At 41.9% G+C, this 576,716-nt stretch overlaps 5 protein-coding genes and 1 long non-coding RNA gene across 21 annotated transcripts in view; 2 read left to right on the forward strand and 4 right to left on the reverse strand.

The window, feature by feature from the left end:
• Positions 1-66,662: 66,662 nt before the first annotated feature.
• DSCAM (DS cell adhesion molecule) lies at positions 66,663-379,053 on the forward strand. The gene is made up of 33 exons (XM_083608743.1): positions 66,663-67,521; positions 118,672-118,989; positions 121,584-121,730; positions 241,619-241,765; positions 243,648-243,926; positions 245,570-245,845; positions 249,843-250,139; positions 250,992-251,267; positions 252,064-252,342; positions 254,681-254,800; positions 257,032-257,205; positions 283,590-283,786; positions 286,491-286,587; positions 289,430-289,558; positions 296,719-296,886; positions 300,690-300,760; positions 302,174-302,414; positions 304,513-304,659; positions 305,971-306,126; positions 311,487-311,620; positions 321,560-321,713; positions 328,601-328,718; positions 329,821-329,984; positions 330,657-330,755; positions 332,773-332,961; positions 335,143-335,433; positions 338,251-338,427; positions 340,758-340,788; positions 343,150-343,265; positions 345,974-346,123; positions 348,066-348,263; positions 352,849-353,151; positions 377,289-379,053. Exons 1-33 carry the CDS (start codon positions 67,479-67,481, stop codon positions 377,627-377,629), a joined length of 6,027 nt encoding a protein of 2,008 aa, XP_083464869.1. The 5' UTR covers positions 66,663-67,478; the 3' UTR covers positions 377,630-379,053.
• A 36,404-nt stretch (positions 379,054-415,457) lies between these two features.
• On the reverse strand, positions 415,458-483,585 carry PCP4 (Purkinje cell protein 4). 2 transcript variants are annotated; one of them, XM_083608825.1, is made up of 4 exons: positions 483,389-483,585; positions 466,037-466,080; positions 441,962-442,013; positions 415,458-415,820 (listed from the first exon to the last, which is right to left on the reverse strand). In XM_083608825.1, the coding sequence occupies exons 1-4, from the start codon at positions 483,429-483,431 to the stop codon at positions 415,693-415,695; spliced, it is 267 nt and encodes an 88-aa protein (XP_083464951.1). In that variant the 5' UTR covers positions 483,432-483,585; the 3' UTR covers positions 415,458-415,692. The 2 variants fall into 2 exon arrangements, with proteins under 2 accessions (XP_083464951.1, XP_083464952.1); XM_083608826.1 differs by lacking the exons at positions 466,037-466,080; positions 483,389-483,585 and adding an exon at positions 464,010-464,162.
• A 9,522-nt stretch (positions 483,586-493,107) lies between these two features.
• IGSF5 (immunoglobulin superfamily member 5) lies at positions 493,108-536,609 on the reverse strand. 5 transcript variants are annotated; one of them, XM_083608776.1, is made up of 9 exons: positions 523,576-523,797; positions 521,338-521,417; positions 518,487-518,807; positions 516,636-516,944; positions 512,178-512,294; positions 510,729-510,753; positions 508,008-508,120; positions 506,288-506,364; positions 493,108-494,035 (listed from the first exon to the last, which is right to left on the reverse strand). In XM_083608776.1, exons 2-9 carry the CDS (start codon positions 521,393-521,395, stop codon positions 493,940-493,942), a joined length of 1,116 nt encoding a protein of 371 aa, XP_083464902.1. In that variant the 5' UTR covers positions 521,396-521,417; positions 523,576-523,797; the 3' UTR covers positions 493,108-493,939. The 5 variants fall into 5 exon arrangements, with proteins under 5 accessions (XP_083464902.1, XP_083464901.1, XP_083464903.1 ...); XM_083608775.1 differs by having other exon boundaries at positions 512,178-512,297; XM_083608774.1 differs by lacking the exons at positions 493,108-494,035; positions 523,576-523,797 and adding exons at positions 499,585-501,140; positions 536,491-536,609 and having other exon boundaries at positions 512,178-512,297.
• LOC310760413 lies at positions 526,929-547,283 on the forward strand. The gene is made up of 2 exons (XR_014546956.1): positions 526,929-528,645; positions 545,228-547,283. It is a non-coding gene; the product is annotated as an uncharacterized lncRNA (long non-coding RNA).
• Positions 535,140-576,716, reverse strand: part of B3GALT5 (beta-1,3-galactosyltransferase 5) — a 132,287-nt gene continuing 90,710 nt past the window's right edge. The window contains exons 1-4 of one of the 8 annotated variants that reach the window (XM_083608806.1): positions 545,009-545,228; positions 541,948-542,066; positions 538,763-538,830; positions 535,140-537,094 (exon numbers count right to left, since the gene is read on the reverse strand). In XM_083608806.1, the coding sequence (XP_083464932.1) occupies positions 536,129-537,094 (966 nt within the window). In that variant the 5' untranslated portion in view covers positions 538,763-538,830; positions 541,948-542,066; positions 545,009-545,228 and the 3' untranslated portion in view covers positions 535,140-536,128. The other 7 variants (XM_083608807.1, XM_083608808.1, XM_083608805.1 and 4 more) reach the window with 7 other exon arrangements.
• Positions 557,880-576,716, reverse strand: part of SH3BGR (SH3 domain binding glutamate rich protein) — a 32,138-nt gene continuing 13,301 nt past the window's right edge. For 2 of the 4 annotated variants that reach the window (XM_083608817.1, XM_083608815.1), the window contains exons 3-8: positions 573,992-574,072; positions 570,094-570,168; positions 569,242-569,334; positions 567,294-567,323; positions 564,601-564,737; positions 557,880-560,266 (exon numbers count right to left, since the gene is read on the reverse strand). In XM_083608817.1, the coding sequence (XP_083464943.1) occupies positions 564,642-564,737; positions 567,294-567,323; positions 569,242-569,334; positions 570,094-570,168; positions 573,992-574,072 (375 nt within the window). In that variant the 3' untranslated portion in view covers positions 557,880-560,266; positions 564,601-564,641. Of the gene's footprint in view, positions 560,274-564,600; positions 564,738-567,293; positions 567,324-569,241; positions 569,335-570,093; positions 570,169-573,991; positions 574,073-576,716 lie in introns of all 4 variants that reach the window. The other 2 variants (XM_083608816.1, XM_083608814.1) reach the window with 1 other exon arrangement.

Consider the following 576,716-nt stretch of genomic DNA (forward strand, 5'->3'; position numbering starts at 1 on the left):
TTGTAGATCCGCTTTATATACAGTAGACTCCTGCCAAATGTAGAACTTAGACATCTCATGTTTACCTGGTATACAGTATAGGCATTGACTCACTTACGCGCCATCTGCACTATACATGTGAAGCAGTACGACACCACTTTAAACAGTTGTGCTTCCCCCAAAGAACCCTGGGAACTACAGTTTGTTAAGGGTGCTGGGAATTGTTAAGGGGCCACCATTCCCCTCACAGATTTTTATTTGTTGACTGACGGCACCTTTTTCTCTAAGGAACTCAAGGTGGGATGCACATGGTTCCCCCCTTCTCATTTAGTCCTCACAACAACCCTATGAGGTAGGTTAGGCTGCGAGAGGCAGTCATTGGCCCAAGATTGGCTGAGAGAGGCAAGCATTGGCTTACTGAGCTTCATGCCCAAGTGGGGATTTGAACTCTGCTCTCCCAGGTCCTAGTCCAACACTCTAACCACTACACCACACTGGTGGAGTTACAATGGCCAGAGTTCCATTGGGGGAAGAGGGATTGACTGTTAAACCACACTGGCCATCTAGCTTAAAACTGCCTACAATGACAGGCAGTGGTTTTCCATAGATTCGGTAAGGAACATGATACTGAAAATTACACTTTCAAATAACAACAAAACCAAAGGAACCCCAATGTGTTTCCTGACCTCTTCATTGCTAATACACTTTAACTGGGGAGGGGGGAAACCTCAGAAGGATTTGTTAAATCTACAATACAACTTGACTTTCTATTAAAATGCTGTGGGGAATAAATTTCATTGTATGATTAGCTCTGATTTATTTTTTCACAGTGGTGAACATTATAGTGCATAACAGAATGTTAACAATCTGCTGTGAATTTTCTGTAATGATATTCCAGCTTTCCACAGTCAGTAAACTCTCTGGAAACTGCTTCAGTTTAAATTGGATTCCCCCCTCCTTTCCTGGTACTATGCCACCATCAGAATACAAGAGTGATATGTTGTACTGCAAGATAAATAGAATCACCGTGTGGCTTTCAATACACCACTGTGGTTGCATCCTTAATCCTTTTCAGCCTCCTTTGGGACATACCATGCAGCCAGCGCCCATCTACAAAAACAGAACCACTCCTTCTAAGAACCTCATCCTCTTGCTTAGGAAATAATAAAAGCGAGAGTACAGTCCTAAACATGCTTACCTGTGAGTACCTGTTCAGTATAGGGGGGGAAATACTTGCCAAAAAGGTGGGGAAGAGAGAAAAGAACAAAATGCAAATAGGCAGTCAGGACAGGTTAGGGATTTTGCTAGTGTACCAGCCACCCCGTTGCCTAGCAGCCACTCTACCTGGGCTGTCAAAGGTGTTCTCGGATTTGCTATTGAGGAGAATCCCCAGACTAGCGGTTTGCAAGGACCTAAATAGCCATTCTGGAGCTGCCTTGTCTGAGGCAGCTCAGAACTTCATGGCTGCCATGTCATTTGCAGCCTGAAATGGAACGGTCCTGACAGGGGTGTATCGTAATGATTCCAAATGTGCAGGTTTGTTTTGAGCTGCGGGTGGCGCTGTGGTCTAAACCACTGAGCCTAGGGCTTGCCGATCAGAAGGTCGGCGATTCGAATCTCCGCGACATGGTGAGCTCCCGTTGCTCGGTCCCTGCTCCTGCCCACCTAGCAGTTCGAAAGCATGTTAAAGTGCAAGTAGATAAATAGGTACTGCTCGGGACGGTAAATGGCGTTTCCGTGTGCTGCTCTGGTTTCGCCAGAAGCGACTTAGTCATGCTGGCCACATGACCTGGAAAAACTGTCTGCGGACAAACGTCGGCTCCCTCGGCCAGTAAAGCGAAATGAGCACTGCAACCCCAGAGTCGTTCACGACTGGACTTAACTGCCAGGGGTCCTTTACCTTTACCTTATGTGAAATAAGGTCTTCCAAAGTTATGGCCAGGCACAATAATGCTATGTTCCTTCAGTACTTTGTGTAAAGACAAATATCTTAAAACACTACACACATGCCACTTTCTTGATGTCATATCCTTCAACATACATTTTCTGTTAGGGTAAATGGCTGAGGACTGGGTCTTATGTTGCCAACTGCTTAGCTTAAGAAGTACAGAACTAAAGCAGGTTTTGTTCTTTTCCATCAGGTTTCAGTGTCTGTCAGGGCTGCCCCAAGATGTTTTGCTGACAAGATAGCCTGGCCTCCAGTTCCACAGAGAAATGGGAATGGACTGGCAGTTGTCAACCATGGTGTTGGGATAGCATTCCCCACCTCAGTTGAGGACAGCAGCATAGCATAGGGGCAAAAGGACAGGCTGTGTGGTGCGCACACACAGCTCTATCATCCAAGAGAGGTGAGTGGTTGGAGGACTTGGGAAGACTGGTCAGGGAGCTCCCCCCACTCCCCAGCCTCAAGGTGTTCGTCTCACTTTGGCTAATGGCTGGGCCAGCTCTAACACCACTATAACTTCAACAGAATATTATAGCCGGATGATTTCAAAAGAAAAGCCAGTAAACATCATTCCTCTAAAAATAAAATAATATCCAACCATTTGCTCCAGTATGAGTGTTATACAAAGCAATGTCTGGTAAAATAAAATAAAAATTGTAGTGCACTTGTCTTCCTTAATTTCCTTCCAGCCAGATGTGAACATAAAGTCTCCCTGAAATAAACAACTGCAGTACATAATTTCCAATTCATCTCTTTTTAATTGGCTTTTATTGTTGCCTTCTCTAATGGAGAGAATAAATGAATAAATAGCTTTTATGTAGAACATGCTTTCATTATGCAGATATGCTCAAATCATAGCACAGACTATTTTTAGATCTTCTATTACAATATAAATGTTTCTTTTATTCCAAGAAATGCAGGCAGCAAAACTTTTCCAGCTACCAATTAATATTTCAAGGATGCTTCCTCGTGGAAACTTTCTTTAATTTAGTGACGTAAAAGGTTGAACATGAGGAAGAATCAATAACTTGTTCCTAGGGCTGTTCACATATGAAACATTATTGTATTCAGGATAAATTCTGAGAGATGATAAGATGGGTTTGTGTCACGAATGGTTGGTGTGTGTGGAATCAGTATCACATTTTTCTAGCAGTATGATATCGTGGGTGCTGGGAAACTCTGAGGGTCCCTCAAGCATTCCTCAGCCGTGAGGTTCACATGATCTTCTCCCCATATTAAAAGGAGGCGTTGATGGGATTGTGAGGCTACTCAGGCAAGCCCTGCTCTCTGCCACCATTCTCCAGACACCTATGCACTCAAACTATGTCAGAAGGAGATCTACCCACATGCAGTAGACACACAAAGAACTGCTCCATGTATAAAAGCATCATGGCTCAATCAGTGATGCATCTTTGAGTGTTTACAAACATCTTCAACAATTTAGGATCACAGTTCATGCATCTGATGAAGTAGAATCTAGCCCACAAAAACCTATGGCATAATAATAAATTTACAAGCCTTTGAGGTACCACAAAACTTTAAAAAATTGTTTTCTGCTGCAACAGCTACCCCTCTTGGAATTGCAGATTTACTACTGAAGAAAAGAATATTCTAGAAGTAACCTGTCACTGATATTGTATTATTCATTATAGTCATCTTTGATGTTGCTTGGTGTTCATAAGCTTCCCATCCATCCCTGCCCCTAAAACCACCTACTTATCTCAGGCCCTATCTGCACTATAGATTGAAAGCAGAACCATTCCACTTACATTGAAAGCAGAATCACTTCCTACGCCTCAAAGCCCACTATGTTCTTGGGGACAGGAGCCCCTCTGGCTCTGGTAATGGGTCCTGCTACTCTGGTTCCTGTGTGCTGACCCCCATTCCCTCTTCATCCTCTGTCACCCTGTGAGTACTTCCTACACCAACCTCCCCTTCCCCACCCTCAGCTTGCCCCGGTGTGTCCTAGTCTCAGCTACATCCCAACTACATCCTTCTTCCTCCTTTTCCACCTGCCTGTTGTCCTGCCAGTTCCTGGAAAATACGTTTGGGAGCATTCATTCCTTCCCATGTCCATCCTCAGTAGTACAGGGAAAGCAGTGCTCTGTGACCCTGATTCACAAAAATTGAGAATGGTGAGGATAACGATTTGCACCTTCTTGGTGGTGGCATCTTCATTTTGTAATGCGCTCCCACTGAAAGCATATTTGGCGACCTTGCTGACAGTGTGCAGCTGACTGGCAAAAAAGAAATGCATTTGTAGCTGGCTGAGGGTAATTGTTCCTAAAATTATCTTTCTACTCATATTCAGAATGCCTATTACAGCTGAAGCTTTAATGGGTTTCTATAAATAGAATTGGTGCTTTCAATTTATTTAATTGGTGTGAGAGAGTTGGGACACCATGCTGTATCATCTATGGCTACTGCATATGTGGCAATGAATGGAGTATAAAAATGCTAAAAATATACAGGTAAAATATTAACATTGGTAATTTAATAACCACTTGTCCTATCCAAATGCTCTAATCTGACAGTATTCATCATGTTGCGGGTGGTGAAGCCAATACAAATTATAATTTTTGAAGCAAATTAGTCCCCTTATTAAACCCTGCTAACAATCTAGGCCAAACATGAAGTATTATCCCAATCTTAAAACTTCCTTAGGATATTCTAGTTCTTCAGTGAAACTCAAGAAGCCAGCAAAAGACTGAACTATTTTATTCAGAAATATTGTGACCACCCATAATCCTAAAACAGTTCCTGCCATTTCACTCTGCACTTTGTACAAAGAAATATTCTTTTACTTATGGGGAAGCATCTTTTGGCCTAGAAAAAAAGGAGGCCTGCTTTTAAATGTGTTAGCAGGGGGTGCATTAGCATGAAAAATAATGCATATTTGAAGGCGATTGAGGGAGATTCATGGACTAAACTCTGTAGGTAGACCTATTGCTCAGCCCAAACCCGAGCCTGACTTGGAAATCTTTATTGCCTTTCTAGCCCAGGGGGAACCAACGAGCTCCCATGGTGGGCAGTCTCATTCTGGAACTTTCTACAACCCTGCTGGAACGACACAGGGCCTTCAGTATACAAATTCAAGAGCTTCTCATTCTAAAGCCACAGGTGCTGAAAATTTATGCTCTGTGTGCATCTCTAGGGATTGTCAAGGGAGAAGCAGTGAAAAAATCACTTTAGTTGTAGCATGAGTCTGTAGTTCTCCCAGATCTAGCCTTTAGGCTTAACATCCTTCTCATCCTGTGAGGTATGAAAGGTTGTCATTGTAGGTGTGATTGATGATGCATGTCCTATCAGCCATCTTGGGCCCAATGGTTTATTGGAGGGGGTGGGTGTATCTTGGTGACAGTCAGTGCTCCCCCCCCAAAAAAAACAGTGTTTAGGGATACTCTCATTTTGACTCAAGGAAATCACCATTTTATAGTTCAAATCAGGAAAAATAAATACAGTAAATGGACAAAAGTACAAAGATTCACAAAATGTTTAGGGGTATGCATACCCCTGCGTCCCCCCAGAAAAAAAGCACTGGTGACAAGTCATTTGTGGAATGTCCTCTCTGGCATAGGAGACAACTCCTAGGGGCCGAATAAAATATTTGAGGGGGCAGGCCCCCCCAAAGTTATTGCTATTCAAATGGTGTGCATGTGCCACATCATATGATTGATTATGTGGGATGGGGCTTATCTGGGAACCCCTGCTCCCTAGTGACCTTATTGGTCACCGTCTTTATTAATGTTCAAAGGAATTTAAAAGTATTACTGTTTACCCAGGCAATTGGTGACTGAAAGATAATGCTCATGGAAACCTTGCCATTATTAGCTGTGAGAGCATGTGATTTTTTTAAATGTATAAAATGCGTATTTATTTTTATTTGTATTGTTTGTGTGTGTGTGTGTGTGTTTGCTGCCTGCCCCGAGCGTCTCTAGGAGGAAGGATAGGACATAAATTATAATTACAAATAAATAGAACTTGCCTTCATGGCCCTGAATCTGCAGTGGGGGTGGGGAGAAGAAAATCTGCACAACCCGGGAAGGTATTGACATGGTAGAGTTTCCAATAGGGAAAAGAAAGAAAGAAATGGTGCAGTTTCTAGATATCAGGCAGGTCTAAATCGACACCTTTATGTTTGGATAGATCTCAGGGAAAAATACTTTCTGATCATCACTAATCTCAGAGATTAGTGGGAGAGTCGGAGCAATGGCAAAGTCAATTCATAAGCCTTAACAGGCCATTTCTGCTATAATCAAAAATGGGTTTGAGGGAAGATATTGATTTTTCCTAGGTTTTCATTCTCATCCCCCACCCCCACTGCATATCTAAATTAAGCAGCAACTGAAAATGAAAATGAATAGGTAGCTAGAGCCCTGAAAACTACAGCCACCATTATGAAATGCAATTTGACTGAAAAGAAAATGTTGCAGAATTTAAAGTGTTAGGATTTGAATGAATAATAAATGATAGAGATTTATAAAAATCCCCCTTATCTCCACAATTGCACTAAACCTGATGCACAGCTGAATTATTTAGCAGACTGCAAGGAATGAAATGACTTAAAGATGATCAAAGGTTTTCCATAATTTAATGGTTTATGGGGGGTGGGAATGGTGATTTCTTACCTAGTGATTAGAAGAAAACTAGTTGTTTCATAAACATTTTTCAGTAAGGACATCATGGCATCCCCCCCCTTCAACACTCACATTAGATGTTACGAACTACTCTGATTCCAAACAACACATTCTAGTATAGACAATATTCTGAGATGTAAGGCTTTGATGAAAATTGATGCAATACATTGTTCATACAGTACTGCATCTGCATCAGCCACAGAATCCACTGCTACAGGTGAAACTCGGAAAATTAGAATATCGTGGAAAAGTTCATTTATTTCAGTAATTCAACTTAAAAGGTGAAACTAATATATGAGATAGACTCATGACATGCAAAGCGAGATATGTCAAGCCTTTATTTGTTATAATTGTGATGATCATGGCGTACAGCTGATGAAAACCCCAAATTAACAATCTCAGAAAATTAGAATATTAAATGAAATAAGCAAAACAAGGACTGCAAATAGAGCAATACTGGACCTCTGAGAAGTAGAAGCATGCATATGTACTCAGTACTTGGTTTGGGCCCCTTTTGCATCAATTACTGCCTCAGTGCAGCGTGGCATGGATGCTATCAGCCTGTGGCACTGCTGAGGTATCATGGAAGACCAGGAAGCTTCAATAGCAGCCTTCAGCTCTTCTGCACTGCTCGGTCTCATGTCTCTCATCTTTCTCTTGGCAATACCCCATAGATTCTCTATGGGGTTCAGGTCAACCGAGTTTGCTGGCCAATCAATCACAGTAATCCCATGGGCACTGAACCAGGTTTTGGTACTTTTGGCAGTGTGGGCAGGTGCCAAAGTCCTGCTGGAAAATGAAGTCAGCATCCCCATAAAGCTCGTCTGTGGAAGGAAGCATGAAGTGCTCCAAAATCTCCTGTTAGATGGCTGAATTGACCCTGGACTTAATGAAGCACAGTGGACCAACACCAGCTGATAATATGGCTCCCCAAATCAACACAGACTGTGGAAACTTCACACTGGACTTCAAGCATCTGGCATTGTGTGCCTCCCCATTCTTCCTCCAGTCTCTGGGTCCTTGGTTTCCAAATGAGATGCAAAAGCTGCTCTCATCAGAAAAGAGATTTGGGGAGCCATGTCATCAGCTGGTGTTGGTCCACTGTGCTTCAAAATGCCAATTTGCTCCCCACCTTGCAGGAAATAACTTTTGCAGGGGCCAGCTGCCCTCTTTTGTGGAGGGCAGGGATAGCTGCTGTGTGTGCAGGAGAAAGAGAGCATGCAAGCATGTGCATAATAGTTGAGGGAAATAAATAGTTTCATGTTCCACTGTATGTTTGTGTGTGTGTGTTTTGAGCTTTTCTTAGTTTTCTTAAGTATATTTTATACTTCAGTACTGCAGCTTGCAATGTTATGAATTATTATTATTGTTGTTGTTGTTGTTATTGCTGAGGGTCATCTGGATGAACTTTTGAATTGAACTTTGAATTAAACATGAAATGATTTATATTGTTTTATAAGTGGACAGACATGAACCAGAATTAGTTTCTTTCTGGACATGCTGAACTATGCTACTGTATGTGCGAAAGTTGTTCTGCTTACACAGTGACGTAATTGGACACAACCATATATTCACATGCTTAATGTCATATAAATGAATTTGGAGAGCAAACATTATAACCCATTCTAAAGGAGGCACTATGAACCCAATAAATCTCTGCTTACAAAGCCTAAATTCTCCCATACTTAAATTCTGTGTCTCCGTACTTGCTCTTGTGCCTTTGCATTAGTGCTTGAGATAACAAATTCATATTGATCCATGTCAGATCACATATTTCACATACTACAGATCCCAGTAAGCAAATCCCTTATGATTCAGCATTTTTTGCTGTGCCAGGACTTTTTATAGACATCCTTCACTATTTGCAGATTATCTTTCTTTCTTTCTAATCCTATTATACATAAATATGCAGGATGGGATATACAAATGCAGAATCTGCAATCAAAAAATAAAATAAAAAATGTCAGTCTTTCACTCAGTCTCTCACTCTTTCCCAAGAGGGGAGAGTGCTGTTATGCTCAGGCCCTGCTTGCAACTTTGCGTGGGCATCTTGTTGGCCACTGTGAGAACAGGATGCTGGACTAGGTGGGCCCTTGGCCTGATCCATAAGTGGCACCTGGAGTTTCTTGGAGATGAGAGTCAAGAAGAACTGTGGAAGAAAGGGGCGGGTGTCAAAATCCCTTTTGTGCTCCTGCGGAAGCTGCTTCAATTCCCCACCAACCTTTATTTGTGCCAACCAACATTTAATTAATTAATTAACCACCACAAGCTTCTTTGTGAAATATTGGATAGGGGAAGAGAAGAAATCAGTTTGATGATTATTTATCATAGAGACCTGATCTTGTCATCACGAAAAGGCACTCTGTGACTCAAAAATCGGGGGGGGGGGGGGAGGAGGGTGTGTGTGTATGTACAGTCTGCCAAAATTTACAGCTGAAATTCCTCCCTCCCTCATCTCCCCAATGAAGAAGGTGGAGAACGTCAGGATGGGAAGAGCAGAAATCCACCTTCATTTTCATTGGACACACATCTTCAACTTTAAACCCTTTCTGCTTTAATCTTTATAAGATGGGGTAGTATTTTTATTTCTAATAATGAAACAGCTGCATATGAAAAAAAGAAGAAGGCCAGCACTAGACAGAATACCTATGAGCAAAAACTGTCATGAGGGTTTGATCATTTACTGTGGAAAAACACTGGGATGCAGCCTGCCTCCCTTGTAATAATCACAGGCCCATCTCTCATTCTGTCAGCCTAAAGATTCACATGGAAGGCATGCTTTCTTACAGCCTGACACACAGTGCTGCTGCAGAGGAGGCTGAACTGTACCCTTTCTGTACCCTGCAATGCCTTATATCATGCTGAAAGAGCACATCATATTTAATTGGAAAACAGCATAATGATATTTCAGAGACAGAAAGGTGGCAGCACTGAGCCATCTAATCTGTTTCACTATCATTTATTGGGGGAAAGTGTGGCAGGTAGGGTATATATTCTGATCAGGAAGATGCTACTGGGACCAACATTCGGTCCTATTATTTACTCCCCAGGAGCAAAGCTGCAAAATGTGAGTATTTAATTTTCTAAAACAACAACATACCATTATAGGTGCCACAACACACCGGACCACAATAAACATCTCCAATGTAATGACTGACCAGTTGCACTCTATCGCTCACCAATGTTTTGAGGCATTGTTTTCATGTAACATCTGCCCCTCTGCAGCAGGCACAGAAACTGCTTTTTTGACTGTTGGACCCGCTGTTGGTCTCGTCCACTCAATCCTCCAGAGCCTGTCTTTTCCTGCAAGGAAAGTCTCTACCTAACCAAGGGTTTGAGACCTGTTGGCTACCTTCACCTTGTTTAGCTGGCCAGTCAAAGCCATTCCTGGGGTCTGGCTATTGTTGCATGCTGACAGCTTCTAGGAGCCACAGGTGAGAGCTATGTGCAGGGTGGGGACTACTCCAGAAGGAACACAATATGTCCCCCACCAGAGGTACTACCCATCACCTAAAACCCCATACACCCCATTCAGTACAGTAGGGCTTTTAAATGAACAGAGGCTATCCTGAATGGAACTGAATAGAGCCTGGGAAAGGTGCCTGCACTGAAGCAATGCATGTGACCTCATAGAATTTACATTTACAAGGTAAGTAGCCTAGATTGCAATGAAGACCATGTTTATGGTCTTCTTTTCTTTTCTTTTTCATTCCAAGCTGCTTACCTGGCAAACCTAGGGCATTTCCCCCCCAGGGAAAACAGAAAAGGTCACTCTAAAAGCTGTGACTTGGCATAAAGGAAAATAAAAACCATGTTCATATTGTTTTATGATATAAGCATCGAGATAATGTCGGCAGTAATAAATGGGTTACAAATATAGCCAAAGGGTTTGCAGAATCACAATGCATTGCTTATGGCTGCTTAGTACCAAAGGCAATTGTATAAACAGCGTGGGCTTCTCAGCTTATGCTGAAGTTGCTCTTTCTTCCGTAAAGCTTTTGGCTCAACCTACTCTCCAGCCATGATGAAGGCTTAGTATCTGCATCTGTCTACATCTGCCTCTTGTTATTGTATCTTCTCTCACATCTTTTCCACCAGGAGTGCCAACTTGAATAAAATATTACGGGGGAGGGGGGAGAGTTAAGCCCTGCCCACATAATCGATCACAAGACACGGTGCAGGCACACCATTTGAATGTCAATGCGCATCAATTTTGGGGAAGCAGCCCCCTCAAATATTTTACTGGGTGAGGGTGAAGGGACTCGACCCCTAGGAGCTGGCTCCTATGCTTCCCACCCATTCCTCTATTGTCTCCTTTGCATGGCTGTAGCTCCTTGGCAGATTTCCTGCTTTGCATCCCATGTGCTAACTTAATCTAGAAAAACCCCTGTCTGCAACCCTGGCCATGGAGCTGCCTGGTTTTTCTGCCTGCCTGCATCTGCAGGAAGAATTTCGTCTTGAGGGTCTGCCATGTCTTCACGTTCCATGCAGCTATGTAAAAAACTGAAAAGGTTAAGGCCATGTTGGATTCTCAATGCAAGTGAATGGGAGTGCTGAAGAATCAGATTTCTGAATCTCGAGTCAGATCCAGAGTCTGAACTGGCCTGGAATGGGTTTAAGTCAATTACAGCTGACCTCGCTCCTATGGGTTTCCACCCTACTGCAGATCATAGCAGCAGCAGCAATAACAGCACCTATTCACCACAAAAAAACCACTCCTGAAGGTCAGGTGACCCCAGGAACAGTCATGTGGTGGGCGTTGGCCAGTGCTGTGGAGCTGCCATCCTAACAACTGTGTTGCAGGTCAGGGTGGCAATGAGGTTGGGTTGTGCAGGCAGGTGCACCAGCAGAAGCCCCAGTTTGGCTCTGTTGGTGCATGTGGCAGCCTTCCTGTGTGTCCAAGTAAGTGGCAATGATGCAACTGTTGAAGAGTGGCTCTGTGGATCTGCCTCACCGCGCTTGCCACTCCCATGTCACCCTATTGAGCAACATTTGAAATAGCACATGAAGCTGAGACTGGATGGGAAACAGCCCCTCTCCCTGCACATAAACACATGAGGGTTTTCCTTTGGCCTGGGTGTGGGTGGGAAGAGCAATGTTATTTGCAACTGTTTATTTATCATGATGACATTTACATAATGATATTTAAATGTCATCTTTTGGTATACACCCTTAATATTAATCAATATTCTGCTTTCACATTAGTGAGACACTTGATGTTCAGGAAGGGAAAGGACATTTAAAAGATCCTTCCTCTTGTCACTTCACTATTCATCTAGCCATATTTTCTAGAGTTTAGAAGCTTTTAATGTATGCACGCTAATGTTAATCCAGATACAGAGCAATCCTGTACTCAATTTATATTGGCGGCCGTGGGGCCACCAATATTTTAGTGCAAATTTCTCCTAATAAACACATTTAAATGCAGTTTTGACAAATACAGTAGCAAATGTCCTTAGTGTAATGCATCTATGGATATTTTCACTAATACAGGCATTTTCTGCAGACTTTCCCCTAGTATATACCTTTTTTGTACTAGTCCTAAGGTGATTCATAAATGCACACTTTGTTGTCTACAAAGACACTGAGCCAGTGCAAAAATGCACTGATAATGTTTCTGAACATCTTAAAAATGAAGCAATTCCAATCTAATTATGGAGCGTGTGGTTTAGGAATAGCCGAGCTAAAGTTTCTTCCATTCACAAAATCAATGCAACCAAACAACTGGGGGAAAGCACATAATAATATGCTAAAAATTCATTAGCACATCTTCCAAAACCTAGCAGGTTGATTCAATTTTAGCTACTATATATTATCAGGTGAAGTCATCCTGACTGTTTGATTTATGAACCAGAGGCAAAACAATATAAAGTAGAATGAATGGGGAACATTTGCAAATATACATCCACATTCTTTCAAATGAAAAGCACTTATAACACATCCAAAACACTTTGAGCTGTATCCAGTGTCTGGCTTTGCAATGTGGAGGAGTTGCAGGAGTTATGACCTGCACATTTTGCCTTGTATTTCTCAAGATCAACAAGGGACAGTGACTTGCTTTGTATTCAACAAAAGCTGGGAATCCAGACCAGCTAATGGGCCAATGGGCACTAGGTGGCATGATTAGAATTTGGGGAAACCCAGATTACTAGGTCATATAGCAACCTTAGCACAGATCTAGAATTCATAAAGCTCAGATCAGGAGCTTTATAATGGGGGAGGGCCAGAAAGAAAGATTCATATATCTCAATGCACTGGGAATACCGTCCAACATTTTCAGATAAAAAACTGGGTCATGTGTCTTCCAGGAAGTGTTCCTGGGCCAGTTATGTGACCTGTGCTGCAATCTCACCCCGAAAAAGTGCTTACTTTAGGGCGTGATCTTGTGCAGCACCCAAAAATGCACTTGTTGGGGCACCACACAAGATCACGGCCCTGATAAAGTGCTTTTTTCAACATGAGAGTGTGCAAGATCATGGCACCCAAAATGGCTGCCGCGACCTCATGGGAAAAAACAGGATGTCCCTCTTTTTCCCAGGACACTTGGCAGGTATGCACTGGGACAACCACAAACCATATAAATCAAGGCTTGGAGTTTTAAGCCAGCGGTGGGGAACCTATATTTGTCAATACGTTTCTGGATCCCAACAGTCACAGCTAGCATGGCCAATGGTCAAAGATGGAGTTTAAACAGAGATCGGCAATTTTATTGAATGTGGATGCATATGGAAATGTAGCTAAAATGAAACATCCTGCAGCTAGGATATTCTGGAATCTTTCCTAGGATCAAGGATTGGATCTACCATAAACATTACATGTGATGTGTTTCATTAAATTTAGGATACTTGAAAAATTATGTTATGATGTCACCCAAAGACTTGTTGTTTTACAATATGAGTACACATGAGCTACTATTTCTGCCTGTGTTGAATGAAACCAAGCAGCAGGGTTCACAGAGAAAATAAAGTGAATAAAGATTTGGTCAGAAATAGGGCTTAGCAAACTGAAAGCAAAGCATTGCTGCCTGGTACTCTCACAAATTACATTTTTAAAAAAGAAAGAAAATTGCAGAACAATACTTTCCCAAGGAACCAGGAGTACAATTATCTGAGCTAAAACAGCCTAGGCCACACAGCCCCCTTCCGAAGTCCACCAACACCATGTGCCTTATCTATTAAGAAATAATCTAAATAAGCCTTTGGCAGGCCTATCTAGTGAGTGCATTTGGCATGAGGAATATTGAGTTAGCTTTCCTGATTATAACGCTAGCATGTCAGTCTCGTTTTCTAATGTTCCTTTCTCACTGCAGTACCTTTTGTGGAATGGAAAGACCAATATACTGGTCTTTCATGTTAAATTTCATCCACACCACTGGCTGTGGTGTACCACAACACTGAGCATCATTGGACAATGCTCTCCACCTTTCCTGCACATGTGTGCTTTTGTTCCCCAATGACTCACCCATGAAAATGGCAGGAAAGAGCTGTCTGCTGGTATACCACCCCAAATCTCACCACTTTATTCCTGCCATTTTCTGGGTTAACAAGGTTGCAAATGGATTATTTCTGGAACCAATTAACATGGAAATGAGTGCTAAACTTCCACTATGTTCTGCTAGATGTCAAGAAATGACTTTTATGTTGCATGAAAGCTGAAACACAACACAGGAATTAACAGTAAGAGAAATGGAGTAAACTGACACATGAATGCAGCCCTAGTAAGGACATTTACCAAGACTGGGACCTGGAGGAATGCCTACAAGGGTAAGTGCTATGCAGATGGCTCGTGTTACAAAATGGGACCCCAATGTTCTGAGTATTACACAGAATAAGGCAGCTTGGCATGTTTCTATGAACTAATTACCTTTAAGATTTCACAGGCAGCATGAGGTATATGTAAAAGATTTTATAGCCATAGTATTCATTTCAATACATAATTATGTAACCAGACCAAAACAGGTGGCTATGGGATTTTATTCATCACCATCAATTAAACATACTGTCTCAAAAAATAAGCACGGTGCATGCTCTGTTTGCATGCCTGCTTTCTTTAAAGTCCTGTTTTGCTATTATGACCCATAAAGTAGACAAATTCTCATCTTTAAATAAGAGGGGGTGGAATTAAGGAGAGAGCTTCTTGATTCATGCAAAATTATGCTTCCACCTAAAATTTAAATTGTCCTGCTTGATTATCAGTCCTCACCAAGAGGATTACAGAGCAATCATTAAATCTTATTACAAAGCAACGTGCAGAAAGTAATTGCACATATTTGTAAGTAGCTTAGGACTGATTAAAAATACATAAAGAAAAACTGCAAAAAATTTCCTTCAGGCTCAAGACTCCAAGTCCCTTTAGGTAAACATTACATCAGTTCATTCCTCCAGCAACTTTTGCTGTTTTCTACTGACGTGGGGGAAAACAAGCCTTTTCCCTCTCTTAAGGACAATGAGACTAGTGTGTCTGATCCATGTGAATTGCTATCAGCTGCTCAAGATATGGAAAGCTTGGAATGATATTGAAGTTAGGAAGCTTTAGGAAACGCTCACCAAGTTTAATTTAAGCTGTTCCTCAGGCTAAGCCTTCTCTACCTCCCCCCTTTCCATTCCACAGAAAGCTGTATTTTTCAGAGTGGTGTATGTAGAATTAAAACGTTCCAGTTCTGTTGTCAATCAGATTTTTTCAAGTCCTCCCCCCCTGCAGAAACACACACACACACACACATACACACACACACACTTGTTTCTATGTGAGATGCAAAGAATGAAGGAGAAGGATAGCAATGATGGTGGATAAGCCTACCCATGGCTACCAGCCACAACAGATATGCTCTGCTTCTGTGGTTAGGGGCAGCATGCTTCAGAATGCCAGTTCCTTGAAACATTAGGAGGAGAGAGTGCTCTTGTGCTCAGATCCTGCTTGTGAGTTTCCCACATGCATCTGATTGTTCCTTGTGAGAACAGGATGCTTGGGGAGAAGGGACATTGATCTGATCCAATGTTCTTATGCAAAGCATTGGGGGGGTGCTATGCTACATTTCATAATTTCTCCACCTCAAACTTGAGGAGCGACAGATTCAATTGAAGAATATAGTTGATAGTCAATAGTTCACAGTATCATAGACTCGGAAGCCTCGCCCCTGCCAGTGCAGAAACCTAGTAGCACAATACCTTTGACAGGTGGCCATTGTGCTGCTTAAAGATTTCCAGTGAAGGAGAATCAAGTCCATCACCTTCCGAGGCAATCTCTTCTGCTTTTGAGGAGATTGTACCATCAGGAAACGCTTCCTAAAGTTTAGTCTAAATCTTTTTTCCTTGTAATTCAAACTCATTGGTTTGGGTCTTGCCCTCTGGAGCAAAGAAAGGCACATTTGCACCATCATCTATACCAGGAGGGGAGGAACACCTCAGGCCCGCAGGCCAGCTTTGGCCCACCACAAGTCCCAGTTTGCCCTGCCAGTGGCCTACTCATGGCAAACCACACCCGCCCGCCCCATACGTGGCATCATATGTGATGTCATGTATGGGGCAGGTACCAATATGGTTTCAAAGGAACTATTGGGAGCTCTCTCCTGGATGGGAGATGGGAGATGATGCAACAACCTTGGCTGGCAAAAGGTGCTTCATGTCACAGGTGTCAAGATCTAATAGCACCTCCAGATGGTGAACTCGATCCTTTCAGGTGACTGGGCAAATTGAAACAGAGTTTGCTACCCATCCAAATAATAAATAAAAGGCATGGGTCAATGAGAAATAAAATGTTTATGAGTTAAGCCCAGTATTGAGGGATGATCCTTCTTATAGGGATCCAGATAATAGATTAATGGTGTTTGATTCTTTTTTTTGTAAACACCAAAGCATAATTATGTCCAGATGCTGTATCTAGCATCAACCTTATGCAATTTTATTGGGATTATACTAAAAATGGATTTCACCCGCTGCTTTGTTTTTCAGGTGAAATCTGTGAATGGCTGCTGCTGAATCATTTTTTCAGAGCTATCAGGCTTCTTGGCTGCACGGTAGTAACCTTGCTTTAGGCACCAGAAAGTAATGTCTGTAACCTTTTCCAGCCCAGGGACGAGAGGGAGTAGTCCAGAACTAGTCAATATTAATGTAAGTGGAGAAGTAATAAGAGCTTCAGCAGAAGACAAAGGTTTCCCTAGCAACTGGAATTCTGCGAAAGGCCACAGAATAGCATTCAGTTCAAATGTGTCATGTGCAGCTTGCATGGTGTATAAACTGGTGATGTTTCCACCCAGTTCCAAAGAACCCTCAGGAATGTAGTCTATGTGTATTCATATTAATAAAAATCAAATCGAGGTTTAAAGGATCTGGGTTAGATGTCAAGTTATTCATAGATTCTCCCCCCACTTTGAAGTTCTGTAGATTGGGATGTTTTAGAATGACAGTACATGATACATGTTCACCAATCATTTTCCCTCCCCCAAGTAGCTTTGCAAATCTATTAATGATGAGAGTTTGTATCATTTCCAGCACATTGTTCTTCACACAACCCATGCTTAATGGATTTTGTAGGTAAGGTAGCCAGTGTGCCTTAAAATGCCCTTAATATGGCCACAAAAACCTGAACGCCCCAGTTGGAAACGAAGAAGCCTGTGACTATCAAAACCTCTTAGTCATGGTAGGTATCTGTTTGTGGAAGAAATCCTGCAGACAACATTCTGAAATAAATTCATGAAATAATCTAGGCTAGGCCAGCACACTGGGAGTAGTATCATATATTAGAGGGAGGTATCTCCAAACTCAAGAGAACAGAAAGGGAAAAAGAAAAACCAAACAGAACCACGAGGGAATGAGCATGCTCAGTGGCCATGGAATGTTGATGGAGTGTTGGTCGTTCATGGGCATGGAAAACTTGCGGGTGTGGGGATGGAATGGAGTATCCTGGAGAGATCCTGGCTGGCTGGCACCTGAACAGGAGCACTTCATCAAGCCAGGACTTTGTTGAAGGGCTTACTTGTCAGAAGCTAGTACCAAAGGACAATTTAAACAAGCCTCAAGTTTTGCCTTTAGACTAATGCTTGGCTTATACATGAATGAGGTTGTTAGAGTACTGAGGTGGTGGGAAAATGAGTTATTTCAGGCTACAGGTTTGAAAATTTCCCCTTTTAAAATAAAAAAAAATGAAAGAAAAAGAAAAACAGCAGGTAGGGAGAGGGCTTGGCTAAAACCCTTTCCTGTGGTGTACTTGTTTCCTAGCGGTAGGGAGGGTTTGTTAATCCCTCTTAAATTGAGCAACATTCAACAATGTGATTTTTCATCCACAGTTTCATTTACTACGGCCCATTCTATTGCCTCAAGACTCAGATCGCCTTATTCTGCCCGAGGTGTAGACCAGGCCTTAGTAATGCGTATGTGTATAATCTCATACTGCTCTTCATCCTCAGCTCCCAGAAGAGAGCTGCAGAGGTATGTGTAGGCTCCATGTAGATAGCAGGAAAATAATAATAGCAGCATAGGTGCTAACAATGGCTGACTGTGCCAGCTTTTAAAGGGTTGCTGTGAACTGCTCTATTTTCTGCAAGCACCACGCTGTCTTGTGGTCAGTTTGCTGCTATTTGGCTTCAAGCTGGTGGTGAACCAGGCTGATTACATTTAGCATAAAAGGAAGCCATTTTTAAAAATCTGTTTCTGTTCTTTTCCATTCTGAAATCCTCGTCTAAAATCATCTCCTGGGTCTTTCCCCCTTGTCTGCTTGCTCCATCCTCATCTTGGCTAAAACATGTCATAATGATGGAATACCAGACAACAGCTACCCTGAGGGGGAAAGGGGGGGATTTGCTGAGTGGGCATAAGATGCACTCCTTAGAGAATTCTGATACCTGATGACAAATCCATGAAACTGGACAGCAGGCTTTCCTTGCAATGAAATGAGCCATTGATGGAAATAGCATTTGTCACAGAGAAGCGAGGCTGGGGAAGCTAAGAAGCAGAAGCTTCTCCGGGCCATTTTATTTTTGCCTCTGTTTTGGCAGAAAGTGTATAAGACACTGTGAATTGGTGGCTTCACCCATGCAGGTGTTCATATAATGGGAATCACAGTCCAGTGATTTCCTAACTGGAAGCCTGTGGTGTTCAGTAGAATTTGCCTCAAAGGCTAAATTGTTCTTTTACCAGTGGAGATGGGGGCTTCAGATCTTGACGACAATATTCCCCCGCCTCAAATCAACACCAAAAGCCTTCATCTCACACCATGCTCTGTATTATTAAGATGCAGGAACCTAACTTTGTAACACAATGTGGTGTGTATTCCATGACACACCGGAACACAAGTTTAGCTGAATTTCAATGACATGACACCATGCAGATTTGGTTTTAGAACAGTGTTGAGTAACCTCTGGCCCTCCAGATATGGCTGGAGTACAGCTTCCATCAATGCTGATTGCAGGTGATGCTGGCATGGACTAATGGGACCTGGAGTCTAACAACAACTGGTGTCATGCCTAACTCTGAACTTGTACCAGCACAAAGTCCTCAGAAGACAAACCAGAAACCCCATAGGGACCTCTGAACCCAGTGCCAAAAGCTTCAGGTCCACACCAAAGAGCAACATACTATCCATCTGTGAACACAAAGTCATTAGTCTACTCATAAGTAAGGAGTCTACTCATGTATAGGCAACCCCTAATACTAACTAACTTTAAATACATTTATGAAATTCAACAGGTCCACTCACGGCTTCCTGGGCCAGATTTAGGGCTCTGGGTACAGATCTTGAATGTCTAACCATATTTCTAAGAGTTTTTCTGGGTGATCTTCACAGCAGTAAAAGTGGCTCCTTCCACAGAAGCCTGATGATTCCAGCTCTGTGATTTCTGCAGTACGGGCAACCCCTGATTTGTGTGGTTGTGTTCCTTTCGTGAAATTGTGTGCAATTGAAACACCCTGTTCCACCCTCACCCTGCCCCGCTCAGCCTCAATTCCACCCTTTTAGTGACATATTTTATGTCACTTCCGTGTTCAGCACTGTTCACATGTGCACCATTGTGCACATATCGGTCACACCTAAAACAGGGGTTGCCTGATTTACAGTATAAGTGAACATTCCATGACATAAGCAGCTCAACCAATCACCACTTGAGTCTGTACTACCCCTATACAATACACATTATGCTTCACAATATAGGTGTGTATAGAATTGTAGAGTTGCAAGGGATTGCTAAGGTCATCTAGTCCAATCCCATGCAATGTAGGAATTCTTTTGTCCAAAATAGGGTTTGAACCTGATATTAAGAGTCTTGTGCCCTATTGACTGAGCTATCCCACAGATGATCCCTAATTGAAAATGGAAATTTCCTTCCTTGCTATGCAGCATGAGTATGAAGCTTTTTCTCAAGGGAAGGCAAGGAATGCAGATAAATATATAAATAAAACAGGCTACTCTGATCCAACAAGAGTTTGTTTTTATAGCACAGTCCACAGAAATAGAGTATGCCTTTCTTTGTCCCCTTCCCCTATATTTATGCCACTAATGTCTCTGTTTCAGCTACCTAGAAAATGAAAGCCTGGTTTTTCCCCCAGAGGATGACAGTGATTACCTTTCTGAAGCTCTGTCACATGGTTCCTGCCTACAACAATGGCCTAGATGAGTTACTGAGGGTAAGTACAAATGTACATAAAATGCAGTTTCTTTCTCTCTCTCTTTTTCCTTCTGTGGAATGAGCTCAGCTGCCTCCTGCTTTTGCTTTGCAAAAGGCAAGCATACTTACCAGACATTCTAATACTGATTAGGTCATCAGTCTTATCTTTCCTCTAGTGCTTCAGACAGGTCCATATATGCTGATTCTACGTTCATTCACTGCCTTCTATTTAAAGGCACAGTTAGGATTTTTTTAATGTGAAGAACAGCTCTAGGAATGCAGGAAAGGAGGTTGTGTTGGGGTTGCAATTTCACAGTCACTGGCCAATCAGTGCCATTCACAGACAAGTTGTGCTGCAAACTTTGATAATTGTCGTCCTCCGCCGCCACCCCATGACCAACGCCATACCAGTTAGAAATGTTTTTAGCATCATGTGTAGTTGAAAGGGTTTGTTCTGGGCAACAGCACTCTAATAAGTAAATGTTTCCTTGATTAAAAGGTATTTGCATTCACTGGGACCCGATATGTAATGCTCATGAAAGCTTTGTCTGGAGCTAGACCTTATGTCAGATGCCCGGCTGCCACTGAGAACAGCAGCCCCGTGTCACCTTCTCCTGCTCCTCCACAGTGTTTAGTGATATAGAATATAAGATATGATGCAGCACACTTTCTCAACTTTGCACAACATTATTGATTGGTAACACAAGAGTGGGGAACCTCTCAGTGTGACTTCACATCATAATGCTCCCCTGGCAGTAGGAAAATGTGACTAGAGGCTGCACTTTTCAGCATCAGCCACACACCTGCCAAAATGCACCATCCAGCTTTCGTCAATCAGGGTTAGATGTCAATTAGTGTTGTTCAATTACACCATTTTGCTCAACAGAATGCTATTTCGTGGGTTGTTTTCACTAATGCATGCATTTTAATGCAAGCTTCACCCAGGCATATGCATTTTTGTACACATTACTTGGCTGGAGAACTGCATTGCAAAATTCAGAGAAGTAATTTTGAAGGACAGCTGGGTTTTGGTCCACATATTGTTCTGGAATTGTGAATTAGGTTGGCTTACCTTTAAATATAGATTGGCTTGACTTCTACCCATTCTATCTCCAGGCCATCATCTCATGGGTCTGGGTCTCTGTTAGTGGCAGAGGTTTGCAGTCAGATGACAGAAGTGACTACATGCAGGTCCCGCTTAACAAACACAATGTGTTCCCAGTGTGGTGTAGTGGTTAAGAGCGGTAGTCTCGTAATCTGGGGAACCGGGTTCGTGTCTCCGCTCCTCCACATGCAGCTGCTGGGTGACCTTGGGCCAGTCACACTTCTTTGAAGTCTCTCAGCCCCACTCACCTCACAGAGTGTTTGTTGTGGGGGAGGAAGGGAAAGGAGAATGTTAGCCGCTTTGAGACTCCTTAAAGGGAGTGAAAGGCGGGATATCAAATCCAAACTCTTCTTCTTCTTCTTCCCTGGAAACTATTCTGTTAGGCGAGTGTTCACATAATGAGTCCACAATTTCCATTGTTTCCTATGGGAAAATTTCTAATGTGGGATTTGACCACCGTCTCCCTCCTCCATGGTTTCTTCCTGGAATGGCTGCTGCCAAACGAAAAAAGCTGATTTCCTCTAGCTTACCTGCTCTCAGATTTGTCTGCTCTCAGATTCCTCTAGTCATATTCCCCCCTCCCCCCCTGTGATTTCAGCTCAAAAATGGCTGCTGCTGACCAGCAAAGCACAAACCAAACAAGGAAATTGGCTGGTCAGATAAGTGAATCTGCAGAGCTATAGTGAAGTTTGGGAATAATTCTTTAAGTGTGGATAAGTGAATTTTTGAATAGTGAGCATGCAGATAGCAGGACCTTCATGTATATGAACAGAAACGCCCACGTGAGTGCTGTAAGACACATGACTTTGATTTCTGCCATGGTGATAGTACATTAAAGTTGCCCTTCCATGCACACCCTCATGTTCCCATTCACACAGGACAGGCCTTTCAGAGCATGTAAATGTAAGGAGTAATAAGGCTCCAAGTGGCTTAAGATATGAGCCTCCCTATCCTGCTGTACACTAGCTGTTTGCTAAGTCCTTCCTGCCATATAATACTGACCACGCTCTTAAGTCTCTTTCCTCCCCCTGCTTCTGCCCAAGCAGGGTTGCTATAGTAACTTGTTGTCTTGACCATGCAGTCTTTCACAGTTCGTGGTTGCTTCTGTCAGCATGCTTTCAGGCTTAACTGAGCTGTGGTGTCAGAAAGCTTTTCTTTTAATGTTCTTTTCTCTAAGAAATAATAATCTTCTTTTTCTATGTGTATATATAAAACCAGCTTGAGGTTGTGTCATGCAGGAGAGAGTACTCTGCCCAACGAATCTGCACTACCTCAATAGTCATTTTCTTTCCCCCAGAGAACCCTGGGAATTGTAGTTTTGCCAAGGATTTCCAACAGAGAGTTGTTGGTACCCCTCACCAAATGACAATTCTCAGGATCTTTTTGGGGTGAGCTATGATAGTTGAAACTCTTGTGGTGTATATCAGATGAATTTGCTTAGTGAGACTGAAAGGATGTCCTGTTCTGGTTGGGATTGCATTCCCTCTACAGGGCAAGGTTTGCGGTTTGGGGATGCTCCTGGGGCCAGCATTGCTGCTGCGTGTCCAGGAAATGGCTGTGGCTAAAAGGGCCTTTGCTATCAAAGTACAAGCCAGCAGTAAATCACACCATTCAAAGTTGGAAAAACACAGCCTTCACAGCCTTGGCTCAGGGTTAGGCCTAATGAGTACAGCAGCACACACACACACACACACACACACACACACACACACACACCGGTCGGTCTTACCCCATGGATAGCTTGCCAAGACTGAAAGACCACAACCTTCTAAGTCCCCTCCTCTCCAAGCAATTTGAGACTGTGACTGCATGCAGCCTGCCACTGCTCCACCCGTTTCAGCCCTCTCCTAGTTCTGGGAGTCAAATGGCGAGGGGAGCTTACCACGGCAGGAGGAGGAGACACCTGTGACTCTTTATCAGTCTGCCTCATCTCTTGGCCTCCCTTCTCCGGCTCACATGCTTCAACTTCTGTCTCTGATTCTGGACTTCTCTCTGCCACCAACTCTCCCAGCTCACTAAGTCCCAGTCTTCTCCTTGTCGTTATCCCACCACCACACCCTGGGCCTTCTTCCCTTGGTGGTTCTCCAGCTGGTAGCTGTCACCATTCCTCTGTGTCCAACTAGACCATGACATCTGCCTAGTTTTGGCTGATCATAGAATTGTAGAGTTGGAAGGGACCATGAGGGTCATCTAGTCCAACCCCCTGCATTGCAGTAATCTTTTGCCTGGTATGGGGCTTAAACCAATGACCCTAAGATTAAGAGTCTCATGCTCTACCAACCTTAAAATCCAATCCGAGGAAAATTTACTTGGAAGTAATCTGCCCTCAGTTCAGTTAGATTTATTCATATGTGAGTGCACATGTTGAACCATCCTGTTGGCCACTGTTTTTACCTAGTGCTACAAATCTTAAAAGCTCTTCTTGAAAACAAAATGGAAAGACACTTTCTAATGTATTGGTTTCACACGTTGTCTCATGTCCCTATGACACTGCAGAATGCAGATCTTTTATGGATGTTCTTTTGTTACTCTGTGAGGAGGCTGCCTGGAGCTAGGAACTGACCTTTATAAGAGCAGGTTTGAACAACTTTGGTGAGAAGGATCAGCAATTGCCTCAGAGGGATAGGAAATGAGAGAGCACTGTAGAGACTGTGTGCTGAAGTCCACTGAAAATGGATTTTGACAAGGCCAGAGCCCAAATCAGAAGAGGTGAAATTTCCAGGAAAGGCATTCACAGGAATTCACACAGTTCTAAGCAAGCTGTGTCTAAAATGCATATTTAATATCCTTCTGGAGAAACTTCTCCCATGCGCAAAGGAGTAAAATCGGTTTAATCCGTTTAATCTTTTTAACACATAAATGAACTTAGCATTTCAGCAACTCTTCGTTTTAAATGACAGTTATTTTTCATGTTCTGTCACTTTAATTTTCAGGAGGCAAGTGGCTATTTGGACAGATTAAAATGTGAAAAGAAAGACTGGTTTTCTGGGGGAGGGGAGGAGGGAAAAATCAGCCTTTTTTGGGTCACTTTTCTGAAATGTTAATCCAGAGCAGACTCTGGGTCCAACTCATGGAAAATATCACAGTCAAATGCCCAAAGTTTTCATGATGAGAACTCTGCTTATGGGACACTGGAGCAAGAGAAAGGAAGGAATGGAATTTTTGTCAGCTCCTCAGTGCCTTCGTTTGCTTGGCAAATTTGCTGAGGACTGGTAGGTGTGGTTTTGGAGATGCCTGTTTCATGCGACTTCCCTCTGACCAGTGCAAGCTCTCCATTTGGAGGAGTGAAATGGCAGATAGAGATGAGGGTCAAAGTACTTCCTAGGGCAACAATCATTAGCTGCATTCAAAATGTTATCACAATAACCAGGTTCACTAGAGCTCAGGCAGAAACGTTTCTCTTTTAATTTCCTATACTCCCGCAAGATTAGAATTCCGGAATACTGGACATTGAGCACATACACAAAAAGCTGCAAAGGGTCACCCCCCCCCATGCTCATAACATCAATGTTTATTCGCTGGAAGACTGCATTGATACATAAGGGGTGCGAGTACAGCCATTGGACACAACCGAACATTAGTCTGGAGAGGAAAACCCCACACTTGCTCTCCAATAACAGCTGCATGTGACCAAAGGTGCATACAATTGGTGGCATATTCACTCTAAAAAATATTGGATCAACAGCAACTATACCACTATAAATGGTAAGTGTGAAAAGGCCCTTAAAAAAGGATACCTTGGTGATTATGCACAGCTTTTAGTCAGAGCTCAGCCTCACATTTGTCTAAGAGCTCATTATGCACCAGATGGTAGAATAAAGTAGTTGCTTAAATACAATGTAACTTGCTGTAACCCGGTATAGCACATTATTATAATATGTTGCGTGTATTCTTGCACATTTTAGAACTAAAAATATAACACTTTATACTGTATTTGTTGATCTCAAGAGATCTATAGAAGTTGCAGCTACAATCAAAGTGGAGAAAATGGATTGGATTTATTATTTACATTAAAGGTAATAAAGACCAAAAAATAATAGATGTAGAACCAACAATTTGTTTATAGTTTTGTTCTAAATGTATGGAGTTTTACTGAACAGATGGAAGGAGCAGCAAGAGCACACAAAAATTAAATTAGAGAAGGAACACACACCAAAAGGATGTATAGTATATTGTTCTGTTGACTTAGATTTGATACAGTGCATTTGAGAGCACGGTGGTGCTGCCCGTTAAACTGAGGAGTACATCAAGGTGGGCCAGTCCATCAACTGCACGGAGGGCCGTCATCACTCAGAAGGCCCTGACTACCCATTCAAAGCATACATTTATTCATTCATGCCATCCTACATACATATATTAATACAGAACTTCATTTAGTTGTTTGTTTGCTTATTAAAACTTGCATTCCTTCATTCACTCACACCTGCATTCATTCATACCTTCATTTAGTGGTTTGTTTATTCATACCTCCATTCATACATATTGCAGAATGGTCAATAGTGGATGTGTACTGGCAACATTTATTCTGAGGAGTCCTTCTCATATTCAGGGAAAGAGATTGACTTGGAGGAAGCAGCATTCCTCCTAGGGGATGGGCCTAATGACCATCTCCTCCAGTTCCATCAAGACCAAAGTATATGGCAGGATTATTGTAATTATCATCTTCATACTGTCCTTATCACCTCAAGCCGCTCCTTTATTTCTTCATTCAGTTTCCTATTTTATTCTCTTTGCCTCTAATTTTCATTGCATCACACTCTTCTGTCATCCCTTCGTTGTTTGCCCTGTCATGTTCAACGGAGGATTTTTGTGTGTGTCCCCTTATATTTGCCTTCTTTATATTGAATGTATGGTTCTTTACATTCTTTGGGACCTTTTCAGTTTTCAAATGAACAAATGAAACTCCCTAGAACACCATTCCCCAACTTTGCACCCTCTAGATATTGTTGGACTACAATGCCCATCAGCTTCAACACACATGGCCAATGGTCATAGATGATGGGAGCTGTAGTCCAATACATCTCAAGGGCATGAGGTTGGGGAAGGTTGCAGGAGCTCATCATGGTCTCAGGCACAGGTATTTAGCGACTCCTGATATCCTTAAAACACAGACATACACAAGTGAGAGGCAATGGATGGAATCTTGAACCTTCTACCCAGAAAGCATGCCCATCACCACTGAACTATGTTCTCTTTGATTCAAATCTACCATGATCTCTTGCACTTACCTGTGATCCTTCTTCATCTTTGATTTATCACGGATTTGTTAAATTTATTTATTAAAAAAATATGATTTGCCCAGGGAAGAGGTACGTAAACTTCAAAATCAAACTTAAACCATAAAAATTGAAAGAGAATAAACAACCAAAATCCAAAATAACAATTGAAAGGGTAGCAGCAAAGCACAAACATCCCAATGCATCTCATCTGTCTCCAAGGCCTGCAGAAAGAGGTGCACCTCCACCTGTTCTTATAGCATCAACTTACCATGACTTGGGAAGCTGTGCACTTTCCATCTGTGTACCCCACCCTACCTGTTTCCCCCATTCAGTGGCCCAAAGGATGATTTTTTTAAAAAAAAACAAAACTATAATTGCTATTCAGCTCGTTTGCCTATGATTTGAGCACCTTTTCCCAAAGAGAATGTCCCTCCCTGGAAAAAAAAAGATTTCATCAAAATAAGACTGAAGAAAACACCTATTCTTTCCAGGAGGGGCGGGGGGGGGGGACCAACAATCCCTACCTAAAGTTCTTACCACAATGTTTCGTTTCATTTTTAAGCAACAGTTCAAAATACGAGACTCTTTCATTTCCATGAAACCTTTTTGAAGTGGCTTAATTTCTGAAACATTATGATAATTTAATGTCAAAATATTGATTTAAAACCGTGCCTTTTGTTTGATCTCAGCAGAAATAAATATTGCATGCTTCAACATTCCTGAAACGAAGTTGAAATATATTGAGTTCGCTAGGCTTTACTTTGTTTCATATTAAAACACTCACATACGCACAACGGAAGGCAACATCTTTGATGCTGGTTCATGCTTGGCTCCAGCATGTAGATTTCATACACAGTGGATTATGGTAATAACTCTCAAATTTGCATCTGTCCACCTTATTGGAAGAAGATAACTTATGTCCACAGATCAATGCATATAGCTTTGGTCTGCTTGATTTTGTCCATAAAGCAGGGGGAGGGAACAAAGCAGGGGACAAAGCAGGGGACAAATGTGGCCCACCAGCCCTCTCTATCTGGCTCTTGGGACTCTTCCTTAGACATGGTGTCTTTCTCCTTAGCAACATCCACTTTCCATAAGTGTCACACCCACCTTGAGTGTTTGTACCTGGCTGGAATGTGCCCTTGAACTCGGATGGTGACAATCACTTGTCTGGATGGATGGTAGAGATGGGTGTGTGAATATGTGTAGGAGCCAGCCCACCATACAAAAGTGGAGTTTGCATTCATTGCTTTGCCCACTTTTGCCTCTAGCTCCTTCCACCATGTGGCATGTGACCCCCCCCAAAAAAAATCCCCTTTGGGCTGAAAACGGTTCCTCACTCACTTTCTTACAGTCTGCTCTAGCAGAACACCAGCTGTCCCCACACGTCACAGGGCTATACCACCAGTTGCCCTGGGGGAAAGGATCCTGATGACCTTGTATATGTGACATTAAAAATGTATTTTGATGTTTGATTTTGAGCGCTTAAAACAGGCATAGGCAAACTCGGCCCTCCAGATGGTTTGAGACCACAATTCCCATCATCCTTGACCACTGGTCCTGTTAGCTAGGGATGATGGCAGTCGTAGTCCTAAAACATCTGGAAGGCCAAGTTTGCCTATGCCTGACTTATAAGCTGCCTTGGAAGAATTTGTATCCTGAAAAATGGGCCATTGATGATGATGATGCAACTAGCTAAAAATAATATTGTGCCACATTCCAAACCAAGATTAAGAAGTTGATTATGGCTGCAATCTTATGTACACTTATATGGAAGTAGTTCTCATTAAAATCAATGGTGCTTCTGTGCAGATCTGTATAGGGCTGTACTGTAGTGTTCATGCACATTAGAGCTCAGCATAGCTCAGTAGGTAGAGCATGAGACTCTTCATCTCATGGTCGTAGGTTCAAGCCCCAAGTTGGGCAAAAGATTCCTGCATTGCAGGGGATTGGACTAGATGACCCTTGTTGGCCTTTCCAATTCTACGATTCTATCGTCACATGGATAGAAAAGTTACTTTCCTCTAAGGAGTCAATAATACACTAGATTTGCATTGTGCTTACTTATGCAGCACTAAGTCTTGAGGCACTTTAACAACTAACAAATGTAATGTGTATTTCACTGGTGTCTGCTCTCTGATGCATTGATGACAATATATAACTCCCAACACTTTTACTACTTAATACAGTACCTATAATCTGCAGAAAGGGCTAAGAGGATCAATATGCTCCAATTGCTACTACTGAGCTCTATGTGGTAATGGAGGCCAAAGCCCACAGACAATGAATTTGTATCATGCCCAGGCTAAAAGTGAACGTGATTTGAGTCCAGGAAGTTGATAGTGTCTAAATATGCTTCACATTCCAGTAGATGATGTACTATCAAGGTGTATTTGGAGATTAAACTATCATGCTTCAAAGTGACGTGCCAGGATTGATTTTCGAAAGTGTTTCTTTTATTTAGAACAGCCTCCTCCAACCTGATGACTTCCAGATGTTTTGGACCAACTCACATTGGCCCCAGCCAGCATGGCAAATGGTCTGGGATGGTGGGAGTTGGGGCCCAAAGCATCTTGAGAGGGCACCTAGTTTAGAAAGGCCATGTAAAGGGCACAGATGAAAGATGCCCACAGAAACCTGGCCTCATTAACCTTTGGAGTTTTTGGTTTGTCCGGTTTCTCACTTTTGCTTATGACTATGTGTTTCTTATTAAATCAGTGCATATAATTAGTATCTAACTTTAAAGTCCACCAAGTGATGGCTTGGTACTCCCTCTTTATGCAATTTGCCTAAATCCTCTTTGAACTAGTTTAATGCTTTCTCTTTTTTCTCCTGCTGCTTTAGTTGGCAGATCTAGTCACTGTGTGTGACAGAAATTCTGCCTCAAATCTTGGATGGATTAGTCTCTTTCTCTAGCTACAGTCTGAGACCTCTTCTTCTTGACCTAGTTATCTCTCAAATAACTAGTTGGCAGTCATTCACTGTTTTCTTAAAAACTGGCTGCACAATCCTAAGCACATCTACTAAGTAAGTCCTACCAAATTCAATGGGGCTTACTCCCAAGCAAGGTGTGTGGGGTATGTGTATTAATTTTATAGTTTTAATCACTTGAAGACCCAATAAGGCCCAGTACCTACCAGTCTCCACCTTATTGCTAAAATGAATGTGATCACGTTAGAAGCCATCTGGCTTCTTGAGGCTCAGACAGATAGAAATAGCAAAAGTTTTTGGAATAAGAGATATGTTATGGTGGTACATCACATGATCCTATTTTAAAACTCAGTTGCTGGACCATGAGCACTAATGGTCAGCTGCTGTTTCTAGAGCTCACTGAAAATGAAATTAATGAACTTCCTAGAGGAATAGCATCATTATGAAAGCATTGAAAGAATACAGTGTGGTGGATTAAATGCAGAAATAAATAATCATTTTGCAAACCTTACAAATGATGGAACTAGAAACAGATCAGTATCACATTGAATGAATAGTGCATGATATTGAATGAATAATGCATAATATTGGTTTAGATAATCAAATACTTTTGAAGATTGAACTCAAAAGGTCATCTAGACATCCCACATCATTAATCACTATTAATTAGACACAGTATATCTCAGACTGGTGTGTCCCTCATTTTTAAATATACTTTTTTAAATAAAAAAATCAATAATAAGATGTATATGCTTAAGCATCACAAAGGAAAATAACAATGCCCAGTGACTGCATGTGTGCTAAAATGAAAGAACGTAAAACTGAGAAAACAAAGAATCATGTTTGCAATTTCATTACTGAATAAATAATGGTGGGTTTTCAAGAAATGCAATCTCCCTGCTGTTGTCATTCTTGCTCTAATTTCCCTCCATGCATATTAAAGATTTTGAAAAATCTGAACCATTCTCTTTCTCTCAAGTCTGTGTGTTTACCTTTTCACAACCCTTGTGTTTAAGCAAAATTTTCATGGGGCTACTGTACTAATCAAGAAATAAATAGACAGCACTAAAGTAGCCTCAGCTGTGTGACAAAAGCTGAAATCTGTAACCTGTACTAATGTTGCAGATTAGGCACATTGGCATAGACTTGCTTATTTTGCATAATGTACTGTACCTCTGATAGCTGGGAGCAAGACAAAAAGCTATACAAGCACTGATGCTTTGTCTGCAACTAGTAGAAAACCTCACTTGAAAACTCTGAGAATTCAGCAGCATCGCTCGCACACTTTCACAGCCTTGAGATCTAGAAATTTGTATTTTTAAAAAAAAGAAAGTGTATTTATTTTGAGAAAACATAATATGCAAAAGATAGCCTAGCAAGTGCTGTCTCCAGCAACAGGAAAAGGTGGGATACAGATTAATAGTAAGAAACTGATATTGGCAAGATGAAGACCTCTCAAGATCACATTATTTATTTAATTTCTATACCGCTTTATATTTTTAATAAAAACCTCAAAGCATATTAAATCAATAAAACAATAGCTGGGCGATGTTCCTCCGGCCTCATGAGGAGCCTCTTCAGTGGGGCTGGTGAGTGTGGGCCCCGCCCCCTAGGCCAGGTGGGAAACAGCCTGTTTTCAGAAACTTAAGAGAGTGGAGCACAATCACACAAATGACTGTGCCCCACAGTCTATGCATGTTAAGCTGAAAAATCGGAGTCTTTGCTGTTGTATGTTCATAGGAACTCCCACCTTGCAAACCCTAAAATTCAAGCAGAGGAAACACAGAGCTCCAAAAATGTGATATATATATATATATATATATATATATATATATATATATATATATGAAATACAAATACTATATGCTTTATAATAAGGGGAAGGAGGAAAAGAAGATGATTTGAACTCAAACCAGGAAAAGAAGTTGTAACTGGCTCCACCATCAGCTCATGCATCCAGAATGCTGCTTTAGTAGATTTAGCTTGTTTTAGCTTCTTGCCAGTATTATGTGAAATAAGGCTCCATCAGAAATAATTTTATTTTAGTAAGAAGATATCAACTTTAAAGAGGCTTGTCAGTACTAGCGCAGAAAAAGATAAACAGCCTCCAGACAAACCAACCCCACCAAGTCTTCAGCTTGCAGAAGGTTAGAAGAATAAAGGAATAGATTTAAAGCAAAATGATAGCTCCATTACAAAGCACTGGCTCGATTCCACTGGGAACCAGGAGCCTAATGTTTGCAAGAGCATTGCATCTCAAGAGGATGCCTAAGAAACAGGCATGAGCACCAGTCTTGGAGAGGAGGAAATGGTGAGCCTCCCCCCTGCTCCCCTCCCCCAAAGGCAGCACAGGTTCAGAGAGAAAAGTGGCATAAGCCAGCCTCTTATGCAAACTATTATGGTATAACAAAAGCAAGCTCATTTGCTGGTTCAGCTTTTGCATTTCTATCCATGGCTAGTCTCCAGCGCTGTCCATGGTACTTTCCCAAGACTTTAGCCTGCAGGAGGGGGTCAATTTTCAGCAGAGAACTTCCCTATCTGTACTCCGCCTTCCACAGCTATAACTTGGTAGTGCGGATGTAATGTATGTAAATACTACCAAATTCAAACATACAGTAACCAATATTAGCAACAACAAAAACCAAAATAAAACGCGCCACCAGCTTTCACTGGGACTGGTGGGCTGTTTCCCAGATTTGCTTTCTGAGTCCTGTATGTAGAATGTTGTGGACAGTTCAGCAAGTCCAGAGATGGGGAAATGGTAGCTCTCCAGATGTTACCAGACTACATCTCCCATCATTCCTGATCACTGGCTAAGCTGGCTGGCACTGATGGGAATTGTAGTCAAACAACATATGGCTGGCTACAGGTTCCTCATCTCTAATCTAGTCTGATCCCTTAGTTCTCCTCGTGCCATCTCATCAGTATCTATTTCTAATCCTTCCTCCCATTGCTTAGATACAAATTTACATCAATTTAACAATCCTTTTCCAAATGGAAATATAGTCACTAATAATTTTATAGAAATCAATGGTCAGTTGAAACATTGGAAATGGATTTTGGAAGATGGGTAGCATTCTTAAATATGAATGATTATAGAAGGCAAAAGTCCAAAACAGGGAAAATAACTTTGACTGTTTTTCTCCTTAAGAGCACCAGGAATAAAAAGAAAAACAGATTGGTTTTTAGTCTGTGCTCTTGTCTGCCTGGTCCTGGTAGGTTTCTTCTGTTCAGTTCCCACACAACATATTTCATTGTTCACATACACCACCCTTTGAATCAGTGATAACTAAACTAGTTCCAAATGAGACAGTGTTTTGGCATGTCTTGCTGGGCTATTTGAACACCCTTCCTCCCCTAAAATACTGTCTTGGATAGAATTTTTGAGAAGTGCTAAGTTTGCATATTTGAAGAAGGAAAGAAAGAGGTGAGGCCTCCAAATGGTCCTGATTTTTAAAAATCAAACTTTATTTTAATTTAAATATTTGTTACTTATTATTTGCAAAAGCAATCACAGAGAAGGCTGCAGTTAAAATTCAAACTTAACAACAGATATTACAACCATAATAAGCAGAAGAAATACACAGGTAATACCATAAAGAAATAAGTTCATGTGGAAATAGTCATCAAAAGCCTGAGTGAAGAAGCCATTCTTCAGCCTTCCCTTAAAACACACCAAGGTTGCTGCCGCCAGATCTAAGAGGGAAGGGAATCCCTTAGCCAGGCCACCATCATTGAGAAACCCCTTCTCAAATGATACAGTCCATAACAAATTCTGAAAAGTCCAATGTGTTTTGAAGACCCCCTTTTTTCCCCGAGGATGAGAGATGCTGCCACGACTGCAATACCTTAGCAGCGGAAACTAATTGCTCCCAGAGAAGGCCACCATCAACCAAAATGTGTTCAGCTCTTCAGTGTTTGATAAGAACTGTAACATTTGATAAAATACAGCTTTTAAAGCACCGTTTTGAGGCCTCACCTCTTTCTTTACTTCTCTTGCCTGCTCCCATTTAGGTTTGCATACCCAGTGTTGCAGGATTGTAAAATAAGAAGTGGAACTGAACCCCCCCCCAGCCCTAATGGGGAACTTTCAAGCGTTTTAGTGGTCCCTGCTGCATTTTGGTTCTAATGCAAAATGGCAGCTAGCAATGAACACAGTTAAGTCCCTTAAATAATACATATTTTACATGAAAGCAAAACAATTTGTAATAGCTCTCTGGCCTCTCCAGTAGCTACAGCTATCATGGGGTAATCACTCCCTTAGGGAATTCAAAGTACTCATCTGTTCTTCATTTTCTGCTTTACCCCAAGGAAGTGATTATCCTGTGCCGATGGTCATATTCTTTGTCATGCCTTATTGGTTAATTGCAGCATGCTTTTTTTAAAAAAGGAAATCAGGTGAGGTTGTTGAAATCCCTTTAAGATAGTTTAATGCCTTCTGAGCTGTTAGCGACATGGACTAATTAACCATCCCTGAAGAAAATCCAGAGAGCCTCTTCCAAGAGGCAACATTTTCTCTCTTTCCTTGTACACAGACTGTGGTGAAGTCACGCTCCTGGTATCTCATGCACACCCCCAGGCTCTTCATGTCAAAATACACCAGCTGAGCATGTAGGATAAGAACAGCCACAGGCTTTCCTCTGCTCCTAGAGACATTTCAAATCTATACGTTCCCCTGATTAGTATAATGTGCTGCATCTTTCAAAGGCGTCATCTGCCCCCCTCTACTTCCCACTGTCAAGAATGGGCAGCAGCACCCAAAAAATCACCATGCAACAGAATAGCCACACAAGAGAAAACACACACATGGGAATGCACAAACACAGGAAAAGGCTATATGTGTATATTTAATGTTTACATCCAGAAAAAGCATCAAAACAATTCCTTAGCATTTCTAACTGAACATCTATTTGAAATAATTGAAACTGAAACGTTAACAGAAATTACATTTTGCTAATCCATTTACAATGGTATAAATTGCTTCGCATAGCCAACTGCCAGGCTGACTGCTCTAGTTAATAACTTTAATGCTAACGTCCCTTCAGGCAAGGAGACAGACACACCGCTGACTGCGGATGGTTTTGCTGCGGCCCTTTGGCTATTGTCCAGCCTCTATAGGAAAGCTAAGCTCACAGGTTTAGTTGCTTTCCTTATCTCTTACTAACGTTGCAGCTGTTTAGTATAGCAATGCAAGCTAATCTAGGAGGCAACAGAGAGGATCTAAAACTAGGATGAGGAACCTCGGGTCCAAGGGTTGAGGATGGCCCTCAAGGTATTCCCATCCTGCTTTTGAGACTCTCTCCCAGGCTGCACCTGTCACTGACCCTGCTCCATATCCTCAAGAGCTTCTGCCCGGCTGGAATTACTGTCCTTGAACAGTAATAATAACTTGCTTGCCAGGGTGGAGAGATGGGTGTGAGTGTGCTGAAGCTTCCAACTTTTGCATGGTTGGAAGGTAGCCTGTTGTACAAAGGTAGGCATCACACCCATTGCTTTACCGACTTTTGCCTCTGACCACACCCATTTCCATCCAGCCACACCCACCACTGACATTTGCCCCCTGGGAGTTTTCCCTTGACTGAGAGAATGTGGCCTTCAGGCTGATGAAAGTCCCCGACTCCTGATTTTATTTTTAAAAAAATACCTACTTGGAATGCCCTCGCATCAGATGTCAAGGAAATAAACAACTATCTGACTTTTAGAAGACATCTGAAGGCAGCCCTGTTTAGGAAAAACAGGGTAGTAATATTACTACAAAGGAATTTCAGAAATAGACTGGAAAGAGAAGCTGCTGAATTGCAACTCATTACCAAACTTAAAACCATGGAGAGACCTGGTCTGAACAAAGACATTGGATTCTTATCTCATTATACATGACAAAGCCATTTTTCACCTTCTCACCCCTTGCTTTTTCCTGTAAGACCTATTGCAGTCGTTAAGAGTCGTCAACAGGCTCATCACAGCTATCTGCCAATCACCCATTCCCACCACCCTTCTGAGTAATACCCCTCCCCACCTTCTCACTATATAGAAGGATCTGGCAACTTCTGTTTCAGTGTATCTGAAGAAGTGTGCATGCACACGAAAGCTCATACCAAGAACTAACTTAGTTGGTCTTTAAGGTGCTACTGGAAGGAAAAAACATTTTTTGTTTTGACTATGGCAGACCAACACGGCTACCTATCTGTAACTGTTTAGGAAAGTTCTTAATGTTTGATGTTTTATTCTGTTTTTAATGTTCTGTTGAAAGCTGCCCAGAGTGGCTGGGGAAGCCCAGCAAGATGAGCGGGGTACAAATTATTTACTTACTTACTTACTTACTTACTTACCATGAATCTATTTTATTTAATTTTTCAGTAACAGCTGTGACTTTTTATTTTATTTTAAGATGCCTTTGACCTTATCCACCAATTATTTTTATTTAGAAAAACCATACACTATACGTAATAGCAGTGACAATAAAGTGAACTATGTAACAAGTGTGCAAATGAGGTGCACCTCTATGTTCCTTGAAACTTTAGGATAAGGTAGGCTTAAATCTAAATGAATAACAACAATCTGTTAAATATCTTTTTCGACAAGCGACCTTATAGTAATATGCTTTTAAAAAATTCTGCTGTGGTTGCTGAATTGATGTTTTGATTTACTGGTGTTTTAATATAATTTGTAAACTGCCCTGGAATTTGATAATGAAGGTAGGTGTATAAACATTTCAAATAACCAACAATAGTGACAATAGCATTTTTTAATTTAGCTAGTCAAATCCTATGAAAAAGGCTTCACTTGTATTAAGAATTGTGTCATCAAAAGCCAAGAAGAGTGCTCACCATTATTGCTGTTAGGTTATGTGTACCATCTGAAGCAGATATTTCCAGGCAACACAAAGCAAATCATCAACTATATATAATTGCATTGTCAGCTATAACAATGAAATAGTGGAAGCCATAAAATAATGCCAAGGTTTGTCACCAATAACACATGTATCACACTATGCCTTATCTGACTTGAAAGGACTGATGAGTGGATAGCGAAAGGTCATTATCTTCCAGCCATTATGAAATTAATTTCAGCTGCAGTAAAGAAGAAACAGTGGGAAAAGTATGAAAATAAATTGGAAGTTAATCAACGGATGTTCCACAGATAAACCCGAACTGGATCTTCAAGCACCCCTTGTGCTCAGTGAAGGCTAGATGAACAGATTGGAGCATAAATCCACTTGATGAGAATGGAAAGCTCCTCTGTTATTAAACATAATTACTAAATGCCATAAAATAAAATGCTTTGGCCAGTTCAACAATGTGACTAGATGTCAGTTTTCTGAACACGTTCCATTAATCTATTATATTTATTATTTGTACCCATGCAGAAGGTCAATAAAATGAGGTTCATTGAAGTTCATGTAGCTGTCTGTACTAAGAGGGATAGAGATGTTTCCATTTCTCCCATTTTTCTTTTACATCTCTGTGCCTCACCTCCAACTCTGAGTTAGTCACATGCAGTGTTGCTAGTCATGATTCTGACCTGAGATAAAGAACTGAAGCTTTTATACAGTGAAAAGTGGATGGGGGCACAATGACTGATTCATGTGGATATTAACACTTTCCCAACACATTTGGGGTGGAGGAAAGCGGGTATATAATTCTATTTAGATACGAGAGCTCTGGAAGTTGGATCCTCCTAACAGAGGGTCCATGTTGTGCTCGGCCCTGAGACTCTTCCCTAACTGGCTTGTGGGCGGGGCTTGTCCCACTGCAAGCCGGTGGTGCCACAGTTATGCTAATGGCCTTTAGCCAATCAGTAGCGTGGCAGGGTTGGGGGTATTTATTTGGCAGCACGACGTATGGACCTCCTTTTGCTTCGCGCTGTCGAACACCCACCTACCCACCCGTTAATTAGGTCATGTTTGGCCTTGCTTTGGACTTCAGTTGGTCGCCTGTTTTTGGAATGGGAGCCAGGTACGAATTTTTTCCAATGGGGCAGATTGGCTGTGGCCACTTGGTTTTTGCCTACCTCTTAGCAATCATCACAACTTTGTAAGGTTTGGCGGTTAGGCATTGGTTGAGGGGAATGTGGGGAGGGGAGGTGCGGCCATCACCTGCCCCTCCAATGAATAGGGTATTCCGTTAAAGGAATCTGGGGGTCTGGATCTTGTCCAAAGCCCGGAGAGGGGCTAGGGCCATGCCAGGACCCCCAGGAAACCCAGGGGTGAGCACCAGTCAATATACACTGACAGAGATCCCCCTGCTGGTTGTTTACCCTTCCAGGCTTCCTGCAGGGTGGGGCAGGAGCCAGATATAGTTTGATACCAATGCCTAAGCCAATACCAGTTACATTTGTGTATTTTAATAAAGTTGTGGCCAAAATTTGTCCATTAACATTTAAACTAAATTCTGTCTCCACTGTGTCTTTATTTCCATTCGGGATGGGTTTGGAGGCTCGAAGCACAAGCAAAATAGCTGTTCCATTTGAAGCTTAAAGCAGAATAGCTAAATAATCCATGTCTGGAAGCACCCCTGTCTGATATTGAAATGGGGAGTCAGATTGAAGTATTTTTCTTTTTTCTTTTAGATCATAAAATGCTTTTTCTTAGAGTTAAGGAATTCAAGTGAACCTATGGGATCTATGATTTTTAAAGGTCTTTATTGTTTTCTGCTAAATCACTTATACGAAGTCCTTGCCCCCAGATCTTGAGGGGCATTTAGTTCTATAAGCCCCTTTGAAATGAATGAGAGAGACCTGTTGTTCCACTCTGGCTCATCTCTGTAGAGCAGGGGTCAGCAAACTTTTTCAGCAGGGGGCTGGTCCACTGTCCCTCAGACCTTGTGGGGGGATGGAGTATATTGGGGGGGGGGTGGAAAATGAATGAATTCCTATGCCCCACAAATAACCCAGAGATGCATTTTAAATAAAAGGACACATTCTACTCATGTAAAAACATGCTGATTCCTGGACTTTCCGTGGGCTGGATTGAGAAGGCGATTGGGCCGGATCCGGTCCCTGGGCCTTAGTTTGCCTATCCATGTTGTAGAGCATCGTCTGGCACACTTCTCCCATGATTGTGCCCAAAGCCCAGCTTTCTCCTCCTGAAGACTCATCTTTATCTTACAGCTGATTAGTTAGTTAACAGTTTGCGGAGCATTTGCTAGTCAAAAATAAATACAGCTCAAGCTGTAAATGTTTTAATTAATAAGGTACAAAAACAGTACAGCCTTTTCATGATTCATTGCTATGGAGAGTTTTAGAGTACAAGATGGTTTGGGAGAGCTCTAAAGATGTAACATATGATAACATTTGACAGATGGGGATTCTCAAAAATGGAATGTACTGAGTTGTTATAATAATATCAGGCACATGATGTTCACATGTGCTTCCCCTTGCCCTGAAATAGCTAGAATACAAGCAATATTATCACTTCAGTAGTCTTGGGCTGCCATCCAAAGCAAATTTACTTGGAAGATGTATGTCCCATTAAAATCAAATAAATGTATTTAGGATTGAGGTGGACAGTTCAACTGTAGTCTTACAGAGGCAACATAAATTTCACTGTCCTGCAACTATATGACATTCCTAAAAACATTAATTTCATGCACACATTACACAACAGAGGATGTAATCTAAAGCACTTAGCACTGATTTATTAATTTTTTCCCAGTTTGCGGATGTTGTTGCTGCCATGTAAATCACAGTTGCTTAATAGCTTTGTCTGGGATAAGGCACATTGACTGGCAGTGTGAGCTATCAATTTTATGACTTTTTATTTTTTTAAAAAGGTCTATTTTCTTCTGCATGTCTAGTTACTTTCAGATGCTGATGTGCTCTGATAGATCTGACATATAGGAATCCTACTAGTTGCACTTTATAGTAAAAACCATTAAGAAATCAATGGCTACCACAAATTCCTAATCCAATGTTGAACTGCACACAGAGACTATGTAAGTCACTCATTGGAAGTCAATGGAGCTCTAAAAAGGGGACATTTGGTTTATGAAAAGGTCACTGAACTAATTGATGTTCCTAATTGCAGGGATGGGGGGATGCTTTGTTGCCTGACAGTACGGTCTACTTATTATTGTACATGGCAACAGAGTAATCACTGCTACCTCCTAAACCCACAAAATTATTCTGCAAACCAAGCAGATCCATTAACCTCCAGGGACAACACTATCCATACTGGTCTCTCACTTTGGCAGGGAGGTACAGTATGGTTCACATATGTCTAAATGACCTGATCATGACAATGGCTTAGTATTCAAACCAGATCATCAGAATCCTACCCTTGATTACGATGAAGGCCATCTGAACTGGTATAGATAGTGAATAATAATAATAATAATAATTTATTATTTATACCCCGCCCATCTGGCTGGGCCTCCCCAGCCACTCTGGGCGGCTTCCATAAAAACCAAAAATACAATAAAATATCACACGTTAAAAACTTCCCTGAACAGGGCTGCCTTAAGATGTCTTCTGAATGTCACGTAGTTGTTTATCGCTTTGACATCTGCTGGAAGGGCGTTCCACAGGGCGGGCGCCACTACCGAGAAGGCCCTCTGCCTGGTTCCCTGTAGCTTTGCTTCTAGCAATGAGGGAACCGCCAGAAGGCCCTCGGCGCTGGACCTCAGCGTCCGGGCAGAATGATGGGGGTGGAGACGCTCCTTCAGGTATACTGGACCGAGGCCGTTTAGGGCTTTAAAGGTCAGCACCAACACTTTGAATTGTGCTCGGAAACGTACTGGGAGCCAATGTAGGTCTTTCAAGACCGGTGTTATATGGTCTCGGCGGCCGCCCCCAGTCACCAGTCTAGCTGCCGCATTCTGGATTAGTTGTAGTTTCCGAGTCACCTTCAAAGGTAGCCCCACGTAGAGTGCATTGCAGTAGTCCAAGCGGGAGATAACCAGAGCATGCACCACTCTGGCGAGACAGTCCGCAGGCAGATAGGGTCTCAGCCTACGTACCAGATGGAGCTGGTAAACAGCTGCCCTGGACACAGATTTGACCTGTGCCTCCATGGACAGCTGTGAGTCCAAAATGACTCCCAGGCTGCGCACCTGGTCCTTCAGGGGCACAGTTACCCCATTCAGGACCAGGGAATCCTCCACACCTGCCCGCCTCCTGTCCCCCAAAAACAGTACTTCTGTCTTGTCAGGATTCAACCTCAATCTGTTAGCCGCCATCCATCCTCCAACCGCTTCCAGACACTCACACAGGACCTTCACCGCCCTCACTGGTTCTGATTTAAAAGAGAGGTAGAGCTGGGTATCATCCGCATACTGATGAACACCCAGCCCAAACCTCCTGATGATCTCTCCCAGCGGCTGCATGTAAATGTTGAAAAGCATGGGGGAGAGGACAGAACCCTGAGGCACCCCACAAGTGAGAGCCCAGGGGTCTGAACACTCATCCCCCACCACCACTTTCTGAACACGGCCCAGGAGGAAGGAGCGGAACCACTGTATGACAGTGCCTCCAGCTCCCAGCCCCTGAAGACGGTCCAGAAGGATGTTATGGTCGATGGTATCAAACGCCGCTGAGAGATCCAGCAGAACTAGGAAACAGCTCTCACCTTTGTCCCTAGCCCGCCGGAGATCATCAACCAGTGCGACCAAGGCAGTTTCAGTCCCATGATGAGGCCTGAATCCCGACTGGAAGGGATCCAAATGGTCCGCTTCTTCCAGGCGTGCCTGGAGTTGTTCGGCAACCGCTCGCTCAATCACCTTGCCCAAGAATGGAAGATTTGAGACTGGGCGATAGTTGGCCATCGTGGCCGCATCTAAAGATGGTTTTTTAAGAAGCGGTTTAATAACCGCCTCTTTCAGCGGGTCTGGGAAGGCTCCCTCACGGAGGGAAGCATTCACCACCCCATGAAGCCCATCGCCCAGTCCTTCCCGGCTAGCTTTTATAAGCCAGGATGGGCAAGGATCCAAGAGACAGGTGGTTGGTTTCACTCGTCCAAGCAGCCTGTCCACATCCTCGGAGGTAACAGATTGGAATTGATCCCACTCAACTTGACTAGACAGAACTCTAGCACTCTCCCGCCCCGGCCCTGCTCCCACGGTGGAGTCTACTTCTTCCCGAATCTGAGCGATTTTATCTGCAAAAAACTTTGCAAAATCATTGCAGGAGAACATGTGGCCCGTACTGGGCCCCGATGTTGCAGGTGGTTCCGCTAAATTGTGAACCACCTGAAAAAGTCTCCTGCTGCTGTTTTCTGCAGATGCAATAGAGGCGGCGAAGAAATTCTTCTTCGCCGTCGCTATCGCCACTTGGTAGGCTCGACGTTGAGCTCTAACCTGTGTCCGGTCAGATTCGGAATGAGTTATCCGCCACCGGCGCTCTAGCCGTCTCAACGATTGTTTCATTGCCCTCAGATCCGTGGAAAACCACGGGGCTGTCCGGGCTCCATGCAATCGGAGAGGGCGCTTCAGAGCCAAACAGTCAATAGCCCTGGTTAGCTCCACATTCCAGCAGGCCACCAGGGAATCAGCTGAAAGGCCATCAACATGGGATAAAGCATCCCCTACCACTCTCTGGAAACCATTTGGATCCATTAAGTGGCGGGGGCGGACCATCCGAATTGGTCCCACCTCCCTGCAGAGGGGATGGGTCGCAGAGAAGTCCAGTTGCACCAGGAAGTGATCTGACCATGGCACTTCTTTCGTTTCGCTTTTACTTAGTGTCAGATCACCAACATCCATAGAGGTAAACACCAGGTCCAAGGCATGTCCGCGGCTATGGGTTGGGCCAGACTTATTCAGGGACAGCCCCATGGAGGCCATGCTTTCCACGAAGTCCCGAGCGGCCCCTTGTAAGGTCGTGTCGGCATGGATGTTAAAATCCCCTAGGACGACCAAGCTAGGTGTCTCCAGGAGAACATCCGCCACGACCTGAAGCAGCTCAGGCAGGGAATCCTTGGTGCAGCGGGGAGGTCGGTACACCAAAAGGAATCCTGTACTGCCCCTATTGCCCAACTTCCAGAACATGCACTCGGAAAACTGGGTCTTCCCAATAGGACGCCTGGTGCAAACTAATGACTTCCTAAAAATCACTGCAACCCCCCCTCCCCGCCCACATGACCTGGGTTGCTGTGCGTAAGAGAAACCTGGTGGACAAGCAGCAGCAAGGACAGGCCCATCTGCTTCATCCAACCAAGTCTCTGTTACACATGCCAGGTCAAGTCCTCCATCCATGATCAAGTCATGGATGGCAGTGGTCTTATGAATCATTGACCTGGCATTGCACAGCAGCACCTTCAACTGTGCAAGTCTCTAAGCAACACAAAGCATAGTAGACTCCAGCTCTGACAGCTCACTTAGGGTACCCACTGGGCAATTAGGGGGATAGTATACCAGGACAATTCCTAGCCTGTCCCTGGAACCCAACACCTAGAATGCAGCCCGTGTCTGTCCAGGAAACCTGTGTAAGGAGAATGACATATGGAGAACCATAGCTACCTCAGGGCAACCAACAATGGTTGTGCTGTTTGGGCTTGTTCACCCACATTTGTCCGGAACAGAATGGATCTGGCATTTCCCATCCCAGATAAGGGGGAAGAAAGCAGAAATGTCATAACATTTGAAAGACCAGGTGGTCCACTGGCTGTCCCTCAACTTGCAAAAGCCATTCCATCAGGATGCAGCAAGGGAGAATCGGGAAGCAGGGCAATCCATAAGCTCTGCTGAGATGTCAACTCCACCAAGCTTCTTCCTCCATCAAATGTTACCTTGCAGTAGCAGTCATTCCATCAAAGTGCAGCAAAGAGAGTGAAGGGAAGCAGGGTCACTCAGTTGGCTCTGCTTTAAGATGAGCAATTTTTGGCTTTCTGTTCTAGATGGCCTTTATTAGACCTTCTTCGTAACTAAGAATTAGTACCTGGTTTTTGCTTTCCCCCTCCTCCCTCCTGATTCCTTTTCCTTCTCTTTCATATCTTAGCGTATAAATCAGTGGACAGGAAAAATGGTGCTACTCGATCTTAATTTGTCTTATGATTTGTAAAAGGGTTTTACAAAATGAAATAAAAGCTGAAATTGTTTATTAAACAGGTTGGAGAAGGAGTCATCTAGAAGTAACCCCGGCTTATTCAAAAGTGAAATAATTGCACTGAAGAAGAAAAAACTTGACGTACAAGAAGGCCGTAACCCTGTACCCACTTATCTGGAGGTAAATTCCACTGAATTCCTGCTGAGTAGACATGTATAGGATTGCACCGTAAAAGACAAATTCAAATCTGTAGTAAAGAGATAGAATGATCTGTGCTGTTATATGATATGCAATCTTTTTTGCTTTTTGAAGCTAATTTTTAAAAATATTAAAACCAGGCACTTTAAAAAAGACATTAGATTACCTTAATCTATCTGTGTGGAAGCTTACACCAGCAGTTAATGACTGGTTTTCCTTAATGACCCATTAAGACTCCAGCAGAGTAGCCACTAACTCTGCTATTTTGCAGAATCTGTTTCAAAGGGACTATTAATAATAAAACCTGACCTTGATTTATAAACCAATACATTTTTTAAGGCTCCCATCTTCTACACACTTACCTGTCAGTCAGTTCATTTGAACTACGGTAAATGAGACTTACTCCTAAGTAGACATGTGGAGGCTTCTGTAACATTTTGTTACTTGGACTAAGGCCTCAACTGGAAATATTATGAAATCAATAATAACTTGAGAGTTAATCCTCAGGTTTTTTTAAGCTAGTCAGGAGACTTGGGGAAACTCTTGAAATGATAAATAATTTAAATTCTCAATTCTGTTGCTGAAGCAAATTTTACAGAGCAATTATGAGTGCGGAGAGAACCTGGGGAGCAGAGCCTTGCAGATGCAGCATATCAGAGACCAAAATGTGTAACTTACATGTGTAATCTGACCAGTTTTCTTTTTTTAAGACCTTGCCTTTGCTGTTTGCAGAACAAGGTAGGGAGGCAAACTGAACAAAAGAATATAAACAAAGGAGACACTTTGCCTGCTGCCACGAATCCCCAGCAGCAGAGGTTATTAAGCAGCATTCTGCATGCCAGTCAAACACAAACATTTCCTTTATATTTTGAACAGTCATGAAAATTCTCAAGGCTGGTCCCCGACATTCTGCCGCCTGAGGCAGAGAAGCAAATTATACCCCTCTCTGCATAGCCCTACCCAAGTTGCACAACAATTCTTGGTGTTTTCCCTTGCACAGCAATGTTCTGCCAGCGTAACAAGAATCACACTTAAGTGACTTATCATAATAAATTAAATAGCTAACAATTTCCTGCCCTTTCATGACCCCCAGCATCAACTGCCTGAGGCAACCATCTCCCTCTGCCCAACAGTAGGGTCTTCCCCGAACATTATTGATGTTTGTACCGACCAACTCCCTGAAATTCTAGCAAGCTGGACAACAGGGAAGATCCACCATATGTGGATCATCTCCAACTCCCATCAGCCCCTCTGATCATTGGAGGTGGAGTTCCACATCCTCTGCAGGGCCACCGGCTTCCTATTCCTGCTCCTCAGCCTCATGAACACCCAGTTTGACTGAACAATTCCTTTTCCCCATCAATATTCAACAGAACTTCCTTACTACATTTTTAGGCTACCCAGTAACAAAAAGTTACCTGGGAGACTTACAATAAAAACTTGAAACCATTAAATATACAAAACAAACAAACAAACAAACAAACAAAAAAACCAAGCCCCCCCAAAAAACAACAACAAAATCTAACACATCCTAAAACTATCAACATAGAGTAAAATCAATATGGTTAACTCATGGCAGTGCTGGAAACTGAAGAGGAAAAATGTAAAATCTTGGGTAAATTAAAAAGGTCTTTAGTAGGTGCTGAAGAGGCTGCAGTGTAGATATCAGGTGAGCCCCTCAGAGAAGGACATCCCATAATGGGGGCACCACCACTGAACAGGCCTGCTCTCTAGTAGACCTGTCATCATTCACCTGGAGAAGAGCCTCACATAACTATATATATCACTATGTAGATATAGGAGAGAGGAGATGATCATGTAATCTTCCCCCAAGACATGCAGATCTAAAGCAAGCAAGAATTTCCCAGCTACAAATGGCATAACACATTTCAGCAGCTTAGAAATTTCCCATGAATTTATATATCTGCAGGGTAGCAGAGTACCTGTCACCGTCCTCCACACAGAATGAAATAAAGTTAGAAATCTTCTGCAACACCCTTGATAACCCGACTCTCTGAAAATATCAGCATAACAATGAACACTCAGAGAGCAGAAAAGTGTAATGACTGACATTTTCAATTACCTAGACATTTTTGGAGCAAGAAAGTGGCATGAGGTTGATAAAGGGGTTTCAGAGCAAGGGAATTTATAAATTACTAACATCTAAGATTTTTCAAGTGTAATTCACATCTGAAATAAAATATGCTGCTTCGTTCATGTATGCAGGCATGGCCTAGTCATTCTAGTAACCAGATGTATCCTCTGTCCACACATAAAGTTGATGGTTCTCAGAAGCGGCATTTCTATGGAATTGCTGTGGTGGCAATTCCACCTGAACAATCCCGAGATGCTGATGGTGAGCTGATAGTGTGAACTGGCCTACTGGTTCACACTAAGTATGTTGACTGAACTGTTTTTTAATGGCATCCAGCTGAACTAGGGCAAAAAAGGTGAAACTAGCCACATCCTTAGTTTTCCCATGATAATCTGTCCTTAATATTTTGGAACATTTCACTCCTGTTGCTTCTTTGTGGAGGAGCGGGGAAGCAAACCCGGTTCACCAGATTACGAGTCCACCGCTCTTAACCACTACACCGCACTGGCTCTATGTATGCAAGGTGGGGAGAACTGCATGGGCGTAGACAGGATTTTTGTTAGGGGGGCAGAACCAGCGGTGCATCATATGCCTGCGCTGCCCAGGGTGGGCGTGCTCCCAAGGGGGGCGGGGGGCATAGGGTGCCACTTAGGTGCATTGAGCGGCGTGCGCACCCTGCAGCTGGGGGTGGAGCGAGCTGCCGATGGCGGCCATTAGGCACGCTGCCCATCCACAACTCCCAAGCCTCCCCTGAGCTGTCAAAATGATGGGGGAAGGGGGGAATGCTGCTGACAAAGTGGCACAGCTCCCCCCTTCCCCCGACGGCTTGGGGTAGGCTTGGGAGTCATGGGCGGTGCACCAAATGTCACCCTCTCAGTGAAGACACCTGGGGCGGTCCGCACCCACCACATCCCCCTTCCTTTGCCCCTGGTTGTCACTGTGAGAATTAGATGCGAGACTAGATGGGCCACTGGCCTGATCCAGCAGGTCTGTCATGTTCTGCTGGAGTGCCATTGCCTGCCAGAGCAAATGATCATGGTCAAACTATCTGTCATGGTTTAAAACAGCTATGCTCCTGTAAGCCAGGGATGGGGAAACTATGGTCCTCCACATATAGCTGGACCCTAACTCCCATCATCTCTGACTATTGGCCATCCTGGCTGGGACTGATGGGAGTGGGGAGTCCAACGACATCTGGAAGGACATAGGTCCATCACCTCTGCTGTCAACCTGCTGTCCCCCTGGGATGGCTGAGTATGTTCTGGGCCTTATCTAGATAGTCATGGCTTGAAGAAAATCAAGCAAAGCCCCTTTGGGGAGGGTACTTACAGGCTGAAACCTACTCAGGTGTAATCTCCAGATAAATGTGCAGAGAACTGCAATTTAAATTACATACATCCTCTGACAGTTGGTTCATGTTCTTAATGAAAAATACATCAAGGCTGTTTGATTCTTTGGTGGTAGATGGCCGTCTAATCTTGAATAAGCAAGAATGAAAATAATTTGATCTTATTTTTGTTGTTGTTTTTTGTTTTAAACTTGTTAATTTTTATGTCCAAACCTGAAATGACTTTTGCCAAGAAATTTTTGTTTTGGCTGAGTGAAAACAATTCACACTCAGGGTTGCATCCTATTAGGATTGGAAGTCACATAGCCCAGGCATGTCCAACAGGTAGATCGCGATCTACTGGTAGATCATGGGTTGTTTCTGGTAGATCCTGGTGGATCTTTGGCCCCTCAGTGATCTCCTCTCCCCCCCCTAAAAAAAAGAAAAGAAAGCTCAACAACTTTGTCTTCCTAAAAAAAAAGCTCAGCAACTCTGGCTCCCCCCAACTGTGTTCCATCCAATGACAATGGGTAGATCACTGCCAGATTTTTTATACTGTGAGTAGATCGCAGTCTATTGGGAGTTGGATGTCCCTGCCATAGCCTATGAAGATTTTGCCCCTTCCCTTCCCACCCGACCTTTGCACTGTGATGAGGCAACCATTTCCTCTTAAAGGAACAGGCACTCTCTTGTAGTCTGGACCTGGCCATGTGCTCATATTAAAAGGGTGTTGCGACAAAATATTTCATTCACACATTTTTGTTCAGTGCTATTTCTTGTGAAGCATCCAAACTCTTTATATTCCTCATATACCAAATATCTGAGATACTCCAAATCCTGAGTATGCCACATTCCCCCATGGGAGTAGCCGGGGGGGGGGTGCAGAGGTGCAGCTGCCCCCCAAAAGAAGTATATAAATAAAAATACTTAACTAACTGGCCAATTGCGTCACAGATAACTGGGTTCTGCCTCCCCGCCCCGTAATATAAAGCCTGCCCCACCCCCCGTAAAAGTCCTGGCTATACTCATGCATTTCCCTATCATTTAAATTTCTATCCTTGTTCTATCAGGACACACATAGGACCACATTATAGTTCCTTTTCCCGATTCGCTCGTCATTTCTTCTCTTACTCGCACCTCCAAGAGCTGCTATTTCTACTTTAAATCCCGCTACTTTCCCAAACGCCAGGAAACCCAGGTTTCCAAAGTAGGGACGCGATCCGTGGCTCTCTCGCCGTTCCTGTTCCCCCTCCCTGGCTGCGTCTCGGCTGCCCTGGGGCCGCCGCTTTAAGAGCAGCCCAGCGAGGGCTGCGGCGGAGGGAGGCGGCCGGCCGGCTGGCTGGCTGGCGAGAGGCTTAACCCTTTCGTGCGCTCCGCTCGGAGGCAGCCAAGGTTAGGCGAGGGATCAGTGCGATTGCAGCGGGAGGAGAGCGAAGATGCGCCTGCCTGCCTGCTCGCTGCCTGGCTGTGGCAGCGGTGGCTGAAGCGGGGCGCGCGTCGGGAGCCTGCCTGCCTGCCTGCCTGCCTGCCTTCTCCTGCGGAGCCCGGGCCGGATATGACCGGGCAGGGTGGGCTGCTGCTGTCCTTGCGCTGCTGCTGCTGCTGCTGCCGGGCTGCGTCGTGCTCCTTCTTCCACCTGTGGACCTGCTGGGGCGAAGCTGCGGCGGCGGCGGCGGCGGACGCGTGGCGGGGCTGCGCCGGGCGCACCTGAGCTGGCGGCCGGTGGGAGCAGCGGGGCGAGGCGCTGAAGGAGAGCAGCGGGCAGCGGCGGCGGCGGCGCCTCTTGGCCGCCCTCGCCCTCCTTCCTCCTGGGAGCGACCCCCGGAGCTGGACGGAGCTGCTGCTTGGCCCGCTGGCCGCGGGAGAGGCGGCCGAGAGAGAGGCGAGCGAGCCCGTCGCGGCCAGGCTGGCGAGGAGCAGGGGCATGTGGATGCTGGCCGCCGTCTTGCTCCAGAGCGTCCTGAATGGTGAGCGGCGGCGGGGTCCGGCGCGGGAAGGGCGGCGGGGGGATCCCGGAGGAAGGCAGGGCTGGGGGGCTGCAGCAGCCGCCGGGGGTGCCTCGCCCCAGCATCCTGCAGCAGGTGGGGCGCGGCGGGCAGCACATCGCCCCCGAATGGCTGCCAAGCAGCGCACCTTGGCAAGGGACAGCCCTTGACTTGCAAGTGGGGAGCGGCTGCCGTTTCTCCGAAGGCGAGGGAACTGCTCGGAATACACAGCTGACGTTGATTTCTGTGCCGCGTTTCTCCCGAAGAGAAGACAATGAACGTTGGGATTTTATTTCTGTTGGGTCACGGTCACAAGTTTGCAAGTGTTCTGTGGAGTTATAATGCCATTTACTGCAGCAACAAGACTGCTAAAATAGTAAAATGTAGATCTAGAAGTGGGGTGGGGCTGGGTTTGATTTTTTTTCCCTTCTCTAAAGAGAGAAATATACCTTAGGTCTAGAGCATTGCTATTGGGTCACATTTTCAAAAACGTTCATATAGGCGTGCCGAGAAGTTAATGCTAAGTCAGCTGTCAATATTCAGGCTTTATTTTCATTTTCTTTTTATGTAGGCAATTTGTACACTGCTTAACATTTGAAGAGAAAAAACTATTAAACAGTTTACAGTATTACTTGATGCAAAAAAAATGGGCCGGATGAGTTACTTTTTAAAAGCCATTTACTAACGTTCTATATACTTTATTTTAGTTCCATTGCATAAAATGGGTGAATATAGCACAAGCTAATTCAAAGAAATAGCAAGACTTCAGGTGGCTGTAGACAACTCTGACATATTTAATCCTATTTCCCTACAAAACTGTTCCATTACACATCAGGCTTGTGCTAGAAAAGCTGTAGATAGTGGCCTGAACCAGTACTGAATAAATGGTCCTGTTTGTGTGTCAGGGCTAATTCAAATGTTGAAGATAGTATGTTCCTCACACGTGACTGCCCTCTTCTGAATGCCACAACCTGCATCAAAGCTCACCTCCTCAGAGAGTATGTCAGATTCTATACGTTGCCCACTTGGTCATGTGGGAGCTCTTTTGAATATCCTTTCTTTACATGGAAACTGAATAAGGTACTCTTATGTATGAGGACTGTGCCACCTTGGCACATAATCATTTGAGTTCCTTCTTAGCATTGACATTGTTCTCTTGGGGCTGAGAAAAAACCCTGAGTGGTTTTGAGTGTACCAAACCATAAACTGAAGGTCAGTCCTGCAAGCACCTGATTTTTTTGGAAATACATAAAGTACCATATCCATCAGTATCTAAACATTAATTTTTTACCAATATAAAATACAATATCAACAATGATACTGAACAAATATAAAACATAATGTCTTTTAAGTGCTACACATAAGACTAACATGAACGTCTGATCAGGATTCTGTTTATAAATTTAATTATTATTTAGAGAGGGAGGGAGGAAAGAATGGTCAAGGTTATGGATGGGAAGAGAAAAAGCAGGATATATATATATATGTTAAGAAATTATAAAATAAGGAAAAGAGAAAGAGACCAACATTATGGGGGATTATTTGATTTTAATTTTGTAATGTGTAAGTTTATCTTTCAGTCCAATGGAAGCCTCATCAGCCTCTCTATACATATGTGCAAGTAAATCCAATTGAGGACTACTGAGTAGACATGAACAGGATTGTGCTGCAAGGCTCATCAAACATTTGAGCCTGCATCTAGATCACAGTGCTTTTTGTGCTTCATAGGTTCTAATGGAAAACAAACTATAGTCCTTGTTATGGGAATGCTATCTTCCTAGTGGTGGCCTACCTGTGTGTGACACTGCTGTTGGTGGAAGAAAAATCCCTGTTTGTGCTGTTCATTGGCTCATTAGACTTTCTCGCCTTCTGAATATAATGGTGGTATTTATTATTTCTGTGTTGCTATAGACTTGGGGGAAGTGGTTTAGATGCCAGCTGTGGGTTTCCTTTGAATCCTGTGATTTTATATCTGTGGGATATGTGTCTGTAAAAAAAAAAAAAAGACTACTTCAGCGTTCAGTCCAGTCTCCTTGTTTGAAAGTAATCACTCTAGCCATGTCTGTTAAGTATCTCTTTTGTTATTTTAAGCTTGGATCAAAGTGTTCCATAGAAACTACTAGGTGAAGAATACGACCTGATTGCAGTGGCAGGTTGGGTCAAGGCAGTAGTGGTGGAGTTAGCTGCATGGGCGCCCAGAGCGGCGGCCATGCCTGTTAGGAGCGTCCTACTCTGGTGTAGGACCCTGGCAGAGACACATGCTCGGCTGACATGTTCTCTCCTTCCTGGTCGATCATTTGGGAGCTTCAAAAGCATTCTTCTGCCTGAACATCGCAGCGACTGATGCCAAAAGGCATTAGCACACTTAGGGATCTGCAGAGTATTCGCAGTTTGCGTAACAGAACCAATAACACAGCATTTTGGCTAATCTACTTTATTTACATATAATATACTCGGAGCATTCTGACTTGGCTCCTCCCTCTTTCTCATCAGACAGCAAAAAGAGAGAGAAAAAACAAAGGACAATAGTCCCACTTCACGGAACACAGTAACACAAACATCCTGTGGTATGAAAACATACACCGTCATGTGATAGACAATCCCATGACTGCAATCACAGAGCAGGAATCCTTAACAATGCCATGCACCTGGGGGGGTGTGATCCGCCATGCGGAGGGCAGAGCAAATATCTGCGCATGACTGCAGCGGTGGTAGGGTGATTCTGTGCATGTGGCTGCCACAGTAGTGGCAGCGCGATCCTGCGCGCATGGCTGCAGCGGTGGTGCGGCGATCTCATGCGGTGGTGGCTTGCGCTGCCGAGCTCAGGGGTGGCGGGGTGAGCCCCCAGCATTGTGCCTTTTTGTCACTCCCCTCAGAGATGGCATCCAGGGTGGACCGCCCCCCACCCCCTCTTCCTACGCCCCTTCTCTCCTTTCCTTGCTGGAGCTGATATCCTCAAGGTGTGGGTCTGTGTATGGGTCTGTTCCAAGACAGTCATTGTCATGGAAAGTGTAAGGCTCATTTCTTGCAAAGACACCAGAAGCCACCAGTGACCTTCATTCCCAGGAAACCATTCTCAACATATCCACTGAGACCCCCAAGAGCTCTTACTGCTTGAAGATTGAGGTGTGTGCCACATTATTTATATTGGCTGCCTGCTAATAATTCTCTGGGTCCTCACAAAGTTAAACTACAATATGAAAAATATGATGCAAGCAACTGTAGCATTAAAAATGTCCATGTCATCAGTGGAATGAATAAATAAAATCAGATTTTAACATTTTAAATAAGATTTTAAATGCCTAGGAAAATTGAAAGCTCTTCACCTGGCACCAAACATACTATAAGAAAAGTGCCAGGCAAGCCTCTCTGGGGACAGGAGTAGGAGTTGGAAGCTCACTCCCCGAAACCACCCCCTCTATGCTGATCTACATTAAATATCTTTTCTTTATCTGCTATTGAGGTTGAAACTCAGTGTGACAATGGGCAGTTTCCAACTAAATCAGTGGTTCCCAATTAGCTAATTACTGAGGACCCCCTATTTTTCAAAAGCCAAGCTACAGACCCCCTACTTTTGAAAATTTTGATAACTCTATCATAGTTGAAATATATATAAAAATAAAATTGAATTTTTAATTTTGTAAATTTTTAAAAATATATTTCTACTGCGTCAGACCAACACTGCTACCTACCTGAATCTATCATAGTTATCTCTGCAAAGCAATTTTTGGAATAAAATGTGGTGTAGCCCTTAATAAACAAAGGATTTTAGATCTACCAAAGAAAACAAACAACAGACTAGGGCTGAGCAATATCTGGTTTTCAACATTGTGATGTATCAGCAGCTAAACATGATATTAGAAATGCAAAAATGACATGCAAAAATGACAATGCAAAAATGACAAAATATACATTTGGGAGGAGGCATGGGATAGGACAGTGGACTCCCTGTATTCCGTGGATCCCCAGGGCTCCTCAGGCGCCTAACTGGGAAGAACTGAACTCAATAACTGCACAAGTGGAACAACTTCTGCTTGTGCAATGGAACTCTCTCCCACCTCCACATGCTCATACCACCCCCAAATGTGCTCCAGAGAGTTGGTGGAACCCCCACAACAGATTTAGGGGTGCATGGAGGATGAGAGGGGGTTCCAATGTGTAAGCGGGCATCATCACACTTACCGCCCTGTGGAACACCCTCCCATCAGATGTCAAGGAAATAAGCAACCATCTGACTTTTAGAAGACATCTGAAGTTTTTAATGTTTGATGTTTTATTGTTTTTTTAATATTTTGTTGGAAACCTCCCAGAGTGGCTGGGGAAGCCATATGGGTGGAGTAATAAATATATTATTATTATCCTGCTCGCTTGAAGAGTTGCTTAGTGTTACTTTGGATAGCAACTCCCTGCATTGTTGTTTTCCTTAAAAAAATTAAAGGGACCAATGGCACGGTGGGTAACTCATGACTAAAATCTCTGCTCTCTCGTAACCAGGCATCATACCACCGGTGTGCATGGCTCTGTATGTAGGCCAAATAATGAGTTGAATCAGGTTGATCTGCAGCTTCCCCCTCCTGAGTTGAAGTGTGATGTAGAGAACACTTCCAGGTTGGATCAGGTCCTCCACATAGCATCATTTTGCTTTGTTTTGGTGCTTTTCTGTGCCATATACACCTCTATATTTTTCTGTATAGTATCTGTTTTTCTAGATTTCCAGGCTTTCCAAGAAATGAGACTGTCTAAAATCTTGCCTGTGGAGTGCTGAAGAGCTCTGGATGTTCTTTTGTCAAAGCACAGTTGTGGTCGAGTTTTTAAAAATATTAGAATCTTCATTTAAAAACAAACCCAGAGCTCTTCAGAACTCTGCAAGTAGTATTCTAGAAAGACTTACATTGTAAGGTTCTTTGGAAGTCTGTAAAGGACTGTTGGATGGCACAAACAATCACTTGAAAGAGGCTGGCACAAAGCTGCTATTATTATTATTATTATTATTATTATTATTATTATTTTATTATTTTATTATTATTAAAAATGTGCAATCACAAATATACACCACTCAACAACGTCACAGAGGAACTCAGAAACAGCTTTGATAGGTTTTTTTCCAGAATGCCTGGATACAAGGCCCATTTTAGGGCTTGTATACATCCCTTGTACATGCTGTAAATGTTGTCCCCATGGGGCAAATTACGGTCTTCAGATGGGTTTCAGTCATGAAGGCAACATAGAGGGAAAGGTTAACAATCCCCTCCTCCAGCGCTGCATCTAAAATAATTTGTCTACATGGCAGGTGCTTTTATTTTTCAAGCCACAACGAAATATGGCAAATTCTGTTCACAAATCCGTCGTGTTGCATCAAATCTAACATTTTAAAACATAAGGTGCTTCGGATGTTTTAAACACTGATGTAAAAGTGTAAATGCAACTAATCATACACAGGAAGAAACCGTGGTTGTCTGCAACCCCCGTGGAATGTGCATTCCCTGGCAAACTTTGGTTTACCTCTGTATAATGTGTGAAAATGTCCGCAGTCTCATCCACTCCCCTCTATCCCACCCATATAATTTTGTTGTACTTAATGAAGTCCTGGTTGTTGAGATTCCCACCCTTTTTGCCTGACCTTATAAGGAGTTGAGGCTTGAATATTCCAGGAAATTATATAATAAGAGTGTTTCTCTTTCAAGATATGCAAGATTACAAACCTTCTTTGTTGGCCACACATCCACTTAGAGAAATTTGCAAGTAGGGAACCATAGTAGTCAACCATGTTCTACAGTAAGGTAGGCTGGGGAATTAAGGGGAAGCAGGGCTGTGCCATTGCCCCTCTGTCCCCCAACCCACCAACATCCACGCTCAATGTCACTATTTAACCTCTTGTCTCCTGTCAGGACTGTCTTAAGCATATACGGTGCTGGGGTGCAAAGATCCGCCTGGCGCCCCCTCCCCCAGGTTGCCCAGTCCCAGGCGCACAGGAGGGCGGAGCTGGCCACCTCAGCATCTTGCTGGCTCGCTCGCCCCCGAAATCGCAGTGCAGAGCCGCCCACAGCAAAAGAGTCTGCCATGGCGTTCTGACCCACAGGCGGGCTCTTCCCCAGACTCAGCTCTCTGGCCCCAGACTCTCCTTGCGCCCTTGAGAGCCTGGCGCCCGGGTGCCCCGCACCCCTAGCACCTATGGGTAAGACGGCCCTGTCTCCTGTTTTTTGTTTTGTTTTTTGCCATAATGGTAGACATGTTTTTGTGTATGTGTCAATAGGTATCATATCCCTTTCTTCACTGTTGAATGGCGGATGCTGCTGACAGCCGGTCCCTTCCCTTGATATTTTTACTTTGTGCATCTGGAATGGGGAATTCATCTGAAAAAAATCTCTCTCCTGCAATTAGTCTGTCAGATGGGACCACAGATAGCTTATGCAGAATGGATTTGAGGAGTCCTTGTGAAGGAATGTAGCGTTGAGATGTTCAGGTTTATTAGGGCCATTCACGTGAAAATAAGCCATCTGTTAATCAAATTCCCTCTCTCCCCACACCTATAAACAAAGCACGACCAATGGTTGTTGTGCCCACTGAGTTATGTACAGGTTGTGCATCTAGACAAAGATGCTTGATTCTCTTTTCTCACTGGCGGGGATGTAAAATATTTGCTAACTCCACATCATGAGCTTTGCTTCTGAGGGAAAGGGCCTTTTATTCCTGACAACCCAACCAAATCCATATAGTCTTCAGTCTGTGTCATGTGCAGCATGCATTAGTATGGATCAGGACTACTTGGCTGATCTTGCCTCCAGCATTGCACCCATGAGCCAATTCTACCAGGACACCTCCAAAGGATCCCCCTCCCCCTTTTGAGCAGCTTTGCATGTAGTGAATCTGCACAGTTGGGATGGCTGGCCAACTGGCTATTCCAATTTCACAGAGTCCCTACACACAAGCTGTGGCCCATGCATAGGGACTCCATTGAAAATGTCTGCACTCAGCACATGGATGTTGGAGTGTGAAGCTAACTCTTAGGGGCTCCATGTTGGGAGCAGATCTAGAGATGCTCCTGCATTTCCTCGCAAATGCTCTTCCTGCAAGTAATCTGTAATCGTGACTTCAGACTTCAGAGTACTGCGTAAAGGCTAAGACGTGTGTTTGTGGGCAGGTTTGTACTATCTGTGTATGGATGCTCTGAAATTTAAATCCACATAATAGGGACCTGTCTGTGATGTCCTCCCACAGACAACATTTCTGTGCCCCTGCTGTTTTGAAAACATGCTGCATGTGAATACATATTTGAAGTTGACAAAATGGCAGCCGTATAGAAACCAAGATGGCTTTTCCTAGTAGTGGTGCCACCTGATGGTTTACGCATAGTGGTGTTGCATTCTGGAAGATTCCTACAGCAATGCGAGAGACAAAGCATCTGAAGGCCTACAGTTATAGGGCTTTTTTGTTGAGCTAATTGGGTCAAGAATGATACAAAATGGTATACTAGAGAGAAAAGTGGGGATAAATTCCACAAAGGTAGCCCTATCAAGTGAGAAGGAGAGAAGGCAATTTGGGTGAAGGCTTGGGCAACCAGGCTACAAGAGTACAACAATCTTGAAACACTGTCAGTGTGGAAATCTTTGTATTAAAAACTCAAAATTTGTTGTTGTTGGGATGTGTGTGTGTGTGTGTGTGTGTGAGAGAGAGAGAGAGAGAGAGAGAGAGAGAGAGAGAGAGAGGGCCCTCACCTCAGCCTTGGCTTTCTCCTGCATTGTTACCTCCTTTTCTCACAGTAGTAGGTTAAGTACCCTGGAGTAAGTTCTGTGAGACTTTTTTTTTAATGGACATGTATAGGATTGCACTGATAGCTACAAAAAATTGCCTGACAGTCTGCTGCTGCTACAAAGGAGGAACTATGTGACAGAAGACCTCCTTCCATAGAAAACCCAGTCTTCAAGGCAACACAGTGCGATAAAGCTGAGGGAAAGGGAAAACCTCTCTAAAAAGCCATCCAGACTACTTCATTCCCTCGTACCCTTGCTTGAGAAGTCACTGCCCACTTTAGGTGCTAGGGCTTATGATTTCAAAACCACCTGGTGGTTGATGTACTTCGGGTTGTCATATTTTAAAAAGTGAAAATCCGGACACAAAAGTTGTTGAGCTACTTTTAAGGAAGTTCACCAATTTAAGCACTGCTTTCAACTATCAAATCCTGACAATGTCTGTGAAATTCTAGATGTGTGGCCACCCTAGTATACTGAATGTATGTTTATGTGGCCTGTAATGGATCAGTCCCGTTTCCCCCTGTGGTACTTAACTGGAGTGGTTTAGTCTGGTTTGTTCCATCTATCTTAGTATATGTTAGAGCAAGTAGTATATTGCATGGGCTGCTCTGCTTTTCTAAGAGAGAGTTTGTGTTTTTGTGTTGTTCGTAATAAAAGGAAAATGTTTATCAGCCTATTTGTAACCCATGGAGGCATGCTGTCCTACGTACTCTATCCATGGGACCCTGGGACAAAGATGCAATGCTATATGGCCAGGGGAGGGCTGGAAGAATTCAAGTGGCCAGGGGGCTGGAGCCTGATATGCCTTCTTGTTTCTTAGGCTGGGGGTGGAACTTGGTGAGTCAAGGAGAAGATGGACAAGTGCCCCTGGTAGCTCAGGCTTTGGAGTCAAAAGGAAAATGTTTAAAAACCACTAGTTAAAAATATTTGGCTTATTAAACAAAATACTTGAGGCTGAAACCCAGCCCAACACTACTACCTAGGTGGGTAAGATGACCTGACTGCTACAACCTGCTACTGTGCTACCCAGCACTAAGCCACTTCTGGATTTTTGCCTGTTTGCACTTGGGAACTCTGTAATTTTCTAAAAAGATGCAATGGTTCAGGAAGTAAGGTTCCAATAGAGCTCCTGGTTTCAGAGTCAGTTCTGTGGCTGACTCTGATGGCAGCTGTATACTCCAGAGCTAAACATGCCAGAACATAGCAATGGAGAGTATATAGTCCATCTGTAGTGTGTGTTGAAGGAGGGAAAAGACTGGTTGACTTAGTGGGATGGCTGGCTGCCATTTCAGTTGCAAAATTAGGAGGGAGCTGGGCTCACTGTGTAGCTGAAGAGATTCACTTCTGTATAAAGAGATTGCAGAGATTCACTTCTGTACAAAGAAATACCAAAAGAGCCGTCTCCATAATGGTGTCGTGTCACATGCATTCAGATTAATAGAACATGCCCATTCTGAGCTGGCAGTGACTAGCTAGGAAAGGATCTTCAGCCTGTGATGCATTCAAGTCTGCCTGGGAAAAGGCTCTACATGTGCACACCTTCACTCACATAGGGATCCATATGAGGAGTGAGCCAGGATCTCTCCCTCACATAGTGTACATTGATTCCCCCCTGTCCTTGGGGGGAATTTGCAAGGATAATTACCCTCAATCATCCTTGTTTTTCCTTCACCAACGTTCTCCCGCTGTCATGGGAGCTGGCTCCATTAAGGCAGAGCGGAACCAGAAGCTTGAATGCCAGTTGTATGTGTGTGAGGGGGTCATGGCCATTAGTTGTGGGGGCACCAGGAGTGGGGCTAGCTTAAGCAATCCTGTAAGTCCTCCCTCCTGTGTTCCTTGAACAGTTGGGAGTTCATCTGACCCCCCCCCCATGATCCACGGGAAGGAGGAGTTAGAGAAGGGCTGTCAGTTGTAATCAGTTGGTTTATTAAACAAAGCTATAGATGAGTAACTGCGGTGAAAGTTACAGATAAGGCTTTGAAATCTTTTTTAAGGGTTTTTGATTCTGGTATGTCAGATCTTGGACTACAACTCCCATCATACTTGAGCTTTGGGAATCCTGGCTGGATCTGCTGGGAGATAGAGTCCAGCAGTATGTGCAGGGACACAAGCCCCCCCTCCCTGTAATAGGGTTTATTGTTATTATTTTAATAAGACTATAGTCCCAAGCTGTGCTGGTCCCGTGGGTTACCCGAGAGGCGAGGTCCAAGTCTGGTCCATGGTCAAAGGTGCAACGTGGAGGCAGTCCGTAGTAGCTGAAGCTGGGTGCAGGGCAGAGAGTCGGGTGAAGTCAGGAACAGGCATGCAAGCAGGAAGCCAGGGCGGGTCAGGAGCTTAGGCAGGAACTAGCAACCAACACTGTTGCTCCCGCAACTTGGGACTGGGGCTGGCTGGCTTTTATCTGCCCTGAGGCTTAGGGCAGCCCCGATCCTCTGGTGACTTGCCTCTCCTGGCCTGGAGGCAAGCACTCCTCCTGCAGGAACTTAGTTCCCTCCACCTCTCTGCCCTGAGCCTCTGCAGCTTTCTTTGGTGGTAGCCATGACTGTTAAAATTACCACAAATGTACTTTACATGTATGCTGCGGGTGTGACTATGGAACAGAAGCTATAGTGATCACACAGAGCATCCATGCCCTGTTCCCTTCACTAGAGAAGCTCTATATACATAATTTCTTCACGAGAGTTGCCAAGTTTTCCTGCACCTTTAGCAGGTGGCTAATCTACCAAAATGTAGGAGTGGGTGGGTGGGCACCAATACAGTTTCTTGCCAAGGGCGCAAGGTAGCTTAGGTACGCCTCTGCACTGAAGTGATATTGAGGTTTGCTGAATGCTTCTGCTGATATGCTAGTCAATGTGTCCAAAGGTGTCTCGACCTATTATGAAATACATTTATGCAAACTTTGTCTGCACTGATTTCAACAGAACGTATAGATGCAAACTGTTAAGGAAAGCAGCCTAAAGTAACTGGATGATTCAGCTTAATATTGTTATAAAGGGACAATCTAACTGAAGTTGTTAATCAAATAGTTCTGGCACCACTTCCAGTACTATTAAGCATTTTAGCAAAGCTGTCATACTTTTAGTGTGGGGCCTCCCAGGTAGGAATGGATTTGTCCATGCATTGCATGTGATCAGTCTTTACCACTTGGCCCTTCAAAAGCCGCAGATAATACATGTATGTAGCTTGCAGTACCTTGAGGGATAATATAGTAAATGAATGAATAAATGAATGAATGAATAAATGCCACTGTTTGGTGAGGCCTTGTGGAAAATAACAAGTGAACGGAAACCGGTAGCACCCTTTCCAGTGAGAAATTCTTATGGAGATCTCAGAAATGGGTATAAACTTCATTCCTTCCACAAGAGACTTGTGTTCCAGGAAATTAAAACCCGTTCCTCTCCCCAGGTGGGATAATAATTGCAACTGTCTGATATCTGAGACTGTTGATTAAGAAATCACTCTAGAGTCATAGGGTTAGAACCTATTGGCTTTATTGAGAGCAGACCCATTAAAATTAATGAAACTATAGTACCACCACCTCTGGGATTGGACAAGTTAGAAAAAGTGATACCACCGTCAGAACAGGAGGAAGTATTGGGAGCAGTTGGAGGAAAGTACACCATGTCTCTGCAACTATTAAGTTGGAATATTCATGGATTTAACTCCCCGGAGAAGAGGAGGAAAGTTTTTCATTTATTGAAAAAGGAACAATTGGACTTAATTTGCTTACAGGAAACACATGTGATAAGGCTACACAGGAAAGTATTGATTAATAAAAGATTGGGTCAAGAGTTTATTTCATCGGATAAGGTTAAAAAGAGAGGAGTTGTTATTTATGCAAAAGAGAGCCTATCACCGAAATTCGTTTTTAAAGATGAACAAGGAAGATTTGTGGCAATCGAAATTCAATCACAAGGAGAAAAATTTTTAATAGTAGGAGTTTATGCACCAAATGAGGGGAAATCTGAATTTTTTAAGAAATTGCATGAGACATTGTTAGACTATATGGATTACAACATTATTATGATGGGAGATATGAATGGAGTGGTATCCACAAATATGGACAAGTCGCAGAGACAGGTTGTAACTAAAGATGGCAGACTACCAAAAACTTTTTTTGAACTGACTGACAATATGGACTTGATTGACATTTGGAGAATTAAGAACCCCTTAGGAAGAGAGGGAACATTCTTCTCTGAAGCCAAAATGACATGGACAAGAATTGACCAAATATGGATAACTAGAGGACTGGCACCTAAGACTCAAAAAGTGGAAATTTGCCCAAAAACTTGCTCCGACCATAATGCTGTGAAAATGGAGATGAAACTAACACCAATCGGTTCCTTCAGATGGAGGATGAATGACACCTTGTTTAGAGATCAAGAGGTTATCAAGAAGGCCCAAAAAACCTTGAGAGACTATTTTGAGATAAATTTGAATACTACTACTGAAAAAAGAATAATCTGGGACACAAGTAAAGCAGTTATGAGGGGGTTTCTGATCCAACAGAATACAATAAAGAAGAGAGCCCAAAATGAGAAAAAAGATAAAATTTTGGAAAAAATAAAAGAGGGTGAGAAGAAACTAAGAGCGAAACCAAAATCACAAGAGATTCTGAGAGACATAAAGTTATATCAAGTGCAATATATGAAGATGATGAATCAGGAAATTGAATGGAAAACCAAACAAATGAGACAAAGGACATTTGAATCGGCTAACAAATGTGGAAAATTGTTAGCTTGGCAAATGAAAAAAAGACAAAAGCTCAATACTATTACTAATTTGGAAGTGGAAGGAAAGAACATTCAGAATCCAGTGGAAATTAGAAAATGCTTCCAGAGGTATTTTAAACAGTTATATACACAAGGGCCACAGAAAGAGTTTGACATAGACCAATTTTTAAAAACAAATGGATTACAAAAAATCCCTCAAGAAAATAAGATAATGTTGAACCACAAAATTACAGAACAGGAGGTAGAAGGTGCCATTCAGAATATGCAGTTGGGTAAATCTCCAGGGCCGGATGGCTTAACCTCAAAATACTATAGATCTTTGAAAGATTGGTTAATTCAACCACTAAAGGAGGTCTGCAATGAAATTTTGGAGGGGGGAAAAGCGCCAGAGTCGTGGAAGGAAGCTTATATTACGCTGATACCGAAAACTGAGTCTGAAAAGACACAACTTAAGAACTACCGCCCCATATCCCTGCTCAATGTGGATTACAAAATATTTGCTGATATTTTGGCCAATAGATTAAAAAAAGTACTAGTGGAAGAGATACATAAGGACCAAGCTGGCTTTCTCCCAGGTAGACACTTGTCTGACAATACGAGGAACATAATTAACATTTTGGAGAAGTTGCAAGTGAATATTAATACCAAAGCAGTTTTAATTTTTATAGATGCGGAGAAAGCCTTTGACAATATTTCTTGGAATTTTATGAAGAAAAATCTTCAGGGGATGGGGGTTGGTCAAGGGTTTGAAAATGGTATAAGTGCAATTTACTCAGAACAAAAGGCTAAGCTAATAGTTAATAATGTGATGACAGAGGAATTTAAGATAGAGAAAGGGACACGACAAGGTTGCCCAATTTCCCCATTGCTTTTTATTTCGGTCCTGGAGGTTTTGTTAAATATGATTAGAAGGGACCGTCTGATTAAAGGTATACAGGTCAGAGCCAAACAATACAAATTGAAAGCTTTTGCAGATGACCTAGTTTTGACGTTACAGGAGCCCGAATCTAGTACGAAAAGAGTATTAGAACTGATTCAAGAATTTGGTCAGGTGGCAGGATTTAAGCTGAACAAGTCAAAAACTAAAGTTCTTGAGAAAAACTTAACACTAATTGAGAAAGAGAGGTTTCAGAAGGAGACTGGTTTAACATTAGTTAAGAAAGTAAAATATTTGGGGGTTAATATGACTGCTAAGAACTTAAGCCTATTTAAAGATAACTATGAGAAATGTTGGACAGAAGTGAAAAAAGACTTAGAAATATGGTCAAATTTGAAACTTTCCTTGTTGGGTCGAATTGCAGCTATAAAGATGAATGTATTGCCAAAAATGTTATTTTTATTTCAATCATTGCAAATTTTGGACAAGATGGACTGTTTCAAGAAGTGGCAGAGAGATATTTCTAGATTTGTCTGGCAGGGCAAGAAGCCCAGAATAAAATTTAAAATATTAACTGACGCAAAGGAAAGAGGTGGATTTGCCCTGCCAGACCTTAAACTTTACTATGAATCAGCAGCATTCTGCTGGTTGAAAGACTGGCTGCTTCTTGAGAACACAGACATTTTGGAGTTAGAAGGTTTCAATAATGTTTTTGGGTGGCATGCATATTTGTGGTACGACAAGGTTAAAGCACATAAAGCATTTAAAAACCATATTGTCAGGAAAGCATTGTTTAATGTCTGGATAAGATATAAAGACTTATTTGAAAATAAAACCCCAAGGTGGTTGTCACCAATGGAAGCAAAGGCTCAGAAAAAGCTCAATATGGAGGCCAAATGGCCGAAATATTGGGAAATATTGGAACAAGAAGGAGACAAATGGAAATTGCAGAGTTTTGAGAAACTAAAAGATAAAGTGCGAGACTGGCTTCATTATTATCAAATAAGAGAGGCCTATAATTTGGACAAAAAAAATGGCTTCCAGGTGGAAAAATCAAAATTGGAAACAGAACTGTTAGATCCTAAAACTAAGGTACTTTCAAGAATGTATAACTTGCTGTTAAAATGGAATACGCAGGATGAAACGGTTAAATCTGCTATGATTAAATGGGCACAAGATGTTGGACATAACATTATGTTTGCTGACTGGGAACAGTTGTGGACCACCGGTATGAAATTTACGGCATGTAATGCCTTAAGAGAGAATATTATGAAAATGATATATAGGTGGTACATGACACCAGTCAAGCTTGCAAAAATCTATCATTTGCCCGATAATAAATGTTGGAAATGTAAAGAAAATGAAGGTACATTCTTTCACCTTTGGTGGACGTGCCCAAAGATTAAGGCTTTCTGGGAGATGATCTATAATGAAATGAAAAAGGTATTTAAATATACCTTTCTGAAGAAACCAGAGGCCTTTCTTTTGGGCATAGTCGGCCAATTGGTGCCAAAGAAGGATAGAACTTTCTTTATGTATGCAACAACAGCAGCAAGAATACTTATTGCAAAGTATTGGAAGACACAAGATTTACCCACCCTGGAAGAGTGGCAGATGAAGGTGCTGGACTATATGGAATTGGCGGAAATGACTGGCAGAATCCGAGACCTGGGAGAAGAGTTGGTGGAAGAAGATTGGAAGAAATTTAAAGACTATTTGCAGAAACACTGTAAAATTAATGAATGTTAAAATGATGTTGGATTGAAAATAAGTGGTATTAGCAACAAAGTTAATAAGAATATGCAAAAATGGATTGATAATGGATGAAAATATAGAGTTATAATATGTTAAGATATAGAGTTAAGCTAAAGGAAAGAGGGTAAGGATTTGCTGATTTGATTATGTAAATGGGAACACAAAGAGGGGAGGTGCGAGGAGGTCAAGGAAAAAAGCTAATGAGTTTAAAGATACAAAAAATGGATTTGTTTTTAATTTTTTCTTACTTATTCGTTTTTTGTATTTGGTATGTTTATTTTTTCTTTTTTCTTTTTTCTATTTTATGTATTTTTGTATGTTCTCTTTTTATTTATCTCTTTTTAGATGTTTTTTTCTATTTTGTAAACCTTTGTTTTTTGTAAAATCTCAATAAATATTTTATAAAAAATAAAAATAAAATTAATGAAACTAAATTAGCTATGTCTATTAATTTCAATGGTTCTACTCTGAGTAGAGCTAACACTGAATATAATCCGCAGAGTTGGAAATTGTCTTCATGGTCAATCTAATCCAACCTGATGCAGGAAAATCACTATTACACCATGCCTGATATGTGGACATCTAGGGTCTAATTACAAATGTCTACGCAGAGAAAGTACAGTATTCCACCTTCCGAGGGTAGTCTGTGCCCCTGCCAAACAGCTTGTTACCAACAGGAAATTCTTCCTAATGTTCAGTCAGAATCATTTCCCTTGTACTGTCTGGGTGCTATTCTCTGGACCAACGGAAAACAAAGCTCTTTCATCTCTGTGATGCAGCCTGCCAAATGTTTGAAGATGGCTCTCACCTTGACTTGGTTTGCATGTCACAGGAAGCCGAACTATGGCTTATTGGGGCTGTGTGAACATAATGGCTCCTGGAGAGGAGCTTGTACCTGCTTTGTTCCTCTGCACTCCTCCTAGCACAGCATGGCAGCTAAGCCAGCGTTTGGCTTAGCATGTCATCCAAACCTTGGACTGGAAGGTCACTCTACCTCAACCACAATCTGTAGCTGAATACTGTCCTATGGTTGCAGGTTGTGGTTAAGGAGGAGACATCTTAACCAATTATCCTGGGTTTGGACAGCACACTATGCCAAAGTTTGGCTTAGTTGCTACACTGCGTTAAAAGGACTGCAGAGGAGCAAAGTAAGAGTGAGCATTTGCACTGTCCCAGTAAGCCCTGGTTTAGTTAAACATGTTACTTCCCATATAAGAGAAAACACACTCTATGCATGCTCTGAGTCACTGTGGCATTAGGTGACTGTAGTACAATTCACAAAGCCCTACACAACTTGGGACTAAAGCACCTTAAGGACTGTCTGATTTCTTATGCACCATCTCAATCATTGAGGTGCTGCTGGGGCACTTCTGGTGGTTCTCCATGTCCCCAATGTTCAGTTGGCCTTTATTAGAGACCTAGCCTATAGTGTGGCAGATCCTGCCCTGTGGAACCCCCTGCCAGTAGGTTTGGCAGGAATCATCCCTGCCTGAAAAGTTGTTCAGACAGGGCTTTGAAACATGAATTTCTTTTTACCAACCGATATGTCCTGATGCTTTTTAAAACTGTAACGTTGTCTTTACATTGTTTACTGCCTTGCTGTGTTTTTAGCTGCACACAGTCTGTAAATACTTAAAATAAATAAATAAACAGCAGCCATTTTCCTTCATAAAGGAGAGGAGCAGGGTGATAGATTTCCGAAAACAAAAGCTAACACTTCTGCTAGCCTGTCAGCACATGCAAACATATGAAGTTTTCAAACCTTTAGCAAATTGACAGTGGAGAAACTAGTTGGTTTTGGTTAATGTGTACTCGGTATAAAATGTGCTTTTGTTCTGGTCAGTTGAAATTAACCCAAAACAAGTTGCAAAGAGGGGGCTCAGTTTTTAGTCTTGGTTGTCTGCTGGCCAGATTAATTGTCCGAAGATCTGCGTATGATATGAAGGCCTGAGCATTTGTTCCCAAAGATTGGATTGAAATGCTGACTTCAACCACTCTTTAATTCTCGGTCCTGAGCTGCTACTTTTGTTGAGGCATTCCAGTCTCTACCTAAGCACTGCAGAAGCCTATGTGCGACGTTTTCCTTTAATATTTCAAAGAACCGCAGTAGAGGTCAGAGGAGAGGCCTGTAAAATCCCCTTGCCTTCAGTTTTCACTTTAATAGGCCAGTCTGGATGTTGTCATGGTAGCCATCTTGAAAATGAAGCCGAGAGTCTGTACTTGTGCGTGTGTGTCACTCTGGGCACGTGTGTGGTTTTCTCCCTTCTTCTTCATTTTTTTTTTTATTTTTTTTTGCAGCCCTGTAGAATCTCATTCATGCAGACGCCATTGGGAGGATTAAAAAAAAAAATCTACGCAGAAATATAAAACTAATGTTTCAATCTAAATTCAGAGTGGGCCTGCCCTTTGCATCAGAAAACAGGAGTCTTCATTCCCCCTCCCATGCTTATTAATAGAGACCAGGGCCAAAAAACCTCTGCAGCTCCCATAGTTGGAAGTAAATAGCTTTTCTTTTCTTTTATTTCACTGAGATGCAAGGGTTAGAAACACAACTCGATCTGCCTTGTGAAAAACGTCGTATGGGCTTGCGGAGCCGCCACCCCCTTGTCAATCCGTTAGTTGCGCTTAAGAAAGCAGGTACTGCTGGGGGAGGCATGGGCAAAGTCGAGAGCGGCCATCGACGGTTCTAGCACCTTCCCCCTCCCTGGCTGCGTCTCGGCTGCCCTGGGGCCGCCGCTTTAAGAGCAGCCCAGCGAGGGCTGCGGCGGAGGGAGGCGGCCGGCCGGCTGGCTGGCGAGAGGCTTAACCCTTTCGTGCGCTCCGCTCGGAGGCAGCCAAGGTTAGGCGAGGGATCAGTGCGATTGCAGCGGGAGGAGAGCGAAGATGCGCCTGCCTGCCTGCTCGCTGCCTGGCTGTGGCAGCGGTGGCTGAAGCGGGGCGCGCGTCGGGAGCCTGCCTGCCTGCCTGCCTGCCTTCTCCTGCGGAGCCCGGGCCGGATATGACCGGGCAGGGTGGGCTGCTGCTGTCCTTGCGCTGCTGCTGCTGCTGCTGCCGGGCTGCGTCGTGCTCCTTCTTCCACCTGTGGACCTGCTGGGGCGAAGCTGCGGCGGCGGCGGCGGCGGACGCGTGGCGGGGCTGCGCCGGGCGCACCTGAGCTGGCGGCCGGTGGGAGCAGCGGGGCGAGGCGTTGAAGGAGAGCAGCGGGCAGCGGCGGCGGCGGCGCCTCTTGGCCGCCCTCGCCCTCCTTCCTCCTGGGAGCGACCCCCGGAGCTGGACGGAGCTGCTGCTTGGCCCGCTGGCCGCGGGAGAGGCGGCCGAGAGAGAGGCGAGCGAGCCCGTCGCGGCCAGGCTGGCGAGGAGCAGGGGCATGTGGATGCTGGCCGCCGTCTTGCTCCAGAGCGTCCTGAATGGTGAGCGGCGGCGGGAAGGGCGGCGGGGTCCGGCGCGGGAAGGGCGGCGGGGGGAGCCCGGAGGAAGGCAGGGCTGGGGGGCTGCAGCAGCCGCCGGGGGTGCCTCGCCCCAGCATCCTGCAGCAGGTGGGGCGCGGCGGGCAGCACATCGCCCCCGAATGGCTGCCAAGGAGCTCACCTAGGCAAGTGATCCAGAGCGCTATATATCTGCCTCGTTCAGTATCGAGCCATGGTTGATGAAATGAAGAAAACTGCGCCCTTTCCGCCGTGTTAACGGATGCAGGATTGTACCCTACAGGGCATTTATCCGTATGAAGGGCATGCACCGCAAGCTTCTGGAAGGCTCAGTGTGGGGAAAGCTTTCCTCTTCTTTTCTGTTAATTCTGAGAAGCCGCATCACTTTCTGTGCTCTATTATACCTTTTGAACTAGTATTTCAACGTTCCGCTGCCTCATCAGACGTTGGGAATGGGGTTTGCTGTGCACTCATCACCCTCATTTATGTAAAAATATGCACTGATAAGCATTACGTCACCTAAAAAAAAAGGCTAGGGAGTCTTTCAATCAATTTCAAAGTTATAGAAGTGAAGTAACAGTGGAAAGGCAAAAGAATGAGCTTTATGTTTCTGCAAAGCTGCTGTTTCTTCATAATGTTTTTCCTGTGCATTTGATCAGAAGTCATGCTTTTTTTAAAAAGCCTTGACAAAGTGCTTCTGTGGATGCACAGGTTTCCTTATCCTATTATTGCTTTACTTTTAAAGGGGGAAAAAATCACAATACCAAAAACCTTAAGTGACGTTAAGGCTTTGAAGGAGGTGAAATAGAAATAATGCCATGCAGAGTGCTGCTGCTGGATGCTCCTGTTCTATGGCATGCCCATTTTTCAAATTTGAGAGCACAGCTCTTCTTAAAACACATTAATATGCTGACAGTTAAAATGGAAAGATTAAGCACACGATTTCCAAAATAGGCAAAGCAGACAGAATAGAAAAATGTTGCTAGTGAGAATGAATGAGGGAGAGAATTGTAGAGGGGAAAAGTGAGAGATTTTCCTGGAAGATACAAATAATTGAAGCTCCAAGCAGAGGCTGAGGACTGAATGTTGGATGAGGGTGCCTTCAGGTCTTTTCAGCTATAGCATGGATGGAAAAATACACTGGCAGGCAAGGCATCCTTTAGAATGTGGACAGGCAGACTGAACTTGAAATTAAGCCATGAAGGAATGCAACATAAAATATGAGTAATGAGATGACTGGACTGGTCCTAAATATTTTGACATTTTGGCAGACTTTGCAATATAAAATGATTAGGACAAAACTCTGGAAATTGTCTTAGCATTAATGGTGATTGCAACAAGTTCTGTCATTAAGATTTCTCTCCTCCCCTTGTTTAGAAATATAAAATAGTCTTAGCTTTAGTGACTTTTATAGGAGGAGACCTTTCAGAATACTCATTTAGAGAGGAAATAACAATGAAAGTCTATTTTTAACCAGGATTCTGTGAGCCTACAATAGCATTGTAAGAGAACTCACATCAATGGGATTTAAATTGCATTGTATGACCAAGTTTTGGGGGGGTAGATATGTTAATGTCTTAATGCATTGCACCCATAGCCACATAATAAAGATGTTTTTGTAGATAATGTAATAGCAGCCCACAAAGAAAAATTAATAATGTTCTGTTAGAGGTAAGGTTAGAGAGTAAAAGTGGATGAGTGTCCTTTTCAATCCATACACCTGTATAATTATAAGAGATTGTATCATAATTTTGTTGTGCAATTAAAAAAGAAAACAGATTGGAAATTTACCTTTTAAAATTCCTTAATTTATGAGGTGCATGAATTGTACCAAAGTATAAGTATACCAAAGTACGTGTGCACATACAAATATAAATAAGTGGAACAAGAACTGTGCATAAAATACAAATTGCATCCCTTATGCACAATTCTGTATCTTAAAGTAGTAGAAATGTCTAAGACATTTAAGTTAATTTTCCTTAAACATTTATTGAAATTCATGGCTTTTTTCATCTGAATATGCAGGAATGAATACATAAACTAGTAATCAGAATACATATATTTCTATAAAGCTCATTTAAAGGTAATATGTAGCAGTACATGAAATAAACTTGTATTATGAGGGAGCTGTTAGGAATGTGTCTAAAAAGAGTGCAATATTATTGAGACCTCACACTTCCCTGATAATAAATGTTGGATCATTCACTGTGATTGAAGTTTTAAATTAATTGGGTACTTTATTCTTGCTATGATCATACACGTCACTGAAAGAAGAATTTTATTTTTTTAAACCAATTTGTCTCAGAATTGATTATTTTGTGGCAGTGTTCTTGGTTGTGTGATGAAAAGTCACTCATTTGACTTTTAACACATTGTTAATAATTTCCTTCTTTTAGAACTTCCCCAGAAACAATAATGCTATGAACCTTAAAGCAGCTGCAGGCATTGAAAGTTATAGAATTTGTGTCCATGTTTCAGTTCACACTAGAGTAAAATAAGTGTGACATGGAAGGCTAGTGACAGTATTAGTTATGATTTATATTTTGCCTAAAATTGTACATTTTTTAAAAAATTGCTGGTCCCAAATCTGCATTTTGCTACCCTAAAATATATGTGTGTAGGCTTAGGCCTACCATCTTACAATACCAAAATTGATGTCCATTGTACTATATAGTAGGTGGATTGGCTACATTCAAAAGGAAGCTCCATAATTAACATTGCTACATTGTAATGGAGAAATGAATAGTTCTTCTTGAATGAAGTCTTGCTCATTTATTATTTCTAGTTCAGCTCTTAATTTGATTTCTTAAAACACAGACAAAATGTGCTGTTAATCTTGGATGCACATTTTCAGAGCAGTTGTGTCAATCCCCGTGACGCTAATAAGAGTCATGCATCTACAGCCTTCTCAAAGCAGCCTTTACAACTTCAACTTTTGCCTGCTATGCCAAGGTGTTCTAGAAATGACTATTTATCAAGTGAAGAAAATGTGGGGGTTTTTTTGCAGTTAACGTTGGGCTTTTGTGGATGAAAAATGCTCATTTTAAAATTGACCTTGAGGTACTTGCATTTTTTAAATTTGGAAATTTAATTATAGAAACTCTGGAGCTTTTTATGATTAGTAAAACCTGCTAATATTTCTCTGTAGAATGCATGCTAATCTAACTTGCTGCCTTTTTTTGCCACATGCATGTGACTAAGGTCCATTGATGCTTGGTTTTTTAAAATAAAAAATCAATGGAAAAAACTAGGATGTAACCGATAAACTCAAGGTACTGCTAAAAATAGATTTCCTTTAAAAGAAAATAGACCACTAGGTATCTATAATGCATGAGTCTGTATCTGCACCTGTCTATCTTTTACTGACTGGTTGTGTTCAAAAAAAATGTTGCCATATTAGAATATTGCAATCATGGGGGAGGAGCCAAAGTAGAGGAGGAAAAGATGGCACAATAAATTAAAGGAGGGCACCAGTGACACAATCCAAAGGAGCATCCATGGAGCTGCAGGGACTGAATGGAGCTTATTCAAAAAAATATTAAGATCTCTGCTGATCAGCTGTTTGATGGACAAGCAGGAGGGTGGGGAGAAGAGCCTGAATTCAGCCAGCCCTTGCTCCTCTTCCCAAACAACTGGTGGACGTCACTTGGATATTTGTGCCAAGCTTTTTTTGTGCAAAGGCTGCACGCAGGCAGCCCTGGCTGTTGAATATCGAGGGGAGCACCACACCCAAGCCTTGTACGTGCTCATAGTTCCCCTGCAGTGAGAGCTGTTCTGTGGGAAAGGTTGTTTCTAGGCATGCAGTAGCAAATAGAAAAGGGGCATTTTGAGATACCCAAGCCTCTCCAAATGTCATTGAAATAATTGGCACACATATACAGATACTGATATGAGTAGCCGCTTTATAAGGCGTAGATAGTAAGAGGATTATGTGGTCAGTGCTATCAATGTGGGGAAACCAGTTCCTCTGATCCACACTGACCTGCCATAATAAAAACACATTCCTTCCTAGCAGTGGCTGACCACAGCTGACAGGCATGACATTTCCATTAATTAGGAAGCCAGATGCATTTCAAAGAAGCTATTCTTCTACGTATTGAGTGGTGGTCCAATCACAAGGCACTTTAATGTGCCCCCAGACCTTTTTTGATGGGTTTCGCGAGAGACATAATGAGGCAGTGTGCCATTACGCTGCCTGTGAGCCTGTGCTGTAGGACACTAGTGGGCAGCAAACCACACAAGACTGGGAACACGTCGTCCGAGCAGCAGGCGGAATGGAGAGCAGCTCCTCCGTGGAGGGGAATACACAATCACCTTTTCAGATCCCATCTCTACTTTGCCATTTGGTGTGTCGCTTAATAGAGCGTATGGTTCTGCTTTCTTTGCACTTTCCTTCACCCAGTCAGTGCTTGAATGCTGCTTTTAATGAGGAAGGGAAAGGCAAGAGAGAAGACTTTTGTGTCAAACATGTAAATGTGCATTGCTCTAAGTCGCAGTGAAGGCCAATCAAAGGGAAGGACAGAGGAACTGGTGAGAGGGAAGGCTTGGGAAGCGTAGATTCCCCCCCCCCCCCCCCCGCTGCCTTCATGGCTTGTCCTTCAGGCTCTCTGAAGCAGGGCGTTGCACTAATGATATCTGTGTTAGAGAGGAGGATAAGGATGGAATCCAGAGATTTCAACCCATGAAATGCTATATAAATAACCAGCCTGAAACAGCAACTGGCGAAGCAGCGTTAAGGAAAGGGGGGTGGCAAGCAATGCAACTCTATTGAAGGTACATTACGTATATTATGTTTGGCAGTGTGGTTTAATTTTGGGCAATATGGTGAAACATTCATCACACTGGATATAAATCTAAACTGTAAGCAATGTATGTTATAGGAACCTTGTTTCTTTTCCTGAAGTACCCAGTATTTTATTTTTTTACATTTACACACCCTGCCTTTCCTTAGTCTAGTTGCTGCACATGGTTCTTTTTGTCTTATCCGCACAACTACCCTGCAAGGCTGACTTGAAATAATAAGTCATCAAGTTAGGGAATGTGAACACTGGTCTCCGGCACGCCAGTCATAACAGCACCCTGTTTCTCTAATAAAGGAAAGGAGTTATACGAAGCAGTTCTGCATCCTTCATGGTGGTTATTGGTGTAGCAGTTTCAGTGGCATTGACAGTCTACTGTGTGTTCTGTGTTAGGGCCCACAGGAAGCCTGCCTGTATTTGTATGTATCAATCATTTATTGTATTTGACTAAAATCCATTACAAATCCCTCACTGTATTTACAATATTTGGGTTGCCCACCTGCAAAGTTAGTGAATGAAGGCAAGGATTCTTGCATTGGTATCCTTTATAAGGCTTTGTGTGCATTAGTGTTTCCTCTGCTGCGTTTCAAGTTGGATTTGCATTTTGCTGTACACCAGAGATGGGGCAGAATGTCTTCACTTGATGCACGTGACTTGTTTGGTTTCTCCGTGCTTTCAACCCCGCACTCCACTCCTAATCTGCACCTGCACGATGGCTGTCTCAAATGTACACACCTCAGTTTAACTGTGAAATGAAAGTGGCTTACGTTTTCAAATCTGATGTAAGCCAGTTTGGGGGAAAACACATCAAGCAGCAGAATCTCTCAAGAACCTACTGGATAGATCTGGATTGTGGCTATTGTCATGTATGCATGGCTTCAGACACCTGTAGTGGGAGAACACTGGAGCCAGAATTAAACAGTAATGTGTACACAGTCTTAAGTGTAACATGTTCCATTGGATTAAATTTGACTTCTATGTAAATTTTATTTATTTATTTCATTTATATCCCACCTTCACTCTAAAGATCTGATGGTGGCATACATAGTCCCCCCCTTTTTCCTTGCAACAACCCTGTGAGGTAGGTTGGGCTGAGAGACTGTGATTGGCTCAAGGTGACCCAGTGAGCTTCATGGCCAAGTGGGACTAGAACCCTAGTCTCCCAGGTCCTAATCTCTGACTTGAACCACTACACCACACTGACTCTCACATCCTTAATGCATTTAGGATTCAGATGAAGGAAGTTAATTAAAAAACTGCAGCTAAATATTTTGGAAGGGCATCAAATTATTGATCATCTTTTCTTATTAGTGTGGTGTTAAGAGGATGAGCTACTTAGACGTTTCCACTTTCATCTTTCAGCTCAGTCATGGCCATACTGCGTATAATACTGATTCAGGTTACAAATATTGTAGGAATTAGTCCCGTAAGTATGTAAAGCACTTGGGAAAGGTTCTATATACAGCGGTACCTCGGGTTACATACGCTTCGGGTTACATATGCTTCAGGTTACAGACTCCGCTAACCCAGAAATAGTACCTTGGGTTAAGAACTTTGCTTCAGGATCAGAACAGAAATCGTGCTCCGGTGGCACAGCAGCAGTGGGAGGCCCCATTAGCTAAAGTGGTGCTTCAGGTTAAGAACAGTTTCAGCTTAAGAACGGACCTCTGGAACGAATGAAGTACGTAACCAGAGATACCACTGTAATGCTAGTTATCTGTTCAGGTCTGCATCTGTGTTTTAAGACTAAATGATTAATAATGTGAATCATGGTCAAAAGGTGTGCTAAAGGAGGAAAAGCAAGAACAAAAAGGAACACCAACTCTGGCAAGAGAAATGCAAGTAGGCAAGAAGTGTGGCCAAAGCCCTGTCTTCTGCTGGGAATCAAAGTACTGGTAGTATTCAGACCCTGAGTTACCAGCGTTGCCAGAGTTTGTAAGTGTGTTGTGTGCTCACTGGTGTGGCAGTGATGGCAGGAAGCAAGGGCTGGATAGGTTTCTGTGTGGCCCTTGCATGCCCCCACTTCCCACTTTTAGCCAACCTTTGACAACCTGTGTTACTATCTGCCTACTAGGCTTTTTGGCCTGACAGTTCGCCTCCACTGGTTATTGACCTAGGAGTGAGTCACAAAGACGTATGCTGGCAAGACATTGCCTTGGGAAGCTGTTGGAAGGACAGGGTAGAAATTCCCATAATAAATAAATACCAGACATGCTGGCAGGAAATTGGATTGGCATATCCACAAAGCTGTGCTGTGCCAACGTATCTAAGCTTGAAGAAGTCTATAGGAATTGTGTTTCTGCCATTTCCTCTGTTTATCCAGCTGGGGTACCTGGAGTGTAGAATTACACCCAAAGGAGATAAACACACCCTAAGAGTCTGTGTGAATATCCTGATAACATGTAGTTAAGCATGTCACAGATGAGCCATAGCAAACCCTGTGTTAACATGTTGTCCCCCACCCACCTTCATTCCTCCAATGGGACGACTTCTGTTGTCTGAACTGACAAACTGGTTAATGTCACATGATTCACTTGAAATAAGACAACTTGAGGTTGTGCTCAGACAGAATGACCAAAGACTTGGGTCTATAGATCCTATACTGCATGCAGAGGCACATTACAGCTTTTGAAATAGTCACCATCTTTTTCTAAGTAGCATATGTAGGAGTAAATTAAATTCTAGCTAAAGAGGGTGTTCTGTAACTGAACACAGTTTCATGCAAGCTAATTGTGCACATAACTTGTGTAAAGACTGTGTATTCAGGCACCGAATTGCACTAGTGTGTCCCCCCTTATGCTTTTGGCTCTTTGGATCGTGGCCAAAGAGATTAATGAGTCTTGCCTGTCTCTCTATTTAAGCTATTTTTACTCAGAAGGCAGTGAGGAAGACTGAGCCAGCAGTCCTATTTATAGAAAGTCCTTTTTAAATACGCTGGCTTTGAGGAGAGTCACCTCCATACTAAATGCCTGCTGTCCTAGGGCTTGTCTATAATTTGAGAAGAGATTAAATTAGGAATCGGATTAGCAGCAGAATATTTTGGGGCTGAATGCTAGTGATACCCACAATGCATTGTTTTAAGATTTCAGAAACAAAGCCAGATGAAAACAAATGGGCATCAGGCTAGGTTGATGAAATACCACTCCAGGCATCTGAACCATGTACTGCATCATTCTAAAATGAAGACTGAGCACATGGTTGTTAATCTAATGATGTTGACAGTAGAAGCAGCAACAGAATTACCTTCACTGCATGTGATCTTTTCAAGGCTACTTACTGCACAGGGAAGATGCTCCTGTCTGGCGCCAGTGTCCAAATTCTAAGTTCTGTCGAACTGTAATATTATTTACTACACAGCTTTGGGGTGTAGGCTGCTGCTTGCATGTTTACAGTTTTCATGTGGTATGGTTTCTTATTGATGGTCCATCAAGCAAATATTTTAAAATTAACAGAATATTGCCATGATCTTGGAAATGGGCTACTGAAGCCATTGTGGGAGTTTTAATACAATAGCAAATCTCTCTTCCTGGAAAATGTGAATGCTATGTAAAATAGGAACAATATTATTTGTTAGCAATTTATTCTGTTGTAGCTTCATTACAGTCTGAAATTACTGTGAGTTCAGTGCACTTTTTTGGTATTTGTGAGTGCTGAGTTGGTGACTGATCAAGAATGGAAACTGGGGATAAATCTTGTCTTGCACACCTAACTACCAATTTCTTGAAAAATTAACCCTGATTGTGGAAGGTCTGTGTACTCTGTGACTATACTAAAGATATATGCTTCATTACTGTAGTTGCCATTTTCTGAAAAAAAAATCATGCTGAGCTGGAAGAAACAGTGCAAACTGTTTTCAGTGCTGTTCATAATCAATATATAACAGATTTTAATCCAATAATTTAACATAGCTTTTAATCTTGTGTGTGTGTGTTTAAAAAAAGCTTTTAAGTGTCAAGATTTGGGGGGGGGGAAACAAAATTCAAATTGTCTTGAAGACAAGTTTTTTTAAAAAAATAATAATAATCTACAGACTTAATTGATTGTCTTCATTATTTTGTTTGCATGTTATTCTTTACTAATTTTAATTGTTTTGTTTTTTTGAACCACTCTCAAAGCTGTTTGGTTGAAGGGCAACATATAAATGTATAAAGTAGATCAAAATAAATAAACAATATTCATCCATTTGTTTCCTGAATAGGGATAGGGAGAAATTCAATTCAGTTCACATTTAAAGGCTAACCTAGCTAATACACACTTTTCAAAACAATGTGTGCATTGAAACACAGCCATTCTTTGAAATCCATACTGCTCACAATTTTGCAGTGCAGTTCTTCAACCAAGTAATGTGTACAAAAAAAGCACATAAAAAGTATGCATAAAAATGCATATATTAGTGCAAATAATGTACAAATGAATTATATTAGGGGACATTGCTCGCGGAAATGTGTGTATTAGTCAAAACTGCATATACAAATGTCTGTAATACGAGAAGTTTACACTAAAATGCTGGTTTTTTAAATTAAAAAAATGCAAATTGCTACAGAACTGAATTTAAGACTGGAGAACCCAAATTGGCAGATTTGTCCATCTTTACTCCTGAGTAATGCAAGTTAAGTTATGGTGTGGGTGTAGGTCGGTTATTCACTTAATGACTTCATTGGTACTGGGAAAACAAATATGGCACTTTGTGTATTGTTTCAAAGGGTTTGCCACACAAGTGACAGCTCTCATTTGTCAAAACACCCACCAGGGAATTGAGAAGTGAATGCTGGATCTTGTCAAGGAAGACTCTTCTCTGATTGCACAATCCTCAGCCTGCTTACTTGGAAGTAAGTGTCAAGTTCAGTAAGACTTGCTCTCTAATGAGCTTGTTTAGGATCACAGCTTTAAGTTGGAAAACTGTACCTGTTTACCTGGAATTAAGTCACAGTTTACCTCTGAGTAAAGATGCATAGCATCAAACTGCAAGAGCATCTTATGTGAAAAGGTAAAGGTAAAGGGACCCCTGACCATTAGGTCCAGTCGTGACCGACTCTGGGGTTGCGGTGCTCATCTCGCTTTATTGGTCGAGGGAGCCAGCGTACAGCTTCCAGGTCATGTGGCCAGCATGACTAAGCCACTTCTGGTGAACCAGAGCAGTGCACGGAAACACCGTTTACCTTTCCGCCAGAGCGGTACCTATTTATCTACTTGCACTTTGATGTGCTTTCAAACTGCTAGGTTGGCAGGAGCAGGGACCGAGCAATGGGAGCTCACCCCGTCACGGAGATTTGAACTGCCGACCTTCTGATCGGCAAGTCCTAGGCTCTGTGGTTTAACCCACAGCGCCACCTGCATCCCAAGCATCTTTTGTACTTGCGAGCAAATAGAGTACATTTTTGTATGTGTAGGCATCCTGTTTGACCTTGCAGGAAAAGGACTCAGATAATAATTTTTAGATATTTCCCCACAGCCTTTATGTGTGCCCCCTCTCCACGCCTCCCAGTTGTATAGCTATAGAAATATATCACTAATATAAAATGTGACATCCATATTTGTTTAGTATTTTTAAAAGGAAATCCTTTCTTCAAGAATGGAAAAATACAAGCAAAACCAGGCAGCATATACTTGAAGGCATTCCCTTTTGGGGCCACACCATATGATCCCCCCAGAACCCTGTTTTTCTTTTAATGCTGGATAGTAATTTTGGCTGCCAAAATTCTTCCCGCTTGCTCCAGATAATGCTGGCAACTTTTACAAATCTCTAGAAAGCACATACTGTATACTTCTTTTCTTTTTTTATGGCAGTGGCTTGTTGGTTTTTAAATCAATGTGACTGTTCTCTTGCTGCTGTACACATCCAAAGGTGAAATTATTTGCGGGAATTATGTGTTCAAAATGCCATTTGTTCAGAGTTCAATGCCAAACCTTGCATTTTTCAATGGTGGTGTATAGGTTGTATTTTGTTGGAAGTGTTATTTGTTTTAATTCTCAGAGAATTTGGTTCATGGCTGCCTATAAATGGTATACAATAAATAAATTATAAAGCTAGTTTAGTTTTCAGCCGAGTGCTGTGGGTCTCCACAGTTCAGATCTCCACAGTTCAGTGATACTTACTTGTGAGTAAGAGTGCATATGTTTTCATATGTTGCCTGCTTTTTATTTCAAATGTAATGTTTATTTTGAAACTTCAGTCGGATTATTGCATGACATTCTTAGCTAATTTAAATGGACATTATCCCTACTGACCGTTTTATCCCTGATGATCAGGAAATGCTAAATGTGAGTAGTATCTAATTATAGCCAAAGTGTTGGCATTGAGGTTTGGCATCCTTGGGCCCCTGCCAAGGCCCACAACCTTTGGTTAAACATTTTTCAGGGTGGTTTACAATTTTCCATAAAATACAATAAATATGCAATAATCTGGAAATAGACCAATCTGTCTGTTTTGGTTTCCTCTCAGTTTTTGATTTTTTCCAACTGAGTAATTTGTATTTACACACACACACACACACACACACACACACACACCACATGAAAATTCATCAACATTTTAGTGCAGGTTTCTCCACATGAACACATTTTTGAATGTTGTTTTGGCTAACAAACACATTTTTGCATGGACTTTCCTTAACAGAATGCATTTTGCATATGATTGAATTGAATTATTTTCACTAATAAGTGCATTTCTGTGCACACTTCCCTCTATTAAATCCACCTTTGTACACATTGATTGGCTGGAGAACTGTACTGCAAGATCTGGGGAAGTGTAAATTTCAAACAGTAGATGACTTTCAGTACAAATGTTGGTTTGAGAAGTGGGAGTTGGATGGTTTCTCATTGCAATGCAAAACAAAATTGAAGTTCTCTCCATCGCTGCTAAAGTTAGTGGTTTAAAAGGTTGCAAGTGGATGCCTGATGCCTAAAAGACATTGACATTCAGAATGCCTCTCTTCCTCGTGTATTAGTGGCAGAGCAACTACTTTGCATGCAGAAAGTTGTAGGCTCCATCGCCAGTATCTCCAGGTAGAGCTGGGGAAGACTCCTGTTTGAGGAGTCTGGAGGAAGACCACTGCTGGTCACTGTAGACCAGGCATGGCCAAACTTGGCCCTCCAGCTGTTTTGGGACTACAATTCCCATCATCCCTGACCACTGGTCCTGTTATCTAGGGATGATGGGAGTTGTAGTCCAAAAACAGCTGGAGGGCCAAGTTTGGCCATGCCTGCTGTAGACAATACAGTGTTGAGGTAGATGTGCCGATGTGTGTGTGTGTATCTATCTATCTATCTATCTATCTATCATTTATCTATCATCTATCTACCATCTATCTATCATCTATCTATCATCTGTCTATCATCTATCTATCATCTATCTATCATCTATCTATCTCAGGCAGCCTCATTTGTTGCTGTGCATTAAGGACAATTGTAGGTACACATAAATGGCAGAAGAGAGGCTTCTTATAAGCAATCAAGTTTAAAACCGCCTATACTATTGCTGAGGATAGTTGCATATTGCAGGGAATAGCAGAGCTCAAACTTGTGCATTCTGCTCCTTAAATCTTCCTTAATGGAAAGCAGATTGTTAATGTTCTCTTAATTATAAAAATAGCGATAGCTAATCAGGCAACATCACTACTGTTAAAGAACAGTTTGCGGTGCTGATGACAGACTTCTGTTGAAGCCAGTCTCCAGTACAGAACTCTGCCCCCTCCTTTCTTTTAAACAGGGAGCTCTGTGTGTGGGGGGGGGGGGATATGGTTAGAGAGAGAAAAGAGGGAAATAAAGCAGTAACTGTGGATGATCATGTGGCACTAACATTCTGGGTACCCCAAGGTGTTCCTTCGCCTTTTCTCTAGCAGCTTTCCCCCTCAAGTCATTATGCTAATTAGTGTTTGATCAGATGATTAAATTATAATTCGATTAATCCTATGCGCTAAATGCTCTGAATGAATGCATTTTCCATCGCTTGAATGCCTTGCGTTTAAGAGCTCCTGTTGCAGCCTGATGCAGAAGGCTCTCTCCCTCCCTCCCATCATTTCCTCTAGTTATTGCTTTTTATGTTAAAGGCACTGTAGCTTCTCTCATGACATGTTTGTAGGCCTTTTGTTTCTGCCATGATTGTTCTTTTCTTCTTCTTTCCAGCTCCTAGCTGAAAGGGGTCCTGGATACTTCATGCCTTTACACAGTTCTCTGCTCATTCTATCCTGAAGAACTAAACTAGCTATATTTCCTTGCTATATTTCTCAGCCTGCATTTTTCTTAAATCACTAGGAAATGTTCTGTTTTATGAATGGGTACATTTTCTTAATAGCGAAATAGCTATCATTGGTTGGAGCCACCAAATGTGTCTGTTTGTTTTATGGGTATCTTCTCAATTTGGGTTTTACTGTTTGCCTAGGACAGCCACTCTTCAAACCGCAGCAACACATTTGCAACTCACCAGCTGTGCTGGTGGATCAGGCCAATGGCCCTCCTAGCTCAGCACTCTGTCCTCACAGAGGCCAATCCAATGCCTATGGGAAGTCCGCAAGCAGGAACCTGAGAGCAGCAGAATTCTCCTCTCCTGCGACTACCAGCAATTGGTATTCAAAAGCATACTGCCTCCAACAGTGGAGCTAGTCTTACACAGAAATGTCAGATTGTGTGGAATGTAATTTACTCCCATGTAAGTGCCCATAATGCGACGCGGGTGGCGCTGTGGTGTAAAGCCTAGGGCTTGCCGATCAGAAGGTTGGTGGTTCGAATCCCCACGACGGGGTGAGCTCCCGTTGCTTGGTCCCTGTTCCTGCCAACCTAGCAGTTCAAAAGCACATCAAAGTGCAAGTAGATAAATAGGTACCACTCCGGCGGGAAGGTAAACGGAGTTTCCGTGCACTGCTCTGGTTGGCCAGAAGCAGCTTAGTCATGCTGGCCACATGACCTGGAAGCTGTCTGCGGACAAACGCCAGACCCCTTGACCTATAGAGCGAGATGAGCACGCAACTCCAGAGTCGTCCGTGACTGGACCTCAGGGGTACCTTTAAGTGCCCATAGGAGTGCAGCCTAGGGGTTGGATGCAACTGAGTTCAAATCGGAACAAACCCATTGGAACTTCAGTGAGTCTACTCTGAGTATGTCTAGCATTCGATACAACCCTAAAGCTTTTACAGCCTTATGTGTGTATACAATATTAGTCAATAAATTACTTTATCTGGGTCTGTTATATGTAAAAGAATAATAATCCTGTGTACAGTTATGCAGAGTGGAGTTTACTTCTAAGTAGACCTGCACGGTTTAGGGAATTCTCATCTGAGCTGACCATGGTGAACATTTAAACGGTGTAGTCTTTGTTCTGGTACTACACTGGTAGTTATGGCTCTGCCATGCGAGCCACAACTCTTCTTTTTTAGGGGGAGGCAATCTATCAGTTGGCAGTGGGCAGAGCCATAAAGAAAGAAAACAAAGTTGTCAACCCCTGGCTTAGAGGATTAAGCCAATGATGTACTTGGAATTCAGGATTTACATTAACACTACCATTTCTTGTTTTAAATAGCCAAGACTAAAGACTGACTGTTCCGGTGCTTAGCTTTTTAAGTTAGTGCTGTACTACAGGAATGTTTCACAATGATCATTGGGCCCCTTGGTATGATATCGGACAGTTGGCGGCTGCTTGAAGTGTTAGTTGGTTATTAAGGATGATGATGTTTCTGCTGTACTTTACAGTTTAAATAGATGTGTTGCTTTTTGCACTTTTTCCTTGTAAACTTCTGTTCTGTGAGTTTTGAGCCTCTGAAGGAAAAAACAAGTAGCAGATTGAATAAAGAGATGGCCAAGGTTGCTTTTGATTCCCTGCACCCGAACATCAGCAAGATGAGCAAGGCAAAATGGACACTAATGTTTCCCTTCCTCTCTTCCCCCACCAAATGTCATTTGTTTGGAATGTTTCTAGGTTTCACCCTCTAGTTCTGTTTTTTTAAAGGAAACTTTTCTGAACGATAGCATATGCTTTACCATGTATCACAGTACATACATGGAAAAAAGATGGCGTGAGGTTGTGGGGGGAGAGTATATACACTGTGCTTGTGCTCCTAAACAGCATTTTTATGTTTTCTGAGGGTGCTTTCAGTCTGTTGCTATTTCCGTGTAGGATTCATTCGCATCCCAGAAAATACAGGCCGCACAATTGTAGTTTCCCCAAAAGATCACACTTTTTTTAGTCATCAGGATGGGGAAATGCAGTTGAAAATGTGGGATCACATGTCCTTCGATGCAACATCTTCTAAGCTTTCCACGAACAAATCAAAACAAATGCTCATTAAATAGCCTTTGGGGCTGGAAAGATAGCCCTGCCCTGTTTTAGATAGGATGAAATGTGCTAGAAAATGTTGGTTGTACTGGAGGTTGTAGTGGAAGTTGAAACCTATTGCTTTTGTTGCTTTACTATCAAACCTTTAAACCCCATCTTCATTAAACATAAGAAAGCAGAACTGTTCTGTTTGTAGAATGTTGGCAGGTGTGTGGTCATTTCATACTGAAGAGCCCAGACCACAGTTTATCACCCTTTTTTGCAAACTGTCAATATTGTGCCCACTTTGCTCTGCCCTTTCATTTCCCCTTTGAGGATGACACTCCAAACTGCAACAGTGGGGTAGGGAAGTGTGAGAGGTATGTGGCAACTGATAATTCTAATTATATAACATAGTTTAGTTCTGAACCTACTGATTTGCTGTTGGAAGACTTTCTCTATCTTTATCTCAGACTTTTGGGTTAAGGGAATGACTGAAAATGTAGCTTCCTTCCTTTCTTCACTTCCTCATTTTCAGGGGTGAGTGGGGAACTAAAGCTTTTCTAAATATGTCTTTGTTTCTCTGCACAGTAACTGTGTAACATATTAGGAATACATTGCCTGGAAAATGATGGCAACCTATTTGAGCCACAGACCTATTCTGTCTTGAGTAGAGATGGGGTAGAAAATTAATTTAGTTTGTATTTAAAAGTGAACTTGCACTTTGTGAAACAATACAGGAACCAAAATATAGTTATCCTTCAAGATCCGTATTTGTCTGAATTTCTCAGTGCTGTTCTCCAGCCAAGTAATGTGTACAAAAATGCATATAACTGGGGTAAAGTGTGCACAAAAATGTATTTATTCATGAAAATAACATGCAGAATTGCATTATATTAGGGGAAATTGCTTTGCCAAAATGTGTACATTAGGCAAAAAGGTGGCTGTTGGGAGAAATTTGCTCTAAAATGCTCACTAACTTTCATGAGAATTTTTTAAAAAAGAAATAATTGCTGAAGAAATGTGGAAAAAAGAATATAAGATTGGAAGAATAAGGTACCGAGGGAACCAAAATCAGCAGATCTTCCATTCCTAAGCTTGAGTCTTTCCATGAGATAGCAGAGACGGATTTTTGAATCTTGTTTTGTTTGCAGAGGGCATGGCTTACTTAAGGCATTATCCTCTGAATTCTGGGTTTCCTTCTCTTTCTCTTGTAGGTCTCTGCACATAAATAACATGGCAAATGTTTGGCCTTCTGAGGTGAATGCTAAAGCGATGCCATCAAAGACATTTGCAAATTAGCCGTTTGGAATTGATGGTTGTAATTTTTGAAAGGAGTTCTGGATCAGAGCCAGAATCCTTTTGTCACTTCTGTGGTATTCTGAAATCACAACAAACAGCTGGTAGATCTGGCAGATCCCTCCAAGTGGATGTTTTGTTTTGCTATTCTCACTTTTCTCTTTGGGGAAAAATTACTGTGTCATCATTTACATAACACTTTTAAATGTGCAAAGCCCGTTGCAGTTTTTGTTGTCCTCACAAGAAGTTCAACCCACCGAGGTGGTCCGTTGAATTTCTCATTTTTGGAGAGAGGTGCTTTCAGCTTGTATAAGAATAGGGAATTGCATCTCCTGTAGGCAGTTCGATTTAAATAGTCACTGTTCTGTGGGTTCTCCTTCAAAGTACATAGGGCAGGTTCCAGTGTTATATGGTGTTTTAACCATTTTTACAAATCTTATAAAAGAACGGGAGCAGCATACAAAAGGGGATTCATTCGCTTCTGTCCCACCTGATGCACTGCTGTTGTAGTACACAAGAACGCGGGATGCAGTTTCTCAAGGAGGAGAGACTTGCTAGCACGACAGTAATTATTTATTGATCACACTTTATTCCTGAACATCCTCCAAGAAATTCCAAACAGTTCTTAAAGGGTTATTTCATTTTATCCTCACTACTCTGCAAATGTCTCCTTGAAGCTTACTTGGCAAACTTCATGTCTGAGTAGAGGTTTGAACTGGTGTCTTCCCCATCTGTGCCCAGCACTCTGTTTAATCATAGAGTGGTGAAGATAAAATGTAGTTGGATTACAGATGCTGCCGGACTACAGTTCCCATCATCCCTGAATATGGGCCATGCTTGCTGGGGCTGATGGGAGATGGAGCCCAGCACTATCTCAGTGGATGGGGAATTTGTGGCTCTCCAGATGAAAATGCAGAATTCCATGTTGGGAGGAGAGGCAAGATAGTTTGAGTGGTGCAAGTACATACACACACATACACTTTCTGGTTGTAGCTCATTGATGTTTTTTTTTTTTAAATAAGGTTATCACTTGTGTGAACTGTGGCTGATTCACATGTGAACAGCCATCATTTGATGATGTGCTGGTCCAATGTCTCTCTACTCAGCTTGCAGCTGAATGGGTGAACTGTTTCCATGGAAACATACTGTGGTTGAGGTGATGATGTGAAAGCTTTAGGGGTGCTACTTGACAAGTGGTGGCTGTTGCACATGTATTTATTTCTAAAAATGCTCGTATCCTGCAATTTCATAAAAAACAAAAAACAAAGTGGTGTTTGACAAGTATTTTTGCCGCAGTCCTCAAGTGTTAATATGTGTATGCATGAACTATCAGCCGAGAGTTCCCTGGTCTGCCTTCTACTCATCATCCTTGAGCTTTTGTTTTTTGAAAAACTGGAGAATTTGCCTCCTATCATTGTACTATGAATCTTAATTTGGTTGGAATTTGACTCATCTGTATTGCCTACGTGAGACTGCTGATAAAGCAGTTTCTAAGATTTTTTCCTTGAAATGAGGAGAAGAGTTCAAATTGCTGTATATTTCCCACCACGTTTAAGAAACGCAGAATGTTTGTCCAAACATGTAATTTTTAGTGGTACTTTTGAAAGCTTCTTTTCTATCTGGATAGTCTCTGGTAGATGCTATCCCAAAGTCACTTAAGATGTTGCAATTTGCGTATCTGTGAATATGTATCTCAAGAGGAAACAATGTTTGGAAGAGCTGGGAAGATTACTTATCTAGCCACAATGTTACCACTGTCACATTTTACTGAATAAGAGCTTTCCCTGATATTTCCAATCTCCCCTTTCCTGTGTCAATCATGGGAAGTGACTCCCCACAACTGAAGGCACACCAACATTAGCTCCACCCAGAGACCACATGGTTCTACAGCTGCCCCAACTCCCACTGACCATACATTGAGCATGGGCAACTGAGAAGGAGGAGCCGGTGCACATGGACCTCTGTGCTAGAGCAATATCTCCATTATGCATTTATTACATTTGTTTCCCACCTTTCCTCCAAGGAACTCAAGGTGACATTCATGGTTCTCCCCCCCCCCCCTGTTTTACCCTCACAACATCCCTGTGAGGTAGGTTAGGCTGAGAGACAGTCACTAGCCCAAAGTCAACCAGTGAACTAGGGAGAACTACAACCCCAGTCTCCCAGCTCTCAGCCCAGTCACTCTAACCACTGCACCACACTGGTGGACTCTGATGTGGGAGTTGCAGGTGAGGACACAGTGGCCAATGTAGAACTCTGCTCCATGTCAGGGAGTGGGGCTGGGGAGCTGCATGGCCAAGTTAGTGGTGGTGGGGCCCTCCTGCACCTGCAACTGCACAGCCCTGTTCAAGTGGTTAATGTGTGCAGAGATCTCCTTATGTTGCTCTTTCCTTTTAACAGTTCATCTCATGCTTGCCATAACGTGAAAACATATTTGTATGAGCCAAGAGCTGAATTTAACAATCCTGGCTGCATGAGTAGTAGCAGCCGCAGAAGAGTTCTTGTGCAGCCATGAGCGATACGGTCTTGCTTTAGCAGCCAATTATTTGTGCAGTATTTCCATAGAAACCCAACTGACTGTGGCAGTGACTCAACACATTTGGAGCTAAAGAGCACCAGGCAGCTTTGTCAGGAAACCGCCGTTTGATAGCGTAAACCACAATGCACTTGCGGCATAATATTAACCACGTTTACTCAGAAGTAAGTCCTATTGAATTAACTGGGGCTTTCCCCCAGGTAAGTGGGATTACAGTTGCTGCCTTAGCGTAACAGAATCATAAAGCTGGACAGGACCTCCAGTTCACTGGTGCTTGAGACAATTTATTAAAAATCATAGTTGGAAGGTACCTCAAAAGTCATCTAGTCCTCCCCCTAACGATGTAGGGGGCCTCAAGGCATCCTTGATGGGTGGCCATCCAGCATTTGCTTAAAGACCTCCAGTGAAGCAGAGTCCGATCCACCATCTTCGAAGGCAGTCTGTGCCACTGTTATTCTGCTGTTGTATTATCAGGAAGCTCTTCCTAATGTATAGCTGAAATCTCAATTCTTGGCACTGGAAGCCAGGGTTGGTCATCACTGCCCCCCACCGGTTTCCCCCTAAAGACATGGTACAGTCGTACCTTGGAAGTCAAACGGAATCCTTTCTCGAAGTCCGTTCGACTTCCAAAATGTTTTAAAACCAAAGTGCGGCTTCTGATTGGCTTCGGGAAGCTCCTGCAGCTAATCGGAAGCCGTGGAAGCCCTGTCGGACATTTGGCTTCCAAATTTGCAAACTTGAACAGTCATTTCTGGGTTTGCAAGGTTCAGGAGCCAAAACTTCGGGAGCTAAGCTGTTTGACTTCCAAGGTATGACTGTACTTGTAAAAAAACTGGGGGGATCCTCCAGGTCTGTTGATAATTTCCACATGTAAGGATCCACATTTGGAAAATGGGCTCTGTTTGTAGTTTGTAGATAAAGGATACTATTTTTTAAAATTATAATTTGGGAAAATGAAATGATTCCCAAAGGGGAATTGTGTTGATTAATATTCCAAAGGCAAAGAACCCTGACTGGTATCCACAGTATAGGATGCCTGTTATTGTACTGTTTTCATGGACTTGGTCCCACCTGAAATGGCAGGTTAATAGCTTTTTTTGACTGCCAGACATAGGTTATTTTAGTCAAAAGGAGATTCATGAAATGCTTTGTGTGGTCTTTTGTTCTTCCTTGTTTTTAAACCTCCTTACTGTTAATATAAATGCTGACAAATTGCATGGCTGTAGCTTTGAAACTCCCTAAATGGTGTGTTTGTCAAAGCCTTTACAATGAAATGCTTACTGGGAGAAACTCTGCGGTGGAGCTGGGGGAAGGGTTCTAATTATTATGCATCATGACACAATATATTAATGCATCATGGTTGCTTTTCAGCTATTTAAACACTTGTTATGGATGATGAGGCTAATATAAATGGGCAGACAATGAAAGCTGCTGCAAAGCATTCTTTTATGATGTCATATACTGTTTCTAAGGAATTTCTCTGCAGCCATTCTTAGCAACTGAATAGTGTCCCTTCCTTGAAAAGGGCACATTAACCTGATTTTAGGTGATGTCAAAGGCAAAAGTACTTGAATATGTAACAAGCCGCTAGTTTGGGAATAGGAGCATTTTCATTGTGCTTGTTATTTTTCCACACATCTAAGGTGACAGCAAAATAATGACTTAATTTCACAAGTTTTGATTTTATACAATTAAGATAAAGCTGGAAAACCTGTCCTCCTTTTTCCTTGCCGGTAGCCTGGGGAGGAAAGCTTATCATTGATGACAGCAGGCTTGCTAACTGATGACAGTGGATCTGATAAAAGCGGACCAGAGGGAGCGGTGGGAGAGATTTTCACTGGGGCTCTGCTGGAAGAAGAAAGGGTTAAATATCTCCTCCCTATACACAGTGATCCTGATGAAAATTGGGGCCCTCATCATCTGCTGTACACTGTTTTTTCAACTGATGTGTTATCACTGGTGATGTATAAATGGTCACACCTAGTTTGGTCCTGAACAGATTCTAAAATCTCAGTCTCTTCTCCTCTACCCCCAGCCTGCAATATTGGGACTAATAACGACTAACCTTACAGAGCTGCTGCATGGATTACAAGACAATGTATGGAAAGTGCTGGGGACACTTTCAAGGGCTTACATAAATGTATGTGCATTTTCAGTGGAATATGTGATAAACTCATGTTGAGTGAGAGCTGCATGCTAATGTTTTCTCTTAACAAATTTTGATAATATCACAACTTGAAAAGAAAAGGGTTTTGTATTTCTTTTCCCACACAAGGCCCTTGCTTTTGTTTCACAAGGCAGGCTAATACTAATAAAAAAACATGGGAGGGAGAATATTCTTTTTGAGCCCTAATGGTTTGGGATTCAGAGGTCCCTGGATCAATTTCTTGCTGGAATGGAGTTCTTGCAAATAAGGATAATCCTTCATTTGTTGTTTACTCACTTGGAAATGTTTCCATATTTTGCATTGTCTGCCTTTGCCTTTGCAGCTTCCCCCGCTGTTACTAACAAAAAGAATTTCTCTCTTTTTACTTCTTTTTTTTTTCTTCTTGTGGTTGAGAGGGTGATTTTTCTTCTTAGACGAGTTTTTCAGTGGCATACAAAAATTTGATTATACTTGTACATATTTGTTTTTGCCAGAAAACATTTTCACTTTCTAAAATGGTTAAAGGGGTGAGGATTGTTGGGTCCATGGGTCAAATGTGACCCCCCATCCAGGCCTCTGTCAGGTTCTGAGACAGGCATAGGCAAACTTGGCCCTCCAGATATTTTTGGGACTACAACTCCCATCGTCCCTAGCTAACAGGACCAGTGGTCAGGGATGATGAGAGCTGTAGTCCCAAAACATCTGGTGGGCCGAGTTTGCCTATGCCTGGTCTGGGAACTCATCCAAGGCCACACCCCTTCCTAAGCCTCACCAGCCCTGCCCTACTCCCTCCAAGAGAATTTTTGCCTGGCTGGAATGTGTCCTTGAGGTGAGAGGCAATATCTCTTTCTTGTCTATACGGAGAGAGCTGTATGTGCATGGCTTGAATGTAGGCTCTTGTACAAACACAGGTGTCACACCTATTGCCCCACCTACTCTTCCCCATTGGCTATGCTCACCCCTGGTATGCGGGCCCCAGAAGGTTGCTGACCAGGAAATGTGGTCCTTGGGCTGAAAAAAGTTTCCCCGCTGTTGCTTTAATGTTTTGAAGGGACTTTCTAAAAACTAAATTAATTTAATAGCCACATTTCCAGCTCTTGAAGGTGGTGCACAGGGAAAAATAAATAAAACATCAATGAAATAAACTCAAAACCAAAAAGAACTTCCATTGAGAACAAACACAACTTGCCAGCTGAAACAAAGGCCAAGGAGGAGGGATAAGCCTTGTTCCTCTTCTGGACAGCCAGTGAAGAAGGGGAATCGTGACTGTCATGGCAGAGTTAATTTCACAGCCACTGTGCGCTGGATGAAAAAGCCCTGCTCCTCATCACCTGCATCCTCAGTGTTAAACAGAGTTGAACTTGGAGCAGGACCAGAGAAGAAAATGGCAGTGTTCTCTGAGATATGTGGGAGTGAAGCCACAAAAGACCCTAGGGTGTTCTGTGTCCTATTTTACAGAGGACTATCCTCTGTTTGAAGTGTCACCTGTTTGACAGGTTGTTGGCTCAAGCATGGTTAAAAAATATTTTTAAAAATAGAGAGAGAGTGGGGGCCTTTCTGTTACCCATCAACTGTTAGGACCTGGACAGCAGGTTGAGCAGGCACACAGGTTACCTGATAAGTCTTCCCAACTCCAGGGAGATGCATTTTTTCTTAAACTGTACTAATGATTTATAAATTTCTGTCTATACATGAAACTTTAAGCAAGTTGGTACCCCCTTTTTGGGGGGACACTTTATTTTGATGAATGCATTTGCTCTTTTGTGGGGATGTTCATATGGTCAACCTAGAAGGGCTATTATTATTAAGGGCTATTAATAAGCACCAACACCTTGAACTGAATTCAGAAGCAATAAACAAAAAGTTAGTAATGTCATGTATGAAAGACTGAGAAAGAGACCTGGTGATATGATGAAAGAACCAAGGAGCATCATTTAATTGGGGTGGTTTGTATATGTGTGTGTTCTCTTTTCTAAAGATCACAGAACACACTAATATGTGGAGCAATCCAGTCTATCTTGGAACCAAGTGTATGTAACTGTATGACTGAGGCTGGGCCAATTCCTGTTCTCACTAGTATTGCAGAGTATTAATCTTAAAAAACAACAACCCGGCTTTGGCTAGCTGATTTTGCACATACCAAGGTTGCCCTTTCTTTTTGTTGTGCTTTATTTTAGACTTCTACTGTTCATTTAATCGCCAACTGCTAGAGAGCTATGACACTGTCTCAAGCTAAAAAGATTCTTGGCAGTAACCTAGCAACACTACACTTTAGAGACTGCATTATTGGTTTGCAGATAAATATTTGTGTGGTGTCTTTTTTATGGAAGGCATTCTGTGTTCTTTCAGGGTTATATGACATTTATAAGGTGGTGCCTTAAGCTAAGTGTTCATTCTGTTTGACCTAGACAGTACCCAGAAAACAAAGGGTGGAATTCACCTTCTGCTTGCACAATTTTCTCCCTCTTTCTCCTTTGCCCCCCAAAGTTGGTACTGTGTGGGTTGGGAGAACCCCCCAAAACAGCATGCTGAAGAGGGGGAATCATTCTGTTTGGCAAGTTGATAATTTGCAGCAAGAGAATGTTCAACATAGTGCTGCACTGAATTCCATCCACTCTTTTATGCTAAAGGTTTTTGGTCATGATTCAGCTGCCCCAGTGCATGCAGGGAAATCCTGGTTGGTGCATTTCTCTTCCTAATCAAGAGCAGGAAAATCTCTATGTAAAGGACTTTAGGTCACATCCATTAGGCATTTTCGGGAAATATGGTCATTCTTATCTAGAAAATAACTTTCTGATAAATTTTAAATCAGCTCTGAAATTGCATATCATTTCCATACATTATATATAATGTTTTTAAATTTGCAAGCATGTACGTTGCTCAAACCATGATGTAATTTAATTGAACTTTTGTTTTGTTCTATCTTGAGAAGCTGAGATATTAGGTTATGCTACTTCAAAATGGAAGTGTGTGAATATTAGGAAATACAAAACTTCATCATACCAAATCAGTTCATTGATACGTCTAGATCAGTATTGTCTATGCTATACCAATTGGCTGTGTGGTTCTCCAGTATTTGAGACAGGGCCCAACCTACAAGATGATGCTGTGGTTTGAAACTGGGACCATCTGCATGTAAAACAGGTGTTTCCCTACTGAGCTGCAGCCTTTCCCCAGTTGATTCAAACCAAACTCTATAGAATGTGTAGAAAATCTTGTTTGCTTCACAGGGAATTTCAAAAGGAGCACTCATGATAGCAAGTTGACTTTTTTCAGAATTGGGCGAGTTTGCAGATACGTATTATTTACAGCATTGGAGAATATATTGCACTGAAAACAGAAGGTGAAGTCTTTAGAGGCTGCACTAAAAAGGATTGGTTTGCTTTATAACTCTTCTTATTTTGCGTTGACTTCTTTGATTGTTAAAATGCTTTATGTTTTGCTTTTCATCCATAGAAGTCTTGTACAGTGGTACATCGGGTTACATACGCTTCAGGTTACAGACTCCGCTAACCCAGAAATAGTACCTCGGGTTAAGAACTTTGCTTCAGGATGAGAACAGAAATCGTGCTCCGGTGGCACGGCAGCAGCGGGAGGCCCCATTAGCTAAAGTGGTGCTTCAGGTTAAGAACAGTTTCAGGTTAAGAACGGACCTCCGGAACGAATTAAGTATGTAACCAGAGGTACCACTGTATCTGGTTCACCATTTTCCAAGTGTGCTGTTCTTGAAACCATTGAGTTACCCAACACTCTAGTTTTTTTCCTCTTTTAAAAATAAGCTGGAGTAGGTGAAGTGATCAAACCCATTTTGGATTGCCCCTTTCCCTGCTCCCCAGTATGGACCATTTCCCCATTATTTAACACTTTTGTAGTATCAGTCTTAGAGTTAATTGAGACCAACCACATCCTAAGCTGTGTGTTCAAGAATGGCTATCCTTCTAGCAACTTCCTTATATTTTCTTTCTGTTGGGTTGGAGAGTGGCTAAAGCTTCTCCACTGGCCATTGTCAGGGTAGGATATCCACATTTTCTGAAGAGAAGTGTGAGGTTGATTTAGTTTTTTCAAATTTTGGGACTCCCGTTTCTTAATTCGTGCCTTAATTCAAAGGAATGCCTTACATTCAGCTGTGATTTGATCTGGGATTCTCCGAGTCTCCAGAGAAAAGTAAAACAAAAGTGACAAGGGAAAAGCCATCATCCATTGTTGCCTGATGATAGAGGTTTTAAAAATCAAGCACTCTGGTATAGCCTGGCTGTGTACAGAGTAAAATCTAATTAATTTTAAATGAGCTGAATAAATAATTTAACTGCATCGCTTACATCGCCTCTTATAGTTTAACTCCATGAAAAATCATTTCAATTAGAAACTGCTACTCAGCTTGATATGCAAAGAGGCTTCAGGATGGATGCAAAGTCTTTAGATTACTTTTAAGTGTGAAAAGTCTTTTTGCAGCAGGGATGATATTAAAAATATAATGATGACTACTAAAGGAGAAGAGGAGAGAACATCCACTTATCTTTCCTCTGATAGGGTAAGTGAGTTACTTCAAAATGTATGAATTAATAAGTGTCTGACAGAGGGAGCCCAATTTGTCAGAAATGCTTTGGCTTCATGTGTCTTCATGTTATATACAGGACATCGGTACAGCTTCCACATTAATCATACAATTGGAAGGGACCTCATGGACCACCTAGTCTAGCCCCCTGTTCAGTGCAGGAAGTTCAGAGCAAGGACATGCCAATGGAGGACTGTCTAACCCTGTTTGAAGACCTCCAATGAAGAAGATTTCCCCCTATCCCCCATAGTAACTGCAAGGCTGCATTCAGATGTGGGGTTTAATTACACTAGTTTTACTAGTTATAATGCTAGAGCTTCTGTTCTAATTTGTAACATTTATTATATACTGAAGTACCTGTTGAGTTTACGGAACTGTGGCTTTGTGATTGCATGGGGGTTCCATTCTGGATCCCCACACGTGTTGTTGGAGCATGTGTAAGCCCACTCTGCCCTGCCCCTTTTATCCCATCTTTATGAAGTTTTGGGGCCACAGTTTGGTGCCATGCACAAGTGTGCAATTGTGCATCATTCAGATGTTCCTAAATTGGGAGTTGCCTTTGCCACCATGTTGCACTAAATTTCAGCGGTACCTGTATGCCCATAACAATAGATGTCAATAGATCCTTTTCTGGGATTGTGTGCGTCTTTTCCCGCGTGATTCACCCCACGGTATGCCAAGATACCATCTAGAATTTTGTTCTGTGAGCAAAACTCCCATGATATTATGGGTTTCCAGTATTGCAAATGGAGCCCTCCCCCCGAAAACAACTAACATGGACCTGAGCACTATGGTTCTGCTAGATTTCCAGAAGTGGATTTAAAAAATGAGCCACAAGGTCTGGATTAGAAGAAACAAACTTTACTTAGCTGTGTGCTACTGCAAAACTATATACAAAAACTGAAACTAGTCAGATACCCCTTAGCTTCCTTTCCCAGGGCAACTGGCAGGGATGGTGGAAGCAAACTCCTTGCAACTATTCATTTTCTTGAGCGGTGAATGGGGCCAAGCTGGTGTTTGCCTTGCCATGATGTTATTTCTGGGATGTGGGGGAGGCAGTCTCCAAGGGCCCATCATCTGCTGACCACTAGTGGAGGCCTGAATATGCTTCCTTCTGTTTGGCAGCCCCAGGAGAAGAAGCTATGTTTGGAGATGAAATATTCTGCTTAGAGAAGGTCTTTTCCTCTCTACTTTAGTTTCAAGTACAGGGGACTTTGTCAAGTTTCTCTTATGCTGCGACGTGAGGATTTCATTGCGCTGTGGACCTAGTAGCCTATCTATCTTTAATGATGGGATAAGTGGCTTCCCGCCTTATACGCTCCCTGCCGGAAAAGATGAAGCTACATTTCTCATGAAACATGTGGTGAGCAAGTGCTGTGAAAATGCTGTCTTGCACAAAGTACATTTTTGTGTAGTTCTTGAGAAGTGCACTTCTGAAGTTATCCAGAGGAGAAATTAGAGTTTGATTGATAAAGCTGAAGGGTGTGATGAAAGCAGATTTTAAAGACTTTGCTTTATTGCTATTGGCATGCCTACCGAATGGTGGGAATATGTGTAAATGTAACCTGTGGGACGATTCTTTGCATGATGATCAAAGAATGGCCTGATTAGCACATAATGCTAAACCATAGTTTCATGTTACAAGGATGAGCCACAGTGAACCCTGTCTTGCATCCTTCTCTCCTGCTCTGTTTGTCCAGGGTATGTCCACAAGGAGATTGGAAGCTTCCATGGATTCTAGATTACCCACAGTTTGGGTGTTGTTTCAGTCTTAAAATGTGGTTAATCTTAACTGAATAGTTAAAACACATCCACTTTATAAGCTTCTGAACTTCTCACAGTCACACCATCCCATGGCTCACCTAGGGCTGCCATTAGTCCAAGGTATTCCTATGTCCTTAAGAGAATGGATACCATGTACAGTGGTACCTCTGGTTAAGAACTTAATCTGAAACTGTTCTTAATCTGAGGTACCACTTTAGTTTATAGGGCCTCCCACTGCCGCTGTGCCACCGCACGATTTCTGTTCTCATCCTGAAGCAAGGTTCTTAACTTGAGGTACTATTTCTGGGTTAGCGGAGTCTGTAACCTGAAGCGTCTGTAACCCGAGGTACCACTGTAGTGGATAGAGTGCTGCTGGATTTTGATTGAGACCTGCTTTCAAATCCATGCTTTCCTTGGAATCTCCCAGGCTGGTCTTCAGTTAGTCTCAATCAAATCTTATCATGCAGGGCTGTTGTAAGGATAAAAAAAGGAACAAACACTGCCCTGCAGGGAAGGTGGATTACTGTATACATGTATTAATTTTTATTTAGAAAACATTATAAACCACTTAAAAAGCTCTCTGAGTGATTCACAAATAAAATAGAAGATTAAAAACACAGCCAGCACCCACAAAACAGTTAATTAAAAAAATCAAATACACGTAAAGTAGTTACTGCGAAAATGCAACTAAAATCAGTAAAAAATGTAAAACAAAATTAAATGACTATATATAGAAGATTTAATCACACCTTTGAATGCAAGGGCTTATTTTGTTCCTTTGTAAATCTGTGATTTTAATGCTCAGGAAAGTGTATAATATATTTTCATCAATAGGTATTTAGAGCTAATGAATCTCAGCAGCAGCATCCATTCGACTCACATTCAGTTTTTAATGTCTCCTGTACTCCTCCGTCCAAAAATCCGCCAAGCATGCTTTACCTCCGTAGTTGATTGCAACTTGGTCTGCATTAGCACAAAGAGACTTTGTTTCTTGAAGTGCTAAAATGCCAGCAGCACCTGACAACATTAATACTCCCTCAGACTCCTGACATTATATGCCAACTAGCTGAATTGAGGGTGTCAACAGGCCTTTTAAAAAATATAAACTCAACAAGAAGTCATATTTTTAAAAAATGGATTCGAGGACGGGGGCAAAGTCACATACAGATGCATATATCGTAAACCCAAAGGCACATGAAGAAATGAGAAATCATTTCCAGAAAAAGGAGCAAGGCCATAGAAGTAGCTGGGGGGAGAGAGTGCTTAACCCTGTCCCCACTTGCTGTTGCCTCCACAAGGTTGGAATTTGAATTTATATATCTTTGGAGCAGTTCACACTTAATAGTATCCCCTACCACAATGGATATCTGAGGGTAACACAGTATTTTCTCTTTAGTTACTGTTTATAATAGAAGAGATTTTTCACCCTAATTTTTCAAGGCAGCTTCCTACAAACATTCATAAACAATCCTTAAAGCCAACCCCACAGAACATTTTCATTTTCCTCTTACTATTTGTTGCAAAAATGCACAAACTTTTCATGATTTGTGCTTTCCCCCCAACAAAATCCAGAATTTCAGAAAATTATGGTGACTGTTTGGGGAGTGAGCACCTCAGGCTATAATTTCAACTCTTACATTCATAGCTGAACGTTATGACCCATACTATATTGGGATGTTCCTTTAGCCTATACATTGAAAGAGATTGCATGTTGCTCACATAGTATAACTTGAAATGATTATAGTTAGTGCCTTTTATTAATTCCCAGTTGATTTGCTGAGGAGGCTCTGCCAGCAAAGCTGTAGAAATGCTGGTGGAAACATTTAGCAAAACTACTTGTTCTTCTTGTTTGTGCACCCATTGTACTCTGCATTTCAGTACGGAAAATCATTTCTCCTTTGCATTTCTAATACTAATTCCTCTCAAGGATTAAATAGTACAGAAGTGAATCCATTTTATGCATATATGTATGGCTCGTCTAAAAGATTCCTGTCCATGCCATTATAGCAGTTTCAACATTATTTGGTTCCAGGCCTCACCTTTTTTTACTTTAAGAATGAATGTCTAACCTTAGGAAATAGAGCAGAAAATCAATCTACATCACGGTATCTTGTATGACATTTTGATTACATAAATAGTTCATCAGTGCATAATGATTCAGGGTGCTGAATTTTACCCTAAACATTCACCCAGCTTAAACAGCTGCCTGAATAGCTGCTGATAGCTGCAGATCCCAACACTGTGTATATGCACAGCCTCTGACATCGCCGTTTGCAGATACTTTCATGCCTTTGAGGCTTTCCAAGTACTGATTTCTGACAAACTTGGAGCCATGTGTTGATGGCTTTAAATGCATCTGTGTGTCTAGTGACTCACTACTACCTACCTCCTTCTTACAAGGTGCTTTGTGGTGGCATGGTGAATTGAAAGTCAGAGGAGCAACTAGCTGTGCTCGGAAGTGCTTGCCATAATTATGTGGGTTTATTTGGGGAGGGGGGCCAGGTTGCTATAGTTGCTACACTTGGGGAAGGCTCAAACAGTTACTGGTTTTGTGCTATAGGAAGGCTCCAAGGTAGCTGCTGTCCTATAATACAGTTTTCAACCCTTTATCATCATAAAGCCTATGGCTGATCAAGCCTCCCTTTGTGATCACCATTTAGCAACCATTTTGGCCATTGTGCGACTGATGCTTATCACATCATTTGAACTTATTGCTTTAAGCAAATGCTTAAATGTGCAAAGTGGAGCCTATGAAAACACAATACTATTAAAAGGTTCTATATTTGCATGATATTTTTTACCTAATAAGACTGCTATTTGACAGATCTGTTTGCTTGTGAGACTGAAACACCTTCATGTTTTCTGTAGCATTTCATCTTTCTATTACTAATGAATGATTACTTCCCCTGCCCTACAACAGACCAGAAGCAAAACCTCCATTGTGTTGTTTGAACAGCAGTTTTATCAAGGGTTGGTATAAGAAGTGCTGGAAGGGTGGGTTTTTTTGGAGGGCGGTGGGTTTCCTTTTAGTTGCTCTTTTGAAACCACATTCACAGTAACTCACCCCTAGCAAATGGGACCAGCCTAGGAGGCTAGGCATCATACCTTGCAAGGCTATTAGAAAGAGCCACATTGAACATTCTTTAACAGTCCTCCAGTTTCAGAAATGTCTGCATAAATTTGGCATTCTGCTCTACAGGTCTGCCCAGCAGAGTGGGTACATAAGTCCCATTTTAATTTTATGCTGACTATAGATTCAAAACCCCCAAATTCTGTAAGTGCCTCTGGGTAGCATCTTGAAGGATCAGACTGTAAGGGAATGCCTACCTGATAGCAGAAATATGCTGTATGTCTCTTTAATGCATATATTCTTATTTACAGTGTTATTAGAACTGGACGGTTCTGATTACATAATACTGTTTTTTGTAAGCCTCTGTATGTGTACTACTGGATATAATAAACTAAAGGATTAAATGTTCATGTTTTAGGGGATTAGCAAAAAACTAATACAGGTGATTTTTGTGTGTGTGACCTTGTCCAATGACGGAGTTGTTCAAGTCCCTGTTTGAGTTGACTTTGAATACTGCAATTCTCTAGTGAGAATTACTCAAGAAACTGGTAGAGAGTGATAGTGGGATTCAGAAATGAAGGTATAAGTAGCCAATTAAGCAAGTGGCAAAGGAAGCATTTCGAGGCTTTACAAAATCTTTATAGCATTTGGGAGCACGTGATAGTTGTTTAACCCACCAGTAATATTTTGACATTGGTATAGGTGTTGTGGGATCGGGTGGCGCTGTGGGTAAAAGCCTCAGCGCCTAGGACTTGCTGATCGAAAGGTCGGCAGTTCGAATCCCCGCGGCGGGGTGCGCTCCCGTTGCTTGGTCCCAGCGCCTGCCAACCTAGCAGTTTGAAAGCACGTCAAAGTGCAAGTAGATAAATAGGGACCGCTTACTGGCGGGAAGGTAAACGGCGTTTCCGTGTGCTGCGCTGGCTCACCAGATGCAGCTTTGTCACACTGGCCACGTGACCTGGAAGTGTCTCCGGACAGCGCTGGCCCCAGGCCTCTTGAGTGAGATGGGCGCACAACCCTAGAGTCTGTCAAGACTGGCCCGTATGGGCAGGGGTACCTTTACCTTTACCTTTATAGGTGTTGTATGAAAGTGCACACCTGAAAGCTGACTCTAGTTCAGTCAGCCCTGGACAAGGAAGTTGGAAGAGTCTTTGCTGAGCTGTTCCTTTTATTCCCTCTTATCTCTCACCCAATCATCTTTCTGAACTTCTAAGTGCAGCTGAGCAGTTTGCTCAGGTGGGGCTGGCTGGTTTCTCCACTTGGAGAACTTTTATATAGCTAAAAGAGATGAGAGGAACTGGTGCCAAGGTTTTCTAGCTGGGCATGGGAGGTGGTTGTGCTCTGCCTTTCAAAGAGATCCACTAGTACAGTAAATTGCTTTTAAGGACCCCCTGCAGAGCTGAAAAATGCAAGGTTTTTGTACCCTTGGCACAATTTGAAATCATGGATTTCTCTCAGCCTATCTGAGAAGTCCGGCTTCTCGTAAGGGAGAACTGGATCACGTGACTACTTGAGCTTGGGAATACATCTTCTGGATGTCCCCTCTTGACACTGCAGGCTCGAGGCTTGTTTCATGATAGTGGATGCTGCAGGCCAAAAGATCAGCTTTGCTTCCTTTAGGTGTGCAAGTTAATTAAAAGATGGGGAAAGTCGGGCCATAAGTAGGTCATTGTCATTTGTCACTGCTATTTGGCAGAAGCAGCACTGAGGCTGATAATACTATGTGGTTCATCCAAACACTTCCCCCTTCCTTAATCATCTGTTTCTTAATCATAAATCAAACACACGAGGGCATCAATTTCTACACATTCCTGTATCCTTTAAAAAAATGATGTATCCCAATTAGAAAAGTATAGCTACTGTTACTGAATGCTGGTGGAATTATGGAATTACCGTACTTATTCCAGAACTTGTTTTTGACGCCAGGGCTCAACCTTGGGAAAGCTGAAGAAGAAAGCCAGTGGAGGGTACATCTGAGTCTGTGTACATCATTACCCTTTTATGTTATAACTAGTGGCTACACACACACACACACACACACACACACACCCCACAATACTTGATTTTAATGTGGCATTACTCCTTTGTGGGTTGATTTCATAATGACACTTTCATGGATAATACGCACAGTTTTGACTCCATTGCCAACACATGTTCTTGTCATCCTGGCTATACAACTACCTTTTTAAAATCTGGAAAGTTGCTTTCTTTTGCTTTCTAGCTGGTTTAATAAAAATAAATATGTCTGATCAGTTATTTTGCATGCTTGACTCCCTGTTAGGTTGGATAGGGCTTTTGCATCTCCAATAACTGTATAGGAAAGGGGATTTCAACAGGCATATAACGCATGAGAAAGCTATACCTGTTGAGATTCCCTACATAATAAACTGCACCTCTTTTTCACCTGCCCCTCCCCCTCAATTCTTGTTGATCAGCAGAGTCTCTGCAAGATACCTGTCTATGTTGGATATGATGGGAATCTCAGTAAGTAAATACTATAAAGGGCAGTCTATAAATATATAAAACAAAGCAAACAAATAAATGACATTTGAACTCCCCTGCCTTGTGCAACATTAATGCATCACATGCACGGTTAATACATCAGCTTCCCCCTGGGATGTGATGGTGGCAGCTAGCTAATGCTGCACAGGACTGGACTTTCACATAGCAGAGAGGAGTTCAAACCCTGCCTTTGGATCTCCATTGTACAGGCAGTGGCCTTCAAGCTGCTGTTCTGCGCTTACAGAACTCAGTAGAGATTACTTCTGACTACACATGCATACGATTGCAAGTCAGGACATTGGAGCCAATCCTGAGATTGTACTAGACATTACTATAAACACGGCTGGTGTCGTTTTGTGATGGTGCCGTATGTACAACTTGATGAAGTCAGGGCACAGGTGGGTTTGACAACACATTACAGAAGGAGAAGAGTGAACGTGATATAAGGCTGCTATTTTTAACTGTGACTCAGTGTCCACTGCAAACTTTTATTTATTAGTTGGATTTGTATTCTGCCTTTCTACATACTGCCTAAGTCAGAGAATGATAAAAGCAAAAATAAGAGAAGAATTGCATTAAAAAAAATTCAGTGTACAAACAAAATAAGAGCAAATAAGCCTTGTGGGAAGAAAAAAAAAACCAAACCCGTCATTTCGGAGAATGAGCAGCCATACAAAATTATATTAAATCACAGGCTGAAGTCCTAGTTGTTACCTGTTGGTGGAAGACCATCAGGAAGTGGTGAGTCAGGCCTTCTTTGGAGTCAGGAAAGGGGTGCCATAGCTTTGTATCACCCACTAAAAGTGCCACAACCGGAGCATCTGATATTGGTGAGACAGAGAGCAGAGGGTCTCCCTAAGATCTTTGGACCCATACATAGGCTGTTATGTGAATAAGCAGTCTTGGAAACAAACCAGTAGCAAACCCCAGGGCTGGATTAACCATTAAGCACGTGCATGGGGCATCAAGGAAAGGGGGGGGGGCATTTCCATTGCTGGATGTTTAACATTAATGGTCACAAATTGCTCAGCTGAGTTCTCATTTTTTCAGTTGAAGTATATTAACAAAACAACTATGGAACAAGGCAGGATTAATGCCTTATCTCTACCAAGTATAGGAGCTGATGTGTTACTTAATATTAGTTCTGAGGATCTGATCAAAGACTTTGCAGTTAGAAAAAGTAGGAGATTTTTTTTCAAATAGAAAGTGGAAGTATACAAAAATAAAGAATATTTTCCATTTTACTGTAGGTTTTGTTTCATTTTGAAAAAATAAAATTTTATTTTATGGTTTTTTATTATTTATATTTCGAATTAGATATATATGGTGGCACCAAAATGTTTTCAAGTGCTTAGGGCCTCTGAAGGTCTTAATCTGGTCCTGGCACGTCACCCCCCAATATCATACACGGCAGTTATCCAAGCAAGATCAAATTCTGCCATGAACTGTAAAAATGGTATTGTGTACATGACAGTACATATTACACTAGAGGAATTTTGAATCTGTCTATTCTGACCCTTGAAATTAAGGATCAATATAAAGTGCGGTGTATTTCAGCTTCCATTAAAGTTTTTAAGAACATAAACAAGATGGGATAGAAAAATCTGTTTTGGCTTTTTCACTCCTATTTTGTTTGTTTGGTGGGAGAGGACAGCTCCCAACTTCCTTTGGAGTTGCAACATCATTGCTACTTATTAAAAATAATGAACTATCTTACCAGTCATACACTATGTGTTTCCCCTTCCCCCTCTGTAGATTTAATTAGCGTTTTTTTACCCCTTTTGCTAGGCTGGCAGAGCTGAGAGGAGGAAAACTGCATCAATTTGAAACCTTGTTAGAAATTTATGAAGTGCTAAAATGTTTTATTCCCAGAGGCTGGTTTGCCAGCTGTCACTGGTAAGCCATTCGCTGCCTGCCTGTGAGTTTGTCTGCGGTAGCAAAGGGAGGCAGTGGGCCACAGTCAACAAGAGCCTGTACATCATTTGGCAGATTATACACTCAATAATTAGCAGGAAGTGGAGTGCAACTAATTACTTTTTCCACAATTGGCCAATGACATTTTAGAGGAGGCCAATATGGTGTTTGACAAGGAAAGTGCAGAATGGAGAAGATGTTTTGGTCTTTATAGATTTAGAGCGATGTAACAGACTCCTCCCCAGGTCATTGAAACCAACCCCTTGGCTCTGAGGCAGGGCGTGTTACAGTCAAAGCATTCCTGATAAATTTTATTTATTTAATATCCTTGCTTTTTAAGTGGCACAACAGTGGCTTCCAGGTACAAATGAAAAACTATGTGGTAACTGCACGGGCTATAAAAATAAAACAGCGAACTCCAGAAATAATCAACAGTACAAAGCCAACCTAAGACATTCATCAGAAAAAAACACCCTATATAAACGTGATAAATTAATTGGGGAAGGCTTGGAATGAATGAGAGGTCCTGAGAAAAATCTCTAGGAGGGAGTTCTATATATGTTGGGTGCCAACCTGATCTTTCCTGGGGGATAAGAGACCAGAGAGTCTGACACCAACCCCAAAGCTCAGGCACATTAAAAAGGGTGTTGGGGGTCCTTCAAATAATTGTTTAGGGCTGCAAAGGAGAATGCAGTCACTTTAAATTGTGCCTGGAAGCAATTTGATAGCCAGAGTGAGTGATGAGGGAATCCTCCTGAGCAGTAATTGATGTGGTACATTGGCAGGAGGTGGAGGGAGTGATGGTAACAGTTGCATGCCCTACTTTGCTTGAACAAAAGTGCATTCTGTTCCTGCAAAGCCACCATTTCACCCCGCCCCCCCCAATGTGGTCAAGAATACAGCGGTACCTCGGGTTACAGATGCTTCAGGTTACAGATGCTTCAGGTTACGGACTCCGCTAACCCAGAAATAGTACCTCGGGTTAAGAACTTTGCTTCAGGATGAGAACAGAAATCGTGCTCCGGCGGCGTGGCAGCAGCGGGAGGCCCCATTAGCTAAAGTGGTGCTTCAGGTTAAGAACAGTTTCAGGTTAAGAACAGACCTCCAGAACAAATTAAGTTCTTAACCCAAGATACCACTGTACACACCTCCTTATGTGGATAAAATTGCATTGTGGTCTAGTGGTTAAGAGCGGTAGACTCGTAATCTGGGGAACCGGGTTCGATTCCCTGCTCCTCCACATGCAGCTGCTGGGTGTCCTTGGGCTAGTCACACTTCTCTGAAGTCTCTCAGCCCCACTCACCTCACAGAGTGTTTGTTGTGGGGGAGGAAGGGAAAGGAGAATGCTAGCTGCTTTGAGACTCCTTTGGGTAGTGATAAAGCGGAATATCAAATCCAAACTCTTCTTCATTTTTGAACGAATTCACCTGAACTTAACCTTCTAAATTATGGGTTCCAAGCATTGGTTGCCTTCTTCTCTGAGCATGTGTCTTCATTTTTGTTCAGACACATTCTTCTTTATCTCTGTAGCTCTATAATGCCATTTAACAATGGAAAGAAATAATGAGATTAAGGGTATGAATCCAGCTGAGGTTCCTGGATGAAAATGAACTCCCACCCCTACGATTGTTATGAACAAAAAAAATGCTTTGTGTTATTGACATACAAAGTAATACTGTTTTAAAAGCTTTTAAACTGACATCACAGTTCAAAGACGGTAAGATTCTGTATGGTCAATGAGTAATTTCCTGTGATGCATTGCTGATTTAGAACCAGATTCTGCTATGAACTTGATAAAAGCAGTGATGTAATATGCGGCAAGAAATCTAAATTGATAAAGGTACGTACTAGGTAAGCGCTAGTGTATGTTCAGATAAACAAGGGCTTTCCCCATCAGTGTCAGAAAAGGTTCACTGCACTGTTGGGGGATTGGGGCCACCATATACTCATCTCACTATTAAACAAAAAAATTGTTTAACGATTTTCACATTTATGTTGCATATCAGTTATTTCTACAGTTCAATGTGAGAGTTAAAATAACCGCCTTAAATTCTTTAAGCAGCAGAGAAATGCATTTTTGACAGTCAAACAGGATGGTAAAATCATGCAAAGCCAGGGAGCAGGGCCACTAATTGTCTGAGGAGCGCATAAAATGCTTTGCTGTGTGCTAAATTACACTTCAGGCCTTCTCCATTCTGTAGAGCTGAAGGTGTTCAAAACTGAAATGCTTCCATGATCTGCTAATTGACTTTGCAATCTACATGATCAACCACTATACCCCAAAGCAGATGTACTGCAAGTTGCTTTTGACTGACAAAATGAGGGTGCAGAAATTCTGCTTGCAAACAGAAGCACGCTTGGGTAATCTGTATCTTAGAATAGAAACTGGTCCCAGCCTTGGTGCTTTGGTGTGTGTAATGGAGCAAAATGTGTTAAGATGAGCACTGGTGCTTTGTTTTTATTTGAGGCTGCTTGTGAAAAAACACAGCCTACATTTGTTTTAGAATAAGCTCAATCTCATGAGCTAATATATATATATATATATATATATATATATATATATATATATATATATAATATGTACACACAATAGAATTGCACCTTGCCTACATATGAATGAAGATAGCTGCTTGGAAGCCAGCTTTCTCCTCTATGAGTTTGGCCTTTAAAGTTCTGTGTACATTTCTGAAGAGTTAAAAAGGAAACCCCACAAGGTCACTTCAAAGAACTTATTAGCAAAGTGGAAACACTTAAATATTTCACACACAAGTGGAGGAACCATTAGGAAATAGTTAATAGGGAATATAGAAAAACTAAACTAAACCTTTGTCTCTCCCACCTTGCATTTAAAGGAGTTCTATTATCTTTTGGTCCTGGAAGATAAAATTAGAAATGTGTTCCTGGGTTGTCTACTCTACACCTTGCATGGATCAAGACACATTTTCTCTATACTGTTTTGTTTGTTTATAATGTTTTAACTCCCCTTCATCAAAAAAGATCTCAGGGGAGTTTACACATCTTTCCAGTTAAAACAACAAGCTACACAATAAAATAGTAAAATTTAAACTAAAAATAAAAAAGTAACAAGTCCTGCTATTAAAAAAATCAAAATCCTAAAACAAAACAACAACAGAAATCCTAACAAAAAAACAACAACCCCAAGCAGCATCACTCTGGCTTAAAGAGGTGTGTTTTCAGGCCATGTCTGCAACTGCGTAAGGAAGGAGCCAGCTGTGCCCCTAGGGGCTGACAGTTCCATAGGTCCTCCCTGCATTACTATCCCATGAGCTACAATCTTCAGTGAGCTCAGGAGAAGGGTCCCCTCTGCAGATCTTAAAGCACAGACCAGCAGATAATGGAAGAATTGCTGCAAGTATGTGAGACTTGCTAGAATGTTTCTCTGACTCATTGAGAGCAAAGTTCAACAACTGGGTTTGTTATTTGTTGAGATGGGAATGAGAGTAAAAGCATTGCATGCTCCTTGGGGGTCTTTGCATGTAAGGGGAGGAAGTTTTGTATGGCTTATAACAGGCCACAGTTTCCTGCTTCTTCTGAATATGAGAAACTGTAGTTTCTGCAGTTTAACACGTGTGTGTTTGATCATTCTCTTAATGGCTTTAATGTATGTGCTCCTTTCCCAGGCAGATAACTTCTTTGCCGTATGTGTGTGTGTGTGTGTGTGTGTGTGTGTGTGTGTGTGAGAGAGAGAGAGAGAGAGAGAGAGAGAGAGAGAGAGAGAAAGAAATGTGTGTGGTATAGTATTGCTGGTGTTGTGTGTCTTGGTATTGTTGATGTGTGTGTGTGTTCTCATTTTTGCTAAGGCACTTTTATTATGCTAACTCAAACACTGAACTTGGATGTCCCACCTGAGTTGGCCTACGTGAGTTGTGTTTGCGCTTGCAGTCACAAGACCTTGCACACTTGGAGGTTAGAGCACTGAATCTCTCAAAGTAAAGATTATGGGGTTACACATTTGGATACAAATCATTCCCTTACTCGTTTTTAAATGCAAAATGTTTACTGAATAGTTGTGATTGTGATTAATGCTCATCATTTGAATGATGCCTTTACTGAATTTCAATTCTTACAAAGACCCTGAGAGGATTATTAGTATCTGCTTCTTCAGTATTCATCTTGTCAGTATTTAGCCACACGGCAACATCTTCAGTTGTGTGCATATGTAAGCTCTCTCAGATATGCACATCATGCCTTCCACACCACAACATCCCAGTTAGGAATGGTATTGGTGAGCATTATTATGTTGTTTGCATATATCTCATAAGCAGCAACGATGAGCCTACTATAGCAAGAAAGCATTGTTGCATATATGGGGGAGTGCTTTGCATTGGGGCAGGAACCACCATTCCCATGAAATAGCCTGCTGCCTTGGAGCTTTTATGAAAAAGCAACCAATGTAGTGCCCTCTGGATATTGTGGATGACAACTCCTGTGAGTCCCAGCCACCATGGCCAGTGATCAAAGATGAATTATGGTCTGCAACATCTGGAGGGCACCACATCAACAGCTGTTGTCTCTGTGCTAGTGATACTACCATAGGCTAGGGGTGAGGTAGAAATTCAGTTCAGTTTTCAATGTGAACCTACCTAATTTGCACTTTACAAAACATCCCTATCTTTAGAAATTTTCATTTCTCCAAATTTTGTGATGCAGTTCTCCAACTAAATAACGAGCATGAAAATTAATTTAGTAGAAGATGTACACAAAAATACACGTGTTAATGAAATGACACATAAAATGCATTATGTTAGGTGAAAACTCCTATGTGTACATAGGAGAAATTTGCACCAAAGTGCTGATGAATTTTCATGCGTAATTTTTTGTTTTTTAATCGCAAACTGATGCAGAAATGTGGAGAACTGAACTTAAAGCTGGAAAAAAATAGAAAACCAGAGAAACAGCAACTTACAGATTCATAAGGTCCATGGAGTGCCTTCGGTCTAGGACAAGGGTAGCTAATGTGGTGCCCTTCAGAAATTCTTAAAACTAAAACTCCCTTCCTCCCTGACTATTGGCCATGTTGGCAGGGGCTGATGGGAGTTGTAGTCCAAGAGCTTCTCAAGGGCTCCACATCAGGTAACCCTCTGGTTTAGGAGGTTTCCTGTGGATGCTGCTGTGAAGGTTTTAATCTCACAGTGAAACTGTACCTGTCATGAATTCAGGCAGCATTAGATTGATGTGACACCCGGCCTCTGAATCCCATTGGAATAATGCTATGCTGTTTGTCCCCATCTCATATTATGTATCTGTTGCAAGGTCACATGTTAATGTTTGACAGTTGGGCAAGTATTGGTTGTGTTCTGGTTTAGGTGAAAGGAAACTTTTTAAATGGATGTATTAGTTGTGACATGGCTACTTCTTTGTGTTATCAGACTTAAATGTTCTAGGTTATCCATTTACTTAGCTTGTACCTGTGAAAGATACAAGCAGCATTTTAGCAAATGACAAAATAGAAAGAGGATATTAGATACCGTCATTCTACCTCATAGCCCTGTTCTGGCACATAATGCCATTAAATTGTGATAATGATTACACATAATGATTGCTTCTTACTTTGATTTCATTCAAAAGATCTCTTTTATCTCATCATTATTTATATGTTAAATCAGGCTTCATAACCTACATGACTGCTGATTATATGACACAGGTATTTAATTAGCACCTGCTGGAAGTAGAAGATTAGATTATTTTGCCAAATAGACTGCTCTTTATTTATATTTAACTGCTACTTGTAGTGTAATCCTATTCATTTTTACTCAGAAATGAGACTCATTGTTTTCAATGGAGCTTGCTCCCTAGTGTGTTTAGAGTTGGGAATTCAGGCTGACAGTCTTGAGCACACTTGTTATGGAGTAAACCCAATTGTACACAGTGGGTCTGACATCTGGATAAACATGTATAGCAATCCACTGTCAAGGCATCCTTTGGTCCAGGAAAGGACTAAAGGTTGATGCAAATGGTGGAATCCAATTGGGACTCTAGTGCTCCCCAAAAGGCATTTGATCCAGTGGACAGCTCTGCTAATGGAAGAAGAGGAGGGGATTTTTTGTTGACCCCCTTCCGCAGTCCATAGTGCTCCCCAGAAATCTCCTCCAAAGAGTTGATCTTTCCACCCCTGAGCCAGGATGAATATGGAGGGGAGTCAGACTTACAGGGAGAAGGGGAAATATGTATACACCCATTAAGGGGCAACATGAGCAGAAAGGGGCTGTGCCTTTAACCCTATCCCTGCTGGCATGTTTCTCATGCTGGCTTTCCTGTATCTCATGAAGACTCCCCTTGAAATTTAAGAACTCTGGAAGCACAGGGTTCGTCATTTGTATGCTATGTATGAAAAGTATTCTTAGGCACGACTGCCTTAATTTTAGACGTTGCTTTATTGTCTAAACTGACCAAAGATATATTATGTGTTCCTTTAATTATGGCACAGGTTAGGTCATTGTCCTGTATTTTGAGAGCTGTGATTTGTGTTTTGCTTTATATTTAGGGCACTACTGTGCTTCAGCTGACCTAGCCTCCTGTGATGGGCAAACTGTCAAATGTAATGAAATCAATGTGGAATCCTTATTCCTAGTGGGAAAAATCAAGTACAGTTGAGAATTAACATTAGTAAATATCCTGGGGGGACATTTCAGTCTATGGCAGATTAAGGGGTGGGGGATACATCATAATTTTAAGTCCAGTGTATAATGTAGTACTATAGATCATCACCATATTGCCCAGCTTTAAAAAGGTGGTCCTACAACATAAAGGAATGAGTGGTTATATTTATATCTCACCTTTCCTCCAAGTTGTTAACGGTAGCATATATGATTCACACCCACCCACCCTGCTTTATCCTCACAACAACCCTGTGAGGGAGGTTAGGCTGAGAGACTGTGGCTGGCCAAAGGTCACTCAGTGAGCTTTGTAGCTGAGCAGGGATTTTAACTTTGGTATCCTGGTCCATCACTCTAACCACTACATCACACTGGCTCTCCCTTCCCTGCCTGGGAATAAAAAACATGCATTATCTGGCCCTTACCATGCTGTTTCCCATCTTCAGATGGGAACTAAATTTCTACTCTCATCACTTGTTTCTTCCACAGCCCTCATGCTCCTCCTTTCATGGTGGGAGAAAACCAAATAGGAAGTTGTTCCCTGTTAACTATAGTTTCCCATTCCTCTGAACCAGGAAATGAAAGTTAACAGTTTTAGAACCAGGATATTAAACCACGGTTTGAAGGCGGCTTGTTCCAGAGTTCCCTGTTGATCATTTTCCTGCTTAGGACAAAATGGGAAGTTAATGAAAGATTCCCTGATCTCCCATTGCGAAGGCTGGAGCAGAATGACCAAAAGGCTCATTAATATCTCTGCTTGTTAAATAACTTCAAAAGTCTCAAATGAGACTTATATTTGTATAAGCCAATCCTATTTTGGAAATGAAACTGGAAATGAAACCAGAGGTTATTACCCTTTCTTTGCATGCAATGCCTTAGGACATCCTATATGTTTAGTTTTTGCCTCTCCCCCTGTTTTAAACACAGAACCGTTGCCTTTATGTTGTTTGCCAATATTTTCCATCTCCCTAAGCAAATATTCTAAAGGCATATGTTTTATAACTTATTTCTTAAACAACTCCCCCACTCAATCACAAAACACTCAAGTGCTGATTTACAGCCCACATCCACCCTGCGTTTCCCCCCTTTTCCTTTCATTGTAATCATTATCTGCTACAACATTAGAGAAGGCGTGCAGATCAGAAATAAATGGTATCTTTCTAGCTGATTAGAGACTTGCATCTAGGATTCTTGCCATTCATTATCTGCAAGTGCGTGCTCCCTATGTGACTGAAAAGACAAGGCAAAAATGCTTATTATGCTTTCAGCAATTCCACTCATTCTGCTTCCTTTTATGGTTTGACCTAGGGACATTTGACTTTAAAAAAAATGGAGGCAGCTTCCTTTGATTTAATAGTAAGTTCTGTCCTGCAAAACTGAATGGGAATGTAAAATCTTCCATTTTGCAAAGAGTCACCCCCCCTTTTTGCTGGCCTTTTTTGTAGTTGAAAACAATTACATGCTTAATTATGCTTATTAGAGGATTTGATTATGAGATTGCTTTAGAGGAATGTGTTGGTGGAATGAAAAGTTGAATGTCTTGTTGAATTATGAATAGTAATTTGAGAAAGGTGCAATTTTGTTTTTGTTCATTTTCGACATGCTATAATTTTATATTGTTTAGCCCTAAAATACTAATAACTTGGCATCCATTAAATGTGCATGACATGGATAGTAATTCTATAGTTTTAAAAGAATGTATCAGTGGGAGCTCTTTTTCACTTTCAACAGGATTTACGCACATCTTTACCCAATATGTGGTAATGTGACATCAGATTCCACATCCTGCCTGATTTCCACCCACTATTTCACAGAATAAACCTTGAAGGTGGTGATAGTGGTGGGGGGGAAGCTTTTGCATGTCTTTGCATGCTGAATTGTACTTTTATCTTATTATACACTGAGTCTTTGTGATGGGTATTTACAGCACAGTTTCTGCAGAGCTGAATAACTAGATTTTGTGTGTGTAATAAATATACATGAAAACAGGTATGGTACATTAACTTGACATAATGCCAGTTCTCTGCCAGAGCTTTAAAACAGTAACTTCAAATTTTTGTACTGAAGTTGACATAAAACAAGTTTAATATCTTTCCTACAGTTGCTGTGCATGGGAATATGTGGTAACTGAGGATAGGAGTGGGCCGACATCACCGGATAGGCTGTTAGAAATCTTGTCTTGTCTGTAGCTGTTGTTGCTTGTTTATGATTAAAAAAAAAACCTCTGACTTCCTGCTTATTGATATTGTAGGTCTTTGTGGTACGAATGTCTTTGTTTAGTGCAATGATTGAAAACCAGAAAGTAAATATATATATATATAAATATGCAGCTTGCTGTGGAGGACACATTTTTGTGTGTATGTGGCCAGTTGCACACCATGTCAGATACTTGGGGTGTGCATTGGCTATGTGTGTGCCCTGAATGGCAACACAAATCAGGGTGATTTGCGATAGTTTTCACATCACTGAGTTCAAAGTAATTTCATTGTCCCTGAGAGGGGGCAATGACAATAAAGATATTATTATTATTATTAATTGTGGTGTTAACAAGTTGTGTTAAAGTGGGTCAGGGAGTGCCCAGCCTTCTAAATATCATTGTTGCTTTAGTTTTTCCATAGGACTAAGCATACAGCCAGCCCCACAGTGAAAAAGAGCCTAGGGAAACACCCAGAGCATGCAAGAGGGGAAAGAAGGCACAGAGGAGGAGGCTGTGGGTAGATAGGTGGGGGGTGTTTTGTATTGGTGAACAGGTCTTACTTTTAATGATTATAGTGAATTCTGCCCTTCCCTGCAGTGTACTCCATTCACAGTGTTATGGGGGAGGAATAAACAGAGTTGCTTTTCATATGGGTTGTCATTTAACACTGTTTTTCCTAACAATTAAAAAACACAGTTCACTCTCTCTCCTTTTCTTCACAAAGGGTACTTCCAGGAAGCAGAGCAAGACAGTGAGAAACTTCCCAAAAGACTAACACTTAGTCTGGATTTATCACCTTCTTATTTATTTCCATTATTCAGTGAGCCCACCCCACCCCCTTTTGAAATATGTACTGCTGTGCACTGTGATTCTGTGTGCAAAAGGGATGGGGGTGGTGGGGGTGGCTCCAGAAGAGCAGGAAGAGATGAACCTGAAGATTCCTCATACTTGCTCTTCCAGTGGCAGAAACAGAAAAAAGAGGGGGCATAGAAGGGGTAAATATATTTCTAGGTGGACGAGTTGGGTCCCACATGTTAAGATCTCTGAAAAACAACAACAGTATATGCTATTTATAGAGTGCAGCAATTGTGGAAGGGAGGGGGGAGAGCTACTGCTTTGGGGGTACTTGCTCCCTGTGTCTCCCCCCCCCCCGGTACCACTCATGCTGTTTTCACCTCCCAGTGATCAAAGCATTTGCTTGAAGTAATGGAAGGAAGGTGTAAAAGGATTTTACAGCCCTATTCAATGCACTGGGGTCTAAGTGTTGTTTCAACACACTTTGACTAGTGCTGCAATCTACTGACTAGTGCTGTAGCTCAGGAGCAGAGCATCGCCAGATAGAGCAGGCAACATGTCCCAGCATCAATCCCCAGCATCTCCAGGTAGAGCTTGGAGAAATTCCTGGCCTGAGATCCTGGAGAGCTAATGCCAGTCCATGTAGACAGTTCCAGGCAAGATGGACCCATGAGTCTGATTCAGTATTAGGCAGTTTCCTGTGTTCCTAACACCACAATCTTATAGTTGATATACATTTATTTATTTGCACTTTTGTTAGGCTTGAGAGTTTAGGAACCAGATGAGATACATTTATTTTTGCCTAAAAGCCCCTTCTGTTGCATTATTGTTCCTCTCCAAATGCTAACCCTTGAACTTCTTGCATGTTCAGATCCCTAATAAATTCTTCTAAGATGAGAAGCTTGAGCAATTCATTTAATGGAAGCGAGTCTATTCTCCAGGGAGATTTGGTCATAACCAAGCCATTGTCCCTTCCGTACTTGTTACACAGAGGGCCAAAACTGTTAAAGGGACGGTTGAAATAGAAGCTAGCATGCCCTTCCTTTTTACAGAAGCCGTGACGCAGATGTCCTTGTATAGCAACACTGCTCAAGTAATCATAGCAGATTTGCAATTACTTTCAGCCCTGCCATTTCCCCCCTCTCTCGTTTATGTCTTCTGCCATCTGTTCCATGGTGTTTCCTCTTTAAAATTATGCAACTCTCATTCATAGTTACATGTTAGCTCCCATTTTGAACTGTGTTATGGTTATGCTCAATACTGCAGCAGATAAATGAACTGATTTATTATGACCAGCTCTGACCTCAGATGAGAACATTTCACTCCCATTAAATCCATGGCTCGGTGCTTTTAACGTCCCAATGACTGAGACTGTTTTTGGCAATGAATAATTTGAGTTTTAGTTGGATGTTGCAGGAAACGATTGGAGAGACACATGTCATAGTTTACCCATGTCTTTCATAAATGTATCCTCCATTATTATAAACAACAACAACAAATTAGTTACAGCTGTTCCTACTGAGAATAATGATTGCAACCATGAGGATGGGCTATGGGTGCTTTGCATGCAGAAGATTCCAGGTTCTGTCCCTGTCCAGCTCAAGCTGGGGACGACTCCTATCTGAATCCCCAGAAACCTGCTGCAAGTCCCTGTATGCAGTATTGAATTAGATAGATCAGTGGTCTGACTCTGACACAACATGCTCTTATGTACTTAGAAATACTATAGCCTTTTTTATGTAGGGTTGGGTAGAATTGTCATTGAGATTATTTTTCACAGCAAAAGGTGGCATTTTGTGGGGGGGTGGGAATAGAACTTTTCCAGGGGAAAATAATAATCACCTTTTGCTGTGAAACTGCAATCCCTTCCCATTTCTTGGCAAACCCCCCCCCCACCACCCAAGAGGGGAATAAATGACAATAGCATTGCCTTGTAGAATGTCTTCTTTTAAAGGGGCTGCAACAGCTACTTCTGAAATAAAGGACCTGTTTCCCCTTTTCTTGCTGAGAGAGGGACAGGATTGTATTGCACCTAGCTACACTATCAACTTTCTTAAAGTAAAGAAGCAACCATTGGTGCACAGCCATGCACAAGTCCATCGCCTTTGAACGAAGGCCACCTAAAAATGGGGCAGAGTGGGGGCGTAATGGGTTGAGGTGGACTTTGCACAGTCCGCTGACCTGCATGGGGGCCAGGAATGCAACCCCTGCACAAACGGGAGTTGCCTGTATTTAAAGTTTTGGGTCCTGTTCATGTACTACCTGAAAAATTGCTGAGACAGGGAACGAAATCATGTATGGAGAGAAAAGTCCTATTGAACTTACAGGTTCACAACGTATGGTGTAACATTAACCTTAAGGGAGCCAGTGTAGTGGTTCATGACACGTCTGTACATATCTTATGACAAATCAATAAAAATTGGTTAAAAGAAGTAAGACTAGGACAGGAGAGATCCAAGTTTGAATATTCACTCAGCCATGAAGCTGTCTGGGGAGTCCTGGGCTAATCACTAGGTCTCAGCTTAACCTACATCACAGTGTTGGTATAAAATGGGGTGGGGATCATGAAACTAGGGATGTGGGAGACACTGATTCACCCCCTCCCCTTGAATATTTCAAACCAATGTGGACATGAAGAGAAGTGAACTTAAAACTGGCGAAATGAGAGGAACGAGTCCTTGGAGGAAATGTAGGTTTTAAATGCAAGTAACAAACCTACTTACCGACTTCTTCTGTTCAATGATAGTTAACAATAGTGGGTAACAAGAAAGTGCCAGAATCCTAGCTTGCCTGGTAGAAGCGGGTTTTCTGCTGCCTTGCATTTTAAATTCTTGCTAGTGTTGTTTATGGGGAATACTGAATCGTCCCAGTTGCCTATATTTGAATTTGGCTGAGCCAAATGTCTCAGAAACTATTAGCCTTTAGTGTTTTATAATGTTCTAATAATGTTTTTCCTTTCTCCTGTGGAAACCTGTGAGTCTCTTTGGCTGCCCTTAATGTGTCTGATAAGCTTTTAAAATCTGCTTTGCCCGCTGTATGCTGCAATCACACTGATGTATTTTGGCCTCCAAAATTGTTCATAGTGATGAATGTCACCTGAAAATGAGTGCTTATTAATGTTCATTATGTGGTTAATTCTCTCTTCCTGACATGCATGCAAATACTATTAACATTAATGAGAGCTACACAGTGGCACCAGTGAGAAATAGGCACATTGATACCAACACCGTGAGGTGCCTACAGTTTCTCTAAAAGGAAACAGCACATTTTATTGTTGTAGTTTCTGTTTGAATCCTCAGTCTAATATCTTCTGTTTAGAAATTTCCACATGCAAGTTTGAGGAAACGATGAAGAGTCCATATTGTCAACTGTAGCAGCCTCCTCTTTTTATCAGCTGTGGGGAACCTTTGGCACTCCTGATATTGCTGAACCATGGGCCAAGCTTGTTGGGACAGACGGGAATTGGAGTTCGGCAGCAACTGGAGGGTTCATGGTTCCCCACACCTGTTCTTTGTCCCCCACCCCATTATATGTGGGCAGCCTTCTTCCATGCAAACCTCCATACCAGGCTCTTCTGGTTCCCTCAAGCTTTGATGTTCGGTGTGGGAAGGAGTGTTCCCTGGCAAAGGGCTTCTTCAGCAACTGCATCTAAGCTGTGGAAATCCTCCATCTCCTTAATATGGACTCCTGGCACCTTCTTTATTTTTCTGTTGACTCCTGGCAAAACAGACCACCCTGTCCACTCATGCTTTTAATGTCTATATATATTCAATTCACATCTTTTAAGACTGTAAAATACATTCTCCCCAGGGAGTAGGTTCCATTGAACTTTGTGAGACTTACTTCTGAGTAGGCTTGTGTAGAATCGCACTGTTAGTTGCCTTTTAATTGTTTGTATGGACTGGTTGTAGAGTTTCTTACTGCTGTTCTGTTTGAGATTATGTCGTTGTAGAGTTTCTTACTGCTGCTCTGTTTGAGATTATGTCGTTTAATTTCTACTACATGTTTTGAAGGAATATTTATTGTTCAATAATGATGATAATCTTAATCATGTACTCTGTCTTTTCTCTCATGAGAGCCTAAGGAGGTTAACAATAAAGTGTACACAGATATAAGCACCACACAAATTACACATTGCCAGTGGGACTCATAAACAATATAAGAAATATTGCTGTTATAGATGGAAATAGCAATGTTCTAAATAGTGACAATAATGTATCAAAACATATGGTGAAATGAATTACAACAATGACACATAAAAATAGATGCAATAGAGAATTGTATAGTAGCTGAGAAACCACTGGGTGAACTGAGAATACAAAATTCCTCTTTGTGGAATGTTTCTGTATTCTCACTCATTAAAAAGGAGGGTGAAACGGGAGTCCTTTGCACACCTATCTAGGAGAATGATACAGACTTATTTCTGAGTTTACTTGTGCAGAATTGCACTTTGAGTTGCTTAATTCAATCATTCATGTTCTCTACTTCAATTTTATTCATACTATTTTTTTAAAAAAAGCTTTTATGCCCTGCTTACACTGAACTTGTCTTTGATTTTTGTCTCTTTATGTCTAAATAAATATTTGAAGGCAGTTTGGATTCATCAAAGGCAAAAATGCTAAGATATTTTTCTTTGCTCTTTAGTTGCTACAATTCTGGATTAGATTCTACCCTCTGATAAGTGCGTGCCCAGATGATATTTTGCCTCTAATACGTAAGAGATAAAGGCAATTTTAAATTAGAATGTTGATTAATTATGAATAGGTAATGGGGATTCTTTTATATTTACTTATTCAATGAGTCTAAGATGGAAATCAATAGCCTTGAACACGGGATGCAAAGATTGCAGATTATATTTTGTCTTTTTGCGTGTAGTTGCATTAAAATATATCCAGCTGAACACCCTAGGAGTGGTTTCACAAGTGATACAATGACTTTTTAAAAATCTAATATTTTTAGAAACTTGTTGACGTGTTTATTGTACATGCCACAATGACATTTTTATGATATCCCACAGAAATGCACTTCATTTGACATGAAAAGGCACTAATGTTAGCTGTCAGTCGCTCCTTTTTTCCCTCCACAGAGAAATGCAACCACACCTATTTATCTCTGAAGAGTGTGGTTGCTTGTTAGGGTTGCCACTTTTTCTCTGGCTTTGCTCCTGTGCTTTTTAACAGTGGCCTCTCAGAGAAATGTAAAAGCAGAAGCTTTTCTAATCATTTATCTCCACTTGTTTAATTTCTGTGTGTCAGGCTGCTGTTAAATGCACAAAAGCAGGGCCAGAGGGGGGGGGTGGAATGCCACCAGCGGCTGGCGTAAGTGGCATTATTTTGTTGCCAGCATCCAATTAACTATTAATTTAATTCCTTGCATTTTGAGGTAACCCACTTACAAAACATATTTCTTTGGCTCTTAGCAAGCAACCCTGCTTAGTCCTTGGTTCATATTTTTGACAAAATTGTTTTATGCCAAGCCAGGAAATGTCCTATTAATATCTGCACTGCTGTTGGTATTCAGCACAGCACATGGCCCTGCATTAGTTTGTATTCAAATCTTCTGCCTCTTGTGTATTCAAGTCACATCTGTTTTCTTTGACTAACAAAGTGAAGTTTCTATTGCAGCTGATGCAACCCTGCAGGGTTACTTTGAATCAGCATGTGCTGCTTTTTGCAGCCATTAGCTATGAGAACCTGGACTGCCAGTTATCACTTTGTATCAGTGTCTCACAGTTTTGCCCAGGGGTACTTTGAGAGTCTTCTTTCTCCAGCTTTTTTAAAATAAAAATCATGTCAATTACCAATCTCCCTGTTCTTGCAGTTTGGGTCATAATGTCGAATGGTTAGACCTGGGTTGGGGCCAAGAAAGGTGAACATCTTGATGCTGGAAGGGTAGCGGATGTGGCGGCATGAATGTGGCAAAGGAAGAGGGCAAGGAGGGACTAAGTAGAAACATAGATGGACTTTTTGGGAGTGGTTCTCCCTCCTGAGATAGGCATGAGAGAGAAGCTGTTTGTTTTCCCATAAAAGAACCTGAGAGGAAAAGCTGCTAGGTTGTTATTACAGTTGCATAGGAAACCTGCTGTCCAGGGTGCTGAACCTTCTCCTTCAAGAACAAGTTCTCTTTTTTCTGAGAGATTAGTTTAATCATCAGAATACTGACTATTACAAAGGCATAAATGTAAAGAGAATTAAAATGAAGAAGAAGAAAGGTATTGTTTACAAAGATCAGTGTAAAAAGTTTTTGTGAAAGAGGACAATGCTACTGGCATCTTAATGAAAGTATGATGATCTCTCTTCCTATTTCATTTAAAATTAAAAATGCTGACAATGTTTGGAAGAAATTTCATTTGCTTTCTCCAAAACAGTAACACTATTCCTGCTTATTATCATATTCTTTGCCCTCTGATCTGAAGTCCATGACTTCTTAGTTAATTAAATTGGTTACAGTTTTCTGCCATGACACCTGAGCAAGGAAATTGCCATCTTCCACGTGAATCCAGTTTCTCTAGCAACCTTTGTTTCATTGCAGTTTGCAAACCAAAAGATAATGCCGTATAATATAGAACAATGTCCAGCTACTGCAAAATCCCAATTAACAGTACCGTGTCATCCTTAATGAACAGATAAGAGGAAAACTGACTTTAATACCCCTACCCCTTTCTAACTATGTACATTTCTGTTTCTGTCTTGCAGTTTTCGGTGAAGATCTACATACCAGCTTATATTTTGTCAATGCATCTTTGCAAGAGGTAGTGTTTGCTAGCACCACAGGGACTCTGGTGCCCTGTCCTGCAGCAGGGATCCCTCCTGTGACGCTCAGATGGTACCTAGCAACGGGCGAGGAGATCTACGATGTTCCAGGGATCCGCCACGTCCACCCTAATGGCACTCTCCAAATTTTCCCTTTCCCTCCTTCAAGCTTTAATAACTTAATCCATGATAACACTTACTATTGCACAGCTGAAAATCCTTCAGGGAAAATCAGAAGTCAGGATGTTCACATTAAGGCCGGTGAGTACAGTCAAATATTGCTCTGGTTACTGTGCTAGATGGTGGTGTAGCATAGAAAAGTAGCTTGGATCATGTCCAGTGTCTTACTTGCCAGGCAGAAACATGAGAGATGTAATGTTTAAAGGAATCAAAATAGGAGAACATCTACACAAGATATTGCAACTAGGGTGGCGAGATGCAAAAGAGAACAAGGTCTTGCACCATTAGTAGTTGTGTGACAAGTCGCACAGCTGAAATGCATTTTGCAACACAAGGTGCAGGACCCCTGTTTTATTTTGCATCTGACCCATCCCCAGTTGCAACCTTCCAGATACTGTGATATTTCAGAATACTGGTAGGGGATTGCTTTGAGAAAAACTATCCTAATCAAACTATGTAGATGGAAAATTAATAGGCTAGGCTGGGCCCTTGACACAATAGTTTGTTTGTTTGTTTGTTTGTTTAAAAAAGCAAATGGCCTGTTGTGTGTTAAAAGACGGAATGTTAAGTCATTTCTTGCTTTATTTTCAGATATATCGTCATCAATGAAAACAAATGCAACTGAATCCACTTGATGTTAAATTCTGCATATTACTAAATTGCTACTATAGAAAATTTGATTTAATATAGAGTATGAAATTAAATATAAAGCAAGTTGGTTTTATGTGTTGTGAAAGAATTCACAAAGTCCCATTGTGCCAGTAATATGCTTACGTTAGAGCCAAGGATGATTTCCCACAAAAATAATAATCACATTTTCATCTTTGTTAACAGCTTTCTCTTTCGCTTCATCTGTTTCCACTCACTAAAACAAATCTTTGGGGACATCTGTGTTACAGACTCATATGCATTTAACTGCCATAGCTTTCCTTTATAAACGCAGGGTGGGCCATTTTTCAAAGGGTTCTTCTCTGTTGTTTCGTTTACCAACACTCTCTGTTATGGGGAACTTGAACCTCATGGCATAGCCTGTGACAGGACCTAATCAAATGGTGAGATCTAGTGAGTCTTTCCAGGTCTACTTAGTCAGGGTCCCATATAGCACCAGAACCCTAATGTTATTCAAGACTGAGTAGAATATCTTAACCCTCCTTGGTTCTTCCAATGAAGTTGTTGATATACTTTTGGTCTCTAGGCATTGTTCTACTATAAATGCCTGATACGTGGGTGGTGCTGTGGTCTAAACCACTGAGCCTCTTGGGCTTGCCGATCAGAAGTTTGGCGGTTTGAATCTGCACAACAGTGTGAGCTCCCGTTGCTCTGCCCCAGCTTCTGTCAATCTAGCAGCTCAAAAGCAAACTAGTGCAAGTAGATAAATAGGTACCACTGTGCCAGAAAGGTAAAAGGCATTTCCGTTTGCTCTGGCTTCCGTCACGGTATCCTGTTGCACCAGAAGTGGTTTAGTCATGCTGGCCACATGTCCCAGAAAGCTGTCTGTGGACAAATGCTGACTCCCTCAGTCAAAGCTGCCTATATGGGTTGCTCAGAAGTCTCAGACTTCATACAAGTAGATCTTTTGCTAGCCAATACACTTTGACATCAGTTATCATCCCTCTCCAGCATGAGTCAGGCAGCAGTTCTTTGGGGTCACATCCTCGCATCAAAAGAGTCCGTCAAGCAGTCTCTCTATCCTTTTCTGAATCTCAGCAGAGTCTCAATATAAGGGCTTTAATGAAACATCCTCCTTCCTTGTGGGACATCTTTGGGAAATGAAAAGACTAAGGAGTACACTTTACACAAATCTGAAGTGGAGTCCCAAAGATGGTTGAATGGCATGTTGTACGTCTCCTTCCAGCAACTTCTGCAGCCAAGCTGGTGCCAAATGCACTGCTCTGCTTTCCTTTGGACCACATCAGCAAGGCTGGGGGGTGGGTCTTGTTGTCTGGGCAGCCAAGAACCTCCATACAAACTGCCCAGGCTTGTACCTTGGAGAGGTCACTTTAGTGCTGCTAACACAGCAGAAACAACACGGGGGCAGCAGTGATGAGTTATCAGTCTCTGTAGCCACTGTGATTCTCCAGTGGTTTGATTTTGGCCCTGGAGGCACATGCCATTGTTTCTCTTGACAGATGGATGCCAAGGATAACAAATAATATATGGTGTCCTCTGCTTTCCCCTGTTCAGTCACCAAATAGCTTCATCTATGAAACAGTTATCAGACTATTAGAACTGTTGTTCACAAGTTTCACGAGGCTGGAGTAAATGACTGATATATTAATATATAATGCTACAACATTAGTAGAAAGAACTAGCATGTCATTGGATGGTGGGGTCCAACATTTTTCAAGCTTCTGGACAAAACCGCCAGATAGCAAGAAATGAGTAAACAATGGAAGAAAAAACAGCACTGTTTCCATTTCCCTAGAATGCATTTTAACTCATCTGTCAAATTTTCTTCATCCTGAGTGAATACAATTTTTCAAGGTCCATTTCAAGAGAACTATAGCAGAATTTGATTCTGTTGTAGGTTTTTGATTTGGGCAAATTTGGCCAGAGGGCTCCTGAAAGCTAAAGGACTCATAGGCCTCAATATGTTTTGCCTGCGTTTCTGCAGGAGAATGCATTTTTCTGCATTCTTTCACTACCTGATGTCTCCTTATTTTGCTGTGTTTTAGTTTTACGGGAACCATATACAGTCCGTGTGGAGGACCAGAAAGCCATGAGAGGCAATGTAGCGGTCTTCAAGTGCATTATCCCCTCCTCTGTGGAGGCATACATCACTGTTGTCTCATGGGAGAAAGACACAGTCTCACTCGTCTCAGGTAGGCCTTGACTTCATGGTCCCATACCACCTCCAGCATCTACTTTTTCTGCTATGTTTGATGTTTCCTTTGAGTTGAAGGTAGCTGGCACCAGTATTCTGGAATGCCTTCCCTACTGAAATAGGAAAGGCCCCTTAGTATTGGCATACTTCTGGCTCCTGAAAACATGTCTGTTTAGGCAAGTGTTCGCCTAAACTGAATTTCTGTTCTTACTGTATTAATTGTTTTTAGCTGTTTTAATTGCCATGCTTTTTAGCTGTTTTTTAAATCATATATTTTAATGAAGGTTGTTTTAGTGTCCCAATGGAATGGTCATGGTGTGTTTTTTTTTAGTTATCTATGGTTTTTATAATTGATTTTATAGTTGTAAACTTCTTAGAAACCACTTTAGCATGTAAGTGGTAAACAACTTAATTATAGATGTGCATGTGTGTGACAGCAGATTATATATCATCTTGTCAGTGGATGAGGATGAATTTATCAACACATCAGATGGTGTTGCATGGTAGAGGGTGAGATGAAACAGTCCTCTTCCCCTGGGCTTAATTTTAAATAGGTTTGGTATATCGCTATCATATTATTTTCTGGGTTGCGATTGCTGAAGTTTGGTTACTTAAACTTGGTTTAGCCCCAATAAAGCCTGCAACTAGTTCCCATACTTGGTATTACATACTGACTATAATAAGCAATATTTACAGTTTTTCACAAGCATGCTATTCAAATGTCCTTTAATAAATTACATGTTTCAAATAATGTCTGCTATGTAAGATATATGTATGTATTTATTTGTATTATTGGCATATTGTAAAAGGAGTTTCATTGCTTTGTCAGGTGAAAAATGTAGACTGATAGCTGAAAAGTATGCCATATTCATAATAAAACTTACTTTCATTAGCTTTTATTTAAATGTGTTGACTTCAGTACAGTATATAAAAAGTCTAAATTAAGAACATGTAGTTTCCTACAAATGGTAAAAAAACCCTAAGTGATTTATGTCCATGCTATTAATAGAGATCTTTGGAATACGTTTAAATCCAAATGCTTGGATTTAGACTTTTCTTGCGCCAGTGGGACCATCCTTTAAGCAGAGTTCCATTCAGAGACACTCCCACTGGTAGAAAAAGGGGGCCAAAACTTTTGCTGATTTCCCATTCCTCTTGCAGTTCTTTGTGCCCTATAAAGAACCCTCTGGCTCAGGATGGGAAGTGGTACTGGGGGCAGAATGGGGAATTGGCAGAAGTTACATTATGTGTAAGTTGTTAACAACACATTTTTATACACACAAGAGGTGTAGCTGCCATTTTTATGTATGTGGACAGACAGATACTGACTACCGTCGTATGAAGACAGTAAAAAAAAGTTGACTGCTGTAGTAGGACTGTAGTAGTCCCTTGTAAGCGAACCTCCTACATGTGCAAGGGTAGAAATTAAATTGAATATGTGCGCTAGTAAATGAAGTTTGCATTTGACAAGCATAATGTATGTTGAACCCTGATGTTCTATCTGTCTCATAATAGCTTTGCTTGCTCTGTGCTGTAGAATGCCATCTTCAGAGGTAAACTCCATGCCCTGCTTTTTAATAGTTACAAAGAGATTCCATTTTCAGACTTACTTAGTTCTCAGTGCCCCTTGAATTTTGTGCCAAATTTCAACTTTTTGTTTTGGGTGGTTTGGAAATACTATGATCATTTTGAGAAAAAGCAGAACACATGTCATGTTTTCAGATTTGTTTGTTTTTTGTATTTGGGGTGTCCTGGACTATGTGGCTACCAAACTACATAGCTGTAGCCCTATAATAATAATATAATAATAATTTATTATTTGTACCCCGCCCATCTGGCTGGGCTTCCCCAGCCACTCTGGGCGGCTTCCAAAAAAATATTAAAATCCTCTAATACATCAAACATTAAAAGCTTCCCTAAATAGGGCTCCCTTCAGATGTCTTTTAAAAGTCTGATAGTTGTTGTTCTCTTTGACATCTGGTGGGAGGGCGTTCCACAGGGAGGGCGCCACTACTGAGAAGGCCCTCTGCCTGGTTCCCTGTAACTTGGCTTCTCGCAGTGAGGGAACCGCCAGAAGGCCCTCGGCGCTGGATCTCAGTGTCCGGGCAGAACGATGGGGGTGGAGACGCTCCTTTAGGTATACTGGGCCGAGGCCATTTAGGGCTTTAAAGGTCAGCACCAACAATTTAATTGTGCTCGGAAACGTACTGGGAGCCAATGTAGGTCTTTTAAGACCGGTGTTATGCGGTCTCGGCGGCCGCTCCCAGTCACCAGTCTAGCTGCCGCGTTCTGGATTAGTTGTAGTTTCCGGGTCACCTTCAAAGGTAGCCCCACGTAGAGCGCATTGCAGTAGTCCAAGCGGGAGATAACCAGAGCATGCACCACTCTGGCAAGACAGTCCACAGGCAGATAGGGTCTCAGCCTGCGTACCAGATGGAGCTGGTAAACAGCTGCCCTGGACACAGATTTAACCTGTGCCCTAACAATTACAATGTCCCAGTGCCTTCCTACTTGGCTGTTTTGGTGCATGGCTTGGCTTGGCATGGAAGGCTATCCATGGCTTGGTTGCATCTCAAACTTCTACTGGTTGGGCTTTCTCCAAAGAGCTAGCCATAAGATATAGCCCAGATTTGGCCCATGGTTTATAAGCTCATAGTTTGTCCAGGAGAGCTGAAAGCCTGGGTTTGGATGACATATTAAGCACAACTATTTTGGAAGGCTGTGAACCAAATTACGAGACACAAAAGTAGAATTCTGCAATGAAAATAGAAGCAGATTACTGAAATGAAAGAACAATACAAACGGGTTGCAGTAATATGATATTCTCGGTGTTTTGTGGGAAGTGAAAGTACAAAGTTGTATTGAGATTTTCTTGGCAGATGCTTGATACTCCTTTAGTTGACTGCAGTACAAACAGAAGTGAACTTTACCCCGCTGATTTATATTGAGCGCTCTGTTTAGACAAATAAAGCTTCGACAACCCCCAACACAACCAATGCCCTTATGTCACAAAGACAGAGCCTATGACTTTGGTCTAGGGTTGCAAGAAATATGGACTCACATGCAGTTAATTAAAAAGAACAACACTATAGGCAGTAGTAATTCACTAGTCATCACCTTCAGAGACATAAGGCTTTTCATGGTCTGGGTCCATGTTGAGCTCATATGTTGGGTTTCTTTCGTTCTTTTCTTCTCAGCAATTTGGCACAAATTAAAATATAGCAGTAAAGCACAGCATGCAAATTATGGTTTAACTCTACATTTCAAATGGTAATACTAGCTCAGTTTACTTATCTGCTTTTGAGGGGGACAGGAAAGACAGGACTCATTTATTGCAATGAGTATTTCAGAGAGATGATGAAAATTTAAATACTGGGGGGTGAGGAGAAGAACGAAGTTTGTTACTCTGCAGGGAAACCTCTTGGAACAATGTGATTTATAATTATGGTATATATGAGCTACTCCTGCTGACTAAGGGGGCTTGATGGCTTACTGCTTCGCACTAGTTTCCTCTGCCCTCAGCCACTAATCACTGATAGCTGGTTCTGTATTTCACTCTTATTTGTCTTAACAAGGCTGCTTGCAATACACAGATGGGGGTGGTCTTTAAAAAAAATAAGAGAAACAAAAAAAGTGTTCATTGATTCCTCGCTCATTACAGAATGAATAATTAACAAACAACTCATGTTCCTTTAAGTGGCTATCACTCCCTAGGGTGAGATGGGGAGGGGGCAGAGAAATGACTGCAAAGGACGAACAGAGGAAATAAGTGGGGAAATGCTGAGTGTATGGAAATGAATGGAGAAAATATGAAAAGGTCAAGTGAGGAAAAGAATAGGAAGGAAGCAAAGAAAGGGCTTCTTTGTGTATCAGGAGATGGGGGTTCCAGTTAAGCACTTTAGATTTTTCCCAAATGGTGTCACCAGACTTCCTAAAGCTGCACTACCATTTTATTTCCCCTCCCCTCACACCACCATTCTCTTTGCTATGTATGGGGTCATCAGGAATTTTGGGCACTTGGACACCCAGTGTCAACTAATAACAATAGAGGTTTTCAACCTTTCTGGGTTCTTGACCAACTACATTCTTTCTGTGGCACCCCTGTGGGGCTCAGGAGCCCAGTTATGTCACTCCTTGCCTGCAGAACCAGCAGCCTCTCACCCTTTTTTGAACACTCTCCCTTGTGGGGTGTTCCCTCAGCCTCCTCTCTTCTCCCCTCTCCTTGGGAGTCCTCTGGGCAGTTGCAGCCGCTCCCCTGGTTTCTGAGCTGCCCCCCTGCCCCAAAGAGAGGTGCCTTGTCACACTGCCCCACAGGGACCTGGGAAGCACCCCCTGACTGGCCCCAGAGGCACCATTTGCCTGTGGAGCTTGTAGCCAGGGCTGCTGCAACAAAACAGCTATGCAAGCCTTTGGGAGGCAGATACACGAGAGCGCATTAAAGGAGAGAGGGAAGGAAAGAGGGACAGAGGCCAGTGTTGCCCGTGGCACCCCTGACCATCCTTCAAGGCACCTCAGGGTGCCACAGCACACTGGTTGAAAACCACTGAATAACACAAACCATCCAATTGTCTTTATAGTTCAGTGGCATAAAGCCAACACGGAAGTCTCATTCAGGGACTTGTTGAAGTTGTTGTGGCTGGAAGTGGTACTTAGGGACTTTCCCACATAATTAGTTGAAAGGTTCATCATGATGCCCACCCAGGTCTATGAAGAGGGAGGGGAAGCTGAGTACACTTGCCCCAGGCCTCAGAGGACTAAGCTGGCCAGGAGGGCCCCTCCAAGGATCGGCTGCTTTTTTGTTTCTGTTTATAACTTTATTCTGATAAGACTCTCACCCCATGCCTCAGACTTGGGGCCGCACCCAGCTCCCCAAATGTCAATAGTAATTCTGTTGTCAACAAGTATTCAAATTGGTGTCCTCCTGTTGCACAACTCTGCTCATAGTTGGCCTCTGTGAGAACAGAATGCTGAACTAGATGGGCCATTAGCCTGATTCAGCAGGTTCTTATGTTTAGTTTATACGAGTCTGGCCAGACCCTTTTGGCTTCCCTTTGGTCTTCCTGGGTTGATGAGCTGCAGTACTTTTCTCAATGCATTATCTGCCTGACACTGCAGCACACCAAAGCCAATAGCTCTCTCTGCCTTGGAACTGTCCCAGAGGTATAAGGAGTAAGGTGCTTGTGATTTGTTGACAGAATTCCCAGTTTGAGTCCTCTGACACCATACAGAACAGGGGTGGAGAGGCAGCCAGATTCTGTCAGGCATCTGTCTCTTCCAGACCTCACACCTGATGTCTCCTCAGAGGAGGTGCAGGGGTCTAGAACCCCACAGTGGCTGTGACCCTGAAGACTGTGACCTAGAACTGGAGGTTCCCATGCCAGCTGCCTGGGTTTTTGGCCAGTTCTCAGACTCCCCACCTCTCCCTTGTCTTCCCCAGGGCCACAGAAAGAGAGGAGATGGTGAACCAGGCAGGAGTTTCAGAGCCATCACTGAACGGTCCAGCGAGCTGGAGATGAGGCTTCTTAGGAGACAATATAGCCGTGTCCCTTGAGAGAAAAAGGTATTGATGCTTCCCCATTTCTCTCAGAGAGATCAGTAAGGCCATGTTTCTATCCCTGCAAATCTCTCTCGAAGCAATAGGGAATTATCAAGTTCTGCCTCTCCCAGGGAGCACTGCCACATTCCGTTGGCATCAGGAGCTCTACATGCTAGCTAGCATCTCATCCAGGCATCTGGAATTACAAATTAAAACAAACAAACCAGGATGCAGAGAGGCACCCCTGGACTGCTCATAATGCAAATATTGAAATTCGGTAATGTGTAGATTCCAAAGCAGGCCCCTGAACTGATCTTCACATTTGGAACAGAGCGAGTTTGCTTTGCAAACCCACCCCTTCCTTCCCTGGCCCAGATCTATTTCATGTGGCTCACTGGTAGAATTTGGTTTGTCACCATTGAGTGAGGGCAACTGGATGCAGCAGGATTCCCCCCACCTTTGCTTTCCATATTTCTGCACTTCTTTCAGGACTATTTGTTATGGTCTTGACCAACTCAAGGCAATGAGTGGCTTGATCATGGCAGTGTAGCTGGAGAGAACCAAAAGCAGTAGTCCCTGTTCTTAATTTTCCTCAGAGGCTGCATCTGACCAAGGAAGCTCCCTGTAAAGTGCTGACAGACTTGATGTGAAGAATAAAACTGATGTAGGAGCTCATTCATTTTAATGAAAGTATGCTTTACTGCTCAAAAGCCATTATGTGATAAAGCTTTTGTCTATGCATGTGGTTTAGCTGAGGATTTTCAAGTGGCTCAGAGTAGAAAACCTCCACTGTGAATGATGACTAACCTGTGTTTTATTTTGATATGAAGAGAAGTTGACATTTTGGATTAAGCTGGAAATGGTGTTGCCCTATGAAGCTGATTGAAAAGTTTAATGAGTTAAAACAAGAACCACATTATTAGAGACACTGACACACCATTGACGTGGGCACAATATTGCAGAGACTGGATAATCTTCCCAAAGTCAACTAATTGCTAATATTATACCCATTCATATAAAATTCAGCATGGGACCAAAATTTGTTTTGAAATGATATTTCATTGAGGTTCTTTTTTTTTTTAACTTAAACATGCGTGTTTACAGAAAAGACAAAACAGAAAACAAAACCCTGAACAGTTTCTCTCAGTGATTTTGCTCTTGTTTGCTACTATACAGAAAACCACAAACTAGCAGTTCTTGTTGACATTGTGAAAAGTGGTCCTTTGAAATTATATTTGACAAAAGCATTTTATATGCTTATATGTGACAGGGTATTCTGGAAGCTAGAAGGCACCTGTAATTTTATATATGTAACCAGAAATCCAAACAGCAGCTTTCCATTTTGCCAGTAATAATTTACCTGATTTTTCACTTTCTAAATGTGCTCAGCATTTGAATCAAGCTGTAACTTTATTCATAATTTACATGGAAAATAATCTAGATTTTAAAAATATTTTAGATCAAGATTATAGCTAAAAATATAGCTAAAGAACCTGAGGTCATGTGAAATAATAATTCACAAAGGGCTATGTTTTTGTTTTAAACCCCTGAAACATGGTTGTAAAAAAAATTATATTTGCTAGAGTAATATTTAATCTGTTATATATCTAGGTGCTTAAAATTTAATTTGGAGCTTTCTTGTGAAGCCATTGACGGGGCCCTTTTACAGCGGCCACTCATTTACCAGTATCGCGCCCCTAGTATACAACTGACCCCCCCCAGCAGACTACTTGGTTATTTGAATATAGCAAGCATGTGTCTAAATAATATCCCAATTGCTCATCATTCAATAATTCCACTAATACAGGTTTTTAGGATATCCGTTATTTTTGAAGCAGAAGTGTATGTTTTTATCAGGCACTCAAATGCTATTAATGTTGAACCAGTAGAAATGTTTACCGCAGGCCACAGAGACCAACATGATGCCAGGATTTCAGCTGACAGAGGAGTGTGATCCATACAGACCTGTCAACAAAAGCAGGTCAGCAGGATTGAGCAAGGGGGAAAAATCAATAATTCTTTGAATTAATCATGTGGCTGCCAGGGAGAATTATGGGTGCATGAAATGAAGTACGTAGGTATACATACAGCTATAGCACCTATTGCTTTTTTCTTTTGGGGGGGAAAAACCCCCTGTTAGGTTTCTCTGATTCCTTTTGATCTTGTTTCATTCTCCCATATTTTAGTGGGGTCAAGCTTGTCCTGTGTATCTGCCTAAAATTCAGAGTCTTGACATCAGGCAAGTCGCTGAATGCTTGCCAGAGAGCAGGGGAGAACATATTGTCGTCCTTGAGGCTGATTTCCCCCCTTGTATCTGAATTTTTTGCATTAACAGCTATGAATTAATAGAAGAGGGCTGGGTTCATTGTGCCTGAGCCTCGATAGATAATGGTGCATCCTGTGCAGTGAATTGGACTCTAAAGCAATTAATGCTTCATTGCACAAGAGTTAAAAAAATCCATTGCTCTGCTGTTGATGTCTCAGGTGAGCTACTGTCCTGGCATCTAACTGAGCACTTCTGCTGTATGAGCTTTGACCTTTCTGAATAATAATAACAAATCTACACCTCTGTATTTGTGTTGACCTAGCTTCTCTGTCTGACTTTCTTTCTCTCAGCTGTACCTCACAGGTAGCCATGCTCCATTCTCTTCTTACTGAATATGAAGAACTGGAATGTCTTTAGATCTCTGCTTTGGATTTTTTTTTTTAATGCTTCCTTATTGTTATTTATTTTATTAGAATTGTGACCTAAAAAAAATCTTTTGGGTTTTTTTTAATGTAGCTTAGGGAGAACTGCTTTTGTTGGGTTGCTAAGAAGCTGAATAAATAAATGAATATAAATAAAAGTGTATGGCAGTCAGAAACAGCAAGCATATAAAAACCTACAAGGGAGCCAGGAAAAATGATGCTACAAGTTAACTTTACAAATGGTAAGAACCAGTGCTTTTTTTCTCATTGGACATTCGGCTTCCGAAAAACACTTACTTCCGGGTTTTAAGACGTTTGAGAACCAAAGCATATGAGAACCAAGGTACCACTGTACTTGCCAGTGTTGTATGCAGTTTCTTAAGTGCTTCTACTTTCTCTGGAGCGATGGGAGCAGCACATCCCTGCCTCTGCACCCAGTACTACACTAGACCCAGTCCTGCACCTGTAACTTATAAAATGTGCATATATAATGGAAGGTGAAGGAGGAGCTCGCCTTGCTGTTGTTGGGCTGGAGTGGCCCGTGAAGGAGAATTTGTGTGCATTTGCTCCTTTAGAGGAAGAAAAAAGCCAAGGGGATTTGTTGTTGACGTGGTAAGTCATTGCTGCAAGGAAGTATGCAGGCTTGCACAACCCCCCACGTTTTTGACACCCCACCTTGAAACAGCTGCATGAGAACTCATGCAGCATAGTGAATAAGCGCCTGCTCTCTGCTGCACCAAATCACACTTGAAGGCTACAGAACGTTACATGGAAAACACTCATGACAAGCTGCTATGTGGCTGTACCCTAAACAGTAGCTTCTATGCCCTTTTCTTTAATGCATGAAGGATTTATCCTCTGTAAAACAGCAATAGCTTTAGGGGGGGAAGAGAAGATACATACATAAAATGGTGGCAAAAACCTAGAGCTTTGCCTCTGCTTTGTTGTGAATTTGGTTACAGACAGCCAAGAAGATTAATGTTCCTGTGTCTGATCTTACAGGCCACCTACTGTAAGAGAGAGTGAGAGCTGCATTCTCCCCTCCCCCTAAACAAATGCACATTCTATATTTTTCAGATGTCGAAAATTGGCATGTACAACTAGAAGAAGGTCACTTTTAACTCTTCACCTAGGGATAAAATCTGACTGAATTCCATTTGGGGAATGGCCTAGTACTTGATGTCTGCTTTCACTGTGAATTCAAATTTATTTTCCCCTTTTATCTATGGGCTTTTAGAAACAAATGGATCGTGATGTGCTACTTCTGGAAGGTCAGGGCTACCCAGTTCAGGGATTCTTGATTCAGCAGAGAAAACAGAGTAGACTTGCATCATTTTTCTTTCAGATAATGCTGCAAATGACTTGCATGTTTGCTTCTCTAATCTGTTTTCCAAAAGGTGGCCCCAGAATTGCTGAGAAGGTTTGGAAAAGGCATTTGGATTCAGGGAACATGTTTGAATATTGGTTTCTGAATTAAAAAGCTGTGGGCTTTGATCTCCTCAGAGCAGCCACCTCTCTGTAGCATTCCAAATGTATACCATGGGCAAAGGTAAAAGTAAAAAGGTAAAGGTAAAGGGACCCCTGACCGCTAGGTCCAGTTGCGGAAGACTCTGGGGTTGCAGCGCTCATCTCGCTTTATTGGCCAAGAGAGCCGGCGTACAGCTTCCGGGTCATGTGGCCAGCATGACTAAGCCGCTTCTGGCAAACCAGAGCAGCGCACAGAAACGCCGTTTACCTTCCCACCTCAGCGGTACCTGTTTATGTACTTGCACTGCATGCTTTCGAACTGCTAGGTTGGCAGGTAAAAGTAGCTGTGTTAATTAAGCCAAACTCACAAAGAAAAAGTAGTTTTTACAGACCGAGTGTAATGATTCCCCCCAAAAGAGTTTCTGGGCAGGCCTCTGACAAAAAGAGAAGGAAGATAATTGAGCCCTGCTCTGCTGCCCACATGCTGGTCATTGGCTTGCAGAATCAATTTCTAGGGCTCCATGTGATTCTTTGGAGACATTTTGGATATGTAATGACATTAAACATCTTTTGCTCACGCGCTAATGATAATTTTCGATGTGCATTTGATTACAATTTAATGAAGGTCATTAAAGCTGGAAGAAGAAGGACCCAAATTAACACATTTTATCTGCATTGGTGCAGCTTCTCAGAATAATAACTGGACCAATTTGGAATGAGCTATTGTCCTTCTACTAATAAAAAAACCTCTTTGCCCTCAAAGTCATGTTGTTCAAAAGAACACAATGTCTGAAGGGCCAGCTAAGGGACAATAAGAGTGTGGAACATTCCACAAGGTCACAACCCCTTAGAGTGTTCTCAGCCCTCTCTTACATCAGAGAGCAGGGCTTGAGGACACTCCCAAGTCTCTGCTTGTGGACCCATCATACGGGGAGGGCTAGGCTCTTGCAGGCCAACTGCCATTCTTAGAGTCTTCCTTCTTTCCTGGAGGAATTGCTGTTGAATATCCTCCCTTGCAATCTGTCTCTGTCCTGTAACTTTCTCTGCTGGGGCATCTTATGCACTTGCCCCCTCAAGGTGACCAATTCTTATGTATTTAATTAAAATGCCAAGGGATGAAAAAAAATAAGTCAGTAGGTGAGATGTAATGATAGTCATACGCAGAGTAGACCCATGGAGATCAATGGACTTAATTCTAGTTTTTGTATAACTTGGTTTGATATAATGAAGTATGTTTTGAAAGAGCAAACTATTCAGGGGAATTTATTCAGACTTTGATGGCACCGACCTTAAATGCAAGCCAAACCAAAGGCATTGCCCAGCAGACTTTGCAGCCTAGCTGTATGCTTCAGAATTTCTCATTAAAGCATTGGCCTGAGGCAAGTACCCATCCACTCATCAGAAACTGGGGTATCTTATGCTCCTGCCTGCTCAAGGTGAAAATGCCTGTGTATTTAACTAAATAGGCTCCCATTAAGGATGCAAAAAATAGCATTGATTTTATTTAAGAGGAACAGCCTGAATAAATGGTGCAGTTAAACTGCTACATACAAATCATCTAAGCTTCAACAGTTTTAATTCAGAGGAAATAAGATATTCTGCAGTAATGTTCTGTAGAAGGAAGTTAACAGATACAAAACACATGAGATGCTCACTTAATTGAACCTATAGAGGCCTTCCTTTCCCCCCTCAAACAAACACACTGACAAGAAATGCAATATCATCTGCAATAGATTCTAGTTTAAGCCACTTAACATGCGCTGATGCTTCAGATGAGGCATAAACTAGAAGATTAAGATGCAGCTTGAAATCAGCCACAACATATGCCATTTCTAAAAAGACATAACTCCAAAATATCAATAGAGAAAACCATGTAAAAGAAGAGGGCCAGGACCTTTGCAATTCCAAAGGCTTTAATTGAATTTGCATGCGCTGATGAATACCTTCATTACCTTTTAAATGTTCAGTCTTGCTGCTTCCTTGCAGTAAATGCTTAAATAATAGCATAGTTAACAAGAAGACGATGCCATATAAGCCAGGGTGACTTTGGATAGTGAACAGATGGGGAAGCACCGCTTTTTGTGTTTCCAGTAGAAATATTGACAAGGGAGCTTTCACAGCTGCAGGATGAGATGTGTGATGTTACATCCACATATTGTGCATACAAGTGCTGGAGAAATGTTTGCTGGAAAGAAACACTCACACTCACATATACCACACTGGGCCACCTGAAAAAGATGAGGCAAGTTCAAAACCCTGCACCCAAAGCAATTCAAATGTGCCCTGAGAATGAGGCAGCAAAGAAGAAGGTCTTCTGGGGGAAACTTTAGAGAAACTGGAGGACAGATTTTGTCACAGGAAAAGTGCACATGAAAGGTAGATGCGGACTGCTTATTTGCCCACAAGACAAAGTATTCTTGAGTGGTGGGCTTTATGTTTTTGTCAGCAGTCTACGAAGGCTGTGCACTCATGCGGACTAGTTTTAGGGGTAGATGGAGTATTTAGCTGAAATTTACCTTTCGCCTTTCCTTAGGTCAGGCTTCCTCAAACTCGGCCTTCCAGATGTTTTTGGCCTACAACTCCCATGATCACTAGCTAGCAGGACCAGTGGTCAGGGATGATGGCAATCATAGTCTCAAACATCTGGAGGGCCAAGTTTCAGGAAGCCTGCCTTAGGTGGTGCTGGTCCTCTGCATCTTGATGCAGAATGCTGCAGGGAAGAACATTGATCCTTGGTCTTTTATTTGTGATTTGGAACAGCCCATGTTGCAGATTGAGGGAGTTCATTATGGACTAGCCAAGAGCTAGACAATATGGCACCGTCCAGATGCTGTTAAAGTACAGCTCCCAACACCCCCAGTCTTTGGCCATGTTGGCTGGTGCTGGAGCCCAGCCATATCTGGAGGGCACTGCATGGGCTACCCTACTACCTGAATTTACACGAAGACAAAGTGCTTAGTGTAGAGATGGGCAAGTAGCCATGTTTTGGCCCCCCAGATGAATGGAGCTCTTTTAGCATTTCATTCAAACCCTTGAAAAACCTTCAGGGAGACTTTTCAAGTGCTTAAAAGAATGCACAAAAGTGATTTAGTTTCCTCTCTTGTCTTCCACATATCACTCCCGAAGGTGAGGAGACACAGTTTTGGAATCAAGAGGGCATAAGGGATGACAGAGGTGGTTCCTTCTCTGCATACTGTCAGGGGGAGTTGGTGGTGGTGGTATTTGAAGATACTCAGCTGCTGTTTGAAGAAACTCAAAACAGTATTTTTGGGTGTGTTTTTGAGAGCAGTTTTTCAGAGAGAAAAAGTCATTGCATTGGAAAGTGAAGGTAGGAGTATGAAGCAAGTTTGATAATTGAGGAAAGAAATTGGGAAACAATATAGCCGCAACTGGTAGTGGCATTTCATTTTTCCGTAAAACTTTCATGCTCCCAAAGGATTTTAAAGTGCCTGGCAAGTAAATACCCAGCCTTTTTAGGAAAACCTGAAGACTGACCTTTGTATGGGTAGGTGCAAGGAACAAATACTTTGAAACTGTTTCACAATCCCATTTTGTTTCCTACTGAGATTTTGACTACTCATGGCTGCTTTTTCATTTTTTAATGGTTATATATTTCACTGAATGAGTGATCCTAAGGGAGTACTCAATTCACTTATTTTCAGATCAATTCCCAAATGTGTGCTGCATCCTTCCTAAGTAAACATTTTTACAAAACACTTGGGGCCACCCTCTGTACCTGTCATGGAGATTCTAAACTGGCGATAGGATTTAACTAAATTGCAGCAGATATTACACACACACACACACACACACACACACCACAGCCAAATATGTATTTGTTTTGAAAGTAGTGCATTATAATGCAGGAAGAAAATATTTGGAAAAAATACTCATGTAACAAATACCCACAGTGTTGTGATGCTCTGCCTCCTGTGCTCCTTCTTCACTGGCACACTCATTGAGTCATTCTAGGGCTTCCACAGGTGTAGGCTAGCCTGACCTTATCCAATCCCCACACTATCTAGGTAAGTGATAGCAGTGCTGCTGTCAGGAGGATGGCACCAGGCCAGCACTGCTGCTCAGACTGCTGACTTCCCTTCCTTGCTGTCTCTCAGCTCTTGACCTCATTTGTCCACTTTGCTGTTGAATCTGTTTGGCTGTGATTTTAGCTGCCTTTGACACATTTCCCACTTGATACGTTGAGGAAAGGGAGCCAGGATACTGACCCGGTGTTGGGCACACTACTGGTCCTGCTCACTAGTTATCCGCATATTGGTGCAAAGTCTGCAGGGAGGAAGCCTGTACGTGAGCAGCTTGCCATGCATAGCCTTGCACATGATTGGGGGTCTCAAATGTTGTGTTTTGAGTTGCCCAAAGTTCCCTCCCACTTACAAAGAGAAAGGTGTGTGAATTGTTTGGTGAGGTTGATTGGTACAGCAGGAAAAGCAAAGGAAAACAGGAAACTTGTTTTTAAGGCATGTTGACAGCATTGCCTTGGCCATAGCCTGTGGCTCCAAGGAACTCTAATGCCAAATGACAATAGTGCTTCATGTCATGTAATTTTCAGCTTCTGGTTATCCATGGTGGGGATATCCTTAGGTTCAAGGATGAATGAGGTGATGCACTGAGCCAGAAACCCATGTTTCTACTACGTCTCAGGCTATAGCTGTATTCTTGTGCAAAAAGAGGAACTTCCATCCCAAAATCCCTAGAACCAAGGCCTGCATATTTCCCTGCCCCTATATGCATATATCCCATAGCTAGCATTAACAGGGTATGGAATTGTAAGAAGAACTAATGAACTCCACGAACAACACAGTGCACTATCTATGCTTGATTAGTTTCTTAAAAAGAGAATTTTACAAGGCACTCAGGGCACATTCCCATTATCTGTTGCTAGCACTAAAATGCAGGCCTCATATTTCTGGTGCCATGCAATGCTGCTGTTTTACAAGTCTTTCTTCCTATGATATTGCCAACCAAATATTCCCTACAGGCCTGGTTCACCCCCTCCCTTTTCCCAAGAAGAACCCACCATGCTTCTCCTCCCCAAATTGACTTTCTTTCTACAACTGCTATCCTACCTTATTAGGATAAACGTGGCATCTGTGGATTTGGGTCCTCTCCCCCGCCCTGCTTTTGTGCCTCTCTACACATCCTTGCAGAGCATCTCCTGGGAGCCATATTCTCTTTGTTCATGTTTTAGTCTTGAAATCAGTGCTTGAATGTAGCTGTACTTTACAGATTGGCAATTTCAGTATAATTAAGCTTCATGAATATGAAGGTTCCTTTAGAATTCCCACAATGCCCTGTGGTTAGATTTAGCAGTAAAATTCTGTCTCTTCTCATTTGTGACCTATTAGGGTGTCACTTTTGCTCAGCAGCTACATGATGTTGATTCTCAAGAACTACAAACTGCATATTTGTTAATTTTTAATCCTTGGCAGATTGACTCTGAAAGGTGCTTAACCAGAATAAGAACAGTTGCGTCAACAGACACCGTAATAGCCTTGTTTCCGATAGGAAAATGCTGGAGCCCTGAATGGCGACACTAAACACCTGAGGGGCCAGTGTAGATGAGTGTGCTAGCTCTTCTCCCTCCCTCCCTGGTTTTTGTCATCCTTCAAAATGCTCCCTTAACATTTTAGAACCTTAATTATGCAGAGTTCTAAAATGTGCAGGGAGACTTCATAGATGCAAAAGATCTCCTTGGTTGAGATTATTGCCTTCCATGAGTTGGAAGGCAATAGAAATGGCAGTGTGTGTGCAGCTAGCCTATTGATTCCCACTGCCTCCCCCACCAGAACATAGGGAGCTACCTTGGTTCATCAAGCTCAGTACTATCTGTAGCGGTTCTCCAAGATTTCAGGTAGGGGATGCTCTTAGCCCTACCTGCAGGTGCTGGGGTTTGAGCTTGGAACCTTATGCATGCAAGGCAGATGTTCTACTACAACTGCTTGAAGAACCCACACAAGATATTGAGCCAGAAACAGAAATTGCCCCCCACCCCCGGTATAATGATTATTTGGTTTACTTTTTACAACATTTGTGACGAGCTGAAATAATGTGATGCTGGGGTTTTTTACACTGCTTTTTATAAATGCATAGAACAAATAAGACTTTGATAACTTAATTGAGAATATGAAAAACCAACACAAAGACTGCCTGACAAGGTGACAAAGATGTGACTAGGTGACCTTTCATTTTAGATAAACCTTTGGGAGAATTCGATGAATCCTACTGGGAAGGATTGTTTGAATAATATTGATTGATTTGAATAATAAAGAACTGGGAGGACCTTTCTTTGTTGTTGCAGTAGATGAATAGTTTGAAGAAAAGTCAGGCGGGAAGAAGGTGCTATGGAGTTGGCTAATATTGAAATGCATTGATAGAACAGCTAATGAAGAACACGATTTAAATAACTGATTAAAAGAGTTGTAATTTGAAATGGATTAGGATACTATGGGATTGATCAATGAATTACATATTAACTGTTAATGAATGCTTTGATATGCTTCTCCATGAAAAAATGAACAGGTAAAAATGGCTTGATTAACTGACATCAATGCTATTGTGAGAAAAGGATGTGAAAACTTTGGACAGGTGGTTGAAGACCAACGTCTATGAGGAAAGGTCTGCAGATAGTCATGTTTTTGATGGGGACCTAACACATTTTAACTTCCAGTATTGACCATTTCAATGTCCTCAAGAGGAGGTTGCCCCTTAAGGAGACTTGGAAGCTGCAGCTGATGCCATCTAGTGTGGTCCTTCTACTGACTACCGTGGTGGAGGTGTGAACATGTTTAACCAGTGTCATGGCAACTGTACTGGCTACCTGTTGGCTTCCAGGAATAATTCAGTGTGTGGATACCATTGATGGCTCAAGGCATTTTGCTGCCTGAAAAGCAGCATGTGTGCCCTCTCACTAAGGCAGACATTTAAAAAAGCCTTGCTACATCAGTCAGGCAACAATTCTTGCCTTTATCTTTCTCTCCACATCCTGTTTCACTCTGCTGTGTGGCAAGACTCACCCTGACTGATGTTGACCTGCTGGCTCAGGGACCAATACCCACTGGGGAACTGTTTAAGAGGTATTTCAGGAAGCATATTTTGCAGTATTGTGTGTGTGATATTATATATTATTTATAACTAATATAAATATATAAAATTCCCTTTGTTCTTAAAATAGCTTAACATCCACATAAGGCATGGGCTCTGCTTCAATATTTTGGTGTCTTCTTTGGCTTGGGGCAATGCTGTCGTTACGAGGTAAAATGCTTGGGAACAAAGTATTGTGACACCTGATCTAATTCACACTTGATTTTGTTTTGCCTTTTAAACCATCCCATCCCTTCTCAGCCTAGGATGTTCATAATAATATCCGAGAGTCTAGCGAAGGTCATGCTGTGTGCATGTGTCATGCTTAATTGTAATTGAACACGTCATTCCTGAATTTCCTTACCCGCCCCAGGACAGGGAGTCAGAAAGACTGTATTTAACATCCCAATTAGCTTCCCTGAGGCTCAGAATGACATGGTTAGTGATAGTGCAAGAAAAAATAAAATAAAATAAAATAGAAGGCCCTGTTCTCCAAGAAAAAGAAAATAGGGAATTGTATCAAGAGGGAGAGATGGGTCATCTTTTCACTCTTAAGCACAGAATAAATGCAATTTAGTTCAATCATGTCCACTTGAGAAAGTATTAAAATAATGCACATGTAACCTGCTTGACAGCTTGGCCACTAATGGAGTTAAGTGATAAAATGCCTTTTGCCCAGTGCACACTAGATAGGCCCCTGAAACTTTGTAGATACAGGTAAGAATCTGGAGGCATTAAGATTCCCAGAGGAGCAGAAGCACCAGTGGCATGTCAGTAATACAAAAATGTCAAGGGAAGATACATATGAATAAGGAAATGGAAGGAGATAGAAATGAGTGGTAACAATCCAAAACACTTGAGTTCTGATTTTAAGTCTGGGAGTTGATGTTATCATTTAAAAAATATAATAAAAACAAGACAACATTCCCAGTTAGAATTTAGTTGCACACAAAGAGAGCAAAAGTAATTAAAACAGCTGATAATTTATTAGTGCAACTCAAAATCTCATTTAGAATATGTGTCTGCCTTGACCTTAGGTTTAGTAATGAATGCTGGTTAAATGTTTTGCTGACACTCCACAATATTTCCCCTTGTAATATATACCTTCCTGTTGTTAATTGTTTATACCATTTCAGTGAATGCATTTTGTTTAAAGGGATAGGAACCCTGAGACCAAATCACAGGCATATGATATTATAGTATGGTTTAGGATAAGGTTTCAATTAGATTAGGTAGTTTAATATAACAAAAATTGGTTAGTTCACTTGAGCTACTAATAATTCAGACACCCAGATTTGCCATTATGATACACCCTTTTGTACATGTGTTAGGAGGTTTAATTATTGAAAAAATGTTGTTCACAAACAGGAAGAAAAATAGATATTATGGTAAATGTCTTCTTGTTTGATTGAGTTTTGATGGATTGCTGTTTGAATTTGGCCTACAGGGCATGTGGCTTAGCTTTCATTGTTTTAGCTTTGCCAGATATACCGAATTCTATATGCAAATGTGAAAAGCATGTATTGAATTCCCTTATGAGATTTGATGTGTGTCCATGACAGAGTTGTCACTGCAGGTAGCTAAATTATGTCGTTCTCTTTCTTTCTTGGAAAAGAAGGGGCAAAGTTGGTTCTCATAGACCCAAATACATCCATCAAGCAGAACAAAAGAGGCATAGGGAATGAACAGGCTTGGTACAGAGCACGAACAACCTGTCTGCTTTCTTACTTTCTCTAGTACCAAACGGAACGTATGCATACCCTGAATTTTTTTAATGTATGCTTTAATTGTACATGTGTGCTATAATCAAAGAAGTGATGTTTTTAATGTGTGCCGCAATCGAAATGACCCCTTTATATGGGGAACATCTGACCCTTCAGATGCTATTGGACTATAACTCCAATCATCCCTGACTATTATTGTTGTTGTTGCTTATTGAATTTATATACTGTCCTATACCCGGAGGTCTCAGGGCAGTTTACAGAATAAAATCAAAATATAAAACCACAAAATACATAATCAAAATAACAACAGAAACAACTCATGGCATCTGCTTTTAGAGCACCAAGAGGCACGTTCCTTGGTTTGTTTTTTCAAGGTCTTCCCATAAGATTATTTTCAAATTTTCTGCTTTGGGGAGGTGAACTTGGCTGCTGAGGAATCCCTGAGCCTTGTTAAGGATTCTGAGGTATATTTCCATGGATGCAATAGTTTACAATACAAAGAGAGAGAGGGTGGCAGGAGTTTAGAGGAGGCACAGCTGCTCAGATGACAGAATGCTTCAGATGGAAGCGCCAGGTGGATAGCAGCCAGACTCGCTTTAGCCACCCTAGTGTCCTTAGCATGAGTTGGATGGCTGCAGAGCTTCCCTTCCCTGAAGGCACTTATCTATATAAAGCCCAGCAGGGTGAGTGATAGACTTAAAATGGATGGCAAGGTCATGCAATAGGAAGCCCAGGGATGAGGTAAATTCTCTTCCCACCTTACAGAATGATAGCATCCCTGTGACACAGACAACGTCTGGCCATTGGACTGTTAATAAATTCTTGGAGACAGAACATCCCAATGGGTTTATACTTTCCAAGGCCACAATTGTGAAGATCTCTTGATAAACTTAAAAGGACGTTTTCTGGAACACAGTCTGAAAATCTTGCACCGGATAACGTTGCTACTTGCTATATTAGATTACCATGCTAGAGGTGACTTGAGTGTTTGGGACAATGCGCGGGGGGGGGGGGGGAGCTACTCTATAAATTAATGTACCTACTAGGGAGCACCACACTGTATGCAAAGCTTGCTGCATGGTCTTCCAGAGTGGGGTAATTATGTCTGATATTACATTGCAAGTTTTTTTCCCATTAGTAAATTGAAAATGGAAAAGATTATGTGTTCTCTGCCAAGCTTTTAGTATACGCCGCTGGGCTTCTGCTTATAGCAGGATCAAGTCTTTAAACAGTGTAACTTACTTGCTATTAGGGATGCTGAATCATTAATTGAAAGTGTGAGTACTTGGTGCCAACAGAGAGTTACCCTTAAGCAAAGAAGAACTTTTTGTTTTATTTATGCAAGATGTGCTCTCTGAGTAGATTACCAAGCCCTTCCTCATAATTTTCAACCATGAGACAATCATTTAAAATTGGGGTGGGGTGTTTAAATGTTTTGTCAGGGAGCCTCTTGAAAATAAACAGCCAAATTCTGTCATTTTCTTGGTGTAATCACCACCCTAATCACAAATACATGGATGTAAGTTACTTTGAGTTTAATTGACCTTATTTCAAAGTAGGCATGCTTATAACTGTAGCATGCAGAGAACTTTGGAAGGACTTTTTAAAGTTAATTTGGCCTTTTTCTCATACCAAAATCTGTACTTTGGGCATGCTTGCACCACACTTGAATCAACGTTCTTATATTTGATTAGGTTAGAGTGCAATATTTAATGGTAAAGTAGTGCAACAGAGCATGGGTAAGGCAACTCCCCCCCCCCGTCCGAGGGCCATAGCCAGAAATGACCCATGGCCCATACACCAGTTTTGAGAGGTGGGTGGTGTCACCTGCACATCAGTTACTTGATGCTGTATGCTGTCAGGTCATTCAAAATTCAACCCCCAAATCCCTGGCTTGTTTCCTACAGGAATCAGGTTGCAGAGGCTTTTCTGGTGATGAAAGAACAAGCACATGCTCTATCTTTCCATGGTGTGTATTCTATAAGATCTAATGCAAGGGCTTTACACACATGACTTTACATAGGAGCTCAACCGCAATTTCCCTGAAAATAATTATCTAACCTTTAAAAGAAAAAAACCCAATCCAAGCTTTTCTTGAACTGTTGTAGAATTTCAATCCTCCCCTGGAAAAATATTTGGGTAAACGGCCTCCCCAATTTTTCCATCCACGGATTTTGAGTACGACTGCGGCTCCAGTTTCAATATTGCTTAATATTATTGGTTTTATATTGTTGAAAGTGGTGAACTTGGCTGCTACTCCTTCTAGCTCTCCTTTCCCTTGGCCAATTGCTTCCTTGATCCACCAACAGGAACCTGCAACCGAACTGCATTCCACATTCGGCAAGTTGAAATTTCTCAGGAAAATCTTGACTCAACCGCCTCCCCCTCTCCCACCCCAATTTTACTGCCCACAAATAATGTGGAAAAATTTAGGATACCCATTTTAGCTTAGACCTCGTTGTATAACGCTGCTCGCTGGGTGGAGTGGAGCTGCTGTCGCTTCCTGGAGGGAGAGGCAAGGTTAGCTCAGTGGAAGTGCAATAGTGAAGCCCATCTGGTACTGCTGCCATTGTGTTTGCACCTTGCCCTTCCCACTTCCGGAAGGAACAGTGACCCACCTGCTAGGAAGCTAGCTTAATGTCACTGCTTTGTGTGCAAGCACCTTTATTGCATTGTATGGAAGATGAATAGGGGACAGAAAGGTTGTGAATCCACCCTCACAGGAAAGGATTTAGCAGCATGGAATTGTAAGGTGGGCTTCTGTCTAGTGGTTTCTGCATAACAATATTTTTTTTAATGTAAAGTATGAGATAAAACTTCAAAATATTCTTATTTGGACTGAAAGGCATCTTCTCTGAGGAGATGTCAAATTAGCACTTTGAAACAAAAGGAATCTTATTCCCTTGCAACTCCTTCCTTGCAAGAAAATGCCTTGTCTGTCACTCAGGTGTGCTATCGACCTCTATTGACTTAAAAAGAAAAGTTTTTGGGGAAATGGGTATAATATAAGTGAATTATGGAATACCAATTATCTCCCCCAAAGGCAGAGGCTAGAATTCAGGGAATGATTCAGTGCATTGTTGGTGTATGTGAGTGTCAAGCTGAAATCTGATGGACACTTGCACCCACAGTTCTGTAATGAGTGGGGGCTGACTTATGAGGATTGTACTTTCTGTGAATGGTTGAAGAGGAGTAGTGTGTGTGTGTGTGTGTGTGTGTGAGCGAGCGCGCGCACACACACGCAAGATAAAGATGTGCACAATCATCAAGTAAATCAGTTCTTTTGCTTCATACCGAATTGCTGGTGTTATCTAACTGATGGAAAACCTGTTGTCTGAGAACTCCATGGTGCTGAAGGAGAATGAATATGAAAGACTAAGGCATGGGACCATTTGGCTCTGTGGCTTGCCTCCTTAACAGTGGTGCCATTGGGGGATTTTAGACTGGGGTGAATGGTTTTATCCACTTCAACTTTTAGATGGTATGTGTTTTAACTCAGTGATGTCAAAATGTGCTAAGTCAACCCTGCCATGCTTGGGGGTCCCTTCTGCTTATTCTTCTGCATGTCTCCCCTAAAGTCCCACTCTGTCAGCACAACTGTTCCTTTTAATTTCTCCCCTTCACATTTCCACAAATGGGCACTCCAGTGCCTTTTCCGCTGAGGTTCTCCTCTGCACTTTCTCTTCTGCGGCTCTCAAGAGCCCTTCCAAGTGATCCACATGACAGATTTATTTATAGCAACATACTCATTATAGCTCTTTTGTAATAACCCACCCCTTTCCTGTAGGGGACAAACTGTGCCCATACTTTACTACTCTCTGTCTGTCTCTTAAATTGGGCAGGGCACACATACTGTGCTGGCTTTGCGCAGTGGGGACTTTGTGCACAGCCAGAAAATAAATTCAAAATATAGTGAAGGTTCCTGAAATGGCTAGGCAGTGGGTGGGTGAGGGAGGTGCTGGGTAGCCTTGTTGTTTTTGACCTTCTAGAAATAAACGATTTTATTAACACTCTTGAGCTACAGTAGCACAGTGGGGATCAAGCAGCCACTAAGGACATAAACAAAATGTCCCTAAATCCTTTTTTTAAAAAAAAGTTCACAAAGTGATGTAGGCAAGAGATGGAGAAAATTGTTTTCCTCAACATTTTTGATGCAAAAATTCCTGTGGTCTGCCATGACACCATAATCAATGCTTAGAAATGCAATGCATGCTCTGACTGGGCCAATAATTGCATTTTTCCTGTGAGGGTGAGCGACAAAGGGGAGGTTTGGTTTTATAGGTGTGTGGGTTTAGTCTGGATCATAAAATTGTAGAGTTGGAAGGGGCTGAAATGGTCATCTGGTCCAACTCCTTGCCATGCAGGAATCACAATATCATCCTTAGGATATCTTCCAAGCATCTTGTTTTAATCTGTAAAATGGGGTTCTGTAGGGGGAAAGGAGACTACTCTCAAGTATTCCAAAAGGTCTCTTGGTTAAGTTAATGCAGGCACCCCCAAACTCTGCCCTCCAGCTGTTTTGGGACTACAGTTCCCATCATCCCTGACCACTGGTCCTGTTAGCTAGGGATGATTGGAGTTGTAGTCCCAAAACAGCTGGAGGGCCGAGTTTGGGGATGCCTGAGTTAATGGCTCTATTCAAATCTGTTAAGTATTTCTTTGCATGAGTAAAGAGTACAGGTGGCTGGTTACTGCTGCAACTACTAGATGCAAATGCTTCCAGAAAGAAGACAGGCCTTTCCCCACTTCCCTGACCGGAGGTGATGTCATTGGTGAGTTTAAGAGGGCAAGAGACCTGTGGCCAATCTAATCTTGAACTGCACTGGAGTGGGGCACACGGCTTGACTCCAAAGCTATGGCTTTGAGGGTCCCCTGGAAATCTAATTTGGGAACAAGAGTGTTAATGCTGTGAGCCTTTCCATCTTATCCTCTGCCTGTAAAATAAAACATCTATTGCAAAGGCACCACAGTCTCCAATGACCTTCCTTCTGAGGAAACCAGACCTGAGGTCTGTGTTGACACCCCTGAAGTCTCCCCCCACTCAGAGATTGGGGTGTGTGTAGTAATAATAGGTATGCAACACACACACTTCCTTAAGAGGAGATGTCTGGATTCTGTGCAGCAATTAAGTACCAATTGCAGTCTCCACCCATCTCTTTTTTTCCTTTTTGCATACAATAGTGATAGCCTGGAAAAGACTAAAGCTCAATAGGCTGCAGCTGCTTATCTGTTTGTGCCTTAGTCCTTGCCATGACTTTCCTGGGTCCTACTGCGACCCTAGCCCTGGAGACATGGATAAATTCACTGAATTTCTAGTGCTAGTTTGTTTCAACTCCTTAGCTACAAAAGACCAGTTGCAATGCACAGATTCCAACTGAGTCTTGTTCTCCAGTGTGGTGACACTTGTGGCCTGAATAACCTCTCCAAATGTGAAAAGCCAACAAAAAATTATTAAAATACACATGATTCTACTTTCATCTGGGGCAGATGAGAAGATGATGTGCACTCTGCCATTTAAGAGTCCTTCCTTCCTTCCTTCCTTTTAAAAAAAGTCTATTATTTCCTACAGAATTTTCATAACCTGTATTTATTCTTAATCAAACTACAACAAATATGGAACACTAAAATGAAATAAAAACAGTGACAGGTTTGAGAAGAATAAGCAGAAAATGTTCTGTTTAGGGGGAGTGAAATGTATGCAGTTAATGTTATCCCCACCCCTTCTAATTACTGAGTTATGGCACAATCCTAACCAGTTTGACTCAGGAGTAAGTCCTATTGAGCACAATGGGGCACCCCACAATTTGAGCATCCCATAAATGTGGGAGAAGACACCACCAAGAAAGCCTGTTCTCATTGACATCTCCCTCAGAGGAGGCCTCAATCATAGTGTCTAGGTAGCTTCCTATGGGAAGAGACTATCTTTGAGTTTTTGGGGTCCCAAGGCTTGATAGGTCTAAACCAGCCCTTGGAACTGGGTCCAGAAACCACCAGGCTTCTTCTGGTGCAGATAGGTCAGAATTGATGTTGCTTGGATTTATTGGTCCCAATTAATAATCTGGCTGCTGAAGTCTGTGCTAACTGCGGTTTCTGAACCAAAATTGGATGCAGCCCCATGTATAATTGCCCATGATAGCACAAGGCAAAGGTTAGGTTAAACATTTGGTCGATTAATATCCTTAAATGTGTTTGTGGGAGCAGGTGCAGGGAGGATGGCTTATTGGTTTGTGGGGGTTTTTCTTGTTTTTATTATGTATTTTGTGTTTGTATCTTGTATTTTTATGTCGAGAAATGCCCTGAGATCTATTGATGAAGGGTGGTATACAAATTTAATAAATAAAAATAATAATTACTGCATCATGCTCTGTGTTAGGCTGCATTTGAAAGCTCACCATAAGCTTTATTTGTGAAAAATGCTTCGCTTTTGACAGGAGCTTGTTCCTGTGATTATACAACGTCTAAATTGTGCCAACTCTGTTGGCTCCCACGACACGTCTGGGGCCAATGGAAAGTGCTGGTTTTAGTCTTCTAATGCCATTTTGGGACTTGGATGCTGCCTCTGCCTGTATATTTTCTTCTTCAGAGGAGGCCTTGCTGCATGTCCTGCCTCCATCTGAGATGCAATTGGCTAGTTTGAGGAACAGAGCCTCCTTTGTAGTGGTTCTCAAGTTACAGAACACATTTCCTTTGGAAAGTTGTGTTGGCCTGTCAGTTTTAGGGCTTCTTTATTCAGGCACACTTTCTACCATTAACCCTTTTAAATCTTATTTTTGCTGTTAATACCAGCAGGCAGCCATAATGATCTTGTTTCATGGTGCTGATTTTCTGTTTTTATGTCACTGATCACCCTGGAAGCTCCATTGAGAGAATAAAGAAATGAAGAATAGAGTGCTACCTCGGGTTACAAACACCTCGGGTTACAAACACTTTGGGTTACAGATTCTGCTAACTTGGAAGTAGTACCTCAGGTTAAGAACTTTACCTCAGGATGAGAAAAAGAAATTGCACTCCTGCAGTTTCAGGTTAAGAATGGACCTCCGGAACGAATTAAGTTCGTAACCAGAGGTACCACTGTACTGTGCAAGTGTATCATGGACATTCATACACAAAGTGCAATACCCCTCCTGACCTTTAGGTGGTAGTAAGGCACAGGAAGTACCAAGGGTGCCGCCATCTTCTACAGAGGTGGTTGAAAATATCGGGACAATGTTTTGAAACATCTCTCAGAAAAGAACTGTGATGCTGAATTGGATTAAGATCTCAAATATGTATTAATGGAATGGCTGCTGTACCTTTCCATGTACACTTTATTACATTTGCAATAGAATAACTAGAATATTATTCAGCATTATTTCATCATATATTGGGATGTTGGTATTCTTCATGAATGCTTTTCATATACAAAAGAGTGTACCAGTGGGAGCTTAAAATGAGGAATGTTTTGTTTGTTTCTTAAACACAGAATTGGTCTAGAGAAGGGATGCTGAAATTTGGAAACTATAAATTTTCTTATTTAAGGCTGATGAAGTAGGGGTGGGTATTTTGAATTTCAGTAGCACTATACCCTGGAAAAGTTTCTCTCACGGACATTCAGTTGGAAACTGCCCATGAGCACTAAGATCCAAGAACATGCCAAAAATCAGTTTTACAGTACAATCTTATGCATGTCTCCTTAAAAGTGAGTTCCAGTGACTTTAGTGAGGCATACTCACAAGCGAGTGTGTCTAGGATTATAGCCTTAAACACTTTTACTGTAACCAATGCATGCTAATTTGTTTTGATGTGCCTCTTCTGTAACTACCAGTTATACAAGAGACAGTTGTGTGCATAGACAGGAGCCATGAGAGAGTCTGTAGCTTAGCCTACATTTTGTTGTGGGGGGAGGGGTAGGAAGAGGAGCAGAAGGTATTTTTAATTTTTCATATGTATTTTTAATTGGCTTTTTTGTGACACTTAACCTCTTCATGAAGATAGGAGGAAAGGAATGATGAAAATTTATTTAAGAATCTCTGCTCTATCCCTGGAGGACTATAGCATTTCTTCTTTTCAGCTCTGAATAAATGTATTTGCTTCATGGGCTCACATGCATATTATGCATAATCCTTTAGATACAGTTGCCAGCTGTCTGGTAGAGATAGTGGAAGGATGGGGCTCGGAGCTTTAAAAATGGTGTGAATCCTTCACCAAAAAGTAGTGGAAGAGAAATAATTATTTGCATAATCTTTCTAGAGTTACCTAGATTTCTTGAAAGCGGCTTAACATATTTGGAATAATCTATTTGGGACATAGTAGGGGGAGCAGGCTTCTTTTTTCCTGTGCTCTTGATCATATGCAAATGAATTGCGATTTTCTCTTTAGTCTGACCAATTCCTGCAGGGTTTATTCATTCTAATAATATTTATTGTTGGACAAAGAGCTTTCTATTTTTTAAAAAACTTATTCTGCTCTCTGTTCACACCAGCAGACCTGTGAAGCTCAAAGCTTGCATTTTAGCGTGGATCAGTTTCTGTCTTTAATTGTACACATTCAAGATGCAAAGCTAAACCAAAAGCAATTCTTCAGACTGCACATAAGCCCTGGGTCCCCACCTAAATGCTGTGTATGTGTGTGTGCGCGCGCGCACGCATGTGCGTATGTGTGTGTAAAGTGAGCCTGATCAGAGTGGAAGCATAGTGGGTAGCTCACAAGTAGTGATACAACCAAGGAAAGCACCTCAGAAGTGGTGTACTTTCATTATAAAAGTCACATAACCAGTATAGATCTTTTGCTCTCTATCCGGCCACATCAAATTGTCTGTTGTGAAGCGTGGAAGGTGAAGGGTGTCAGTGGGGAAAGGAAGCATGGTTTGTGTGAATCTGCTTTTAATTTTTAAGCCGGTTCTAAAAAGGAGGCGTATGCAGAGGTTGGAATTCCCTCAATTAGTTCTGGTTTCAATTGGATCCATTGTTTTAAGGTATCGTCTAAAATAAAAAATAGTGACATATTTTACTTGGTTAGCAATAAAAGATAGCTCCAGGTTTGGGATGCCCACATCTCCCATCCATAATGGGGAAGTACGGGAGTTTGACATTATCCTGGGTCTTTTGCAGGAAAATAATTAATGAATGCCACCTTCGTAATTTTTACCATTGCCAATCAGTCTGGAAGGGGAAAATAGGGTTTGCCCCATTTTTTCCAAGTTTTGAAGGATTGTCCACCATACAGGGGGATAGTTTACTGAATAGAGTCTGTTAAGATTTTGGTTTTTTGGTTTTGTTATAATTATTCCTAAATAAGCTTTGTGTGGCAGAGTCTAATGCCTGTGACTTCGGTGAATGCTTTTGGGGTCTTCGGTGGTATGTTGAAGCATAAAGCTTCACATTTTGAGACGTTAACCCACAGGCCTGATAGTGTTGCAGAATTGTTATGAATGAAAAGTATTGCTGCTCCCGGGTTTAGCGGTCTTTGCTGTAGCTCAGCTGGTAGAGCATGAGACTCTTAATCTCACTCAGGGTTGTAGGTTTGAACCCCACATTGAGCAAAAGATTCCTGCCTTGCAGGGGGTTGGACTAGATGGCCCCTATGATCCCTTCCAACTCTACAAATCTGTGATTCTATGAAACACAGCCATGCACTTTTCCAAATTTTGCAGTGCAGTTCTGCAGCCAAATCTTCACAGAACTGCGTATATTTGGGTAACATGTGCATGTAATGCATATATTAGTGGGAATAATATATAAAGATGCATTCTTTATATGTTATGGCAGCTGAGACCCTACCTGCCTGTGCATTGTTTCATCAGAGTGGTACATGCTCTGGTTATCTACCTCTTCGATTATTGCAATGCGCTCTACGTGGGGCAACCTTTGAAGGTTTCCCTCATTGCAAGAAGTGAAGTTACAGGGAACCAGGCAGAGGGCCTTCTCGGTAGTGGCGCCTACCCTGTGGAACACCCTCACATCAGATGTCAAGGAGATAAATAACTATACAACTCTTAGAAGACATGTATAGGGAGCCCTGTATAGGGAAGTTTTGAATGTTTGGTGTTTTATTATGTTTTTATATCTGTTGGAAGCTGCCCAGGCTGTCAGGGGCTACCCAGTCAGATAGGCGGGGTACAAATGATAAACATATTATTATTATTATTTTATTATATTATATTAAGGAAATTTGATTTCCAAACATGTGTATAAAATGTCCACATATAAGGAGAAATCAGCACTGAAATGCTTATAAATTTTCATGAAGACTTTTTTTAAAAAAAAAAAAGTTATAAAAATGTGGAGAACTGAATTTCAGATTGTATAAATGAGAAACTAAAAGAAACCAAAACTGATACCCCTAGTACGGACGTGCTTGTAACATGCTATAATATCCTCCGTCAAGGACTAAGCACTAAGGGACTGTTTCAGATGTGGAATTTTTGTTTTTAAAAAGTTATACAAGATTAATCTTCTCTTCATCCAGTTGGAGAGCCATTAAGGCGCCCCAGTTTCAGATTTTGCAGCTGCAACAGGGATATAAACACAATATGCAGAACACCATTTGTGAAGTGCAGTAAGAAAGGGAAGGGGGGTTTGCCAGGGGGTGGCCATGGGTTGTTATCCGTTTCTGTAAGTAGTGTCCATGCTTGCTCAGTTCAGAAGAACTGGGGAAAACCCATAAGGATATAGCCATTATTTCTCAGGTTATAAAATGGCATTGCAAACTGTACAGAATTTAAAAGAGCAATAAAGGCTATAAACTGTGGCTTTGTGCCCTCATAAAACTTTACAATAAATAAATAAGTTTGCAGAACGGGTGGCAGCCTTTGCAATAAAATGTGTTATCACTTCTGTTGATTTTAAATATAACATATGTGAGGACTTTTGTGAAATTCCCTAGTTGCCAGGCACTTGTAAGTCTTAAATAGCCTCTGGGTATCAAATACATAGCCTTAGGCTCTTGTTTGTAATTTAATAAGAATAATTTATTGCGAAGAGAGAAGAAATGTGAATTGCCCAGTGGCTATGAAGGCACATTTGCATTATAATGGCTGGGTCTTTAGCAAGCAGAAACAAATAAAATAAACACTTACTTGGGTAGCAACTGAAAGAGGGTGGTCTGGTGAGACCTAATTGAAAATGACAGTAAAAGGAATATTATAGGAAATAATTTGGTCTTGCTTGGGAGTCTTGATTGGTTGAATGGTTTTTGTTTGCTCTTTCAGGTGTACAAAGAACAACCAGTTCACACATTACTTTCTTCTCCGCATGGATTGTCAGTGTAGCACAATGTAATATAGGAAATGGAAGAGCATGAATTTGCCAGCCAAAGCAGTTCTCAAGATCTGCTTCCAAATGTATATCATGTGCTGTGAGATCTTTCTATTCATACATTGTTCACATGAACTTGAGGGAGAAGCAGGTTGTGCTTGAGGTTGTGAACCAGGACACCTCTTAGAGTCTGATCAAGTTCTGCTTCCCCTTCTATGTGGACAGCCTCATAGTTGGCCAAGTTGGGAAAGAACTTCACTTCTGTCTTCACAAAAATGGATAGCAGGCAGAAATGTGAATCCTGCCACTTACCTTCAGAGGCCAAGACTTGCTTTTTTTTTGTTAAGGAAAGATGTTCCAGTCCATCCGTCCCTCAAAGTCCTCATAATAAAGCTTGAAAATCAGGAGATTTAAAAGAACTCACCATTTTCAAATTCCCCAGGAACTGCCAGATTCTGGATGAAATGTTGTGCCTCAAGGTGAAGAACCTTTTGGCCCTGCAGATGTTGCTGAACCGCAATTCCCTTCATCCCTGGCCATTGGCTGTGCTTGCTGTAGTTCATCAACATCTGGAAGGGTGAAAGATGCCCCACACCTCCCTTACATCATGCATGGTACCATTCCTGGTGCTCTTTTCTTTTACTTGGTTTCCGAGTCTGTATTTTTTTTGTAAGTTGCCCTGGGAGTGTCATTGGTATTGAAGGGCAAGGTGTAAATGTTAAAGCAATAAGGCAACAGCTTTGACTCAGCTGGGAGCCAAATGATATGAGCACTGCAGATACACAGTGTTCTATCACTAAACAGAATACTGTGTGGGAAGGTTGTTTTTTTTAATCTACCTAATAACAGAACACATTATTTTATTGTTTGGAGTGGGATACTGTTTACATGTGACCTGTTGTGAAAACTGGCTGTTTGATTTGGAAATTCTCAATAGCTAATGTGTTTTTTTTCCCTCTACCCTGAACATAAAAGGATACTGTTTGCTTCTTAGCATTGTTTAAAATGAAATACTTCTCTCTTGTTCTTCTGATGAATTTGTTGCCATGCATCGATGACCCAGAAAAAAGAACCTTCAGTAAGGCTGTGAAATTGGTCCTTGCCACATGGCTGTGGATGATATCATTTCAAATGACCTGACATGGCAGTGAAGATTGCACATACAATTAGCCTAATGTAGCTAAAAGGACAAGGAATAGGGTTGAATGATATGTGGTTGTTTTTCCCCCCCACTGGGAATAACATTGGATGCTAGTAAAATGCTTTTTTCTTTTTTGCCATGTCAAACTGTGCAAATAATTTGCGAACAGTAAAACAGCTGCTGATATTAGAATAATTGTTAGATGTATATAAAACACGGACATGGGTGGTGCTGTGGTCTAAACCACTGAGCCCCTTGGGCTTGCCAGTTGGAAAGTTGGCGATTCGAATCCATGCAATGGGGTAAGCTCCCGTTGCTCTTTCCCAGCTTCTGTCAACCTAGCAGTTTGAAAGCATGCCAATGCAAGTAGATAAATAGGTACCACTGTGGTGGGAAGGCCATGAACTTTCCGCCATTCCAGACAGGGGAGAAAAACAAAGAGGAGGAAAGGGAAGAGGGGTAGATCCCATAGTAACTGTTGGAGAGAAACACAAGGGGGAAAGAACAAGAGCTCTGATTTCACCATGCCTGGACCAATAGCTGGGCTCACACAGAGCAGAGCTATGAGTAAATGGCCTTGGTTGGGCTGGGTGGGGTTGGGGGGGCGGGGCAGGTGGGTTGTTATATGACTATGAATGTTTTGGAATATTTGTGGAGATTTAATAAAAATGATTAAAAAAATGAGTAACTGGCATCTACAATGTGATGGTAGCACTGGGATGTAAAGGTTTAAGTCACCCAGGCCTCCACTGTTTTCTACTTTTGCTGTAATTGCCAGTCCCAGCCTGAGAGAGCTTGTTCATGTCCAAACTGCACAAATATCTTATAGCAACACAGTATTTAAAGAAGATAGGTATATAAACAGTCTCCCTAAATTGAAGGTAAATCAACAAAATGGTTCCAATAGGGATTCTTGGACCTGGGTGACAAAGCTGCCCTGTACAATCAGCTTTTGAGGTAGCTAAGGAAACTAATATATCTGTTGCAAGACGACAGTGTTGTTTCCCTCCCTTTGTATATCAGTTGCCTTGCTACAGTGCTGCAGACTAAATGTAGAACGCTTTCCAGTTCCACAATATTTCCAGATGTAGCGTTATATAGACAGCAGAATATTAAATAAATTATTGAGCTTGATAAGTCATTGTAGCAAAGGTGGAAGATTGTGTGCTCACCACTTTCTTGGACAGACTGTTGGTTCGTTTATATCATGTTTTATCTCTTTACTGCTGCTGAGATCCCAATTAAATACATTCAGTTATATTGGTCTGGTTTGCCAGAGCTAACCATTCCTGCAGGCATTCATATATCATTCTTAGGAGCTGTCATCCCGGTGCAATTAATGGTATGAATCCCTTAGAGTTACAGCCTTGTCTGTTTTGTGCGCCAGGGGCAACCAGCTGTACTCAGCACTCCAACTGACTATCAGGAAAATGGCAATTTCTGCCCCCGCCCCATCATTTCATCTACAACTGTCATGCCATGAAATATTTAGACACGATATACTATCCTTCCACCACCATCCCTACAGTGGTGATTTCAAAACAAAAGTTTCAAGTGGTTTTATTTAATTTTAAAATGATGTGCTTTTTCTGAAAACCCAGCACTGGAGATCTAAAATGGGTGAAAAGCTAGCAGGTTGTGCAACATCATTGTGCAAAAATCTTTGTTGAGATTGTTGAAGAATATAGTGGCTTAAGTGTATCCTTAAGTAATTTATTGGGAGGTTTTTGATTACCCTAGCCTGTTGGTGATCTATATCCCAGAGATGATGCAAAATCCATTTACAGATTACAGCGGTACCTCAGGTTACATACACTTCAGGTTACAGACTCCGCTAACCCAGAAATAGTGCTTCAGGTTAAGAACTTTGCTTCAGGATGAGAACAGAAATTGCGCCGCCGCCGCTGCAGGAGGCCCCATTAGCTAAAGTGGTGCTTCAGGTTAAGAACAGTTTCAGGTTAAGTACAGACCTCCGGAACGAATTAAGTACTTAACCTGAGGTACATGGAAGAAATAGCCATGCTAGTCAGTTGCAGTAAAACAGTAGAGCATCTCGTGGCACATCCTGTTACTCATTTGCATGAATGTAGAAATGGACCATGTGTGTCTGTGTGTGCAGTTGGCACTTGTTGCAGACATGTTTATATTGTGTTTGCTCCCCTTTTTTCTGCTTTGCTGTCTATTCCTGTTAGCTATGTTTGATGTACCTAATTTTGTTAAGGATGTATTGGACCTGGAAACAAAATCACATGGGTTGCCATAGCCAGTTGGATTCAATAGCAGTGTTGACAAAAGAAGACCAGGACTAGGACTGCAAAGGAGAAGGGAAATGACCCTGGAAAGCAGCAGCAGCAAGGAGAATAAAAACTATCAGCATTGAAGCAATAAAAATGTTTAGTAAATGTTTTGGGGTGGGTTTTTTTGGCCTTTTTGAATCCGCCCCCTGTCCCTGCTGTTCCAGATAAAAGTTTGGGGAATGATTCACCCCAATATTAGGCTTTCTAAGCACCAAACTACATGATATGTTAAATGCACCATCACATTTTGCATTTTTAGGATTTCATTTTGTATTATGTATGAAATCTAGTGGCGCCTGATCAAAGTCAGGGCTGCAGCAGACAGGGAAAGGGGATCTAACCATTATCTCTCTACGATGATCTTGATAGGAACTGCAGAAACAAAAGCCACACCCCAAAGCTGTTCTTTGCTGTGGGAGGAAAATGGCTTTTGGTGCCAAACCAAGCACACACCAGCTTAAACAGGTGTTGTCAACTTTTCTGAGCAGTTTTGCAATTTGGAGAAACTGTCATGGGTACACACACACCCCACATACACCACAACCTATTTCATTGGTTAGGATAGAATGCTTCTTTGATGCCTTGTTTTAATAGGAGGAGAGGACCCTGTGAGCGCCAGGGAAGACCTCTTGAGGCAGATGTGCCTCTGCGGGAATTATGTTGGTGGTCCCCAAAATATGTAAGGCTTTGTGCAAATAGCTGATTAAATGGAGCAACAGTGAACCAACCAGCTCACCAAATAGTAAGGCATGGATGTGCTCGGCATTGAATAAATGGAATAAATTGGGATTAGATTTCCCCCACCTCCCCCTGGCCCCAGGGGGAGGAGAGTGGGGGGGGGGAGAATGAGGGTCTTATCTTCAGTAGTGGACCTTGGAGTCTCAAATTACAGTGGTGCCTGGTGTGTCGCCAAAATATGGCACCCCCACCTCTAAATCATAGTAGCGGCATCCCCTGAAGCACCCCCTGAGGCTCTGTGCCCAGGACTCCTTACATTAACCACGTGGTGACTTGGCCATGAGACAGATTCTAGAGTATGGAGACTTCAGCCCAAGCGCACATCTGCAAGAAAGTCTGCTGTTCGGGGTACACCTTTATGCATGCATGTTCCATATGTTCATATGAAATCTACACAAAACAGAGAATACCATTTTCCTCCCCTGCCTCCTTTGTTTAGAATAAATTTTGTATATGCCGAGTCCTTTGGGTAAGGAGAGAGGGCACGTGTCAACAGAAATGCTTTAATAAGAATACATTAAAAACAAAACAGAAATGCCACCTGTTTAAGTCATTGTAGGAACCTATTCGGAATGGTTGTATGGTGACAGTCACTTCTGCTTTTAAGTGAATGAGGAGCTGATCAGTGAGAGAAGAGCAAATACCCTTAACATCTGCAATGATGGGAGCCTTTGTGTTGTGTTTACTTTGCAATTAGTGGGTTTTGTCAGTGGCAAATGGACCCAGTAAGATGAGACCTAGATAAATAAACAGGGCTTGGAGAAAAGAGGTTATTTTACACTGCATATCCACCTTGTAACACCTGATGAGGAACGGCATCAAAAGATTAGAGTTGAACAAATTGTTCTAAGTGACTAAGAGTTATTTTGCATGTGATTTTAACTGGAATTAACTTGGTGTAGGGGAAAACAATATATGAAATACAAGTTTCATATTCATACTTGCTTAGGAACAACATTTAGGGAGGAAGTAAAAAGTAATATATAGTAATATATAGTTTAAAAAAAGTAATATATAGTAATATATATATATATATATATATATATATATATATATATATATATATATATATATATAGTAAAAAAGCAGATATATTCTGAAGGATTTGCTGAATATCAGCTCATTCATTGGTTGTACTCACAGAGTGACCATCATTACAGACAACTAAATGTGCTGATGCACTGGGAGTGCAAGCCAAAGGGACAAATTCCTTTGCTTAGAAAGAAAGGTGGTTGTGTGTCTTGTGTGGATAATATTGCAGAAATCATGGAGGAGTATGAAAAAGTCAGCATGGTGGTGGCTACTATTAAAATCCTTTGACAGTTTTCTTAATTTAAATTAATATGCCTTTATTTTTAAATTTAAAATTATGTTTTAAAATGATTGCTTGATGATCTGATAGACATTTAATAAAATATATCTGTGAATACCCAATCAAACTATCACTATATCTGCAAAGTATGGCCCATTTGCTAGTATTTGGTATTAATTATTTAAAAGTATGCCAGACCTCTTGATATTTTGAAAATCTCTATGTATGTTATACTAGAGTGAATAGATCCAGGAGGCTTGTCTGCAATATGGAGCAAATCACCAGTTAGAATTTTAAGTTGTTTTGTTCTAATGTTATTGTGTTTTTCAATATTAATGATTTTTTAAAAATTGCATCCCACCCTGTGAAGGGCAGTATTAAGTACTAATACTAATAATGAAGGGCAGTATTAAGTACTAATACTAATAATTACATAACTTAGGCATTCATAACTCTGGAATGTTAGGTGATGCCTGATCCACAGTGCTCAGCAAAACTATAAGGTGAATAGCTTATAGATGATTAATGCTAAATATGTTATTAATCAAAAGAATCAACTAGTAATAAGCATTTCTTTGATGTGGAGTAAATTGCTACTAAGTGGCTATATAAAGCATAAATTGGGTGGCTGATAATCTGTTTGCGGCATATGTTGCAGTTTCAAAGCACATTTAATTGACTATTCAATTCCATTAATTTTTTTGGGCCTTCAGATATTTGAAGTGATAACAGATGGGATAATCCAGTGGTTACCAGAGAGGACCCACCTGTTATGTAGTAAATGCTGTATTAAACTACAAGCCTGCCCCTGTCAGTGTCAGTGAGAATTTCAGCAGAATCCTCCACATGTCTAACCCAGAAGTAAGTTCCACTGAGATTAGTGAAGTTTACGCCAAGGGAAGTGTGTATAAGATTGCAATCTCAAAAGCTTAGATCAGGGGTCAGCAAACTTTTTCAGCAGGGGGCTGGTCTACTGTCCCTCAGACCTTGTGGGGGGCCGGACTATATTTTTTTGGGGGGAAATGAACGGATTCCTATGCCCCACAAATAACCCAGAGATGCATTTTAAATAAAAGTACACATTCTACTCCTGTAAAAACACCAGGCAGGCCCCACAAGTAACCCAGAGATGCATTTTAAATAAAGGGACTCATGTAAAAACACGCTGATTCCCGGACCATCCGCGGGCCGGATTTAGAAGGTGATTGGGCCAGATCCAGCCCCCAGGCCTTAGTTTGCCTACCCATGGGTTAGATGCTATAATTGTCGCCGCCTAGATTTTGCTAAATGGTGTTGCGAGTGCCTGAATGGATCCTGTGAGGGCTAACTGCTCACTGGATCCTCCAAACACCCATCTCCCAGAAAGGGACAGCGTTTTTTGCTAAAAAGTAACAGGTGCTTTTTTAAGGGTACTCACATACCACTCTCTCAGCTCCCAACTTGAAGCAACAGACATACCTATCCAAGGCTACTTCGTCTTAAATTCAACAAAAGCTTTCTTTGTGAGCAAAGAGCGACAGAGCTCAAATCGACTAATTAACAATTCAAAGGCTAACTACTTAAACATACCTCTTGCAGTTTTTTTAATAACGTCAAAATGAAAGATGGTGGGTTGTGAAAATGTCGTTCTTTCTCTCTTGGGGAGAAATGGTAAGGGTCCGAATATTTTTGGCTCACCTCCCAGCTCCTGGGCTGATGTGCAGGCTGGCTCTGACTATCTTAACACCCTACAGATAAACAGCCCTTGATCTAATGTATAAATGTGAGAAATTCACCTCTAGCCAGGGAAAGTGTTCTGCCAACAGGACTAGATAAGAATCCTTCAAGGCCTGCATTCTAAAGCCCTTCCTTTGAAGTTGCCAGTTTGCTATTCCCTAGCTGTTCTATTGCAATTGAAGCCAGGATGTCTGTGTTTCGTGTCATGCAACATTCAATTGAGACAAGGGGTTTGGGGGAGGCAAAGGAAAATATTTCCCAGGGTCCACTAGGATTTTGCCAGGCCCCAGTCCTCTGAGATGAACCAAGGTTCTGATTCCATGACCCAGCCTGACAATGGGCATGTACACAGTAGAACACACACATGGTTATGTACAGATCACATGTATATGTGCAGATATGTGGCCTTCCCTTTCCATAAGAGGTAATGCTGATGGCTTGTTTGGTCCTGCACAAACAGTGAATCACACAACCATTAAGCATTTATAAAGTTGTTCAACTGCTGCTTTTTTTTTGCCTACAGAAAATGTTATATTGATTCCTTTTGAGGGGAACTCTGTTCTTCCCCTGACCTTGTAAGTCTCTCTGTCTTATCTCCTCCCCCTCCCACCTGTTAGATCAGTTCTGCCAAATGAAATCAGCAGATGGATGCTCAGGTGTTTCACGAAACTGTATCTGAATTATTTCTCCCTTTGTTCAACACCATAATCTATGAACATGTAGTTCCCTAAGGTGAACAGTTGATAAGATTCTAGATAGTTGTGTTCACAACGTATAACATCAGCACCCTGCAAGCACATTTTGATGAACTATAGCTAATTTTTGCCCCAAGTGGAGACCAGTATCTTTTTTCCTATCATCAGCGCTTCCATACTTAAAATACTCTTTGAACATAAAAGGAAAAGGAATTAGAATGGGTAGGAATGTTACAGGCCCAACACAGATGTAAAGCTGTTGGTCTGCCTCTCCATGGTTAGAAAATTGGAAGAGCCTCATAAACTTGCACAGTTTGTCCTTTTCTTCCTCTCTAATGCATCACACGTTCTCAGGTTGGGAGCTAACAATAGTTTACATTGAATGTAAAGGTAAAGGACCCCTGACAGTTAAGTCCAGTCACGAATGACTGTGGGGTTGTAGTGCTCATCTCACTTTACTGGCTGAGGGAGCTGACGTTTGTTTGCAGACAGTTTTTCTGGGTCATGTGGCAAGCATGACTAAGCCGCTTCTGGCGAAACCAGAGCAGCGTGCGGAAATGCCATTTACCTTCCTGCCGGAGCGGTACCTATTTATCTACTTGCACTTTGACATGCTTTCGAACTGCTAGGTTGGCAGGAGCCGGGACCAAACAACAGGAGCTCACCCTGTCGCAGGGATCCGAACTGCCAACCTCCCGATCGACAAGCCCAAGGCTCAGCTAATGCTTACCATAGTAACCACAGTTTGGCAACCCACTTCTAACCATGGTTAGCACCAGTTATGCCTAATGTTAAGTTTTATACACATGCAATGTTTCTCCAACACTGACATCCTTCTCAGGCTTTCAGTATGAGTGCACAAAGAGGCAAGTGAGAATGTATAGGGTGAAGCCCATCCCTCAGTGGTGGGTCTCCTTTGCTTAAAGAGGGCTTAAAAGGGAATGGGAATGCCTATGTAAGAAGGTTAGCTAAAGATACCTTCAGAAGGATGGCTGGAAATATTTCAAGTAAATAAAGTAGTTAATATAAATATAGGCTACTAAGGTTTCAATCCTGTAGACACTTGCCTTGGAGTTAAGTTCTACTGCTTGCTTCTGAGTAGATGTGTAGAGAGTTGCAATACACATTCTGGTCCATCAGTTTCTAGTAGACATATGATGAGGATAGGGTTTTTGGTTTTTGTGTGTGAACAGCACTGTCTCAACAGCAATACCTTTCTCATTCATTTCACTGAAAGTTCATAGCCTATGTGTTTCTCTTTTCTGTGTATGCAGACAGACCCGTTTCCTCATATTAGTGAATGCAAAAGCTCTATTCCCAAAGTGGCTTTCTGCCTCTCTTCCTCAAATGGAAAAAGCAAGTGTGGAAAATAGTCAGATGTGTACTCATAATGAATACAAATTTATTTTAAAACTGCATCATGGGGTGTATTGATGCTAAAATGCAGAGACTGTAATGATGTGGAGATCTCCACTGTATTCTGACTGGAAGAACCTTGAATTATTTTTGTGGATCACATCCGAATTTAAAGCTTAAAAATGACCCAATACTCAATTTTGTAGTACACGTAGGCCCTGCTATCTGCCTGCTCATTGTGCAAAAGTTCAGTTAACCAAACATAAAGAATTATGCCAAAGCTTTGCTATACACAACATAGATTCAGATATCTGCACAGCCAGAGTTTGCCCACTTCCTTACTTGTTTGTGCTTTGCTGACTCGCAGCAACCATTTTTGAGCAGAAATTATGCAGGGAGGAAGAGGGAGGAACAGGAGACAAATCAGAAAACAGGAGCAGTCAAACAAATACGTTTTGTCTTTCTCTCTAATTTGCTGGTTGTTTGCAGCCATTTCAGGAAGAAACCATGTAGGGTGGGAGGAAGGGAGATTGGACAAACCATGGATTAGAAATGTTCCCATAGGAATCAGTGGAAATTGTGGACTCATTATGCAAATGCTCATCTAATGAACAATTTCTAGGGAACACATTGTGTTCGGTAAGCAGGACCTGTGTGTAATAGATAAACTGATTGTAAAGATTAGATAAGTCATTATGTCAAAGCTTTGAGCAGTGGCAAGGATGGAAAAACTGTGACCCTCCAGATGTTGAAGGACTACAACTTGCATCATCCTGAGCGTTGGCCATGCAGATGGGAGTTGGAGTCAAAAACATCTGGTGGGAAAATGAACAACCATGATCCTGGCCTGGCGATCTTCTGGACAGTACCTGCTGCTTAGTACAAGGTATTACAGGTGTTGAAACTTCTGGACAGCTCCCTAGCTTTATTCAAGGAGCATAGTCATTTAGTTCTATTTATATATGTTGTCAGTTAGCTTTTAAAAACAAACAGGAAAACAATTACTCATGAACTCCATGGTAATCTCATCTAATTTCGCTGGTAGTAAGAGGCTGCCATCCCACTGTAGATCTGTTTCCTGTGGCAGTAACGTGGTAGCAAGGATGCGTTAGGAATTCAACCTTTTGTGGAGTGTGTTATAAAAAAAATATGAATAATCTCTGGAACTAATATGCATCTCCAACAGAGATTCACATATCTGTTATAATACAGTTTTCAGCAGTTTAATGGTATCAAAGTGTGCATTTTGAGAGAAAATATATATTTAACCTTCATTCAGGGAAACAAAACAAAAAGGCCACATATATCTTCACTGGGGTGATTTTCTGTTCCAAACTGACTTCCACCATATGTTGGGGTGATGGAATGTCCCCCCCAAAGCCACGAGTGTTGTGTCAGGAGAAGATCACTTGAATTTGCTTCCCCGGATCAGTTTTTGCTTGAAAAACCATTTGAGACAACTTCTTTTTTTACCACAGTATGTTATTTTTCCAATAGACATGATAGAACAAACATAGACAGTATTAACAACTATTTTTCTACCCCGAGCTGAATTCATATGTGTCTTGGGGTAGTTTAACATCCCAAAATAAAGTCACACAATACACACAATATCTGTATATGGTAAAATGCAAATTTTGCAATAGAATGGTGCCATTAGCAGAATGATGAAATATGTACTCTTTGCGATATGATGACGATATGTGCCAAGATAGTCCATCTTAAACAGATCATTCATTTCCCTTTCCCTAAAGGACTTGTCAATAGTGGCATTTGTGTCCCAGTAGTTCCTTTGCAGTTTGTTCTCGTGACTTAAGCCTTCTTTCTACAACATCCTGTATCAAGAAACTGGGACTGGAGCCTCTTGTAAATTAGGGCTGGTGCATGGGGGGGTTGGATCTTTCTGCTGCTCTCCTCATGATGAATGTTCATTCTTTTAATCTCTCTAGCAGACAATGTAATGAATTAAACATTAGTTGAATTGATGAGTAAAATGCTTAAATCTTCTTCTTTTCCTTGAGAAATGAGATATTTCACCTAGCAGATCCCCAAATGGCAACTCAGGATTAAACGTGAATGCTAGGACTGCAGTGTTTAATCAGCAACATTTAGATTGTCTTTTTTTTAAAAAAAGTATCCCTGATTGGGCCGCAGATTTTATTTGCAGATGGCAAGCATTCTCTCAGGTTTTTCCTTGGGTGCATGAGAGAAGGGGAATGTTTCCTTTAGGACCTCTTCACTTTTACAAGTTTTACCCCTTTAAAGCCCTATTTTCATTACTCTGAGTAGTTGCTTGGACCATAACTCCAACCCAGCTGAAGAGAGCCAGCCAGCAACCTAGGAAGTAGAGACTGGATACTACCGATCAAGGCTGAAGTGTAGGCTCTTTATAGATGCTCCTGCAGTATTAACATTCCCGGCAGCCTCTGTGAGGGAGACTGGAAGTAAAGGAAGCCAGAAATTAGAGAGCAAGGCATGGGGTTAAGATGAGAAGAAATATTATAGGAACAAAGAGGTTGAAACAACTCCCTGGCTAAAGAGATTTCATTGTTAGATAAACTTTACAGGGACACAATGAAGGTTCCTATTCATGATGGTTCCTTGCATCATTTTATAAGCTCATAAGGAAGGACAATTGATAGACTTAGGAGATATTGAAGGTCGTCTAGTATATCCTACTGTTCAAAGGCAAAACCATCAAAGATGCACTGTGGTTTTCCACCAGCCATGCATTTCTGAGCTTCATTGCATTGCAGCGTTTTGTTGGAGTCAATCTAAAATACTGTATGTAATAATTGTATTGGGAACTATATGCATTCCATTTTGAGTTCCTTGGTGGAAGAAAGGTGGGATCCCAATGAAATAGCCTAAATATAGGTAGATTTGATACATTTGCTTTTTTGTTTGTATTTCCTTCTATTTACTGCAAGAAATGCTGCTTGTTACTGTTAGTTTCCATACAGTGCTGTTTTGTCTTGCTGTGGAATCCTGACTCCTGGTCCATGTTGCTGGAGAGTGCTAGGATAAAGCAGAAGTGACCTGGCTTGGCTGTTCTCCACTGGGGAAGGGGACTCCACTGCTGTAGAGACCACTGCTGTCCCCAGTGGAGAAGGAAGCTATCACTGGAAGTCTCCCGCCAGCGATCGCCTGTGGATAAGTTATAAAACCTGCCCCAGTTCAGAGATTTTTGGGGGAGGCCCTTCTCTCGGTCCTGCCACCCTCATAGGCACACTTGGTAGGGATGCGGGAGAGGGCCTCCTTGGTGGCTCTTCCCAGGCTTTGGAATTTCCTCCCTAGTGAGGTAAAACTGGCTCCCTCCTTGTTGTCCTTCTGCCGGCAGGTGAAGACTTTATTGTTCTAACAGACTTTGGGGAACAGACTGCTTTTAATGAAAAGGCTGGTGCTGTGCTGTTTTTGTTGCAATTATCTGTATAATTTTAAAAGATTACACACAGAGAGAGAGAGGGGGGGAGGGAGAGAGAGAGAGAGAGAGAGAGAGAGAGAGAGAGAGAGAGAAGTTTTAATTCTATCAATGCTTGTTTTTTTAATGAGCCCATCTATGTTTTTAGGCTGTTCTTTTTCTCTGTAAGCCGCCTTGAGTTCTTGTCATTCAGCTATGCATAAAACTGTTTACACATTAAAAAAAAATCAAAACTTGACCTCAGGACGCAATATGAGTTCTCCACAAGGGTCAACAACAATTTGATCATGTACATTTGCAAAGGGAAGGCAGGTTCATTTGTTGTTAAAACACCTCAGTTGCTTCCTCAAATTCTTTTCTGGCAGATGGCATTTGTTTGTTTGTGTTCTTTCCTGCCCTTCAACACAAAGTCCTGGGGTGGCTTACCACAATAAAATATGCTGTAATAAGACCACATAAAACCATTGCAATTGTTAAACTGTTTCAAATGGAAGAGAAGTAAATTCTCTGTGACAGTAACAGGATACTGAATTATCTAAAGCGCTTGCACAAATGTAACAGTTGATCAGATTGAAAAGAAGGGGTTGGGAGAATGTATTTAAGCCTTTTGGGTAAAGGACATGGAGTATAAATGCAAATGAGGTGACCACTCTTATATAGGGCTTCATGCGTGTAAAAAAAAGCCCCAGAGCCTGTCGTGGACATAAAAAAGCCTTACATCTGTAGTGAGACTGATGCTGGGTCACAGAGAGGCATCAATTGCAAACCTGGAGGGCATTTTCTGTCTCCCAACTGCAGTAAGCCAAGCATTCACTGTAGGGATGCTTTTGATGACCAGGATGTGGAGGCAGAATGGCAATAAGTTTCTCTATTTTGTAATATGTCTGTGTTTGTGTATCTAAAGGAGGAAGCAAAATAGAGCTAAATTTTTGATAAGTTAGCCTTTTCAGACTTTTCCTATTGAAAAGGATGAAATAAGATACATGCTGGCAAAGCTTTAGTTCTGTCTTAGCTTAAATTTCCTCCTCACGGTATTTTTTTAATTTTAAAAAACACGTTTTATTTTATCATCTGCAGAGCTTAATTTGTCTCTGCAATATAAAAGGCTGAAGACATTCTGCCTTTCCCCCCTCTTAGCCCCAGTGTCTTGCATCTCAAAAAGATGGTAGCACTGGGAACCAAAAAATGTTTGTTTTGCTGCAGCTCTGCTATTGATGAATGTTCTGTCTTTTCATCTGGCTTCAAGAAGAAAACATGAATTAAACATTAATTGAACTGTATTGAGTGCCAAGTGTAGAAATCTTATTGTAGATGCTGGAGAGTGCACACGGCTGCAGGGTAGAGTGCTGTTTTTTCATTGATTATTTCGGTCATAAAAGTCACTTGTTGACAGAGTGCTGTCCTGATGTGAATAATATTTACTCATTTAAAATGGCAAGAATGTGTTGAGTGCCACACTGCCCGATGTGGGGTTATCTTTTGTCAAGGGAGATGGCAAACACACCCATTCTTGTTCTGACATGCAGATAGAAATTTACTGCAGGAAAGGTCTGTCTACTTCAGCATTGTCCGTCCACCCATCCCAAATTATGATCAGCTTGTTGCCCCTAGGAAGATTACAAGCAAGGGTGTGAAGGTATGTTGTCTTGTTCCCTTGAACCTCCTGCTCTGAGATAGCCTGTTTCCATTTCTTTCATTTTATTTCAGGAAATTATGCGCTGCTGTTTGTAAGTGGTGTAAAATAAGGTTACAAAAAAGATACAATAAATATAAAATCAGTAAAAATTAACCACCAGGGTGGGGCCTTGTCTGGTCTCAGTTCTGCAGAATTGGACCCAAAACACTGAATGCATGGGGCCTGATAAACACAAGCCATGCATCAGAGCTATGGGGGACCACTAACTCAATGATCAGGCAGATATGTAAAGAATCAGGTGGTAAGGATGTGGACCGAATAACCTTTAACTTGGCTTCATAGCATATGAGCAGCTAGTGCAATTACCAGCAATATGTGCTAGCAATAGTAGTCTGTTCCCGCCAGCTGCAGCTTCCGGACTAGGACCATTGCAATAATTGAGTCCCGAGTTTATCAACACATTAATTACAATGTAGTATACATTAAATCTCTCGTGGCTACCAGCCATTGATGGACATTCTATCACCCATTATTCTATCCCATTATTCTGTTTTAAAGCCACCTTGGCTAGTGTTCATTGACATATCTCCTTAACTTAGAAATGATAGTGTCCCCACTACCCCCAAATTGGGAGAGCTTGGATAATTTTTCCAAGCCAATACAAACACTCTCACTCTCCCCATCAGCTCCACCTTCCCAGATGCCTCTTCCCTTACTTTCTAATGAGGTAGCAGCAGCAGGAGCAGCAGTGGTGACCCATGGAGAGGAGGAAGGCTTTCTTCTTCTTTCTCCCTCTCTCACCATGGGAAAGAGTTCCCCTGCATACTACTGCCTCATCCCTGTCTCTTGAGTGATGTGAAAATTTGCCAGTTTCATGGGGTAAACTGAGTGGTGTTAAAACAGGGAGATAAATTTATCTCAGTTCATTTTAGAGCATAGTCTATTGCTATAAATTAAAGGCGGATGATTTTTTTTTTTTGTTTTTGTTTTAAAAAATCAGCTCTGGGCCATTTGGGAAAATGTGATACTGAAGAAACTCCTAGCATTCTAAGTTGATGCATTGTGATTTACAACAACCTTGCCCTGCTGGGGCTGATGACAACATAAGGAGGGCACCAGGTTGGCAAAGGCTGATTTACTGCATTGTAAGGGAAAGAGACCTTGCCATAGGCAAAGTCCCTCCAAACTCTGTTTCTGCCTATATCTTCTCTTCTCCGGTGCCCCAACCAACCTTTTTCTTCCTGTGGTTTTCCTTTGTGCGCAGTAATGAGGCCTTTCAATGTCTGTAGGATTCATATTGAAGGTGGCTGACAAAGAACTGCAAAGCTAATGTTCTTGACCTAGATGACTGTACTAGTATTTAAAGCAAACCTACAGAGAGCCACCATAGAGCACTTAATTGGAATAGAAGACCTTTTAAAAAACATGCAAAATCTCTTAGGTTGTTACATCGACTGAAATGATTGGTAATTTTTTTGGCTTATAGAACTGAACTTGGTGCAGCCACCTCCTACAAACAGCTTGGAGACAAACAGTACTCAGTAACCCATTGAGCAGCAACTGAAGATGAGCTGGGGGGGGTGGAATACTCTGTCATGTCTGCTCTGTACCTGCTTTGTATTCCATTTGCACAAAAAGGTCCACCTGGTAGATAAACTGGCTTTTCTTACGTTGGGGGTTAGTGCTTGAATCAAGGACACAAAAAACAATAGAGGCTGCACAGAATTGTCACTGCTTTCAAGTAGATTTTTGTAGCAATATGCTTCATGTTATAAGGATCTAATTTATATATGCTGTGGTCTGTACATCTTCATGAAGGAAGAGAGTTCATGAAGTCCCTGGGATTTCAAGTGAAAGATTTCAAGTGGTAGGCTCATCGGAGCAGACCATTAAAGGCTAGATAGGCGAGTCTTCTGAGTCTTCAGTATACAATAGCTTTTTATAACCTTAAAGGTTTGAATAGAAAAACACAGTGTGGAAGAAACGTTGCTTCAGTTATCGCCTTGCATAGGATAGAATTCAGCATTGTGCTGTGATGAACAATTCATCTGTGTGAGTGTTTCACATCACTAGGCAGAATGATGCCCCTTCTCCTCCTCTTGCGTGCTGTTCTGCAGTTTCTGCCACCCACCCTCACCAAGCCAATTTTGGCAGGCACATGGCAGCAGGAGAGCAAGCAAAGCCCCCTTTCACAGGGCTTCTACTGCAGGGCATCATTGGTTGAATCCCACCCATAACTAGGAATGTGTTCCAGATTTTGCATGGCGCTAAACCTGGTGGAAGAGAGAAAGGGAGGAGAAGCCACCTCTGTGCTTTGTCCCCGCTCCACCCTCTGCTGTTGTTGCTATGTTCTCTTTGCAGCAGAGCTGCTTATTGTTCTCTCTGACAGCAGCTGCTCTCAAGATGGCTGCTGGAGCATGTGATAAATAACTTCTTTTCCAAGGGCATGGGAAAGGGCGTAGTGATGGCTTCTTTGTCTTCCTTGTGCAGAGTGCAAGGCAGGTGGTGGTGGTGGGGTTTTCACCATTCTGGGCACAGCTACACAAAAGTGGTTGAATTAAGTGGAATTAACTTCTGAGTAAACAAAGGTATTACTGGGTTGGGCCCAACAGGCAGGAGGCACAGCAGGAAAGATTTGGGAAGAGAAAAACATGAGTTCCACACAAACTGCATACTTTGGACATTGTGTAATCTCTGGGTCTGTGTTTCATAAAATTAATTAAAATAGAAGTTTGTGCCAAAAATTCACAGAACATGGCAGATAACGCATGCCATCTACATCTTGGATTCTGTCCTACTGGAGTAGAAGGATAATAAGGATTTACAGGTGCATGAAGGGAAGAATAGACAAGCCATCTCCAAATTAGCTGGACAAGAGATAGGGGTGACATTAGGACATCAAACAGCGCATATTCTTCAGCTGTATTCTTGCAGACATTCTGTCTTCATTCTCAGCACTCTTACATCATGCTTTTACGAAGGTTACCTTATTAACCTGGATTAATTTCAGGGCTACTTTTCTGCTCAAAGTTTGAGAGATCAAATTACAATTCCATTGGGTGGAATTGAATGCCATGCTCTTCCAATCAGTCAGTCTGTGCAAACATTTCAGCATGCCAGATGGAAAGTTCCTCTCTTTCTTCCCTATGTGCGCTGTTCCAGGGGTTCTCCTAATGCTCCCCCCCCCACAACAAGCCTATTTAGTGGGAACATAGAAAGAGAAGAGGTAAAGACCCATTCCACAAGTGGAAGTCCTTGTGCAGGGCCTACCCTCAAGTCTAACTTTCATTTTCATTTTCTTCATGAGTGAAGTGACAGCTCAGCCATCATTTTTAAACTTTATTTTATAAAGCATTAAGAGCTATTTCTAATAACAATTTTATTTAATTCATATGGATAATCTCAGCCTGTTAATTTTCTCAACACTCTTCTGTTTCTTCCATTTCATTTCTTCTTATCTCTCTCTCCCCCCGCCCCGCCCCCTTTAGATGTCTTTTAGATTGGGAGATAATCTTCCTTTTGTTCCATGCCACAAACCACCCATTTTTCAACAGTAGCTAAAAAACCCTGAATGTAGCTCAGATAGAAAACATGGGTAGCAAGTGAAACATAAGTAAACCACTTAGTAGGGGGACCGTGTGTGTAACATGAATTCATCTTTCCCAGTGTAGAATTTGTGTTGTGCAGCTGACCTAGAAATTTTGTTCACAGCTATCTTAAAAAACACACACCCAGGAACTTAGTACTCATTCAAATACACTGAGGTATAGCCTTCTGTGTTTGTGTGTGTGTTTGTACAGTTGCCATTGATAGAGGGAACAGCAAATCCTTTCATGCAAACACAGCTGGAGTTCAGAACACTGTTGACAGCATTTCACTGAAGTGCTAATATATAATACAAGCTTGTAACAAATTACAGCTTATCATTTGGGTTGAGAGAGAAATAAGCTACAGTGGTAATAATAATATTTTGGTGAAATGAAAAATGTTCTATATTTTGATGGGCGGAACCCCCCCCCCATCTGATTCAAAATGGGGTCATTTAATTTAGAATAATTTGCAAGACATCCACAGGATGCCCTAAATTAATCAGATTTAAAACTGGCCCATTTTGACTTGGCCAATTCTGTAAACCCAGTAACCCTTCAGGTGATGGCGCCATTGGGGGCATGACAGGGCCTGGAGCTGGGGAATCTAATCTGCTAGGCTATTCTGATGTTGCTAGTCTACAGCTCCCATCATTCTGACCATTGGCCATGCTGATTGGGGCTGATGGGAGTTGGGAGACCAGCAGCCTTTGGAGGGCCACAGGTTAGCCACTCCTATATTAGAGCTTTCCTCCACTGTCAGCCTTCGCCATCAACTCCTTCTCAAATGTACCAGAGGGAACAGCTTGTAGAGACTATTGGGCCCAGGTTGAGTTCTGGATGATTTTGAATCATATACAGGGACATCCAAGTGAGCCAGGAAGCATGGGGGCTACATTTCCCATGCTCAATGACACACCTGGATGCTGCTATGGACTCTCACATCTGGCTTACAGCAGCAACCTGAGACCCATTGTTTTCTGCTAGCTCTTCCTATAGGCCTTGCCTTCTGTAAAGTTGGACTAGAATGGAACAGCCCAAACCCTATTTAATATCAGTACAACCTCTAGAGAGGAAGGTCTGAATTTGAATGAATGGGAGACTCCTTCCCATCACAATTCAAGGGTGGGGTAGGGTCTTATCTGGGGCTATCTTGCAACCCTTTATGAAGATTTCACCTCCAGATTCATCAATTTGCTATTCCAGATGTTTTAGAAAGTGGACTATATTACATAAGCATCTTCTTTTAGAAAACAGAGACCTGGGTAGGCAGTAAGCAAGTAAAATAGACCAATTTAAGGAGTTACATATGGAAAGGAAGTATAAGAGACGCAGCAGCATAATTTGGAATTTAGGGTAGATAACAAAATGTATGTGATTCAACCATGTGGCAATGTTGTACAAAACCCTAATGCAACTTAGGTTGTGTTAACAGCAGCATAGTTCCCAAATTTCAGGAATATATGATACTGCATGACTCAGGAGTAGTAAGACATAAATTTGGAGCATTTTGGCAGTGGTGCTACATCTTACAAAGGATGCATACGTATTGGAAAGGAAAATTTTTAAGATAATAAATTATCTAGAAGGTAATTGTTTTGAGAAAAGGCCAAAGGATGTGTATATGTTTAGCTGCCCTAGATAACAGGTTCAGGATGATAGGAAATATATTGACAGTTTTTGGATACTTAATAGGATGCCCCAAAGGGAGTAATTGTTCATCCCACCCTCTGAGAACTGGTAGTGGGGGCATTGAGGGGAGGGTATAAAATAGGAATGTAGGCTCAGCAGTATAAGAGTAATTTGGCAATACAATAAACTACTTTAGGGATTTTGTGAGAGCTGTTAGCTTGATTTAGGAATGATGGGACAGGTATTGGACAATTTTGATTTAGGCCAAAAGTTCTTCATGGAGTTAAACCTTTTTCATAACTACCAAGGAACCTTGTGCTTTGAAACAATAGGTCAGCTTTCAGTTTTGATAAACCACTTGAAGTGGCTAGCATCCTCACAATGGGATCATATGTTAGAAATTATTCTTTATTACAGCAATTAAACTCCATAACAATATTTAGTTTATTACACTAATCACAGTTTTGGATCTCATCCTGTTTAAGCAGTGAAAAATAAAAACGTAGGGAACTGTCTTGTCATTCTGATATTTAAAGGAGCACTTTCAAAATAAAATGGTCAGCACTCTGGATTATCACCTTCTTGATTGTTTCAGCATTTTACTATGTTTCTTCTAATCCCTGATCATATACAGTGGTATCTCGGGTTACATACGCTTCAGGTTACAAACTCCGCTAACCCAGAAATAGTACCTCAGGTTAAGAACTTTGCTTCAGGATGAGAACAGAAATCACGCAGCGGTGGTGCGGCGGCAGCGGGAGGCCCCATTAGCTAAAGTGGTGCTTCAGGATAAGAACGGACCTCCAGAACAAATTAAGTACGTAACCAGTGGTACCACTGTATAGTATTCAAGGCAAACCTATATCATCCAACAGTTTCTGTTAGTGCCTTCATCTATCTTCAGCTAACAAAGGTGATCTAAAACCTGTAGATTTCTTAACCAGCTCAGTGGATTCCATTGTTCCATGGAACCAAGAGAATTAGAAGTAGACTTCTGTTTTACATTTTTCACATTTCAGCCCTCACATGTGATTAAGGGTCTCTCTTTATGCTTCACCAACAGCATGCCATAGACTCTGGTTCCAAAAATATTGAACACAGGAAGTTTCCTTCTACCAGGTCAGATTATTTTCCCCATCAAAGTCAGTATTATCTACTGGATTGACAGCAGCTCTCCAGAATCTTGGGGAAAGATCTTTCACATCAACCACTGCCTGATCCTTTTTTCCTTTTTCTTGGAGATGCCTGTTAATTGATGCCAGGAATGGGACCTTTTGATTGATTGAGTTTGCTTATATGGCACTTTTCCACAGTGAGCTGTGCCCAAAAGTGACTTACAGCAAACTCTCAGAATATCAAAATACCGAGCATGGGGGTGGGGGTGGGGGAGAGAAGTCAACTTTACAAAACATTTCAGTAAATTAAAAAATGGCAAAACTAAATAATTTAGCCAGCACAGAATAAATTCAGTATTAGAAAGGAAAACTATCTGGTTGGCATCTGTCTGTCTCAGGAAGCAAGGGAGAAGTGCACCTTTGGGGGTGAGGTCAAGCTGTTGGAAGGTTGCATCGCCCGCTGTGGCTGTAGAGACCAATGCAGGAGAGACAGGTTTTGTTGCAGCTGGGGCAGATGAAGGCGTCCAGTTGTGTTGCTGCAGATGCACCAATCTAAGCTTAAATATATAAATACAAAGCAAAACAGACAATAAAGTTTCTTGTGCTGGTCTTTCACTTCAGCAGCCTAGCTTAAATACAGGGGAAGGGCCTTTTCAGCAGGATGACTCCCACATCTCTCATCCAGAGGATGGTAAGTCTCTTACCCAGCCTCCTGGAAGTGCCAACTGCTGGTGCAAATCCTATTGCACTTACTGCAGCCTTGAACCTTCTGTGTGCAGGACATGTGCTCTACAGGTGAGCTCTGGCCCTTTCCCTATCCGTCTTTTAAAACTGAATTTTTTTACATGTTTAACATCCATCAACATTTTCATCTGGTGTCCCCCCACCCCCCTGGGAGCATGCAACAGTTTAGGAAAGCCATTTCTCGTTGTCATTTGGCACTTTCCCATTTTCATTGGCAAATAACAGTCATACTGTTTTGAGGATAGGATAGGAATGTTAGAGCTGTAAAAGAGATATGGATATGACCGGATATGACCAGAGACTCAATCCCTCCATTCACAACCCTAGGGATTTTCTGGTGGTCCTCTAATGCTTTTTCAGGCTTTTCTCCTCAATCTGCATTGTTGAGTGCTGGCGCAGAACGAAATGCAGATCGGACAACATGTTTGTCTATGTGCTACCTTAGCTTCCCTGGGAGGTTGCTTCCCAGCGGTGACTCTCCAGGCCTTGATTGTAAGATCTAGCACAGCTTGCCATCTCAGTCTTCCAATTGCATGGAGAGTTTCCCCAGCAGATGTTCACGGAGACATCTGTTGCAGAAACTCGCCATATGGTTGGGAGAGGGGGGAATCTGCATGGCCAGCTGCATCACACATTGCAGCTAAAGTATGGAGAGTTACTGACAACAGAAAGCCTCCTACAGGAATTAGGTAGCATGTAGATTTCTCTTAATTTGGTTGACTTGGCTCTCATTGATTCAGCAAGCCTTGGAACAGGATGTGGAGAAACCATTGTGTGGTATATTGGCTACCAGTTTTGTGCAGAGTAAGCTAGCCCTTTTCCTCTCTGATTTCAGACCACTCTTTCTGCTTATCCTGCCATACCCTCCAACATTTATCCACTGAAAATAGGGACATCCCATTCCATAATGATACTTTTACTATTTATACCCCACACATCTTACTGGGTTGCCCCATCCACTCTGGGCAGCTATCAGCATATATAATAACATAATAAAACATCAAATATTAAAAAAACCTTATCTATACAGGATTGCTTTCAGATGGCCTATTGTCTCTATTGAAAATAGGGACATTCTAAGGGAAAGTGGGGTGTTCCAGGATCAAATCAGAAACTGGGATGGCTTCTCTAAATCAGGGAATTCCCTGGAAAATAGGGACACAGAAGGTCTGCGCTGCTCCCTCTGCAGATTTACCCATTGAGCCTGCTGCTCTCCTGAATTCCTTCTCCTTGCACCTGTTTTTGAAGTCACATAATGTCTTCCTGTAGTACGCACAGCTTGGTGCCTTAATTTCTTTATTCAGACTCCCATATTTCAGGCTCATACAGGGCCCTGCAAGCAGCTTTTTGATACCCCAATCTCTTGTCTAACAACAATAAGATGAAGGCGGACCTCCTCTCCCCATATTAACCTACCCAGACCCTGAGATCACCATTTGAGGCCGTTTGTCACGTGCCTCCTCCGTGAGAGGTCTGGAGGGTAGCAACACAAGGATGAGCCTTTTCTGCAGTGGCTCCCCACTTGTAGAATGCTCTTCGCAGGCAAGATGGACTGGCACATTCATTATACACCTTTAGGCACCAGACAAAAATGTTCCTCTTCAACCAGGTCTTTAGCTAATTACTTCTGATACCCTTTAAAATGTCTTATGCGAGGGGGTTGGGGGAAGAGGGGGGTATTGGTTTGTTTTTATTATGTATTTTTCATCTTGTATTTTATGCTGTGAACTTCCCTCTGACCTATGGATGGAGGTTGGTATATAAATGCTAATACTGTTGATGTAAGGGCTTCTTCACACATTACTTTCCCTCCTTGCAGACACAATTCCCTTCACATAGGTAATCATCTGCATTGTTTCATATAACCCTTGGGCAGCTTTCAGGCTGGGTTTCTAAATTGTGAGAGACTTTTCTTAATGGCCTAAGCCAGACAACCTGGGAACCAATTTGATATGGATGGTTTGCCACACAAAACATACATCAAAAAGTATAATATCAACCAAATAATTACTTCAGTTCATTGAGCAAACAATGTTGGAATCATCCCATATTCCCAATATGTTTAGGTTTGGTGATGGGCGGTGGCGGGGGGGGGGGGGAGTAGCAGTGTAAGCTGGGGCATTGTATTTCTTCTGCTCACCCACTGTTGCTGAGCATCATGTTCCCTTTTTTACCCACAGTATGGTAGAGTGAAAGTAGAAGAAACGTTTCCCTCAATCCGATTCTAATCTGTGTTTTAAATTTTGCATACTGAATGGGTGAAGTTCAGCTAATTCAGGCCATCAGTGCAAGGACTTTTGGCTGCACAATGGAACTTTCCTCCCCCTCTCATGTCCCCTAAATCTGTTCTGGGGGCTCCCCAACCCCCTAGAGCAGATTCAGAGAGATTCAGAGAGGCTGCACATGGGGATGCAGGGGGAAGTTCCAATGTGAGAGTGGCAATTTTTAGACAAATGGAATGAGTGCTTTTGAGTATTATCCTATATTTAAATTTTGTAAGCTGCTTTGAGACCCAGATATGGTAAAAAAAATGGGTTTAGTTATTTTAAATAAATAGTAGGCTTCAGAGTCATCACTAAACAAAACCATAATTTTATTTGTATACCTCCTTTCTATAGTTAAAACCATGCTTGAGATGGCTTTAAAACATGACAAGATTTATGTAATTACAAACATAACAAAAGTCATAAACAATAAATAAAAAAGTACACAAAGAAATTCAATCATTTCCCACATAAATCATAGTAAGATTTAAAAATAAGGATACAAAAATTAATATCAATAGGTAAAAAAAGGTAAAGGACCCCTGGACGGTTAAGTCCAGTCAAAGGCGACTAAGGCGTTGCGGGGCTCATCTCGCTTACAGGCCGAGGGAGCCGGCATTTGTCCACAGATGGTTTTCCAGGTCATGTGGCCAGCGTGACTAAACTGCTTCTGGTGCACGGAGGACCGTGACGAGTGCCAGAGGGCACGGAAACGCCGTTTTCCTTCCCGCTGCAGTGATACCTATTTATCTACTTGCACTGGCATGCTTTCGAACTGCTAGGTTGGCAGGAGCTGGGACAGAGCAACAGGAATTCACCCCGCCATGGGGATTTGAACCACCAACCTTCCGATCAGCAAGCCCAAGAGGCTCAGTGGAATAAACTCCAACAAAACACTCTAAACAATACCACAAGCCAATAGTCTGTTCAGCAGCTTTTGTAGCTGGAGTAAGAGAGTCCGTCTGTCTGCCTCACTTTTTGGGCCCTGCACCCCCAGGCCAGGTGGCAAAAGGCCAGCAAAGCAGGGAGCAGGTCTTCCAGGACTCACAGCCAAGATGGTCTCTGGCCTCTTCAGCAGCCTCGGCTTTTGTAGCTGGAGTCAGTAAGGGCCCTTCCCCTCCCCTTTAGGGCAAGTGGGAAAAAGTCAGCAAGGCAGGGAAGAAGGTCTTCAGGGCTCACATTGGCTGTAGTGTGTCACCATGAAGACAAATCTGAGTGAGTGCAGTATCTCCAGCATTCACTCTCGCTTCTTGTAATAATATATATATGGTGGTGGGGACAGCTCCCAGTAGTCTTAAGTACCAAATTGCCATCAGGACTAAAAGTAAGAGAACTCTTTCCCTGAGGCAGGACAGAGATTTCCTGAAACCTTTCACCTTCCTTGAAGCCAAAAAGTTTGCTAGCAGACTTTTGCCTCATCCCCAGATGTCAAGCAAGCAGCATTCTTCAAGATATTTCCCTTTAACATCAGGCTTTGGTTTGATACTGAATCAGAAAGAAACCGACTGCTTTGCTGAATCAACAATATCCATAGTAGCACTTTAGTTCACATCATTTTGATCCTCTATCGAAAGCAGCTGAAAAGCAAATTTCTACAAATTAGATAACCTTGCCTAGTATGCTTGAGGTAATTTGGAAAATAAAGCTTTACTTTAATCCCAACACCATTTTAAGTACATATTAAAAATGATTTCTGTCCACTGGACAGATTTGTTCATTGGTTCATCAATTCTTCTCCACATGCTGGAGCTCTGATCAAGGACGTGCTTATATATAAAGTCAAGTTCAACCAGGAGTTAGGTGATTTACACTATGGATTAATAAACAGACAAATATATGTGTGGGGCGGGGGGGGGGGGGGAGAATGGAAGTCCAGTTTGCATGCCACTGTGGTAAGAAAAGAGGGAGAGGAAAGCTAACTTGAAAAATTGATCTCCTTCCATAAACATTGCCTTACTAATTAAACTGGAAATGCAATGCTTATGAAGTTTTATTATTATCACCATTGCAATCAAATAAAATTGTTTCGGCAATTTTGTTTGCCTGTCATCCATTACTAAGTGGAAAAAGAGAGCCATGGGATGGTATCTGATGATAATCCTTTTGCAGTCGATTACCTGATAAACCAAGTTTATGGCAGCAGGAAACAATTTTTGAGGAGCACTTCCTTAAGACCGGCTTTAAATTACTATTCTGCATAGTATATGGGTCCAGATGTTATAACCTTGCATGGCTATGCCTTAGAGAACACTGTATTTCTAGGAATGTTGTGGTGACACATTGTTTTAGTTTTGTGTTCTTCTGCTTGATTTGTGGCCCAGTTGTGCCTCATAACAGGTTTCATATCTTATTGCTCCTCAGAGTAGCACCATAGTTTCTCAGTATTCTCTGGGTGGCTTCTCTTTTAGGGTGGTTTTATATATATACATTGAACATAGGACTCACTATACTACTCAAAGCTCACCTCTTGCACATTATTGGGCGAACCTTTCATGACTAACTCTAGAATTTGGAAACCATCCTGTGAAGTTTGGCAGTAAGTTCAGGACAAACAAAAGAATACCTGGCAGGGCTGGGAGGAGAGAGACTTTCAGCAGGCAATGGCTTCTCCACTTGCCTTGCCCCACCCTCCAGCCCAGGGAGCCTTTCACAGACCATGGCTTTGAGAACAGGAGAAGCAGCAGGGAAGAGAGGAGTTCAGGGATAGTTTTTAAAAATAATTTTATAAGTTGTGTGTCCTTGTTTCTCAATTTGATTCTTTTACATGGTTTCGTATGTTTTGTAGTATTTTATGCATTGTGATTTGCTGTTATTTTATTGATTATAGATTAGTACCGTAATTCTTTATTGTAATTGATAAGTGTAAACAGATAAATTATTATTTGCTGATATTTAATTCTACTGTTTACTATTGGATTCTAATGGATTATTGAATATTGCTTTATTTGATATAAGTTGTTTATATTTAAGTTATTGTGACTTTTTATATAGGATTTGATTGTCACTATTAACGTTTGATGTTTTATTATTATTTTTATGTGTGTTGGTAGCCGCCCAGAGTGGCTGGGGCAACCCAGTCAGATGGGCGGGGTATAAATAAATTATTATTATTATTATTATTATTATTATTATTATTATTATTAAACTTATTTTCTTAATGAATTGTGTACCACTCACCACATGGAGAACTGTGTAATGAAGCCACATGCCACATTTTATTTTTGGCAACATGCCTCTCCGTATCGTAACAGCAGCGGCATCTTCTATCTGGCTAGTGAATAAGTTCATGCAGCTTTACAATCTGTCTGTTGCAGTTGGACCTCATGAGTTCTGTGGTGGCCATAGGTTTGTCCACATTTGAACATTATTTAGCTGTTAATCCACTTTTTCCAAGTTTGAACAATAGTAGTCCACATCCGCAAGCATTTGAATTTGGTCTTCGGTCTTTCTCTAGGTGCTCTCTTTTGTGTTTGTCCCCGCCTTCTAATTTTTTGTTTCTTTTATGCCAATTAAGTACCAACAGGACAGGAGTGCAAATAGCTGTGTGTGCACCTTTTTAAAAAGGAAACATAGTCAGGCAATTGAAAATTTGCAGCATGCATTTTTACAGTTTTCTGGTTTTGTGCAAGTCTGAGGAATCAAGGGGGGAAATATGTTTAATGTTATGCATCTTCATTCTAGAGTACACCAGAAATTATTACAAGCATATCTGGAAAAGAAATCAAAGCTTTGGGGAAGTAGTGTACATGGAAAGGGTACAATTGTTCCGCCTACCCCAAACTACCAAAACAAATAATCTGTGACTGAGTGGAGAGGTTTGGAGTCTGATTTCCTCCAATTTATTGTTTTATCTCTGTATCAGGTAAACTTGAATTTACAGGGGAAAAATATCAAGACTGGTGTTGGTTGAGGGTAATCTCACATAGACTTCATAAATGAAATGGGAACAGCTGCAAACACACAGTAAACCCCAGTCTGGACAAGGCCTATGTAGGTAAATCCCACCCATTTATGCTTAAACCTGAAATGCCACGCTTTGTATGACACTCTGCACCATAATGATGTTGGTACATGATATCAGCACAGCTGCAGAAGCCGCCTGCAGCTCAGGACAACAGCATAATAATGCTGATAATGGGGATATGCCGGCACACCCCTCGTCATGCCCTGTCCCGTAAAAGTCTCATCTGTTGGATGGATCCCGACAGATCATCTTTGGAGATAATCTTAGGAGAGCTTTTCTGGGTGTCCCCATTATAGGAGATGTAGTGAATGGTCACTCCATGAAGGCCCATTGCTGCTAGCCAGGCTTGCCCCTTTATTCATGCTCAAAGTAGGACCATTTAAGTCTATGAGACTTGGGTTATCCATGAGTAACTTAGTCCCACTGATTGCAGTGGGTCAGCTGCAAGCATGGCGTAGTCGGGATCCAACCGATAGATTTGTTCTTTTCTGAGACTGTATTTTAATTGTTATTTTGGGGAAGGGATGTGGCTTAGTGGTAGGTACATGGTTTGCATGCAGAAGGTCCCAATTTTACTCCCTGGCATCTCCAAGTGTGATGAAGAGAGATACGTGCCTGAAAACATGGAGGGCCAATGCCAGTCAATGTAGATGATGATGATGATGATTTATTGAATTTATATACCACCTTATACCCAGAGGTCTCAGGGCGGTTTACAGAAAATATCACAATAAAATCAGTCCTAATGTAAAATTTTAAGTGTAGATTCTTTAGACAACAAACCTCTCTATTTCTCACATGTAAGAAGAAGTCCTCTCACAGATCCTAAGCCAACTTCCCTTCTTTTGACCTAGTTTCTTCTGTGAGAGAGTGAGCAGACTGCTTGGGGTTAGCAGTTAGTCTCTTTGACCTGCGGGGATTTTAAGGGCAAAGGCTAGGTAGTTCATAGTCTGCAAAACGGTATCCCCATCAGATCTTAAAAGAGAATGCTCATTCTCACAACAAATTATGAAGATGTCTTACATTTATTTTCCCTGTGTTAAGGAAATCAACTGGGCAGAGGACAGATTGAAAAAGGAGTTCCTAAAGGAGCACCATGTTTTCTGCCTTCTTTAAATTTCACTAATATAACATGTTCATAAGAGGCTTTGTACTTTAATCCACCCTGATTGTTAGACAATTTGTTGTCTTACAATTAAGTGCAGATGGCTTGGAGCTGTAATGCAGATAAGCAAGAATGTTGACGACTGTTTCAATTTCCGGGTTGGATTTCAACCATAATCCAGGACTAAAACATAGGAAATCTGTTTTTATCTTATCTTTAATGCTCTTTTGCTGTAATCACTGAAATATGTTGACTTTTTATATAAAATAATACCCATTATAATATTTAGGGAAGAACTAAATCTTATAAGAATATAGGCAATTAGAACACCCCAATTTATTATGACATAAAGCATGGAGTGGTAGGCAGTTCAAGCATCTGAAGTAAGTCTTAAATTAAATCAATGAAATAAAAGCAGGCAGGATTTACTGTTAAAAAAGAGATGTTTCATGTCAGTACATTCAATTTAAGTGTATATTAAAACTATTTTTTCCATGTTTGAGAGGTGAAAAGTACTTCAGAAACCTTGTCTTTTGTTCTACTCTAAAACAAGTAATTTCTGATACCATAGAATTATTTCAAAGTATCTTTTAAAAAACAAAATAAGTGAATAGGTATTTGTAATTTTTTTCTGCTTATTGGGTAGTAGACTTTTGGTCCAGTTCTATAAACTGGCAAAAGATGTAAACTGACAGTTCTATAAATTGGGAAAGATGTGGGATAATTAGCTTCATTTAACCAACATACTTAACTCTAATAAATGCATGAAGAGGATATTACTATAGAGTAAGCTGTCCTTCCAGGATCAGCCTAGGTCACTTCCCTTCACCTTGGGAGGAAATAGGTAATCAAGCCTATTTCACAGTCTATCTGAGAAGCTCAGCATGTCAAGAGGTTTGAGCTGGTCGCTCCAGCTCAACGACATGGTTCTCACCAGACATATTTATACTGGAAAATTAATTGGGCCACTCCCATTCCCCATGGGATCCTGGGTACTGTAGATATGTGACGGTAGGCTAGGATCTCTAACAAAAGTTTTCCCCATCCCAACAGCCATGTACAGTGGTACCTTGGTTTTAGAACAGCTTAGTTTATGAACAACTTGGAAATAGAACGCTGCAAACCCGGAAGTAGGTGTTTTGGTTTGTGAACTTTGCCTTGGAAGCAGAACTTGAGTGTGTTCCATTTGTAAATTGCATCCTCCACTGCTAATCAGAGGCTTCCTGTTGAGTCCGTTGGCTGTTGAGTCCCAAGCACCGATGCAACACAGAGGTGATATTTGGAGCTTTTGTTTTTGTAAAAAATAATAATTGTGTTTTTGTTTGTGCGGCTTTTTCAATTTTTTTACTGTGACTTGTTCTTCGTTTTATGGGACTGACTTGTGACTGTGGCTTGTGACTTCATTTTGTGACTTGTTTTTGTGACTGTGTGGAACCCAGCTACTGATTGGTTGATTGTGTGACTGCAGAAATGGATAAATGCCCCCCATCCAAACAATGACTATCATCAGTGCATGTAAGAACTTTTTTTAAAGAAAAAGTATCATCTACAAAACTGTCTTATTTATTTTATAGTACAGTACATTGGTTATTGCTTTCATTTTATGGATCAGTGGTCTTGTTAGATAGTAAAATTCATGTTAAATTGCTGTTTTAGGGGTTGTTTTTAAAAATCTGGAACGGATTAATCCATTTTGCATTACTTTCTTCTTCTTTTTCAGTTTGGCAGTTCTTTTTTTAAAAAAAATATTAACAATTTCAAAATTACAAATTATCAAAAAAAAAATCATCTTCATTATTTCCCCTCCCCCCCCCAAGACTTCCCTCAGCTCCTCTCTCTGATTTCTCAACTCATGTTGTTCTCTGCATGCTGTAAAATTGTATATATCCTTTTATTATCTATCTACTATATTAACCCTCAGTAAATGTGTGTATGTTTATTCAAAACCTGCCAAGGAGTTCAGTTCATTTTGTTGTCTTTTTAAGTAATTTGTAAAAAGTTCCCATTCTTCTTTGTAGTCACAGTTGTCCTTATCTCACAATTTGTATGTCAGTTTCGCCAGTTCTGCATAGTTCGTCAACTTCTCTTGCCACTGCTCTTTTGTCGGGGTTTCCTCATTCTTCCATCCTTGTGCTTCCTCTTGCTGTTCTCTTCAGTCTTGTCCCTTTTCCAGACAGTGGTAGCAAATAAAAATCAGCTCAACTTTATATATAATCCACAGTATGCGTCCAAACTAAACGACTATTTCCAAGTCCAAAACCATGTAAGATATTCTGTAGCATTTTATCATCCAAGTTTTCCAACTTTCTGGCTTAATGCATGAGTCCCAAATGTGCTGGAGTATTTCTCGGCAGGTAATTGCTTAGATCCCCTGGTCTTCAGTAGACACTAATATTAATTCCAAAGCTATTCCAGGCTCTTCTTCCTTCTTTAGGAATTTCTTCCTCAATATGGTAGAGAGTTCTCCTGCTTAGCCCACTTTTGTGCCTCCAAATTCCAGGGTCTGGGGTTAATGCTTATATTTCCAAAGCCTCTTTTCCCCCTTTTTTGCTTTTTACTCTGCCAAAATTATCAGTCTGACAGATTCTCTCCAGCTGTCAATTTGTATCCTTTTTTTAATTCCAACAGGCAATTTGACACAATTGTTTCTAATATATATCCAAAAGAAGGAAACAGTTTCAAAAGTCCAAATCAAATTGTTTCTAAATCTCCATGGCTGTAAGTGCCTCTTTATCTCCCATTCACAAAAACGTCCCTTGCAGAACCTGTCCACAGAAATCGGAAGCTGACTTCCTTTTTGGCTTCCGTTTTGCCAAATCAGTCAACTTAAGCCTAATTTCTCTCTTTAAAAACTTCATTTGGCCTTTACCACTAATTGGAAGATCCACTGCTTCTGGTGACGGTGTGTGGCTTCAGCAATAGAGTGCGCTGGAGCCATGAGCGGACTCAAGCCCCTTCCCTTCCCCCCGCGTGCACATTTTGCATTATTTTCTTTGGGAAAGCACACCTTGGTTTTAGAACGTTTTGGTTTTGGAACAGACTTCTGGAATGGATTAAGTTTAGGAACCAAGGTACCACTATGTCTGCAAACGTGGGATTCTAATCCATGGAAGTTTGTGCGTAATAAATTTGTTAGTCTTTAAAGGCACCACACGACTCCCCCCCCCCACTGCGAGTCATAGAATTGTAGCGTTGACCTGGGGATCACCAAGTCCAGCCTCCTGCAATGCAGGAATCTCAACTAAAGCACCCATGACAGATGGTAACCAACCTCTGCTTACAAGTCTCCAAGGAAGGAGAGTCCACCACTTCCACTGCTGTGAACAGAAAGTTCTTCTGGATGTTTAGTTGGAATCTCCTTTCTTGAAACTTGAATCCAATTTCTTTAACACTTTAAAACAGTTACTCCTCTGGAGAGAATTATTAGTGTCTCATCAGCCTACAAAACTTTGGATTCTTTGAGGGAAAGCAGCGGTGAAATCACTGCAGTATAAAAGCAACATGTGTGCAGTATAGGTAGACCATCCTCTGTTTCATCCCCAGTGCCTACTCCCATGTGGAATATGTGGAATATGGAGGCAATCAGACTGGCCTACTTTACAAGGTTGATCCAAGGGTGAAACAACAGATGTGAAATGCCTGAACACTCTATAAAATGCAATAGAAATGCTGGCATTGTGCCATTCTGTGGACAAGTCTCCCCGCATGGATCAAATTCAGTTGTTAGAACCGTCTATGCCTTACTTTTGTAGTAATGAGATGCATAGGCACCATACCAGGGTGTTTCACACAACATTCTGTTCTTGCTGTGTCAGGTCAAGTTGTTGTGGGTTCCACAGAGGCAATTCCTATTGATAGGATCAGGGCTGATCTAGATCCTATAAACCTGAAATTGAGCCATCGTGCATCATATATGAATTATTTTTCATTTCTCCATTATAACTGTCCATGGAAAAGACACCGTTTCAGATATGCATATTATTCTATGCAATAGAAACCATTTCCTTTGGAAATGTGTTCCTGCAACTGACACAATATGCACCATCTTGGCAGGGAGAAAGAGGACATGCTACCAGTAGCAGACAAACTTTACCTTTTGCATGTGTTTTGACTGGATGTGGCACAGCCAATTTGCTTGATACAGGAAGCAAATACAAATTCATCTGAATACATCTGAAGGATGTGACTTGGAAGGGGAAGCTTGTTCAGTGAGCATAAACCTGTCAGAAGAGGCCTAGATATGGCAGAACATATTGCTTTCAGGATCCCCATGTTAGCAGTGAAATAAATTGGTATGAAAGACCAAACCACATCTAAGCTATGTATATAGAAAGCACATATTCTGGTCCTAAGAGCAGAACACTTGATCTGCAGGGCAGGTCCTGTATTGAGCAGGGGGCTTTGTTGATTCTGTGGTTGTGTAATAAACTTCAGAAATATCTAGATTTGTGCACCACAATGGTCTTCCAACTCCATTCTCTTAATTTCTGCATCCTCATATGCGTGTTGGGTAAGTCAGATGGAACTCATGGGGCTCAATGTTCCTCACAAGGCTTTCATTCTGCATTTCTAATTATGAATGCCACTAGGCTTAAGAAGAATGGGGATGTGGGGTCGAGGTGCAGTTTTGTAATGCTTACCTACTGTATGTTTAAATGTGTGTAGCTGGTCCTTGCCCTATTCCATGCTGGTAGTTCTTCTTCTTATATTTATTGTGAGAGAGTAATTAGTTCAAGAATGTTACCATTCTGCTATTGATCTTTTCCAGTAGCAAGAACAAGATGCTACCCAAGATCCCTCTGCTAATTCTGGTAACTATAATAATTAGAACTGAGTAGAACTCTTTTGAAACAAGAAAGTATTGCTGTTCCTCATAGCTTAAACCAGAGATGGGAAACGTGTGAGCATCTAGATTTTTGTTGGCATCCCATCAGGCCTAGAGAGCATGGGCAGTGGATGGGAGTTGCAGGCTGGGAACATCTGGAGGGCAGCAGTTCAAATGGATTCCCTATAACTAATGGCATATGGAAATTGAGCTTAGGAAACAGTAAAGGAAAGGGATTTGCTTTTTCATTCCTTCACATATAATTCAAAGCAGTGTGTTGCAAAGACAAGATCTGTAATGGGGAGTACTAAATTCAACATGGCGTGCTGCCAGTTCAGAGGCAGTATGTGGCCAAGCTTCCAGAGGCTTCAAAGCCTGAAAGAAAACATGATACTGCATCTTTAAGAAGTGCTTATTTGACATTTACTTATTTATTTAAAGATCATCACCAAGCAGAACTCCCTCAGGAAGCGTAGATAGCTTATTGGGCCCCATGGGGAGGGCGGTAATTAAACTCTGAAGGCAAGCACTGATGTTAAGCTAAAAGCTTGTCTTTAAATAGTAATACACTTGCAATGTAAAGTGGTAGGCCCTCGGGTGCCTGTTGACACAGCGTTAGGAGCTGGCAATTCACATATATATACATATTCTGAATTGAAGAAACTGTTATAAGCTCATCTACATAAAGCAATATGATTCTGCCTGAGGGCGTGGACAACAGGGAGTGATTAGCAAAACGTCTTTTTCCTTGCTACTGCGTTGCTTTGCTAACATGCCACTTGTCACTGAGAAATTTGAGACACCATATGCCAACCTGCATCTACAGAGACCCCCTTGCTGATTGCTCATTGAAGATTTCATCTCTGGCGCATGAGGTGCTGTCAAGAGGAATTTTTGAGGGCAAAGGAAATACGCCGGAAAGAAAAGGCTCATCTTGCCTTGCCTTTTTGTAACCGCTGCATCTGTTTGTTTCCAAGTGAATTTTTTGTACAGCAGTGCATACTACATGAACAGCCAAACTATATGAGACACCATTGGTGCAACTAGCAATTGTATGAATGGCATTTTTAAAGCAGATAGCAGGTGCAGGGAAGCTGATCCAAGCTGGGACTGTGGTATATGTGGGGTAGGGGACTTGAATGTTTTGCCCGCTTGCTGAAGTCTCAGTTTGTATTGGGACCACTGTACCTGCTGTTTGCATTAGAAGAAAGCCTCCCGTTGGTGTGCAAGAGAGCTTCCCCTCCCCCCCCCAATGCAAATAGCAGATGCATGGAGGGAGAGGAATGCTGATCTGGATATGCAGGAGAAAAGGGTTAAAACCCTACCTACCAACCTACTGGCTGACCTACCTGACAAGGTTCCAATCTGGCTTGGAGGCGCCATACCTGCTGTTTACAAGTGAAAGTGCTAGTTACGTCTTTTCAAGTCCTAGAAAGTTTGGATACATAAAAGAATTGCTTTCTGCAACATGAAGCCCTTGAGATTGTCACCAGAGGCTCTGCTCTCTGCCTCACACCACCATCAGAGACAGTATTGGTGGTTCCAGAGAGAGGCCCTTCCTCACATAAATGCATAGTCTTTGGAACAACCTCCCCAACAAGGTCCAACACCACCTTCACTTCACAGGCATCGTGATGATTCATTGAAAAGAGTGTTTTGTTTTGTCAGGTCTTTGAACTGGATGAATTCTTCTGATTTTTTAGTTTAAAAAATGCTACATCTTTTGCTGCTAGTGCTGTCGTTTCATTACTGCATTTTATTTATAGCCTACATTAACTTTTATTGTTGATGAATTATTTTATGTTCAAGGTTTTATTTTCAATGCTGCTTCAAAGGACTTTTTGGTGGAAAAGTGGCCTAAATTGTTGTTTTACTAAATGACCCATAATTAATTAGAAAGTTAATTATGGCAATGGGGAGCTGACGGCAGGTGAAAAGCCCTGTATGTTCTATTTTCTAATTTTCACAGCTCCCCCCTATTCCCTATAAGGTGATAGCATGGTGAAATTGATTGAAGTGGATGGAAAGCAGCTGCCAGTCTAGTCAATTTCACTTCAAAAGAAGGACACATGGCATAGTTGAATTCTGGAGCATTCCTGGGAGGGTACAGGAACCTTCCATTTGTTTTCTTCTTTTTGAAAGACATGGCTTCCTTTCACATAATTAAAACAGCAACCATTTGAAAACCACTTTTAAAACCAGATCCAGATATGGACTGGGGAAGAGAGCACTGGCTGCTCCTAACAATTACACTGAAACATGTACCGGTACTTATGTCCTATAGCAGTGTTGGTCGTGCTTAGTAGAGACTGTTTTTGAAGTGCTAAGAAATTCTGCATAACCAAGGTATCTTCAAAATACACAAAAAGGAACATGTCAACACTTGGCAGTAGTGACTATTTTCAAGTTTCATATAGCCTAAGAGAGGGTCCATTTTGAGCTGGATATCATATAGCTATAGCTGCATTCAAGGCCTGACCTAGGAATCTAGTATGATGTAGTGGTAAAGGTGTCAGACTGGAACCCGGGTGACCAGGGTTCAAATCCTCACTCAGCTCTGAAGTTCACTGGGTGTCCTTGGACCAGCCACTGCCTCTCAGCCCTACCTACGTTACAGTACCTGAAGAAGTATGCATGCACACACAAGCTTATACCCAGAACAAACTTAGTTGGCCTCTTAAGGTGCTACTGGACTACCTTACAGGGTTGTTGTGGGGATTAAATGCGTAAGGAGAAAGAACCATGTATGCCACTTTGAGCTCTTTGAAATAGGTTGGATAGAAGTGCAATAGATACATAAATGAAATAAATTGCTTGGGATTGCAACCTCAGTAGCATAACTGTTTCATAATACTTCCCATGCATTTAGCTCCCATGCATTAGAAATAATCCACACTAATTTCCTGCATACATACCTGCCTAGCCTACAAATGCAGCAAGAAAAGGAGTATATGTGTCTCTCTGTGTGCGTGTTATAGAAAGAGTGACACACACAGAGAGAGTCTTCTATTTTTCCATTTATCCCCCTCTCCTCGTTCATGCACTCTGCTCTTGTCATTGATGTCATACTGCTCTAATTTTCTCTGGTTGTCAAAGTAACTGTATCATTTTGGCCCATCCAGTCATATTAAATAAGGATGTCAAACTGTAGGCAAACTAGACAGAGAAGTTGGGTGGTGGAGAAAGCTGTGGCGGGGGGAGGGGGGTCAGAGAGAAAGCTGGGGAAGGGAATAAGTCAAATGATTCATAACTGGAATTGAGCAACATAAACTCTGACAATTAATTTTCTCATTGTTGGGCTTTGCACTTGGATGCTCTGAGTCTCATTTTTAGAGATTGTCAAATGGGTTTTCTCTGGTATTTAATTTACCTTGCTTCCATTCTCAGTATTTTAACAAGCAGTAAATCAATCTCCATGGCCAGGAAGATTTGACCCCCACCCCAAGCTTTTCCTGATGTAATTTTAGCACCACGGCTAGGGCATTGTGTTTAGTGGGAAACAAAATACAACTAGGATTTCAGGAAATAAAAACTCACACCCATAATTCTCCCAAATGGGTCTGATAGATGTTATGTCACAGATTAGATATGTGTTAAGATCTGTTTAAAAAACAAAAACAAAACTAAAATGGGTAATAATTTAAAAGGACGAGTATATTTTAGCCTTAAAAAACGAAACAAAACTGAGCAAAGCTGAATGCAGAGAAAGATGGATTAATATTCAATACATTTCCCCGTATAGTTCTCTTCTGGTCACTGTGATTAACAAATGTTAGATTTGATTCATTTCTTGATTATTTCCCCCCAATATAATGCTGTGGCAGAAAAGGCCAATAGCATTTTAGCTATCTTAACAAGGATCATATCCAAGATGGTGGCAACACAGACAAATGTGTGTATGTGTGTGCCGCAAGCCATGGTGTATACTTTTCCTAAGGAAGTGATATTCATATAGGAAAGTTGGGCTTGCTGATCAAAAGGTCAGCGGTTCAAAGCCCTGTGACAGGGTGAGCTCCCATTGCTTGGTCTCAGCTCCTGCCAACCTAGCAGTTCAAAAGCAAGCCAAAAAGTGCAAGTGGATAAATAAGTACTGCTCTGGCGGGAAGGCAAATGGCATTTCTGTGTGCTGCTCTGGTTTTGGTGTTCTGTTTCACCAGAAGCGGCTTAGTCATGCAGGCCACATGACCCGGAAAAACTGTCTGTGGAGTGGACAAACGCCGGCTCCCTCGGCCTGTAAAGCAAGATGAGTGCCACAACCCCAGAGCCGTTCATGACTGGACTTAACTGTTAGGGGTCCCTTTACCTTTACCTAAATATCCTGTTGATGGAGCAGCTAGTAGCCAGCATGACTATATTCCAACATCTCTGGAGGGCATCAGGTTTAGGAAGATGGAGCTAGATTATAGATACTAAAATCCTAGTGGTTCAGGGCCAGAGAACAGATTCTTGGTTGTAATAGTGCAGATAATTCATTAATCTGATTTCTATGGAAAAGTAAACCTGTAAGGCACACACTGGGTGGTTGGGGGCACAGAAAAATTTGGGGGACACACACACACACACACACACACACACACGGAAGTCTTCAGTGGAAAATGCAAAGAGTTCAAGTTGTGAAGAAACCTATATATGGGTACCAACTGCACTTGCTACCACTACCTACAACTGATGATGATGATGATGATGATTTATAATTGTTGTCTGTTGTTCTACGCCTTCCAAACTGAACTCTACTGTGACAGTGGTAAAACAGTGTGATTCTCCAATATCTAAAAAGCACTCAGCATTATGCACTTCCAAGTGATCAATTATTCAGCAATTCACTCTCTACCAAATGATGGGGCTCAGCAGTTCTCACAATTTTATTTGCTTAAAGTGTTCTGTTCACAGAATATCTGTCAGCAATAAAGATCAGGGAAAGCTTCCAAGATATTCTGAAGGTTTACAGAAATTTGAAAAGGTCAATTTTTTTTTTGTTTCCACAATTTTTGCCATCTTGAACAATTCTATGCAGAATTAAAGCTGTCTGGGGCAAATAGAACTATCCCTGGTTCTTTTATTTCAATCCGTTGTTTATTGAATCTAAAAAGCTGATGAAATCAAAGTTTGTGGGTCTTATGTTGGGCAAAATTCCAAACACTGTTTTCTCCAAGATTCTAAGGGCATATTCAGGCAGTTCCCCACATTCTCTGTTGCATTTATTACATGATTATTATTACATTTAATTTCTATACTGACCTTCATCCAAGGATTACAGGATAGTTCCCAACATAAAAACACAAAAATGCATAACATATTAACAAATAAACCCGCCCCCCCCCCCATTTTTTAAAGGCCATAGATTGTTTAATTAGCCAAAGACCTGGGAGAAGAATGTTTTCACCTGGCACCTAAAAATATCAACCAAGGTGCCAGGTGAGCCTCTCTGGAAAGAGCATTCCCCAAGCTGGGAGCCACCACAGAAAAGGCCTGTTCTTATGTTGCTGCCCTCCATATCTCTCACAAAGGAGGCACATGAAGAAGGGCCTCAGATGATCACAGGGTCCAGGTCCAGGTTAGTTCATATGGGGAGAGGCTTGGTAGTCTGCTGAAAGCAGGAATAGCCAATGTAGAGCCCTTCAGGGTTGTGGGGTACAATTCCCATCAGCCCTAACTAGCACAGAAAATGTTCAAGAATGATGGGACTCATAGTTCAAAACATCTGGAGCGCAACAGGTTGGCAATCCCTTCCCTAAAGGAACAGATTTATAGTTTGTGAGTGGTCTTGCATCCAGCATTGTTGCTGGTGATGTGGTTGGCTTAAAGCCCCTTTTAACAATTTCAGTTGATATAACAACTACAATTCTGCCTGGACAGAGATATCCATGCTCCCCTGGTAACCTCTTCTTTAGATGGTTCCACTGTGTTATACGTCGGGTTGCCTTTGAGCATGGTTCAGAATTATCATTTGGTCCACTATAGTCCATGCTGGCCAGATGGGGAGGCTGGTGGTAGAGGATTTCAGCCCAGATGGACTTCGTATTGAGTACAGTTTAAAGCATTTGCAAATGCTTACTTTAAATGCTCTGATTTAGATACCACTTTTTACCTATACGAAAACACCAAAGTTGGTTGCAAAATATTGAAACAATATAAAATCTTTTTTTCAACATAAGTGGAGATTCTTTTATCAGTTTTGTATATGAAGTGGTTTTAATTGTTTTTAAATATGAAATTGTTTTATATAAGTTTTTGTTGATGATGTTTTTATGATTAAATTGCTCTGAAGTATCTTATAGGAAACAATTTATAAGTGGAATAAATAAAATAAATTATAATGGATGAATAAAACAGCCAAAACAGCAACAACAAAGCAGCCATGATGTCAGGGAATTGCCTGGGTGAACAGCTACGTTTTGACTTGCTGGCAGAAAACCCCCACTAATGGGGCTTGCCTAATCTCAGCAGTGAGTGTCTTCCAAGTGGTGGGTGCCAAAAAAGGAGAGCCCCCGTGTCAGTGCACCACTTTGTTTCTCTCATCTCTTCAGTCTCTGTAACCTGCTCTTGAGTCTTCTCTTGAGGGAGTGCAAAGTTCACACCAAGCAAAGATTTTTCATATCGGAAAGCCAAGCAGCCATACTCTTATACCTCATTGTAAATCTAAAATGTACAATAATCTACAGTGAAGAATGAGCTCAATCTGCCACATTGCCTTTAGTTCTGGTGCTTATCTACAGCCCAAGTCTTTAGTTAAAGCAGCAAGTAAACAGAGAGTGCTTCTGGGTTTGTTGTTAAATTATTAAAGTCAATATTGCTACATGACAAAAGTGAAGCAGATGTGAAGATACTGATATATTTCAACGAAACATAATGTGAAGAAAGCCTGAAGAACAGGATACAGGAAATGCTACAAGTCGATTGAATCAATATCAAGTCAATATGCAATGCATACTACCTGGTTGCATCAAGGAGAGAGGTGAATACGTGAGCACCCCCCCCCCCGGAAGTTGAGTGGACCAACTGCCATTTGATTCATCTCCTCCTACTGCCATCGCTTTCTGAGGAAAAAATGGCAGACGGCAGCCTTTTCTTTTTCTCTGAAAGAGTATGTGTGCGCTATCTGCTGTTGCTGTCACAAGCTAGGAAGAAATAGAAGGCTGCATTTCCCCCCCTCAGAAGATGATAGCAGTGGCTCTTCAATTTAGGGGGGAAGGAGACAAGGAAAGAAGCACTGAACACCAATGTTATCAATTCCCCATATACTTGAAAAATAGCCAAAATAGCCCAAAGACCAATGTCTACTATATCTACAAACTACATTGAATGCAATGAAAGAGAGGTGATATATTTTGGGGGGTATCTGTCTGTCCTGAGAGGGCAAGTCTGAGGGTAAAGGCAAACCATTGTGTTAGCAACACTGAAGTGACCTCCCCAACATATCAATAAATACTTCTTTTCACCTTACACATGCGGTGTTATTTCCTTGTACTGTCAAGGAGTTTCAGAGACAGACTAAAGTAGAAAGCTCTAGCCACATTGTTTTAGTTGGAAGAACCCACTAAAAGGTGATATTCCCTGCTCCTTTTGTGATGCTTGAACTCTTAAGCCATCTTCAGAAGAATCCCTCAGACGTTTTAAAAACATGAGGGGAACATGGGGCTGAACCAAAAGAACCATAGAGTGAATGTTTGAGGGAAGGGAGCCTTAGCCTTATGCGTGAAGTCTTCCACATGATCTGGAACCCCGATCGTGCAGGGCTCCAGATCATGTGTCAGCCTTTGCTGGTGCAGCTGTATGCATGAAAGCTCCCTCTCTGCAGACATTCACACTGTATTCCTAGATGCCGGGGAACAGAACTAATTGGTGGAGTCCTACTCCCCCCTCATGAACTGAAAAAACACATGAGGCATTCTTCTGAATAGGGCTTCTGTTGAATACTGAAAGTAGATTTAATTAACCATGTTGATAGCAGTTTCTTGTTTTAAGATCCTTCCTTCGAGAATATAATTTGTGACACTTTTAGTGACTTCATACTTAATTGATTGTAAGAGGGTCAAGGTTAACACACACTCTGATAAAATGATGATAGGTTTATTGCCGTGTGAGAATATACATCTGACTTTTCAGAAGGGGAAAAACACACAGAGAGAGAGAGATGATGGAATAGTGAAACAGCTTGGATCTGTTTAATTTTTAATCTCATGCCAGTTACCCACTTTAAGACTGCAGCTTGTGTCAAGCTGGAGTACCCACCGAAATATCTTTGCTTGCTCTGAGGTCCCCATTACAATGTCAGTGCTTGCTATTCCAGACTTCTTTTTTGTCTGTAAGTGCTTTTTTCAGGCGGCTTGTGCCATTATGCCATACTACCACCTATTTTCCCACCACCATCATCTTGCTTTTGTGTAAAAAGGTTGCACCCCCCTTTTACGATCACCAGGCAGCTTCCTGGAAGGTGCTCTGTCAGTCATAAGGGTTGCGCCAAAGCACTTCTGGAAGGCCATGCCTGCAGCCATAGTGGCGGTGGCAGAGGAAGTGGCAAAGGTGCGGGTCGGTGGTGGGGGCATGGTGTGTACCTGCACCTATTTTTCTGGGGGAAAGCCCACTATGTGTGTATATATATATGTGTGTGTGTATTTGCACACACAATTTTTGAACAAACTAAGAATGAAAGCTAGTTTAATCTTCCTGACATGGGAATGATTTTATGAAGGCCTTTCATGGTTACTACAAAGAAACAAATGGAAATCTATCCCTGCCTAGTAGTAGTACTCCCTAGGGTGTCCAGATGCAAAAGCGAAGAAGGTTCTTGCATCTTTAATAGTTGTGCAGAAAAGAGAATTCAGCAGCTTTCGCTTGCTTAGGGATGAGTCGTGTATACCAGGGGATGCAGGCATTTCACATAGTATATGTTTGCAGTTTATTGATCAATTCAGAACACATAGGAAGCCCAAGCAACGTGTGAGATGCTCCTCTTTCTGTTTATTCCTCTCTGTTCTCCCACCCCCCGCAGCTACTGTTGCGTGCGTGCGTTTTTTTCCCTCTGAAGTGACCCCGGCACAAGATCAGTTCCAGTAATTCTATGACAGAACAAAAAAGAATTATTCCATCTCCATGGCAACGTCAATTCACATTCTGCAGGTACAGCAGCTGCCAGTTAGGCCACTGACTAAATGAAGGCTCCTGAAGGCGCTTTGTGCTGCAGTGCTTGGCCAAAAATAACTTGGCCTGCCACAGTTTCCCACAAACCCACAGAGAGAGGAGGATTAAACTGACTGGCAAGCAGACTGTCAACTCGTTTAGCGTCTTCAAGTTGAGATGAAGGAAACAGTCACTGTAAACATGTGAGGTGGGGGGAGTGTGTGGAAATGGTTCCGGTTGGCACATTATTTTCATGGCCTAAACAGTAAAATATTTATGCCCTTGAAAATAATCTTGAAATGTTCCATCAACTTTACCCCAAGGACATAAAACTTAATTTGTTTTCCTGCAGAACTATTATGATTGCATGCATACAGAGTTGGAATTAATTACCATGTTTTGCAAGTGACAAAAGATAAAAAGTAATCTGTTACTTAAAATTAATTTTAATGGGAGTAAATGAGATTTTTTATTAAAAAAAATCTGCTTTGAGGTTTAGTGATTTTTAAAAATAAAAAGAGGTCCTAATAGCTTCCATTATGGAATAGAAGATCGGTCTGTAAATATAAGATTTTTATGTCAGTGTTTTCCTCCCTCAGATAGCAGTTCTTAATATCTAGTATAATGCTGTGTTTTGTATGAACTCAGTCATGGGGTGTATAATTACATAGACATTGTGAAAGCTTGAGGAAATGATTTTTTCTGAGGGAAACTAAGATTTTTGGGAAACATATTTTCAGTAGATACAAAACTGAAATTTTATTTTTCTTTAAGAATAGTACTTATTTAATAGGATTTCTCACCTGTCCTTCACTGTAAGCTTTCACATCTGGTTATATTATAAAGGTACAATATAAAAAAATGGTTTAAAACAATTTACATAATAAGAATAGTGTGGTCCCTGAAATCTCTCTCGAACATAATAGATATGTTAATCATAACTTACAAAAACATAACAGCCAAAAGCCCCTTACACCAGGCTGTGAGGGGTTGGGTGGAGTGGAGGTGTCACCAGCCACCACTGACAGAATGACGCAAATTTCGCTCTGTTGGCATCTGACCACCTGCTTTTCTGCCTGCTGAAGGTGGGTGGGAGGCCAGCTGGCAATGTCCCTGCCAATAGAAAGCCCTGAAATTCTGGTATCCCCTGCCCCCCGCAGTTCATCACTTAGGAGCAAAAAGGTACTTTCATTCAAATTGCCAGTCCCGTTTGCCTGGCAAAGGTTCTGTCAACCCCCACCTGACCTCAAGTTCCTCTCTGCTTTGTACAGTTCCCAGCTCTGGGCTTCCAATCTCCTAACTGATTGCATTTCTGATTTTAATTGTGCAGAGAGCCATGTACATTGGTGGCACTATAGAAATAAATGTCTAGAATTATAGATTTGTTAGAGTTGGAAGGGACCGTGAGGGTCATCTATTCCAACTCCCTGCAGTGTAGGAATCTTTTTGCCCATAGTGGGGCTTGGACCCATAGCTCTGAGATAGTTTTATGCTCTACCAACTGAGCTACCGCTCAGTATTGGTATTCCACTTCCACCGTATAAACACTAATATCTCTGACTGACTTTGTCACAGCTTTAATATCTTGGCCAGTAGTTTAAACGAACAAATCTTTATTATTATAGTAACAGCAGAATATAGCAAGTTCTAATGTGGTTTGTTTTCAGTAGCAAAGCTTGCATAGTTTGGGTTTCATAACTCTATTCTTAGTGCAAACCCTAATCCGATTCTATTCCCCACAGCTCAGCACCCACACCAGCCACCCTTCTCCTTCTGCCCCACGTATTCCTGTTCTAACTCTCTCCCTCCATCCTTGGCACATGTCACACACCAAAATTACATCCCTCTCTCGCTCCCCTTCCCTCGCACTCACACTTAACCTTGCAACTATCTCACTACATAACATTTTACCACATATTTACAAACCTGCGCAAGGCAGGCACAGTTACAAACACCAAAGGGCGTTCCAAAGGTGGGGAGGGGTCAGGGCTAAGCCAGCCAGGATCTGCTTGATCCCCAGCTGATTTCACCCCCATAACGTGATAGCACTGGGCCCAATAGGGACTTCATTGCTGAAACAGTCACAGGGACCAGACCCAGTTGTCCTCTGCATCCCCATACTTTCTGCTCCACACAGCCCTGCCAATGTGGGTGGGACTTGCGATGGTGCCCTAAGGATGCAATCCCATTGAATCTAATATTGAATCTTCTGAGTGGACATGGTTAGCAATGCACTGTTGGCCATCTTGTAAGATGATGAATATGTATTTCATTATTCAAATTATATTGAAATGGCGAACCTACCTATCCCTAAGAATCTTGGAAAGAGATGGCAGCAATTTCTGTCTGGAGAAAGTATGTTGGGTAGAGGTATCCTTCATTCCCTTGAAAGCACTGGCAGAGCTTGGGCACCATCATTCTTCACCGTTTTGTGTTGGTTCTTCAGATTGATTTTCATGGAAGTAAACCAGATTTTTCTAGTCTTCATTTCCACTGTTGAAAAACAACACAATTAATTGCACACACACAATATTTAGCAACAATTAAAAACACCTGGGAAACATTAAACATAAGGAAAACTGTCACATAGCCTCACATCTAAGATTTTAAGGTTGCCAGGAACAGTACCTTTCAGCCTTCAAATGCCTGGGTGGACCTGGAATGTTTTTTAAGTTGTGAAAGCTGATAATGAGGGAGACAGACACACCCTCATTTGGTGCTGTGTGAACCTATCCTTGACTGCTACTGCTCACACAAGGTCAACGCTCCCAGCTCTTCCATTAACATTACATTATTAGAGCTCACCCAGTGTGTTTGTAGTTATAGCAACAAATTAACATGCATTTTTATTTAGGAAGTGCAGTAAGCCCACAACTTATATGGGGGTTACATTCTGGATGTATCAAGGCTTTTTTTCAGCAGGAACTCACCAGAACTCAGTTCCGGCACCTCTCAGGTGGGCTCCATTGCCATTATAAGAGAACAAGGGAGGTGTTCAGAGGGAGTTCCAACACCTCTTTGTCTAGAAAAATAGCACTGGATATAGTAAAATCACATTGGGTTCAATGACGGGCAAGACTGCCAAAGCCCTTTTCTCCCTGGATGCCCACCCTGTATTTTTATTTATTTTTGCCAAGCATGTAAAGCTGAATACACACAAGTTAAATGTGTTTAAGTTGTGGGCTTGTTGTTGTTTAGTTGTTTAGTCGTGTCTGACTCTTCGTGACCCCATGGACCAAAGCACGCCAGGCACTTCTGTCTTCCACTGCCTCCCGCAGTTGTGGGCTTACTGTGTCTTAATAATGGAGGGTGATATCCAACTAAGATATCGTACTCTGAGAAGACACACTGAACTCAAATGGACTGGATTTATTTAAGTCTATATTTCAGTGGGTCTTTGCAGAATATGGTCTCACACTGGATATCACCAAGAAATATTTAATTTTTACAGTACCCTTTTTTCCCTTCATGAAATATAACAAATCTCTTTATATTAAAACTATTATTTGCTGTTTGTGGAATTAACAGCCATGGCAAATGCTTGTTTGAAATTTCTGATAGACTATGTTTTAAATATATATTTTTTTGTGAAGGAAAAAACCTCAGATTTTTTTAAAATATTGGGCAAAGATATTTAAGATCCACGCAAGTATTTGCAAATTACACCTAAATAACAACTGATTTCTAGTTACAAAGCATATTTAAGAATTAGGCTGGTTACAAATATTTGTGTTTTTTTTTGAAGTATTCTAAGTTTATAAGAATATCTATCTAGCTTAGTATGCTTTATTTTTCCAGAGTTATGTTCCTATATTATTAGAGTGCCAAAACATCTATATCTTAAACAAAGGCCTTCTCGTATGACACCTAGTGGGCAGTCTGAAGACACTGTTTTTTTCTTTTTGAAGTCTCATCCACATTAGGAAAGGGTGATTAGATTTGTGTGATCAGCCTTGCAGATGCAATACAAGCTTTCCCCGAGGAGTGATCCGGCTATGTTGACATATTAATTTGGTCTGCTGATTTGTGATGTATTTTGTAGTTGTGTTATGAACACAGTTTTAATTGTTGATCTTATGCTGTTCATCACCATGATATTTTTTTCTTAATGGTGGCAGTATAGAAATGTTGGCAAATAATAATAATACAGTGGTACCTCGGGTTACATACACTTCAGGTTAAAGATGCTTCAGGTTACAGACTCCGCTAACCCAGAAATAGTACCTCGGGTTAAGAACTTTGCTTCAGGATGAGAACAGAAATCGTGCTGCGGTGGAGCGGCTGCAGCAGGAGGCCCCATTAGCTAAAGTGGTGCTTCATGTTAAGAACAGTTTCAGCTTAAGAACGGACCTTCAGAACGAATTAAGTACTTAACCCGAGGTACCACTGTACATGCAAAGCAGTGCGTGACAAATACAGAAAGGAAACTCCTCTGAGAGATTTCTGTTGATAGTTTTATGTTTTATCTCCTTGGTTTGTAATGCGAAATCAGTGTGCCATTTAAGGTAGCATCAAATATTTTTCATCTTCTGCACACCATTCAATATTATTGTAAGACACTGAAATATTCATTGGTACAACCTGGCTGGGTTTGGGGATAAATGCAAACACAACAGTTGTATCGGGGCTCATCTACTCTTAACTTTTGCCCTGTACTTTCTAGACACCATTCTGTTCTTTAAAGTGCAGTATCCAAGCACTTCTGTTTTTGTCCAGGTGGTTTCTCTGCAAAAACCTGCTCTTTCATGCTGAATTGGAACAAATGGCAATTTGGATTTTCCATGGATTGTCATTTGCTCTGATTCAGCATTAAAGAGTGAGTTTTTGCAGGGAATGTGCCAGGGCAAAAAAGAAAAAAGTGCTGGGACGCAGTGCTTTAAAGAGCAAAACTGTGCCTAGAAATGTAGCACAAAAGAAAATCTGAATGAGTCCTTAGTTTGATACATGGAGAAGAAACATTGATAGAAAAGCAGGCACCTGTTCATTCCTTGCAGTTGATGGAGAAATGGTACATAAGGCTTTAGAGCTGCAGTTTGTTAACACACTTGATTGTATTCCTTGATAACAGCAAAGCCCAGATGTGTTCAAGTGGGTGGGAATATTTTACCAGGGCCTGAATCTCCAGGTGGTCAAGCCCAGTCTGCAGCCACTTTACCATGATGGGTGGAGAAACCCTGACACCAAGCTGTATGCCATGCTTGAGGATATTATGGAAACTTATTTCCCTGTATCTATTTCCCTATTGTTCAGATAGTTGCTGGGGCCAATCAGAAGCAGATTCTGAGCAGAGCAAGCAACTTTCTGAATACCAAATTGCTGGCCCAGGCCTTTCTTTTTTTTAAAAAAATGAACGTGTGTCTAGGGTGGTTGTTAAATTAGACTCAGAGAGTGCTTCCCTATGCAGCATGCTTGTGTGCTGGCAGGAGAAGAGAACAAAACACCATAATCGGAGAGGCTGGTCCCAGGGAGAATGGGAGCCAGTACTGGTAGATGGATACAATGCGGTCTGGGGAAACCCAGGGTGACGAGGGGTCCTAGGCATTATGTCAAGAGTATGCCAACTTTAGCCACCTCTGCAAAGGCACTGCATGCTTTTGAGACCAGAATAAAAGAATGGGGTGCCTACAGGAAATTCAGAGGCAAGATTATTAGTAATACGATGGTAGAGGCCTTGCAGCTCTGCCAGGGGTCATGACACTGTTGTATTGACAAGTAATAAGAAGACAGACTTTGCCCCCAGGATACTTGAAAATGTCAATCAAATTGCACCAGGTGGAAAAAATAAATAGGGACTTGGGAGTGTGAATTAAATTAAATGATCAAGAAAAGAAATGGGACTTCCAACACACCCTGCTGCCCACCAAGCCCTGCATCTTTTTGCTGTTGCTTTACCATAAGTTTTAAGAAAATCCGAAAAGATGCCAGTCATGAAACCAGTAAGTTTGATCAGCCCTTCTCCATACTGGAAAATGCCTAAGGGTCAAAACCAATATGACATGCTTGCTGGATCATGTCTTTTTTATTTGAGTAATGTTGCAGCCCTATGGGGGGTGTTGCTTTGAAGTAGTTGTAGTATTCTGGAAGAGAATAGTTCCCCTTTCATTCTCTGATCTTGTCTATGGGCAAGGCCACTGAGAAATGGATGGGGATGGAGCATGAGAAAGAAATGGCAGAGAACCAGATTTGGGAGTCACAGGGTAAAGGCAATAGCGTGAATCAAGACAATGTAGCAGGGCAGAAATGAGGAACTTAATATATCAAGGGTTGATCTCTCATTTCTCCTTTCCTCTGCCTGTCCAGTTAAATTATATTAAATTAATAAGTTTCCAACAGATTTCCCCCCCCCATCATATCTTCATTAATTCTCACAACCTCTCCATAGTATTGTCTCATGTGTTTAGTAGCTATATTTCAGCATCAGTTTCAAAGAAATTGAAATCCCCTATAATTATGGTCTGCCCATTTATGTTTATCTTTATTAATGAGATCCTTGTCCAATTAAAATAGTCTGCCTTACAAACTTTATGTTCTCAAAGCCACTGGGTAAGAGGATCCCACCACAGAGTCTAATTAATTCCGTTTTCTGTTTTGGGAGACAAACGTCTATTTATATTTGAGCAGGTCTAAAGAACACAGAAGTTTGCAAATATTTTAAATATTTTAAAGCATGTTTTAAATAATATATGGCAATTTATTTATGTATTTAAATTATAAAATAAAGCCTGATTCCATGAATGAACTTAATGGGATCAGCTTAGTCAACAGCTGTCTTGTGGCACTCATAGCCAAAGTGTGGTCCTTATTATTGTTTACCTCTTCTTTTTTTGAAGAAAGGGGGAAAATTGATTCCATTTATGAACCAGTTCATATAAAACTTCTCAAAGTGATTACACAGTAAAAACACCAACAATTAAAACAATTACGCACACACAGCTGAAAATAATTTTATAGACAACTATTTCAAACAGGATGCGAACACAGAATAGGGTAAAGATTCTCACCCAGAAAACCTATGGGTTTTGTGCAACACCAGCACATTGTGGAATCATTTGCAGATATATAGAAATGTTATCATAGTGCTTTGAATATATGATGTATGTGGCCTATTACACTATCCCAAAGGTAGGGAGCTCTGATACATGTTGTTTCCAGGACAGTTGACACACATGCTGCAAACCCAGATACTCTAGAAAACTGTAATTCCCAGGTTCCCTGACATTTTAGTGGTCAAAGAACAGATGGAAATGTATTGGTTAGGAATATCCAAATCTGAGAAGACTTTTAAGGGGAAATCAAACTTGCTTTTTTAAGGTGGGGCATTCTGATCTGAACACTCATTTCCTGGACCAAATAGTTACATACTTCAGCGACATTAACTAAATGTGAGATATTGAATTGTAATTATTATCATTTTAAGAATTTATTTATTAACCTTAAGACACCACAGTTAGTATTTTGTGTTTTCCTTCCAGTCCTGCATTAAAACATGTTCTGAAAAGCAAGTTGTAGAAATGTCATGTCCCCTCCAAAACAATCAAGAATGCAATTCAGTGTTGACATAATAACAAGTCCAGGTGGAAATATAGCAATGAAAATGGCTATGCAACTTTTCATCTCATAAGATATTGCTTTTGGTTGTCTTAAAACAGGAATTGTCTGGGCTCAGATTGTATTGATTTAATGCTACTTCTTCATTTAATATTTTCTCCAGGCCTGGTATTTTTCTTACATTGTGAAATAAGCTGACCCCGTTTGTTACTTTTTATACCGCAGTATAAAGTGCCACTTGAATATTTATGGCTGAGATAAATATGGATACCCAAATAAGAAATATGATAGTATTAATAGATCTAAATGGCAAAATTTTGCTAAAGATGAAACTTGCTTGGAAACCCATACTTTCTGACCAGGGAATCTACATCTGAATCCTAAATTTGTGGGACTTATTGCTTAATGCTGGAGTACATCTGCCTTTATTTCATATGTTCCAGAACTAAGATCTGATGATGAACAAAAGTTCAAGGTTAGCCCTTGGTGTATGGATATATAGTTGAATGTCTATATAGTTTGAGACACTAGGAGATGATACAGAATTTAGATCTGTGTGGGCGGAGTCAGAAGTTTCCTCCTGTTGTTCTCTTTTTTGGGAAGAGAAAATAAAGTTCTTGTTTAACTTCTGGACTGGTGTGTTCTCTATGGTTTCCATAGTACCTGTTTAGCACTCGCCCAATCTGGATTTACTTTGTTTACTCAATTTCACATCATGTGCTGTGACCAGATTCAAAATTGCATTCTGCAGTTGATATATACCTCTATGTGAACATAATCCATTCCTGAGAAACAGTTCATAAGATGAGTGTTTGCATAGCGAGGTGAAGGTTTCCATTATTTCCTATGGATATAATCCTAATTTGTTCCTGACCAAGAAAAGTTAATCCCAAAATGTTTAAAAAACCATGAACATTATTATAATGATTAACATCGCAAACACCACTACCATTGAACTATGTACCTGTATTAACCCAACAAACAAGCAATGAAACACAAGACGAACACGGTTTTGCAGCACAAAGAGTTGACTGAGAGGAGGAGGGAAGGGCAAGTTTGCGGTGAATACAATTGTCTTTCTGTCTCTTTGTAAATCTGACTCTGTATATCTGAATTGTCGACTATCATTCGGCTATCTGAGTCAGGCTTTGTTTAGTGACATTAAGGTACAAATCCTTCATGTGCAGATAACTGAAGGTTCATATAACGAGTATTTACATAGAGGGACCTGCATATACTTGCAGTCTCTCATAGGGAGGGCTCAGTTCCCAAACAGCTGAAAGTAAGTACAGTTCAAGCTTCAGTTATCAGTGTTAATGGTGATGACTAGAGGATGAGTAACTCAGCCAATCTAGGAAGCACAAATAGCATAGGTGACATATAATTAAACCCTGAGCATTCCAGTTAGGCATAGCAGGGTGGGCTGCGCTATATAACTTTTAATAAGTGGACACTTAAGAATAGAGAAGGAAGTGAAAGCAATGCATACTCTCCTACTCACAAGCATTTTAGTGAGCCTTGTTAATCTGCAAACAGGATAATCATTGCACAGTTAATTAGAAATTGACTGTGTGCTCCTCTGGGTTCCAGCTGCTGTTATTTTTCATGAAGTTTAATCTAGGTTATTCAGTACCAAATGTGTGTCAAATCAAGCATGCTTCAGCAATGATGATTCAGGTCCCATCTGCACTATACATTTATATCAGTATCATACCACTTTCAACGATCATGTCTTCCTCCAAAGAATCATAGGAACTGTAGTTTCCTAAGGGTGCTGAGAGTTGTTAGGAGACCTGCATTCCATTCTGCATGCTGCTGCAGTTCCCAGAATGGGTTAACAATCCCTCTTCCCAGGGAACTCTGGAAACTGTAGCTCTGTGAGGTGGATAGAGGTTTCCTAACAACTCGCATCTCCCTTAAGAAACTGAAGTTCACACAATTCTTTTGAAGAAGCCGTAACAGTCTACAGTGGCTTGATAATGCTTTAAATGTATGGTGCAGATGGGGCCTCTATTGTCAATAGATTGTCTTTTGAAAACTAGAGATATCATTTTAGCCTTCAGTTTTAGAATGAATTTGGGCTTTAATTAGACAGCTTGGGGTCATATGCAGTTTGCAAAGCAAGCTATAACCCAAAGAATACTTTTAACACTTAAGAGCTGTGATATTATATACCGTATTTGTTCCTAATGTTTTAAGGATACAGAGGGTTGTAGGCAATGCTAATCCTACTCAGAGTAGACTCATGGAATAGATGAACATGACTAATTTAGATTCATTGATTGAGTAGAACCTACTCAGAACCCATAGATTTCAAAAAGTTGGTTTTTGTAGAAAACATAAAAAGTGCTCATTGGATCTCTTAGAATTTATTAAATTATGCCACACATTTAAATCTGCCCATACCACAGTAGTGTATGAGTTAGCAGACCAAGTGTGATTACGGTAGATGCATAACTTTAAGCAAAACCTATTCGCAATCCTCCTTTTCTGAGTTTATATCGATTGAGGCTTGAATTATTTCTGGAATCACCACTATAAGGCTAGAAGGGTCTTTAAGTTTTCTGCTCTAAAATAGGATTCCTCCCATCTGGCATCTGACAACTGATTAGCTATTTCATTCTGATTATAGTAGCTGCAAGCTGTAATCGGTAGATTAATCTACTAAAGGTTTAGTTGGTTAATCAGTGGAGGCCAATTTTAATCAGTAAGGCTGAGGGCAAATTTTAATTGCTGTGTGGGCTGAGAGTGCAGGGCACACTTGGTTGTGTTTTTTAAGGCTATGTTGGCTTTCTTGGGTTGGCTGTCCTAGGAAATGAATAAAGAAAGCGTTAAAGATGACCTTCCCTTCTGGCAATGAATAGTGGTAGCTTTTGCCTACAAAATTGCATGCTATCATACAATTGCTTTAATAATTCAAAAGATTTTGGGCAAAATACAAACGTATTTCAGTAAAAAGCAACCCGTTTTATCCAAATTTTTAAGTGAAGACAGTTGAATATAATAGGAAATCACAACTGGAGAAACAAAAAATTAACTGAACAATGCATATATGGACAGTGTACCCTGGAATATTATGGAAAACTGTATCCAGTAATAGTGCCTTGCTAATGATGTTTCATAGTAAATTTGTCCATTGTGGTCACAGGTGGTGAACCTCCAGCCCAGAGGCCAAATGTGACCCTCCAGGCCTTTTTGGCCCTTGCAGCTACACCCCTTGCATGTACTGCTGTGCATCCCCTTCAAATGTTTTTGCCTGACTGGAATGTGTCCTTGAACTCTATTAATACCTCCTGATTGTCTGGATGGAGAAGAGAAGAGTGTGTAAAATCCAACTGCACAAAGGTAGCATTTGCATTCATCACTTCACCCACTTTTACCTCTTGCCCCAACTATGAATGGCATGTGGTGCTCAGAAGGTTGTGCAGAAGAGAATGTCCCCTCACACTGAAAAGCTTTCTCTACCCATGGGCTAGAGTAATGTCCTATATATTCATCCATGTATTTTCTAGGCGAAGACCAAGATAATACTGTCCTGGATTTTTTGACCCATAAATGGATCAGATCCCAGCAAGTCAGTCAAGTCCTCCACTTTGAATATTTCAATTTGTTGGAATATTCATTTTTTGACTCGTCTCAGATGCAGTGTGTATTATTCTTCTCCCAGTGCATCAGTCCTGGTAGTGGAGATAAGTCTGTAACAAAGCTCTGACAGTAGTCATTAGTCTTCATGATTAAGCAAGCAGTTTTATACATTGGTTGCGTATTAATGAAACAGGAGTGTGGCGCATTGCAATAATTTTTTTCCAGTAGGCAGTAAAGATGCTTAATAGCAGCACCAGTCACCTTAGCAACACTGCTCCAATTTATAATGGGCACAGCATTCAACACTCCTTTCTGGAAGGGATATCTTATGCAATCGCAAACATTTTCTGCAATGACAGAAGAAGCCAACTATGTGTGAGGGTCTGCACATTTTTAACAGAACAGCATTTTAAACTGTTGTTTGGCAAAATGTTAAATGTCATGAAGAACGCCTTTTATCATGAACCACAGAGGGGCTGCAAACAGGAAATAGTTCTGGGATTTTTAATTAGGACCATTGTATATTACTCTCATTGAATAGGTCCCAAGTGACCTTTATGTTATGAGTTTAAATCACAGGAGAAGAGTTTAATTGGAGGACTAGAAGCTGGAGGGTTGTCTCTGATTGCCACCCACACCTTAGCAACCACTTGATCCCTTACCAATATGTGGAACCATCAATGTAAACACATGCGAGAAATCAGAAAAACAAGTCTGTGCAACAAGTGAAAGGGTTTTGGATGCCTCTTCTACCAAACCCTAACAGGAGGGTGTGTTTCTTCTTCTTCTTCTTCTTCTTCTTCTTCTTCTTCTTCTTCTTCTTCTTCTTCTTCTTCTTCTTCTTCTTCTTCTTCATAGATTTGACAAGCCCTGGGTTCCCAAAAAGACTCCCTGTGCCTTTGATGCCAACAGGAAAGCATAGATAGTAGCACTGTGTTTTGACAAGAGAAGCTAAATTTGCCAAATGGTTTCACGCCATAGACCAACCAAAGGGCATAATGGCACATCAACTCACAGCCAGGTATTGGCAACCTTCCTTGAAAGTTAGGTTTTCTGTCTTTCAGAAGTATTTGCAAAGGTTAGGGCCTATTACAATAAATGGAAGTTGTTCATATGTAACTGTAATAGTGGAATGTTAGGCTCAAAAACTTCTTTCCTGGCTCAGAACAGAAGCCTGTACAGTTCATCATTCTGTTTCTCACCATGGTCAATCAGATTCCAATAGGAAGCCCATCAAAGACATGAGTACATAAACATTGTCCCTCTGAACCTATAGCCAGCATTACTAGTTTCCATTGATAGTCCTGTCTTCCGTGAATTTGTCCCAGACAGCCTTCTCAAGCTATACAAACTAATGGACATCCCCTGCATCTTGAGGCATCAAATTCCATAGGTTATCTATTCTCTGTTAACACATGTGAGGCTTAGTGAGTAATTCAGTAACATGCACAGGAACCAACATGTTCTTGGAGGCCAGTAGAGTTGTTCTTGCAACATATTTATTAAGTCCATATAGTACACGTAGGATAATGTAAAACTAGCATTTTGGAAATCATCTTATCTCTTGAATGAGAATTTTCTGAAAATGCAGCAAAGGAGTAAAGGAATACTGTTCTGGCTTAATTACGATGAATGTAATACTGGTGGCTTACGAAGGTATTACAAAAGCCTGTAGCCTACTTTAGCATTTAGGTATTTAGCAAAATGGCTTCTGAGAACAACTTTTGGTCTTCTTGCTATTAGTTCCAAGTGCCACATTTGACTTTCATGTTTGATAGCTTTGGATCCATGTGCCTTAAAGACTGCTTGCTTCTGCCTAAGCCGTCTTCAACCCTGAGATCACCAGAAGCCATTCTTATGGGGGTTTCCACCACTATCTGAGTTAAGGGGCATGGCGACCCAAATAGAGTGCCTCTTACATGGTAGTACAGTGGTACCTCGGGTTAAGAACTTAATTCGTCTGGAGGTCCATTGTTAACCTGAAACTGTTCTTAACCTGAGATACCACTTTAGCTAATGGGGCTTCCCGCTGCTGCCACACCACCGCCGCGTGATTTCTGTTCTCATCCTGAAGCAAAGTTCTTAACCTGAGGTACTATTTCTGGGTTAGCAGAGTCTGTAACCTGAAGTATCTGTAACCTGAGGTACCACTGCATCCCATTTCCTGTACTCCCTACCCAGAGAGGTTTTCCTGGCTCTAGTTATCTTTCCAGTACCAGATAAAGACCTTTTTATTTGCCTAGGCCTTTTAGATGGGTTGATATATGCATTGTCTTAGTGGTATATGGATTTAATTGGCTTTAATATATGTTAACTGTTGCTGAAGTTCTGCTGTGTCCTTTTTCTAATGTGATTAGCTATTTTTCATTTTGTTAAACTTTAAAATGTTAGTCATTCTGAACCCCTTTTTTAGAAATTGAAAAATGAGCTATAAATACCTGTATGGGTGCAGTATATAGTATGGATTGTGCTATTCCTCCCACAACCTAATAACACAACTTCAGAATGAATAAATACCATGCCACACACTGCATAGCAATAGTAGCTAATAGCAGGAACCAACGTTGTTTATGAACAATGATATGAAGAAAAGCAGTTCTGGTGAGCTTCAATAAAATAACAGAAACCTAGAGCAGCAGCCATTTTAGAGGAGAGCTGTTCAATTTAGGGAGAAGGTTTTGTGCTGCCGGCTTCATTTGCAAAGTCTCTAGCAGCAGATATTACATCCTGGACTTGGAACATACAGTGGGCAGAGGCAGTCAGGAAAGGGGTCTCTAAGAACTGCTTTGGAGTCTTCAAGGAACTTCACCTTCTTCTGCAAGAACCATGGTGTGTGTCTCTCTCTGTGTGTCTGTGTAAGTGTTTAAACTTATATTGAAGATATTTTGCATATCCATACTTGCTAAGATGATTTTGCAAATATGTTCTCACAGCAAAAATATATTTGTTGGCTTTTATTGAGCAAATATAGGGGATCATGTCAAAAACGGTTACGTTGCCACTTACGTATATTCATACTAAGATAGTAAGTGCGTTTTAATGCATATGGATGAAAAGAATAAAAGCAGGTATTACTTATAAGAAAGAAATGGTTTGCTACCAAGGGATCTGAATTCTCACTTTGTTTGTTAAAAGGTTTAGCTTATTCTAAAAAGAAGGATCTTGGATTGATGATAGCACCCAGGCTGTACCATCTCCTTACTATTTATCTTAACTGACAACATGTTACTTCTAAACTCATCCTGGGTTATAGATCTGACCCCGTATTTTTCTTCTTCTTTTCCTTTTTACTATCATCTCAAAATGAAGTTTGTTTGCTGCTACACCAAAACTCTCTTGTAGGGGTTGCTTGATATTCTGCACTTTCTGCATGGAAACAACAAAAAGCAATAGATAGGGAGGAGATCTTCAGTTTCCAGTATACTCAAATGAATCCCAATCTCTCTTTTAGTGTACCTGGGACTAATGTCAGAGATAAGATTGTTAACTGTACTTTACATTTTGGATTGCATGGGATTGGAAAACCCCAGAATTTAAACCATGCCATGTCAATACTGTGTGTGCTGAAGGACAGAAAAGTGCCATTATCTTTACAAAACTCTTACTCCCTCTATCTCAAACATATCAACAAAATTAAGTGTTCCAAAAAGATTCACAACCATTAATTAGCCAAATAATCTCACATTACTACAGTGCTTGAAGCCCTTTATGGGAGCGAGTCAGGTGGGGGTTTTTTTAAGGGAGGAAAAGGAAAAGTGCTGCTTTATAGGCAAACACAGGCAGGCACAGAGCTGAATTCTCAATCGGTGCTGAAGTGATGAGAGCAATCCCTAAAGAACGTTTCCTCCAGACCAGGTCTTGAATATTTAATACTGGTGAATTACCAGAGCCCTTCAACCATAATGAAGGAATAAGCAGGCAATTAGAGCAAACTCCAAATCCCTAGTTCCCCCAAAGCCTTCAGCTTTCTAAGTGCAAATTTCTTTCTCTTCTGGTTCTTTCTTTCTTTCCCCACTTATTCCCATTCCATGGGCAAGTTTTCTTTTTCAAGTTTATTTTTTAAAAAGAATATATATATAGAGAGAGAGAGAGAGAGAGAGAGTCATTATCATTTATATAAATTGCAATTGTATCTTTAAGATCATAACTGTGTTATTACAGCCAGTTCTTGAGTTGATGTGCTACAACCACAGGCAGTTGAATCCAACCAACTCATTGTGCTTGTAGAACAACTGATACTCATGCTAGAGAACCTCCCCTCCAAAAAACACGCACAATACTGCCTTGGTTTGCCTTTTAAAATCCCCATAATTACTAGAGATGTTTGTGAAGTTGTTCTGATTCTAGCTTGGAAATGCACTTTTGGCTCTTAGGTGCTGATAATGCCAGGGTTGCAGGGACAGCTGCATATTCCTGCATCGCAGGGGGTTGGACTAGATTATCCTCCCTTCTAACTCGACAGTTCTATGATTTTGTGAAAAAACATTCACAGACGAGATGCAAGCTTTTAAAGCCCCAAAATTATTTCCTGTCTTGGATCAAAATCTGAGCTGAAGAAGAATACTCAACTTCCCCCACCTATCTATGCTGCCCATGACTGGCCATCAGAGAGGAGTGTTGATGCACACTTGGCCTCCCAGGAGCAGCATTGCAGCTGCTTTATTTGGACGGAGAGGGGTGCAGTGGCATCAGCACTTTGCAGGTGTACTGGAGGGAGCGCAAAATTGACTCCACCCACTCACTGGCAACATCTCTGTTGCCTCCCCCTCCTGGTAAGCTGCAGTGATGCCACTACTAGGAAGCCGGGTGCTCAGTGACACCCCACCTCACTTACCCACTGCTGCTGTTCCCACTGGTCCTCACCCTCCAGAACACACTTCCCCCTTTTTTTCTTTAATTGGCATGGTAGTTGGAGCAGAGCAAAGGCACAAAAGTGGAAAGAAGTTTCCATTCTCCCTTCCTTCTCTGCTCAATTGAAAATACATGAGGTAAGAGCAAGCCTGGGCAGAGGAGACAATGGGAGACATAGGAGCCAACTCCTAGGGGCCGTGGGGTTTTCAGCCCCTACAATAAAATATTCGAGGGGGCCGGCCCCCCACAAAGTTGATGGGCATTCCTATTCAAATGGTGTGTGCGCACTGCATCATGTGATCAGTTATGTGAGGCAGAGCTTACCTGGCCCCCCACAATATTTTATTCAAGTTGGCACCCTGATGGGAAATGTAGTTTTCCTCAGCTTTCTGCTCTCATGTTGCTCTGCACAGGAGCCATCACACACACAAACAGAGCCCATGTTTGCTTAAGAAACAGACAAAATAATTCATAGCCTATTTGGTTGGTCAATCTGGTTGTGCCTGACATGCAAGAAGAACAGATCCTGAGCTCATTGCTGTGACTGCATTTTCTTCAACAGGTTTAGGAGCTCTGATTAGGATGGACACAAAATTTCTCCCCAGACATTTAAAGACCCACACAGGCATCATTTTTAGATGCCCATATCTGCTGCCTCTGATGAAATGACTGATTCAGCCCCTGCATGCCAGATACATGTGTGCGCACCACTGGGACACTTAGGGTGAACTGAAGCAGGGCTTTCATTTGCTGGATTGCTCAATTCTGGAAGTATAGCATTTTAGTGAACTAGGAATGGGTGCTTGAACAGGAAGGTCTGTAACCCAGCAAACATTACTGATAGTTTTTGATCTTGTGCTCCACTCTGGCTGTTGAAGTTTATACTAGAATCCACTTGAGTTCAGGCAAAGCATAACCTATGTTATCCTATGCGCAGAAACTAGGCTCCCGTTGACCTTACTTGACCTTAATAGCTTTCTTGGGCCCCATATGTTTCCCCCAGCCCAGATGCCAGAAGCACACTGGATAGTTTCACACAGATGTTAACAGCTGCTGTGTCCTACATAATAATAAATGTTTAAACTTCCTCTTCCCCATATGAATCTTTTTGTCTGCCTGCTAACTAATTTCAATACAGTAATTGTTCTCTACAGTAGTTGCATTCATGGTGGCTTTGTGTTTGTGTAAAGATGGTGATGCTGCGGTCCTCTGGGTGTGGTTGGACTCCAGTCCCCATCAGCCCCAGCTAGCATGCCCAATGGCCGGGGTGATGGGAGTTGTCATCCCATAACATCTGGAGGGCCACAGGTTCTCCATCTTTGCACTAACAGCACAATCCTTTATCTTCTCATAAGTAAATCCCATTGAACTCAACTGGATTTATTGCCAGGTGTAGGATTGCTGCCCTACTGTATTGCATATTTTTTTTAAATCTTATGTCGTTGCACAGATTGGCAGCTCTTGGAAGAGCAAACGGCTGCCTTTAGTGGACATTATCATTTTCTTTTCCCAAATGAAAGAAAACCTAAATGGTTCCAAAGTAATTATTTCAGCTGGGCTTTCTATTTTATATCACATTATTGTGTGTTCACCCAACCTGATTTTGCAGCAACTTTTTGCCAGAAAATGATGATCGATCTCCAACAGGTTTGTTCAGAGCTTCAATCTCAGCAATAATGGAATGGCACTTTGGCTCTGTAACACAATCCACTAAACCCAAAGACTCATTTCACTTGTAAATGGTGTCAGCTCCCTTGCAGCAGGCTAACATGTTTTGCATGTTTTATTCTCCTTACCCTTTGCTGCTAGAGATTAACATTCTGCCAACATTTCTTCTTTCTTCTTTCCCTTTTCATTCCTTTGAAGTGGAGGGCAGAAACAAAACAGAACCGGGCAGAAATCTTGGTGACAGCGCTTGGCTTTTGTTGACATTAATTCTGGTATCAAATGCAAAATTTATAAAAGAACAAATCTTGTAAATGTGTAGAATGAGCGGAGAAAAACCCTCAATTTGTGTATCATTACTCCATATATTACTGTTTCTGTTTGAGACCCATGGGAACCATGAATTATATGTGGGTGGCAGACTTCTAGGAGGGTGGTGAGCTTTCACAGAAATAAGTAATGCTACAGGCATGTTTTCCTTGTTGCAAAGCAGCTGAAGGGTGTGTTGTCTTTTGGAGAATGTGCTCTGTGGAGGCTTAAAAGGACCTTGCCTCCCTAAGATTTACTTGCGGGATCACCATACCTCATATGCCCACTCTCAGCCATTTCAATCTGTGGAACTGGCACGGTTATAGGTGCCACACAGCACCCTTTCTTCACTTGTGCAAAACCCATCTTTTAGTCTGGCAGCATCTACACTTCAGAACTCCCTGCCTATTGGCATCAAGCAGGTGCCTTCACTGTACTTTCTGGTGATTTATCGCTTCTTAAGTATTGTTGATTTTTATCCACCTTTTTAATTCCTTTACTTACTTGCTCTTAACTCTCTTTTTTAAACCAAGAATCTTAAAGTTTTATATTAGATTTTTGTTAGTAAAAAGATGATTTATACGATCTGCCCAGATGACAAGACTTGCTGATGTAACAACAACAACAACAATCTATATTTGTACCCCACCCATCTGACTGGGTTGTTCCAGCCACTCTGTAGTCCAAAAGAAAGCAGAGCTTAGCAGCAGCTTAGCTACAGGAGTTTCTGGAAGGAGTGCAAGGCACCATCCAACCTTTTCCAGTTCTCCACTCCAGATTTAGGGTTTACTCCTTAGCCTTTTCTTCTCCCAAAGATATTCTGGAAGACAGAGGAAGTTTGAATTCAGAATTTTCCTTCCTCTAGATGGCTACCTTCCCAGGTTGACGAGCCCCACCTGCCCCTCACTTCCTTCTACCAATAAGTAAACGGTATTGTATTACACTGAATTAAAACACTGTCCTTCATTGAGGGGCAGCCCACATGGTTCCTTCCAGATGTTGTTGGACTGCAACTCCCTTCATTCCTGGACTATTGGTCATGCTGGGACGGATTGAAGTTGTCGTCCAACATTTTGGCTGCCCCTAACCCCATTGCTGAATATGTTGACTTTCAGCTGCTATGCATGATGTTAAACAGATTCCATTTCTGTTCATCCCACCTAATGCCAGGTGTTGAGTGTGTTGTCTTCTGTGTGCAAGGTACTGCTGAGCTATTGAAATAACTGCTTGCCCTATTTTCCCTCTCACCTTTGGCCCATATCATGAACAGCAAAGCATTAATTCCTTTTGGCTAAGCTGCCTGTCAACTCTTTAGATTCCGGTCTGGCTACATCCTCAGCAAATTGTTTTGTCTGGTGATAAGTAGCTATTTATAGAAGGGCACATGTATGGAAGGACAAACGATGCACTGTACTTTAAGAACAGGAAGCTCTATTAAAAATATTATAAACAAATAGCACTGCAAGTCACTTTAGCTGCAGCTTAATCAATATTTCACATGCCGTGGAGGGGATTCCCTGAAGTAATACTTGACATTTCCAAGATTAGTTTTCCCCTACCCCACCCTGTGCCTTTATATTACTCTAGTAGGTACAACACTCCAGAGCCTGATTGCTTGCATGATAACTCTAGTCAGTGCAGAGGCCCAAGATTTTTCGCTTATTAGCTTCAAAATTGTTGGTACTGTTATTATGCTTTCAGTGTTTGTGATGCTCTGCAGTGTAAAATAAGTGAATCAGATCCTGCCCAGAGTTGCTTGTGCACTCTAAATTTTGACTACAGGACTGGTGCTGGGTGGGGAAGCAAAGGAACAGGTAAGAGTAATAAAGAATGGAAGGAAGGAAATTCAGTTACATTTTCTCAAGACTCCTCCTCCCCATGCTCCCCCATTTAGGAATGAGATGTGGACTCAGGGAGTTAAGTTTTTTGGGGGTGGTAGTCATTGAGGATGCATTGAGACATAACTCAGTAGTAGAGCACCTGCTTTGCACGCAGAAGGTCCTATATCGACAGAGCTGGAGTCAGGCATAGGTCAGCAACAAAAACAATACATCACCCAAGGTCAGTGCAGTTAAATTTTTATTCAAGAAAACAAGCCACAGCTCTAGTCTAGTGGCCTCAGCAACTCTTTCTAGGAGGTCTTGCTCCAATAAGCAGTTGCAAGGACTTCAGGTTCCCTCCTTCCCAGTGCCCACTTGGACGACTCCTCTTCAGGGTTTTCCCATGCAGCCTCAGGCTGCGTCTGTGCACAACTACCCTATTCTCTGCTTGTTTCATTTCTCTTCAAATTATAGGAAACAAGGGGGGAGGGGAGCCAGTCACAGCAGGAGGGGAGATGCTCTGGATTCTTCAGCAGCCTGTCTCCACTCTGCTTCTTGGCTGCCCTCCCCTCCAGCCTCCACTTCAGCCTCAGAGTCAGAACTGCTCTCTGCCATAGCTTCTTCCTGCTCACTAAACCCTATCACCTCTCCTGTTGCTGACACCTCCTCCTCCCAGTCTGCTCCTTCTCCCTTTGACCACTCATCATCACCATCCCACCACCAGTTCCCTGTCTTGGAGCCTTGCTCTTCTGGGGGTTCCCTGGCTGGTGCCTCCACCAGTCCTCTGCATCCAGCCAGTCCATGACACAGATTCTTTCCCAGGCATCTCCAGGTAGGGCTAGGAGAGAACCCTGCCTGAAACCCTGCAGAGCTACTCTCAGTAAATATGGACAATAATGGCATAGATGCAGACAGTACTGAGTTGGATGGACTAGCCTGACTCAGTATTCCTATGTTTTTTGGTGGGAGGATGTAGCTCAGTGGTTGAGCATCTGCTTTGCATGCAGAAGGTCCTTGGTTCAATCCTTAGCATCTCCAGGTAGGAAATGTCCCCTGACGGAAACCTCGGAGAGCTGCTTCCTGTGAGTGTCAATAGTGCTGAGCTAGATGGACCATTGGTCTGATTTGGCATAAGACAGCTTTCTGTGTTCTCATGAAAGAAGGCTAAGCAGGCATAAGGAGCAGAAAGAAAAAATGGCTGTTGTTTATCAGAGCACAGTACTCATAGGGTGACTGAGGACTGTACAGTAGGAAGAGTGATGGTTTGCAGTTAGATCATTAATGGGAAATAAGGAGAAGAAAATAGAGTAGGTCAAAGCTATAGAAATCTTTAAATGGTCACACATGGAATGAGCCAAGTTTCTGATAGGAGCTTGAAGATAGTAGTCATGTCTCATTGAATCTCCAGCCCTACACCACCTGTATCCATCCAAATTGCAACCTCCCAAGTTCCCACAGTGAAGTACTCCCCCATCAGAGCAACCATCTTTGGTTCCCTGAATGCCTCCCAGCTCAAAAGGCAGATATCCCCCTCAACCATAACACAGACCGTTAGAGTGGGGGAAATGGCAGGTGGGTCTTCTGATAGTGAAGTGCCTTCTGATAGTTGAGTGCCTTTCTTAGATCTGAGCCATAGCAGCAGCTAAGAAAAACTCAGACAATGCAAGACAAGACAAATGAATAAAAATCATAGCAGTGTGATCTGAAATAACAGGAATTAAGGCCTCAATTGCAAACCTAACCATGGGAGTTGCCACTGTGAAACAATGGATGTTGGATGCCAAGGATGCAGAGATTGCTTTGGGTAATAAGCTGCAAGGTCTTAAGGAAGAACTTCAGAAAAGGACTAGGATACACATCTGGAAATCAACTCACATAGAAATAGCCTCAGCATGGAAGTAGGAAAGGGCTGTGAAGGAAGGGTATCCACTGACTTTGTCCAACAATTGAAAGTTTTACCAGAAATCCCAGGGCATATCCCTGCTAAAGTAGAGCAGGCACACTACTGTGTAGCGGCAAGGTCACACCCTAGTGCCTGCCCAAGGCATCTTGTTAAAATTTCTCAGCTATGCAGCCAAAGATGAGGCCATTAAGCTGTCAGATCCATAAAGGGTCTGCTGCAATGGTCAGATATACATTTTGAACCAAAATAGCCTGAAGGCTTGCACTAGGAGAAACACCTAGATGTCTTTGTATGATACTTTGCAGTGTTCTACATTTGCTAGGACAATTGTATGAAATCCTTTATAGATCCACAGAAGAGGAGCATTATATTAACCAGTGCTTGGAATGAACTAGTTCATTTTAATGAAGTTCACTGAATTAGTTCAAAAATATCTGAACTATAATTACCAGGCGAACTGAGTATGAGTTAAGTTCATTTTTAGATAGAACTTTTAAATGATTTTTGTTCACATTAATGTTCAAGCTTAAAGATCACAAGGGCTGGGAATATAAATTAAAGAATTCACATTCAGCTGTGTTTGTGTGTGTTTCAATGTCTTCTTAGTCTCCAGTATAGTTTATCCATCAGCTGATTGGATCATTCTGAATGCTGGGTTGTTGTTTTTCCTGAAGATCATCTGGATGATCTTGAATTGATCTGTGAACTGAACAGTTTGTTTTATAAAGGGACAAATGTGAACTCAAATTAGTTCCTTTTTAACATAAGTAGAGCCTCATGGATTAGGTCAATGGCCCATCTAGTGCATCATCCTGTTCTCACAGCGGCCAACCATAGCTCTTGCCTATCTCTGCAGTTCCAAGATTGGGAGGAAGTCTGAGCTATAGAGTTATATGTCTTCATCCTTATTTAACCTGCCTAACCTCTGAATTGTAACAAATCTTGGTCAGGTAGCCAGCAAGGCCAATGCTGTGGTTAACACAGTGCCCCACATTCTCAAATATGACATTTGGTGCCTGTCATGGGCCAGGAGTCAGCTTCACCTGCTGAACAGTAGCCTGAAGGGAAAGAAGGCAGAGTGACTCCAGGTGCAGCTGATCAGCTTTCAAGGACACAGAGGAGAAGGCACTGGTGAGAACCAGTTGGCTTCAGCCTTCTTAAGCAGAGCTCTCAGCTGCAGTCAGATGCTGGTAACAACACTTGTAGTTCCTGGCCCTACTGTGCTGCTTCCTGCTTGCCTTGACCCTTAACCCCATGGTCATCAGATTCCCTGACCTCTGGACCATCTGACCACACGGATTGCTGTTCTCCTGGCCCTAGGACTGGCCCTAACTTGGAATGCTGGCTCTGCCTCCAGGCAAGTTCACCTCAGATATAGTCTACTGAGCTCTGCATGTTGTTGCTCAGCAATGAGACTACGATATGAGTGGCTATACTTCATTAGTAAGGGTTGAGAAGCTACAGTTCTTGGGGTAATGGCTGCTTCCCTGGTTACAGGGTGGGTAGCTGTTGTGGCCCATTGCCATGGGCTCCTATCCCCAGGGAGCAATGCTGGGACCCTTGGAGAATTCCCAGCCCAGATGCTTGGGATTGGCGGGCTTTCCCACCATCTACTTATTTGAATTCTGGCCAGTCCTACCGGGCGGAATGGGTGGGGCTATACTTCATTAGTAAATGGCAAGAACCTACATTTGTTGAGGTAACAGCTCTGAAGGGGGATGTGTAGCAACTGAGTACACTGCTGAAGTGCTTTGATACTGAATAATATGATTTAATATTCACTTTTAAGCACCTGTATGGCTTGGTGTGTGATAGCTGTAAACCACCCTGATACGTATTTTTAAAAAGAAATAAGAGTATATAAATATTTCCATAAACAAGTAAACAAAGATAGAAAACTGCCTCACACCCGGTTGGATCAATGGTTTTGTTCACTCTGCAGTGGCTCTCTAGGTTTTCAGGCATGAATCCTTGCCAGCCCTACCTGAAGATGCCTGGGAGCAGGGAATGAACCTGGCACACTCTGTAGGCCAACAAATGCTATGCTCTTATTACCAAGCTACCACCCTTTCCCAAATTCATAATCCCCCAAACACCATTATTGTCTTTGAATGTCTCACTTTATCTTCTGTATCTTAGTACACATATGGGATAATATATACTTTTTTTTAAAAAAGTGAGATTCTAACATTAAAATAACACTGATGCAAGTGATTGTAATTCTGTGTACAGTGGCTGGTATGGATAGAGGGTGTGTGTGTGTGTGTGTGTGTGTATGTGTGTTGTTGTTGTTGTGAGAAGCTTCACTTACAATGTGCTATTTTTCTATGTGATGCCAGCTGCACTTTGAAAGCTCTGTCAGTATTCAAATTGCCACACACACAAACATGTTCTTTGTCCACATTAGATGCACTCACTGTTCAGCAAATGTAGCTCCCCATATATCCAAGCTTAATCTGCCATTTATCTGCAAACAAACTAGGTGAAAAATCTGTGCTTAGTAATGGCTCATGACTATTCATAATGTTGCACCACAGGCTTGGAGTGGAAGAAAAAGCAAAGCATTTGTGGTTCTGGAGAGAGAGGAAAAAGCCCACTGCTTTGCAGAGAGCTTTGGTTTAATGAGTTGAATCTAACATGGCCCAATTAAGCCATATATAGCATTTGCCAAGGTTTGGGGAATCCATCAATTTAACAGGAAATTAAGGCTGAATTTTTGCCATTGGTTAGCCACATGGCAAAGATCCCAAGTGACTTTGAGCCCTGAAGAGGTAATTGAGAGCTGTGAGTAGATGCAGGGATTTCTTCCCTCCATTGAATTTTATGTGCACACACTAACCACTCTGCTTATACAAGATCCCTCTGGGAGTATCTCAGTGAAGCAAAGTGCTTTGCCAAGTTGGATGGTGCATGATGGAGACCTAGCAGCAAGACTTCTGGGTAGATGAGAAGATGTATAGAACATGTATATTGGATATATTGCACAAGTATGTTGGACACATGTACACCACCAAAAATTGAAGCAAGTGCATCATCAAAAAGAAGGCACAGATTGCACACAGTCTGCACAAGCTGATCTATATGCATAAGTACAATTTTAAATAATGCAATACATCTCACCACAGTGGGAAAGACTCTGACCAAATAGTCAATGTACCTATTCAGTTTGTTGTCTAGGTGGTAACTTCCGATGATCAGCTTCAAGGCCCCTGTTCTCAATATAGGAATGAAGATGCCTTGTCACAAGTCAGACCATTGATCTATCTAGTTCAGTATTCTCCATATTGAATGGCAGCAGCTTCCTGGGATTTCAGGCAGGAAACATTCCTAGCACTACTTGGAAATGCTGAGGGTTGAATCTAGGTGTTTCTGCATGTAAAGCAGATGCTGTACCAGTGAGCTATGTTCCTTTCCCAATGTGTCAATAATATGTCCCTTCTTATGGTTCTCTTAACTTTAAAATGGCTAAGTTAAAACTCTCTTTTGTGAATATGATGTACAAGTGTCCTACTTCACAAAGGTTCAAGGTTTCAAAGGTTTAAACAGAGGACTTTGTGAAGTAGGACACTTGTACACCATATTCACAAAAGAGAGGTTTAACTTAGCCTGTTTCTTCCATCACCTTCTTCAAACTGAAATAAAACTGTAGAGTAGGCTTAGTATCACATACTCTTCCAGAAATGCCCATTTTGCCCTCTTGTTTTGTTTTATTTTATTAGATACAGCCTAAGGGAGAATTCTGTGTGCAACTCAAAAGCCCACATCCTACATTGTGAACCTTTGTTGATCCTAATAAAGGATTTTATTTACTTTTGTCATCTGGCCTGTTATTATGCTCAACTCTGCTATAAAGCCTATGAGCTCATCTTTTTAGAACATTGGGCAAGAATATAAAAATATTCCACTGTGTGATCTACAGCAAGTTGTTTTCCAGCCTGTGTTTCTGATTTCTGTGAAGAAAGATGAGTTTTCTCCAGATACATTTTCTAAAAAACTGCAGAGACTAAAACATATATATGAAGTTAACTGGCCTACTCTTCTAATGCCGAAAACAACAGAGCCAGGTATATATTTTAAATAATCATGCCCAGCACAGCAGCTATAATTAAATCTTCATTATTATTACAGAGGCATGTTACTGAGTGTCATTAATTTCCTTCATACTGTTTTACCCATTACCACCTTTTATTCAAGCACATAAGTCAAAGGAAAGCCACTTCTCCCTCCCTTCACTTATTACTGACTTGCTCATAAAAGCCTCCAGGCAGTTAGCTTAACAATTATGATTTGCCTTGGCAAAATTTCCAGGAATGAGGAAAAATACATTGTGTGTTAGATTTAATAAATAAATGCGGCTAGAAATGCATTCACAGCTAGAAATGCATTCAAGGGATGTGGCCAAAAGTATATGAGAATAAACCCATAGCAACAGGCCAGTGGACTAACCAGACGTCTATGGGAAGCCCACAACCAGGACCTAAGTGCAACAGTGGTCTCATCTTCCTGTGGTTTCCAGAAGCTGATATACCCCGCAACTGTCCTGTTTTAAGTGAGAAATCCCAGAACCACAGATGCCAATCCCTGCTTCTGTTTGCATCCCAGAATGTCCCCATTTTTTTTGGTATGGCACTCCAGACCCAAAGATGCTCACTCTGGCTTGAGTCAGCAGGGTCACACCAGAGCTCTGGCACACCCTGCTGATGAGTGCCAGAGGGTCTTCCATGCCAGCACTCTGGCAGTCATCATCTGCGTCATGCCAAAGCACCAGAGCTCTGGACTGGAAGGTTTGCCCCTCCTCACATCCCAATTTTGGGGATGAAAATGTTGGAGAGTATGCTCCTAACATTGAAGCAGAATATAACCATCAGGGTTAGTAGTCCCTGGTGGCCTCATCCTCTATGAAATTGTCCAATCCTCTTTTAAAACCATCTGCAGTGGTACCTCGGGTTAAGAACTTAATTCATTCTGGAGGTCTGTTCTTAACCTGAAACTGTTCTTAACCTGAGGTACCACTTTAGCTAATGGGGCCTCCCACTGCCACTGTGCCACTGCCGCACGATTTCTGTTCTCATCCTGAAGCAAAGTTCTTAACCCAAGGTACTACTTCTGGGTTAGCGGAGGCTGTAACCTGAAGCGTCTGTAACCCGAGGTACCACTGTGGCCAACACTACCTCTTATGGGAGAAAATTCCATAGTAAACTATATGCTGTGAGAAGAGAGAACACATTTTTACTACCACTACCAACCCCTTTGCCCAATCTATATTTTATTGTGTTTCAGGACAGAGCTCACATGTAACATCAAATTATGGTTTTGCCATCCATGCCTGAGCAATCTCTCCCTTGCAGTCATTCTCACCTGCCATGGTGTGCTCCTGATCCCTTCCCCTGTTCACTTGTTTGTACAAACCCAAATGAGAAAACACATATAAACCTAGTATGCAGCCTGTATATGCATGCCCATTCAGCAAGGATTCAGATAAATTCATGGAAGTTGGGGCTAGGACAGGCTGGTACAACCCCACTCCCCCTCTACTTCGAATATCCTGGTGTCGTTGTCTGAGCAGGGTTTGGAATTTCAAGTTGTGCATTAGATTGTTGTGGTTGTCTTCCTTGTATTCATTTAACACTTTTAGAAAGCCTTTTGTACTAGGGGCCATCAAAACATCCTATGACAGTGAGATTCATAGGTTGGTGATGAGTATGAAGCATTATATGAAATGTCTTAAACCTTAAACCAATCAGTCTGATCTCAGGTTTTGACTGTTTTGTCTTTCTGTTTTCTCTACTTTCTAACACTCCAGGCACACAAATTCATATTCTTTCAAATCTGAGAATTTATTGGACTGGCACCTGAAATATGTTTACTTGGTTAAATCTTTTTAGTTTTATTTTAATTAGGGCTGTTGTTGTTTAATTGCAATGAGAAAATTCAATAATTTTGCTTCTTTTTCTTAAACACACACGTGCGCATGCACACACACACCAGGGCCTTTACAATAGAACACACCAACCCCGCAAAACAGCCCACGTTCATCATGTGAATTGCAATAAAAAATAACCGATTGTAGAGCTTTGAGAACAATAGCTTGCATTGAAATAAACTGACATACATTTATTCTACTGACCCTACCAGGTGCCACTATAATAATTGCAAGGCAGCCAAAGTGCGAGCATGAACAAATTGCAAGGCAAACAAAGTGCAAGCAGAATCTTTTAAAATGTGTCACAATATCACTTAGCAACAGGAACATGAAAGGGAAAATGTCCCAGTAAAGCAAACTGAAGGCTGAGCCTGATTTTGTTAGTTCCAAGCACAGCGTTTGTTATGTAGCTAGCCATGCTGTAGCCCCAAAGAGATGCAAGTCATCCATTCTCTCCCTCCTTCTCTCTTTTGTTTAAAATGCCAATGTTTTGAAATATTAAGATGGCATCCCAGTGGCAGTAGGATGTTGGTGTTGACGCACGTCAGGGGTTTCATTAGTGGAAGCAAACCGAAGCTTCCAAGTTAATATGCAGAAATGGAAGCAATGTGAAAGGGAAATTTTGGAGCAACTTTGTTGTTTGGTGTTGTTGTTGTTTTTACTGACACCTCATAACCCCATTTTAATTGGGCTCTTAATGGTCTGATCTACACACACATACATGTATATTTACTTCTGGTGCCTTATTTTAGTTTTTATAACTGATTTTTTTCGTTATCATTTTCATTCTGCTTTTAATTCGTATGCCACCTGCCTCTCTCTCTCTCTCTCTCTCTCTCTCTCTCTCTCTCTCTCCCACACACACACCTCAAATTGTTGGAACTGACAGAACGCAGCCAAACACAGAAATAAATGAACAACATTTTCATATACTTCCATGCTCCCCCTCTCCCCCATTCTCATACTAAAAGAAATTTGTATGTTTCACTCTTTTTAAAATAGGTAGGGGTGAATTAGAGTCCTCTGGTAAATAAAACAAAAATAAAATAAAGATGAGAAAATACCAGACAATAGGCAGAGGATTTGGAAGTGGATACACTGGAAAAGTGGCTTGTTATTTAAAATGCACAGAAGGAAATTCATTTCTATTCATTTCCTGCTGGTGGTGAAAAATATGCTGGCATTGCAGTAGTCAGATTGTCAGTGTGACCTTTTTTAATGCCACACGTCACAGGATTTCATGTAACACTAAGACAACATGACAGGACAGAGCCATGCTTTCCTAATGCTCCCCTCCCTTCACATTTTCAATCGTGTTTGCATCCTAAAGGAGAAGGATACCATTTCTTCAACGTCACTGAAAATGTCACGATGCAAAACTTGCCTGATTTTAATTAGAAGTATTTGTCAATAATATCCTATGAAAATTTGTTGTACAGTTTAAAGATGGGCTGTCATATGGTTAGGTGCCAAGACAAAATTTGAAATGGCATGACTGGTTTAAAATGTCAGGCAAATTCTTTATGCTTTGTATCGAACATAATGAGAGATAAACGGAAACTTGCTGCCATCAAATGCACCAGAAGCTGGATGTTTGTGTGGACACAGACACAAAGGCAGAGCCCACATTAAAAAATCATACAAATCACCTACAATTCAATTTATATCTATAATTGCTTCAAGGGGGGGAAAGTTAATCCTTACTCTCCAACTTGGTTGTCTGGTTGATACATTGAAGGTTATATTGTACATCCCTTTTCTGGATGAAAAGCAGGTAAAAATTGAGTTTTGATCAAGAAATGGCTAGCTTCAGATAAAAGATAAATCAGAATGGAAGTTATCATGATTGTCCAGAAACAAACCTGAATTGTATCTGAATAAACTGATGTCAATACTTTCATATCTCCATCATTTCTCAACTTTTGCTATTCCCTTTAAGCTTCCTGTTTCCCTAGGAGGTGTCCTGCAGTCATTATAATCACAACACAGTTTTCTTTCTGCTGAAAAGCGACACATTGTGCTTCACAAAGGAAATCAAATTGCAGCTTTCAACCTGGCAAGTGAAGTAAAACAATGCATGTTTGTAAGTCAGTATTGATCGTTAATTACTGCAGACCTCTGAGAGGCAAATACGAAAAGTGAAAACAATCTGGGTTCGGCCCAAACAAACTTAAAGAAGCTGGGAAGGGAGAATAACTGTTTCTGCTGTTCCACAAATGTTTGTGCAAAAGATTGCTCAGTGGTGTAATCAGTGGGCTAATTAGCCATTCTTACGCTTCCAATTCTGCAAGGGTTTGCACAAACGCTTCTGCAAGCAGAAATGCAGCTTTGGATTTAGCTGCATTTATTCTCATGCAGTACACATTTTAAACATTTTTAGATTTGGGATGCTCTTGATGCTATTAGAAGCTTTTACTTTTTTGTTTTTAATTGTGCTGTTTTACTGCTTTGTTGTTTGCTGCTTGGGGTGTTAGGGGTGAGGTAGTACCTCTGGTGGGGGACATGCCATGCTCCTTCTGAGGTAGTTGGTCCACATTTGGTCTCCACCCTGCACTCAGCCCTCACCTGTGGCTCCTAGAAGCTGCATGTGACAGTGACCACACCCCGGGAATGGCTTCGACTGGTTGGTTAAACCAGAGGGTAGCAGATGGGTTTCAAACCTTCAGTGAGTTAGGGACATATCCTGCATATGAAGAAAGGCTCCATCAGATTGAGCGGATGAGGCCAATAGTGGGTCCAACAGTCAAGAAGGCTGTTTCTGCACATCTTGTAGAGGAAAGTGAGGGGCAGCTGGGACTCATCAACCTGGGAAGGTAGCCCATCTAGGAGAAGGAAAACTCTGACTCTAAACCTCCACTGCCTTGTGGGATGTCATTGGGAAAAGAAAAAGCTAAGGAGTAAAGCCTACACAAATTCAAAGTGGAGTCCCTAAGATGGTTGGATGGCGCCTTGTACATCTCCTTCCAGCAACTCCTGCAGCCAAGCTGGTGCCAAATGTATTTCTCTGCTTTCTTTTGGACCACATCAGTGAAGTTGAGAAGGGGAGTCTTGTCATCAGGAAAGCTCAGGACCTCCATACACACTGCCCAGGCTTGTGTCCCAAGTGCTGCTAAAGCAGTGGTTTGACTACACCTCCAGAGACGCCCTCCATTGTCTCTTGAGGCAGATGGATGCCAGCAACAATGTTTGCTGCCTTGAGTTTTTTGGGGAGGAAGGGTGGGATATAAAGGTGATAAGAGAGCTGTTAATAATATTTTATATATATATATATATATATATATATATATATGGGTAATAAGAGAGCCAGTATGGTGTTGCGGCTAGAATGTTGGACCAGGACCTGGGAGAACACAGTCCAAATCCCTGCTCAGCCATGGAGCTCACAGGGGGGACTTTGAGCCAATCACAATCTCTCAGCCTAACCATCTACAGGGTTGCTGTGAGAATAAAATGAGGAGAAAGAGGTAGGATATAGAAATGCAACACATAAGTAAGTAAGTGGGTGTGAAACAGCCCCTTTGTGGGTGGGAAACATCTTCCATGTAGAGCAGTCTGTGTTCTTAACATAGAGATCATGAAGAAGGACTATAGATCAGCAGATGAAACCCCCCAGTATCTCCAAGTAGGGCTGGGAATGTCCCCTGGATGAAACTTCAGAAGATAGAAGCTCCCTGGTTCAATTCCTGGCATCTCCGTGTGTGTGTGTGTGTGTGTGTGTGTGTGTGTGTGTGTGTGTTAAAAAAGGATGAAGATGAAAGTAATGTGAAGACCCCCATCTGAAATCTCTGCAAATCAGTGTAGACAAAAAATGTGCTAGGTAGATGGATAACCCTCTTAATCAGTATAAGGCAGATCCATGCGGTTCTCCTCCCTTTTTCTGCCTTTTATATTATTAGCAAAGCAATGTTATTCCACAAAAATCTAGTGGTTGCTGCTGCTGTTGTTTTAAACGGGGGTGGGTGGGTGGGTGGGTGGGTGTCTGTGTAAGGGAAGCTATCCCTTGCCGCAAATCTCGTTTTGTCAGCTGCATCCAAGGAGCTGATGTGATCCTGGAGCCTTTCTTGGCCAGGCCCTCTTTAAAGGGCCAAAGAAATGGCTCAAAGGACCTCCTGCTGTTCCACTAAGCTGTGCTTCATTAGCATTCAGCTCAACTGCTAATGCACAAAGGAGAAGGAAGCTGGCAGAGAAACATGAGAAGACATGATAAAAGGAGCACGCTGAGAGGAAAAGACAGTTGTTTGCTAATTGAGCTGGAGAGGAAGATGACATAGCCTGGGCATGCTTCCTGTGATTTATACCAGCGTCACATGGAAGTGGGATGCTGCACCTGATAAACTGTCAGCAGCACGACTGCAGGGATCAGCAGTCACAGCATGTAGACAATTAAACAGTACCGCTCTCCTTTAGATCTCTTCAACAGGGGTTTTGAGCATGTGATACTAGTTTGTGAACTTTTCTCCCCAAGGGGAAGCTTAGCGTTTCTTCATTAGTTTTCATCATTCTCCATTCTGGCTTCTAGCCTGGGTTTGGAATGGTGGCAGCTCAAATTGCCCCACTATTCATGGGGGGGGGGTTGATTGGCCCCAATACTCTGCCTGCTCTGACTTGTAGCAGCTCTCCAAGGTCTGAGATCATAAATCTGGTTCTTCTACCTGGCATCATTGAATAGGGATCAGTTCCAGGACTTTCTAAGCAGAAAGACTGCTGTGCCACTTCACTGTGGTTTCTTCCCTAAATGTTCTTTGAAGGTGCAATCCCCTTCATCATTCCTCAGCATCATTCCTCAGTCTAGCCTTCAAGCAAGCCTCTCCAACCTTTTCCTTTACTACACCCATCTTTTCCCATTTCATGACCTGGTCCATGTCAGTGGGCCAGTTACAACTGATGATGAATCAAAGTACCTCTCAATTGTGTGTGATGCTGAAAAAGGGAATCAATGCGAGTCCTCTCTTAGGTGTTCTGATAGCAGGTTAACTTGAACACCCAGAGGGAGCTTTGAGGACAAAGCACATGAGCTCCAGCCCTTGTCACCATCCTCCATGTGCTGGGGGATGAGCTTCTGAAGTACGAAGCCTCCTGTACCTAGAATAGTAGAACCGTAGTGTTGAAGGGGACCCAGTGGCTTCCTGCTTCACATTTTCAGCCTCCAACTTGTGACGGCTGATGAGAGCAGTGGCAGGGGGTGGAGTTAGTGTCCTTGTTGCCATGCCTCCCCCTACATGCTAAGTTATCCCCTAGTTATTACATCTGAAGAGGGCCTTTGTTTCTCTTAAAATATATACTGCATCTTGACCCTATAGACAGCAGATATCAGAACAGTCCTTTCCTCACCTTATTCCAATGTCTTCCTAAACCTAGGGTGCACCCACATTGAAACACCCTTCACTTGTGCTTTTTCCGAGAGCAGGAAGTCAGTGGGAAGACAAGCCCATCATCCTGCCACCAAAGTGCAATGCTCTGCTTCAGTTACTGAGCAGGCAGGGAAGTTTGCCTTTGTAAATAAAGCAATTTCTATGTTGGCTCCCCCCACTCCTCATTTCCTGGAAGTGTGCTAGTGCATTAGCATTGAGAGAGGGCCATTCTAACCCAGTAAATATGTCTGCTGTCATGGGGGCTCTGAAGACTTCTCAGCCACTACCACCTGCCCAGTGTAAAATAAGTCCTCAATGGCTTAACAGAGGAGCAAATTCAGCCACAAACAGCTATGTGATTGGAGCCCACTACTTGAGTTGGCATGAGCAGAGGGTTTATTGCAGATCTCCTCAGGCTTTGGTACATTGAGCTGGCTTTGAGGGCCGCCGCCACCACCACCGCTGTTGCCTTTCTGTGTGAGCTTGACACTAGGAGTGAAACAGCAGTAGCTTGCCCTCAGAGATGAAAACAAGCAGCCAAGAGCAGGAAGATTTGTTGTAGCCCCTCTGTTCACATAGAGCACAGGAGCAGCTGCATTAGTGGTTGTTCCTAGCACTGGTTCTTTTGAGCTGACCTTGAGGAGATCTGCAGCCTCTTTCCTTGTATTCAGGGTACATATGGATATATGTGCATTTATGCACATTCTACTGGTTGTAATGGAATGAAAACTTGGATGTGCGGCCTAGCGCACAACCCTGTGCATATTGGGACTGTGTACTTCGACAATAGTACAGTGTGGACAGAGAGTTTCAGCACTCAAGTGCGCATTTCGTTTTGTCTCCACTTTCCAGTTGTGGGTCCTGATGTAGCAGCTGATGCACATGCATAAGCCTTGGACCCAGTCTTGGATCTCCGTAGATCAAGGAGAGGAATGCTGAGTTGTGGGAGCATTTTGTTTAGATTCCCCTTGTAATCAATCTGTTTGCTTGTAAGTGTTCAACCTGAGCAGGCATTACAATGATTTCAGAAGCAACCATACAGACAATCGCAGATTCACACCAATGTCAGCATCTAGAATGCTCCCAAGTAACTTCTCCCCATAGCTAGTCGGCGATCTATATACGCACTCTGCTGTACTATTTATTTGATGCGTCCTTAATGAACAGAAACTTTTGGGCTTGCAATTAAAGAGTTTTTCCAGCAGTTTTTCTGTCACTTGGAGTGCAAAACATTTAAAACTGTGAATAACTCGTACAACAAACCTGCTTGTGTCATTAGCAGCTTCCAAACAGTGGAATATGGTGATAATGTATCCTTTGCTGCTTGTAAAGCTAATGGACTATGTGTTGTATGATTTACCTTGCATGTAAATGTGTCAGTGAATGTTTGCCAAATGGAACACAGAGTGCTGTCAGCTTTGCTCTCTCTCTCTCTCCCTCTCTCTCTCTCTCTCTCTCTCTCTCTCTCTCTCTCTCCCTCTCTCTCTGTGTGTGTGTGTTTGTGTGTGTGTTGTTTTTATGTGAACTTAAGAGTTCTGTTGGACCAAAGGTCCATTGAGTCCAGCATCCTCTTTCTTTAGCAGCCCACCAGATGCACCTAGGAAACCCAGAAGCTGGACATGAGCACAATGGCCCTAACTGCTGCCATTCTTTGGCATTTGGCATTTTATTGCCTCTGATTCTGGAAGTTGCAAATAGCCTTTGGCAAATAGCACACCCAAGAAAATGTGAATTCTGTGACATGTGCCAGGTTCTTCTCATATGCTTCCTATGGGCATCTGGTTGACAACTGTGGGGAAAGAGTGCTGGATTAGAAGGGCATATGTCCTGATCCAGAGGGGCTTTTCATTATGTCCTTAAAGTGAGTTCCTAGCTGGCCATGGCAGTTCCAGTGATTGTAGGTGGCTCATCAATTCTATTTTGTGTATGCCCCCAGTTGTTCTTCCTTGTCATGCCAGCAGAGACAGGAATGAGTATTTTGTTTCATTTGTGGGTAACAACTCCTGAACTGAGTAACAGTGTTGTATCTGTAGGCTTAGTCACAAGGAAACATTTTGTATGAGCCAATGGCTTTGGAGCCAATCAGCCTATACAAAGCCAAACTTGGATGTCTTTAAAAGAGGATTAGACAAATTCATGGAGGATAAAGCTATCAGTGGCTACTAGCCATGATGGCTATGCTCTGCCTTCATAGTCGGAGGAATTATGCTTGTGAATACTAGTTGCTAGAAACCACAGGATGGGATAGTGCCCTTGTGCTTGGGTCCTGCTTTTGGGCTTGCCACTGGCATCTGGTTGGCCACTGTAAGAAGAGGGTGCTGGACTAGATGGGGCATTGGCTTAACCGCCCCCCCCCCCCAAGCAGGCTCTTCTTATGTCCTTCTATTTCTTTTTCACTTGGCTCCTGTATCCCAGATCACATCCATGCATGCGTAGTATGTACCCTGGTAATGTGAGTTAAAAAGGAAAATATTTGCTTTTTTCAGCCTGGCCACAAAGCTCCAGTGTAAATCCCTCAGCCCAGGTCAGATGGTAAATTTAAGACAGCATAATTTATGCTAGTGTAGATCCCCCCAAAGGTGTGTGTCAGGGGCGTGGAGAGGGGAGCGCAGGGCAGGATAAGGAGAGACATCTATTCCAAACCCATTTCAGTTTGGTCATGTGACCTAGTTGTCCCCCTCCCCCGTAAGCCAGCTGAAAGGACAGTGTCTGTTCAAATAGAGTTTGGAATTGGGGCAATTTATTACACTGGTGGGGACATGGGTGGCACTGTGGGTTAAACCACCGAGCCTAGGACTTGCCGATCAGAAGGTCAGCGGTTCGAATCCCCACGATGGGGTGAGCTCCCATTGCTCGGTCCCTGCTCCTGCCAACCTAGCAGTTCGAAAGCACGTCAAAGTGCAAGTAGATAAATAGGGAAGGTAAACGGGAAGGTAAACGGCGTTTCCGTGCGCTGCTCTGGTTCACCAGAAGCGGCTTAGTCATGCTGGCCACATGACCTGGAAGCTGTACGCCGGCTCCCTCAGCCAATAAAGCGAGATGAGCGCCTCAACCCCAGAGTCGACCACGACTGGACCTAATGGTCAGGGGTCCCTTTACCTTTTTATTACACTGGTGTAACTAATGACAGTGCAAATTACCCTGGATATCTATAGCTAGAATTGCTGTCACTGTGCCTCAGTTCCTTAATCCAGGCTGCTTCTCAGTCAAGCCTCTCTGACAACCCAGCAGTTCTTGTTTGTTTTGTCCCAGTTCCTAGAAACAGCACATAACTGCTCCTGTCCATTTGCCAAGTGTGAGGTCTTTTTCACTGTTCCCTTTTGCAAACATCCAGTTATTTTTGCCATATATCCTTTTATATATAAAAAAGTTATTTATATGACGTTGTATCACATTATATTAAGAGGGAAAGAAAAACACATGAAAAAATTGATACATTTGGTTAAACAAACAAGAATGGACTAATACTACTGTATCCTTAGCCCAGATTAAATAAATACAGAAATATCAAAACATCTTCTTGAATTTTATTATACTAAATATTCAGTTATTAACAGCTCCATTTCATCAGATAAAATATTTGTGAACATTCCCTGACATCACAGCAGAGGAGTAGGAGAGAGAAATTCAAAGGGAGATTACATTTTTTCCCCCTTTAGCAAGATAAAGCTGCCTCACCGGTCTCCATGTTACCTTACATTACAACAAAAATTGTTTAATGATGATAATAGAGGTGTAAATGGCAACCAGTGGCCTTGACAGTTTTATTATTTCAAATTGATATTTTGGGAGATTGTGTTTTAATGAAATAAAATAATATTTTAGACACCAGTGCTCTGACTTTATCCTTCAAAGACTAATTATAACATAGCTAGACATGGTTGCTTATGTGGTCTTGCAAATGCTCCATAACTCCAGTTCCCCTGTAATCTATTTGTTCTACTTTCATCAGTTTTCAGAGCACAGGAATCATTCCGTGCTCTGCTGGTGACTCTCTGCAGTAAGAACCAGAACATTTGTATTCAACAGAGGAAAAAAAGTGTTAAATGCCAGCATGAAATACTTCTTTTTATCAGATTTTCACAGTCAATAAAGTTAGCCAAAGTACAACCCATAAATAACCATCAGTGGGTGGAAACATCTCTGAAGTCAAATTACCTGCAGCAACTGTTTATTCTTTCCTGAATGTTAAGCATGCAACCTGGCAAACTGCCACAGTCTCTTTAGTGGTAGAATTTTCATAAAGAAAACATTTCTTCAGTTGCCCACACTTTAGGGTTTGCTTCATCAAATAAAATACTGTTATCACCAAAGGATCTACTGTATACATGTTACTTTGAACCCTTCTATCATTCCCACCCCGTAATTGTATTTCCCCTCTGTGTTTTGCACAGGCTTTCAACCACTTGGTTGCCTTGTTATGAAGATACAACACTCTCAAAAACACAATACATGTGGTCCCCACTATCCGAACACAATGTGTTTTCTGGAAATTCTTTGTTAGGTGAGCGTTTGCATAATGAGTCAATGATTTCCATTGATTCCTATGGGAGACTTTATAATGTGTCCCTGACCACGAAATCGTGACCCCCCAAACAATGAAAAAAACCTGGAAAACCCTCTGAAACTTGGAAAAGGGCTCATAAGGAATGAAAAAATGCTTTCTTATTTCTCTGACTCCCCCCCCCCCCCACATAGCTTTTGGTAAAATGGTTGCCCCAGACCAGCACACAAAAAGTAAGGCTTGTTTCGGACTGTTTATTTGTTTACAGTACAGTGGTATCTCGGGTTAAGTACTTAATTCGTTCTGGAGGTCCGTACTTAACCTGAAACTGTTCTTAACCTGAAGCACCACTTTAGCTAATGGGGCCTCCTGCTGCTGCCACGCCGCCGGAGTACGATTTCTGTTCTCAACCTGAAGCAAAGTTCTTAAACTGAGGTACTATTTCTGGGTTAGCGGAGTCTGTAACCTGAAGCGTATGTAACCTGAAGCGTATGTAACCCGAGGTACCATTGTACTACATGTAGGTCTGGCTGTTTGGATATCTGAATTTGTGGTGTGTATAGCAAGGTTTGGGTACTAATTCCTCGTGTTTGGATAAGTGAATTTTTGTATATTGAGTATTTGGACAGAGGGACCTGCATGTATTTTGTGACTGGAAAGTTGAGCTGTTTGATGTCATGGTTGGCCAGGGGAGCAGAAAGCATCATGGCTTCTTTGGGTGCATATGGCTTAGGTACCCCGGTGTAGTAGAGAATGGGTGATTTAGAACTAAGGCAACTGTGTGTTACAGGAGACTTTATAATTCAAAATCCAAAGTAAGTGAGTGACTTACGTAAACTTTAACCATTAAACTATTGACTATAGACTGTGGTTTTTCTAGTGACTCGCTGATGCTAAAAATTAACTAAGTGGTTTCTGAACCTTCTGGATGATACTGCTTGTGAATGCAATAAATAAAAGGTGACAGCATTTAATTAGTAGGCACATCTTGAGAGCCAGTGTGGTGTAGTGGTTAAGAGCGGTAGTCTCGTTATCTGGGGAACGGGGTTCACGTCTCCACTCCTCCACATGCAGCTGCTGGGTGACCTTGGGCCAGTCACACTTCTTTGAAGTCTCTCTCAGCCCCACTCACCTCACAGAGTGTTTGCTGTGGGGGAGGAAGGGAAAGGAGAATGTTAGCCACTTTGAGACTCCTTAAAGGTAGTGAAAGGCGGGATATCAAATCCAAACTCTTCTTCTTCATCTTTTAAAAGCCTAGGTTTCCTTTTAAGAAAAGGGCAGAGAAGTTTGAAGGAAATTGGCTTCTCCTGGAAAGTGCTCACCAACATGATGCATGTCCAGGATCCTTTCGGATGTGAGCTCATTTACAGCCACAAAGGCCATTTAATTACACACACACACACACACAAAATACATTTTCATTTTCTGGCATCTCTTGTATTGTATAAACTAGACAAAACATTATGATTTTTATCCTACCATGTGTGTCTTGGAATTAGTGTGAATGTTGATAATACAGCAACACGGAGACTGCTTTTCTTGAGAAAGAGTGCATTTTTAAAATGAGATTAGTCAGAATTTAATTCAGAGGCCACTGGAAGTCTTTTGATATTTGCAAATTTTAGAGATCTGTGATGTGACTCTGGTGGCATTAGGTGGCCTTAAATGACCCAACTTAGAAAAAGAGTGTAATTAAGTTACCTTGACGATATCTTCTTTAGCTTCTAGACTGTTATGACTTGTGATAGTTTAAACCCACACAAAGAGATGCCAAACTGCAAGGGTTGCTATGGCAACAGCAGGGGCCTGTCAACACCTCTCTCTCTAATAGTGACAAATGGTACTTATTACATCAGCACTAATTTCATCCGATCCCTTTCAGATGAAGATACTTAGTCCTCACTGATCAGATTGTGTCACTGTAATTACTGAGAACAGACCTTATTAGATGACAGCACTCCTTACCCATTGCCTCAGCTCAAATCTAACCTACTTTTTGCTACTTTTGAGGGTATTCTGCAATGTCTTCCAGCCCAACCCGTCTCGCACCATCTTTTTGTTTAAATAATGCAACATTATCTTCAGAAAGTTTTTTCCCCAGCATAAAAGTTGTCTAATACACAAAGAGTTGAATCCTGTATGTTCACTGCAAGGTTGTCAAAATTTGTTGCAAGAAGCCTCTTTAATTTGGGGTGAGGAGCATATTTCCGCTAACATGCCCTAACTGGTCAAGGAGCCACTTCTTCACTTAATCCCCATTCCCACCCAGTCCATGGACACCAGGCATCTTTATAGGGGCATGTTTTGTTAGTTGGTGATATGAATATATGGGAGTGGGGGAGACAATACTCCTCTTCAATAATGGTCTCGCACAGTGAATATCAGTGTGTGAGCCAGGCCACCTCTGTCTCTGGTGTTGGCAAGCCAAGGTCCTGCAACATCCCTGAATTAAGACAGATGGTGAGTCTTCATATATACTCAGGTAGGCCTTCGCTATGCAGATATCCAAGTCAATGCACAGATGTCAGTGGGCAGATTAAGCATGAATCAGTCTGTTTCTGATACATATCAGCCTCACATGTGTTCATTCATAAGCATGTTCCATTGTGTTTCTGCATTACTTTCTGGGGGTTTTTTTAGCGGCATGTAAAGCTGCATTAATTTTGAATATATTTTATCACAAAGAATGCATTTTTATATGCTTTAAACCCTAAATGTGTATTTTGGCATGCATTTTAGCTTAAAATGCCCATTTAATATATTATGAACTGAGAACATTATCACAAAATTTGGAGAAATGAGAAATTTGAAAGATACCTGTGTTCCAATGTGTGTGTTAATTTTGGGAAGCTTGAATGGCAGCACTGCTCTTGCCCAAATCATGCTGCTTACCTTGCCCTGGTCCAGGTAAGCAGTAGCAATGCAGGTGTCAGGAGGGTGACTCCACCCCACCTCACACACCACTCATGTCCCTATTCCTAGATCAGGCATGTGATGTCACCAGTGCTGCTAGCCAGCTCTGCTCTCATGCTGGTTTTCGATTTTTGAGACTCTGATTAAAGTGGACTAATAGGTTTCTTATTCTTCTGCATAATGAATCCTCTCTCATACATCATATAGCACATTATGGGCCCAAATAGTCCTGTGGCCCTTCTTTCCAAGAATACACCTGAAGATCAGTGTTTGTGAAGCCACCAGCCTGAAGTTGGATTTGAACCTATATCCCATATTCAAATCCCTTTGCAGTAAATTAGGTGTTAAGAAACGTTGTGAATGTCCCCTAGAGTTGGTACCACCCCTAGCTTAATGCAATAGTTCCATGAGAGCTTGTGGAGCATTAACACCGTAAATGCTATTTACATGCTAATCAGTTGCCACATAACTTGGAAGCGGTGGTAACGTGGTAGATTTACGTGTGCTTGGGAACAAAGACACAGCTTTTCGATCAGACTAATGGCTTGGAAGTGGCATCAGAAAAAGTGCTGGTAATCACGTTTGACGGCTAGGATTGATGGCTGATGGCTTGTAAAGGGCAATGCACTGGAGTGATATCAGGGAGCTTTTAATAATGCTTGGCAAATGATCAGGCTGCTCAGTCAATCATTGTGCAGATGCCAATATCCTCCCCTCCCCCCTTTCACCTAGGGATGCAGCAGAGCATGTTACAAAAATAAAAGTGGGGTGCAGAATTTCAGTTCAAGATACAGAACTGTGAGTTTGAAACTGATCAAAAATATTATCAGGATAAATTATAATACCTGTATCATTACTTCCTGTTTTCTAAAAATATATATGATGGTTTTCATTAATTGTATCTGCTTTCCACTTTGTTTTTTTGCCTTTGATGGAGGTGGCAGCTGGTTTAGAAGAAACAGCCAAAACTGGTAGTTTTCTCATGGAGCTTGATGGACAAATTGCTTGTTCAGTCTGAATTGGTTGCCTGGTTAGTGATTACTAATGGGACTCCCCTTCCTTCCCAGTGTTAGACTTGGTGCTTGCTGAATATTTTCTCCTTTCTGACCCCTTCCAGTTCTGCTTCAATCTACTGAGGAAGTCAACCCTCGGGCTTGATTTCGGGACATTGTGCCCATCACTTGTCTGATTCAGTGAGCTGTTTTGCACGTGATGCTTAGCTAAACTGTGGTTTAGCATGAACGAGCCATAAATCTTTACAAATCTCTCTATTCCTTGTATTTTTAAAATATTGAAATTGTTTAATACAAGGTCCACATATTACCGTAGGCTCAGATCCTGGCTCCTTGGAGTACCTGGGCAGTAGTAACTCTGAAGAGGAGAGGGACTATGATCTATTATCCCTGACTGCATTGTGTTTATGCTGCCAGCATTGGATTCTGCACCCAGTCTGCACCCCTTTGCCTACTCATACCGAGGAAGGGACTCCTTTGAGGATCAAAAAAGGCTATGCAGTGCTTCCACTGACCAAGGCCCCACAGCCCCAAACCTCACTACCAGGAAGGTGTCAGTGGCTTCACCAAGGGACAGTGACCCTTTAAGTGGCACATTACACTACTCAGGTTGTGGGTCTTCAGGCTTGTTACTCAAAGCCAGATTATAAAGCTCTGACAATCACAGAAAGCCAATGCTGAGACAGTTGGTCCTCCCTGTTCTCAGCTGAAGGATTGCTACCTGTGGTCTGAACTTCTTGCTCTTGCAGTCCATTCAGCAACCTTGTTGCTGTCCAGGGTCCTGACGAAACTGACCCTGCCTCCCTCTTTTTAGGATGGAAATTACTATGGATCGGGACAAGTTTAAACTTTTGTCTATATTGTTCCAATCTTTATTTTGTTGGCTCCCCCCCCCCATTCTGCCCCCCTCCCTCACTCTAATCATTCCCTATCAGTCCTTACTTTATTTATGCTTTACAAATACCCAAACTGGCCAGCTGTCTGTGCTATGAATTCTTAATTCACAGACCAGTAAATCACGGTGGGTATTCTTCCATGGTCCCTCTTTTGATCGCAACATTTCAGATAGCTGAACTTTACTTCCACAACTGCCTGTGTGTTAACAGTTTTGCCCGTACTTAAAGCTCAATTCATATATAATATATCACATACATATTTTATCACACACGGGGACTTTGCATTATTTATCACATGCATGGAAACATTAAGGATGCAGACATGCATACAGAGGATGCTTTCTTACATAAATACCCTTCTTAGGCGTGTAAAATGTTGACATTCGTAACATCACGGTCTCTTTCTTCGCGTACAAGTCTAATTTCCCCCTTACATGAACTTCCTTTAAACACTGCATCTGCCGCTGAATATTAATTGCACCCCCAAAGTTAGAAGGTAGAACTTCTTTTGAAAAAAGAATCTGAAAGGTGCTAGAGTACCCTTCATGTAGGATTCTTCAACCATTTTCAGAGGGCACATCTGTATTGGTTGGGCAGAATAGGCTTGCAGTATCAAGCCCCACCCCCAACCCATTAGTATACGTTAGCTTTGCCAAGTGTCTAGCAAACTATGGCTCTTCCTCTCCCTTCCTCGCATAGCAACAACCACTTACATCAGGCTACAGAAGAAGGAGAGCTGGGCTCTATTGGCTCTGCTGAGAGAACAACTCTTTATGGCTTCCTCTCTCCCAGTACTATTTCCATCCCAGTTCATCACTGCATCTTGAACCAGTGCACAAGGTTGCTTTTTTCCTTCTGCCTTCCCACCACTTTTTTGTTTTGTGTCATGTCTTTTTATGTGGTAAGCCAGAGGGAAGATACTGTCTTGCCTCAACTGCTCTTTGAGAGTTTTCAGCTGGGGAAGGGTTGTAGCTCAGAGGTAGAACATATGCTTTGCATGCAGAAGGTCCCTGTTTCAATCCCTGGCATCTCTAGGCAGGGATAGAAGAGATCCCCGCCTGAAAACCTGGAGAGCTGCTGCCAGTCACTGGACAATACTGAGTTATATGGACCAATGGTCTGAAACAGTAAAAAGCAGATTCCCATGTTCAGCTGAAGAGCAATATAAAAGTGCTGTAGATAAACAAATAAATGACCATATGTTCATGCCAACACCAGCTCCAGGATTTGGAGTGTCCTACAAACAAACTGTAAACAGATTAAGACATTGACTGCATCCCTGAGTGCAGCTACCTCCTCCATTGTTGCCACTGCCCATTGCTTTGTTCTCCTTGGGCCCAATTGGCACCATCTAGCAGGGAGACAGGGCAAAGTGTATAGAGGTTACTGTTCCTTCTTTTCACTCCACTCATTGCTTGCTCACTAGGAGAGGGAGTCAGGAGGAAGAGCAAGGCCAGGTCGCAGTAAGGGTTGGTGGTGGGCCCCAGACTGGGGTATGGACCTCAACCAATGCCCCGGTACATAAAAAGTGATGACAGGTAGGGTTGTCTGTGGGTGTTGAGCATTTTTAATGGTAAATTATGGTCCACTGACTGTCATTTTGTGCAGGAGAGCAGAAGGTAAACCACATGTGGAGATGATTGTTGTGGGAGAGTTATAACAGAGCCCCGTGAAATCTGCTGTGTACCCTTTTCTCTATGAGTGCAAGGTGCATGCTTATATCCTGATACATTGCATTTCATGGATTGTTTATTATCTGCCAAGCAATTTTCTGATGGGATGTGTGCTAAGTAAGAAGCTTTTTTTCAAGTGAGGAAAAATGGGCACTGAACCTTTTTTATTCCCCAATCAGACTCTCTGTCCAACATAAGTTGCTTCATTATCTCAGTGGTTACTCATGAAGTGATCCAAACAGCTAAGAAGCAAGTATATTTAAGACACATGGGGCTATGAATTTGTGGCAGCTCTAATTACTATAATATGGTATTGATTATATGTGGTGACTTACAATGAAGTTACAGCTATTGGCTGCATTAGGCTACGATTTATCCTAATCATATGTATATTAGCAACTAGAGTACCAGCATATGAAGCGTTCTTGATTCTTTGATCCATCAAGGCTAATGCTTGATGGTGTTATAATCTTAACTTTAGGAATTTAGAAGCCTTGCTGGCCCTTTCTTGTGTAACAGGAAGCTTGGGGTGACATTCAACTGAATAACTGCGAGCGCAATAGGACTTTCTCCTCTCTCCCACCCATATACCCCACACAGTCCCCAAACCTTCTCTGGAGGGTTTGGAGAAAACCCAGAACAGATCTAGGGGGCATGGGGGCAGAGAAGAGGGAGAAAACAAGTGCTGAAGGAACATTCACCTTAGTGCTACATTGAATACAACCCCTAATATTAATGCTATTACATGTTTGGCAGGAAAGAGATGAATGAGTTTCCCTAAAATCAATCAATGTGAAGGGGGATGGGGGGAAGCCAACCCATGGGTTTATCTGCAGTGTCTACTGGTCACCACTAGACCATTATTTATAAAGGAAAACATTGGCAAAAACTTTGAAAGAGCTGACTTTAATCCTTCAAGTGGCTTCCACAGTGAACCTTCTTCTTAAAGCTGGTGATATAAAACTCAGCAGCTTTCTTTGACGTGGGAATAAGAAAAGCATCTGCTGGATTGATGTGCTCTGAATAATCTACCTTTACAGTATGAAGTTGATGGCAGTTGTAGTGAATAGGCTGCCAAACTGGCACCTTGAAGCAGGCAGGTAGGGGTTGAAGAATACAAACACACAGGCTGAAGAAAGCCTATTCATCAATGGTACCGAGGAAACTCAGGCAGCCTGAGTTGCATCTGTTATATTTTGGTTAGTAGAGCCTTCAAACATCATAATATTTTCAGGACTGTTTGGTAGATGTCTGCTGTTACCTATGAGTTTCCAAGAGGCATAAATAATATACATTATTAAGAAATAATAAGTTTTCCCCCCTCCAGATCAGATTATATCCAAGTCAGGGAAGAACCTATTACCATAATTCTTACCCTTTTATTGTCTGGGTGACTGTGTACTCAATAATTGTTGTAAAAGCAAGGTAAATCTAAACTGTGACATTTGGTGTGTATTTTTTTGCACAGCTGGTTGTTGGATAAGTTTGCCATCTTCTCTTAATTGTTGCAAACAGCAAAAGAGGCAAATGAGCTTAGATTTCTCTAGGGACAAAAAAACCACAGCTTTGATTTTTAAAAGTTCTCATTTCATATGTGATGCGGACAAGTTTAATAATAGATTTTGTTATTGCGAATCAAGAGTGATTAGATTAAATATGCTTAGAGAATAAAGCACTTTCCAAGATCAACAGGATAATAAATATTGTTTCTATCCATGCGGCTTTCCTAAATACTTTTTGAAGTACAGCACCCAAAATGTTCAGCACTTGGGTTTTGTCATACTTGACAAGCTGTCAGCTTTAATGAAAATGTTTTCTATCAGAAATTACATAGGTTTTCCCTTTCTATTTTTTCTGTCATCTTTTATGTCTAGCATTTTATGTTTTAGCAGAGCTGGTTGTTCAAGCCTTATGTAAGTATGTAAAATCTGTTAAGAAAAATAAGGAAAGATGTGTGCAGTTCTAAACAGTGCCTATTGGTAAGAATTGGATACTGTCAGATTTAACTGTGACATGTGGCAATAGCTATTAATGTCTGGCTGACATCATTTTAACGAGGATAAGACAAAAAGGTTGATGTTGCATACAGAATGTAAAGGTTTTGTGCACCTTGTTGGATGCTGAGATTCCTTGCAGAAATACTTCTCCAGGGTTCCCTAGGAAGAAGGATTGACTATTGGCAGACCCATCCAAAAAGGGTTGGGGATGAAGGACATGTGGCAATAATTGCAGGGACAGCTTATGTATGCTTCCCCTCTGTGGGCAGGGGTCCAGTGGGTGGGCTGTGTGGAAGATGGCTGGCAGGGGCTGGAACTAGACAGGGCGCAGAAGCAGTGCTGAAAGACAAATAGCCAAACAGGGCTTCTGTGGTGCAGATATACCATATAGGGCTGTAGTGGATGTTCACCAGTTTCAGTTTGGGGGCCAAAATGAGTGGTTTCAGGGAATGGAGACGAAATATTCCTGGAAAAACAACAACCCTTAATTACAAGAACCTTTTTAAAATTCTGCTTCCAGCCATTGTTTCCTGTATCTGTGGCTAGTACTTTGCAGAAAGGGTGAAATTGTTCTTTGTCTACTTCTTGGATTAGTCAAATGGGCCATTTCAGACAATCAGAAAGATCAGGAATCCTTGCATTAACCTATACACAGAGCCATGCCTGCATGGGGCTATTTTCTACAATTGGTGAATTCATTTGCAAAACTCTAGTTGTCATCCTGCCGTGGCTTCCTTCTTTTTTCTACAGCTGTTTAACGGATGGGATGTGGGACTTGGATCTAGGAAAACCCAAGTTTAAACCTCCATTTAGTCACAAAACTCACTGGGTCACTTTGGGCCAGTCACTATATTTCCACAGTACCTAGCCTCATAGAGTGGTAGTTAGAATAAAGTTAGATAAATTCTATGTATGTTGCCCAAAGCACATTGGAGAAAAGGCAGGATACAAATGTTACATAAAAGTTTAGTATCATTGGCTTCCCCACCCCCCTTCCCATTCTAATTCCAAACTTTCTTTCCTTTTTTCATATAATGAGTCTGATGTGGTCTGATACAGCTTTATTATTCATATCATCATATGTAATTATGTATATCAGCCCATTTAATTATGATATATCTCATACTCAGGTTTAGTGCTAACACAAAATAATATGCTTTTATATTTTTCACTGGCTGACTCACATCTAATAAGTAATTTCATTCCACTCTTCCATTTTATTTAAAATATCTTTATACTCTCTGCGCTGCAGCAGTGATGAATACTGAATTAATTATATCTTTCTCGAGCGATTCCACAATATACTGTGTGTGTTGTTGTTGTTTTAAAGTGATATTTCTTTAGGAAGTGCCATTGAGTTAAAGATAGGTAGTGACACACCGACTGATCATTTATGAGTCTAATCATTGACAACAATGTGCATTTTGGGCGTTTGACAGGAAAATTTGCAGTTCTTCAGGGTAGGAGAATCACAAAGCTTTTCTGATTTGTAAAACTCCACATATTCTTATGTCTTTCAGGATCTAGATTTCTCATCACATCCACGGGAGCCTTGTATATTATAGATGTACAGAATGAAGATGGATTGTATAACTACCGATGTATCACACGGCACAGATACACTGGAGAAACACGACAGAGCAACAGTGCTAGACTTTTTGTATCAGGTACGACATGACACTTGCTGAATGGGAAGTACTTCATTGTTTTGTGTCTGCCCAGGATTTAGTCTTTTGGGGAAATTTTTGCTTTTGTCTTTTAGACTGAGAAGTTGCTTGTCTAGCAGCTTGAAGGTAGACATCCTTGGGGGATCCAGATCAGTTTAAGGTAGTGGTGGGAAACTACAGATCTCCCATCATCTCTAGCCATTGGCCAGGCAGGCTTAAGGGTTTGTGAGTCCATCAACATCTGAAAGGCCACAGGTTCTCCACCCCTCATTTAACATTTGCTGCTGTGCACTTCATTTGCCAAGGAACCCCTAAATGAAAGGGGTAGCAAAATGGTGGCAAAGGAGAAGTGGCAGCCTTGCTTAAAACAGGAAATGTGTGGCAAGTGGAGAGGCGAGTTTTGGAAAGAGTGATATACTGCATGGGTGGTCTCTACCATGCTGAGTTGAGTCCATACTTAACAAACCAGAAAAGCTGTCAAAGTCAATGGAAGAGGGAAAAGTGCCTGTTTGTCTAAAAATAGCTGTTTATGATGTTATACATACGAACAATCTTCTGAAAAAGGAAGATCACACTCCTGCAATGAGGAGTGCCTTAATGAGCTTTTGCAGTCTACCATGCCCCAAAGCAAGGTTTATCTTTGGACCACGTGTTTGACAGACTAGATCACAATCCCTTCCAATGAATTTGAGACTCTGGAATGAATTGGTCCATTGTGTTTCCAAGGATAAATAGATAAACATAAGCTTCATTCTTAAGCAGGCATAGGCAAATTTGGCCCTCCACATGTTTTGAGACTACAGTTCCAATCATCCCTGACCACTGGTCCTGTTAGCTAGGGATGATGGGAGTTGTAGTCCCAAAACATCTGGAGGTCTGGGTTTGCTTATGCCTGTTCTTAAGGCAAATGAAACTAACCCTAAGACAGAAATGTGACATTATTTGGATGGAGATCTATGGCCGGTGGATGAGGATTGTAACACTTTGTGCTAGTGGAAACCTTTTGCCAAACACTAATTTTGCTAACAACATTTCCTCCAGACTTTGTTACCTAGTCTAGCGGGGGGGGGGGGGAGAGACTGAACAATAAGATTTTATAGTTGTTCCCACCTCTACATCACTAGCTAGAAGGTTCACCATCCACAGTTAGTAGTCAGGTATCGTGGGCTCTCTCTGAACTCAGGTCAGGGGGTGGGCCAAAGGATGGGAAAATAAACCTGCTCCTTATTGTGAAGGCAGCCAGTTTCATGTGGCTCTACTGTGCTCCTAATCTCTCATGCAAATAACCCTTGTTATGCTGTTAAGCCAATGATTCCTAGCTTTTAATAGCACAGCAATGGGAGAGGAGACAAAGCAGGTGGCTGATTCCTCTAGAACAGAGGTCTTTAACCAGTCCAGTTCCAAGACCCATCTTTGAATCCAAAGGTGCAACACTTTAACTTTTTCATTTTTGATTTATACTTAACAGTGCTAGTATACATACTACTCATCATTACTTCTAAATGAAAAGTAGGTTGGCAGTGTGGCAGGAGAAAGGCATGAGCATGTGGTTGGCCAGAAATGTGCACCTTGGGGGGGAAATAGCTTGTGCCTTTCTCCTGTGACATTGCAGCACTCATAGAAACTGATAAAATGAGCATCTCATCAGCAGAATGTGTCCTAGTTGGGAGATACATGTCTGGTCAGCCTAAGCTGGAATCCAACATGGTGGCATCAACTTTGCTGTGACCCACCTGGTGCAGCCTTGCGACCCACCTGTGGGTCTCTACTCATTGGTAGTAAAACTATGCTCTAGTAGAAGAGGAATTTAGATGGTTCCTCATCTAAATTATTGTGGCCCTAAGAAACCACTTTATTTATTTATTTATTTTCTGTTTTTTAGACCCAGCAAACTCGGCTCCATCTATTTTGGATGGGTTTGACCACCGTAAAGCCATGGCGGGACAGCGAGTGGAGCTGCCTTGCAAAGCATCTGGGCACCCAGCACCAAAGTACCGCTGGCTGAAGGACAATGTGCCCTGGGAGCCTGACAGCCGGTTCCGGCCAACGGTGACAGGCCTACTGATAGAAAACACGCGCTCCTCGGACTCAGGCAACTATGTGTGTGAGGTGTGGAACAATTACGGCACAGCCGAGGTGATAGGTCGCTTGCACGTAAAACGTAAGTGCGCCGTAGAGTGCTGGAGTTTATCACCTGGGAGTGCAGGAAGGGTGCTGTCATGGCAAACACATGTGGCATGTTAGTTTTTGCTTAATAGGGAAAAAATAAAATATTAGGTAGCGGAGGCTTCTAACAGCACAATCCTATGATGAGTTAGTCAAGTGTACCACCCACTAAGTTCAACAGAACTTAGTTCCAGATAAGTGTGTATTGGAATGCAACCTTAATTCATAATTTACAAATGCAATCCATGTGGTTCTCTTTATAGTGAGGTCAGTGGGGAATTGCTATTTTTTCTTCGGGCTATTTTGCTGGTCCACGGCAGCCATTATACCAGTGGGAGGGGGCGAAGAAGGGGGAGAGAGAAGACAAATAAGAGAGCACTTGACCCTTCCTTGTTTGCCTTTTGCAAACTAGGTTATCCTGGTTTTTTTCATCATTTTGTGGTCAAAATTTCATGGTTAAGAATGCATTAGAAATCTCCCCATAGGAATCAATGGAAATCGCTCATTGTGTTAAGCGCTCACCTAACAAATGAATTCCTGAGAACACATTGTGTTCAGATAGTGGGACCTGCTATCCAAGCCTCTTTGGTGTCCATGCGTAGACACAAGAATTGGGAGTGGAAGAACTCCTTGGCCCTAATGTTACCCCCTGCAATCCCCGGGACATCTGTCTATTGAGTGTGATGAGTGTAAAAGGGAAGCTTAGCTGAGAACATATGCAGGATTTCACACAATTGGGAACCCTGCATGCAGGTAGGCTCCCCCTATGCTTGTGTGCAGGTGCCCATGGGGTGTGAGCAAGGAGTGCAATGTCAGAATTTGAAGCAGAAGACACAGTCTCCACATATTTAGCACTCTTTGCTAATGGCAATGTTGAAAGAGGAGTTACACTGTAATGGACTATGCATGCTTTCCATTGCTTGTTGCTAGGGGTAGTATACTGATAACAGCCGAGAGTGAGAATTGCTTCATGCTTTACAAGGTAATCCTGTTTGTGGCAACTACTCTAATGTTATACCCCGGCTTGTGCATTAAAGACCCAAACAGCAAAAATATTTAATTAACTGCTTGGAGATATGCACCAGGAGACTGTAGTGTGGAAGAAACACATTTTGTATAACACTGTGCAACTCCTACAACCAAACTTAAAATGGCTGCCACCATAGTGTCTCTCCTGGTATCCCCCAGAACTGCTCTGCTCAATGCACCTATTCACAGGATTCTTTAATTCCTGCTGTCATTAGGATTTCTCCTCAACAAAATTATCGGGGATTTTGGGTGCTGTCTCAGGTGCTTCCTCAAACTAATATCCTTTGTCCTGCGAGTATCTTCTTCTAATAGATGCTTTGAAGTTAAGGTTCTGGGGTGGTAAAGGAAAGCATTCTGTACATTTATGGGGGCATTCTTTACTACCCACTACCAAGGATGAGCCAAATAGGAAGGGATCCCATTTCAAAAGGCTTTTTTTTTTTTTTTTTGAGCCCGTGGGGCTCACAAAACCCTAAAGCCAGCTTCACAGAATACACCATTGGCTACAGCTCACTGGATCACCTACCAATCTGTTTCCCACGCCATCTTTCTAATATGAAATCGCCTGTTTTTCCTAATTGCCTCTTTCCTTTCCTCTTGAATCTGTAGAGCCTCTAAAAGCCACTATCAGTCCGCGGAAAGTGAAGAGCAGTGTTGGTAGCCAAGTGTCCTTGTCCTGCAGCGTGTCTGGAACAGAGGACCACGAACTCTTCTGGTACCGAAATGGTGAAATCATCAACACTGGGAATAACGTCAGGATCATTGGAATCAATCATGAAACGCTTATTATGGATGGCATGGCCAAAAGTGATGGTGGGGCATACCAGTGCTTTGTACGCAAGGACAAGATGTCTGCACAAGACTACGTTCAGGTGGTGCTAGAAGGTCAGTTGTCTTCTGTTTTAGGGGGCCCTGTGTATTTTCAAAAACTCTATATAAAAATGTGCATTGTAGTGACAACCCAACTGATCACGTCTTGGAAGTAAATAGTTGCAGAAGTAGGTGGGGCTGATAGGTGCATCTGCTGCGAGCAAAACCTGGACAAATTGGTGTCCAGAATTCAAGTGGTTTAAGGTGCATTCAAAAGTGGGGAAGAGTGTGTTATTTTTCCTAATTGTAATTCTAGAGTTTCTGTTGTGTTTTTAATATTCCTTTCACACTGCAGTACCCATTGGGTTATGGAACAGTGGCTTTTTGACCAATGTACCAGCATGTTGTGCGCGATATCATTTATACCACTGGGCATGGCATGAGACAGCAACAAACACGATTGGGCAACGTTGCTACTCCCCTACCCTTTCTGTGCATGCATACTTCTATTCCTCCATTAAAACAGCAGGGGGGAAACTATGCTGGTCTGCCACCCCAGATTCTGTCACTTTACTCCCACAATTTTCCAGGTTAAGGGTCTGCAGATGGATTTTTTCCTGAATCCAATAACAGAAATGAATGCTAAACACGCACCATATTTCATTAGTTTTCTGAAAGTGGCTTTTATGTCATGTGAAAGCTCGGATATAATGCAGAATTTAACAAAGAAATGGCAGGGAAATGGAATGAACTGCCAAGTGAATGCAGCCATAGTAACCATTGTTACAATAATTCTTAAACTGTGCCATGCTTTCTGTCTAATTTTGAATACTTAGGCTTGCTTTCAAGGCTGTAGATGAAAAGCCAGAATAGTTTTCTGGGCAGAGGTGCAGAATGAGCATGTTTACATATTTATTTCTTGCATCTCAGTTTTGCATTTAAGTGGCTTATAGGGCAGCAGGGAAGGCAGAGAAGCACCTTCCTCACTGACTCGGTGCTTGTAACCAAATGGAAAGTCACATTCAGCAAATGAGTGTCGTTGAGAATGGAAGGGGGAGGATGAGAACTGAGAACTGTGACACTGGATGGCTACTACAGTGTGTGGGAGCCAGCAGGTGTGGGATTGTGTGTGTCTATTGCATCACAGCTGGGCTAACAGCCAAATCCTATGTAAATACTCAGAAGCAAGTCTCATTGTGTTCGAAAAGACTTACTCCCAGGTAAGTGTGCATAGGACTGTTAGCTATATAGGGCAATGTGAAACCTGGGATTTCAGTAGCATTGTGCTTTAAGGTGCAGATGCATTATTGACTTGCACCAATCAATCCCCTTGGGGGTGAGTCCAACCGCACTTCTTATTTTACATTTTTAACTTCCCCAATTATTTATGGGAAATATGTGATACCAGGGCCTGGCAGCGAGAGAATGAATAATATCCAGATGGCATAGATGAACTGTGATAGAGGCACATTCTGCTGTTTACATCATCTAGCCTGTACATTTGGTTCTGATGGGTACCAAAATAACAATATAGTGCCAATAGGATAGGCCAATAATGACTTCAGTGCCTACCATATCTCTATCCAAATGTCGTGGTTGCCTTTGTCTTTTCCCTACTAAGTCCAGTACTGAGAAGGGAAGAGTTTCTCTGATCACACCCCTTTTCAAAAGCACTGTTTCCTTAAAGTCCAAGTTGCCTTAAAGTCCAAGTAGGTTGCTTAGTAGTAAGAGCAACCCTGATAACAGTGATATTATGTGTTTATCATGTGGGCTTTGCCTACAAAGGTGGCAAATAAATAAAGTTTCTTTTATTTTTATTTTTAAAAAGATACATATTTTAAATGCATATGAAACACTAGAAGAGGACAATGGATGTAAGAATAAAATGTGAGAATTAGCTAATATCTGTCTTAGAAAATAAAGCCTTCAGTAGTGTTAAACAGAAGCACCAACAAAACCACAATATCCTTGTGGTTACAAACAAACTTTATGAGTGCTAGAAATTCCCATGTTTTGTTATTTACATTTCACCCCCAACTTTTTTTTTTTTGGTAGAACAAATGTCTATTGAAACAGTGGCAATCATAATATGTAACTGACACCTTGTTCCACATAATAATCAAGTGAAGAAAGTAATCAATTTGTCTAGAAAGTATGAGGCTACAGTGCAGCCCATGGCATGCCCACTATTTTTAGAGTAGTCAGAGAAAAAGAAAGGAAGAGATTACCTGCCTAGGCCTAGTTACCTCAGCAACCATCTCCTGTGACTAAGAGAGCCTAAGGAGCATATTGATCATCTATAATGATGTTGAGAGAGTGCTGGTTATCAGAGAACGACAGCAGGAATGATTTCAAAGACACTCAGGTCTCACTGGGAAAATAATGTCTACTTTCATCTGAAAAAAGCCTGTCACTGTTGTTTTTTTTAACCTTACACTGGGGAGGGGTGCAGAGGTGCAGACTGAGCATGTTCCCTGATTTATTTGTCGTGTGTCAGTTCCCATTCAGTATAAAGAGCCTGTTGGGGGTTTTTTTGTCTTCTGAGAGATGACGGCGCTAATGCACAGAGAGAGGGTGGGAGGTGGTGGGTCTGTGTGTGTGTGTGTGTGCACGCATGTGTGTGTGTTTGTGTGTGCGCACCCACACACCAAGGAGTCGGGCATAAACACTTTTTGCTCTACTGCCTCACTTCTTCAAATAGGATTAGAATCAAGCAAGAGAGGGAAAGAAAGCAGGTGAATGGCTCAGCATCTGACCCTGTTGGAATATTTTCCTGTTTTAGTCTGCAGAAAATATCCAAGTGCTGAAGTCACTTGTGGATCATGGTGCAGAGCAGATGAAGATGATGACGATTTTCATTTCCATACTGCTTTATATCTTTAAGAAAAAAAATCTCAAAGCAATTTACAACACAATAAAACATCACATGAAACAATCGAGAATAAAATATTACTGAAGAAAATACAATCAAAGCAACATAGTTAACAGGAAGCTAAAAGATTATCTTAAATATTTCAAGATAAAACATTACGATAAAGGTCAACTGCAGAATGCACATTTAATGCAACAGAGTTAACGAAAAAGAAAGCCAAATATAAAATGCACATTTAAAATAGCATAATTAACAAGAGAATAAAATATTACCATAAGCATAGAACATATCTGCTGCTGTTGCTGCCAGTCCTGCCCATAGTAGTTCATGGTGGGGGGGGGTGGCTGTGGAAGCTCAGGCTCAATGACCTAGCTCTGCACTAAGAGGCAGCACTGCTACTCCACTCCACCCACCATTGTCCTGCTGTTGATATGTGACGCTTGCAGCTCACATGCTCCTTTTTACCTGGCAGGAGCTGTGGGTCTCTGCTCTTCAGCTTAGACAAAACGAAACAAGGGCTCAGAGCAATTAAAGCAGTCCATCAGTTAGCTGTAGGCCTGTGCATTCGCAGAATGAGCAGAGAGTGCTTCTGTATTCAAAGAGCACCTTGTGCTTGTCATGTTCCATGAAGGCTATGAGGATTATTGATTAAGATTGACAACTAGTCTGGTTGTGTCAGTATGGAACATTCTGGCAGTTTGACCTGCCTAGCACTTTTGGTACCTTTGACCATGGTCATATCCACACATATATTTAAAGAACTATGATACCACTTTAAACAATCATGGCTTTCCCCTAAAGAATCCCGGAAACTGTAGTTTGTTGAGAGTGCTATTTAAGAACCACATTCTCCTCACAGAGCTATAATTCTGGAGTTCCTCGGGAATAAGGATTGATTGCTAAACTATCTAGGAATAGCACTCCGCCATTTTGCTCCTGTTGCTATGCTGCAGTAAACTTTGGTTTGGTATTATGTGTCATCTGAACTTGAGCTTGATTGGTAGCATTGTCAGGTAACTGGAATGTGTGAAAGTGTGAAATTGTGGTGTTAGGGGAAATGTGGAGAGGCTTGGGAGAGAGAAGAAGGAGCAGAGCTATGCCTCTTTTTAGTAGTGATTAAAAAACCTCCGAAATGCTTGGCACATGCATTTCCTTTATAAGCATCCCAGTTGACTTAGATTCTTTTTTTCCACCCTGTAGATGGAACTCCCAAAATAATTTCTGCCTTCAGTGAGAAGGTGGTAAGTCCAGGAGAGGGTGTTTCCTTAATGTGCAATGTGAAGGGAACACCTCTTCCTACAATCACATGGACATTAGATGAAGATCCCATAATTAAAGATGGCAACCACCGGATCAGCCAGATCATCACCTCTGAGGGAAATGTGGTCAGCTACCTGAATATCTCCAGCACTCAGGTCCGAGATGGCGGGGTCTATCGTTGTACTGCCAACAACTCTGCTGGAGTCGTCCTGTACCAGGCTCGAATAAACGTAAGAGGTGCTTGTCAAATCAGCTCCTCCAAAAACAACAAACAAATTCAACTCATTGTAGTAAAGAAGAAGATGACTGCATGCTATGAGCTTTGCCATGGAATGCTTAAAAATGACTTCTTTAATGCTGTTTCCATTTTTCTCTGCAATCTCATGTAGAAACTAATATATTACTAATATATCACTCTGACTGTAATCCTAAGCACTCGCCTTCCTCAGAATAAGTACCACAGAGGAGGCTTATTTCTGAATACAAATGCGTAGGATTGCACTATCAATATAATATAAAACTGTCTCCCTGTACTAATCAATTCAGCTAATATTTTTCAATGTGTTTTCAATTTTTTCTTTGTTTTTGTTTTGCTTGCATGTCTCTCTCTTCCTTTGGAGATCCCACATTTGCTGTCGCTATCTATGTATATAAGACATTTTGGTTTATTTCTATGTGGCATAATGCCGATTACTCTGCATAAATCAAAATGAGCATTAAGTTGTTTGATGATCTCAAAAATACTAGACTACTGGTTCAGCTTTGTTTTTTCTTCCCCTCCTATATCTGACATTAATTAAATCTTCACCAGCCTTTAATTTGTAATTGAGCTCAGATTTTTATCATGTGTGTATTCCAGGGATGCAGGCACGTAGCAGAAGAGTTAATTAGTGTGCCTGCTGTAGGGCTAGAAAAACTAAAAAGCACCAAACGATTAGGAAGACCCCTTAAGTGGCTCTTTGAAGTAAAAACTGTCACAGGCTGTGATTTCCAGTATCTAAAAGAATTGTATATTTAGAAGAAATTAATATTTCCTCTGCTTAAATACAGCCTTAAATTATTTTCAAGAGTTTCCTTTTACCTTTACAGGGCCAGCAAGCATCCGACCAATGAAAAACATTACAGCAATAGCCGGGCGGGATACCTTCATTCACTGCCGTGTCATTGGTTATCCATACTACTCAATCAAATGGTATAAGAATTCTAACCTGCTCCCTTTTAACCATCGCCAAGTAGCGTTTGAAAACAACGGAACGTTGAAGCTCTCCGATGTGCAGAAGGAAGTGGATGAGGGCGAATACACATGCAATGTTCTCGTTCAGCCCCAGCTGTCCACCAGCCAGAGTGTGCATGTGACTGTAAAAGGTAAAGGAAAGTCATACTTGCAGAATTGGGAGCCAAGAATTGCGTTTGGTCAGGCTTAACACATTTCAGTGAGTGTGAAGCACCCCACTCTTGTCGACAAAAACACCAATGCATAAGAGCTCATATTGGTTGGTGCCTCCTCAGATATTATTCTAGTTTCCCACCAACAATTTCCATTCCTTTAAAAGCACCAGCTGCAGAAGCTTTGCTCAAATGCTGCTGTGTCTGGGAACCCGTTGTGTTACATATCACATCATGGAAGTAGATGACTGAGGATAAGCCAAGCCATGTTGCATGTAGGTTCCTCAGGCCTTGTTAGCTAGCCCTTCAGATTCTGAGCTCAGTCATGACTGCGAAAGCTTCACATTCCAATACAGAAGCAGTGAAGTTTGAAGAGTCATTCCTTGCATTCCTATGCATGTCTAATTGAGTTCAATAGGACTTGCTCACAGATGGGTGTGTATAGGGTTGCAGCAGTTTTAGCAATTCCACCATTGCCTTAAACCCAAATCTATTTAAAACTGAGCGTTTTCTGGAGAACTTTAGGGAGAAACAAAAGGTATGAAATCACTGATTTGGAAAACATCAGCATTTTATGGCTAATCACCTTAATATTAGGCATTTGGGAATTAATTATTTTATTAAAAAATGGTATACTAAAACCTTCTTACTGTTATGTATTACATTACATGCCAGCTGTCTAGTTTATGATCACTTTACTTCACAACATTTTCAAAAATGTCAACACACTCGCAGTTCTTTAATGAATAGCATTTTTTTCTTCTTTTTGTTTCAGTACCACCTTTCATCCAGCCCTTTGAGTTCCCAAGGTTCTCCATTGGACAGCGAGTCTTCATTCCATGTGTTGTGGTCTCAGGGGATTTGCCAATCACAATCACCTGGCAGAAGGATGGCAGACCAATCCCAGCCAGTCTTGGGGTGACCATTGATAACATTGACTTCACCAGCTCCTTAAGGATTTCTAATCTTTCCCTCATGCACAATGGGAATTATACCTGTATAGCTCGAAATGATGCAGCAGCTGTGGAGCACCAAAGCCAATTAATTGTGAGAGGTAAGGTGATGTAATTAATCTGAGTGCTGACAATTAGATAGAAGTCAACAGTATTTTCCAATAACAGTTGTCTGATGGGACATACAAGCTTAAAAAGATATGAGGAGGCCTGCTGGGTCAGCTCAAAGGCCCATTTAGTTCAGCATCCTGCTTTCACGGTGGCCAACCAGATGCCAATGGGAAGCCTGCAAGCAGGAACTTAGTGCAATAGTACTCATCCTGCTTGTGGCTCCCAGGAACTTGGAATATATTAGAATCTCTCCTCTCTTATTAGAGAACAAACACCACAATAAGGTGGTTTTGGGGGGTTTTTTTAAAAAAAGAAACCTCAGAAGGCTTTTTATTCTGTGTGAAAATGTTGCACGGGAACCTAACCAACAATCTAGAAATGTTTTCAGGTACAGCTGGAAACCAAATAATTTAATATAAGGAGTTTTTTGAAGTGCTGTTTTTTGGGTTCAATACATTATTGTGGTTAGATCATTTCCCACTGTGCCAATTATTCACTTTTAATTTGGAAGACGATCTGAATTATGTTCTGCTATTGGGGGAATATTTTCATTTTGCTTGGTGTTTTAAGAATACCATCACAATTGTTCAAATACTGAGCTTGTGTCTGCATGATTATGGTTTGATGTGTTAGTTCTTTGGTGTTCATCAACTGGCAGCCTATGAGCCAAAACAAGTTCACTAACCAAGACCATTGGTTCCTGAGTAGAGCTATTTAATGGCAATATTATTGGGGCGGGGTATTGCTTTGCTTTGTTTTTGTTTTTATTATGTATTTTGTATTCTCTTTTGTATTTTTATGTTGTGAACTTCCCTGAGATTTTTGGGTGAAGGGCAGTATGCAAGTTTAATATAAATAAATAAAAAGAAACAGTTTTTTAAAAATCCCCTTAGGTCTCAGGTTAATTTTCTTTAAAACACGGTGCAAAGTGCCAGCTGTCTTAAATGAGAGAATCTAGCAACCACACCCAGTCAACTTCCTCTCTGCGCCATTGGGGCATTTTGCCTGATGAAGTTGTGGTTGGCTTCTTCTCTGTGGCACTTAGGTGACACCCATCCAGCTGGTCACAGATCAGCACTGCCTCTGGTAGTCTCATAGCCCAGGATCTTGATCCCTCTCAGTCAAAGGAGAGCGCCAAAGACTACAAGGACAGAGAAAGCAACTCCCTAGAAAACAGTTTCCATAGTGGTGACCCCACTTAGAAGCTTCCATGGTGAAAGAACCCCAGCAGATACCGATACCTTAATTCTAGCTCTGGAGGAGATAGCTTTGCTCTCCTCCTTGGACACAAACGACTCCTTCCCTGAACCACCTCCAGTCCCAGATAGCTCTTCCACCATGCCCAGGGACTGCAAGTAACATTTCAACCCTGGTGGGGTTAACACCTGTGTACTAGAATGCAGAGTGTTCTAGTTTTAATATTGCAGCAAGTACACATTGAACTGCAGATTTAAGGCTAGGCCAAATAGCCTTCTTCATATAGGCAAGGAGAGGATTGAATCAACCCTTTATGCTGCTCGCTACAGAGTTAAGCAGTCATGTGGTCACTCCATTGCTTGCTCAGCTCACCTGTCAGCAATTGATGAAGTGCATTTAATTTGCAAAACTGTTAGTATGCTGACAATCGAGCTGAGCTGGTGATGGAGTAATCAAACAACTGGTTTGCCATGCAGTCAGCTTGGGTCGACCCACAGATTGCTGGACATGGACATTTATATGAATCATCCTGCACTTTAGCCCCTAGCAGACATTATGAGGAAGGGTGCGGGGAGAGGCAAAAATGAATAAATTTCAGAATGATCAAATTGCATAATCTAGGGTATGCTGAAGGAAACCATTCTGTAAATCTATATGAACTCATCAACAGAGACAGGGTAAAATCCTTCTCTGGCTGCTTTCGCTATTGTTGACCACAGTAGTCTATTGGAGTGATTCTGTGGTTTGTGGGTGGGCAATCAGGGGCATTATCAGGAAATAGCATTGAAAGCTTCTCTTTCAGTCCCATGTTAATAGCGCTATGGGGTCCCACAGGGTTTTGTCTTGGCTTCCTTGTTGTGTAATATGTATACGAAACTGCTGGGGAAGTGGAATGTGGTGTCACTGATATGCAGGTGCTACCCAGCTCCATTCCATCTGAATTAGGATGGGTAGCCTACGTAAGCTGTAACAAGTACCCATTTTGCCTTTCCCAAAAGTTACTCAGCGAGCTTTAAAGTCATCTGCATCTCTTGCATGCACCTTAAGTTCTTGAAAATGACTTTATCATTAGTAGAACATTCTTTCTGGCTTTGCAAATCACTTCTTTCTTTTCTTTTTGTTCCCCTCCAGTTCCTCCCAGATTTGTGGTTCAGCCAAGTGATCAAGATGGGATTTATGGAAAAGCTGTGATCCTCAACTGCTCTGCAGAAGGATACCCTGTCCCCACAATTGTCTGGAAGTACTCCAAAGGTATTTCCCCACACTGATAATATACCATTTTTCCCCGTGTATAACACGCCCCTTTGTATAAGACGACCCCTATTTTGGGGGGAATCCAAATTAAGGAAATGGGGGGGGTTGCCCCAATCACTTCTGAAAGTCTCCTACTCGTGGCTGCCACCAATCGCCTGTCCCCCTCACTGATACCCATGTATAAGACAACCCCCAAATTTTAACATTGTATTATACTAAAAAAAACACCCCGATTTTATACACAGAAAATTACGGTACAATAATTGAAAAATCTGAAGTGCTTTATTTCAGTTGACATGTATAGTTTACAGAAGGGATTAATACCTCTGTGTGCCCGGTATAATTACCACATTTAAACGAATACATCTCTTCAGAAAGACATTGGTGATGCTGGTGGCCAAAGTCAGCAATTTCCTTGCTTGCATACGGTCTGAAAGGGAACAGCCAGTCCTCATTACTGTTATCGCAAACAGCTTTTGAAACTACCCTCCATTTCAAAAAGAAATTGTCATGTAATGGGCAGGTACGGTTGCTGTTTGAAGGAGGGGACATTGCAAGTCCAAACACCTCTTGGCCTTCTTACACTTTTTAATAGTTCTTTGCATGCTGATTATTATCCCTTACTAATTTTTTAATAGGGCACCACTTTGGAGTTGACCTTGATAAATATCTTAGCCATACTTGGTAGTCCCCAGTAATGCGTATATTATGTTATCTGTTTCTGATTTCCCTCTCTCCATTTCCCATTATTGGTTGACCAGATACAGTGTTCTTAGATCCTTGATGTGAAGACTAAACAAAAGTCCAGTATTGTTGTTCTGATTTCCAGTATCCATCCTTGGTAACAACTGATTATTATTTTTTAATGGAAGAAATCCATGGGTAGTACAGACAATCATATCCTTTCAGCCCTTTGAAAGGTCAGGCAGCATTAGCATACCTAGTAATTTAGTTCATGAGTTACCTAATGCATTAATGTTTTCTGTTCATATAACAAGAGTATTATTTCTGGCCCCACTTGACTCTAGCCAAATATATGCAATTGGCAGATTGTATTTATTTTTTAACTTAAAAGGCATTACATGGTGGATGGTGTCCTACCTAATTTTCTTTATGACATATTTTGGTATCAAAGCTGATTTTAAAACAAAAACACCAGCTCCAACCTTTCAGAACCTACGGGTTCTTTTGAACTACTAAAGTTAAGACCTCAGTGCCTTTTAGCCTTTGATTTCTTTTTTTAAAAGGCACTCAGAAGTCTTATGGTTTTGGAAACTGTTCATGAGAAGAATGAGAACTATGAAGTAGGTTAAATGATCTTTCTCAATGGGTCAGCTAGCTTGTTAGCCTTTTAAAGCTTACTGTTCAATATCATTGGTGTTGTAACCATATTTGACTGTCACTTGGATATCACTGTTCTAATACAATCAGTTGTTCCAAGTGCTATGTGCTGCAGGCGCCCTGAAAATGATGTGGCCAATGCAGTTGCAGTGGGCCCTTCCCCATCGTCTTCCATCATCTCAAGGAAGATTTACATGGGGACTTTGCAAGACATTCCCAAGGAGTTGTGCCCAGGTCCTACATTGTTACAGTTCTGGAATAGCCTGCAGATTAGTCCTGAAGAACATCTGTCTGCTGGCATGTACTGGTACACGAGGGCAGGGGAACTGCTTCCAATGGTTTCTTCCACACCACTTTGGAAATATCAAGATGGAAGGAACCACATGGGCAGCATAAATATCCTAGTTTCCTTCCACAGAGGCATTCCACTGCTTCGCTTCTTGTTTGCTCTGTGCTCTATTCCCAATGTTAATTCTTTTGTGTGTGTGTGTGTCATGAGGACTGCATACATTTCTGGATATTCAAGCATAAATTGAGCATAATTTAGCTATCAGGGAACTAAATAATCATAATAAAAATAAGTTTCCCCAGCCACTCTGGGCAGCTCACTGCAATAAACCACAATAAATATGGTTGTCAACCTAAGTGCTTTATTTTCAGTCTGGCTCACAGTGATTATTACAAGCATCATATGAACGCCTTTTTCTATGTGATTTGATTTATAACATTTTGGCAAAAAGCAGTCTCTCCTTCCTCCCCCACCCTTGATTTAGTGGTGGGTTCTGAAAATCCTAGGTCACTTGAGTTTGGTTCTGTCCACAGTAACACTCTTCTACCCTCTTGTGTCTCATTTCCACCTTCCGATTCACCTTTTATTCTTGCAATAGGTGCTGGAGTCCCCCAGTTCCAGCCAATTGCATTGAATGGGCGCATCCAGCTTCTCACAAATGGCTCCCTGTTGATCAAGCATGTGCTGGAAGAAGATAGTGGATACTACCTCTGCAAGGTCAGCAATGATGTGGGGGCTGACGTCAGCAAGTCCATGTACCTCACTGTTAAAAGTAAGAATTTATTCCTGATCCAAGTAATAACTATTAAGTTGCAAAGGCATATCTGTAATCTCCTGTATTTAAATATATAGACAGAAAATGCTGGGTACAACTAGAGGAAGATTAAGTGTGCAAGGGAGGGGAAGAGTTGACACTGCATATCAAACATTTCAGTCAACTTCTGGGACCATATTTGGAGCCCCTTGGAGTGGTCTTACCTGGGGCTCCTACCTGGTGCTTCCCATATGTTTTACTGTAATGTATTTATTGCATTTATATTTTCCTCCTTTTCCTCCAAGGAGTTTGAGGTGGCGTACAAGGTTCTCCCCCTCCTCCTTTGCTCCCCACAACAACCCTGTGAGGTGGGTTAGGCTGAGAGGCAGTGACTGACCCAAGGCCACCTGGGAAACTTCATGGCTGGGTGGGGGATTTGAACCCTCGTCTCCCAGGTCCTAGTCTGACACTCTAACCACCACACCACACTGACTTGGGGGGAGATATAACTCCCATCAGCTCCACCCAGCAGAGCTGCGGCTGATGGGAGTTATAGACAAAAAATATCTGGAGGGCATATCTGGAGGGCACCAGGTTGGGAAAGGTTGTCTTAGGGTATGGGAAACCTTTTGTATTACATTGATATATTAAACCAAGACAGAGTTGATTCAAATCACTGCATAGTGCTTGAGAATGCTTTCACCAGGGGATGCTTATTCATTATTTTTAGTTTTCATAATGACAGCATCTCAGCTCAAGGTCCCCTGTTTCTGTCACTATGAGAACTGATGATTTCTCAACAATAGCATGCATCCTTTGTTCTGCAGTCACTGGGCCAGATGTTCCCAAACTCCCCCCCACCCCACCCCGTGGACCACTTGAAACTTTCTGATGCTCTTGGTGGACCACTTAATGATTTTTCTGTTGTAGCAATTGTAGTGTGCTGTGCTAGATGCTGTTTGATTTCTAATTTTATTCTTAATTGCTTCTTTTATTTCTAATATTGAACTCAACAGGACTTACTTCTGAGTAGCATGGTTAGGAATGTGCAGTTAGTTATTTTCCATTAACTTCAATGGGTCTGCTCTGAGTCAGACTAGCTCTGAATACCACCTAATGTTAGAAACACCTAATAGCAATGCAATTAAGATTCGTTTTCATATTTAGAAGAGTTTGGATTTCTATATCCCACTTTATCACTACCCTAAGGAGTCTCAAAGCGGCTAACAATCTCCATTCCCTTCCTCCCCCACAACAAACATTCTGTGAGGTGAGTGAGACTGAGAGACTTCAAGAAGTGTGACTAGCCCAAGGTCACCTGGCAGCTGCATGTGGAGGAGCGGGGACACAAACCTGGTTCACCAGATTATGAGACTACTGCTCTTAACCACTACACCACACTGGCTGACTTGCCATGGAGCGCCTGAATGAAGCTCATGGACCACTGGTAGTCAGTCCATGGACCACCATTTGGGGACTCCTGCACTAGGCTATTCATAGTAAATAGCCACATTTCTCAAAAAAAGAGGTGGCGGTATGGCTGGCTCCCACATTATGAGCCATTTTGACAAGTTCAACAAATATGTGTGCCTAGAGGTTTCCCTTATATATGGGGAAGAGCTTTGTGTCTTCATGTACACTGTTGTCTTGCAGAATCTACGACTGGACCATGCCATAATGCAGTGGGCTTTTTTCTACCCTAGTGAAATGGTGGAGAATCATGCTCATGCCTTTAGGCTACATTCTACTTCCTTATTTCTATCTCTGTTTTAGATAATAATTTGAACTCTGGCCTTTTGGATTAACACCGAGTTTCTGGAATACAAGGACAGTTAGGAATATTCTTTGTTTTGTCCTTCAAATTTGTCATCAGTTGGTTGCAGAAGCTGTTATATAAACGACGGGTCTCCTTTCTTGAGAGAGGGAATAAAATAGTGTGAATATGCCTGACTGACTCTTGGAGGTCTCACACCAGGCACTCCACTCTTGTCTTTTATTGGACGGGTCAATAGTGGGTTCCTGCGTGTTACCTTGTGGAAGTGCTGCGTAAGGAATATTTCCATGGACTCCTCGTGTCATGAGAGCTGGGCTTAGCATCAGTAACGCAGCACTTCAGTCTGTCAGTCAGGTGATGACCTACTACTGTGTTACTGAAGTCCTTTGAAACACATTACCACAAGTAAGGAGAGTTTTATGGCCCACTAGACTAGTGAATAGAGGGATATAGGCTATGGAAGATTTAGCTGAGGGTGTCACTTTTATCTGATTCACTGAGCACATGAAGGTTATGAACCATTCCTATGACGGCGCTTTCACTTTGCTTAATAGGATTGTGTTCACTAAATAAATAGCTGTGCTAGGGTTGTGGTTTCAAGGCCTGTGGTGCAGCAACCTCACAGAATCGTATATAATTTCATTTACCCAGAATGCAATGTCTTGGCCCATAGATCTAGGAAACCTGTGGGGCCAGCACTTTACACTGGGGACAAATTTAAGTGGCAGGTGGCTACTGTGGATGGAAACCAAAACGTTGCCTGGGGGCCAGGTGAGGAGGATAGTGGCAAGTTTTTTTAAAAAAGGCATGTCTGTATGGGGGTTGTGTTTTGGAGTGAGGTAGAGGTCAACTGACAGCACTACGCTGAGGGCCCCCTGGATTTTGATGAAAGATTCTGAATACTAAGTACTGCTGAACATTGAAGGCTTTGAAAAGATATAGCACAGGTCTTTTCAGGGCATACTAGTGGCATTAATCCCTGGTTGAAAATGTGTGTTTCTTCTCTAGCTTAGTTGGTTAGAGCATGGTGCTGATAATGCCAAGGTCACAGGTTCGATCCCTGTATGGAGCAGCTGCATATTCCTGCATTGCAGGGGGTTGGTCTAAATGATCCTCAGGGTCCCTTCCAACTTTGCAATTCTATGATTTATTGATATACTGTCTCAGTGATGAGAGGACTTTTTGTCCTAATTAATCTGGAATGGTCCAGTATAACACACAAGACAAGATATGAGGAATTGCTCACATTTTGCAGTGTTGGGCTTTGTTTGTTTTTAAGAAATCAGGCAGAACAGCAGTTTTCCAAGGCAACTGTTAACAGGCCAGTTGTAGATTAGTAGTAACGCAGTGCCTTTTAGTAATCAGGTACAAAAAAACCCACCCTAGCTTCTCCTTGGTTGACAGCTATACACAGTCTTTGTCTGATCATGCCATGCAGTTTCATGTGTGATAAAAGAGCATCCCTTATCAAATAAGAGCAGGGACCTCTCTGGAGAGTCAGTTACTGTTTGAATCTAATGAAAGCTCCTCCGGCTCTAAGATAACAAACATAGACATGCAATGCCATGCACTCCCCCCTCCCTCTTCCCCCTCCCCTCCTCTCTCTGCACACTCACACGTTCAGTCTTGCATTTGAAAAGCAGTTACCACATGCACTGTTTGTTAGGCGAGACTGCCTTGAGCCAAGCATACATTAAAGGCAGTTGGGAGATCAATAGGCAGAATTATATGATTGGTGTTTCATAGGCAATAGCAATAAGAACCTCTGTGGTGTTCTGCAGATCTTTTATTCGCGTTCATGCTTTCATTCGTTGCTTTATTGTTCCTTTGTTGTATTTTCCTCCACCATTTTCCTTGCTTCTTACACACACGCACATGCACCCCTCCCTGCTGCCTTCAATATTGGCTTTTCTGCTCCAGTCCTGAGGGATATCTGTACTACTGCAAGCCTCAAGCTCCCTCGCAGTGTGACTCACTGCTAGCCATTAATTGATCCCACATAATGTGTTTGCCCAGCTCTGCAAGGTCACACTCTAACTGCCTCTCCTTGTACTCAGAATGAGAGGAGGGAGGGAAAAGTGCTACAGGCAGCGTTTTCTGGGTGACAAGGTTAGAAAGAAATGTAGTTCTCAAAAATGCAAAAATGACTGACAGATCTTTTCCGGCTAACCCTCTTCGTCCACCCTCTCCCAGTGCATTCCTTAGTAATTAGAGGCTTTTTGGGCAAACTTTACTATGATAGAGCTACTGAGAAACTAATGCCGATTAAGAAGCATCATTTAGGTCACGAGAGTCCAGGAAGTAATTTGCTGCTCTGAGAAAGATGTATGTAAAGATCAACACCTCTCATCTCACAAACCACCAGTAATATGTGTTCACAACTTGCTAGCAGTTGAATAACTCCAATATTTTAAAATGAGATAATTATACACAAATGACATATTTTTCACTATTTGATTGATGGGCTCATCTGGGGTGGGGGAGGGGGCCCTCACCCACTTTATAAATAGGATTTCCACACACACACCATGACCCCAGTGAATCACAATCATAAAAATCTACCCTTTGCAACTTTTCAGTATGTTTTTCTTGGTTTTTCGACTTGGGCAAATGGAAATGTTGGGATGCCTGCTTGTTATTGTTTGGGAAAACTTAAGTCTTTCCCTTTCTCTCATACTTGAAAGGCTGTGAAAAAGGGCAGTAAAACCATTCCTTATTTCCATACTGAGACTTCATGATGGTAAAATTTACCTTTTTATATAAAAATGATCTAGTCTGCCTCCTTGAGTCTGTGTTGCAACAACTGCTGTAACAAGCCAAGCAATACAACAAAGCATCTGCTGTTCTTCTCAACAACAGATGCATTATTGACTCAATCAACTTTCCAGAGGTGCCATTGGTTTCCAGAGACTTGGGGATCTCCAGATGACTTGATTATTGATTATTCTTCTCGATTTGCTTGCACAAAGCTTATGTCTTGGTCAGACTCTGTCCAGTCTTTATCAAGCATTCATTCCGATTTCTTTACAGGCTGATTTCAGGACAATGCACATTCATCCTGATTTGCTTGCAAGGTGCTAAAAACTTTCCCATTAATCATCCACCCATCCGTCCCACACTTTTCTGTGCTCCCCCCCCCCATCACTTTCCTAACTACAAATAGTCTGTTGTTGTTTTTAAATAGTGGATTTGTTGTGCTAGGGTGGCAGGATGCATTTCAATCATTTTAGCCTACTTTAATTGTGCAAATCTAAATTTCTGGTATGTGCTTTCTTCCCACAAAATAATGAGAGCTTGGAGGCACCCTAGCCATATGCAGAATTAATATCTGATGTTTCTCAGCTATTCATGATGCCAGATATGGACAAGTGGAACATTTATGTGGAACGATATTTTAAAATATATATGAATGGGATTTTGGCCCATTTGTGATTCCAGGCTTTGTGTGTATGTATATGTCTCATTTGCCTTGCAAAATGACACAGAAGTGCCTAAGTAAATAAGTGAAGCACCTAAAGGCATAAACACCACAATCTACTGCTTCCCAATGAGCATGTGCCCTTAAGTCTGTGTAAAGGCAGGGTGCACCTGCCTGATTTTTATTTTAAAAAATACTATCTGTGGTTCGTGATGAAGAAATATGGCCAGGAATTACCAAATGTAAAAGTGATTGTGAGTGGAAGGGGAAGATTAAAACAAAACAAGAAAACAAAGTAGTATTTTTTTTATTTGTGGCACCCAGATAATAGAATAGCCTCCTGGGGATATAGTAAAATCAGGGATCCTAAGTGATTTTCGTTTTTCACAACTCATTGTAAATTACACTGCAAGGAGGTGATCCTTTTGTTTTCAGTTCTCTGCCTTGTGAGTAACTGAATGCAGAATTATAGCCTTCATGCCTTCCCTGCCTCCCTTCCCCTTAGGCTTTCTCATATAAGTCTCCCGACGCTTTATTTATTGCCACTATACCATTCTGGCAAATACCTAATTGTTCATTGCTTTATACGTTTTATATGTAATTGTCATTTAAGAATATCAAATGGAAAAGCTGAGTTTCTGCCTGATGGAAGCCAAAAGCTGTGGAATGTATAAAAATAAATGGAAGCACTAGAATCACCTGAATTTGCAGTTGTTATCCTCAGATGCATGCTGGCGCATGATAACAAATCAGTATTTTTTATATTACTATGTTTGATCGCACAGCCACTCAGAGAGGAGCTGCAGGAAAATTTATGCTAAACCTTGAAAACATGAAAAAAGTTTCCCTAGACACAAGAATTTGCTCTTGTTAGTATAACAGGCATTTTTTTTTTTTACTTTGGTCCTAATGAGGTCCTCCCACCATGCGAGATGAACAAGCTCCAAGTGCTGTTTGCTGCCTCTTCAGACCATCAGCACAGCTTTGATTTAAGGACTTGCACTTTAATCACCCATCATGTGTCATTACCCCGACAGGCGGCAGCAGCCGCAAGATACAAGCTCCAATAAATTGCATCGAAAGTCACTGAAGCGATCCTTTGTTGATTTTCTTTTACAGCTATTCAATGGCAGATCAGCTGTCATAACAACACAGTGCCCGTGGCAATAGGATGAAATTAAACGTGAAGTATGTTCAAGGTAGCGGGTAGAAAAACTGGAATATCCTTTTTCCCCCTGTTGATTCTAATGCTTTTTTACTCCTCTCAGTAATGCCGAGCCCGTGGCAATTGCCTGAAATGAATACTGTATCTTTGTAGGATAATTGCCACATATGCCCTCATACAAATATGAAAAAGTGCTTTTGTATACAAATGAGTACCTTACTATCAGATCCCACCACCACCACCGCTGCCCCCCCCAAATGAGGATACTGGCTTTAAAAGAAACACACACACACAAAGGACATCTTATAACGAGACTTTTTAACAAAGAGTGACAGCATGCCCCCGATCTTTCCTTCTTCCTTTTACTCTTATATTAGAGACTAGAGTAGAAATGTTTGTGGCAGGGATATAACTCACTTCAGATTATTGAAAATGTATGCATGGATAAAAACACAATATGCTACAATATTTTTTTCATTGCTGTGTATAGATAATGTCATTATTTAGTTTAGTCACTAGGTGGCACTGGACTTGCTTGTAAGTCCAGTGCCACCTAGTGGCTAAACTAAATGGTGAAGTCAGGAGTTTCCTGCATCTGTACTGTTCTCAGCTGGATCTAGACACATCAAATAAACAATTCAGTTAAATGTGTTGTAAACTTCATTTACGGAAGTTCTGTTGGCGAAAAACGGGACTCCACACTATGGTGTCGTAGTGTTGTAGCGCATATAAAGCGCTTTATCTTTACAAATGTAGCTGAGGCCCTTAAGAGAGACAATAATGTTCTCGTTTAACTTCCTGACAGGTATATCTGCTAATCCTTCCATTACACTATGAATTATCGCCATAGTGTTTGTCCTTGAAATAAGTCACTTCTCTAATACCTGAACTGTCTGATGATTGTATTTTTAAAACACCTTCACAGGAAATACTTAGTTGAGAAAGCAACTTTATGTATAGGAGATCTCCTATACAAATATAGTGAAATAAAGGTAAAGGTACCCCTGGCCGTTAGGTCCAGTCGCGGACGACTCTGGGGTTGCACGCTCATCTCGCTCTATTTGTCTGCAGATGGTTTTTCCGGGTCATGTGACCAGCATGACTAAGCCGCTTCTGGCGAACCAGACCAGCGCACAGAAACGCTGTTTACCTTCCCGCTGGAGCGGTACCTATTTATCTACTTGCACTTTGACGTGCTTTCGAATTGTTAGGTGGGCAGGAGCTGGGACCGAACAATGGGAGCTCACCCCATCGCGGGGATTCAAACCACCAAGCTTCTGATTGGCAAGCCCTAGGCTCTGTGGTTTAACCACAGCGCCACCCACGCCCTGTTTAACATGGATGGCAATAACTGCTTCTGTGTTCCACCAGTGCATTAATCAGAAGAGTGTGCTGGAGTTTGTCTTGGAGAAAGATTCAGCGTCACCAGTATTTATGTTGGTGCAATATCCTTAAAATTTGCCAGATGGGGTCTGTCAAGGCCCATCACTAAAGGCCTTTAGAACAGGCTGAAACACTTTTGTTGTTGTTGGTTATGTTTGTTTAATAAGTTTTCATGGGCTGAAGTGGTTTTATCCATAATTATTTATCAGAGGTTACTGGTTTGGAATGCTTATTTAATATTGTGGTGGCTTTTTGGTGGTTATTTTAGTGTTATGTTTCATGGTTTGGGAGTTAATTGATGTTACTTATATATTGTAGTGGAAGTTGCATTGAGAGCATTCAAGTCCTTAAAGGCAGCCTACAACTATTTGAAATACAATGAATGAAATGGAACATGTCCTACAAAACAAGCAACATCAATATCCCAGATTTCATTCTGTCTTTGCGTATGCCTCTGGGACTCAGCTTCCTCTGCATGGGCAGCACTCTTCCTATATCTGTGGCCTCCTGATGTCGTTGGACTCCAACTCGCATCAGCTCCAATCAGCCAATGATCAATAATAATAATGTATTATTTGTACCCCACCCATCTGGCTGGGTTTCCCCAGCCACTCTGGGCGGCTTCCAACAAGGATTAAAAATACATCAAAATGGCCTTGGCGGAGGAAGAGGCATGTGGGGAGAGCACACCGCCCCCAGCAGCGTGATCCCGGAGGGGTGCCATTGCAGCTGCGCCCCCCGTGCGCTGGGCAGCACACCCCTACGGACAGAGAGCAGGTGGGGACGTGTGCCAGCCCCGCCCCCACCTGCTCTCTGCCCCCCCCCGGTGCCAGAGCATGAAGCTCTGCCACTGCGTCTGGGGGGCTTCTTCCTGGGGGGGGGGAAGAGGATTTCCAGTGGGTGATCTCTTTCTCTGCCAGCTTCCTGCCACTTGATATGGCACCTTTCCTCAGTCTAATGCCCTCCAGACAGTAGTGCTCTGAGGAGTGACCCAGGTGGAGTGGCGTTACTCAGCTGCCTTCCAAACATTAAGCTTGCTGCCAGTTCCTCAGAGGGAGAGGGGTGGGGGTCGGAAGCAAGGCAGGTGCAACACATGGCTGCAGCAGGAGCATAGGATGGGCTCCAACCGCCACCCCACACCTCACTCCTTCTTGCCCCTCTCCCTCTCAGAAACAGCACTGATGCTGGGCATTCAGAAGGCAGCCCTATTGCCTGCTGCTTCCTCCAGATGTCTTGCTCTAGCCAGCGCGGTCGATGCTCAGGAATGAAGGGCGCTGTCATCCAACAACAGCTAGAGGGCCACAGACTCCCCACTCCTCTTGTAGATGTCCTGCTGAAATTTATCAGCATATTTAGCCTTCCCCCCCAGCATTGCAGGACTTCTGCTTAACCCTATCACGCCATCGGCTGGTGGATGCTCAGTATAGGATTGGGCCTCACTGAAATCTCTAGGACTTACTCTCAAACAACCATTGTACTGAGGGGCTTTTGGATTTGATGTCTCAGGTTTTTAACTTTCTAAGCTGCATTTTGAAGAGCGATATTGATTCTCTGACACTTTTGGACTATTTCCCCCTATATCTTAGCTCATGCACTTCATGAGGCAAATAAGCCTCTTGCAACAATGTGAGCAAAATCACATTAAAAATGTAGGCTACTGTACAGCAGTAAAGCAATTTTTGTGACCATGGGGATTTTGTAAATTTCTTAAGTGTAAAATGGGTGATGTCTTGACGTGCGGAGCTTTCACTCACTCTTTTTCTCTCTGTCTTTTCATCCTCTTGTTCTGATTCATTTGCCACCCATTGCACCATCCACAGGACTATAATGGAATGTAAAACAAGCTGGTTAAGACGTGTGCTTTAATCTTGGAAACCTTCTGTTCCAAAAGAAATGTATTTGAAACCATCCTTGCATTTTTAAAGAAGTAGTTTAGCCGTGAAATGTTCAGCCCTATAGAAAGGCTGACTGCAGATTTTAGGAGCATTATATTAGGCTTTTAAGTAAATATATGCCAAGTATTTGACAGCAGCATTTCATTCTGCTTATGGCATTATTTGGAAAGCTAGCCGAAGAGAGCTCTAATTTTTCGCCTGTCTTGAACTTCTCCAATGACCCAGATCTCATTTTCTGTACATTATACCAGACTGAAATATACCGGTATGTGTAAATCATCAGCAATATCAGTTTAGGTTTTACCTTTAGAAAGAATATTTTTCTGTTGATTTCTGTTTCTGTTGATTCTTCCCACCTTTTGAATTTTATTATGGTATAACCAAATGTATAGTAGCTCTTGAGGCCTTTTACAGGAATTTTTGGCTGGGTGATTGCCCTCTTGGCAGTAAGGTAAAGGTAAAGGGACCCCTGACCATTAGGTCCAGTCGTGACCGACTCTGGGGTTGTGGCGCTCATCTCACTTTATTGGCCTAGGGAGCTGGCATACAACTTCAGGGTCATTTTTACATTCTTAAGTTCAGTTTTCCAAATTTTCACATTGGTTTGTCATTTTTTTTAAATACCACATACTTGTGAAAATTCAGCATTTCACTACAAATTTATCCTGAAATATGCAACTTGGTATGCTGTTTTGCCCAAGGGGCACATTTTTGCAAAGCATTTTCCCCTTATATAATGCATATTGTATTCTATCTTTGCAAATACCTGCATTTTTTTTGCACACTTTACCCTCCCATGCACAAATTATGTACACATTGCTTGCTTGGAGAATTGCAATGCAGAATTCAAAGAAGTACAAATTTAAAAGAATGCTTCTTTTTCACTTCGTATGTTTTTTCAGAAACGGTGATTAGGCAGGTTTGCCTATAAATGACAACTGAATTGAATTTCTGCCCCATCTCTACTCCCACGTAAAGGTGTATAGAGTTGCAACCTCAGAGATGGTTGGTGGGAGTTTTGAGTGGGTGGGATTATGTGCTAATGCTGACACCATTTAACTTTGCACCATTTTGAAAGGGGGGGGGACTACAAATCGTTCCTTGCTTCAGTGGCATGATGAAGCATAAATTCATGAAAAAATCTGGATTAATAAACAGACGGATGCCATGCAATGTCTGGGACAAATGTGTTTTAGCGTTTTAAAAGGTGAGGAGAAAGAGAGAGACAGCGTAGATGCTTGAAAACAGGAGGCACAGCCAGGAGAAATGGCAGAATAAAAGATGAAACAGATGGAAGAAATGAGAAAGCAAAAGTAGGGGGAGAGGAATATTTGGTATTATGCAGACTTCATATTGTTTTGCTTGTGTGAATGTGTGTGAGGGAGGGAAGGAGAAACTGAATTTTCATCTCTTAAATAAGTAGTCTCTTTTCTATGCAAGATGTTTTTTCTCCATATGCCTGCTTGTTCTTCTTTTTTTCAAAGTCCTCGTTTGCAGGCCACATTAAACCAGTTTAATACAAATGAGCACCATGCTAGTTCACACTAGTCAATTGCTGCGGTAGTGCTCCTCCTCTGTTTCTTCTGTACTGTGGATAAAACAAACATGAGTCTGGCTTCTCATGTCCTCCTGGGCTTGTGGCTTGTTTACTTTACTCCAAAGAAACCACGAGTAACCAAGGTGACGTTGATGGTCTAGATGAGAGCCAATAAACTGAAGCTCAATCCTGAGAAGACTGAAGCGCTGTTAGTGGGTGGTTCCCTAGACCAGGTGGATGGGAGACTGCCTGCTCGTGAAAGGGTTATACTCCCTCTAAAGGAACATGTACATAGCCTGGGGATGCTCCTGGATCCATTGCTATTGCTTGAGGCCCAGGTGGTCTCAGTGGCATGGGGTGCCTTCTGTCAGCTTCGTTTGGTGGCCCAGCTCTGTCGCTACCTGGACAGGGATAGCCTAACTTCTTTGGCCTATGCTATGGTAACCTCTAGGTTAGATTACTACAATGTGTTATATGTAGGGCTGCCTCTGAAGACAGTTCAGAAACTTCAGCTGGTGCAAAATTTGACGTCCAGGTTGCTCACCAGAGCAAGAGGAGTTGAGCATATGACATCTATCCTGGCCTGACTGCACAGGCTGCCAGTTGGTTAACAGTCCCAATTCAAGTGCTGGTGCTCTATAAAGGCTCAGGACCTCAATACTTTAAAGACAGCCTCTCCACTTCTGCTCCCCGGTAGGCTCAGAGGGCGACAACAAGAGAACAAGCCTTTTATGTGATGGCTCCTCGTCTGTGGAATGCTCTCCTCAGAGAGACTCACCTTGTGCCATCATTACGTGTCTTTAGGCACCAGGCAAAAATAGTCTCTTTACCCAGGCCTTCAGTCATTAAACTATCTATGGCCTTTGAAATGTGAGGGGACTGTTACCACGATATTTTCTGTGGTTTTTGTTACTGCTTTTTATTACTATAAAATTATATTGTATTGTATTGTATTATAATATAATATAATATAATATAATATAATATAATATAATATAATATAATATAATATAATATAATATAATATAATATAATATTTTATTATATTATATTATATTATATTATATTATATTATATTATATTATATTATATTATATTATATTAAAATTATGTTTTAATGTTGTACACCACCCTGGGATATTTGGATAAAGGGCAGTATATAAATTGAAGAAATAAAATAAAATTTACAGTTGGTTGGAGAAAACAAACCCCAAACCAGGGTTCAGACAACGCAAGCCAGACTCTAGCTTTCCCCATCTACATGAGACAGAAGCAGCAGAAGAGAAGGAGTAGGCGTCGTGGAATCCTTTCGTACATCATGCATCAGCATGCTGATAGTTTACATTAAACTAAGGTTTAATGAGACGTGGGAACTGGGCCAAAATCTACTCTCCCTACTCTCATTTTTCCTTACTATTGTTGTCCTTAAGTGGCCTTTCATTGATTTGATCCTCGCCTCCCTTTCCTCAGCTAAACTTCAAACTTGAATGACCTCAGTGATTAAACTGCCATATGTAGATACCGATGACTCACAAATCCACCTCTCCATTCCTGATTTTCTAAACGACAGGCTGATGCAGTTTGCTTTCCACTCAGGCCTGTTGTTTATCTCCAATAATTTAGTGTTGAATGCTACTCTTCCCTGCGAAGTTCAGTAAAGCAAGTCATGTTGCCAACTATATACAAGCCTCATTGACCTGACATAGCCTATTGGACTCAGTTTCGGTAAATCCTCACAACAGAATGTTGGTTTTGGTGTGATTAGAAGCAGGAGTGGTGAATGCACAGGTCTTTCATGCTTCCGCCTCGGTCCAGTGCTTGGAAAGGAGGGTTGCTGTGGTTCTTTGGGACTCCAGCCAGGTGTGGCCTGTCCTTCCTTCCTTCCTTGTGCTCAGCAACCCAGCAGCTGCATGCTTTGAAAATCTAGTTGCAAATTGGTCCTGGTGCGGAGGCAGAATTGCTTCCTTTTTTTATAAAATTCCGTTTCTCAGGATGTAATTGTACTGCAAAAATGTAAGTAAAAAAAAAAGACAGACAGACAGAATTATGATGAAAACCAGACACCCTTTTATTCACAAACACTTACCAGATGAAGTCACCTGCTTACAGTGACATAAACACCTGGCATTTGCTCCCCGGGAAGGGCCATCAAGTGACCTAGCCTTCAGGCTACAAGAGGATGAAACAAGATGTTTGATCCAAACAGACCTTTGCATGATTGACAGTGGCACTTTGGGTGAGATCTCCGTGTTTAGCATTTTTGTATTGAATTTATTATTATTATTTAACTCTTCTTAATGGTGTTCACATTGTATTTGATTTTTTTTTTTTATTAGCTGCTTTGGGGCACCTATGTGGAAAAGGCAGTTTGTCACTTTATTTTATTTGTTTAAGTACATGGGGTGGTACTCAACTAGGTGTTACTCAAAGTAGACCCACTGAAATGTATGAACATGACTAAGTTAGGTTCATTAATATCAGTGAGTGTATACCCTGAGTAGAACTTAGCTCAGGGGTCAGCAAACTTTTTCAGCAGGGGGCTGGTCCACTGTCCCTCAGACCTTTTTTGGGGGGGGGGGATGAATGATTTCCTATGCCCCACAAATAACCCAGAGATGCATTTTAAATAAAAGGACACATTCTACTCATGTAAAAACATGCTGATTCCTGGACTGCCCACGGGCCGGATTTAGAAGGCGATTGGGCCAGATTCGGCCCTGGAGCCTTAGTTTGCCTACCCATGAGTTAGCTGAATACCACCCATGGACACAACTCTGCACATCCAGTGGGAATGTGTATGCCCATTGAAGAAGATAATTGTTTTATCTTTTTTTTGTGGAGTGAGAAGTAGACTCTAGCAAAAACAATGACCCCAGTGTCTTTGTATTGTTTGGTGTGGCTCCATCATATATGTATATTCAGCAGTAACAGCCCTTAAGTTTGGTTGGGATTGCTGCCAAAAAAGTGTGCAAAGCCTTAATCAAGCACACTGCTAAAATCTACATTTCTGTGCAACTGTTGGTAAGAGAAAGTTGGCATTCATTTCTCTTGCCGATCTCTGTGAGAATAATAATTACTTTAATTAACCTATCCCAAGATCTTGCAGTATAACTAGGGGAAACAACATTTCTCGGCTAATGGGTCTCAAAACAATGGGTCGTGCACCTGAGCCGAGACAGATTATTCCAATCTTCCCTTTAGAATTTGAGCCTGTATTTATATTAGGCTGCCCAGTCAGTTTAAGATAAAAACAGATCCATATGCTGTATCCAGATGAATTGCTCTTGCAGTCTTTAATTACAGTATGCTCATGTTAATGGTGCCATTACCAGGAGATAACAGTCTCCCCAGAGCCACGCACTGAAGTTGTTTCCTGCGAAAACAATTGTATGTGATAAAGCAGCTTGTCTTAAAATGTCAAAAGAAACCACAAGGTGCCTTTAAGACAATCACTGTGGTTGAAGGGGAATTTACTGCGAGTCAAAGACGTGCGTAGTCATAGACAATGCCCAATAACTTATTCTAAAGCCAACGACATGCAGAGGTAATGATAGCATGTTCAGCCGATATGAATTGATTTTTCAATTGCATGCTGTAGGTTAGCACTGCTTTAACATTCTATTTCCCCCTACTCTCAGTGATGGCTGCGGTTCAGGCGGCGAGACATTTATTTATTGCAATTGCTATCACTTCTCATCTGATGCCAGATTGGGCGCTCAAGACTGACGATTCTGAAGGAACTGAAGTTTGGAATCTCCAGTCAAAATTTGCTTTGATTGGCTCACAAACAAACAAAAGCAGGTGTGCAAACCCAAGCCCAGAAACAGCATGAAAATAGTGTGGATTTTGCTTCCTCAATTGATTCCAAAATGAATTAAACAGAAATACCACCTTTGACATTTTGGTAGGAATTCAGCGTTGCACTCTTTCAATTATTCTGTCAGTGCAAGCATTTCAGTTTGTCCTGTGCAACGATATCCCCTCTTTTCTCCCATTTACACTGTTATGGGGTTTTGCCTGCCCCCCCGAGTTGATTGTGGGGAGGTGAAGGGGGAAAGTCCAGTTGCGCTAGCAAGACTCGTTGTGCTGGCTTCCACTAGCATACTTACTTAGTTGAATCCAGTTCTGTGTCTAGTACTGACACAGGAGCAAATTTTGTTGAAACTAGAATTTAAATAGTGGGGAAAGGGCCTTTGTTCAATCACAAAAAGCCAGAAAAGAAATTGTCATAGCAGTGTGTTGACAATCTACCCAGAGGGCTTTACTAAGCTGTTATGGTGGGACATAGTAGATAAGTAAACCTGATGTATAACTAAGCCATTTATTATTACTGCAGCATTTTTCAACACCTATCCTAGCAGCAACTGAAGGTTAGAAAGTTTTTGGCTCAAGTACTGTAGAGTAATCAGATTCAGCTAATGATCCAGCCTTTTCATTACTTCACTTGAACTGTGGCTCCAAATATGCTATTGACCAAATAATTATTATTTGGGCTTTGTTAGTTATAAATGATTAGCTGCATTTTACCTTACGCTTTCAGGTATTGCCCAGCAATGAAGGCAATGGCCTTGTAGCTTTCCTTGTTTCTAAGAAGAAACAAAGCAAAACAAAAGTCGTCTCCATTTAAAAAACCCCCAAAACAAAGCAGGATATTTCTATAAAGCTATTTGTTCTGGAGAAATGTAAGACTGGAACTGTGAGCTCTGTATTAATAAATGCTTTTACAGTATTCTAAGGTCGTGAGCCAACAGCGTACAGCAAACAGCTATAGCTCAGCATCCTTTCATATTTCCCAAAACCGTTTGTGGCAGGGCCCTATCAGAATGGCCCCACATTTCCCAATGTTGTGTGCATGTACAACACAACCATCTTATACATCAGTTGCGGCTGGTGGGGCAGAGCAGCAATGTGCACCTGACATTCCAACATGGAGGTCTCTGCCAGTAAGAGGGAGGGGTGAGGTGCGTCTCCCCAGTGCTGATCTCCCCACTGCTTCTACTTCTCAGTTATAGACAGTGACCTGCATGTTGGAAAGCCAGGTTTGCAACACCACCTTGCTCTGCCTTGCCAATTGTTACCGTCTTACGTGTCAACGTAGAAGCAAGGCCCATCAACTTCAGTGGGGCTTATATGGGTTTGCAGCCCCAGTGTGGTGTTACTTTCTCTTTGCTCTCTTGAGTGACCACAGCCTAGCACGGTGAATGTCTAAAGCCAGTACAGAATTACAGATTGCTTCCAAGGTGTGTCATCCTTTATCAAGTCTAGCTGTCTACATGAGCCATTTCCAGAAGTCATTCTTGCTGATTTGGAAACTTTAATGGGTCACTTGTATTAAGAATGGGGAACAAATGAATGAGTCATTATGTTTTCAGTGTATAGACACAGAGCAGATATCGAGCACAGGTCTGAAACTCAGGTCTGTAGCTTGATTTCAGCTATTTTGATGTAGTTGCTGGTGCTTCCCCCCAACTAAACATGTGAAAAGACTTTCATGGCCATACAAGAAGTGTCCCCCCCACCCCCCACCGCATTGGAGTTGAAATCTTTGAGCAAACATTTGCCCACACACATTAGAGATGTATCTGCAATGTTATTGAACATAATTATCTACTTAAAAGCTGTTGCCACATATGGATTGAGTGGGAAGAAGCCATCCCATCCCATCTGTTAGTTGAACAACTTGTACTTGGTGAATAATTAGAGCCCTTCTTCCCTTTCATTTCTCTCGACCTGCTCCCCTCCCCATCTCATGTTGAAGCTATCAGAAGAAGAGCATCATTGGCAAGCATCAGTAAAGTTCTGTTGCCTTCTACCCTTGCAACAGAAAGCAAATAATACCACAGCAGAACACAGACTATATGGAGAGCCAATGTGTGTGCATCAGTTAAAGCTCTACGGCTGGGGGAACCTGCATCCAAATCCCCCATCCAGGCCACAAAGCTGATATTGAGTCAGTCACAAAGCCTCTGTCCAACCTGCCTCACAGGGCTAGGGGACGATGACCGTGTGTGCTGTCTTGAGTACCTTGGAGGAAATTTATGGGGTATAAATGTATTTAGATATCTTTTTGAAATGGCTGAAAAAACAAAATACACCCCATAATAGATATGTAAAGGTAAAGGGACCCCTAACCGTTAGGTCCAGTCGCAGATGACTCCGGGGTTGCAGTGTTCATCTCACTTTATTGGCCGAGGGAGCCAGCGTACAGCTTCCGGGTCATGTGGCCAGCATGACTAAGCAGCTTCTGGCGAACCAGAGCAGCGCACGGAAATGCCATTTACCTTCCCGCCGGAGTGGTACCTATTTATCTACTTGCACTTTGATGTGCTTTCAAACTGCTAGGTTGGCAGGAGCAGGGACCGAGCGATGGGAGCTCCAGCCTTCTGATCGGGTTTAACCCACAGCACCAAGTTTTAAAGTTTTGCCACTATGATGTCTGTCGTCAGGTCAGGATCAGTTGGAAAAAGCAGGGTACTTTTACATACATTGCCTGCAACTGCTGCGGGAGAGCCACATATATCAATACTGCTCTGGGTTGACATTTTAGAGCACCCACCAACAAGAGTACACAGTCTGATTTCATGTTGGCAGCAGACTTGGGATAGCTGCTCTCCACCCATCCCTTTATTTATACAGCATTCAGATCAGATAGTCTACTAGGCAGGGGTCAAGCTGACGTATTTGGTATATCTTTCCAAGACTGCAGTCCTCTACTGGGAATAACCCCCTGACATGTACAGGATTGCAGTATTTGCTAACTTGTACTCTGCATTTGTTACACACACTGGTCTGGGTGCTTGGGTACATCATAGATGGAGAACCTTCAGACCTCTCTCTCTCTGGCCCTTGGGACTGTCCCCAGGCTACACAAATACTGGCCTTCTGTGTGTTCTCCTTGAGCGTTTTTGCCTAGCTGAAGTGTGTGCTTGAACTCTGCTAATGCTTCTTTGTTTCCTGGATGGATGATAAGAGAATGGGCTGTGAGTGTATGTCGAAACTAGCCCACCACTGGCCCCTGGAAAGTTGCCCAGAAGGTAATGTGGTCCTTTGGTTGAAAAAACCTTCCTCACCTCTGGGGTACAGTATCTAAGAATGGGAGATGGCGTGCCACAGAACAGAGGCTTCAAGAGGCTTATGCTTCTTTTATATGTTCTCTCTCTTGTTTGGAGGCACAACCCACTGCTTCTGCCCAAACTTGGGGAATATTTGGAAACGTACCAAGGAAAGCAGTGACTGCCATCCACAAAACAAGGACCATTTCAACAGTGCGAAAACAGCTTGTTGTCCAGTGAATGGCACCCAACTTGTTTGTTCCTGCAGCCCTTCCCATTTTCCCTCTAAGTGCTGTCTTTATGTTGTAACTCTGCCCATGGCCTGTTATTAAAAACTCAACAATGCCAGTGATATGCTAATGGCCAAAGCTTTGAGGGCACAAGGGGAACTTAAAACAAATTATCATCTTTTCTCCTCTTATGAAACAACCTTTTTTTTTTGGATAGGCAGCTTTTTCTAGATAATAACTACCCTATATAAGAGAGCTTCTGTAATTATAAATAGGTGTAATTTAATAGGCCAAGTCAGTACCCATGTGTCAGAATATTGAATAGACTACCAAAGGGAATTGGGTGTTTTTAACTGGCATAATGGAGTATAGAGCATCTTAACACTGATTCACTGGTTTGGACCAGTCTGATGGCACCATCTGGCAGCAGCTTGATGCTTCTCTCTGTGACTGTTTACTGCAACTGCCTTACAAATGCCTTTTTTTAAAAAAAAAGTTCTGCTGTTCTCCACTTGCCAGCCATAGGGATACATTGTTAGTTGACACCAGAGCTTGGAAAAATATTTTTAGAAGAAGCTAGTTCTAGATCAACATGTCCATAAAGGAATTAATCCCAGTTCATATCAGTCCCTTTGCGAAATGCACTGGTTTGGTTCATGTTCAGTTCAAGGTTAAATCCAAACATTCCCCCAAAGGATGCTCAGCAATTTTATTCCAGCATTCAGAATGTTACAAGCTGCTATGCTGAAGTGTAAAATACACTTAAGACTGAGAAAACATCAAAACACACAGTGGAGTGTGAATTGTTTAATTCACTGTTTCCCAACAATTATGATCTTTAAGCTGAAAAGCCCAGAGAGTCCAGAGAGTTAAAAATAATGTAAGAGAAATTAAATATGAACTGGAAATCATTCAAAGTTCTACCCCAGAATGAACTCAATTCACCTTCAGTTTACCCAGAAATTATGGGAACTACTTCCAGGTGTAGTTCATGGATTTTTGAACTAATTCACTGAACTTCATTAAACCAAACAAGTTCATTCCAACCACTGGCAGCAACACAGTGCAGGCTGCTGTGCTGCGGAAGGGACCGAAGTCATATGGAACTGGGTTGCCTGCAGATTTCAGGAAATCTATAACTTGTGCTCAGTAAAGATGTGGTTGTGTGATCTCTTTCTATGGCACAGCTCTGTTACTTCCAGAGAGACTAAACTGGTACAAGCGAACGATATGGCCAATTATGTATTAAGCATTATTGGATGTGATGACTCATTTCAAGCTTCGCATGTATCACACTTCTATTTTTACTTACTGCTCCCTGACTTTGTTTTATAAAGATTGTATCCCATTAATGTAAAACATCTTTTTTAAACAAACAAACAGAGGGCTTCATAGATTTTAGATAATGTGCAAGTTAGCGCCGGAGAAAATGAGCCTCCAGACTTGTTCAATGCGTTGTGTCCATTAGATGGATAGCTATAATTTTCTCAAGCCCAAAAACATTGCTATATTTGATTCTTTTCCTTAGCCACCGCCCAGTGGAGAAGCGCAATCACTTGAAAACTGGACTACTGTTAAGCAATAATGAAAATAAAATTACCTGTTGCAGGTGTAAAAATCACATGTCCTCCTGTAAATATATTTCACATCATCCCAATGCCATTTCAGAAAATGTATAGTCTCTCCCATCACAGATGCTAAAGTGGGGGGTGGGATTGGACCTAATCTTAAATAATCATCAAGGCTAAAAGCAGCTGGGAGGGAGAGGTATTTTGGGATGCAATCCCACCTCCCAATTTGAACTGCTCAGGGGAGTTAGAGTTTTGAGTATGATGTCATTGGAGCTGCCCAGCCATTGCTGGTGAGGTGTGGTTCTCCACTGCTGCCACAGAGACCAACCCCTGCTGGAACCACAGAAAGCCCAGCAGACTATTGATAGCCGTGTTCACACTGGGGGCAGTCAGCACAAGGCCCTAAAATAGCGCATGGCGAGGATGGAGCAGAGCCAGTCGTGGTTCATTCCCTGGAGAGACCCAGTTCAAATCCACTTGCTGTATCATGTTAGATCTAGTGCAGCCAAAAAAGCCCACCACTACCTTCCACCCTGACTGACAGGAGCTGGCAGGACTGGGAATGCTGTGGGTCTGGGGCTGTATGCCTGTCCAAGATTGCTGTGGCTATACACCACCTCAGCCCATCTGGCTTCCACCACTTCTCAAAAATCATTCAATTTCTAGTCGAGACTGCAAGATATTGTGCTGCTTTTCTTCACCAACTGACCACCCAAAACTGAACAAGCTGTTGAGAAAAGCAACCAGCACGTTCTATTTTAGTATTTTGGGGGGCTGTTTGGCAGGAGAGGGGGATATTGGCAGGCATTTGTTCTGAGGGCAGAGGAAAATATGTGAGAAACCCAGACACATTATTTTCAGTCATATTTGTTGTTTGGGAAGGGGGTGTGATTTTACATTGTGTCAAATTGTATATGGTATGCCCATATTTGTAGAGGTTTTTTTGCTTGTGTGGCTCTCTATCCATTTGCTTTCTATCCCCATCCAGCCATGCAAAGGGCCATCTTTTGCAATTGTAAGAGAATAGGGAGCCAGCACATGTTTTTGGACCATGAGAGAGTAAAACAATTCATTAAAATTCTCTTCTAATGGCCGTATCCTCAAGATCTCCTAATATGACTGTAAGGTATACCCTTTACAGAAAGGATGGTGACAAGACCACTTTATTTAGAGCAAACGCTAACACATGTTAGGGATGAAAAAAGCCCACCCATTTCAATTGCCTCAGGACCTAGTCTTGAGATCTCCTGGGCTTTTATGTAAAACACCATACCCTGCAACATTCCTTAGCTGAAAATAGGGACATTTCTCACTCCTCTCCCCCAACTGACTCTCCTTGATCCCCCATTGGCCCTGTGGCGGAACATTTCCCATGAGAAGGGCGCATGCTGCTGCCACCACCACACCAATGGGACACAGCAGACACACGCTCCACTGTCCTAAGAAAACCCCTTAATCCCAATTTTATTTTATTCTTTGGGAGGTTTACCTAAAACAAAAAACAAACCCCCGCACCACACATCAATAAATACATTTTAGAAAGGGGCAAAATTAGACACGGACACACAAAGCATGAAAAAAAAAAACCTATACTCCTTGCACTATGCTACACTCCCCTTTCTTTCCTCCCAGGGTGGCCTTGCCTTCTGCCTGCCCCTCAGACCCAGAGCATCATGCACAGCGGGGACTCACTGGTGGCAGCTTCTCCTCCTCCTTCTCACTCACTCTCCAGCCGCTGCTCTGAGCTGCCCAAGAGAGGACATTGGCGGCAGCAGCCATGGAGAGGCAACGGGATGCTCTCTCGCTGCCTCCGCCACTCGGGACAAATGCTGGCTTATCCTCTTCCCCAAGCTGGGCGGCACTGGCAGGGGAAATAGAGACATTCCAGGATCAAATTAGAAGCCAGGATGGTTTTCATAATTCTGGGACTGTCCTTGGAAAATCGGGACACTTGGAGGATATGAAACCTAGCCTGCAAGTTCTGCAGACCCTGGTAAACCGAGGCACACAAAACCTGCATTAGGTTCCCATAACATTTCTCACATTACATTAACATTAATGCTCACTGTTTGCTTCTCATTCCCACCCACCATTTGCATGGGGTCTTCAGAAAGGTACCGATAAAGGAATGCAGCCCTTGGATGGACAATAGGTCCTCCAGAACCTTAATTAAACCCCTCTCTCTGAGCAGATATGGTTGATTTTTACAAAATTATTCCTGTCCTCTTGGGTTAAATTGTGCGGGGTCCTTTCAAAAGCGCTCCACTCTTTCCCAGCGAAAGGGTGAGCATTTTCTCTCCTATCTTAAGTTTCTTCATAAAGTGTGTACTACTAATAAATGAATTGTGAATGACTTTCCTGAGAAAAGGCCTTATTGGCTATTAGTCTAGCTTGTTACTGAGCTTGCTGAGCAGTTTTCTGAACTGATGCCATTCCTCATGAATCTCCTCAAGCGTTTACGAGAAAGTCACTGCAGGGAGCAGAGCTGTCCGCCTCCTCCATTCCCCCGTTTTTCTTTTCTTTTTTTCCTATCGGTTATTAGGAGGCTCAGTTAGGCAAAGTGGAAAATTGTGCACACATGACGATGCGGAATCAAGTCACATTCATTTCACAGCCCTGTCAAAGACTAGAGAGAGAATGAGAAATCTAAGCTGCTGTGGGTCTCTGGTGTGTTATTTGAAGAGAGCAGCTTGTAATGTACAAACATGAAAAGGGCTCTTGCACGAAAAAAGGAAGAGAAAAACCTCGGGAAAGGGGAAATACTTGCCTATAGTGAATTCAGGCAAAATGGGGGGGGGGGGTCTAGACTTTATTTTGAATATGTCTTTTGATTAAAATTCATAGTTGTCACATAAAATAAATCACCTCCTTTTCCTATAATGTGACCTGAAACTGCTTCTAAGTGAATAAGATATGAACTCTAAATGTTCACAGTCTTTACCCTGACACATTCAATCATATCACAAGGCGCCGGCAGAGCTGCCAAGCTTTTTGAGTCGTCGTCATTCTTGCTACAGCTTAGCAGCACATAAGACCAATCCTAGCTTGGAAACACGTGTTTGGGTAATACTTATAATCAAAGAAAATTTATTATATAACTCTTAAGAAGCCAGAAGAAATGGTGGCTTAGGAAACGCCGGCTCCATCTCGATTCCAGGCTGCTTTGTAAGGATTAAGATTGCCCAGTGTCCAGGCTTTGGACTTCCGCTGAACATACCCGTCAGGTCTAGACATTGCACCACACACTCCCCTCCCTGCCTGCTGGCCTCCTCTCCGCTTCTTGGAGAAAAGGTAAGCTGCAACAGAGCAATCAAGTCTTGTTACAGTGGTACCTCAGGTTACAAACGCTTCAGGTTACAAACTCCGCTAACCTGGAAGTAGTACCTTGGGTTAAGAACTTTGCTTCAGGATGAGAACAGAAATCGCGCTCCGACGGCACAGCAGCAGCGGGAGGCCCCATTAGCGAAAGCGCGCCTCAGGTTAAGAACTGTTTCAGGTTAAGAACTGACCTCTGGAACGAATTAAGTTCGTAACCCGAGGTACCACCGTACTAGCATTGCCAAGGCTTTGCACAGGAGCGGAGCTAGCACCACAGCCACAGCCTGGCTGCTCACGGCAGCGGCAGCAAGAGCTGGATGGAAATGGGCAGATTGGTGCCCGCCGTGAAAACAACTCCACATCCAGCAGCTCCCAGAGAATCTCAGACTCGCCCCACTCCTGAAACACCTTGTTTGAGGGCTTCCCATCAGCTTCTCCTGGCAGGAATATTGCTAGTGGTCTTTCTGCCAGTGCATGAGGCAGGCAGGCAGGACGGTGCCTTCCCCCATGTCCCTCCATTTGCAGTGGACTCTGGGAGATCTACTGAGCTGGCAGAAATGGGCAGAAGGATGCCTTCCCTCAATCCAAACCCCCTGCAGCCTGAATGTAATAAATAATAATAATCAACTGCTCTGCAGTTTTCGTTGCTCCTGTTGTTTTAATCGGTATTTTTAATGGCCCATTGTTTTATGTGATTTTACATATTTGATCCTACCCTGGGATCCATTGAGAGGTAGGGCAGCCTTCAAGCATTCTTAATAAACAAGAAACCTTGCGAGAAAATGATAAGCCCTCTGCCCTCAAGCTATGAAACGTTGCTGGGGAAATGAAAGTTTTTTCCGCAGCTAGTCTTCCTGTGACTAAAGCTTAATAAGTTCTGGACAGATTTTGATTCTATGAATATTATGGGCGTTTCTTGTATATCACCAAGTGACACAGTAAGTCCCCACTCCTTTCCCTGTGCCGTTTTGTGGAGCTTTTTAAAGACTCCACCCCTTTCTCTGGCTTCTTTTTCCTTAACAGCTGAGCTCTCTCTCCCGCTGTACCACTTGCAGGGGGCTCTGCACCAGTCCTTTGCATGCAGACTTCATTGCTCAAAGTCAAAGGCCACTATCATCCAAAAATAAATCAAACGCAGCATCCAGTATTCAAATAAGCATAAATAATCAAGTACTGGCAAAGCTCTTTCCAGGCTCTACAAAAATGCTTCTGCCCTTTCACAGAAATTTTATTTTATTTTATTTTATTTCTTGGTGGAGGGGGCATTGAAATATATTTGCATAGGTATTTTGAGGTGTAAAAGGTGAGCCTTGTTATCTCACTTCCCTGCTTTTGATAGATAGGGTCTGCTTTTGATAGCAGGGAAGTGAAATGGGCAAAGCTCTGAGTAAGGCATCTCTCTCAATCTATATCCTACCCACAGGGACAGGATTCAGTGTTGAGAGGGATTTGTTTGGGCGGGGGTTGGGGAAGAATTGCACAAGGGGGGGAATTGTGTTCTGGATATCCTTTGCTTCATCAGCCATTGCTATGGTGATGGGAAGCAATTTCTGATAGCTGGGTTAGTTATAGAACTGCCTCTGAAAGGGAGGTATATGTGTGTGACATTTTAAAAAATTATATAGCCTATAATTGCCATATTTTGAAGAGTAAAAAAGAGGAGACATTTGCCAACTTCTACTTTTAACTATGGATCAGTATGACGACTCTCATTTTACATACCCATGAAAAAGAGGACACATGGCAGCCCTAGATTTTGTAACTTGGTATTTACCCCATTATTTTAAACAAGGGAATACACTGCTAATTCAACCCTGAAGGTTTATAATTACTGTGATTTTATTTGTTTGTTTGTTTTAATAACTGTATATTACGTTATATCATGGGACCTTATGGTGACTGGTGGCTAAGAAATCTTATAAGCAAATAACATAAATAAATAACTAAATCTGTAGCTAGGGAGACTTCTTTCCAACAAATATCAGATGAACATTCTTCAGTGGGTGTTGCAGCAGTGAATGGTATTGCCAATGGGTGGGGCTAGTCCACAGGACCCCACAGCTCCTTCCGTGAATTTATTCTACAGGGGAGGTTATGTACAATCAGCCTGCAGGCTCTATTTGTGCATGCAAATAATAGGAGCTGGATTGTACCCAGTGAGTCTTATTTGTTGTGGGGTTAACATATTTCAAAAAGTAAAATTCCGCGGGCACAAGGGTTGTTTGAGCTATTTTTTTTTTTTTAGGAAATTCACCCCAAAACCAACACTTCTGACACAGGTTGCCATGCCATACACCCGGGTTTTCTTGGACATTTTTACAGATTTTTGAAAATTATGTCCAGACGCTATATATATCGAGTTTCAGATGATATCGTTTATCGCATTTTTAATGTAATATGGAAATGGTATTTAATTTTATTATATCTCTTTTAATGTTGATGTTTAACAATCAAACAGTAACTTGACAGCAAGCAAATAAAAACAACTCTTATGTTGCGGAATGTAATCATCTGACAAAGTCTTAGATATTTTATGTATAAGCCTTATGGGAGAAAGGTAGATGGTTGCAAATGGTTCCTAACAATGCTTGGTTAGAGCATATCATTTCTCATCAAAAGTTTTCCCCAAGGTTTCTCTGTATTGTTATCCATGTGAGAGCCACTTCTTAAAGCAGAAGCCATAGCTTTCAATCTTGTGAGCTAGTAGACCAGTTTGTTATCCATAGGGTTGACATGCAGAAAGGTCATGCCGTGGAATGTTAGCATTTCAAAACAGCAATTAAAGTTATTCATTTAAAAGAGGCTATCTATTCTCTCCATGAATGCCTGCTTTCCTTGCAGGGGGAGGGAGGAAGTTCTGTGCTGTATGCTACACCAGGTGGTTTTGTTTTTCTTCAGCTGATATAAGTACAAAAGTACAAAATGAAATGGATTAGGTGGAAAATGAGTCAATACAAGTGAGGCTACCTAGTGAGCCCTCCTGTACAGCAATGTTGCATTTCCTCCTCCACACGTTTTGCAGCAAGCTACTAACTTGTGTTCGTTATTTTTATTTTTAGTTCCTGCTATGATAACTTCCTATCCAAACACCACCTTGGCAACGCAGGGCCAAAAGAAAGAAATGAGTTGCACAGCACATGGAGAAAAACCCATCATCGTTCGCTGGGAGAAAGAAGACAGAATCATTAATCCTGAAATGTCCCGCTATCTTGTTTCCACAAAGGAAGTGGGTGATGAAGTGATCTCTACATTACAGGTAACATGAGCAACCTGGTATTTTGCCAGTGCTGTTTGGTCACATGTTCTTTACATATAAGAGTACATTGTACACTCCACTCCTGCCCGCCCCCGCCCCCGGGATGATTATGTTCACTGAAGTCCCTTGAAGATATCCCAAAGTGAACATTTCTTATTTTGGGGGGCAGCGGCTGGGGGAACATCTCACTTTCCATTTTGCATAGGGATGGGCCAGAACAGGTTAAGCTCTGGCAATGTTTTACATGAACGAATAAAACACATTATCCCCTTTAAATAGTCTGGGCCACACGTGATGGATTCATTTTGGTCTGAGGGCCACTTTCTATCTTAGTCAACCTTCCAGTTGGACATCGTGGCAAGCAGTGGACTTGGCCAACGTGGGTGTAGCAACCCCACACTCTATAATACATGTGCACACATATATAGGGGGATAGCCAACTATTAAATTAATGAACCAAACTTAATCATGTTCATTAATTTCAGTGTGAGCAAAACTTAGCTGATTACCACCCATAGCACACCCATGAATATATACTCATAAAAAACTCAAGTGTTACCATAATTATTTTTCTTGTGTTTATATACTGCCCTTCTCTCGAATGAACCCTGCATGTCGCATTACATGGTAAACATTGTTGGAACATTGGTAGCCCACTCTCTTCCATCTAGTCTTTCCCAGTCTGCATTTTTGGGATCTTCACCTACAGGAGACCATATGCCCTCATGCCTGAGGAACATTTCCATCTTGAAGGACAAGGAACTGTAGTCAGCCTCATTTAGTCACTGCAGGGGCAAGCCAGGAGAAAATTGCTGAGCCATCTCGCACTACCCAGAATTACACTTCAGGCTGTTCAATACTCAATTCCTCCAAGGCTTATCCTGTTACAGGATAACTTTGTAATGGTGTAACTTTGGTAATGGTGTGGAAGTTTCCTTCAACGGAGGAACACATTTTTATTTTTTTTAATGAAACATATCTGCTGAAGTGTGCAGATGATATTGTTGTGGCAGCAACTGATATTGGTAGATCCTTAGGAAAGACCTTGCCAACGACAAGGAGGATTCTACAGGATGATCTCAGTTTATTGAGGGGAGAGGGTGAATATTGAACCAGCTTTGTGTGCTCAGATCCCAGCTTCTTGTAAAGCAAACAGCTAAGTGCAGGTGTACTTGCAAAGAGGAAAGGTGTGTGTGTGTGTGTGTGTGTGTGTGTGTGTGTGTGTGTATTCTGCAGGAGGATAATTTTTCATCTTCCTGTTTCTCCTCAGAGGAATAATTTGTTATCTGCTCCTCATCTCCCCTCCTCCTATGTTTTGGGCAGGCTGCCTGCTGCAACCTAGGGATGGGAGAGAAGATCAATTCAGTGGGCATTCAAAGGTGAACCTACCAAATTCACAGTTTCCTAACAATATGAGAACTGAAACTCAGCGATCCTTCAAAATTCTCACTTCTCCAAATTTTGCAATGCAGTTACCCAACCGAGGAGAAGCAAAAATGCTGATGAATTTTCAGGATGGTTAAAAAAAAACAACAAATGGAAATGTGGAGAACAGAATTTAAGATGGGGAAAACAAGAAACAGAGACAAAGAAATTGACGGATACGTTCCTGCCCATTCTGCTCTATATGTTTTAAAAACACCATTTTTGATGTTAAAAACTGTTCCAGGTTTTTACTCTGAAAACCCTCCGGCAGGTTTTCTCTAAAATGTTGACAGAGCCTACAGGAGTAGAGCAGTCTTCCAGGGGCGGATATTCACCCTCAAAGTCATCAGGCATCCTCATCCCTCTTTCCCCATCTATATGACATCACACTGAGGGATAAATGCCTGAATAAAGCTAGTGTGACATAAAAAGTCACAGAAGCAGATCACTAACTTCCTGGGTCCCTGTTGTGTACTGGCAAGGAGAGGGGCAAGGCAGCAGGGATGTTGGTGCAGTGCCAGCACCCCCCTCCCCGAGCTAATCCAGCACTTCCACTGGTGCCCCCTCTTCTTCCCAGTAAGCAACAGCAACTCACCCACCTGCGAAGAAGCCAGTGTGGCAAGTCTGCCCTGCCCAGCAAGCCGCTTCTGTATTTTTAGAGTTTGTATACATTGAGTATTATTGGGGAAGTATTGTCAATCTGTCATGCTACATCACCATGAAAGCATGTTATATCATTCCAAGAAGGAATTGAGAAGTGGCAGTCAAATTCATCACTGCTCTGCAAGAGCAGAATTGGCTTTAATGCAACTTGTGCATTTACTTATTCATGTCTGTGTGCTGTGTGTCTTCCTGCCTATATGAGCAGGAATAAACAGAAGGCAAAATGAAAATAAAGAGGAATTTAGGGGAAATAAAAACTTATTTAAAACTGCTTCTGTTCAAAACTGTTCATGGGCCAAGCATCTAAGCCCCAAAAGTCTGACTCAGATAAGAGAGAGGGAGATGGAGGGAGAGAGGATGTGAATGAATGTGTGCATCTGTGTGTGTTTGTGTTGTGCACATGTGCGTGGTGTATGTTTCTGTATGAGAGAGTGGTGCAGCCCCACTCTTGCCTGCCCATTTTTGTTTTGGACCACCACCCACTGGAAAGATGGCCCTGAGGAGATGTGAGATTCTCCCATCCCTACCATGTGGAATTACATTCAGAGTCTGTTTTGTAAAATGGCCTTGCCATTCCCTATTAAATACATTTTCTTCTTTTCCATTGTCAATGTAGATTCTGCCAACGGTGAGAGAAGACTCTGGTTTCTTCTCCTGCCATGCCATCAATTCATATGGGGAGGACCGTGGAATAATTCAGCTCACTGTGCAAGGTAGGAAGAGGACAACGTAAGGAAAAAAACACAGCTATTGTAGTACAGTAAGTGTATGTCATGCTCAGAAATCTGTTGGGGGGTTCTAGTCCCTAATAAAACGTAGTCATGACTGTCAAAAACTTAGAAACTGTATGAAAGCTTCAAACTCCATCTGTCCAGTTTGCACTGGAACTATTAAAACATGGGATTTTAGACACAAGTTTGTCTTAAGTCTGCATTGCAACCACAAGACAGTGTAGAAACTAACACACCATGCACACAATGCTGACCAACACAACATCCATTCTGAATACTCGTCACTCTCATGCAGTCATTTCACCTGTCAGTCAACTCGCGAGTCAAAGGTGCTTAATATGTGAAATCCCTAAGCGGTGTTGTTGACAGAAAATAAAATCCAGATACAACATTAAAACCAAAATAAATACGTCAGCTGAAACACAGAATCCTTCAATAAACCATGGAGCAAAATATAAATAAATCATAAAACAGGTGTTTAAATCAGCTCTTCTTCTTCATACATAAAACCGCAGTCTGGAATACTGATTTGTGAATAAACATGGCTGGTGTCAGGCTGTGATTCTGACACTTCCTTGGGAGTAAGTTCCATTGAACCCAGTGGGACTTGGCACCAAATAATTCAGTAGCAGCAGCCTTGCAGCAGCCTAAATAGGTTGAAGCAATAGGGTGAAGATTTCTTTTCTGAAAAAAGAAACAGTGTACCTGCTTTATATTTAGAAACAAAATGTTTCAAGTCTAATCAGCCAAAAGCTCCCAGCAACTGCAGTGTATTTTTTTTTCCCATTCTGAAATTTGAGTCGTCAGTATGTCCTCAGGCCAGGTGTCCCCTACCATATTTCATGGTGGGGAGGTGGGGAAGCAGAGTCAGGCAGGGATCGGCAGGTTCTGGAGTGGCTGAGGTGATGCCCTGTCAAATGTCTAGCCGAGGCAGAAATTAGCTATGAGGTTCTGCCGGCTCTGCCGTACTACACTTGCTCAATGCGCTTGTGTGCCTTGGAGCTTACAGATAAGATGCCAAATCCACTCAGGACTCACAAGCAACCTTTCTCCCAACCCCCAGTTTTCTGTGACTGCAGGTTGCATCAGTTCCTGGTTAATCCTGGTACAGACTGTGTACTCACTAAGCCAGTCCCCTCAATAAATCAAGATTCTGATTCTCATTTGCAGTGAAGCTGCAGCTAATACAAAGGTTCTCTGAGAAAAATGAGAAAATATATAACTGTTATCACAGAAACATGGAATAAATGTTAGCACAGATGTTAGTACAGGCACATGTGAAAGAGCATAGCATTTTTATTCTGGTTAACTAATTAAACTAAAGGCTTATTGGCATTTCTGTTTGCCCTGCCACTTTCCCCCAGGAAAACCCACGGTTTGGTGCTGAATTGCAGCAAACAGCGATTAGGTTTTCCACACATTGCTGTTTGTTTCAATTTATCACTAAAGAACGGTTTTTCCAGAAGAAAGCAATGGGACAAAGGCATTCAGAAAACATGGGACAAGTGGAAAACTGCTTGGACCCATGCTTTTTGTCACGGGACAAGCAGAAGTGTGGACAAGCCCTAACTGTTGAGTTCATCTTCACATTTCTAGTGTAGATTACAACCTATAAGAGGTATTCAACCAAAGCGTCTTGTCAGTGCAAGGATTGCAGCTTGTGCAATTGGCCTTTTCCCACCCTTTCTTCCCTGTGCCTCCCCCCAAACTGCTCTGTGGAGTCGGGGGAAGCCCTAGAACAGATTTAAGGAAATGCAGCGAAGGAGAGGAGGAGCGTATTATATTGCATTGCACAATCAGAAATCATTGCACTGGTGGAAACTTCACGTAGCTCTACTTTGGAGACAACCCATTATATACACACGCTTGCTTCTGCCCTTTAAACCACAAAGATTATGCATGTATTAAATTCTACTGCATATAGGGTTTAGGCCATTTTGTTCCATTTAAAGCAGGGGTGGCCAACCTGTGATTCTTCTGATGTAGTTGCTGATGAGAGTTAGAGTCCAAGAACATCTGGAGGACCACAAGTACCGCATTCCTGTTGTAAAGGGAATAATACCACCAGTCCCACTATACACACACACCCAGGGTGTGTATAGTGTAAGAGGGAGAGAGAGTCAGTTGTAATAGCATTACTTTCTCAATTCACTTACATGGAAGATATAGAAATCCCAATATAAAAAGGATATTATACCCACAACCTGTCCTGGGAGCAATGTGTTGTTTTTAAAATAATAGCATAGAACAATTCTACAATGGGGCTCTAAAATAGGATGATATCAAGACATTAACCCTTTTCAGGCATCCATGGAGGCAATGCAGAGCGTTGCCTGCTGGCCTTACCTCTTCCCTCTAACTTTCCTACATCATCGGGAAAGCCTAGAGAGGGCTTGCAAGCACGTTCAGCTGAATATGTTTTCAGTCTTCCCCATGATCTGGAGCCTTGATCTTCCAGGGTTCTCAGTCTTGAGGAACCATGTAGCTATATTCAGCCAAACATGCTTCCAATTCCCCTTTATGCTCTTCCTGGTCGATGAAGAAAATGGGGTGCTTGCCTGTGCCACATAAGGCCTTGCTTCCTGCACTCCCCTGAATACAATTTTTGAATGTTTGAACAGGGCTGTCACAAGTTTCTTGACTTAAATATTAACTATCCCTCCTTATTGGATGGGTGTGGGGTAAAACAAGTGTAACACCCGGTAAGCGAAGGAAATAGCAAGCTATCTTATTCTTCACAAGGCATATTTTTTCCATACTATACTCATTGCTGTCGCTGACGCACAGGTCTCTTGACTAAAACAGAGTTTGTCTGTTTGACCAGAACCCCCAGATCCTCCAGAAATAGAAATCCGAGAGGTGAGAGCACGCAGCATTGCCCTCAGATGGACCATGGGATTTGACGGAAATAGTCCAATCACGGGCTATGATATAGAATGCAAGAACAAGTCTGGTAAGAGTATGTTGGTATGCCCAGCTTACAACTTTTGTTTCCTGGTTTTCTGGTATTATGATTTTTTTAATTTAAAAAATCAGAGTTCTCAGTTTTACTGTTACTTGAGTGTGGCCAAGAGTTTTGCTGACATCTTGTGTCCAGAATACTTTGTATATTTGAATGGATGGTTTTCAACAGCCCCTATTAAACAAAAGCATCTTCAGCAGATGTAGTAAAAGTAAAGGTCGTCTGGACAGTTAAGTCCAGTCAAAGGCGACGATGGGGTTGCGGCACTCATCTCACTTTGCAGGCTGAGGGAGCTGGTGTTTGTCCACAGACAGCTTTTCGATTAATGTGGCCAGTATGACAAAACCACTTCTGGTGCAACAAAACACCGTGATGGATGCCAGAGTGCACGGAAATGGCAGTTACCTTCCCACCACAGCGATACCTTTTTATCTACTTGCACTGATGTGCTTTTGAACTGCTAGGTTGGCAGGAGCTGGGACAAAGCAACGGGAGCTCACTCTGTCATGGGGATTGAACCGCCAACCTTCCAATTGGCAAGCCCAAGAGGCTCAGTGGTTTAGACCACAGCGCCACCCACGTGTCCAAATGTAGATAACTGCAGATGTAGACAACTTGTACCTGGTGAGACTACTTGTCCATCCAATTCAATATTGCCTACTCTGATTGGCAGCCACTCTCCAGGAATATCAGTGATTGAACTGGGGACCTTCTGCATCCAAAACATGGACCCTGCCACTGAATTATGGTCTCTTCCCAAGACACAGTGTTCTTCTCTCTGCAAGGTCTTGTCCGAGATTCAGACTCAGATCCACTCACACCTAAAGCAAGCTGGGGTCAGGCAAAATCTTAAGATGGGCTGAACAGCTGTTTTCTGACATATTCCTTCCTAAGTCTTCCCCTACCTTCAACCCTGTGACATGATGGCTCTGGAGCAGAATCCTATTTTGATAAACCTCATCTGAATAGACATGATCAGAAGAACCAACTAGTCATGAAAATGTGTTGGTAGACACTTGTATGACAGCTCTGCTACTATCAATATACCATGTACTCTCTACTCCTTTGCACAAAAGCCCCAGACATGGACCTCCACCCCGCCTATTGCACAAACAGTTTGACCAATTGGAGTTGTCGTCTAGAACATATGGAGGGCACCATATGTTCTAATCTGTGAGAGATGACTACTTCATTGGAAGTGCAGTGGTCCTAGAGGCGTCGCTGAATCAAAATGGGCCTGTTTTAAAACAGGATTAATTTCAGATATCTATCAGCAGTCCAAATCAAATTCACCCAATTTAATCCGCCCACTTCCAGATCAGATGTGGGACAAGAGGTAGGGGCAGCCGACCTGTTTCTAATCTGCACTTGACAATTCCTTATTGTTAAAAAGATGAGTGGGATCTTGAGCTAGCAGGGCCATTTGCAGTGTAGAGTACTGTTTGCCCTGTGTGTGTGCAAGTCACAAATACCTATTGGACAGTGCCAGTGACCTCCCTAATGATGAGCAACACAAGATTCCTCTCAGGCCCACGTCAGCTGGAAGTCGAATGGTCAGATTGCAAAGACTCGCTTTGACTCAACGCTAGTAGTTTCAAAGCTAGTTGCTTTGAATATGCTGGACTATGCATTATATATAGCCTTCTTCATAAAGCGGAGAACCACTGTAGCCTGTAGTTTAGCCTCACGTCTGTCTGTACCTTTATATGCCTTATCCATTCATGTTGCTTATTAAACAATGTGTTGCAGAAAGAGCAGATTCAAATTTTTTCTTTTTTTGAAAGCTGATGTAGTGTTGGGTCAAAAAGTGTGAGCTGTGGGGCAGAAAAATCCCTGTTCAGATCTCACTTCAGTGCACTCAGTGGCCTCACACAAGCTTTCTTTCAGTCTCAGCCTCCCATTTGCTAAAAATATACACCCCAGATAATATTTTTTACCATAAACGTTACTAAAAATCGTATGAAAATCACTTTACATACTCTAAACATATTCTGTGGTAGTGGGGGTAATAGTAGTACTTACAGCTGCAACATCAGCAGTATTTAACAGTGTAAAAAAATAATCATACGTTTGTTGGGGGGAGAGAGTAGATATTCTCAAAATTGCCATTCTGAATAGGGCCACTAGATGGCACAACATACAAAGTAAACATGTGAGTGGAATCCATTAGTATTAAAATATAGTTAGGTTGGTATATGCAGGCATTCCCTATAGGAAAATCAGTTAAAAGAAAAAAAAATGTTATGTTTATTTGTGTTATATGAATGTTGCCTATTCTGTCGTTAGTGAATCATGTTTGTCAGGATCAGAGTAAATGAAAATAGCATGCCCAAAAACAACAAAAAAATGTGTAAGGGGATTTTTTATGCAAATTTTTTATGATAAAATGGAAAAGGCGTAATTAATGGAAGGGATTGTCTCAAAGCTGTTTCACCTCTTATTCACAATTTGCACAGAGACTCAAAGTCAATTCAAATATTTGGAGAAGGCACATAGAACAGCCTTGGTAGGACTGTACGACTTTAGACTACATGTGTGAGATTAAATGTTGGAAAATATCCAAAAGCCCTGCATGTGAAAGCAAGCCTAACAGGGCGACAATGAGTCTCGAAACCTCCGCACACTTGCATCCTGGGTTTTCAGTAGCTGGGAGTTTTTTGCATAGGGGAACCTGAACTGATGAAATCTCACCAGGCAGGGGTACAACAATGTACCTTTTTCTGAATATTTGAAGGTACTCACATGCAGGTGCTGTTACGTTGCCTGAGAGTACTCATCACTAGTCTCCCTTTTTTCTTCTTCAGCAGAAGTATCTTAGTTTGATCATCCTGGATCACACATTTTTTGCCTCACAGATCGCACTGCTTCTCAGTGCCAGATTTTTCCTTTTTTTATTGTTCAGATGTGATCTGTTTTTCTTTTCTTTTCTTTTTCAATGGATGTAATAGCTGCAGCTGATGGCTGCAGCTTGCTGTGCCCCAGGGGTGGCTGTATAAGCCGAGAGTTCCAAAGATAATTCCGATGGAACATGATGAAGTTGTTCTGATGAAGCAAAGCAAGTCTGGCCCTGTCCTCTGGCCCTGCTTGGCACAGGGAGGGAATTGCACAAATTCTTTATGACACTCTAGGCAGGTTGGAGCAAAACTAGGGTGCAGACAGGGAGAATAATCAGATATTTATTTGTGAAATAAGCACACATGTTATTAGCCCTGCATGCTGGAGGAGAGTCCACAGATTCATGTAGAAGCAGAACAGAATGGATTTATGAATGAACAGATGCAACACACACTGATGCACCTCTGTCCTAACTGATATGAAATTTCTAGCTGATTAGAAGGCATTAACCTGACAAATCTAGGGTTGCCATATGTCCAGATTTTCACAGACATTACTGGGATTTCTTTTTGAAATATGGCAACCCTAACAAATCCAATGAGTTAAGACACACACACACACACACACACACACACACACACACACTATGCTAAAAGCATTCATCTTCCCTCTGCTTGCTTAATCTGAGACTCTAGAACCCAGTTCAAGCAAGAGAACCTTCAAGTATTTTATTCCAGATATCCTAAAGGTAAAGGGACCCCTGACCATTAGGTCCAGTCGTGGCCAACTCTGGGGTTGTGGCACTCATCTCGTTTTATTGGCCGAGGGAGCCGGCATACAGCTTCCAATTCATGTGACCAGCATGACTAAGCCGCTTCTGGCGAACCAGAGCAGCACACAGAAACGCCATTTACCTTCCCGCCGGAGCGGTACCTACCGTATTTTTCGCCCTATAGGACGCACTTTTCCCCCTCCAAAAATGAAGGGGAAATGTGTGTGCATCCTATGGGGCGAATGCAGGCTTTCACTGAAGCCTGGAGAGCGAGGGGGGTCGGTGCGCACCGACCCCTTTCGCTCTCCAGGCTTCAGGAAGCTATCCACTAGCCGTAGGAGATGCAGCTCTCCCACGGCTAGCGGAGACCTTGCCGGCACCCAGAAACTTGGGGCGCGCTGAGCTCAGCACGCCCCAAGCTTCGGGCTTCGCGCAGCGCTCCGCTAGCCGTGGGAGAGCCACACGAAGTCGCGCGGCTCTCCCACAGCTAGTGGATAGCAGCCTGTTCTGGGGGCTGGGGTCGGGGGAAGCTCGGGCTTCCCCCGCCCCAGCCCCGCACCTGGGGGGGGGAATAAATTTTTTTTCTTTATTTCCCCCCCCAAAAAAACTAGGTGCGTCCTATGGGCTGGTGCGTCCTATGGGGCAAAAAATACGGTATTTATCTACTTGCACTTTGACGTGCTTTCGAACTGCTAGGTTGGCAGGAGCAGGGACTGAGCAATGGGAGCTCACCCTGTTGCGAGGATTCGAACCGATTCGAACCGACCTTCTGATCAGCAAATCCTAGGCTCTGTGGTAGGCTTAATTTCAGTCAAGCCTTTGGGAGGGATGTGTTTGATTACTGTGCATCTGCCCATCTTTTCTGTAGGTATAGACTTCCACCCATCTGATTCTGCTTCTATCTCCAGGCTGCTTTCCCTGTCTTAAATAATACACAAATTACAGGTGTTTTTGTACATGGCATACCTAATAACAGTTGCACAGCAATATGCTTTTTGTAATTGATTGTATACAGGTATTTTGATGACATTGTGCGTGCATTTAAAGATCTGAGGCATGCATTGATAGTATAATCGCTATATTAAGAAACCTGTATATACCAGAACAATATTAGGGCGCTCTGTTCTAATACTAAAATCTGTAAGAATGAAAGAGTTGAAACAATCCCTTATTTCCACATTTCTCCCTCCATATTACAGAAATTAGAGGAGATTCACACAACCACACCTGCCTTTTTCCCTGACACCAATTATTATTTGGTTTCAATCAGCGTGTTTGAGAGATTGTTCTCATATGTTCAGGGTGATGTTTGGCAATGGTTTAGTGGAAAATTTTGACATTCAGGAGCTCATATTTAAAGCCCCTATAGCTATGCCCCCAAGGATAGTCTAAAAAAGCACACACACACACATATCCCAGGTAGTGCACATTTTGGGAAAGCTTGCTTTGAATTGCAGTACAATTGTTACTTTCTAACACAAATTTAATATACAAGTCTTTAAAAATAGTGCAGGAAAGACTCCATGTAAATTAATGATTACAGATTCTCTTCCCAAGCTTACAACACTGGCAAATATTGCTCCTGCAGATGACATCATAGCTACTGTTGTGGGGAAAAACCTGGAGCTGCATTTCTCTGCTTTCCTGTTCAGCAGATCACTGATCCTCAGAAATCATCAAATACTAAGATTTCCAAGTCTCTCAAGCCTTGGAGATAGGTTTATTGACCCCTGGGCTTTTTTGTGTGTGACAGCATTCACCAGCAAGCCCATGCAGAAGCACAGGGTATCTGGGTACACTTGCCCCAGGCCTCAGAGGGCTAAGTCAGCCAGAGGCTGTCATGCCAAGAACAAGTCTCCCACCCTGGGCCTCAGACAAGCTCTGCACAGACCTGCTTACCAGTATAGGGTACTGGCACCTATCTTTTTTGCTGCCCATGGCAGCCATTTTGTGCCAGTTGCTATTGCACTTTTATCAGTGTAGGAGTACCCGTACCTCACTTTTGACCCCCCCAAAGCACTGCCTGTACATATGACATACCTGAGGATATCAATGTAGGGACAGAGAAAGCAAAATCACCCCTGACCTCTGCTTCTTTCTCTAAAGATCTGAATAGAAACTTTGTGGCTCCATAGTTGCTGACTGCTAGCATGCAAAGCAGTTTTGCCCTCCCCCCCCCAATGTATTTTTTGAGGGGGCCGGGCCCCCACAATTTTCAGAGGGCTTTTGACTCTGCCCTGGCTCCTTGTGACATCATGTGCGTGGTGTCAGGATGCTGCACGATGTTGCGTCCGGCCCCCTCAATCGGCTGGAGAAGTTGGCGCCTCTATGTGGCTCACCTTCCATTTGTTAGAAACCAAGGGCTTTGGGCATATGAAATAAAACAGATGTTTTAAAATGACTGGTGAAAGGCCTACTTACCATTATGTGAGATAACCATGAAATATTGCTGGCCTCACCCCAGTTTCCTGTGGGCTTCTAGCAGCAGAGCCCAGTCTAGGCTGAGAAAATAGCTGCACATCTTCCCATGATTCGCCAGAGGGTTGTTGCCACAATAGGATTGGCATGCAACTGACTGATGCAAAAGAAATGCTCCTGAACACATGTGAGTGTGTCATGTTGGAGCTATATCTTCAGAAATGACTGCCAGCCTCTTTCTGCTTTTCAATTTTTTATAGTAGCTTTTGAAGTTTGCTGTTTTGAAGGTTGGTGCTTTCCTCCTCTTCCGTTCCCCTGTGCTTGCCCCTTTTGCTCCCCTTTCCATTTCCCTCCCTTCTCTTTGAGTCAGATTGGCAGATGACCAAGAACCACTTGGTTTACAAACACACAACTGCACAGACATTCAAAGCCACACACAAATAAGTGCTGTGGAGGAAATGAACCAAAGGCAATAATTATCACAAACCTAGGGAATATGTTGTTGCCCATTGTAAACCTCTCTGGTATAAATTACTTTGAAAATGAAGTGGATGAATTCATGCATTACATGTCTGTCAGTGGCTACAATTCATGGCATTCCAAACTGGTTGAAGCCTCAGCTGTCTAGCATGAAACAGAGATTGACAATAGAAAACAGCTGTGACCATCAAGCCCTGCTTGCAGTCCTCCATGAGGCATCTGAGGGGTCCCTGCCATTATACAAATTGCTGTCCTTGGGTTTCATGTCCCTGCAGAATAAATGTAAGTTTCTTTTTGAACCCGTTGTTCATGTTACCTGTGTTACTCAAACATGGGCCTGGGGGTGTGCTGAGGAGCCCCATCCTCTAGCAAACAGTGTGGCAATCTGTACTGAGGTAATATTTATACAGTTCCTTGCATGAAGGTTCCCACTGTTGCACTATCACATAAAGGCTAGGTGAGGGGGCTACTTTGCATACCCCCGCTCCCATGTTAAGTTAAATCAAAGCATTAATGCCTGAAGAGGGCTGGGTTATTTCCTCATTTAATGTTCATTTCACCAGTGTTCTTTTACCTTTGAAATGCAGTTCAGTGTTTGAAGGAAGGAAGGAAAATGAATTAACTTTCCCACAATTTCTTCAAACAGACTCCTGGGATTCTGTGCAAAGAACCAAAGATGTTTCCCCACAGCTGAACCAGGCCACGATCATTGACCTCCACGCTTCCTCCACCTACAACATCCGCATGTATGCAAAAAATCGCATTGGCAAGAGCGAGGCCAGCAATGAACTCACAATTACCACAGATGAAGCAGGTATGTTCTACATTGATCCTAATTGAATCTAACCTCAACTTGTATTCATTGTTCGATGTATGTGTTTTTGGCATTTTGAAGAGCTAGGGGACTCTGTATGTGACACATTGCTCTATAGAATACAAAGATAATTCCTTAGTAGCCTAAGATATTGCAGTAATCTTTTTTTTTTAGTTAGCAGTCTAACATTAGGCATTTAAACCCACATGCAAAGCCCCTTAAATAAGCAATGTTTCATAATTAATAGTGCTTTTATTTAAGACAGTTTAATCTTTTTGTTTGAGTACCGTATTTTTCACTTCATAAGACCCACTTTTTTCCTCTTAAAAACTAAGGGGAAATGTCTGTGCGTCTTATGGAGCGAATGTGTGGTCCCTGTGGCTGGGGGGGGGACCCAGGCTTCCCCCTCCAGCCCTGGGAGCAGCGGGCAGGCTGCGTGCAGATGCCCCGTGCTCCTGAGCAGCTCTGGGATAGCCTGTGAAGCCTCCGCAGGGCAGTGGGATGAAGGCTCCCTACTGCCCTGCGGAGGCTTCACACGGCTATCCCTGGCTTTTGTGGGAGGTGGGGAAAGAGAAAGAGCGCGGCTCTGTCCCTTACCCCACCTCCAAGAGCCGAGCTCCCTTTAAAGAGCCGCGCGAAGTGTGTGTGTGTGTGTGGCTCTTCGGGGCTTTTCCCCGAGGAAGGAGAAGCCTGCAAGCGCCGCACACACGCTCCACGCGGCTCGTGAAAGGGAGCGCTGAGCAGAGCCTGGGATGCATACAGGCTCTGCTCAGCGCTCCCTTTAAATATATTTTTTCTTGCATTCCCCCTCTAAAAACTAGGTGTGCCTTATGGTCAGGTGCATCTTGTGGGGTGAAAAATACGGTACTATGCCTTAATGTCTTGGCTAAGGAGGAGTTTCTAAACACAAGGCCACATAACTGAAATACCTAAAGCTGTGCTCCCGAGCCCATTAACGCCAAAGTAAATGGCATTAATTTTATTAATTAATAATTAAATTTTTATCCTACCCTTCATCTGAAGATCACAGGGCAGTTTGCAATATAAAAACACAAAAATACATACTATAATAACAAACAAAAGCAATAACCTTCTGGCATTTTAGTGCCTATGCTAATCTAGAGCCTAAGTAGGAGATGCGACTGAGTGTGAAAACAGTTTGATTCTTTTGGTCATATTTGTAACTTTATTCCCCACATTCCTTAACAGAGTCAGTGTTCTAGAGACACAGGGTACAGGGACAGGGGTATGATGGAGTCGCTGTTCATTTGCCTTATCCCACCCTTCTTCTAAGTTGGAATTTCAGGAGGGTTAAAACATTTTAAAATGTCAGTTATAAAATACAGAATAATAAAAACAAACTAGTTAAAAACAATAATTTAAAAACATTACAACATATTTAAACCAACAATTAAAATATAAATTGCTCTGACAGCAGCCCAGTTTCCAAAGGCCTGTCTGAATAGGAAAGTCGGCAGAAAGATTACAAAGATTTAGATAGGAGAGGGGTCCATTCAGGTGCAGGAGTGACTGCGAGGAATACCAGTCTGAGGAAGACATCTGGATATGAGAATGGAGAACGTCTGTAGAACATCTGGATATGAGAATGTGCAGCACTGTCTGTTTTAGAAAGGGCTACTATATAGGAAGTATTTTAGGTACAGTGGTACCTCGGGTTAAGAACTTAATTTGTTCTGGAGGTCCGTTCTTAACCTGAAACTGTTCTTAACCTGAAGCACCACTTTAGCTAATGGGGCCTCCCACTGCCGCCGCACGATTTCTGTTCTCATCCTGAGGTAAAGTTCTTAACCCGAGGTACTATTTCTGGCTCATGTTGGCAGTGCCGTTTTTGCCTACTTTTGGCAATCTCAACAACTTTGCCAAAAAAAAGCTCAACAACTTTTCTGCTTGAAATATGGCAACCCTAGTATTTCTTATCTGAGGGCTTTCATTTAACTGAAAATTAATATGCCAGGTTAATCAACTGACCTTAATTTGCAGATTAGCTTCCCCAGCAACGCGCAACCTGAATGTCATCTTCTATTCCCTGCTGCGTGGCCTAGTTTTGAGACGACTGACCCTTTCTTTTGCTCTCATTATGAAGCTGTCCGTTCAGAGCGTGAGGTCAATTGTAGGGAGCTGCCATCAAAAGCAGCTGATTTACTCAGGGTGAAACTGGAGGAGGGTAGACCAAAGCTTCAGAGGCATTGCAATATTTGTTCCCTTGGTATCAGTGAGGAAAATATGCACAATAAAGGGAAGTGCCACCATTTGTCATTGTTTCCTTTAGTTATTTTAGTTTATTTGGTTTATTTCAGTTTAGTTTTACTTCAGGTGTGTTAAATGAGTATGGATCCCCAAACATCTAAGAGATGCCTGAGGGCAGGGAATGTAATGAAGGCTTTACAAAAATAACATCATTCAATATTAAACAGAAAGGTGGGGGGGGGAGTGTAAAACTGCACTGGCAAAGGTGTGCATTGCATATTGTATGCTATTGTGGCTTCAGGCTGCCAGAATCTTTTGTTCAAAGGTAGCATCTAAAAAAGTCTCCTGCAGCAAGAGGAGAATCATCGAATGCACACAACCTTTTCATTAATTTGCTGCTAACTCCTTGGCTCTCGGATGTCCCTTCCACTTATAACAGCAACAGCTCTCTGCAGAAAGACGCAGGGATGCCAACAGGGCTTTCTGCGCCCATTACATTGTGTGTGGATTGGACCTTCCACCTACATTCAGTGTTCCATCACTAGGGAGCCAGCCTGGTATAGTGGTTAAGAGAGGTGGACTCGTAATCTGGTGAACCGGGTTCGCGTCTCCACTCATCCACATGTAGCTGCTGGGTGACCTTGGGCTAGTCACACTTCTCTGAAGTCTCTCAGCCTCACTCACCTCACAGAGTGTTTGTTGTGGGGGAGGAAGGGAAAGGAAAATGTTAGCCTCTTTGAGACTCCTTAAGGGGAGTAAAAGGCAGGATATCAAGTCCAAACTACTCCTACTCCTCCTCCTCCTCCTCCTCCTCCTCCTCCTCCTCCTCCTCCTCCTCCTCCTTCTTCGGTGCATATGGGCCTTTTCCTATTATTTGCCACTGAACCCTTCATAAATATGCTTCAGTGGAAATGAAACAGATCATAATTTTTTGTTCTGGTACAGGAGCAACATTTACCCTAAGCGAGCCAGAATTGCCTACTTAATTTCATTTCTGTTGTCATATCCAGCTCATTACCTCTCATCCAAATTCTCTTTTCTCCTTAACACTCCCTTGGTTGTTTCACACTCATAGATGCTTTAGCCTCTCATAAGATGATAACTGAGTTTGTCAGCAAGGCTAGAATTTGTGAGCTTATGCTCTGAAATGTTAGTCTTCAATAAATAGAATTATTTCTCTCTTTAGTTACTCTTTTCATTGCTTGGTATAAGAACTCAAGAAGAGCCCTGCTGGTTCAGGCCAATGGCTGACCTAGTCTAGCATCCTATTCTTGATTGCTGTTGTTTTGCCAAAATTTGCATTTATCTTTCTTCTGCTCCTTTGGACAAGACTTCCATTGTCTGAAAGAAGACTCCTTACCTCTGCTAGCTTCCTTGACTGCCTGTTAACCTTGCTGGTATACTCTTGGCCTTGGTGGCACTTTTCCTGATCTGCAGTATACATTCTAGCTGAGCTTCTGTTACTGAGGTTTTGAGCTTCACGTTGACAAAAATGTTTTGCATTTCTGAGGTTATGAATATTGTGTGATACATTATGTTCTGTAGCAAAAGTGACGAGCTTAGAATGTTGATCCACCTGTTTCTTTTTTTACCAGCTCCTGATGGACCACCTCAAGATGTTCAACTTGAGCCCATATCTTCACAAAGCATCAGGGTAACCTGGAAGGTAAATAAGTAGCATACAATGGGAAAGGGGAAATAGGCTGTGCTGGGATGTATGTCATGATATTACTGAGGTATGAGCCCACAAAAATGAGATGCATAGCTTGGTGAATTTATACACACAATGCTTGTGGCTAAATTTTCAAAAATTACTTTGCAGCTGAATGTAATTGTGTGCTAAATTAAATTTGCATGCAATTATATGTTCCTGTGATTGTGCCTTTTTGAACATCTTATTATCAGAAATACAGCTGCAGTGCAGGGGGAAAGTTTGTAACTGAATTTTTTAGGATACTTCTTGCATTGAGTTTTTCTGCAAACTATAGTGAAAATCAATTTGTCCCATGAGGCAACATTTTTAGAGACATGACACTGAAGCTCTGCACTATAATGCTCTTTATGAGCCAGATTTTCAATTCTTGTTTGAGGCGGGTGAGCTATAAGTACAGCAAGCCTCTACTGCCTGTGGCTGTTATACCCTAGGCAATGGGTTTATTAATGATCCTTGAACTAGATACATGCTCATCATTGTGTTGCTTGGCATGCCAATGAAACTGGGGAAGGTGGGTGTAGTGACACAGATTTTTGTTTTTTTAAAAAAACACCCTGTTTCCCAAGGCTTCATAAAAAAAGCCTACGCTTCGTTCATTGTCATTGCAAGGGCAAACTAGGTTTATTGTATTGCAGCTGCAAAGATATAGCACTGTTTAGGCTTGTGATGCTCTTGGTTGTTGTGCTCTCCCTGCTCACCTTCCACAGAGAATTTGATTAACTTGTTCAAGGTAAAACATACAGTCTCTGGTCCTAAAAATGCCTCTGTGACAGGTGTATTTCAGAGGCATGTGGGGCTCAGTAATGGGGAAACAGCCCCAAATTGTTGCAACTGGGGGCTGAGATAGCATAATGCCCCCCTTTTTTGCCCAAAGAATGATGGATGGCCCTGCCCCCTTGTATATGACAAACTGGTACCCACACTTTTGGATGGGGAGACTTGAAATCTGCTCTGTCAGGTCAAGGACAATGAGACTGTCATTTAACATGGGTCATACATGATCCTAGAACAAACTTTAACAAACATTAATATAAAATTATATGAAGACATATAAAATTTATATTAAAAGGCAAGACTTGTAGTGAAGAGGGGTGGACCCACCTGTCACTTTTCAGATGACAAAACTAGGTTTTCTGTTCTACTTGCATGCCTGAAGTTAAGTTTTATATCCACTGCTACTAGTATCAGTTGCAGAACCCTAGCTTCACGTCCTTCATTTAATCTTCATCATTGTAAACCTAGAGCGAACCAATAATTTGGCCTTGATTTTTAGCCTTTGGGAGTGGAGATTTCTCTCAGCTTCTAACTTAACACGATGATGTTCAACATGATGTTCAAAGTGCGTGCTATTCATACCTTCCTTAGGCTCCAAAGAAACACCTGCAAAACGGAATTATTCGTGGATACCAGATTGGTTATCGAGAATACAGTGCAGGGGGGAATTTTCAGTTCAACATCATCAGTATTGATACCACCGGAGACAGCGAAGTTTATACTTTAGATAACCTGAAAAAATTCACTCAATATGGCATGGTCGTACAGGCATGCAATCGAGCAGGAATCGGACCATCTTCTCAGGAAATTATCACAACCACTCTTGAAGATGGTAAGTAGTAAGCAAGCATGCAAAAGTCACATATTCCTCTTCTCCCAGGTCTTTGGCTAATTAAACAATCTATGGCCTTTTAAACTGAACAGGGTATTGTTTTTGTTTGTTATTATGGTATGTATTTTTGTGCTTTTATATTGTAAACTGCCCTATGAGGAAGGGTGTTATACAAATTTAATAAGTAATAATATAATATATTAATGTGGTTGATCCTGCATGGTATTATCAGTTGATGCTTTATATTTTTAGAAAATGTATTTGCTTTAATGCCGGTTTATGTGTTGTAACCTGACCTGAGCTATAGAGAAAGGTTAATATTAAAATGGAGGCCTCGTTGCCTTGGGAGTTGGCAAATTTCTTTAAGGCAGCCTTCTCTAACCCAATGTCCTCCAGATGTTTTGAACTACAGCTCTTATGAACCCTGACCATTGGCTATGCTGGCTGCGGCACACACAACTTTCTGGCATTCAGCCTCATATAGTGAGGTTCAGAGCACAGCAATAAAATCTGAAATTAGCTGACTTCCCTAATACATGACACTTTCTAAGAATGATGTGTGGTGTATTTCAAAGTAAAGCAACAACAGAGTGCCCTCTTGTGGGAAAAGGAGATTATTCAGTCAGCTAAGTAAATAGTTTAAAACCATGCACTCATATGACTGGGTTCTCAGTTGTTTTAAGTAGTCAGAAGACTCTTAAAATAATTACCAAGTAATAACATGTGAGATGAGGTTCCTGGGTATGGTAATTAAATAATAAGAAGGTTTTAAATTTATGAATGCTTCCTTCAATAAAGCTTTATGGAATTATGATGCCCTTCATGGATGAATATTTGTTTTTCAGCATACTGCTGAGAGATTCTCGGCAATATTTTTAGTGATGCTCTGCCAAGTCTTTGTGTTTTGCCTGAATGAGAAATTACTCTATGTAGTGAAAGATTTACAGATATGAGCAATGTTCCAGCTGAGACAATCTACATACAGCTGAGATTGCCTATTGCTGACTTAAGAGACCCCAAGCTCTCATGGACCACTGTTAGTGATGGGAGCCCCATACATGCACTATCTTTGCTATGGGCATTGCATTGAAAATCATTTTTAGCTCTCTTTTCTTGTTAATTAGACATCTCTTAATTTCTTAAAGAAAAAAAGTTCAGACGTTATTGATACTCTCCATCTATTTATAAATTTATTTATAAATTGGCCACCATTTTGTTTAAATATTAAACATAACCACAATTTGGCACTATTGTTACGTGTGCAAAAAGGCTGAGCACAAATGGCCTCCCCACACCCTCCACCCTGTTTGCAAGTGGTGGAAAGGTGGGGGGGGGAGAGAGAGAGAGAGTCTGAATATTTTCTAAGTGATGGTATCAGTGTGGGGGCTTTAACAGAAAATGTCTTGGCTAACTCTCTTTGGATAAATGTTGGTTCAGTTAATACTGAATGAAACTATGTTGTTAGTTCAGACTAGTGGATTAAAGAAACAGTTTGCTCTTTTAGAGTATACATGCGTTCTGCCATATTGGTTAGAGTGGCTCGATAGAGGTAGCAGTGGTTGAGGAGTGATAATGATCTGTGACCCATGATGACAGCAGTTATTTGCAGTTCCTTTATGGAAAATGCACAGAGTACCTTCATGGTAATAACTGGAGGCTCTTCGGTCAAATTTCCACCATAATCCATACTTCCAACTCATCTGCATTAAGACTATAAGAAGTGAGCCCTGCCAGATCACACCAGATGCCTCTGGAAAAAACACCAACTGGACATGAGCGCAACAGCACTCTCCCCACTTGTGATTCCTAGCAACTTAATTTCAGAGGCACACCATCTACAACTCTGGAGGTAGAACATAGCCATCATAGTTAGCAATCAGTCAAAGCCTTATCCACCAGGAATATGTCTAGACTCCTGTTAAAGCCATACAAGTTTTGCATTGTTTTACATAGCTATTCTTGTAATTATTCTCCCAGTGTTCTTTTCTGCTGAAAACACATCAAAGGAACACAATATTGTGCATATTGGGGTTGTTTTTTTAAAGTAATAGTTTCCCCAAAATCTGTCATGATTAAAAGTTAAACTATCTAATTTCAGTTCCCAGTTCCCCACCAGAAAACGTCCAAGCAATTGCTACATCACCAGAAACCATCTCTATTACCTGGTCTACACTAGCCAAAGATGCTCTCAATGGAATTCTACAGGGATTTAGGGTGATATACTGGGCTAATCTTTTGGATGGAGGTAAGTACTCTTGCTTGTCAAGCTTAGATCTTTCCCAGCAGCATATAATACTTTTTCAGGATGAGGTAATTTCACAACTGCAATTTATATTTTTAGTATCCCATGAGTCCACTCTGTCCTGTGTTCTACTCCTCTTCGATTCAGAGTTACCTAAGATAATTTCTAAACAGATTTCTGGAATAGAGGACCACACCATTTGCTGCAGCTTTGAGCTGCTGATGTGGACATGCTTATTGATAAAACACTGCAGCAGCAACAAAAAATAGTAGTCTTGATGTGATGGTATAAACAATTGTAGTAATATTCTTTTTGTGCAGTGTTTTGTTGATGCATACGTGTGTTCCTGTGGATTGGTAAACACTGCAGTGAAAGAATCTTAATACAGCCATACATACAATCACATCAATGGAGAATCAGTGAACAAATCTTAATACATCATTTCTACTCCAGAAACAAGATCAGGTAATAAAGAACTCTGAAATCTGGGGAAGATTTTGAAAGCTTCACTAATATTCTCTGATACAACCCAGGTGCTAAACTACCAATTAAATCAGTTGACTGTGCATTAAACAGATATTAGTGTCCTCTCTTAGTACCCTGTGATGGTTTCCACTTCCTTTGTAATCTGCCACATGCTCACAGTATCGGTATTTTGTTGATTACTAAAACTCACCTGTTTATGCAGCCTTCCTGGGAATATGATATTTCAATATCAGTTTCTGCTGAACCTAGAAATGACAAGGTTTTTTTAATGTATATTTTAGTGGATTGTTTTAAGTTATTCTGAAATACACTGCCTTTGCCATCTCTAGTTTAAGGGTAGTAAAAAAAAAATTCAACAACATAAATAAATGTAGTGTAATACTTGTCTAGATAACTTATTGATCTCATGCAATAAATCTTTCTATAATCCTTTTTATATGATGCCCATGTTTCATTTACTTAGCTTCCTACACTGCCATTATGGAGTTTTAAAAATCAGTAAAATATAATGCAATTTCATAATATTATCTAATCCTGATTATTTTTATTATTTTTAGAAGACATGCCTATGGTCAAAAATAGCACTTTATTAATTTCAAAGTGTATTTGCAGGTCTGTTTTTCTCTGTAAGACATTTCTATATTTGCTATTAAATGCACAGTATGGGCATTTAGCATGTTTATTTAATAATCACAGCCAACTTTATTCCTGCCATAGTTACATATTTTAATCCAACAATTTCTTTCATAGGCTCGCCACAGTATAATGACCGCACGATGTGAATAGAATAATGCTGTCACTAACTCAATTTAATTTTCTGCTCCATAGAGCTGGGAGAAATTAAAAATGTTACCACTACGCAGCCCTCATTAGAGCTTGATGGTTTGGAAAAATACACCAACTATAGCATCCAGGTGCTGGCATTCACACGAGCTGGAGACGGGGTCAGGAGTGAGCAAATTTTCACACGCACAAAAGAAGATGGTAAGAAGTGAAAGATTCTTGGTAGCCGTTGGAAAATGGAACAGTTAATGGAAATTGTCCAGGTTTTCATAGCACTTCATACATGCATAGGAAGCTATAACTGAAGTGCCAGTGGCACCTATTGATGGACAAGTAGGCATTCATTTTGAGTAGATCCTCCACAAGATCCTGGGGTCTTTCTTAGGGGAGATTGGCCATTAGAGGCAAGATCAGATTAGAGTAGAGTGAAGTCACTGGATCCAGGAACAATGCACAGGGTAGATTTTGTTGTACAGACAAAGAATGTCATCAGAATGTAGAAACCCTACAGGAGCAGAGGTGTATTGCCACAGCCCTCAAAAGAACTACATCTCCCCTGGGATGTTAACATCCCTTTCAGGCTGTGCACATGTTAATGCAGTGAGTCCTCCCTCCCCAGTTTATTTTTTAGGATGGGGGAAAATCAGATAATTTGCCTATTAATCTGAATATAGCTTTGATAAGCCCCCCAGCTCTATTTTTACAGACTTAAAATAGCTTGGTAAGATATCCCAATGTGGAAGAAGAAGAAAGTCGACCACACATTATATTGTGCAGCATCCCTAGATCCTGTTTTTAAAATGTTGGTCACTGTATTTTTCTCCTTGCTGACAATCTGGCACAGCTTGGCTGCTTGGCCCATCTGCATTGGTTTCATTAAATCTATCCTGTGCTCTGCAGGCACCTTCTGGCACATTTCAGCCTGCTCACTGGCGTTCTCTGCCTGCAGCACATTCTGATCTCATTGATATGGGCTAAATTGTCATGGTGGTTTGGAAATGGAAGATATTCTCTCTCTCTCTCTCTCTCTCTCTCTCTCTCTCTCTCTCTCTCCATGTGTGTGGAATTGACAAACTCTGGATGTATTCCAGTTCTGCATTATATGTGCATTGCCTGTGAGCACCCGTCTTGGATTAACTTCACAGTTAATTTTTGGCATCAGTGGAATATTTTCCTTAGAAAATGCAGGGCAGACTACATCCTATCAGGGGACTTTACTCACTTTCCTTCTGAGCAACTTATCACAGAGCATTTTAGCATGTGCTTTTTATGCAAATGAGGCTTATACAGAGAAGGCATAAATGTGCGGGGGAGGGGGGAAGGCTGTAGCTAGGGAGTGGTGAGGTGGGCCCCTGCCAGGGGGGCAGGCAATGGAGGGGGCACAAAATTGGCTAAAAATATGTCCATAAATATAAATATCAATTATTGCCTCGTAAAAAATGGTTTTAAATAGAGGGTGAATTGAATGGGTGGAGGGGGGTGTTGGAGGAGAGGCTGAAAGAAGAGCTAATTTGTTTGTGGCTAGGGGGTGCAAGATCACCTAGCTATGGCTCTGGGAGGGGGGGACCCACAATTTTCCCCTAATACAAAAAAGGGTAAGCCCAATAAGTAAGGAAAAGAGTCCAAAAGCTATGCATGGTTGCATTTGCATTTCTTATCTTGCTCAGTACTTGATTTTAGACACCAGAGGTCAAGCATGAATCCACTTGAATTTATGTAAAGGAAACAGTTCTGACTATGAATACAAAATGAGGGTTCTTTTTAAAGTTTGCATTATTTAGTTCTTTCTCTGCAGAAGCCTGCAAGGGGAAAAAATATTGTTTCTGTCCAAAATGTTCATGGCACATTAAAAATTGCAGCAGAAATTTCTGGCTGTGTTTTTTATATTTTAAAAAAATGGGATTCATTTATCCCCCTTTGGTTGGAGTTCCTTCTAAACTATAAATGGAGTTACTTATTAACCAAGTGCCTTTCCACCTGAGGATTTATTTCACTGATCATTAAAATTTAAATAGACACACTCATTTTCTCTCCACACTCTAGGCTTAAATTGCATTTTCACAGGCTGTTGTATTTGATGGCATGGGGGTTGAATGATTGCATTCATTAGAAATGATGCATTATAAAATCTTAATTAAAACAATGAATCTGTGTTCCTTAATAGACACTCATAGAGCCAGATCCATACCTGGTGAAAACCAGTGCAGTCTAGTAAATGGCACCAATTTATACCTGTTTGAATCTAGCTGATTAGCTCATTCAGGCTTTTCTTCCTATGTAATGGTGCTCAGTTCACCATAGGCTGTGTATGTGCTGCATCTGGCTGCTCTTTGCATCTACCATAAGTGTGTATCCCATAGGAAAGTCCCACCAGAACTCCATTGCATAGATAGAGCTCCAGCTTTCTATTTGCTTCCTTGAGCTTCTTGGATGCACTGTGGACAGTGAGTGTGCAGAGCTGCACCCGGCGCAGGAGACAACCCTGGTTTGCTATGTAAACTAGTACAAGATATAGCCTGTCAACTGGGACTAGGCAAAGGAAGCACAGATTGATGGTGCTGAAACAACAACACTGGCTCCTTCCACTGCAAGGCAGACTTGAAAGTGCTTAATAGAAACCTACATGGCTAGCATTGTGAGTACCTGAAGTGTCACTTATTCCAATAGGAGCCTGCTTAGACATTCAGGTAGTCTTCTCCTGGGCGCCCACACCATCTGAGGTGAGATGGATAGCAACTGGAGAAAAGGCCTTCTCAGTTGTGGAGTCCTGCTTAAGTAAGGAGTGCTCTCTCCTAGGAAGTTTTCATGGATGCTAACTTTGATGTCTTTCTGGTGGTAATTACCTTCTGAGTAATACCCCTCCCCACCTTCTCACTATATAGAAGGATCTGGCAACTTCTGTTTCAGTGTATCTGAAGAAGTGTGCATGCACACGAAAGCTCATACCAAGAACTAACTTAGTTGGTCTTTAAGGTGCTACTGGAAGAAGAAAAAAAATATCTGTTTTGACTATGGCAGACCAACACGGCTACCTATCTGTTTCTGGTGGTAGGCAAAGACCTGATATTTATTTCCCAGGCTCTTAAGTCTTAGCCTGTGATGGACTGTATAGATATAGATGATATAGATATAGATAGTGTATGTTTAAAAAATAAACTTGAACTCATTAGTTGTGCATGCATGTGGGGATGTGAGAGAGGAAAAAAAAACCTTCCAAACACACAACCACAGCTAGTTTAGAGCTACTATTTACAGCTTGAATGCCCAAGGAAGATTCTCTTTTCTTCATGTCGTGCCATTTTTTCCATGCCAGACACCTGCATCTTATTACCATGCTTTAGGATTGTCTCCACTTAAGTCCTGCCTGATTTGTGTGTCTTGCATCTGCCTGCATGTGCAATGTGCATCTCTCATATCTGCTCCTTTGTCACACCATGCTCCCCCACATTGTTCACACTGCCAATCCATCTTTCTCAAATTCCCCATGAGAAAACATCATTATTCAGAGGCAGTACATTCTTTTTAAAATCAATTTATCTGTGACAGACGTATTTTCTACATCGTTTCCCCGCCCCCCCCCCCGTTCACATCTTTCCTGCTCCCCGCCCCACACTTTTCTGCCCAGACAGTGCAACATTGGTATTACAACTTCTGTTCAGAGTGTACCCACACATTCATGCATTTTTTGTATGTTCGTCAAAGTCTTAATAGTATTAATGGCATTAATGGTATTAATGGCATACAGCCAGAATAGTTAATGATCATTTGCTTGTTTTCAGTATGCCACTGGTAATAACTACATGCACCAGGAAAGTCAGAATGTATGATTATATTATTTCAGTACACATTGGCAGTTTTGTTAGGTTTTTACAATAACAAAAAAAAAATAGTGGTTGAGTTGTGGAAATTGTTCAGGTACCTCAGCATTTTTTCCTAGGCCATGACAAATATTTCAGCTGGGATGTTATACCACAGATTGCTGCACTTTGTGTGAGGGAGGCTTAAAGCCCAAACTTGCCACCGTGGTAATGTCTGAAGATTTAAGGATTATCAGAAATACAGGAACAGCTGCTGATTATGATTATGAGAGTAGGGTTGGAGGAGAAATTTGGTTTTGTTTGCACTGTAATGTGAAATTACCTAATCCAGATTAGCTCAAACCCATGTGCAAACTGAAACACAATTATCTTTTTTTTGGGGGGGGGGGGGAATCACATTTCTCTGAATTTTGCAATGCAGTTCTCCAACCAAATAATGTGCACAGAGTGCACATATTAGGGGAAAGTATGCATCAAAGTGCATACATTATGGAAATGAATACATTGTATATAGTATTCAAAGGCAAAGGATAAGCTACATTTCTCCTTGTGCCTATCTTGGTTCCAGAACTCTAGATTGATTGGACTAATTCAAAAGGATTTGAGGCCCACAAGCTGCATCCATCAGGACTGCTCCCTGTGGCTTCAGGCTTAATTTGATAATCAATTACTTTTAAGCCCACATGTCCTGTGCAGATCATAAACCACCACCCTTTTTCAGGCAACTAATTACCAAGAAGAAACGGGTTTCTGCCTTCCTTAGGAGTGGCAAACGGCCATTTGTAATGAGCTGCCTATTTTTAAAAAAAACAACACACCAGAGAATTGTCAAGTAGTGTGTTTCTTGTGAATCTGTATACTCATTACCAAAAGGAATTAGATTCTTCCCTATAAGGTTTTAGCAGACAGGTATGGCTAGATATAGTCATTTATTCTCACATTAGGTTTTAAGCACAGCCAAGAGAATTAATTGCAGATTTAAAATGTGGGTACTTAATCAAAGCTTGGCCTTCGGAACTGGTGTTTTGAGTTTTTTCAAGCAATGGGTTTAAGGTGATTTGCTGAAGTATGATTATGTACATAATTCAAGCGGAGAGAAAAAGTTCTTTGCAGCATTTTAATAAACTAAAAAAAACAACCAGCTGATGGCAATTCTGTAACATTATATATATTGACATTGACTGATTAACAGACCAATCCTATACATGTCTACTTAAGAAACAAATTCCATTATGTTCTGTGGAGCTTTCTTCCAAGGTTGCAGCCAAGCAGAGCAATCTAAACCTGCCTGGGACACCATTGTGGCCCTGTGGGGCTACTGCTGCATTTGTAGCCTGGACACTCTAATGGCAGAAGGTGGGGAGCAGGTAGATTCAGCCTGGACCATGTGCTGGCTCCAAGATGGCACAGCGATTGGGCCTGAATTGGGCTCTACATCGGCCAATGCCAGGTCAGCCATGCACTCTCGCCCTGGTAGGACTCATTCTTACAAACTCTCTCAATGCAGAATCATGAGAGATACTAGATATGCTGAGAAGCTGAAACAGTTGTCCTTCGCCAAGTGCCCTTATCAAAATAGGTTGGGTGTGTGTAGGTGTCATGCAACTGATGGGGGGGCATGGCAATGTTTTCCTTCCCCAAATTAAATCCATGGTTGTCGTGCTAAGTTTGCCCCACTGTGCAGTTCAATGTACACCAACGGGGTTTTGCCTGCTATCCTAACTAACTGTGTTTCTCTTCCAGTTCCAGGTCCTCCTGCTGGAGTTAAAGCAGCTGCAGCCTCCGCTTCCACGGTGTTCGTATCGTGGCTCCCTCCCATAAAACTGAATGGCATCATCCATAAGTACACCGTATTCTGCTCTCATCCCTACCCCACAGTAAGTGGACTTTGGACCTCCTACAGCAAGAGGGTAGGGGGACTTTTTCAGTTCAAGGGCCACTATCCTTTATGGGTAACCTCCTGGGGGCCACTCGCCAGTGGAGGGCCAGGGATGTACATTTTACCTGTGCACAGTAGGCTGGTTTCTACACACATACCCCTAACCCTCTGCACCCTCCACTCTGGCAAGCAAGAAGCACAATCAAAGTTGAAGGGCACTTCAGTCAGAGGGCACAAATAAGGACAGGTTTGGAGGAAAGGGAGGGAGGCATGGGGAGAGGACAAAAAAAGGGAGTGATTCCTTCAGCTCATGGACAGCTCATGGGGTTAAATGCAACCATTGGAGACTAGCATACTCGTTGTGGAAACCCTGGTGAAGTGAATTACACAGGGAAGAACATAACAATATCGGAATTACCTGTGCTTGCAGATAGCCATATTTGCATATGAAATAGTTGTCAGAGGAACGCAGCAAGATTGAGCATCATGACACTGCCTTTGTTTTTATTAATAATGAGCCAGGGCGGATGGCAGATGTTTAGATGAAAGCCTTCTCCTAGACAATGCATCTTTTAATTTGCATTTTTGCACAATGTTAAAATATTTTGAAGTGTATTTTAATTATAGTTGTCCATGCATGTTTGCACCAATTTTTATCAATAGTATTTTGATGAGCAGCAAAAAAAAAAAAAAAATGCCTTCATTCTGTGTACCATGGAAGGCAGAAGGGATTAAGGTCTGAGTAGAGATACATGAGAATTTGATCTTTCCCAATTTTGATATAAAGTGACCTGATCTAAACAGACCAGTACGATTAAAAAAAAAGAATCATTGAAATGATAGTTGGTGGTGGCTTTTTCCCTTAGGATCAATTATTTTTCAAAATGTAGAACATGGTCTCTTAAGTCTGGGATTCTCAAACTGTGGTGTGCAGACCACCAGTGGTCTGTGAGCTTCGTTCAGGTTATCCACAATGTATCTGTGGATTTGTGGTTGAAGCTGGGAGACAGCATATCCATTGCACGAAATACCCATATTGATGTTTAATTGTTTTTAATTGCTTCTTTCATTTCCTGCACAGTATTTCATTGTATTGCAATTTGAATTCTATGGAATAGAGTACAATATATAAGAAATAAAAGAAGCAATAAAAATAACAGTTAAAAACCACAGCACAGTGCATTATGATTGCTACAAGAAACAGAAACCCATTAAGTTGTCTGCCAATGCCCTCAACAATTTTCAAGTGTTCCATGAGAAACAACTTTGCTAACCACTTTCTTAGGTTTCCATGTGTTCTGGTTTCTGTCATGGTGTTCCATTGCATCAGAAGCGGTTTAGTCCTGCTGGCCATATGACCCGGAAAGCTGTCTGTGGACAAACGCTGGCTCTCTCAGCCTGAAAAGCGAGATGAGCGCCACATCCCCATAGTCACCTTTGACTGGACTTAACCGTCCAGGGGTTTGCCATACCTTAGGTTATTATAGAACTCTTCCTCAGCATGGTGTAGTGGTTAAGAGCAGTGGACTTGTAATCTGGTGAACTGGGTTCACTTCCCCGCTCCTCCACATGCAGCTGCTGGGTGACCTTGGGCTAGTCACACTTCTTTGAAGTCTCTCAGCCCCACTCACCTCACAGAGTGTTTGTTGTGGGGGAGGAAGGGAAAGGAGAATGTTAGCCGCTTTGAGACTTCTTAGGGTAGCTATAAAGCTGGATATCAAATCCAAACTCCTCCATACTGGATCAGAAAGGAAAGGAAATGATGTTCTGAGTTCAGCTGCCCAATGCAAAAGATAACCTGCAGCATCTGATTTCTATGTCTTAGAAAGCACCTGTGAAGTGCCATAATCATAGTTGTATGGTTGTTTTTTTAGGAGTCTGTATTCTTCTTGGAATGAATGAAATGGGAAAAATTGAACCAAATTTCATGCATTCCAAAACAAATGATCAGAGTTTCAAACAAATAGCAAGCAGGCTTCTCATTTGTAACTTCTTCATCATTCATTCAGAGCTCAGTGGGATTGAAGAGTGGGTAAACGCAGTGTACCTTGTAAAATGGCTATTGGGGTTTTGAGGCTGCAGTCCTACACATAATTAAACAGGAGGCCACCAACTTGGATGCCTTTAAGAGAGGATTAGACAAATTCAGGGACGATAAGGTTATCAGTGACTACTATCCATGGTGAGAGGCAATAAATGCTTCTGAATGCCTGTTGCTGGAAATCACTATTATGCTCAGGTCCTGCTTGTGGCTTTCACACAGGCATCTGGTTGGCCCTTGTGAGAACAGAATGCCGTCCTGGATATAGGACTGACCTGATCCTACAGGCTCTTCTTATGCTTATATGGGAGTAAGTCTTATTGACACTAAAGGAGTGAAGCCATGCCATTAGAATCTGTGGGATTTAAATAACTTGCAACTGGGTTATGGCTGCACTGGGAAGCAAAATCCCTTCCTTTTGTAGTACAGTGGTACCACAGGTTACAAACACTTTGGGTTACAAACACTTTGGGTTACAGACTCTGCTAACCCAGAAATAGTACCTCAGGTTAAGAACTTTACCTCAGGATGAGAACAGAAAACGTGCGCCGGTGGCATGGTGGCAGCAGGGGGGCCCATTAGCTAAAGTGGTACCTCAGGTTAAGAATGGTTTCAGGTTAAGAACGGACCCCCGGAACGAATTAAGTTCGTAACCAGAGGTACCACTGTAGTTGTTTCCTGGGTTGCAGGGTCTAATGAAACACCTTTGCTCTGTCTGTGGACAATTTAAACACCCTGCACAGCTGCTGGAGAGCAAAATGAAGGGAGGGACTCTGGCAGCCTTGTCTCCCATTGAAAGCAAAGCTTAACAGAAACAAATGAAGAATTGAATCAACTTTTAAATATGGAAAATAAATGGACACCCCCACTTTTTTGTTCTCCATCTATGCTAGTGATGAGCAATTTGGTGGTGCTTTTGAATACCGTAAGGTACCTGGCTAGATTAGATGGACTGGTCTGGCAAGATAATTCTTAGGTACTTGCAATCAATGGGCTAATTCCAAGTGTTGGTTGGGGGCTGGTTGTGTGTATTAATGGGTAAGGGAAAGGCACTCTACGTGTACTGCAGACTGTGCAGTGAAAGCAGCACAAGAAGTTAGAATCGTAAAATGTTATTGCTCTCTAGGTATTGTATATTTAGCTTTCTATTACCTGAACTCTGCTGAGTTCACACGTGCAGGGACGCTTAAAACCTTCCAGGCCCAAGATTTGTCAATGAGTCTGTGGGCAAAGGGACATGCAAGAGGATTTCTTATATCCACTTGGAATGGGAATATAGCATTTGGTAATCTGCAGTTTACCAGCAAACATCACTGCTCAGTTTTGGAACAGGTGGGGGAGAAAAACATAACAAAATTCCAGAAAATTAAAATGTGTCAAAAGCATTTAAACACTTTTTAAAATGCCTTCTGTTGGCCTGTTGGGTTTAAAATGTTATTAAGCTGTTTTTCTCACCTCTTCCATCCGGTAATATTATTTATTGCTGTGAGACCTCTGAGTGCAGCAAGAGATCCTGTTCTTGAATGAGGTTGATAAACTCAATCTAACAGCAGTTGCTATGCTAACCCAGATGACACAAGGCCTTTAAAACAAAATGTAACTGTCCGTTCTACAATATTGACTGTTAGCAAATTTGCTATTGCTCATAGAGTGTTTAGATTTATTGAACACATTTTTTTCCCTCTCCATTGTGATTTTGAGGTTCGAAATGCTTAGCAAGAGCTTCATTTGTTGTGCCTTATAATAGCCACCAGGTGGCACTGCAGGTTCTAGATTTATCAGGCATGTTCCTGAAAGATTTTCTTGCCTTGTTTCTTTATTGAAACAGGGGTTGGAATATATTCGAGGGAGATTAACCACTAGCGAGTACATTCAGTAACTGGGTTTTGTTTCCAAGATATTATTCTCAATACATTACCCCCGCCGCTGCTGCCATGGCTCACTTCGTCATGTTAAGCTTATTTGCACAGCTTGCACATTTTAGTCACATTTGAGCTACTTTCAAATTATATTTGTTTATGACCTCAAACATTTCTCCAGTGAAAATAGGGACATCCCGTTCCATAATGATAATTTTACTATTTATACCCCACACATCTGACTGGATTGCCCCAGCCACTCTGGGCAGCTTCCAACATATAAAAAATAATAAAAAAACATTAAACTTTTTTTAAAAAATGACTTCCCTATACAGGATTGCCTTCAGATGGCTTGGGGGGTGCAGATAACTCCATACCCTCCAACATTTCTCCAATGAAAATAGAGACATCCTAAGCCAAAGTGGGACATTCCGGGATCAAATCAGAAACCGGGATGGCTTCTCTAAATCAGGGACATCCCTGGGAAATAGGAACACTTGGAGGGTCTGTTTGTTTTGTTGATGCTGCAACAACTGGAACTTTGTCTAACGCTTTCAGAAAAACTGCCTACGAACTTCTAGCAATTCCAGCAACCTTTCCCTACTATTTGCATCATTGCTTCAACTAAGGGAAGTGTGATGTTTCTAGCAGGCCACTAGGGACCGCTGTGACACTTAATTCAATTTGTTTCTTGACTCTTCCATTATCTGCTGCTGCTGCTGCTGCTTGCGTTTCTGATGCTATTCGGAACTTCTTAAGTGGGTCATCCAGCCTGATCCCCTTCGTACAAGAAATGTATTTATTCACTGTGTACTTTTCTACAGTTTATGGAGGGTTTGCAAAATGATGCTGAAGCAACAGCTCTCATCATGGCTGCATCTCTCCTGACAACAGACCATGATAAAACACATCTCATCACTGAAAACAGCATTTTAGCAACCCAAAGAGCCAGAAATTACAAATTATAGTCCAAGGAGCAATCAGATCAAAGGCTTGCGGGTTGGGAGGTCTTAAAACTGTGCTACCCAATAATTAATCTGATGCCAAAGGAACTTATTTGACAGAGTAGTTCATGCCTGCTTTGTGCTGGGCTGAAAAGGGACGACTGGATTGAGCTGAGGGGTCTCAGCCCTGCCAGTTTCTTTTTTTTTTTAAAATAAATTTTTATTAAGGTTTTACAGAAAGGAAAAATAGAAATTCTCAAAATAAAAAACCATACATTACAGAAAAAACGAAACACACAGAGATACAAAAAGAGAATCACAATTAATTAAAAAAGAAAAAAAATAAAATTAAACAAAAAACAAAAAAAAATAAAAACAAATCCATTATTCCCAATAACCTCAAATTCATATACTTATGTTCTTGACCTCCTCGCGCCTCCCCACTTTTGTATTCCCGTATAGATATTTAATTCAGCAAATTCTTACCCTTTTTCAAGTATTTTAACTTTATACCATAGCATATTATACATCGATATTTTTAACCATTTATCAATACCTTTTTTACATAATCTTATTGACTTTTGTCACTAATTACCACTTATTACCAATCCAAGCATAATTTTAACATTCATTAATTTTGTAGTATTTCTGAAGATAGTCTTTAAATTTCTTCCAGTCCTCTTCCACCAACTCTTCTCCCAGGTCTCGGATTCTGCCAGTCATTTCCGCTAATTCCATATAGTCCATCAGCTTCATCTGCCACTCTTCCAGAGTGGGTAACTCTTGTGTCTTCCAATACTTTGCGATAAGAATTCTTGCTGCTGTAGTTGCATACATAAAGAAAGTTCTGTCCTTCTTTGGCACCAATTGGCCGACCATGCCCAAGAGAAAGGCCTCTGGCTTCTTAAGAAATGTATATTTAAATATTTTTTTCATTTCGTTATAAATCATCTCCCAGAAAGCCTTAATCTTTGGGCATGTCCACCAAAGGTGAAAGAATGTTCCTTCATTTTCTTTACACTTCCAACATTTATTGTCGGGCAAATGATAAATTTTTGCAAGCTTGACTGGTGTCATGTACCAAAGCCCTGCCAGTTTCTTCCTGTGAGGTGATGCCAAGGTCACTCTGCTGCCATGGAGCTGCTTCTCCTGCCTGCCTAACTTGTGGGGTGGGGAAAATGAAGCGCCACCCACAAGATATCCACCTGCAGAGGCCAGCAGGCTGCGAAGGGCCTTGAGTCCTGAGCCTGCCTGGCTACCATTATGTGGCAGCATCAGCTACAGGCTGGGGGTAGCAGGGCTGCAGATGCAATGGTGGCCCTGCTGTTCTGCATAGCCCCACCAGGCAGGAGAGGGGTAAGTTAGCATCTGAATCAGCCCACATATCCACCATTGGAAAGAAATCTGGTTTAATCAAGTTGTATTTCCAAAGTAGGTCACTTAACTGCAATAAAACCACTGTTCCTCCTCTGTGTGTGGGTTAAAGTCTGGAAGGATGGAGCAATTTAAGTGGAACAGTGCAGTAAAAGGATAGTGTGTCTAGAGTTTGCTGTGGGTTAATTTATTCCGCTGGTTCTCATCTTCCATTCTGCATTAAGATGTGGCATAAGATGATCTCACATCAACATTATGTTTTCCTGATAAGAGGGGGTGGGGGAGGAAGGGGGGGAACTGAACTGGGTTTATGTTGCTTCAGAAGAACTAAAATAGTGCATGTGCCACCTGTGCCAGCCATCTAAAAAGGCTAAAACGTTAAAGTTATGTCTTTTTTCCCTTGCTAAATAAGAAATTGCCTTTGCTGTTTCAGTTCTGTTTTCCTATGCCTTACTTTACACAGCCACTTTAAAATATTTTACATTAAAGACATAAAGTACAATAGTGTAATCAAGAGTTGATGAAAGAACCTATGCTAATTGGGGGCCATATCAGAAGCACAGGGCAGAGGTGGTTACCTGAACTCCCAGCAAGTGAGTCACTGCTGTTTACTGGCAGGGGGCAGGGATGGAAAGATCTCTCTCTCTCTTGCTCCAGTGTTAAATTTAGTTTTCCACATTTTGCAGCAGCAGCAGCAATAATAATAATGATAATGATAATAATATCAAAAATCCTCTTGAAAATTCATCAGCATTTTAGCAGAAATTTATCCCAACAAACACATTTTTATATCATTTTGACTAATGTATGCATTTTTGCAAGTATTTCCCTCTAATATAATGCATTTTTGTATGTTATCGTCATTAACACCTCCATTTTTATGCACACTTTTACACATATGCATATTTGTAAACATAGTTTGGACGAAGGAATGTACCACAAAATTAATAAAAGTCCTGATTTTGAAAGCTAACTGTGTTCAGCACTGTTTCGGAGAGTGAGGATTTGGAAGATGCTTTAAAAGCATGCTGAATTCAATTACTCTTCCATCCCTTGCAGGAAGAAGGGCAAGGTGGTGTTCTGGTCAGTGCAGTGGCAACAGACCAGCTCAGCCAATTTGGTGTTCCTGCTGCTGCGTTTGCACCATGCTGACCTGCCCTCCCTACTACCCCCCCCCCACTAAACAGCAATGACTCACAGAAAGGTCTGGTGATACCTCCACCCTACTACTTTGTCCACTGCTAAACAATATGTAGAGCAGTCTTTGTCAGCTGAGTTTATATTTAGCATTCATCGAGGTTATTTTATTTTTATGTCTTTGTCTGGTTGAAGAGGATACTTTATTAATATAGGCAGATCCTTTATTCCTTTTGTAAACCATTCAGAGGTCTTTTGTTCAAGTAAGCAGTACACCAATTTTGTAAAATGGAAGGAGCTCATTTTGCAACCATAATTAATACAATTTGAAATTATGGAAGTATTAGCAATAATTCTTTGCACAAAGCAGCCTGGGAACCTGAGGACACGGCTAACGCTTCTCTTCCTAGAACTCTTAACAGGTCCTTGGGGACTTCAAACACCAGCTGCACCTGGAACAACTCAAATGCCGGCAGAGAGCGCCCCACACAGGTAAGCAAGGGAAGGGGGGATGCAGACTGCACCCTTTTTCCTACTCCGAGTCTTGTCTGAACTGCATTGTTCTAACACATTGTTCCTTCCCAACAGTGGGGAGCAGTGTGTCCCACGCCCAGGGAAGACAGGTAAGCTGTCTGTTGGCAAATGCCAGATCATTGCCACTGCTGGCCAAAGATTCATGAGCACTCCTACACTACAGGATCACAGCCCGGGTGCATGGAGCAGAACAAACAGCATGGTTCCATGCAGTTGGACACATGGTTTCCCTGCAACCCTCAAAGGGTAATGGGTATGTATAATCACTGTCTCTGGAGCCTCCGGGGTGGGGCATCAGCACTGGCTGACACTGGTGGCTCCACTCACCCTCCTCTCTCATTTCTTCACAAACATCTACAGGGTAGTTTGGGGACTTTGTGCCTCAAATGCTGACTGTTGCTCTGCCTGTCTCCCCTTGCTCTTCACAGACCAGGATATACCCCGTTCCACGCAGACCACAAGAGAGACCTGCCCTGCAACTTGCAGCAGCAACCAGGATGCTTCCATCCATTCTATCGCAAGGTTAACGTTGCTCAGGCAAGCTCCTGTATCCTTGCAAGCTCCTCGGCAGATCGTTATACAACAGGCGAAGGGTGGGCCTAACGTGGAGCTGATGCCATAAAGAACACTCTCAAACCAATGCCCATCACACAGAAGTCCTGCTGGGTCAACCGTTTAGCAAACTGACCTATGTTTGTCTTTGCTTTCCAGGATCTCTTCCAAGCCACATGCTCATCAATAAAGATCATGGTTTTGTCACCTGTGTTGTGTCTTTGTTGCTAGCGATAGATAGGGATCCTTTTTTCCCCCCACCACAGTATGATCTGGTCTCAGGATGGGACTGTGAGAGGGTGGGTGGGGAGCTATATGGGCCAAAAAGCAGTAACCCCTCCAGAATCTGCTCACTCAGGTTTCCCGGACTGAGTGTCTAGACTGTTAGGGTGCACAAGAGGATGGGCATTGGTGCTGACGCCGGGATGTGTCCTGGTTCTCTATTCTGAGGGACGTTAGTGCCTTTGGTGAGCTGCTAGTATTTGTGCTTTTCTGTCTATCTGTTGCCTCTGATTTATCAAGATAACTAGAAGTGATATAAACAGGCAAAAACTGTGAGGCCCCAAATGGTGGCGTAAACAAAGTGAAGATACGAAGTTTAGGGGATGCTGGATTTGAAGTGCATAAATTTAAAAAGTAGCATGCCACCAAAAAATCATAACAGAAAGCCAGTCACAACAACTTAAGCAACCTATGACAAGAGCAAACCCAGGCATGCACCTGCCCTCAATCACCTGCCACACTAATCCATGCTCTGATACCCTCCCATGCATGTGGATGCTCATGAAGATAACTTGAAAGACACAGCCAGTGTAAAATGCAGAAACCAGGTTGTTAAGCCGATCAGCCAGTCTGAACCCTATCACACTGGTTCTGAAAGAATGGCCCTGACTGTCTGAATTCTGGTCTGACACTTCTGGTCTGAATTCAAACTGTTGGCGATGATATATAAAGCCCTGAATGACTGAGGACCAATTTCTGAAGGAGCATCTTTTCCTAATATTCCTTGCTTGGAGGTTAAGATCTGCTAGAGAGACCCTTCTCATTACGCTGCTTCCAGGAGTTATATACAATGTGGGGATGCAAGAGAGGGTGCTCTCTGGGGTGGACACCCTGGTTGTGGAATGCCTTTGTCTCTGAGCTACAGCTGCTGCAAACTACTTTTTTTGTTTCTATGCCTGCTCGAGACACGGTTATTTGCGCAAGCATTCTCTGGAAATGCTTCAACTTCAGATTTTTCTTAAATAGTTGCTGCTCTATAGTTTTATGGCTGATGTTAAATTGTGATTTTTACTGTTTAATGGATCTTTGGTTTTCAAATTAGTTTTATTGCCTCGCACCCTGAGCTCTTCTTCTGAAGAAGGACCAAGTTTAAATATTATAAATATGTTACTTTTCCCAATCTGTAGTGGTTAAGAGGTAAGAGGTAAAGACTCTTGACTGTTATGTGTACATCATTTACCTTAGTTCGGGAATGTTTCTCTCTCCTGTCGCAGGTAATCAGCGAATTTGAAGCTACTCCTGACTCATTTTCCTACAGAATCCCAAATCTGAGTCGGAATCGGCAATACAGTGTCTGGGTGGTGGCTGTGACGGCTGCAGGGCGAGGCAACAGCAGTGAAATTATCACCGTGGAACCATTTGCTAAAGGTGAGGAGTCTGCTTGACAGAAATGGATAGCATACAACATAGCAGATTTTTGGTGCTGGAAGAGATGAAAAAGCCCTTTGGGCTGTAATCCTAATCAAATAAGGGGTAAGCCCTAGTGAACTGAATGGGACTTACTCCCAGGTAAGTGAGATTCAAACTGTAGCCTAAATTATTTGTTGCAGGGCAGAACTACTTATCTGTAGATCACAGTGGGTTGCAGTCCAAAGGACCGGACTTAAAATGCAGTATTAACAATGCAATGGGAAACGGTGAGGTGGCCATGCCTCCTGTTCAGATCTTACCCCCCCGCCCCCGCCCCACCACCTCACACCAAACAGAACTTTTAATCTTGTCTCAAAGGATCAGGTGGGTGGAAAGGTCTGGAGAGAAGGGGGCAGGCACAGTATCTGCACAATCTCCCACTGAAACATTACAGTGTTAAAGGTGAAAGTGGATTATGGCATTGTCTGGCAAGCAGACCTGTTGGGTATGGAGGAACTTTTTGTTTGCATTTTAAAACAAACCAGCTTTATTCACATTTCCTAGGCTAGTTACACAGATGTATAATATAAAGATACTTTCCCAAACTTTGCGATACATTTCTTAGCTCAAAAATGTACCACGGTGCCTTGAAAATTATTATCTTACAAGAAAAGGCATTTAGACGTAAGTGCAATGAGATACATATTTAATCACAAAATGTGTACTTAAATGTGTATCTAAATATGGATTTATTCATTTTTTAAAATCAATTCAAAACCAGGATGGAATGAATTCATCAATGATCCCACATGAAATAGGCATGGCCAGAAAGAGACTGATCATCTCTCTGAACAGCTAAAAGACCCTTACAGAGCAAAGAACTCAGATTGACACATACCATAGAGAATGGCAACTATTATAAATACCAGGGTTCAGGGTCCTGAGAATCATCGTTTCAAGGGGAAATGAAGCTTCTAGCCTTCATGGTTGCTGAGATACATCTGGATATATGTTGGCAATGTTTGCTAGCATAGAGTGATGCAAAACTGAGCAGGCCATTTTGCCCTTGAGACAGAAACAAGCAGGTTTCTTTTGATGGCACTTAAGAACTATCAGGAGCCTTGTGCTCCTGGAGCCTCACTAGTGTCTGCTAGCAATATAATGTAATTTCATTAGCTAGGCTTCATTTACTTCTCTTCCTTTTGATCAACAGAACTCATTTTTTGTGTGTGACTTCAATTAAATTTTTTACTAGAACAATCCTCTTGAGAATCCGAGGCTTCTCTTGAAGATGCCATGAGCACCACGACGTCAGGATGATCATATAGCTCATAGAATAATGTTCTTCCTTTCCTCCCCTTTATGGATCCCAGTGGTCCACTAAGAGCTTCCTGAAGCCATTTTCCTTTGCTCTCTCCAAGGATTGCTATGTAAGATTTTCCTTTTAAATATTATTTGGACAGGATAAAAACCCACCGAGATTAAGCATTCCGGTTACATTTGATGATAACGCCTGTTCTCACATTTGCCTAATTGGTGTAAAATGGATTCCTGGCCTGTAGTCTCTCCTTCCATGTTAACTGCTATTTCTAATCAGCATTCTTAATTTTGCACATTGCTTGTTAATGCATTGTGGTTCTTAATATTGTGCTTTAGGAAGAAATAGGAAGGATAAAAATGGGCTCTTCTTGAAATAAGAATTGTCCAGACCAAAAATATGGTTCCAAAGCTTTACTAACAGAAAACAGACACTCAGAACAATGATGTTACATTCAAATAGTTGCATAACATCATATGCTTGTCCAGGCATAGGTACAGCATCTTAGGAATATTAAATTACTCAAAACAGAACTGAAACATAGCTCTGTCTCTACCACAGCATGCATTCCATCCTTTCTTCTAGGGTGCTTGAGAACAAAAACTGAAGTCCAACTCATACAAAATGGAGATTTGCAATTGAATCTTCCCCATGTGATCTAAAGTTAAACACCTCATGGCAGAGTAGCAGAGATACGTTCTAAGTTAATTTCCTTATTTCTTTTTATATGCTTTTTATTAGTTTTCTTACTTCACACACACACACAAAATTAACAAAAATAATAAAATAAAAACAAAAGGAAAAACATACATACTTCCATAAATCCATAAGTTCTTAAAAGAAAACCTATGCCACCATGTTCTTAATTCCCAATTACTGCTCTTTCCCAATAGACTTCTGTCTTCCTCAAAGCGGATCTGCTTCTTTGATCACTTCCCCATTTCTTCTGTTATCTGAATGTTATACGTATAATCTATCTTGTAATTTGTGAAAATCAATCAACATTCTACATTAATTTTCAACCTGGTAGGTTCTCTGCAACTCCTTTGTTTAGCTACAGTGGAAGTTTCCACGCTGCGCATTTAACAGTACACATACAGAGTTACGTTCCATTTCAGTGTACAATTAAACAGTTATACCTAATGTATATAAAGCATCATAATTACATTAATGGATGGAATAAAGGAAGGTTTTCTAAAGGACGGCCCATCCTCTCCTATGCACACAGAGCTTCATGTGAACAGATGTTTAGATATTTGGGCGTTCTTCCTTCACCCTGGCGCTTGATCAATGTGCTGGATTCACTGCAGCACACCTTGGCAATGTCAATACCAAGAGGCCCTTCTGCACCTCGTGGGTTTCCAGGTGTAGGTTCCACCCAGGAGGCACTGACAGTGGCAGACTATCAAATGCCCATATGTGAGCCCCAGATGGCACTTTATGTTGGGTCTAGCAGAGTGCCAGCAGGCTCAGCTCAGGGCTGGTTGGGGGAAAGGAGGACAGGCTTCCATAGAATTCCTATGGGACATCCCCTCCGATGCACATTAAACAGCTTGTGTAGCTCAACAGACACAAGAGGGAGTGCAAACATGCCTTGAGTGTAGTTACACTGAAATCTGAATACAACAGGTCCAGGCTATTCAAATATTCACATGATCTATAGGAAAAGTTGCAGATGTTCACCAAGCATCTGAAGACAGCTTTGAATTTAGATCTTTTGTTGTTGCTGCTGCTGTTCTGGTGGCTTCTTTCTTCAGTTATGGACAGTGTTTAGATAAAGTAAGGAAGGAGGCATTCAGATGTCCAAGGCAGGGAGAAATGGTTGGAACAGAGTTCTTCCTTAGGGTACTTCCTGTTGAATAATTGAATAAGCAACTCCAGCTGTTGCCTGCACACTAGTGAGCTCAGTTTTTGTTTTAAACAAGTCTTAGACACCTGGGGAGCTGCTTTGCTCCTTCTGGATCTTTTTTGCTGCTGCACCAAGCTAAGCAAAGGTCTGGCCTAGCCTATGCATGGGGAACCTCTGGCTCTTCAGAAGTTGCTGAACTACAACTCCCACCAGCCCCCAACAAGCATGGCCAATGGCCAGGGATGATGGAAATTGCAATTCAGCAACATCTGGAGTCTTGGCTTTGTTTCTCACCTGAACTGGGACTCATTATTAAGCTCTCTCCTGCCTAACCCGTATGTGCTAATCACTAGAATCAGAAGCAACTTAGCAACTTGTGAGTTATGTATGGTAGCAGTACTACTGTTCACCCACAGCTAAGATTTTAATTCCCCAAGAGCTTATGTAGGGATGTACCAATATGTCCTTGTTTGTGAGAAACTCGAGTTTCCTGATTTAGGCATTGCTTTTGCTAAGCCCCTTGGGAGCAGCTGTATCAAATGTCCAGTGTCAGCTGCTTAATGAGCTGTGGATTGGTCCCTTCCAGTCAACTAGCAGAAATTCTCTCTCACATGCTTTAATACAGTGGTGCCTCGAAAGACGAAATTAATTCGTTCCGCGAATTTTTTCGTCTAGCGAATTTTTCGTCTTGCGAAGCACGAAATCCCATAGGAATGCATTGAAAATCAATTAATGCGTTCCTATGGTCAAAAAAAGTCCAAACAAAGCCAAATTTGGTACAACAAGAGTTTATTAAGTGCTCTTTAAAGTCACACATACTGTAAAGAGCATTTCAAAATTCAAACCCAGAAATTTTTTTAAAAAACAGCAGAGTGGCCCAATGGTCACAGAAAATCATAAAAATGAAGGGAAAAAAACACAAGCTTCCAGATTCTTGCAAACCTCTGCCCAACTGTTCCACCAGCCACCCAGCACACAGAAATTCAAATCCAGAATTTTTTTAAAAAAACAGCAGAGTGCCCCAATGGTCACAAAAAATCATAAAAATGCAGGGGGAAAAAACACAAGCTTCCAGATTCTTGCAAACCCCTCCCCAACACCAAGTCCTTGAATTCCAAACACCCCAATCCAAAATCCAAAACCCCCCAAAAAAGTTTTAAAAGCTTAACTTACCAAATGGCTGCAAAAGAAGTTTTGGAAAAGCTTCAAAAATCACCAAAGTCTTTAAAAACCTCAAAAAAGGCTACTATGTACACTGCGTTCTATGAGTTGCTCCTCGAAGTCAAGTCGCAACTGTATTAACAGTGTTAAGAAAAAGGAAACAAACTTGCAAGACGTTTTCGTCTTGCGAAGCAAGCCCATAGGGAAATTCGTCTTGCGAAGCAGCTCAAAAAATGGAAAACCCTTTCGTCTAGCGAGTTTTCTGTCTTGCGAGGCATTCGTCTTGCGGGGCACCACTGTACTGTGCCTTCAGGTTAGAAGAGAAGCGTAAAGTGTCCTGGCTTTTCTCACAGCTGCCTCAGTTTCACTACTGGTGTGCCACAATATCACTGCTTCTTTTGTCAGATGTCATTCTCACATGTAAATTTCTTGGCAGTTCACAATTCATTTATTTTCATTTAGTGCTCATGTATTATTACAGGAGCTTAAACGCAGGCTGAGTGAACTGTCAAAATCTGCCTTGTCTTAGCAACATTTCCCGTCACTGCAGTAAAGGAAATACTGACATATTTCTGTAGCTACCCATCCTCTGTCAGAGTATCAAAGATACAGATCTAAAAACCAAAACATGTTGCAAAGGATGAACTTGGTTGGTATTGCCACCTGTTAGAAGTTAACTAAAAATGTGTCGTTTGTACTGATTTGTTACGGAGCAAAGAAGGGAAAAGTGGAGCAGATATCCCAAACAGGAAATGTTGTTGTGGCCATTAGTTTTACACAGTTTTGCACAGATGTGCATACTTCATGAACAAAAATCTGTTTATTTTAGGGAAAATATGCCACTTTTCAGCCAAGAAGACTCCCCAAACAACATATATAATAATAAAACCAATAACAAGACAATCTCTGCTCCAAAACACTGCAAATATTTGCAAATGGCTAGCAAAATAGTATCACAAGAGTGGAAATCCTGAGCAGGTCTTGCAAGAATAAATATATATGCTAGAACTGAGAATCAAAGAGAAGTTTTTATTTGGCAGGCACAAAGCCTTGGACATAGGTGACCTAATCTGGAAGAAATTCCTGGAACTCTTTGTATAAACTGTAGATGTGATTATGACCTGCACCTGTGGTTGTGATGCTGCCAACTGCTCCCTCCCCCCATCCCTCTGAGCTTTCTAAGAACATAAGATGAGACTGCTGGATCAGGCCAATGGCCCATCTAGTCCAGCATCCTGTTCTCACAATGGCCCAGATGCCTGTGGGAAGCCTGCAAGCTGGGCATGAGCACAACAGCACTCTGCCCACTTGCGATTCACTTTTTCAGTTATGCCTCTGGAGAGGGAAGATAGCAATTATGGCTGCTATCCCTTCCCTCTCCACCCTTTCTTTCCTTCCTTCCTATTTATCATAGCTGTCAACTTTTCCCTTTTTTAAAGAGAAATTCCCTTATTCTGAATAGGATTCCTCTCAAGAAAAGGGAAAAGTTGACAGCTATGCTATTTATGGATTTGGTAAGGACAGTGGATAGGGTGGTCTGGAATGCAAAGTCAATGCTGTATTATTGTGCTATAAGGGACAAAAAAAACCCAGTAGATTTGGAAACAGGAAAAATGAGGAGGAAGGGAGCAGGGACACATGACATGGGGTGGTATTCGACTGAGTTTTACTCAGAGTAAACCTATTGCAATTGATGGACCTAACTTAGGGCTTATCCAGCACTTTCTCTTGTCCCTCTTCTTTCGCCCAGGGAAAACTGCTCGTTTGTGCTCAGTTGGAGCAAACAGCAGTCAGGATTTCTGCAGATTGCCATTCATTCTGATTTAAAGCTAAAGTGTTTGTTTTCCCTGGGAAAGGAGCAGGGCAAGCAGAAAACCCATGAGAGCCATGCTTTCTAGGCACGGGACAAGAGAAAGTGTGGATGAGACATTAATCACTTCCATTGATTTCAGTGGGCTTGCTCTGACTAAAACTAAGTTCAGTGCCACCCATGGGTTACTTTTCATCTCTGTTCATCCTTCTTGCTATGCCGTTTCAAAGCACATGGAAGGACAGGGAGATAAATGCATTGCAAGGGGCTGGACTAGATGGTCATTGGGGGTCCTAGAATTCTATGATTCTATGAAATGTTGGCAAATGGGGGCAGGGAATGGACAAGGATGCTGCTAGTTGAGTACTTTTGATGTCACCTGAAATGCGCTATACTTGAAGGCCACTTACCATAAGCACATGCGCAATCTTCACAGATTCCTTCCAGTACAGAACAAGGGGATCAGGAATTAAATAGGATTTTTATTCCCAGCTACCTTCAGGGTCCCTTCCCTCCCCTGCCATCTCAACATTGATCATATTTTCTGTGTGTTCCTTTAAGCCGCGTGATAATATTGGTTGAAGTTAATTTGCCTCATATAATTGTAGCCAGAAGCATTTTAACTTTTGCTTTAAATATTAAATTTCTCCTGGTGTGTGTGTGCGCACACACACACACACACACACACACACACACCTGGCCACACCTCTGAAGAATATGGTGCCACACCACTGCATTTTAATCCTTTTTTCTGATTCACTCCTCAGCTCCAGCCAGAATTCTGACCTTCAGCGGCACAGTAACAACCCCATGGATGAAAGACATCATCCTGCCTTGTAAGGCTGTTGGAGACCCTGCTCCTACAGTCAAATGGATGAAAGAAAGGTAACCAGCAACTTTGTGTGAGGAGGGTGGTGGTGGAAGGGGGGGAGGGATTGCAAATGGGACCTGCAACAGATGCAGAATGCAGTGAGTTCCTACTCTGTAAAAGAATAGGCTTCTCGCAGGGGGGGGGGGGGATGAAATTTCAGCAACAGGAAAGGGATAAAGGACACCCCTTCCCCACCCTGTTCCTTTACTGTGCTAGCAATAAAGAGCTGTTAGCATGAAACCTGAGCATTTTATCTGTATAGGGGTTTTGTGGGGAGGGGAGGTTAGCAGTTCGCGTGCAGTTCTGGGAACTGTAAAATGAAAAGAGTGTCATTTTTCCTTTCCTTGCTCCTGAAACTATGGTGTGTGGGGTTCCTAACCTCACAACACGCAGCCCCTAGCCCTAACTCCCACTCTACCCCTCTATAAACCATTAAGTGGCTTGAGAATGTCAGAACTTTCTCTCCCTGACTCATTTCCCCAAAGAGGTGGGTGGGAAGAAGTTAGAACATAAGAAGAGCCCACCAGATCAGGCCAATCTAGTCCAGCATCCTCTTCTCACAGTGGCCAACTAGAGGCCTGTGGGAAGCCAGGGAGCAGAACAAGAGCACTCTCCCCTCCCATGGTTTCCAGCAACTGGGATTTGGAAGTATGGCTTCCTCTAGCTGGAGAGGCAGAGCACAGCTATCGTAGCTAGTAGCCATTGATAGCTCTCTCATCGAATCCTCTTTCAAAGCCATCCAAGTTGGTTGCCATCACTGCCTCCTGTAGGAGCGAGCCATTGTTTGTTACCAGCGTATTTTACAAAATATTCTTCATTATAGATGTCCTGCCATGGAAAACACTCAAATGCCCTTTATGAATTTTATCAGCCTCTAAAACAAGTAGCCAACGAGACGCTCCCCAGTTGTTGGGGGGCTACAGCTTCCGTCATCCTTGACCTTTGGCACACAGGCTGGAGCTGATGGGAGTGGCACCCCATTGGCTAATCCTGTTATAGAACTAGGAGACGTTCTTGCTTGGCAATTGCTTTTTCCTGCGCTTTTACAAATTGCCACTCCTGAGTAATGTTGGTTGTAACCTCTTTAATGTATGAATTTTGTTTCCTGTGAGGTAGTAACGGGACACCCAGTCTAGTGATGATTGATGGGCGAAGAAGCATCTTTAGTAATGGCAGCTTTGTCATCCGTACTGTGAAAGCAGAAGATTCGGGATATTACAGCTGTGTAGCCACTAACAACTGGGGATCAGATGAAATCATTTTGAATTTGCAGGTGCAAGGTAAGAAAACTGTTTTAATTGTGACTATTTGTGAGATTACAGCACTTTGATTATTGTTCCAGTAATTCCTCTTACATCACTGAGGATACTCCAGAGAATGAAATTTAGCACCCTGACTAATCTCAGGTTATGAATTTGGTGCTTATTACAAGTGGGACCTGCAACAAAAGGTAGCAATGTGACATGGTTTCTTACTCTGCAAGAGAACAGGCCTCTCAGGGGGTAGGGGGACAAAGTTTCAGTGATTTTTTTTAGCTGCTACTTGACATTAGCACCGATTGTCAGTTTTCTGGCGATTTCACTGACATCACCAGAAGTGTTGCTGTGCCCCATTAGTGATTTGTGACAGTGGTGTACAGTGTTTCCTCAAGTAATAAATAGGGAGTGGAAATATGTTTCCCCTGCTTCTTGGAAGGAGATTGTTCAGGAATTGTAGTGATAGGAAAGTCAAAGGCAAAGTTAAGGTTAAGAAATGACAGATAAAATTATATAGTATTTACATATCTCAGAAAAAGAGAACTTGTCTTTTAGTCTTAGCTGGAGATGTCAAACTAACAGACACGCTGACAGATATGATTTGCTTTTTTTATCCCCAGCCCCAAACAATTCTTCAATAGATGTCTTTATGAATAGTTTGAAGTCATGCACTAATTGTTAACTACTTCTGTCTAGTTCCACCAGACCAGCCGAGACTTACTGTGTCCAAAACCACATCTTCCTCAATCACCCTTTCCTGGATCCCTGGAGATAACGGTGGCAGCTCTATTCGAGGTAACAGCGTCCAGGTTCATTTTTCAGTGCTAATGTTTTATTGCAAAGAAGTGATTCACACATTCTAGCTTGATACCGAGTAGTGGGTCACCATGGTAGATTTGTGTAGGAGAAAGCAGTGGTAGGTTATCCAGGCCTCCTGCCTAGCAGTGACTATTGAAGATAAGACTGTTTTGTACAAGTTATCATCATTAAATTTATTGCACTAGACGTTGGCCTCAAGAACTTTAAAATATACTCCAAAAATATCCAATATATCAAGTCAAATAAAAATAGACAACACAATAATGAAAAATGAAAAATAAAATAGGATTATTTAAAACTTATGGCACAACCAAGTAAAGCCTAGTTTAAACTAAAATTGAACTGAACAGATGCTTACAATTCTCAGACAAAACCTGCCATTCTGCTCTAATTCTTGTGGTATTATATATGGGTAAGCATCTTCTAAGAGAAAACGGATAATGTATTGGTCAGAGTAGGTTGTTAAATGAATTTTTCTCAGCAGCCCTTTGGGAAATTTCATTACATAGTGAATTACATTCTCCACCTGTTTTAAATTACAGGTGCAAATCTGTTGGGAAGTTATGTTATCTGTCTGTATCTGCCTTCCAACATGGCAGAGGACAGAATCTGTCAGCATAGATCCAGTGCCGAGGGCCTTCTGGTGGTTCCCTCATTGCGAGAAGCAAAGTTACAGGGAACCAGACAGAGGACCTTCTCAGTAGTGGCGCCTGCCCTGTGGAACGCCCTACCATCAGATGTCATAGAAATAAACAACTATCGGACTTTTAGAAGACATCTGAAGGCAGCCCTGTTTAGGGAAGCTTTTAATATTTGATGAATCATTGTATTTTAATATTCTGCTGGAAGCTGCCTAGAGCGGCTGGGGAAACCCAGCCAGATGGGTGGGGTATAAATAATAAATTATTAGTATTATATAGTTCTTTTAAAATGTCCTCAATAGAGGAAATACTGTTAGTTCCTCTAGATAGTTAGATATTTGATGGTTGTTTGGGGGGAAGGAAATGCTACCATTGGGAAACTTTTGATTGTTGTAACAACCTCAAGTCTCCTCCAGCTCAGTCTTCGTATAACCTGCCCATTAGTTCTTTTTTTTATCTAAGTGGGCCTAAAATGATTCTAGCATACTATATCTCTGTAATGGACTTTGCATGTCAGTATGACTTCCCCTTTTGCTTAAAATTATATACTTAATTTAGCAGCTGTTCTTCTGATAAGAGGTGCATACATTTATGAAATTGCAATAGCATTACCTGTATCCTTACTTCAGCGGAGAGCAACATGCTTTTGCCCAAAGGACAGAAACAGGGGTCCCTGGGGGCAACTTAGTAGTCTCTGTAAAAATGTACTCTGTTCTATTCCCAGTAGTTTAATACAGAGTTAATTCATCCGCCCCTGCAATGTCTCTGAGCAATACAATCACTTGGAAAATCTGTGATGCAGTTATTTTGGATGTGTGGCACCCTGCACATTGAGTTATGTGCAGTAGGCCACATGCCCAAATTACTGGCATGCCTACTTCCTATGGGGACACCACTGTCACAATGCTCACCATGTGGGCCCCTGTGTACCTTCAGCCTGGGGAATCAGGCTGTTTATCCCATTGAAACACACAATACCAGTTAGTAGTGACTAACCTCAGTCCCATTTATTTCAGTGGGACTGAAGCATGACTAGCATAGTCTGGATCTGATCCATTAAAGACAAGACAAGCATCAATCTATCCAACCTAGAATAAAATTATCATCTTAGCCTCACTGTACCTTTCCTGGTCTTCAGAAAGATAACCACCCTTTGCTCCAGAGTTCAGGAGCATTCTTGGTCTCTGGCTGCAAAGGAGATTGTCTCAGTCCAGAAACATTACCATGTGGGCAAGTCAAGAATAGATTTGGAGACCCCTAATACTTCAATGCAGAAACTTCCTGTGATTCATTTATTTCCTCACACCTTTTGACCATCTACTCTAATTCTGATATCTTTGCATCTTTGGCAGGTTATATACTGCAGTACTCGGAGGATAACAGCGAGCAGTGGGGCAGTTTCCCTATTAGCCCCAGTGAACGTTCCTACCGCTTGGAGACATTGAAGTGTGGAACGTGGTACAAGTTCACACTGACTGCTCAGAATGGAGTGGGACCAGGACGCATCAGTGAAATCATAGAAGCCAAAACACTTGGGAAAGGTACTTGAAATCGTAGCATGTCTTTATTCTAAAACAAGTGATAGTTGCATGATTTAGATTCTAAAATAGGTCAATAGCCACTTATCTGTGTCATACATTATGTAGTACCGCAGCGGAACTGGCTTTGTAGTGTCTTATGGTCTGACACTTTCAGTTTGCTTGTTCAGTCTTGACATCCTTTTAACTGTTGGATATTTTGCCACTTTGGGGGTCCCGCTCCCAAAGTTCATATTAGAAAAAAATGAAAATGAAGGCAGTTTCCAGGGCTCTCAAAGTTACCAAACATTTTTGAATCAGTGCTCTTTATGCAACTTCTTCACTTTTGTATAATAGTCTAAATGCTTTCTTAATTCTGATTGTGAATATGAAAAGAATGCTGAGTATGGAAGAAGTGGAGAAAGAAGCTAAGTTTTGGAAACAAAACCAACAACCCTAATATCAGCAGTCCTACAGTGGCCCCTAGGTTCTGTTCAAAACTTTTGATTTTTTGTTGTTGCTGGCCAAAACTAAAATGCTAAGGTCAATTCATATAGATAGAAATTCAGGCAGAATACTGAAGATCCTAACTGGAATCCTTGCTTAACTGCATCCTCCGGGTTCCCTTTCAAAAGCAGCACTCTTGGATATAGGGAGCCATCAGAGATGTAAACTCTGAAACTGATTGCTTCATCCTGGAGAAACCACAGTGCATGCTAGATTTAGAGTAAATGGCTGAGCCAGCATGTCACCTGTAGCTCAAAAAGTGATTGGTAGATGCTTTCAGACAGCAGAAGATTTGGGTGAGCAGCAGCTGAATTGCGGCCAATTCTGAGCTTCCACCTCAGCCCTCTTCTCATGCATAAATCCAGCGAAAAGATGACTTCATTGTGGGGGGGGGGATCAAGAGTGCAGGTATCAGTCATTGGCTTGAACAACTTGCTATAGTCTGCTGCAAACTTGATGTATGTGTGCCACATAAACTATGCCTTGTCCATACACCTCAGCTACTCCTGCTTAGAAATGGCAGAACATACCTCTGCTTGGCCTCTTTCTGCTGACTTTGGCAAACCTGGATGTCCTAGTGCATTCATGATTAGAGTCACTATAAGGTCAACCTTTAAGAAACAGAAACAGAATAAGCAAAAGCTCTTGGCTACAGATAACTGTAGTTATCTCCTCTGGTCTAACAGGATTCCCTTGTTTACCTAAGCAAGGCACACCAAACACTTCCGCGTTTTCGAAGACACAGATCAACCACACGAGCAACTTTGTAGCTTCTGATGCAAGAATTAGAATGGTCCTGTTAGACCAGAATATATAGCCTTGCTAAAAGCCCACATACAGATTGAAATGAATATACAACAGCCATTATTTATTATCATAGACCCAGTTATCACTTACTTCCCTGTAACATTATTCTTCAAGTGATGGATCACAACCCACAGTGGATTAGCATTGCAGCCAAAGATCCATTGCGTAAGCAGAGACTTTACCATTTTCTTAATTTTTTAAGTGAAGCATTTGCTTGCAGTGAACAGTTGTAGAATTTTGCACCCTGACAACTTCTGCAATTTTTCAAGGGATGCTGAGGCACATCTCTGGAATTGCACACTGAAGCCAATGCTTGAAGACACAAGGCAAACAGGGTCTCTTAGCACTGACCATAAAATCTGTGGTGACATGTAAAAGGAGAAATATTGACAGAAAAGGAAGAAGTACAAATAGCTGACTTTTTAATTACTATATAAGGATAAAAAAAGAAATTAATGTTTGCATCTTGCAAGTTAAATGTGCGTCTCCCATTTGAAAAATGTGAAAATCTCTGTTTTGCTATCCATTTATCATAGCTTTCTTTTTTTTCTTTTTTTATAAATGTTTATTTATACAACAAGAAAAAAACACACACAAAAACACAAATACCAAATTACACACAAATTACAAAAATAACCATAGACACATAATTTTCTTGGCAAACAATAAAACATCTATTGGTCTTAACACTAAAGACCCAACTTCCCGTCTATTCCATATTTCAAATTCATATTACGTATTGCCAATACACATTTTTTTCATAATTAAACTTATTCTCAATAAATCTAATTTTTTCTATCTACCTAGCAACTATCACTGAAAATGTGAAAATCTCTCTGTTTTGCTATCCATTTATCATAGCTTTCTGTTTGCATGTGTATTTTCTTGCAGAGCCACAGTTTTCAAAGGAACAAGAACTCTTTGCCAGTATTAACACCACTCGAGTAAGGTTGAACCTTATTGGCTGGAATGATGGTGGTTGCCCAATCACTTCCTTTACTCTGGAATACAGGCCCTTTGGCACCACAGTGTGGACAACAGCCCAGAGAACCTCTCTTACCAAATCATACATTGTGTACGATCTTCAGGAGGCAACCTGGTATGAGCTACAGATGAGGGTCTGTAACAGTGCCGGCTGTGCAGAGAAGCAGGCCAAATTTGCAACACTCAACTATGATGGGAGTAAGTGCATTCATTTAATTGGTGCCTAATGAAGAATGATCATAAATAATTTAATTTCACATAATCTAAGAGCCATTTAATTTTGTGTGCTGCAATATGGCATCTGTAGCAGCTAGAGGATAAAACAGTAAAGGTGTTTACAGTCTGAAATCCCATCTGCCTCTTGTCACATGGAGGGGAGGGGGGATCACAAGGAGCTGTACAAATTTATGGCAGGCTTCTCTGATAGCCGCGCTTTCCAGTGAAATTACAGCTTGATTTGGCACAATGTTCCAGTGTAGAAGGAGAAGGCTTCCCTTTCAATCCATGTCTCCCACTGTGCCAGCAAAACAAATCTGAGCAGTTCACATTAACAAATGCCCTGACTGGGGTTCCTCCTCACCCTTAAACCACCATAAATATTCGTTCTGGCACCAAGGATTGTCAGTCTTAGGAACTGGATCCAGTGCTTCTTTTGATACCCCAAAATCCAAGTCAAAGCGCTTTCCTCTAGATCCCCTAAGATGTAAGAGAAATTATTTGTATTGTATTAGAATGTTTTCTTCTTTTAATACACCCTTCATCTGAGGATCACAGAGCCGTTTACTATATAAACACAAAAATACATACTATAGTAACTAATGAAAACAATAACACCCCCCACACACACACACCCAGTTTAAAATGCCATCGATTATTTAATTAGCCAAAGGCCTGAGAGAGGAGGAATGTATTTGCCTGTTGCCTAAAGATATGTAACAAAGGCACCAAGGAAGCCTCCCTGGGGAATTTAAACTCAAGGCAGGGCTTGGAGAAGCTGGTACTAACTTTGGTCCCCAAAGCAATGCTATGTGGCACCTGTCAACTTTATCACAATTTATTCCACAATATAGTGAAATGTTTGCCCATAATTTCACTCATAAGAAAAAGGAAGGTGTGTTGAGTTGTATGAGAGAGTGAACACTTTAATGTTACATCTCTTCTTGCAAACAGTTCAGGGGGAGCTCCCCCCCATGAAAATTCTTAGATGTCTAATTTTTTGTTTATTGTGTGTGTGTGTGAGAGAGAGAGAGAGAGACAGAGAGAGAGACAGAGAGAGAGAGAGAGAGAGAGAGAGAGAGAGAGAGAGATCAGCCCAGACCCAGATCTAGGGAAACAGGTTGTGTATATTATATGCCCAGCAAATAACCGAGATCTCTTAGTATGATATTCAGTTCTCAGTCACCAGAGTTTTAGGGCTAACATTCTTTTTTAAAGAGCTCAGTTTTCAAACTATGTACTCTGGAATTGTGTCGCTGATATCATTAGCCATTTTGTAGGAGCAGGGATGTGCTTGTGTACCCTGAAACGATCCAGTTCTTGCTGTCCTCCTAGGAACCCAGGAGCAGGAATAACCTGATAACTGGAGCTCTCAGGAGGAGAGGTAGGGCTGGATCCAGTAAGGGAATGGGCACACACGCCAACTTCCTCTCCTACATAAAGGCTGGTATGCAGCAATAATCTATCTCTCTCTCTCTCTGGGACAGGGAGAGAGGAGAGAAAGAGAGAGAAGGAATGGAGGAGAGATTATTCCGTCAACATTACCAGCAGCAGTCACAGAAGAAAGGGTTATGCCCCAAAATTAGTCATATTGTAATGTTCTAAACACTTCATTATATATTGCTTTGGTTATTTTATAGGGAAGCTAGTACAGACTTTATATAATAAGATAGGAATAAACCATATTATTACATTCAATTTACACTTTCTGATCTTGACAACGCTTGTTTAGTTCAAATGTGTTGAAGGATCTGCTTGCAAGACTAAATATGAAACAGGGGACAGTTCAAATTTAGATTATCTCCCTTGAAAAGAATAAGATGGTGTGCAAAGAGATTCAGGTTTTCCAAGGCTCTTTTGTTATTAACTAGCAGAGGAGCCATTTTGCAGGGTGTTTTGACACAAGCTGATAGGCTTTGTTCTCTTAACTAGTGGTGGCAATTAATTTTGAGAAAGCAGGGGGCCTTCAGAAATGGACATTTATCAAGCCATTTCAGACAGGCAACATTACAATCACCTTTTGATGTTTGGCTCAGCTGATAGTGGCCTGGTGTCAGCCCTCTACTCCTGTCCTGCACTTCCAAATTGTCATTGGGGATGGGATGGAAATGGTGGCTGGAAGTGCTTGAAAAGCCATGCTTTGTCAGAATCTGCATTCCCAGTGGGAACTCTGGGAACTGTACTCCCCTTGTTCAATGAAGCAGGAGGAACTAATACAACAACAACAAAAAACCACCTACAGTCCCCAGAGTTCTCATTGGTAATGCAGATTCTAAGCATATCCAGAAGCCTTCATAGCAGAGAGTCAGGTTCTTGGGCAACTTCTCAATTGCCATTTTTCATCCCTTTTTATTCTCGCCTTGCTAACTCCAGGGAAGGGTGGGACTTAGTAATATCACTGAAACTCACATTTCCTGGCCCAGGAATATAAATCTCAGGAGCTTGCCATGCTCTCCTCAGATAGAAGAGCTGAGCATTACAAGCCAAGAATTGTCCTCCGGCATGAAATTTAATTGGTTTGATTGAAGGGTGCACATTTTTCACTTTACATCTGTTGGAAGAGAACATATAAAGAAGAGCAACATTATTTCAAGGCAATTAACATTTCCTAGTTTGCCTCTTCACTAGAAGTGGTAGAGTTGACAGGTGTGCCTTAAAATAGCCCATAAAAAGTTAGTGTGATGAAGCTTTCCTAATTAATCAAACCTCTTACAGGTGAGCTTCTGTACACCGTAGTCACTTAAAAACCAACCTTTTCTCTTCATTGATAGGCATCTAATGTCATGACACTGTTTCCAGGTACGATCCCTCCACTCATTAAATCAGTTGTCCAAAGTGAGGAAGGTCTGGCAACCAATGAAGGGCTAAAGATGCTGGTGACCATTTCCTGTATCTTGGTTGGGGTCTTGCTGCTTTTTGTGCTTCTGCTGGTTGTGAGAAGGAGGAGGAGGGAACAGAGACTGAAGAGACTCAGAGGTAAGAATGGACACCCATTACTCACTTACATGTATTTTGGTCACCTCACCGAGAAAGTCTAGCTGAGATTGTATATATAGATTAAGGAGATGTCAGAAGCTTGTAACAAGTAGGGTCCATTTTGTATGTTTCTATGCAGCTCCATCTAACTGCACTATGGTAACATTATTGAGAAGACTATTGCATTTCAGTGAAGCGTACAATGTGAATATTTGCCATATGGTGTGAGCCCCCAGTTTTGTCAGGGAAGCGGGACAGAACAGGGATGGCTAGCCTGTGGTCTTCTGGTTGTTCTAGGACTCCAGATACCAGCATCCCTGATTCTCGGCCATGCTAGCTGGGGCTGGTGAGAAATGGAGTCCAACATTGGAGTTCTGAATGGCCACTTGGGTAGTCATGCTGAGCAATGTTCAGACCATTTCTGCAATGTAAGAAGCGCCCTGTAGTACCCAGTTTACCTGGTTAAAATAAGCATCAACACATTGTCTGTTGATTTGCTGCACTGTGGTATGTACTTGTTTCAATGGAGATTGAACTCTCCTTGTCTTGTAACCCCAAATCCCTTTTCAGTTGACGTGCTCACACTTTTCTGAATGTGTGACAGGGACTGTGCTGTGTACCCATGCCCTTTAAGTTGTATGCCCTGCCAACTCTGCCTTAAACATCTGCATGTTTCAGCACAATGATCCGCAAAAGAGAGCCTAGAGCGCACAGCAGTATATCCTTTATGTTTACAAAGAGAAAAATAATGGGCAGGTATTTTTTGAAGTTTAGAGATTGGTGAATTTTGTTTTCTTTGCAATATCAGATATTTTACTATTGGAGATCTTGTTTGTTTGTTTTCGTCATAAGAATGAGGTACTACCTATCAATAATGCAGTTGTACATAATTCCCACTCTGTCTCCAACTGTTGCTTCTTAAGTTTCAAAGACAACAAAAGCAGTGATGTTGAAACAACCACCTTTATGCTGCTGTTACATTAATTTGGACAATGGTTTTTGTTTTTGTTTTTGGGGGACACTGACATCTCTCATTTGCTAACTTGTTAAGGATATCAGAAGTGTTTGATATGGATTCATAAAGCAGGAAGTAATCCCAGGAGGAAATGGTTAAAGAACAGAAAATTTTGAAATACGGGGGTGGGGGGATTCAGATAAATTGCATGCTGCTTGCTTCAGAAAGTATCTAATTTTTACAAACATGATAAATTAGTAGAAAGATGAAGCAAATTCAGCAACTGATGTGTGCCATTTTCAGGATATATTTTGTTTGTTTTCATATCAGATTTTTTTGTCACAGGCATGCTACTATGTTGCTATAAAATTGATCGCAAATTCTGAATAAGTTGCATTATATATTTTCTAATATGCACTCATAATTTATTTGTTCCAAATTATTTCCTGTTTCTCTTTATTAAAAATATTCCTTGGCAAGTGGTAGTAGTAACAATAATACTTAAGCATAATAATATAAGCTCCAGAACTGAAAAGACCCCAATCTATGTATTCATCCACCAAGCTTCAGTCAGGAGAAAGGAATTTGGAGAGGGACCTAAGAAGTTGATCAGAGTTCATGGGAGAAGGTGGTTCATAAAGTACTCAGCCCCCAAATTGCTGAGGACTTTTAGGCAGAGGTGGGGAGCTTGTGGTCCTCCTGATGTCTTTGACTACAACCATTGGTCATGCTGGCTAGAGAAGATGGGAGTTGGAGTCCAAGAGCAACTGGAGGACTGCAGGTTTCCCATCCCTGCTTTAAGGTAAGAACCAGTACCTTCGACTGAGTCTGGAAATTAATAGATAACCTACATAAACCATACAGAACTAGAATAATACACTTTGTCTGGTTGGCCCCAGACAAGAACACTGATGCTTTTTTTTTACTATTTGAAAGCTCCATATGGTTTTCTAGGCCAGCTCCACATAAAGCATATTACAATAGAATCTAGAGGTTCTACAGCATTGAGTGGGCATGGCCAAGTCAGTCTTTGCCAGTAAAGGGCATGACATCCAGCTGAAGTTGGTAATCATGTGGCCACGTGGTCATCCAGTAGAAATGAAAGAGTGAGGTGCAGACCCAAACTGAAAACCTTTGACGTCAGGGGAAGTACAACCCTGTCCAATCAAGGCTGTATATTGAAACTCTTGATCAACCAACAGTATTACCATTTTAACTGGATTAAGTTTCAGTTTCTTCTTCCACATCCAATCCCCCATCACCATGAAAAATAATATTAAATAGACAACAATGCTTAAAAATGGGTTAATTGAACAAACATGCAGTACTAATGAGCTATTTATGCAGTGTTAATAGTTTTCCCGTTTTTCCCTAGATGCAAAGAGTCTGGCTGAAATGCTTATGAGGTAAGAATAATGTGTACAATTTGTCAGTTTGGTTGTGATACAGGAGTATCAACCTGAGATCAGGACTGGGACCTTTCCAAAATGCATAGCATGTGTTAAGGAAACATCCCATTTAACTATTCTAAGGAATTTTCAACATAGATTTCCACGTTATAGTCTGTGTGGTGCTGGAGGAGATATGTGGTTAGTTGAGTTCTGCTGACGAGCATGGATTCAAAGTACCATGTATGGTGTTTCTTTGTTTGTTTGATATATGTATTTATAGTCTGCTCTTCTCCAAGCAATTCCAGGGTGGATTTCATACAGTTTGATCCAATAAATAAAGCAACATAATTGTTACCATCACTAATCCAATCATAGAAAACAAATAAAAATCAAGGTCAGTGAAAGTGCACCTCAGATGAGAGGGCATTCCACAACGTAGGACAGGAAGGAATAGCTCTGCATATTTGCACTAGAAGCCAGCTATATTAGGAGCAGTGTTGATTGCCTAAAGCCAGTGACATCTTACATGTACCCCTCTTCCCCTGAAATCCATCTAACAGGTTTGCAAATCTTTTTAAATATTTCTCTTTGTTGTTGTTTTTAATAAATCGTCAGTGGGGAGCCTCCGGGCTAATTAGGCCAGACAAGGTTCCTGTAAAGCCTTTTCCCCCAAAGCATGCCCACTAGGCTCACACCTGACATCATATGGAGCCTTGCATATGGGACAGATAAAGACACAGCTGCAAAGGAACAAGCAGGAGCTTAAAGAGCACTCCTGATCCTTCCTTGGCAAGCAGGGTTCACTGAGAGCTGCACCTCTTTGAATGCATGCTGTCAGCACCAATCAGCTGATTGGCTCTGACAATCCATTTACCAAGGAGCTCACTATCAGTGCCAATCAACTGACTGTTGCTGATGGTGAGACCCTTTGAAGTTGTCCATTTGCAGACATGGCTTGGATTCAAACTGTGCCTGCTAATGAACATTTTTTCCTTTGCAGTGGTTTGGATCTAGACTACACCTGAAAACGGACTTCAAAAGGTCTGTCAGCACCAGTCAGCTAATTGATACTGACAGCAAACCTCTTTGAAGTTGTCACCTGTTGTCAGGTGATTGAAAAATTGGCAGTCTCTCTCACCTATCGAAAATGGCCCATGGGAGGGTGGGCCAGTTCTTGATCCTGCTCTTGGGTTGAGAAGGGTTTCCTTACCCCTGTAGTAAGACAAAGAATGGGCAAATAGATAAACTGTCGTGTGGTGCTCTATTCATTTATTTTTTTTTTTAAGAGAAAAAGGCATGCAGCACACAAGGCATAGGGAAGAGTCAAGACTGATAGATGAACTCACATCAATAGAAAAAGACAATAGTTTCAAGCAGCACTGGGATGCTGAAGCAAATTAACACAGTTGCTTTTCTTTATTATGTGGGTTGTCATTCTCAGAGTTCTGGCTGTGAGAGCAGCGCATAAGCATCAGAGCTAGACTATTGGGGTGGCCTACTTTTTCCAGTTCTTTTTTCTCAACAAATAATTAAAAATAACAGTACCCTCTCTTTTTTGTTCATTGAGGGTACAATTCAGACTGCTTCCAAGTGCTACAGATCTAAAGCAATTCTGTTGGTTACTTTGCACCTCTGATATAGAGATGTGTGTGTGTAAAATTCTTAGCTTCATAACTCATTCCAAGGCTAATTTTCTAGTGCACACATTTTAAAATGAGAATATAATAGCTTTGGTGATAATATACTAATTGTTTCTTATCTCTGTCCCCCAATGCTGGGAATTAGTAGAGGAACAGTGGTTGGATTGCTTTCTTAAAATTTTATTATTGCAGTGTCAACAGAACAAAAAGCAAAGTGTGTTGAAAGGAAATAGCGAACCAGAAGCAATTACTGCAATCCATATATAAGTGTAAATAAATAACCACTTTTTAAATGTCCAGTTTCTCTGTTGATTAATATTTGTCAATGCCAATTTATGGTAAGAATACAATGCCATAAAACCCACCTTTCCTCTGATTGAACAAAGGGGTTTTTAGGCTTGTCTTTAAGAAATGGAAGGAAGGGAGAAATAAGAGTTTATGATTGTATTTTTCAAAAAGAATCTCAAGGGGAAAGGCTTATTTTCTCCCATTGCTCCTGTTTTTCTAAGCTTCAGCATTAGACTAATATATCGTATGTACACATGGGAGAACTAATGAAAAGCATTTATTTGAACACCCCACTGATAGCGATAGGAGACTAAAGTATTTATTTTGCTTTTAAACTAATAAAAGAATTTAGGTAATTTCTTCATTCGACTTTAATGCCTGTTCCCCCTCTTGCTTTCTTTTTTTTCTTTTCTTTTTTTTTTGTTTGGTTTGTTGTTCTGATTTCTAGTAAAAACACAAGGACATCGGATACACTTAATAAGCAACAGCAGACCCTCAGAATGCACATAGATATTCCCAGAGCTCAGCTTCTGATTGAAGAGAGGGATACAATGGAAACCATTGGTAAGCCAGCAATAAGCTCATGAGGTGCCTTTGTACAACAAGAGGATCTTACTAGCTCTGTGTTGTTTCTCTTAAGGTATTACAAAAAGTGACATTTACGGAATAGAAAATAGCCCCTCCAAATACTTTTCCTTACAGTTTTGTTTTTGTTTTGATGATAAAAGTCCTGACTCAGTACTGCATGTGAAATGGAAAAATTTTCAGTGAGACTAAGCTCTGTAGTTCAAGAAGAAAATTGCAAAGAAGGTGGCTGGGATGGTTTTGATACACATGGAGGGAGGAATTCAACATGGCACCAAGCAGCATATTCTGTCAGTAGAAGCATTTCAGCTTGCCAGATGAATGATCTCCCTTCTCCTCAGCCCACAGCCTGTTCTGGGGCTTCCCCCAAAGCCCACCCTGAGCCAATTTGGGGGACAATGAGGGGAGGGGACAAAGAGCCCTATTGTGCAGCATAAGAGACCTGATTTCCCCTAGAAAATCATTGAATCCAGCCCATAGAAAGGAAAAGGTTGGGTCAGTTTACATGTGTGTCCCCCCCCCCCCCCGCTACAGTTTGAATACTTCTGGGGAAACATCTGTGCCAGTGGAGCTTTCCACCCCATGGAAGTTGGTCCATTAGGGCAAATGGGGCACTGCCCCATCAACAACAGTCAGTCCCCACCTGCTTGCCTTCTAACTTACAATCAGCTTAGGGGATGGCACTGACTGTCAGCTTCCTCCTCAGTCTATCAGTTTTGCCTTTGTGTAGATTTCTGTAGGATGGAGGAAGAAGGGGGGGAGGTAGAATTAGTTGACACCACCTGTCATCAGTTCTGGCTCCACCTTACTGTCAGCATCCCTGCTTTCCGTCCTATTATTCCCAATGGGCACCAGCCACCATTGTTTCCACCTGCATTCTGGGGGACCTCTAGGTACATAAGTCTTAACCCACTAGTGGACATCTGTGTGTGTGTGTGTGTGTGTGTGTGTGTGTGTGTGCTGGTCAAGCATCTCTTCCTGTGGCCTTCAGCAGGCCTCTGGGTAAGTATAGACTCAGCCCTTAATACATTTTATGCACTTGACCTTGCTGTCAGAAAATCCCTAGACAAATCATTCCTTGGATCAGGATTTCTAAAGTTGAACACTGGTGGCTCACCTTGTGAACCCAGATTTTCAGAATTGCTAAGCCGGGGCATCCAGTGGGAACACAGAACTCCTAATGATCAAACTCTTGGAAAAGTGCAGTGATGGCAGGGCTCGCTTTAAAAATGGCTAATCCTGCATTTGGTTTCGACTTTGTTTATTTTCCTAATTTTGCTTCTCTGCTGCCAAGCTTTATCACGGGGGGGGGGGGATTTACCCTTGTGTTGCAATCCATGGGCAGCAGAGTTTGTAGTGCAGATGCAGATTGCATATACTCCTTTTATCTCTCCCAGAGCTACAGTTCCCAGTATCCTTAGCAAACTACAGTTCCCATGATGCTTTGGCGGGGGCATGATTTAAATGTGTGGCTGCTGCAGATGCAACCTGGTCGTTGCTTCTGTAATAGGCTGTGTCTAACACAGAGTAGCAAGCCGTGATCCAGACCTTTGGTGAGCATCCACATGGCTCATTGCCCAGAGGTTTTATTGCCAACTTGAAAAGAGGCAGCTCTTTTTGCCAGGGGTGGAGAACTGTGTTCATCCTACTTAAGACCTTTTTTGGGCAAAATGTATATTTAGTATTATTATGCATGGTTCTTCATGTTAATGGTTTCTTATCCGGGGGGCGGGGAGGAAATGTTTAGGAAATACTTGATTGTCCCACCGTTGGCAGCCTGTCTGGAAAATATATTTAAAAGTCATACGGTGCTTCAGTGTTTGCATTCCCTGTAGTTCTTACTGCTATTAAGACTATCCAGTAGAGACTGCAGCAATGTAGGTGGAAGTTAAATGTGTCAATCCTGATAGTACGATGCATAGAAATAGATTGTTTTTACAAGCTTCAGTGGCAGTGGGTGGTTCACCATTTACTCCTGTAGGGTTGGAACAGACCCATTGTCATCTTTTTATGTTTTCTGCCGCCTACTTAAAGTGCTTATTTTTCTTAACCCATAACACCCCGTATCTAATTATAGCTTAAAAGGAAAAGGAAAGCTATCAACTTGAGTCAGAAGGAAATGGTATTTGTTGATGTGTTCTCTCATAAAGAGATAATATACTTGAGGGGGGAGGGAGTAAGTTGATATTGATACTATTAAAATAGGGTACTGCAGGACTGTGTGGGAAAAGGGAAAGTTTACAGAGCCATTTTGGGCAATAATTTCTCTTCCAGGCACATGCCATTATGTACTGTGGAGCTGCCAGTGCATGAATAAGCGTATGGCATGCAGAAGTAGTGCACTTTTCTGCGATTTCTATAATCACCGCAGCATCACTTTTACATCTTGCCTTTTTGCCATTATTCATATATCCTGGGGGCGGAGGAGTCATACTGGCAGTAAACAGTACTTTCCATGTTAGTCCTTACTATGGTGGGAAAAAAGTTTCTCACCTGAAAAAAAGATCTCTTCCCTTGTTAATTAGCTCTGGGCAAAAGCAAGGCGAGACAAAATTCATTTGCCAGGTTATTACATTCTAAGATGTAGTGAAGACTATAGAAGTGTTATTCATTCATTCATTCTTAGAAAATCAGCCAAAAGTGGGACACCATTAAGATATTCTGCTCTGTCATTGCCTTTCTCGCAGATGATCGATCTACAGTCTTGTTAACTGATGCTGATTTTGGGGAGACATCGAAACAGAAGTCGTTGACTGTTACACACACAGTGCATTACCAGTCTGTCTCACAAGCCACTGGACCACTGGTAGACGTTTCTGATGCCCGGCCAGGAACAAGTAAGTATTAAGAACACTTTGTTTTGTGGTTCTAATATAAAAAATAAACAAATATGCTGCAAAGTCTTTTGCTTACCAGGAGGGTACAGGGCGAGGCAGCAGAGAGGGTGCCACTATACTCTGCCCTGCCCTTTCTGCTTGCTTGGTCTTCCCTCTCTCCTTCCTGGTAAGTGACAGTGACTCATCTGCCAGGAAGCTCCACTCCACCTGGCAAGCTGCATTTGCTTCTCCCTTCCATTTCTTTGGAGGCTGTGTGCTCCTCTTTTCCATGTCTTGGCACATACCTTAAAATATGGGAAGAAGACAATGTTTGACAGCAGGGTTAGTTCTCCTTGCCCTGCTTCTCCACACCCTGCCCCCCACCCCAGTACATAATGTGGGGTGGGATGCAGCCACACTGGTGCTGGATCAGAGCTAGCACTTTTTCATTGCTTTGAATAATGAGTATATTTTGGACCCATCTGCAGAGGTCCTTGCATTCTAGAGAAAATATAACACCTGAGTTATGTGTTGCTGCTGATTCCCTTCCCTACCAATAGAAATTGATCCACCATCTTCCGCACTGGATCTTGTAAGTTTTCTTTTACTGTGAGGTTGCAATGTAAAATACTGATCAGCAAGCAAGTATGATAGTCGAAGCTTTTTAAATTTAGAAAAAATCCAATAAGTTTTCCAACGTTTGGAATATTTCCCAACAGTCTGGCTTTGATTGTGTGTGATTTACAAAACCCATTGCACAGAGGAGATACTGAGTAAGCAGATACATCATTCTGAAGTTTTTCATTTTGACAAGAATCCAGTATAGTTTGCTAATGCGTGGAATGTTTCCTAACATTTTGGCACTGATTATATGAAGTTTACAAAATGCATTGCATAATCAATATATAAAGCTGTGGCATACCATTAAATTGAGGTGGTTTTGTTTTGCTGAGCTATTCATCTAGCTATTGTCTTTGCTCCACAGAAAAGATGGGACACCATTTTTATTGCTGATTGTCCCTTTTTTATGCGTGTGTGTGCTGGTTATTAGCCTAATCTCAAACAGTGAACAACATATGGACAGTTTGCATTTTTAAATGACTTTGTAAGTAAGAAACCTGCCAATCTGTCAATGAGAAGGGATGAATCATGAATAATCCTTCTATGACTACTTATCCTTAACTCACTCCTTTTTAAATAGTTTCAAAGCAATGTAAAAGGAGTGGCTTTTCTATTTTAATAATAATAAAAAGAGCCCAATCAAATAACCTATTTAATAAGTTTGAATTTATATTTTTAATACTGTTATATCCTAGTCTTAGTAACACCAACTCTATGATTCTATGAAAACCCTCTCAGATGCTTCAAAAGAAAAATCTTTTCCCTCTGCTTTAATGTCCTAATACTATTTCCACAAAATCCATACCCACCCATTATTTTTTTTAAAAAAGGAAATGGGTATTAGACATCGGACACAATTCTTTAATTATTGATTTCTAGATAATGCTTTTTTTTAAATCCTCAAACAGTATTTAGTCCACATGATACAAAAAAATGATCACTTGCCTGGAAATCAAGCTTTGTCCAAGAAAAATGAACCAATAATGCAGGTGCAGGAAACTTTTGACCCTCCATATATTGCTAAACTACAATTTCCTTCACCCCTGACCATCAGCCATGCTTGCTGGGGCTGATGGGAGTTGTAGTTCAGCACAATCTGAAGGGTCAAAGGTTTGCCATACTTGCAATAATAAAGGTTTAGAATATCTTTGAAACTTATATATCATAGATGCTGATAGAAATTGATAATAAATGAATATGTCTACAGATAGGCCCCACTGATATTCATTTCCGTCCTGAGGCTCCATCACTCAGCAGTAATTCTATTCAGCCAGTCGCTCAGCTTCTTTTCTTGACTAATCAAGTATTCAGTGCCAACACTACCTCTGTGTTTTCACTGCAGATCCTACAACAAGGAGGAATGCAAAAGCTGGGCCCACAGCTCGCAACAGATATGCTAGCCAATGGACTCTCAACAGACCTCATCCCACAATATCAGCCCACACCTTAACAACAGACTGGAGGCTACCAACACCCAGGGCAGCAGGGTCAGTGGATAAAGAAAGTGACAGCTACAGTGTCAGCCCATCACAAGATACAGGTATAATCTTTGTTCCTAGACTTCAGATTCAAGACAACATTATAATCAGAACAGGACATTTGCTGTATTTGATGTAGCATATTTGATTTTAACTGAGCACCCAACCAGATACGACAATGCATCTTTATATTTTAACCCTTAGAGCTGTTTCCACATGTTAATAGCAGCAGGCAGAAGTTGGAGAGGGCTTGTATTTAGTGGGATAGCAGAAGATGGGGGGGGATTTAAATTTTCTCCTGTGCTGAGGGACCTGAGGAAATGTTATCTTCTGAAGTTGCTGTTGGCTTTGGGAGGAAATTCCCATTAGTACCAGTGGGGGGCTTTCCCCTAAAGCAGTGATGGCTCTCCAGCTGTTTTGGGACTACAACTCCCATCATCCCTAGCTAACAGGACCAGTGGTCAGGGATGATGGGAATTGTAGTCCCAAAACAGCTGGAGAGCCAAGTTTGGCAATCATTGCCCTAAAGCAAACAGAGGAGGGATTTTCCTCAGGACTGCAGTAGGACAGCATTGTGGAGACCCAAAGAATACAGCATGATTGAACCTTATGTTCTTCTTGTGGTCTGAGAGACATGGAAGTGCATGAGCCCTGAGACTTGCTCTCACTGTTACCAGGCTGAATTTTTGTAACTAAAAAATCTGACCCCACCCTCATCCAAAAGTGCATATACTAATACTGTACAGTGGTACCTCGGGTTACATACGCTTCAGGTTACAGACTCCGCTAACCCAGAAATAGTACCTCGGGTTAAGAACTTTGCTTCAGGATGAGAACAGATATTGTGCTCCAGCGGCGCAGCGGCAGCAGAAGGCCCCATTAGCTAAAGTGGTGCTTCAGGTTAAGAATAGTTTCAGGTTAAGAACAGACCTCCAGAACGAGTTAAGTTCTTAACCTGAGGTACCACTCTATTGTTGAATTCTCCCCTTTGAATGAAGGGACACCGGGGACTTACGTTGTCATTTGTAATATTTGTTGTTCATGAAAATACAGAATGGAGCACAAACAGAAGTTCTTTCACTAGTCAGCAGGTCCAAAGGGAACTGCTTTTGAGCCCTACTCCCCCAGCTGTAATTAACTCCAGCTAGAAACTCATCAAAATGGAAATTGCTGGAGGGGGTTCTCTCTCTTTCTGCCCTCTTCTTTAAGTTGGAGGGGTATCACCTTCTCCAAGATGCGATAGGTATCTCTTCAAATACTCAAGAAAGTTTTCTAGCCAAAAGGCTATATTTTATAAGGATGGGGGAGAAATTCAATCCAATTAACATTTAAAGGTGAACCTACCTAATTCACATTTACTGAAGTAATATACAAATCGTAGTCCAGCCATGATTTGAAATGTGCACTTCTCTGAATTTCCAGCCAAGCAATTTGTACAAAATTGTATATACTAAAGTGTGCATTACAGTGCATATATTATGAAAATAACATGCAAAAATTTCTCTGCAGAACTGAATATATTGAGCACAATTCAGTATGATACATGTCTATTAGAAGTTCACCCTAAAATCCTAGCAATTTTCATGAAGAACTAATGGCGGTGATATACTTTGGAACAAATTTAGTGGAGGTGGGAGAAACCATCCTTCTGGGAGGATGTAGAACTAAAATGATTTGTGAAAGTTGTTCAATATGAATGAAAAAAATGAGCAAGTCAGCTCTACAGTAACTCTCAGACTTGCCTTCCTGGGCCACCTGGCAGTAAGAGAACCAGGGAGGTAAGCAATAATGAACCCTTGCTTGAAGTGACAGTACCAAATGTCAATCAAAACAGCCATCCGAAGCCAATTAAGAAGCTCTGTCCAGACATCAATAGCTGGGAGGTATGAAAGGTCCACTCCAGTAGGTATCCAGCTATGCTTTCAAAATATTTCACTAACAAGCCTTATTATTTTATGGACTAGATAGTGGGTATGGACAAGCCAGACAATCTCACCTGGGGCCAAAGAGAGAGACAATCTAAAAGTTCTGTTAAGGCATTTCATCATTACAGAACAATCATAATAATAGGCTTTAGAATGTGAGCTTTTAAATACGATTTCTTCAATACTAACCTTGGTTCTATTAGGAAAGCCACATTCTACAGAAATTTTGTTCCTTCCTACCAGATGAAATGGGACGTGGGTGGCGCTGTGGGTTAAACCACAGAGCCTAGGGCTTGCCGATCAGAAGGTCGGCAGTTTGAATCCCCGCGACGGAGTGAGCTCTCGTTGCTTGGTCCCAGCTCCTGCCTAGGAGTTTGAAAGCACGTCAGAGTGCAAGTAGATAAATAGGTACCGCTCCGGCGGGAAGGTAAACAGCATTTCCGTGCGCTGCTCTGGTTCGCCAGAAGTGGCTTAGTCATACTGGCCACATGACCCAGAAGCTGTACGCCGGCTCCCTCGGCCAATAAAGCGAGATGAGCACCGCAACCCCACAACTGGACCTAATGGTCAGGGGTCCCTTTACCTTTACCTTACCAGATGAAATAATGCTGTTGAAATGAATTTTAGTGTGATTACTATACTAGAAAAATGCTAGATCATTATGATATTCACCATTCCCTTGTTACATGAGGACACACCAAGGATGGACCACCAAGGCCTTTCTTTTCCTGCAACAGGGTTGCCTGCATTTATTGCCACGATGTGATAAGTCCGGCTCCATCTGCATATGCATTTAAGCAGTATTGTAACACCTGAAACAGCCATGGCTTCCCCCCCAAAAATCCTGGAAACTGTAGTTTGTTAGGGCTGCTGATAGCTGTTAGGAGACTCCTATCCCCCACCCAAACATTTTCCTCCCATCTAAAATTCCTGAACCATCTACTAAGTGTAAGAGGATAAGCTCTCATCTCAGTATGCTTTGTATGAGAAAGTACCTGAAATGAGATAATTTAAGAAGTACTGTGGGAGGTGAGATGAGGATACATTTTGGGCATATAATTTCATTTGCGTCAACTAAATTTATGTTTCGAATAATGCACTGATAACAGGAGGAAACAGCTGCACAACTCCCATTAATGTTAATGATAGTGGTGCCTGAATCCCAAAACCATTTTTTATGCATTCACATTTGTAGTTATGCTGCTATTGACTTGGTAGGCTCAAATCAACAGCAGGTTCCAGGTAGGCTAATGGTGACCAATATACCTATTTATGGGCTGCGTTGTGTGGAATGGGCAGATTGACTTGGAAGGGCCATAGCTTAATGGGTTAAGGCATCTGCTTTGCATGCAGATGGCCCTGGGTTCATTCCCTGGCATCTCCAGGTAGCGCAGGAAGAGATCTCAGTCTGGATAGCTACTGTCAGTGTAGACAATACAGTGGACGCTTGGGTTGCAAACGTGATCTGTGCGGGATACATGTTTGCAACCTGCAGCGTTCGCAACCCACATCTGTGCACGCGCGGGTTGCGATTTGGCGCTTCTGTGCATGCACGACTGCCGAAACCCAGAAGTAACCCGTTCCGGTACTTCCAGGTTTCAGCAGTCCGCAACCCAAAAAAACACAACCTGAAGCGGCTGTAACCCGAGGTATGACTGTACTGAGCTTGATGGCCTGACCTGGTGTAAAGCAACTTCCTATGTAAATAACAACAAGATAACAGAACAGAAGCAGGAAACCTGCAGGCAGGCCATATTTTATGTCTGTGTCTGTGTTGTCTCACTGTAAAAATGTTATGAAGGGTTTTTTTTGGGGGGGGGCTGTATGCAAGATCCTTCTAACCCCTGGATCCAGCAAGTGTTAAATTATACGCCAGGCTAGCTTTCTGTGTTGAGGTGATAGCCTGGGTGATGGGCCATTAAGGGAAACAAAGGAAAGGGGCTCTGTGAGAACTGGCAAATGGGTGGGGGCCCAACCCAGCATGCTGTTAGTTAGAAGGAAGAAGCCTGAGTTTAGAGAGTCAGAGAGACAGAGAGCAACGTTTGACAGCAGTGTTTCATGTCTGTTTGAATCCAAGGCTGTTTGAGAAACAAGACCCTTTTGGGGTGTTAATGCTATGAACCCCTCCATTGTAGGCTCAGGTTGTATATATGTGTAAATAAACTATATATTATAAAGAGGCAACATTCTCCACTGGCCTCATTTCTAAAAGGAAACACAAACCCTGGGCATGTGCCTGGAAACCCTGGAATCTTGCACCTCTCTGAGATTGGGATGATGTGCAACAATAACAATTCACCACAGGAGCTTCATTACATGCAACGTGTGTTGAAGTGTGAGAAAATGAGCACAACAAGTACTGTTCTCTGTGGGCTGCAATTATCCCTTCTGTCTCGTATTTGCAAACATTAAATCTGGAATCAAAAAAGGAAAAAGGTGCTAATGGAAACAAAAATATTTACAGCTCTTTCACTGCTGAATACCCTCTTTTTTTCCCCTCCACAAATAAAACATGATTTTTGTGATGCAAGTCCAGAAAACTGCCAGGAAAGCATAGCCTTTTTACCTTGCTATACCAGAATGCTCTTACTGCCCAAGCTGACTAGTGTGCAAGAGCTAAATGGTGAACTATGGAATCATCCCTGTAGTGCACTTTGGTGGATTAAAAACCCATGCTGAAGTGATTGCCTGTTCTTTCTTTCTTTCACCTTCTGGTGTTTAGACCGAGCAAGGAGCAGCATGGTCTCCACAGAAAGTGCCTCCTCCACCTATGAAGAGCTGGCAAGAGCATATGAACACGCCAAGATGGAAGAGCAGCTGCGACATGCCAAGTTTACCATCACGGAATGCTTCATATCAGACACATCATCAGAGCAGCTTACGGCAGGGACTAATGAATATACAGACAGCCTGACCTCAAGCACCCCATCCGAATCGGGGATTTGCAGGTTTACTGCATCGCCTCCCAAACCTCAGGATGCAGGACGTGTGACGAACATGGCTGTTCCAAAGGCACATCGGCCAGGTAAGTGCCTTAGGACACTCTGCTAATTCCTTCCGCTCTCAATTACATCCTGTGGATGTTGCGTTTTGAAAATTTCTTAATGGAAACGAACGTACTTAACAGTTCTATCAAATATTCACAAAGCACATGCATATTGTTGCTTTCACATTTTGTTAAACAGTGGTGTAAGCTCAGAATGAGCAAAAGGCAGTCAACCTGACACCAGAGCCTCAAGATCTCACCATGTTCTGATACCATGAATATCAATTTTTTAAAGCACACACAAATAATCCAAAGGCTTTTTTAAAGACCTGAATAGACACTTGCTTTCCCCCCACCCACCATTTTTGTTGGGGGGACAAAGATTTTCAGTAATCTGAAAAAATATTCCCCCCTTTGGGGTAATTTTTCAGCACTATTTCAAGAAATGTTTGTTTATTCATTTACATTGTCCTCAGTAATACCTTCAAGTAGCCCATCAGATTGGTTATATAGTGTTGTGTTGTCATACAGTTCCCTGTCTTATCTTGTTTGAATTGGGTCATACATGCGAAGGAACCGAATACTAGTCAGAGAAGCAAAGAGGGTGTCACAATTTAAGTGTATTTCACCGGGGGGGGGGCAGGTACACTAAAAATGCTAGTTTCTACCAAAATAAATTGTAAAGTGTAGCTCTAGGCCTTTTCTAACGTGAACTGATATTGGTCAACTGCTACTTTCCTCATGTTTGGACCAGGCACAAATACCACAGAAGCCTCCTCTGAGTAAGGAGGACAAGGAACAGTGGTTTCCCACTGATGGCCCCACTTCACAGGTTAAGTCTGGGGTAACTGTGCTCCCCAGATAGAGGAGAGCTGATAGGTCAGCATTGATCTTGCCATCAGTATTGTCAAGCATACAATCAAGGGCAGACAGCAACATATGGCAGGGGGCAATTCTATCTAGTTTTTGGAGGGGTGTGTGTCTCCCTTGCCCCTGCTCCATTTATTACATTTTTGGTACTTTACTGCAGGATCTCCTCTCTTCGTAAATAAAAGACAATGTGACATAGCAGTTCCTTTTCACTGCCCTCAAGAGAACGCTGGAAAAGTTCACTGACGTTTACTGCAAATAGAAGCAATACATTTTCCTGTCACTGTTGTTTCTTTCTTTTGCATCCATCAACACCGAATTATTATAGGTAACTGGTGTATAGGAAGGAAAAAATGAAAATGCGAAAAATCCAGAGACTAGAATGTCTTGTGGGATAGATAAGGAAACAGCATATGAATCCCTTCAGATCATTTGTGGCCCAAGTTATTATTCACTTTATGGCAGAATTAGATGGCTGTTTCTGCTTGTTCCAGTTCAATTCCTAAAAGAACAAAATTGCTACTGATACTTTCTCCTTTCATTATGTATTTATAAAATGTCAGAGGGGTGTATACAATGCTGGTCCTCTGTTCAGTAGATACTGAATGGTATGTAAATTTAGGAAGAAAAAGATTTAAGGGGTTGAGATTATTCTGCTCTCTCATTTCAGACACACCATAGTTTTAGTAAATTTCCTCATGCAATTAGGTTTCTGCAAGATTTTTTTAATGTCTGTAGACTGCTTTATATAATCTTTCATATAGTGCTGTTCCATGTGTGGGACTAAACTAGATGTCCTCTGTCTAGTTCATCTTCCCCTTTCCAGAGTAATAAAATACACCATGTTATGCCTTTATTTTGACCCTGGTCCACATCACTGGCTACCATAGTGGGCAGGGAAATTGCACAATGTGATTGTGTTATGTCACACTATCATTACTACCTGCGGGGAAGAGGAAAGGAAAGTAGATATGGGATTTCATCAATAGGCCCTTGTTTTGGGTAACCTAGATCCACTTCCAGAAGTTCTAAGCTACTGTACTCCAGTGCTAATGTATTACCTAGGATTTATGGACACCCTTAGAAGGAGAAAAAGAGACCACTTTCCAAAGTACTTTTCTTGAGGGTGTAAATACTTGGTAATAACAATTGCAAATTAAAAAGGGAAATCCCTAGAGAAAATGTGAAATACATACCAAGAATCTTGTATAATAATATCTTCATTCACTTGGGATGATTATTAAAATCATGATCCAGCCATCTCATCTGTAATAAAAAATAAAATAAAAATTAAGTGACTCTCCTCCACGGGTATATTGCCTTTTATTATGAATTATTGTCTCCATCATGCTCACTTTTGAACTGCACGGTTTTCAGGGCTGTATACTTATAGCTGTGCAACATTTTCCATAGAAAGAGATTTTCCTCTGCCTTGTCTCAAATTATCTACTTCTCTTCTATAATTTATCCAAACAACAATTTGCTTCTTAGCAAGTGAATTATTGTGCATTTCCTCTAATATACATTTCTGAATGAAAATTTGCCTTATACACATTTTTGTGGAAGCAATTCACCCTAACATAGTGCATTTTTACATTATTTTCACTAATGGATGCACCTTCCCCAAATTTGCACATTTTTGTACACATTTTGGGCTGGACAACTATATTGCAATATTCAGAGAAGAGTGAAATTCAAAGGATAGCTGCATTTTTTGTTTGATTTTTTGTTTGTTTCTGAAGGAATCCTTTCTCTCTGTCTCTCACACACAAAAGCACATTTTTGAACAGGTTCTTTAGACATGTGAAAGAAACTCCTATGAGAAAAGAGGACAGGGTATGTACAATGGCCTGGTTTTCACAACCCATTAAACCATAGTTAAAATGGACTCTTCAGTGTGGAAACATAGTATGTGGTATGCATAGCTGAAGAGTTCTCACTTCACTCATCCTCCGCTCTTATTCTCCCTGCACTGCCAGAAAACAAGCCAGAGTGTGTCTTGTCATGACATCCCAACCTGAGGTTATGGCCTGTTTCTCTGTAGACAAACCACAAGCAGCAAGAAAGGAGCAAATTTGTTGCTGCTGAAGATTTGTTTGGTTAGCTCTGGTTAGTTTCCCAGCAGTGCGGCAGCAGAAGGTGAAGAACCAAGCATAAACATTTGAGCAGCACAAACCAGTGTGCTGGGTGTTCACGTTACAGCAAAGTTTGGTTCTGACTATGGCTCAGTTCATACATCACATTAACCCTGGTCCTGTGGTAATTTAGGGCATATGGTAGCCCATGTTAGTGATATTCCTTAAAAATAGCTCAAAAACTTCATTTATTTATTTATTGAGATTTTGCAAAAAAAAAAACCACAACTCAACAAAAATAATATGGCAACCCTAGGTTTTTTAAGTCCTAGATAATTTCTAATAATGTAAGTTCTTACAATTCACCAATTCTTTGTCCTGCTTCTTATTCTGGACCACAGTGGCATGTATAGTCCTAATATCTGGGCTTTCTTTTGGCACCTTTAGATAGTGGTCACTTTTTTCCCTCCACTGAGTCCAACGTCCTTCGAAAGGAATCCATAAATTCTGTGTAGGTTTGCCTTTGGGGGTAATACCTTTGTATTTTCATGACGTTTACTGTGCATTGCTGCTGGTAGTTGATACACATTTGCTATATAGTACATATGACTTAGCAAAGTCTAGCAAGCCAGGAAGAATTAAGCATGTGTGTGTGTATCTCTTTTAGTTTGGCATTCTTAAACTAATAAAAAGTGAATAATGTTCCCTTCTAGTCAGTGAACAGATAATCTCTAACACAAAAGACAAATTGCTAGTTTGGTTCCTGTTGTGTGTTAAATAAACAGTTCGAGAGCATTTGATATTTCTGAATGTTTTCATCACTTCTAAATCAGGCACATGCCCACTAAAAAAATATCTAGCACTAAAATTCTGTCTCTTTTGTTCATGTTCAATCTGGAATATCAGAAAAATCCCTTGTGGAATTTACAGATTTGTAGTCAGCCCCTTGGCCTTTTAGGGAAAAAAACTATTTGCATTCAGTTTTGCTTCTTTGGTAACTTTTAAGCATATTTTGCACTAGGAGAAATAAATTTATTGCACATTGATACCAATTAGAAACACTGCAGTAAATTCAAGCAATAGTACAACCATTAGAAGGTTGATTCATGGTAAATTGTAAATAACGTCTATCACATTTTTACTGTGGAGCAGCTTAAAATAAAATAGAGACACAGCTCTAAATCTGAACTAGGGGACCTAGGTGCAAATCTCTACTCAGCCACAAAGCTCAGGAAATAGTGTGTGTCTCTGCCTGTTTTACAGGAATGTTGTGAGGATGAAATGAGATGATCCTGTGTACTCCTGAGCTGCTTCTGCCAAGAGTAGGAAGCAAATGAGGGAGACAAGCATTATTTCCATTGGTGATGGAATTCCCTAACCCATTTTACTTCGTAATGTCTTTTTACTTCATTATGTCCAATGCCGCTTTGTAGCATCATCTATACATCAGTGACCATACAGACCCACTGGGTGAAGTAAAGTGTGAGAGGATTTTAGTGAATTTTCTTATTGATGCTTTTATTCAGCGATTCAAATATATAGTTGGTCTTCGTTTACCACAGTTGCCGCTCCTCCAAACTGAGAGCATGAGACTGTCTGACTGCTCATCCTTCCTCCTCCACATGCACATGCACCCCCTAAACCCCACACACATTATGTGTGGCTGCAACATAATCACACCTGGTTAGCATTTCTCAGCTGATTTAATTTTAACAACTTGAAATGCAGGGAGTTATTTAAAATGTACATTTATAGTACTATATCTCTGAAGCCTGACTGCAATTTCCACATCTTAAAAGCAATCCTAATTGCCTAATTAGTAATGTATTGTACATGTCATCCAATCCATTCTGAGCCATTTTCTCCTCAGAGGTCAAATCAAGAGAGCAGAACCTTATTTTCTCTCCCGGACAATTTCGTTCCAGTTGCATTATTTTTCAATACCTGTGCTTTGTTGCAGATAGTATTTAAGACACTGCATCTAACTTGCCTAGAATCCACTGCAGTTCCTTGCCTGTGCAGACTATTTATGATCTGATGTTTGCTTTTATACATGCAAGAAAATCAGTTAAATGAAACCGCTTAGGACACTTGAAACCACAAGACCATGAAATTAGCATTTACTTTTTTAAACTGCAGTGAAGCACCATAAAAATGAAATATTTAATTATTCAGTACATTTCGACTGCAATTACATTTGCCTACGAGAAACCAATAAAACCAGCAGGAAATGGTTTCCAAATCTTATAAAAAACATACCCTGGAACCACTGTGATTCTCCTACGTAAACAAATCAGATTCCTCTCTTGCCAACATTTTTAGATTATTTGCATTAGGAACTACCTACTCTGCTCCCTACAAGTGAAGATGTATGGGCTGATTCAATAGACTGGGTTGTGGTGACTTCCTACTCCCGTTCTCAATCTGATTAAGCTTCCTTATGATGCTATGACACCACACCAGCAGCAGGAACTGACATTTCAGCTCAGCACCACATAGTAGGGTCAGGAGAGATCTCTTACTTCATCCCTGGACAGCTGCTTATCCAGTTGAATAAACTATGCTGGTCTAGCGCAGGGATGGGGGATGCCCTCCATTTGTTTTTGGGCTCTACTTTCCATCAGCCTTAACCAGCATAGGCAATGATCAGCAACTGGCACAAATAGTACCACAAATTCAGGAGCACCACAGGTTCCCCTTTTGTGGACCAGAGGAACCAATGGCCTGATTCAGTAGGCAGTACAGTAGTCATCTGTTCCAATTTTGCTGGGAAACAAGGGGTGTTGAATTGCGAACTTTACTGAAACAGTGCAGACTTTCCTCAACTGCTGGAGGGAAGAAGTTACAAATTCAGAGGTGACATTAATCCTAAACTTGGCAAACAAAGTGCACTGTGGTGGTTCAATGTTAGTTGCCAAGAAACCTTATACTCCTAGATTTACCAGAATTTATGCTCAGCACAGATTTATTATTGCTCCTGTGGGTGATAAAATCCCCTTGGACAGAATGGGTAGAGTGGTACCTGCCCCCGTGAAGAGCTAGGTAAGTATCTTTGCATGGCAAGACATCACAGTGGGCAGTTGTTGCCGTAGGAATAGTTGATTGGTTATTGCTTGAATCCGCTAGGGTCTGATAGTTACTGTCTATAGGGCAAAGATAGGCTGACTACCTTGTACTGACATACAACAAAGATTATTCTGCTCCTGGGGAAAGAGGCTCATGGCAGTCTTTATGGCTGATCTGCATTCTCCTTGCTCAAACTAAAGCAAACAATTTCAAGAGTGAAAAGCCCAAGCAGGCAAAATTTGAGTAACATGCATTTGGACCAAAAAACAAAATCCCAACTTTGATTAAATTGGTCTAGCACCGCAGTTTTTGCATCCTGCTCCCTTTCCACACTGATCAAAGTATTCTGTGGCAGAGGTTCCCCAGACTGTGGTTTGTGGATCACCAGTGGTCCATGAGTTTCATGCAGGTGCTCTGTGGCATGTCTTTGGACTTGTGGTTGAATCCATCCCTTTAAATATTCATATTGGTTTTTAATTGTATTTTTGTTGCTGCCTTTATTATTTTACAATTTGAGTTCAATGGAATTCAAATTGTAATTCAATCTGTAAGAAATAAAAGAAGCACAGAAAAGCATACAGCACCTAGAACACTGCATCACAGTTGCTACAACAGGCAGAAAAAGCATCAGGTCGTTTGCCAACACCCTCAGCAATTTTCAAGTTGTCCATGGGGAGTTTAAGAACCACTGTTCTAGGGAGCTTCCACAATGGTGAAAGGTTTAGTGTTGACTCGTTTACTCACTTTTTACAACAAAACTACAAGATGCTGTAATCAAATAATTGTCCTCTATTTCCCATGGCTCAACTTTTCTCAGATATGATAGACTAACATGATACCTGCAGGTGTGGATGGCTGTAATACTAGTATTCTTTCTTTTCCAAGCTGTGTGCCAAATTTGGCATGCACAGTGGTGTGTCAGCAAACCTATCACTACTTAGCATGCCTTCACCATTAAATTTCTGATCAGTGCCATTTTATCACTCTTTGTATTTACTTTTTTTTTTACAGTGCAACCCTAACCAAGTCTACTCAAAAGTAAATCCTACTGAAGTCAATGGGACTTACTCCCAGGCAAGTGAAGTTAGGATTGCAGCCTTAGAGTGCAGTCCAAACCTCCCACTATCAGCATCAGGGCTTCATAGTCTTTTTAAAAATGTCTGCCTATGTGACTTGCTCTTCCTTGCCTAGGAATTGCCTTCCTCACTATGTATTCTGGTAGATACATTTTCTCAATAACTTTTTTAAAACTACCAAGTCTTAGATATGGAGCACGCAATTAATTCTTGCTATAAAAATCCAACAGCATTTTTAGGGGACCTAATCTTTCAAAATGCATCCATGAGCCTAGAAATAATTGTAAAAGCTTGCACTTTTTGTTCTTGCATCATCATTAACATCATTTTATTTTCCTTTTGCAAGAATTATTAGCTGCATTAGACCATTTGTCAGAACAAAGTTGCTGTGCAATGCTTACCTGTCCTTACGACTGGAAAGTGCAGAGATATCTCTTATTCACTCGTCCTACCTTTGGCTAAGACTGAGGTTAATAGGATTGTATCATTATTAATCATTGCACCAGGTCACCTTCAGAGTTTGCAGAATTGCATGTACATCATGCCACAAATCCTACAGTCCTTAATGACTCAGGATGCACCCCTTACTTGCTCCTCTGACACTAAAGCTGAAATTAATTTAGAAATAAATTCTCATGAAATTTCTCCTAACCTCAATTTACTTAGAAAAACTCAGAGTTATATTATCTTAATTTGAGTGGGGATGCCAACTTGGGCCCCAGATTATGGGTGCCCAGCGGCACACGTGACGTAATGTGATGTCATGACGTCACATTGTGCACATCACGGCATCACCTGAAAGTCATGTCTGAGGCTCCACGAGGCCTCGGACACGAATTCCAAGACCTTGTGAGGTCTGAGATGTGACTTCTGGTTTCTCCTGGAAGTTGCGTCAGAGGCCTCACAGTGTGGGTGCAAAAGGCCCCCTATAGTTGACACCAGTGATTTGAACACCTCACTCCAATTTTGTTTAATCTGCACTGGCTTCCTTTTTGAGAACAATTCAAAATGCCAGTTTTTTATAAACCCCCGTCAGGGTGAGCAACCTTTTTTGCTCCAGAAGGTCGCATGCAGCAGTGGGTGGATGGTTGAGAGCTGCATGCCAGTAGGCGAGGCTTGGGCTGGGGACAGGAGGGGCCATTCACATACACACTCGCAGGAAAGATGTGCGTGAGGAGTGTTAACCCATCCCTGAGGAGTGGAAACCTTGCTCTGCCTTCTACCTTCTTTGGAGGTGCTATTGGCTGAGATATGAGGCGGGAACTTCTCTATAACACACTCAGGGTGTAGACCCTCTTCTCTATAAAGGTTTTGTTGGTTCCCTCCTTTTAAATCTTAGGCCCTTTATTAGATCTGGGCCACATGCAGTTCCAGAGTATTCTTACATGCCACCCCAGTCTTTGAGCAGTGTGAAATTATGATTAGTCTGGCACTGATCAACTATGCACATGAGCAGAGATTTTTAGTTCACATTTTCAGAACTGAGCCATGCATTGCAGATATGTTCTGCTGTGCTCTAACTTGCCCTGGCTCAGAGGAAACAAGCAATTTTTTGTCTGTTGGTTGGCATACTTTATTCTTTTAATTTAGAGAACAATCATTTTGAATAATGAATGGTTAAACTAATTTTGGGGGAGAGGAAAACTTTATGCAGCTGGAAGCAAGTTTTCCTCGCATTTGAAAAGCTCTTTTGTTCAGGAACTTTTTGTCATGTGCTATGACTAACCCCCTTTTTTTAAAAAAACGAATTAAATCTTATCTGGAAATCATACTAAGACCCTCTTACAGGGAAACTCTTTCCCTGTCCCTAGTGTGGAGAGAATAATTGATGCTTTTTTGTTTTGTTTTTAGAGAGAAAGGGACAATGGGCACATGTGTAATAGGATATGGCGCACTTTCCTAAATGAGAACTATGCAAGTCCTATTTCGATGAAAACAGCAAGCTGAAAAATTGCAGTCCTACTAAGTCAAAATATTACTAGCCACCACCGAAGCACACCAAAAAGTAAACATATTGGAGGAACTCAATGTAGCACTAAGGAGATCACTCTGTCAGCTTGCTTGATGGAATGAGCTCTCCTCTCTGTCACCCCACCCCACTCCCATGTGCTGTTCTGGGGGTTCTCCTGACCCCACATGCCAGTGGTGGACATGCAAGGGGGCAAGAGTGAGGGAAAGCTGAATTGCCCTAGCTGAAGTCCTTGCGTGGGCTTCCACTAGCAGGCCCTATGTTGTAAACACAGCAGAAAGCAGAACAGTCCTCCTCACAGCCTGATTTTGTCTTTCCGTGTTTACTCAGAAGAAAGTTCACTATGTTCAGTGGAACTTACTCCTACTTAAGTGTGGCTAGGGTTATGGCCTTAGACTGATCATCCTTGGGATTTGTATTACCATGCCACCCATCATAAACAGCCTTAAAACTTGTAACTGTTCCCTTACCTTCAGCAGTAATTTTTTAAATATATGACCTAACATAATGTTTTGCTCCAGTACTTCCCTTCTGAAGAGACAATAAAGCAGGCTCTTATTATTGCTTGCTGCTCTCTCATCCCAAGCTTGAAATGAACAGGAGGGGGCAAGGAGGGCAGAAACCTTATTTTGCAGGACTCATTGTGACTATAAAGAAACTACTCAGCACAAGGGATGGAAATACGACGGTCACGTTAATATAAAAACAATTTGCTTCCAAAAATTAATTCTGCAAGTCAGGCAAAAGAGATGAGAGACTGCTATGTTTTCAATTCCAGCTTTCTTTGTTTTAGTAGTATCATTTCTTATGGGTGGAAACTAATGTTATATATTTGGGAGTCAGAAATCCTTGGTAATCTTCTGCCACCAGTAAATCAATATCTACCTCCCCTGCTTCAGCCACTTCTACACCACCACTGGCTTTTTAAAAAACACACTTTGAAATCACATTAACTTATATTCATAATTAACTTGTTTAACTGGGGGGGGGGGTTGTTTCTTTTTAAATACACAGTTATGCTTTGCTTGAACGAGAAGAATTCTAGCCATCTAAATTAGGCTGAAGATCTGACATAATTGCTAAGGGAGTGTTGAGTCTTCTTGAGTTTTCATTAGTTAGTACCATCTGTCATCCATCACTATGTGCTGCCTGAGCCGTTGTGTTATGTTCTCCACCATTGCAGGCTGCATGATTTGTCATCTCGATCCATTTTTCACCTAAGTACCAGCCTTGCTTTTGTATTGCCTCAGATACTCCTGCATTCTGAGAATCATGGATAATATGTTACTTCGTTGCACGTTGCCTGGCAGTGAAAAACCATCCCCAGGACATTTGTGTTGTGAAAGGCCTATTGATTATCTCCCCCCCACCACCACCACCCAATTACCATCACCATTTAGGGAGAATATGAGGTGTGCTAGGGAGGAGCAAGTTGCTTGTTGTAGTTCTGTACATACATATCCGTCTAGGGTGTTTATTTCATTCCCTTCCACCCACTCAGCATTACAGTAGAACATTCGGAAGCTGTCCCAAGATTCTAATAACCGAAAACCTGTGAAATGGATAAATTTGGTTCTTTAGCTGTGCATTTCCACTGTGTGGTTTATAAGGCAGTAGCTTTTTCTTTCTTTCTTTTAATCAAGTCTTGATTTGCTTGGAGCAATTTGGAGATTGATTCAGCCTGTCAACCTTGTTTCATAAAGGAACTGCGAAGCATTGAACAGTGATGAGAGAATGATATGAGCAGGCAAGTGCAACAGCATTACAAGAGATGGCAGAGAAGTGAACCAGGTCGGAAGGATTGTTTTAAAAGCAGCAACTGGGAATCTCAAAATATTTCGCTTCGATGGAATGCAAAGCTCCAACATGGTTTCTGGCTCTATGTTTCTTTTCACGAGTTAATTCTAAAATGTTTTGGGGATAATTTAGTGGGTAGCACATTAGACTCTTAATCTCAGAGTTGTGGGTTTGAGCAAAATATTTCTGCATTGGACTAGATGACCCCCTTGGACCTTTTCAGCCCTACAATTCTATACATCACATGCATATTATAAAAATGTATTGCTGATAACCTGGGCAAGTCAGTGACACTGAGGCCTCTAACAGCCATATTACACCAGAACTGCTACATCATACAGTAATTAGGTGAATTGATGCAGTAATACATTCTCAGTCAAGGCTGAATTAACCATTACACTGAGCACTCCATAGTATAAAGACCCCACAACACAGAAGCAACTGATTTGGCTTACTTTTCTATGAATTTCAAGCACACAGAGTTTGCCTACCCCTGTTCACTGCACCAGGCCCATTGTGAATTCTCCCTAGCTCAGAAAATGAGGGTAGCATACACAACATCTGACAAAATGACCCTTCAGAATTTGCGCTGCAGTTCTCCAACCAAGTAGTGTATACAAAAAAATGTATATACTATAGTAACATGCATGCAAGAACGCATGTATTAGCGAAAATAACATACAAAATTGCATTAGGGGAAATTGCTTTGCAAAAAAAAAAAAAAAACCAACACAACCCACTGTGTATATTAGGCCAAACAGACAATTAGAATAAGTTTTCACTAAAATGTTGATAGTTGTTCAGGATAAATGGGGAGGCAGGTGTTGGGGATCCCTAAACTGATGTGTAAAAAAATGGAGAACTGAGCTTAAGCCGGGGGGGGGGGGATGAGAAACGGAGAGATACTGAAACTGATAAATTCACTCATCTCTAGTCATGATCCAGCAGTTGAAGACCAATGCTGTAGTGAAACAGAGTTAGTGTGTTAATACTGTGCAGTTGGGAGAACCAAGTGAGAGGACACAAAGGTGTGCGAGAGTGCCTGCCATAGTCTATGCATGTCTGATGGTTGGGGTGTGCATCTTAAGGAGTATACTCTGAAATCCTTGGGTTACAATTCTGTATCGTTCTCCATGCCTATGACCTAATGATAGAGGTTTTCCATTTCTGGCCTGTGCCAGTGCCAAGTTTCTGCAAATCTATAGGACTGGAGTTATTGCATCTTCACGTTTTATATTATTGGTCATTTCTCTGATTTATATAAACACAGAAGATATTTTAGTTTGTAGAACCTTGCTGCTTCATAAATACTGCCAGCTACTGTGAACAAAAATTGTGCTGTTGGCATAACAGTATCAGCATAGAAAATTTATTCAGGAGTTTTGATGGTTTCGCATTGCAGCTGTTTGGATACATTATCTAATTGTGTGGCTTGCATATAAACATCTAATTAAATCAGTGCCATGAGATATCTGCAGATTCTATTCAAGTAAGAACGAAGATTGCAAACATTATTTATGAATGATGAGTTAATTTGGTGGATTTTAACTATCATTTTGGTGGAAGACTGACACTCATACACAAAAACCCACTAAAATTGCTTTATCAGAAATAATTGTCCCCCTAGTCTTCCCAGGCCAGTTTTATCCCACCTATAATCACAGGTCTGATGGCCCTGCCTCTGGCTTACTGCTCAGGCTGCAGCTTCTATTTCTCCTCTGCCTCTGGCCTCCAGAAGCCTTGTCACTCACTGCCGTCTGACCCTTCCAGAAGTCAGTATTGAGTGCCTGATAAACTGACACTTCACGTTTTCTTATTCCCTTGTATTTTCCCACTATTCCTGCTATCTTTGTACTTCAGCCTCCATGACAGACAGTGGTCACTTTCATATCTGCATAGCAGGTTATGTATTTCCCTGCCCCTCTGGGTAACAATGGACCCTGAGATCATTAGTAAAGCCAGTTGTAAAAGATGGCTATTTTTCAGCTTTGACAGTGACAGAACAAAACAAACAGAGAAATCCATTTAAACCTGTTTTTTGTACTATACGTAGTCATTCAGTGTATCCAAAGAAGGAACCAAAAGTACAAGTTGGAACACTTTAATTTCGATTGAAATGAAAGCCCACATACATTCTAAACACAATGTTTCTGTCAAACTTTTATAGTCTCCTGAATTTGGACCTCAGCTTGACCTGACAAGTATTTTGGTTCACCTATTGTAGCAAATGAAGCACGTGATCTTGCTTTAATGAGATATGGCTTATGAATTACTTTAGAAAGCTGTTACAGGATATGTAACCAGAAACAATTGTTTCCCTAGGAACAGTAACTGATGCAGCCTCTTCATAAGGTTCTCAGGTCAGTTACAGGTCTCGCTGCTAGCCTTCAGCTAGGCTACTTTTCATTATGCTGTTCGCTTTTTCTTAAGTGGTTGGCTTCAGAGCAACATAAGGCTCCCTAACGATGAGAAGCATTAATTGGTACTTGCCTGAAGGAATGTGACATGACGACTATGGGTGATATAATATACAAGCTAACAAGCATAATTCTACAAAACCCTAAGGATGAAGATCAAAACTCTCTCCATAGGGCAAATGGGATTTCCCCTATGTACTGGTTCAGTAGGGCGACAGGCAAAAAAGCCAACTAATGGATGGGTTTTCTTACCATCTTTGGATAACTATTGGTGTCCAGAAACCATACATTTCATTGCTTGCTTCCTCAAAAAACAGCAAAATACAGAAACTATGAGATTGGATGGCAGGTGGTGTATAAGAGGGGTTGTCACACTCGATTGGACTAGATTGGTGACATACTTTTTAGACATGCATCATTTCACGACACAGTAATTCAGTTTTACTAGCAAACCAGAAATTAAACTAACCCATTTCCAGCCCCGGGACAAACATGGGGAGCATTAACTCGACACACCTACACACTGCAGCCAACACACTAACATGTCGCGAGACACAGTTTGGAAAGCTCTGCCATACACCTTCACCTTATTTTTTTAGTCCATGGTCCTTGTAGCTAGAAATCTCTCAGCATAAAGAAGAAATTCTTGACTTTTGGCCTCAGTAGATTAATTAGCAAAACTAATACAACACATACTGTCAACACCATTGAAATCTGATCACTGCTTAACTTAAGGAGACTGTTACTATAACTACTTTGTACATACAGTCAGTCAAGGAAGTTATGCCAAGCCATGCTAAGCCTTGGATTCTGAATATCTTCAAATTCAGATCATTCTGACAATGGCTGACTAGTTAGGGCCCATTTACTTGATAGCTGAAGCAGCATAATAGATCCTATTCCACTCCAGGTAGTGTTTAGAAGGTATTTTTCTATGTAGATTGGGCAGGTGGCACCTGACAATTCCTATCCCATTAAAGGGTATTGGTAGTGTGGTGTGTGTGTGTCCACAAAGTCCACCCTAACTATGCTTAGATACAGACAACCCTTGCACCACACGTCTGTAGATGTATTACCTAATTCTTATTCAACAAGATAGGATAGATGAGCACAACATTTCAGGTGGTGATGTGAACACCATGGTAAATTACCTCCATGTGTCCACAAGCTATGTTGGCATGAGTGTATGCTCAAGCCTTGCCAGGATGATTCAGGTATAAATGACCAATGACTAAAGAGGTGACATTGTAGCATAACTGATAGGGGATGCAAAATCAGTCTGGCTGTATATACTAACTTTAGTTAAAACGGTCCAAAGAGTAATATGTAACTGTGGCTGAAAAGTGATCTAGATCCCAGAATATTGCCAATAAAGTGCTTACAGACTTTGTTCTCAGTGGGATTTCTGCCAAGTTGTAATCGCTCTAATGGCTCAGTCAGTAGAGCACGAGACTCTTAATCTAAGGATCATGTTAGGCAAAAGATTCCTCCATTGCAGGGAGTTGGACTAAATGACACTCTACAATTCTGTGATTTTATGTGTTAGGCAGGTAAAGGTACAGCTCCAAAAGAACTATTAGAAACTTAAAGCGAGCTCCTAACTGTTCCTTTGCAAGCAGGGCAGGCTGACTGCTGATTGGCATTGACACCCAACCCATCCCCTGTTGGGATCTGTTGCATTGCATGTTCTCCATTAAGAACTCCCCAGTACAATTGAGGAGACACTGTCTGCAAAGCAGGGGGGAGGTCCAGTTGCAGGTGTGGTTTGAATCTAAACCATGCTTGTTCAAGCAGACTTCAAAGGGGCCCCTTAGAAGTTGTCACCTGACATCATAATGAGGCCAGGTGGGCAGCCCTAATCACCTGTCTAAGTTGGCCCACAAGGATGGAGCATAATGGTGATGTAAAGAATCTGAACCAACCCTAACATAGCTGGTAAGAGTCCCTAAAAGGTTGCATATGGTATCCAGGAGGAACCCTGGACTCAGCTAGAAAGGTGATTTATATGCATTGTATGTGCAATATAACCTTGTGCCACCAGATGGCGATGTGGAGTCCATTTTTTCTCTACCTGATTTCCCTGTTTAAATTTACAAAGCTTTAAACTGAAACGCTTCTTTGATGCGTCTAGATTCAGCCCCGTCTCTGCCAGAGTGGGACACTGTTCTACAGCTTGGTGACTGTGATGTGGCAGGAGTGCTAAGGATTATTTCAGAGCTGGCTGGTGGGCTAGGAAGGTGAACTGAGGTCAAGCTGCAGTGCCCAATATATGAAGTATTAGTGCAGTGTCTTTCCCTTATTGAATTTTTAACCCAAACTTATTCCAGGAACACACTACATGGTTTCCTCTGTTCTCAAATTAACTCTAGTGGTAAATGAGCTTCCTTTGACATTTTGCATTATTAAAGAATTTCCATTCAGTGTATGCAGTCATCAGCAAGCTAGTAAAATGTAGGGTACATGAGTGATAAGTTTAATATGTTTTCTATCCTTTATCAAGTGACTGGAAGATCGGTTTCGGCATGTCCTCTTAAAAATATATGAACCAGCTTGCGTGACGAGCCAAGAAGGGGAACAGAGCTTGTAGTATATGGTGCCTCTTCTATCATTCTTTCATGATTTATTTAGAATGTTTCCAAGATTTAAATGCAGAGTTTGTATTGATTTTACACAGCGAGATTCAGCTCACAAGTTCCTGCAACTTTGCTGCTGCATTAATGTAGAACTTTTAAAAGTCCTGTCTGAACTGTGGTGATGTGGATACTGGCAGAATTGGACACCTACTGACTGCTTCTTGGGTTTGGACTATTTTTGTAGTGAAAGAACAATTGTTTCAGCTGCAGCTCCAATTTTGACATCCCTTGAAGAGTGTTGCCTAAGAGGAAGTGAAGGAGAATCTGTAATGTTTACTTGTACTTCCTTACTGAGGGAAAAGTAAACTTGTTCAGCTGGAGATTTTGAAGCAAAATCTTCTTACATTAGAAGATTCACCTTATTCATGGAAATAATCCATGTAGAGGTTATGGGGTCATAGTGTGTAGCCCTGCCCCATTGCTGTCAACAAAAGTGTTGGCCACACCCACTGCTGGACATCCTTTCCATGGCTATATGAAGGAATCGTATAATGCACCCAGATGCACATGTATAGAGCAGCTCCACATGAGGCGGCATCTTCATCCATCTGGGATTCCACCTTGAATGTTCTTTGTGTGGTGTGCATGCTATGTGATATGGGGCCCAATCACATCATTGCTGAATGTATAACTGCATGGCTGGCAGGCACATTGGTGAGGAAGGCAGAGAGAATTTGGGAATAGAAACTGCTGGGAACAATAGGTCTTGCTGAGAAACCAGCCAGAAACAGATTCATTTTCAACCCCAAAGATAAACAGGTGAGGACCAATGCAACGGAAGATGTAACATCCTTGGGTAGCCTGAGCACAAAGAGGGATGCCAGGGATGTTGGCCAGTGTTGATGTGGACTAGTCCTTATGTGGGACCACACCCCCCCCATTACCCTCCTTTAACAAACTAACAAGCGACCCTGTGTCAGAGAGAGGCCTGCTATTTTTATCTCCTATGGGCAAGACTAAATGTTATGAGGCATGGAATCATGGAATTTGAAGGGTCCACAAAGGTCAGCTAAGTCCAACCCCCTGCAACACAGGAATCTTTTGCCCAATGTGGGGTTCAAATCCACGACCCTGAGATTAAGAGTCTCATGCTCTACTGACTGACCCAACTATCACTCATGATGCTAATACTTCCCAAAGGTAAACATCCCCTTCTGCCTGGTCAGTTCTTCCCTACAAATCCTCCACTCCACACATTTGTGTTGGCATGGCAAACACAGGCTTATGGAAATGCATTTGCTAAGCAGCACACAGTTTCACCCCCAAGGAGATTGGTACATTATTTGGTATGCAGTTAATTAAATTGTAGTAGGAAATTATTAGTTTTCAAATGCCTGTTGCTTAATTGCCTACTCCGGGAATGACAATACTTCCAATTACATGGTCCCAGTGCAAATGTTGATGCATGCAGGAATGTGTGTGCAGTCCCACCAAACACTGGGCAAGTACCTTCACTAGCTGTTCATGCCCAAACAGGTGTGCAAGTGGCATCCACTGTGCACACGGCGCTTAGCTGGATTCATGCCATGTAAATGTAATGGAACATTTCCATTTTTCATGGCACTTTCTAGACAAGGAAGCAATTCATTGACTGCTCACAAGCTTAGTCCCGGAATCAGTCCTTAACTTAAGGTGATGTTATTGCCTATGTATACCACAAAATGTGGATTGGACGGACGGATGCTTATTGCTGCATATGCTTTTCTTATCCAAATGGAAAGCTCAAATATTTTAAGTTATATTAGAAAAACTGTCATTTCTGAATAGCTTTTGTAGTAATTAAGCCTCAGTTCATGAATTATTAAGCACACTCATTTTCAGTGCTCTTGAGTTGAAAGGTTTGCTTTCATTCCTAATAAAGCACACACACCACTGAAAAGAGGTAATTAGAGTATCAAAGCCAGTGAAGCATCTTATTACTTAAAGCTTTGCCTGGAAATGTTATCATTTGGCTGCATTGTCCTTTAGCAAGATCTAACAAATCTTACTTGTGCAGAAACTGGTAATATTTTAGATTATGAAAATTGAACATTTTCCATATTTCTGGCTGTGAAATCTCCACTTTATAAAAAATTGATTGTCATAAGTTTTGATCTGTTCTGTTGATCAGACTTAATCTTAAAACTCCAGATGGAGCCCTATAATATTTATTTCCCTTCAAAAACACTTTTTGCTCCAACTCTGATCCTAACAAAAGGAAAAATGTAATGCAAGATGAACAGCCCTCTTTCAGTATTATTTTTTATTCAGTCTGTCTATAAGCTCCATGAAGCTTGGTGCAATGACAGGTACATCAGCACATCAACTGAACTAGTTGTTTTCATAGTGGCACACAGGAGGAATCCAAGAGGCTTCCTCCTATTAAATCAGACAAATAGTCCATCTCTCCATATTGTCCATGCCGAATGGCAAAAGGTCTGCAGGATTTCAGGCAGGGAACCCTCTCAGCCCTGGCTGGAGATGGCAGAGATGGAACCTAGGGTCTACTGCATAGAAAGCACATGAATCTACTACCATTGGGCTGCATCCCCTCTTCAGAGGGGTCAGCTGGTGCTAACAAGCCAGCAACAGTCACTTTTTCTAGAAACAACATCATGCAAAACTACACACACCAGCAATAAAGAGAGAGACGGTGCAGCAAAAGGACCTCAGGTAAGCACCAGGGCAAAGCTATCCTGTGCACAAACCAAAAGAAATATAAAGTGCCACATGAGTGCAGCCCTACCAGCCTGAGTATAGCAGTCACCTCTTATAATGGAATTGTGCCTGCGGGAGACTGTGCTAAGCCATGATGGGTCCACACAGTATTCTGCTGCAGCACCATCAGCACAAACCAGTTGCCACATTATTACAGCCATGCATGAGACTGCATGCATGGCTACTGTTTGAGCAAATGCCATATTGCTTGCAAGCAATTACCAGGAAACAGATGTGAAAACAAATCTAAACACTGTTTGAAAAACGTTTGCTGCACATAAAATCATTAGGATTTAAAATGGTAAATTGAAAAAGCACACAAAGCACAATTTATACCCTCATGTTTGTCATAATCAATAGAATCCCACAGCGTCATCATCCACCATTAATACTGCAAGTGTCTGCAGTAGAATGACAATGCATTGTTATAAATGAGAATCTGTCTTATTAATGAAGCTGTTGTGGCGATGGTCTCTTGTTCAATGCAATTTTGAATCTAGAGGACTTGGGGATTATCAGCCTACATCAGGGGGGATCAGAGATGCCAAGAGTATTTCCTGGGCCTTGTACACTGTGCGTGGATTGGCGGCCCTGCCTCCCACTCCCCTGCAATTTATTGACAAGAACCTCTGCTTAAAAAGGTAAAGCGACCCCTGACCGTTAGGTCCAGTCATGGCTGACTCTGGGGTTGCGGCGCTCATCTCGCTTTATTGGCCGAGGGAGCCGGCATACAGCTTCCGGGTCATGTGGCCAGCATGACTAAGCCGCTTCTGGCGAACCAGAGCAGTGCACGGAAACGCCGTTTACCTTTCTGCTGGAGCGGTACCTATTTATCTAACTTGCACTTTGATGTGCTTTCGAACTGCTAGGTTGGCAGGAGCTGGGACCGAACAACGGGAGCTCACCCCGTCACAGGGATTCGAACCGCCAACCTTCCGATCAGTAAGCCCTAGGCTCTGTGGTTTAGACCACAGTGCCACCCACGTCCCTGCCTCCCACTCCCCTGCAATTTATTGACAAGAACCTCTGCTTATATACATGTATTAACTTGGCCTTCCCTATCTATTAGGGCTGTTGCAATTAGAAAAGGAGGGAAGAAGACAATAATGTGCACAGCCTTGAGCTCCGGTAGAAAAGCAAGGTACAAATGCATGTCACACAGCACCTACTTCAGCAGGAGCCACCTACATGGATAGCTTTAAAAGAGGAATAGACAAAATTACGAAGGATAAAGCTATCAGTGGTTACTGCCATGATAGCTATGCTCTGCCTTCTCAGTTGGAGGCAGTGTGGTTTTGAATAGCAGTTCCTAGAAACCATAGGAGGGGAGAGTGCCATTGCAGTCAGGTGCTATGTTGGGGCTTCTCATAGTCATCTGGTTGGTCACAGTGAGAACAGCATGTGGGACAACACGCACCATTGGCCTGATACAGCAGGCAGCTCCTATGTTCTTAATTAACATTATTTACAGATCATGTAAAGAAGAAGCCGCCAGAAAACAGCCTCCTTGCTTAAATTGCCTCATTCTGTAGTCCTGATATTTACAGCAAAAATACTAAAAGAAACCAAAAGTTTGCCAACCCTGAAATAAGAACAAGCAAAAAATATTCAAAGTGCAGTATGTGCGGCGTCTGAACTACCAACTGTAAGCCTTGCCCACCTCACAGGACTGTTGTGAAGATATAAAGGGGAAGGGGGCAAATGTTCGTGGCCTTGAGCTCCTGGGAAGGAAAATTAAGATACAAATATACAACAACTATGTACAGATTCAATATATCTCTAAGCACAAAACATTTTGCCAACTGTGATTATAAAAAAGAACTTATGTTAAAGTACATGCTAGAGGAATTTTAACTTGCTGCAGCTGTAAGTAAGTAAATGTTTTATTATTGTATTTGATTCGCTTTGTATTTTATAGTTTTGTTTTATGGTTACTACATATTCATAAATAACAGCCCAGTGATTACAAGTAGACCAGTGCCGGCTCTGTGGGAAACATGGAAAACTGTGGGATGGGGGTCTGCAATATCACCATTTGCCCCAGCAGAAAGGAAAACATTATTTCAAGGGAAATACTTCCAAGTAAAACATACCAAAGCCAACTAATTGTGGTTTATTCTGTAGGGCAGCACACTTGGGGAGTGAATGAAATAATGTGGACATGAGGAAAGCATTTAAGCAAACATACCAAACATACCTCCTTCATCTGGCTTCTCTTGCTTTCTCTGCTGACCTGGGAAGGGCTCCTCCCGAGTCCCAGGTGGGGGTGATCATCCTTCCTGCCTCTGATTGCTTAGCAATAGTGATTAAAGCCAGGCTTCCTCAACCTCGGCACTCCAGATATTTTTGAGACTACAATTCCCATCATCCCTGACCACTGGTCCTGCTAGCTAAGGATCATGGGAGTTGTAGGCCAAAAACATCTGGAGGGTCAAGGTTGAGGAAGCCCGGATTAAGCAATAGTAATCCTTAGCAATGGAGCTGCCTACCACTGAAGCATTAGAGCTGCCTCTGTGATTTGTGCTCTGCCTTCAGAAATGTCCAGATGACTTTTTTTTGCTAAGGGCCCTGCTAGCATGAAGCCCGATACATGCGTATCCTCTGTACGCACACACTCGGTTCAGTGGCCCTGGCTGAAATAATGTCAGAGTGTGTTTTCATATCTAGAATGAGTTTAAAATGAATGCATCCCCATTCGTTTCTGTGAGAAACGACTGAGAATATTGAAACAAATGGGGAAAACAAATCAAAATGGTTTATTTTCATTTTCTCCGTTTGTCTCCCATCGGAAGGATTCCTGAAACTGCTGAGAAGTATTGCATTGCTTAGCAAATGGATACAGCCAGATAATATTCTGTAGGGAGGGGAAAGTTTCAAGTGCTCTGAAAGTGACAAGGCCTGAGCCCTGTTCATGGACCAAACACATGAGTGTGCAGACTGTGTGGAGGGACATGCGGCTGTGTACGCCAACCAAACATCACCAGATACATGGTTCTTTCCACTCCCAACCTTTTGTGCATTCAGCTGAATATCTAAATTGAATCTGCTGAGAATGTGACTTCAGACCTTTGCAGTAAATATGCAGAGGACAAGAGCAAAGATGGTGGCAGGATGCATAGGGATGGTGTGTGTGTGTGTGTGTGTGTGTGTGTGTGTGTGTGTGTAGCTCTGTGCCGCCTAGAGAGTTTGTGCTCTCATGCATTTGGCTGAGTACAGCTATGAAAGCTGTACTGAAGCATAAAGCAATGGGAAGCTTGTTAAAGGATATAATCCTTTTTGGGGGTACTCATAAAATCCCAAGACTTTGTCCAGTCTGTCTGAAATTTGGTAGATCTAATATTGCATGAAGTGTAGTTACACTACCAGCACACTGCGTGCCACTTGGATGGAAAACCTGAAAGCTATAGGCTTCAGAACAGGCTTAGTCCCTGTTGCGATTAGTGTAGAAATGAAATGAATGAGAGAAAATGAACAAGATAGTAACAAATGAGAAACAAAATGAATGAAGCTGTCAGAAATGGACAAAAAAAGGCATGTGTTCATCCCTAGGTGTCACAGTCTGAAACAGCAACTGTACCATAAAACCCTCTAGCTCAGACCACTTCCTTGGATGTTGCTATAGCTATGCCGTAAAATCAGCTGTAGAAGAAGATGCCCTCTAGGCAAATTCTAAAAGCAAATTACACATATTAGCTTTATAACAGTTTCATAATAAGAATATTGAGAATTATACTTTAATGCTTTTTTAAGAAGATTCCCTAGCTCTTCTCACAGGACTATAGCACATAGAGTTCCCTGGAGGCAGCATGTTGACTTTCCCCAACCTGGTGCTCTCCACATGTTTGGGACTAGAAATCCCATCATCCCTGACCATCTGCCATGGTAGCTCGTGTTCATGGGAGTCATAGGTTGGAGAAAGCTGGATAGGATATTAAACCACTTTAAGTCTTTTATATTGATAGACCCTAAGTCTTTTTGTTCCATAGTTTGCTAAAGAAAAAGAAGGGTCTGGAAAAGCTTATTCTACCCTCAGTAGGTTGGTCTCACCTCTGGCTCTTCTTCCGGAGTCCCATTGTTCTGTGCTGCTTCCTGTGTTTTTGTTTTAGCTCAAATGAATTTTTATGCATCCAAAGTAGTTTAGGGTGAAATGAATTAGAGAAATATAAATTGGCAATTGTAAGACCCTCAGGCCCTTACTATTCTATTTCCAATGGGTAGCCTTATGTAAATGCTAAAGTATGCTAATCTATTCCCAAGACAAGAAGCGCACACTATTCTAAAAATAGTGCACCATACATCTGTGTTGGAAACTTAGCTGCAAAAAAGCATATGGCACCAAGCAAAGCCTGCAGGAATAAACAGAGATTCTGTCCAAACTTCTGAATGATTTTCTCTTTCTGTGACAGTAAATCAGGAAGAGAACAGGAACTATTTGTCTTTTTGGTAACAATAGCATAGTTGTTGCTTATATGAAGCCAACTAAGGAATCTGCTTTATCTTTAATTACTGGGCAGCTTTTTGTATTATTAAGTTTAGACCGGAGGGGGGAAACTTTGTGTCATGTGTTTAGCTCAACACAGTTTCTAACTGAACTCTGTTTATGGCACAGACCAGCCTCCAAGTCTCTCCTTTGCAAGTAGCTCATGGAACTAACTGTGCTATTATTAGGAATATGCTGTATGGAAAAACCTCTGGCTTATTTCTGTTATACATGGATGCAGTTTGGGCAGCCAACTCTTGAGACACAAGCACATTGGATCCACATTGATACATTAGCGAACTGCTAGGATTAATCTATTTTAAAACTGTTTTCAATATGGATAAACTCTATAGCTGGAAGAAACTTACCTATATTCAGATCAAGCTTGTAGGGTATATTATCACCTGACCAAACAAGCCCATGATGAGCCATATATTGTGGCCTCCCCTCATTTTTGCAGTCTTTAGCAAAACCAGGAAGTGTCATGAGCACCGGTGAACTGTTTGCTATGAAGGTGATGTTTGGCATGTCAGTTCAGGAGTCAAACAGGCCAGGTTTTGATGCTGCAGTATTTGTGGGAGCGAGCCAGAGAAGAAAACGAGCTTAGATGCCCCCCGACCAGGTAGGAATGGAGGTGTTATTGTAACAGCTTGGAGCGGTACTAATGATCTTTCCTGTCACATCTCCTGCTTTTACCATGCAGAAAGCTAGCAGGTAAGGTTTCCACAAAACAGCACCAGATCAGGACCTCCCTGCACCATATAGTTCTTTAGTTCTGACCAGGAAATGCTGATAAGCCCTGCTCATCAACAATGGTAGAAGTTGCCTGAAAGTTGACTGCTTTCCACCCAGTGCATATTATTTTTGTACTGAAAGAAGCTTCAAGTTGTCCTCATATTTCATGGATCAATAGTTCTTTAAATTGATGTTAATCTCTTAAAAAACTGATGCTGTGAACAAGGTAGGCTATGTTTCACAGTGGGTGACTAGATAGGGGAATAATACTTATTTCTGCATTGGATATAAGCTTTCTGTATACAGGAGAGTAACTAAGAAACTCTCTTTTTCTTTTCCCCTCCCCTCCTTCCCTGAACAGGTGACCTCATGCATTTGCCGCCGTATCTTAGAATGGACTTTTTGTTAAACCGAGGTGTTCCAGGCACTAGCAGAGACCTGGGTTTAGGACAGACCTGCCTGGAACCTCAGAAAAGCCGGACCTTGAAGCGCCCAACAGTCTTGGAGCCAATACCTATGGAGACTTCATCCACAAGAGAAGTACAGTCATGGCAACCTGGTGCCGTAGCAACATTACCTCAGCGAGAAGGAGCTGAGCTAGGACAAGCAGCTAAAATGAGCAGCTCCCAAGAATCCCTTCTGGACTCCCGGAGCCACTTGAAAGGAAACAATCCCTACGCAAAATCTTACACCCTGGTATAACAAAGAGAGAGCATGGCTGGACAGTGGCTGTAAATACTTAACGGTTATTTAAAAAGAAATCCAATCAAAGCTACCTTTTTTATTGAATTCCAATATTTATAATTAAAGAAGAAGATTGCCAAAATATTTGGGACACAAATGCAACCTACAGACAGTGCAAAGACTCTCCTGCTTTTTTTCTGTCTGAGTGTGAGCTTCATCTGACTGGACCTCCTGAATTTTTTGAGAAAAGGTTGTCCAGTTTTTCTGATATTCACAAGCTTTTGTGTTTTTACTGATTTTCTACAAAGTGCATGGGGACTAAATAAAATATTTTAAACTGGGAGTTCCATCACACACAAGTAACGAAAACAATTTTTTAAAAAACCACCCTGTTTGTGAATTTAGAAGGAATATTTATTTGAGAAAGACAAAAACAAAACCCCTTTGTCATGTTTTGCACAATTTTTTTTAAACTAGAAAATGGGTCCTTGATCAGTTATTTTTTCCTTTTCTTTTATTGTTAATTAGGATGAGTGCTGTCAGTCAGTGAAGTGGGGAAGGGAGGGGGAAGCAATTTGGTTTTGGCAGTTATTTTCTTTTTATATTAATTTAATGAGACACTCTTTGCATTTTGTCTATGCGAAATAAAAGGGTCTTCTGCCTTTATCTGTGTGTTTGCATTGCCTTGCCTTGTTTCCACTTAGGCTGTATTTATTTAGCACTGGATCTTGTAGACTTTGTAGAATTATAACGCACACTGACTTGACTGGAAGAAGCTTTTTTAACCATTGGAGAGGCAAAAAAAATATCTCTCAGGGACTTTCTGTGAAGGGGGGAAAGCTGTTTAAAGTCAAATTTTAAATGGATGCAATTATGAGAACTGATGAATATTCATAGTATGATGTCTTTGAAATGGATGCTATTGATGTCAACATTTGCTTCTCAAGTTTGTAGACATTTTCCCTTTCCCCTGAAACAACAGAGATGGTCACAGAACTAGATCACTGGGTGCTGATATACTATGAAGTACTGTTGCCTGTGGGTTTTTTTGTGGTTGTTTTTTTTTTTTTTTTGGCTCAAATCCCAATGGATTGTTATATTATGGGACACAGGAAGGCACTTTTCCCTAGGCTAGAGTGCCAGCCCTAGAGAAAACAAGGGGGAAATGTATGTTTCATTTTCTGTTCCACATTGTGACATAGTTTACATGGTTTTTGTTATCTTGCTTAGTGCACAAGCACTACAATGCAGGTTACAATGCAAACCTTGTGCCACAGCAGCTAAAGTTGATTTGTAGGACCACACATTGCACACTCTAGCATTAGCAAATTTTACTCCACACTCCTAGCACTTTGCTTAACATGCTTGGATATTTGTCCAAGTGATCTTCTAAGGACAACCCTAACTAAAATGAATAAAGGATCCTAGTTTTGACAATCTGACATGTGTTTGAATTCATCTTCTGGCTTTCACATCTTTCGGACTGTATTTCAATAGGTATCAAAGTTACTAGGCAGCCTTCCAAGCCAAATGTGATTCTAGGATCTATCTAGCAGCCGGGGCTGGCCCAAGACATTTTCCTGCCTGAGGCAAAAGGCAAAATAGTACACCTTTCATTTCATATACAGAATCTGATCAGACTGCAGTTGAATTATTTCAATCTGCCACTACGCTTAATAGCAGCAAGGGGAACTGGGCAGGGCAGGGCCATGCATGGCACAAACAGCTCTCTCCTCCAATATGTTACCACCAATCTCTTCCCTTCAGCATCTTCCACCTGCGTTAACTGATCTCACTCTGCCTAAAGATAGGGCCAGCCCTGCCAGCAGCCACAATGAAGGTGTACCTGTTTTTCTAAGAGCTCATAAACTCAGGCACAGCAAATCCTAAATGTTGATTGGTCTCTGTATTGAATTTTGGGTTGTTTCCTAGTTCCTTGATCAGCCATGTGGTTTCATCAGATATGATTTCTGCCTCACCATTATTTTCCTCCCATATTTTTGTATCCTGAAAACCCTGATCAGTTGTGATCACATGAGAATGCAGAACTTGCATTTCTGATCTGCTAAGCCTGCTTTTAAATGTGTGAGAAACTTTTTGATAAATGGATCCAATCCACCCATTTCCTTGTCCTTGACACTGTGACATCCAGTATTTGCCAGATTAAAAAAAAAAAAGCAAACCCACAACACCCTGTTTTACTTTTCAAGGTCAGATAGCAAATCCAGCTGTCTTGAGATTATGTGTGTATTCCTCATTCCACAGGAAAAAGCTAGCTCTAACATAATGACTTTATTTAGAAGCCTAAAATATTCACTTGTTGAATTGTAAAGCACAAGAATGCCCCCTTGTCCTGGTTCACATGCAACACTAAACTATGGTTTAGTATTACATGCATAAACCTCACATTATGTGCACTCTCTCCTCCACTGTAATTATAGGGAGAACATAATAACTACCATTTTCAAGTAACTGAAGTTACCTGGTTAGCATCAAGTATGGCTTGGGAATAGCAGCCAACTTCAAACCATAGTTTCCATCCTGGCTTGTTTTCCTAAACTGTAGTTAGCACTAATCACAGTTCAGATGAAAATAGCAGCTTGGTTAGTGGAAATCAATTCATGGCTATATCAAAGGGTAGAATGTGGGACTTGCCCAGGTTTGTTTCTGTAGCGGTAAGAGATATTTTATCATTATGGCTAAAAACAATCATCATGTATAATTCAGTGAGGGAGGGAGAATTCTTAGAAATCAATTTACTTGGGGGAATTCAAGTGAAGTGGGAGGGAACAGAACAAAGAAACTTAACTTTTGCATCTTTGAACCCTCAAGCACATTTTTATATGATGTGCTCTTTTTTCCATATTAAACATGTAACATCTGGCAGAGCGCATATAAAAGACCATAAAGGTTGTGATCTTTATTCTTTTACATTTTCTTTATTCTGTCCTTTAAAAGAAAAGGAGAATGAAACCTTTAGAAAATTAATAAAGCATATTACAAAATGCAATATTAAATTCCCTTAATCATTAACAAAGCAATAATTTGAAGGCACATTTTGTCCATATCTGATATTCCAAAAATTAAAAAATAAAGTCAATTTCTCTTGAAAGCTGTTTCTTTTAATTTTTATACTACTTTACTATATCTAGCTATACAAGTCGATTTTGTTCACAACAATGTAATCTGTATTTCTTAATCAAATTTTTGATTTCCATTTAACTCCATTTAACTGGTCAGTGAGAGGGAGAATAATTATCTGTTGCTGATCTTGTTAGGCATCAAATGCAGTCAAAGGGTCCAGTGGTAAATCATACCCAGAGTTGGTTTTAATAATCTTTATCATTCATTTCCTAAACTCCATAAGTATATGAAACTCCAGCAGATATGAAAATCCTTTGCATGTCCAAAAATTATCATTATACATCAAATGCATTTTCTTTAATTGTGCTAAAGCCCTGAAGCATATAAATAGATCATTAGTGTGGTCTTCTTTCCAACCTGTGGAAATTATGTACTAATTCACGTGCACATGCTCCCAGGTTTTTTCTAGGATTCTATAGCCCCAATCCCTTTGCCATTTCAGCCTGGTAAATTTTCATATCCGCAAAAAGGGTTTCATAACAGTATGTTTCTTCTAAATGTCTCTTGGTACCTGTTGTTGACACAGGAATCTTCTGAAAGGCTGGTGACACCTTATTTATTTAATTGCCTAACATCCTAGAAGGAAAAATACATTACTGGAAAATTTGAAATATGGGAGGTCTCAGATTACCAATTTTGAAGATTCAAGAGTGAGAAACCTGTGGTCCTCCAGTGTTGCTAAACCATCATTCCTGGCCACTGGCTACACTGGGGAGGCGTGACGGCAGTTGGAGTTCAGCAACATCAGGAGAGCCATGAATTTCCAATCCCTGATTTCCATCACAATAAATAAAAGAACCTATTTTCTATTAAACATGCAAAATTAAAAGTTCCATTATCTTTCCAAATGAAACTGTTTCCAAAGATTATTATTTTTCCTGATGGAGTCATTTGCAAAAATGCATGCTAATGGGAAAGCCTTCAAAGTAAAAACCCTCTCCTTTCCAAATAAGTAGTTAATTGGGTTTTAAGTGCGGGGGTGGCTTTTAAATCCAAGGACTGAAGTCAAAGAATCTTCTACATTTCTGTATTATAAGCACCACCAACAAAACATAAGCAGAATCTTCAAGCCAATTTGATATAACCACTGACAGAGCACTGTTTCAATACAAACTATATTTGGAACATTCATGCTCCCTTCATGCATCATAATTGTAAAATTTTCTTGGATGTTTTAGATGACTTTCCACTGTATATACAATCATCATCATGGGATCTCATTTTCTTAAGAATTGTTCCAGGAATATATCTTGAGAACATAAGAAACAAAAATATATCTTTGATTACTAGTCATCCTTCCAGCAGCCACTCAGCCCAGTGGAGATATTTGTCCCCTTCAGTTTCTCTGCATTTCCCAAGTTCTTCAATCACGGCAAAATAATTTAGTCAGAAAAGCTCATCCAAATGTGCAGAATACTTAATCCAAATGTCTCTGAATACATAAATCTGACCTGGTATAAGTAGTTCCGTATGTTGGTTAGGTATTTTAGGATTCTTATGGGGAAATTGGAGTTTGGCTTTTACAGCTCCCCACCCCCCACCCCTCGATCAAGGGGAAAGATATCCCTTGTGTCTCTGGTCAGAGATAATGCAATGGGACAACAAAGAAAGCAAGGCAAGCTGTTGACCTTTATTGATGTGTTTGCAAGCCGAGTCTCCCCAGCCCCATACAAGGAGGTGAAGAGCCCAGAGAAAAATCAGCTTACAGTCTTTAAATGCTCAGAAGTGCCTGCCCACCTTCATAGAGAGACCACCATGAAACATCATAACCTTGCAATAGATGCATCACAAGAGGTGGTGGTCTACTACAGAAATTGAGAGTATGGCTTGTCACCTGTGAATCAGGATGCCTCCAATATCTGCTAACTGCCTTTTCCTGGCCAGTCTGAGCCATTCTTTTGAAATGGCAAATAACATTGGCACCAGATTGACAAGGACCTGTCTCCAGTCGCACAGAATATACACTTCTTACAGGTCTGTTTGGCAATTTTAATGGTTACTTGTCAAACCAGTTCATGAAGGGGAGATTCAGCAAGCATTTCCTCCTGTGTAGCTCAGGGCTGGCTAGGGGTTAAATATGGCTGCTGTATTGTTCTCTGTACTATTTCAGCTCAGGTTTTAACAGGATCCAGTATGGATGGGCTATATCAGTCTTTATCAATCTGCTGTTCTCCAGATGTTTTGGACCAAAACTAATATGAGTGTGCTGACTGGGACTGATGGAACAAAACAGCTGCAGGGCATCAGGAGGGTGAAGACTGAACTAGATGAGCAGTCCACTATGCTCCTTTCTGTTTGGATCTCACCAGCTACTTTTTATTCTAACTAGAAATGCCTCTCCAGCAAGAATATTGTCCCCTGATGCCAAGAATTGTACCTGGGTGCCCATATGCATGATCTTCCACTGAGCTACAGTCCCCAATGTTTTCTCCCATAATATATTTTCACATAGCCATTCAAATTTTGATCCACTTCACAGATACCCGGGATCCTCACTATAGGTTTGTGGCACTTATAGGTGCCCCACAAAGGTGCCCCACAAAGGTGGGGAATTGGATCTGACCAACTTGCCATGAACAATTGTTGACAGGTGAGTGAAGCTGCTCACCTGTCAGTTGCCTGATGGCATATGCCTGGCATCAAACCTCAAAATAAGAGTTGGGAGTGCCCTGAAAGTGCATCACCAATTCTTCCTTTCCAGCCCTGGCTTTCAGGAAGAATCTCTGCAGCCCTGACTTGGATCTAAGTCAGGGCTGCAAAAATTCCTGCCTAGAGCAGGGCTTGCATTCAGTGCTGAATTGAAATTCAGTGCTGGTGGCAAGCTCTGCTTTCAGCAGAGATCACCTCTGCTTGGGAGAGCCGATCAGGAGCTCCTGTGTGGAAATGGCTTCAGAGGAGCTTGCACTTGGTGACAAATTTGAAAGGTGCCACATACAAGAACCTAAAGGTTTCCAATTGCTTCATTAGAGATTTGGCTTATCTGCCCCACACCTGACATCAGATGTGGGTTGGGTGTGGCTTGGGAGAAACCAGCCTCATCGGCTAAATCAGGACCTTTGACAAGCGCCATATGATTTAAGGACCGGTGGTTTTCTATTACCCTCTTATAGTATTAATACAGCATTGATTTGCATTCTTTAAATGTCTATTTATACATATTATACTTAAGTAAATAAATGGCCCAGTTCTAAATCTGATTGCATAATCAGTGGCAGTTGACTAATGAAGGGATGTGTTTGGGATCATGGCAAAAATCCCACTGCATTGCTGATGCCGATTCACCACCAAAAACAAATTTAATTGCATTTATTTGTTTGCTTGCTTTTTGTACAGGTCTCCTTACCATTGATTTTTGTGTGGGATTTGTGTGTTTTATTCAGGATGCTTGGTTTCTTTTAAGAGGCTAGCAGAAAGCGAATTTTTATGTAGACTTACATGACTGTATTGAAACAATGATGCCAAATTATTTAATTGACCCTCAACTATTCATTCGTGCAGTTTAACCATGTTCTAGCCTTGGCTAGATTAGGACAATCTGAATCTCAGTTGTTCCCTTAGGAAATGCGTTTTGATCATTCATCCTTGTTATTTTGCCAGCTGCTGTGCTCCTGCCAAGCCCCAAAGACAAACATCAATTTGTTTGTCAAAGTTCTTGATCACCTGGTGAGTTCAGCTGCAGGAAAGGATTGCAGGCTTTGTGATAACATCTTCTTGGAGAAAGTTTCAGATGTAGATTTTGCTTCTCACTTTACCTAAGTGAGGGCTGCCTTTGGGTCTTGCAGACTTTGCAGCCCAGCTGACATGGCATGAGACTTAGGCTGCACACACAACATACATTTAAAGCATATTACTTTCCCCAAAGAATTCTAGGAACTGTAGTTTGTGGAAGGTCTGGGACTTGTAGTTTTGTGGTGGGTAAATTACAGTTCCCAGGATTCCATGGGTGGAAGCAGTGTGCTTCTCCTGTCGGCAGGTGAGATCCCTGGTCCCCCCTCCCCTGGTGGGTCACTTTTGACAGGTGACCAGGCCTGTTTACCTCTCAGTCACCTGAAATCACCTGACACTGGGTGACTCATTTTTCCTGAGTAGCGTGGCTCGAGTCCATGCCATGCTGCAAAGGAAGATCCAAGTTGACCCCTGCAGACTTGTTGTTGCTGCCCATCAACTCATCAGTGGCAAGAGCAAGCCCACATAGGGCAGGGCAGGGCAGGGCAGGGCTATGGTGTTCTTCATTAGAAACTTAAAAATGCAGCCCATCCAAATGGGCTTGCTGTCACCAACCATCAGCTAATTGGTTGTGCCAGCAAGCCCATCCCCCTCGCTAAGGAACAATCAAGAGCACATGTTAAGGCTCCTAACTGTTTGCGGGTACCTACGTCTCTATCTGCCCCACATCTGATATCACTTATAGCATCAAATGTGGGGCAGGTGGGGTAGGTTAGGAAAAGTCTCCTCACAAGCCGATTTGGGTCCTGTGCCAGGCCTAGTTAGGGTGGGTTGGTGGTTTCCCACCCCTGATTTATTCCTGCCCTCTCTCCATTTTCATCAACACAAACCCAAATTAAATCAAGCCCAAGTCCCCTTCAAGTCCAGTTGAAAATGGGTCAGTGCTTCCTCAACCAGCTACATTTGTGAGGGACAGCCTATTAAGCTCAACTTCAGGCACTGCAAATGTGGGCTCCCAAGACCAAATGAGACATAATTTTTCTTGTGCAGTTTTGCATGGCATAATTTAAAAAGAGAGGGAAAGCCGGCATAGGTTATCTCTACACTATATTGGTACCAAGGCATGGAGGCGGAGAACTTTATCCCTTTACCTTTGCCATGATTTCAGCTGGAATCCCACACAAGAGCCACACATCTTCTATTAGCAATGGAAGATGAACTCCTATTGACACCAACCCAGTAGAGCTTAAGGCCTCCCACCCCGGCTACTGTTTTAGGTACAACAACTAGGTAGTGCCAAGCTAAATGATTTTAAAGAATCAGATTTACTTTGATCCTCCCTGTGTCCAAAAGAAGTTCCCTCATGTCACCCTTGAGGCCTTCATGGAAAATGAGAGTTTAATGAGGCTGAGAGGTAGAAGACACTTGCTAAGCATTGTAATAAACACAGAGAAGCTGCTGTACTTTGTTTCTGCTGCTGCTACTGAAGAACAACCTGATGCTAATAAAACAAAGAAGCCAGCTGTACATTCATTCCCCGTCTAAAGAATAGTTAAACAGCAGGTGTTTTTATGGACTATTCCAAAGTGGATGGAGTGGTCTGTTCATTAAGCGCTCATTTGCTGGTAAACAACTCAAAGTAAATCACTCCTGAAGGCAAAATCTTTCTGGTATTGATAGGAAGAGCAATGCAGAAAGCCTGGAAGCCAAGGCAATGCTTGCGGAAGGCTGATGCTATCCCATGAAACGTGACAAGACTCTTGCTGCTTAGAAACCATTTAACATCCTGCTGTATTGTTCTCAAGGCTCTTTGGGGGGGGGGCAAAGTGGCCTTTGAAGTAGTAAAGGTTTCATGCTTTCCTTGTCCCCACAGAACTGATCCCCAAATTCATGTAGCATTGAGACTGAGAGAAAGAAATGAAACATATTTAAATGGCTTTTAAATTAAATGCTTTTCATGGCCATATTAGAAATAAAAAATTTCAAAAGACACTTATTATTTGCATGTAAAGCCCACCTTTCCTCCAAGGGGCTCAAAGCATCATAAATGGTTCTCACCACCACCACACACAAACATTTTATCCTCACCACAGCCGTGTGAGGTAGGTTGGACTGAGAGGTAGTGACTGGGCCAGCATCAACTCAGTGAACCTCACGGCTGAGGGGGAAGTTCAACCTGAGTCCCACTGGCTCCAGTATAACACCAATGTCACAGCTCAGAGGCCCCACCTTGAAGAAAATATTGGGTGGGGACCAGACAAGGATGGTGATATGAGAGAGAGGGAGGGAGGAAGGGTGGCAAAAAAAAAAAACCTTTAAAGTAAATGGCCAAGCTCTGGACAATGTCCCTCCTCCCTCTCCCTACTCCCCTGGCTTTTATTGCAAGTTTGGGAGGGATTTAATGGAGAGGACCCTGCAACTGGGACTGTCAATGGGAGCTTCTCTTGCTGTTGGAAGTATGTGTGTTTTAGTTCCAATCACAAGTAATAATAATTTATTATTTATACCCCGCCCCTCTGGCTGAGTTTCCCCAGCCACTCTGGGCGGCTCCCAATCGAGTGTTAAAAACAATACAGCATTAAATATTAAAAACTTCCCCAAACAGGGCTGCCTTCAGATGTCTTTTAAAGATAGGATAGCTGCTTATTTCCTTCACATCTGAAGGGAGGGTGTTCCGCAGGGTGGGTGCCACTACTGTGAAGGCCCTCTGTCTGGTTCCCTGTAACCTCACTTCTCGCAATGAGGGAACCGCCAGAAGGTCCTCGGCGCTGGACCTCAGTGTCCCGGCTGAACGATGCAGCTGGAGACGCTCCTTCAGGTATACAGGACCGAGGCCGTTTAGGGCTTTAAAGGTCAGCACCAACACTTTGAATTGTGCTCGGAAACATACTGGGAGCCAATGCAGATCTCTCAGGACTGGTGTTATGTGGTCCCAGCAGCCACTCCCAGGCACCAGTCTAGCTGCCGCATTCTGGATTAATTGCAGTTTCCGGGTCACCTTCAAAGGTAGCCCCACGTAGAGCGCATTGCAGTAGTCCAAGCGGGAGATAACTAGAGCATGCCACAAGAAACAACATCAGGAGGAAGGGGTGTTGCCCAATCCCAGCTCTCTTGCCATCCAGCAACCTTTTACAAGTTTGCTTACAGGGCTTGTTGAGAACCGAAGTCCAAAAGTAGAAAAGAAAGAAAGGCAGCAATGCCCATCAACTTTGGGGGGGGGGCAGTCCGCTCAAATATTTTATTGGGATGGTCAAAGGGACCTGGTCCTTTAGGAGTTGGCGCCTATGCCACAGCGACTCTCTTAGATGTTTGCCAGTGAATTGACAGGCAATATGCAATAATGGCCCATATTCAGGTCAGATTTCAACTTCCATTTCTGGATTTCAGCATTTCCTTTTAGGTCACTCAGTATCTATGGGTATTACTTTCAGTGCCATAAAGCTAGCAACTGAGAAGCACCCTCTCTCAACTGTGACCTTCAAGTCTACTATATTACCAATATACTATTTGTTTCAATGGGGTAAATGAGTCAAGGCCTTTTATCCAAGCCTGGACAATTTGTAATCCACCAAGATGAGAAAATTCTGCCAACCTTGTATGCCAGACATTGAGAAAACCAATGAGCCTGCCTTGGGCTGCACACACAGAACAAGGGATTATATATATATATATATATATATATATATATATATATATATATATATATGACAAATCAAAATCCAAGTAGGCTGTGTTTTAAAATATGTAGCCCATTCTGTGAAGCTTTGTTTCCTTTGAATCGAACTGTTCAAGGACAAATCATATGAAAGAGCTAGACAGCTTTCAGATAACCCTCCCTAAAATATCTATAATATGAAAGGAGATTTTTAAAAGATGCACACATTTCAAAGTTTTCATGCAAACTTTGCAGTAATTTGCATTTTTATTTTTATTTTTAGTTTATGCCAGGTGTTATGGAACACAACTCCCACCTGGACCCATGCTGACTGAGGCTGATGAGAGTCATAGTCCAACACATCCAGAGGGCACCAGGTTGGGGAATGCTGGGTGAAGTTTATAAATCAGAGGCAAAGCACAATCCAATTAGCTGTTCACTTCGTGTCCCTTGCTTTATCTTTGCTACGGTGCCTTGGAGACCTTTATGGAAGTCATGTGCCTGCTCAAAATTGCTGCTGAAAGCTGAATTCGACCCCAATCAACCTTCTCCGTGTTTGTCTTGTGGCTGACACACACTGCTTCTCTCCTCCTTGATAAATAGAACAAATCACCCGCATAGGGAGTGAGGAGGAGAGACCCAAAGATTCCCTACTATATGACTCTCACAAGATAGTTTCTTCAAGGAGAGTACAAAGCATGGTTGGTGTAGGAGAAAGTGTAGCCTGGGGAGGGTCCTGGGGAGACCTGGAGGAATCAACTGCTGGACTGAGGCTCCCTATCCCTGGTTTTACTCACTGCGCCTGGCTCACCAACATTAGTTTGAAGGCCTGACCAGCACCACCTTTTCCTGTGAGAGGCATTTGATGAAATCTCCTCTTGTGCTTTTGCCTTCCTTACATGACAGCTGGAATTACGAGTCTGTTTGCCTCAAGCAGCGGGACCTCTGAATATGAGCCCAGAGAGGCGTTGGTTAGCCATGAAAAGCAAAGCCCCTGGGTGTGTGGTTTTTTCCCTGCTTTATAAGGGCAGAGGAAAGTGAACCAGGTTTTCCTGCCATGAATTTTCGAAATCAGCATCAGATGGGCCTGACATTTCACGTACCCAAGCTCCAAAGGACCTTGTCACATTTTATTGACTGCTGTAAGGTTCAGTTTAAGGACAAAAAGTATGCTAGCTTTAATAGCCAATATTAAACCTTTTTGAAGTGCTGAAAGTAACGTTGTTGCCATGGCAGCAAACCTCTGGGATGTCCTGCGTGTTCTGGATGTACTTTTGGATTGGATGAAAAGCAAGAGCCATTTGTGCAGGTGTGGGGAATATTTGGCCAGCCAGATGTTGCTGAACTACAACTCCCATCAGCCCCAGCAAGCATGGCCAATGTCCAGGGAAAAGGAGACTTGTAGTTCAGCAACATCTGGAGGTCAAAGGTTCCCCACACCTGCTTTTTAGTGTATCAGAAATGACAATTAAGAAACCAATGACATTGCCTTGCTATCCCCCTTCACACATTACATAAATGAAGGGGCTTCACATGATTGATGGAAAGCAGGGCTGCAATGCTGGGCCTGACCCCTTGAAATCTACACACTGAGAGTAGGCATCTGTAAGGGGGCTGAAGGGTGGGTGGATGATCTCTGAGGCTGGTTACTCTCTAGGTATAGGACTGCAGGCTGACAAGTTGTCCTGTGTGTTAAGAGGAAAAAACAGTTCTGAATTGCAAAACTACTTCTGCAGGGCAAATTAAAGTAAATGGAATTGTTTTAATTAATTTAATTTTAATCAGAGAAGAGGATAATGAATTGTTTTGTTTAATCATGCTGAGGTTTTTTTTTTGACAGGGGCCTTTTTTAATTAATCTAGTAATTGCAAATTGATTTGCTACAAATAATGTGTTTGTTGTCCCCCCCCTCATTTTTTTTTTTTTTTTTTGCCTACATTTCTTCTCAAAAACCAGGGAGTAAAAGTTGCTGCTGCATCAATCTGCTCCCAAACTCTACTGGGAAGTATCCAACATCACACTATTATCTTAGTCATAGCTGCCCAACTATCCAATGGTTTCAAGGTTCATTATAGCTAGTAATGGACAATCCCCGCCCTCCCCGCTTGAATTGTTACTGAATCACCAATTCCACGTGCCACTGGCAAACACTTAGGACTGGTTTTGAACTGATTTGTGTTTGCACACATGCCTTCTTGCATTACTGCTTGGGAATTGTAGCCCAAGGCCAGGAAAGGCAGCATCTTGCTTAGGCAACTATGTGGCACCCCCTTTTCTTCTGTGTATGTTGCAAAGGCTTCATTCATGAACCTTCACCAGCTCACTGTGTTTTGTGGTCTTCCATGATAGGTGTTGCTCAGTACAGTATGTCAGGTTTTAAAATTGCATTGTTTGCTTAATTAACTTTCTAAATCATTATTTAGTTTATTAGTCACCTGACATTTAAAGAATCTCCAAGAAATATACCCAAAAAAGGAGCATTACGTAAAATCATAATAAAATACACAAAAAGAAAACCCATACAATGCAATAGGCAGCAAATGCATCATAATCTTATCAAAATCCTAGGAGGAGAGAGAAGCTTTGTACCTGGCAATAGGGTTGCAACCTTTGTTCTGGCAAAATGCAGGACAAGGGAGCGGGGATGGCGATTTTTTTCTGTCTGGTGCTAAAGTGACTTCAAAGCAATCCTTTACAATCTATTGCAGTGTAACAAGATGGCCGTTCTGGAATTTAGTACACATACACACGCATACACATGAATTTGTAAATTTGTCTGTTCTTGGCTACCCTGAGCTTAAATACATGACTTTTCCCACACCCTTTCAAATACATGCATTTGGAGAGGATCCCTAACGAGAGAGAGAGAGAGAGAGAGAGAAGACCTGAAATAAAGGACAAAACTATATCAATACAGGACATAGAATTTTACACTGAAATACGGGACAATCCTGTATTATACAGGACAGGCGGCAACCCTACCTGGCAGTGAAAGGATGTTAATGATGGCACTAGGCAGACCTATTTTGGATGGCTGGTATAGCTCAATCAGTAGAGCACAAGGCTCTTAATCTCAGGGTCATGGGTTTGAGCCCCATATTGAGCAAAAGATTCCTTCATTGCAGGAGATTGGACTAGATGACCACAGGGTCCCTTCCAACTCTACAGTTCTGATTCTATGGTTGTTCTGTAGGATAACCATACAATATAACCAATATGCTTAAATGTAATGAATGCATGAAAGGTTAGTGCCATAGAGTATTCTGTCCTGCCAGACTTAGCTAGGTCACTTCCCCTCACCTGGGGAGGAGGCTAATCAAGCCTATTGTTGTGCATCAGTCTACCTGAGAAGCTCAGCATGTAAAGAGGCTAAGCTGGTTGCTGCAGCTTAGCCGCATGACTCTTAGAAGCCATTCTTGTGTTCCTACACCAGCAATTTAGGAACTTTCATCACTGTAACTAAGCCATTTTACTGTCTGTGCAACGTTTTCTGAATGCTGTATGGCAAAGCGTATGAATCTGACATTTGGAAAGTTTTAAACTAAACCATTAACTTATCAAACATGTGGTCTTTTTTCTATGCTGAGGTAAGAGGAGACTTATCTTGGCTCTCACAATGGCATATTTTAAAGGTCTAACAGCCTATATTTCCATACTTTGCTTCATGTTTTGTGATTTTAAATCTCTGCTAGGGTTCTCTCACCAAAGGGTACTTGCCCCAAACCATTCATATGCTACCAATGTGTTCAAGAGAAATGCGTCTCCCCAACCTTTCCTTTCCAGCAGCTAGATTTGATTCAGTTACATTATGCCTAACCCAGTTTAGGCCTGTATGCAAGAAGCCCATGCCAGTCAAGCTCAAGTCCATTTCAGCAATAAATAGCAGACTGCACCAATCAGTACCATCCCAACAACAGACCATGCAGACACAAAATAGGCACATAAACTCCTAAGGGTGTCGATATAAGAGAGCTTCCAGACTGCCACTGTTTGGGGATGGGATTAAATCCCATCCTGACAAATTCAGGCTGCACAGTTCAAGGCAATTTGGAGCTCTTGTGAAAGAAATCCACTCCTCCCAAAAGATGTGCCTTTTTGTGATAGAAAAATGCATTGACACATGTAGGATAATTTTAATGCAGCATCTCCCCACAAACGAATCAGGCTAAATGCTCATTAAACAGACTGTCTGGAAATGGCCAAAATTGTGGGTAGAAGGGCATTTTCAAGGTTAGAGCAGCTTATCTTGAAATCCCTTGCAAGCCGTGAGCTGGGTAAATACATATTGCAACCTATCAGACTTGGATAGCATCAATATTTGCAAATGTTGGAGGTGCCAACTTAAATGTCTCACTAGGCCAGGTGTGGAGACCTTCAGGCTGAGGGTCAAATGCAGCCTCCCAGTCCTCTCTCTGACCCTCTCGATTCTCCTCAGACCGTGGCTCCTCCCCAGTCCACACCCCTTTCTGTCCCTGCTCCATGCTTTCCTCAGTGCTTTTGCCTGGCTGAAATTTGCCCTTCCACTGTGCTTGTCTGGTTGGAGAACGAAGAGGATTGTGCCAAGTTACATGGCTGAAGTGCAGCACACTGTACCGAAGTAAGGGTCACATGTGTTGCCCAGCCTACTTTTTGCTTCTGGCCCCACCTACTACTGGAATGTGCCCCATGAGGAAATGTGATCCTCAGCCTGGGGAGGGGATCTTACCCTTGGCACAGTTCACTAGCAGTGAAGACCCCTCCTAAACTCCTCCACTGCCACAATCAGCCACTCAAGCACTGTGGGAACTGATGGAACTGTTTTGTTAACACCAAAATGTGTTCTGGTCAATATATATAATTCAACCCGCTACAGGGAGGATTCAGTCCTGCATGGTGCTGCTTTGCAAGTCGCTTTCCTTACAAAGCAGCACCCACACCCCACAAGATAGATGCTTCTACTCAACGGCTGCTGAGCAGAGGCCTTGGACGGAGGAAGGACAGCAAGCCAGGGCCTACCTTCTCTTGGGAAGATGCAGTTTCTGGTTAGTATACAGTCCCAGGCTCAAATGCTAGTGGGTAGTCTGGCAGTCCAACAGGTCAGGAAACATGCTCCAGGTTCAATACAGGAAGCCAAAGTCCAACAGGCAGGCAGGTTCCCACCTCTGCAGCCAATCCATGGTCAGGGAACTTGAAGTTCAGTCCCAAAATACACAGTCCTGTGGAGCTCCTAGGACCCCCCAAGCTGGGAAGTTAAACAAACACAGCACCTCAGCTTTGCTTCTCTTTCATCCCTTGAGTCTTGATTGCCACATCTGGGCTTGATGAGGCATGTGACCCTCACCTGTTCTGAGTCTACTCCAGCTGAGGACTCACACCCCTCCTCCCAGAGCTAACGAGCCCCACCTGACCAGCTAGGGAGCTGGGCTGTGGGCCCTTGCTTGCCTCAGCCTCCTAGAACACACTTTCTATTAAGTAGTGGGTGGACATAGCAGACAACACAGAGATTTCTCCAAGTCGTTCTTTATAAGTAAGCTAGAAGTGAACAGCAAACAGCTCAGCAGGCCTGCTTTCATAGGCAGCCGGCTGTCAACATTGTAACAACAACAGCCCAGGGTTACCTGCCTAAATTAACTTAAGTGGGCCTGAGTGAAAACTATATACACAATACCCCCTGGTGGCCAGGGTGAGAACTTCAATACGTAACACCTCCTGCTGCTCCTTATGCCTCAGAGCCGCTGTGTTCGCTGGGAAAGGGGCCCCTCTGGCTCTGGTGATGGGTCCTGCTCCTCTGGTTCCTGTTAACTTGACCCCCATCCCTTTGCCGTCTTCTCTCTCCCCATGAGTACTTTCTTAGCCCAACCTCTCCTTCTCCATCCCCAGCTTGCCCAGGTGTGTCTCAGTCACAGCTACACCTCTTGCCAGGATCCTCTTCCTTCTTCCCGTTGCCCTACCTGTTCATGACAAATGGAAAGCAAAACAAACAAACAAACAAAAACATACACACTACCACTGAAATGATAAGTTCTGCACTCACTGGAAGCATACAGAAATTCTAAAGCACCCTATGAAAAAAGCAGAAGAAAAGAAGACTCTTTTTCAGGTGAAGAAAATGTTTAAGAAATTGGCAGACTGATTTTGGCACAGCAACTTGGGGTACATGTGCAGAAGCTGACTCACACATTTTTGCAGTCCCAACTTGGATTGTGGTGGGAGTAGTTCATGTTGTGTGCAATGTCCAGACTCTCTCTTTACTGCCATACACATATGACTGAGTAGAATATATTTGCAATCTCATGCTTATTCACATTGTTCCTTATGGAGAGCTCCTGCACAGGTTTCTCCCTATTATCATTTAGGGATCTTCCTCTGTCTGTTTCACTTCAGACAGATCACACTGATACACACTGTCCTCAGCAGTATCCAAAAAAGCCCCACTCAGCAGCCATTCTCCCTCACACAGAGAGAGAAGCGGAAAGCAGTTTAAAATGACAATTACTTGAATAACAGTCACAACAGAATGGAATGCCTCGCTCATGTGACTCACAGTCACCCAATCACATGAGAGAGCTACTGCCAAGAAACCCCATGCTAAAAATACACAGCAATTCAACATAAGCAAGCATTCCCATTTCAGGAAATTAAACCATTATCCTTAACTGTTTATTCCTGGATCTCTCAGTACTCTCTTAGGAAGAGATCACTGCATAGAAAACGCAACAAAGCGTGTTGGAGAGATTGCTTTTCTTCTCCAGATTATTAATTATATTCTTGCTGCTAGAAGCTTATTCCTTGACAATTCCTTCTTGACAGTCCTCTCCCCATCTTTAGGCAGGACAACTTGTTCCAAAGACAGCAGTGCATGGAGAGAAATAAAAGTATACAGTGTGCTGGTTAATTTAAAGGAATATGAAAGGTAATTGGGCTTTCACTAATAGCAAACAAAATCAATTTTTTGTTCCGTGAACATACATAAATTCCAACTATGATATGGGGAAAGGTTTACAATAAGGCGAGTGTTATGTACTGAGTTGAATAGGATCCAAACTGCAGCAGTCTGATTGGTCCTAGAACAATAGGATCCAAAAGGCAGCAGTCTGATTGGTCCTAGAACAATAGGATTCAGAATGCAGCAGTCTGATTGGTCCTAGAACAATGCAGCGGTATGATTGGTTGGAAGGAACCACCCAATCATGCTCCAGATAGAAGTGAATCCACAACCTGATTGGCTTACAGTAGAATTCCGGAATTAGCCAATCATGTGCAGCCCATTGTGTAAATAATGTATATAAAGCAGATGCTTTGAGGGGACTTTCATTCATTCCTCCTCACCACTATGAGCTGAATAAAGAGCATGAAATCACTTTGCGACTCTGAATATATTTCAGCGAGGATATGCTCTGATCATGCAGAATTTTAAAGGCAGTTAATCCAAAGGAAGCCTCTGAGGAATAATTCACCAATTGATCTGGACAACGAAATGGGACATCTCATGTGAAGTACGAAAAAATGTGAGGGTGGTGGTGATGGTAGGGAGATATCAAATTTCATAGGCAGTACTATTGTCTGTTGTTTTAGTTGAATTTTCTGTTTCCAGGCCTCCTAGGAAAGTGGCAGACCTTGGTGTCTCAAATTTCAGTGGTGCCCTGTGTGATGCCAAAATCTGGTGCTGTTGCATGTCAAAGTTGCACACCCACACCCCTCAGCACCCCAGAAGTTCCACACCTGGTGTGACCACACCAGTCGTGCTCCCCTAGATCTCCCCTAGATTTCCTTTGCCTAGGAAAGCGGGTCACCAACCTTTGGGGGCCAGTGAGCATAACTGGAATTTTGAGAAAATGCTGTGGGTACCAGTCACAAAATGGTTGTCATAGGGGATGACACGTCACAAAATGGCTGCCACATCTAAGAGATCAGGATAATAGACAGGACCACAAAATAGTGCAAACACGCTTTCCCATCAATGAGGACTAGAGTTGCCACTAAACTTGCTCACAGAGACAAGCTCTTTGTTTGGACCAGATTTGGGGTGGGGACTGCCATCCAAGGAAATGTAGGGCATGTTTAAGGCAGCATGTTCAGTGTAGGATAGGCTAAGCCAGTGCAAATAGGAACTGAGCAGGAAGAGCAAACATTCTCTTTTGTGGTGTGGGTTTTTTAAAGGGGATATTTAACCAAAACTTTTGCAGGCACCATGGGGGGTACTGGTGGGCACACTGGTGCCCACAAGCACCGTGTTGGTGACCCCAAGTCCTAGGATCCTGCTTTATTACAAACTACTGAAGCCTTTGGGCAGTCCATGCTGGGGAGTTTTGACACAATAGCTCCATCTGTACAAGCAATGACAGGATACTAACTACATCGTATCTGTGCCATATGGGCTTGCTAAAGCCAAGCAGTCTGGCACTGAGGATAAAATGGCAGCTGGGGAGTGGGAGGGAAGCACCATGGATTCTGCCTTGAGTTCTTTCTAGGAAAGGTGGGATAAGAAGTGCAAGAAGGAAAGCAAGGTTGCTGAAAGGGTTTTGGAGCAGGTTTAGATTTAAGTGTGTGGAAGCCCTCATACTGATCTCAGAATCATGTCTTAACTATTTTCCATTCCAATTTGTTTAGATATGGAGGAGGAAAGGGAGCCCTAAACACAACCCAAGGAAGCCAAACTATGATCTGAACAAGACCCGTATCTGTTCACAAGGTGAACACTAGCATCATTGAATAATATAATACACCATGGTCGCTGAATTGGGTTTTCCCAGTAGTCCCCCTGACAATTTGCACCTCTTAGAGTTTCCCGTAATAGCTTTATTTTGTTATGTATTTATTGTATGGGGTTCTACTCCACATTTTGATGTAAAAGCATTTCCATGGTGGTTCACCACTACTCCACTAAAGTAATAAAAAATATATAATAACATTAATGGTACAAATCAACCATCCTTTTTTTTAACCCTACAAGATACAAAGAACAAAAACAATCTATGCACATCACTGCATCAGCTACCTCTGTTCAAATATTCAATATTCCCATAAACTTTTTTGGTGTATAGCAAGTTAAGAGCTGAAAAACATATTGTGAAAGGAAATGCCCTTGAAATGAGGAGGAATGATCCAGAAAAAGGCAGTACCTGTCCGCTGATGTTTGAGGAAAGTGGAAGGGCAGCTGCTGCTGATTTCACTTTCTCGCTGCAGTCACCTGTGTCACCTTCAAACTGCTCAGGTGGATGGAGGGTCCTTTGGACTAGTGGGGAGATGGTAATGGGGTCTCAGAGTTCCCCACTTGGTCAAAGAGCCTCCTGTCAGTAGAGGGACACTATTGGAATGTAGTTAAATACAGCTGTGGTGCATACATAAAATATGGAACTAAGGAGGCAGTGATAGCCATCAATTTAGATGGCTTTGAAAGAGGATTGGACAAATTCATGGAGCAGAAGGTCTCCAGTGGCTACCAGCCTTGATGGCTAAGCTCTGCTGCCACCGTTGGAGGTTACAGCCTTCTGAGTACCAGTTTCTGGGAGCCACAGGAGGACACAGTGCTCTCATGTTCAGGTCCTGCTTGTGGATTTCCCACCAGCACCTAGGTGGCTACTGTGAGAACAGGGTGCTGGACTAGATGGGCCATTGAACTGATCCAGCAGGCTCTTCTTTTGTTGTCATGAATACAATTAAATGGCATCCACTCTTTTTTGCTCACGTAAGAGGGCTAATTTGAAATACAGATGCTTTTTCTTTTTAAAACAGCAATTCCCATCCAGCTCTTAAAGCATGAATATTTTGGAAAGTAGATACTGCATTATGTGAATTCAACTGGTGTATGGTATGCAGATGTCTCTCCACGGGAAACATTTCTGTTGATGACTATTACATTCTCCTAATTTAGATGCCTTGGAATAAAGAACAAACTTAAAAAAAGAAGAAGCAGACAACAGAAGACATTTCAGTTTGTCTGGCACTTTATGTTTGCCAAATGGTGTGAGCAAAAGCTTGCCGAAGTAATTTAAAGTTGTAGTAAAATTAGCATTTCATGGGGCCTTAGCTATCAAGATTAATAGGCATTGCTGAAGATCCATTCAGACACAATTTTCTGGATATGTAGAGAGCATAGTGACAGAACACTGTGTGGCTAGTGGGCTGCTCTATGTTGGAAGCTAGCTAACGGAGTACCGCAAATTTGGATCTCGTTCATAAACAGAGTAACGTGTTGTAGGTTTTAAAAGACCCTTGTTTATTTTAAAAAATCATCTGAAGATGAACAATGAATAGGACATTGTTCTCCAGACATTGCATCACTGTACAGGTAAGCTCTTTATATTATAATTATAATTCCATGTGTGTGAATTACAAAAACTGTATCTAAGAGTAGTGTAGGGGTCATATATGAGGTGGGGAAAAAATCAACCTTACTAAGGTTGTTTTCCAGGTGGGTAATTTACCAAAATAAAAGGGCATACACCATTTCAAAGGAAAAGACCTCTGTGGGCACATGGGCCCCCATAGAACACATTTAGGTAGTGTGCATGGAAAGCGGGGGGGTCCCGTTGCGCTAGCAGTAATCCATGTGCTGATAGGACCTTCAATTAGCACTACATTGAATACAACCTATGGTGTTCTTATAGGCTTTAGCTAATTGTTCATTATTTATTTCACTGCAACATTTAAATCATTATTGCTATTCAACATTTAAATCTTTATCATTTTTGGACCTTAAAAATACAACGGCAATATACTGATCACTATAGACAACGGCTTTCCTTTGGAACACAACAAAACATTGAACATTTCATTTATTTTGACTCATCTCATGTCTAAAGGATATCCCCCCAGAGGCAGCAAGATATGATAATGATCTCCAAGGAAAGTATGTGAGGTAAGCAAGCAAAGGCAAACTTTTGAAGCTGATATTCAAAAGACCCAACCTATCTAAAAATAAATACATTGGAACCCAGAACAGACAGCATTAATTACACCTTAGAGGATCCACAGAGTCTTTGGTCTTGAAGATGTGTTAGTCAGGAGAGCCAGGAAATAACAACCAAAAGGAAATGAGCCAAGCTTGGGTTGTTAGGGAAAATTGTGCAAGTCCAAATTACTCAGCTAAGGGACTTCCTGGAAATATTTCCAGGGAGCCTTCACGCTGCCATTAAACTAAGTCCCTTAACAGTTTAGCTTGTTTTCTCCCCATTCTACAAGTAATAACTTTGCTGTAATGAGAATTTGCAAGTGATGAAACCATAGCTGAAGCTCTCTGCTGGGAGAAACCAGAACCAACTCACTAAGATTACGTGATTTATTTGTTCGTCACTTCCCATAACCAAGGATCTCTCAAACTGAAGATTCACACATGCATGTTGCTTGATGTCTCAAAGCACAGACATGTAAACTGACTTCAGTGGCATGCATAGTGTATGAGGCGATGTTGTGAGACCCCAAGATCTATCAATATTATTATATATTTACTTATGCCCCCACTTTTTCCCTAAGAAGATTCAATGTGGCTTTCAGATTAAAAACAAGAATCACTAAAAACATAAAAGAGCAATTAAACATGGATAGAATTAACACTATATGCATATATAAAACCTGTTTAAAACATACAAATAATTACCATAAAAACAGCACAGCACCAACCCTTTCATTAAAAGCAGCCAGTTCTAAAAACCTGTTGAAACAAGGTCTTCATCTGCCTATCTATGCTGTGTGATCCAAATTGGCAAGTTCACACATGCAGACAATTATCTGAAACTTCAGTCATCAGGTGAGGAATATGGATGTCTAAATATTCTTTTGCTGGGAACTGTAGAGCTCAGTTGACTTGGAATGTGCCTGTATGTGGAAGGGAAGATGGATAAGGATCTATGCCATACACACCTTGATAATAAAATTTAAGCAACAGTTCCATAGACTACAAGCAGAATTTGAAACTATAATAGTGAAGTGTTGCTGCCATATATACATATATAGAGAAAGGGAGAGAGTTAAAATCTGGTTTACTTACAAAATATTCAAAGGTCTGGTTAATGTGCTTTTCCATACATCTGCACAGGCAATAAAACTTACCTTAGTTACAACGTGGTAAAAGTTCCTATATAATTGGTATAAGCACGCAGGACTGGTTGGTGAAAGCCATGCGGTTGAGCTGGGGCAACCAGCTCAAATCTCTTCAAATGCTGAGCTGCTCAGGTGGACTGGGGCTGAACAGTAGGCTTAACTACCTAGTTCCACCCAAGGTGAGGGGAAGTGTTCTAGGCTAGGCCTGGCAGGACAACTTGCTCATTGGCAGTAACCCTTTCGTGTGTTAATTAGAATTAACATGTTGGTTATATGAGGCTAGTTATCTCACACAAACAGGATAAGGAGATGAGAATCCTTGATCTCAATTCAAGTTTACATACTTACTTTCCACAACAGTCTACATATATTCAGAAATAGAATTTGGATGCTAGAAATGTCTTTAGTACAGAAATCAGGTCTGAAATGTGAATTTCTGAAACTTCTACATCTTCCAACCTTAAGCATTATCACGAAATTAACTTTTTAATTATATGTTACTTTCTATATGGATGCTTTAGTTGAGATTGCTACATTGCAGGGAGTTGGGCTAAATGACCCATGACAATTCTATGATTCTATAATTCTACCACCTGCAAACTATATCATCATATACACTCTAAAATGTGCTGAGGAAATTGCGGCAGAGTGAGTTCTAATTTGGATGGGGCCCTCCAGATGTTGTTGAACTACAGCCCCCATCATCCCTGACTGCCACCAAGAAGTTCAACTGCAACTCTGCACCTGCCCCAAGACTATGTGTTCATGTTGGCTCTGTTCTGAGCAGTGATTGTGCACCATTGCAAGAAACCTGAGGGAGCTATAGAAGCTCAGGCTAAGTATACTTCCAGCAGTGAGTGGCTCATGCAAAGTATCTGGAGAAACCACCGTGGTTCCTGCCAAATGCCTTCCCCATAGCAGATCCTGGACAGGAGAATTTCAAAGATGCATAATGGATTATGTCATCTAATTAGTGCCCACAACTTCTACCATATCTAATGCAAGTAGATGCCCTGCTTTAGCATTAATTAACTCTAGACAATAATGAAAGCAGCCACCAGCAAGCACCTTCTCTCAGTAATTGGATTAAGTCTAAAATTACAATGTCTCCACCTTTCCCTGTGAGCTGCTGCAGTGATGACAGCAGCAGGGATGTGGTGAGCTCATATGTGGTCTCTTCTCTCCTTCCCTCTTCACCCCCTTCTCTCTCTCTCTCCCTCCCTCCCTCCTTTCTCCTTCCGCAATTCATTCCTGCTACATGCAACACAGAGGCGCAGTAGTTTGTCCAGCATTTACCAGGGGATAAGAGGGAAAGACTGAGAGTGCTTCCAGGCCAACCCTGTTTTGTTGGAGGGGTTCAAGGAACTATAGGGATTTGCAATTAAAGCAGATCAAAGGGCTTTAAAAGAGAATGGGACTATTTTGCGGTTTGGAAAGTGATGGGGAAATGGATTGAAAAGTGTGGGGTGAATGAATGGGCGGGAAGGTGTATGAGCACCCTGCAAGCTTATCAAGAGAAATGCTCAATGCTCAGCAAACAAATCAGATGGAATACTCAATACAGACCAGATATTATCTAAAATCCACATAAGCATTGTGCATGCAAATTGGGACGACGAGTGCTCTATGAACCGGTCATCAGGAAGCGCCCTGTGATTGACAGAGAGAAAGAGGGCGAGGAAGAATCAGGAGAAAGATAGCTGACCCTCTGCTGCCACCGGGACAGCCACCAGGATTAACAATTACAAGCAAATTTAGAACTGGTTTTTCCTGGTTGTTCTTTTACTCATAATTGCCAGTCCCAATCCAGTTTGAGCCTGGTGGAGCTCACCTACTTTTTAAGGCAGTCAACTATGTATTTTGGATAGCCCTAAAAGATAGGAAATGGGTATTTAATATGTAACTGTTGGGGGGTTGAATGGACATAGCTTAGATTTTTCCATCTCAGGTGCCCAAATGACTTGGCACTGATCTCTTGTTTCTTCCTCCTACCTGGTAAGGTTACATCTCCTTAGATGCTGCACGGCATGCAGAAGCATGGAGAGCCAAGGATATGCCAGACATGCCCCACCACTGCATTGTAAATGGCAGCATTGTGGAGTCCTCTCCTGTCCACCTGCCCCTGCAGAACATCCACTGCATCCGCGGTGGAGGAGGAACTCTTCCTGATTGCATATTGACATTATGGGAACAGTGTGTCAGTGATTTTTCAACATGTATTGCTTGTTTCATCGTGGAAATGTTCCAGCTGTCTATCTTAGTAATGGAATGTCCCCAGGAGAAATACCACATTGCCCAGTAACTGGAGACTTACCAAATCTTTTTGTTCTTTTCCTCACTTCCCTCCTCCTTCCGTCGTCCCCCCCCCCCCGCGCCAACACCCCCGCCGCTGGCAGTGCAAGTAGTGATACACTCTTTTCACTTGTTTAAGCCATCTTTATTTGCTTAGAATTACTGTCTCAGTGCAGTGGTCAAAGGCAGGGGCATTGGCTTTTAATTCAGATGATGGGCCTTGGCTCATTTATATATGCATGAACTGAGCCCTTTTAGAAAGACTGTGGATGCTAAGGAAAATATACAGTAATGGAGACTTGTGTTTCCTTGAGTATAGAAAAGGCCACTTACCTCGTCTCCTTCATGGGAGGGGAATGAATGGGAATGCATAATGTATGCCTTTGTCGTACTCTCATCAGCACAGACATACTGGAAATGAGCAGAAATAGCCAGACAGAACATCAATCTTTTGCGTGCTACAAAAAGTACTAACTAGCACTTTTCCATTTTATTAGATGTCTAATGTGCTGGGGCTACATCTCCTCTCCTCTCATTTCTCTTCCAATCACCCAGGGAGAAATAGACTAATGCTGAGGAATTATTCTAATGTTTCATTGCACCCAAAGCATGGGACTGTGTGCTTTGAATACCATTGTCCTGATCCCATCACGGGACAGTGATGGCCCCAAGCATGGTAGAAGTCAGTAGGTGTGAGATTCTGGAGAAGATGGCAAGTAAGGCCAGGCCAAATCAGGACCTTGAATAAAGACCAAGGCACTGGTTCAGGACAATGGTTAGTTGTCTTGCAGCTGAGGCAAAAAATACAAGTTGCCTCAGCAATGTCTTGGGGCAGCTGGCAGAGTTTTATAGACCTGCCTATGTCATCAAGATGGAAGCTCCACCCGGTGAGCTCTGCATCTTGCTTTGTGACCTTTTCTGCAGCTATTGGCCTTTACTAGTCAGTGGGATTTTAAGCTGTGAAGACTGCTTTGCAGAAAGCTGCTCAGAGCTCTCCTGAGCCTCCAAGGAGCCTATGATCCAGTAATTGAATGGCAGAGACATCTTCTCACATGGATGGATTTAGGGCTGTGCAAGTGGTATACACTCACTGGACTGGGTACTGATCCGAGGGGGCGCTATCTTGGGCTTTTGGAAGGAGGTTTGAGGCTCTCACAAGGTTTTAGAATCCTCCTTCCTCCTTCTCAAAGCTTAGTTAGTGTTTCCCCGGCTTTGGGAAGAAGGTTGGACGGCTGCACAGTGACAGTTTTCAGGGAGATCTGATCTGGGGAGCCATCGCCTGAGGCATGACTCTTGAGTTGTGTACAGCTCTCTACACTTTCAGAGTGGCTCCCTCATCACGTCACTTGTGGTCACATTGCAGGGAATCTGCAAGGGCTGGCTTAAAGTGGCAAAATGTCTTAGGCCAGTCATTCACAGTTGATGATGATGCCCCATGATCTCCACTGGAAACTAAAAGAAAGTAAGGATCAGCAAAGGCACAACACCAGTTAGCACAGAGGCAGGCTGAATGGAACGCCGTGCATCTGGCATTCACATTAGCTGTGCTGTTACTCAGAGCAGCCCACAGCCTCTGCTCCCAGACTAAAATAGCAGCTGAACCTATAGGGGCTGCCTACAAAAGGGCCATGGGGGATGGTTGAGCTGTTATCTGAAAGCACCATTTGAGACCTCTCGGAGAAGAATAAACAAAGACTGTTTAAAAAAAGATCCACACCAGCCCATTCCATAGGCTAATTTAAACTGAAAACAACCTGTGTATGTGTGTTTGAAGACTTTGTTCCACACACTTCAGCCATAGCAATAATAATGATGCTATTAAAAGCCGTAGAAAAACAAACAAGTCACACCAGGTAGTAAAAAGTACAAAATATCAATATAATCTGTAGTCCCCAAATCCCATCAAATTGCCCTTGCTTCTCCACAAATAGGAATAAACACTTTGATGGCATTGCATCTGGTCTTCTGCCTTGTTTTGGGAACAGCAGACTTCCATGGATCATTGATGGAGCCCACCAGATCTGATCTGGGGAGCCAGATGAAGGCTGATTTACCTTCATCAATCCCTCTACCAACGGATGTCACTGTCTCATGCCTGCCAGTGTAGAATCTTCTGTTTCTTCCTTGCTAATAACCACACAGAGACAGTTTCCTAATGCCTGTGACAAGCCATTCTTTTGAAACCACTGGGTATGGCCACTTTTTCAGACACCTCAATGCCAGTAGACATGTGAATTTGGAATTTCATTGATGCTTAAAATCCATTGATTTCAGTGGCGCTTACCTCCCCCCCCCCAAAAAAAAAAGTGTGCTTAGAATCACAGCTTCAACCACTATTTCCTCATTTTGTCTTATTTTGGGGCCGGAGGCGTATCCGATTTGAATTTCTTTTCAACCCCTCTTTCTATGTGATTATAGTGCTGTCTCGTCTTATGTAATGAGTTGGTATATATTTAGTCCTACTGTTTAATGACTTAACTATAGAAAATCCATAGCATTTTGAATGTGTGAAAGGTGCATTTTGATTGCTTTCACTTCGGTTTGAGTACAGGCCTTTCAAACAAAGCAGTCACTAGTAACGATTTTCTTCTTTCTCTCCCTCCACACAGTAGGTTTTGTTTAAAAGCTCCTCAGCTAGTTTAGCAGAATTATGGTTATCTATGGAGCACTGCTAAGTTTTGTTTTGTTTTTTAATTATAGTGGTGTTAAAATATGCAAATGTTTCTAGAATAATTGGGATCTCCCTAACACCTCCTTGTTGTATCCATTAGTGAGTAAGTTTCACTTAGTGGAAAAGCCACGTCATCTTTAAGAATTCTTGGTTGAGTTTGAGCTCAAATCCTGGATCTGCAGTAGCATCAAACTCCATATTAGAAGCCCAGGTTGCATTCTTGGCTGTGATCCATACTGACTGACCTACTACTGAACTGGGAAGAGCCCTCTGGCTGCTTGGGTGCCACCTGGATTGCTGCAGCTGCTCCCTGACAAGGAAAAGAACATACTCTGTCTGGCACATCTTGTGGTTCTTTACCCCAGATTCTGTATTTGCTTTTATACATTGTTTCTTTCATGCTCCCTTATAGCTGTCTTTTACTTCAGGTGTGGGGAACCAGGTGTCATTGGCCAATGGATGAGGTTCATGGAGTTGTAGTCCAGCAACTGAACAGTTTCAGGTTTCCCGCCCCTTTATTACTTACTGATGACATTGTGCAGTCCTGGCAACTGGCCGGTAATTACCTTACTTAGATTTTCTGGATCCATGGAGCGCTTCTCAAGGATTGGTCTTCTCACTACCTCCTTCAAGGAGGCAAAGACAACCCCTCTTGCACGGAGATATTAATCACCTCCCTGACCCAGCCAGATGTCCCCTCCCTGCTATTTTTTTTAGGACAAGGGAGGCCAGAGTGCAAGCAGTCGCCCTGACCAATCCAAGCTCCTTGTCCATATCCTTGAGCTTTACTAACTGAAACTCATCAAACCCAACCAGACTAAACAGTGCTCTGGACGCCCCTTGAGATTCATCTGCTGTAAAACTGGAGTCAAGATCCTGGTTTTATCCTCAAAGTGCTTTACAAACCAGTCACAGTGAACTACTATCAGATCTGTCACATCCTTTGAGCCAGACTGCAAAAGGCCTTGTGCTACCCAGAAAAGCTCTGCTAGTTGGCACAATGAGAATGCAATGGAGGCAGCAAAGTATGCTTTCTTTGTTGCCTTCACTGCCACTAGGTAGGCTCAATGATGAGCCCTCACCAGTGTTCGATTGCATTTGACCAGAGTTTTCCTCTACTCTTGTTCAGGCTATCTCCCTGCTTGTATCCCCACCCTAAGCTCTGGAGTATTTTGTATATATAAATGCAAATTTAGAAATACCGGTAATTACTAAAATTATAATTCCAAGCTGTATGCTTCCAAGCTCAATTTGAAGTGCTGATTTTGACCTTTAAAGCGCTTTACGGCTTAATATCTACAGCAGTGGTTCTCAAACTTTGTCCTCTGGGCCACACTTTCAGAATAAAAATTTGCACAAGCCACACCGTTATTTTTTTATTGATAAGAAATACATTGGAAAACAAAAAGAGGCAACTCTTAGCAGTGCTTGATTTATAACACAGAACACAACAGCTTTATAATATCCTCATGGGATATCCAGAAAATGTAAAACATGAATCATTCCCAAAATATAATTATCAATGAGCCTCTTACATATCCATCTTAAGTATGTATATAAACTCAATGAGAGGTGTGAGCTTGCAGTATCAGTTGGTGCTCTTGGTCTCATTTTGCAATGATATCTATCCATATTCTACAAATAAAAAAATATTTTTATACTATACTATACTATACTGAAATATTTAAATGTTTCTTTGCTTCTTCTTGAATTTTCCCACCACACTTGCCATCCTCTCCTGCCACACCAGTGTGGTGCACCATATCCTTTGAGAACCACTGGTCTACAGGAATGCCTCTCCCAGTATGGACCTATCCAGCCCCTTAAATCTTCACATGAAGCCTTTCTCCAGATCCCTCCTTTGAGGGAGGCCTGGAGGGTGGTGACAAGGGAGAGGGCCATTTCAGCTGTGGATTCCCATCTGTGAAATGCTCTTCCCAGTGAGGTCTGCCTGGCACTTTCAGCACCAGGTAAAAACATTCCCAGGTCTTTGCAGAACTGAGTTAATTGTGCTTTATTGTTAGTGTGCTGTTGCTGGGGAAAGTCATTATTTGAATTATAAAAATGTTAATGTTTTATCTGAATTCTTTCTTCTTTTTTTCTTAGATAACAAGCAATTAATCAGTCATCAATTAATCAGTCGTCGTCGCCATCACACAAATATACCATAGTAGGGAAGATTGGGGTGAGAGGTTTGTGACACAATTATAATAGGATGCGTTTTGGGGAACACAGCATGAGAGAGAAGGACTAGAACTCAACACCTTCTTGTGCATGACATTTCATGGGCCTTTAGCTTTTAATGTCTGAATCACATGAAGGGATCCCCATGGGGCTCACCCTACACTCCAGTGTCATGCAGTATTCCTTCCCCCAGTGTCCATGTGTTGGAATGTGGACATCTGGAGAGGGAAAGCCATGTTGCTTGGCTGGAACCCTTCACCACAGGAATTCCAGCTCAAGTGGAAATCCATGGGCATAGAGCCCCACCATGGATGCATCTGGTGATACTGTGTGAACAGGTTGTGCCTTGGCAACTACAAAATGTTTGCTCTATGTATGGACCTTTGATGGTCATGCTTTGGGGGAACTAAATGACCCAGCTGGAACCAAGGCCATTGGGTATATATGGGTACTACAAAAAGACTGAGTAATTGCACGGATTGGAAATGCACAGAATATATAGGGCTTCTTGCACAGCAGGCTTTTTATCAGATCTGTTTACTGAAATGGATTTCCAAATAGCTACTGTATAATCTGCTTCAGGAGGCAATACATCAGTTTGCTGACTGCTTTGAATTTGTTCCAAAATATCTTGGCTGCCTGGATTCAGCAGTGTAAATATGTCAGTGAAGATATTAGCAGGAGTTATGAATTGGGGAGCGGATGGAGAGGGAATAGTTTGAGTGAAAATAAAATAGATTTAGTACTTGTTCGTTCATTACATCTGAGGTGGAGATGATCATGTTAATCTCTAGAGAGGTCCCGAGAGAGATCGTTTATTGCCAGCCGTGTTCACTTGCTATGCTTGTGGTAGTTAATAGCAAAGTTAATGGTTCAAATGCTGTAACAGACCCAGGGGGTTCAAGCAAAATGTCGTAGGGAAACCATCAACTCTTGTTACATTTGAAAACCAAGAGTAAAGTCCACCTCAGATGAGCATTTGTTCTGCATTGTTCTGGATTGTACTCCCAACGTTGAGGAAGTTTACATATCAAATGGATCTTGTGGAGCTGGAGGAATTTGATTCATTTCTCATTTAAAGATGAATCTACCTAATTTGCTCTTTCTAAATCAATATGAGAGCCAAAATACAGCAGTCTTTCAAAATTTGCCCTTCTCTGAATTTTGCAAGGCAGCCAAGCATTTTTTTAAAAAATGTCTATACTAGAGTTATGTGTGCATAAAATTGCATATATTAATGAAAACAACTTGCAACAATGCATTATATTAGGGGAAATTGTGTTGCAAAAATTTGTATATTAGGGGAAATTGAATGCAAACGTGTATATTAAGAGAAATGCATACCAAAGTGCTTTCATTAAAAAAAGAGGCGAACTGGAAATGTAGAGAATTTAACTTAAGATTGGAAAAATGTGAAACCTAAACTGACAGATTTACCCATCCCTAGATCTAGCAACAAACTCAAGCCCAATATGAATTACACCAATGGCTGCATTTAAAATGAATTAAAATAACTGAACATTTCAATTCACAAGTAGCCAACTTTATCTAGCAATTTGAATTCAAAATTCTTTTGGTAAATTCTTAGGGTAAATGTGCAAAACCCAGCAATGTTCCCATGAGATTCCCATGAAATTTCATTGGAAGCAATAGAAATTATTTCCATCCTCTTGGCTCAATCCACAGAAACATGAGGTATCAATCAATACGGACAGGGGAGCATTATTGCCCCTTTTCTTGACAACAGCAGGTCGCCTGGCAAGGTAAGACCTGTGAGGGCACGCTATGCCTAGTGCTGGCAGAAACACACTACAGGTACATTACACTCAATATCCTTAGAACTGAACTGGCACATGCAGCTACACTTTCAGTTTTCGTTCATTAATTGCAGGTGCTGGGTGTGATGGACAGAACTTGGGTTATCCTCCTGGAGAACCTGTAACCAATCATGGAAGGGTGAAGAAACAATCAATCAGCAGGGAGCAAAGAGTAAGAATCAAAATGACAGTTTGATTGCCAGATAGGCCTGGCTAGGGAAGTAGCTTCGGTGGGTGGGGGTATGTTAGGCATGACAAACCAGTTTAAGCTCCTTAAGGAAAAGAAAATATCCTAGGAAGGGGCTAGAGGCATTTCAGAAGCAAACAAACAGCTATTCTAGGAGGAATTGGATTTATAGAAACAGTCTTACAGAGGAAGGTTAGAAGTTCTTAATTACATCTGTAAAATATGTTTTGACTGAAACTAAATACTGTGCCTTTACTCAATAAACCACTAAGCTTTATCCCTCATGGAGTACTTGTTAATAAAATTCCAGTTTCTCCCCCATTGTGCCTCATCTTTAATTTATTCCCAATTCAAGAAATAGGATAGCTTAGCTGGTAGAGCAGGTTCATGGGTTCAAGCCCCTCATCGGGTGAAAGATTCCTGCGTTGCAGAATAAAAGTTCTTGTTGCTGAATTATAGTAAATGCTACCACATGCAAAGAGTTTCTGAATTAATTGTGTCTAAGTCTAAATCACCCCAATCCAGTCATGTTGCCTCACTCCCATTTTTAGTGAGGGAGTCTGCCACACAAGGAAGGTCAATGGGGACATTTTCCCTTAAGTCTTAGCCACACATGGAGATATTTGGTGTGGCACAGCTAGGAAGGGGAAGGGTAAACTGTCCCTCCCTTCATGCTGGGATCCTGATAACAATCAGGGAGAGAGAGCGCCTGTAATCAATGAAAGAAAAACAAGATGTCACAGTTCTTCCCTCTGGTGAGATTTTCATACGCGTTTGCATCTTTGGCCCTAATGGACCAGCCTCCACTGACTGTAATGTGTAGCTTAGTCCTCAGGTTGCAAACCTATATGCACTTAAATGGGACTAAGACCCACCGAACTCAACAGGGGCTTCCTCCTCTGAATAGATGTATATAGACTTGCACTGTAATAAGTGTGAGAGAAAGGCACACATTTTTGCACAAATATTTTGGAAATCTACTGCAACCCATCTTTGCCCCGTGATATGCTACTTTCTGCCTGCAGTCTAGGACTGTCATGATTAACTAGTCAGTTCTTCAGGGATACGCCCACACTCGGCTGAATAATTTTGCATAAAAATGTGTGACTGCATTTGGAGGTGTGAGGAAATGAAGCAGTCAAATGTTATTTACAGATCTCCAAAGCCTCATCTCAAAGACATGGAGCACATCTGCTTGTGTAGGGATTCAAGGTACAGTTGCCAATATTTATTGACTTTTTATAAAGAAATTGGCTAAATAAACAAGGCATCTGGGGAGTACAGATGCCAGAAGGTTTTTGCCTAAGCTTGGGATTTTGAAATGGCTGTATCATGTATTTTACAAATGCAAAGGGATAATTCTTACAAATTCTTCAGAAGTCAGCAGAAAAAGGGAAAGCCTGACACTTCCAGAGTTGTTGGTTTCCTCCCAAGTCAAGCTTTAGCTGATTATCTGTTACACTGAAGCAAAGTAGGAGGGATTTTCATTCACATTTAACAGATGGCCAGAGCGATGTTGGAAATGCAGTTTTGGGGTAAACTAAACTATGCCAGGGGATCATTTTCATTGTTGAGACTGAGCTCCAGACACTCATGCTCTTCAAACAGTGCTTAGGTTCACAAATGTATCCTGCTCTTGTCAAAAATAAAACTTAACTGGCTGTAAGGGAATTTCTATACACTCCAGTAGAGCTGCTATCTGTTAGTATTGAGTTGATCTCAAAATCCTTTCAGTGTCAATGGATCTCTAATAGAAAATTGTGTCTGATGAAGTGGACTCTGATGCATGAAACCTTAAAAATAGAAGTGGGTGCTGTAACGCTGTTGTTTGGGGGGGAAAGAGTTTCAGGGCCCCTCAGATGAACTTGTTGGAAGGTAAGGTGATGATTCAATACACTTTGTGGGTCATCTCACCTTTCACCTGTGTTTTAAGGTAGTGGATTTGATTTGGTAAAACTTAAGGCTGGTTTGGAAAGCACAGAATCTCTTTGATGCTGTAATCAACTCCACAGTCTTGATATGTGGTGGTGACCACAGGATGGATTACAGCATCAAAGAGACTTTGTGCTTTCCAAACCAGCCTTTTTATTTGTGTGGAGGTTTTAGAGAGCTTCTGCAACCTGTGGACTCTATTCTCCTCTGTTCTCAGGCCAAAGGAAGTGGGTGTTGTTGTTAACTGGGTGTTCTTGGTTTCTTCCAGAATGCTATCAGACAGACTCTTGTGAATCTTTATTTAATCACAACCCCTGCCCCTTATGCACAATTTTCCTCATGCCTGCATACACTCTGCTGTTGACCCTCCTGCTAAGAATTGGCCAGATTCAATACAGCACTTGGCTCCTGTGTCTTCACTACTTGTGTAGATGGGAAACTGTACAGAACACTTACGGTATATTCTCTTTCCCACATTTAAAACAGCAACACATCATCCACAGCTTGTATTGAGTTTGCTGGATCGTTCACCCCGCCTCAGAATAACAAGATGGTGTCCTGAATATTTCATGTATAAAAGCTGACTGGATTGGCAGCTGGATGATGTGATGTGATGTTATGGCATCCTCAATTTCTCCTCCTGAAGGGAGAAGACTAGTTAGGGGACAACGGCCAGTGGCACATGGGATACACAGCTCTATCCTCCAGCAGAGAAAAATGGCTAGAAATGGCTCAGGAGGAACAGCTGGGGAGCTGCCACCACTCCCCAGCATCTGCCACCTAAGGCCATTGCCTCACCTAGCCTAATGGCAGGGCCAGCTTTATTAGCATACCATGGCCCTTACATTGCTTACATATCTGCCCGCCTCATCCTCTGTGCCAGGTATCTGCAACCTTTTCAGACCGAGGAACCATTTTCAATCTAAACATGCATTTTGGGACCCATTTCTTAATCTTTCACCATACATTTGCATAGTGGCAGTGCACCTGTTTTGACTCACCTAGGATCAGGCCACGACCCACTAGTGTGTCACAACTCACCAGCTGAACACATGCTGTGAGGGGTATAGTTTGGCCCAGATACCATTCTGAGAGACTAAATGCTGTGGCTCTTTTCATTCTGTACTTTGAGTGTAGATAGTGCATAATACAGCTAAGAATGGCTGTGTACTGTGACAGTTCCCAGCAAAGATTATGGAGATAGGAAACCCCCCTTCCATGAAGTTTTCAGAGAAACATGGTGATGTAAAATGTGTACATTCTCAGCATAGGAGCCAACGTCAAGGGACTATGGTCCCTTTGCCCCCCCCATAAAATACTTGAGGGGGCCACCCCCCAAGTTGAGGAGCATTGCCATTCAAATGGGGTGTGTGCTATGTCATGTGATCAGTTATGTGGGGTGGGTTTTCCTTGCCCCCCCAAATGTTTTATTCAAGTTGGCCCCCCTGGTTTTCAGTCAACACATGTGAAAAAGAGGGCTGGATCAGAACAACCAACTCAGCTGAGTTTCTCCGTTTTCAAAGTTGCTGGCCTACTGCTACTGCTTCAAATGGCACACACCTTTGTGTTGTAAAAGAAAGAAAAGACGAAACCCACTGCCAGTCACAACACCAGCTGTAGCCATTACTGCCTCCCCACATTCAAAAGTCATTTGATATTAATCCCCACTGTCACAAGTCCCCACATTCTCCCCTACTCACCTTTGTGGTGGAATGAGGTTCAGACAGGCACTCCCAGCTGAATCATTATCATTTGCTTCAGAAAAGTAACGTGTTGACTATAAAAATAATTCACCTATATTTGTTTGAAATATGTGTACCACCGCATGTTCAAGTATATGAAAATGGACTGGATAGCTATCTTTAAAGAGAGAAAGTGTGATTACCAGTGTCTTTGTTTACTTAATACTTAGCTTTAATGCTGGCCTCAGTGCAATTTGTAGGACCATTGAAATCACTAGGTAAACATATTTAGACGGCCCTTCCTGTAATTTTAGTGACCTAAACCATGCACCAAAGCATTCATCCTATTTTTATATGGAGGGAAGCCGCTCTAGGTTACACTTTGCAGAAAGAAACACAGAGTAGTCATTTTATTGTCACGTCAGAGGTGCTGTTACAATCTCCAGTCAGAAATGCATAGGACATAAGGCATGGGTAGGCAAGCTAAGGCCTGGGAGCCAGATCTGGCCCAATCACCTTCTAAATCTGGCCTGAGGATGGTCCGGGAATCAGCGTGTTTTTACATGAGTAGTCCTTTTATTCCTTTTATTTAAAATGCACCTCTGGGTTATTTGTAGGGCATAGGAATTTGTTCATTATTTTTTTCAAAATATAGTCTGCGCCCCCGCAAGGTCTTGAGGGACAGTGGACCGGCCCCCTGCTGAAAAAGTTTGCTGACTCCTGACATAAGGCAACACAGTGGCTTGTGTCAATGCAGCCACACCAGCATCTTGTGACTGACAGACGCTGGGAATGCATGACACCATCCCTTTTCTGCTGCCTTTCATCACATGATCCCACCCAAAAAGGAAAGGTTACTCCTAAATATCAAGCATATAAGGTTGTGCTGATATATATATTTTTTTATTGGCTCACCTTTGATATCTGCCAAGTAATCTGTGAGTCTGCATTTAAATGCAGGAGAAATTCAGTAAATGGCAAGCATTATAGGACAGCTTTCTATTAACTTGATATGCCCCACTTTTCACATTGAATGGCTTTTGACGGCTGTTATGGCAATATAACTGTCAAAGTCAATAATTCTAGAAATAAACCATCTCCATAGCTCTATTTTCATACTAGAAGTTCCCATTTCTCTATATTGATCTGTTGTACATGTAGAATATTGGAATAATTTTATTGTATTATATTGAATGTAGCAGTATCTTGTCTAAATATTGTGACATTGTGACATTGCAATCCAGTTGTTGCAAGCCACCTTGACTGGTGTGTCTATCAAATAAATAAATAAAATTTTCCCTTGCATCTATTTGTAATTATGAAGTAATATTCAGGATATTGATCTGATTTAGATAAATATTTATGCCTTTGGAAAGAGATCCAGACATTGTTTTAAAATGTTAAAGCAGTCATATTTTTAAGTATCACAACATCATTGCATTTCTGTAACTATTTAGACTGGAAGTTGACTTCTTTTTGGGAGCAGAGAACAATGGTTTGTCATTAGGTTGAATAGGTGGTGATCATTTGGCTGGAGGCACACTGCTGTCAAACTAGTGAATGCTCTAAGGTGAAGAACTCCAAAAGCAGCAGGAGGGCTATGGATCAGCTGTAGACCACATGTTCTATATGCACAAGGTCCTAGGCCTAACCCCTGGCATCTCCAGGTAGAGCTGGGAGAGTCCTGTCTGAAACCTTGCAGAGCCACTGACCATTTAAACAGTCTAATACAGCTCCTACATCTGTTTAGGTGTATCTATTATACCACCAAACTTATACCAGTTAACAGCAAAGACCTTTCCCAAAGAATCTTGCAAATTTTAGTTTAGTGACGGTACTGAGAGTTCTTGAGCATCTCTGTGTCACCCCAAACTATGTTTTCCAGGAAGAGGGTATGGACTGCTCCAACCGGTTTAAGTCCACAGTGCTGATAACCTTGAAGTGTTATGGCCTTGGATATATAGAGCTTATGTAACAAATATATGAGGGGGAAAGCTTATCTAGGCTTGCAGATGTCAACAGGGTATTGAGAGGAAATCTCTAGTGGTTAGTGTGTTGTCACAGTGCAGATTGGAATGGGAAAAGATGAAGCGGAACCCAGATTGATTCCAGTTGTCCTGCACTATGCTCCACCAGCATACTGAAGCTATTGGTGTGCCCTCTGGAGGGCACCTGTGTTGATATTATGTTGTTTCTTAGGAACACATTGATCCTTGGATTCTCTGAGAATAAATTAAATACTTTTGGTGTATCCATCTTCTTCTCGAAGACACATCCCTCAAATCTACACAGAGCCCCCTCCCTCTACATTCCCTTCCACACCACCCAGCTCACTATGGCACTTTGCACATTCACCTCATTAAGGGAAAATATTGTCCATTGTCACATATGGCTGGCATCTGGATACACCAAACGAGGTAAGGTGAACTGAGAGTTTATGCTCTCATTCCTCAGCAAAAATAAGTTGATAACATAAGGTGCTGTGTTTATGTCTCTGAGCTTTAAGTGAAGAGGAAAATAGGCATCTGGGCTGTTTTTAATTTGTAGCACTGGGCTTGCTGGATTAATATAACAAGACAGATCAAGGCTGACAAGTTAAAGCAACTTCATCCTAACGTTTTATTTGAACATCAAGGGAAATGGTGAGTTGCAGAAGAATTGAGATTGGAGATAAACATACAGATGAAGTCACGCAACAAGCATACTTGTTTCAATACCTGCCAATGGACTTTTAAATAGTGGGAATTTCTGTACATGCATCTAGATTTATTTCTTTTTTCATTTCCTGACAGATCAGGAAGTGGTGATGGTGGGAACTGTGAGGTAGAGACTAAGATTTGGACCCGTCCTTTTTCTTCTGGAATTTCCTGAACTGAGACTGTATCGCCACTGCAGCTTTCTCTGTCTCTGGTGCATCCATGTCTATATCAAAGTCCTCTGGAACTTTCTTTTGCCCATCTGTGCCAAAACAAAAAACAAATAAAGGTCACCACAACTTGACACACATTTCAGACAGAAGAAACAGGAAGTGTAGAAGAAGAACCAGATGCGGAAGAAGAGCACGGTTTATTTAGTTAGTGAGATTTATTTTGTTTTTAAATGAGAAGTGTTCTTAGGAAAATCTCCAATTTTCATTGTATAATCTTCCTGCACAATTCAATCTAATGGCAAATTAACTGATAAGGCATTCAGATATTCCTCCTTGGGCACATTTTCAACTTCTTTGACACCTTCTTTTTTTAAAAAAAGCACATTAACCAAAATTTATCACATCAACCAAAACCCTCTACTAGTATATACTATATATTTCTGGTGTACATTCTCAGTATATGTTCCAATTTCCTTAACGTGACTCTGCTTATAAGTAATATGTGCAGTATAATCCTATGCATGTTTACTTAGAAGTAGTCCCAATGAGTTCAACTGAGTTTACTCTTACGTAAAAGTGCATAGGATTGGATTACAATTGTAATCCCTGACAATAGTTATGTACATGTGTATATGGTGATGGTAGAGGGAAGAGTTACACAATTCAGATTTACACAGCACACTCCCAGGTATTCTTTTAGAAGGAATTCCACAAGCAAACATTTAGGGCAATAAAGCAACACTCTGAACATGTTACTGAAATTGCAGCATGTGTTTAATGGATGGATGCTGCTGTTGTGAAAAATGCCCCTTGACCAGCATGAACACAGCAGCAAAGCTCATTTTTCCTCCAAACCTGTCTAACGTAGACATTTCAAGGAGACACATTTAATCAGCTCTGGGGTTGACAATACAACCTTTCACAGCTTGTTGAACCTTTTTCCCCCCATTCTTATGTACAGTGCCAAGTAGTGCCAGTCTATTTGCTCAAAATGCTTCCAGGCTGCCATTAAGGATAAAGGGATGCTTCTCCATGTAGTTCTATAATAATATAAAATATAATAAATTATTTAATAAAATATTTAATAAAAGCCAGCCATAAAAACAACAAACATCCAACACACACACACAACTACTAAAATGCATTACACAACTACAGCAAAGCCCATTCTCAGGAGAACAAAACAACTCCAGAGAAAGCAGGTCTTTAGAGCTTTCCTAAACACCTAAAATTCTGAATTGACAATGGTGGTTTCTGTCTTTTGGGGCTGGCAGCATGGGTGGCAGGGAGATGGAGCCAGAGCCAATAGGTGGAGCCAGAGCCAATGACAGACACATTCTTTTTTTGTCCATATCCTCCTCCCTCCTGCCTTCTTCAAGGGCAACGCTAAACTGGCAAACAGTGCCACCTCATGGAATGGCTGTAAGGAGAAATCAGACAGGTGGATGTTGACTGAGGGCAAATTAAGGTGGGTGGGCCAATTTACTACTCACCCTAATGGACTAGCCTCCTGTGTGTGTTTGTGTGTGTGTGTGTGTGTGTGTGAGAGAGAGAGAGAGAGAGAGAGAGAGAGAGAGAGAGAGAATTTTCAGTTAGCATCTTCACTGCCTATTGATCTACTCATTAAACCCTTAATTCTAGCTTGTGCTGTAATCCAACTGTAACTTTCTCCCTACTCAGCCTCCAGACCAATCTAGCCATTTTACTGCCACAATTATTTCTCAAATGTTTTGCTTGCCCAAATTTGACACACAAAAACCATTCTCAAAGGGCAAATAAAAACTATCTGATTCTGCCAAACCATATCCTGAACAAATTTTTTATGTTTGTTCCTAAGGTCCAAGGAAATAAAGGTTTCATCATGCAGGTGAAATGAAAGCATTTTGCATGTCTGAGAAGGCTGTACCATAAAAAATGTATCTTCTTTAGGAAACAAACCTCTTATTTATTCATGCAATAATAACAACATATTTAGAGCTGCTGAAGCAAACTAAAATGTAGATCATAGCCAAATCAGTTGGCATCATTTCATCACCCCAGCACCCTATTTCAAATGATATAACTGTGGAAGTAAATGAGCTATTCGGTCTAGCTGCAGACCAAATATATTTGCTTTATAATGTGTTTCTGTACAGCACAATCAATAAAAAGGGGATGGATGGATGGATGGCGAGCAAACTCCTCAGATATGCAGTGTGAGTGTAATTACTCATGACCAAGCCTTCAGCTAATTTCTTGATTTACTCTTTAAGCTGGAGCTCAAATGAATGATGGCAATATTGGTAAATGAAAAGCATTCACCATTCCTCTCTAGAGTCATGAATACAAAATAATCTGTGCTTTTATGTGTGCCTGTGTTTAAGCGAGCTTTCCAAAGGTTTGTTTTAGAGAAACAAACATTGGAGGGATGAAATTACACTACTAGATCATTTGTCCTACTTAAATTTCAACTTACTATAACTGAAGGATAGAATTACAGTAACTGGTCTGGATTGGTTCAAAAACTTGTGTAAGACAATACAGTCCTTTGAGCAATAAAGATTATTTGCCATCTTTTGTCCCATACATTGTCCGACATGGCACTGACCATGTACACAAGGTGGAGCTCCTTTGGCTAGACAGATGTAAAATGCATGAGATTCATCATACATTGTGACTGATACCTTAGAACTGTGCTTCAGCCATGATATTTTTGTCTTCCTCATGTTCTTCACCAAAGTTCCAGTGCCAATTTCCATAGGCTGCTGCACATAGAATCCCTCTCCTCCATCTATAAATAAGCCTCTACAGGTGAATTTGGGATGTGATCTAGCCAGTCAAGCACTTTTCTTATGCCCCATTGATTTCAATGAGAGAAACTTGAGAACTTGATCTGTTAACTAGGACATATGCAAGAAGTGCTCAAGACTGGTGGACTTTAGGCTTTTAATTTGACTGAGCAGCTCTCCCACTGAAATCAACAGGACAATGTAGCCTGTGCTTGGGTCTGAGCCTGTAATTCTTTTTAAGAGACCTTTTCAACCTCATAGATAGATAGTCACATCTCCCGGTAGAGGAGAACACGTGTAGCATTTGCATGAGCTCTTTGGAAACATAATAGGAAAAGGAATGTATTCCTTACATTGCTAACAGCTTACTTCTCTCATGATATTAATCACCAGGACATTTAGGAACCACATAGAAATCTTCAAGGAAATGCTCCAGTCAAGGAAATGATGAAATTGGATTTAGCATTCATTTATTTCTGTGGGTTCCATGCTTTCAAAACGTTTGTAACCTATGGCTGCAATCCTACATACACTTATGCATGAGTAAGTCCCACCAAACACAGCAGACTTACTTCTGAGTAGGCATGTGCAGGATTGCACATTTAGTGATGTAGCATCCATGTCACCCAGAGGGCTGCAAAGACTGCTAAGGTCCAATGTGACAATGTCCCTAGAAACTTGATCTACTCCGTAGGACTTGGGCAAGAAGACTCAGTAAATGTACCACTTGGACTTTGTTCAAAGCTTTTAATGCGGCCAAGCAATTTCCCTAGGTGAAAGGATTTGGTGACCAGAGCATATTCATATTATCCATTAGCATCAAGTAGAATGATTCGATATAACTACCAAAAAAGGGAAAGAATAGAATTTCCTTCTATTAAGCTGCAAATTACACTTTGATCAAGGAGACAACTTTCCCCTTTTGCTTGGCCTTACTTGGGCAGTGCTGTATTCTTATCTCATGTGCAGAATTAAATTTTGATAAATGTACAGTAGGATGGCTGCTCTGTTCTGAGATTTAGAATGTTATTTCAGTTCAACCCTTTGAAGTATCTGGCTAATCTTTTCTTCCCAGTTGTAATAATGAGAGAGCAGGGATTATATATATACACACACATACCAGTGAATAATATAAGCATAAAAATGAGAAATAAAAGTAGTCATGAAATCAATGTATAATATTACATTTTAAAACAGTCTACAGCCCAATAGAGGCATAATGATCCCCATCCCAAAACAATTGACATGGTGAAAAATGTTTAGCTTTTTAAATGCTAATTCAGAGCTGCTCAACCGGGAATTTATTGCTTCTCTGCAATGACATTAGAAATTTTAACATGGCCAGAATAATAGGCCTGCATCTTACCATTGCTGTATGTCATTATCACAGAGTCAGCATGAGTGTGAGAGAAAGGAAGAAAAACACTAACAGTCCAATTCCAATGTCCCTCCACTAAAATACAACTGCATGGGTTGAATTGAAAAGATCCTAGGCTCTACACAAGGACATATTACATAAGGAACCAACACAGACTGGCATTTCATTAAGACAGATGCCCTACGTTCAAGGAATTGAAAGCAAACACATCACTCAAGAAACTTAGAGGATGGAGCACAGTATTTGCCTAAAGGAAAGTATAAGCTGAAAGTCCCATTTGTACACAATTTGCAGGACAGAGGAGAGTTGCATGATGCTCTGACTCCATCTTCAACAGATGATGATGACAATTTGAGAGGATTATTGTGTACCCAGGTAATTCAATTAGCTGCTAATGAAACACTTTGTATCTTCATATCTTATTTGACTGTAATCCCCTGTGGATGGCACCAGCCACAAGTGATATAATTTAACCCTCAATGAGATCTTTAAACAGGGGTAATTAAACATGTAATTATATATTATCTAGACAATTACCAGCAGAGAATGGCAGATATGCCATTTCTTTGGTTTTTCATTATACAGGGCCTTAAATGTTGAAGCCTGGCTTGATAACATAAGATCTGATCCTGCTAAAGACCTTTTGAAATGAATGGTCATAGTGTAGAAGTATAAGACTGGACTCCACAAAGCATTTACATGGGAGCCAGCAAACAAACAAACAAAACAAAACACAATATTATATTGATGTTTTGTTTTGTCAAGGTAATGGACCATCCCTTGTGGACTCAGTTCAGTTAGCCATATTTCCACAAAATGGTAGGTAGAGACAGCACAAAGTCACTATGTCACAGCACCAGCCTAGAATAATCAATAGCTGAGAAACAATTTCTCTGAAGTATAGTTGGTAGAAGACGGGCACTTTTCCAATACAGTTAGCATTTGTGCCAGCAGAACTGGCAAATGGTATGCTGAAGTGAACTGAAGCAACCCAATGATAAAACTTCAAGCAAATATAAGGAGCACAATTCACACACAAAAAGTTACAGCTAGCAAAATGCAAGCCCATTTTACCAATCTGTCAGGGAGCTAAGAAGTGGGGTAAAAATGTTTCCTCTTCCAATGGATTGACCTAACTTTGATGTGGCTTTGTGCTGCCATCATGTAGTCCAATCTGAGTGATCGGATGGCACTGTCAAATAATCAAATCTGGTTGGATGTGTGATGCCAAGGTAGTGTATTGCCAATGTGACCTATGACTGACTTACGAAAAAGGCGTTTAAAAAAAATCTGTCAAAGCTGAAGAACAGGAAAAGATGGAAGCTAAGAACACTACACAAAAAGGGGTAAAGAAAGGGTGGGGGTTGTGGCATTTTTCACCTCTCTCAAATCCTCTTTCATTTAGAAAATGCTTGTTGTTAAATATTCAGAACAGTTAACTTAAACAGTCATGTGTCATCACGGTCCATGTATTCAGAGTGCCAAAGGATACTGGAACTAGTCAGGTATGATTGGCTCATAATCTAAGTGAAAGTACTTCAGCCTAATTAGAAATATATGTGCTCCTTTGACATGAATCTATAAATATTGCCTTTTTGTTCTATCGAGAAGGAGAGGCAATCAGTAGATTAACAATGCCGAACAATTATGTCTTTATTTCCCTTGGAAATTGTTATTCTATGGACTCCTAGGAAAATGTATCTATGAAAAAGAAGAAGAAGAACCCTACTGGATAGTGTTGAATCCTGTTTCCAGAAGTGCATTTGAAGTTAGAGGTTCTATTTAACGGCAATGACTAACTGCTGGTATCCAGCATCCTTTTAAACCCACCTAACTAGTACCCATCTGCACATCTTGTGGCAGCAAATTCTGTAATTACATTATGTGCTGCATGAATAGTGTTTCTGTCCATTCTGAATCTATTGCCAATCAGTTCCATTGCTCTACCAATGATATAAATATTATGGAGGAGAGTGTTATGATCTGTCTGTAGCTCAGCGATGAGTGTAAGATAGAATAGGATCTCTGGGTGTTTGGAAGGAGATAAGCAAGGACTTACGATTCCCATTTGTTAAACAATGGTAACACCATCCTCCACACCTAATTCATACTGCCAAAGTAAGAAAGTTGGGAGGGGGGTAACCAGGAGGGGGGGGTTGCATGGAAAGACTGTGAGCTTTGCTTATTTCTAGTGCTCAAAACAAATCCCTAGACTCAGAATTCTTTTGTTCTAAGCATATTTATTTTGCAGCAGACTACACTTGATGGATCTAAGGGTTGTGGGGCAAGGTTAGACCCTGGAGGCCTCAAGTCCAACGATCCCTGCTGTAGTGTATACTGTACAAGACATGGAAGCATGGCTACTAAGACAGCAAGGGAAACTTGTGCTTGAAGTACTATGGACAGCTCCTAGTGAGCAACTTGTTCCAATCAAGATGAACTGAAGCATTAGGAGCTTCTGCCTCCAGTCCACCCCTTCCAAGATCTGCCCTCTCGCTTGAAGATTGGCCTAAAACCAAGTGCTTCTCCTCCCTGTGGCCACCTGCTTAGCACATCCCCAACAATGCTGGGCAAGAGCAATAGGGTGGGGTGCCCAGGCCAGGAGCCTAGTCCTGTTCCCCACCCAGCAGTGTGAAATATGCCATGGCCAGACCACTCTCTGTTTACTTTATCCACACCATAACTAATTTCAAAACCTCTTCCATGTTCCTTGTTAGTCATCTTTTTCCTTTTTAAAAAGCTCCAAATGCTTCAGCCTTTCCTTTTATGGAAGGTACTGAAAGCCCTCAATCATTTTGGTTGCCCTTTCCTGATCATGCTCTGCCACATCATTTTTCCCTTTAGGTGGGACAGGCAGAACGTCACAAATTCTAGTCTTTCGCCAGCTTCAGTTGCTATCTATTTGACGCTAACATGCTGCCTTGGCTCTTTAAAATTACAAATGGCCTGAGACAGAATAGCACAAGAATTGCCTCCTCTCCGCTACAACCACCATGAGAACCCCAGTCCAACTCAGAGGTTTCCTTCCCTGCCATCGGTGTCATGGAGGGTGGGTACCTGGAAGCTGCAAAACCCAGGATTTGATGTGGCTTCCACAAAGAGGTCACTACACCCCATTCCAGACACTTTTGGGTGGGCTGTGAATACATTTTTTATTCTGGTGGGCTTTTCCAGAACTGTACCAATAATTCTTTATAAGATGTTGCTACTGGTTTCATCTGTTATTTTAGTCTGGTCTAGTTTTTCTCATTGGTTATGGGGAAAGTCTATTTTCAGTACTACATTGTCCATTTGTCTTATGTAGTTTTCAACTTCTGCAGTAAGCCATGAAGAAGTAGAAGGGCAGTATAGAAATGAATAAAGAACAGTAAAAAAGAACTGTGCACATTATTCCAACTGTGGCTGTGCCATCTAGACTGATATAAATGCATTGCTTCTCCCAAAAAATCAGTTGCTTCGTTGAGCAATGGTAAGAATGTTAGATGAGCCTGCAGGATCAGGCCACTGGCCCATCTAATCCAGCAACAACACTCTGCCCACCTGTGATTCCCAATTTATGCCAAACGCATCTCAAATAATTTGTTGTCAGCTGCCAACTTGGGCACCTGACAGCCCCCGATTATACTGTCAGATATAATTTCTTCCTTCTCCAGTTTTGGCTATATTTAAACAGGTCCTTAACACTTTTCTTGGCCTGTTTTGGTTGTGTTGAATACCCAAGCCCTACGTTACTTTCACCTCATTCTCTAGAATTTTGTAAAGCCAAATAAAGGGAGACATTAAATTAACATTGGCATCAAATTTACAAAGTGTGGTATGAATAGTCTTGCCCGGCCATGTTGCTGAAAGAAGGGAGGAAAGGGTGTTTTAAATAGGAGCACACTTTAAATGCATTCCGTGGAGATTAATGTACACAGTGCTGTGTGGTGAAAACATTTTATTTAATCTAAAAAAGCTTTTTAGTTAGCCATAAATCAACGTTGGCCAACATTTTAAAAGGTGCTTCTTATTATGGATCAAATCCAAAGCCCATTAAAAGAAACAGAACGTCCCCTGTAAACTATGCTATTTAAGGAGCAATGCTGTAAAAGCTAGAGAACATATTAACAAGGATCATGTGGGAAGCTGCCTCCATGTGACAATTAACTTTCACTGTGGCCACAATGTTCAGAGCTGGTCATTGTGCCATTCTGGCACCAAGCACAGGCCCCATCTGCACTATGCATTCAAAGCCAAATCATCTCACTTTATAAAGAGCAAAGGCTTCCCCTCAGAGAATCATGGGAAGTGGAGTTTGTTAAGGGCACTGAGAGTTGTTAGGAGGCCCCTATTCCCCTCACAGAACTACAGTTCCAGAGCACTCTGATAATTGTAGCTCTGAGGGGAATAGGGGCCTCCTAAAAGCAGCCTCAACAAACTTCAGTTCCCAGGATTCCCTGGGCCTAAGCCATGGCTGTGTAAAGTGGTATGATATGGCATTAAATGTATAGTGGAGATGGGGCCACAAACAGTTTACACACCGCCCTCAGCCTCCTTCTGGGGCTGTCCGCTCTCTTTGCCAGGCATGGTGCAGTCTACACATTGTGACTGTGGCTGGAATGAGGCATCATATGGGAACCCTGGGCAACCTGTGGGCAAATGGGCACATGTGGCCCTTGACCTCACTTCATGTAGGTGGCAAGGAGAGCAAAGGGGCGCAATGGAAAGAGAGAAATAGAAAAGGAGAGAGAAGGGGTGGTAACACCTATTTTTTGTGACTATGTCCCCAATGCATCCCAGGCATGTGTCCCCTGGTGGGAATGCAGCACCTGACAGAAAAAAATGTTCCCCCAGGATTGCTTTTGAGTGTGCCATCACTGTGTGAAGACTGAAATGTGTGCTCTGAGCACATGCAATAGAGGTGTGATGGCTCAGACCTTAGCTTGTTGGGCTTATTTCTGCCCTTGTTTCTTGATACAATCGCCTCTGCAGCAGACTTGCAAATAGCCTCTTGCCTGGGGTGAGAAGACATTGCTTTCATTTCAGCAAGCACTCTCCCCCTGGCTTGCAACTTTTCCAAAATGAGAACATGGTCTGTTAAAAATTGCAAAAGGAAATTGAGCATGCTTAAGAGGGATCTTAGGAGGTACATTTTCCTTGCAAGGCAAAGGCTACAGTTTTAAAAAATTTCCCAAATACAAGTTGTGCCTCATATTTGCTATAATTATGATAATGATAATAATGGAACCTATCTTACATCAGTGCTTTTAATGCCATGGTTACAGCTTTCAAATGAATGGGACAAATTATTGTTTCGTCCTTAAAAAGAAAAGATAGGCAGGATGTATTTTTTTAATGTTTTTTTAATGGTTTGTTGGGGTTTGCCATCAAGTGGCAGGCAAAGACTTCTGCTTCCCTGTTCTATTTTTGTGGGGGAGGCATCACTTTACCATAATGTCTACTCCAGGGTAAATACCCAGTTGTTTTCCCCAACTAGCCTGTATCCTGATATATGGAAAATTATTAAGATCTGCCCTCCAAGGCATGTTGTTAATGTTACTGTTACTGAGATCCTTTCCCCTCCCACACACACCAGTTTTATGAGTAGGGGGTTGTGCTAAATTTGAAAATACTTTAGACTCTTATCGCTACCACCATTATTGACTAAAAAGTTACATTTCAAGCATTGCTCACATGTTGTGATGATAAGCAATTGTTATTGTGAAACGTAATACAGTGGTACCTTGGGTTACATATGCTTCAGGTTACATACGCTTCAGGTTACAGACTCCGCTAACCCAGAAATAGTGCTTCAGGTTAAGAACTTTGCTTCAGGATAAGAACAGAAATCGTGCTCCGGCGGCACGGCGGCAGCAGGAGGCTCCATTAGCTAAAGTGGTGCTTCAGGTTAAGAACAGTTTCAGGTTAAATACGGACCTCTGGAACGAATGAAGTACTTAACCCGAGGTACCACTGTATGTGGAACCATTGTTCTGAAAGCAGCGGATTGGCTACACAACATTGACATGCTTCTCTTTTATTCTCTTCTATATTTCTTACATTTCCACTTGGGGGTTGCCATGATAATCAAAATAAGGATTCCAATGAAGGGGAAAGTAAATTTAATTTACTTTTCCCCACGTGGCAGCAGACAGCCCTCCCATAACTGCACACACAAATATTTATTGTGAAGCACAAGGGGGGGAACAATGACAATTAATAAGCTCTCCGCAAGACCAGCACATGAATCAAAAAGGGCACCGTGTCCTTCTGAGCTGCTTGCTCATTAGTTAGAGAGTTGTTACACTGCTGGGCCAAAGCTAGAAGTCAATACTTGAGCTCTGTGGGATTTCTCTTGCCTGCCCTTTTTATCCGTATTTATTGAGTGAGCACTGATGGTATAGGATAATGTAATTTTCCAAGCCTTTTTAAGCAGCTGAGATTCATGAGCAAGGTCAGGCACCATACCAAAGGCTCCATGCAGCATTTTCTTCACATGAAATTTACAGTATGTTCAGGCTGAATGAAACATTTTCCAGATTCAGTTTTCCTTTGGCTTGAAAATAGTGATTTAGAGGGTGCGCAACCCCAAATCCTCCATTCTGTGTTCTTCACAGTGATTGCTACTATCGACCGCCATGTTTTCACCTTTTGCTGGCGCTTAATTGCCTCTCCCTCACTCTTTTCCCTTTTCTGTTGTCGTTGCTTTACTCAATTCCTCTCCACCTAATCAGGACCATGTATTGGACATGAAAGTGTAATAATCCTATGTAGCCGATCAGATTTAGGTATTTGCTGAGTTCAGCAGGAGGAAATTAAGCCTATTCAGAGTGAGGACAATGCTTGCTATGCAAATGACATCAGTGACCCTCACTAATCAGGAATCATAAAGTAGCAAGGCAAATCTATTGACTCAGTTGCATAGTATCCAACTGCCCCGAAAATGCCGGGACCGTCACAAAAGCCTTTAAACCATCACAGCTTCTCACTTTGTCATGCAGAGTCCTGAGTTCCCTTTTTGTATGCTAACTGGAAATGGTTTCACGGTTGGGGGAAGCAAGGGGAAGGGAGAGTTGCTGGCTGAGGCTGCCTGCTTTTCTTACCCCTCCTGCTTCTCCACCACCTCCTTTGCTGCCGCTCCTGGGAGTCAGAGAAGGCAGGGTGTGGGGAAGAGGGAAGAGTCTTGAGCTAGGTCCGAGTGGGGGGGGAGCCACGCCAGCAAGGGGGAGCAAGACAATGGGGATATCGCCAATGCCACCATCCCTGCCATGGGAGACTGCAACTCTCCAGGCTGGTGGACCCCTAGCCACCCGGCTAGTCAACCATGCCAAACACAAACAAGAAGGAGAAGAGCTATGTCAGGCCTGAAGAGAATGTGGTGGCTGGAGGAGGCCCTGGGGGTGGTGGGGATTGTTGCAACTGGGTGTAACTGGTGGGGTGCAGGCAGGGCTGTGGGGAGCTTAAGCCTGAGAGGTGGGGTGTGAAATAAACAGGCCTCTGGTGCAGGGAAGAGCAGGGGGGTTGGTCTTTCATCCCTCCGTAGGAGACAGGGATCTACTATGGCCCCTGTCCTGCACTAGACCCCCTTGAATCCCAGTCCAGAGTGTTTTATCAATCCCTTTCTCCATCAGAGATCTTCAGTGCAGTGACTCATGGAGGCCACTCTGGCTTCTATGTTCACTTGTGGAGTTTTGGCAAATTGACTTCACTCTCTGCCAAAGCTCTGCAAAGTGGAACGAGACAATTCCATCCACAGATTCCCCTACTCCTTTGCAGATTTCAGCTTGGTACATCCTTCAAGCTCTTTTTAAAAACCAAGTTATCAGGAATGTGAAGGTATGGCTTTAACAAAAGTTTTGACAATTGCAATTAAAATGCAGTAAGCCTGGTGTCAACTTGATATGGAAATCTAATGGAGTTCAGGGAGTGAGGATTTCCCTCTTGGCTGAACAATAGCTACTCAATAAATTAACATCTCAGTTTCAAAAAAATATGAAGAGAAATAAAATGGTACAGAGGGGGAAATTAGGCAAATTTTCTCTAATGGGTAAGCCCTAAGGGCTCCTTTACATATTACATTTTAAAGTGTATTTATAAAATTCTTTGCATATTCCTGTAAACATAATGTATGAACCTGATGCATATGTATTATCAAGATACAATCCCCAGGCACTGGATTCAGCCACAATTCCCAAAGAAGTGTTCACTGAGTGGCAGGCGTGATTTTCCCTTGTCTCTGTGTGTGGAGGGGCATTGTACTGCGTATGAAATAGCTCTGCTCTGGCACAAAGCACACATAGACACACTGCAACCCTAGGAGTCCTGGCAGTATACAAATTCTTTCCCCACAAAAAAACACAAATACACCATCCATCATAATGATGGGCAAACAATAAATTGAGGAAACAAAATTAAATAAATAAATAAATAAATAAATAAATAAATTCCTTCCAGTAGCACCTTAGAGACCAACTAAGTTAGTTATTGGTATGAGCTTTCGTGTGCACGCACACTTCTTCAGATACATAAACTGAGGGTTACTTCTTAAGCAATCTGGTTTCCAGAATATCTTGTTATTGTGCATTTTTTAGGCTTCATGCCTAATAACCTTTTCTGAAACATTTTCCCCTCATGTGGGTTTAAGTTCTGACAGACATTTCAAATTCAGCCTGGATTTATGACCTTGCCAAATTTGTCACTAAAACTGATCAGCCAAGCTTTCTCAGCTGACAGCCTAATGGTGAACCCATTTCTTAGAGCCAACCATGTTTATCTAATCCAGTTGATTTCAGATTTCCTACCCTCAGAGAGAGAAAAAAATCCACAGCTGTATGCCTGCCAGTGACCCCCTAAGTGTGTGCTGCAAACTCCCCGCACTTTTCTGGTGGTTCTGAAGCAGATTCTAGAGCACACTCAGTTAGTGCTGGCTGGGCCTAGCTATTACCCTGCACACAAAAAGAATGTTCTAGACATTGCCAAAAAAACCCTGTCAGTGGCTGCAGATACCAGGGGAATATCAGTAATTGTGGAAAGCCCTCTTTTAAGCAGACTGTCCATCATTACCACATGTTAAGGTTCCTGCATTGCAGGGGGTTGGACTAGATGACCCTTGTGATCTCTTCCAGTTCTACAGTTCCATGACTCTATTATTACTCTTCTTACTGAGGCTGCTTTGAAAGGCTACCAAGGAAACCTGTGGTTCCTAGAAATATAAAGTTGATTCAGATACTTACGAGAGTAAGGGATCTCTTTGTTTGGTAAATCAAACACATTAACTTTCCCTCTGCAATGTAACGTGAGGTGGGTGCAAAGGCACATATATGAAATCAGTCATCCATGCATACAGGTAATAGCATGACACATCTGTCTCACATGTTGCATGCACTAGGTGCATGATGGAGATTCCCAGCCCAGTAATTGAATTAACTAGGCTATATTCTTCATATCACAGCTGCAAAGTCTTTTGTATTATTTTCTCCACTTTATTTCAAAGCTTAATTTGCCACATGGCTTTAGAAAAGCTAGATCAGAGCTTTCCAAACTTTTCAAGTTGGTGACACACTTTTTGAACATGCACCATTTTGTGACCAAGCAATTCAGTTTTGCATCATTTTGCAACACAGCAATTCAGTTTTACTAGCAAACCAGAGGTTAACCAGGGGTCAGCAAACTTTTTCAGCAGGGGGCCAGTCCACTGTCCCTCGGACCTTGTGGAGGGCCAGACTATATTTTGAAGGAAAAAAATGAATGAATTCCTATGCCCCACAAATAACCCAGAGATGCATTTTAAATATAAGCACACATTCTACTCATGTAAAAACACCAGGCAGGCCCCACAAATAACCCAGAGATGCATTTTAAATAAAAGAACACATTCTACTCATGTAAAAACACGCTGATTCCCGGACCGTCCACGAGCTGGCTTTAGAAGGAGATTGGGCCAGATGTGGCCCCCGGGCCTTAGTTTGTCTACCCATGGGTTAAACTAACCCTTTCCAGCTCCAGGAGGAGCGTAGGCAGTGCGACACACCTACACACTGCAGCTGACACACTAACGTGTCACAACACACAGTTTGGAAAGCTCTGCACTAGATAGACTAGTTACTGGGCAAGAACCTTCACAGCAGAAAATACAATCTGGGCCACTGTAAAAGCAGTTGGTGGTGGGAATCTTCTGCTGACAGCAAAAGTTCAAGAAATATGCAGTGCACTGACTGTAAATCCCAGAGCTAAGCTAGAATTGTGCTGTGTGGATTCCAGCCTGAAACAAGAGATACTTCATTGATTTAGAACGGAACACTGAATGAACAAGCATTGCAATTTGTTTTGGTTTCTGTATCTTTTTTTTAAAGCCACTTTTCTTTCTTTTCTGTATATGTGAAATGAATGGAAGTCATCTTCTCAAGACCCCAGTACTGCTCTCTAGGATATTGTAAACTGATAGAGACTCTTGCAGGTCAATTCCCTTCCCCGCTCTAAATCCCGCCACACAAACACTTCAACAGACACCCAGTATGTTCCATGGCTCAATGTCCCCCAACCTTCCACAGATCCTGGAAGCCAGCCCTCATCAGGCCATTCGGGATTTCCTCCCTTTGAAATAGTTTACAGATTAATATTATTCTGTGTACCTAGAGAGGGGGCTTTTAGTATACAACAACCATGATATTCAGTGACCCCTTTCTGGTATTTTCTCTGTAAAGAGCAGTTCTCTCTTTTGAAGGGACATCTCTGGTCCATTTGCACTTCTGTTACTTTCTCAGGGCTGATTACCAGAGCTGGAATCCAATCCTTGGAGGCTGTTTCCCAGGTGTCTCTTCACTGACATTTGTATATAGAAAGCTGCCTTCAGAGGCAGATTTAGGGCAGCACAGCTAGTTTCGCCGCACTGGGCACCACAGTAGGGGTCACCAAAGGGTGCCACAACTATGACACGGTGAAGTGAGCAGAACAGAAGGCAAGAGCTGAGGGGCACTGAATTTTGGACTCACATAGGGTGCTGCTGGAATTTGAAAGGCCAAAGTCTACCCCTGCTGCCTTATACCAAGTCAGACCATAGACACATACAACTCAGTATTGACTGCCTTGACTGGCAGTGGTTCTCCTGGCTTTCAGGCATGGACGTAGACCAGACCCACTTGGAGATGAAGGGGGATCAAACCTGGAACCTTTTGCATGCAAAACATGTGCTGTACCACTAAGCCATGGCCCTTCCTAAAGGAAGTGATTGGAAAGGTTGGGTAACTGGTGCAGTTACTGGTCATACCTTCTCTACAGCCCAGTGATGTTAACAAGTAGAAAAATGTGAGACAACTACCTCATGTGATTCTCACAATCCTGGTTAGACAAGGGAAAATCATTTTTATGATTTATTGTATTATACACTGATCTTCAGTGTAAAACATTTACAGGATGTGGGTATAGAAATTTGGTTTTTAAGAAAGCAACAAACAGGGGGAATGGTGTTGCTTGCAATTTCTCCCCACCCCTTCCTAATAGCATGAATAGCAGAAAATTATCCAATGTCTACTGGAAAATCAGTGGGTCCTCAGATTTCTCTTTGTTGGATATAGTCTAGATAACCCACATAGTGAGAGGGGCACATAAGCCATTAGACCAGCTGACCCACAGCCCATATATTGATAAAGAGGAGGGGAGCAACGGTCTATGGGATCACCTCACTGTGAGAAACAGAGATGTATTTCAACATGGCGGCTTAATGTTGCACATGTGTGTCCTTTGTGGTCCACTAGCGTATTATGGCCCACAGTTTGGGAATCCCAACATTAGATAACATAGTGTGCATGTATATGACTGGGGTTCAGCTAACACATTTTCACCCTCCCCTCCCCCTGCCATCCAACAAGAGTTTGCTTAGTAGAATTTAAATGCATGAGGCACAAAGTGGCTTAACTCTGAAAAGTCCCGCTAATACATGTTAAAGAGAGCATTCACAAAGTGTATTCATTTGCATTCATCAGTCTATATTAAACTCACCGCTCTAGTTGATGTGATTTGCTTCCCCATGTAGAAATGCCCCTGGGCATCAGAATGCCATTAGTGCTCTTGAAAATCCCTTTATTAGTCTGAGCTGTCCTCTGGTGAATTTGAATTCATTCACAGGCAGCATCTGGGAAATTTGGTTTGATGGGAGAAGGAAAAGTAGGAAACCTGGGCCCTGTCAGCAGGTTTGCAAAGAAAGAAACTGGGGCAGGGGGAAGATATATAATACCTTTGGGAGGCTGAGACATCACAGGGCACTGGTGGGCCAATGTTTTTCAAAGGTGAAATGGTGACATTTTGCCAGAGTGGAACAGAAGTGGAACAGGAAGAGCCTCACTGAAAAGAGAGGAAATCCAAGGTGGGAGGACTAGGGAAACCTGATCTATAATGAAAATTCATTAGAAAAGGGGTGACTTAATTCAAGCTGAAATACCTCTGTGGCATGAAGATCACACAGCTGAAGCGCATTAAAGGTGTAACCAAGCTCTGTCATGATTTCAGCTTAGAATTTTATGTTATGCATCCTCTAGGCAGGCTTTGGGGTGAATACAGCAGAACCAAAGGCCCAGATTGGGCTGGAGGATTTGCTTGCCTCTTCAGGATACCCAGTTGGGACACAGCTCAGTGGTAGAGCATCTCCAGGGTTTTTATTTTAAAGGCTCAGGTAACCTGAAAGACCTGTGCTAGGGAGCTGTTGCCACCTGTCTGATCTGGTATAATAGGGATGGAGAACCTATGACCCTCCAGATGTAGCTGCTGTTCTACAGCTCCCCATGATTCCTGGCCATTAGCCATGGTGACAAGGGGTGATGGGAGCTGGAGTCCAACAACATCTGGAAGGCCACATCTGGAAGGTTTCCCATCATTGTGGAATAAGGTAGTTCCCCTGGAGTGTGATAGGGTGGAGAGCCTCAGCACTTTGCAATCTACTTGGTAGCAAACTTAACTGTGTCTGGTCATAAATAAATACACTGAATTCGAAAGGACATTTCACACCTTATGCCAAAAAGGCAAATCTGGGTGCCAGCAAACATTCAGCAAGGAGGTGGAGCCAATCACAGGTTGACTACTACCCTGTTCGGCATTTAAAAATGTAACCATTAACTATATTTTCCAAAAGGGGTGGTAGAGAAATCAGATCTTGTCACTCATACTTTAAGGAACAAAGCTTCTTCTCTTTGTCTGCATAGAACCACTTAAAGTGAAGTTCTGCTTTTGGCAAAGCTGGCCAATTGTAAATCATCTCATGATTGTGAAACAGGATTGCTTAGGATAACAAAAACACTAGAAAAGGAGTTTGTCAGTACTGAAGTATCATTGCATTAATTCTGCTCTTGCAGCAAAATGTTAATATTTGATGGAAACATTCCATGGAACAAAAGCAGTAATGTAATGTTCTCTCAACTAGGCAATGCTGTTCCTGTAATCCCACAGAGCAATGGATGAATGGATCTATTTCTTTGACATCTGCAATATCACACATAAATTTCTGCTATTTTATCTACACCTGCTGAATCAAAATCCATCCATTACCACACTCCATCAAGGTTTTACTGTCAAGTGCAGAACAGCATTCTTATATAAGGTTGCCTTCCCCATCCTGGTGCTCTCCAACAACTCCCATCACCCCCAACCACTGGCCATGCTAGGTGGAGCTAACAGGAATCCAACAACATCTGAAGGCAATCACAATGGCTACCTCTGAATTCTGTCATTAGATTTTAAAAAGTATCCCTTGAGGATACTTGAGGAATTTCAAAGTTAAAATTGACATTATTGAAAAATGCAACCTTATGGGTTCAAATTACCAAAGTTTCCCCAAATTTCAAATTCATAAGAACTTTTGTTTCAGACTCAAGCAATCGAAGGATGAATTCCACCACCATACCACCACATGTAAGATCTCCTGCTTATGTAGGTCTAATTCAAATATTAACTTTAGGGAATGTGAGCTATTGTCATGTATTCTGGTCCCAACATCCTCTACCAAAGGACCAAATATAGATACACTCGATGTACAAGGGGTTCATGACTGGCCACAGTTCTGTGTCACCTCACTCCGGCAGTCTCACTCATGCAACTACAATTGTCTTTTGGGGAAGGGCTGAAATTGCTGTCCCCACCCTTCTATCACACCCCCATCACTGCCTTCTATGCATGTGGGCTCCAGTGATTTAGAACCCTGACCATGGAGTGGAGGAACCCACAAGCGTAGAGCAGGCTCTTTGCTTCGGTGCTACCATCTCCAACAGCTGGAAGGTGGAGACAGGGATGTGACAGAGGGGGCAGGGTCCCACTCCCCTGTGCACACCATTGTGGGAGGGAAGATGTCTGAAAAGCATTTAAGAAGTGCCTTGAATGCTGCTGTGAGCAGGCTGAAGGAAAGCGGAAATGTGAAGGTGGCAAATAAACAAACAATATGAAAGGCTGCCTTCTTACTTGTATCTAGGACAAGAGAAAAGGACTGGACTCCACTGGAGGCCAGACTAAATGTCTTCTCTCCACTGATATCAAAGTGGATTGTTCCAATAGGGCCCTTTTCAGGATCTCTCTTCCAGACAATGCAAGTAACAATAGACACATCTTTAGCCCAAATTTATGACTCTCCTACTATTCTAAATTCTGCCACTCTTTCAAGCTGTCTTCCAATTATGGCAAATTACATAGCAATTTTGGAGCATCAAGCTAAATGTATTATGCTAGCTGCACACATTAGAAACACACACAAAAAGACTTCCAAAGATTATGATGATTAACATCTTATCATATTATCAGCAGGTAAAATGACATCAGTTTCAAAGGCTTTTAGCATTGCTCAAACCAAATCATCTTGGGGAGGAAAAACATACTGTAAATTAAAGGAAATGGGCGATGTAGTTATAATAAAAATGGTGTTGCTATTTTTAAAGTGATGAGGATGAGCAGTGTGTGCCTGTTTCTTTCCCCTCTAATTTCGCCATCATTGGAAGTTGACTATTTGGGGTTTATGGGGCTGATTAGAGTTGCATAAAGGGATGGATAACCTAGTGGTGCATTATAAGAACACAGTATTGGCTTTCAGAGACTAAAGCAATGGCCTGTCACATCCTGCATGTTGTGTCCATTAGCAATCAGTTACAGATGCTTAAGGTAAAGGTAAAGGTACCCCTGCCCGTACGGGCCAGTCTTGACAGACTCTAGGGTTGTGCGCCCATCTCACTTAAGAGGCCGGGGGCCAGCGCTGTCCGAAGACACTTCCGGGTCACGTGGCCAGCGTGACAAAGCTGCATCTGGAGAGCCAGCGCAGCACACGGAAACGCCGCTTACCTTCCCGCCAGTAAGCGGTCCCTATTTATCTACTTGCACCCGGGGGTGCTTTCGAACTGCTAGGTTGGCAGGCGCTGGGACCGAGCAACGGGAGCGCACCCCGCCACGGGGATTCGAACCGCTGACCTTTCGATCGGCAAGCCCTAGGTGCTGAGGCTTTTACCCACAGCGCCAGATGCTTGGGGATGGCCAACTAACAGAGGCAGCCTTTAAACCATTCCCAACATGAGTTTGGGCTGTTTGTTTATTTATTTGTTACAGTATTTCTGTGCTGCTCCACTACCAAAGTTCTTAGGGGCGGCACACAAGAAAATTATTAAAACAGAATATGCATGTATGCACAATCAAAATGCAATTACAATACAAAACACATCACCACAGACATAACCCAATAAAATCAAGCGGTAACAGGCCTCAAAACACCAATAAGCCAGCCTATCTGAAGTAGAGTGCCATGCACACTATAAAGGCTCCTTCCCTGACCCCACAATAATCAAGAGATCTAGTTCTCACTAGTCAGGCTTCAGTACTTGGAAAATAATCGTTGGTCTTTGAAATTGCAACCTCACCAAACGTGGGTTGCAAGAGCAGCAGCAGCAGCCAAATATACAGGAGAAAACCTAAGAAGTGGGTTCCCAAAGACATGATTGGGCTAAAGGTAGGTCACATCTCTGAAACGCAAAAGGGTACTTGTTATGTACTGAAGTTCTCACCCTGGGCTAGCAGGGGGGATACTGTAGGTAGTTTTCACTCAGGTCCACATACATATGCAAATAGGGGATTGAAAGTGGCGTTCAGTGATTGGATAGTTACAGAAAATGGTTACAGTTGCGTTGTAGTGGAGCTCTATATAAGCAGGCTGGCTGAACCCTTCAGTTCAGTTCTGTTCTGGCCTGTGAATAAACAAGAGCTGTTTGAAGAATCGCTGTGTCGTCTGATATGTTCACCCACAACTTAACAGTATTGTTGTGTAGTCATTGATAGGCTTGGAAATGCTATCCTGATCCCTCTAACCTCTAAGCAAAGGACAACCTGCCACCAACATGCCTGAGAAACTTCTGGGACCTGGTGATATCAACAACAGTACAAGTCACTTCCATAGACACAGTTTGTGAATGGAATTGGAGGAGGGGTATGGGGCATGAGAAGATGAGCAAAATGAGGAAATTGACAGCTGTCTTCCTCTACCCACCACTAATTCTTAAGAGTCTTCCCTTTTCCCCCTCTTGGCATTTAAAAATAAATAAATCCATCCATCAATTAACCATTTGTTCTGTTGAGTCTCCTCTTGTGGGTCAGACCTTGACCCTGGGGACATAACTCAGAAAGGAAACTTTATATAAGGAACATAGCAAAACGGCCTTATACTGAGAAAGAACACTGGTCCATCTAGCTCCATATTGTCTATTCGGATTGGCAGCAGCTCTTTGGGCTTTCAGGCAGGAGCATTTCCCAGCTCTACCAGAGGTTGAATCTGGGACCTTCTGCCTGCAACACATTGCCACTGTGCTACAGTCTCGCCTTCCTCTTGCAAACCTGGCTTGTGCACATAGAAGTACTTTGAAACACAACACAAATCTCATACAGACAATAAAGTGGGTGGGTGCAGTTGTGTATACAGATAAATAACGTTTCTTCAGCCAGTTAGAAATAAAATAATATTTAATTGGCCTTGGTTTTCTATGCAGATTCTTTGCATTTGATTAAAATTATTAAAGATCCTTCCATTACAGGCAACTCAACTTGAAAAATACCAGTTTTAGGCTATGTCAAGTAACAGGTGCTTAGTGTCATATTCTTTGTTTAGAGCAGGAGATGGGCTTTGATGGAATCAATGTAGAACATCTTAAATGATACATGAAACAAAAACTTCCAGCAAAGCTCACCGAGAAATCATGGCAGGCTGCGCAATCATTGCCACGCAGATGTCTTTGCAGACTTCTTTTTAATGAGGTGCTGGTAAAGGAAGCCCATGGGAGTGAAAATATACAGCTATTTGATGAAATATTCAGCTGCAGGTCAGCCAGATGAGTAAAATAAGCTTTGGTACAGATCACAGAAGAAAAATCCAAGGGGGGGGGGGGAATCAGTTCATCCTAATTCTATTTTAGGAACACTGGGAGCTGCCTTATACCGAGCCAGCCCATTAGTGCATAGGATGTCTCTTTATAAATTGCCCCAAATGAGGAAATGTGTGACAAAAAAGAGGACAAATGAGGACACCAATTTCCATAAAATGCTTATATGCCAATTCACATATAGAAATACAAATTTAGAAATGATGGGTTGAATCCAACTAAGTTATACTCAGAGTAAACCCACTGAAATTAATGAACCTAAATGAGTCATATCTATTAACTTCAGTGGGCCTTCTCTGAGTAGGTGTACCACTGAGTACAACCTGATTACTGTAATGTAAACAGACATAAAATACATCACCAGAGTAAGGAAGGCTATAACGAGGTGACCTGTGTGCCTATTCAGTCTGCTCTCCAGGTGCTAAATGTTGGTGGGCAACTTCAAGGCCCTTGTTGCTCTCCCCACTTTTGGTTCTGTATCTTTAAACCAGAACTGGACCTGATGGTCTTTCAAACAGAGGACTGTCACCTCTACAATAGGACACATAGCTGCTCAGTATTGTCTCTATTGACTGGCAATAGTCTGAAGGAGGGGTTTGTCCCACTGCAAGCCAATGAAAGGGGAAGGGGAAGCCTTGTCCTTAGCAGAAATCGTAAGGAGGAGGCAGGGGAGATACTTGTTAGCACCACACAAGTGTTGAGGAAAGTGAAAAAATTGGTTAATTATCCATGAGGAGGAGTAGTAACAATGTTGTTGTTGTTGTTGTTGTTGTTGTTGTTGTTTTATTATTATTTCCCCAGCCAATCTGGGCAGCTTTCAGTAGAATGTAAAAACATAATAAACTGTCAAATGTTAAAAACATCCCGATACAGGGCTGCCTTCAGATGTCTTCTAAAAGTTGTATAGTTCTTTATCTCCTTGACATCTGAAGGGAGGGTGTTCCACAGGGAGGGTGTTACTGCCGATAAGGCCTTCTGTCTGGTTCCCTGTAACTTCACTTCTTGCAGTGAGGGAACCACCAAAAGACCCTTGGAGGTGGACCTCAGAGTCAGTAGAAATGGGGATTTTCCCCACAGTGCAGCTGCAGGCATCTTTTGACCATCTTATCTGTGTTGCTGGGCAAACTAGCATGTAGTGCTGGGTAGATAAGGGCCCAAATTACAGTATTCATTGCTGGGGAGTACAAGGGAATCTTTTAGAGATGTGGAGGTTGTTGGAATGAGTCTGTGAAAACGTGGAAACCTTTGTGAAGGGCTCACCTAAGGGAAGTTGGACTCAGAGAATTCTGACGGGTGCAGGACTTTGTTAGCAACTGGTCTTTTTCCAGTTTTTTTCTTTCGTATGCCTACTAATAAATTGTGGGTAACTTTGGTAGGTATTGGACTGTGATTTCTTCTCAGTATTTTGTTTGCATGCAATCTTACTAACACAGCAGTTTGTCTCTCTTTTCTTCTGCACAAGGTAGACAAAGTTGTATTAGAATAGAAAGTTGTCCGCAGTGGAACATATATCCCACCTGCGATCACTGTCAGCTGGAGAGTTCTAATGAATATTTCATGGTCTATCAATATACAGTCAGTTCTGAGAATTGCAAAATAATTACAGTTACTAAAAAAAAAAAAAAAAGGACACACAAAGCAGGCATCCGGACCAGACTTTCATTCCACAGCAAAAAGGTCTGCCAGTGAGATACAAAACAAAATACTATATGATGAAATAGGATGACAATACTATCAAATAGTGAACCCAGGTGCTAAGTGTCAACAGAAAAGGACCCAAAATTAGACTATCGAAGAAACAGAGGGTGGGGGGGTCAGCATAACCGGGAAACTCCGGCTTTTGCAGAAGAGCAAACTTTTTTTCCTTCTTCTTTTTTGGAGAGGGGCCAGAACTTAGGAGGGCCTACCTTCTCTCCAAAATAAAAACAGCCCAATGAGGACTCAGCATGCTCAGTAATCATTAAATATTGCATGTCAATTAAAAAAAGAAAACAGGGAGTGGCTTGCCCTGCTTGTGCCTTTACAGTGGTACCTTGGGTTACAGATGCTTCAGGTTACAGACTCCACTAACCCAGAAATAGTACCTCTGGTTAAGAACTTTGCTTCAGGATGAGAACAGAAATTGTGCAGCAGCAGTGGGAGGCCCCATTAGCTAAAGTGGTACCTCAGGTTAAGAACAGATAGCAGAAGATGGAAATAAAATGTGCCATTTTTCTTTCAAAAGACTTCCACTACTACCTTAGGAACGCCAGACAAATTTGCTTTTCTTAGGCAACTGATGCAATTCTATCTTATTTTCTTCTTAGCCTACTCCTTTGAAAGCAGGGAAAATGATGATCCACCATGAATCCTTCTTACTGTTATTTCCTCATAGTCACGCTTATCCGAAGGGGGCTTTGATGCTCAGAGGAAACAACACATCAGTACTTTACATTTAAAAATAATAATAATTAGTTAACATAACCAGGGAAGAGATTCAGTTTGGTTTGCGTTTTAAAGAGAATATACATTTTGAGCCACCACAATATCAATTTCTTTTCAACTGACCTATTGATACTTTTAATTGCATTTTATGGATATTTATATACTGTTTTGATTTGATTTTGTATGTTGTAAGCAACCTTGATATACTTTACAGAAGTGCAGATTATATTTATTTAACTAAATCAATATATAAATTTGCATCCCCCGAAATGTTACATAGCTATCCTTCCAAATTTGCATGTCACCGAATTTTGTGCTGCCACTCTCCAACGAAAATGTGTATATCCAGCAAAACAGCATAGAGAGATGTGTATATATTTGGGAAAATGCACACTAAAATGCTGATGAATTTTCATAAGGACTTAAAAAAAATGAAAAAATGAAAATTCCCCAAACTGCTCCAGAAATGTGCTGAACTGAATTTTCAATTGGGGGGGGGGATCAGAAAGTGAGGGAAACCAAACCAGACAGATTAGTCCATCCCTACCAACAACTCAGAACTGTAATTTAGTTTGCTGGGGAGGGAAGACTTGCAGAGGATAAGAGTATTTGGAAGCTGGTATGCATTGGCACAGCTGCAATTTCCCACTTGCAAAATATGCTAGACTGTTTGTATGGCAACAGCTTATAAATTATGGAAGAGGCATGTAGACTGGTGGGAAGGGATGTGAGTGGCAGCGAGTGCTGAGCTATGGAAAATGTAATGTTTGTGACATCACTGTGGGAGTGAGAAGAAGAGGGGTATGCGGGAGACGTGCTCTACTTCTTTGGTAAGTGTCGTTATTTTCTAGGAAAGGAGGGACCCTGAAAAACATGTTTGGCCAGGCTTGCCAAAGATAGTAATGAAACTGATCAAAATATCTTAGCTAGCCTGGGGATGTGAAAGTCTTCCCTGCAGGTGCAAAATCTGCTGCTTTCAGTGAGCTTTTTGTTTCCTTTTCTTTTGTAAGAAGCTTCACAAAACCTGCATTGCTCTGTCTTCTTTCATTTTGGGTTAACTGCATCGTTTCATTTTATTAAGAACATCATGTTTCATGATCGTGTTATATAAACAGCATTGCGAAGAAAGTCATCCAGCCTTATTATGGAAGTAAAACCAGGAGATAACTCTTGTGCATCTTGTACTGAGTCAGTCAGAAAATGCAGAGCAACTCAGTTTGATGTTTTGTATTTTAAAAAGCACACTCGAAAGCTTCAGGTCTGCTGTAGCTACTGTGATGTGTAACAACAGCCATGTACGGCATCTGAGATGCATGAAACCCATTGCTCCAACCTTGCCAGCCTACTGCCCTACAGCAAGTCTTCAGGATTGTCACGCAGAACTCCTGAGGAAATGCACACCACGTATCCCCTTCACCAAACCCATTATACTGACAGTGAATTCTTTCTCTGATTGTAGAGCCTAATATAACCAAAACAGCACCATCCATACACAAGAGGGCAGCTGTGCGGGGTGGGGGTGGGGCCCAAAGTTTGCATAAGTTCAAAAAACAATTTAACAAAAAAATCTCTTGTGAGAGGAAGGCATTCCCCATAACAGCTCTGTTATGTTCTAAGCTTGGATCCTAGAACAATAGGGAAGTAGGATCCTAGAATGCAACAACTGATTGGCTTGCAGGAAAAGACCAATCAGGCTCCAGGAGGAAGTTAATCAGCCTATTAGGCTGGTAGGATCGTAGAATGCAACAACTGATTGGCCTGCAGGAAAAGACCAATCAAGCTCCAGGAGGGAAGCAGGATCAGCCAATCAGACGGCACTCATTGTGTAAATAATGTATAGAAAAGCCTGAGGTTTGGGGGGCAATTCAATCACTGTTTTACAAGCTGCAATAAAGAGTATGAAATCACTACAGGACTCCAAGTGTATTTCAAGCACAATAAGGATTAAGCATATTCATGGCATGAGAACCAACTGTTATGGGGCAGGAGTGAGATGGAAAGTTGGGTGGGGTGAAGGAAATGCAATGAAGCACCCTGGAAAATGCTGGTTGGAACCCCGAACAAGAGCACTCTACAGTGAAATGTTTTGTTGCAGGTCACATTTGTTCATCCTAAAGGCCTTTAGAGAAACCTGGTCCTCCTGGCACCCGATGCAACTTTCCACATAAAAATGCTGGTGAAGGGCATGAGGCATGGATCCTTGTCCACCTGGACATCACAACTAACTAGCTGTTCATTTTATCCCAAAGGCAAGAGTCTACCACAATGATATATATCATCCAATCAGGTCTTACCATTCTCACCAGATGTCTTGTCTTTTCCATTTGTTGCTCCAGCACCTTGTCTCTGTGTAAAAGAGGAAAATAAAGGGGCAATTACATGTGGGTCAGGTGCGGGGAACATTTTGGGACTGAGGGGCACATTACCCATATTAAAAATGGTCAACAGGGTGTGCTTCAGTGGGGTGGAGCCAGAATCAAGCATCATAGGAGCCAACTCCTAGGAGCTGTGGGGGATTCATCCCCCACAATAAAATATTTGAGGGGGCTGGACCCCTGCAAAGTTGATGGGTATTGCCATTCAAATGGTGTGCATGCATCACATCATGTGTTCAATTATGCAGGGCGGGGCTTACCAGGGCCCCCACAATATTTTATTCAAGTTAACTCCCCTGCCAAGCATTCACACAGTGCTCTTCACCACCACAGGGATATATTTAATTCTTAATCATTCTACTCATCAGGTTTCACCTTCCACTTTCTTCAGACCTCTAAAATCTTTTATCTATCATTGACTATGCAAAAGGCAAAGGTAATTCAGTGATTCCAGCAGAAGACTGAAAATGAAGTCAATGCACAACCGAACTGCAAATCCTGCATTGCAGCTATTTAAGCCCCCAAAAGTCAAAATGCAATTGCATCCTGAAAAGTGCATGCAAGTACAGTAGTTGCAAAAATGCACAAAGCACTTATTTCATATTTGCAAGAAATATGTCTGCTGAGACATTACATGACATTCACTGCTCTGGGAAGAAACACAAGGATTGAATTTACAAACAGCAAAGAAATCACAAGTTGTCAATCAAAGCTACATGGAGCTATTCAGAAGAAGAAGAATTTGTTCAGCAAATTTTGCATTATTTGACTTTCAAGCTCATCAGTTATTAGTTCTTTTGCTTAAACTTAGATGTCAACTGCATTTCAGGGTCTAAAATGCTATATCATTGGAGCAGCAGGGGGGTTCTATTTCAGAGCCAGCATGCTTTAGTGGTTAGTGTGCAGGACTTAGACCAGGGAGACCTGAGTTTAAATTCTCATTCAGATATGAAGCTCCCTGGCTGACCTTGGACCAGTTATGCTTTTGTGGCCTAATCTACCCCACAGATTATTGTGAGAATAAAAAGGGAAGAGCTGAGCTCCTTGGAGCCAAGGCAGAGTAAGAATATAGTTAATGCTACTAGCATCCTGGCAAAAGTCTTTGGCAAAACTTCCAGTTCGGTGATTGCCTCTCACTTGAATCTATATTTATGAAGCCATTGCTCATGAGTATTATCATAAATTGCCTTTGAGCCTTTTGTGTACTCGAAGACCGATTGTGATTAATGGGTAAGAGAATATTGTGGAAAGGTAACTTTGCTGGCTAGTCACAGAATTACCTACAGCTCAGGACCACAATACCTGAAGGACCGCCTCTCCCCATATGAACCAAACCCAGACCTTGCAACTATCTTCGGAGGCCCATCTTTGTGTACCTCTTCCATGAGAGGTCCAGAGGGTGGCAGCACGAGAACAGGCCTTTTCTGCAGTGGCTCCCTATTTATAGAATGCTCTTCCCAGGGAGGTTCGTCTGGTGATTTCATTATACAGTGGTACCTCGGGTTAAGTACTTAATTCGTTCCAGAGGTCCGTTCTTAACCTGAAGCACCACTTTAGCTAACGGGGCCTCCTGCTGCTGCTGCGCCACTGGAGCACGATTTCTGTTCTCATCCTGAAGCAAAGTCCTTAACCCGAGGTAATATTTCTGGGTTCGTGGAGTCTGTAACCTGAAGCGTATGTAACCCGAGGTACCACTGTACATCTTTAGGTCCCAGGCAAAACTGTTCCTCTTCAACCAGGCCTTTGGCTGATTAATATTCTATGGCCTTTTAAATGTGTTTGTTTTGTTTTTAACTATTTATTTTGTGCTTTTATCTTGTGAACTGCCCTGAGATCTTTGAATGAAGGGCAGTATATAAATTTTATAAATCAATAAAATAATACCTTCCAAAGACAATGAAGTAGGAGTCAGTCCAACCCTCTTAAGTAATCTCCCCCACCCCCGGATTACTGTTGTGTGAGGGGGAGAGCTGTGGTGAGCCTCTCCATCATGTCCATGTTGCCCGTTTCATTGCTCTCTACAGGATGGGAGGGGGAGCTTCTGCATTGACTAGCCTGATGTGCAATCATAGAATTGCAGAGGTGGAAGGGACCACAAGGGTCATCTAGTTCAACTGCCTGCAATGCAAGAATCTTTTGCCCATCATGGGGCTTGAACCCACAACCCTGAGATTAAGAGCCTCATGCTCTACCAGCTGAGTTCTTACTCATGTAGGCTTCCCATTTAATCCTGTCAGTACTATGATCTTCCAAGGTTCTAAAGATGATGTCATTGTGGTCTACTGAGGGAAAAGCTAAGTGTGATGACTTCATCCCACACATTCCCATGCCAATGTATAAGGAAAGAAATAACAATCTTAGTGTCCCCAGTTTTAGTACTTATTGCTTTTCTTTAAGGGATTTCTACCCTTTCCTTCCAAAAGGCTTCCAGGGTAGTTTAGCAAAAGTTAAATTAACAGTAAATGAAATGCAAACAACAACATTTGAACACCACAAGATATACAAAAAAACAGTATAAAATAAAAATAAATAAATTGCAAAGCTGCATAAAAGCAATTTGCAGAGGATTTAAAAGCTCAAGGGAGGGGAAAGGTATTTATCTGGAGCCAGAATGACATCAAGGTTGATGTCTGGTGAGCCCTCCTGAGGAGAGGATTTGCCCTGGGGAAAACTGGTGGTGATAGGCAAAAGTCCACCCTCTGGTCCTTTGTAGGGGGTGAGCAAAGGTTTGGAGAATTCAGGCATCCCAAGCAAATCTGACATGAACCAGAGAACACTCACTTTCTCTTCTATCTCTTTCATCAATGCTATACTGATGTGACCTATTTTGCAGGAAATGTTTGGCTGAAAAGCTGGACAAAAATGTAATGTAACGTAATATAGTATAATATAATAAATGCTACAGGGTACGCTAGAGTGGCACTATTTTCTCATTGTGCGCATTTGACCGGTGGAATTCTTGCCCAAATGGTTGAATGCCAATAGTCCCAAGTGTATCATCCCCCAAAGTTTTTCAGCAAACGCTACTATTATCCATTAGAGGACGAAGGTATAATTGTGTTCCAGTACCTCCAGCAGATGCGATATAAGAGCTGAAATGAGCATGAGTGGAGAACCGTAATGATTATACATTAAAGTGGATAAACAATTTTGTCGCTATGGAGCGTAGGAGGAAACACAGTTTATGACTGCTTGGGGCTATATAAATGTTTAAGTCAGTGGTTTTGCAGAACATCAAAGGCACATCATTAAAAGTGGCAGGGAAAACCAAACTCACTTTGAATTTGTCTTTATAGGGAAGGGAAAGAGGAATGAAAGCTACATGGCTGGTCAGACTGTAAGCTAATAAAGCATATGTCTTCTTTGTGCAACCCATACTTTTTGACACTGAGATGATGCAATCTTAAGGGCAGAAATCAAAATCAAAGGGGAATTCCTAGCCATATAGAATCCCCCTTTGCACCCTCATTTTCACCTTCATTCCTTTTCTCCCCATCCTCATTTTTCTCAAATCTCCCTTGCACACAGATCACACCCATTTCCATACTGTCTCCTGTCTCCTATTCTGGAGTCCTCTTTGCACACGAACACCATTATCATCTTCCACCTCTTTCAACTCTCCCTTGCACACAGGCCACCCCCATTTCCATGCCTTTTCCTCTCTTTTATTCTGCAGCCTCCTTTCTGCGCCCACCCCATGATGATAGATGTTACTGTATCCTATTTATGAATAGACTCTTAAGAGCAAGCCTGTTAGCTTGGCTGAGTTGCAGAAGGTTAAGTTCAATTGATGGCTATATAGTACATATATGGTATGTGAGTTTCCTTGTTAATAAAAAAAAATCTGTTCAAAATTACTACATTGAATCTGGAACTTGATGTTGAAAATGGTGCATGATACCGCATCCTTTATTTCTCTTACATGAGGCAGCTGATGAAAAGAAGAGGGAAAAGTTTAAGTACAGCAAGAAGGGAAGGACACAGGGTGGGGGGTGGCAGTTTTAAACAACAGCAGACATTCGAAGAAAGCAGAGCTAGGAAGAGAGTGAATGGTTGCTTTAAAAAACAAACAAACCAGTTTTAACAAGGAAAAATAACAGAGATGGGTACAACACAGAACACCAAAAAGCTAACACAACAGAGCCTTTCCAAACTTCCTTCTCACTGTACTCAAGCCTTGTTTTAAACTGCCTCTCTTCCCCAGTGTCACTTCCTGCTTGCTCTACTCAAACATCTGCCATTCTTTAAAATCACCTCTTTTTCCTATCTATATCTCCCCTGCTTCTGCCATTGTTGTTTTTTTTCCCGTGTCTACCCCTTCTCACTGTACTCAGACTTCTCCCTCCTCCATTCCTTAGCTATGGTACTTCGTGTGAGAGAGATAACAGATGTGGTGCCCTCAAATATTCCATAGTACTTTACTCAAAGCTCTGTTGTTGTTTAAGACGCCCATTTCCTCTCAGTTTCCTCCCTCCCTGCTTTTGCTCAAAATTCTGTTGTTGTTTTTAAACCATCACTTTTCGCTTCTCAACATCTCTCCCTTCTCACACCCATGTCATGACCACTGCTGCTGCACAACCCGCCTTCACTTTTGCTCCCCTTCCCCTCTATGACTTCATGCGAATCCCACATTGTAAAGTGGCACTTCACATGCCAGTGGGAGCTATGCAATGACATTCTTGCATTTTTATTCTATAGAGAGAAATAGCCATTCCAAGCAGTGGCGGAGCAAGCCGATCGGGAGCCTGAGGTGGCGTGTGTGCCAGCCGCCCGTGGGGGCCAGACTCCCACAAGGTGGGGCCAGCTGGGGCAGGACCCCCTACAGCTGGGGGGAGGCGGCAGGCAGACCATTTGGAGCAGTGCAGAGCCTGCAGGCACCAAAACCACCATGTCACTCCCAGGAGAGACACGTGGCTCGGGCATGCTGCAAGCCCTGCAGTGAGTGCCGCCTGGCATTTTGTCACCCCCCTCAGTGGTGACACCCAGGGCAGCATGCCCCCACCGCATCCCCCTTCCTCCACCCCTGATTCTAAGCAGGGATCGCTATGACAAACTCCTATTCTTGTTATCATTTCTAACATCTCTTATTCTGTGCCATTGAAGCATGTATTTAATTCATAATAAAATCCCAACTGAGTTCAAGTGATTGTTGGAGTTGTAGGTCTGAAGGTCACCAGGATGAGGAAGGGTCTACAAAGACACTGGCTTGCCAAGGTTTCAGAAAAGAATCCTTACCAGACCTACTTGGAGATGCAAGGGACTGAATCTAGGATTTTGTACATGCAAAGCATGTGCTCTAACACTGAGCTACAGCTCCTGTTCATTTAATGGATGTCAATAATGACAATTATTAGTCAGATCAAACTGATATAGAAGCATTAGGAGCACTTGCAAATATCAAGGGAAATGGATTCAATATGTAATCATCTCTCTGTAAACTTAATTCTTTAAGGTGGTATTCTTCTGATTATAAATCTCTTGTAAGTTTAGAAAAAGATTCGGTGTGTGTGTGTGTGCGTGTGCGGGAGGAATGGACTGATCCAGACTGCATTATTTAAAAGGGAACCACTCTTGTTTGGTATTGATTTTTATTCTGTTCTAAAACTGCTAGTTGTTGTCCATACATTATGAGAATCTAGATACAGATTAAACAATTTTCAGCCAATAGAGAGAGTAGGCATTGGACAGCATGCAAATGTGCCTTTTAGAAAAAGTTGGGGTTGTTCTCCATTGTCTCCCACCCTTTTACACCACCACCAAGTTTTCTGGAGGAAAAAATAGGAAACTCCATTTTAGGGAACAATCCTGTACTGAAGATACAGCTGCCAAGGGGTATAGGGCTTAGTGGAAGCCCCATAAGAGCAAAATAACCACTGCCTCAAACAGTGGAGAAAGAACATAGCCATCATGGCTAGGAGTCACTGACAGCCTTATCCTGAAACAGCAGAAAAGCACTGCTATGGTGTAATTTGATTCTGTTCACATTTTAATGCAAAGTTTCCTAATTTCCACTTCCTGAAACAAACATGCAAACTGAGACACAGCTATCTTTCAAAATATGCGCTTCTCCAATTATGTGATAAGAGTTCTCCAGCCAAAAAATTTGTAGAAAAATGCATATATTAGATGAAAGTATACATTAAAATACATACATCAGTGAAAACAGCAAGGGAAATACATTCTATTTAGGGTGCTTGCAAAATTCTGCATATTAGACAAAATTGCATTAAAAATATGTATACTAGGGGGAAAGCATACTAAAATGCTGGTGTGTTTTCATGCAATTGCAACCAGCTATAGAAATGAGAAGAGAAACTGAAATTGACAGATTCATCCATCCCTATGCACACTTCCATTGCTGCATCTGGTACAAGCTGTGCTTCTTTCAGCCTAAACCATAGAGATTGTTTTAAAAATTATCCACTTAGTTTGAAGTGGCCATATTGGGTAATACAAGTATGTCATCCTTAATTTATTTTTACATTTAATTCAATTACAATTAACTATTTTTGGAGCCCTCTGATAAACCAGGACAAACGAGTTACATTTGCAAGGCTTTGAGATCAACTTCTATAAATGGTAACCTTTAAAATAGTTAGGGGTAAATGGATAATTTCCCCTTTTTTGCGGGCATTTGCTGAGGGTAGTTTATTCCTGCACAACCTTGCAAAACAAAAAACAGAAAAACCCTCTAGTTAGCTTCAAAATCAAGATATATTTTCCCCCAAAGGTGGATTTTTACACCAAAATCAAATGTGAGCTGCATGAGTCACACCAACTCTACACGCTTTAATATACGTTGTATTAGCATATCTTGAACTAGACATATTCTTTGGCAGATATTTCTTCAAGGATATTGTAATCAGAAATATTTCTGGTGTGGGAATTAACACGATGTTTGAAATTCATTTTGAAAGCAGCTGCAAAGAATGTAAAATTCTGTTACTGTGAAGCCTTTAAAACAGTAATCCTTTGATTCTCTTCCTCTCTGATGGAGTGTGGTTTTGATTTTTAAACATTTATCTACACGTGTAACCTTTACCAAACATGAGTAATTCCATGTGCTTCAATGGGATAGCAGTATTAGTAATGCTTGCATTATCAGAGTCTTGGTTTTATGTACATTTCTGTAAATAGCATATTCATCTGTATCAAAGTGTGGCTAGCTTCTCCTTTCCTTCTCCACAAAGCTTACCCATTTTTAATAAGGGAAGGTGTAGTATCTATCCTAAATGAAGTGGGAAAGAGCAACAAGACAAATGCTCTAAAGGGACTTATAACACTGTTTGATCTAAACAGGGACTGGCCAGATTTTTTTAAAAAAACTATTCCCAGTCCTCTTCCTTTATTCTGTTTACTTGAGCCCTGCTCATGTGGGTTTTTTGCACATAGGGAACTCGCACAAAGCCATTGGCCCTGCCCTCAATGCCACATGGCCATGCTGCTGGCTCCACACCCAGTGTCATGTGATCAATCTAGCCTTGACTTCCCATGTCCACACTGCAAGTGCAGATGTCTGAAGAGGAATCCCTGTGCATGAGCAGCAGGAGTTTCACATGATTAGGAACCAGCCATACTGCAACCACCCCACTCCTGTAGTGGTTCTTCAGATGTCCATGACATACAATGTCAGGTGTGTGGAGGTTGGGGACAGGAGCAGTGCCTTAAACCATGATATACACCTCCCCTCCATTAGATAAGCGAGTTGAAGGCAACAGGAGTACTTATACTGGATCAGGAAAAGCCAAGTATGGATCATTATATGCTACTTATAACTGGCAAGGTTCTTTGTAGTTTCTCTTGTTTGGCATTGGTAGGTAGGTCCACTTTGTTCACAAGATACAGGCAGGCAGCTGATAAGAAATGCTTATGCAAAACCATGCTGGAGCTATCAAAGGAAGGCAGCTGGCATGCCTCAGGAGTTTGGGGGGTGGGAGGTGGGGAAGGGATGGTACTTGGAAGGAAAGAAAGTTTTCAACAAAAGGGGAGATTTGAACTTGCCTGAAAACAGAGGGGAAAGAGAGAGATTACAAGAAAATTTAATTTTACAGGAAGCACATCCAGCTGTAATTTTGTTAAGGGCTGCCTTCAAGGGACAGCACAATTATTAATGGCCAAAGCTTGCCCCAACAAATCGCTTCATATTTGAACATATTGATCCCACCATTATTAAAACAGACTTTATCTGCTCTGAAGACTGAAATATGATTACCTGACACAGCAGCCTTCCCCGAGTTAGTGATCTCCAAATGCTGTTGGGCTGCAGCAAACATCAGCCCCAGCCACTGTGGTGGGAATTGTAGTCTAACAATATATGCAGGGAACCAGGTTGTGGAAGGCTGCCTTGCAGAGCTCCTTCTATAAGGAATATTTTCGTTGCTTTGCATTTGCACCACGATCTAAAACAGTTTTGTCTCATGATTTTCCCTGAGTACTAGGAGTTTCCAAAGAAATTGCTTTCGGAAGATTACATTTGGAAGCAGCAATGTGACTCGTTCAGCCACATCGATGGGCATTAGCTTTGAAAAGTCATAACTTTACACCATTTCGTTTCTTCATAAGCCCTCAGGATCTGCCATCCAAGACACACAGAAATTCTAAGTGGAAGAAGCTGAAAAGCTGGCCACATGCCACGTCTGTTACTGCCTGACTGCCAGTGCAGCCAAAGGAACATCTTATTTGCCTCAGGACTTCAGCAAGCTACACTGAGCTCTGATGGATTATTGCCATCCATCAGATACTTCAGGAAAGCAAGCGCATGTCAGCCATGTTCCCTTTCCCTTTGGCAATGCTTCATGCGCAAAAGGCTGCTAAAGGAAATGGTGTACAACAAGCACGGCTGGCCCTTATGGCACCAGAAAAATCCTTATGTAAGGGAACTCCACAGAGAAGGATTGCAGCTGGCTTTCAACCTGCCTTGTGCTAATGTGTAGAGATAAAAGGGGCTGTAATTTCCCAGAGAATTTGGCTTGTTTTGTCCAGTCTTGGGAGTACTGAGAACCTTTATATACAGCTGTGCCAGAATGAGATACTATTGTTTGGCTTGGTACATTGTCTCAACCTACTGAAATTTATGTCATAGGAAAGGAAGGAAACACGGCAAGGGGATTATGATCATCATGGCCTGGCACAGACTATTATTTTGTGTTGCCCATCTTTCCTCATCCATCAGGATCCTGATCTGCATATATTATGAATTCAATTATCCTGTTTCTTACCCCTTGGTTACCGTTTACCCAGGTGAAAACAACCAGCACATGGATGTTCTTGCTTCTGCCGATTCTCAAAGCTTTGGGCATGAGAAATGGTGGCTCTTGGGAGTTGCTGAAAAGGGGAACCAATGGATCAGACTAGCCTTTTGCTATCAAATGGATTCATTATCATATTTCATTAATAAATGACTTGCATATTTTATTTAAGGATTCTGAAGATTCCGTGAAGCAGATGAATGGCTACGCTGCTCAAAGCAGTTTGCTCCATGGCAGCTAAAGTTACACCCCACATGGGGCAAATGGGTCATGGAAAAATATATTGTAGTAGGGTCATATGATTTGTCCATCTAGACCCGTCCTTCCTAGCACTTGCACTCCCGGGTCTAAAGGCAAGAGGTCTTCCACATCCTCTGCTTTCTGTTAACTGGAGATACCAGGGATTAAACTTGTGACCTTCTGCACGGAGACCATATGCTTCACTGCTGTGAAATATGTATTCCTCTATCACACATTTATTAGATTCCCTTCTACAGGAGAACATGATGACAGGCTGTACCAGTGTTCATAGCTTCTTGGCCCATTGGACGTGGGGTCAGCACCAACCACTTGACCCTTAAGTTTTCATGCCTCTCTCCTTTTCAAAGTCCTTGCTCTGGCATAATTGTACTGGTGCTTGGCATGGCTCTCAGCAATGATGCAAAAGGACAAATGACACCTTTTACAATCATGGAGATCTGTATCCCTGATCCTATCCATACAGTGGTTCATGGAACCAGACCATAGATGGTTAATATTATTATTTACTGCTTCAATTAATAGGTTTTGAGACATATATCCATTTTGCCCTTGCTGGCTGTTCTCTTTCCTTTTGTTCACCACATTTCCTCTTCTGTTCACTCTTTATTTTATAATGGCTTTTCTTCTCCAGCCATAGATTCCAGTTTCTCTTTCTCTGCATTTTCCTCAGATTGGCCGGTGCATCTCAAATGGCATAGGTGAGAGCCCGGTGGGCAAGTCATATGGCTGCCAATATCTCCTTCTCTTGAGTCCTTGAATGCAATCCAATTCCATTAGGTTCAATTGATTTTTTAAAAAAATCATTTGTTCATTGACCACAATGGGATGTGTGCTTCACCCTTTCTGTGAAAGGGGCTGATGAGCTATGACTTATAGGCCTGAGGAAGCCAAATAACAAATTATGTTGATTGGTTGTACTACTAAAGAGTAGGACTGAAATCTTGCAAAATATAACATTCACCCCTTATATCCCTTGCCTTCTCGTACAATTTTTGCTTGCAAGGTCCTTGAGGCAGGAACCTTTCTTTTGCTCAATCTACACTTTGTGCTATATAAATAATCGCCACTGCACTGTGAGCACCTACATACTCAGGCAGCTGGTGCTGGAGATGCAGGCAACCAAGAGCAAATGCCCGCTGGCACTGCAAAATTATAACAACTTTCTGGTATGGGCTCAGTTTATCTGCATTTATATTCTAGACATATTTACAACATTTATTGGCCTGGGTCTAAGCCAAGTTTAGTGTGTATTTTTATAGGGGAAAAAGCATTGTTCCTATCCCGCCAACAAGTTCTGCCCTGGTTTCACTGGTCTTGCACCATCTCCTTGTCCTTGTCTGTGGACCAGTATTTAAAGTTGCCAACTGTCGTGCGCATGTGCAAATATTGCAAAAGTGAGACAACAGAAGCAGGCCCTTTGTTAACTAATACTTCACTATAAGGCTGCTTACACACTAAACCTTTAAAGCGCATTCAAAGCATGTCACACACACACACACACACCGGCTCAAAGAATTCTGGACACTGTAGTTTGGTAACAGTTGGTGGGAACTGTACCTCTGTGGGGGGTAACCCATAATTCTTTGAGGGGAAGAATGTGCTTTAAAGGTAAATGGGTATGCAGTCTCAACTGCATGAAGCAGTATGCTCATTCCACACACTGATATAGGAAATTTAAGGCTGCCAAGCTTTAATCATAAGAGAAAAGGAGTTCAGGGAGGGCGGAGAATTCATTTGTGTAATGTTCTATACCTACACAAAGCAGAATTTTGCTATTAGTCTCCAGAGGCCTATTGCACTGTACAAAATGAGTTAAATCCACGACACAGCAATACTAGATTTTAGGAAGCATGTAACAATGTCTTTCTTAGTGCGATCTACCTCAGTAACAGGGGCTGAATTCCATTCATCTATTTTGCCCACTCCCCTGGCCCCACTTTAATAGCTAAGGTTATAAGAAAGGAATACATAAAAACAAGAGCTGTATTTTTTATTTTTAAAAGATCGTGGTCAATACTCCACATTACATTCCCGGGTAGGTTTCCGGGAACAAGAAATAGATGTCAAAAATACAGTATATTCCTGAGCCGTGGTGGTTTAAAATAGGGGACATTATGTTCTGTGGAGCTGTGAGGTCCTGGTCCTTGCAGTGTAAGTGAGGAGAGCTTCTTTAAAAGAAAAAAAATGGAAAGGAGTTAAAGGAAGGGCTCTGACTAACTTACTACAGCATGATACAATTGTATTCTTTATGGGTTAAAGGAAGTTAAGACTGTTTAATCCTGATGTTGTAGTAAAGAAAGAAAGGTGAAACATGACCTGCTCTGCTTCTTTATGGACTAAAGGGGGAAAAGAAGGAAAGGTGGAGTTCAAGAAAGGAGGGGCTATCTCCTCTGGGAGAAGCACTTCAGATTCTCCTTTGGGGGTAGCCACAGTTGTGCCATCCCAATGTTACTTGACTCCAGCTCCCATCGGTCCCAGTCAGCACCGTCAACAATCAAGGATGATGGGAATTATAGTCCAACATCATCTGGAGGTCACCACATTGTCTGTTTCTGTATTTCAGCATTGCTACTGGTTGCTCTTTCATACACACTGCACTTGCTTGCTGACTGGTCAAATTAAAGCTATTTTACTTTTGCACCTCTTTAGTCATCTGCATGTGCACACCACAGCCAGTGGCGAAGCTGCCTGCTCCGGCACCAGGAGTAGCGTACATCCGGGCGTGTGGCTGGTGCGCGTCCCAGGGGGTGTGGCGTGCCGCCCATGGGGGTGTGGTGCACATGGGGGGTGCACGGCAAGTGCCGCGCATCCCAGGGCATGCGTGACAAGCGACAAGCATCCTGAGGGGTGGGGGCAGGGGCAGCTGTGATGTCACCCCCCATGCCATGGCACCCAGGGCAGACTTCCCCCACACCCCCACCTTCATCCGCCAGTGACCACGGCAATAAGAACACATCGAAGGCCAAACTTTAGCAACCGAGTGGCGGTCAATGCACTGTTAAATTGTGCTTTTTGCATGCCATCACAAACAATCCTAATGGCTCAGCACCAGCCTTTGGTGCCCGATTCCTTCCTTCTCATCCGCAAGCTTGTGAGGAGGGAAAATAGCACCCAAAGGAAGCAAGGACAATTTTCTAAACTACCGGTACTTTTCACTATCCAGAACAAAGTCTTCTGAGCATGCTCCATGTCTGAATTCCCCATTTGAACTCTTGAGAATTCCAGTGTTGTTGTTTTTATTCTTCCTTATTTAAACTACACTTCCCAGACCTCCCAGCAACAATGCAAGTTCTAAGCATACGCATAAGACTTTTTTTGCCAAACACAGGGAGAGTAGTCTGCTTTTGCAAGCCCCTCCCTGGTGCTGTATTCCCTTCACCCCAAGTCTTGGTAAGCTTATGAAAGTGGGAGAGAAAGGAAAGTATAAAACGAAAGAACAGGTGACAGTGCAGGATCTTCGCAGGCTGGGTCTTTCTGAGAATTCCGGAACTCTTGGAAGAAGCCCAGTTTTTCTGAGACTCCACAATATGCACTTTACAGAAAGCAATTCCATATTTGAAAGACTGTCAGCAAACGGTACTCTAGTTGAAGAACTCTTCCATTTGAACATTTGTCTAGTCCAAGTCCAATTCAAAGATAAGTAGCAGCGTTGTACCTGGCGTTGCTCAGGAATTCCAATAAACCAAAAAATCAATGTTGTTTTGAAAATGGTTAAAATCAGTGAATTTTAATTCAGAATTTTGATTCGAAATGGCATCCAATTGTATCCAGACATAAACGAAACCTGACCCTTAATCTCAGGAACCATTGTGCAAAATTTGGCTATGATATCTTAGGAGGTCCAAATACATAGCAAACAAGCAAGTTTCCAAAACATATAGTAGAAGAATAATTAGAATAGCCCGGAGATTTCCCATCAACAATAAGTATCTAACTAAGCAGGAGCAAAGGTTATCTGTTCACAGTCTTCCCAATTATGGTGTGATGTATTGTATATCCATTTAAATTATAGCAATATTTCTAAATTTGCATCTAAGTATATGTTAGTATATATAAATGTTATGCAAATCTGGATCTTTTTTGATGGTGTGTACATGGCCACTATACTTATCCAAGAAAGGCTCAGAAAGATCTCACCCTGTTCCTAACTGAGATGGATGGGTTTCATCCATCAAGACCCAAAATTACTTCCTTAGGCATTTGCCGGCAAGTAGCGAGAGTCTTCATCCTGCCTATGGCAGCAGTTTCACATGACTGTATGACTAAGGGCAGCAGGAATGCCAACCTGGAATTCAGTAGGAGTGGAGCAAAGGAGATCTCAACTGAACAATAAGGTCCAAGGTTAATGGGTACTTTCCAGGTAAGTGTGTGTGTGTGTGCGCGCACAATGAATTCTTTCTGCGGTTATTTTTATGTACCTTGTGACAATGATAAGGGAGTTATCAGCACAGGAGAATCACTCCCTTTCCCCAAACAGGTGTGCACCTCTTACATGCTTATTGAGTACATAAACCAACTGAATGGTTTAGAACAACAGGGGGCAGTATAGTGGTGACCTTTGTGCAAATGTCCCCTTGAAATTATCCACCCTATTTGTGAGGAGAGAAACTGAGAGGAAGGGACTTTAATGAATTTCTTGGGTGGGGGGACTTCTAAAAAAAATGGGAGGACAGCAACTCACTGTTGGCAGTGGCAATAGCACAACTGCATTCCCCCCTCTACCCACAAGGTAGTGTTTTATTTTTGCTGCTGCTCCAGAGGCAATGATTGAGAATTTAGGAGAAAATCCTGCAAAGCACCTTCTTTGAGGGGGGGGGAGCTGCAATGAGAAAGTAAAAAATGTGAGCAATTTTCTCAGAATTTACCATGTGGCATCGAATCTAATGCACACCTCAGTTTTCAGAAACTTGAAAGCAAAAAAAGTATTTGCTGGCGAATGTAAATGTGCCATCGAATCTAATGCAAACATAAATTTTCACAATGCAATTTGGCATTAAAGGTAAAGGGACTCCTGACCATAGGTCCAGTCGCAGAAGACTCTGGGGTTGCGGCGCTCATATCGCTTTATTGGCCAAGGGAGCCACCGTACAGCTTCCGGGTCATGTGGCCAGTATGACTAAGCCGCTTCTGGCGAACCAGAGCAGCGCACGGAAACACTGTTTACCTTCCCGCTGGAGCGGTACCTATTTATCTACTTGCACTTTGATGTGCTTTCGAACTGCTAGGTTGGCAGGAGCAGGGACCGAACAACGGGAGCTCACCCCGTCACGGGGATTCGAACTGCCGACCTTCTGCTGGATCTCTCAGCGGCGTTTGATACCATCGACCATAACATCCTTCTGGACCGTCTTGAGGGGCCGGGAGCTGGGGGCACGGCTCCTTCCTCCTGGGCCGTGTTCAGAAAGTGGGGGGGATGAGTGTTCAGACCCCTGGGCTCTCACTTGTGGGGTGCCTCAGGGTTCTGTCCTCTCCCCCATGCTTTTCAACATTTACATGCAGCCACTGGGAGAGATCATCAGGAGGTTTGGGCTGGGTGTTCATCAGTATGCGGATGATACCCAGCTCTACCTCTCTTTTAAATCAGAACCAGTGAAGGCGGTGAAGGTCCTGTGTGAGTGTCTGGAGGCAGTTGGAGGATGGATGGCGGCTAACAGATTGAGGTTGAATCCTGAAAAGACAGAAGTACTGTTTTTGGGGGACAGGAGGTGGGCAGGTGTGGAGGATTCCCTGGTCCTGAATGGGGTAACTGTGCCCCTGAAGGACCAGGTGCGCAGCCTGGGAGTCATTTTGGACTCACAGCTGTCCATGGAGGCACAGGTCAAATCTGTATCCAGGGCAGCTGTTTACCAGCTCCATCTGGTACGTAGGCTGAGACCCTATCTGCCTGCAGACTGTCTCGCCAGAGTGGTACATGCTCTGGTTATCTCCCGCTTGGACTACTGCAATGTGCTCTACGTGGGGCTACCTTTGAAGGTGACCCGGAAACTACAAATAATCCAGAATGCGGCAGCTAGACTGGTGACTGGGAGCGGCCGCCGAGACCATATAACACCGGTCTTGAAAGACCTACATTGGCTCCCAGTACGTTTCCGAGCACAATTCAAAGTGTTGGTGCTGACCTTTAAAGCCCTAAACGGCCTCGGTCCAGTATATCTGAAGGAGCGTCTCCTCCCCCATCGTTCAGCCCGGACACTGAGGTCTAGCTCTGAGGGCCGTCTGGCGGTTCCCTCACTGCGAGAGTCCAAGTTACAGGGAACCAGGCAGAGGGCCTTCTCGGTAGTGGCGCCCGCCCTGTGGAACGCCCTCCCATCAGATGTCAAAGCGATAAACAACTACCTGACATTCAGAAGACATCTGAAGGCAGCCCTGTTCAGGGAAGTTTTTAACATGTGACATTTTTGTGTATTTTTCATCTTTGTTGGAAGCCGCCCAGAGTGGCTGGAGAAACCCAGCCAGATGGGCGGGGTACAAATAGTAAATTATTATTATTATTATTATTATTATTATTATTATTATTATTATTCTGATCGGCAAGTCCTAGGCTCTGTGGTTTAACCCACAGCGCCACCCACGTCCCAGAATTTGGCATTAGATTCAAGTAAATATGGTATTTTCTGGCTTAGTTGTACCAGAGACAAAACTGGTGTTCATACAACACTCTTCACACATTCAATGAACATGTGAGGTGGGAAGAGAAATCCTGTGTGCTAGCCAGGCCTTCTCCACCTTGATGCAACTTTTGATGTGCCCTGGGTGCCCAAACATTCAGCATTAGTAAGAACGGGGCCCTATGTACAGTAGATTCTTCTGTATGTGTATAGCATTCCTCTACCTGACTGGGAATTTAAGCTAATCACAGTTGTTCAGTTATACAAGTTAGGTCAAGAGGGACAGAGTTGCAATAATGCCAAATGTGTAGCTGCTGGGGAGAGCACGATCAGATGTCACAGTGGTACAAGAAGGGCATGCCCAGGAAATGTGTTCTCACTGCCCTCTCACATATTCATTGAACACAAAAAGGGGTGCTATGGGTGCTCCTGAGGAATATTCAGACGTGGTTTGAAACATACACTTCTTTAAATGGTTCTGGATATTTGAATGGCATTATTCTCCGTTCTAACACTTAAAAACTTTGTGGTGGTGTTGCACATGAAAATTATCTCATTTTCTAAGTTTGGTAAGCATATTATTTTGATAGTGAATCTTTTGCCATGAGTCATTTATTAACAGTTATAATGACCAGGCAATGAAAGAATCTGAATGTTTTATTTCAAACTTGCGGAGTATAACTAGCTGAGCAAGCGAGAATAAGCTCACCTGCTTTACATTCCACTTATAGGCTTGCTTGTTTGTGAGGAAATAACTGGATTGAGTAATCAAATATCTCATTGAAATTTGGTAAACACATTCAGGACACAATTCTACATTTTAGGTTCAAGTGCAAATTCACCTGCCCTCCCAATACCTATTTTCAGAGAAAAGGAAATTACAAATTGTATCACACTGAAAATGTATTTGCATGGATCTACCTCAGTTAAGGTTAGTGTACAGAATACTATCTTTCAGGTTTAAACCTGTGCTTAACATCCACACTCTTGTTTTCAAGGAGAGATAAAAAGCCGCAAAACACCCTGCAAGGTGAGATCTCCTGTGGACACTGAGCTATCAGAATATAAATTTCTGTGTATGCCCGCCATAATTTTCCATTTAAAATTGGAATGTTAGCTTGAGCCCTGCACCTCTTTTTAAAGGGAGTGTGAAAGATGCAAAATACATTGTTGTGGGATTACCTGGGACATCTCCGAGCATTGTGTTTTTACTAGCAAAGATCTTCAGTAAATAAGATGGAATGTACTGTAGTCACTCATGCAATTAGGGGATAGAAATGTGTATATAGTTACCGAGTCTCTATAAGACTCACTTTTTCTCTCCTAAAAAGTAAGGGGAAATGTGTGTGCGTCTTATGGAGCGAATGCAGGCTGTGCAGCTATCCCAGAAGCCAGAACAGCAAGAGGGATTGCTGCTTTCACTGTGCAGCGATCCCTCTTGCTGTTCTGGCTTCTGAGATTCAGAATATTTTTTTTCTTGTTTTCCTCCTCCAAAAACTAGGTGCGTCTTGTGGTCTGGTGCGTCTTATAGAGCGAAAAATACGGTATCTTTAAAAGCACATTCCATCAGTCTCACCAGCCCAGAGCTGAAGGGTAACGAATCCTTACTCTGTCCTGAAGGGGAGCGTGGGCAAAGTGACACATTTAAGACATCATTTGCCCTCTCTCTTTCAAATGACAGGGCACCACCCATCTAATAAAGGGATGTCAGTTCAAATTATTAAGTGATCTGTCTTTGCCTTCCTTCCCACCACACCCACCTTTTGCCAGCTGAGGAATTTGTTCCTCATCAAGTTGCATAAATATCTTGCTCTCTCCTCAATCTAGCTGTACATTCCTTGTTGTAAAGAGCTGGGCAGTTTTGGGGTGAAAGAGGGACCATCTGGAGTGATTTCCTCCGGTATTTCAGTCCCCATAATCCCTTCTGGGACTTGGCATCATACAATTGAATGGGCAGCTTATTTAATTTTAAGACACATGGGTTACTTTTGCTTTGTATTTCAAGGGTGGTGGTTGCTGTATGTTGTCACTAGATCCCAGACATCCATCTCCATCCATCTGTCTATCATCTATCTATCTATCTATCTATCTATCTATCTATCTATCTATCTTTCCATCCTAGGCAACTGGGGCTGCTCACATTATTTATTGTTTATTAAATTGATTGGACTTGTCACAGGCAACTCACAGTATGTTTACAAAAAATGTGGACATCAAAGGGAAAGGGGCAACGTGTGTGAAGGTGTGTGATGTTGGGGTCAAGAGTGCCTTCCCACTCCATTGTGCCAGTGGTTTCCTTACACATTGGAACTGTATGAAAAGGACTTGCATCTCATTGGTTACCACAAGAAGATGCCCCACATTTTAACTGCATTATACTCACATATACTTATATTAATACAAAGCCTGAAATTAATACTTTTGCCCTAGCTTTTCCCAAATAAAACTTAGGGCAATGTGCATTGTCTCCCACAATTTATGCACATAGCACTGTGAGGCAGGAACTTAGGCACATCAGAAGAGCCCTACTGGATTTGGTCAAGGACCCAACTAGTCGAGGACCCAGTTCCCACAGTGGCCAATCACATGCCTCTGGCAAACCTGCAAGCTAAGTTAATGTGAGAGTTAAGCTGTGTGCAGAGGTTGCCTCCACGCAAAAATTAAATATATGGAGAGGAAGCAGGACTGACCCCACCATCAAGACTGCAAGGGATGCCTACCTGCTTACAGGTCTATACACAAAGCCGAGCCACGTAATTTGGAACCCTGAATGCGGAAGATTCCAGATCATGACTTTCAAGACTTCAAATGGAGGTCTGGGGGTGGGCCAGTGGGGGGAGGAGGAGAAGGCAACATCAAGAGAGACAGCAGACACAGTCTGTTCCTTCTCCATTCCTTTAACATGCAACTTCTGAAGGCTTTCATGTCTGGCTCAAGGTCACCCACTGAGTTTCACTGCTGAGCAGGGAGCTGAATCCGGGTCTTCCCAGTCTGTGTCCAATATTACCACCCTTATACCCTAGCATGATTTATCTTTCATTCCTCAGAAGAGAATACATGGGATTTAAGTTTTCAGAGATGATGATAGATAGATAGATGATAGATAGATATTCAAGTTTCTCACAAGTATTATTCAGAAGAACAAAGTCTCTGCGGCTTCCTGGTCACTCAACATCTCACTCAGGTCCTAGAAAGCCCTGGTGCTTCTCGTGTTTAATCGTATGCTATCAGAACATGAAGTTTCAAGAGAAAAAGAAGAAAGCTCCACCAATTAACTGAAATGGGCAAAGGAGACGGATGATAAGATCAAACTAATGAATACGCTATGCTGTTTGTTTTTCCACAGCCATAAAAGGGTAACAAAGCTGATGCCCATCTGGAAGCAGGAAAACGAGAAAAATCAAACGGAATTAAGTAAATCAAGTTGGAGGCTCAGCGTTTCTGAATGGTCGAGAGCATCCGAAATCCAAATGTTTAGCTTACTTAGTACAAAAACAACCACATCCTCTGGGCCATTCTCTGCTAGCTGCATACCCAAGGCTATTTTGGGACATTGTTTTCATTGCCATATTTGACCCGCTCTTTTCCATTACATTATGTCAGGTTTCAGCCAGATAATAAGATGAAGGGGGGGTGGGGAACCAAATCAGAAGACAGTTCACTGAATGATCAGATTATTCTATCAGGAGCTCTGGCCAAAATCTGTAGATGTAAAACGCTAGATAAAGTGATTGCCTTTCTGCTAGCATTTAGCACGACTTCATTTAAAATAAAATAATAATAATAATAATAATGCGACTTCCCTTGTTTCGGGATTGTTTTTCATCTTGAAAGCAGGGGGAAACTGTCCAGAGATTTGTTTTTATACTTTGTTTCAGGCAGTTGAAAAAAGTTTACAGGCTTTCCTCATTTTCTGCATCACAAGAACAATGTAAGCATGCATAATAGAATGCAAATTTATTACTTGTTGAAGGACTGTAAATTAATGATCCAATAATGCTAGAGAGCTCTGGCAGAGTTTGGAGCACTTTAAATTAGCCTCCAATGTGGCTTTCTCTGGGAGTCCAACTTTCAATAATAGCTACTCGACACTGATTTGGGAACGTATGATTAATAATGTGAGTTTCTTATTTTTGGTACAGGCTTATTCCTATTTTTGGTACACAGTAAGCACTGAATTGGAGAGAAGGGAGATTTCCTCTGAGAGGAACTGAATGTGAACTGTAGCAGTGTGAATGACGATTGTATGAATAGGTAGTGACAAAGGAATGGAGCTAAATCTGATCCAAGAGAATAAAGCTATGCACAACAGCAATTAGGTTTAATCTTTTGTTTAAAAAAAATCAGGAAAACCTTTGGAAAAGTTCTGCATAAGAATGGGGCCACATCAGATAAGCTGGTTCATTTAAGGTATGTGACAAAGGGACAGTTAATGCAATTTGCATGCTAAAACGTTGACCTTTTCCAGTTTATTTATTCAGCTGTGAGCATCAAGTGGGAAAGTGAATAAGCTCTGGAATAATGAGTGTGTTAGCCATGTATTCAATACACATGGTCAAAACATCATAGGAGGAGGAATCCTCCTGGTTCTTGGGCAATGCATTTCTCCTGAAATGCAAGACTTGCTGCTATCTTTGTAAAAGCTCTTAAAAGGAAAACACACCTCTTTGGATAGATGGAGAGGTAATCCACACTGAACGAACAACAGCTTCCTTATTCTCCCCACAAACACACCCACCCACCCTTCTGGTTGATTTCATCCCATTGATTTTATCATTTATCCTAGGCACTATTAATAAACTTAACAAATACAGAATATTACACAATAGCCTTCCTAAAAGAGATTCTTAACTTTGTGCAAGTGTCAACTCTACCCTACTTGAATTGGGTAGAATTGTGACTCTTCTGCCAGAAATAGAATTTTCCTTTATAATGAGAAAGTGCATCCAAAAATCCTATTGCTCTATTAGTGGAGCTGTCATGTCATTTGGAAAAATGCATTATACATCCAGAAACAATTTCACTGGAACAGATACATGCATACTGACTTAATTTACCTTTTTGTTACATACTCTCTCTCTCTCTCTCTCTCTCTCTCTCTCACACACACACACACACACACACACAAAGTTCCTTTTTATGCACCATACCACCTGCATTTTTACTTATGTATGCAAAAATATGTTCAGCTAAAGCAGCTACTTGATAGAGAGCAATGAGAAGCAAAGCGATCCCCCCCCAAAAAAAGTCAGCTTTGCACTTTGATGTCTAAACTTTAGCATACGTCAGCTTGTTTTTGAAGGATGCAAAACATATACTGAAATCAATGGCTTTGCTTCAAGAAGACACAATGCCCGCCTACATACATTTCTAATGAAAATGAGAAAATTTGGGATTTTGGCAAACTGTGCAAAGCCGATGCTTCAAATGCCAGCAAACTCTTTTGAGAGTAACGAAAGGCTGTTGCATTTCTTTTAAGTCTGTCTCAGTGCAACCCTCATGCATGACTTAGGCAGAAGTAAGTCCCACTGAGTTCAATGGGGCTTACTGCCAGGTAACTGGATATAGGATTGCAGCCTCAATGAGGATTACCTGCTCGTTCTAAAACAGGTCAGTTCACTATTTGCTAATGATGTCTTGCATCTCCCTAGGAAACCTTAATCTAGCCGTTGTTAAACTCTCCGATGGATGCCAGCCTTTTTGAAACTTAAAACATTCCACAGTTTGAATCCTCTTTTTTCTATTTAGCCTTCTGTCTGATTCAAAAGAATCTGCATCGTTCTCTTCTATTCATCGTTCTGTTCTCTTCTACCTGCTACCCTCCGTATTAAAAGCATTTTGTCCACTCACCTCACTCATGATTGTTTGGAAATGACAGTTCACAGATTTTCCACTTCCTCAGAACAAGGCTACTGTTCCAAGCTCTTCACACACTGTTTCTAGCTTTTCTCTTAAAAGGGACTGCCCAGTGGCATCATGGCTCTACTAAACCAATAAGAAGCATTCACCTGCTCAACCAGCTTTCAGCAGGCATTTGAGGACACGAGGAGCCACCTAATGGTGAGAACGGGTAAAGGCAGAGAAGTTCTACTTGGAAAAGCCATGTTTATAAGGAGAAAATGAAAAAAGGTAAAGGTACCCCTGACCATTAGGTCCAGTCGCAGACGACTCTGGGGTTGCGGCACTGAGGGAGCCAGCATTTGTCTGCAGACAGCTTCTGGGTCATGTGGCCAGCAGGACTAAGCTGCTTCTGGTGAACCAGAGCAGCGCACGAAAACACCATTTACCTTCCCACTGGAGTGGTACCTATTTATCTACTTGCACTTTGACATGCTTTTGAACTGCTAGGTGGGCAGGAGCTGAGACCAAGCAACGGGAGCTCACCCCATCGCGGGGATTCGAACTGCCGACCTTCTGATCGGCAAGTCCTAGGCTCAGTGGTTTAGACCACAGTGCCACCCGTGTCAAAGTTCTACTTGGAAAAGCCATATTTATAAAGAGAAAAAGAAAAGCTCGCCACAAAAGGCAAGGGAAAAGAGAGGGGTAGGTGAATGCACTGCATGACAGAGCTCTTCTTCCTGATGGTGACACAAATAAAAATAATAACAAGCCTAAAGGTCATGGCAGCGAATGAGCCTCCAGGTCACCAACCAAAAATCGCTCCCCTTTTCTTGGTAGAACCTTCAATGCCTTTAACCCCTGCAGAAATCCTTCAGGTGATACTCTCCTCTCACCCCTGCACTTCACACTGAGAAGACTTCCGCTGTGGCTCAGTGGCGTAGCGTGGGTTGTCAGCACCCGGGGCAAGGCAAGTAATTTGCGCCCCCTAACCCGTGGATTTGCGCCCCCTAACCCGTGGATTTGCCCTAACCCCAGATGTTGCGCCCGGTGCGGCCGGCCCCCCCTGCACCCCCCACGCTACACCACTGCTGTGGCTTGTCTGCAGCTACATTACAGGGGGAGGCAGCCTTGCTGCACTGTTCCTTTTTTAAAAGAGGAGAAGTCTGGTAAGAGTGCACACTCCAGAGCAGTAAAAAGGGGACCAGACACCTTTCAAAGCACAAAATCAACTAAAAAGATGAGATTGGTTAACATGTAAAGAACTTGCAACCAAACACAGGAATGTGATATCTTCAGACAGCTTTCAGGGCCTACCACTGCACTGCCTGCCGTAGCCTGAAACCCCAGCCATGTTTTTTATTTTTAAATTTATGTCTAGATTTATATATATTACCACTCTTCATCAAAAGATCTCAGGGCAGCTCGCAAGATAAAAAGACAAGATAAAAGCACAAATAAATAGTTAAACCAGAAGCAACAAAACAATAGGCCCCCACAAACACCTTTAAAAGGCTGCAGAATATTAATCAGCCAAAGGTCTGGTTGAAGAGGAATGTTTTTGCCTGGCACCTAAAGATATGTAACGAAGGCGCCAGACAAACCTGCCTGGAAAGAACATTCCACAAACAGGGAGCCCCTGCAAAAAAGGCCCTGTTCTCATGTTGCCACCCTCCAGACCTCTCATGGAGAAAGGTCTCAGATGATAAATGGAGAGTCCGGGTTGGATCGTGTGGGGAGAGGCAGACCTGAGAGTCTCTGGTCCTACAATACAGAGGCATAGTGCATAAAGCCCAAATTGCACGTGTTGCCTTTGTGCATTCACCTGCTCATGCCCCTTGGCAGGCATCAATGTTCCATGAATGGACACTGGGGTTGGGGCTAGTGCAGTGATGCCAGGGTGAGGCCAAGAGGGGGTCACACAAAAGAACTTACGGAGTCTTGGTCTTGCCTTTCCCCACCATGATTAAGGTGGGCTGTCTGCCTTGGGTTTCTTCCAAGTGCTGTTTGTATTGTTACTAGTTTATAAGGTTACTTACCTGGCCTTCACCTAAGGTCCCAGGGCGGCTTACAGCTGCAGAATCTACAATGATAAAAAGAAAAGAAAATCAATACAACTGCAGCACACAGAAAACGGCTCCAATGCACATCCATGCATTTAAATCTCTATTAGACGATGTGGAGAGTCGTGGAGAATCCCGCACACTGTACCCAGCTAAGGGTGCTGACCTCACAGAGCTACAATTCCCATCACCCTTAGCAAACTACAGTTCCCAGGTCTCTCCCTGGCTGTTAAAGTGGTCAAATGTATGGTGTGGATGTGACCCATGTGGAATAGAGGAGTATAAAGAGGTGGGTCCCAGAAAACAAATAGCACAGTGACCCACCTCCAGCCCTCACAAGAGATGTGGGCAACTGCAGGAGTGAGAAGGAGTGGGCTGGGAAAACCTTCATCCCATGAACTTCCTTCCATTCCCCTAAATCTCAGGTGTCGTGTCTGTCCTGAGCCCATTTCCATACTCTTCCGCTCTTCACCACTTTGCCCTCTGGTTTGCCACCCTACCCAAAATCGCTCTCTAGCACTGCTACCAGAACAAGGACATTTTGCACTCCAGAGCTTCACTATCTTCCTGGCAAGGTCCTGTAATGAGAAACAGATGTTTCGCTGAGAGAGCAGTTTAGAGATTCAGCATCATGGAGGTAATTGGACATGGCCACTATTGACTTGGGTCAAAGTGAAAATGATTTAATAGCTGGAGCGGATATCTCTCCCCCCCCCCCCGGTCACTCTGAACACTCTTTAAATTAAAACCAACCTAATTTGTGAATCTTAGCATGATGTATTGAGAGCTAAATGTGTGTTCAATCTTTGAGTAATTATGAACTTTTTTAAGAATGTTATCTCATCATTGTGTATGAACAAAATTGACAAGGCTCCTCTCTCTATCAGAAGGAGTGCTTACTTTTACACACACACACACACACACACACACACACACATGCCATGCTCATTCTTGGCCCTCTAACTGCCCAGTTTGTGCCTGGTTAGTTGCACTTCTTAGTTGCGCACTGCACTGAATGAACGCCAGTTGCTAGGAATCAGAAATGGGAGGAGCCCTGCTGCACTTAGGTCATCCTGCTCATGAGCTTCCCATCAGCACCTAGCTGGCCCCTATGAGAACAAGGCTCTTATGATGTGAAAACCTGGGTAGATATGAGAATCCCACCCAAATTTAGAGTCATGTTTGGAGCCAGCGATTGAGTAGAAACTAGTTCCCTAATGCCCATTCCATCAATTGCAACAGGATAGCACTTTCCTGTCATCATCATAGCTACTAGTTAAAAACAGGGGCAGATGTTTCATTGATCCAAACAAGCAAATGCCATTTGAAATCAGAGCTTACCAGCTGAGGCCCTAGCTGGGCTCATGTGTTTGAGACTGCTGTGTAGTTGTTGGCCAGCATGCAATACTTATCCAACTCCCTTTCACTGATGTTTTGCAGAAAGTGAGGAGAACGTTTTCTAGGAATTGTTAAAAAATTCAGTGGTAATGCTTTGTGTTCTTCCACCTGTACAGCCAGTTGCCCTAGTTACCAGAAACAGCCAAGGAAAGTTCTGAAATGAGCCCATAATAGCTTTGTGGGGCATTAGCTTATTATTGATAGGAAGGATAATATCTTAGGGCCTGCCGGGGCTTGAAGAGAGTGCTAGTCTTTTTTTAATCCAGACTGTTTTCAATAGTATGTTGAGGTCAATTGGGTCCCTAGTTCCTACAGAGAAAAAAATAATGAGATTTGCAGGTTGACATTCTCTTGGCACACATGTATGCTTGTAACCACAGATTATCACTCTCCATAACTGTGACACCATATGCAATGAGGATAAAATACTCAACACATTTGCTAGAGCAAGGATAGGCAATGGAGTTCCTCCAGATATTGGGCTCCAGCTCCCATCAGCCCTAGCAAGCACAGTGAATGGTCAGGGGTGATGGGAATTGTACTCCAACAATAGGGGCAGTCACTCAGTCACTCTTATTCTATAGCAGGTGTGGGGAACCTTTGGCCCTCCAGATATTGCTAAACCACAACTTCCATCAGTCCCATAAAGCATTGTCAATGACAACATCTGGAAGGCCAAAAGTCCCATAGAGGATGTACTAGAGGATGTTGTTGGCATCTGTCTAACTCTAACTCAAGATAAAATGGAGTGTGCCTCTGGGGGTGAAGTCAAACCACCAGATTAGCAGCACTGAAGTGACCTCCCCGAGGCACAAGCCTGAGCAGTGTGTGTGTGGAGGTCCTGGGCTGCCCAGATGACAAGACCCTACTCTCAGCCTTGCTGATGCTGTCCAAATGAAAACACTTGGCACCAGCTTGGCTGCAGTGGTTGCTAGGAGGAGGCATACTAGGTGCCGCCCAACCATTTTGGGGACTCCAGTCCAGATTTGTGTAGGTTTTACTCCTTATCCTTTTCTTCTCCCAAAGATATTCTGCAAGGCAGTGGAGGTTTAGGATCAGAGTTTTCCTTCTCCTGGATGGACTACCTTCCCAGGTTGACAAGCCCCATCTGCCCCTCACTTCCCTCTACAGCATATGCAGAAACCGCCTTCTTGACCCTTGGACCCACAATTAGTCTCATCCACTCAATTCTCTAGCTCCTGTCTTTGAATGCAGGGGAATGCCAGGATAAGCCTTCTTAAATATTCTAGGGACTTACTTCCAAGTAAACAGGCGTAGGTTTGCACTGTTAGGGAAGAATTCAACAGTGTGCTTTTACTATTGTTCCATCCATGTAAGCATTTCTACCTTCCGGACAAGAACTATCTGCCTTCTCCTCCCCCACAGGCTGTTCTGAGGGTTCTCCAGACCCACAAAAGCCAAATTGGGGGACATGGGGGGGGAGCTTCATTGCACTAATGGGGCTCAAAACAGAGGCTTTGTTTTGCTGCAGAAATCTAACAAGTGTTGCTTTCTCCATCACTGCATCTCCTCTATAAAAGAGAAGGGCACAATCTTAAACCAACTGGACCAGATAATGTCTCAGTACCTTAGACTGTCCATGTTTATGAAGTAAGAAATTGTGTAACTCCAGTGAGGCTTATTTCCATTAAGTATTGTTACACATGCCTCAGTTTGCTGAGTTGTGAGAACTTTTTTTTTTTAATATATAATATTTATTAAGGTTTTACAAAAAACAAAGGCTTACAGAATAAAGAAAAAGCATAAAAAAGAAAGAAATAAGAAAAAATACAAAAATACATAGAGAAGAAAAAAGAGAAAGAAAAGAAAAAATACAAGATACAAAAAACAAGTAGATAAGAAAAAATTAAAAACAAATCCATTTTTTGATATCTTTAGGCTCATTTGCTTGTTTCCTTGACCTCCTCACACCTCCCCTTTTTGTATTCCCATTTACATAATCAATTCAGCAAATCCTTACCCTCTTTCCTTTATCTTAACTCTATATCTTAACATATTATAGCTATATTTTTTCATCCATTATCAATCCATTTTTTCATATTCTTATTAACCTTGTTGCTAATGCCACTTAATTTCAATCCAGCATCATTTTAACATTCATTAATTTTACAATATTTCTGCAAATAGTCTTTAAATTTCTTCCAATCTTCTTCCACCAACTCTTCTCCCTGGTCTCGGATTCTGCCAGTCATTTCCGCCAATTCCATATAGTCCATCACCTTCATCTGCCACTCTTCCAGGGTGGGTAAATCTTGTGTCTTCCAATACTTTGCAATAAGTATTCTTGCTGCTGTTGTTGCATACATAAAGAAAGTTCTATCCTTCTTTGGCACCAATTGGCCGACTATGCCCAGGAGAAAGGCCTCTGGTTTCTTCAAGAAGGTATATTTAAATACCTTTTTCATTTCATTATAGATCATCTCCCAGAAAGCCTTAATCTTTGGGCACGTCCACCAAAGGTGAAAGAATGTACCTTCATTTTCTTTACATTTCCAACATTTATTATCGGGCAGATGATATATTTTTGCAAGCTTGACTGGTGTCATGTACCACCTGTATATCATTTTCATAATATTCTCTCTTAAGGCATTGCATGCCGTAAATTTCATACCAGTGGTCCACAACTGTTCCCAGTCAGCAAACATAATGTTATGTCCAACATCTTGTGCCCATTTAATCATAGCAGATTTAACCGTTTCATCCTGCGTGTTCCATTTTAACAGCAAGTTATACATTCTTGAAAGTATCTTAGTTTTGGGATCTAACAGTTCTGTTTCCAATTTTGATTTTTCCACCTGGAAGCCAATTTTTTTGTCCAAATTATAGGCCTCTCTTATTTGATAATAATGAAGCCAATCTCGCACTTTATCTTTTAATTTCTCAAAACTCTGCAATTTCAATTTGTCTCCTTCTTGTTCCAGAATTTCCCAATATTTCGGCCATTTGGCCTCCATATTGAGCTTTTTCTGAGCCTTTGCTTCCATCGGTGACAACCACCTTTGGGTTTTATTTTCAAGTAGGTCCTTATATCTTATCCAGACATTGAACAATGCTTTCCTGACAATATGGTTTTTAAATGCTTTATGTGCTTTAACCTTGTTGTACCACAAATATGCATGCCACCCAAAAACGTTATTAAAACCTTCTAAGTCCAAAATGTCTGTGTTCACAAGAAGCAGCCAATCTTTCAACCAGCAGAATGCTGCTGATTCATAGTAAAGTTTAAGGTCTGGCAGGGCAAATCCACCTCTTTCCTTTGCATCAGTTAATATTTTAAATTTTATTCTGGGCTTCTTGCCCTGCCAGACAAATCTAGAAATATCTCTCTGCCACTTCTTGAAACAATCCATTTTGTCCAAAATTTGCAGTGATTGAAACAAAAATAACATTCTTGGCAATACATTCATCTTTATAAAAGCAATTCGACCCAACAAGGAAAGCTTCAAATTTGACCATATTTCTAAGTCCTTTTTCACTTCTGACCAACATTTCTCATAGTTATCTTTAAATAAGTTTAAGTTCTTAGCAGTCATATTAACCCCCAGGTATTTTACTTTCTTAACCAATGTTAAACCTGTCTCCTTCTGAAACCTCTCTTTCTCAATCGGTGTTAAATTTTTCTCAAGAACTTTAGTTTTTAACTTGTTCAGCTTGAATCCTGCCACATGACCAAATTCTTGAATCAGTTCTAATACTCTTTTAGTACTAGATTCTGGCTCCTGTAACGTCAAAACTAAGTCATCTGCGAAAGCTTTCAGTTTGTATTGTTTGGCTCCGACCTGTATACCTTTAATCAGATGGTCCCTTCTAATCATATTTAGCAAAACCTCCAGGACCGAAATAAACAGCAATGGGGAAATTGGGCAGTCTTGTCGTGTCCCTTTCTCTATCTTGAATTCCTCTGTCACCACATTGTTAACAATTAGTTTAGCCTTTTGTTCTGAGTAAATTGCACTTATACCATTTTCAAACCCTTGACCAACCCCCATCCCCTGGAGATTTTTCTTCAGAAATTCCAAGAAATATTGTCAAAGGCTTTCTCCGCATCTACGAAAATTAAAACTGCTTTAGTATTGATATTCACTTGCAACTTCTCCAAAATGTTAATTATATTCCTCGTGTTGTCAGACAAGTGTCTACCTGGGAGAAAGCCGGCTTGGTCCTTATGTATCTCTTCCACTAATACTTTTTTAAATCTATTAGCCAAAATATCAGCAAATATTTTATAATCCACATTGAGCAGGGATATGGGGCGGTAGTTCTTAAGTTGTGTCTTTTCAGAGTCAGTTTTCGGTATAAGCGTAATATAGGCTTCCTTCCACGACTCTGGCGCTTTTTTCCCCTCCAAAATTTCATTACAGACCTCCTTTAGTGGTTGAATTATCCAATCTTTCAAGGATCTATAATATTTTGAGGTTAGGCCATCCGGCCCTGGAGATTTGCCCAACTGCATATTCTGAATGGCACCTTCTACCTCCTGTTCTGTAATTTTATGGTTCAGCATTATCTTATTTTCTTGAGAGATTTTTTGTAATCCATTTGTTTTTTAAAATTGGTCTATATCAAACTCTTTCTGTGGCCCTTGCGTGTATAACTGTTTAAAATACCTCTGGAAGCATTTTCTAATTTCCACTGGATTCTGAATGTTCTTTCCTTCCACATCCAAGTTAGTAATAGTGTTGAGCTTTTGTCTTTTTTTCATTTGCCAAGCTAGCAATTTTCACATTTATTAGCCGATTCAAATGTCCTTTGTCTCATTTGTTTGATTTTCCATTCAATTTCCTGATTCATCATCTTCATATATTGCACTTGGTATAACTTTATATCTCTCAGAATCTCTTGTGACTTTGGTTTCGCTCTCAGTTTCTTCTCACCCTCTTTTATTTTTTCCAAAATTTTATCTTTTTTCTCATTTTGGGCTCTCTTCTTTATTGCATTCTGTTGAATCAGAAACCCCCTCATAACTGCTTTACTTGCGTCCCAGATTATTCTTTTTTCAATAGTGGTGTTCAAATTTATCTCAAAATAGTCTCTCAAGGTTTTTTGGGCCTTCTTAGTAACCTCTTGATCTCTGAACAAGGTGTCATTCATCCTCCATCTGAAGGAACCAGTTGGTGTTAATTTCATCTCCATTTTCACAGCATTATGGTCGGAGCAAATTTTTGGGCAAATTTCCACTTTTCGAGTCTTAGGTGCCAGTCCTCTAGTTATCCAGATTTGGTCAATTCTTGTCCATGTCATTTTGGCTTCAGAAAAGGTTCCCTCTCTACCCAAGGGGTTCTTAGTTCTCCAAATGTCAATCAAGTCCATATTGTCAGTCAATTCAAAAAAGGTTTTTGGTAGTCTGCCATCTTTGGTAACTACCTGTCTCTGCGACTTGTCCATGTTTGTAGATACCACTCCGTTCATATCTCCCATCATAATGATGTTGTAGTCCATATAGTCTAACAATGTCTCATGCAACTTCTTAAAAAATTCAGATTTCCCCTCATTTGGTGCATAAACTCCTATCAAAAATTTTTCTCCTTGTGTTTGAATTTCGATTGCCACAAATCTTCCTTGATCATCTTTAAAAACGAATTTCGGTGATAGGCTCTCTTTTGCATAAATAACTACTCCTCTCTTTTTAACCTTGTCCGATGAAATAAACTCTTGACCCAATCTTTTATTAATCAATACTTTCCTGTGTAGCCTTATCACATGTGTTTCCTGTAAACAAATCAAGTCCAATTGTTCCTTTTTCAATAAATGAAAGACTTTCCTCCTTTTCTCTGGGGAGTTAAATCCATGAATGTTCCAACTTAATAGTTGCAGAGACATGGTGTATTTATTTTACTTTCCTCCAACTGCTCCCAATAATTCCTCTTGTTCCAACGGTGGTATCACTTTGTCTAGCTTGTCCAATCCCAAAGGTGGTGGTACTATGTCTAGTACTCCTGGTTTTAAGGCTCTTAGCTCTTCTACAGCTTCTTTTTGCAGGCCTTCTCCGTGTTCTCTCAAAAAAATTTCTTTATCTTCCACTGATCTTATTTTAAACTTTTTCCCTTTAAAAGTAAAGGATAGGCCTTGGGGGAATTCCCACCTAAAAATGGTTCTATTTCCTCTCAACAGGGCCACCAAATCTCCGTAATTAGACCTAAGGTCCAAAAGATGTTTCGGAATGTCCTTAAATATCTCCACTCTTGATTCATTTATTTCCAGGGTCTTCTGGAAGTGCAGACTCAGTATTTTGTCTCTCTCCTCTTTTGATCGGAGGGTAATCAAACAGTCTCTCGACCTGTTCTTTCTCCCTCCTCTTCCAAGTCTAAAGGCACTTACTATCTTAAAGTCTTGCTTATCATCCAAATTCCAAAAGTCTGCAAATTCCTGTGTAAGAAAATCACTTAGGCTGTCTTTTTCAAGTTCAGGTACTGCCCTGATCCTCAGATTAGTCTGTTTCTCCCTCAGTTCAATCATAGACAAAAGCGACTGATGGTCCCCAAGCTGTTTGCATATCGGTGTTATCTTTTCCTCTACAGCCACTGCTTTTTCCCTTGCTTCCTCAGCTGTCTTTCGATTAGAAGTAGATTCTTGCAGCAGTTTTTCAATGGATTCTGTATTGAAATTCACCTTCTGCCCCAGGTTGTTAATGCTAGTAGTATTTTGGTCAATTTTAGTTGTTGCTTCAGTAACTTGTTTACTTAATTTTCCCAATGTTTCATAAATTTTATTTAGTACTGAAGTAAATCCCTCTTCAGAGGTCATTCCTTTTGACCCAGCTTGTACAGGATCTTCCCCCTGTGGTGCAGGAGGGCCGGATGCAGATGGTCTACGCTGCTGGGATACTGCACTGGTCTGCTGCAATCTGACCTTGCCCAATCTTGTTATTTTTTCATCCATCACACTTTGTCTGAGAATCAAGGTCAGTCCCACGGCCAAAGCTTGTTTTGCAGTGGAAATTCCCAAGCTAGTTGAAAATGGAAAATTCCCCAACTGGTTGTAACAATTTCATGTTCCTCTAGGGGGACACAGTAGCAGTCAATAATATTGTAATAGAGTATCTTTCCAACTTTTCCAAAGTCCCCCTTCAACAAAATAGGCAACAGTTTCAAGTCCAAAGAAGCCCTTCAACAAGTATCTCCCTTGCAGAGTTAACTGTCAAAAAGTTACATTGTCCATAAATAGTGCGACTCTCAGTACAGCAGTTCTAATAATCCTGGCAATCCGTTCCCAAGGATTAAGTGGTGGTCTTTATTCCCTTTTCTCTCCTTCTTTTCTTTTTTTGCAGGCAAAAAATTACTTTCCCCTCTTCCCTCCCCTCTCCTGCAATTCAGGGAGGGAATTCTTTTGTTTTGACGTTCGGATTTGAGACTTTTAAACGCGATTATCCAGGTCTTAGCTTAAACAGTCTTTGCTTTGATCTGTATACAGAAAGCGGAAGGCAGACTTCCTGTTTACGCCTTCCCGCTTCAGTGCCAAATTAGTCCCTTTTTTCCCTTTAATCCCCAATCTTTAAGCTTCACCTACTCACGGGTAGTTGTTTAGTAGCCGAATTGTCACAGGAAAAAGGTCAGCGCTCTCCGGCAACAGCTGCGCGGCTTCACTCCACGGAAAGAGCAATTGACTCTCAGCACCGCGCCACACTCCCCCGTTACGCTCCGGAGCCCCTCGTGGGGTTCCCTCGCGAATTGGGGGGTGCTGAAGGTGCCCGCCGAGTCCCACGGTCACAGGCTTCACCTGCCTGTGATTTCCAAAAGGGTCCCTGCTTCGCCGTAGCGGCAAGACCCGATTTCCGCGGAGCTACTCCCTCCAGTCTAGAGGGAATCCGCCATTGCCGATGGCGCCGCCTCCGGAAGTCTCGCTGAGTTATAAGAACTTAGAGCCACAGTGTGCACCCAAGTTCTGTTTCCTTGGAATGAGGTCTGTTGACACTTGTGGTGTTTTTGTCATATATAGTTTTATTTACATTGCTAAACTCCAAGAAATGTCCCATATTCACATATGGTTAGAATTGTGCTGTTTTTAATTATTCAGTCTTTTCTCCCTTGCTGTCCCTTATCCCTGGAAGGGACTCATTTCATTTTTCATTTTTATAGTGCCTTTTTGTATTACTGTACTACTCATTGTGGTTTACCATCCAGAGAAATGTCAAAAAACACAACCAAAATCACATTTGTTTCCCTACAGCAATTCAAAATCTAATTAAAAGCAAAGTAAGAAATTCAAGAGTGCGTTTCACACACTACAAGATAATTACACCCCCCTCAATTACAAGAAATTAAGAATTAGAAACAACCAAAACATCAACATCTATTTAAAAGACACAATACACAAATTACCAGATGCAAAAAGAACAACTGAGAGGTAGATCACAGCGGAATAGCCATGCCACTCAAAACCATTCGCATTCTGAGAACATGGCACCATTCATTCCATGGATACCAGGCCAAGATGATGTTGAGTTAGCATTGTAGATATTGGGGCCAGAGCATCCGTTTCCCCAGGCTCTTTCCCCAGGCACTCCACCACAGAGGTAAAAGGTAAAAGTAAAGGACCCCTGGACAGTTAAGTCCAGTCAAAGGTGGCTATGGGGTGTGGTGCTCATCTCACTTCAGGCTGAGGGAGCCAGCGTTTGTCCACAGACAGCTTTCTGGGTCGTGTGATAGCATGACTAAACTGCTTTTGGCCGTGACGGAAACCAGAGTGCACAGAAACGCCATTTACCTTCCTGCCTCAGCAGTACCTATTTTATCTATTTGCACTGGTATGCTTTCAAACTGCTAGATTGGCAGTAGCTGGAACAAAGCAATGGGAGCACATCCCGTTAGGCAGATTCGAACCCTGACCTTCCGATTGGCAAGCCTAAGAGGCTCAGTGGTTTAGACCACAACGCCACCTGCCGCATAGAACACCTGCATGATACCCCATATTTCTCTTCCTCCAAATCTGCCTTCAAAACCACCTAATTGTGAAGCCTTTGACATAAAACTTTAGTCATCCACTGTGCTTCCTCTCTCTTTGTCAAATTCTAGACTGTAATATTTTTCTTTTACTCTTCAAAGTCTCATTCATGTTGACAGTGCTACATAGTGATGTATATATATATATAGAGAGAGAGAGATGATATAGATATAGATATATTTCTACAAATTAGTTAAGGAGGAAAAATATTAGTTTTAGAAGAATAACACTACTGTTAAGCAGGTTTACAAATTGCCCACAAATTTTATGTAAGGCTGTAATAAAAACATATACTTCTGGATTGTTAAAGATGTTGTGCAGACTGATTAACTCTCCTGAATGACAATGTTAAATTAGACAGTCATTTAAATGTTAATTCCAACTCTCCCGTAGATATAAAGGCAATTAAATTGTACACAAGTCAGTAAGTAGTCTATAATTGGAAGTTGACAGAGTATAAATTAAAGTATTATTGGAAATGGAAAAGCACATTAATTGAATTGATGATATGAAGACTGAGTCAAATAGTATCCTGTTTGGTTCAGGGCCAGTTTCCTTGACCATTTAAGAGAGCTGTCATGTGGTGCAGTTCTTGCTGGGCTATACCACTTCAAACGGAACTGTGAATATTAAAAACTGCTGCTTATATAAAATCAGTAATGCGTTAGGAAATGTCTGGAGCACACCCATCCCCCATCAGGGCACATGATTGGTAGTTTAGTTCATTATTGGCAAAGCACTTGATTACATCAAGAATCACATGCACCACTCCTGCTAAATAGCTAGCTAGGCATTTCCTAAACACACACACACACACACACACACACAGAGAGAGAGAGAGAGAGAGAGAGAGAGAGAGAGAGAGAGAGAGAGAGAGAAGCCTTAGGAAATACCTTCCATGACTGTAATTCTTTTAAGCAAAACATGATACAAAGATGCTTGCTGTATTTATTAAGAGAACAAGCAGCGTGCACAAATTGCTTCTGCAAAATTAAGTTTTCCCAGGTACAATGGTTTTTTCATGATGCATGAAATCTGGACAGAAAATAAACTAAACAAAGTGACCACATTTTGTATCAGATTATATGTGCAGAGACGAAATAATTGAATGGTCTGCTATTGCATTTTCCTGCCCAGTCATAAAAACTAGCTCAGTCTTAAACATAATTCTAAATTGAGGGGAGGGGAGGAAAAAATAAAAACTTCAGAGAGAGTGAGAGGGATTTGAGAAAATTAGTTTCCAGGAAAAGGAGCAGGATGGGATGGGATGGGGGTTAGCATAGATATATTTTTCAAAAACAGCCTTAATTATACTGTGTATGTTGTAATTACAGGCTTTAATTTGTTCCTTGAAAGTAAGGGATTTAGCAAAGTAATTGGGCAGCCACATTTATCTGTTAATTTGCTTGAATAAAATTTAATGATTCAGAAATAAAAATACAGTTTCAGGAGCAGAAAGCACTTAAATGCAAACTCCACTTGGCCACTGTGCCTCTTACTTGCAAATAAGATCCACTAAATTCAATTGGGCTTACACACAGACAAACATGCATAGGAATACAGTCTCAGAAATATTTCCTATGTAAGCCTGACAATGGAATCATTTACAGTGATACCTTGTGTTACAAACACCTCAGGTTACAAATGCTTCACGTTACAAACTCCACTAACCTGGAAGAGTTACCTCGAGTTGAGAACTTTGCCCCAGAATGAGAACGGAAATCGTGTGCCGGTGGCACAGCGGCAGCAAGAGGCCCCATTAGCGAAAGCACGCCTCTAATTAAGAACAGTTTCAGGTTAAGAATGGACCTCCGGAACGAATTAAGTTCGTAACTAGATGTACCACTGTATATAGCTACTCAGAATTTCCTACTATGTGTATAGTAGCAGTGGGGAACCCCAAAAAACAATAGGCTACATGCATGTCATACATTTAAAGCACATGACTTCCCCCAAAGAATCCTGGGAACTGTGGTTTGTTAAGGGTGCTAAGAATTATAGCTCTGAGAGGGGTCAACTACAGTTCCCAGAATCTTTGGGAAGTGTACTTTAAATGTGTGGTTTGTACACAACCACATTTCCTCGCAGAAAGCCATCTGATGGGCACCTGGCAGTGGTGGGCAAGGCCAGAGGCAAAAGTGGATGGAATAACAGATATACCTCTTACCTTTCTACCTAGACTATATTCCAGCTATAGAAAAGCCAGAGCTATCTATGCATACATGCCTCTTTGCATCCAGAGGCTGTATCACACTTCAAGGGCACATTTGAGCCAGGGAAATACACTCAAGAAGAGCATGGGCAGGACTGGAAAAAGAGGTGTGTGACCTGAGGAGATTCCTAAGGGCCAGATAGAAACTGGTATTTTTGGTGAGTCCCGTGATTAAAAAAAGAAAAGAACTATCATATAGAATTGGGGGAAGAGGAGACTCACTCTGAAACTCAAGTCTCCAGGTTGGCATAGCGATTTGCCTCTCCTGTGTGCACACATACCTTCAACCCTGACTTGGCATGAACAGCAGGGCTGCAGATTCAGTATGGATCATGTTATGCATCCCTTGGGTTGATGGAAGATGTTTGATGGCTATTTGGATTGTGGCCACAGACCAGGGTGCGCTGCTTTGCAACGTCCTTTTGGTGTAGTAGTGCTTCCTGCAGAAAACTGCTTGTCAGGAAAAGATTCCGTGGCACTTACCCATGGCAGCTAACTTTTTAATTAAAAGGTAATGAGACATATTAATTATCAGTTAACCATTTTCAATCTCCATGCCGACAAGGGAATTAACAGCTTCAGGGAAATCCTCCGCCATTATTTCTTTAAACTCTGAAAGGCTGAAGCTTAAAAGTACACCCTTTCCCCCAGCTCTCCCTGACTAACACTAGGAAAAGTCAAGGCAGAGAATAAACTCTTTGCTCTCATATATATATATATATATAGGGTGTTATTCTGGATTTCTAAAGCAAAGTATCCTGTAAACAAGTATAAATATGCATGCATATAAAAAAAGCATGCATATTTTAAGGCCTTAGAAAAATATGAGCCCTCATTAGATTATATTTAAGGAGGACTAGAACCTTGTGGGAAGTGAGAGCTGGACCATAAAGAAGGCTGATCGCCGAAGAATGGATGCTTTTGAATTATGGTGCTGGAGGAGACTCTTGAGAGTCCCATGGACTGCAAGAAGATCAAACCGATCCATTCTGAAGGAAATAAGCCCTGAGTGCTCACTGGAAAGACAGATCCTGCAGCTGAGGCTCCAGTACTTTGGCCACCTCATGAGAAGAGAAGACTCCCTGGAAAAGACCCTGATGTTGGGAAAGATTGAGGGCACAAGGAGAAGGGGACGACAGAGGACGAGATGGTTGGACAGTGTTCTCAAAGCTAAGAACATGCGTTTGACCAAGCTGTGGGAGGCAGTGGAAGACAGGAGTGCCTGGCTGTCGGACACGACTGAATGACTAAACAACAACAAGAACCTTGTGATTGCCCCCTATTGAGCACATAGTAATAGGAAAGCTGCCTTTTACTGAGTCAGACTCTTGGTCCATCTAGCTCAGTATTGTCTATATTGACTGGCAGTGGCTTCTTTGGGGTTTCAGGCAAGACTCTCTCTCCCAACCCAACCTGGAAATGCCATGGGTTGAACGTAAGACCTTCTGCATACAAGGCATATACCTTGCCCCAGTGCTATGGAGCTTCCCTGTGTCAGCATGTATGGAATTAAGGAGAAGGGGCTTCAATTGGAAGATGAGAATATATTGGAAGCAAAGGATACAACTAAGATTATCCAATTAAAATCTACAGAACTACTGTCAGGGGGTCCCTCCCATTTAGTCTGGATTTACCATTTTCATGGAAAATCCAATATGTCAAAAAAGAAAAACCTGTGGAAATGTTAAATCTGGATGAAATTTAGGGGGGTGAGAGTGGTGTTTTGATGGAGGTGATGCTGTGCAGATGCTGCAATAAATTGGCATGCATGAGCTGCTCAAGTTCCACAATAAACTGCCGTGTGGAAGCACCCCAGGACTGGCAATAGATCCCTGCTGCTTTAATATTATGTGCCATCCCTGGCAAAAAGATGAAGCCAGCTCCACATTCTTCTCCACTTCCATCCCACACAACATCTGTTGCCCTCAGTACATCGCAGCAAGGCTTCCTCTGATATAGTACCCAGGCTATGGTTCCCAGAATTACTGGTGCAGTACATGTTATATTCAGTAATGTTATATACTAACATTTATTTCAAAGTTCGTATTTGACCTTAAGAAACAAGCAAACAAACAAAAAAACTCCACATGACTGGGGGTGGGAGGCTGTAACAAACAAGTAAGGGCTCTCAGCTGAGAGACACCCCTTTAATAATCAACCACTTCTGTGTTCTTCCTAACTTTGAAACCAGATATTTAAGAGTAGCAGGATCTCCTGTTTTATATAGTTTGAATAGGAATGCACATTGTACGACCCAACCTTCCCCAACCTGGTGCCCCATAGATGTTCTGGAGTACAGTTTCCATCAGGTCTAACTAGCATGCCATGCTGCCTGGGGCTGATGGGAGTTGTGGTCCAAAGTATCTGGAGGGCACCGAGTTGGGGAACACCGGTGTGACTAATAGCTAGGGCTATGTGTGTGCTATACATTATTATATTTGGATTTGGATCACGAATTATAATGTTTACTCTGTGTATGTATATGTGTCTGTTTATTTCAATGGACATCTTCCAAGCGTCCAAAGGTCAGTGAAATTTAATCTCAGGCTCTCTTGAATATTTACTGTCTTGCCCCTTTATATTTAAAGTTTCAAGAGTTCAATCTTTAATGATGTTATGTAATAGTGTGTAGATGAAATCACCTGATAATCAATATGAGTGTTGAGTAACATACCGTTAACTCACAGAAGACTAGCAACTTGTTTACTTCTTTGCTGCCAGAGCATCCTGCTGTGAAAAATGGGAACCACCTGTATTATTTTACTCTTTCTCGGTGTGCTTCAGAGATATAGCATAACATAGTTATGCAGAATACCACCACAGGAGTAATGTGATTCTGGGCAGTACACACATGATTTTCAACAATCCACCTGCTGCTTTTGGCAATGATCCTTGTGCAATGGCATCTCCATTGACTTCAAAGGAGGCCACCGATCTGGGCACATATTCCTTTTTTCATGTGAATTTGTTTTCCCCCTCCTTTATATAATAGGGTGGGGGTCCCTCCACCTCCAGGAGCTTTGATTCCCAAACACTGCCTATGGGAAGAGAAATGTTTCATTGCCTATTGGTGTTTTTCTTCTCCTTTACCTGGATCACTGCTGGATCCATTTCTTGGGTTTAAGTTTAAGCAGCCTGTTCAGAAGAAACATGACTCAGAGAAAAGCATGAAATTTGGACTGTTCAGGGAAATGCTCTGTCTGGGGGCCTGAAAACAGCATTTTTCATCAAAAACTATCACAAGGAAATCCAACAACATAATTAAATGACATTGTCTATAAAACAATAAAAGAGATTAAATGTCAAAATCCACAGAATAGATTTCCATGATCAAATATTCTCTATTTGGGAGGGTGCCCTTCTCTATCTTTGTAAAATGCTGTTCTACTAGTCTGGAAATGCCAGTTGTAACCTAGGGGGGAGGCCTTGGTGGCTAAGGTCATGAAACTGAAAGAATGATAACCAATTTTATGACTTTAAATTATAGATTATACCAACTGACCTTTCAGTCAGCTCTTGGAACCCACATAAAATTTAACAGCTAGCAGGGGGGGGGGAATATTAGAAAACAAAGAAACTCTAGCAGCTTCCAGCCATTTGAGAAGTGTCTTTCTGAGGCAACAGGCAACATCACAAAAAGTGAGGTGAAAGAGCCATTGTTCTGGGCCCAGGAAACTATGTTTCCTTCCATCACAGAAGAAGACAAGTCTGCATGTAATATGCATATCCTTCATGTAATTATGAAAATTTCTGTCCTCTTTTACATGTAGGGCAGAGCACAAAAGGAAACCAGTGGCCAACACACATAAAATGTCTGACAGGCAGCATGGTAACAGGTGAAGGTTTTCCCGCAATTGTCTTTCCATACTAGAAAAGGTTTAACCTGTTGAACTGCTTTGAGATTTTCCCCCTTAAAAGCAGTATAGAAAATAATAATAATAATAATAATAATAATAATAATAATAATAATAGCTGCCACATAGCTGTTTAGGTACAAGCGCCCCATTTTCCACCAATGCCAACGCTAGACCATGCAAAGAATTCAAGTTTTGTACCTATATTGTAAAGCCATTTTGTAACAGTAAGCCTTTGACCTTTCTGTTTATCTTAGACTGGGAATTCTACATTCAGTGCAAGACCAGATATGGTGTTTCAGGTATTTCAGATGGGATGTGTGTGTGTTTGTGTATGAGAGGGAGGGAGGGAGGGAGGGAGATCTGACCAGATCCACATATACAAAATAGGTCAGTGTCTATATGCTTCTTGACACATGTACCAATGAAAGAAGAGTGGCAGGTGAAAATTATGGACTTTGTGGAACTGGCAAAGCTGACAGGAAAAATCTGGAACCAGCATGATCAAGTGTTCCAAAAAGACTGGACTAAATTTATATGATATTTGAAAGAACATTGTAAGCAATTAACATCACTAGTAGGGTTGTCTGAAGACTTGTAATGAGAAACTTTCTTCCTTTTTATATTTATTTAACTTTTGAGGAACTTTGTAATGAGTTTAATTAGAATTGGAAAATGTATAAAATTCTATGATATAAAGGTTAATTTTGAAAGCCATGAGGCAGGAGGGAAGGAAGTCAATAGGCTCTAAAGAGCCAGAGAGGTAAAGTGGATAATAATGATATGATTATATATTGTCAAATGGAAGATTAATTTTGTGTGTGTGTGTGTGTGTGTGTGTGTGTGTGCGCGCGCGCGCGTGTGCTTCTTGACACTCTAAAAGATTCATGAGACAGGACTTACCCTTGGCGATGCCTTGCTGCTTCTGTTGCTTGTCTTTGTCCATTTCAGTGAGACACTAATGGTCACTTTGCCCAAACCCTGTAAGGCTCACATCAGTGAAAAAAAGAGTGGCAACACTGCTTCTGCTCCCTCTATGTGGGAGAAGTCATGTTGCCCCCTGCTGCTGCCACCTTCTTCAACAAGAGACTGATCCATTGTGTTGCCATACTGATGCTGCCCTCCTGAAGTAGAGAGTAGGCCATTGTGACCTCATGTTGATGCTGCCCACTGAAAGGAAAGCCGGCCATCTCCCACAGCTGTTATCAAGCTACTATAGGTCTTTCCTCATTCAACTTATTTGGCAAGACCAAATTCAGTGCAGGTGTGGTATTTCAGATGGCAGGGATAGGATGGAAGATTTAAGATTAACAGCAGCCAAGGTTTAGTTGGCCATGCTTGGATAAATTAAAAAAGCAAACATAGCATTCTAAGAGCATATGCTGTGGTGGTTATTGATTTGTACCTCATAATATTTACAGTAGTGCTATCAGCTCAGGTCAAACAGCCACCCTTTTCTCTTTTTGGGGTAGAGGGTTGGCAAAATGGACTTGAGCCTTTAATATGACTATTCGCATATCAAGTGTTTCTACCAACAAGAACACCCGCATCCCTCAAATCCCCTCTAGGTGGGAAAGCTGTTAATCACCACTTCTCCCACATTGCTGCTACAATGTGCCATCCCTCCCTCAAGAGCATTCTGCACTGCCACCACCCCCCTCAAACACATCAACAGCACTGGGCTGTGTCACAAGTCTTGTCATTCTGATTCAAAAGTGCCTATATCTATATAGGCCCACACACAGCCCTCAAAATCTGAAAACTGCACCTCTGCTTAAGAAGCCTAAGATTTGTTGATGTGATAACAGCTTGTGAACATCTTCATCAGAAATATGTTTTCGATCCTTTCATATAAATAAATATTGTTAGCATCCATCTGTCTTGAGAGACAATGGAGTGCACCTCTGGGGTGAAGTCAAACTGCTGTGCTAGCAGCACTAAAGTGACCTACCCAGGGTGCAAGGCTAGGCAGTGTGCATGGAGGTCCTGGGCAGCTGTGCTGTTAATTCCCTTTATTTTTGCCAGGGCTCCTAAAGATCATAGGCAGGTTTTCTTTGTTTGTTTGTTTTTTCATTTATAGCCCACCCTTTCTCCAAGGAACTCAAGGTTGCATACATGATTCTCCCCCTTCCCATTTTATCCTCACCACCCTGCTTGTGAAGGAGGGTAGGAGACTGAGAGTGGCCCACGGTCACCCAATGAGCTTCAGTGCTGGGTGGGGATTTGAACCCTGGTCTCCCAACACTCTAGCTACACTTATGAGAAAGCCGCTAAGAGCAGGAAAAGGTTAAGTGGACAAGCCATGAGCTGTCCTACTCTTTCAGCTGTTGCTATTCTAGCTACACTATAATAAAAGAACTGGTGTCAAGCAAGAGGTGAAAGTATGTATGGTTTGTTAAGCAATCCTATTAAGCTGTTGAGTTAGCTAATAACAAACAGATGGACATCACTGTAATGCAACACTGATAACTGTAGCCCATTGGGTTTTCGGTTTCTGTTGCAGAATGTCTCTTTAATATCAGAAGCAAAATGAGATCCTTAATGCCACCCTTCTCTGGTAAAGGAACCACTCTAGCTAGACCCTTAAGGGACATCAAACCTATTAACTATAAATTTGCTGACCACATAATATGGCAAGATTGGTGTTGGTCCTATCAGGGTTCTTTGAAAGGTCTTCATTAATTATTTCTGATTCAGTTAATTGTGGTGGGTAATTGAAGAGCATGTGTTACACAGGGCAAAAGTTGTTGGCAGGTTGACAAAGAAGGGCAAGTGGCATAGATTTCATTACAGATATCTATTATTTCTACATCATCCTGCAATTCCACATAGCACATTTTTGAAACTAGTGTACTTTGCCCCCCAAAAAAAACAACCTAGAAAGAATCATATCAGCATAATCAGCATGTTTACTCAAGCTTCATTTCGTTCAATTGGTTTTACTCCTAGAAAAAATGCAATTACCATTGTAACCTAATTCCTTTTTATTATTATTATTAAATATTTATTAAAATTTTCCACCTTAATAAAAAAAGCAAAAAAGAAAAAGCAAAAAAAAAAATTAAAAACACATAAAGTTTACAATCCGTATTTTCAATAACATATTTCCCTGACTTCCCCACACCTCCCCTTCTTATATTCCAATTCAAATTGTTAGTTCTTATCCCCAATTTTTAACCTTTTTATATTTAATTCATTTTAAAAAAAAACAATTTTTACTTATAAACATCAATATTTATACCTCAGTGCTCATTCTTAAAACCTTTTTCTAAAGTCGACCCAAATTCCCTTCCACGAATTCCCCAATTTTCATACTAATAACAAAACAAAATAAAAAACAGTTTATAATTGTACACCCTTTGGATTCCCAAACCCCACCACCCCCTTTCCCGGTTTCGATCCCCAACAGATGTCCATCAGTCTTAATCTACTATCAGCCTGGAGACCTCACGTCCGAGGCTCTTAATTCTCTCTCAATTCCTCTCTGCCGGTTTTTTTGATAGTCCTTAGTATTAAACACCAGATCTCGGAGAAGCTCTGTCCCAATAAGGTCCATGTTTCTTCCAGCCAGACCTCCATACTTAAAAGTGGAGCCCGAATCTTGTTTCTTACTCCTTTTAAGTCCAATTGTCCCGAAAGCTCCAACTTCCACCTTAATCAAATTTGTAATCCATAGGTCTTCAGATCTCCACATAAGGAGATCTCTCCATTCTTCAATCTCCAATTCAAACCAGATTTTCATCATCCAGTACTTATTTTCCTTTGTAACCATCATGTCAGGCCTCTGGCTCGATTTCTTATTTTCCTTTGTAACCATCATGTCAGGCCTCTGGCTCTCCTTTGTCATCTGCAAAATTACAGCTCCTCCTCCCTTTTCCTCAGGAACAACATATATCTCCTTCTCCACACTCACATAACTCTCAAGTTTCTCTTTTTGTCCAGCTGCATGGGCTTCCTGAGTCAAAGCCTTATCAAATTCAGTGATATTATTTACTGTTAAGTTCAGAGTTGCAACATTTGTAGCCAAAACATCCATTTGGCCTTGTAGCTTTCCCAAGAGAACAAAAACTCTGTCCAACTCAGCCTGAATTTTCCCTCCTCCAGCCATTCTTGTAATGTCCCAAATCCCCCTCTAGAGGGATTTTGGTAACTTAGTATTCTTTCCAGTTCAAATCCAAAAATCAAGTTAGTTTGTATCAGTTCTTCCTTGTTTTCAACAAAATATAACCAAATTGCAACAAATATATCCAGCAGAGACAGCAGAAACAAAGTTCTCTTTTTCCTTCTTGACAGCTAGTTTTGACAGCTGTCAAACTCTTCTATATCTCCTCAACAGGCTCTCTCGCGGATCACTCCCGGGTCCGGGGGGGTGGCACTTCAGCTCTCAAAATTAGCTCTTATCCTCCAATAAAATTACTTATACTTATACTGCCAAATCGTGAAATTAATATCTTTTACCCAATGAAGAAAAAGAAATTCTCTCGACCTTAGTTAACTAGTCCTTGCTTTAAATTATTTACAAGACGGGGAGGCGGACTTCCTGTTTGCGCCTTCCCCGATCGTGCCAAATTCAACAATAAAAATTTCTTTACCAGTCCAATTTCCGTACTACTCACGGGTTGTTACTTTTAGAGTCCAATTGTTCACAAGAAGAAGTCAGCGCTCTCCGACCATGGCATGCGGCTTCACTCCGCAGGAGGAGCAGTCAACTCTCAGCACCGCGCCGCTCACCCCGTCCCCCGTTCCGAAGCCTTTAAAAAGGCTCCTTCGCAGGTCGGGGGCGCAAATGGTGCCCGCCAAGTGACCAGGTTCACAGGCTTCAGCGCCTGTGATTTCTGAGGGTCCCCGCGTCACCGCAGCGGCAAGACCCAGATCCTGCAGAGCCGATTCCCTCCGGAGCTCAGAGGGAATCCACCATTAGCCAATCGCGCTAACCCGGAAGTTCTGTAACCTAATTCCTATGTATAGCTGTAGTTATTTGGCTTGATGCTTGATGCCTTATGGCCACAAAGTCCGCCTAGGAATTTCCCTGAGTCCTTTCTATCCAGTGTTGAGATATGGAAATGAGATGATCACTAGAGGGTTTGCAGCCTAGAACTGCAACTATATAGTAGGATGCTCTGGAGAGTGGGAAACCTAAACCATGGACAAATCTGTCAATTTTGGTTTCTCTCAGTTACTCATTTTCCCAGTCTTAAGCTCAATTCTCCACATTTCCACTACAGCTTGCAATTTTTTAAAAAGTCCTCATGGAAATACATCAGCATTTCCACGCAAATCTCTACTAATATATACATATCTGTATGTAATTTTGCCTAATTATACACATTTGTGAAAAGCATATTCTTTCTAATATACTTTTTTTGGGTTATTTTTGCTTATATTTAACTTTTGATGCACACTTTCCCATTGTATATGCATTTTTGTAAACATTACCTTACTGGCAAACCACCTTGCAAAAAACTGGAGAAGTGCAGAATTTGAAAGTTGGCAGTGTTTTGGTTCGCAAATAAGGTAGGTTTGCCTTTAAAAGAGAATTTAATCAAATTTCTCACCCATCCCAATATAGCCCTCTGATCACACTTCGTTGTCCCACCACCACTCCCCAGGCTCTGAGCCTTGTTCCCTTGGTGGTTCCCCAGCTGGGTCCTCTCACCATTCCTCTGCTCCCAACCAGTCCATGACATGGACCTCTTCAATCCTCTTTCCTTTTCTGCTGATTTAAAAGATAACTGATGTGTGGTCATGCAGTGGTCCTTACTGCAGAATGGGCCTAGCACAACAAGCAATCACGTTCCCCATCTGAACTGGAGAATTACCTGAAGGTACCTAGAGAATTACCTGAAGGTACCTTAAGGACAAACACTCTTGGCTAGTGGAGCTGCAGATCAATCTCTGGAGCTCAAAGCTAATTTAAAATTTCCTGGAGTCATAGAAATTCTTTTGGATATGAGCAACCGTGGCAGAAACAAAGAGAGATGCAACTGGATAATTATTTTATTTTTATTTTTTTAAAATGTTGCTGAAAGCCTAATAGTTGAAAAATGTCCTGAGAAGAGATTTTGTTAAAAAATTAATTTCCTCATGCCTGAAAGAATCTGTTTGGCAATTCATCACAATCCGCTGTGTTGAGTGCAGACTTTATTGTGATTACTAATAAAAACCCTGGCCCAAAGCCCACTGAAGTAAACAGAAAGAACTCCAGATATTTTGAAAGGCTTTGAAGGCCAAGGGTTTTCTTTGAGTCCATTCCTTCAAAGTTCTTAATCAAATCAGAACATTGTGTTGCATTTTGCAATTCTGCATGGGGCTGAACCAAAACTGCTGCGTGTGTGTGTGCACCTTGGGCCTCCCCCCTCCATTCAGTTTTGGTAAAATGTTATCTCTGTTAGGGGTGTGCATTCTCTTTGAATGAACTCAAATCTAGGGTCACCATGTGCCCTGTTTTATGGCTATCAGCCCTCTTATTTGAAGGACTCTTGTACAGTAACAGAAATTGACGAAAACACAAATCAGGATAAGATTTGCTATAGCAAATAGAGGTCTGTGGTTTTGACACAAATTTAGGCTGCCTGTTCACCACGGATTTAAAGTGTGTGCGTGCGTGCGTACACACACACACACACACACACACACACTGGAACTTTACTTTTCCCCTGACAGAGCAATAGTTCACAGCGCCCTTAACTTATTCTTCTTCTTTGACACCCTTAACAAACTACAGTTCCAAGGGCTCTTGGCAAGGGGAATGAAATTGCCCATTTCCTTTTTTCACAGCTCTAACTTTGTATGTGAGGTTTTTCCCCATTAATGCCAATCTCTGGACTTTTCTGCACCAATTGTCCAGCAAGGTGGTACCCAACACCTTCCAGTTTTTAGCAAATTATAAGCCTGGCAGATGCAATTTTTTAAAAAAGTCACCACTTCCATATGCGGTGCAGTGTTAGTTGTTCTTTCAAATATCAGTGACAGTGGGCACATCTGGGAATCTGATAAATGTACTGCAGATCTGGAAATAGTCATATTACTTTGAAAAGCTGCCCCCTGGAATGTTGTAAACCTTTTGCACGGCCCATGTGTTATACCACACTCCCCCCTGTCAAGGGAAATTCCATGGGCTGCGGAAATTCTTTTAGTCATTCTAGTAAAGATGTGGGGAGGAAGGTTTCAGTAGAAACCTTCAGACAACTTTTGAAGCCCCCTCATCCATCCACCCACCCCACCCCTGAAATTACAGGCCAAAGCCATACCACTAATCCCAACTGCTCTGTGACCAAACTTTCATGGATTTGACACTTAAATTTTATCTTTTCTGAAGCTATGTTCCCAACACCATGAAGCCAGCAGGTTCTTCTAAAGATAATTGTGCTTTCATCCACACTTCCTAATAGTGGCCAGTTTTTAAAATTTGAATAATAATCAAGCAGAAGTTCATTGTGACATTGATTTATCTGGATACCAGGGTCCCAACATCTACTATTGGAAGATAATTTGCAGGACAAAATTCCTTTTTGGGAAGTATTGCCTACTGATGGGTATTTAAGTTTCTTTTGCTGTCTGAAGATGTGACTATCCTTTTGCTCCAACAGCATCCATAACAATTACTAATAGAAATAATGTATAGCCCCTGGCTGTGTCCTAGTAGGAAGGAACACTCTGTTCTTAAAATAAGTGAATGTAAAATACGAAGCATAGTGTTACAAATTCCCCTGGTTCTTATGGAAAAGTGAAATCAATAAACACAATGTTGTGCTTAAATTGCTGAGGTGCTCAATACAATATGTGTTATTTTCCCTCATGGCCTTCACTCCAACATTATGAATTTTCTGCCTTGGCAGCTAACTCACTCCAGAGCAAGCAATGAGATTAACCTTTTAACTTCAAGGAATCAATTCAGCTGTAGCTGCAGTACCCTAAACCCTATCATATAGGGAACCAGATAGTATAACTAATATCAAGACAAGATGAATGCGTTCTACAAAACTTGCTATAAGAATTTTACTTAAACTGTCAACTTTATCACTGGCAGTCCAGGGAGGTTTTTGCCCCATCCATAAATATTGGAAATGAGGTATAGCTTGAGGCCTTGTCCTATAAAATGAGCAATTAAATATTTACTGTCAATATTGTGATTAGCAATCACCAGCAATGTTGAAATTGTACATCCATTAAGTTTAGCAGCCCACTCAAATTCAATGCTTCTTTCGGCTGTCAAGGTGGGGGGGAACACCTCTGTGCAAAGCCATTGCTATTTTTAAACAGGTATGAGTCAGAGGATTCAGGAAAGGTAATCTTATTCTATGTGAAATACAAAATTGAAGAGAGAAAATTGAGGTAAGCTTATGCAGGACTGAAATCTTGTTATGGTTATGGGACATTTGTGTCTATGTGCTCTAGCTCATGAGTTAAAGCTTGTGGTTTAACAGTATTTCCCAGCAATCCTGTTTTTTTTCAGCAAAGGAGAGGGAAAAACAGTACAAAGCAACCACACCATAAAGTACATAAATACTCTTGCAAAAATTGTGATCAACGAAGCTGATAGGAGTCTTCCATATTGCATAGTAGCCCTGGGGACATCAATGCAGCACCCATACACCTGACAAGACTTTCACAGGTGCCTGCAGTGTCTCCTCCTCCTCCATCTTGTTTTCCTGTTGTAATTAGGCTTGAAAGAAGTCTTCCACTGTAACCAACAGAAGGCTTTTTTCCAAGTCTAATTAGGTTGGGAGATGTTTGAGGGGTTCACAGGCTATGAAACACTTGAAGCAATTAGGCTTGAAGCAAACCTTCTTGAAGAATTCTTTCAAGCCTAATTGCATTGGGGGAGGATCACTGCTGGGTGGGGTGAGGAGGACACACAAACGCACAGTCTGGGAACAAAAAACTATGCACTACACTAAGGCTTGAAAGCCGTCTTCTACTGTCTATAATAGAAAGCTTCTTTGAAGCCTATGTTTAATGGTGTGGTTGGGGGGGGGCATCACAATTGAGGATGGATAAATTGTTCCTGCCCCAGCTCTGACAACCCTTGCTGAAAATCCCCTCCATTAGACTTGGAAATTGGTCCTATAGAAGCCTATTGTGTGCCGGGGGGAGGGTGAGCTTCTGCAAAAGTGCAGCTTAAAATGTCCCCCCCCCCCCGCCTAATTGCTTGGGGAGGAGTACACATGCATGTGCATGTGTACATGCATGGCTCTGGTGTGTGCATTTTTGAGCGGTATATGCATATGTTCCCAAATGTGCCCATTGACCCCAAAAGGTTGGTGTCCCTGTAGCCCACCAGGAGCTCCTCTGAGATTGCAAAAATGCAGACCATAATACAAGAATGGGAGATTACCAAGGCCCATAGTATAAATGCTTCATTTTAAAAAACCTAACAGCAAATACAAGTACATCACTGTACATACAATGCAACAAGCAATCAGAGTTCCTGGAGTGCGTAACCAACTTATGCATGTGGTAAAAACACACTTGTACACACATACCATTTTAGAATTAGCAATAACTTCAGGCTAATTTAATACATTAAAGTGATGATTATCAGTAAGAGGCTACTGTACTCCATACACCAGCAGTGGGTTGGTTTTGCTGGGATGGATAATACAGCTGGGAAGAAATCTGGCTTCTTCTGCAAGTCTCCTATGCAATGTCCGGTGACCATTTCAGGTGTCCCTCCAAAGTGCATCGGCTCAAAAGGCTACATTTTGTCTAGGAAGTTGGCCAGTAGGGACCTGGGAAACTAACAAGATACACCTGAACATTTCTCACTAACACCCTTTGTTGGCAAGGACAAGGAAGTGTCAAACCTGGCTCTAGGGCACTAGTGTAGGCCCTTCTGAAATAATCAAAAAGCATGCCCAACTTTCCTCTGGTTTCTAATCTAATCAAAGCAGTACTGTATCATCCATCAATTGGCTATGGAGAGCTCTGAGATTTTGAGGTCCCTCAAGACAAGAAATGCTTTAAACTGCAAACAAAGTCTAGAGCTTCTTTCATTAAGCAGGAACAGGACAACAAAGCTACAGAAATTGCCATTCCTGGATCACCCTATTCTTTTGTAAATCTTGGTAACTAAAGGATATAACTGCCTCAGAACTCCTGAGCTCAACAAGTCTCCCTAAGTCTTCCATAAGCTTGTTGATTTCTGTGAAGAAATGTAGATTAAAAGGTGGGGGGAAACTTGCTGCCCAGTTCTTTACTGAATTAGGCATAGGATTTCAATAAATCAGACAGCTTCCATGAATTAATCTTCCCCAGAACAATAGAAATTTACAAAATATAAAATAGCAGATTACTCCAGTGTGTTTCCCTCTCTTGAAAACATGCAGAAAGATACACACATGCAGCAGAAATTATGTACCGTATATTTTATTTGCGTAATATGGCACCAACAGAGAATTGACTGGGTGGTGAAAAACCTCTTACATTCTATGCAAAGTCTTCAGAAGTCATTGAACAAGAGGGGGGAATTGTTTGTCACACAAAAAAAGTCTTCTGCACTTGGACATAAATTCAGCTTCTTGGAAACAAAAGCAATTAATTTCAATGAGTTTCACTCCCAAATAAATGCACTTAGGATCATGTTTGTTTGTTTGTGTGGGTGGGTGGGTGAGAGAGAGAGAGACATTTCAAATGTGTTTTATTGATTTTTAAATGTTTCAATATATGTTTTTAATGAGCACCGAAGCAAGACAGCCACGCTTTATAAGTTAAATTTAAAAAGTGGAATCAAATACACATTTTCCCTTGGAGCAGTAGTTTGTAATATCTTGGGACTGCTGAGCTCCTGACACTTTATTAGAAATATAATTAGAAATATTAATAGCAAGCATTTAAGCTGACAAGCATCACAGCTCTGTATGAGGCAGATTCAAAACTGACTAACTATTGAGACATACGAATCTTCATGAACTGACTTCAGCTTTAGCTTAGGTGGTAATTTCATGCCCCCATCACTTGTTCAGTCCTGTGATCTGGTAGATATCGCTGGATGTGCCTGATTTTATCTTGTTGCTACATCAGTTCTATCCACTTTGTGTGAGGAATAAAAGCTTCTGTGCTGAGATTTAAAAATGTCATTTTCCCGGTGTGGTAAATGCTTTTATTTTCAAAAAGTATCAACAGGATGAAATCTTCTATTGGATCAACCAATAGTTTGAAGGTGCTTTCACGTTTGCTAGAGTTATTCATCACACAAAAGGAGTATTTAAAGGTGGAGGGAGTGTCACTCTTTTTATTCTAAGTGGCAGGTGTAGAAAAAGACAACAGGCAATGCCTCCTTAATTAAATTTCCTCTGTGAGTGGTACTTGATGGTTCTCAGATAAAACAAAGGAGAATGCAGATCTTGCAAAGTTGTCAAATCTTTGTGTTGATGCATCAAAATTCACCAAGGATAGCAAAGAAAGTGCTTTGGAAGATGTGGGACTCGAACAAAGACCAGAGAAAACGATTTCCTATACATGTGTCACATTTCTGATTTTTCTTGGATTGATTGGGACAGCAGTAGTTCTTGAGGGCTGCACTCCATCATGACGTCCATTATAAGAAACCTATAAATGGCACAGATAAAAGTATTTTAGTAAAACATTTCGAAATTATATCCATCTCAAGTAGCCTGACCCGGTTATAGTTCGTCATAGCTAAAGCTGCTATCCCAAAATACACTAGACAAGACCTATATTGTACCAGAATATTGTGATATGATTCGGTCAAATTTATAACAAAATAAAGTGGTTGGGTAAATGAAACCAAACCAACAGTTTCCCAGATAATCTTAAACTTGTTCTGACTCAAGACTCAAAATCCAAAGAAAGGAATCAACTTTCAATTCTCTTTCTTCCCCTTTCTTCCCATTTTTCTTCTTAACCATAAAAACGTAAACTATAAACGAAAATAAAATGCATGTTGGCCAAATAATAGATCAGGGACGTGACCAAGCTGAGGATCCCAACATGGTAACTGAAAACAAATTTTTCTAACCATCTGCAGCCTTTGTAATAAGCAAAGAACAGAAGTCAGGTAGATGATGAGAGAGCAAAGTAAAATATTGGGCTGCTCATATAGCCTCAGGCACTACAGACTATAAAAGTGAAAACATATTAGTCATGAGTGAAATCCCTGTGAACAGAAAGGACCACAGACTGCCTTCAGCACATATGCAGCTTCAAAGTAACCCCAGATTTTGCTTTCATTAAAGAGCGGCATTTTAAGGTAACTATCTCCAAAATGCAAGAGCCATGGTAAACAACAGTTTGCCTTACCTTGTTCATATGATAAAGTGCTTTTATGTTAAAAAGTAGAACCTGAAACCATAGAAAGGTCTACTTACTACATTAGAAGAAGCATGTGATTGCTCCATGTCCCTGACAGAGGCAGGGTGGTCCCTGTTGCCCAGCAGCAGGCTGGCAAAATTATCCAGCTATACCATGGTTTTGAAAGATGGCCCAATACCCCCTACCATTTCAGAACCAGTAGCTTCATTCATCCATTTGTCTTGAAGTATATAGCAAGAAATGAGTTGACTAAATACCAGCCAATATGTAAGGTTGGATTGACTGGACTAAGAAATGTGTCTCTTCATGTCTAGCATCACAACAGAAAGTCGCAAAGATGTAGAAGCAGCCCAGATGAAACTAAGCATGTGCAGCTAGGACCACTCATCTCAAAACTTGGATGTGTGCAGCTGATCTTCAGACAGTTAGACAAGGATTTCAGCTACTGCAAGCATTCCATAATTCCTGTTATGACACCTATGAGATGCATGATATGGGCACATCTGTTATTAGGCACAGAGTTGTGAACTTTTAATTTGCCAGATGGCGGCTCCTCAGACACTGACGCTACAGCAGTGTGAGGCAAACCAGAGATCCTATCAGTTGTTATGCACTTCAAATAAAAAAATAAGCTGGGGAAATTTCAGGGTAAGAAATTGTGTGTTTACGCATTTGTTATCTTTACTAACAGCCAGAGGTGCTGCTGATCAGTGATACGAGAGTTGCTTCTGCTTCACAACGTCTTGAAGTGAGAGTTTGTACAACACCAAACATTTAATCTGGCTTTGTCATAGAAGATGGGACTCCTACACCATTAATACTTATGAAGTATTGGGGCACAGGTTCATACACTGATTTGCATATGCAAATTTGTATGTATAGATACTTATTGGAAATTAAGGTGGTGATTTAGCCAGTTGTTCACAAGCAAGATGGGCTTGCTGTGAGCCCTGCTTCCCTCTTCTCTACTCACTGGGCCAGATGGAAGACTTTGACTGCTGCTTCTCTGAATCTCACCTTGTTGAGTTGTCCCAACAGTGGTTTCCGAAGCTGGTTTGTTAAGCCAAACCAGGTTTGTTAGGAACCACAATCTCTGGTCCAAATGACACAAAAAGCTGACTTTAAAGTAAAGTAAAACCAAATGTTCTCCACCTTGCTGCATCAGAGAAGGAGAAAGCAGCGGCGGAACAAACCGATTGGACGCCAGGGGTGGCGTGTGCGCCTGGGCCCATTGGAGGGGCCGGCCAGGGCAGGACGCTTCACAGGGCCTCCGGAGTCTGCCTGCCTCCTCCTACTCAGCTGCCCTAGAGCTAAGGGAGAGGTGGCGGGCAGACCATTTGGGGCATCACAGAGCCTGGTACCGCCCAAGCCACAGCATCTCTCCCAGGAGAGATGTGTGGCTTGGGTGCATTGCAGGCCCCGCGATGAGTGTTGCCCAGCATTTTGTCACACACCCCCAGTGGTGACATCTGGGGTGGTCTGCACCCACCGCACCCCCTTCCTCCGCCCCTGGGAGAAGGTAAAGCAGAAATTTGAGGCTCACAGCAGTTCCCTTCTACCCGAGTATATGTTGCTAAACCATGGTTTAGTACAGCATACAAACTGGGCCTATATGATATAGGAGTGCAACCAGCAGACAGTCATATGGACTGGTATGCCACAGTAGCATAAGCAAATACTTTGCAATGCTGCAGATTAAGTATTATTCCGTTAGCATGTGAGGCAAAGGTGGTCATTTTACGCACTGTGTCTTTTTATGCAAGTCTCCACTTCTCTTTTGTGGCTAGAAAGGATGCTGCAGGAGAGTGTGGAAGAGAATTGCTAAATCACACTCAGCAAATAGAGTTGCATCAGCTTTCTAGTCCCTGCCTCATCCCTGCTGCACAATGCAGCTGATAACAAAAGCTGCTTCAGCACTGCAGCTGGGCTTTGCTCCCAGTCGGGAAAAGGATGGGCAAGTTCCCCTTACACAGTGATGCAACAACAGGTCAGTCTCCTAAGACCAGTACTCTTTTCAGGAGGCTGTGTGAGCCACTGAGCAGCTTTTAGAACAACTCCAACAGGGTTTCATGACTATGTTCTTCTAAATAAGGTGGTTTCAGCAGATGCTGCACCCTCAGAAGTTAATTCACTATTACTTGAAAACATGAACTCTTTTATTTCCTCCCTCCCCCCAAAATGAGCCCCCTCCCCTGCCTTTGTATCCCACCATCTTGGCTAGTGGCCAAATCTGAGAAAGACTGTAATGAACTGAACAACATATTAAATTTGGCAGTAATGTTATTGGAAGATTTTTATCGTGAGCCTTTCTGTAAACCATGAGATTATATTTCTGAGTCTTTGTTAGCTCCTCTGCCTACTCTTCCATTCCTTTGTTTCTTTCTAAGAATGGGTGTGTGGCTCTGTTCAGAGTCCTCTGAATACATCCTGGTGTGTGCCTGTATTTATTTATTTTTTAATTGTGCAGGAACAGCAAATATAAATTTGAGCTGCATGTCAGGTGGTGACTGGACCAAAGGGAGATTTCTGTGTTTCTCAGCCTAGGAACTGGGTCACAGAAGTCACATTGCTCTCTGAACACAAACAAAACAAAACAAAACAAAAACATATCGGCAGCCCTTTGCCTTTAATATTGCACTCAAAACTTGTTTATTGTCTGGTTGGTAGCCTTTATGTTAAACTCATGTTTACTGTGTTTATTTTAAAAGATATCAGACTTCATACAGAATACTCATCCAGATGTTCCATTAATACTTATATGTATTTAGATTTTTTTTACAGACCAGTTTTCCACCAAATGCTCTTCAAAGCAGGTTATATAATAATTTATATATATAATAATTTAAAACTAATATTTATTTATCTTTTTAAAAAGAAACATATTTTCCTTCTAAATCCATTAAGAACTGGATCACAACATCCACTCAGTTGATACTGTATGGTGCAGAACAGTCTCCTTGCAAATCATGACATTTCACCACCATTGTGTCCTTATCTAAGACAAACATTTAACTTTTTGTTCCTGGGACAGGGTGGGCAGATATCTTCTCATTGCAACTGCTTTTAGTATAACTGTACCCTCTCCAGTTTTAATTACCAGTGTCCTTCATTTATCAATACACTATTCTGCCTTGATTCATCCTTATTGTAAAGTCAATTGCTGGCAACATTTTCACTAGACTTTTCATTAAATGGTAACTCAATATTTTTGTTCCTTTTCAAACATTCCCTCTCTCTTCCTCAGCTTCTCATCCATAATTTGTTGAGACAATAGCAGTGATCGTTACCAGGACCAGCCAAAGATATTTGCTGCCTGCAGTAAAGATGCCCCATTTTACCATCACCATGTGTAGACGCTGACCAGCACAGACAATGGGATAGCATCCTCCAACTGGTGAAACTTAGAATATTTCAGTAGCTTAGGGAATGCAGGACAGGTTGAGTGGCAGACACACCCCTGCTCTTTGCCAGAGGGAAATGGGCAAGGAGTTCAAGAAGAATGGTGGGCAGAAGGCATTTGCTGCCTGGGGTGATTGCAGCATTCTGCCTAATGGCATGGCTGATCCTGACCCTTACATAGCCAAAATTCTGAGGGCTGATCTTTCAAATGCAAGCAGCATAAACCTATGTTGGAAAGCTACATTACCTGCACTGTCCATAGGCACCTGCTTAGCATAAATAATCACTCCCTTCTCCCCTTCTGGTTCCACTCGCTCTTTCTGCCCCCTGCATTCACCTCTCCTTGCATGTTGATTTCTCCTCTTTTCCCTTGGCCACAGGGTGACCCATCTTTTATGGGTTTGGTGCAGCAGTGGCATTTCTAACTAATGGCAACACACTGCCCCCTCAGTAGACTGGAGTCTAAACCACTGAGCTTGCCAATCAGAAGGTCGGCAGTTCAAATCCCCTGATGGGGTGAGTTCCCGTTGCTCTGTCCCAGCTCCTGCCAACCTAGCAGTTCGAAAGCATGCCAGTGCAAGTGGATAAATAGGTACTGCTGCAGCAGGAGGGTAAATGGCGTTTCCATGCACTCTGGCTTCTGTCACAGTGTCCCGTTGTGCCAGAAGCGGTTTAGTCATGCTGGCCACATGACCAGGAAAGCTGTCTGTGGACAAAAGCCGGCTCCCACGGCCTGAAAGCAAGATGAGTGCCGCAACTCTGTAGTCGCCTTTGATTGGACTTAACCATCCAGGGGTCCTTTACATTTATGTTTGTCTAGTGGACCATCTGGCTTTAACCAGTAGCTGGGAACTAATTAATTAATGCACAATAAGCAAGACACTCCCATCACTCTACGGAATTAACAAAATATGTCCCTCAACAGAATTATGTCACCTTCATCTTCCTCTTGCCTGCTACATTCGTATTGGATCCCTTCTGGTCCTCGCACAAAGAGATTTTGGATCCTTCCCCCACCCTGCTCATTTTGCTTGTCAGCTATTTTCTCCTTCATTCAATAAATCCTAATAGGCCCATTTACAAAAGTGACTGAGCCTCATGATTCCATTTTCCTTTTACTGCATTAATTTCTCCTTTAATTACTTGTCTAATTTGTTTTATGTTATAAATTCATTAGGACAACAGAGTGGATGTATTTCTAATTCTATCTGGCAAACATTTTGAATGCTTTTTAATTTGGGATTTGGTTATCTAATGGCTCTCTTATTTATTGTTTGTAGAGAGAGAAAATAGCCCCTGTAATTACATGATCACCACCTTTAGGCCCATGATGGAAAAGCAGGATATAAATGGAATAAATAATATAATGTATTAATAATAATAAAGGACAGAAATACATGTATAAACATTAATTTTGATCCCAGAAATTACCATGGCATTTTGTTTATATCATTTAGCAAATTTATATTTCAATTTTAAATGCAATGTCATCAAATTTTCAGGATTAGCTACAGTCCTAAAAGCATGACATAAATGCTGTGGAATTCAATGGGAATTTTCCCTACTCATTTCACTTGTTTTTAGACATCTCAGAAAAATAAGCATATTTTCATTCATAGGACCCAGTTTGTTAATCAAAGATGGGGAAAATAAAAAAATCCAATCTCATTTGTTCTTGGCAAAAAGAACAGCAGTACAATCAGAAATAAGTCCCATTGAGTAAGTAAGCAAGTCTTATTGAGGTAAGTGGGCATAGAATTACAAAGTATGTGGTTCACATTTCCACAATTGTGAAGATATTCAAAAGTTGCAAAAAAAACAGTAACTCTGCTTAATAATAATACTAAAAAGTAAGAGCACAACCCTATCCCTAACCGCTGATCAGTGGAGTTTCCACAGCCCTGTCACATATGTTGGATGGAGTAGAAGACAGGGGTGCCAACTTGAATAAAATGTTGGGTGGCCCAGGGAAGCCCCACCTCACATAATCAATCACATGACGTGGTGCACACGCTCCATTTGAATAGCAATGCCCATCAACTTGGGTGGAGCCTGGCTCCCTCAAATATTTTATGGGGGGGGAGCAAAGACATCTTGGCTCCTAGGAGTTGGCTCCAATGGTGGAAGATAAGGCAGGAAAGCTGCTGTGTCAGCTTGGAGGTGGTGCAGCAATCAGGTCTGGATTGGGCCTGATGCTGTCATTTGATGGCAGTGGGGCAACCTAGGATCCAGTTGAACCCAGGTGGTTCAAACCATCCATGAAACACCCCATCCGAGGGCTTTCTGCTGGCTTCCACTGCAGACACTAACAGGAAATCCACGAGTCCACTTCTGCCCGTCCACCTGTTTGGGAAGTGTGGATTGCACCCTAAACTACTTTTATGGACACTGGGGGATTCTTGGTCCAAATATTATGCAGAGACCTCAGATGTGCTGGGCTTGGACTTCTGGTTCCCCATCATCATCAGTAATAATAGTAATTCCTTTATGGGGGAGGCTGAACTCTGAGCACCTTTGTCCTGGTGTCAGGATAGAATTGTTTTCTCTGGAATTCTTGCAGCCTCTGCTGGGAGTGAGGCTCACTTTGTCGAGGTGGACTCTCCTTCTGTTGTCCTCTGTGAGGCAAATGCTGCTTTCTGGAATGGTGGGTTTGAGTATCTTGGGCCTTTGCTTGTTCAGGATGGTGTGTTGGCCTCCTCGTGTATCTATGCTGGCCACCAGATTGCCACCTTTGAGGGTACACCTTCCTGGTGTGGCGACGTTTGCCATCAGTTCGGTAAATATGGGGGTGCAGTTTTGAAACACGTAGCTGGGGAGCCCTGGATTTGTGGGACTTTGAAGAGACGCTCCTGAATCGAACTGTAGGAATAGCCCGGGATTGCTGTGCTGCGCCTTTTTGTGAACGTCGATTAACGTTGTGAAAAGATGGGGCAGGGGAGATACGTTGAAGAGACTGTGATGAGCTAGAAAACTGTGGTGAGATCTGTGCAAGAAAAGGAAGCAGAACACGATAAACATACAGGCTGCATTATCAGGAGTGGACACCCACTGCTTCTTGACTACATCAAAGCCCTTGCATTCCAAAGGACCGAGCTCATAGTCTGGGGGTTCACCTGGACTTGATGCTCACCAGGGATGTGCAAGTGGCAGCAGTAGCTAGGTAGCCATTTATCAGCTAAGGTTGGTATGCCAGCCATGACCCTATCTAAAAATGGCTGGCCTTGCCCCAATCACTCATGCCCTAGAGACATCTAGTTTGTGACTTCCCCTTGTGCAAATGGAACCTCCCTCTGCCCCCTCATGCTACAGAAAGTTGGGCTACTCTAGAGGAAGGGAATCCCCTCCCAACACCTCGCCAGGGTGGATGTGATGAAACTTGCCTATTGTACTAAGGACTGTAGTGCAATATTCCACTGATGCCTTCAGCATATGAATTCTCAAGACTTTGCATTGGTTATATAATTCTCTTTTGGGCAGTAATTACTCAGCACATGCACACATTTAGAAGGCAGTAGTTTTTTTCAGAGAGAAGGCACTTTGATCAGTATCTTAAGTTAAAATAAGTAATCCACTTGTCCAAATAGGTATCCACACAAAATTGATGTCTATATGAAAAATGTTCAAATGTCGCCAGGGCAGGGAGATCCTCAGACCATTGCATAGTAGATGTTGGGTATTTATCCTTCCAGGTTTGAAGTACAAGTCTCTTAGCAACCACAAGGGCTCACAAAATCCACTTTTGTTGTATAAATAAGCAATGAAGAGTTGGATTCTAGGACTTACGCGATACTGAGCCCTTATGGTTGATATGTTGTCATAAAAGTCCTAGGATTTGATACTCCATTGCTCATTTGAAAGTTTTCTTGAATGTGTTCCAGTTGTCAAAAACAAGTGAGACCTGCAACAGAATATTGCATTTTGGAAGGCTCCTGTGCAGTCATTCCTTCTTCTGAGATATTCCTTAGCTTTCCATTTTTCTTCTTCTTGAGCAGTCAGTATCACATGCCCACTAAGCATACTCAGTCCACGTTGGAATCTTTTTTTGCCATAATCCATGCAGCACCTATTTTCTCCTAATGATTTTTCAGGACTTCTTCAGATCTCGTGTTCCTTGAGATATATCCCTCTTGTGAATGGTTACTGCTGTTTTTGGGCTAGCTCTTGGAGAACTGAGGTTGTGGTTAGTATATACTGCTTGTGTGCCCCTTTTCAGTAGGGATGGACAAATCTCCTATTTCAACTTCATGATAAATCAGGCAGTCATGAATCTTGGAAGATGATCACTCAACACCCAACTTCCTCTGAGGAATCCACTTCAGATTATGGGGGAGAGGCATTTGACCTGGTGTGATCTCATGAGTTTAAGCAGTTTCAGAAGTATTCCACCTTGATCTTGTAGGCCAAGCTATGCATGCACTTATGCCTCTTCCATTGACATCATCACTGTATCACAATAGCACTGACAGAAGCCTTCTGTTCCCCACAACAGAAAAATCCAGATTCCTGTCGGTCTGATTTGACGTCGTGAGCAGAAATGCAAAAATCTGCATCTATTGTCAACCATGAGATCTTCAATAAAAGGTGCTGCCATTTAATCTACTTTCATGTTGATTTGCCGGCAGTGACAAACACTGTGACAGAAAGACTCGCCTACTAATGCTTCTTTCAAATTCATCCAACAGTGCTTCGTGCACCAGACAGTGCATGCTACAAATGTGCCCAATTAAATGCTCAAGTTAAAGAAAGTAACCTTCACTTGTTGTTTTTTGTGACTTGGGGAAAATAATGGTAGGTTCATAAAATGCAATGAGTTTTTGTCAACAGCAGATAGCAGCTGGGTTATCACCACTCACCTGACATTGGTCGGTCATCTTGCTGTTGCTTACTGGGAAGTAGAGTAAAAAAAAAAAAAGACTGGAGAGTTTTCAGCAGGTGGGCTTGAAGAGGCAGGTGCCAGTACCCTTGCTGATCATGAGGTGCCCCTCCCCTGGAATGTCTCAGCAAAGAGATGGCTCAGGGCACCTGACCGGCATATGCCAAGAGTCACAGGTGAGCTGCGTACTCTGAGGCTCCCCATAACTCAGCACAAGGGCACTATCAGAACTGGTGAAGCTAGATCATGGGTAGGCAAACTAAGACCCGGGGGCTGGATCCAGCCCAATTGCCTTCTAAATCCAGCCCGCAGATGGTCCGGGAATCAGCATGTTTTTACATGAGTAGAATGTGTGCTTTTATTTAAAATGCATCTCTGGGTTATTTGTGGGGCATAGGAATCCGTTCTTTTTTTAAATAAATATAGTCTGGCCCCCCTGTTGAAAAAGTTTGCTGACTCCTGAGCTAGATTATTTTTATTTTAAAGTCACTTTCATTTGATACTGCAGAAAAAACCTCATTCCTAAAAAGAAATGAAATTTTATACCCACTAAAAAGTAAAGGTAAAGGTACCCTGCCCATACAGGCCAGTCTTGACAGACTCTAGGGTTGTGCGTTCATCTCACTCTGGAGGCCGGGAGCCAGCGCTGTCCGCAGATACTTCCGGGTCACGTGGCCAGCATGACAAGCTGCATCTGGCGAGCCAGCACAGCACACGGAACGCCGTTTACCTTCCCGCTGGTAAGCGGTCCCTATTTATCTACTTGCACCCCGGGGGTGCTTTCGAACTGCTAGGTTGGCAGGCGCTGGGACCGAACGACGGGAGCGCACCCCACCGCAGGGATTCGAACCGCCGACCATGCGATCGGCAAGTCCTAGGCGCTGAGGTTTTACTCACAGCGCCACCCGTGTCCTTTATACCCACTAGATGTATCCAAAAACTAAGAAAGAAGCCATGGGTAAATTTTGATAGAGCAAAAACACAGTTATCAAATGATTGCCTTGTTCGTAATGCAATGCAACAACTGTTTGTCATGTTCTCAAATGGGAAAAGCCATCCTACAACATTCAGTGATGAGCCCAGAAATTGGTGTCAGGTTAAGTCTAAGGTCATGAAGACACCTACAGGGAAATACTAATTTTTTAAAGCGTGTTGATTGGGCATGGTGTTGTTAAAATAGAACTTCTTTGTAACCTACACCATCCTCCTGCAAAGCCACCTGATCTTACAGACTAGGTCATTATGAAATTGATCTACTCCGCTCTTCATGATGCTTTATTGTTCCTGCAATTGCCTGACTCTCTCAATCAAGAGATAGCCCCACAGTTAAGGTGACTTTGATCTGTTCTTTCAACACCAACTGTTCTCCGGGCTCTAAATCAAACAGATTGAAAAAGGCATATATTCTAAGAACAAACATTCTAAAGGAAACTGACCTCTGTGTTACCCTGAGAGGGAGAGTAATATCAGAAAATTGGCCTGCTCAGACACCAATCAAAGGGAGAGAAAAAATAGGGTTCAGACTTCTGAGACCTGGTGGTTCAAAGGATGCATCCCCAAGTCTATCACAAATCATCATGAGAAAATATTCACAAGTTATGGAATCTCCCTGAGATAGCTAATAAAGTAAGCAAAAGGTCTGAAATGTGAGGTTCCCAGGAAACCGGATCTGAGTGATGGGTACGTGGTTTATGTGCCATCATATATGCAATAAATGCTATTTAAGATCAGCACTATCATTTGTTGGCATTGAATGTGACAGAACCTGGAAAGTCCTGGGAAGCTGGCGCAAACAGAAAATGCAAGCAGACTACGATATATGGCAAAAACTCTGCAAATTGCAGGCTCAAGGCATGTTTTCAGTATGATCCAAACACAAAACTCTTTGAAATACAGCATTCCCAATCTTAATAGCCAACACAGTAGCCTCAGCTTTGCACAATGACCTACTGCCAGACCAATAAATCATTCAATAGCCAGATACCCCATCGAAATTCACAAATAATTGAACAAAGAGCATAATTCAAAATGCTCCTGTCTTGTATTGTGCTTGTAGCAATGGAGCCTTGCCATGAAAAGGATATGAAATAAGAAAGAAGGAGGAGGGAGATGGGGGAAAGCAAGCAGTGCAACTAGGGCTGGACCTGGGGGGCAGGGCTGAAGCCCTGGGCCCCACGTGCCCACCTAGAGAGCAGCAGATGATGGAGAGAGCAGCAGTCAGGTACCACGTCAGAGCCTAGGCCCCCTAGAGGTGATGCTGGTCACTGCAGCGTCATTCCTGTCTTCTTACTTAAAATATTTTGCACTCAGAGGGCAACTGGCTAGGCATGTACAAGGGTACAGATTTTTCTTTTACTTTTTTCACCTTGAAACATGTAATTCTTTTCTGCAATAAACCTATATGCCAACCTTACCACTAAAGTATCACTCAGTTGGGAAGGATCTTGTGATCATCCAGCCCAACCCTCAATCCTATTACAGTATAAACTAGGGCAGGAAAGAAAAGGGGGGGTGTAATAGAGGCAGCATGCGTCAGGGAATGAGAGGGGGGGTCTCCTAAGGTCTGTTGGTTAGAGTGGGAGCAATTTTGTCTCTTTGGAATTTACCAGCCCAAATGTTGGCCACATGGGCCTTTCGTTTGTTCCTTCACAAAGAATTAACTCTATGGATTCCACTCAAGTGTGTATCTCTTATTTCCACATCTTCAGATTTCTCATGATTCTCAGGCAGGTCTCCTGCATAATTGTGTTCACTGCTCGTACTATAAAGCACATGGGTGATTTAAAGTACTGTTTGCTGTTACACAGCAAAGACGTAAATGTCTCCCAAGGTGTGTGTGTGCGTGTGTGTATGCTGCAGAAGGCTACATATTTAATGGAAGCAACAACAAGGAGAAGGGGGCTTAACCCTTTCCCCACAGCCCAAATTCCAACTCAGAACCACCCTCTCCAAGCTGAAGTTCCAGGGTGCATGAAATCTTAGACCAAGCATTCAAGATGATGCTGTTTTATTCTTTTGCAAATATTAATCTTTGTATCCAAATTTCTGATGTGAATTACATGTTTTGAAAATGCTGTTTTGCTGTGCTAAGGATATTTTTGAAAGAACATTCAATAGACTAAGAGAGCATTAAGGACAGAAGCTAGAATGCATTCCCCCCCCCAAAAAAAAATTCCAGTCCTTTTAGAAACCATCACTTAAGTCCATTACATGTTTATGGAATATGTCACAGTCTGTAAAAGACTTGTTCCAATTACCTGTGATGCAGGATTCACGTCTAAATCCCCGTCTGGAGCGTACAGGCTAGAGTTATCTGGGGAGAAAGAGGGAACTCCTGCAAGACAATATACAAAGGATAACTGTTATTGATTCTTCAGAATGGCAGGAACTATAAATCATTTCATATGATTTATGAAATCAGAATACAAACAAATGTAGGTATTTTTAGATGTCCTTTTTGTGTAAAGAGAACAGACCGCTCTTCATGAAACAGAATACTTTGCTGTAAATTGGGTGGGTCCTTTGTTAAAACCCTGCTAAGAAATTTGTAGAGACTTATCTATTCAAGCATTCCAATGTACCCCTTGGCAAATCCCCTGCAGGTTGCACCATTTATAAATGGTTGGGTTACAGTAGGACGATCTTCAGTGCAGCTTGTTCTGCACTGAAGGAAGACCAATGTAATCCTGACCCAACAAGCTGCACACAGATTATCTATTTGAGCATACAATCCTAATGCATTTGTCAAATTTGTTAACATGTAACTCACACTAAGGTTCACATACATTCCCTGCGTATATGGTATGTGTAGAGACACAGAAGTGAAGAATGAGTGCACATACTGCACATATAGCATAGCATGACACAACATAAGGCTTGTGTGTCTGTCTGTTTTTCTATCTATCCATCTTCAGGACCTAATCATGGCATCTGTGCACATCTTTTTCAGGGTATAGGGAGCGTTGCATAGTGGTTAGAATTTCGGATAAGAACCTGGGAGACCAGGGTTCAAATTCACACTCAGCCCTGAAGCTTACTGAGGTGACCTTGGGCAGTCACTCCCTCTCAACCTCAGAGAGTTGTTGTGAGGATAAAAATGGGTGGGGAAGAACGATGTAGGCCACCTTGAGCTCCTGGGAGGAAGTAAATATTCATTATTCTAGGCAGTATTTTCAACAAGATGCTTTAGGAAGGGGAGTCTGTATGCCTGCTTCTCTTGCCACAGGGCCCTGCTTCAGCAGTGCTGCTATCTCGCTTTTGCTGCTCAACATGAAGCTGGGAATCGAATCAGGATATTCAGATGACACCATACTACCTTATTATTCATGCATGGCATATGGGTTTATACAGTGTACCACTGGGTTAAAAAAGAAATCCAATAAGCCTCACATCAAAATTTTATAATTCATTTTGTTAAAAAATAATCAAATTAAGCTGCAACTGATTTTGAAATAAATCTCGCTTTCCAGTTTGTATGCTTAGGATTGCTGTGCATAACTTAACCGATATTCATGGCTACCATCCTCAAACCACTTAAAATAGAGAAGGATTGAGTTGAGGATTTAAGATATGCATATATAACACTAATATTTATCAGTCGCATGGTACCTTTAGACATGTTGACCAGAAATGACTGGAAGCACATGCCTAGGATACGCATTGTCCTGCATAGAGGGCCATTTGCACAGATGACTAATATGTTTGGGAAACGGGCACTGAAAGTTGCCCTTAAATGACTTCTAGAGGAAACAGTTCATTGATTTCAGCTTGATGCCATACACTGGCCAAACCAGGCTTCGGGTCCTCGGTCAATTCATCCTAGCTTTTCAAGTCACACAGTGGTAGCCAAATATCCCACTGTTCTGAGAACAAAACAAATATTCAGGCTATTCTCTGCCCATCAGAGTGCTCCAGAGAAGCATTTCAAATGCATTTTTGTGATGTATAGAAATTTTCCCAAACACAGTTTTTGCTCACCTGTCATTTGCCCAGCATGCCTAGTTTCCTCTGGACTGTATGCATAATTTTCTTGTCCACTGTGTCTGTCTGTCTCCAAATTTCTATCGGCATTTTTCTTTTCTGATGCCTTTCTAGAAAATAGAAAATGCTTACCTTTGAACCCCTGTCATTTGAGATCTTTCAGTGCAACCACAGAAGACTTTCCTCATTTTTTCAGCTTTATGGCAGATAGACAATTTAAGTGGTCATGTTAAGTGAGCCAGTACCGCTGCTTACTATCCATTATTAACCTATCACCTATATTGAATTTATGGGATTTTTTGTATACTTAGTGGGCAATACTATGAGAGTGAGTTTGTTCTGGGGACAGAAGTGAAGCACGGTCTCTGGGTTCACTTCATATCTAATTTACCAAAAACTCTGAATTCAGCAGTTTTTACTCCAGGTACAACTTGCAAAAGTAATACATTAGTAGCTTTTTGGCATGCTCTCAAAGCTTTCAGTACATAGTTACTAACTAGCTAAGGAACAGCCTGATCCAGGGCTGTTTTTAAGCCGAAGTATTAAATTTAATCTGCTTTCCAGGCTTATTCTATAGATCAGCTGTTACAGAAACGCAGTGTCAGATGCCAGGCAAAAGGAGTCAAGCCAACTATTGTGCAAGTCCCATTCCTGGGTATTGACTAGGAAATGCATGATGGGGAGTCTGCTGCCTTTGCTTTAGCTGTAATAAAAGAGGGAAAGGGGAGCAGTCTGGGACCAGAGTCCTCTTCTCAGTACAAAACCCATGCATTGCCCTATCACAAGTCCTGAACCAACTGAATCCCCTTCAACAACTTGCAATTACTGCAAGTACCCTTGGATGTGTTGTGAGTTTGTGGGTGCTAGACTCCACTAAATTCTTGGATCCAGTGAAGTGTTAGAATTTAATCAAGGTTTGGGGTGTTAAACTGGACAACAGACATGTAATCCACGGACGCAGCAAAGGTTAAAAGCTAAATAAGCCAGGCTAGCTTTCCTATTCAGGTAATTACCTGGGTGATGGGCCATTAAGAAAGTAAGTGAGAGGGGGCTCTGGGTCAGACAGCAAATGAGTGGGGGCCCTCCTCTAACTCTTAGATAGTGAGAATGGCAAAAGGCCAGCATTTAGTGTGTGTAAAGTGACCCAGAAGGGAAGCTGCAGGCGGGAAAGCCAGAGAGGTGCAGCACAATGTTTGATTTCTGCTTGAATCCAAAGTTCAAACAAGAAACAAGACCCTTAATGCCATGAACCATTGTAGGCTCAGGTTGTATAGATGTGTAAATAAACCATATATCATAAAGACACCACGGTCTCCACTGTGCCTCATTCCCAAAGGAAAGACAAGCCCTGGAATCTCGCACTGCTTGGAGATCGGGGTAGTGTAGCACAGACCAATACGGCATGATTCATCTCCGCCACTTTCTTGAACAGCAAGTAATACATTTTAATGACAATTAGCATTTTGCCATAAAATATCAATTCTGAAATGTGAGGGGGTTTTGTATAGATTGTGAACCCAAGCCAGATCCTTTTTTCTAGAACTCAGAGTGAATGATTTAACTGCCAAGCTAAGGTGAAACAAAATATGGCATACCTAGATAAGCAATTGCACTGATTAGCCCAAATCAGAATTAAGTTTCCTTCTTTCCTCTGACGGCAAAGGATAGCTTCCAGTCTTGAAGACGAATGCAAACAAAAACCCTGGCAAACCTTTCCCACAATGACGTCATTTTAAAGTTTCCATTCAATATTGATTAACAGCTTCTCAATACAGATGAAAGCTCTCTTACATTTTAAAGCTTAACAACCTAATGCATTCTAGCATAAAGACAATTAGCTTACTTCATTTTAAGTGGTCAAAACTAATTTTGCTAATCTAGAAGCAATTTGTTACCAAACATCTTTTTTCCTCTCTCCAAATAAGTCTTAGAAAAGCAGAGAATGCCATCTAATTTCCCTACCAGTTGGTTACAATTAACATGTGCCAACCTGTCTCGGTTTCAGTTCTGTTTCGGTACAACAGAAATTCTATACTCCAAGAGCCTGTAGAATTGGCATATCCACTGTAATCATTACTTGAGCTAGGAGGAGTGAGCTATTCTGGTGCACAGTGACCTCCCGTGGTTGTTGCTAATATTGCAGCATTTATTAGCTTTTAGTGCCCTGTTTTCACCGAGTATTTATGTGTTGCAAAATGCCTTGGAATTTTTTAATGAAGGGTGGTATAAAAATGTTTTAAGTCAAATATATGAAATGAAATATGTTGCACATATTAAGGCTACTATAAGAACGATCCAATGCAAAACAGTTATTTGATGGATCAAAGTTTCAGTTTGGAGTCATGTTGCTATTAATGGTAAAGGTAAAGGGTATTAAAGGTAAATCATGTACTATTCATGCAGTCAAATGTTATGTGATGATGACATATAATTCAGCAATTTAAAATCACTTAAATTTATAATGAAATAGAATCTCTTTTTCCCTTTTATTTTCATCTGGACATTTTAAAAGAAAATATATATATTATCCATGGCAAATAATTTGTATGTTCCTGACTTTGTATGTTTCAAATCTAATAATAGAGGGGTGGATAACCTGTGACTCTCCAGATGTTGTTGAATTACATCTTTCCTCATCCCTGACCACAGACCAAGTTGGGCAAAATAATAAATAGAAATTTTACCAAATGAGTGAAACAAAAATGATAATCAGCTTACCTCATCTCCTCTTGATACTTGGAGTCTGGGGGGGAAAGTCAGATTTTAGAATATACGCTAAAGAAACATAGCAATTTATCTGAAAAGAACACTCTTAAGTCTTCTTAAACATATTAATTCAATACAGAAAGGTGCTCCAGCACTCAAACTGAGATTGTCCATGCACAGACACCCTCAGTCATTCAACTAAAAAGGAGGCGCTCTGCTTGTGTCGACCTGGACTCCTCATTCAAACAAGAGAGAGAATTATTGTAGGCAGGAAGAACTTCCCTTAATAACTCATATGTAGGATCACTATGCTATACGTTTTTCCTATGCAGTCATACTTTGGAAGTTGAATGAAATCCGTTCCGGAAGTCCGTTCGACTTCCAAAACATTCGGAAACTCAAGCACCACTTCTGATTGGCTGCAGGGAGCTCCTGCAGCCAATTAGAAGCTGCGGAAGCCCCGTCGGACATTCGGCTTCCAAAAACAGTTCGCAAACCGGAACAGTCACTTCCGGGCTTGCGGCGTTCGGGAGCCAAAATGCTTGAGAACTAAGCTGTTTGAAAACCAAGGTACGACTGTATATCTCAAAAATAAGGAATTACTCTGCAGCGAATTCCTCTGGAACTTGGGCTGCAATCTTGCTCCCTTTGCACATGGGAAGCAGGGTGTGGTGTGGCTCAGTGGGACATGGTCCACCACCAGCCAGCCATCACCCTCCACCCTATTATCCTTTCCCCACACACATGCACCTATGTGCCACTATTTCTATAACAGGCTGCAAGCGGACTATTCAACTCAAGGCACTCCAAGACTGCATCCAGCTGCCACCCTCTCCTTCCCCCACAACAGAATGGGGCTCTGCAGAAGAGCAGCTTGCTGGAAACTCCAGGGTTATCCGTGCAGGAAGACCTGTGTTTGAAGAGAATGGCCTGGCCACATTGCCAGGGAACAAACACAACAGAGGCAGTGCGTGCCCTGGTGTTGGCTGGAATCATTTACTTTTTATGCATAATGCTGCACTTGCAGAAATGAATGGTAAAGCAACTTCTCAAATTAGCTGTGCCAATAACGGAGGGCTTGATGTGTAAACAGTTAAGAGTGCGTTTCAAGCAGTCTTGTCATTTCCAATTGCTTTTTATTTACAATTTGCTCACCGCTGGATTGTATGCCGTTAAGAAATTTAACAACAGATTATGAGGAACAGTTTCCCCTCTGGTCCGGACTGTTTCTCTATATTTGACTGAGGTTGATTTATAAGGGAATTTATGCCACATTGAATTCTATTCCTCGCCATCAGTGTTTAATTCCCAGTCTTTCTCCCGGTTATTTTTAGTGTTCGTATCTACATTTATCAAGAATACAAGTCGAAATCTGCCACTGTCACAAAAGTCAGTTCTTTGGACCTAATCTCCCTCCTTAAATAATTCCATGTTTTAAAATGGTTCAGAGAGCCCACGTACCTTTCCTTCTTTTGCAGCAGCAGATAATAAGCAGAATAATAAGGATCAGGAGGAGGAAACCAACAACTGACAATACAACTGCTAAAATTATAGTTCGAGTTCGTCCGTCATCGCCTGCTACTAGATAAAAATTAATAAATGTTAAGAAGCACAGTAAAATATGCACGTCTCCCTATGAATTTAATGAGTTACTCATAGACTGCTGTGCTTTCTTAAGTAATGTTACCCTGTTGCGGCTTCTAGAAGTCCAAGAGTCCTTGCCAGATACATTATAATTTTATTTTTATTATTTCAACAGATTCTGATTTCATGCATCGGTTTCTACTCAATAGACATAGTTGCCAATTTGGCTGTAGTGGGAAAATGTGGCATGGAAGAGGCAGGAGAAGGGAATATGTGGGCGAAAATTAGTTCCTAGTCTAATAAACTATGCATCCAATTAAAAAGTTAATTCAACAGATGTGTTTCATCTGAACAATCCTCTTCAGTGGCTTTATATTTCATCTATCTTAAAAGCATTATCATAGCTATAGACCACATCAGAGGAGAGAAGGCTTTTGATTATAATTGGCATTGTTGTGCAAAACACACCATAGCTGTTTACACATTAAACCCTCAAGTTTCCAAAGTTTTCCCTTTAAAGCTTTGGGTTAAATGTATGAAAGATCTGATTAAACTTCCCCTACAGCATTGCCACTTTATATAGTGTTGCAAGATTGCCGGGGGGGGGGGTGGGCTTGGTTGGTTGGTTTGCCATTTGGGGCTCCTTCTAAGCCGTTGGTTTTTCTGTTTGTAAGATGGGATTTTGTTGTAAAAGGAACTGCCGCAGTGGTCAAATCAGTCTCTTTGTCAAGTTAATGGCCCTAGTCATACCTGTTAAGCATCCTTTTTACATGACTAAAGATCTGGCTATGTTGCCATAGAAACAACTAGACACTTTATCCTAGGTGTAGGAGAACAATTGGCAAGGTGTGAGCTAGAGTGGAGATGGGATGACATGGAGATGGTCATGTACACATTACCTACTAAGCTAAGTGGTTCTTTTTCTCAATTCGGATAAAGCTAGTTTTGGTGGGGGGTGTACATCAAAACACACTATTTCATATTATATATGTATATGGATTTTGACTAATGTCATGTGTACACCACTTCCCAAACCTGTGGTGGGAGCATACTGCTCACAAAATAAATGGGGGTGCCTACATGGCCTTGCACTCTGTGCTGAACCCAAAGCCCTAACTCAGAGGGAGACCTGAACCCAAATGGGCAAGTTAGATCAGTTAGGCTGAGTGTTAATGCTGTGAGTCTCTTCATCTTCTTCTTAGCTTGTATATATGTGTAAATAAAAAACATATCACCAAAACATCACAGTCTCCAGTCACCTTCATTCCAAGGATACCAAACCCATAATACGGCACCCCTGACGTCTCTCATACTCAGAGACTAGTATGTTGTCCTGAGCACACCCAGCACAAGGAGAACAAATGAGTGTTAGTTCTTTATTGGTAAGGCACTCAATTACAGCATCTCCTCAGGTGCAAAGGATATACACACCATTCCTGCTATGTAGCTAGCTACGCATCTATGTCCCAGGTCTGAGCCCTGAACTGGACCATTGAAGCAACAGAATAGCCATGCCTCTTCCTAAACTTAAATCCCCTCGCCTGACAGCAACCTATGGCTTCTCCTGCCGCTGCGCTGGCACTTTAAGCCCCTCCTTGTCCTTGGAGACGGCGGAGGAAGGGACCAAGGACATCCTAATGTCCCAGCACTCCATTGATTTATTCCCCCACCTGCATAAGGTTGCAATAGCAGAAGTAAGGTGGGTGTAAGTGGCAGGCCCACTGGACTTTAAAAGGTATACTCTATGGGGCACTTCTGAGTCCTAAAATATCAAAAATCTTCCATTGCCCTTTTGGCAAGAGCCAACACCTCCACCACCTGCTTTCACAACCTCACCAGTTTCTTCACACTTCCTCCAAGGAGAACAGGCCTGATTCTGGTGACTGAAGTGCATGCTTCTAAATTAATCTTCTCTTTTACATTGTAATAGATGGCTCCCCCTCCCATTGAAACTTCCTTCAGCCCAGTGAATGGTGACCACACAAAACACTAAAGAAAGCTGTCAGGAAACTATGAAATGGCATATAAAGTAATGTGTGTAAGAGAGAGGAGAGGCGGTTTTCTTCATTACTGCTGACATATCTCAATTTCAGCCTAATCATTAAAAGATTTTTATGTACTCCAACCCTGACAACTCACATGTTTCTCCTCCTGCACAAACAGCTTCTCGGGGAATAAAATGAAGAATGTTCCTAGATAAATCAGTAAGTACACCGTAATTGCACTTTGTGACATCTGCTTTTCTTCCATTCTGAGTTACATCATGTCACTATGGCAACTGAATATGGCTGCTTCTTCAGAGTGACAGCTAGACAAGAGGCTTTATTAATTCCCCCATCACCCACAAAGCAGAATCTTCCTGATGGATTCTGTTTCGCTTAGTAAGTAATTAGAAACATCTACTCTGGTCATTTCTAGAACAGAAACACACAAGGAAATGGGTCCCCAAGGTACTGGCACAAATGGAGTACAAAGTGGAAGCCTATGACCAGGAAACTATGACCAGAAAACCTTGCCTAACAACTGAGGTAAATAAAGCAATCACTTCTGCCTCTTATCAGCCGTCTTTGCCTCATTTAACATACTAAGGGTTGCCAATAATAAAAATCAATGTGTAACTTTGGGAGGAATCATTTCTCTGTGGCAGAACACTTCCTTTGTATGCAGAAGATCCCACATTTAAGACCTGAGATAGCAGTGCTGGGAAAGATTTCTTGCGATATTGGAGAACTGATGGACAGAGTGGACAGTATTGGACCAATTGTGCTGCTGGTTGGACTAATGTAAGGAAGCTGGTGTGTAACTATCAACTAGGAAGATCTACGTGACACTGGATGCTACTATGTGGTGATCAAGGATGGAAGGGAAACTTTTGTCCATACCTTTAAGCACCAGGATGCAGTTGGTGGAGGGCTGTGTGCGCGACAGCCAGCACCATGCAGTGCACACAGTTGCAGACTGCTGATGCCATCTAGGGCATATTTGAGTCAGCAATCATGCAATTGCATCTTGCTAGCTGCAGCATTCTCACAGAAAACAGAAACTTAAAAGTATATCATTGTGATATACTAGAAGTATAGACAAATGCTAAATAAAATTGCCTACCAACTCTCACATTCTATCAATTATCAAGTATCAAATATTGGAATCAAGCATCATTGGGTGTTAAAGAATCAGAATCCACATATTTGAGCATGCAAAGAATATCTAGAGAATAATTCAATATCAGCATCTAAAATGGAGAATTTTGAGAACAGCTTTTGGGAAACAATTTGCTCTGCCTCTTTTGGCATTCTGTTCCTGTCAAAAAAAGCCATAATGCAAAGGTCATACCAGCAATGATATGTGTTCATGCAAGAATTAACTCTCAAACTTTTATTGCAGGTCTGTGCAGTTATAATTATTAAAACTCTTAGAGCAATTCTGAAACCTAACAGCCCAGAGAAATAGTATTTATTTGTTCTTTAATTCACATATTAAATCTGCCTGATTCATTACGTATAATTCTGCAAAAAGCATAGTGTCCAATGGTCAGTTTTGCATGCAGTCAAGCCCTTTTTATCTAAAGAAGGCATAATTCTCTAGCTGCCATTAGTGATTGAACTACAAATGCTTGGCTTAAAGATAAATTGGAGGTGTGTTGTTACGTCCTTTAGACACAATTAAATTCTTTGAAGCAATTTCCAAAATCACAGGATAGGTCTTGTGTAAGAAATGCTTTTGTGACTAATATAAATGCAATAAATATGGATCAAAAGAATGATCATGTGATTACATGGTTGATTTCCAGTCTCAAACAATTATCCAAATTCTCTAAGAATAGGCACATTAAATCTGCGGAAGAAGATATTCATTCATGTCCATTGTTGGTACTGTACATTAATAATTGGACATGGAAGCACCTGGAGTAGGGATGGTGAACCTGTGGCCTTCCAGGTGTTTGTGCACTGTAACCCATCAGCCCCAGCAAGCATGATTAATGGTCAAGGATGCTGGAAGCTGTAGGCTGTCAAAAGCCAGAGGGCCAAAGCTAGGGCCATTTCAGAGCCATCTTCATGAAACTCACCAAATTTCATATAGTCTGTGAGTGTATGTCCCATCAATATTTTAGCCATGATCGAAAGCCAAGTACAGTACCTTTCAGCCATGTATATTAGATTGCATAACAAGAAATTAAAGATTTTGAACATGACAGTGATGTGGGATTGAGGATTAGAGTGATCATTTTGTGATATTATGGCAAAGCTGTATGGTAACTTTTGAATAAATGTTAGAAAGAACGAAAGAACGAAAGAAAGAAAGAAAGAAAGGTGTACCCGCAAGATAGTCACTTACTTGAAGGAGGTTGATACACAGTAAGTGTCACAGTTGCATTCTGTGGCTCAGGGAGTGCATCTATAGTGACAAAGCAAGTCACAGTGCTATTGGTCACTGGTGTCAGGGTTAAGATGCTCTCTTCATTGTACAAGCCACTTGATCCTTGACTCTGGTTGGTAATGTACATGGAATTATCTAATGTAATATTATTTACCATCCAGGAAATCTGTGGAGCAGGAGCCCATCCAAGAGCTTCACAAATTATCTCAGTTGTTTGGTTCTCTCTTACTGTCAAGTTGCCAGGTTTGATAGTCAAAGATCCATTAACTGTTTGGAGAAAAGAAGATGTTTTTCTTCCTTCGGAATAGTTTACACTACACATTTTTATAGGGCCAGGTTGAATTTATTTTCTCAATTTGGTTTCATGTTGCCACCAAGAGAATTACATTTCCCCCCCCCCCAAAAAAAAATGAAACCCAGATTTCCATGTTGAAAAAGTAACCTTTAAAGCATTTCTAACAGCCCATTAGTGGCTTTAGAAACAGAAGCAGGTTTCCCAGATTATTGTTGGAAGATAATTATTGAAGCTTTGTAGCCATGCTGATAGATGCATCTTTCTGAGCCACAGAATTATGCACTAATGATTATTTTTTCCATTTGCAGTTTAAAAAAATAAATTGGATTAGATTTATCAAGAATTTTGAAAATGCCACACTGCAGATTGACCCTTCACTTGGCAAATTTTTAGAGCCAAGAGATGATTTATCATTTCTATATGCATTCTCTAAACCAGGCATGTCCAAAGTCCAATTCGGGGGCCTAATCCGGCCCGCCGGTTGATTTAATCCGGCCCCCGTGGCAGTATATGTCCTGGAGTAAAATCCTTTAAAAAGCTCAACAACTTCAATCCTAAAAAAAGCTAAACACCTGTGGTCGGCCCTCACGCATGTTCACTTCATCAAATCTGGCCCTCTTTGGAAAAAGTTTGGGCTGTAAACAATGCTGATTGCAGTATTGTCAAAAGGAGCATCTGATATCTTGATGAGGGTCTATTGTAATGATTCCCAAATGCTGGCTTAGTATCCACTAACCACTAGTTTTATGGTAGCATTGCTATGGCATTAGAAGCAGGAGGTGCTACAGACATCTGTATGTACGCGCTCTCTCTCTGATATATAAAAACACATGTCAATTACATACCCACCAACAGTTCTGATATGACCAGGGCATCCCAGAATTGCAGATTACAGATTACATCGCGGCTTCTGATTGGATGTCTCATTTTTGGTGCCAAGCTCTCGCACAAGTCAGCTATTTCCCATGAGAGCTTGGCACCAAAAGAGGCACGTTTTTCACGCAAATGAAGGCAGCCAAGCTGGAGCCCATGGAGGAGGTACTGGTGGGGTAAGCCAGGATGCTCCAGTCAGATCCAAAGGCCACGCCTGCTCTGCCTGATGCTGTCCCTGCCAGAGGCACAGAAGAAGCCGACAAAGATGAAGACAATGACAGGGAGGAGGAGGTGCTGGTGCTGGTCTGCCGCTTCTTGAGGGAGCTGCTGCCAGCAACAGAGACATGGGACTGGGAAGCCTCAGCTGGCTTGCATGGGAGCACGGCACCAAAGGACCTGCAACCCAATTTTAATTGTCACAATGTTGGAGGGTATACAACTGAAAATTATGCTATTCATCTACCACAAAGGCTTGTGCTGCAGCACATCTATTAGTGTTTAAATGCCACAATACTGTTTAAAGTGCTGAGAGAAGGAAGTATAGAAGGAATAGGAAAGAGCAATCTCAGTATGAATTACTCTTGCAATTGGCCTAAATGTTTTTTCCTTAAAACTGAAGGATGACAAAAAGGCATACACACCTTGAACAGAAAGAAATGCGTATTTATCTTCCTGAAAGTTCTGGAGGCTGCATTTTATTTCTCCAGAATCATGTAGCTGGACATCAAAAATCTTGAGTCCGGAGGTGAACTCAGTACCATTTTGAAAACCATCCTGATTGTATTTCGGATTTGTTATAACAGGTGTTCCGTTACCCAGTACAGTCAATATAGGGGTTCCATTGAAAAGCCATATCAAAATCTTATACCCTTCTGACACTGTACAGTTAAAATGAGCCACTGAACCAGCAAGAATTGTTAAATTTCTGGGACCTTCTATGATGGAGTAGCCAAACCCAGTATCTGCAAAACAGGAAGGGGGGAAAATCACTCAGGAACTGAAACTAGACCAACACCAAAGTCAATAAGGGTGTTTCTAGCTTATCTTACACAATCATCATGATAACAGTTAAAAAAATCAATGTATATAGGTCTGACATCACCCTTCTGCATAAATACAAGAGGAGCATTAAACGTCCGTGTGAACAAAAAAATGAAGGAGGCATTTAAGTTGGTTAATGTACTGGTAACACAGATTAATGCCAGATAGTGTGTATAACGTCTGAAGAACCTTTGCTGTGAACATTAGAAACAAAAGCTATCAGTCGTCTTGTATTGTAACTTTCCCCTGTGCTTGAAAACAGAGGGAAGGTCTTGCCTCAGTTTAAGTTGACAATAGTTGCTTAATGAATCCCAGAGTTCTGGTTCGAACCATTCCCATTTGGACCTAAACTGGTTTTAAACAACCAGGTGCCTAGAAGCAGATTCGTCCTATCCTGAGAATACAGTGGTACCTCGGGTTAAGAACTTAATTCGTTCTGGAGCTCTGTTCTTAATCTGAAACTGTTCTTAACCTGAAGCACCACTTTAGCTAATGGAGCTGACTGCTGCTACCACGCCGCCAGAGCACAATTTCTGTTCTCATCCTGAAGCAAAGTTCTTAACCCAAGGTACTATTTCTGGGTTAGCGGAGTCTGTAACCTGAAGCGTCTGTAACCTGAAGCGTCTGTAACCCGAGGTACCACTGTAGTTGTGGCTTATTTGGTAGCGCCGCCCTTGCCTGTTCCATTATAGAGCTTTCGGGATAAACATTTTGAATTTTCTTAATCCATCCTGTACAGCTTTGACAGACTGATCTGCAAGAGTTAATTTTTCAAAGTTTTGTGCTCAGTTCTGTGGATTGATTGACAACGACTTTAATAAATCCTCATGTTGGCAAAACTGGGCTTAATCTCTTTTTTTTTACTTTCTTTAAAGAAATAATTACCAGAAAGGGCATGTGATTTTCCAAGAGCCAAGAATTGCACAACAGCCTAAATACTCTACAAGAGTCATTTGAATAGGTGGCATAGTAGCGTAATTCCCATCAATGTGAACCAATTCCAGAACACTTCTCATTTTTTTTATTATCCTTTGCTAATGACCATACTCCAAGTATGTTGGCATTATAAGCCAAGATAATTACATTCTTTCCATCTTATTGTATAAACTACCCAAGGGACTTAAAGGGATCATCGTCTCTGTACTAAATTGCATTTTAATGCTCAAGGATCATAAGAAGTTTCAAAACTCACAAACTTGTATCAAAAAATTCACATGGGACACAAGCTAAACAAGCTACTGCAATGCAAAAAAAATGCAGAATGAGAAGTTGAAGAAATGAATCGCAAAGACACACCTGCAGACGTATAATAACCAGCTGGTGTTCAAAATGTACACGTGACCTTTTGTTCTGAAGACTTCAAGGGAGGCTGTATCTTTTACATCTTTACTGACCCAAAGTGCATAGGGATGTAAGCTAGGATTTCAGCTTGAAATGCAGACTGCTGTACTGAAAGTACAGTGGTACCTCGGTTTACATACGCTTCAGGTTACATACGCTTCAGGTTACAGCCTTTGCTAACCCAGAAACAGTGCTTCAGGTTAAGAACTTTGCTTCAGGATGAGAACAGAAATTGTGCTCCAGCGGCGCGGCAGCAGCAGGAGGCCCCATTAGCTAAAGTGGTGCTTCAGGTTAAGAACAGTTTCAGGTTAAGTACGGACCTCCAAAACAAATTAAGTACTTAACCTGAGGTACCACTCTACACTTCAGCTTTCAGTCAGTAGCTTGCTTTTCAAGGGATACCCTGTATTGTGTTCAATTTCCCTCCTTTTCCTTGTGTCCTGAACATGCACATCTCTTATTCCAACTTGTCAGTCTTCAAGGGAGCTATTGCACTGAATTCTGCCTTGCATCTTTCCTGGCCTCCATGAAAACAGAGTGGAAGTCAAGTTAGAATTTATAATAGAAATTCAGAATGTTGACCTTGAATGTGCACACAAAGGGCTCGTCCATAGGGTAATTTAATGTAGATAGTAAGCTTTCTGTACTTCCCCCAATTCTCCATTGTCCTTTGATGTTTTCCTCCAAATCTCTACTTTCCCGTACTTTCCCCAGTCCAGATTTTCTCATAACAGGGATACTCTGAAAAGGAGGGGGTATGAGAAAATCCAGACTTACTGAGGGGGAAGTGTGGGAAGGCAGTGATCTGGAGGAAAAAGTCATGTGGACAACAATTAATGGAGGTATAGGAAGCTTACTATCCATATTAAATGATTTCCATACGACATTTCAGTCTTGCATCGAGTAATATTTTGCATTTTCCTTCTCCCACTGAGAATTGGTGGGGAGGAAGGTGCTGGGTTGTTATTAAAATGTGACACCCTGAACGTGTGTGCCAAATTTAGTTTTAGTATTTCAGCATTCTATAGAGTTACTATATAACAGGCCTAAGCAAACAAGTTACACCCAAAGCCTCACTTTGGTTGGCAAATGAGAAAAGGGTAATAATACCTGTTAGCAAGACTAAAAGGCTGAAAGCCAGCCAAATCCATTCCCAATATCTATCCATTTAGCAAGCTCTTCCAATGGACCTAAAAGAAAAGGACACCAGCGCATTGCTGTAAAACACATATTTTTTATTAAGTATTCCAAAGTCACAAATCCAAAGACAAAAACAATCATGCTTCAAATGGACTGAACAACAACAAAGCAGTATATTTCCTAGATTATAAACAGAGAACCATACATATATGTGCAGTCACTAAATAACGTGTTTGACTATTAAGAAGAGATCACATCCTTCTGGAATGTGGTGAGCAGTTGTGAAAAAAACTCCTGGGCTGGATTCATGTAAGCATCCAATCTCTAAGAGGTGTGAGATTCCAGGGGTCTTGGCAATGGCATGCTTTCCACAGGGCCTGTGTTCCCTTTAGGACAATCAGGCACAGTGGAGGCGGCAGTATCTTTATGATATATGGTTTATTTACACATATATACAACCTGAATAATAGAATCATAGAACTGTAGAGTGGGAAGGAACCCTGTGGATCATCTAATCCAACCCCCTGCAATGCAGAAATAAGCAGCTGTCCCATACGGGAATTGAACCTGCAACCTTGGTATTATCAACACCACGCTCTAACCAACTAAGCTATCCAGGCTGGTCATCTACTGTGCAGAGAGAGTTCAGAGCATTCACATCTTAAAATGATTATTTGTTCCTCTCTCAGGAGCAGCAGGCTTAGGTCTACAAACAAGGGAACCTGCCTGCCCCATTTGCTCTAGCCAGTCCACTAGGAGTTCTGTTGGCCCCCTTTCTCTCCCACTTTTTCAGACGTCTTGCAAAACACCACAATTTTCCATGAGCCTACATAATCCAGCACTGAAATCTTAAACCTTTTCCTTCCCTGCAGACTAACACACACAGCTGGAGGAGGAAGCCCTCCTGGTCCTGCAGTCTTGCCCTTTGATGGTTTCCTTGATGGGCCATCACTAGCCTTTGTGCCCTGCTAATGGCCCCTCTTAGCAGCTATCCCAGATTGGCCTAGGTTGATAGCATAAACTAAATCTAGGGAGTTTTAGTGTTTGGCACAGTTTAATCAAACCTTATTTAATTCTAACTCTTCCTAAATCCACAAACTCATAACAATACGAATGGCAACAAACCCTCAGCAAAGGGATCATTCACCTACCACCATAAGCTACAAAAAATTCCTGCTGAAGTGTGTCCTCAAGAGCAAGGTGCTACAAGCTTTGATTGTCCAGACATGATTCCATATTTTTCCGGTGCTAAGAGATAGCTATCCTAGCCGCGGATGTGATCAAGTCTTTTTAAGAATAGCAATCCTCATTCAAAGAAATGCCCAGAAGGGCTAAGCATAAATCAGATCTCAGCTCACGACAACTATTATTGCTGGTGTTGCTGTGTAATTGTTAAAAAACTACATTGCATAAAATAGCAAAAAGATGAGATTTATCAGCACAAAGGATGGGCAATACAATCCTATGGATCTATACTTGAATGTAAATGCTAACAGCTCTGATTAAAAGAGACTCACTCCCTTGTAAGTATGCATAAGACTGTTGCCTGGAAATGTATTTCAGTGATGTAGGTGTCAAAAAGGGTTAGGGTTAGGGAAGGAGAGCCACAGGAACTTCCATCAAAACAAGGCCGTAGGGGCTCAATTTTTTTTAGAACTGGAAAAAATGTTTTTCATAACAGAAAGCTACAATTATTTAGGGATAGCTTTACTCTCCTTATTTGAGCCGGGAGTTGCCCTTGTGCTAAGCATCCCCTCTTGTACGATAACAGATCAACGTGCCCAATAGGGGTGGACTACCCAAGCTCATTTCCTGGGTTTTCATTAACCAAGAAGGATCATTTGCAGACCATTTCAGAGCTGTGGGATCAACAGAAAAATACGTTTCTATATAGTAGTTGCTCTCCACATGTGTGTGATTAGACATATAAATTAAAGCTGCAACTGTCAGCACTTTCACTAAGTTTTAAGCCCCGTCATACACAGTAAACATACCTAAGACTGTGCCAAACAAGTAACATTCAAAAGTAGAGGCCTCTACACTATCGTACTTCCTACTTTCTGTTCACATTTGGATTTTGCTAACTTAACTTTGGAGAGCAAACATCCTTTTCTAAATATCATTACATAACCGCAGATTCTTTATCAGTAAACCCATTTTGCAGTCACCCATATTAAATTGACTATCATAGGCTTGAGAGTTCCTTACCTACTTACCAGTAGATTGTCACATGAAAAACCTTAGTCTCTTCTGAGAAAGAAAATCTGTTCATTGCTGTCTCTTCCATCCAAGTAACTCCTCATATAGCCACACACCCAAATATTCCGATTAACTCTCAACTGGCTTCTATATTATTCCTCTGGAAGGCCCCACACAAAGCATTTCCTGCAACTTCTGGTTTCTGAGGCGGCTTTTGTGCGACTCTGTTTGCAATGACCTTTTATCTCATAAAAAGATATGACTCAGGTGTGCAACCAATGAACATATTCCATGGTTTTTAATAATTAACAGATGCCATCAAAACATAAAGTAAAAAGGCAGGTACAGGACCAACCGAGTAGGTGTGGAAACGATGACACCTATTGCCGTAATGAAGCAATGTGCAGCTCAGCAGGCACCAGGAGATTCTTTTTAAAAGGGAGGAAGCAAAATGATCAAACCTTGCTCTTGCACTTTCATGACTAGTATGGCATGTGAAAAATTCAGCTGTTGCCACTTTCCCCCTTACTGCATCTCTATGTGGGAAGAGAACATACTCTATCTGTTATATTGCTGCCTAACACTCTATACTGTATTAAAGTCACAAGAACCCTGTCAGGGGAGGTGGGAGGGACATAGCAACCTTCATGTGTTCCCCCATACTTCGCAGAACTGCCTCAGTTGCTACTGAGGAAAATAATGAATCCCTCAGTTTGCCCCAACACTCTCTTCGCCATGGTCCTCTGCAGTCCAGTTGGAAAAGGTAGAGTAAAGTAGTAGTACAAGGCAAAGACTTGGTGGTACCTTGGTTTTCGAACATAATCCATTTTGGAAGTCTGTTCGATTTCTGAAACATTCGAAAACCGAAAGCGGAAGCCTCAAAACACAAGCCTCAACACAAAACTCAAAACAAAAGCCACGTTTTCTGTTTGAGTTCTGAGGCACATTCGAAAACCGAGGCACTTACTTCCAGGTTTTTGGCGTTCGAGTTCCGAAATGTTTGAGTACAGAGGCGTTCAAAAACCGAGGTACCACTGTACAACCCTTAGCTGCATCTCAGATCCTGGAGGGCTTCCATCCTTTTCAAAGCTGCTAAGGGCGAAGGCCTAATGGCCAAATAGTGGGCTTCACACAATTCATGCAACAGTCAGGCCACTAGTGAAGTGAAACAATAAAGTGCAAGCAGAGGGGTTAAATCCAGGCTCCCCAAACTCCAGAGGAGCCAAATCACAAACTACTGAGCATCTCAAAAGCACATTATTACACATGTGTGAGATGCATGTTAATTCTTTTTATTTTATTTCATTTTTATTTTGTTAGATTTCTTACCTGCTCTTCACCGCAACGTCCCAGGATGGGTTGCAACAGTAAAATATACAATCATAAAACAACTACAACCATAAAACTAGTGCAAAACACAATTAAAGTGGACTCCCTCAGGAGGTTGTGGACTCTCCTTTGTTGGAGGTTTTTAAGCAGAGGTTGGATAGCCATCTCTCACAGATGCTTTAGTTGAGTTTCCTGCATTGTGGGGGGTTGGAGTAGAGGCCCCACCCCCGGATCCTTTCCAACTCTACAATTCTATGATTCTAGTAGCAGGTTGATATTAAAAACAATTCCATAAAATAATACAAACATTTTAAAAACATTTCGCCTATAAAAAGTATTTTAATAGTTCCAGTACTGATGCAGTACTGAAGATATCCACATAAAAGGTTTGTTGAAAGAGGAAGGTCCTCAGTAGGTTTCAAAGACAACAGAAATGATACCTGTGTGATATTCAATGGCAGGGGGTGAGATTCCAAAGGGAAGGGGCTACCATATTAAAGGTCCAATTCCTTTATTGCGCAGGATGGACCTCTTAATAAGGTGGAATCTGCAGAAGGCCCCTATCTGCAGAGCTCAGTGATCAATTAGGTATATAAGGGGTGAGATGACCTAGAGCTTTGTACCCCAGATCCAGCACCTTGAACTTAGCTCATACCTCTAATTAGCAGCCAGTGCAATTATTTCAGCAGTGCCATAATATGCTGGTGATTGCTGAATTAATGAATTAAGCATAAGAACATAACCTACGTACATCAAAAGAGAAAAATGTGCAGGCAATATTCCACCCAATCATTCTTCAAGACTCAAGCCGGTTCCCAGATTCCATTTTGGCAGGCAATGAGGTGAGTCACAGCTCAAGACACAATTCTATTGTTCAGAAATGGAGCTTGCTGGTTCGTTTTGAAAGTGATTTTTTTTTATTCTCTCCCACATGATGGAACTGAAAGCAGCTCAAAGAAAACAGTGGAAGAATCCAGGATTTTAACCTGCGTGCCACCTTGCCAGACAAAAAATAGCAGCAAAGACAGGACTTGGTCCTCTAATGCAGGTCTTATTTGGACAGTATGGATTTCTTATCATTTTACTTTTGAAACTTTGAAAAATTGACTTGCCTGTGTCAATACAATATATTACTCCATACTGTGTGGGGGGCTGTGACTGTGGCTGAGTGGGAGATGGTTTCCATTCGGGGTAGTCCGCTGTTAGCAGGGAAGGAGACTGTTGGATTCCCAGCCAGAAACGCCCCATACAGAATACACCCACCCACTCTATCTGGTCCCTGAAATAGTCCTATACAAATTACGCACTTCAAAAGAGCACACTGGGCCGCCCCTCCATGTGTCCTTTTGATTGTGCATTCATGAAGAGTTGTGCTCGTGATGGTATTAAGCAATCTCTAGTTTTCTTCTTATCCTTCAAGGATAAGGGTCATGGGTTTGAGCCCAATGTTGGGCGAAAGATTCCTGCACTGCAGAATGTTGGAATAATGACTCTCAAGGTCCCTTGAAACTTGACTATACTATGATTCTATATGTGATGCCACTCTCCAGACTGTTTGCACCTATAGAAGTTTCAGGGTGGCATACTGCTTTGTCTCATAGCTTCCTATTAAAACCCTGTAATTTTTTCTGTCACAAATGTTCCAGGATGTGCAAGGCAGGGGGTTGTTCCGCTTTTGGTACTGTGCCAGAGTGCGGTTTCCAAAGGCAGTCATGTGGTAGCACTGGGGACTCATCACAGAACAATTAATAAAGTGGAAAATGTGCAGACAGTCCAGTTTAAATCCACCACTAAATACGTTATTATTGTGTTAATCAAAGAGCTGGTTGGTTGCTTTTGGAAGTGCTCGACTATAGTTCTGGTAAATGCTCCAGGATGAATCATGAAATCATAGAATTGTAGAGTTGGAAGGAACCCTGAGGGCCATCTAGTCCAACCGTCTGCAAGGCAGGAATCTCAACTAAAGCATCTGTGACAGATGGCCATCCAACCTCTGCTTAAAACCCTCCAAGGATGGAAAGTCCACCATCTTCCAAGGGAGTCCGTTCCAATGTCAAACAGGAGTTCTTCCTGATGTTTAGTCGAAATCTTCTTTCTTGCAACTTGAATCCATTGGTTCGGAACCTACCCTCTAGAGCAGGAGAAAACAAGCTTGCACCATCTTCCGTAAGACAGCCCTTTAGATATTTGAAGATGGCTATCATATCATATGATCTGTTAACCTTTGTAGTAAAGTTCCTACAGGAGCTCCTATACTGCAATTCCTATTGGCTAAAATCATGGTAGGTGGCTCTATCCTTCCTGGCTGAAATCATTATTTGGATGGAGGTTTGAGTCACTGTAGCAGCTAGGAGTTCGCTTGCACCTGTGATTGGCTGGCACCACAGAGACTAAAGGGAGCTACAGGACCAGAAGCTGGATCAAGACTTAAAGGTGATTTGACACCAATCTTTGCTGCCACCTGCAGGTTGGAATACAAATTTGCTGTTGGCATGTTGGCACGGGTTAGCTGAAGCATCTGCAATGCACCAAGATGCGCTGCTGACACTTGCTGGAAAACTGACGTTGCAGGGTTCTCACGTTTTGCATCTTTATGGAACATGTAAAGCCATCACACTGACTGCATCCTTGAATGAACTTTGAATAAGGCCCAAAGGACATGGACTTCTGTTGGTACATCTAGACCTGGTGGACAGTTTCGAGCAGGGCAGACCAAGACCTGAGGCAGATCCCAAAATGACACCCCGACCCCCACTAGGGAAGATCTAGATCAGGAACAAGGGGGTAGGCAGGGAAGAAAGATCAACATTGGGATCTTCTGCCCTGGGTGGACCCTCACCTTGCCTCATAGGTTGGCTGGCTCTGGTTTTGAGCATGGGGATGACTTTATGATTTTGGCTATCTTTCTTGCTAATGCTGCTATTGTTTATTATCCTGCTGTTTAATCAGATACCAGGTATGTGGGGCGGGGGGGAAATTGCTACTCAGTCATCCAAACTGGGGGCTCAGGTTTTCCTGTGTGTGTATGCTTGAGCCAGATCCAGATATCAAAAGAAAATAACTGCTAGACACTGGTCTAAGGGTTAAACTGAAAATGTAGCATATCTAAAGTTTCCTATATTGAACTGACTCTACTTGCTGAAAGTAAAACTAACTTGTGGCAGGACTGGGGGTGATACACCAGAATGATAGAAATAAGCTCCAACAAGTTTGCATGGACTACAGTGAATCCACTGGGACTTAACAGCTACTAGAAATATTATGTGCTAATCCTTCAAATATTGAAAAGGAGCATAGCAGGCATTATTTCAAAAGCGACACCTGAAGCAAATCCATATGTTGAGGAAGAAAATACATAATGCAGTGTTTCTTCAAAGGGATGAGTCCTCCAAGACAGATTCTCTATCAAGCTTCTCAGTAAATGATTGGTGGGTTATATTTAGCCATCTCACAAATAATAAGGGAACAGAGGTTATGTTAGTCACAGCATTATGATGCCACGTGCGAGGAAGCATAAGCCATTCAAATGACTTCATGATTACCATTGTGTGAACCAGGAGAGCAGGACTTCACTTGCTTGCTCCACTTATACTGTCAAACCCCATGGTAGCCTCTCCCCAGTGGCATTTGTGCATTTGGAAGGATGTCTGCAGCCTGCCCTATGAGAGAATGCTGGTCCCATGAGCTGGATTTCTCAGATGTGATGGTGGGCAAAGAGTAAGCAAGTGCTCCTGACTTAGAGGATCGTAGGTGAATGCTCAAATCAGGCTTATGTTATAGGACTACTGTGAAGAAACCTACAATGGTTGATCACACCTTTAAAAAACTATGTAAAATTCACCTATTACCCAGATCTGTCTCCCTCAATAGGTCGAACACACTGGTGCTGTGAAGGGTTGTTCCAGCACAGGCATGGCCAAACTTGGCCTGCCAGCTGTTTTGGGACTACAATTCCCATCATCCCTGACCTCTGGTCCTGTTAGCTAGGGATGATGGGAGTTGTAGTCCCAAAACAACTGGATGGCCAAGTTTGGCCATGCCTGTTCTAGCAGCACACGGTGATTGCTCTTTGGAGGCATGCATGTGTGCAGGCTTGTAGGTGATTGGCCATCAGAAACAGACTGAAAATGGACTCTAGAGATGGAGTAAAAGATAGATGGAGGAGGCGGCAAAGAGAGTATGGCTACTGGTTGAGAGGGTAGCAGGTGATATTAATGATAAATAGTAGGCATTTTGGATAAATCAAACCCCTGCGTCCAGTCACGCTTCCATTGCGCAGCTCTGTTCAGAAGCTGACCTGGCAGGGGAGCAGAGTCGCAGCGGTCCTGTCCGTGTGAGATGAGGGATTAATCAAGTCCAGAGACAGTTCAGTTCTTATCTCTAGAAGCGTTTATTTACAAGCCATAAATCAGTCTCCTCCATCGGAACTTGGAGGCATTCTCAGCCGTGCTTCCAAAAGCACACACTCGCAGCTTCTGCTGCTCAGCGAGAAGTGAAAGGAAGTCTGGAAGCAGTCACACACTGTGAGTCACTGCTCTGCGACAAGCTCCTCCTTCTACTCCCCCTCCTCCCCCTAGATACAGGACACTTCGGAGTTCTGACCCTGTCAGTTCCAAACTCCACACCCCCTCTTGTCCTGGATCTGGGGACAATAGCCAACAATGCTTTCCCCATACACAGACCCTCACAGAACTCCTCGTGCTTCTGGAAGGTTAATGGTTTTGTGAAACCATCAGCGAGGTTCTTTGTTGAGGGACAGTATTTCAGAGCAACTAGCCCCTCATGAACGCTCTGACATACATTTCGGAAGCGTATGTCCAAATGTTTGGTCCTCGCTTTGAATTGCCCTGTCTCAGCTAATTTAAGGCATGGTTGATTGTCCTCATGCACCACAACGGGCAGACAATCCTCTTCACAGATTTCCTCGACCAAACACACATAGAACTCCAGTTCTCTGCAAACCTCTGATAGCGCACTGAACTCAGCTTCAGTAGATGAAAGCGCTATGAGACTTTGCTTTCGGGACCTCCACCCAATCACTGAGTCCCCAAACTTCACCACTAGGCCTGACACTGATTTGCGGTCCTCAAGGTTAGCCCAATCCGAATCCACCCAGGCGGTCAGCTTGACATCACCCTCAGCTGACATCTTGAGGCAAAAGTCTTTGGTATCTTGCAGGTAACGTAGCACCCGCTTAACACCATTCCAGGCCTGCACACTAGGACTTGAAGCTTCTCTACTGAGCAGATTGACAGCAAACGCTATGTCTGGTCTGCTCCACTGTGACAGATACAACAGACTACCCAGAGCTGACTGAAAGAGTTCAGTGTTTTCGAACACCACGCGTTCTACTTGCTGACACTCCTTCACGTACCCAGTCTCCATGGGTGATCTGGCACCTGCACAATCAGACATCCTGAACTTCTCAAGCAACTGCTCAATCTTACCTTTCTGGCGAAGCAAAAAACTTCCATCACTTGCTCTTGTGATCTCTACGCCTAGATAGGACTTGACATCTCCAAGTTGCTTCAACTTGAACCGCTTACCAAGCTCCTTAGCAAACTTCTCTACCTGTTCACTTGTCCTCGTCATCAACAAAATGTCATCAACAAACACCTGTGCCACTTGCTGTTGCAAGCCTGAATCTCTAATGTAAAGACAACTGTCTGCAAGAGATCTCTTAAAACCTAGCTTTTCTAAGGCTTCATGTAGGCACATATTCCAATTCCTGGCAGATTGGCGTAATCCATAGATGGATTTGTGCAACCGCCACACAACGCCTGGCTCACTGACTTCGAACCCTGGAGGAGGACGCATGTACAACTCCTCCTGGAGATCTGAGTTCAGGTAGGCGACATCTACATCAAAATGGTTCACCTTCCAACCTCTCTGTGCTGCTATTGCCAAAAGCATTCTCAAAGTCTCCGCCCTTGAAGTCGGCGAATAGACCTCTGTGAAGTGGACTCCGCGTCTCTGCGTAAATCCACGCGCCACTAACCTCGCTTTGTACTGTGGCTCTCCTGCTTCTGTGGGTTTAAGACGGTAAACCCATCTGCAGCCAACAGCTTGCTGGTTAGCCGGCAGCTGTGTGAGTGAGAACACTCCTAGAGACTCCATTGAGTTCATCTCCTTCTGCATCGCCTCATGCCATTTGCTGGCTTCTTCCCGAGGCAGCTTCTGAACATCCTCAAAGGATTCAGGTTCACATCTAGCCACACCAACCCAGACACTTGTGGCTTCATACCTTTCAGGTGGCTTCCCTTTGGTTGATCTTGCTGACCTCCTCAGCGTGAATTCTGGAACTGCGCCTGATTCACCTGGATCAACCCTCCTATCCTCTATGTCAGCATCATCCCCCTCTGACCTGCTGCGCCGTTTAGGGCGAACAGCTGGTTCTGCTGGCGAGGATGATTCACTCCTTGGCTCAGACTTGACAGAGACCTGCGGAGGGGTCCTGGGACTCCCTTTTGGAGAGATACGGAGCCTCTCCCTTGGAGATCCCGGCTCTGGACTCTGTGGCTGTGGACTGTGCTCATCAGCAACAGGTTCAGCCTCACCCTCTTCCTCTTCTTCATCTGATTCTACCAGAACATCCGGATTTCCGTGAAGCCGCTTCCACCCACTCTGCTCGCAAAACTCAGCACTGCCACTAATAAGCAGCTTGGACTGGTTGCCAGTAGGGTATGCGAAGCGCCACGCCTTTGAACCCGGCTCATAGCCTACAAAGATCATTTTCCTGGATCTTGGCTCACCTTTTCTGCGCATGGCCTTTGGAATCAGAACCCAAGCTGTAGACCCAAAAGTGCGCAGAAAATGTACTTTCGGCTTTTTCCCATGAAGCAGAAAATATGGTGTCTCACCTACACTGGAATTGAACACTCTATTCTGCAGGAAACATGCTGTCCTATAACTCTCAGCCCAAAAGCGCTGTGGCAGACCTGAGTCTGCCAGCATAGCATTCGCTGACTCCTGTAGCGTGCGAAACTTCCTCTCTGCAACCCCATTTTGTTGCGGAGAGTGGGGGGCCGTCAGTCGATGACTGATACCCTTCTGCCTGAAGAACGATTGCAGCGCAGAACCTGTAAACTCCCCCCCACGATCGGACTGAAAGGAAATTACTTTGGTAGAGAACCGTAGCTCTACCGCTGTGATCCAATCCCTGATCAGTGCAGCTGCCTCTGACTTCTGTTTCAGCGCAAACAGCCACGCATGTTTTGTAAAATCATCAACCAAAACCAAAACCCACTTAGAACCAGCTAACGAAGGTGTCGGCATGGGGCCCGACAAATCTGCATGCACAAGTTCAAAGGGTCTACTGGTTTTCCTCTCAGACCTGGGGTATGAGCATGTTGTGACCTTTGATTGCTTACAGGCTTGACAATCTAGGTATTTGTCACATGCCTTGAACCTGCACCCAATAGTGTTGTCTGTGGCCTTCCTCACATATGACCACCCTGCGTGTCCAAACCTCCGATGCCATAAGTGTAAACAATCATGGTGTGGTGGGACATTTGCACACTGCCCTTGGGCATCGTCAATGGACTCTCCACTAGCCCCATTTTCCACCAGCCCCATTTTCCCACCAGCCCCATCTTCAATGGGCATCTCGACCAGAAAGAGCGTGCCTCTTCTCTGGACACTGTGAATCTTCTTCCCATTCCTGTAGAAGGAACACACATTGTTAGAAAACAAAACATCAAACCCAGCAGCCATAAGGGCTGGCACACTTAAAAGAGAGTGGGCAAGCTCTGGTACCACAAAAGCTTCTACCCAATGATCTAAAAAGGAACAATAAAGAAGCCCAGTTTCAGTCAGTGGTCTTTGAGACCCATCTGCTAAAGTAACATAGCGTCCAGTTTTAACTGTCTTGCAGTTCCTCAACAGCCCTCTAGAGGTCACAAGACAATGCGACGCTCCGGAATCCACAACGAGAGATAAAGAGTGTCTCTGGTTGTTTTCCACAGATGCCATGGCGTTGCTTGCACTCCCATCGGTTGCCATGGCCACAGCCTTTCCCCGGCTAAGGCTCTTGTCTTTTCTCAGAGACGCAAGCGCAGCTGTGAGGTGATAAGACGCCTTGTCTTTGTTTTTCTCCTGGCCTGCTGCTTTCCCACGTCGTTGCTGGGAACCGGCCCTGGGAACCTGCTTTGTTGACATTCCACGCCGGCCGGTGTCCTTGGCAGCCTGGGCCTCTAGCGGATGCTTCCCAGCGCTGTTGGACGTTGCCTCAAAGCACAAACAACTTTCGAAGGCTTTTGCTTTCTCAGAGCTCTTGGAATGGCCTGCCTGGCCTGCCCCCCCACTGCCTCTTGGGGTGCAGCCTTTGCCCTGTTCCACAGCTCTCAGCTGCTCTCCAGCACACAGTCCATCACACAGACGTGTCGAAGCAGAGAAACAGCTTCCCGGAACAGCCCCCTCTGGTCTGGCTCTCCCTTCAGCCTGGGGCTTGCTCCCTTGGCCCTCGGCTTCCTCACGGCCCTTGGCTCCTGCTGAGCCTTCACACAGACTCCTCAGCACCTGCCAGGCGGCCTCAGCCGATTTAACGCCCTCCAGGTGGGGCAACAGCAAAGCGTCCACGCTTGCTTTCAGCAGGCAAAGCTCTCTCTGCTCTCTTTCACTCAGCAGAGCAGTAGCTTGTATGGGTGGGGCCGGCTCCTTCTGGACTAAACTCCAGAGCCCTGTGGCCACAAACCACCCCCTTGCTCTTCTTGACCAGGCCTCCCAGTTGGCCCCATTCAGCCTCTCACCGGGGTAGCTCTCATGGCTCTGCTGTGCCTGTGCAGCAGCCATTCTGCCTCCCCCCCGGGGCTTCAGCGTACTCACAAGTTTGCCAGCAAGCCGGACTTCCGAAGCAGCCGTTCCTTCTGGCTCTTGGCTCCGCTCTCCGGCGTCTCCCACTGCCCTTGCCTGGCAGGATTACAGCAACACGTCGCTGGCAGCCTTCTCCCTTCTCACACTTATCAGGAAACGCGATACTTCCATAACCTTTGGATAAATCAAACCCCTGCGTCCAGTCACGCTTCCATTGCGCAGCTCTGTTCAGAAGCTGACCTGGCAGGGGAGCAGAGTCGCAGCGGTCCTGTCCGTGTGAGATGAGGGATTAATCAAGTCCAGAGACAGTTCAGTTCTTATCTCTAGAAGCGTTTATTTACAAGCCATAAATCAGTCTCCTCCATCGGAACTTGGAGGCATTCTCAGCCGTGCTTCCAAAAGCACACACTCGCAGCTTCTGCTGCTCAGCGAGAAGTGAAAGGAAGTCTGGAAGCAGTCACACACTGTGAGTCACTGCTCTGCGACAAGCTCCTCCTTCTACTCCCCCTCCTCCCCCTAGATACAGGACACTTCGGAGTTCTGACCCTGTCAGTTCCAAACTCCACAAACTCCACTAGTCAATACTTTGATTTCAACAGGTGCACTCCCGTTAAAATCTGTGGGACTTTAAAGTGCTTAATTCAGAAGAGTTTTACTCAGACTTAGTGAATAAACTGTAAGTGCCAGAAGGCAGTTGCCTTTGGATAAGTACATGAAACGGAAAGCTTATATAACATGGTAGATTAATCTGGGCTTTTCAATACTTTCCCTCCCTTTATTTTCTTTTTGCTCTCGTAATGACAGCCTACCTAACGTACCTTCCCTACCAACAGCAATTTTCTATGTACAACACCTGCTTTGCGTTGGAATTACACACACACACACACACACACACAGAGTGCAGTTTATTGAACTGCATCAGATGCCACTATCACAAGTCCCCTGAGTGGCTTATAGCGTCTCAGAGCTTTCAGAGAGGAGCCTTTGAAACTCCTTTGTTTTTTTACTAGGTATGTCAGAAGGCATCGTTCTCCATTCCACTCCGATTTGGTTGCATGCAGTGCTGTTTTTGTTTCACTACAGTTCATCTTCTGCCAAAAAATATATTATGAGTCTTCTTGTCTGTTGTCTCAAAATTTACAGAATTAGTTAATTATCTAAATTAATAAAATAATACATAAAATAATACACAAGAGGTCTGGAATGTGGCAACACAAGAACAGGCCTTTTCTGCAGTGGCTCCCCACTTGTGGAATGTTCTCCCCAAGGAGGCCTATCTGGCACCTTCATTACATATCCTTAGGTGCCAGGTGAAAATATTTCTCTATAACTAGGTCTTTGGCTGCTTAAACAATCTATGACCTTTTAAATGTGTTTGTGAGAGGGGGTTATTGGTTTGTTATTGCTGTTTTGTTATGTGTTTTGTGTTCTCATTTTGTGTTTTTACGTTGCAAACCACCCTGTGATCTTCAGATGAAGGGCAGTATACAAATTTAATAAATAATAATAAGGTAAGTCACATTTTTTGTAACTAATTACATAATTACAGTGTTATGAAGTTATGCCACACCATAGAAATACAAAGAAAATGCAAGGCAAATGGGAGAAAACTCATTATGTATCATTTGTGGGCTGAAAACGATAGCAAATACCACATATATTCTGTGGATTTATTTATGTTGCAGAAGTGGAACAAATATCAGCAAATTCTGCTTCCGTCAAAATTCTCTGACATCATGACTTACAACACACACACCCCCCTTTGGATCCTCCTCTTTGATCAGAAAGAAAGGAATGAAGTGTCTCAATACTACCACAAGTGAATTGATCACAATTAGCAGTATGAGCCACCAGGAGAATGTGTGCACAAACCTTGTGAAACAAAGTTGTTTCACTCATTAACTTTATTAAAACTCAGGGGCTGAACAGCGCCTGTTTAAAGAGCTAGTCAACAACCTTGAAGATGAGTATGGTGACTCATTATATTGCTATGAAGTGTGCCCACTACCAGAGCAACTCTCCTGCTGCACAGCCTACTATGGAACTAGAGTGGCCAGATACAAAGGAGGGCAGGGCTCCTGCACCATTAATAATTGTGGAGAAGATGGAACTTCAGCACGTAAGGCTCATGAAGCTTCTTCAGAAAGGTACACCTGCTGAAATTCCTTGTTCTTCAAAACTATCCATCAGTTCAGGAGCCCTATCCTCTTTGGCACACTACTGCAGTGGGTTTTTCAAGCTGTTTACCTGGGAGTAAGCATTATGGGACACAATGAGACTTACTCATAAGCAAACAAGCATAGGCTTGGGTTTTAAAAAGCAATGTCAGCATCTTCTTATCTAAAATAGGTTTGATGTCAGTATCTAAGCAAAAATTTCAGGATTTATGTTCTATGCAGTTTTGTGCCTCTGTTGAAAGCTATCAGCCACCTGGATGGGTCCCTGGATGACAATTTTCATCCAAGGACCTCTCCAGTGCATCCCAGTAGATAAGATTCTCATGAGGTCTGACAAAGTGGCTTGTCACAATTTTCCTAAAACGACAAGCAGAAAATACAAGCCCCTCTGGGAAGAATGTTTGTTCTGAATGAAGTTCTTCCAGTTTGATGTCGAGTTTAGCGAGGCACATGCCTACAAAAACATCCTCTAGTTTAAAATAAGGAACTTCTTTGGCAATTTTATACACACTACTAGCAACATCTGCAGACAAAACATAACCAGTCCCTGAACAAAACGGAGGGTACAAGTTTCCTGAATATTCTTCTTCACTCACATACCACTTACTTATCAGTTTTCGTATTGGATGCTCATTCTCTTTTAAAAAGCCAGTGAAGAAGCTAACCTTCTTATTTTTCTTTAGAAGAAGTTCAGTGAGATAGTAGGTATTCACAAACATATCTGAGTCTGTTTTCATCACAAAGCTGGTTTGTGGGCAGAATTTGTGAATCCATTCAAGGCCCATAATAGTCTTTAATGTTAAATTGTAGTAGGAATCTAGAAAATCCTTCTGGATAATGTCTCTGTGTTTTTTGTTCTCATCATCAATAGCACGCTGGTCAACATCAGTGAGAGTACTTCCCAGGAGAAAATAGGTCACAATACGTTTGTTGTCTATTTTTCTTTCTCTGCCCCATGTCTCACGGATAGCCATCCGGGCTTTGGATTGTTTGTGAGATGATGTCACAAGAATGACCAGGAATGGTGGATTCCGTCTGCAATTCATATGAGGCCTCCTTAAAAAACGTCCATCTCTCTTAAAGGGAAAGAACTCATGCTTCGTCTCACAGAATATACAGATTTCGAAAGTGCCCAGTTTGGCATATAAACAGAGAAAACAAACCAAAGCCATAGTGAAAACAAGCATCCTTGCAAGTCTCTTGGAAGCCATCTGAAAGAAAGAAAAGGAAATGCTATGTGGATATTTCTAGCAAATCAGTGTAGTGGGGAGATTACATTCCTACAGGCACGGTAAATAGGCATTGTGTATGTCAAAGAGCTGGCCTTAAATGTGACTAGCAGCTGGAACCAACCTGTAAGAATTTTAGTAAAAACCTGAACTTGAGATTTTTCTTTGGGAATAGTCTTGAAGACAGAACATTGTGCTGTGTATATGCAGACTTGCATGTTTCCAATCAGTAGATGGCAGGGTTGAGAGTAACAGATTACAGGATAAAATATACTTTGTGGTTTCCCACCTAAGCTGCACCCCTTCCTTCTGCACATTCACTCTCTTCTCCCTCTTTCTTGCACAAGGATACCACAAAGGTAGCTCCAATCATATAGTGTACAATTTGTAGTCATCCTTGTGAATATGTAGAAGCTGTAAGCAAACAGCCTGCTTTGCTTTATTTCTGTGTTTTATTTTTTCCCCTTAAAGCAATGCTAGTGATGTATAAATGAGACAGAATGGGTAGTGAAGCTGAGGAACTCCAGGCAGCTCCAGCTTCCAAGCTTTATAAACTGATATCCCAACCCATTTTGTTTTTTAAAACCTATCATGTTGGGCTCAGCTAACTCCCTGGGCTTACACCACCACAGGTGCACCTTGCTTCCTGAGCTCTGAGGAGAGAATCACACTATCCATGGGTGCTCTTTTCTCTCTGGGCTCTGAATTCCACGCACATCCCCTGCCTGTGTCGGCTCAAGCGCCTTTCAGAGCCATTGATAATGCAGGGATGTCTTCTCCTGCTTGGACAAGAAAAGTGTAGCCACGGTGTCCACAGTCCATTTTAAACTTTCTCAAAAACTGTTCTCTCTTTTAAAATCATTTCTCTTTCCACCCTATGTCCCCCTGAAGAGGGATAGAAATAGGAAAACTGAATAGTCTGGCGGGTGCAATCCCCTCACCCAGCTGCTAATATAAAATATGACAGCTCCTTTGAAGTGCCCCCTGTCAGAGCTAGGTAGGAAGAAACAGAAAGGGAAGGACTGTTATCTTAGTCTCGTGAACACTTGTTCAAATCTGATTGGTCAAATCTAGTGGAGCGAGCAGAAGATCCATGGATCTCCTCCTCCACTTCAGGAAAAAGGAAATCTGCCTCCCTGTTCTCCTGGTGTTAAAGGCTCTTTGCATCCCAATGCAATTTTCCCTTATTTTTGCATAGGAAGTTGAAAATGTCAGAGAAGCCCCACTTGGGGGGAGGGGGCAGATGAAAAGCTACCGCTTCCTGTTTCATATGATAAATTTACATAGGGAATATTTCATGCAAATAGCTTCTCACCTGAAAATAAGCAACTTGTGGCTTTATTGCCTCAAACAGTTGGAGGCAATAAAACCCAGCAATGTTTCTGAATGCTATGGGGAGAGTGAAATTAGCTTGATCCAGCAAGCTCTTCTTATGTTTTTATATTGATGGCACTGTTTTTTTGTTTTTTCTTTAAACACAGCTGTCACTATCTGGTTCTAAATATTCTCTTTGTCATCTACTGAACAAAGTACTAGTTTATTTTATTCATATACTGCCTGGTTGTAAACAGAGCCTCTAAGCAATTCACAAAAACTAAAAACTGGAGTCCAGATAATCCTCCCCTGCGTGTGTTTGCAGATTTACCTTACCTTTAATGGATGCTTGAATTTCCTGAGGAGAAAGAAAGTTTTGGCTCCAAGACAGCAACTGATGAAATCTAGAACAAGAAAAGTGTTGGTGAACTCCAAATGCAATTCTATTCCCATAAGCAAAATGAACACGTATCTCCTTAAATGTGTTGATAAACATTTCCAACAAGCAAACTTGAAAATGGGCACACATTCCCTTTACATTCTTCTTGGTCTTAACATTCCCTGCCCCCCAAAGGCAAGGCTACTTTATTTTTATTTTTTTATTTGACATTTATTTCTTCTAATAATAATTATAGTTTCTAACGTCAGCTTCCTTCATTATCACTATTATTATTGTTAATAATAATTACTATTATTATTTCCAGGGTGGCAAACACATTAACAATAATATCACTAATTATATTCTAAAAGCATTAAAAAACACACGTCTAACAACAGTTTAAAAGAAAACACTCTACCAGCCAATAATTTCAGGGTTGCCAGGATCAGGACTGCTCAACATTCCTATGCCTGGGCAAACAGAAATGTTTCCAAATTCCCTCAGAAAGTCAGTTATGCGGGATGAAGTGATTGACAGCACTAAATATTTCCACATTTATCCTGTTCCTCTAAATTGTAAAATAAACCTGTTTTTGAGAAAAGTCCAGGGCCTGTCACAATCTTCTTAAGGCAAAACTCATTTTGGCAGGGGCTGAACATCTCCCCTTCCCAACTGGAAAATACTCCTTACGTGTCCCATCAGCAGGGCGGCCATATTGCCAAGCAGGCTGGGCTTCCCTGGATTCAGTCCTCCCCACCCAACCAGGGCCCATTTCTACCATTAGCAAGATCAAATGCCCACCTGGGATGGTGTGTGTATTTATGTATGTATGCATGTATGTATGTATGTATTTAAAAAAAAATATCAGAAGCTGATCTGTGAGATATAAGTGCCTGGTCCTTCTGTGAGAAACTCCTGGTAGCACTTTTCAAGGCTTTGCCGCAGCTGTGTTTGGCATTGGGAGGGGGGAAGTGTACAAGTCATAGAGATTACAAATAAAAAAAGTGATGCATTTGTTGTCTCCAGAAGGGGCTTGCTGGTTCATTTCTATTTTATTTTTATTTATTTTTTGGGACTTCCCTTGTGAGAGAAAGATTGCTACTCATAGGAAACAACATAGAAATGCATACTTTTTAGCATAGCTGCAAATGGGCAGTAGAATTGCCCCCCCCCCCCCAGGTAACAGTAAGGGAAACAGTAAGGAAGTTTGTGCTTTCCCTCCCCCAGGTCTTATTTTTCATGCGAAGAATATTGGTCTTATTATTTTCATATATTTGTTGCCCAAGGCCCAGGGCAAATGTACCCAGCTGCCCCCTGCCCAGGCCTGCTTTTGCAATCAACTATACAGGCCTCACCACCACCACTTTCTGCATTTCCCTTTTTCAAAAAAACGTTAGCAAGCATATGTACTTAAAGACTCAGGATTGTTAAGGAGCTCTCGATGCTGCGATAGTGGTTGTTATTAAAACTACTACACTCCATTTTGTCATGTTTTGCCAATGGCTGGTTTGCCTTCCAGATTTAAAAAAAATAGCCCACATGGCCTAAATAAAGCTTCTTTATTTATTAATTAAATTTCTATCCAGCTCTTCCTCTCAAAGGAGCCCGATGCAGCCTCCTGCTCCGCAGAGCTGTGTGCAACCTCAGACGTAATGTGCTTTTGCTCCACCACAGCACCCCTGGCACAACCGTACTAAGCCAACCCTGAAACTGAGCAGGGTCTCACCTCTACCCTTTCCCTCATCTCCGCCATTTCCTGTCTCTAGGGTGAGAATCAGCTTTATTTCTCTCACAGCAACAGGCTTAATGGCAGAATATGACCTTTGCCTGTACAACCCCCAACCTGCTTGCCTTAGAAAAGACAGGAAATACTTCAGAGGAAACCACAGCCTTTGCAACTGAGTGGAAAGCGACAGTACTTCACAGTGCAGTCCTATACATGTTTTCTCAGAAGCAAGGCCCATTGTGTTCTGTGGGCTTACTCTCAGGAAAGAAATGCAGCCGTAAACTTCTTACAATATATAAAATTGCCTTGAATTTTTAATTAGCCTTTTGAGAGTCCAACTATATGTTACGTGCAAAAGTACCCAAAAGCCACTCTGACGGGCTGGGCTTGGAGTGAGAAGTCAGCAGGAAGCAGTTGCTTAGTTCTTTCACAACCTACCTTTTGCCTTTGTAGATGTGTTTGTAATATGGCTTCCTTTCATGGGGAAAAAATTGCGCAGCTTCTTAAGTTTAATGTTTGCAATGGGCCGTGTTTGTGCATGAGGTGTGCATGTGTTTCCAGCCCTGTGGAATGTTTCCAATGTTTACAGGCACATTGGTGTTGGAGAGGTAAGGGTGCAAAGTGCACCTCTGAACATATATACGGAGGGATTGTTGTCTGGGTAGGCATTTCTGGGGATTTAGCAAGGTATTAAGGAGATTAGGAGTTCTGAGTTACATTTAAATCTAGTAACAATGGTTTGGGGCTACGCAAACTGCGTGGTTAGGAAGGGCTGTCTTGTGTGGTCTCTCACATGCTGCTAACAGCAGAGGTATTGATAGGGAAGATGTGGAAAAATAAAATAATGGATATAATATTAGTGAACAAAATTATGAGATATAAGCAATTAAGGGAAGGAAGGAAACAATCAGCATAGATCTTTAGACTACACTGAACACCATTCATTTTTACTCAAAGATGGTACATTGTGTATTTCTGACATCCTGAGAAAATTGGGGGTCAGTTTAAAATAGGAGGAAAGCTGGTGCACTTGGACGCTCATGTGGCGCAATGGTTCAGTGTGTCTAGGAGTTAACCAGAAGATTGGTGGTTTGAGCCCACCCAGGGATGGCTGTGGGAAGGACTCCTTCTTTGCAGGGTGTTGGACTAGATGACCCTTGGGACCCCTTCCATCTCTATGATTCTAAGATGCACAGAGGATCAAAATTGTAACTCTTTTATTAGATCCATGGCACAGAAAATACTAAGATACCTTGCCTGGCAAAGAGGAACAATTAGAGTGTATGCAAATATAAACTTTTCTTTTCTTGCTCTCACTGGTAGCATGCAGAAAGAAGACAGGATTCCCTATAAACATAAGAAACCCTCCACATGGCAGAGAGGGAGAAGAGGGGTAAATGTAACTGACTGACTTACCCAGGGGATCATGTAGAAAAGCTACCACTAAGCCTGCAGGAGTCTTGCGGGTTCTGGGTCTGAAATGAGAGACTTGATGGCAGGGTCGTCCTAGTGGTTTTCAAAGGGGGAGGAGAAATCTAGAAATACAACAAAGCAAAATTACTTTTATAACCTTAGCAACTGAATTTTCTGGAGAACCATTTTTAAGAGCCAATGCAGAATAGTGGTTATACGAAGCATCTACCGGTACTTATTCTGTTCAGTTAAAACAACTAACTGAACAATCTCTAAATTTGATAATGTCAGATAATTTCATTGGTAGCTATATCCCAAATCTTTACCAACCAGACATGAACAGGCAGAATATCTGCTTCTAGGACTTGGCAGCAGTCACTAAACAAACAAACAAACAAAAATTCTTTACCTTCATCCTTCTTAACCCGTATCCAGTACAAATGTGCACCAGCCACAAATTTAGTTCAGACCCCGATTTGGCACTCTTCCTTTCACAGCTGCAACTACTGGCTTCTTTTACCAAGTTTACCAGCATTTTGGTCTATGGCAATACAAGTTTCTGCAAAGCCCTAGTAAAAATTTAATTCCCCCACCCCCAATCTCAAAACCACACTTTTTCTGTCGTCTACACAATTGTAACTTATTTCATTTTAGAGAGACCCCTGGAGACATTTCTGTCAATCTTTCATTCCCTGGCTGATAAGCTCTCTGTACTGTTAGACAATCCAAATCCTATGCTATGGATATCCCTCTCATCCATCTCTAGGCAGAGGACTCAAGTAAAAAATTAGCATTTTACAAGTGATAGCTCGACAGTTTCACAGGATCCCTACTCCCTCCTGTTGTCATGAAGACAGCCACGATACAGTAGCTAGCATATAGCCATAGTACAACATTAGTAGCTATGCCTCGGGGTAGACCTCCTGGCCTGGTAGACCTATCTGAATCAGATATGTGCTCTGAGCACACTCAGAACTGTTTCCTTGAAGTCCACACTTCACAGCTTGTAGCATATTCTGGTAACCTGGAAGGAAGCAAGGGCGTATTTGCTACTTTGAGAAACTTCGCTCTTCCTGTTTAGCACTTGTAACCTTGCGTGTGAGAGAACCACGATGGTGGATACTGTTAGAGTTCCTGCTTCATGATTGCAGTCATGGGATTTTTGTCTTTCACATGACAGTATATGTTTTGACTCCACAGAGTAGGAAGTGACGAAGACAGGATGTTTGTGTTACTGTGCTCCATGAAGTGGGACTATTGTCCTTTGTTCTTTTTCTCTTTGCTGTCTGATGCTAGAGAGAGAGGGAGCCATGTTGCAGTGCTCCGTGTGTGTTCAATAAAGTAGATTAGCCAAAATGCTGAGTTGCTGAGGTCTGTTACGCAACTACACCTACTCTGCAGATCCCTAAGTGTGCCGGTGTCGGTTGGCATTGGTCGCTTTGATGTTCGGGCTGAAGAAAGCTTTTGAAGCTCCTGAACGATTGACCAGGAGGAAGAGAACATGCCAGTCTGGCATGTGTCTCTACCAGGGTCCTATTCAAGTGTAGGCTGAACTCCTGACAGATACATCTGGTTCACAAGCACTATAAAAGCAGGATGCTGGACTTGATGGTCCACTGGCCTGATCCAGCCAGCTCTTCTGGTTTCCTTATGATACTTAACTATATGTTAGACAATATGTTAGCTCCATATCAGAACTCTGAAGTGCAGGTTTCGTTTTTACACAAATGGACAGTGTAGTGGGGGAGAGGTGGTCCAGACTGGGACCTAACATGGAGGATAGACAGCTTTAAACTTTGCCTTTCCTGTGGTCCCAGTTCAGATAGGGGTGGGGGCTGCACCAGCTATTTATATAAGAAAAAATATCCTATGTGCTTCAATTGGAACTTTTATTCTTATTCAAATTGCTGACATGATGAGAAGCCCATTCTGAGTCTTAACCATAGCCAGATGCAATGAGTTAAAGACCCCTACCTCAAATGCCAGGGTCCCAATTGCGATCAGGAGCTCCACGCTGGCAATTTGTGCAATAAAACCCAAACCCTGTACTTAAGGGCACAGATATGGAGCTAACATGTTGTTTGATAGGAAGACTGAACAGGTTCACGGGTCACCTGGGCACCGTCTTCCCTGCTATGGTGAGATGTCTTGTATAACTGTTTAAATTATAGTAATTCATAGAATCTCGTATTGTCTGGTTTGGTCTGGAGAGAGAGAACTTGCATTGCCTTTCCTGACAATCTTTTAGAACATAAAACTGCAGGGATTTTCCATAAGGTTCTTCCCTCTGTCTATAAGAACTTGAAAGAGATGTTTGATTTCAGCATAATCAAGCCACTTTGTACATCCCTGTGGAACTAATCTCTACATATCTGGAAATAAATTGGAAGCGTCCACACGTGGACAAAGTCTGCTTTGCTATGGAGAGCCTTTTTTTTTAACCATGCCAAGCACTGCCCTAGATTGGTCATACAAAGGAATTCTGGCACACTAAACAGCATGTTTCACTCATGATTAGATTTGCTACTTGGCATGTATGTGAGCACATGTTGAAGATGTACGTTATAGATATTATTAAGGAAAATAAACACATTTTCAAATTGGGGCTCACTTGGATCAGGGTGAATGTAGATGTGTATGAAAAGGGTTGTTTAAGAGGTCTGCAGATTTAGATCCTGATGGGAAGGCAAGACTCTTGTGCTTTGTATAGGAAAACAGAATTGCCTGCAGGTGCCCCTTTTCTTCTCTCTACAATACTGTTCAACAAACTGCACCACTGGCCCAAATTCTCTCTTCCACACCACTGCTCGAGGCACAGGTGCTCTGTCCTCCAAGGCACGGAGCTGAACCCTAGTCTCAGACAATATGGAATATTTCATTTGAAAGAGCCAAATTATGCCATTCATCTTCTCTAGCCGGCAGAAAGAAGTCTGCATGGTAGTCTGATTCTGCTTTTCTGATTATGGAAATCTGTTTGGAGAGCTCTCAGGAGTGAAACGATTTAGCTGAAAACCATGCACCAAAAAGAAAGAAAGACAAGGGTTTTTTTTTTTAGTTTCCTTACCTCCTTCTGCAATACATCTCTCGGTTTCTCTAGCCATGTTGCCTGAAAGCTCCAGTGAGTTGTTAGATCTTCCTAGGAAACGGTTTGTGTCTCCTTCCCGTTCCTATTTGATCAATGACAATCTCCATGTGTTTACTGGACTGGGAGGGGCAAACAGCATTTGTGCAGTAAAGGGAATGCAAGCAGTAGATTTCTCTTTCTTTCTTTCTCTCCCTCCAGGTAGCAGGCAGGACGGCCACCGCAGTCTGGTCTGATCGTCAGCAAAAGCCAAGTTAGGAACTGTCTGCAAATGCTCTCTCTTTGTACTCAAGGAAAAAAAAAAACAAAGACAAGCAATTCCAGGCACACTCAGCTGTTGCTAGAGAACACAGAAATTTTAATTATTTGAGAGACCAAATCCTTATGCTTTTCCACAGGAAAAGCAACAGCCACTAGCAGAGTAAAAGAGAACTTTGCAAAAATAGCCTCCGGGGTGTGAAAATGCCCCAGGCTTCTGGCAAGGCCAGGCAGACTTCAGTTTGTGGTACCTATATTGCTTATTTCAAGAATGCCTGGCTCCACCAACAAGAGCTAGGTGGGAAATAGCAGCTCAGATTGGCAGGCACACTCACAGAAGTAAGGGAAAGTGTCTACCTATGAGAGCGAGCTGTGTCCAAGAATTGATTTCAAAGCCACCACTGAGTTTATTATTAAACCCTTTCATACAAAATTCCACTCCCACTTTCCCCGAAGCATCCATTCTTTCAACAGCCTAGTTTTCATTTGGGACATGTTTATTCTTACTAGTCTTGAACAATTGTGAGTCACACCAACTGCAAATCACCTAGTGATCAATCAGTAGGTCCCAGTCTACCTTTGACACCCCCCTTCCTGAGTTAGCGTGTTCTCAGACATAAAAGACATAAGGCTATGCACACATACCACACATTTAAAACATCCCCACAAAGAATCATGGGAACTGAAGTTTACCCTGCCCACTGCTGCAATTCCTGGCACCCTTAACAAACTACAGTTCCCAGGATTTGTGTTTGTGTGCTTTAAATGTGTCTTAGATGTATGCTGGGTAAGCTCATTTAGTGCTTCTTCCCCCGTCTATAATTTGAATGCACAACACTGACCAGAATAGGAATTAGTTTACAATTGCATCTCTTCCTTTTCTAGGTTGCACTGACCATATTCACACAGGTGTGCACACAGACAAGGCTCACAGTGAGCCTGGTGAGGGGAGAACCTGAACTTCCCCTGGCTGAATGTGGAACCGAAATTTGTGTGTGACAAGCGGGCAGTGGAACCTTTTCCCACATGGTCTCTAAGTGCATTTGGACAGCTGTGGAGATCGATGGGCAGGGCCTTTACTGCTGAGGAGCTAATCAGAGCAGGTGCTCTGGCTACCATTTCTCCAGTGAAAATAGGGGTGTCCTAAGGAAAAGCGGGACATTCCGGGATCAAATCAGAAACCAGGATAGCATCTGTAAATCCCTGTCCCTGGAAAACAGAGTAATTCTCTGCAAAGCCAGGTGATAACAGATGGAAAATCCACAAAGATGGGTGGAAAAATAAACATTTACTAGCAGGCCTAAACTAGACTGTGGGCTCTCCTCCCAGGCATTAAATGTCCAGGGATTAAGTGTAGGGGTCAGATGGGATTACCATGAGGAATTATAAAAGATACATCAAGCCATCGTGTCCACGATGAAAGCATTGTGTTGACTGGGTTTGATATATTGACGATAATTTCTGATTAAATCCCATAAGATTCTACATTTGTGCCCTTTTCATGCCCTTTTGACTCTACTGCCCATTTCTCTCTCCTCATGTCACGTGCACAGCAGTACACAGCAGTTGCTTCGCCAGGCAGGCATCCTGTGCCATAAAGATAGTGGGCAAGTTACTTTGATGTAGTTTCTTATATATAATCTTAAAATGTTAATCTTGCAGCCAGGAAACAGATCTCACATGAAGGGGATAGTGATCTGGTCTTTCTGGCCATCCTTCTTATCATGTTTATTTCTCAGCTCTGGGGTTGCCAGATGCACCCCTTTGTAGTTCTCAACTTATTTGCCACCCCTTTGTAGTTCTCAACTTATTTACCCCAAAATATATGCATGCTAATTAGTATAGTAGTGTAACTTTTTCCCCACGTGGGGTTTGATGAAATGCTCAGAGGAAATATGATTGGTTCTTACGAGCACTGTGTAAAAGATTCTTTTGCTAATAAAATGGCCTGGTGAGGGGTGTGGTTTACGCACTTTCTCCGAGAGCCTTGCTGGTCAAAGCCTCGTGTCTTGTTTTTAATCAGGGTCCAATCCTTCCTTTACTTTGCGAACGCAACAATTATATACATGTTTTACAGTGCATCAGAAATTTAGATCACAGAAATGACAATGGAAATAAGAGCAAAAAATAATCATTTTTTTCTTCTGTGATTCCATAGAATTAGGGTTCAGCACCTCAATGGAATACAAGGGGAAAGCCTGTAATTCTCTTGAAATTAATTTGTAATTAGTTTGAAAACTGGACATTTATTATGAGGTTGATGTGAAGCTGACAAGAGAAGGGTCAGAGATCAGCTTTGCCTGAATGAAATCTCAACTTCAGTCTCTAGCATCTCAAGTTAGGGCTGAGGGAGGCACCTGTTGAAACCCTGGCATGCTGCGGTCAGTCAGTGCACTGCTGTCTACACCAGGGATGAGGAACCTCTCTGTGGTCTTCCAAAATATGGCTGTCTTCTTGCCAGTCCAGCCTGTATGGCCAACTGTCAGGGATGACTGGCATTTGAGTCTAGCAATGTTTGGAGGGCCCCATACCTGTTGAAGCAGCTCTCCATGCTTTCAGCTAGATAGACTAATGGTAGGTTTGATATAAGGCACTTTCTTACGTTCCTGTGGTGTTGTTCACTTTGCACATTTTTTAAATTTTATTTTTATAAAAATTCTTAGTTTACAGTGGTACCTCAGGTTAAGTACTGAATTCGTTCTGGAGGTCCATACTTAACCTGAAACTGCACTAACCTGAAGCAGCACTTTAGCTAGTGGGACCTCCTGCTGCTGCTGCGCTGCCAGAGCACAATTTCTGTTCTCATCCTGAAGCAAAGTTCTTAACCTGAAGCACTATTTCTGGGTTAGCGGAGTCTGTAACCTGAAGCGTATGTAACCTGAAGCGTATGTAACCCGAGGTACCACTGTACAAAAATATGTGCATTATCTCCTTTAAAGTTGTGTTTTCTACAGATCAGTTTCATTTGTTGTGAGACATTAGTGTTGCATACAGTGTTAGATTAGGAAGAAAAGAGGGGAGGGGAATGGTGAGTGGGCTGGAGTCGGGTGGCCCTGCTTCTATTCTTCTACTTAGTGTATCTATGGGGTTTTGTGTCAGCATCACATGTGGGTTCTCTTGTTATTCACTTGTTGTACAGTCATACCTCGGGTTACAGCTGCTTCAGGTTGCGTTTTTGCGGGTTACGGACCGCTGAAACCCAGAAGTACTGGAACGGGTAACTTCTGGGTTTTGGCGGTCGCGCATGCGCAGAAGCGCTAAATCACACTTTGTGCATGCACAGAAGTGCCAAATTGCAACTCGCGCATGCGCAGACACGCAGACACGGGTTGCGAATTCTGCGGGATGCGAACATGCATCCCACACGGATCACGTTCGCAACCCGAGCGTCCACTGTATTTCCTTGGTGGTGAGAGAGGTTGGGGGTGGCCTAGGGTATGGTTGTTTATTTTTAATGCAACAGTCACCAGGGTGTCAAACCCAGGCCTTTGCCTGAGGCAAAGGATAAAATAGTGTGTCATCCTAATTCTATCAATCTTGGAACTAACTGGTGTGACAGTTGCACTAATCACTTGAGTGAAAATATTAACAAACAATCTGCATCTGGCTAAATGAAGAAAATATACCGTAACTATCATATTGTCGCAGATTGGCACAGATTTATTTTTTATGCAAGCAAAGATGAAATGCAGAACATAGACATCTACCAGAAGCATGAAAAACCTTTTGGGTGCTATAACCATTGTGGACTTGAATTTTGGTATTTCCTGATGAGTTGTACCAACAGATTCACGATTTTGGTTCGTGCATTGGATTGGGGGGGGGCAGTCAATTGATTCCATATTAAATCTAAATAAGAAATGCCTGAAACAGCCCCATCCTGGAAGGTTGGAAAGCAGAAACTAATAATGTGGTCAATGTTTGATGAGAGTATCAGGGAAACTGCAGAACTGTTTTGATAAGTTAATCGCTCAGACACGTTCTATTTAATTTGAACACTATTTTATTGTTCTTTCGCAAGAGTTCTGAGAAAATAAGAAATAAGGTTAGGTAAGCATTCAGTTTATTTACGTTAGGCACAGGTACCCATTTGCAAATGCCAAACCAGCAGAGATAGAAGGAAAAAGAATCCATCTACTTTTAAAATGTCTGCTTTTAAAGCATCTAGCTAGAGATGAAGAACAGAAGAATATAAACAGCTGGGGTAGAATGATCAGACAAATGTGTGTTTTTTGCCACAATGGAACCAAATGTATTTGAATACATTCAATTTAATTTTTTCCATGTCCATGTTAGTTTTTATTAAGTTGTTTGAAACAAAAATATGCATGGCTGCTTATTAGATTTTTTTCCATGCCAAAGATGAATGTTTCCTGGTGGTTCTTAGGCTACAGAAGTGGACTTTCAACAAGGTTTTAACCAAAGATTCCTGGGTAAGCTTAACAGTCATGGAATAAGAGGAGAGGTCCTCTTGTGGATCAGGAATTTATTAAATAGCAGGAAGTAGGAATAAGTGGACAGTTCTCCAAATGGAGCGATGTCAAAAGTTGGGACCTCCACTGCCAAAGGATCAGTATGGGACCTGTAGTTTTTAACTTGTTCATAAACAATCTAGAGTTAGGGGTGAGCAGTGAGGTGGTCAGGTTTGCTGGTGATTATAAACTGTTCAGGGCGTTGAAACAAGAGATTGCAAAGAGTTCCAATAAACTCTCTGCAAACCTAAGTGATGGGTGGTAAACCAGTGAATGCAATTCAATGGAAACAAGTATAAAGTGATGCATGTCAGTGCAAAAAGATCTCAGTTTCATGTATGTGCTCATGGATTCTGAACTGGCAGTGACTGTCTTCCCAGACCTGCTAGCTGCAGATGTTTTGAGCTTTAAATCCCATCAACCATCCAGCATGGCCAGGGTGGCTGGGACTGATGAGAGCCATAGTCCAAAGCAGCTGGATGGACCTTCGGTGATATAGACCTTCAGTGTCCTTGTTTTGGTTTTGAACAGGGAGTTGTTTCTAAAACACATTTGAAAGTGAAGTTCCGCAGTTTACCTTCTGTTTTGGACACATGGAAATTGCCTCTGAGAATCTCATGCAGTCTGTTCAGCTCTTGTTCCATGTAAATAACAGTTTGATTGTGCCCGTTTAAATCATTCTTGATCCTAAAATAATACTAGGTAGAGACAGTTGCCACTTTCAGATGCTTAGAAGGGAGAGGTCTGAAAGTGTCTTGGAGAGGGACAGCAGGTTCTGCTTCTGTCCTTTGCATTCCATCACATGTCTACAACGTATATGCAAGTGGAGGCACAGAGCTGGTGTATGGTGGAGCAAAAGAGTGTGGTGGAACCTATGGCCATGATTCTGCCCTGCCATATTTATTGAACACCCAGAGCCCAACCCAAAAAAGGACTGCTGTGGTGGAATAGTTAGATTGGGCAAAGACGATAATCCCTTGGATGCCACTCTGCATGTCCGGTGTGCCCTGCAAGGCATGGAATAGTTCTAGGATCAACCTGTATTCCACCCTGGGGTTCCTTGAGGACATGGTGGTATGCAAACTTAATAAAGGCACACATTTTTAATGAAAGCTCCATTTGTCTAGCTAATGCCTAGCTAGACAGAATTTTCTTGCTAACACCCTGTGAGAGTAATTAAGCATGTCAAGGCACACAATTTCCTTGAGTCTTCAGGCTCAAGATACGCCAGTGCTAATATTGCACAGAAAAGCCTTTGTTGCACAGATTAAAGCTCCTTGGATGGAAGCCTCTTGGATAGTGGGAACTGCTTTCCTTGCGACAAAGTAGTTTTCATAGTAACCAAGCTCATCAAGCATGCTTGCTTCATAATAAAGGCATAAAGGAGAACCGTGAGGAAGCAAGCCAAGTTGTTGAAAGCAAAACTAAATACTAGATAAATGTCCCACCAAGAGGAAGTGATTGCAAGAACAAGCAATTATAAGTGAGTGTGAATAGTGACTTATTTTTTAAATGATGAAAAGCTGTTCTGCCCATTTTTGCATTGTATTGCATTGTCCATTAATTGCTACGGACACACATGGTCACAGATAAGTCTCAGAACTATCACCTAGAGTACCCTTTAAGTACCACCCAGCTCTCCAGCAGTTAACTGTGCCTGGCAATATATAATTAGCCATGTTGAACAAAGATCACAGTATTTGTGGATGGAACCTCTCCAAGCATATCAACCTCAGTCTCAATTGGAAATAACTGGAAATTAAATAGCAGTAGTGATAAGACTGTTTCCTGGACACATCTTGTACTGTTTCCAAGGGGTAATCTAAATGTACCCTCCATACATTTAAAGCACATGGCTTTCCCAAAGAATCATGGAAACTATAGTTTACCCCTCAGTGAGCTACAGTTCCCACCACCCTTAACAAAAAAACAGTCCCCAGATTTCTTTGGGTGAAGGTATAAGCTTTAAATGTGCCTTGAAAACAAGGCCCGCTGAGAACAGAGAAGATACTTAAATTTTGCCAGGGATTTCTTTATTTCATACCATTTCCTGGAAAGAAGCTTTAGTTTGACCTCAAAGCTGGTGGTTCTGTCACTGCCCAGAGAATGGGGATGGCAATTTCTGTGCATTTGTAAGTAGTAACTTGAAATAACTTTGACATGTGAATGAGGTAGTAAATCAAAGGGTAAGCGCCAGGCATGCTAATGAGATTATAAAAATTGCAAAGCAAGAGTGACGGCAAAGGAGTGTGTGGGGTCTTGTGTAATGAGCAAAACTTTTTTGCCCAAGAGGCCATAGGCCACTAGAAAAAGGAGCTCTGAAAATGAATGTCATAGTAACATTTCCCTCCTCACGACTTTATCTTTGCATTACTTGCAGGAGATACCCACTCCACCTCCCAGTCCTTTGGTTCTTGGCAAAAATCCCTGCAGTTTTTGGTAATAACATATTTAAAGGAACAAGCCTCAATATAACTGTTGTGATTCTAACTTTTGTGAACCAATGCGCAAAATACCAGGAAGCCTTTTCAAACTGGGTGGTAGCTTTTGGCGGGTGAGGTTTATTTCCACCAGCATACATGGTATAGTGTACTTCCTGCTTCTACATTTGTTTTTTGTTCGTTTATAGCTCTCTTTTAATAAAAAAAAACAACCACAAAAACTCAGGGACTTTCCAATAAATAAACAAGACAGACTCTCCTCTCAGGCTTACAGTCCAGAAAGGAAAGGAAAAGGGGGTCGGGAGCATGGAGGGAGAAAAGCAAACTCAGGAATCAGTACCTAAGGTCACAGTTGGGATGGAAAGAGTTCAGGTAGCCTGAACTGGAATGGCAGCCACTAGGTGAGAGCTGAAGGAGAGAGCAAAAGGCTGCTGGCCAATAGAACATTGTTGCTTCTCTTTTCTGCCTCTGTGCTCCACCATGATGGAATGGGTGTTGGTAAATATATTCTTTGCTGTGCAGGCATTGGTCTCTCCTTTTGCTATGATTACAGAATCATAGAATTGCAGAGTTGGAAGGGACCCTTACGATCATCAAGTCCAACCTCTGGCAATGCAGGAATCTCAACTAAAGCATCCATGAAAGATGGCCATCCAACCTCTGCTTAAAACCGTCCAAGGAAGGAGGGTTGACTACTTTCCGAGAGAGTCCGTTCCACTGTCAAACAGCTTTTACTGTCAGAAAGTTCTTCCTGATGTTCAGTTGGAATCCCTTTCTTGTAACTTGGGATACATTGGTTTGGATCCTACCATCCAGAGCAGGAGAAACAAACTTGCTTCATCTTCCCTGTGACATCCCTTTAGATATTTGAAGATAGCTACCGTATCTCCTCTCAGTCTCCTCTTTGCCAGACTAAACATACCAGCTCCCTCAACCGTTCCTCATAAGGCTTGGTTCCCAGACCCTTGATCATCTTGATTGCCCTTCTCTGCACATGTTCCAGCTTGTATATCTCACTGAGCCCATGGAAAACAGGCAAGTCAATGGGCTGTATGTAACTAGGTTCTGCTCAGAGAAGGCCCATTTAAGTTAACTGAGCTATGCTAGTTCTGTTTGTTAATTTCAAGGGATCTGCTAAGTATGACTAACACTGTCTACAATCCACGATGACCCAAAGAAGCAGAAGACCTTGGAACTTTCAAGGATGGTAGAGCCATCAGACCAAAGGTCTTGGGACAGGAATGTAGAATTTGTTTGAAGCATTACTAAAGACCATCTGTGTGATATTTCTGTTGGTATATGTCAGTACGAGGCTGCATGGCTGGCAAATATTCAGACAAGTAGGTGTTTGCATGACTTATGAATGATGTTTCTGCTGTTCTGGACAATGATGCAGTGCTGTTTTATGATGTCTGGCACCCTAAGCCATTTTCATAAGGGGGAAAGAATAGCAAGAATGGTCCCACAACCCCCAATTCCACTGTGGCCAAGATCCAAATGGCAATAGCATTTGTTCTGTGTGCCTAAGAGGGTCTTGGGCTTGTACTCATTGAATAGTAGCCATTCATGCCACATGCAAAGGCACTTTTGGCCCTAGAAGGACTTTCTAAGACAGTTTCATATGCATTCCAAATGCAGGATGGAGGGGGTCTGCCCTTCAAAGAAAAACTTCACAAATCAAGCTTGCCCAAAGTAATTTTTAGCTATTCCAGGCCAGGTGTATAGCTTTATTGAAAACATTTGGAGTCTACATATACTTCCTGCCGAGACTTCCGGGTCAGCGCAAACGACGAATGGCGGAGTTACTCTGATCGGAGGAACGGGCTCCGTGGAAATTGGGTCTTCCCGCCGCGGCGAAGGCGGGGGCCCGCTAGAAATCCAAGGCGGAGAAGCCTGGGAACGTGGGGTTCGGCAGAGCACCAAGAGCGCCTCACCTACTCACGAGGAAACCCCTTTTCGGGGCTCCAGAGTGAAGTGGGGTGAGCAGCGCGGTGCTGTGAACCGATCACTATTTCCATGGAGGGAAGCCGCGCAGCCATCGCTGGAGAGCGCTGACTTTTTCCTGATGAGATTTGGACTCTAAATCAAGTACCCGTGAGTAAAAACGGAGAATTGGATCAAGAAACTTGTAAAATTTATGAATTAGGCACAAGCGGGAAGGTTTAAACAGGAAGTCCGCCTTCCGCTTTTTGTATATAGACTGAAGCAAAGACCTTGCAAACTAACAGCCTGGAAAATTGCTTTAAAGTTGGAAATTTCCTGCATCTACAACTAATAAAACCCCCCTTGAAAGCAGGAGAAAAAGGGGGGGGGGGATTTGACTGTTTAATCCTGCAGGAGGAGAGTAAAGGAATTTAAGTTTCCATCGTCCCAAACCTGGGGACGGGGTGTCGGGACAGAAATTGTTTGAGATGTCCATTGATTGAAAGTGGAGTGCTTTGACAGATAGTATTAAAAAAGAAGAGAAACAAATTAACTTCAACGCCACCTTCTGCATTTCTGTATTTTAAAGATACAAAGTATTTGAAAATCGAAAGGATTTGAAATCGAAAGTAATTTCCTTTGTTGGATACATTTTAAAAATGGATACAAAAAGAAACTGTGTCCCCTAGAGGGAGCTTGTCAGTTTGTTGTTGTAGCTCACAGCTGCAAGATTTGGATCGTGGGACCTGCCATTTGACCTTGAGCAGAAATGTGTTGGAAGGAAGGTTTAGTGTCTGCCCTTGGCTTGCTGAAGCAGCTGCATGAAAAAATGAATTTGATGCATGAAAAATTGGATTTGATGAGCGCTGTGGCTAGTGAATATGATTTAACAGGGAATAAGGATAAAGAAGTTATACAGCGACCAACTCAAGAATCTGGTTTGATAAGGCAGGTCCAAGGGCAGATGAAGAAGGAAGAGGCAGTGATTCCCCCTCAAACAACACGAATGGAGAGATCCAAAGTCCAGCAGGAACAAAAGTTACTGATTGAACTTGGAGTGTGTTGGGAAGTGTTTGAAGTTAAGGAAGTTCTCAACTCTAGTGGGACTATGAAACAGGCGAACAACTATCTTTTGGATAAATACTTTTTGGATTACAAAGATGACGACAGGGAGTGGGACTGGGGGGAAGGGACTTGCCTGATGAAGGAAAATGGAAATTATTACTGGATGGAACCCTCCGGAGACCCACTCCCCAAGAAGCTAACAATAGACAAAGAAGTGCGCAAGCACAAACAAGGACAAGAAAATGTGCAGAGGGGGCCAAGAAGAGACTTAAGGGCCTCGGACATAAGAACACCAGATTGATGGACTCGATGTAATGGACAGAAAGGACTGACATGACCCGATACCAGGAAGAAGGGACGCTGGATAAAAACTAGAGATATCAAGGGAAATTCTTTTGTTAATTTTGGAATTAGTGTAATATTAATGAAAAATTAGGGAACATGCTGGAAAGGAACCAAATTGGCTTTAGCAGAAAAGATTTAAGGAGATATGAATGAATATAATGTAAATTTTGAAATTTTAAGATTTTTAAGATAAGATAAGGTTTAAAAAGATTAAGGTAAATTGAATAACAGATTATATTAAAAGATGGAAAGGCAATGTTGAATTAATTGATAAGATAGATTGTGAAGATTAATAATTTAAATTAAAATTGAGAAACATGGGAAGAATTTGCTGAAATAACGAATTAAACTAGAATACAAAAAGGGAGGTGTGAGGAGGTTCAAGAAATAAGCAAATGGAAAGTTGTAAATTTGAGATTTGTATTTTTCTGTTTTCTTTTTTTGGTTTTTTCTTTTTGTTTTACTTTTTGTTGTATTTTTCTGATTTTTTCTGTTTTGTTTTTGTTTTTGTATTGATGAAATTCTGAATAAATATCATTTTAAAAAAAATACATATACTTCCTGCCTTACTTCTTGTGTTAGCGTGCATATCTAATAATAAAAGGTAAAATAAAATAAAAGGTAAAATATCTAATAATATTGGTTTTTTTGTTTTATTTTGATGTAATAATCATAAATAAATAAGAATAAAAATGTACACCCCCACCACTGAGACCATTCCACTGTAACTATCCAACCTCCCAAAATTTGGACACCTCTTGCAATGGTTTGACTCCTTTCCATTTTAACAATACAAATATCTTCAATATCTCCTCAAAATCATTTCTCCTGTGTATTCCCCATCTTACCTTAATGGCACATGTTAATTTATCATTAATAGCTACCGTATATTCCACACCTTTTTATACCATTCTTCCATTTTATATTCTGCTTTCCCCTTCCACTTCCTAGCTATCATAATTTGTGCAGCTGTCAATAAGTTTGTGAGCAAGTCCTTCATAGCCTGCGAACCTTCCACCCCATTGTAAATTGATAATAATGTTACCTCTGGACTTCTCGTCAGCTTTAACCCAGAGATTTTTGTTATCTCCTTGAACACCTTTTGCCACCACACGTGAACATAATTCCTGGTTTCCTGGCATCTCCTCCAACATAACACCAAATATTCCTCATTTATTTGATTTAATCTGACTGGTGTTAAATACCATCTCCAAACTGATTTATAATAATTTTTATTCTTTTATATTGTTTTAAAGCTGCTCATGAGAGCAGTTATAGACCACACAGCAAGGCTCTCTTTCCTCCATACTGTCAGGGTATGTTTCTTATCATGGGTGTAGAACAAAGTTTTTGAGTTGTCAGGTTTTTATCTTTATGGCATCCGTGCACCTGTTGTTTATGAATTGATTCTGTTGAGTCTGTAAAAAGCCAAGGTCACAGATCTGAGATATAGCTGGGCTTCTAGGCAGTTTTTCATTCATCTTTCTTCATTCGTCTTTTGTTGTTCTTCAGTTATGCCTCTACGTTTTGAAGCTTTTGACTGTCACTGGGGACCCAGTGATGCAGTAACTATGTTCTTAAGCAGCTGAACCTCAGTAAACAACTACTGATGAACTTTGCTGCTTCTTTTGTGTGTTTGATTGGACACAGCACTGGATTTTCTTCGCCTACTGTCCATGTCTGGGTACTCTGTTGTTTTTTCATGCCCATAAACTGGAGATGTTTACCCAGGCATGGAGCCAGGGTGGTAACTGGATTTTGCACCAGCCCAGACACGTCATATCTGAGCAGATATTTCACTGCTATTATTGAAAAGTGGATAGGTGCAAGAAAAGTGAGACTTCAAGGGGGAGGGGGGAATAGACCTGTGCTTTTTAACTTGTTCATAAATGACCTAGAGTTAGGGGTAAGCTGTGAGGTGGCCAGGTTTCCTGTTCATACTAAATTGTTCAGGGTCTAAAAGAGACTGTGAAGAGTTCCAAAAGGAACTCTCCAAACTGAGTGAGTGGGCAGTAAAATGGCAAATGCTGATCGATGTAAACAAGTGTAAAGTGATGCACCTTAGCTCCATTTTCAGCCATTGACATCTCCAGGTAGGTCTGGGACTCTCCTGTTTGAAACCCTGGAGAGTTGCAGGGCTGTCAGTGTGGACAGTAGTGAGCAAGATGGACCAATGGTCTGGTCTGCCTGTAAGGCAGCTTCTTATCTTCTTCAACTTTCTCAAAGCAAACATAATGTAATTCTCTTCAACAGAGAAAGAATTCCCTTGAGATTTTCCCAAAGTAATTTCAATTACGAGTGAATGTTTCTTTCTTTGTCACGTGAAAATAAATGAAAACACAGACAGGAGGATAGAAAAAGGTTTTGTTTTTTTTAAGTACACTGAAGTCTCCATCAGCTCTTACACTAACACAAAGGCACTGTGGGAGGAATAAACAAAATAACACAGAGTGCAGTCATTACAGACAATGTGGTTGCCAATGTGGTTTGGCACCTGTCTGATGCTAGTAGCTCAAGTCAAAGGCAAGCAAATGTGTGTAACAAAAAAGGGAAAAGGCTAGAACACCGTCACACTTGGTCTACCAAGTCTTTAAGTCCTGGGCCTTAAAGTGTATAGCCAAGATTATTATTTTTTTTAAAAAATGTTCAATGTTGCCCCCACATTTTACAATTCAAGCTGATTACAGACAGTGTACAGCCCATGGTAAACTTGTGCCAACCTAACCCCTGCTACTGGCAGTAACAATTGCTTTTGTTTTTGCCAAAATAATACTCTCCAGCACTGGAAGTTAACACACAGCGACTGTGTACTTGAAGGCTATAATTACTCCCAATGACCAGGACAGATAGAACTATCCATCGGAAAGCAGGAACTTGCAATATCACCAACTGATGCAAAACAAGAATAAAATGTTTATTTGGAGGAGTTAAGCAGAGCTAATGTAAGCCAAGGCTGTCCTAGCACCTCTAGGATAAATTATGCAATGCTTTTGCCATAGGTTGTTCAATGAAAGTGCTTAATGCTTCACCATTAGAGAAAGAATTAAAGCTTTTCTTTGGCCACAATCCACTTATTGTAACGGAATCTCATTTGATCCCAGTGAGACTATCCTAGAGTAAATGGACTGTTGAGCTATAAGCCAGGTTTGTATTGTGGTCTTTATTAAAAGCATAAGTATTCCTAAACAAGGCTTTGGCACTTCAATAACTAGTATTTAAAAACAAACATACGCCAGCTATAACTGCACGAAAACTGCCTTGCTAGAGAGCTGTCAGGTTTTGCCCCCGATTCACAAATATAAGCCACGTGTCCAACTATCATAATCATCTAGGCCAAGCTAGAGACGACTGCCAAGGTAATGGCGCCTGGAAATTCAACAGGAGAATCCAGAATCAGGGACAAACTAAATGTGATGAGTAGGAACTCCTACGTTTTTGAAGTGTTAGCAGCAGTTGCAGTGGCCCAATTTGGATCAGAGCCACTACACTGGGAAGTATTTCAAACCCTTTCCCCCATCCTATTTTTCCAGTTAAAACCCCCATCCCACATAACTGGGCAAAGCATACAGGCAGCATGTGTGAATCTGTACATTTCGCCCAGGAGGGCTAATTGTGGTAGAGGGGGAAAATCAGAAAAACTGCACAAAAGAAATGTGCTTTTTTTAATCCCATGGTCTCAATCCAATCCCTCCTTGCTGCAATTGTAATTGTTTTTAATTGGGAGATCCTATGCAAACGTCTAATGCATCTTGTCTAATTTCCTTGCTGTTCCCATCTGTAGCTGCCAACATAAATCAATCTGCAATAAAGCATATGCGGTATTTTGATGCTAGCTACCATAATGCTAGAACGAGCTTTTTGACGGCGCCTGTTAATTTCCTTAGGGTTCCCACAAAAGAATTTCCCAATGGAGTGCAAGTTTCTCGCAGCCTACTGCAGTTTTCAAAATAATTGCAAGAGAATTAAAAAATTGCCCTGCATCTACCGATTAGTTGCAGTTCTTGTCCAAATATACATCACAAGGAGAGCTGAAAATAGCTTTTCAGCGGCACAAGGGGGGGTGGGAGATAAGTAAGCAAATATCCTCAGAGTCTGTTGAAAAGCTCTCTACATCCATGAACAATGAAATAATGAAAATAAAATCTAATACTGTACAGGGCTATCGCAAAAATACAGACTCAGGGAGGCAATCAGTCACAGAGAACTTTTTCTTAAGTGAAGGCACCATGCAGGCTACAAGCATAACTTTGAGTTTTCTTATTTACTATGATAAATTAATGCCTGCAGGGAATAAGCAGATAGTCAACATGAAATGTGCTTTATTTCAGTTGCTGTACATTAAAAAGAGTACTGACTTCAAAGGCTAGTTTAGAAACAAGCAGGTCATTGTGGTATATACAGGTGGGGCTTCCTTGCAGGTTCCAGTTCCGTTCTGCCTTGCCATCACCTCTGAGCCTTGTCAGCGTGTGCCTGGCAGGGCACTAACATGGAGAGAGAAACAATCCCTGCCCACAGAAACCTACACCCTAAAGTCAGACCCACAGTGTTCGTTGGCCATCAAGTTCTGAAAATCTGAAGACCCATTTGACGCAACATATAAAGATTTTCCTGCGGGGCTGCTTGATATCTCAGTGACATCTATGCCGATATCTGGAGTTGGAGAGTAAAGCCAATGGTGTTTTCGTGGAGGGGAAGTGATTGCTTTTATCTTCACACTGCAGTGATGCCATGGGCTTCTGTTTCCTGTGGGGGCAAAAAAACCCCCCAAATTTAATATGTTGCCAAGGGTTCTCCCTAGCGAAAGGAATGCACGCAGCAGATAGCTAGCTCTTTATTGTCAAAGCTGACACTTTTACAGTAGTTTCCATGGCTATGAATACTGCTCCCTCCACCGCACGTACACCAACCTAGTGTCTCTGCAGCTATTCCCAAGTCTGCACTCTATAGAGCAGTTGTAGCAACAAGGACGCATGCCCCTTCCACCAGCTTATGTATCTTCCTCCTGTGGGCTGTGCACATGCAGTCGGAGACTATGCCTGCTTGGAAGCTGCCTCTGCTCTTCTCATTTCAGTTCTCTCCTCGTTCTGGGAGACAGTGGTGCAGGAGAGGGCGGGGAAGCACCCGGCCCTTTCACTTGCCTGACCTGCCTCTTCCTCCAGTGCCCTACCCTCCAGCTCTGAAGCTTCCCCTGCCTCTGAACTCTTGCCCCCTGGCTGGTACAGTTCCCCACAAATCACTGTCCCCCTCTCCCAAGTCAGACTCCAGCCCCCTTCCCCTGCTGCACACACATCAGTGTCCTGCCAGTCCCTGACATATATTTGATGCAATACATCCAACATCAGCTTTATGCACAAAAGGACCAACTCAGCTCCAAACAATCAAGTCCAGGAGGTGGGGAGATGGCTTGTTCGAGATGGGGCTGTGTTCCCCTGGAAGGAGAAGGTTCCTAGCTTGGTGGTCCTCCTAGATCCAACACTAGGGAACTGGAAGCTCAGGTGGCCTCGGGGGCTAGGAGTGCCTTTTACCCAGCTATGGCTGGTTTGCCAGCTACAAACCCTGTTAGTCATGGGTCAAATGACGATCTAACATAAGGTTACCAGATTTTTTTCAATGAATCCGGGGACACTTCATTGAAATGAGTCGGAATGATAGGATTTTGTCAGGGGACTGATCTGTAAATCTGGGAACTGTCCCCGGGAAATGGGGACGTCTGGTAACCTTAATCTAACAGCACTGCTGGAAATTAATTTTAAAATGGTATCTGATCATAAAAAGAAGTCAACAGGCAGTGCAGACCGTATTATGTTTACACAATAGGAATGACTTTCCTGTCATTGACCAAGTTCTTTTTTGAGAGCTGACTTAATATTTCTGTAAAATATTAACCTGATGTTCCAGGCATGTGTGCCAGGCAGTGTCAAAAGTGTGCTTCGCTGGACCACCTGCTTGCTTTTACAACCTCATTTTAAAACACTAGATGGCATTAGTCTGCCAAAGGACTGTTTTGATTGGTAACACAATAAAAAAAAATGCACACGCCACAAACACCCAATCATAGCATATATTGTGCTTAAGTGCACAAAAGTAACTGCAAGGAGGAAGTATACCTTCTGTTTATTTATATTAAGTCTTTGGGTGACCTGACACTAATTCGGTCACATCAGGGCTTCAGTGTAAATTAAGATAACAAAGATGTTGCAATTCTGGGTGGCAACCATGTGAGATTCAACCATGACATTTATGTACAAAATTAAGACTGATATGACACATACATAAAGTCTTATTGATTGCAAAGAACTAGGACTTGGGAGAACCAGGTTCAAATCCCCACTCCATCATGAACCTCAGTGAGTTACCTCGGGCCCATCCCTCTCTCAGCCTCAACTACCCTCTCTCAGCCTTAACTACCTCACAGAGTTGTTGTGAGAAAAGGTAATATATAAATGTAATCAAGAAATAAATAGAAAATTATTTGAAAATGCAGTTCTTCCAGTATATCCATGAACTGGGTGCAGGTTGAAGGAGTATATTGATTAATGTTGAGTGGCCGGACAGAAAGTCATTGGGATCCGTGGATTACTTCAGTGTAAACGGTTGCAGAATGCTCTCATCAGAGTACGAATATGGAGCTTCTTTGCTGATTTAAAAAAGTACATTCTGTCTCAAAACGCCCCTCGAACTTGATTCATACAATTCTACAAAAACTCTCTTGTTTAAAACTATGGAAACAAAATGCTGTTAAAAAAAAAAAAGCCAGGGAAGCAAGGAAAAAAGAAATTTTGGGTGCTATATCAAAGAAAGAAAATGAATTAGGAAAAAACCCCAAATAAACAATCAATGAAACAGGCAATAAAATATTACAATCACAGTATTCAATGATAATCAATGAAGAAATAACATGGGAAGTTAAAAAAATTAAACAGAAATTCTTTGAGCATGCAAACAAACCTGGAAAATTGTTAGCATTGCAATTAAGGAGAAATCAACAGATGAATGATATAGGTAAAATTAATTCCAATGGGAAAGTTTTAGATAAAACAAAAGAAATAAGGGAAGTCTTTTAAAAATATTTTCAGAATTTATACAAAAGAAGAAATGAAAATGCAATCAACATACAGGAATATATAAAAAAGAGTCATCTGCCAAAGATAAAACAAGAAGAGATAATATTTTTAAATACACAAATAACAGATCAAGAAATCCCCGAGGCAATAAATCAAATAAAGGTGGACAAATCGCCAGGACCAGATGGATTATCAGCAAAGTATTATAAAAAAATTTAAAGAACAGCTTGTAAATCCAATGAAAGACATAATGAATGAAGTATTAACAGACAGGGAAATTCCAGAAACATGGAAGGAAGCTTATATTACTTTGATTCCAAAACAAGATACAGATTTGACCTTGGTCAAAAACTATAGACCCATTTCATTATTGAACAATGATTATAAGATATTTGCTAATATTTTAGCTAATAGATTGAAAAAGGTCTTAAATGTTTATATACATCCAGACCAAGTGGGATTCCTTCCAGGTAGGCAGATGAAAGATAATATAAGAAATATCTTAAATGTAATAGAGTATTTAGAAGTAAGAAATGAGAAAAAAGCAGCAATAATGTTTATAGATGCAGAAAAAGCATTTGATAATATATCTTGGGATTTTATAAAGAAAGTGATGGAAGAAATGGAATATGGAGAAAAAGTTATAAAAGGGATACAAGCTGTATATACAGAACAGAGTGCAAAACTAATTATTAACCAGGTGATAACGAACCAATTCAAAATAGAAAAAGGAACGAGACAAGGATGTCCGTTATCACCTTTATTATTCATTCTGGTCCTGGAGGTTTTGAGCAGAAACATAAGAGCAGACAAGCAGATGTGGGAATAAAAACGGGGGGGGGGGGGAATGAATTTAAGTTGAAAGCATTTGCAGATGACTTGGTAATCACAGTTGAGGAACCAAAACTATGTCTCCCTAAGGCTTTAGAAAAAATACAAGAGTTTGGGCGAGTGGCAGGATTTAAATTAAATAAAGGAAAGACAAAAATACTAACAAAAAATATGACAGAACTGGAAAAAGGGAATTGCAGGAGAGTATAAAAGTAGAAATTCACAAAAAGTCAAATATTTAGGAATCTGGCTTACTAATAAAAACTTAAATTTATATAAAGCCAACTATGAGAAAGTTTGGAATAAGATTAAGAAAGATTTGGAAATTTGGAACAGAATGAATCTCTCCTTGATGGGAAGGATAGCGGAAATAAAGATGAATGCACTACCTGCGGCAATAATTATATTGGCACAAACTTGGAAGACAGAAGAAATACGAACGAAAGAACAATGGCAAGGGAAACTTATGTAATATGCAGAACTGGCAAAACTAACAGAAAAAGTACATGAAAAGGACAACAAAGGCTATAAAAGAGAATGGGAACCATTTACAACATATATGAAGAGACAACATAAAGAAATGGACTCATTGGCAGGGTTTGAGTAAACAATCACAACTGTATACAACAAAAAATAAGACTATATGTATTGGGGAAATTTTGGGGAAACAATACACAGGGTGAACAATATGGAAATAAAACAAAATGCGAGTATGAGGGAAGTCCAGGGGAGAAGGGTAGAAATATGAAAATTGTTAAAGATATATTGTTAGAATAAGTATACATGGAAAAATCAATAAAAAATAATTATAAAAAACCCTATGGAAACAATCCAGATAAATAACCCAGTTGTTTACACTTTTAGCCCCATCAGTTTCAACAAGAGAGGAATATACATGTTTCTCTGCCACTAGGTATGATGGAACAAAAGTGGATTAAATTAATTGGCTCATGCTCTAGTTGTCACCCATTAATGCTATATAAATCCCACCCAATGTTGGAAAAATAAATGAAGGCATGTAAGCAGATTGTACACCTACTGTTGTCTGCTTAAAACAAGCAGGGAAAATATTCTCTATTCCCCCTTTGAGACAAATTAAAGTTTTGGTGGCAGGGATTGAAACTATCAGGATTTTCAGGTAAAGGCTGAAATGAGGCAGCTGTCAGCAAACTTACCTGAACAGTCTTCTGAAGGAAAAAGTCATAATAGAATTGTACTAAGATTCTTCTTCTTCTTCCTCCTCCTCCTCCTCCTCCGCTTCTTCTTCCTCTTCTTCTTCTGCCTCTTCCTCCTCCTGTGCTGCCTCTGTTTCCTTATTTATATAAAGGAGAGAACATTCAAATATGGGAAGGGAAAGAAGCAACTACTGAAACAGTAGATTAAATAAAAAAAAAATTTCCTTCCAGTAGCACCTTAAAGACCAACTAAGTTAGTTCTTGGTATGAGCTTTCGTGTGCATGCAACTTAGTTGGTCTTTAAGGTGCTACTGGAAGGAAAAAAAAATTTTTTTTGTTTTGACTATGGCAGACCAACACGGCTACCTATCTGTAAGTAGATTAAATGTGAGATGCATATTGCTCCCTCAAAAAATGGGAGAAAGCACCTTATACTGCAATGCAAAGTCTGCTACAATTTTAAAGGTGCGTGGGCAGAACGTGGTCTCCTGCTCACAGATCCTTCTATAAAAGGTGGGCTATTTTTCTGACATAAATCATGTGTAATTCTCCGAGAAGGAAAAGCTCAATTTGGAGGTGGGGTGCATACTCCATTTGCAGCCATACTGTGTTGCTAGAACATTTCATTTTTCTAAATAGAAATACAAGCTTTTATAAAAGCTTAATGCAGCTGAATGTTGAATTCTTTACTACATTAACGCATGCAGACAAGCCACATTAGATTTAATGATTAATGATCAAAGAGCAGAAGCGTAATTCAGCCAAACTGATAAACTCAACAGTTTATGCCTTCTTTCTCTAGTGTCTGGGTGTGTGTGAGGCAGAAAGAGTGTATACATCTTAGTGGGTGTATGTGGCTACAAATCAGAATAATATTGTTCAAGTTAGATTCTGATCTACTGTTTTTTTCTTATCTGTTAGAAGGAAACAATAGCAAAAGCTATTCTAGAGTAAGGTTACCAGATATTTTTCAATGAATCCAGGGACACTTTTCAACTTCCTACTAAATAGATGGATTTTGTCGGGGGACTGATTTGTAAATCCGGGGACTGTCCCCAGGAAACAGGGACGCATGGTAACTTTATTCTAGAACCTACTTTCCCTATTCAGAAGGCAGTATTTGACTATTATCTACACACCACACATAATCTAGCCTACATGTCTTTGTTCTTCCATCACCTAGCAAATTAATGAAAAGGGCAAGTTGTGCTATTGTGTTGCTCCTATTCATTTCCACAGCATTCACATAGATTAATGCGTGGGCATTTGTGGTAGATTCTGCCCCATAGTGCACTGGTAGTCCTAGCATGAAATATCACTGAGGCATTGTCTACATCAGAGTGTCCTGCATACTCAATGTGCTGCTGAAGCACACAACTGAAAGGGAACCAGTTTACCCAATTTACCCTGCCTCCATTTTCTTCCCTTTCCTCTGTTGTTTTATTACACAGTTTTTTCTAGATTGTAAACCATTTTGGACAGGGACGCATTCTCTCATTCTTTATAAAGTTTCATGTGCATGGACGGTGTTATATAAATAAGAATGACCATAATGAGGAAAGAGCAGAGTATTAAATTGTGTGGCACCTTCTGCATTTTTCCACCAAGAGAATTCCATCATCCCCTCAGTGATATAAGAATAGGATGCACCAAAACATTGTTATTCAAGTTATGTGTCCAAACTCACAAGTAGTTTTTTGTGGCCTAATCTAAGGTTAAGTCCCATGAAGAGTGCATCCAATACCAACATATGACAATATTCCACGTAGGAAAGCTGGGCATGTATGCCCTCATCTCCCTCCCCAGTTTAAGCCCTTCCTCTTGTCACACCATTTCTCTGCTCTAAATTCCTTCCTCCATAAGCAATTTTGGTTTGAAAAGACGAGAAGATGAAGAAGTAGGTCACTGTTGCTTGCATTATAGCACAGAACTTGCAGGGTGCCCCTAACAATGTCGTTAGCAATCCTCTTGCACCAACCCTAGAATACCAATTTTATCTTAACAGCAGCATTAAGTCTGCAGTGGACTAGGAGGAAAAAATGAATCCAGAAAATAAAAAAAGGCAGAAGATGCATGCAGATGCATTGCCTAGGTATAAAACAATATTTGATTTTCACAAAAAAATTATGGTTAAGATTTGTAACGAAAACCCCAGGAAATAACCTCAATTGGTTTTAATAGTAAACACATACAACACACAAGGCAGGAGTTGGCTGAGAAGCTCCAAGCCAGAGGTTTGTTCCTTTAAGGAAAGTCTGGTGCAAGAGGGATAAAAGGTCTCCACTGAGCTTCAGGCCCAGCAGGTTGTCTGTTTGGAGCTATCCAAGGTCCTTCAATTTAGCCTAAAGCTACCTGCTACCTGACTGATTGACAAAGCTACACCTATGTCTCTGATGTGCCCTGTGCAGGTGTGTGCAAGCAGGCATGAATGTCCACATAGTTACATAGGTGCACCAAGTGCTGCCTGGGTACATCAGTTCAAGCACATGCCATTTTGCTCTGAGAAAATGGTTAGAATGAATTCCTTGGTCCCAGAAGTTAAAGAGGCCCAGACATAAATATTCTTTGCTAGATGCCAGTCATAACTTGGTTTTGTGATTTAGCTTGGGGAAAGAGGGTTGTCAAGCAATGCTTCACATTAGTCAGCAAGCAGACAAATCAAAGTGCAGACTACAAGAAGGTTTTGAGCATACTTCTGTCACTGGCTGTTCTTCGCCTTCTTCCTGCAAATGAGAAAAACCATCCCTTAAAACAGACTAATAAAAAAGATCAGATAACAACCAATGACAAAAAAAATACTATTGAGAAAGACTAGGATCTATTATACAGGAGGGTCTATACACGTTTGTTCAGAAGAAAGTCATACTACTGTGTTTATTCTCAGATAAATATGCATTGGGTTACACCCTAAAGAACGCTGCAAGGCATATGTTCCTTTCCCCCCTTTATCTTAAGCACACAAAGCAGGGCTGAATCAAAAATTAACTGAAGATAACCTTCTGGCACTTTTTTTTCAGCTGCTCCTGATCTGTTGGGGAATTCCAGTCCTCCCCTAGAAAACGCTTGGCAAATATTTGACCATTTCACTCTCCATGGATTTTGGGTGCAACTATAAATCAAGCTAATATACTGTTCAGTGTCATTTTAACACTGTTACAAAGGAAGAAATTGGTTTTGACCTTATTCCTTCCCATTCTCCTTTCTTCACCCAACAATATAAACAAACAACATAATTTTATTCAACATTGAGTGAGCCAAAAATCTCCCAGAAGAGTATTCTGTGAGGGGGGGAGAAATGTGTTGGAGAATTTCAACCCCCCGCCCCCGGACATTTGGCAAAACTCCCTTACCTGCCCAATTTTGCCTCCCCCAAATAGCCCATTTTGGTTCAGCCCCAAAATAAAAGTTAGAAGAGGAATGGCAGGGGAATGACAGCAAAGCAGAATTTTTTCACCTCTCTCGATGGCCCTCACAAAACAGTGAAGTGCCCAGCTCTTGCAGCATTCTTTTTCCACCAATGAGAAGAAGGTCTGGGCAGCATGAAAACACCACATAATAAATGCCCAACGTCTTAATGAAAACACTTATATTCAGTGGTGTCTGTATCAATAATCACCAATGGCCGTGGAAAGGATAGATGTTTAAGAAACCTTTAAGATCTGACTCCCCAGTGAATAACTTTACATCCAGAAAAAAGCACCTGTCTGGGACTTTGGGATTTTGTTGCTGGCAAAAGATACAGAACATCTGTGACAGCCATTCAAAGAAGACAGGTGCAATTGAGAATACTGACACACACACAACCCGAGATCCCTCCTTCTGCATACATGTGCATCATAACCATTTTGACTCTGCATTTATCCATTCCATGGCCCCTGCAGGGTCAAACCATCAAAAAGAGTTCTTTTACAAGTCTGTTAATATGCAGAATCATCCTTTTCACTCGCAGAAATTACATGTTTGCTGCATTTCTATTACAGTGGAATTCAGAGTCATCTCCATGTTGTCTTATTTCTCTAATGAGGTAGCAGCTGCTGCTCATAGTTTTCATTCCTCTCCAAGCATGCGGGCAGATACACTAAAAGCGACACTTCAGAATCAGCTGCTGGTGCCTGACTATAAACGTTTCTGTGAGGGGAAGCCGATTGTTACTCAGCAGAAAAGCAGCTGTGGATGGTTAAGCAGCAGGAGAATGCCGCCGATGCCCTGCTGGGGAACCTGTCGCCCTCCAGCTGTTGGTCCTCACAGCCACCCGAATGAATGCAATCCTTATGCAAAATTTAGAAGTGTAGAAGTGCAACCTGCAACAAAATGTTATAATGTTTCCTCTTCAGGATTCCAACCACTCCATTCCATTACTCCCTCCCCACTAAGGTTTTCTCTTCTGCCCTCACCCCCAGGAGTGAGTCAATTGTCCCTGGCTACTGAGCATTGGGCTGTTCCCCCCCTCCTCATGATTTTAGGAAAACTTTTGCAAATCTCAGAGCTCACCCCATAAGCTTGCCAATACCTCCCTCTCACATGTTGGTAGTGCTGCTTTGGCTGCAAAAGCAACGGATGGCACTCAGAGCCTGGATATCAGAGATGTGAAGGACGCTTTGAACAAAAATGGCAAGCAGGAAAAAAAGAAAAGGAAATGACCTGTTCTTCTGTTGGCACTTCAGCAGAATCAGCTTCTGCATCCTCTTCTGCGTTTGCCTCATTCTCCTCAGTTCCTTCTGTCTTTTCAATCTCCTGGCAACGGAGCAAAAAAGAAAAACACAAGTAACATCGCAGAAGAGAAAATCAATTTAAACCAAAGAAATCTAGGGTGGTATTCAACCAACATGTCCTGCCAGTGCAAGGATTTCTGGTCCTGCAGTTAGATTTCCCCCACTGCTCCCTTCATGTACACCCTCCCCAAATCTGCTTCAGATGTTTGGGAGAACCCCCAGAACAGATTTAAGGGGTGTGCAGGGGCAGGAGGGGGAATATTCTGTTGCACATGCAGAAATCCTTGCTGATGGAAAATTCACATACTGCTACTCTGGATTCATTCTTCACCTCTGAAATGCATTTGGCAAATCTCATGTAATTGTACTCGCTGGATCATTGTTAACTTTCTCTTTTAAAAGTCAAGCTATTTTCCTGCGTTTTTTAAGCAGAAATGTTGCGGCAAGTTCAAAACGTTTAGCTCTCATGGGTCATGCTGTTCCTTCCGTATTAGGGATGGGGACGCTGCAGCCATCCAGATGTTGTTGGACTCCAAGATGGCCAAGGGTCATGATGGGAGCTGCAGTCCAACAACATCTGCAGGGTTGGCAAAGGCAAAGGCAAAGGCAGGGTTGGCATCAGCAAAGGCTGATGCGATGGCCAGCCAGGCAATCTGAGTCATGCTGGGGAATTGTTGGCACTCACACAGAGTTTCTGGGAGATGGCAACATGGCTTCCAAAAAAGCACTTAAGTGATTGTTGTTATACAGAAAGATATATTTTTTTAAAAAAATGCATTACTTCTTCAGTTTTCTGCTCTTCTGCTGAAACTTCACCATTTGGCACAGTCGGTATCTCCTCGGTAATCCTTCCCTCCTGTGATAAAGAATTCAAACAATATTCAGAAGTGGAGAGGGCAAGTACTCTGTTTGAATGTTTCACTTAGGGCTTATGTATTGTTGCTTACTTTGAATGTCATTATCTGTCTAGGTTTGTCAGGGTCTTGTGTCATTGCCATGTGAGTTGTTGATTGAGGAACTGAGACTGACATGGGAGAGGCTGCAGAGTGGTTTATTGAGCTTGCATATTTGATTTTGGTGTGTTCACTAGGTAACAGTGTGTTTGAGTAGACCTGAGTGGAAAGTATTTTAGCTGTCAATAAACGGTTAATTGTGTTGGTGATTACATAGTGGGCTGAGAATATAACTATATTTGTTTCTTTTTCATCGTATGAGTGACTGGGAATGTTGTAGGGTGGGAAAAGTGAATTTCCGCCCTCTTTTCCTTAGCTGACAATTGCGTGTTTAAAAATTGAGGAAATAATATTTTTATTTTGTTTTGTAATTTTATTCTACTGCTTAGATTATATTTTGTTAATTATGTTTTGAATGTGTAATTTTCATTGTAATTCTGTAATTGATTGTCATGTGTAATATTTTATTCTGATACTTAAAAGGATGCCCTGTACTGTTGTCAATTGTGGTGTTTTATACTGTGATATTTCACCCCTAGTATTTTCTGTATTTGATCGTTATTGATGAAGCTGTTTTAAACTGTTTAGAGATTCTGCCCCACTCCAAATACATGGTATATAGAAGCAAACAAAACAAGTAAGTTGTTTGAGGGGGGGTTAGTGCAGGCATGATCTTTAGGGTCCCCTCCCAGCCCATGATTTCATACCTCTCAAGTGGGATTCTGCAGAAAAAGCAGGCTTCTAAAGTGGTTCAATAATTTAATGACTTTGGCCAAGTCTGTTGACTATCGGTTGTAAACAAAGACATTTATCACAAAGACACCACGAGCCTCTAGCAACAGCGGCACATGACAGGGAGCAACAACAGCACCATCATCGTGTCCACCAGCAGGGGGGCAAGGCAAGGGGAGCTCTAGGTTGGTGGCTTCACACACCTGCAGGCCACCAGAAACCCTGCTGACCTCACCAACACCTCACCATATCCCTGTCCTGGTAAGTGGCAGAGCCAGTCTGCTTCTCCCCTCATGTACCCCTGCTGGCCTCTACTGACCTTTGCTCCAAGGAAGTCATATGCAAAGTACACACTGAGATCTCTTGCTGCTTGGAGATTGGTGTGCTTCCATATGCTTCCATATGCTGTTATTTTCTACCATAATGAATATATCTTTCTTAAAAATAATAATCATAAAGCTGATTATAAGCAAGTACAGTGGTACCTCGGGTTAAGTACTTAATTCGTTCCGGAGGTCCGTTCTTAACCTGAAACTGTTCTTAACCTGAAGCACTACTTTAGCTAATGGGGCCTCCTGCTGCTGCTGCACCGCCGGAGCAGGATTTCTGTTCTCATCCTGAAGCAAAGTTCTTAACCCAAGGTATTATTTCTGGGTTAGCGGAGTCTATAACCTGAAGCGTATGTAACCTGAAGCGTATGTAACCCGAGGTACCACTGTAATAATATCAATCCGTAAGATACAGTGGTACCTTGGTCCTTGAACATAATCCGTTCCGGGAGCTCATGCAACTTCCGAAATGTTTGAAAACCAAGGCGTGGCTTCCGATTGGCTGCAGGAGCTTCCTGCACTCAAGCAGAAGCTGCGTCAGGCGTTCAGCTACCAAAAAATGTTAGAAAACTGGAACACTTCTGGGTTTGTGACATTCGGGAGCCAATTTGTTTGTCAACTAAGCTGTTTGAGAACCAAGCTTCCACTGTACTTTAATGTTATAGCATTTTGAGTGGCTGCCTCTTCTGTGGCTACTGATCTTATCACTTTAAATAGGTCTCCAAAACTTTCATAGTATTTTTTTTTAACAACTTATCTCATTGTGTATTATGACATGGACAAAGTGAAGGTGCATTGCTGTGCATTAATAGACCAAAATCAAGAATCTTGACAACAGAGATGTCACTCCATCCTTTCAGCACAGCCAGCTGCCCCACAAGGCCACTCTAGTTTCAAATTACATATTTGCATTAAAAGGAGGGGGGAAATCTTCCTCTAACTTAGTACACCAGCTTGGTGACATATCAGATTACTTCTCAGGCAGTCACCAGGAGCTCTTACAACTTCTTTTTCTAGTCTCCTTTCCCTCTGTACATCTTACAACATGTTTTGTCATTCTCCCTTTAAAGTATGCCATGCTTTGAGAAACTACGGGGAGTCACAGTTTGGCTTTGGAAAGATTTGTTTACATAGTAATTTTTTCAAGGTCTTTGCTCCATTCACACACATTATAAGGTAGCTTACATACAGGTTTCAATTCCACAAAGGGCATTGATCGGGGAAAAGATTTGGAGTCCTTGCACATCTCCTTAAAATATATAATCATTTTTGTGTGAATTTCTCCCAAATATACACATTTCTGTGCAGTTTTCAGTGTGATTTCCCCTAAAATAATGCATTTGTGTATGTTATTTTCATTAATAGATGCATTTTTATGGCTACTTTAACCCAGGTTACATTTTTGTAAACATTACTTGGAGAATGGCATTGCAAAATTCAGGAAAGTGTGAATGTTGAAGGCTAGCTGTGTTGCAGTTCTCATATTGTTTCAAAAAGTGTGAATTAGGTAGGTTTGCCTTTAGATGTGAAATGAATTCAAATTATCCCCCGTCCCGACCTTCGACGTCTTACTTTCAACATTCTGCTGCCTGCTTGTCCTATACATGGCTTGGCTTCTGCTTCAGCTGGAAGTAGGCCATGTGCTAGAGATCCTGAGATGCAAGTATTTTGTTGCTGTAGCTCAGTGACATGGTTCATGCTTTGTATGCAGGTGGCCCTATGTTGAACACCCCACTAGGGAAAAGCTCATGTCTGAAATCCTAGAGAGGCACTGCCAATCGGTATGAGCAGCAGTGTGTTCAGAAAAGCACTGGAGTTCCTCATGCAGAAGCAGTTTTAATGTTGACTAACGTTGTAGAGTAATGCTGCCTTTGGGACAGAACAGATCACATGCCCAGTGCTGAGAGTCTAAGAAATCGAGAGTCATGGGCTGTGCATGCCTTGGGCTGTGCAGGATTTGGTTGTTTTGTACAATGAACTTTCTTTTGCAGAAAGATACAGGGGGCTCCACAGAACTTGCACCATGAACTGTGATGATATGAAGATCTGGTTAATCAAGTTTAAGTGACCAAGATCCTAACAATTTGGGTGATAATAGAAAATCATGCCACATGGAGACAGCCTAGTAGTGAGAATCTCACTTAAAAGCAAAGTCAAGGATTAGATGGACCAGGTCATATAGCTTCTCTGAAATGGAAATTCCTGTTATTTCTGTATTATTGTTATGTGTGGAGTAAAAACCCAGAGCCTCTAATGAAGTTTCCTATTAAAGCCATTATTGCTTTAAACTAGCAACATTTCAGAATCTTAAGAAGTTCCAAGCACAGTTATTCAGAACCTGCTCTGCTAAAATGAAAGGGGCATTCATTCAACTATAATTGTTTGCTGCCATATTCAGTTGGGTGCAATCCATATCCCACTGAACGCAATGTTAAAAAGCAGGATGTACTCATTATAAATTAGTGCAAATGGGTGGCTTTTGACAAATTCATAGCAAAATTTTATTGCAAGATCTGCATCAATTAGTCCTTAAAAGCTTTTTAGTCTCGTGCAAAGACAATTTTTAAAAATTGCATAGCAATCTACCTTGTTTTACATGCTGCATCAGTGTCTAATTCATCACTAAATTAAGATGAATAAGTCTTGGCAAAGGTTATAAACGTACCGATGAGCCTGGTGGAGGTGCAAGACCTAGGAATGAATAAATAATATTTTCTTCTTTTGCACAGAAAAATGAGTCAAAATCCTAAAAAGGGAATAGAAACACACAAACATAAAAAATTAATAAGAAACATAAGATTCTTCAAACCTATTTAAAACACTGAAAATAGGAAGCAAAATTAGTGCTATACATAAGGCCACAGTCCTTCTGTAAATGCTAAGTATTGCTGTTTTGACAGTCAGCTAGGCATTAGAGAAAGATACTCTGCTAATGCTCGAAAAGGTTATTTCCATGACTGAGTTATGGAATTCAAATCAGGCCACGGTACAAATTAAACCATTTTCTTGGCATGGATAAAAACAATGAAAGACAGTCTTCTTAATGACTGCTGTTTTTTCCCCTTCCAAAGTGTGATTATCTAAGCAGACTCACCTGGCTGGAAGTGAACCTTTTTGAAATTAATGGGTATTACTTTTGAGTAGACAAGCAAGCAGTGTACATGCATGTGTGAACCATGATAAAAAGCTACAACTGTTTGTCAAAATGAAATATCACAAACACTGCTCCACCCCTTTCCCTCTCCTCTAACGCTTCTCCCCCCCCCCCCGCCCCTTAAGTCCTGGGTATTTCCCCAGGCAACTTGGTTACTTGGAAAGTTACTTGGAAAGTTGGGTGCTACCTGATCCGCTTCAACATGCCTTGTTAACAGCGTGACGCAACTCGGTAACGTGAAAGACTATCGCAAATCACCCTGATTTGCCTTGTTATTTGGGATATGCATAGAGGCAGTGCACACTCCTGTCGAATGCCACTTGCTGGGAAATGACGATGGAAAAGGGCTACTGTCCTCCTATGTGGCTTGGTGGCTTCAGAAGATGCATCAGGTTGGTCACTGTGGGAAATGTGATGCTGAACTAAAAAGGCCTTTAGTCTGACTCAGCAAGGCTCTTCCTATGAGGAAAGGGATCTGTTTAATTCTAAAGCTCACATTGTGAACTTTTGTCCAGGAGAATGCTTTCATATTTTCCTAGCCACGTACTTAAAAGCAAAACAAAATTGTTCTTCAAACATCCTTACGTGTTCAGTTTTGGTATTAGCCAAGCAGCTGTACTAGGAGAAGGACTGTGAGTAACATCATGGGAGAGATGTTTCCCACTACCTCACCTCCTGCTTTTGGATGCCTTATAAGAAGCTGCTTCAGGAGAGAGACTGTGAGTAACGTTATGGGATAAGCTGCTGTCTGCATGATGATGGCATCGGGCAATGATCCTTTGAGGAAGCCCAGACATTTGAGCAGACTCACTTGTTGTGGGCATAGCAGCAGTGGTTAGAACATCTAGAACCAAGGTGAAACTTTTCCCACTCCCTGGTTACATGTATGCATTTGTAATCCTGATAGGTTGTTGTTTTTAACTTGCTGTGGCATTTGTTACATATTGCTGCTTTTATTGTTTATTACAAAATTATTCTTGTGGTTGTTGGTATTGTTTACATATTGTTGTTCCCATTCTTGTAAGCTGCTTTGATCAAAATTTCTGTTTGTTTGTAGAAAGGTGACATGCAAATGAAGTGATTAGGATGACTTGCCATGTAACCACCTGTTTTCAGCTTAAAGATTAAGAAAGAAGGGGACCATTCTATTCATCCAGAGCAGCAGGACAGAGATACTGCTTGTCTTTAGGTAGGTAGGTAGGTAGATACAGGCCATTTTATTTTTTATTTCTAAAAATTGTTTAGAGGCTGAGCCCTCCCTCTGCTGGACTCTTCAAGAATTGAAGCAATCGTTTAGCAACAGGGAACATGTGGTCCTCCAGATGTTGTTGGACTACAACTCTCATCAGCTCCAGCCAATAGTCAGAGACGATGGGAACTGTAGTCCATCAACATACGGAGAGCTGCATTTTGCTCGCCCTTATATTACTTTTTTAAAAAGAAAAAAAAGCTTATGTTGCAAATAGCAAAAAAGCTCCCCTCTCCACTCGCAATAGTTCCTTGGTAGTTCGTAATCCGTTTTTGTCCATTTTGGCCCTCTTCTGTAGCGCACATCTCCACCATTTCTTTTTAAGAGCAGCCAGCCTGAAAGAAGCCATTGCCCACCGTAAGGAGATCCTCTCTGTGCCTTTTGGCTACCTTCTCCCCATCGTAAGGGGACAGGGTGCCATTATGTTGGTGCTGCATTGGGGCTAGTGCAAATACTGTACTAAGAATATAAACTGGTCTTTCTAATCATCTGGAAAGGCCCTCAGACGTGTACTTTGGTATGTCAACTGCTTGGTGCCTAAAATAGCCTTGTGCAGAGTCAGAGATATTGTATATTACTAATTTAGAGTCTATGCAGACGTTCGATAGCAGCTGCTCTTTGGCAACGTATATTCTACTATGTAGTTCTCTATGGAACTCTAATTCCACAGGTATGCGGAAAAGTGAATGTTTCAAAGTGGTTATTTTTTCATTGGCTCATATTAGTTTTTAAAATATGTTCATTCCTTGATGGTTGCTTTTTTAAAGGCCAAATTTCTGAGAAGATGCCTGTGTGGAAGCACCCTTAAACAGGTGGCTAAACAACACATCTTGTGGAAGTGAATTCCATGAATTTTCTCCAGGGCAAGGCAGGGTGAGATGGCCATTACAGGTGGCCAATGAGGAGGAGTAGGGAGAGGTCAAAGATTTGAGCATCACACAGTTTGCTTTGCACCTCCTAACTGAGCCTGCTCACTTCGGATGCAGT

This window comes from Podarcis filfolensis (genome assembly GCF_964270895.1).
Source record: "Podarcis filfolensis genome assembly, chromosome: 4".
Classification (NCBI taxonomy): Eukaryota; Metazoa; Chordata; class Lepidosauria; order Squamata; family Lacertidae; genus Podarcis; species Podarcis filfolensis.

Excerpts from the sequence above, each read along its gene's own strand:
- PCP4 (XM_083608825.1), bottom strand. The coding sequence starts at position 483,431 with ATGGACAAAGACAAGCAACAGAAGCAGCAAGGCATCGCCAAGG. Across the intron at positions 442,014-466,036 it reads GGACCTTAGGTGAAGGCCAG|AGACAAGGTGCTGGAGCAAC; the intron begins GTAAGTAACCTT and ends TCTTTTACACAG. Across the intron at positions 415,821-441,961 it reads CAAGACATCTGGTGAGAATG|ATGGGCAAAAGAAAGTTCCA; the intron begins GTAAGACCTGAT and ends GTTTTGGCACAG.
- DSCAM (XM_083608743.1), top strand. The coding sequence starts at position 67,479 with ATGTGGATGCTGGCCGCCGTCTTGCTCCAGAGCGTCCTGAATG. Across the intron at positions 348,264-352,848 it reads CAGCCCATCACAAGATACAG|ACCGAGCAAGGAGCAGCATG; the intron begins GTATAATCTTTG and ends TCTGGTGTTTAG. Across the intron at positions 353,152-377,288 it reads TCCAAAGGCACATCGGCCAG|GTGACCTCATGCATTTGCCG; the intron begins GTAAGTGCCTTA and ends TTCCCTGAACAG.
- IGSF5 (XM_083608774.1), bottom strand. The coding sequence starts at position 521,395 with ATGGATAGATATTGGGAATGGATTTGGCTGGCTTTCAGCCTTTTAGTC. Across the intron at positions 518,808-521,337 it reads CCTTTTAGTCTTGCTAACAG|ATACTGGGTTTGGCTACTCC; the intron begins GTATTATTACCC and ends CCTGTTTTGCAG. Across the intron at positions 510,754-512,177 it reads CTGCTGCAAAAGAAGGAAAG|ACTCCAAGTATCAAGAGGAG; the intron begins GTACGTGGGCTC and ends TTTCCCCCCCAG.